General features: G+C 47.2%; 1 protein-coding gene across 2 annotated transcripts; it reads right to left on the bottom strand.

Moving 5' to 3' along the window:
• Window positions 1-312,613: 312,613 nt before the first annotated feature.
• LOC137335696 (GDNF family receptor alpha-2-like) lies at window positions 312,614-572,415 on the bottom strand. 2 transcript variants are annotated; one of them, XM_068000997.1, is made up of 10 exons: window positions 571,429-572,415; window positions 568,650-568,949; window positions 513,296-513,388; window positions 492,904-492,987; window positions 416,778-417,123; window positions 340,023-340,132; window positions 335,875-336,009; window positions 333,601-333,785; window positions 314,353-314,406; window positions 312,614-313,538 (listed from the first exon to the last, which is right to left on the bottom strand). In XM_068000997.1, exons 1-10 carry the CDS (start codon window positions 571,466-571,468, stop codon window positions 313,377-313,379), a joined length of 1,509 nt encoding a protein of 502 aa, XP_067857098.1. In that variant the 5' UTR covers window positions 571,469-572,415; the 3' UTR covers window positions 312,614-313,376. The 2 variants fall into 2 exon arrangements, with proteins under 2 accessions (XP_067857098.1, XP_067857099.1); XM_068000998.1 differs by lacking the exon at window positions 513,296-513,388.
• Between the last annotated feature and the right edge of the window lie 4,301 nt (window positions 572,416-576,716).

Here is a 576,716-nt window from a genome sequence, read left to right as displayed (position 1 = left end):
ACCTCAAACAGACCATCGTTCGCAGCAAATTACCCAGCTTTCAAGAGAACAGCGTCCACGACACCACACAACCCTGCCGCGGTAACCTCTGCAAGACATGCCAGATCATCGACACAGATACCACCATCACACGAGAGGACACCACCCACCAGGTGCATGGTTCATACTCCTGTGACTCGGCCAACGTTGTCTACCTCATACGTTGCAGGAAAGGATGCCCCGGAGCATGGTACATTGGCGAGACCATGCAGACACTGCGACAACGGATGAACGGACACCGCGCAACAATCGCCAAACAGGAGGGTTCCCTCCCAGTCGGGGAACACTTCAGCAGTCAAGGACATTCAGCCACCGACCTTCGGGTAAGCGTACTCCAAGGCGGCCTTCGAGACACACGACAACGCAAAATCGTAGAGCAGAAATTGATAGCCAAGTTCCGCACCCATGAGGACGGCCTCAACCGGGATCTTGGGTTCATGTCACGCTACACGTTACCCCACCAGCGAACAAATGTTATCTGTTTTTAATATAACGGGTCAGTTGCTGTCTTTTCTATGTTTCTACCTCTCTATCTCTGTTTTTTTTTTGTTTGTTGTTTTTTTTGGTGATTTGTATATTCTGAGACCTGGCAGGTAACACCTGTCTGTCTGCACACTGATTGCCTTGGCAACGGGCAGTTGAAAAAACTGTCTGTTATCACCAGCATTGTTCTGTGAATTATAAATGCGACTTCATTTCGAGGACTTCATTTCCACATCGTTCACCTGAGGAAGGAGGTAGCCTCCGAAAGCTTGTGAATTTAAAATAAAATTGCTGGACTATAACTTGGTGTTGTAAAATTGTTTACAATTGTCAACCCCAGTCCATCACCGGCATCTCCACATTATAAAATAGAGGCATAGAGTCCAAAAGCAAGGAAGTCACGATGAACCTTTATAAAACACTGGTTCGACCACAACTGGAGTATTGTGTCCAGTTCTGGACATCGCACTTTAAGAAAGATGTGAAGGCCATAGAGAGGTAATAGAAAACATTTACTAGAATGATTCCAGGGATGATGTGGAGATGCCGGTGATGGACTGGTGTTGACAATTGTAAACAATTTTACAACACCAAGTTATAGTCCAACAATTTTTATTTGAAATCTACAAGCTTTCGGAGGCTTCCTCCTTCATCAGGTAAATGTGATGAAGGAGGAAGCCTCCGAAAGCTTGTAGATTTCAAATAAAGATTCCAGGGATGAGGGACTTTAGTTACGTGGATAGACTGGAGAAGCTGGGGTTGTCTCCTTGGAACAGAGAAGATTGAGAGGAGATTTGATAGAGATATTCAAAATCATGAATAGATAGAAACTGTTCCCATTGGCGGAAGGGTCAAGAACCAGAGGGCGTAGATTTACGGTGATTGGCAAAAGAACCAATGGTGACATGAGGAAAATCTTTTTTGCGCAGCGAGTGGTTATAATCTGGAATGCACTGCCAGGGGTGTGGTGGATTCAATCATGGATTTCAAAAGGGAACTGGATAAGTACTTGAAAGGAAAACATTTGCAGGGCTATGGGGAAAGGACGGTGGAGTGCGACTAGCTGGATTGCCCTTGCATAGAGCCAGCATGGACTTGATGGACCGAATAGCCTCCTTTCAGGATGTAACCTTTCTATGATTCTATGAGCCACATAAGGAGATATTAGGACAGGCAACCAAAAGCTTGGTCAAAGATGTAGATTTTAAGGAGCGCCTTAAAGGAGGAGAGCGAGGCGAAGAGGTTTAGGGAGAGAACTCTAGAGCTTAGGACCTAGGCAGCTGAAGGCAGGGCCGCCAATGGTGGGGCGAAGGAAATCAGGGAAATGCAAGAGGCCAGAATTGAAGGAGCGCAGAGATCTCGGAGGGTTGTGAGTCTGGAGGAGGTTATAGAGATTTGAACACAAGCAAGATTCCACCTCCGATTCCTCTTGTAAGGCCCGAGGCTGGGAGGGAAGCCGAGCGGAAGCATGCCCAGGCCATGCCATAGGCCTGGGACACCAAATATAGGGGGCATGAGATTCAATGCCCTTTGCCTCTTGTGTCCCAGCAAAGGGGGAGTAGAGAGAAAAAATATTGGGACCATTGCATTTTATGTGGTGCAATGTTCCTGTCTTCATATGTTTCATCTGACATGTTGTGAGCAGCAACACAGGAGGTTACCTATTGCTAGTCTTAAAATTAGAGCTAGGTCAGTTAGGAGGGTAGTTTGGAAACATTTTTTCACACAAAGAATAGTGGAAATCTAGAGTTCTCTTCCCCCAGTAGGCTGTGGTTGCTGGGGGTCAGTTGAAATTTTCAAGACTGGGATTGATAATTTTTTGTTAGCTAAGGTAGCTTAGAGAAAGGGCAGGTAAATTTAGTTAAGATACAGATCAGCTATGATCAGAGAATGGCAGAACAGGCTTGAGGGGCTGAATGGCCTACTCCTGTTCCTATGCAAGAAGGAATGTGAAGAAAGTTTAATTTCTGGATGGAAACAAAATCTCTTGTTGCTTGGACTTGAACCTATTGTACCTTTGGGAAGGGCAATACACATGTCATGTGCTTGATGTGGTGTAAACCAGTAGGGAAATTGAATTTGTAGGGAGTCAAAGTGGCAACTCAAGAAAAGGAAGAGGAGGAGGTCTAATATTTCCAGATGATGGTTTCCATTTCCTGCGTGCAACCAGTGCTTGTCGAAATCTGCAGAATACAGTCAATTCAGCTCACTTATGATGGTGAAATCATTTAGTTGATGTGATCAAAATACGGGTCTCTTGAGAGTCATCACATCAAGCAGCTTCTACAGTACAGCGTAAACAAACAGCTACAGTGAATGCAGAATGTGTACAAGGGTATTATTAACCCAGCAGGCATCCCAGGCCTCATTCTGAAATGGCACTAAACTCATCTGAAGTCACTTAACTGTAATCCCTATTCTAGAATACCAGATGCTCATCCTGAAATGATGACCCCCATTTGCAATCGGACTCAAAATAACAACAGTTAAACTATCATTTAACACTTCTAAATGGAACAGTAGTGAAGAGATACATTCTTTAGGTTGAAGAAACAGCCAATGTAAGTAAATTAATGTTTGATCAAACTTTAGATAAGGTCATTAAGGAAAAATTCATTCAACTGGTTGGTGAGTCAATAAGTAGAGGACTTAATTTAAGATCCTCATCATAGATCAAAGATAGAGGTTATGGGAGATTTTTTTTTTAGCAGGGCATGTTGTTAGGACCTAGATTGCCCAACCAGGAACAATGGTGACAGTTTCATAGTTTCTAAAAGGGAAGTGGATAAATATTTGAACAAGAAAAATGTAAACAAGTATGTGGGATGGGCCTAAGAGGTTAGCTCTTTTAGAGAGTTGGCACAGGCACAATGGGCTGAATGGGGAAAGGGCAGGGGAATGGCATTAAAGGGATAGCTCTTTCAGGGAGAGGGCACTGGTGCGATGGGCTGAATGGGGAAAGGGCAGGGAATGGCATGAAAGGGATAGCTCTTTCGGAGAGAGGGCACTGGTGCGATGGGATGAATGGGGAAAGGTCAGGGAATGGCATTAAAGGGATAGCTCTTTCAGGGAGAGGGCACAGATGCAATGGGCTGAATAAGGAAAGGGCAGGGAATGGCATTAAAGGGATAGCTCTTTCGGGGAGAGGGCATTGGTGCGATGGGATGAATGGGGAAAGGGCAGGGAATGGCATTAAAGGGATAGCTCTTTCGGGGAGAGGGCACTGGTGCGATGGGATGAATGGGGAAAGGGCAGGGAATGGCATTAAAGGGATAGCTCTTTCGGGGAGAGGGCACTGGTGCGATGGGATGAATGGGGAAAGGGCAGGGAATGGCATTAAAGGGATAGCTCTTTCGGAGAGAGGGCACAGGTGCAATGGGCTGAATGGGGAAAGGGCAGGGAATGGCATTAAAGGGATAGCTCTTTCGGGGAGAGGACACTGGTGCGATGGGATGAATAGGAAAAGATCAGGGGAATGGCACTAAAGGAATAACTCTTTCAGAGAGAGGGCACAGGTGCGATGGGCTGAAAGGGGAAAGGCTGTTACTGTGAACTATTGGCATGCAGACTGGCACAGACTCTTGGCGGAGCAGGGATCACCACCTGTCTGGCGCACGGTTAGAATGTTAGAGCTTCAAAAATTATCCTTTTTTGCTCGTCAAAAAATTTTTAGTTCTCCGAAAGTTGGAAGTTGAAATGGCGCGAAAGGCATAACTCTTTCAGAGGGCCGGCACAGGGCTGATGAGCTGAATGGCCTCCTTCTGTGCTGTAACACTCGGTGATTCTACAATGAGATAATCTACTACAATTGATTAATATGAAGAGCTGCCCTATTCAAACTGGTGCAATTGACAAAACAGTCTCAAATGCTTTATATTAAATTCCATCAAAGATTCTGACGCAGTGCGCCGCAAGAGATTGGCTCACAAGGTTAGACGGCATGGAATGGGGGAAGAGGGGATGCGGGAGAGCTTCTAAAGTGAATCAGAAATTGGCTGAATCGGAGTAAAGCGCATGTACACGGAGCTGTGTCCTCATGAAAGGAAGTGACTAGTTGAGTCAGTGCTTAGGCTTTCATTTATAATGTAAATTGGAAGTGAAGACCATAACAAAGCTATCTAGTTGGCTGATAATACTAAACTGGAGGGGGTGGAGTTGAAAATAAAATGGAATGTCTAGACCATATATAGATGGATTTGGATAGATTAAGTTGGGCTGAGATGTGGCCAGTGTTGCTTGACGTAGATAAATGCGGAATGATGAGAGCAGGGAAAGGGAATTCGTGTTGGGAATATAAGGTTAATGGTATTAGTTTTCAGGACACAGCACAGGAGAGGGATCTGGAGATTCTCATGGATAGCTTGCTGACACAATCAGTGCAGTGCGGATCAGCGAAGAAAGCAAACAAGATTTCCGGGGTTATAGCCAGAAGGATGGAATCCATGCCCTGGATTGTGATAATTAACTTGTGCAAAGCACCGATCCGGCTTCACCTGGAGTACTGTGTGCATTTCTTGTCATCGTACTACAGTGTGGACATTGTGAGGTTGGAGAGGGTGCAGCAAAGGGCAACTGAAACGATACCTTAGATGAGGAAGCTGGGCTATGCGGAGAAGCTGCAGACACTGGTGAAAAGGTGGCTGAGGTGCTAAAATGGTTAAATTATGAGGAACATAGGAACAGGAGGAGGCCATTCAGCCCCTTGAGGCTGTTCCGCCATTCAATTAGATCGCGGCTGATCTACATCATAACTCCATCTACCCGCTTTGGTTCTGTAACTTTTAATACCCTTGCCTAACGAAAACTATCAATCTCAGTTTTGACATTTTCAATTGACCCTCCAGCCTCAACAATTTTTTGGGGAGAGAGTTCCAGATTTCCACTCCCCTTTGTGTGAAGAAGTGCTTCCTGACATCACCCCTGAACGGCCTGGCTCTAATTTTAAGGTTATGCCCCCTTGTTCTGGACTCCCCTCACCAGAGGCACTATTTTCTCTCTATCGACCCTATCAACTCCTTTAATCATCTTAAACACCTCAATTAGATCATCCCTCAATCTTTTGCATTCAAGGGAATACAATCCTAGTCGATACAACTTGTCCTCATAATTTAACCCTTTTAGCCCCGGTATCATTCTGGTGAATCTGCACTGCACCCCCTCCAAGGCCAATGTATCCTTCTTGAGGTGCGGTGCCCAGAACTGAACGCAGTCTCCAGATGGAGTCTAACCTGAGCTCTGCACAGCTGTAACATAATTTCCACCCCTTTTGTATTCCAGCCCTCTTGAGACAAAAGCCAACGTTCCATTAGCCTTTTAAATTATTTTTGCTGATAATCTTACCGAGTAAACATTTAAAAGTCTTGGGCTCGATATTACCATGGCGGCGGGTTCGCGGCGGGGGGTAGATTGAGCGCGTGGGTAACGCGCCCGGTGAAGTCAGTCTGCTCCGCACGCAACCGCAGGCGAATTGGATCCACTTACCTGTTCTAAGCTGCGCGGCGGGTGGCCTGCGCATTTGCAGTAAGGTCTGTCAGCTGGAGGAGCCCTATTTAAAGGGGCAGTCCTCCACTGACTGATGCTGCAGGAAATAGGAAAAATTACAGCATGGAGCAGCCCAGGGGGAAGGCTGCTCCCAGGTTTAATGATGCCTTACTCCAGCTCTTATTGGATGGGGTGAGGAGGAGAGGGAGGACAGAGATCTTCCCCCCGGCGGGTGGGAGGAAGCGGCCTGCCTCTGCCACAAGAAGGCCTGGCTCGAGGTGGCAGAGGAGGTCACCTGCACCACCAACATATCTCGCACCTGCATACAGTGCAGGAGGCGCTGCAATGACCTAAGTAGGTCAGCCAAAGTGAGTACACTTACTCATTCCCCTACACTCCGTCTGCCACATCACCGCCCCCACCCCACAAATCCTTCTACACAGCCAACACTACTCTGTCACATCACTCCTCACACCCACTCAAAGTTCATCCTCATCTTACCTGCACTTACTCACCTCGCCAGTACTCATCCCGCCACTACCACTCAACCCAATCCTCATACAATCTCATGGCTCTGTCTCATACTCACCCTCTCATGCATCTCTTTCACAGTCAGCCTCACTCAACCTGCCACTACCTGTGCTGCAGCCACAAGGCATGCATCACATATGTGCAGTAGGAAGCGTAAGGCAAATGTGTCGTGAGCATGAAGGGGATGCACGAGGATGTTTGAGGGTTTGTCATGGTTTTTACTTCTATTTAATTTCTGACTAACTCACATTACATATTATATTGGCACCACTACTGCCATGTCTTTGCGAATCTTGTCTGGTTTGTGCAATAATGCCCTTTCCTGAGGATCACAATGAAGACCCACAACTGATGCCACCCATTGTGTCACTGCAGAGTGGGCGTAGGTGTATTTGCAGGGCTCTTTTGTGCAGACGACTGAGAGACATCGGCGATGTCCCCGGTGGCACCCTGGAAGGATGCGGAGGAGAAGTTGTTGAGGGCTGTGGTGACTTTGACAGCGACAGGTAAGAAGATGGTGCTCGGGCCAGCCGGGAGCAGCTCGGCATGAAGGAGGCTGCAGATGTCCACGACTACATGTCGAGTGACTCAGAGCCTCCGTGTGCAGTGCTGCTCAGAGAGGTCCAGGAAGCTGAGCCTCGGTCTGTGGACCCCGTGGCGAGGGTAGTGCCTTCTACGACGCATCTCTCTCTGCGGTTGCCCTCCCTCCTGCTGTGCAGGTGGATGTGTCACAGCACTCTGTTATGGAGCTCCACGTGTCAGAGGTGGACGGCGTGGCCGGTGATGCTGTTCGCCCTCCGAGGAGGTCATGACTGCAGCTACGGCAGCCCCCATCCAGAAGATGTACATCTGAGTGGGTCCGCAAGGTAGGTAAATGTGTCTGGACACCGGGGTAAGTGTGCAAGTCAGTGAATTTTGTTGTTAGGAGCAGGGTGGTGGAGGCCAAACTTTGTCCAAAGTGACAGAGTGGCCTCCTGCAATGAGTGAGGGTCTCCCCCCCACACCTGTCAAATGGACCTTTGCAGCTGCCACAGGCTGATGGCTGCATCACGTCCATTTGGACTGGGAATGTTTCCCCCAGTACAGGAAACAGTCTCAGTCAGTTGCAATATTCGATCCCTGCTAAAATAACAGGTCAATCAGGTCTGTAAACAACCTGAAGTACCTGTTCAAGTACTTTCAGTGGCACCCCGCCGGCTTTAATTGCCTGCGGGAGTCCCACATACGGGGGCCGCGCGCGCATGTCAGCGCGTCAGTGGGGAAACCCAGAAGTGGGCGGGTTGGAGCCGGGCTCCAGACCCGCCCTGGGAATCCCCAATTTTCGCAGCCCCCCCGCCACGAACGCACCCGATTGCGGGTGCGAAAATCGAGCCCCTTATGTCCAGCATGCATCCATCACACTCCAGATGTGACACCTCAACTTGTGACATTTGGTCACAGATGCAAAAGGAAGCCAATCATTTCACACTGGACTCTTCTGACCTGGAGCCAGAAATTTATGTTTAGCTGCTCTTAACTTCTGTTTGACCGTAGGAATTTACAAGCAGATACTAGTATCGTGGTTTACCTCGTTAGACAACTTGTGACTACTTAAGGAACAGACCAAGTTAGCAGCTAAACCTCCTAAACCCTGCTCCAGACCCCAGGATACCCATGAGCAATGACACAGGAGAACTGCAAGAAATGTGGAATAACTGATCACTGACTCCCTGTAGGTACACAAGTGTTATCACAGGGATTTCTTTGAGTTATCCGACTCCTGTTACATGTGTACTGTAACGATAGACTTGAAATCACTGCACACATTTGACAAAAATGCTATGGTGATATTTTGACTGTTTGCCAAGTCAGACTTGTCTGAAACTGACACATGCCATTTTGTTCCTCTTGATCAAAGACTTCAAAAAAATGTCATGCTTGTCAGTGAGACATTAGAGCTGTTAGATCCCTGTCAGTTTCGCAACCAGAAAGTGAACTGAATCATTACAGATTTTACTGAGAAAGGTTAGCTTAATTATAGCTGTCGGTCTTTCTCTTTACTGAGTTAATAATGCTCCCAGCCATATCACTTGACCTGTACAAAGAGCTGAAACCATTCCTTCACCCCTTTGACAACAGCTGAGCTTCAAAGGAAAGGGAGTTCTTTGCATTTGTCACAAGGCTGGGGATACACAATTAGATTTTACAGGCATCAAACTTCTACTGCCAGCAGTGTAGGAACAGAGAAAATATAGTATGCACAGTTCTGGCCTCCGTATTATAAAAAAGGATATAAAGGCACTGGAGAAGGTGCAAAAAAGATTTACAAGGATGAAGCCAGAACTGAGAGGTTATACATATCAGGAAAGATTGAACAGGCTGAGGCTCTTTTCGAAAAGAGAAGGCTGAGGGGAGACCTAGTAGAGGTCTTGAAGATTATGAAAGGGTTTCAGAAGATAGATGTAGAGAAGATATTTCCATTTGTGGGGGGAGACCAAAACGAGGGGCCATAAGATAATCACTAATAAATCCAGCAGGGAATTCAGGAGAAACCTCTTTACCCAGAGCATGGTTAGAATGTGGAACTCGCTACCATAGGGAGTAGTTGAGGAGAATAGCATAGATGCATTTAAGGGGAAGCTAGATAAACACATGAGGGAGAAAGTAATAGAAGGATTATGCTGATCGTGTTAGATGAACAGGGGTAGGAAGACGCTTGCGTGGAACATAAACACCAGCATAGACCTGTTGGGCCGAATGGCCTGCTTTTGTGCTGTTAAATCTCACGGGATCCAAGGTGAGGTAGCCAATTGGATACAAAATTAGCTTGACGACAGAAGACAGAGGGTGGTTGTGGAGGGTTGTTTTTCAGACTGGAGGCCTGTGACCAGCGGTGTGCCTCAGAGATCGGTGCTGGGTCCGCTGTTATTTGTTATTTATATTAATGATTTGGATGAGAATTTAGGAGGAATGGTTAGTAAGTTTGCAGATGACACCAAGATTGGTGGCATTGTGGACAGTGAAGAAGGTTATCTAGGATTGCAACGGGATCTTGATAAATTGGGCCAGTGGGCCGATGAATGGCAGATAGAGTTTAACTTAGATAAATGTGAGGTGATGCATTTTGGTAGATCGAATCGGGCCAGGACCTACTCCGTTAATGGTAGGGCGTTGGGGAGAGTTATAGAACAAAGAGATCTAGGAGTACAGGTTCATAGCTCCTTGAAAGTGGAGTCACAGGTGGATAGGGTGGTGAAGAAGGCATTCGGCATGCTTGGTTTCATTGGTCAGAACATTGAATACAGGAGTTGGGATGTCTTGTTGAAGTTGTACAAGACATTAGTAAGGCCACACTTGGAATACTGTGTACAGTTCTGGTCACCCTATTATAGAAAGGATATTATTAAACTAGAAAGAGTGCAGAAAAGATTTACTAGGATGCTACTGGGACTTGATGGTTTGACTTATAGGGAGAGGTTAGACAGACTGGGACTTTTTTCCCTGGAGAGTAGGAGGTTAAGGGGTGATCTTATAGAAGTCTATAAAATAATGAGGGGCATAGATAAGGTCGATAGTCAAAATCTTTTCCCAAAGGTAGGGGAGTCTATAACGAGGGGGCATAGATTTAAGGTGAGAGGAGAGAGATACAAAAGGGTCCAGAGGGGCAATTTTTTCACTCAAAGGGTGGTGAGTGTCTGGAACGAGCTGCCAGAGGCAGTAGTAGAGGCGGGTACAATTTTGTCTTTTAAAAAGCATTTGGACAGTTACATGGGTAAGATGGGTATAGAGGGATATGGGCCAAGTGCAGGCAATTGGGACTAGCTTAGTGGTATAAACTGGGCGACATGGACATGTTGGGCCGAAGGGCCTGTTTCCATGTTGTAAACTTCTATGATTCTAAATTCTATGTAATGGAATTCTATGTAAATCAGAAATATGTGAGGCAGACAAAAGATGTGGTACACCGATCACTGAACACTGTCTCAACAGGGATTCAGCTGTGTTTGATGCTGGGAACACTTTGACTCAGCAGGCTCAGAGCGCCATGGCTGGATGTGGTGCTGTAATGAGCTTGGAGACTCTGGGGAGAATGACGATTGCCAAAACCTCGTCCTTGGCAGGGGCAAGAATATGTGAGTGGCTGGCAAGGGGACAATTCCTGACACATCCTGTAAGAAATGAAATGCTCAGGTTATTCTGTAAGAAATCACCAATTGGACTCCGTTTTGATAACAAGTCTGCTCTTTGAATAAGAAGGGATGAAGCTGCACCCCTGCTGGGGGAAAACGTCCAGTTTACAGTTCTGTTCACGTGCAGTGATCTTACAGATGACTTCAGCAGCTCGAGCACAGCATTTAGTGTTGATGTCTTCAACTCCGTGAGCCTTATATCAAATGATGAAACGGCCAGGGCTCCTCAGCAGGTACTTCTTTGAGTGGCCATTAATTTATCAGGCGCCATTATTTGTGGCTTCTTATTCCGATTTGGCCAGACACTAAGTGTATCCCTCACCTTTACATGAATAAACAACAGGGTAAATCTACCAATTGTACAGAAGGCGGGCTCGAAGGGAACATGGGTCATAGAATCAGTGCAACGCTGTTGTCACCCTCTCTCCTATCTACCCTCTCCGTTGGGAATTTGGGATCGGTGACTTTACCCCATGCCAGTCTTTAAGATTATGAAAGGGTTTGATAGGGTAGACATAGAGACGATGTTTCCACTTGTGGGGGAGACCAGAACTAGGGGGCCATAAATATAAGATAGTCACTAATAAATCCAATAGGGAATTCAGTGTTCTTGAAGCAGTCCCTCAGTGAAAGAAAGACTTACATTTATATTGCTCTTTTAATGACCTCAGGACGCCCCAAAGCATTTTACCGCCTCTGATGTACTTTATGAGGTGTAGTCACTTTTGTAATGTAGGAAACGCGGCAACCAGTTTGCCCACAGCAGGATCCCACAAACAGCAATGTGATAATGACTAGATAATCTGTTTTCAGTGATGTTGGTTGAGGGACAAATATTGGCCAGGACACCGAGGAGAACTCCCCTGCTCTTTGTTATGATTGGATTGCCTGGTGGTGAAGGATAGAATACTTGAGTCTGTTCTTCAGTTGTTTCCAAGCCTTTATTCACACAGCTCAACATTACACACCCTCCTATAAATGGATACGAGAGAGTCCCCAATTGATACCCACCACCTGAATACAATTAACACTCATTGATATAAATCGCATAGATACAATTAACAGATTCCCTTCTCTCTCATTAAATAAAATGTAAGAAGATTAAACTTTACATACATAATACAAACAAAATTTCAAAAATTTAAAACTTCCATACTCTGTACAACTTCAAAGCATGACATTGTGAGGCAACCCTTCTCCAGGACCCCTAATAATTTCATCGTACATGTATTTCTTTCCGACAGTTGATGGCTTGAATCCACCCGTTTGATTAGAGATTTCCTTTCTCTCCAGCATTTGTTTCAAGCCAGCAAGGTCAATCCGTAATCTTTTCACACTCACATTTTTCATAGAGTGTACATTATCCCACAATGAACGATTGTCCACATAACACTCACTGGGTATACTATCTTCAGTACTCCCATTGTACAGGATGTCACTCAAGATATTTGCCAAATGGAATCCCATATCCACTGCATCGACAAGAGCCGGTGTTTCAGCAGCCAGAGTACTTTTAACAACACTTTGATTTTCTGAGCTTCCCAAGCTAAAGGACAACATTTCTCATTCTCACCCGTAAGAAACACTATGGGGTCGATTTTCGGATGGCCGAGCGGGTTCTTTGGGGGCTGGGGGGCTCCTAAAATGGCGGAATCCCGGAGCGGGTTTGGAGCCCGGCTCCAACGCGCTGACTTCTGGGTTCCTCAATGACGCATTCAGGTGCACGCACAGCTCCCGCATGCGGGACTCCAACCGGCAATTAAACCTCCTTCAGTGGAGATTTTGGCAGGGGTGTAATTTTGAAGGATCCTCAGTGTGTTTCCTGTGCTGTGGGAAACACTCCCTGTTGGAGCAGATGTGTTTCAGCCAGCTGCCAATGGGAGATGCAAAGGATTATTTGACAGTTGGGGAGAATACCTCATTTATTGCAGCAGGGCACTCTGTCACTTCAGACAAAGTTTTGGCTGCAACATCTTTGTCTTTCCACCCAAAAGTCTTAATTTATACCCTAAACTCTGCTGTGCAAACACATTTACCGACTTTGCGGACCCCCTCACACTCACACCGTCAGGATGGGGGGTGGGGGGCGCCATGGCTGCATTCATCACTTCATCCGAGGATGAGCAACATCACCAGCCTCACCAGGCACGCCGTCCACCTCCGCCACGTGGAGCTCCTCAACACAGTGCTGTGCCACAGGCACCTGCACAAAATAGTCGTGCAACTACACATATACCCACTGGAGGGTGACCCAATGGGAGGCATCAAGTGTGGGTGTTCATGGTGAATCTCATGAAAGGGACTTATTACACAAGCCAGTCAAGAATGGCCAAGACGTGGCAGTAGTGGTGACAATAATAATATTTAATGTGCCATTAACAAAAATCAAATATAAATAAAAAACATGACAAACCGTCAAACACCCTTGTGCATCCCCTTTGTGCTCACAAAACCTTTGCCTTACGCTTACGAGTAATCCTACGTGGTGCTTCTCCTGTGGCTGCAGCAGAGGTAGTGGCAGGTTGCTCTTGTTCATGCCCTGACCAATAAGATGCTTTGGGCCTACGCCCTCTGGGTTTCAGTGCCCGTGAGGGCCCTCCAAAGACTGCTCCACCTGCACCTGTGCAGGGGAAGACTCGACCGCCTGGACAGGAGGCAGCATTGCGGATACTGGTTGAGAGGGGGACAACGGGTGAGATGTGGGAGCGCTTTGAGTGCCGTCCCCACTTCCATGTCTCCTTTTGCCATCATCCCTCTCCTAGGCCACGCCCACATCACTCCTACCACCCTGCTGGACGACAGTTTGGAGGACATGTGTGAAGCCTTGTAAGGCCAGTGCCAAAGTATCTGCCTGCCTGTTTAAGGCGGCAGAAAGTTGTTCACCATGAGTCATTGTCAGGGCCTCAATGGACTCATTGGTGAGCCGTGCTTGAAGCTCGATGAAGGCTAGATTTCCCTCCATCGCAGACATTCCCGCACTTACCTGCGACACAATCTCAGAGATGCCCTCACATCCCTGTGACAGTATCTCAAAGATTCCCTCCCATACCTGTGCCACCATTCCACTCATGCAGGAGTTGGACTCCTCCATCCTTTGTGCAATTGTGGAGAGTGCGCGAGGCACCTGTTCCTGCACCTCGCAAATGTGCTGCTGCCCCTCGATCATTCTCCTTTTAAAGGATGGCCCTCAGGGATCAGCACCTGTGTCCAGCTGAGCGTAGCCTGGAGAAGAGTGCTCCCACCGACGGGGATTCTCCACAGCTGTCCCTGCCACCACTGTCTGCTCATGCTCACACGTGTGTGGTGACTCACCATGTGCGATCCCTACTAACAGCAGGTCCTCTGAGGAATCGCCCTCCACTGTCACAGCGGTCGCTGAAGGGCCTGTAAGAGAACGGAAAGCAATATTAAGCATGATGACAGATGTTGAGGTGCTGAAGATGGCAAGGCAAGTTAACATCATTTGCTATTGTGAGTGCTGAATGTTAAAGTTCTGTCACCAGCCATTAGTCGGGTGGCAGTCTCTGCGTCCCCGATGGACAGGCACTCGAGGGTGCGGCTCACTTCAAGAGCCTCCTGCTCCGCGTCCGTGAGGACAACCTGATGTTGCGGCCCCCCCTCTGGTCTTCACCCTCTCCCGTGCATTCTGAGCTCTCTTCTCCTATAAGGGGAGAAAGGAGAGAGGCGTGAGTGAGGGATGGTGACGTGGCCAACCGTTGAATGCATTGGTTTGGGTGAGGCTGACCGTGAAAGTGATGCATCAGACGGTGAGTATGAGACGGCGCCATGACATTGTATGAGGATTGGGTTGAGTGGTAGTGGTGGGATGAGTACTGGGGAGGTGAGTAATTTCACGAAAGTTGAGGATGAGGTTTGAGTGGGTGTGTGGAGTGATGTGATAGAGTAGTGATGGCAGTGCAAAAGGAGTTGTGGGGTGGGGGCGGTGATGTGGAAGATGGAGTGTAGGAGAATGAGTAAGTTTACTCACTTTGGCTGACCTGGTTAGGTCATTGAAGCGCTACTTGCACTGGATCCATGTGCGGGAGACGTTGCTGCTGCTGGTGACCTCCTCTGCCACCTCGAGCCAGGCCTTCTTGGTGGCAGAGACAGGCCACTTCTTCCCGTCCGCTTGGTAGAAAATATCCCTCCTCCTCTTCACCCCATCCAGTAGGACCTGGAGTGAGGCATCGTTAAATCTGGGAACAGCCTTTCGCCTGGTCTGCTCCATGCTGTACTTTTGGTTCTTTGCTGCAGGATCAGCATTGGAGGACAGCCCCTTTAAATAGGGCTCCTCCAACTGACAGCCTGTGATGCGGGCGCGCAGTCCGCCCCCTGCGCAGGTTGACGATGGGAAACCCAGAAGCCACGGTAAGTTACTCGCGATCGGGTGGGAAATGGATGGATTTTACTGGGCGGGTTACTCACGCGCCCAGTTGCCCCCCCCCCCCCCACTCCCACTGCCATCCCGCCTCCCTGGTAATATCGGGGCCTATGAAACCAGCTGCACTAGAATACCCATCAGGAAGATTAGCATGTGATGCATCGCTAAAGATAACTTCATTTTCTTTGGGTCACCTAAGGATGGGAACTTAAGTACACATTTATCTATATTTAATTTTCGTAATGTTTTATTTTCCCTTAAAACATTCTCTACTAGGGGGGGTGTTTCATTGAAGTACTTAACTGAACACATCAAAACTAGCACCTGGTCTAGTCTGAGTGCACAACCAGTTCAACTGACCAATCAAGCTTCGTAATTGCTCTGTCTCTTTAGCTATAACATCACCTTTCTGTGATGACCTGGTACAATTCACCGGGATGGGAGTAACACTCTCTAAATAGGACTGTTGATTTAAAGTTATACCAGAACCACTCTGCTTAATATCTAAACCAATATATTTAAAAGCCCCACAGGCCTGACTCCCAATTTTAAATTCTACTCTAATCTTTTTAATGACGAATTTCTCAAATTCCGCAGTACCACCCAGTGAGAAATCATCAACATGCATCATGAAGGTGCCTGAGAGTTGACCTTTCTGGTACCAATGAAACATTTCAGGATCAGCTTTTAGTTGAACACAACCTATTTTCAGCAAAACAGATCTCACTGAAAAATACCGTACCCTGGAAGCATCATTCAGGCCATAGACGCGTTTGTTTAGTTTCCATAGTTTTCCTTCCACATCTGCTGCCTCTTTAGGTGGTTTCAGAAACACTTCTCTCTGAAAAGTACCGCCCTGCAGAAATGTGGCTTTTATGTCAATTGACCTATGCTCCAGTGAATATGTTGCCATAAGAGCCAAAAAGATTTTTAAGATTGCCTTTCCAGCAGTGGGAGAATCCACTCAAGCATCTGTATCTCCCAGTTTCTCTTCAAAACCCCTAGTTACCAGCCTCGCTTTAGCCTTATAAGTCCATCTGCAAGGACTTTTTCAGTACAAACCCATCTATGTGACAAAGCTGGTTGACCCTTATCTGTTGCCGCAGAATAAACTCCAAATTCTTTCCATCTATCAAACTCCCTTTGTTTTGCCTCTCTTACTCATTTATCCTCAAATTTATTGGCAGCCACCAAACTTCACGATCATGAGGACTTCTGTTTCTAGTTCTGTTAGGTGACTGTTCTGTGGTCTTTGTTTCATTGTCTGACCTGGTCAAGCTACGTCCAAGTCTATGTCTGTAGGGACTACTACTGTGAGATCTCCCTCTCTCCTCCCTCGTTCGCTATTGTTTTCTGACGTGAGAGTCACTTCCGGACTCCCTATCACTACTTGTACTCTGCTTTCGTACTCTCCACTCTTTTACCCCATTCTGCCAGTCCATGGACCTCGCTTCTTGGCCATCATCCTGAACATTCAGCCAATATTTAAACTTAGCAGTAGCTTTGCCTGCACTTCGCAAAATGGTTGCATCCCTCCATTCATTCGTCCCACCTGGAACATATGTCACCTGTCTACCTACTTTGGGTAATTGTTCTGTGGGTGTGATAGCTCTGTCATGTATTTCTTGATCGCTGATATTACCACTGTCCAGCCCTTGATCTACCTCAGTCTGTTCCTCAGGAAACTCATCAAAAAAATCATGAATACCTGAGGCACAAGGTGCCGCGTTTACTTTTATCAACTGCTCAGAGTCCGGGATTTTATAATTAATTCCAATTAATCTTGAGGAATGAACCCTAACAGTTTGATTGCCATGTTGAACAATTACTGTCTTACCATCACCACCTATTAACTTTCCATTCCCTATAATCCTCTCTTTTATCATACACCGAATCTCCTGAATTGCACTCTGTCTCAAATGGTCTGATACGATGCCTTAGTGCTCTACGGATTTTCTCTGATATCTCAGCCTTGATAAAAGCCTGTCTCCCTGCTTGCATAGCATTTAAATGCTCAGATAAAATGGCATGAATACAGCAGGAGGATTATCACAAAGAACAGAAGGTAATTTGGGACTGCACCCACAGACTAGTTGATAAGGGCTATATCCTCCAACCATCTGAAGAGAATTCTTCGCATGAACTGCCCATGTTAGGGCAGTTGACAATTTACACTCTGTTCGATCAGCCAAAATTTTATGCACCATGCTATCAATCACAGCATGATTCCTTTCACAAAGACCATTGCTAAAAGGGCTCTCAGCTGCTGTATTCATGACAATTATATTCATATTCTCACACATATCTCTGAACTCCGCAATAGCAAATTCACCTCCATTATCGGTCAAAAACTTTGCTGGTGTCCCAAGTCCAGTCCCTATCCATTTTTCCATAATTTTATGTAGAATAACCTTCTTCTCCTTACGATATGTTAGTGTAGAAATACTAAATCTCGTAGTCAAGTCAATAAAATGTAAGAAAAAAATCATTTCTGTCTTTGTCCCATACCTTTAGATCAACAGCAACTACCTCGTTAAGGTCATGTGCTAATGAATACTGACAATAGGACGTGGGAGCGTCCGTCTATACTTCATACAGATTTCACAGTTCTCACTAATCTCTTCTATTAGCCTCGTATATTCCTTATCATCTACACCTGCATCTGTTAGCAGGATTTTTAAACATTGACAAGTAGGGTGGACAAATTGTCTATGTAACTTTAAGACAATTTGTTTTATTTCTATCTTATTCTTATTGCCTGATGCCATTAATACTTGTCAAACACGCTGATGCGAAACATCAGGTTTTATTAAGGGGATACAATAATGCCCTGACTGGGTAAACTGCAAATCAACTGATTTGCCAAAAATGATTGCCTCATCGTGATCCATGTTAAGTTTCATTTTTGCCTTTTTCATGGAGGGTTTACCCGAAAGCATAGATATCTCATGAGAGACCACATCCATACTTATAAAATGGCTTACTTCAGCTTTCTTATATGGAATTACCACTCTCTTGAGCGACCTCAAGGTGTTGTCATCTCCAAACCTAAAACATGTAGAACTTTTATATACCTTAACCATGCATCGATCCTCACTATTTAGTGAATCAAGATAACATTTTAACCGATCTACCCCGCATACAGTTGAAATACATGCACTATCTAACACCAGACAATTAAAGGAATCCACGACTAATACATTCATCAGAGGATTAAAACTCCTTGTGACCAGTATAATCTGTTCATGTTCATCATTGTCTTCATCCTCTTCCTCAGAACTACTTTCTTCATGTGTCATTTCAAAGACCCTGTGTCTTTGCTCTGGGCAATTGGCTTCATAATGATACTTAGAGTCACACCTAAAGCATCTCCTGATTTTTCCTTGGGCATTCCTGGGATTCATTCACCCGTTATTACTGTCCCAATTTTGTCTTCTGTTGACATAACTGGATTTGCTGTACCTGTTTTCATCACCAATCTGGCTGTCTTTAATCTTTCCGTCTTATTGATGCCTGTATCCGGTCTCTCGAAAATTTTGAAACCTGGTATGACATTTACTGTGTTTAGTATCTGGAACACTTCGAAACCTGGTAAACACCAAATCTTCTATTCCTTGTGTCACAGCGGAAGGCCTCATTTGTTCCATGACGGCTGAAGGGAATGATTGTTTCCCCAGGAATTTTTTTTAAGGCAGCAGCCATTTGATCCAACAGAGTCTCCTTTTCCAAAAACCGGCCTCCAGTTAGAACAAGTTGCCTGCCCATGTGAGACACCTTAGCACAAACTAGTAATTTAAATGCTCGGACTGATCCAGGGATTTCCAATTGGAACTTTGTCAACTTATTATATAATTTGTTAAAGTCCATGATATACTCTTCCATTGAATGACTGCCCGTTTTCCAAAATCTATCAAATGCTGACCAGGCCTCATAGGCACTTAACAGGTCATCTTTCTTGTAGATTTGATCCATAAATTCTATAAGAAAGGTAAAACCTTCATCATTATCCAAAAGATCTGCATCCATCTCAGAAAATACCTTACTCCTGATTTTACTTCGTTCAGGAAGGGACATCGCCAAGACCATGCCTTGTTTTCTCTCCCGTGGAGTAGTAACCTGTGTCCACATATCAACCTCATTCTTCCACTGGTCGTATGGTTCAAACTCCGAGAACATCGGAAGGAAATCGTATCTCGACGATTTAAACTTGCTTTCTTCCATTTTCCACAATAGCCACTAGGCTTTCAAGTTTTTCTTCTTTATGGTCCAAAAAAAATCGAAGTTTACAACCTCCACCTTTAGACAACCATTCTCTGCTACTGTCTTATAACTGGATAGCCTGGTGGTGAATGATAGAATACTGGCGCCTCGTCTTCAGTTACTTCCAAGCCTTTATTCACACAGCTCAACAATACACACCCTCCCATAAATGGATACAAGAGAGTCCCCAATTGATACCCACCACCTGAATACAATTAACACTAATTGATGTAAAACACATCGATACAGTTAACAGTCTTCTTTGAAATAGTGTCATGGAATCTTTCATGTCAACCAAAGAGGGCAGACGGGACCCCGATTTAACGTCTCATCTGAAAGTTGGCACCTCTGACAGTGTAATACTTCCTCAGTACTGCACTGGGAGTGTCAGCCGGGATTTTGTGCTCAAGTCTCTGGAGTAGAATTAGAACTTACAACATTCTGACTCAGAGGTGAGAGTGCTACTCACTGAGCCATGGTTTAGAGTACTAGATTATGTGCTCAACTGGGACTTGAACACACAGTCTTCTAACTCAAGAGAAAAGAGTGCGATGAACTTAACTATGTATGCTTGGAAAACTACGAAAAGGGATCACCCTTTACTGCTACCTCAGTTTCCACAAGATACTTAATAGGTTTTGGACTTGTGGAATCAGATAATACAGAGGTCGATAGTCTCTTACATGAACGAGAGACAAGAACACAATGCATAACAATCACATGTAATTTGCTAGGGTCCTTTAAATCAATGCAGATCAAAGCTGTTTGTTTCCAGATGAGCAAGTATGTTACAGTTAATCTTACTTGGTAGGTAGTGAGGTTCTGTTATTGCAGGGCTTTGATGAGGCTATGGTGTTACAAGGTCAAAGGAATGAATGCAACTGATGTGAAATTTCCCTTTGCTGTCGAATTCAATACTCCACTTACAGCATCCAACTGTTAACTCAATACGTCATTTACAACATCCAACTGTTAACTCAATACGTCACTTACAACATCCAACTGTTAACTCAATACACCACTTACAACATCCAACTGTTAACTCAATACACCACATACAGCATCCAACTGTTAACTCAATACACCACTTACAAAATCCAACTGTTAACTCAATACGTCACTGACAAAATCCAACTGTTAACTCAATACACCACTTACAAAATCCAACTGTTAACTCAATACGTCACTTACAACATCCAACTGTTAACTCAATACAACACTTACAACATCCAACTCTGAACTCAATACGTCACTTGCAACATCCAACTGTTAACTCAATACACCACTTACAACATCCAACTGTTAAGTCAATACGTCACTTACAACATCCAACTGTTAACTCAACACTCCACGAACAACATCCAACTGTTAACTCAATACGTCACTGACAACATCCAACTGTTAACTCAATACGTCACTTACAACATCCAACTGTTAACTCAATACGTCACTTACAACATCCAACTGTTAACTCAATACACCACTTACAACATCCAACTGTTAACTCAATACACCACTTACAACATCCAACTGTTAACTCAATACACCACATACAGCATCCAACTGTTAACTCAATACTCCACTTACAACATCCAACTGTTAACTCAATACGTCACTTACAAAATCCAACTGCTAACTCAATACTCCACTTACAACATCCAACTGTTAACTCAATACTCCACTTACATCATCCAACTGTCAACTCAATACGTCACTTACAACATCCAACTGTTAACTCAATACACCACTTACAACATCCAACTGTTAACTCAATACGTCACTTACAACATCCAACTGTTAACTCAATACGTCACTTACAACATCCAACTGTTAACTCAATACACCACTTACAACATCCAACTATGAACTCAATACACCACATACAACATCCAACTGTTAACTCAATACACCACTTACAACATCCAACTGTTAACTCAATACGCCACTTACAACATCCAACGGTTAACTCAATACTCCACTTACAACATCCAACTGTTAACTCAATACACCAATTACAACATCCAACTGTTAACTCAATACTCCACTAACAACATCCAACGGTTAACTCAATACTCCACTTACAACATCCAACTGTTAACTCAATACTCCACTCACAACATCCAACTGTTAACTCAATACACCACTTACAACATCCAACTGTTAACTCAATACACCACTTACAGCATCCAACTGTTAACTCAATACACCACTTACAACATCCAACTGTTAACTCAATACGTCACTTACAACATCCAACTGTTAACTCAATACGTCACTTACAACATCCAACTGTTAACTCAATACACCACTTACAACATCCAACTGTTAACTCAATACACCACTTACAACATCCAACTGTGAACTCAATACACCACTTACAACATCCAACTCTTAACACAATACACCACAGACAGCATCCAACTGTTAACTCAATACTCCACTGACAACATCCAACTGTTAACTCAATACACCACTTACAACATCCAACTGTTAACTCAATACTCCACTCACAACATCCAACTGTGAACTCAATACACCAATTACAACATCCAACTGTGAACTCAATACTCCACTTACAACATCCAACGGTTAACTCAATACTCCACTTACAACATCCAACTGTTAACTCAATACACCACATACAGCATCCAACTGTTAACTCAATACGTCACTTACAACATCCAACTGATAACTCAATACGTCACTTACAAAATCCAACTGCTATCTCAATACGTCACTTACAACATCCAACTGATAACTCAATATGTCACTTACAACATCCAACTGATAACTCAATACACCACTTAAAACTTCCAACTGTTAACTCAATACACCACTTACAGCATCCAACTGTTAACTCAATACACCACTTACAACATCCAACTGTTAACTCAATACACCACATACAGCATCCAACTGTTAAATCAATACACCACTTACAACATCCAACTGTTAACCCATTACACCACATACAGCATCCAACTGTTAACTCAATACACCACATACAGCATCCAACTGTTAACTCAATACTCCACTTACAACATCCAACTGTTAACTCAATACACCACTTACAACATCCAACTGTAAACTCAATACTCCACTTACAGCTACCAACTGTTAACTCAATACGTCACTTACAACATCCAACTGTTAACTCAATACACCACTTACAACATCCAACTGTTAACTCAATACGTCACTGACAACATCCAACTGCTAACTCAATACTCCACTTACAACATCCAACTGTTAACTCAATACACCACTTACAACATCCAACTGTTAACTCAATACACCACTTACAACATCCAACTGTTAACTCAATACACCACTTACAACATCCAACTGTTAACTCAATACACCACATACAGTATCCAACTGTTAACTCAATACACCACTTACAACATCCAACTGTTAACTCAATACTCCACTTACAACATCCAACTGTTAACTCAATGCTCCACTTACAACATCCAACTGTTAACTCAATACACCACTTACAACATCCAACTGTTAACTCAATACACCACTTACAGCATCCAACTGTTAACTCAATACACCACATACAGCATCCAACTGTTAACTCAATACGTCACTTACAACATCCAACTGTTAACTCAAAAGGTCACTTACAACATCCAACTGTTAACTCAATACACCACTTACAACATCCAACTGTTAACTCAATACACCACTTACAACATCCAACTGTTAACTCAATACTCCAATTACAACATCCAACTGTTAACTCAATACACCACATACAGCATCCAACTGTTAACTCAATACATCACTTACAACATCCAACTGTTAACTCAAAAGGTCACTTACAACATCCAACTGTTAACTCAATACACCACTTACAACATCCAACTGTTAACTCAATACACCACTTACAACATCCAACTGTTAACTCAATACTCCACTTACAACATCCAACTGTTAACTCAATACTCCACTAACAACATCCAACTGTTAACTCAATACGTCACTTACAACATCCAACTGTTAACTCAATACGTCACTTGCAACATCCAACTGTTAACTCAATACTCCACTTACAACATCCAACTGTTAACTCAATACACCACTTACAACATCCAACTGTTAACTCAATACACCACTTACAGCATCCAACTGTTAACTCAATACACCACTTACAACATCCAACTGTTAACTCAATACACCACATACAGCATCCAACTGTTAACTCAACACACCACTTACAACATCCAACTGTTAACTCAATACACCACTTACAACATCCAACTGTTAACTCAATACACCACTTACAGCATCCAACTGTTAACTCAATACACCACTTACAACATCCAACTGTTAACTCAATACACCACATACAGCATCCAACTGTTAACTCAACACACCACTTACAACATCCAACTGTTAACTCAATACACCACTTACAACATCCAACTGTTAACTCAATACACCACTTACAGCATCCAACTGTTAACTCAATACACCACATACAGCATCCAACTGTTAACTCAATACGTCACTTACAACATCCAACTGATAACTCAATACGTCACTTACAAAATCCAACTGCTAACTCAATACTCCACTTACAACATCCAACTGTTAACTCAATACTCCACTTACAACATCCAACTGTTAACTCAATAATCCACTAACAACATCCAACTGTTAACTCAATTCTCCACTTACAACATCCAACTGTTAACTCAATACACCACATACAGCATCCAACTGTGAACTCAATACACCACTTACAGCATCCAACTGTTAACTCAATAAACCACATACAGCATCCAACTGTTAACTCAATCCACCACTTACAACATCCAACTGTTAACTCAATACACCACTTACAACATCCAACTGTTAACTCATTACACCACATACAGCATCCAACTGTTAACTCAATACACCACATACAGCATCCAACTGTTAACTCAATACTCCACTTACAACATCCAACTGTTAACTCAATACACCACTTACAACATCCAACTGTTATCTCAATACTCCACTTACAGCTACCAACTGTTAACTCAATACGTCACTTACAACATCCAACTGTTAACTCAATACACCACTTACAACATCCAACTGTTAACTCAATACTCCACTTACTGCATCCAACTGTTAACTGAATACGTCACTTACAACATCCAACTGTTAACTCAATACGTCACTTACAACATCCAACTGCTAACTCAATACTCCACTTACAACATCCAACTGTTAACTCAATACACCACTTACAACATCCAACTGTTAACTCAATACACCACTTACAACATCCAACTGTTAACTCAATACACCACTTACAACATCCAACTGTTAACTCAATACACCACATACAGCATCCAACTGTTAACTCAATACACCACTTACAACATCCAACTGTTAACTCAATACTCCACTTACAACATCCAACTGTTAACTCAATACTCCACTTACAACATCCAACTGTTAACTCAATACACCACTTACAACATCCAACTGTTAACTCAATACACCACTTACAGCATCCAACTGTTAACTCAATACACCACATACAGCATCCAACTGTTCACTCAATACGTCACTTACAACATCCAACTGTTAACTCAAAATGTCACTTACAACATCCAACTGTTAACTCAATACACCACTTACAACATCCAACTGTTAACTCAATACTGCACTGACAACATCCAACTGTTAACTCAATACACCACTGACAACATCCAACTGTTAACTCAATACACCACATACAGCATCCAACTGTTAACTCAATACGTCACTTACAACATCCAACTGTTAACTCAAAAGGTCACTTACAACATCCAACTGTTAACTCAATACACCACTTACAACATCCAACTGTTAACTCAATACTCCACGAACAACATCCAACTGTTAACTCAATACACCACTTACTACATCCAACTGTTAACTCAATACACCACATACAGCATCCAACTGTTAACTCAATACACCACTTACAACATCCAACTGTTAACTCAATACACCACATACAGCATCCAACTGTAAACTCAATACACCACTTACAACATCCAACTGTTAACTCAATACACCACTTACAACATCCAACTGTTAACTCAACACACCACTTACAACATCCAACTGTTAACTCAATACATCACTTACAGCATCCAACTGTTAAATCAATACGTCACTTACAACATCCAACTGTTAACTCAATACACCACTTACAACATCCAACTGTTAACTCAATACACCACTTACAACATCCAACTGTTAACTCAATACACCAATTACAGCATCCAACTGTTAACTCAATACGTCACTTACAACATCCAACTGTTAACTCAATACACCACTTACAACATCCAACTGAAAACTCTATATACCACTTACAACATCCAACTGTTAACTCAATACACCACTTACAACATCCAACTGTTAACTCAATACACCACATTCAGCATCCAACTGTTAACTCAATACACCACTTACAACATCCAACTGTTAACTCAATACACCACTGAAAACATCCAACTGTTAACTCAATACACCACTTACAACATCCAACTGTTAACTCAATACACCACTTACAGCATCCAACTGTTAACTCAATACGTCACTTACAACATCCAACTGTTAACTCAATACACCACTTACACATCCAACTGTTAACTCAATACACCACTTACAACATCCAACTGTTAACTCAATACACCACATACAGCATCCAACTGTTAACTCAATACTCCACTTACAACATCCAACTGTTAACTCAATACGTCACTTACAACATCCAACTGTTAACTCAATACACCACTTACAACATCCAACTGTTAACTGAATACTCCACTTACAACATCCAACTGTTAACTCAATACACCACTTGCAACATCCAACTGTTAACTCAATACACCACATACAACATCCAACTGTTAACTCAATACACCACTTACAGCATCCAACTGTTAACTCAATACGTCACTGACAACATCCAACTGTTAACTCAATACACCACATACAGCATCCAACTGTTAACTCAATACACCACATACAACATCCAACTGTTAACTCAATACACCACTTACAACATCCAACTGCTAACTCAATACTCCACTTACAACATCCAACTGTTAACTCAATACTCCACTTACAACATCCAACTGTTAACTCAATAATCCACGAACAACATGCAACTGTTAACTCAATACACCACTTACAACATCCAACTGTTAACTCAATACACCACATACAGCATCCAACTGTTAACTCAATACTCCACTTACAACATCCAACTGTTAACTCAATACGTCACTTACAACATCCAACTGTTAACTCAATACACCACTTACAACATCCAACTGTTAACTCAATACACCACTTACAGCATCCAACTGTTAACTCAATACACCACTTACAACATCCAACTGTTAACTCAATACACCACATACAGCATCCAACTGTTAACTCAACACACCACTTACAACATCCAACTGTTAACTCAATACACCACTTACAACATCCAACTGTTAACTCAATACACCACTTACAGCATCCAACTGTTAACTCAATACACCACATACAGCATCCAACTGTTAACTCAATACGTCACTTACAACATCCAACTGATAACTCAATACGTCACTTACAAAATCCAACTGCTAACTCAATACTCCACTTACAACATCCAACTGTTAACTCAATACTCCACTTACAACATCCAACTGTTAACTCAATAATCCACTAACAACATCCAACTGTTAACTCAATTCTCCACTTACAACATCCAACTGTTAACTCAATACACCACATACAGCATCCAACTGTGAACTCAATACACCACTTACAGCATCCAACTGTTAACTCAATAAACCACATACAGCATCCAACTGTTAACTCAATCCACCACTTACAACATCCAACTGTAAACTCAATACTCCACTTACAACATCCAACTGTTAACTCAATACACCACTTACAACATCCAACTGTTAACTCAATACACCACTTACAACATCCAACCGTTAACTCAATACGTCACTTACAACATCCAACTGATAACTCAATACGTCACTTACAACATCCAACTGTTAACTCAATACGTCACTTCCAACATCCAACTGTTAACTCAATACACCACTTACAACATCCAACTGTTAACTCATTACACCACATACAGCATCCAACTGTTAACTCAATACACCACATACAGCATCCAACTGTTAACTCAATACTCCACTTACAACATCCAACTGTTAACTCAATACACCACTTACAACATCCAACTGTTAACTCAATACACCACATACAGCATCCAACTGTTAACTCAATACACCACTTACAGCATCCAACTGTTAACTCAATACACCACTTACAACATCCAACTGTTAACTCATTACACCACATACAGCATCCAACTGTTAACTCAATACACCACATACAGCATCCAACTGTTAACTCAATACTCCACTTACAACATCCAACTGTTAACTCAATACACCACGTACAACATCCAACTGTTAACTCAATACTCCACTTACAGCTACCAACTGTTAACTCAATACGTCACTTACAACATCCAACTGTTAACTCAATACACCACTTACAACATCCAACTGTTAACTCAATACACCACTTACAACATCCAACTGTTAACTCAATACACCACTTACAACATCCAACTGTTAACTCAATACACCACATACAGCATCCAACTGTTCACTCAATACACCACTTACAACATCCAACTGTTAACTCAATACTCCACTTACAACATCCAACTGTTAACTCAATACTCCACTTACAACATCCAACTGTTAACTCAATACACCACTTACAACATCCAACTGTTAACTCAATACAGCACTTACAGCATCCAACTGTTAACTCAACACACCACTTACAACATCCAACTGTTAACTCAATACACCACTTACAACATCCAACTGTTAACTCAATACACCACTTACAGCATCCAACTGTTAACTCAATACACCACATACAGCATCCAACTGTTAACTCAATACGTCACTTACAATATCCAACTGATAACTCAATACGTCACTTACAACATCTAACTGTTAACTCAATACTACACTTACAACATCCAACTGTTAACTCAATACTCCACTTACAACATCCAACTGTTAACTCAATTCTCCACTAACAACATCCAACTGTTAACTCAATACACCACATACAGCATCCAACTGTTAACTCAATACACCACTTACAGCATCCAACTGTTAACTCAATAAACCACATACAGCATCCAACTGTTAACTCAATCCACCACTTCCAACATCCAACTGTTAACTCAATACACCACTTACAACATCCAACTGTTAACTCATTACACCACATACAGCATCCAACTGTTAACTCAATACACCACTTACAACATCCAACTGTTAACTCAATACACCACTGAAAACATCCAACTGTTAACTCAATACACCACTTACAACATCCAACTGTTCACTCAATACACCACTTACAGCATCCAACTGTTAACTCAATACACCACATTCAGCATCCAACTGTTAACTCAATACACCACTTACAACATCCAACTGTTAACTCAATACACCACTGAAAACATCCAACTGTTAACTCAATACACCACTTACAACATCCAACTGTTAACTCAATACACCACTTACAGCATCCAACTGTTAACTCAATACGTCACTTGCAACATCCAACTGTTAACTCAATACACCACTTACAACATCCAACTGTTAACTCAATACACCACTTACAACATCCAACTGTTAACTCAATACACCACATACAGCATCCAACTGTTAACTCAATACTCCACTTACAACATCCAACTGTTAACTCAATACGTCACTTACAACATCCAACTGTTAACTCAATACACCACTTACAACATCCAACTGTTAACTGAATACTCCACTTACAACATCCAACTGTTAACTCAATACACCACTTGCAACATCCAACTGTTAACTCAATACACCACATACAACATCCAACTGTTAACTCAATACACCACTTACAGCATCCAACTGTTAACTCAATACGTCACTTACAACATCCAACTGTTAACTCAATACACCACATACAGCATCCAACTGTTAACTCAATACACCACATACAACATCCAACTGTTAACTCAATACACCACTTACAACATCCAACTGCTAACTCAATACTCCACTTACAACATCCAACTGTTAACTCAATACTCCACTTACAACATCCAACTGTTAACTCAATAATCCACTAACAACATGCAACTGTTAACTCAATACTCCACTTACAACATCCAACTGTTAACTCAATGCACCACATACAACATCCAACTGTTAACTCAATACACCACTTACAACATCCAACTGTTAACTCAATACACCACTTACAACATCCAACTCTTAACTCAATACACCACATACAGCATCCAACTGTAAACTCAATACTCCACTGACAACATCCAACTGTTAACTCAATACACCACTTACAACATCCAACTGTTAACTCAATACACCACTTACAACATCCAACTGTTAACTCAATACGTCACTTACAACATCCAACTGATAACTCAATACGTCACTTACAACATCCAACTGTTAACTCAATACGTCACTTCCAACATCCAACTGTTAACTCAATACACCACTTACAACATCCAACTGTTAACTCATTACACCACATACAGCATCCAACTGTTAACTCAATACACCACATACAGCATCCAACTGTTAACTCAATACTCCACTTACAACATCCAACTGTTAACTCAATACACCACTTACAACATCCAACTGTTAACTCAATACACCACATACAGCATCCAACTGTTAACTCAATACACCACTTACAGCATCCAACTGTTAACTCAATACACCACTTACAACATCCAACTGTTAACTCAATACACCACATACAGCATCCAACTGTTAACTCAATACACCACTGACAACATCCAACTGTTAACTCATTACACCACATACAGCATCCAACTGTTAACTCAATACACCACATACAGCATCCAACTGTTAACTCAATACTCCACTTACAACATCCAACTGTTAACTCAATACACCACTTACAACATCCAACTGTTAACTCAATACTCCACTTACAGCTACCAACTGTTAACTCAATACGTCACTTACAACATCCAACTGTTAACTCAATACACCACTTACAACATCCAACTGTTAACTCAATACACCACTTACAACATCCAACTGTTAACTCAATACACCACTTACAACATCCAACTGTTAACTCAATACACCACATACAGCATCCAACTGTTCACTCAATACACCACTTACAACATCCAACTGTTAACTCAATACTCCACTTACAACATCCAACTGTTAACTCAATACTCCACTTACAACATCCAACTGTTAACTCAATACACCACTTACAACATCCAACTGTTAACTCAATACAGCACTTACAGCATCCAACTGTTAACTCAATACACCACATACAGCATCCAACTGTTAACTCAATACGTCACTTGCAACATCCAACTGTTAACTCAAAAGGTCACTTACAACATCCAACTGTTAACTCAATACACCACTTACAACATCCAACTGTTAACTCAATACACCACTTACAACATCCAACTGTAAACTCAATACACCACTTACAACATCCAACTGTTAACTCAATACTCCACTTGCAACATCCAACTCTTAACTCAATACACCACTTACAACATCCAACTGTTAACTCAAAAGGTCACTTACAACATTCAACTGTTAACTCAATACACCACTTACAACATCCAACTCTTAACTCAATACACCACTTACAACATCCAACTGTTAACTCAATACGTCACTTACAACATCCAACTTTTAACTCAATACGTCACTTACAACATCCAACTGTTAACTCAATACTCCACTAACAACATCCAACTGTTAACTCAATACACCACTGAAAACATCCAACTGTTAACTCAATACACCACTTACAACATCCAACTGTTAACTCAATACACCACTTACAGCATCCAACTGTTAACTCAATACGTCACTTACAACATCCAACTGTTAACTCAATACACCACTTACAACATCCAACTGTTAACTCAATACACCACTTACAACATCCAACTGTTAACTCAATACACCACATACAGCATCCAACTGTTAACTCAATACTCCACTTACAACATCCAACTGTTAACTCAATACGTCACTTACAACATCCAACTGTTAACTCAATACACCACTTACAACATCCAACTGTTAACTGAATACTCCACTTACAACATCCAACTGTTAACTCAATACACCACTTGCAACATCCAACTGTTAACTCAATACACCACTTACAACATCCAACTGTAAACTCAATACACCACTTACAACATCCAACTGTTAACTCAATACTCCACTTACAACATCCAACTCTTAACTCAATACACCACTTACAACATCCAACTGTTAACTCAAAAGGTCACTTCCAACATTCAACTGTTAACTCAATACACCACTTACAACATCCAACTCTTAACTCAATACACCACTTACAACATCCAACTGTTAACTCAATACGTCACTTACAACATCCAACTTTTAACTCAATACGTCACTTACAACATCCAACTGTTAACTCAATACTCCACTAACAACATCCAACTGTTAACTCAATACACCACTTACAGCATCCAACTGTTAACTCAATCCACCACTTGCAACATCCAACTGTTAACTCAATGCACCACTTACAACATCCAACTGTTAACTCAATACACCACTTGCAACATCCAACTGTTAACTCAATACATCACTTACAACATCCAACTGTAAACTCAATACACCACTTACAACATCCAACTGTAAACTCAATACACCACTTACAACATCCAACTGTTAACTCAATACTCCACTTGCAACATCCAACTCTTAACTCAATACACCACTTACAACATCCAACTGTTAACTCAAAAGGTCACTTACAACATTCAACTGTTAACTCAATACACCACTTACAACATCCAACTCTTAACTCAATACACCACTTACAACATCCAACTGTTAACTCAATACGTCACTTACAACATCCAACTTTTAACTCAATACGTCACTTACAACATCCAACTGTTAACTCAATACTCCACTAACAACATCCAACTGTTAACTCAATACACCACTGAAAACATCCAACTGTTAACTCAATACACCACTTACAACATCCAACTGTTAACTCAATACACCACTTACAGCATCCAACTGTTAACTCAATACGTCACTTACAACATCCAACTGTTAACTCAATACACCACTTACAACATCCAACTGTTAACTCAATACACCACTTACAACATCCAACTGTTAACTCAATACACCACATACAGCATCCAACTGTTAACTCAATACTCCACTTACAACATCCAACTGTTAACTCAATACGTCACTTACAACATCCAACTGTTAACTCAATACACCACTTACAACATCCAACTGTTAACTGAATACTCCACTTACAACATCCAACTGTTAACTCAATACACCACTTGCAACATCCAACTGTTAACTCAATACACCACTTACAACATCCAACTGTAAACTCAATACACCACTTACAACATCCAACTGTTAACTCAATACTCCACTTACAACATCCAACTCTTAACTCAATACACCACTTACAACATCCAACTGTTAACTCAAAAGGTCACTTCCAACATTCAACTGTTAACTCAATACACCACTTACAACATCCAACTCTTAACTCAATACACCACTTACAACATCCAACTGTTAACTCAATACGTCACTTACAACATCCAACTTTTAACTCAATACGTCACTTACAACATCCAACTGTTAACTCAATACTCCACTAACAACATCCAACTGTTAACTCAATACACCACTTACAGCATCCAACTGTTAACTCAATCCACCACTTGCAACATCCAACTGTTAACTCAATGCACCACTTACAACATCCAACTGTTAACTCAATACACCACTTGCAACATCCAACTGTTAACTCAATACACCACTTACAACATCCAACTGTAAACTCAATACACCACTTACAACATCCAACTGTTAACTCAATACTCCACTTACAACATCCAACTCTTAACTCAATACACCACTTACAACATCCAACTGTTAACTCAAAAGGTCACTTCCAACATTCAACTGTTAACTCAATACACCACTTACAACATCCAACTCTTAACTCAATACACCACTTACAACATCCAACTGTTAACTCAATACGTCACTTACAACATCCAACTTTTAACTCAATACGTCACTTACAACATCCAACTGTTAACTCAATACTCCACTAACAACATCCAACTGTTAACTCAATACACCACTTACAGCATCCAACTGTTAACTCAATCCACCACTTGCAACATCCAACTGTTAACTCAATGCACCACTTACAACATCCAACTGTCAACTCAATACACCACTTACAACATGCAACTGTTAACTCAATACACCACTTACAACATCCAACTGTTAACTCAATACACCACATACAGCATCCAACTGTTAACTCAATACTCCACTTACAGCATCCAACTGTTAACTCAATACACCACATACAGCATCCAACTGTTAACTCAATACTCCACTTACAACATCCAACTGTTAACTCAATACTCCACTTACAGCATCCAACTGTTAACTCAATACTCCACTTACAACATCCAACTGTTAACTCAATACGTCACTTAGAACATCCAGCTGTTAACTCAATACACCACTTACAACATCCAACTGTTAACTCAATACACCACTTACAACATCCAACTGTTAACTCAATACACCACATACAGCATCCAACTGTTAACTCAATACACCACTTACAACATCCAACTGTTAACTCAATATGTCACTTACAGCATCCAACTGTTAACTCAATACACCACATTCAGCATCCAACTGTTAACTCAATACGTCACTTACAACATCCAACTGTTAACTCAATACACCACATTCAGCATCCAACTGTTAACTCAATACACCACTTACAACATCCAACTGTTAACTCAATACACCACTGAAAACATCCAACTGTTAACTCAATACACCACTTACAACATCCAACTGTTAACTCAATACACCACTTACAGCATCCAACTGTTAACTCAATACGTCACTTACAACATCCAACTGTTAACTCAATACACCACTTACAACATCCAACTGTTAACTCAATACACCACTTACAACATCCAACTGTTAACTCAATACACCACATACAACATCCAACTGTTGACTCAATACACCACTTACAACATCCAACTGTTAACTCAATACTCCACTTACAACATCCAACTGTTAACTCAATAATCCACTAACAACATGCAACTGTTAACTCAATACTCCACTTACAACATCCAACTGTTAACTCAATGCACCACATACAACATCCAACTGTTAACTCAATACACCACTTACAACATCCAACTGTTAACTCAATACACCACTTACAACATCCAACTCTTAACTCAATACACCACATACAGCATCCAACTGTAAACTCAATACTCCACTTACAACATCCAACTGTTAACTCAATACACCACTTACAACATCCAACTGTTAACTCAATACACCACTTACAACATCCAACTGTTAACTCAATACGTCACTTACAACATCCAACTGATAACTCAATACGTCACTTACAACATCCAACTGTTAACTCAATACGTCACTTCCAACATCCAACTGTTAACTCAATACACCACTTACAACATCCAACTGTTAACTCATTACACCACATACAGCATCCAACTGTTAACTCAATACACCACATACAGCATCCAACTGTTAACTCAATACTCCACTTACAACATCCAACTGTTAACTCAATACACCACTTACAACATCCAACTGTTAACTCAATACACCACATACAGCATCCAACTGTTAACTCAATACACCACTTACAGCATCCAACTGTTAACTCAATACACCACTTACAACATCCAACTGTTAACTCAATACACCACATACAGCATCCAACTGTTAACTCAATACACCACTTACAACATCCAACTGTTAACTCATTACACCACATACAGCATCCAACTGTTAACTCAATACACCACATACAGCATCCAACTGTTAACTCAATACTCCACTTACAACATCCAACTGTTAACTCAATACACCACTTACAACATCCAACTGTTAACTCAATACTCCACTTACAGCTACCAACTGTTAACTCAATACGTCACTTACAACATCCAACTGTTAACTCAATACACCACTTACAACATCCAACTGTTAACTCAATACACCACTTACAACATCCAACTGTTAACTCAATACACCACTTACAACATCCAACTGTTAACTCAATACACCACATACAGCATCCAACTGTTCACTCAATACACCACTTACAACATCCAACTGTTAACTCAATACTCCACTTACAACATCCAACTGTTAACTCAATACTCCACCTACAACATCCAACTGTTAACTCAATACACCACTTACAACATCCAACTGTTAACTCAATACAGCACTTACAGCATCCAACTGTTAACTCAATACACCACATACAGCATCCAACTGTTAACTCAATACGTCACTTGCAACATCCAACTGTTAACTCAAAAGGTCACTTACAACATCCAACTGTTAACTCAATACACCACTTACAACATCCAACTGTTAACTCAATACACCACTTACAACATCCAACTGTAAACTCAATACACCACTTACAACATCCAACTGTTAACTCAATACTCCACTTACAACATCCAACTCTTAACTCAATACACCACTTACAACATCCAACTGTTAACTCAAAAGGTCACTTCCAACATTCAACTGTTAACTCAATACACCACTTACAACATCCAACTCTTAACTCAATACACCACTTACAACATCCAACTGTTAACTCAATACGTCACTTACAACATCCAACTTTTAACTCAATACGTCACTTACAACATCCAACTGTTAACTCAATACTCCACTAACAACATCCAACTGTTAACTCAATACACCACTTACAGCATCCAACTGTTAACTCAATCCACCACTTGCAACATCCAACTGTTAACTCAATGCACCACTTACAACATCCAACTGTCAACTCAATACACCACTTACAACATGCAACTGTTAACTCAATACACCACTTACAACATCCAACTGTTAACTCAATACACCACATACAGCATCCAACTGTTAACTCAATACACCACTTACAACATCCAACTGTTAACTCAATACACCACATACAGCATCCAACTGTTAACTCAATACTCCACTTACAGCATCCAACTGTTAACTCAATACACCACATACAGCATCCAACTGTTAACTCAATACTCCACTTACAACATCCAACTGTTAACTCAATACTCCACTTACAGCATCCAACTGTTAACTCAATACTCCACTTACAACATCCAACTGTTAACTCAATACGTCACTTACAACATCCAGCTGTTAACTCAATACACCACTTACAACATCCAACTGTTAACTCAATACACCACTTACAACATCCAACTGTTAACTCAATACACCACATACAGCATCCAACTGTTAACTCAATACACCACTTACAACATCCAACTGTTAACTCAATACGTCACTTACAACATCCAACTGTTAACTCAATACACCACATTCAGCATCCAACTGTTAACTCAATACGTCACTTTCAACATCCAACTGTTAACTCAATACACCACATTCAGCATCCAACTGTTAACTCAATACTCCACTTACAGCATCCAACTGTTAACTCAATACGTCACTTACAAAATCCAACTGTTAACTCCATACTCCACTTACAACATCCAACTGTTAACTCAATACTCCACTTCCAACATCCAACTGTTAACTCAATACACCACTAACAACATCCAACTGTTAACTCAATACACCACATACAGCATCCAACTGTTAACTCAATTCGTCACTTGCAACATCCAACTGTTAACTCAATACGTCACTTACAACATCCAACCGCTAACTCAATACGTCACTTACAACATCCAACTGTTAACTCAATACACCACATATAGCATCCAACTGTTAACTCAATTCGTCACTTACAACATCCAACCGCTAACTCAATACTCCACTTACAACATCCAACTGTTAACTCAATACGTCACTTACAACATCCAACTGTTAACTCAATACACCACTTACAACATCCAACTGTTAACTCAATACACCACATACAGCATCCAACTGTTAACTCAATACGTCACTTACAACATCCAACTGATAACTCAATACACCACTTACAACATCCAACTGATAACTCAATACTCCACTTACAACATCCAACTGTTAACTCAATACACCACTTACAACATCCAACTGTTAACTCAATACACCACTTACAACATCCAACTGTTAACTCAATACACCACATACAGCATTCAACTGTTAACTCAATACGTCACTTACAACATCCAACTGTTAACTCAATACACCACTTACAACATCCAACCGCTAACTCAATACACCATTTACAACATCCAACTGATAACTCAATACTCCACTCACAACATCCAACTGTTAACTCAATACGTTACTTACAACATCCAACTGCTAACTCAGTACCTCACTTAGAACCACCAAATGCAAACAAGACGCACCCAATACTGCATTTCTGGCAAGCCGGGACAGGGCAGTACATCACTGTTTTCAATTCTTGCTGTCATTCTTACAGCTTTCCTTTTTCTCTTTCCCATGCACATTATTCCCTCTCCTTTTTCATACATGTCTTCCTTTCTCTTTATCGTCCTCTATTCTTTGTTCTTTCCTCCTGATTTTCTATCACCTCAGATTTTTAAAAAATAATTTTGCTTTTCTTCTCTTGTTTCTTGCTTTCTCCCTGGTTACCATACTCCCAATTCTCTCTGGTTATCATTCTCCCCCATTTAAGGCATGGCTCAGTGGTTACACTCTTACTTCTGAGTCAGAAGGCCATGTGTTCAAGTCCCACTCCAGAGACTTGAGCACAAAACCTAGGCTGAGTTCTCCCCGGTGTCCTGGCCAATATTTATTCCACAACCAACATCACTGAAAACAGATTATCTGATCATTATCACATTGCCGTTTGTGGGTCCTTGCTGTGTGCAAATTGGCTGCCGTGTTTCCTACATTGCAACAGTGACTGCACTTCAAAAATATTTCATTGTTTGTGAAGGGCTTTGGCTCTCCCTGAGGTCCTGAAAAGTGCTATATATATGCAAGCTTCCTTTTTCAATGTAAAAGTGCCTGTTCTGCTCAGCCAACAAATTACTCTTGAAGTACATTCACTGTTGTGTACTAAATTGCACCAAGTCCCGTCCATCCAATTTAAAAATTCTCATCCTTGTGTTCAAATCCCTCCATAGCCTTGTCCCTCCCTATCTCTGTAACTTCCTCCAGCCCTGCAACCCTCCGAGATCTCAGCACTCCTCTTCTGGCCTCTTGCACATCCCCGATTTCAAGACGCTTCACGGGGGCGTTATCAGACAAAACTTAACACTGAGACACATAAAGTGAGATTAGGACAGTGACCAAAAGCTTGGTCAAAGAGGTAGGTATAAAGGAGCAACTTAAAGGAGGAGAGAGAGGTAGAGAGGAGGAGAGATTTAGGGAGGGAATTCCAGAGATTGGGGCCTGGGCAGCTGAAGGCATGGCTATCAATGGTGCAGCGATGGAAATCGGGGATGTGCAAGAGGCCAGAAGAAGAGTGCTGAGATCTCAGAGGGTTGTCGGGCTGGAGGAAGTTACAGAGATAGGGATTGACAAGGCTATGGAGGGATTTGAACACAAGGATGAGAATTTTAAAATTGGATGAACAGGACTTTGTACGATTTAGGATGCAACAGTGAATGTACTTCAAGAGTAATTTGTTGGCTGAGCAGAACAGGCACTTTTACATTGAAAGAAAAAGTTTGCATTTATATACCACCTTTCAGGACCTCAGGCAGAGCCAAAGCCCTTCACAATTAAATATTTTTGAAGTGCCGTCACTGTTGTAATGTCTTGGGACGTTTTACTACGTTAAAGGCACTATATAAATGCAAGCTTTGTTGTTGTTTTGTAGGCAGACACAGCAGCCAATTTTCGCACAACAGGGTCCCACAAACAGCAATAGGATAACGACCAGGTCATCTGTTTTTTTTTGTGAAGTTGAGGGATATATATTGACCAGGACACCCGGAGAATTCCCCTGCTCTTCTTCGAATCGTGCCATGAAATTCTTTTGCGTTCCCCCTCAGTTTAAATATCATCCAAAAGACAGGCATCTCTGACTGTGCAGCACTCCCTTGGTACGGCATTGAGGTGTCAGCCCAGATTACGTGTTCAAATCCTGGAGTGAAATGATGACTTGAATTTATGACTTTCTGGATTCAAGGCAAAACTGCTAGCACTGAACCAAGGCCACTTCATCCAGTGTCAAATCCATACCTGCACCAGGGAGTCTCAGAAGGCTTCTCTCGAGAGTCAGGAGAGGATTTCAAATGCAAAGTCAGTGGGGTTAATTTTGACTTTGGGCGATCGTGTAAAACGGGCCGTATCGATTACGCCACCCATTACACATCATTGACTTCAGTGGAAATGAAAATCGGGTGAGGGGTCGAATGCTGACTTGATATTGCTCGTTCTCCATTACCACCCAAAGTCAAAATTACTCCCAGTGTTGCTGTAAAATGGAAGCCAATGTGTGGCAGTGAAAACCCACGCTGAGAGGCAAGATTTGTCCTGTGCAGTTATTTTACAGCCCGCCCACCAACTGCTGCTGGAATGTAACACAGCGATCCAGGATTAACTATTGACCATGGAGCACTTGAAGAGGTCAGAGGCCCATCAGCAGTTGTGATTGCAGATCACGGCTTGAAGATTAACAAACCAAGGTTGTTCGTGGGCCATCGCTCTGCCGGGGAAATGATTCCAACTCTGAAGCACGTCTAAAGCTGAAGTTGAGGCTGAAATTTCTCTTTGCTTGTTGCGGGATCCACTGTACTTCATCACCCGGATGGACTGTCAAAGGAGAAGTCCCTGCAACTGATTCAATCTCAAGAACTGTCCCGTCCGTTTTGCTCTCAGGGCTTGTCACTTGTCCTCCGGCAGTGCTAAAGGAACAGGGCTAAAGAGGGTCACCTACAGAGGGCTCCTGTGTGACAGCAACCAGGAGTGAGAATCCTGTGATGGGCTCTCTGTGGCAAGGACGCTGCAGTCTTTGCAGGGTCAGCCACTGTGCAGCGATAAGGAGAGTTCAGGGTCCTGGGCGCCATCGTATTTAAGGCGACATTGGCAAAGAGAAGAGAAATACTGTGGATTCTGGAAATCTGAAATAAAAACAGAAAATGCTGGGAAAACACTCAGCAGGCCAGGCGGCATCTGTGGAGAGAGAAACAAGGTTAACGTTTCAGGTCGAAACCATTCAACAGGACTGGAAGGTCATCGACATTAATTCCACCGTGTTTTCCCCGCACTACTGTGCTCTCCCGCACCCTTCCCGCCTCCCCGTAAATATCGGGGCCGTTAACTCTGTTTCTCTCTCCACAGATGCTGCCTGACCTGCTGAGTGATTTACCATTAGCAAACGTGTTCATGCATTACAAATCATGACTGAAATCAGTACGGGTGTGGAGCAGAACTGGGCAACGCCGTATTAACCGGAAAGGAGTTTGGTAAAGAGTTTCTGGGGACAAAATTGCTATTTTTTTCTTAATATTTACATGATTTCCAATTTCTGAACAAAGCATTTACTGGGATTTTTCTTCTTCCCAGGTTAGATTAACACAGAAAAATACCTAAATATTTCAAATGTTATCTTGGTGCAAATGGCGCCCTGATACACCTCGTAAATACATAACAGACCAACTTATCTATTTAATTCATCCATTCTTCCCTCTTCTCCACTCTGAACCATTACTTGCTGGATTTTGAGTTTACTTGATGCGGTGTCTGATGTGTGATAGCCACAGCGTGACAGGAAATAAGTGAGGTGCTTATTATAGATAAACAGATGTTAAACGTCTTATAGCGGGCACTTCCTGTAAGTGTCACACTCACTTCCTGTAACATTTCTCCTATCACATTTTTCCGATCTTACTGGTACCATCCCTGGTATCATTTACTAGAATGGTACCGGGGATGAGGGACTTTAGTTATGTCGAGAGACTGGAGAAGCTGGGAAGGTTAAGGGGAGATTTGATAGAGGTGTTCAAAATCATGAACGGTTTTGACAGAGTAAATAAGGGGAAACTGTTTCCAGTGGCAGAAGGGTCGGTAACCAGAGGGCACAGATTTAAGGTGATCAGCAAAAGAGCCAGAGGCGACATGAGGGGACATTTTTTTTACATAGAGAAGTGTTCTGATCTGGAATGCACTGCCTGAAAAGATGGTGGAAGCAGATTCAATAGTAACTTTCAAAAGGGAATTGGATACAGGGCTATGGGGAAAGAGCGGGGGACTGGGACTAATTGGATAGCTCTTGCAAAGAGCCGGCACAAGCACGTGGGGCTGAATGGCCTCCTTCTGTGCTGTAACATACTATGATACTATATTGATAACTTAATTGGCTGTGTAGCGCTTTGGGACAATCTTGCGATCATGAAATGCGGCATTTTAAATGAAGTTCTTTTATTTCTGTAACACCCCTATCGTTATAAAGCAATGTACACCCAGACTCTTCATGTACAACATCACAGGAGACCTGGCAGTATATATGAATGGAAGTCTTACAGCTATCACACCCCTTTCACAATTCAGATGTTACACTCCAGCGTAACATCTCAACTTGCCAGACATATGCAAAATAATCTTTCGAAAGAAGGAAACAAGCCAATCATTTCAGAATGTTTTTTTCTGACGTGGAGCCAAAAATTTACAAGCAGTTACAACTGCTCGCTCGATTCCTCCCAAGAATTTACAAGCACTCACAATTACCTGGATTTGCCTGTTTCGGGAGCACTCGAGCAGGGGCGTTAAAGGGACAGGCCAGGTTAGCAACCAAGCTTCAGATCCCAGACTAATTGTGAGCAATGCCACAGGAAATCAGCTGGTTCTAAACAATTTTTGGAAAACAAGTCTGAGCTTTATTCATTATTCTCTTAATTACTGAGTAACAACTGTAGGGAATTCCTTATTTTGTGTGATTCTTGGACCTTGGACGAATAGTCAAGCAAAGAAAGTCACCCTCACTCATGGTACTTTCGTCAATCAAAAGTAATTATTTAATGATGTTATCATTCATAACGAACATTCATGAAGCAAAATCAAACCATACATATGACTTTCCTCTATAAAATCCCATTATACGCTTAATCATTTGCAATGTTATTACGCAATGACTTAACAAATCATACACACATCAGGCAAATCATGAATACATATACAACCTTTAAACCAAGGATTTTACTCATCGGGCCTGAAGGTTGATCAGCTCTTCAGAACTCGATGTCCTCTTCTTCTTTGTGGTGTTCAACTGTAGTGTGCGTTCCTTGTGACTGCTGGGTGGTGAAGAGAGGAGAAGAGAAGAGCGAGAGAAGAGGAGGGAAGAGGAGAGAGAGTCTTCTCCTCTCAGAGTCTTCTTTTTATATTGTTTTCTACCAATTGGGGAGGGTCATTCTTTTTGTCCAATCTCTCCCTGTTGCTATGCCTCAATCATTAACAATTGTAAACAATTTTACAACACCAAGTTATAGTCCAGCAATTTTATTTTAAATTCACAAGCTTTCGGAGGCTTCCTCCTTCCTCAGGTGAACGTTGTTGGAAATGAAATCCTCGAAATGAAATTGCATTGATAAATCACAGAACAATGCTTGGTGATTACAGACAGTTTTTTCAACTGCCCGTTGCCAAAGCAATCAGTGTGCAGACAGACAGGTGTTACCTGCAAGGTCTCCGAATATACAAATCACCAAAAAAAAACAGAGATAGAGAGGTAGAAACATAGAAAAGACAGCAACTGACCCGTTATATTAAAAACAGATAACATTTGTTCGCTGGTGGGGTAACGTGTAGCGTGACATGAACCCAAGATCCCAGTTGAGGCCGTCCTCATGGGTGCGGAACTTGGCTATCAATTTCTGCTCGACGATTTTGCGTTGTCGTGTGTCTCGAAGGCCGCCTTGGAGTACGCTTACCTGAAGGTCGGTGGCTGAATGTCCTTGACTGCTGAAGTGTTCCCCGACTGGGAGGGAACCCTCCTGTTTGGTGATTGTTGCGTGGTGTCCGTTCATCCGTTGTCGCAGCGTCTGCACGGTCTCGCCAATGTACCATGCTCTGGGGCATCCTTTCCTGCAACGTATGAGGTAGACAACGTTGGCCGAGTCACAGGAGTATGAACCATGCACCTGGTGGGTGGTGTCCTCTCGTGTGATGGTGGTATCTGTGTCGATGATCTGGCATGTCTTGCAGAGGTTACCGTGACAGGGTTGTGTGGTGTCGTGGACGCTGTTCTCTTGAAAGCTAGGTAATTTGCTGCGAACGATGGTCTGTTTGAGGTTGGGTGGCTGTTTAAAGGCGAGTAGTGGAGGTGTGTGGATGGCCATAGCGAGGTGTTCGTCGTCATTGATGACATGTTGAAGGCTGCGGAGAACATGGCGTAGTTTCTCCGCTCCGGGGAAGTACTGGACGACAAAGGTACTCTGTTGGTTGCGTCCCGTGTTAGTCTCCTGAGGAGGTCTATGCGATTTTTCGCTGTGGCCCGTCGGAACTGTCGATCGATGAGTCGAGCGTCATATCCCGTTCTTACTAGGGCGTCTTTCAGCGTCTGTAGGTGACACCATGTGATAAAATTGACCCCATGTGTTCCAACAATGGGTTGTTAAAGGCTCCTTACATTTCTATACCCAGACACTCTTAATGGTCCTAGCGTCTCCAATTTTGATTACTCCAATGGCGTCAAATCCATTCCTTATACCATTTGTAAACAATTTTACAACACCAAGTTATAGTCCAGCAATTTTATTTTAAATTCACAAGCTTTCGGAGGCTTCCCCCTTCGTCAGGTGAACGATGTGAAATGAAATCCTCGAAATGAAATTGCATTTATAATTCACAGAACAATGCTTGGTGAGTACAGACAGTTTTTTCAACTGCCCGTTGCCAAGGCAATCAGTGTGCAGACAGACAGGTGTTACCTGCCAGGTCTCACAGAATATACAAATCACCAAAAAAAAAACAACAAACAAAAAAAAACAGAGATAGAGAGGTAGAAACATAGAAAAGACAGCAACTGACCCGTTATATTAAAAACAGATAACATTTGTTCGCTGGTGGGGTAACGTGTAGCGTGACATGAACCCAAGATCCCGGTTGAGGCCGTCCTCATGGGTGCGGAACTTGGCTATCAATTTCTGCTCGACGATTTTGCGTTGTCGTGTGTCTCGAAGGCCGCCTTGGAGAACGCTTACCCGAAGGTCGGTGGATGAATGTCCATGACTGCTGAAGTGCTCCCCGACTGGGAGGGAACCCTCCTGTTTGGCGATTGTTGCGCGGTGTCCGTTCATCCGTTGTCGCAGCGTCTGCATGGTCTCGCCAATGTACCATGCTCTGGGGCATCCTTTCCTGCAACGTATGAGGTAGACAACGTTGGCCGAGTCACAGGAGTATGAACCATGCACCTGGTGGGTGGTGTCCTCTTGTGTGATGGTGGTATCTGTGTCGATGATCTGGCATGTCTTGCAGAGGTTACCGTGGCAGGGTTGTGTGGTGTCGTGGACGCTGTTCTCTTGAAAGCTGGGTAATTTGCTGCGAACGATGGTCTGTTTGAGGTTGGGTGGCTGTTTAAAGGCGAGTAGTGGAGGTGTGGGGATGGCCATAGCGAGGTGTTTGTCCTCATTGATGACATGTTGAAGGCAGTGGAGAACATGGCGTAGTTTCTCCGCTCCGGGGAAGTACTGGACGACAAAGGGTACTCTGTTGGTTGCGTCCCGTGTTAGTCTCCTGAGGAGGTCTATGCGATTTTTTGCTGTGGCCCGTCGGAACTGTCGATCGATGAGTTGAGCGTCATATCCCGTTCTTACTAGGGCGTCTTTCAGCGTCTGTAGGTGTCCATCGCGTTCCTCCTCGTCTGAGCAGACCCTGTGTATTCGCAGGGCCTGTCCATAGGGGATGGCCTCTTTGACGTGGTTAGGGTGGAAGCTGGAAAAGTGGAGCATCGTGAGGTTGTCCATGGGCTTGCGGTAGAGTGAGGTGCTGAGGTGCCCGTCTTTGATGGAGATTCGTGTGTCCAAGAAAGAAACTGATTCTGAGGAGTAGTCCATGGTGAGCTTGATGGTGGGATGGAACTTGTTGATGTTATCGTGTAGTCTCTTTAGTGATTCCTTGCCGTGGGTCCATAGAAAGAAAATGTCGTCGATGTATCTGGTGTATAGTGTTGGTTGGAGGTCTTGTGCAGTGAAGAAGTCATGCTCGAACTTGTGCATGAAAATGTTGGCGTATTGGGGTGCGAATTTGGTCCCCATGGCTGTTCCGTGTGTTTGGGTAAAGAACTGGTTATCGAAGGTGAAGACATTGTGATCCAGGATGAAACGGATGAGTTGTAGGATGGCGTCTGGAGATTGGCTGTTGTTGGTGTTGAGTATTGATGCTGTCGCAGCGATGCCGTCATCGTGGGGGATACTGGTGTGGAGTGCCGAGACGTCCATCGTGGTGAGAAGTGTTCCTGGTTCAACTGGTCCGTGGGTACTGAGTTTTTGTAGGAAGTCTGTAGTGTCGCGACAGAAGCTGGGGGTTCCCTGTACGATGGGTTTCAGGATGCCCTCGATGTATCCAGAGAGGTTCTCACACAGGGTTCCGTTGCCTGATACGATAGGACGTCCGGGTGTGTTGGCTTTGTGTATCTTTGGGAGGCAGTAGAAGTCTCCCACGCGGGGAGTACGTGGGATGAGAGTGCGTAGGATGTTTTGAAGGTCTGGATCGAAGGTCTTGATCAGTTTGTTGAGCTGGTGGGTGTGTTCGTTGGTCGGGTCTGCGGGTAACCGTCTGTAGTGTTCCTGGTTGTCCAGTTGTCGGTATGCTTCTTTGCAATAGTCCGTTCTGTTCTGTATGACAATGGCTCCTCCTTTGTCCGCTGGTTTGATGACGATGTTGCGGTTGGTCTTGAGAGCGTTGATGGCGTTGCGTTGTGCTCGGGTGACATTCTGGACTGTCTTCTGAGTGCGGCTGATGAATCTGGCATTGACGCATTTCCTGATAGCTTGAGCATACATGTCCAGCTGAGGGCAGTGACCCTCTGGAGGAGTCCAGTTTGACTCTTTCCTCTTCGGTTGCTGTACCGCGGATCCCTCTGTCTGCTGTTCCGGATCGTCGATTGTCTCATTGGGTTCGCTGCTGAAATCTTGGGGTTTGTGGTAGAATTCCCGGAGCCTCATTCTCCTGATGAATTCCTCTGTGTCCGCCGCGAGACTAGTGGGGTCCATTTTGGTAGTGGGGCAGAAATTGAGCCCTCGGCTGAGAACCATTTGACCATATGCTGGGTGCAACACTGTTTGATGTTTTACAAATCCCAGTTCTTTTGAACAGATTACCAGATAGAAATGAAAGGCCCATGCTTGTTTTCACACCTATCATTGCTTTCCTGATCCAAAGCCTTTGATGTATGTTCTTGTTGCCTTTTCTTACATTATCCCCTGCTGTGTTGAAAAGCCTATGCTTCCAAAACTTTGTGTTTTGAAAACCTGACAACGCTTTAAGCTCAATATTATCCATCTAGCTTATTTATTTCATAATCTAGATATCTATCCGCAGTGCAATGTCTTTGATCCCGAAACTCAGACTTCTCCAATGCCATCAGCGTCAGCAAGGGAAAAACAGGATCTGCGAGAACACAGTTCACTGTGTTTACAGGTTTCCAAATGTCTTTGTTTAAAAGGGGTACAGTTAACCCTTTCCTTCAAATGTCTTTTGTTAAAGGGGTTTTGAACCCCACATAGAATCATAGAACGGTTACAGCACGGAAGGAGGCCATTCGGCCCATCAAGTCCGTGCCGGCTCTATGCAAAAGCAATCCAGCTAGTCCCAATCCCCTGCCCTTATCCCCGTAGCCCTGCAAATTTTTTCCTTTCAAGTACTTATCCAGTTTCCTTTTGAAGGCCATGATTGAATCTGCCTCCACCACCCCCTCAGGCAATGCATTCCAGATCCTAACCACACAACACACTATCGAAACAATCGTTCACCTGAGGAAGGAGGTAGCCTCCGAAAGCTTGTGAATTTAAAATAAAATTGCTGGACTATAACTTGGTGTTGTAAAATTGTTTACAATTATCGAAACAAAGGCAGCATAAAATGCTAATAAACAAAACAATTCTCTTGAAGCCACCGACCTTCGGGTAAGCGTACTCCAAGGCGGCCTTCGAGACACACGACAACGCAAAATCGTCGAGCAGAAATTGATAGCCAAGTTCCGCACCCATGAGGATGGCCTCAACCGGGATCTTGGGTTCATGTCACACTACACGTAACCCCACCAGCAGGAAAAAAAGTTATCTGTTTTTAATATAACGGGTCAGTTGCTGTCTTTTCTATGTTTCTACCTCTCTATCTCTGTTTTTTTTTGTTTGTTGTTTTTTTTGGCGATTTGTATATTCTGTGAGACCTGGCAGGTAACACCTGTCTGTCTGCACACTGATTGCCTTGGCAACGGGCAGTTGAAAAAACTGTCTGTTATCACCAAGCATTGTTCTGTGAATTATAAATGCGACTTCATTTCGAGGACTTCATTTCCACATCGTTCACCTGAGGAAGGAGGTAGCCTCCGAAAGCTTGTGAATTTAAAATAAAATTGCTGGACTATAACTTGGTGTTGTAAAATTGTTTACAATTGCCGAGAAGAGGCATTTGCTGTTCATCTGGCAGAAGTTTCTGGAAATTGTAGCGTGCAAGGTTCCGTCTTGGAAACCACGGTGCGCTTTTTGCAATTTCCCGTTTTGCGGCTTTGGTTTTATGTTTCAAAACTCTGATGTGCTTCTTCATTTCTTTTCACCTCATGTGAGGTCCCAAAGCTCATTCAGCAAAAAAAAAATAAGATGCCAAGTGGCAAAGTTCTCGCTGCATGTTTCTTGTCCTGGCAGATGTCAAATGGCGTCACTGTCGCCTGGCACACTCTGGGTGCAATGACAGGCACGTCGAATGGCAGATAAAACATCACAAAGAATTTGTTATGATTTAAAATGTCCCTTGCTTCCATGGTGATGAAGCATGGCCTGTACCCCAAAGCTATGAACCACAGACTGACAGTGGGTTAATGTCAATGATTCACTTGCTATTCATGGCAGCCACGTGTGCCCACATAACAACAGTTTGAAAAGTAACTCATTGGTTGCGGAGGTGCCTTGGGGACATCCTGAGGATATAAATGTAAGTTTTCTCTTTCTTTCTATCGCACGCTAAGTTTGTAATCTCGTGAGGGGGGGGGATGATCAAAAGGCTGGGGTCAGAGGTTATTTTTGGGCTGCAGTCGTGCAGCTCCCATTGGTTGGCTTCCGAGGCACGTGGGGAGAGCCCTGCGAGTAGGTCAGATGCTCAGCTGGGATTGGGGCGTATCGTGGGAACAGGAAGAAGAGTACCGCAGAAAGAGGGCGTGCAATCCTTGATTAAAAAAATGATGGGCCAGAGTTTGCTGTCAAAATAACGGTGAGGCTAATGGCACTCACCGTTATTCATGCGTAAATGGTACTGCAATTTCAGGCGAGGGGCAGATGTGCGGTTAAATGGCAATATCCAAAAGTTGCTGTCCGTGAAGCTTCGTGTAAATGGCATCTCGCTGTCTGCCTCACCATCGAAATGCATGGAACGGCATGAAGTTGCTGTATTTGAGCGGTAGATACGAACTAAACTCGCTGCAGTTATAGTCAGAGATTCTGTAATCGCCAGGCATTGTTCTCTGACTATATATGCGGTACCTTCCATGGAATCCCACACTCACCTGACGAAGGAGAAAGCCTCCGAAAGCTTGTGATTTTCAAATAAAACTGTTGGACTATAATCTGGTGTTGTAAGATTCCTTACATTTAATAATGTTGGTTGAGGGATAAATATTGGCCAGGATACCGGGGAGAACCCCCCTGCATTTTTTCGAATAGTGCCATGGGATCTTTAACGTCCACCTGAGGGGGCAGACGGGGCTTCGGTTTAACATTTCATCCGAAAGACGGCACCTCCGACAGTGCAGCACTCCCTCAGTACTGCACTGGAGTGTCAGCCTGGATTATGTGCTCAAGTCTCTGGAGCGGACCCACCGACATTCTGACCCAGAGCCGAGAGTGCTACCGACTGAGCCATGGCTGACACATGTCAATCTGTTCCAGGAATCTTCTATCTGTCCCAGGGAGAGCTACAGTTACCATGCAGCACATCAGTAATGGTCAGCAGTGGCCTGAAACCTCTTTGCAGGCATGCTGCAATATTGACCTATGGGAATGGTGCTGTGGAGTAGCACAAAGGGTAAGCCTCCTCGCAACTGCCTTATGCTGTGCCACCTTTGCTTCAGCAGCCCTCAAACAGGAGTTTCCTGTGGTAGGGTGCCCTATCACCTTCACCCTGGGTTTCCTTTCTTCCCACTTCTCAGCCTCTTCCCCCTCTCTTCTGCTGCCCGTATCCTAACTCGCACCAAGTCCCGTTCACCCATCACCCCCTGTGCTCGCTGACCTATATTGGCTTCCGGTCTGGCAATGCCTCGAATTTAAAATTCTCATCTTTGTTTTCAAATCCCTCCATGGCCTCACCCCTCCTGATTTCTGTATCCTCCTCCAGCCCTACAACCCTCCGAGATCTCTGCGTTCCTTCAATTCTTGCCTCTTGCGCATTCCCGATTTTCATCGCTCCGGCATTGGCGGCCGTGCCTTCAGCTGCCTTGGCCCTAAGCTCTGGAATTCCCTCCCTAAACCTATCCGCCTCTCTCTCCTCCTTTAAGACCTACCTCTTTGACCAAGCTTTTGGTGACCTGTTTTAATAGCTCCCTCTGTGGCTCGGTGTCAGATTTTGTTTGATAATCGCTCCAGTGAAGCGTCTTGGGACATTTTACAACATTAAAGGCGCTATATAAATGCAAGTCATTGTTGTTGAAGAGATAATGCTGTCCCTTATAGTATTTGTGAGGGCATGTGTCGCCTGAACAAAAGCAATAGCGTCAGTGGGGATAACATCCAAAGGCAGAAGAAAGGACAAGAAGAAAAGAAAAGAGTCTTGTTTCAGATTAACATACATTTGCTTTTTGTGTCACCTTCCCATTCCACAATTTCAGTGCTCGTGTGAACTCGAAACCATTTCGCACTGGCGTTATGCTTGGGCTGTAACTTGGATGTGAAGGCTTGAACCGACTCTAAAGCAAAGCTCCAAGGAATCTCACACCACTGTTCCAAGGGCGAACCCTGACTGCAGTAAACAATTTTACAACACCAAGTTATAGTCCAGCAATTTTATTTTAAATTCACAAGCTTTCGGAGGCTTCCTCCTTCGTCAGGTGAACGATGTGAAAATGAAATCCTCGAGATGAAATCGCATTTATAATTCACAGAACAATGCTTGGTGAGTACAGACAGTTTTTTCAACTGCCCGTTGCCAAGGCAATCAGTGTGCAGACAGCGTGTGTTTACACTCGAACCAGTTCGCACCAACGCTACACTTGTCATGCGAACGCAGCCTAAAAGTCACTTTCAGATTTTTAAGTGATCATTCACTGCAGCAAATTCAGCAGTAATGCCTAGGGAATTAATTAACATCACGCCACAAAAGATTCTTTGAAGAGTGCGGGGAATTCAATTATGAACGCCTTTAGCACAGTGAAAGAGCTCATTTTTATGCAAATTAGGCCTTTTTAGGATTGCTTACTGCATCTTATTTTTGGACTAGGGGATGAAGGAGAGTGAGAAATGCCAATGGAGGGGAATAGAACCAAGTGACATCACCATGAACGCCCATGTTAGGGAGAGCACAGGTTCGACAGATCCCTCCACTGTGCGTCGGTAGTGTGATTTCAGTGGACATTCAATCCCTTCACTGTGTCACAGTGAAATTTCCGTTTCTCTCAGAAACCACTTTGTGGCCTTTCTGATATCGCTAGGAATTGGGTTGACATGACACAAACCCTCAGAGCTATAAAAGGAGATTTTCATACCCATCATAAGATAGATACCAATGAAACAAAAAAGAAAGACTTGCATCTATATAGCGCCTTTTCCAACCTCAGAACGTCCCAAAGTGCTTTACAGCCAATTAAGTACTTTTGAAGTGTAGTCAGAGTTGTAATGTAGGAAACGCGGCAGCCAATTTGCACACAGCGAGATCCCACAAATGTGATAACGACCAGTTCATCTGTTTTTGTTAGTGATGTTGGTTGAGGAATAATATTGGCCAGAACTCCCCTGCTCTTCTTCAATATAATTTCATGGAATCTTTTACGTCCACCTGAGAGGGCAGACGGGTCCTCGATTTAGCGCCTCATTTGAAAGACGGCACCTCCGACAGTGCAGCACTCCCTCAGTGCTGCCGTGGAGTGTCAGCCTGGATCTTGTGCTCGTCTCCCACCTTAGCTCATTCATTCAGAAGGAACCTAGAGTACTCCCCACTCTCTGCAACGTGCTTGTTAAATGATTCCAGGGCTTTTGCCTTAACTGCCTGATCCTATCCACAAGGTCCATTGCATGTGCTGATCACTCCTTCTGCAAAGAACTCCCTGACATCAGCTTTCAATTTGCCTTTTACGAGTTTGAACCTGTGTCCCCTTGCCTTCTTGTCTTGATTTAATTTAAAGTAGAGTTCCAGTCTTGGCCGATACTATTCCCTAATATATCTCTGCGAGCTCGGCTCTGAGAAAGCTGGAAATCCCGAGAGATAGATTTCGAGGCCTCCTGTCTGGCGGAAACGGGACTGTAGCAAAGCTGACATAGTGGGGAATGACATACCACTATGTTCCTGACGCCGCTGTAGCCCCCACATTCTTCTCCGTGGGACTACCACTGGGCGGCCGGCGTGCTCGTCATTTAAAATGGGAATTGGGTCCGTCTGATGTACGCGGGACCCTGATTATCCATTTCAGGCCAGTACTGGGCAGAGCCTGAGCTGCACTCTCTCCGTCCGGTACCAGGAGCCCACAGGTAAGCCTGCGTTTATTTATGTGCAGCCGGGAGGAGCAGAAGTGCTCCGTGGGCTCCACAAACCAGCCTGGGGCAGCTGCTGCTCTGGGTCGTCCCCCATCCTGAGATCAGACCTCCCGCTACTCCACGGATCTTTCCCCTTCTGGCCCGGAGGCCGGCTGGGCCGCCCGACATTGCGGCAGCCCAGAGCTGACGGGCTGCCCTGGGGAGTTCAATTGTCGTCTGTAGCCCACTGGCTGGATGCTACTGGGCCTGGCCCCCAAAATGGATTGGGCCTACCATCAGCAGTATGAGGCAGCCGGCCGATAGTTAAAATCCTCCCTCAGGTTTCTCCAGCTTTGTCTCATAACTCAATCCCTCTGTTGCTGAGTTTCAATCATGTGGCTCTTCTCTGAGCCACCTCCAGGGTTTGAATGTCTTCCTTGTGTCTCAGTGGCCAGAACTGGGCTCTGTACCCAAATAATGGGCTGACCCCAATGCTATACAGCTCGAGCATGATTTCCTTCAGCTTGTACTCGACTATTTTGGCTACTGCATTTGTTTCATTCATTGGTGCTGCACAAAGATTGCATGTGTTGGACATCAGGGTCGACCAAAATGATTGAGGACTTTATCTAGCCGAGGCCTCAGATAAAAGAACACCATTGAGCCCGAATATCAGCTGAGCTCAGTGGTAGCCCTTTCACCCCTGAGTTAGCAGGTCGTGGGTTCAAGTCCCACTCCAGACCTTGAGTACATAATAAGGCTGACACTTAAGTGCGGTGCTGAGGGAGTACTGCACTGTCGGAGGTGCCGTCTTTCAGATGAGACATTAAACTGAAGCTCTGACTGCCTATTCGGACGGATGTGTTATTAAAAGAAGAGCAGGAGAGCTCTCCTGGCCAATATTTATCCCTCTATTAAAATCAGATTATCTGATCACTTGTCTCATTACTCCTTGATGTGTGAAAATAGGCTGTTGCGTTTGCCTACTGGGCAATGATCACACTTCGAAAGTAATTGATTGGCTGTGAAGCATGACCTAAGGATGTGACAGACGCTATATCTATGCAAGTTCTTTCTTCTTTCTAATTCACTTAGTCACCTGATTCCCAGTCTTCATGTTATTGCCGAGTGCTTTATTTATTGCAGTGCGCAGTCTGGTGAACATTTATTCTCCTTGAGTTGAAAGTAATTCCAGCCCCAACCAGAGACCTATTCCCCTCAACTGGTGGCCCGGGCTGCAGAGAGGGTAAATGCAGCCAGAGTTCTCTCTCCTGACTTCTGTCCAGTGTCTCTCTGAAGGAAGTGTACATGCGTGGACGTCAGTTGAGGACATGATTGGGTTTGGCGTTGAGAACCCCCGATGGGGCCGAGGCCGGGCAGAACAGTTGGAAATTTCAGTACGAGGGTGACACGGGAGCTTTGAAACCTTTCTCATTTTTGTTTCCTGCTCATGGAGGAGCACTGGTATTTTGAGGACAGAAGAAACTGCAGCTGCTTAAATTTCATTTTTGAGAGACACAAGAGCACTCTGCAAGTCCATGACCTGTAAGGTATATGTGAACAAGACAAATTACAGTTGGAATATTTTGTGAACAGACCACTGCCTGGAGAACAGCAGTAAGATATAGTAACCACCAAATAAAATCTGGCATTGACTTCTTTGAATTACATAGAATTTACAGAACAGAAACAGGCCCTTCAGCCCAAATGGTCTATGCTGGTGGTTATGCTCCACAGGAGCCTCCTCCAACTTTACTTCATCTCACCCTATCAGCATATCCTTCTATTCCTTTCTCCTTCAGGTACTTATCTAGCTTCCCCTTAAATGCATCTATGCTATTCGCCTCAACTACTCCTTGTGGTAGCGAGTTCCACATTCTAACCACTCTCCGGATAAAGAAGTTTCTCCTGAATTCCTTATTGGATTTATTACTAGATTGACTCCTGGGATGAGAGGGTTGTCCTATGAGGAGAGATTGAGTAGAATGGGCCTATACTCTCTGGAGTTTAGAAGAATGAGAGGTCTCCTCATTAAAACATACAAAATTCTGAGAGGGCTTGACAGGGTAGATGATGAGAGATTGTTTCACCTGGCTGGAGAGTCTAGAACTGGCCTCAGGATAAGGGGTCAGCCATTTAACTCTGAGATGAGGAGGAATTTCTTCACTCAAAGAGTTGTGAATCTTTGGAATTTTCTACCCCAGAGGGCTGTGGATGCTGAGTTCTTGAACATATTCAAGGCTGAGATAGATAGACTTTTGGAGTCTAGGGGAATCAAGGGATATGGGGATCAGGTGGGAAAGTGGAGTTGAGGTTGAAGATCAGCCATGATCTTATTAAATGGCGGAGCAGGCTCGAGGGGCTATATGGCCTACTCCTGCTCCTATTTCTTATGTTTCTTATGTTCTTATATTAGTGACTATCTTCTATTTATGACCCCTAGTTTTGGGCTTTAAATGGATTAGCACCACCACTAAAGTAGTGCTCAGATGAACACCATACGAATGTATTAAGGGATCACCCACTAATGGCTCCAACTAATTTTGAGCCTTTATACTTCTTTAACTATAAAGAGCAGAGACAGTTATGGGGAGATTTAATAGAGGCGTTCAAAATCATGAACGGTTTTGATAGAGTAAATGAGGAGAAGCTGTTTCCAATGGCAGAAGGGTCGGTAACCTGAGGACACAGATTTAAGGTGATTGGCAAAAGAACCGAGGCGGGGAAGATGAGGAGAAATGTTTTTACGCTGCGAGTTGTTTTGATCTGGAATTCGCTGCCTGAAAGGGTGGCGGAAGGAATTTCAAAAAGGGAATTGGATAAATACTTAAAGGGAAGAAAATTGCAGGGCTACGGGGAAAGAATGGGGCAGTGGGATGAATTGAATAGCTCTTTCAAAGAGCCGTCATAGGGACGATGGGCCGAATGGATTCTTTCTGTGCTGTAGGATTCTATGTTCCTATAATCTGTGCCCCACTCCTGGTCGTCTTACCGTAGCGATGTTAAATTGGCTTTGGACCTGATTGAACAAGCCTACGGCAGGTCTCAAAGGGTTAACACTCCACAAGTCAGACAGTTGATGCAGCTCCCTTGTGACAGGAGGCTACCGTGTCTATAAGTGTGCTGAAGGTGTCTGAGGTTTGGCAGCCTGTGATGGCTAGTTAGTTTAAGAACCAGAGTGCCTATCACTGTGTTGATACAGGTTAGAATGCACGACTGCCTCTCGTCGGAATCGGGTCACCTACCACATGACTGAACGTGTCAAACTTAGAGCCCAGAGTTACCTCAGAGTGGAATCAGCATCTCTGTCCCTCTGGTGAAGGTGTCAAGAGGGAATTCAAGGATGCGGATTTTTGACACGAGTTCCTTGTGGAGTCTGGATGCCTGCCACTGTTGTGAAGGTGCTGTGCGGGGATTGAATGCTACATTGGGCCAGATTTCCCACGCTTTCGGAAAAAAAAAACCGGGAGGAACGCTGGTCTCTCATTGACTGCCACAGCCTGCTCGTAAAATCACAGGAACCCAGGGTTTAGAAATGTGCGATTCCCCGAGAATGCAGTTTCACAATGAAGAAGCATTCATGCAGCACCTATCATGCACTCAGGAAGTCCCAGTCAATGAGTTACTGGCCCGGATATTGCTGGAACGGGACATCTCGCAGCATGTCCCATTAGTTAGACTTTCCCCTGCACCCTTCAGCTCAAAATGATCTTGTCCTGTAACTTGCTGGAAGTGCGAGCTGATAGCAGCGAGGCGAGGGCAATGGGGCATCTGGGGGCCTTCGTGAGCGGCAAGACCAACAGTGTATCTCCTTAACTAATGAGATTTAAGGATTGAGAAAGAAACAGAGGTAACGACGCAAAAGGAAATAGGGTGAATTAGAGTCAAATTAGACGCAGAAAGAGAAATAAAGAGAGGGAAAGAAAGATTGGATTAAGAGAGAGAGAGAAAAAAAGAGACAGAAAGGAAAAGTAAGGACAAAATGTAAAAATTTAAAATTTGATGTTTTTTAAGTCTCTAAGAACAGTTTACCACCTGAAGGAATGAGATTGAACAGTTTAAATTGTTCCTTTTTGGGCCGGAGAGGTTGATTGGCATTGCATTAACAATTATCACATTGTTAAAAGGGTACTTACACTTCAATTACCAGACTTAACTTTCTGTGATGAATTTAAGAGGCAATTAATGTGCAAATCCAACAGGTTCTTTAAAATTACGGGGGGGGGGTCGATGGCGAGATGCCATTTGTGCGAAGCAAATGGTGGAGCAGCGTAAATCTACCAGCACATTCTGGAGATTCACAACTCGTTGTAAGTTGGGCTCATTATTAATTACATGTCACCCATGGCTCAGTTGGTATCACTCGCGCCTCTGCGTTAGAAGGTTGTGGGTTCCAGTCCCACTCCAGAAACCCGAGCACATAATCGAGGCCGACACTTCAGTCTCGGGCACTCTCTTGATAGTACTCGCTATTACTGCTACTGACACATCCAAACCATTAGGCGGCTCACCACCACCTTCTCAAGGGCAATTAGGGATGGGCAATAAATGCCGGCCTCGCCAGCGACGCCCACATCCCATGAACGAATAAAAAAAAAACAATGCTGCCTTGATGGTGGAGTGTGACTGTGGACCCACTGCAGTAGATGGCAGAGACCAGAGACAACAGTCACTGCACTTCGGAACATAGGAACAGGAGTAGGCCATTCAGCCCCTCATGCCTGCTCCGCCATTTGATAAGATCATGGCTGATCTGTGATCTAACTCCATATACCTGCCTTTGGCCCATATCCCTTAATACCTTTGGTTGCCAAAAAGCTATCTATCTCAGATTTAAATTTAGCAATTGAGCTAGTATCAATTGCCCTTTTCGGAAGAGAGTTCCAAACTTCTACCACCCTTTGTGTGTAGAAGTGTTTTCTAATCTCGCTCCTGAAAGGTCTGGCTCTAATTTTTAGACTGTGCCCCCTACTCCTAGAATCCCCAACCAGTGGAAATAGTTTCTCTCTATCCACCCTATCCGTTCCCCTTAATATCTTATAAACTTCGATCAGATCACCCTTAATCTTCTAAACTCCAGAGAATACAGCCCCAATTTGTGCAATCTCTCCTCGTAACTTAACCCTTGAAGTCCAGGTAGCATTCTAGTAAACCTACGCTGCACTCCCTCCAAGGCCAGTATGTCCTTCCGAAGGTGTGATGCCCAGAACTGCTCACAGTACTCCAGGTGCGGTCTAACCAGGGTTTTGTATAGCTGCAGCATAACTTCTGCCCCCTTGTACTCCAGTCCTCTAGATATAAAGGCCAGCATTCCATTAGCCTTATTGATTATTTTCTGCACCTGTTCATGACACTTCAATGATTTATATACCTGTACCCCTAGGTCCCTTTGGACATCCACTGTTTTTAACTTTTTACCATTTAGAAAGTACCCTGTTCTATCCTTTTTTGATCCAAAGTGGATGACCTCACATTTGTCTACACTGAATTCCATTTGCCACAGTTTTGCCCATTCACCTAATCTATCAATATCGCTTTGTAATTTTATGTTTTCATCTACACTGCTTATAATGCCACCAATCTTTGTGTCATCGGCAAAATTATATATGAGACTTTCTATGCCTTCATCTAAGTCGCTCAAATGAAAAGAAAGACTTGCACCTTTCACAACTTCAGGACGTCCCAAAGCGCTTTACAGCCAATGAAGTATTTTTGAAATATAGTCACTGTTGTAATGTTGGAAACGCGGCAACCAATTTGTGCACAGCAAGGTCCCACAAACAGCAATGTGATAATGACCAGATAATCTGTTCTCAGTGATGTTGGTTGAGGGATAAATATTGGCCAGGATACCAAGGGGGGGAACTCCCCCTGCTCTTCTTCAAAATAGTACCATGGGATCTCTTGAGTCCACCTGAGAGGGCAGACTGGGCCTCGGTTTAATGTCTTATCCGAAAGACGACACCTCCAACAGTGCAGCGTTCCCTCAGTACTCAGCTCTGGAGCGTCAACCTAGATTTTTATGCGGCATTCCCAGCTCCACATTACAACATAACAACAACAACAAGAAACAAATGAAGAAGTGCTGCCCACACTAGGGGAAAACTCAGGTCCGTCATTACCTTTTAAAGCATTTCCACTCAACAGCGCCTGAATTCCAACAACATTTTAAGTTGTACAAATCCGCGCTTGTGTGTGCGTGTGTGTGTGCGTGTGAATGTGTGCATGTGCGTGTGCGTGTGCGCGTGCGCACCCTTTGAAGTCAACGAGTACTGAATAGAATGCATTTCTTTTTTTCAACTTGTGATGAAGTGGGTGAACATTCATCAATTGGTGTCTGTGCCTTCAGCTGCCGAGACCCTAAGCTCGGGAATTCCCTAAAGGTGGAAAAGGTCAGAGATAGAACAGGAGTTAAAGTTCCTAACTGGGGAAAGGCCAATTTTACTAAGCTGAGAAGTGATTTAGCAAAAGTGGACTGGAAACAGCTACTTGAAGGTAAATCAGTGTCAGAGCAGTGGGAGGCATTCAAGGTGGAGATTCAAGGGTTTCAGGACAAACATGTTCACTCAAAGAAAAAGGGTGGGACTGCCAAATCTAGAGCTCCCTGGAGGACAAGGAGCATACAGGGTAAGATAAGGCAAAAATGGAAAGCTTATGTCAGACACCGAGAGTTCAATTCTGCAGGAAGCCTAGAGGAGTATAGAAAGTGCAGGGGTGAAATTAAAAAGGAAATTAGGAAAGCAAAGAGAGGGCAGGAAAAAATACTGGCAAGTAAAATCAAGGAAAACCCAAAGATGTTTTATAAATACATAAAGAGCAAGAGAATAACTATGGAAAGAGTAGGGCCTATTAGAGACCAAAAAGGTAACCTATGTGTGGAGACGGAAGATGTGGGTATGGTTCTTAATGAATACTTTGCATCTGTCTTCACAAAAGAGGGGGACGATGCAGAGATTATAGTTAAGGAGGAGGAGTGTGAAATATTGGGTGGGATAAACATAGTGAGAGAGGAAGTATTAAAGGGTTCAGCATCTTTGAAAGTAGATAAATCGCCAGGCCCGGATGAAATGTATCCCAGGCTGTTAAGAGAAGCAAGGGAGGAAATAGTGGAGGCTCTGACCATCATTTTCCAATCCTCCCTGGCTACAGGCGTGGTGCTAGAGGATTGGAAGACTGCTAACGTTGTACCGTTGTTTAAAAAGGGAGAAACAGATAGACCAAGTAATTATAGGCCAGTCAGTCTAACCTCGGTGGTGGGCAAATTATTGGAATCAATTCTGAGGGACGGCATAAATCATCATTTAGAAAGGTACGGGTTAATCAAGGACAGTCAGCATGGATTTGTTAAGGGAAGGTCGTGTCCAACTGACTTGATTGAATTTTTTGAGCAGGTAACAAGGAGGGTCGATGAGGGTAACACATTTGATGTAGTGTACATGGATTTTAGCAAGGCTTTTGACAAGGTCCCACATGGCAGACTGGCCAAGAAAGTAAACGCCCATGGGATCCAAGAGAAAGTGGCAAGTTCGATCCAAAATTGGCTCAGTTGCAGGAAGCAAAGGGTAATGGTTGACAGGTGTTTTTGTGACTGGAGGCTGTTTCCAGTGGGATCCCACAAGGCTCAGTACGAGGTCCCTTGCTTTTTGTGTATATATTAATGATTTGGACTTGAATGTGGGGGACTTGATCAAGAAGTTTGCAGATGATACAAAAATTGGCCGTGTGGTTGATAGTGAGGAAGAAACTGCGGGAAGATATCAATGGACTGGGCAGAAAAGTGGCAAATGGAATTCAATCCGGAGAAGTGTGAGATAATGCATTTGGGGAGGTCAAACGAGGCAAGGGAATACACAATAAATGGGAGGATACTGACAGGTGTAGAGGAACAGAGGGACCTTGGAATGCATGTCCACAGATCCCTGAAGGTAGCAGGACAGGGAGATAAGGTGGTGAAGGTGGCATACAGGATACTTTCCTTTATTAGTCGAGGCATAGAATATAAGAGCAGGGAGGTTATGTTAGAACTGTATTAAAAATTGGTTAGGCCACAGCTTAAGTACTGCGTACAGTTCTGGTCACCACATTATAGGAAAGATGTGATTGCACTAGAGAGGGTACAGAGGAGATTTACGAGGATGTTGCCAGGGTTGAAGAATTTTAGCTATGAGGTAAGATTGGATAGGCTGGGGTTGTTTTCTTTGGAACAGAGGAGGCTGAGGGGAGATTTAATTGAGGTATATAAAATTATGAGGAGCCTCGATAGAGTGGATAGGGAGGACCTATTTTCCTTAGCAGAGGGGTCAGTGACCAGAGGGCATAGATTTAAAGTGATTGGTAGAACGGGACCCGAGGAGAATTTTTTTTTACCCGGAGGGTGGTGGTGGTCTGGAACTCACTGCCTGAAAGGGTGGTAGAGGCAGAAACCCTCAACTCATTTGAAAATTACATGGATGTGCACTTGAAGTGCTGTAACCTACAGGGCTATGGACCAAGTGCTGGAAAGTGGGATTAAGGTGGATAGCTCTTTTTGACCGGCAAGGACATGATGGGCCGAATGGCCTCCATTGTGCCGTAACTTACTATGATTCTGTGAAGTGCTCCACCTCTCCGCCTCTCTCTCCTCCTTTAAGTCGCACCTTAAAACCTACCTCTTTGACCAAACTTTTGGTCACCTGTCCTAATGTCTCTTTATGTCTCTCAGTGTCAAATTTTGTCTGATTATGCTCCTGTGAAGCGCCTTGGGACATTTTACTCCGTTAAAGGCGCTATATAAATGCAAGTTGTTGTTGTTGTCCAATGTGAACCTTCAGTAAATGATCCTTTCATTGACTTTTAACTAATGAACTGACATGGCAGTAAATTTTCTTTTGTTTTATTTGCCACCTCTTCATTTGAACACGAATGAGCCCACTTTCTGACATCGTACTGCAAATAGAGAACCTCGGCACCAAATGCGAATATCGGGAAATCACGGCTGGATTTCTCCTCCTGATTCCCAGATATACACAGCTCCCTGCCAATAACACAATCCCAGAGATTCAGCCTTTGAGAGCCAACTGATTGAGAATTCTCCTCAACTGTGAGCTAAAGACACATCCCCTTAGCTTCTGTTCACCTCACACTAATAGCAGCCAGTATTCAATTGTGACTGAAACAACCCGCTCCTTTTCCAGTTATTTTTCCTCTCCTTTCCCACTGTCTCTCCCATTCCCCACATTATCCACAGTCGGAAATGGATCCGACACTATTGAGTCAATTTTAAGGAATCAAGTCCTTCATTGAGGACCATCGCCTGTTAAGAGTGGATGTTGGGAATTCATGACACACTTTCCGTGATTGGTCCTCATTAATCTTAACTGGGAATTGTAGGGAGCACAACAGTGATTTCTGAACATACACGCCCACCCTTTACCATCTGCACTGGAACTGCCAGGCCCTAATACATTCACTTCTTCCATTCATTAATATCGTATTTCTTAGTTATTGCATTCTGCATTTTCCATTATGTCAGCCGTGGCTCAGTTGGTAGCACTCTTGCCTCGGAGTCTGAAGGTTGTAGGTTAAAGTCCCATTCCAGAGGCTTGAGCACAAAGTCTAGGCTGACAGACCCAGTGCAGTACTGAGGGAGAGCTGCACTGTCGGTGGTGCCGTCTTTCAGATAAGACATTAAACTGAGGCCCCATTTTTCCTCTCAGGGTAAAAGATCCCACAGCACTATTTCGAAGAAGAGCAGGGGAGTTTTCCCTGGTGTTCTGACCAATATTTATTCCTCAACCAACATCACTAAAAACATATTATCTGGTCATTATCACATTGCTGTTTGTGGGACCTTGCTGTGCGCAAATTGGCTGCTGTGTTTTCTACATTACAGCAGTGACCACACTTCAAAAGTACTTAATTGACTGTAAAGCACTTTGAGACGTCCTGAGGTCATGATTGGCGCTGTGTAAATACAAGTCTCTCTTGCTAATTTATGTGACACAAATAATACTGATAATGATTCTGCAGATTGTAAATTTGCTTTCCTTTCTGTTTCAGGGAGCTACATCTCTGAACATGAGCTGGCCACAATGGGTGAACAAATGATATATGCAATCAGGTTTGAAGGAAAACTGATTAATATCACTTTATACCAACCCCCAGCTGTTCCTTTAGTTATGAGAAGAGTCTGTCACTCGTCATTAGAACAAAGAAAGTTAAGAGGAGACCTGATAAGGTTTTAAAATCAGGAGGGGTTTCGATATGGCAATTCGGGAAAAAGCTATTTCCCCTGGTCAGTGCGTCAGTAACTAGAGGGCATAAATTCAAGATCATCGTGACCACTAAAAGAGGAAAGGGAGAGATTAGGAGAATTATTTTTTTGTGCAGAGGTTTGTTAAAATGTGGAATTCTCTGCCCGAAACAGTGGTGGAAGCAGATCCAGAATGGGTTTTAGAAGGGAAGTGAATAAATATTTGGAAAAGGAAGATTTAAAAGGATATGGAGAAAGGACAGAGGAGTGGGACTAATTGGCGAGATCTTTCAAACAGCTGGCACAAAAGAAAGAAAGAAAGACTTGCATTTATACAGCACCTTTCACGTCCACAGGACATCCCAAAGTGCTTTACAGTCTAAGAAGTACGTTTGAAGTGTAGTCACTGTTGTAATGTAGGAAATGCGACAGCCAATTTGCACACAGCAAGCGCCCACAAACATCAATGTGATAGTGACCAGATTATCTGTTTTAGTGATGTTAGTTGAGGGATAAATATTGGCCAGGACACCGAGGAGAACTCCCCTGCTCTTCTTCAAAACAATGCCATGGGATCTTTTACATCCGCCTGAGAGGGCAGACGGGGCCTCGGTTTGATGTCTCATCGGAAAAACGGCACCTCCGACAGTGCAGCTCTCCCTCAGTACTGCAACTGAAGTGTCAGCCTGGATTATGGGCTCAAGTCCCCGGAATGGGACTATGAACTCACGACCTTCGTACTCAGGCGAGAGTGCTACCCACTGAGCCACGGCAGAAGTAACCGTCCCCCCCTCCCCAAAAGTAAAATGCAGCTCTTGAAAATGAAATCACAATGAAATGTATGTCAGAGATTGAGAACAATGTAAAATGTCACTTGGGGACATGATAAATTAAAGACATTCTGTACAAATTTCGAAAGCTGAAAGGGCAATTTATTGCTGCAAATTGCTCAGTTCGAAAGAAAAGGAAAGCAAGAGGAGAAAGACAAAGGAGCCCTGGAGTAGCATTGCATGATGGGGAAGCTTTTGACATTTCTTCAAGTAAATACATTACATTCCTCTGTAAACAAATGTATCTTCAAGCTCCCGCAGTCTTAATTGCCTCCCAGGAGATGTATCAAACGGGTTGTGATGCTTTAAATTGAAACCAGTTTGGATGCAAATTATTTCCTGAGAAGCCACAACTGATTTGCAAGCTGTCTGGTTGCAAAGGGTGTCCATGAAGGAGGATGAAGGTCTTTTCAAGGGAGAGGAGAGTAAGTTAAGCCCAGCATCCCATTGTATGACATGAGGTGACTGTGTGGTGGATAATATATGGACTGGCAGCCCAGAGGTCGTGACCTCGAATCCCTCCATGACAAGCTATGAACTGGAATTCAATAAACCTGGTCATTTCTGTGCTGGTACCGAGGTTAAAAACTGCTGGATGGCCACTAAAAACCCAACTGGTAAGGAAGGGACTCTCCTGACCCCACCCCCCCCACCACCTCCCACCTCCCCCAGCCAGATCAGCCGACATGAGACTCTTCTGAAGTGGTCTAGTAAGCCACTCAATTGCAATAAATCACTGCTAGAATGAGGCCCATCGCCATCACCTTAAGGCAACTGGGGACAGGTGATAAATGCATCGCGAGAGGGGAAATAAATGTGACAAAATGAGGTGAGGTACCTCCAGTTTAGGGACCACTGTCCAGAAAGAAAGGGCCTCAACCGGGATCTTGGGGACGGCCTCAACCGGGATCTTGGGTTCATGTCACGCTACACGTTACCCCACCAGCGAACAAATGTTATCTGTTTTTAATATAATGGGTCATTTGCTGGCTCTCTCTGCCTTCCGGATGTTTCTGCCTCTCTCTGTGTTTTTTTTTCTCTGTTTTTTTTCCCTGTTTGTTTTTTTGTTGAATGTGTATTCGGAGGTTCTGCAGGTAACACCTCTCTGTCTGAACACGGTGATTGCCTTGGCAACGGGCAGTTGCAGGGGCAGTCTGTAAACACCATGTATTATTGTTCAATATGTATAAATGCGTAGGCTTCAAGGAGATCTTGAAACATTTGCCTGAGGAAGGAGAAAATCTCCGAAAGCTTGTGAATTTAAAATAAAATTGCTGGACTATAACTTGGTGTTGTAAAATTGTTTACAATTGTCAACCCCAGTCCATCACCGGCATCTCCACATCAGAAAGAAAGGAAGAACATTCATTTATATAGCACCTTTCACGACCTCGGGATTACAATGAGTTACATCGAGTCTACAGCACAGAAACAGGCAATTCGGCCCAACTGGTCTATGCCGGCGTTTATGCTCCACACGAGCCTCCTCCCCCCGCCCCCCTTCATCTAACCCTATCAGCATATCCTTCTATTCCTTTCTCCCTCATGTGTTTATCTAGCTTCCCCTTAAATGCATCTATGCTATTGCTTCAGCTACTCCATGTGGTAGCATGTTCTGCATTCTTAACACTCTTTGCATAAAGAAATTTCTCCTGAATTCTCCACTGGATTTATTAGAGACTATCTTATATTGATGACCTCTAGTTTTGGACATATTTTCTACATCAATCCTCTCAAACCCTTTCATTATCTTAAAGACCTCCATCAGGTCACCCCTCAGGGTAAGACGGTACATGAGCAGTGGTGTTCATTTAGGGAGTTATTTTACAACTTTCAAAATAAATATATTCCACTGAGGAAAAAAGGGTGTAAAAGAAATGACAGCCATCCGTGGCTAAGTAAAGAAATCAAGGATAGTATCCGACTAAAAACAAGGACATATAAGGTAGCCAAACTTAGTGGGAGGATAGAAGATTGGGAATTCTTCAAAAGACAGCAAAAAGTAACTAATGGATTGATTAAGAAAGGGAAGTTAGATTATGAAAAGAAATTAGCAAAAAATATAAAAACAGATAGCAAGAGTTTCTATAGTTATATAAAAAGAAAAAAGGGTGGCTAAGGCAAACATAGGTCCCTTAGAGGATGATACCGGGAAATTAATGGTGGGAAACATGGAGATGGCAAAAATGCTGAACAAATATTTTGTTTCAGTCTTTACAGTAGAGGACACTAAGAATATCCCAACACTGGACAAACAGGGGACTCTCGGGGGGGAGGAGCTAAATACGATTAAAATCACTCAGGAGATGGTACTCAGTAAAATAATGGGACTCAAGGCGGATAAATCCCCTGGACCTGATGGCTTCCATCCTAGGGTCTTGAGGGAAGTGGCAGTAGGGATTGTGGATGCTTTGGTGATAGTTTTCCAAAATTCCCTGGACTCAGGAGAGGTCCCGGCAGATTGGAAAACTGCTAATGTAACACCGTTATTTAAAAAGGGTAGTAGGCAGAAGGCTGGAAATTATAGGCCAGTTAGCTTAACATCTGTGGTGGGTAAAATTTTGGAGTCTATTATTAAGGAGACAGTAACGGAACATTTAGATAAGCATAATTTAATAGGACAAAGTCAGCATGGCTTTATGAAGGGGAAGTCATGTCTGACAAATTTGCTTGAGTTCTTCGAGGATATAACGTATAGGGTGGATAAAGGGGAACCAGTGGACATAGTGTATTTAGACTTCCAGAAGGCATTCGACAAGGTGCCACATAAAAGATTATTACTTAAGATAAAAAATCACGGGATTGGGGGTAATATTCTGGCATGGGTGGAGGATTGGTTATCGAACAGGAAGCAGAGAGTTGGGATAAATGGTTCATTTTCGGACTGGCAACCAGTAACCAGTGGTGTTCCACAGGGGTCGGTGCTGGGTCCCCAACTCTTTACAATCTATATTAACGATTTGGAGGAGGGGACCGAGTGCAACATATCAAAATTTGCAGATGATACAAAGATGGGAGGGAAAGTAGAGAGTGAGGAGGACATAAAAAACCTGCAAGGGGATATAGACAGGCTGGGTGAGTGGGCGGAGATTTGGCAGATGCAATATAATATTGGAAAATGTGAGGTTATGCACTTTGGCAGGAAAAATCAGAGAGCAAGTTATTTTCTTAATGGCGAGAGACTGGAAAGTACTGCAGTACAAAGGGATCTGGGGGTCCTAGTGCAAGAAAATCAAAAAGTTGGTATGCAGGTGCAGCAGGTGATCAAGAAAGCCAACGGAATGTTGGCTTTTATTGCTAGGGGGATAGAATATAAAAACAAGGAGGTATTGCTGCAGTTATATAAGGTATTGGTGAGACCGCACCTGGAATACTGCATACAGTTTTGGTCTCCATACTTAAGAAAAGACATACTTGCTCTCGAGGCAGTACAAAGAAGGTTCACTCGGTTAATCCCGGGGATGAGGGGGCAGACATATGAGGAGAGGTTGAGTAGATTGGGACTCTACTCATTGGAGTTCAGAAGAATGAGAGGCGATCTTATTGAAACATATAAGATTGTGAAGGGTCTTGATCGGGTGGATGCAGTAAGGATGTTCCCAAAGATGGGTGAAACTAGAACTAGGGGGCATAATCTTAGAATAAGGGGCTGCTCTTTCAAAACTGAGATGAGGAGAAACTTCTTCACTCAGAGGGTGGTAGGTCTGTGGAATTTGCTGCCCCAGGAAGCTGTGGAAGCTACATCATTAGATAAATTTAAAACAGAAATAGACAGTTTCCTAGAAGTAAAGGGAATTAGGGGTTATGGGGAGCGGGCAGGAAATTGGACATGAAGCTGAGTTCGGATCGGTCAATGCCCTGTGGGTGGCGGAGAGGGCCCAGGGGCTATGTGGCCGGGTCCTGCTCCGACTTCTTGTGTTCTTTAGATTTGTGGTTGGGATCAGATCAGCCATGATCTTATTGAATGGCGGAGCAGGCTCGAGGGGCCGATTGGCCTACTCCTGCTCCAATTTCTTATGTTCTTATGTTCTCTTTTCTAGAGAAAAGAGTCCCAGCCTGTTCAGTCTTTCCTGATAAGTATATCCTCTCAGTTCTGGTATCATCCTTGTGAATCTTTTTTGCACCTTCTCCAATGTCTCTTTAGGATATCCTAAAGTGCTTTATGGCCAATTAGGTACTTTTTTTTTGAACTGTACTCACTGCTGTAATGTAGGACCCACCATTTTCAGTTTTCACTTGCTGGCAGAGTCATTTTAATGATGCGTGGAGTTGGGGTACCCTGAATTCATTGCGGATTCCTTAACGTGAAGGTTGGTCAGACCTGGACATGTTGGGTACTGAGTTAGGCAAAGGTTTTCCTTGCCAGCATCCAATGAAGCACCAATGTGCATGTTAGTAAATGAAGGTTCTGCAGACCAGCTCCAAGAATCATATCATCAAAACAGCTCATGGTGGGAGTGAGAACCCGGAATGGAGGCTCATCAGCAGTTCTGGTGCATATCTTGTGTTAGTCTGAGGCAGTTTTCACATCACACTGGCACAAGATGAGGTATAATCGTGCTTCAGTTGTTGTCAATTTACCATTTTTCCAATGGTACCTTCAGCCAATGAAAACAGTTCAAGACTTGGTTCCGTTTTCAAAATGGAGGTAAGCAGAAAAGTGAAAGGTAACGGTAAAAAGATAAGATCGGTTGGATTAGAGAAGAAAAAGTCAAATTGGATTGGAAAATAAATATAGGAGATAGGGAAGAATGAATAGAATCATAGAATGATACAGCACAGAAGGAGGCCATTCGTCCCATTGTGCATGTGCTGGCCCTTTGAAAGTGTGAGTCCCAATTCCTCACTCTTTCCCCATAGACCTGCAGATTTTTCCCCTTCAAGTATTTATCCAATTCCCTTCTGGAAGTTATTATCGAATCTGCTTCTACCACCCTTTCAGGCAGTGCATTCCAGACCATAACAACTCACTGCATAAAAAGTTTCTCCTCATCTCGCCTTTTGGTTCTTTTGCCAATTACCTTAAAATAGGGGGTGACAATTGTCAATGTTCCTCTCTCAACCAGTGCCACCAACAAATGGATTCATTGGTCATTGCTCTTTGTGGGATCTTGCTGTGTATAAGATGGTTGTGATGTTTGCCGACACAACAACAGCCGGTGCCCTCCAAAAAATAAGTCACTGTATGTGGAGCACATGGAGCTGTTTCAGAGAGATGAGATAAGGTGCTGTGTAAATGCAAGGTTTTCTTATGCAAGTTTCAAAACCCAGCCTCCACTGATAAAAGGAAAAGGCTCTCATTCACTGTGTCTTTGATCTGCTCATTTGCTCTGCAATTTAGGCCTTTACCAAGCCAGTTAGAGAAACTGCATAAAGTAAACAAAAGATTAACCGTGTTGGAACAGATAGCATCTCTTTAATCAAATGTCCACATAACCGAGGCTGGCTGTTGGCGTATCATTTGCACAGAGGTAGAAGCTGCATCTCTGAGGGCCCCCTGCAATCCTTCGTAAATTTTAAACACACCACTTAAATCTGTCTAATGAGCCTCATGAATAAGCACATCACAGGGTTAGAGCAGGCAGATGGAGGGAAAGAACACAGACAGGCGAGAGTACTGAATTGATTATCTTTTAATTAGTATAATGTTTTTGCACTATATAAACTCTTGAGATTAGAGATAAACCTTTTGTAAATTTGAGATGAAATGCACGGTATACAATCAACAGGGAATGTGGAACCCTGCTAATTACACCTATGGTCATTCTGCGAGGTACAGGAACCACAGAGTCAGTGACATCCCAGAATTAACAGATAATTTACTTTTTGGTAAAATACCACTCGTGAAAGAAAGAAAGAAGGAAAGGTGTAAAGATAGAAAGACTTGCCTTTATATAACGTCTTTCAAGAGCTCAGAACATCTCAAAGTTCTTTACAGCCAATGAATTACTTTTGAAGTGTAGTCACTGTTGAAATGTAGGCAATGTGGCAGCCAATTTGTGCACAGCAAGCTCCCGCAAACAGCAATTTGATAAACGACCAGATAATCTACTTCAGGATAAATATTGTCCAGGGCACCGGGGAGAACTCTACTGCTCCTCTTCGAAATAGTGCAATGGGATCTTTTATGTACACTTGAGAGGGCAGACGGGAACTCGGTTTAACGTCTCGTCCGAAAGATGGCACCTCCAACCATGCAGCACTCCCTCAGTACTGCACTGGGAGTGGTTAATTTATCCAACACATACCAAGGTTATTACATAAGGTAAGGGCTCATGGGGTTGGGGATAATATATTAGCATGGATAGAGGATTGGTTAAAGGACAGAAAGCAGAGAGTAGGGATAAACAGGTCATTTTCAGGTTGGCAGGCTGTAACTAGTGGGGTGCTGCAAGGATCAGTGCTTGGGCCTCAGCTATTTACAATCTATATGAATGACTTAGATGAAGGGACCGAGTGTAATGTATCCAAGTTTGCTGATGATACAAAGCTAGGTAGGAAAGTAAGGGGTGAAGAGGACACAAAGAGTCTGCAATGAGATATAGACAGGTTAAGTGAGTGGGCAAGAAGGTGGCAGATGGAGTATAATGTGGGGAAATGTGAGGTTATTCATTTTAGTAGGAAGAATAGAAAAACAGAATTTTTTTAAATGGTGAGAGACTATTAAATGTTAGTGTTCAGAGAGACTTGGGTGTCCTTAGACAAGAAACATAAAAAGTTGGTATGCAGGTACAGCAAGCAATTAGGAAGGCAAAAGGCATGTTGGCCTTTATTGCAAAGGGGTTGGAGTACAAGAGTAAGGAAGTCTTACTACAGTTGCACAGGGCATTGGTGAGACCTCACCTGGAGTACTGTGTACAGTTTTGGTCTCCTTATCTAAGGAAGGATATATTTGCCTTAGAGGCGGTGCAACGAAGGTTCACTAGATTAATTCCTGGCATTAGAGGGTTGTCCTTTGAATAGATGTTGAGTAGAATGGACCTATACTCTCTGGAGTTTAGAAGAATGAGAGGTGATCTCATTGAAACATATAAGATTCTGAGGGGGCTTGACAGGGTAGATGCTGAGCAATTGTTTCCCCTGGCTGGAGAGTCTAGAACTAGGGAGCATAATCGCAGGATACGGGGTTGGCCATTCAAGACTGAGATGAGGAGGAATTTCTTCACGTTGTGAATCTTTGGAATTCTCTACCCCAGAGGGCTGTGGATGCTGAGACATTGAATATATTCAAGGCTGAGATGGATAGATTTTTGGATGCTAGAGGAATCAAGGGATATGGGGATCAGGCAGGAAAGTGGAGTTGAGGTTGAAGATCAGCCATGATCTGATTGAATGGCGGAGCAGGCTCGAAGGGCCGTATGGCCTACTCCTGCTCCTATTTCTTATGTTCTTATGTTCAAACCAAAATTAAGTTTAGTTTCCTCCTTTCCTGATTATTGACAATAATATCATGTGTGAAGTCTGAATTTGGACCCAGTATAATCCTATTATTGATTAAAATTATATACAGGGGGAATTACCATCCACCATAAAGGCATCGCACTTCAGAGAAGATGTTAAGGCCTTGGAGAGGGTGCAGAGGAGATTTACTAGAATGGTACAAGGGATGAGGGACTTCAGTTATGTGGAGAGACTGGAGAAGCTGGGATTGTTTTCCATAGAGCAGAGAAGTTTAAGGGGAGATTTAATAGAGGTGTTCAAAATCATGATGGGTTTTGAGTGAGTAAATAAGGAGAAACTGTTTGCACTGGCAGAAGGGTCGGTAACCAGAGGATACAGATTTAAGGTAATTGGCAAAAGAGCCAGAGGGAGAGATGAGGAGAAATCTTTTTACACAGTGAGTTGTTATGATCTGGAATGCACTGCCTGAAAGGGTGGTGGAATCAGATTCAGTAGGAACTTCAAAAAGGAATTGGATAAATACTTGATGGGGAGAAAATTGCAGGACTATGGAGAAAGAGCAGGGGAATGGGACTAATTGGACAGCTCTTTCAAAGAGCCGGCACTGGCACAATGGGCCGAATCACCTCCTTCTGTGCTGCAAGATTCTATGATTCTAAATACATATTGGAAGATTGTGAGTGTGCCATCCAATATTCTTCCAATTAATTTAATGGGCAGGAAACTCAGAAAGTTAACCCCATAATCTCAATCGAGTAGGAGCCACTGAGCAATAAAAATCTGGCATCAATCTCTGCTGTTCCCAATCACCTCCCGTCAACTGGTTTAACATACGACTGGCAGAGGCATGACAACAGGTCAACCTCTCAGTCCGGATCAGCACGTGGCACAGGGCTGGCTGAGGGCACTTAAGCCTGGAAACTACAGCAGAGAAGTTTAAGGGGAGATTGCAACTGTTGACAGTGTTAGTGATCGATAGCCGTTTTACCACAGGTGTAACCTACTTATTTAACCCCTCTGCTTAAACAGCGGGCAGAGGAATGTGACATTAACGCGTGAAGCATTGAACCGTGACAGTCATTTCTAGGGTTAAATGCTCTCGATTACCGACAGTCATTTCTAGGGTTAAATGCCCTCGATAAGCGACAGTCATTTCTAGGGTTAAATGCCCTCGATAACCAACAGTCATTTCTAGGGTTAAATGCCCTCGATTACCAACAGTCATTTCGAGGGTTAAATGCCCTCGATTACCGACAGTCATTTCGAGGGTTAAATGCCCTCGATAACCGACAGTCATTTCTAGAGTTAAATGCCCTCGATAACCAACAGTCATTTCGAGGGTTAAATGCCCTCGATAACCGACAGTCATTTCTAGGGTTAAATGCCCTCGAAAACCGACAGTCATTTCAAGGGTTAAATGCCCTCGATAACCGACAGTCATTTCAAGGGTTAAATGCCCTCAAAAAACGACGGTCATTTCAAGGGTTAAATGCCCTCGATAACCGACAGTCATTTCGAGGTTTCAACGAAGCAAATGATAATGAAACAGCCCGTTTCCCAAGGCTGGGTTGTACCTGGCCTTGGGAAGTGCCTCGCGAGATGCTCCTAGAAAGGGTAAGACAGGAGCAGCACAACCATATCAGCACAGGCAAACCTTAGCTTGAGGCATCTACCACAGAAGAGCTTGAGATTATTCAGACAATTTGAGAACAATCTGCTCAACACCTCTACCGTATTAATATTTGGCCAATTAAAATATTTTTCAATTGCTTCTTCTCCAGGCTGCTTAATTATTCATGTAATCAGCATATTGTTCAAATGCAATCCTTTTCCAGCTCCAAGAGATAGTCATTTGAAACAGAGTTGTACGTCAAATATCCAACTCTCAGCCCTGATTGTAACCCTGCTCGCCTGGCGGGAACATTGCGGGCTGAGGTTAAAATGGAGGCCGGGCGCCATCCGCCACGATCGCTCCATCTGCCATTTTAACACCTGGGTTTTTGGCAGGCAAGCGGGGGCATCAGTAATATGGAAATGTTGGGGTCTGAAGATATCATTCGAAGCTTCGTTGAAGCCTTGAAGTGCCTTGCTGTGCGCCAAATAGCACCTGTGTTTGCCTATATAACAACAGGCGATCCTCGACTGGGTATTGTTCAATGAGAAAGGATTAATTAACAATCTTGTTGTGCGGGGTCCCTAAGGGAAAAGCGACCATAACATGATAGAATTCCTCATTACGATGAAGAGTGAAGTAGTCGAATCCGAAACTAGGGTCCTGAATCTAAATAAAGGAAATTACGAAAGTATGAGGTGTGAGTTGGCTAGGATAGATTGGGGAACTTTACTAAAAAGGAGGACGGTGGAAAGGCAATGGCTAATATTTAAAGAACATGTGCAGGAATTACAACAATTATTCATTCCTGTCTGGCGCAAAAATAAAACAGGAAAAGTGGCTCAACTGTGGCTTACAAAAGAAATTAGGGATAGTATTAGATCCAAAGAGGAGACATATAAAATTGCCAGAAAAAGCGGCAAGCCTGAGGATTGGGAACAGTTTAAAATTCAGCAAAGGAGAACAAAGAGATTGATTAAGAGGGGAAAAATAGAATACGAGAGTAAACTAGCAGGGAACATAAAAACTGACTGTAAAAGCTTCTATAAATATGTCAAGAGAAAAAGATAAGTGAAGACAAATGTAGCTCCCTTACAGTCGGAAATGGGGGAAATTATAATGGGAACAAAGAAATGGCCTGATAATCGACATCCCAGAGTACTAAAGGAAGTGGCCCTGGAAATAGTGGATACATTGGTGATCATCTTCCAAAATTCTATCGACTCTGGAACAGTTCCTGCAGATTGGAGGGTGGCAAATGTAACCCCACTATTTAAGAAAGGAAGGAGAGAAAAAACAGGGAATTACAGACCAGTTAGCCTAACATCAGTAATGGGGAAAATGCTAGAGTCTATTATAAAGGATGTGATAACAGAACACTTGGAAGGCATTAACAGGATTGGACAAAGTCAGCATGGGTTTATGAAAGGGAAATCATGCTTAACAAATCCACTGGAGTTTTTTGAGGATGTAACTAGTAGAATAGATAGGAGAGAACCAGTGGATGTGGTGTATTTAGATTTTCAGAAGGCTTTTGATAAGGTCCCACACAAGAGGTTAGTGTGCAAAATTAAAGCACATGGGATTGGGGGGAATATACTGGCATGGATTGAGAATTGGTTGACAGACAGGAGACAGAGAGTAGGAATAAAAGGGTCTTTTTCCGGGTGGCAGGCAGTGACTGGTGGGGTACCGCAGGGATCAGTGCTTGGGCCCCAGCTATTCACAATATATATCAATAATTTGGATGACGGAACGGAATGTAATATTTCCAAGTTTGCAGACGACACAAAGCTGGGGTGGAATGTGAGCTGTGAGGAGGATGCAAAGAGGCTCCAATTTGAATTAGACAAGTTGGGTGAGTGGGCAAGAACATGGCAGATGCAGTATAAAGTGGATAAATGTGAGGTTATCCACTTTGGTTGTAAAAATAGAAAGGCAGATTATTATCTGAATGGTGATAGATTGGGAAAAGGGGAAGTGCAACAAGACCTGGGTGTCCTTGTACACCAGTCGCTGAAAGCCAGCATTCAGGTGCAGCAAGCAGTTAGGGAGGCGAATGGTATGTTGGCGTTCATTGCAAGAGGATTTGAGTACAGGAGCAGGGATGTCTTACTGCAGTTATACAGGGCCTTGGTGAGACCACATCTGGAGTATTATGTGCAGCTTTGGTCTTCTTATCTGAGGAAGGGTGCCCTTGCCATGGAGGGAGTGCAACAAAGGTTTACCAGACTGATTCCTGGGATGGCAGGAATGACGTATGAGGAGAGATTGGGTCGACTAGGCCTATATTCACTAGAGTTTAGAAGAATGAGAGGTGATCTCATCGAAACATATAAAATTCTAACAGGACGAGACAGACTAGATGCAGGGAGGATGTTCCCGATGACTGGGGAGTCCAGAATCAGGGGTCACAGTCTCAGGATATGCCACTCAGAGGGTGGTGAACCTGTGGAATTCTCTACCACAGAAGGCAGTGGAGGCCAAGTCATTGGATGTATTCAAGAAGGAGATAGATATATTTCTAAATGCTAAAGGGATCAAGGGATATGGGGAAAAAGCGGGAACAGGGTACTGAGTTAGACGATCAGCCATAATCATTTTGAATGGCGGAGCAGGCCCGAAGGGCCGAATGGCCTACTGTTGCTCCTATTATCTATGTTTCTAAGTCATTTCACTGTCAGCTGTGGCTTAGTGGATAGGACTCTTGCCCCTGAGTTAGAAAATCGTGGGTTCAAGTCCCACTCTAGGGAACTGGAGCTCAAAATCCAGGCTGACAATTCCATTGCAGTACTGAGGAAGTGCTGCACTGTCGGAGATGCTATCTTTGAGATGAGATATTAAACCAAGGTTCTGTCTGCCCTCCCAGGTGGATGTAAAAGATCCCACAGCATTATTGGATGAAGTGCAGTGGAGTTCTCCCTGGTGTCCTGGCCAATATTTATCTACCTAAAAACAGGTGATCTGGTCATTATCACATTGCTGTCTGTGGGATCTTGCTGTGCGCAAATTGGCTGCTGCGTTTCCTACATTACGAACAGTGACAACACTTCAAAAGTATCTAATTGGCTGTGAAGCACTTTAGAACGTCCTAAGGTCATGAAAGGCAAGTCTCTTCTTTCTTTTTCAAAAGTAATTCCGTGGTTGTGAATTGCTTTGGGACATCCTGAGGATGCGCTATAAAAAATTGCAAGTCCTGCCTTTCTTTTAATTAGACTGAAGCTTAAACAAAGTTTTCTTGTGAAAGAAAAACAAATATAATTAAATGTTTCCAGTTAATATCCCTCTCAGTGCACAGTCTGCCTGCTCTTCAAGCTCTGCGGGCTGTGATCATCCCCGCAGATTATTCCGATGCAAATCCAAGCATTAATTAGTCCTCCAATGCCTCTAATTTGTTGTCCTTCGCAAAAAGGAAAATGGCCTATTAAACACAATTTTATTCCTTTCCTTACATCAACTAATTAGTATAGTGTCTCCCTAATGGGAGAAGCTCACAGCAACGAGCAGCTTTCACCAATAATGGTGAATATGTCTGAGGTGGGTAAAGTAAACCAGGTGTTGCATTAATTCCTCCCGTCTAAACCACTCCAGCTGTTCCCCGCCCCCACCCCTCAGTTTGCTGATGTATACACCACTTCATGCAGTGGCGTTCTTGCGGTTAGTTTACAATCTACAATAAAATTTGTTCTTGTCCTGTTGCCGTTCTTTCTGTACGGCAAAGATATCGGATGGACGGACCACAAAAGTCGGCAAAGGGGAAACTGTAACACCTCCGGATTGGCAGGAAAGGATTGGGCGAACTGGTAAACCATTTGCCACTCCGTTCCCGCTGATCCGCGTTTTCTGAGGCTCCCGCTGGATGCCTGCCGGGTAATGTCGTCAGGATACCACTGAAGTTACGTTTCCTCTGGGCCCCTCAAGGAAAGCCCGGGCCTCTGCGGCCCCTGGTTCCCCCCTCCCCATCCCCAGCCCGCGAGACCCTGGAAACAACCCCCTCCCCTATCCCGGACTTACCAGCCGCCTCTTTTATGGCCGAGCAGCTGACTGGCGGCGTTCAACTCAGCCCCCAGCCGTCAGTTAAATTCTGCCAGGGCTCCGACTCACACTCCCGGGCGTGATTGCCGACCGCTCCCACCGGCTCTCAACCGGAGTTAAAATCGGCCCTCAAGACATTGAAGATCGCAGGGGTCTGTGGGGTGGATTTTAGTGTCTGGTCCCACCCCAGAAATGGGTGCAGATGGAATGAGTCGGGCCGCAAAAGCTGTCACCTTTCTCTGTGGACCACACAATCTAAAGCACACCCAAGAGACATAGGATTCTCCTCTGAGTTACCGCCTGTTTTGGGGCAGATTGGAGGCAGTGAACAGATGAAATTGCAATTTTACAGGCGACCGCCTCAAATCCGCCACAAAAAAAACCCACTGAATTCTCCTCACAAAAAAACGCCAGTTCCCTTTAGGACCGCCCTGCCTCGAACCCAGTAGTGAGAGGAGAATTCAGGCCACGGTGTCTCGGGTTGCTGGGGATGAGGTCCATCCATTCAGGTGGGAGGTCATTTAAAGGGCAAGATTTTGAATGCAAGTACTTTTCAGTTATTTCTGAGCCCTCTTATTGGAAGAGAAAAAGAAAAAGAACTTACATTTATATAGCGCCTTTCACGGCCTCAGGACGTCCCAAAGCGCTTCACAGCCAATGAAGTACTTTTTGAAGTGCAGTCACTGTTGTGACGTAGGAAACGCAGCAGCCAATTTGTGCACAGCAAGCTCCCACAAACAGCAATGAGATAATGACCAGACCATCTGTTTTTAGTGATGTTGATTGAGGCATAAATATCGGCCAGGACGCCGGGGGGATCTCCCCTGCTCTTCTTTGAAACAGTACCATGGGATCTTTTACAACCACCTGCGCGGACAGACGGGGCCTTGGTTTTATGTCTCATCGGAAAGGCGGCATCTCTGACAGTGCAGCACTCCCTCGGTGCTGGTACTGGGAATGTCAGCCTAGATTATGTGCTCAAGTCTCTGGAATGGGACTTAAACCCATGAGCTACTGACACAGAGGCAAGAGGGCTACCATAAAAGACTGCAAAAGGACAAAATGACGACAGTGGAGCTTTTCTGCCTTGCTGACATTGGTGTGAACGTCTGCAGGATGACAGGAAGTAAACAACCAGTGGATGCCTTCAGAATAAGGTGCAGACACACACAAAACAAACAGTAGAGATGGAGAGAAAATCATATGACTGTCGTGGCCTCCCCCCCGGGGGGATTGAGTGCCATGGCTTATTCTTCCATTTGGATGATGGGCTATTGATTTGATTTTGGAAGTTGAATGAACGAGGAGAAACAAATGATGTTCTATCTTTTTCCCTCCTCGCTTGCTGGGGATTTCCTGCCGCCCTGATAAAAACGGTTTCAGCAGTAGATTAATTGACTTAAGGATCTGCGAGGAGCACAGGCTCGTCTCATCAATAACTCCTGTGCATTGAGGGGGCGGGGGGGGGGGGGGGGTGTCGCATTGACATGCAAATGTCCCGACTCGGAGACACGCCCCTCCTACACCATCTGACAATCATCCAAAGAGTGCGGATGAAGAATTCAGTCGCCAATTAGTGCTGAACCTCAGGGTCAGTGTCACGTCTTCTGGGATATGGATCGAGGCTAGCCTTGATTTAATTCATTCCAAACGATTAGCATTTATTGGAGAGGGAGCACATTCATCCCACTTTCTGGGCTGAGGACTGGACCAGTTCCCTGAGTGCGATCTGCCAGCTCACTGCGCCAACTTTGCACAGGCTGAATTTGCTGTTCAAGGTTCGATTTCTGCCAGCTGGATTTTGATGGAATGCTTCCATTGCGAAGAGGTCAAGGTTGTGCTCGAGTGAATTTGTTTTTTGCATACCTCTCCCACCCACCTCCGCACCCGTCTGTACCCTGCTTTTAAAAAGGCTGCAAGATGAACGAGAGCCGGGCACACCTGACATGACCCATCAACCCAGAGTCACTGTTTTTTTAATTCTTTTCTCACAAGAAGTATGCACAGACAGGTCACACCAACAAGCAGGTCTAATTATACTGGGGAATAAGCTCTCCCAGCAGTGCGTCAGTATTTGTGAATGCGTCAGTATCTGCAAGGGGTCCTCGGGAGATAATCAGTAATTGCAGGGGGTCCCCGGGAGTGTGTCGACCTTTGCAGGGGGTCCCCGGGAGCATGTCGACATTTGCAGGGGGTCCCCGGGAGCATGTCGACATTTGCAGGGGGTCCCCGGGAGCGTGTCGACCTTTGCAGGAGGTCCCCGGGAATGAGTCGACATTTGCAGGGGATCCCCGGGAGCATGTTGACATTTGCAGGGGGTCCCCGGGAGCATGTTGACATTTGCAGGGGGTCCCCGGGAGCATGTTGACATTTGCAGGGGGTCCCCGGGAGTGTGTCAACATTTGCAGGGGGTCCCCGGGAGCGTGTCGACCTTTGCAGGGGGTCCCCGGGAGCGTGTTGACATTTGCAGGGGGTCCCTGGGAGCGTGTCGACCTTTGCAGGGGGTCCCCAGGAGCGTGTCGACTTTTGCAGGGGGTCCCCGAGAGTGTGTCGACATTTGCCGGGGCCCCCCGGGAGTGTGTCTATTTATAAAATTGAAACATTTAAGATTAAAAATCAATCAGGGACCCTCTTACACACAACTGTTCTCACTGCAAACTGTGTCATCGGTCAGAACTCTGTATAATAGCATGAGTTCAATGTTCCACAGGTTAAAGTGAAAATCAAACAAACAATCGGAGTTTGTGTTAGCCAGCTCTTATTTATTTCTTCTCGGGATTTGGGCGTCGCTGGCAAGGCTGGCATTTATTGCCCATCCCTAGTTGCCCTTAGAAGGTGGTGGCAGGCCTTCTCTTTGAACCTCTGCAGTCCGTATGATAATGCTCCTCCCACAGGGAGATCAAAGGTATTGACCCTTCTTCACTCAGAGGGTTGTGAATCTTTGGAATTCTCTACCCCAGAGGACTGTGGAGGCTCAGTCACTGAGTACGTTCAAAACAGAGATCGATAGATTTATGTTGGGTAAGGATATTAAGGGATATGGAACAAAGGCGGGTAAATGGAATTGAGGTACAGATTAGTCATGATCTAATTGAATGGCGGAACAGGCTCGAGGGGCTGAATGGGCTACTTCTGTTCCTACATTGTTCCTATGTGATTCCCAAAGTCCCACTAATTAACGCCGTGAAACAGATATCAAGAGTGATCATTTCATTGTCTTGTCCACAGATTTTGCCAGGGTATCATGGGATTCCCTTGTTGCCGGCCATTATTTACTTTGGTGGCTTTCTATAACTCCAGCAGTCACATCTGTGAAACGTGGCCCGGTTATTGACAGCGATCGTTCCCACTCTCAGCCACGTCTCCTATTTGCAATACCTTGTTGTTAGCTGCAAATGATCCCTGTAACGTCCAAACTCAAGGCTGTTGTGACTTTTATTTAATCTAGCACTGCCTTCATAAATACGGGTGAGTGTCTGCGGATGACAGGTGGTGTAAAATATGTACTGAGCCAAACAATTCCAGGTACGCTGCACTGCAACTAGGGACACGTTGCTTTGGATAATCAGCCTTTCTTTCAGCGTGTAATGTTAATGTACCCGGGGAGCTGGGTGGCAGCATCAATCGCAACACTGCATTTTCACCCCTGCCTCCCATAAGGATCCCCAAGTGAAAGGAGATTCGATCGGTTTCTTTATGGGCAGCAGAAAACTGCCTACAATTTGTCACAAATCAGTACTAAATTTGCCCTTTTTTGGTTCGGAAAGAAAGAACAAAAGACTTGCATTTATATAGCACCTTCCACAACCTCAGGGCGTCCCAAAGTGTTGACAGCCAATGAAGTATTTTTGAAGTGTAGTCACTGTTTTAACATAGAGAGCAAGGACAGCAGTGGCTCAGTGGGTAGCTCTCTTGTCTTTGAGTCAAGCCCCATTCCAGAGACTTGAGCACATAATCTAGGCTGACACTCTCGTGCCAGTACTGAGGGAATGCTGCATTGTCTGGAGGCCCCGTCTTTGGGATAAGATGTTAAACCAAGGTCCCGTGTGCCCTCAAGTGGATGTAAAAGATCCCATAGCTCTATTTCGAAGAAGAGCAGGGGAATTCTCCCTGGTGTGCTAGAAAATAGTTATCCCTCAATAAAACAGATCATCCAGTCATTTACCTTATTGCTGGTTGCGGGACCTTGCTGTGTGCAAATTGGCTGCTGCGTTTCCTATAGTACAACAGTGACTACATTTCAAAAGTACTTTATTGGCTATAAAGCACTTTGGGACATCCTGAGGTCATGAAAGGCACTGTATAAATGCAAGTCCTTTCTTCTAAAGTAATTACACATACTTACTGGTTCACAGATTACTATTACTAGCCAACTCACGGGTGATCTGGAGCATAGCGTGATGTTTAACTGTTAACCTGGCCGGTCCCTTTAAATGCTGCACTTGTAGCTATTTGTAAATCGCTGAGGGCAATTAGAGGTTAGTAAGTTGCTTGTATGTTTCGGACTAAAGGCCTGAAGTATCCAGGATGAAATGTCAGGCTTTGTGTCTCGTTTTGTACAATTGTGTTGCATCTGTAATGAAACGTGACAAAGTAGTGTGACAGGTGCATACCAGATGCAAGAATTTATTTTTAAGCCATTTTTTTTTGCAATCAGAAAATAGCATTGTATCAAGCCCATCCTTTTCTTTCATATTTTGCACCAGGTACTGTTAATTTAGGTTTGTGTTCTCACTCCTCACAATGAAACACTCCTGCTGAGGCTGCAGTGTCGTTTGAGAGGTAGCAAACCCTTAGAGACACGGCCCTTTCACAACATTAGCTATTTATAGAGTCTGCAACCTCCCAGGTCAGAGTTGACTGCCGGAATGTAATGAGCTTTTAATTACTTTGCCATCAGATCAGATGGAGAGGAATGGACAAGCAGGCATCCTAAAGCAATTGTATCTCTTGGTATAATTCATATTTTATGAAGATAGAGCATGTTTTTGCCACTAAATACACTCTTTATCCACTCACTGAGAAATTGAATCATTTCAACGTTGTAAGTTGTGCATACTCCGAATTTAGCAGCTACATTCAATATTCAGTGGTTCAAGCATTTATTTTTCATTTCGACCACAAGTATATCTGTATTCGGTTTCAGCTACTGACTGCCTCTTTGACCAAGCTTTTGGTCCGAAATCTAAACAAAGGAAACTATGAAGGTATGAGAAGTGAGTTGGCTATGATAGATTGGGAAGCTTCATTAAAAGGCATGACAGTGGATAGGCAATGGCTAACATTTAAGGAACGAATGCATGAATTGCAACAATTATACGTTCCTTTCTGGAGCAAAAACACAAAAGGAAAAGTGGCCCAACCATGGCTAACAAAAAGAAATTAAGGATAGTATTAGATCTAAAGAGGAGTCATATAAAGTTGCCAGAAAAAGTAGCAAGCCTGAGGATTGGGAGCAGTTTAGAATTCAGCAAAAAAGGACCAGGAGATTGATTAAGAGGGGAAAAATAGAGTATGAGGGTAAACTTGCAAGGAACTAAAAGTGGACTGTAAAAGCTTCTACAAGTATGTAAAAAGAAAAAGATTAGTGAAGACAAATGTAGGTCCCTTACAGTCAGAAACGGGAGAATTTATGATGGGAACAGGGAAATGGCAGAGCAATTAAACAAATACTTTGGTTCTGTCTTCACGGAAGAGGACACAAATAACCTCCCAGAAATGCTAGGGAACCAAGGGACTATTGAGAAGGAGGAATTAAAGAAATTAGTGTTAGTAAAAAAATAGTGCTGGAGAAATTAATGGGACTGAAAGCCGATAAATCCCCAGGGCCTGATAATCTGCATCCCAGAGTACTAAAAGAGGTAGCCATGGAAATAGTGGATGCATTAGTTGTCATCTTCTAAAATTGTATAGATTATGGAACAGTCCCTGCAGATTGGAAGGTGGCAAATGTAACCCCATTATTTAATAAAGGAGGGAGAGAGAAAACAGGGAACTACAGACTGGTTAGCCTAGCATCAGTAGTAGGGAAAATGCTAGAGTCTATTATAAAGGATGTGATAACAGGACATTTAGAAAATATCAACGGGATTTGACAAAGTCAACATGGATTTATGAAAGGGAAATCATGTTTGACAAACCTACTGGAGTTTTTTGAGGATGTAACTGGTAGAATAGATAAGAGAGAACCAGTGGATGTGGTTTATTTGGATTTTCAGAAGGCCTTTGATAAATTCCCACATAAGAGGTTAGTGTGCATAATTAAAACACATGGGATTGGGGGTAATATACTGGCATGGATTGAAAATTGGTTAACAGACAGGAAACAGAGTAGGAATAAATGGGTCTTTTTCGGGGTGGCAGGCAGTGACTAGTGGGGTACTGCAGGGATCAGTGCTTGGGCCCCAGCTATTCACAATATGTATCAATGATTTGGATGAGGGAACCAAATGTAATATTTCCAAGTTTGCTGGTGACTCAACACTAGGTGGGATTGTGAGTTGTGAGGAGGATGCAAAGAGGCTTCAAGGCGATTTAGACAAGTTGAGTGAGTGGGCAAATACATGGCAGATGCAGTATAATGTGGATAAATGTGAAGTTATCCACTTTGGAAGGAAAAGCAGAAAGGCTGAGTATTATTTAAATGGTGATAGATTGGGGAATGTTGATGTACAAAGGGACGTGGGTGTCCTTGTACACTAGTCACTGAAAGCAAATATACAGGTGCAGCAAGCAGTTAGGAAGGCAAATGGTATGTTGGCCTTCATTGCAAGAGGATTTGAGTACAGGAGCAAGGATGTCTTACTGCAGTTATACAGGGCCTTGGTGAGACCACACATGGAGTATTGTGTACAGTTTTGGTCTCCTTACCTAAGAAAGGATATACTTGCCATCGAGGGAGTGCAGCAAAGGTTCACCAGACTGATCCCTGGGATGGCAGGACTGTCGTATGAGGAGGGATTGGGTCGACTCGGCCTGTATTCATTACAGTTTAGAAGAATGAGAGGGGATCTCATTGAAACATATAAAATTCTGACAGGGCTAGACAGACTGGTTGCAGGGAGGATGTTTCCCCTGGCTGGGGGGTCCAGTATGAGGGGTCACAGTCTCAGGATATGGGGTGGGGCTTTTAGGACTGAGATGAGGAGAAATTTCTTCACTCCGAGGGTGGTGAACCTGTGGAATTCTCTACCACAGAAGGCTGTGGAGGCCAAGTCACTGAATATATTTAAGATGGAGCTGGATAGATTTCTGGACACAAAAGGCATCAAGGGGTATGGGGAGAGAGCGGGAATATGGTATTGAGTTAGAGGATCTGCCATGATCATATTGAATGGCGGAGAAGGCTCGAAGTGCCGAATGGCCTACTCCTGCTCCTATTTTCTCTTTCTATGTTTCTATGTTTGGTCATCTACTTTGTCCTAATATCTCCTACTTTGACTCTGTGTCAATTTTTGTCTGATTATGCTTGTGAAGTGCCTTGGGACGTTTTACTACATTAAAGGCGCAACATAACACACGGACTGCAGCGGTTCAAGAAGGCGGCTCATCACCACCTTCTCAAGGGCAATCAGGGATGGGCAATAAATGCTGGCCTCGCCAGCGACGCCCACATCCCATGAACGAATAAAAAAAACCCTGCAAGTTGTTGTTATAATACAAATTTCTGTTTCAAATAAACAAAGACAATCATTTACAATGTGCGACAAACACTCCAGGAACAGAATATACCAAAGCCGCAATATCTGCAGGCTCTTAACTTACCTGGCAAAGCCAGGGTTCTGATCTCTAGCCTGTATAGCTGGTAACTTTTGAATAAACGCGCAATGCTTAATCTGTGAATTAGACTTTGTAGCCTTAAAAGAGCACCAACCTATACTTTAGCAGCAGACTGGTACATTATATTCTAATTATAAAACACCACACATCTTCTGACTTCAGAAGAAAGGACTTGCATTTATTTAGCGTCTTTCATGATCTCAGGATGTCCCAAAGCGCTTCATGGCCAATAAAGTACTTTTGACATGTAGTGCAATGGGCAATTTGATAAAAGTTTTATGTAAATAAATAAAGACTTACATCTAATGCAGTGCCATCACATTTTTCAAATACAGAACAGTCTTACACAAAGAGACAGAGAGCCAGCCATTTTCAATCTGTGGAGAATATCTTCCGACAACAAAAAATGCCTTTTAATCGGTATCAAGAGTCACACTTAAAAATAGAGTAAAAAGCCTGTCTGACCTCTATTTGACCTGAAGGGCAATTAGCCTCTAACTGACCTCAAGACGGCACAGCAATTACACCTTGTGCCCTTAAGGCGGATACACTAAATTACACACAGCTGCATGTCAGCAGGTTGCAGGTTACACCGGATAACACTCCTGCCCGAAAAACAGCATACCTTCCCCGATTATATTAAATTAAATTAAAGGAAAATAATTTCTTCTTGCTTTTTGTTTAAGCTATTACAATGTGGATGGTCGCATTGCACAACCTGAACTTAATCTCACCACAATCCGATCAAGATTAGTCAAAGGGAAAGAAAAAACTGAGGAGAGCTCATGTCCGGCCAAAGTATTTCTCCATTTAATCCAGGCTAACGCCCCAGTGCAGTACTGAGGGAGTGCTGCACTGTCAGCGGTGCCGTCTTTTGGATGAGACATTAAATCGAGGTCCCATCTGCCCTTTCACGTGGCCGCAAAAGATCCCATGGCATTATTTTAAAGAAGAGCAGGGGAGTTCTCCCCGGTGTTCTGGACAATATTTATGGCCTTTACCAACATCAAAAAAAAAATCTGGTCATATAATTCATCGCTGTTTGTGGGACCTTGCTCTGCGCAAGTTGGCGGCCGTGTTTCCTCCATTACAACAGTGACGACACTTCACAAGAAACTTAATTGGCTGTAAAGCACTTTGGGGCATGCTGAGGTCATGAAAGGCACTAAATAGGAACATAGGAACAGAAGTAGGCCATTCAGCCCCTCATGCCTGCTCCGCCATTTGATAAGATCATGGATGATCTGTGATCTAGCTCCATATACCTGCCTTTGGCCCATATCCCTTAATACCTTTGGTTGCCAAAAAAGCTACCTATCTCAGATTTAAATTTAGCAATTGAGCTAGTATCAATTGCCGTTTGTGGAAGAGAGTTCCAAACTTCTACCACCCTTTGTGTGTAGAAATGTTTTCTAATCTCACTCCTGAAAGGTCTGGCTCTAATTTTTAGACTGTGCCCCCTACTCCTAGAATCCCCAACCAGTGGAAATAGTTTCTCTCTATCCACCCTATCTGTTCCCCTTAATATCTTATCAACTTCGATCTGATCACCCCTTAACCTTCTAAACTCCAGAGAATACAACCCCAATTTGTGTAATCTCTCCTCTTAACTTAACCCTTGAAGTCCGGGTATCATTCTAGTAAACCTACGCTGCACTCCCTCCAAGGCCAATATGTCCTTCCGAAGGTGCGGTGCCCAGAACTGCTCACAGTACTCCAGGTGTGGTCTAACCAGGGTTTTGTATAGTTGCAGCATAACTTCTGCCCCCTTCTACTCCAGTCCTCTCGATATAAAGGCCAGCATTCCATTAGCCTTATTGATTATTTCTGCACCTGTTCGTGACACTTCAATGATCTATGTACCTGAACCCCTAAGTCCCTTTGGACATCCACTGTTTTTAACTTTTTACCATTTGGAAAGTACCCTGTTCTATCCTTTTTTGATCCAAAGTGGATGACCTCACATTTGTCTACATTGAATTCCATTTGCCACAGTTTTGCCCATTCACCTAATCTATCAATATCCCTTTGTAATTTTATGTTTTCATCTACACTGCTTACAATGCCACCAATCTTTGTGTCATCGGCAAACTTAGATATGAGACTTTCTATGCCTTCATCTAAGTCGTTAATAAATATTCTGAATAATTGAGGCCCCAAGACAGATCCCTGCGGGACTCCACTAGTCACATCCTGCCAATGTGAGTACTTATCCATTATCCCTACTCTCTGTCGCCTTTCACTCAGCCAATTTCTTAACCAAGTCTGTACTTTTCCCTCGATTCCATGGACTTCTATCTTAGCTAACAGTCTCTTATGTGGGACCTTATCAAATGCCTTCTGGAAGTCCATATAAATAACATCCATTGACATTCCCCTGACCACTACTTTAGTCACCTCTTCAAAAAATTCAATCAGGTTTGTCAGGCACGACTTACCTTTCACAAATTCATGCTGGCTCTCTCTGATTAACTGAAAATTCTCGATGTGTTCAGTCACCCTATCCTTAATTATAGACTCCAGCAATTTCCCCACAACAGATGTTCGGCTAACTGGTCTATAATTCCCCGATTTCCCTCTCTCTCCTTTCTTAAAAAGCGGAGTGACATGCGCAATTTTCCAATCTAGAGGGACAGTTCCTGAATCTAGAGAACTTTGAAAGATTATAGTTTGGGCATCTGCAATGTGCTCACCTACTTCCTTTAAAACCCTGGGATGGAAACCATCTGGTCCTGGGGATTTGTCGCTCTTTAGTGCTGTTATCTTCTTCATTACTGTTGCTTTACTTATGTTAATTTTATCGAGTCCCTGTCCCCGATTCAATATTAGTTTCCTTGGGATTTCCGGCATGCTATCCTCTTTTTCTGCTGTAAATACTGACGCAAAGTAATTGTTCAACATGTCCGCCATTTCCCCATTGTCAATGACAATATCCCCACTTTCAGTTTTTAAGGGGCCAACACTGCTCCTGACCACCCTCTTTTTCCTAATATAACTATGTAGCTATATAAATGCAAGCTCTTTCTTTTATTTGATGGAGAAAAATAACATAGTTACAAAATGAGGGTATTTTAATACCCAAAGATGAAGGCCAAGGTCCAATACTGTAAACATGTACTGAACGAACAACGGGTTATCAATCACAAGCCTCACATTGCAGGAAGGTTGTGTTTTATTATATCTCTGAACATCGCCAGCTGCTTTCTCTGGCATTCATGAAGACTGCAGCCTATAGTTCTGCCTCAGTGGCCAAAGTACTGCACTCCCAATTGTTTACGGGTGAGGTGACTCAATAAAACGAACCCGCTGCTATGAACTCAAAGACAGAGACGATGATAACATTCTGTACTTTTCTCCCCAATTTCCTGCCCTCCTGAAAATGTCGACTCCACGGTGGAAAAGCACAGCATTCCGCCAATCCCCTTTCAGGTTTGGTTTCAAAGGTATCATTTAATCGCACCCTAGCCTCATTTCCTGCTTTGCCGTCCAGCACTACTGCCTTCCTTAAACCTCTGATTTCCTCCTCTGTGCTTTCCACTGAGAACCGATCGAGCAGTACTGAAGACTAAATCTACAGCTTCAGCAGCAACGCAGCTGCTCCCAGCAGTGGTTTATATCTCCAAGGAGCTAGTGCTGGAAATACAATATCAAAACACCGCCACAATTTGCAGAAGTACATTCTCGAAAAAAATAGGAAACTGAAAGAAATTTTTTACAGTCTTATGGCCAGAATTTTATAGTTTCCTGACCAACATTTATCCCTTGACCAACGTCACTGAAACCGATCATCTGGTCATTTGTCTCATTGCTGTTTGTGGGATCTTGCTGTGCACAAATTGGCTGCCACGGTTGCCTACAAAACAGTGACTGCACTTCAGAGCTAATTCATTGGCTGTAAAGCGCATTGGGACGTCCTGAGGTTGTGAAAGACGCTATATAAATGCATTTTTTTTTCTTCTCTCTCACGTGGAGGAGTCTTTCTCTTCAACCGCGACAAAATATCATTAGAATCAACGGAGATAAAAATCTAGCGGGTTCCATAATGGGCGGCCGATGCGCTCTGCCATTTTGGTGCTCAAACAGTGAAGGTGAAGGTGAAAATGGCCCCCTTATAACTGCAGCATGAATACGAAGCAAAGCCATTTCAAAATCCAAACGCTGACTCTTCATTGCTTTGTTTCCGTTGAGGAATGTATATTTTTTCTTACTTTCACAAGCCACTCAAAGGTATCAAAATAACCTGAAAGCTTAAATGGGATGAATGAAACACTGCTGGATGTCTGTCATCACTGAACTGGCATTTATATTCTAAAGGTGAACCCTCCTGTTAGCGCAGTGTCTTAATTGATTCAGTGGATGCTGCCCAGCAAACAGCTTGTCCGGAATTAAGTGGCAATTCACAGCAGTGGACTGAGCATTTTGTGATTGCCACACACCTGCTGGTAATCATTTCAAAAATACGGTTCACTCTCGTGAAATATAGGTTTTATAACAACCTTCACATTTCATCATTTACACAAGTGATTACTTTTGGCTCTCTTCAAACACCAGTCCGCACTGATCAATACACAACCGCTCATAATTAGCTGCCTGTTTGGAGCAGAGAGTAATCACAATGCCTCCTCTGTGCTCGCTGACACTGGGGATTAATGACCGCTTCCTTATCTGTAAGATAGAGAGCCTCGTTCCTTTTGGTAAATAGGAACTAGGCCACTGCGTGCCATTGCATCGATCAATAATTTGATAATGGCTCCATACAATTTTAAAATTGCTTGACCTTTGTGCTGCTTTAAGACTCATCGTGTGTGACACATTTGCATTGCAGTTATTGGCACCCTTACTGTCGGGAACTTTTAATGAAGATCAGCATCACAAACAATCCCACACAAAAAAAAAGATCTTGCCATCCTAAATGCCTTCCTGATTTTCTAAGGAAGGTGTACACTGCGTACCCTGGTCAAACACTTCAAAGCAACCAAGATCGTGAATCCCAGCTAAACAGTGCGCACATGAAATAGAATTGATTTATATTTTAGTTTTAACGGCCACTGCACTTGCGAAAGGTGTTTTAATTAACCACTCCTCCGATTGCTGAGCAATTGTTTTTGGCGAGAATTGTACCGAGCAGAAGGGTCTCAGGTTCAAGTTAATAGCAGGGATGTATGATTGGGTTGTGGGGAAAGGGGGGAGTGTTAGCTGATGAGTGCTATCCAGTGACCTCTGCTGGAATGAGCGATTGAATGACCTGCTGGCACTCACTGAATAGCTGGGAATCCAGGCATGTATCCTGTCATTTCCCACCCAGACGTTATTTCCCGAGATGTGCTCCCTGCAAGTACTGCGTCCCGCTGGGAATGCCGGGTCATGGAATCACTTCGTGTCCCCGAGCTGTTCTCCGACATGTCCTCGTGGCCGAGATCAGAGTAGTGTCGCCCACAACCCTTGGAGCGAGTTACCTGCCTATCCTGTGTGTCGCAGTTGACGCGTGGCCCAGGGTTCATCAAAACTATGCGTTAATACTTACCCTACATTAAATCATTCCAACTGTCAAGCCTCATTTTCATTGCAGCACTGGTACAGGGGCATCAAGATTTGCATTTATGTGGCATCTTTTCACATCTCTCAGAAGCATCCCAAAGTACTTTGTGTACAGTGAATTATTTTGAAGTGCTGTCTCATTATTTAGGTAAAGGTATAACCACTTTTCACACAGCAAGCAATAAGACCAACTACCAATTCATCTGCTATTTGGTGGTGTTAGTTGAGGGACGAACGTTGGCCAGGATGCTGGGAGAACTCCTCTGCTCTTCTTCAGATAGTGCCATGGGATCTTTAACGTCTATCGGAACAGGCAGACAGGACCTCCGTTTAACATCTCATCTAAATCTCAACACCTCCTGACAATGCAGCACTCCATCAGTACGGTACTGAAATGTCACCTTAGATTATATGATCAAATCCTGGAGTGGGGCTTGAACCCACAATCTCCTGATTCAGAGGTGAGGATGTCACCACTGACACCAGTCATCTCATAATTATCATCTTCAAGAATTACAATGACTGGTAAGATTGCTTTAGAAGAGAGTGGTTCACCTGATGATATTGGTTTGTTAGCCTGTTGCAAGCCTCAACTATGATGGCTTATCCTTGCCGTTGTACTTTCAGTTGATTCTTCATCCAGATGAGTCCCTTGTGTGCGTCCATGTTTAATTGAAGATCAAGGAAAGTCTCGGAGGAGTACCCCCTGTTGAAAGTACTCCCCCGCCTCTGTATAAGAACAAATATATACTTATTGAACTGCATCCCATTTCAGAGTGGATGAACGCTGGGCTTTTTCCCTAATACTCGGATTTTCTCATTTGTGTGCAGCGAGACTTGGCCAATCAAAGCTTTATCATGGAAACTTCTGGCTTTGTGGCGGTGCACCATTTCAGGTGCCCTTCCCTCTTATTTCAATGGGTATGAGAGCGCTGTCCGGCCCCAGAAGAAGCTCCGAGCCAGCAGCATGTTATGCAGGAGCACACAGTGTAGCAGAGTAACTGAGGACCCTGAGTAAGAATGTGGCCCTTTTCAGAAACCCACCCTTCAAGAGGAGTGGTATGGCCCTTTTAAGAGACCTCACCTTTAAGAAGTAATTAAGGTTGGAGTGGGTGGAGACCTTCCCCAGTCAGGTGAGAGTTAAAAGGATGAGGCACAGGTAAAACAGGGCTGTTGAGATAAAGCTCCCTGAACATAGTCCAAAGAGGAAGGTGGAAAGCATCTGGGCTCTGGGCTCTGGGCTCTGGGCTCTGGGCTCTGGGCTCTGGGCTCTGGGCTCTGGGCTCTGGGCTCTGGGCTCTGGGCTCTGGGCTCTGGGCTCTGGGCTCTGGGCTCTGGGCTCTGGGCTCTGGGCTCTGGGCTCTGGGCTCTGGGCTCTGGGCTCTGGGCTCTGGGCTCTGGGCTCTGGGACCTGGGACCTGGGACCTGTGAAGAAGCTGATGAGGTGAAAGGCAGTTGTAAGAGCCTGGGACTGGGAAAGCGTACCAGGCATTGCCAAATGTACTGGAATGTGACTTTGTGTGGAGTGAATTAGAAGAAATGAGTTATCAAGTATGAATTGGTCAAGGATTATCATTTGTCATATGAAGAAGGTTATGAGATGGTCGGACTCTGACACCAGCTAGAGAACATTATTTCCAAGGATGGGGTTTCAGGCTGGCCTAACATTTTGATTCCCCATTTAAATGAACAGAACAATGATGCAAACATGGGTATGTATGTCATGTGTGTCCAAACTTTTTGTGTTTATGGGCCACTTAGTGAAAAGATATGCACATATAAAGTTTCAGTCTCGTCTCCCATTAATTCCCAACTTGCTGATGATGTGGAGATGCCGGTGATGGACTGGGGTGTACAAATGTAAGGAATCTTACAACACCAGGTTATAGTCCAACATTTTTATTTGAAAATCACAAGCTTTCGGAGGCTTTCTCCTTCGTCAGGTGAGGAAGGAGAAAGCCTCCGAAAGCTTGTGATTTTCAAATAAAACTGTTGGACTATAACCTGGTGTTGTAAGATTCCTTAAACTTGCTGATGCTAATAGATCCTCAGATTTAGGATTTACCCATCAATAACAATAACTTGCATTTATATAGCGCTTTTTAATGTCGCGAAACATCCCAAAGCGCTTCACAGGAGTGTAATCAGACAAAAGTTGACACCACGCCACATAAGGAGGAATTAGGACAGGTGGCCAAAAGCTTGGTCAAAGAGGTAGGTTTCAAGGAGTGGCTTAAAGGAGGTAGAGAGGCGGAGAGGTTTAGGGAGGGAATTCCAGAGCTTAGGACCTAGGCAGCTGAAGGGATGGCCACCAATGGTGGAGCTACAAAAATCAGGGGTGTGCAAGAGGTTATAGGGCTGGAGAAGGTCACCGACATAGGGAGGGGTGAGGCCATGGAAGGATTTGAGAACAAGGATAAGAATTTTAAAATTGAGGCATTGCCAATGTAGGTCAACGAGCACAGGGGTGATAGGTGAATGGGACTTGGTGCAAGTTTGGATACGGACAGCAGAGTTTTGGATGAGCTCAAGTTTATGGAGGGTGGAAGATGGGAGGCCAGCTAGGAGAGCATTGGACTAATCGAGTCTGGAGATAACAATGGCACGGATGAGGGTTTCAGCAGCAGATGGGGCTGAAGCAGGGGCGAACCAACAGCACCAAGAAGAACTCTTTCCAAGCCTCCCACACCCACACAATTCAAATTGAACAAAGCGGCCAGTAAAAAACTTAAGGGGGCAGTGTTCAACGGACATGTGGGTGATGGGGAACCTCGGCTACCACTGGCACGCATCGGAAATCCGCAGTTTTCTGTTCATTCGGTTCCCCAACAGCACGACTAGCACTGAGTTGCCTCCTTTCCCAGGGTCAGTGGCCCAAGACCTGAAGGCTGTGGACGGCCCCCAGGCTGCAATCTGGACACTGGCTGGTCTAAGTGTTATCGCCAAGTCGGCTGCGAGGGGAAGGAGGTGGGATGTGTCATGGCTCCGAGGGGACCAAAAAAAAACAACGACATTTCATAAGAAATAATAACAGGAGTCGGCCATACAGCCCCTTGAGCCTGCTCCGCCATTCAATAAGATCATGGCTAATCATCAACCTCAACTCCACTTCCCCCCCCCGCCCCCAATCCCCATATCCCTTGATTCCCTTAGTGTCCAAAAATCTATCGATCTCAGTCTTGAATATAATCAACGACTGAACAACCACAGCCCTCTGGGATACAGAATTCCAAAGATTCACAACAATCCAAGTGAAGAAAATAATCAATAAGGCTAATGGAATGCTGGCCATTATATCTAGAGGACTAGAGTACAAGGGGGCAGAAGTTATGCTGCAGCTATACAAAACCCTGGTTAGACCGCACCTGGAGTACTGTGAGCAGTTCTGGGCACCGCACCTTCGGAAGGACATATTGGCCTTGGAGGGAGTGCAGCGTAGGTTTACTAGAATGATACCCGGGCTTCAAGGGTTAAGTTACGAGGAGAGATTACACAAATTGGGGTTGTATTCTCTGGAGTTTAGAAGATTAAGGGTGATCTGATCGAAGTTTATAAGATATTAAGGGGAACAGATAGGGTGGATAGAGAGAAACTATTTCCGCTGGTTGGGGATTCTAGGAGTAGGGGGCACAGTCTAAAAATTAGAGCCAGACCTTTCAGGAGTGAGATTAGAAAACATTTCTACACACAAAGGGTGGCAAAAGTTTGGAACTCTCTTCTGCAAACGGCAATTGATACTAGCTCAATTGCTAAATTTAAATCTGAGATAGATAGCTTTTTTGGCAACCAAAGGAATTAAGGGATATGGGCCAAAGGCGGGTATATGGAGCTAGATCACAGATCAGCCATGATCTTATCAAATGGCGGAGCAGGCACGAGGGGCTGAATGGCCTACTCATGTTCCTATGTTCCTAAGTTCCTAAGAAATTTCTCCTCATCTCAGTCCTAAATGGTCGATCCCTTATCTTGAGACTATGACCCCTCGTTCTACACTCTCCAGCCAGGGGAAACAGCCTCTCAGTATCTACCTTGTCAAGCCCCCTCAGAATCTTATATATTTCGATGAGATCACCTCTCATTCTTCTAAATGCCAGAGAATATCGGCCCATTCTACTCAATCTTGCCTCATAGGACAACCCTCTCATCCCAGGAATCAATCTAGTGAACCTTCGTTGAACCACCTCCAAGGCAAGGATATCCTTCCTTCGGTAAAGAGACCAAAACTGTACACAGTACTCCAGAGCTCTATATAATTGCTGCAAGACCTCCTTACTCTTATACTCCAACTCCCTTGCAATGAAGGCCAACATACCATGTGCCTTTCTAATTGATTGTTGTACCTGCATGTTAACTTTTTGTGATTTGTGTACAAGGACATCCAAATCCCACTGAATACCAACATTTCTTAGTCTCTCATTCTTAAAAAATATTCTGCTTTTCTATTCTTCCTACCAAAGTGAATAACCTCACATTTCACCACATTGTACTCCATCTGCCACCTTCTAGCCCACTCACTTAACCTGTCTATATCCCTTTGCAGACTCTTTGCATCCTCCTTACAGTTTACTTTCCCACCTAGCTTTGTATCATCAGCAAACTTGGATACATTACACTCAGTCCCTTCATCTAAGTCATTAATATAGATTGTAAACAGCTGAGGCCCAAGCACTGATCCTTGCAGCACCCCACTAGTTACAACCTGCCAACCCAAAAATGACCCGTTTATTCCTACTCTGTTTTCTGTCCATTAACTAATCCTCAATCCATGCTAATATATTACCCCCAATCCCATGCACCCTAATCTTGTGTAACAGCCTCTTGTGTGGCATCTTATCAAATGCCTTTTGAAAATCCAAATATGCTACAGCCGCTGGTTCCCCTTTATCTACCCTGCTAGTTACAACCTCCAAAAGCTCTAATAAATTTGCCAAACACGATTTCCCTTTCATAAAATCGTATTGACTCTGCCTAATCATATTATGATTTTCTAAGTGCCCTGTTACTACGTCCTTGGTAATAGATTCCAGCATTTCTCCTACTACCGATGTCAGGCTAACTGGCCTGTAGTTCCCTGTTTTCTCTCCCTTCTTTCTTGAATAGCGGGGTTACATTTGCTATCTTCCAATCCACGGGGACCATTCTATAATCTAGGGAATTTCAATCTAACAACAGAGAGATATGGTTTCTCATTTCTTCAGATATACTTGCAGCCGTACCTTGAATCACAAGCACTCCCCCTGGAGTTACCAGCCCCATTAAGCACCCTAGGCATCTTTTTCTTTTTTTTTGATTGCTTTCCTCTTTATTGAGGGTGTCATTCTTGTCCAATATGAGAAATGGCCACATTACTTTGCCTGCTATGATTAGAATGCATCTCTTGATTTCTTTGGGAGGCTGCCTGCTCTCTTTCTGTTCTTTCTTTCAAATCAATCCCATTCATCACCTCCGCTGACATCTCTTGTCAGGCTGCCTGTGCCCAGAAGCTGAGCACTATGAATTAGACATCGTCGGTGTCGCGCACGTGAGATGGACTGGGAATAAAAGGATACAGTGTAGGAATGGCCAGGATTCACATGAGCTGAGTAGGTTGTTGGCATTTGGATGGGAGTTTCACTATTTGAGGTGAAGAGTCGTCCGAATTCTGTCTTCTGAGTCACACTTGTGTGTCTGATGCTGTTTATATTTGCTGGTCCCAGTTCCTGGATGGTTACTAAGCTGCTGTTGTAGCTGCCGTTTATTCAAACTGAGAAAACTTGGGTGGGGACATGAGTTCTGCACACTAGCTATTTTTTTAGACGAGCTTTTTTACGTGATTTGTTTTTTTGTGCTTGTCACGGTGAGTAGTAACAGCACCGAGAAATTGAAAGAAAGAACTCGCATTTATATTGTGCTTTTCACGTCCTCAAGACACCCCAAACCACTTTACATCCAATTCAGTACTTTTGAAGTGTAGTCACTGTTGTAATGTAGAAAACGCGGCAGTCAATTTGCGCACAGCAAGCTCCCACAAGAAGCAATGTGATAATGACCAGATGTGATGTTGGTTGAGGGATAATATTGGCCAGGACACCGGGAAGAACTCTTGTGCTCATCTTCTAATAGTGCCTTGGGATCTTTCACATCCACCTGAGAGGGCCTCGGTTTAATGGCTCATCCGAAAATGGCATCTCCGACAGTGCAGCACTCCCTCAGTACTGCACTGGGAGAGTCAGCCTAGATTTTTGTGCTCAAGTCTCTGGAGTGGGACTTGAACCCATGCCCTTCTGACTCAGTGGTACCACTGAGTCACAGCTAACACTGTAGAATGCATTTTCACTTTGGGTGCCCACTCTCTGTATTAAGCATTTGCAGATCAGGTGCAGTTGATTTAAGGGATTTATTCTATAACTACAGCAAAACTGTTTCTCACTGACATTACAATTACAATGTAACTGCAACCTAGGTGCCCAACCCTCAGAAGGTCACCCCCTACTACAGAAGTGTATGTTTCTCTTTCCTATTTGTCGGAGACACATAATGAGAGATGGTGCTCATTTTCCCTCATATTTAAAGTTGAACATCACTCACTTAAATTGAAGGTTCTTGAAGATTTGGGAAGGTCGTCAGATGAAGACGAAGATGAAGAAGGATTGCCAAGCAAGAGGGCAATGAAATATGATTTGTGTTTTGTTACATCATCAAAATCTACTGGGCTGCAGTTAATTTGTTATTGCAAGGATGGGGTTGTAGCTCTTGTAATTAACCTGTGCGTTGGGTTAAACCCAGCTAACACTTGACATTGAGAGATTCAGGCTCTTTTTACTGTGACCATTGACATTGAACCTTATAAAATGTACTTAGGCAAAGGGGTTGTACATTGGATTTTGTGTTAGGTCCTTAAAATCGTCCAAATCTGAAAAGACTTAATCGTAAATATTTTCACTAGTGCATTATACTGATGTTAATCACTGGCCAAGACACTTTAAATGAATTGGTTTGAGCCAAACCAACCACGTATGAAACCCTAGGTATTAATGATACAATCACAATCCAATTCTTCCTATGGGAATTTCGATTTAATTCTTCCCATACATTCTTGTAAATTCTGTGAGCGAGACTGACAATTTAAATGCCAATTTGTGGACAGTTTTGTATAACTCCTGGTTGGAATTGCAATCCAAACTCATTTCACAGAGGGTTATTTAAAAAAAAAATTTGAACCTCATCACTGTCTGCAATATGGAGTAAATTCAGTGATCTACTCTAATGAGGGTGAGATAAGGCATGTTATAGTGACCCATTGCCCCCTCGAGTGCAGCTCCCTCCTGGAAGCGTGGGCTGCTAAAATTTTTCTTGCAGCTGCAACAGATTGAGCGGGGATTTAATCAAGATGTTTGACATGATAAAAGGATTCGATAGGGTAGATACAGAGAAGCTATTTTCTCTGGTGGGGGAATCCAGAACAAGGGGGCACAATCTCAAAATTAGAGCTTGGCCATTCAGGAGAGAACTCAGGAAGTATTTTTTCACGCAAAGGGTAGTGGAAATCTGGAACTCTCTCCCCAAAAAGGCTGTGGGTGCTGGGGAACAGTTGAAATTTTCAAAACTGAGATCGATAGATTTTTGTTGGGTAAGGGTATCAAGGGATATGGAGCAAAGGCAGGTAAATGGAATTGAAGTACAGATCAGCCAGGATCTAATAGGATGGCAGAACAGGCCCGAGGGGCTGATTGGCCTGCTCCTGTTCCTAACAGGCTACAAATAGCTAGCTATTATTTTTGCAAATTCACTTGTGATTATCAACAGCCGAATCCTAAATGTGAATGGTTTAAATAATCAAAATGACACAACATTGCGATCATACAACGAAAGCTTGGTTGTTTGTAATTTAAGAATCTAATTAGTGAAATGAAACTCTTGACCCTTCTTCATTACAGGAAAGAACCACGCACAAAAAGGAATAATATTTTATTTGCAAAAGATGCTATTTGTTTTAATGGCCCAAATATGAGGCAAAAAAAATGTATCACTAAATCTAATTAGGAGGGCCAGTAAAACTCTCATAACAATAAATCCTGTTTTAATTGTGACAAGGTATACAGATACATTTACAATGTAGTGCATAATAAGTGAATGCTTCCAAGAAAGGTCTGCGTGAATGATAGTCTCTGAGAGCTTAACCCATTTGTATCTCATTCCTGTATGTTATTTTAAGGGTGGTGTTAAGCCATTGGAATATTGGCCTAGTTCAAACACTCAAGTCCCAGAGCAGGGCTTGAACCCACCACCAACCCGCGACTCAAAGATCAGAGGGTTACTAACTGAGCCAAGCAGCCACTTAACCCCAGCCAATCCCATTGACGATAATAGTCGATGAGGTGTCACATCTTCTGATGCCAGTCCTCAGTCCGCTATTTTAACTGAGGCATCAACCCATCCAAAGTCAACACCTTGGGTCCGCTGATATCACTCCCGATTCGTAGGCTTTGATCATTAATATTTTTATGAAAAATTAGTTTCCCTCCCATGGCATTGCAAATGGGGAGTAAAGACCATCACGTGAAGTGGGCGTAGACAGCAAGGGGTAATACGGGGATATAATCCAGTCCCCATTTTAAAACGATACATTCTGTGCTTAGTTTTATATTTGATTTGATATTATTTATAGTTATAGCAAAACTTAGGGCAGTTTGGGAAGCGGATTGTGAGTTAGTTGGAACGTGGGAGTTTCTCTGCAGGAGAGGCTGAGGAGCTGAACTGAGGAGCTACAGTGCTGCCGCTGGTGGGAAGGTGTAATTACATCGTGACTTGTTGACATAGGTAATTTCCCTGATAAATGTGGTCATTTAAGACCTTCATTAAGGTCTTTACTTCAAGACCTCAGCAACTCTCAAAAGACTGGACTTCAACTGGATAGCTTTTACACCATGACAAGTATCCAGTGCTCTCAATCACATCTGTGCATTCTGAGCATGCAATCTGTACATTCTGAGCATGTAATCTGTGCATCGAGAGGAGTTGAAGGGTCAAAGAGTGTGACCCTCCCCTCATCATTGAGAATCTCTCTGCTCCCCCCCCCCCCCCCCAAAAAAAAAGGCTGGAACAAACTTGAGATAGATAGCTCAAAGATTTATTTCAGGTAGGTCTCATTTAAAATAACATTTCTATTATAAAATGTTGTGTCAGACAAGAGCTGTGATGAACACACCTGTGTGATTAACAGCAGCTGTGCTTTCTTTCCAACTGTCAAAGATTGCTGATCGAGAACGGGTTTCTCTCTCCTCAGTCAAAAAATTGAAAATTCAGTTTAAAAAATGTTCTCAACTGAACCGTTCTGGGAAGTTAAAGGAATTTTTTTTTCTCAAAAACCAGAAACATGCCCAAGCAATGAATATTTGAGTATTTTATGTGGTAAGTTCGTGTTTGTTAATGGAATTCATGTTTATTAAGGACTGTTTAGCGCACCATTAGCGAGTTTGCCTCAATTTGTTTAGGGCAGAATGTCAAGCAGGATATTAGCTTACTACGGGGAATGAGGAATTGATGGTGCAACAGCCAAGTCGGGAGGAGGCTAACAACTGGGTCTATAGTTGGGGAAGGGGGTTGGCACTTGATGGCATGAAAGGGGCCAAGGGTCGTTCAGATCCTGTCCTCCTGCCTCTCCCCATAAAGCAGCTGGATCCTCCCCCCCCCCCCCTCTCCCCCAGCACCAGATCCCAGCAAATCCCAAATTCTGTCGGCATGGGCATGATGGGCCGAATGGCCTCCTTCTGTATTGGACTTTGGCCCCTCAAAGCTACTGCACCCCTTCCCCAGTTCAGCTGGACTTCAGTACCTCCTTTTATGGGATGCCGCTCAGTGATCATAACCCCAGAGACTATGTTCCCAGGACAGCGTCCAACACTCCCATATCTCAAGATCTGTCCCATATGTTTAAGTGTCAACTGTGGCTCAGTGTGTAGCACTCTTCGCCTCTGAGTCAGAAGGCTGTGGGTTCAAGTCCCACTTCAAAGACTTAAGCTCATAATCCAGGCAGTACTGAGGGAATGCTGCGCTGTTGGAGGTGCTGTCTTTTAGATGAGATGTTAAACCGAGGCCATGTCTGCCCCCTCAGGTGAACATAAAAGATCCCATGGTGCTATTTTGAAAAAGAGCAGGGGAGTTCTCCCAGGCATCCTAGCCAATATGTATCCCTCAACCAAAATCACTTTAAAAAAAATTATCTCATTGCTATTTGTGGGAGCTTGCTGTGTGCAAATTGGCTGCTACGTTTCCTATATTACAACAGTGACTACACTTCAAAAGTACTTCATTGGCAGTAAAGCGCTTTGGGACGTCCTGAGGTCGTGAAAGATGCTATATAAATGGAAGTATTTCTTTCTTTCATTCCCAGAATGCCACACTATGGCATTCCCAGAGCCAAAGGAACCCCTGCCCCAATTGCTCCCGGACCCTGAGACTGCCACAGAAATTACTGCTAAAAAACTGATCCCATCCCTTCACTACTAGATCCCAGTGCTGATAAATCAGTATCCCTACTAATATTTGGTATCACCCTTCCTCTGATCAATCCCCTGACTCACCATGAGCTCACCACTGAGATTTACAACAAGAACTTGCATTGATCTAACGCCTTAAACAAAGTAAAAACATCCCAAGGCGCTCCACAGGAGTGTTATCAGACAAAATTTGACACCGAGCTACATAAAGAGATTAGGACAGGTGACCAAGAGCTTGGTCAAAGAGGTAGGTTTTAAGGAGCGTCTTAAAGAAGGTGGAGAGGTTTAGGGAGGGAATTCCAGAGCTTGGGGCCTAGGCAGCTGAAGGCACTCATTATATTGTATACTAATATTTTTAAAAGGTCTTGTTTATAGCTTCTTGCATCACATTCCTGCTTACGCTTTCCTTGTCACAACACTGTTGATATAAAACGTGTCCTCTGACTGTGGATACGTGCTGCCTTTTAAGAAATCACCTCACACCAGGGAGGTGTTTTAGGACAGTAATCAAAAGTTGGGGGTCGAGTGCAATTGACAATTATAAACCCCTCCGGCTTCAGTCTGTGAATCTGGAGATTAGATCTCGGCCATGTAATCACTCCCAACTATCCCTTTTCCCAGTAGATATCATGATGTATGGGTGTAGTTCTCACATTTAAATCAATATGAACTAAATTTATTCATTGGATAATTAAATGAACAGAAAATGGATGCTTTTCCATGTTGAACACTGATAAATTCCCTCTACAGCATAAAACAAACAGTATAGTAACAAAATAAACTTATTGCCATTTACCAAATTTCAAGCAGCTTTGTGCAGTGGTCTTATATTCACAGGGAACAGGGTTGAAGGTGACTGAATTCACATCACTTGTGACCTTTAATTAGGTGCCAAAAATGACCTTCAAGTCATCCATCCATTGCTGGCTATCAGCCAGGTTGTGATTTTAAAAAATATGCAATGCGCAACACATGTACACTCGGTTCCAAACCAGAAGGTCATGACGTTAGGTCCTAGGGCTGTGTGTCACTTCAAATCTGTCCTCTTTGGACACTATAAGGAAGGATGAACGAGGAAAGGTCATTCAGGCCTGTTGTTCAGATCCATGCACATGTCCTGCTCATTTTCTTGGCTAACGTACGAATTACCAGCCCCTAAGCGTAAAGTAACTGGCTTGTTAGCTTTTTAGTCCCAATTTCGTACTTGTAGGTCTCCTGTGGCATTGTTGATGGACAGTCAGCTGGTCATAGAATTATGCAGCACAGAAGGAGGCCATTCGGCCCATCGTGCCTTTTGAAAGACCTACCTAATTAGTCCCATTCTCCCGCTCTTTCCGCAAAAGATGTGCTGTTTATCAGGACGGGGTGTTACACGGTGTCCTGTTGTACAATGTGTTATTCTGCTGCTAAAATTGAGCTGTGCCCCTTTAATGTCACAAAGTCTAATTATTAAGCAAACTGAGGCTGGATCCATAGTCTTGTTTGCTGAGGAAACTGTACAGATTAGAAAATGTTTGTAAGTTTCAGGCTGCAGGTGAGAAGCACACACCATTGAGTGACTGGCTTTCTTTCTCCTTTCTTTAAGCTTATTTTTCATTTATAACAAAATGTGACATCTGGGCCTAGAAATATGTCGATGCCGTGGTCGTTTCACCGGCGTAAAACGGGCGCTTAAGCGTCCAAAATGGCAGGTGGCGTAGACATTCCGCTCCACCCGCCATATTGGTAAAAGCTCCTGTATAGGCGTTAAGGCCCCCTATTTGCACATGCAAAGGGCCTAACGCCTATTTCAGGAACCCCTTCCTGAAATTGGGCTGCCCTGAATGCAGCCAGCTCTGGGTGGGCTGCATTCGGGATAACCAGGTCGACACACGACTGAACCAGTGGTCCTCAAAAGGGACCGCCGGAGGCAGCCACCAGAAAAGGTAAGTCTTTATTAAAAATACATACTCTTGTGTGGCGCCCGGCTCTGCAGAAATCCCAAAGACCAGTCCCCATTGCCACCCTCCCCTCCACTGTCCTCCATCTTTATCGCCCCTCTCTCTCCTCACCATCCCCACCCCCCCCCCACCACTCACAGGACTTGTGAGGGCTGCTGCCGCTGATGGGCATACCCGTTCTGGTTCAGAGATTGTTCCTTGCACCCAGTTTGCGCTCGTAGGCTGCCGTTATCCAATTTCAACCTCCTTGGAGTATGACAGACAAAATGTGCGATATGCACCGTTCGCATATAGGCTTTGGCTGATCTCCTGTGGCATTGCGTGAATCAGAGGAAACTCTGCAGGGCGGCATCTGCAGGAAGTGTGACACTTCCAGGAAGACTTATGTTATTGAGATATCCCATAGTTATTTCTTTTATGGTTCACACAAAGAACTTACCTATGTCCAGCTAAGTTACAGCGGTGGAGCAGGAGCAGCTCCAAGGAAATTTGCAGCTATTATCTGTTTTTAACACCAAAATGTTACTTTTCTCCATCTGGGATGTTGTCTGCACAATCCTCAAGTATACTGTGGATACCAGGAACACAACCCTTCTTCTCCGGACATCCCGTTTCCCCACACAACCTGGAGTCGTTGACAGGTTTAAACACTCCACTTAGTGTTTGCCGAGATCATGAATAAATATGATGAGCTTGGACCCCAGGATTACTCCCCCAGGGATGCCATTGCTCCCAGTGGTCCACTTGAACCCATCAGCATCGATAACCATACTGGGTTTCCTATTTGAGCAGCTGATAATCCAACTGAGGCAGTTAATAACCCAGGCAGCCACATGAAGTGTCAGGTGGAGGAAAGGAACGACAGCTCCTGCCCAACTCATGAATTCAGTGCTAAATTCATAAGATAGACTTGGATCTTCCTCGATGTAGTAAGTACAACGCAGTAAGTAAACACACGGGTGCTGAGATAGCTACAGAAGAATGCGGGGGGAAAAAAGCAGTATGTTAAATCCAAAACATGCGGCTGCTGTAAAATAAATTCTGGAATATGCAGATGTTTCAACAGACCAAGTAGCATTTCCAATATTGCATTTGATAGGGCAAATCTCTTAATATTTGATGGCTTATCATCTCCAACAAGGGGTATTCTGTATAAGTTCAAAGATAAGCACGACTGACGGAGGCCATTCAGCACATCTGATTCATTCTTCCATAGAGACTTACAGCCCCCTATACGAACATAAGAAAATGAGCGACAGGAAAAGAGCAGTTGGTCCCTTGAGTCTGCCCCATGCCATCAGCTGCCTCTGGAACGACCCAAGTTTTTGCCTCCATTAGCCCATCATCTATTTTTTAGCACCAAAATACGTTACTTTTCTCCATCTGGAATGTTGTCTGCACAATCGCCAAGTATACTGTGCATACCCTCCTCCTCCTCCGGACATCCCGCTTTCCCACACAACCTGGAGTCGTTGACAGATTTAAACACTTCACTTAGCATTCGCTCTTTTTATAAAAGAATTGCCTCCTGACATTCACCACCGTAGTCTGTTTTCCCAAGATAAAACAGCTCTAGATGAGCTCCTGGACTAATTCGAAGCCATGACCTCCATTGCTTTTAATGGACCTCCTCCCCTGTGTGATGTTTCTTGTGTGTGCCATCAGAGGCCTAGCACTGAAGCAGAGACCTATCCTGCCAGATTTCTGTTCAGCTAGAAATGGGGGATATTTTTTAAAACATGGGGCAGTTATCCAAACAAAGTACAGGCTTTCCTTCCCCTCTGTTTCCATTTGACTTAATTGATTTACCAAAGGAGGAAACATCCCTGTTAAAGAGATGAGGTCCATGTCAATCAATCATTATTCAATCTCACCGACTTTAGAAGTTTTTGAAACACAACAGTCGTGATGCGAGCGAGCTGCTTTTCTCATTTTTGGATTATCTTGTGATTATCCATTTGATCTGGCCTGCCTCACTCTACAGCTCTTTTTGGCTTCTTTTGCAAGCACTAATGGACACTAAATCTATCTTTGGCACTGGCAATAGAGCCAGTTTATTCTGCAGGAAGCATAAAAGCCCTGAGGCGGGAGCTGTCCAGGGTACTGAATAAACTGAATGATGTTGACTCCCACTAAAACAATTGAAGTGTCACTGTGTCAGGAGTATGATTCATCTAATGTATCAATTAATTGCTGACTAATACCCAGATTGAAGACATAAAGATACATACGTAGGGTTTTTAAGAGACAGTCGGTAATTTATATTATATTAGCTCTTTTGAGTTCGTGATATAGCTGAAGGATTGACACATCCAGTTGAATTGTACTTATTAAAAAAAGGTCACTCATTTTATGTTCACTTTGTCTTTGATTCTTCCCTTGTTTTGCATGTTTCCACCGCCTTCATTCTTCTTTCAAACATACATGACCCTCCCTCTACACCCCCACCAACTATGCTCCAATTTTAGTCACAATTCTCCACTAACTTAAGTCCCAGTGCACCAGGAGAGGCAACAAATGAAGGCTGCAAGCTTTAAAGAGAAAAGTTAAACGGCAAACGGTTTCCATCGGCAATGCTCCTAGCTGCCAGCTCCCGGCTGGAATTGGTGGAGATATGTAACAAAAGGCCTTTGTTATCTTGCCAGTCAGAGGCTGGCACAGAAGGAAGGGAGAAAATTGTTCAAAAGAAAGAAAGACTTGCATTTATACAGCATCTTTCATGACCACAGGACATCCCAAAGTGCTTTGCAGTCAACGAGGTACTTTTTGAAGTGTAGTCACTGGTGTAATGTAGGAAACACGGCAGCCAATTTGCACACAGCAAGGTCCCACAAACAGTAATAAATGACCATAACATCTGTTTTTATCGATGTTGGTTGAGGGATAAATATTGGCCAGGAAACAGGTAGAACTCCCCTGCTTTTTTTGGAATAGTGCCTTGGGATCTTTTACATCCACCCGAGAGCGCAGACGGGGCCTTGGTTTCATGTCACATCCGACAGGCAGCACTTCCGACAGTGCAGCACTCCCTCAGTACTGCTCTGAAGTGTCAGCCTGGATTTTGCACTCTCAAGTCTCAGGAGTGAGGCTTGAACCCACAACTTTCTGCGAGTGTGCTACCCACTGAGCAATGGCTGACAATGTAGAGAAAAACTCAAGCTGGACCCTAGTAAAGCTCTAGGCTACGTTCAATCAGGCAATGATTTCTGTCTGAACAGAAACTTTCTCAGTACACAGAACGGTGGAGTCAGAAGAAAAGATATTTAGTACAATCCCTGTGAATTATAAATGAATTCATATTGAAACAATTAATTATACTCTCACTGTATATTCTATCTAGTAGACATATTTATGATATTAAATGAAATCAAGAATAAAAGTTTGGGGTTGTGGGGGGGGGGGGGGGAACAACAAAGCAAAACCACAAGTAACAATCGACCAGTTAATCAATTTTGATTATGTTGGTTAACGGAGAAATGTTGACCAGGACACCGGGGAGAACTCCCTGCTCTTCTTCCAACAGGACCAGGGGATCTTTCACGTCCACCTGAATATGCAAACGGGGACTCAATTCCATGTCTCATCTGAAGGTCGTGCGTGTGTTTGTGTTGGGTGTAGTCCTTGGAACAAATGGAAAATGCTCTGATTGCCTGATCTGTGTGTGTGTGTGTGCACGTGTAGAGGTGTATGTATAGAAAGACCACGGAACTGAGCTGAGTGATATGGACCAGGAAGTTCAGAGGTGCGATTCCTGTTATGTGCTAAGCTAGCTAGTCTCACCGAGCACTGAGGGAGTTACTGCTCCTGAGCACGATCGAGTGACCCCAGCAAGAAGTGGGTGTGTATGGAACATAGGTGAGGACAGGGCCGAGCTACGATGTCATGTTGGGGGGTCACCTGCTGACGCTCATTGTCCAAGCTCAACGGTGCCAAATGCCGCTTGGGAACGGAATCAAAGGGCTGTTTCCACTTTTGCTACCATGCCGTATCTTCCATCACCATCTTTAGCAGAGAAAAAGATGGAGAAAAGGGGAAAATTCATGGGGGGGAAAATACTTGTGTGAAAATTCAGCTCTCATGCTGCCAGAGAGCCGCATCCAGGGGAGTTTCGTTTGGAGAATCAGGACTATGGTGTTATTTCCTTATCTCTGACCTATGCTCCCTTTGGGTGTGGCTCCCGACTGGGAGCGCTGAATTTACTGAGAGAGAGCGAGATGACGAGGGGAGGATCAGTGATGCAGAAGCAATTACTGCACCATACTTAATAATTACATATTTTATGTGACAGTAGACCCAGCAGCAGAGAATGTTACAGCACAGAAGGAGGCCAGTCAACCTGTCATACCCCTGCCATACCATGGAATCTTCTTTTAGTGCTCCTTACATTTCTGTATATTATTTTTAAGACATCTACCTTCACTCCTTGAGGTAGTCGGTCCTGCCCATTCCTCCTGGCCTCTACTTTTGTTCTCAACCTGCGCTAAATTCCCTACTTTTCAAAATGCTGGCTGTATGGTCCAATTATGCGGAGCTGTTCAAACCCTGAGGTAAGAGTAACGGTCACGAAGGGGCCACTAGGTCCAACTTGGGATCATAGCAAATTTGTAACTTGTGTGCAAACACTGAACTGCATACAACACCTGAGCCTACCCCTGCAATCAAATCCAGCACGCCATTAGTTCATGAGGGAAGTTTTCAATCAAGCTTAATTTTTGCCGTCCCGCCCCCAAGCATACCCCACCCTTCAGACATTTAAGACACTTGAACGTCACGTCAATCGTGATTTCCTGCTAAGTATGGCGTGGCAATTACAGTGTTTTAATATTAGACAAATCAAGGGGAAGCATGCTGCTGAAATTCACAGGAGCCTTGTCAGTTTTATTTTCATGTCCCCTACACTAACAGCCATGTTGCGAATGAAAAGCTAAATAAATCAGCTCTTTCAGGGAGAGAGAGAGGGAGCTGGCGGGAATTTTATGAATCAGGCCATTTTATCACATTCCCAGCTCCAAGCGCAATCTACACAAAAAAAAAATGCACAATAATTATTCAACAATTAACAGTTTTGCATGATTACGCTATTGTGCACTAAGCAGAAAATTGACAGCGCACACATCACAATATTCATTTGAGAGCAAGGGACAGATTGATGAAGTATCTCACTCCTTGTGTGAGGTTCTGAGCTCACCAGCTGTGGCAGCAGTTCTTAACAATAACAGGCGCCCTGTTAATTACCTATGCTTTTCTGCTAAAACAAAATTATACAATTAACAAGGATGTGTATTCATGCTGCGCTGTGTACTGAATAATATGACACTGTTGTTTCCTCAAAAACTAACATCCTTCCACATAGCTGAAAGCTTTATACAGCAACAAGGTTGCCACTGAATTACCAGCTGTTACTTTGTGAGTGAAAGGATTGAGCTCAATGGAGGCTTTTCATAGCTGTAATCAAAATCGGAATTTAACGCTCTGGTGACTCAGCGGCTGAATTCACTCCCTGCGAGCTGTTGCTGACCCGGAGAGGCCAGGAGGGTCTGAGGCATGGTAGGGTGGGGGAGAGATCAACCAGGGTTCCTACTCGCGATCACTACCCAGTGACACCCCAGCTGGAAAATGTGCAAGTCAGGCGCGGCGAGGATGGGTGCTCGGCTGTGATGCCTCCACAGCTAAATAGTCTGCTGACGCACTTGAGAAAATGCCCATTGGGCGAGGTGTCAGAGACTTTGGGATGCCCTGGGGTACCTCCTCCTCCTTTCCCACGAACGTTTGGCAGCCGTGTCTACAGCCACTCTCCCTAATCCTCTCCGCCTCCCTCTCCTCGTTTAAGACCCTCCTTAAAACCCACCTCTTTGGCCAAGCATTTGGTCATCCCTCCTAAAATCTGCTTTGCTCAACATCCATTTTTTTTTCTTATGAAGTACTTTGAGACATTTTTATCACGTTGAAAGGTGCTTACAAATGAAAGTCGCGGTTGCTTTTTTTTTCGACAGATGACACTTTGTGGGTTGGTACATGTTAAAGGACACAAAGAAGATATCTGAGGTTTTATTTTGCAATGCAGAATTTATCCCACCGCTTCGAAGAACCTGAAAGCTGCAAATCGCCTGCCATGTATGATGACGGGGAGTTCGCCCAGTGTCCTGGCCAACATCCTTCCCTCAACCAACACCACCAGGTGCTCGCTTATCTCATTGTGTGTGTGGAAAGCTGCTGTCCGACATGTACTAACTTCACGCCTCAGGACAAATTCAATTCAACTCACCTTATTTCCACTGTACATGTACCAGATATTTGAGACTCTCGATTATGAACCGATTTCCACTATCTGCGCGGGGTGAGGGGGCGAAGCGGTCCATGATAGTGGATAATGAAGGTTCTGTTGATCATTTATTCAATTACAGATTGAACAGGCCACGTATGCTGCACTAAGTAAAGCAAAACCACAACTCCAAGAATCATCAATCCCATTCTTTTGATTCAATTTGACATTTATTTGTTCCCATCATCATTTGTCAGTTCATTGTATTCATTTTGATTCAGTTCAATGGATATTTCATACATGAGTTCAATTATATTAGTACATCAAATCCTCACCACGTACTTACTATTCATATTCAGAGATTGATTCACTGCGGCACAACAGAACGTAGTTCTCGACTGCCTGTCAAAGTGTACAAGGGGCTGCCAAAGTCTGATTGAGGAATAATCAGAGTACTTTGGCTGGAAAAAGTGGATCAGTCAACATATATAAAAGGCAGAGGACCTGGGGCGTTGCATTGACCCGTGGCACCGGCCTCTCAGCTCTCGAACCTGCAACTTGCACTTCCACAGCACCGTTAATGTAATTACCACAAGGCGCCTCAACAGAAATCAGGGGCGGAGGGCACACACAATGGGCAGGAATTAGGCGACAAACGAGGGGCAGCGATTAAAGCCCTGGACAATGAGGAGCCCTTTTATAGGAAAGCGAGTGGGAAGAGGTGAGGAAGCATGATCCCAAACTGAAGGGTCGAGTGAAAGGATTGAGGGCCATGGCAGTGGACCAGAGCTAGAAGAGCATGTCCTTGAGTCATTGGAAGCTTTCCCTCTCTATTTCTCTCCTCTCCTTTCTCTCTCTCTCTCTGTGACGCTTGTTCAGATTTCTATGGGGGAAAAAAATGCAGTTGATGCAAAACGGTCCACACAAAGTTCACATATCAGAAGAGATAAAAATCCATTTTAAAAAATGCTAGTTACTCCCCACCTCAACCCGTAGCATGAAACGTCATTCATTACGATGTATGTAGCAGTCCTGTCTCTTGACTCGGGCATATATTTCTATTAATCAAGCTTTTGTCACAGCAATAGGAAAGTGTAAGCAAAAAGACATTCACTTACAGTGCACATACTTCGATCGCACTTCCCAAACCCTGGAAGCTGTTCCGACTTTTAATGGTTTGACGCAGACCTTGAAAATTGTCAGATTAGAACCAATCTGCTGATGAAGGAGGATCTAAAACGACAATGATCAAAAGGATATATTCTTTTTAATAGGCCCCTTCTTGACCCAGCCATTGAAAATGGTTTCTTGAAAGGAAATTACAGGTTTTTCTTCTTGTTACGTGATTTTATTTTTTTCCCTTCTCAGGGCAACTTGACATCCAAATTGTTTTGTATCGTGATCGCTATGACAACTGATATTATGTGAATCTCTTTCAAATGACAGTTTGTCCATCACCGGGACCTGTTTAATATTTCCACCAATATCGAGTGGCCAGGCTGCATTAATGGCCTCGGTTCCCTCAATTACATGGCACTTTATGCCAAAGAAAAATAATTTGTCACGGAAAAAATGCAGTTGCGGTGATGAGAAAGCCATCTTTAGGATCTTCAATGCAATAGGCATTATACACATTGCGATAACTTTGTTCAGTAGCGTTACATGCAGGGGTCGCAGTGCAGAACTCATGGAAGATTGGTTAACTTGACAACAATCAAGCCCACATACAATATACAAGCCTGCTTGAAGCAAATGAGGAGGCTCGGCAAAAATGAGAACTTTTGGGACATGCTGTGGTGGTTTACCGTGTGTATGGAATAGAAATGCGGCTTGCAATGTACGTGAACTACATTTTTTCACACCTTTCACCACAGTCAGCCGAATGGTCCCCTTTTTCATCAGATTCTCTTCAACAGCCACAGGCTAGAATGGAACAGAATTTCTGATTAGACTTTAGGCCACTAGCCACTTATGACAATGGATTGACTTTACCCGTACAGTCCCTGGATGTTGTTTCTCCTCTTTAGAAGTAAGTACCCACGCTATGAATTAAGAGAAAGTAACGAGTCAACGATGACGCTTTCACAGTATAAACAAAACGCAATTGATAAAATCAGCAGGCAACCAACTATAACCACCCATTTAACATTGCTTGTGGTTTATTTATTGACCTATATCCCCCATGTAACTTGTACTCACTTTTTTAGATGTAGGTAGATAGGTCATTTGACGGAGATAGGACGAGAGGACTGGGGATATGAAAACTTGGAGTTAGGTTAGATGCCAGGAAGCATGTCTTCTTGCAGTGAGCCATCAACATCTAGAATGGGTTGCCAGAATGTGCCATAAGAACATAAGAAATAGGAGCAGGAGTAGGCCAATCGGCCCCTCGAGCCTGCTCCGCCATTCAATAAGATCATGGCTGATCTGATCCTAATCTCAAATCTAAATTCATGTCCAATTTCCTGCCCGCTCCCTGTAACCCCTAATTCCCTTTACTTCTAGGAAACTGTCTATTTCTGTTTTAAATTTATTTAATGATGTAGCTTCCACAGCTTCCTGGGGCAGCAAATTCCACAGACCTACTACCCTCTGAGTGAAGAAGTTTCTCCTCATCTCAGTTTTGAAAGAGCAGCCCCTTATTCTAAGATTATGCCCCCTCGTTCTAGTTTCACCCATCCTTGTGAACATCCTTACCGCATCCACCCGATCAAGCCACTTCACAATATTATATGTTTCAATAAGATCGCCTCTCATTCTTCTGAACTCCAATGAGTAAAGTCCCAATCTACTCAACCTCTCCTCATATGTCCGCCCCCTCATCCCCGGGATTAACCGAGTGAACCTTCTTTGTACTGCCTCGAGAGCAAGTATGTCTTTTCTTAAGTATGGAGACCAAAACTATATGCATTATTCCAGGTGCGGTCTCACCAATACCTTATATAACTGCAGCAATACCTCCCTGTTTTTATATTCTATCCCCCGAGCAATAAAAGCCAACATTCCATTGGCTTTCTTGATCACCTGCTGTACCTGCATACTAACGTTTTGATCTTCTTGCACTAGGACCCCCAGATCCCTTTGTACTGCAGTACTTTCCAGTTTCTCGCCTTTAAGATAATAACTTGCTCTCTGATTTTTCCTGCCAAAGTGCATAACCTCACATTTTCCAATATTGTATTGCATCTGTCAAATCTCCGCCCACTCACCCAGCCTGTCTATATCCCCCTGTAGGTTTTTTATGTCCTCCTCACTCTCCACTTTCCCTCCCATCTTTGTATCATCTGCAAACCTTGATACGTTACACTCGGTCCCCTCCTCCAAATCGTTAATATAGATTGTAAAGAGTTGGGGACCCAGCACCGACCCCTGCGGAACACCACTGGCTACTGGTTGCCAGTCCGAGAATGAACCATTTATCCCAACTCTCTGCTTCCTGTTAGATAACCAATCCTCCACCCATGCCAGAATATTACCCCCAATCCAGTGATTCTTTATCTTGAGCAATAATCTTTTATGTGGCACCTTGTCGAATGCCTTCTGGAAGTCTAAATACACTGCGTCCACTGGTTCCCCTTTATCCACCCTGTACGTTATGTCCTCAAAGAACTCAAGCAAATTTGTCAGACATGACTTCCCCTTCGTAAAACCATGCTGACTTTGTCCTATTAAATTATGTTTATCCAAATGTTCCGCTACTGTCTCCTTAATAATAGATTCCAAAATTTTACCCACCACAGATGTTAGGCTAACTGGTCTATAATTTCCAGCCTTCTGCCTACTACCCTTTTTAAATAAGGGTGTTACATTAGCAGTTTTCCAATCTGCCGGGACCTTTGCCGAGTCCAGAGAATTTTGGAAAATTATTACCAAAGCATCCACAATCCCTACTGCCACTTCCCTCAAGACCCTAGGATGCAAGCCATCAGGTCCAGGGGATTTATCCGCCTTGAGTCCCATTATTTTACTGAGTACCAATTCCTTAGTGATTTTAATCGTATTTAGCTCCTACCCCCCCTAGAGCCCCCTGTTTGTCCAGTGTTGGGATATTCTTAGTGTCCTCTACCGTAAAGACTGAAACAAAATATTTGTTCAGCATTTTTGCCATCTCCATGTTTCCCACCATTAATTTCCCGGTCTCATCCTCTAAGGGACCTACGTTTGCCTTAGCCACCCTTTTTCTTTTTATATAACTACAGAAACTCTTGCTATCTGTTTTTATATTTTTTGCTAATTTATTTTCATAATCTATCTTCCCTTTCTTAATCAATCCTTTCGTTACTTTTTGCTGTCTTTTGAAGACTTTCCAATCTTCTATCCTCCCACTAAGTTTGGCTACCTTATATGTCTTTGTTTTTAGTCGGATACTATCCTTAATTTCTTTACTTAGCCACGGATGGCTGTCATTTCTTTTACACTCTTTTTTCCTCAGTGGAATATATATTTTTTGAAAGTTGTAAAATAACACCTTAAATGAACACCACTGTTCATGTACCGTCTTACCCTTTAATCTATTTTCCCAGTCCACTTTAATCAATTCCGCTCTCATACCATCATAGTCTCCTTTATTCAAGCTCAGTACGCTTGTTTGAGAACCTTCTCACCCTCTAATTGGATATGGAATGTAACCATGTTGTGGTCACTCATTCCAAGGGGATCCTTAACTAGGACATTATTAATTAATCCTGGCTCATTACACAGGACCAGGTCCAAGGTTGCTTGCCCCCTTGTAGGATCAGTTACATACTGCTCAAGAAATCCATCCCTAATACACTCAATAAACTCTTCCTCAAGGCTGCCCTGCCCAATTTGATTTGTCCAGTTAATATGATAGTTAAAATCCCCCATAATTATAGCTGTTCCCTTATTACATGCCCCGACTATTTCCTGATTAATACTTCTTCCAGCAGAGTTGCAACTATTAGGAGGCCTATATACTACGCCAACGAGTGTTTTTTTCCCCTTATTATTCCTTATCTCTACCCAAACTGTTTCATTATCCTGATCCTTTGTCCCAATATCATTTCTCTGCATTACAGTGATTCCTTCGTTTATTAACATAGCCACCCACCTCCCCTTCCTTCCTGCCTGTCCTTCCTGATTGTTAAATACCCTGGCATATTTAATTCCCAGTCGTTGTCACCCTGCAGCCATGTTTCTGTAATGGCCACAAGATCATACCCATACGTAGTTATTTGTGCAGTTAACTCGTCCATTTTGTTACGAATGCTACGTGCATTCAGATAAAGAATTTTCAAATATATTTTGTGACACTTAGTTCCTGCTTTTTCCTTTTTTAACACATTACCTTTTACTCCATACCTTCTGTCCCTTCCTGACACGCTTTCCTCTGTTTCCCTGCTCAGGTTCCCAACCCCCTGCCACAGCTTTGATGCTGGGTTAATCGCCTTACGCCTTCTAGTTTTTATTTTATCTGTCGTGTCTAAAGTACACTTTCTTTCCGCTGCTCTACGCTTTTCCCTCTCACTTGTTCTTGAACAACTGTTTGTACTATTTGTATTGTAGATTTCCCCTGGGTCTTCCCCTCTCTTGCTGCTCTCAATTTTATTCCCTTCTGACTCCCCGCTCAGGTTCCCATCCTCCTGCCACTCTAGTTTAAACCTTCCCAACAGCACTAGCAAACACCCCCGCGAGGACATTGGTCCCGGTCCTGCTCGGGTGTAACCCGTCATGCTTGTACAGGTCCCACCTTCCCCAGAACCGGTCCCAATGTCCCAGGAATCTAAATCCCTCCCTCCTACACCATCCCTGCAGCCACCCATTCATCCTGTCTATTCTCCTGTTCCTATGCTCACTAGCACGTGGCACTGGTAGTAATCCTGAGATCACTACCTTTGAAGTCCTGCTTTTTAATCTATCTCCTAACTCCTTAAATTCGCCTTGCAGGACCTCATCCCTTTTTTTACCTATGTCGTTGGTACCAATATGGACCACGACTACTGGCTGTTCACCCTCCCCCTCCAGAATGCCCTGCAGCCGCTCCATGACATCCTTGACCCTAGCACCAGGGAGGCAACATACCATCCTGGAGTCACATTTGCGGCCGCAGAAACGCCTATCTGTTCCCCTTACAATTGAATCCCCTATCACTATAGCCCTGCCACTCTTCTTCCTCCCCTCCTGTGCAACAGAGCCACCCGTGGTGCCCCGAACCTGGCTCTTGCTGCATTCCCCTGATAAGCCATCTCCCCGAACAGTATCTAAAGCAGAATATCTGTTTGAGAGGGAGATGGCCCCAGGGGACTCCTGCTCTACCTGCCTTCTCCTTTTACTCTGCCTGGCGGTCACCCATTTCCTTTCTGCCTGCGTAATCTTTACCTGCGGCGTGACCACCTCACTGAACGTGCTATCCACGATAGTCTCAGCATCGCGGATGCTCCACAGTGAATCCACCCGCAGCTCCAGCTCCGAAAGACGGTTAGCCAGTAGCTGCAGCTGGACACACTTCCTGCACACATGGTCGCCAGGGACACTGGTAGTGTCCATGATTTCCCACATAGTGCAGGAGGAGCATATACAATAAGTTTGGAAGCGCTACTCCAAAATGGAGCTGGACGAGTTTCTTTGAGTGGAAGATATCTTGAACTATAGAAGTTAGACGAGGGTTAACTGTAGTTAGTAATACCAGTCACCATGGTCCTGGAGTTTGCTTGATTGCCTTTGGAGGTTGGAGAGGAGATTCCCAGAGCTGCTTCTTCTCAAATAATATAAGGGTTTTTTCTGGATTTTTTTGCCTCTGCCAGGCTGTTGTGCGATTTATTTTTTGGGGGTGGGGGTATTGAGAGGGGTTATTGAGTGGGGGGGGGGCTGCACATGGGACAGACTTTATGGACCAGTTGGTGTTTTCTTCATATGTTTGTTTAAAAAAAAATTAATACTGCAGAGAATTGGTCATGTGTCATTATATAAGATCAGGCCCCATTTTACAATCAGTGCACTTACTAGTCTTTCTCTTTATCTCTCTCTCTATATATCCACATATTTCTATATATTTCTATATATAATATATATATCATATAGATTAGATAGATATCGATATATATTGTTTTTTTATATCTGGATATATATCGATATATATTTTATATATATATAAAAGATTGATATGACGGGTGGTGTCGTATCGGCCATCCATTATATTCCCCGCCCGATATTCGGTTCTGTTGAGTCAATACTGACTCAATTCCGCCCATTTTACGCCACTGGCCAAGACTCATTTCTGCCCCCGCCCCTCCCCCCATCTTCCCTGTGTTGCACTCAGTCATTAACATTATATTCAACTTCAGGTTTTTATTATGCTTTAACTTGCAACTTTTAATCATCAGTTAGAAACCCCATTAGTCCTATCTCTTGAATTGAATGCTAAGGTAGGTTCCATAGTTGAGATGGCAGTGCTGTAGAACAGTATTCTGACAGTTTAATGATCTGTTTAATGCCAATTCTGTATGAACTGCCTTAACCCTGCATCACTTTTATTGGTAAATAATGATCTTTAGAACTTTTCTCTCGGGTTTTAATTGTTTTTTTTCACTTTATATGCGTGTACTTGAAGCAATGTTAGAATTAAAGCTCCAACAAACAAAGGAAGAACTTGCATTTATATCGCTCCATATATTATCCTCATGACATCCCAAATTGCTTCACAACCAGTGAATTATTTTTCACGTGTAGCTACTATTGTTATATAGGCAAAAGCCAATTTATGCACAGCAAGTACCCACAAACAGCGAATGAGGTGAATGGCCAGATAATCTATTGGTTGAGGGAGAAATGTTGGCCTAGCCAGCAGAAGAACACCCTTGCTCTTCTTCAAATAATGACATGGGATCATTAATGCCAACATGAGAGGGCAGACGGGGCCTTAGTTTAAAATCTCATCAGAAAGACGACACTTCCAACAGTGCAGCACTCCCTCAGGGAGCAAGGCAGGCAGCAAACTGACCGGACCCTGTCGGCTTGAGGCCCGGGAGATTTAGCTCCCAGGCCTCAAATCGCCCCTTGTGTTTCTGAGGTGCACAAACAAGGAACTTCTCAGGGTCATTCCCCAGTCTCTATGCTGATCTCAGCCAGCGCAATGATGGGGTGGGGGCACTACAATTGGTCAGGTATCGGACACCCGATTGCTATGCAGAGACACTCACTGGAAGTGGTCATCGGGGAGGACAGGATTGGGCTCAGCTGTGATGTATAGCCTGTCTGCAATCAAGGCTCACAGGCATTCTACGTGAACAGTGCTGCTCAGGCCAGGGCTGTCCAAGCTTTTTGTCTTTGTGAGCCATGAAGACTTGGGTGCCACATCCAAGAGCAGACTTCTCTGCAAGTATCAGAAAACTGCGGGCACACTGCTCAGGATTTCCCATCCATTGAAATCACTGAGTGGATTTTGATGGTGGGGAGAGGTTTGGAGAGGAACTTCCAAAGACTAGGGCAGGTATCCTAGGATGAGTCATCTTTCTCAAGATTTATGTGTCTTCTTGGGGGTTTGGGGTTTAAGTATTTGTCTTCTGCTCAGTATCTCACCCGAACGGCACAGCCAAGACTGCTAACATGCAGTGTCAGAATTGGGCCTGTATCCAGTAATTTTGGGTCCAGCTTGGTGGGATACCAACGTAACACAATGCGCCAACTTCAAAGTTGCCTTCAAAGTTCGTTTTGATGTGAAATAGCTACGGGACAGTTAGTTACAACAATATTTATCTTAAGGAACTTGCTTTTGGGTGGGTGAAAGGGGCAGTTTCCTACAATAACCATTAGAAAATACATATATGATCAGTAATAAATATAAAAACTGTGCACTTAATCCCTTCTATTGCACAAATAGATGCATGAGCTATCTTGTGTACTCTTGTCATGGCCTTGTTTTGGAGGGGTGGGGGGAGGAAGGGAGAAGCCAAGAGGAGAGATTTAATGCAGAATGTAAACAAAATAACACACTGCCAATCCTAAAAATTCCATGTCTTTTTCCTGGAACTGACTGATTTGCTTCCTGATGTTTCTTAGATTCTGCAGTGTTACAGCACCGGGCTCCAGTTTTAAAATTGCCCCGAAAAAAATCAGTACTTAAAGGGTTCAACTCTTGTTGAATCCCAGCTGTGGCTGGCCAGCTGTATCAAATATTGAAGTCATGAAGGCAGTCAGCTCAGAAATCCATCGAGCAATGGGCTCTCTTTGTTACCCAACAGTGGGCAAGATAGCCATCCCTTGATTTCTTAGAAAACAAATCAGTGTAAAATAAAACAGAATTTTCAATACCCTGGAGTCAGAATAACATCACGGCGTGCCTTTAGACAGAAGAGCTTCCCCTGCGATTCCCCACTAACTTCCTTGATGTGTTTTCCACTTGTCAATCAAAGATTGCCTTTCAATCACTGTCCCAGCTAACGGATGCAGGTGTACAGCATGTTCGCCTTGTGCTTTCCCAGCTCAAACAGAGCTAAACAATTGCATTGGAAAAACAGCAAATGCCTTAGAACCAGGAGTGCATTGCTGTGCAGGATATCAAAGTTTCCAGTCCTTCCCCCTTCTCACTGAATACATTATAATGAGTTTGCCTGATGAGTCCATCAGGAGACGCGAATGTGCTTTCGAAATGCACGATTAAGAAAATACACCTTGACCTCATGATTGGAACACAAAAGTTACATAGAGAGAGAACAGTCGAATGGATAACTTAGTGAAATATTTTGAATCCTTTGGTTTTGAAACATTTCTCACATCTGAAAAATTAGTTCCTGTAAACTTCTATTGCAGATTGTTATATATGAAATAAATTTAGAGCACTGTACTGAACAGTCAAAGCGTTCCGAACTCACAGGTCTTTCTCTTCCTGTTTGTAGAATCTTGCTGTGTGTGAATTGGCTGTCGTGTTTAGTTACATGACAGTGGTGACTGCACTTAATTCATTGGCTGCGAATCGTCTTGGCACGCCCCGAGGATGTGAAAGGCACTAAATAAAGGCAAGGTCTTTCTTTCTTAATTGCAGGCTGGTTGAATGTCCAGGTTCCATTTATAATTGGTCAAAAGTACCCTTTCCCTTCACAAAGTGAAATGTGTTTATAGCTCTGTTTGACATAAATTGTTCTGTAAATAGAGGTACGGTTTGACATTTTCAGACACTTTCTTCCTTTCTCCGTAATTTAGAAACTTGATTTTTTCCGGATTTTTAAAAAATGCTGTGCTGTGAACCTTCATTGTCTGCACTAGATTTTAACACACGTGGGCAGGGCTGCGGTTTAAAATATCCTAAAACTACATATGTGGAAAATGGGAGGAAGTCTGAAAATGCAGGGGTTCCTTAGGGGAATCCAGAATGAAGTGTCTGTTGACACCACTGTGTCAGCCAATGAGTTGGAGGTAGGGCTGGACTCACCGCAAACTATCTATTTCACAGCAAACAAAGTCTATTTACAGAGGAAGCAGAGTCTATTTAAACAGCGCACTACAGCAAACAGTCTATTTACTCAGCAAACAGAGTAGACATGGACCACTCTAAAGTAAAAATACTCAGTTGGAGGAGGGGCAATTTCAGTCGGATGAGAACAGATCTGGCCCGGGTAAAATGGAATCACAGATTGGCAGGCAAAACTGTAATTGAACAATGGGCGGCCTTTAAGAAGGAGATGGTTTGGGTACAGTCTAGGTACATTCCCTCGAGGGAAAAAGGTAGGGCACCTAAAGCCAGAGCTCCCTGGATGAGAGAAGAAATAAAGAGTAAGATGAAGCAGAAAAAAGGGACATATGACAGATGTCAGGTTGATAACACAAGTGAGAACCGGGCTGAATATAGAAAGTTCAGTGGGGAAGTGAAAAAAGAAATAAGAGGGGCAAAGAGAGAATATGAGAATAGACTGGCGGCCAACATAAAAGGGAATCCAAAAGTCTTCGATAGGCATGTAAACAGTAAACGGGTCGTAAGAGGAGGGGTGGAGCCGATTAGGGACCAAAAGGGAGATCTACTCATGGAGGCAGAGGGCAAGGCCGAGGTACGAAATGAATACTTTGCACCTGTCTTTAGCAAGAAACAAGATGCTGCCAAACTAAAAGAGGAGAGAGTTGAGATACTGAAAGGGCTAAAAATTGATAAAGAAGAGGTACTAGAAAGGCTAGCTGTACTTAAAGTAGATAAGTCACCTGGTCCAGATGGGATGCATTCTAGGTTGCTGAGGGAAGTAAGGGTGGAAATTACAGAGGTACTGGCCATAATCTTCCAAACATCCTTAGATATGGAGGTGGTGCCAGAGGATTGGAGAATTGCAAATGTTATACCTTTGATCAAAAAAGGGTGTAAGGATGAACCTAGCAAATACAGACTAGTCAGTTTAACCTCGATGGTGGGGAAACTTTTAGAAACAATAATCCAGGACAGAATTAGCAGTCACTTGGACAAGTGTGGATTGATTAGGGAAAGCCAGCACGGATTTGTTAAAGGCAAATCGTGTTTGATAGAGTTTTTTGATGAGATAACAGTGTAGTTGATGTGGTGTATATGGACTTCCAAAAGGCGTTTGATAAAGTGCCGCAAAATAGGTTTGTCATCAAGATTGAAGCCCATGGAATAAAAGAGGCAGTAGCAGCATGGTTACAGGATTGGCTAAGTAACAGGAAACAGAGAGTTGTGGTGAATGGTTGTTTTTCGGACTGGAGGGAGGTGTACAGTGGTGTTCCCCAGGGGTCAGTGCTGGGACCACTGCTTTTCTTGATATATATTAATGACTTGGACTTGGGCACAATTTCCAAATTTGCAGATAGCACAAAACTTGGACGTGTAGTGAACAGTGAGGAGGATCGTGATAGACTTCAAGAGGACATAGACAGGTTGGTGGCATGGGCAGACACGTGGCAGATGAAATTTAATGCAGAAAAATGCGAGGTGATACATTTTGGTAGGAAGAATGAGGGGAGGCAATGTAACTAAAGGGCACAATTCTAAAAGGTGTACAGGAGTAGAGAGATCCGGGGTGTATGTACACAAGTCATTGAAGGTGGCAAGGTAGGTTGAGAAAGTGGTTAAAAAAGCATACGGGATCCTGGGCTTTATAAATAGAGGCATAGAGTACAAAAGCAAGGAAGTCATGATGATCCGTTATAAAACACTGGTTCGGCCACAACTGGAGTATTGTGTCCCATTCTGGGCACTGCACTTTAGGAAAGATGTGACGGCCTTAGAGAGAGTGCAGAAGAGATTTACTGGAATGATTCCGGGGATGAGGGACTTGAGTTACTTGGTGTACTGGAGAAGCTGGGGTTGGTCTCCTTGGATCTGAGTAGGTTGCGAGGAGATTTGATCGAGGTATTCAAAATCATGAAGGGTCTAGACAGAGTAGATAGAAACTGATGCCATTGGCGGAGGGGTCAAGAACCAAAGGACATACATTTAAGGTGAGTGGCAAAAGAATCAAAGGCAACATGAGGAATAGCTTTTTTACACAGCGAGTGGTTGGGATCTGGAATGCACTGCTAGAGGGGGTGGTGGAGGCAGATTCAATCATGGCTTTCAAAAGGGAACTGGATAAGTCCTTGAAAGGAAAAAATTTGCAAGGCTACGGGGATAGGGCGGGAGAGTGGGACTAGCTGGATTGCTCTTGCATAGAGCCGGCACGGACTCGATGGGCCGAATGGTATCCTTCCGTGCTGTAACCTTTCTATGATTCTATGATTTTATTTAAAAAGAGTCTCTATGAACTACATCAAACAGAGCTTGTGTCCGAAACTACAGCAACTTCTTCCGATAAAAGCTGGCTGATTTCTCCAACAAAATGCAGTGAGTGGAGGAAAGTTACATAATACAAATTATGCATGTAAATTCAATCCCAAAACACTTACAGTCATGCTATCTCCAGGCATGATTGATGGGGGAATTACCCAATCATCTCCATTCTGGCCGGGAATGGTGGCATCACTATATGCAACCAACAAAGAAATTCTCCTACACAGAAGGAAAGAACTTGCATTTATCAGTAGAAGCAGAAAAGGCACAAAAAATGGAGAAGGGGATTCTGGATTTTATACCTAGGGGCATTGAATATAAGAACTTGGGAAGTGACATTGAGTTTGTACAAGACATTGGTTAGATCACAGTCAGAGTATTGTGTGCAGTGCTGAGCACCCCATTATAGGAAGGATATTAGAGTCATGCTCAGTGAATTGGTGATGACAGAAGCGCGCAGATTGAGGATTATCACCAGAGGAAGAAAAAGGTACATTAGAATGAATGTTTTCACTCAGGACATGAGCGCTTTGCCACAAGGGACTACTGAGGCAAAGATTTAATGTCATTTAAAAGGGAACTGGATAAGTATTTGAAAAGGAAGAACATAAAGCTACATTCTGCCATTCTGCCCTCCCCGATTCTATCCCATGACTCATGCTAGAGTGGAATTAACAGGCAAGAGCAGCAACCCCCATCCCCCGCCCCAGTCCCTTGATCCGGATAATCATTCTTCATGTCTGAGTCCAGGGAGTATCAACCCTGGGAGATGCACCACCCAAGCCTGATTGTGTCATCGTAGAACGTTCACACCATTGCTGCCGAGACCACTGGATTGCAATCAGCACAAGGAACCCTGGATGGTTTGCCTTTACCCTCCATGAGCTAGGGGGATAGATTCGCACAACATTGACTGGGGATCGACCTCTAGAACCTTCCATTCTTGCTGGATCAGTCTCATACCACTGGGGTCCTCATTTATAGTAATTTTATTCTATTTGAGGACTGCCTGTTAAATACTTTGTGAAATTCAATGTGGCATCAGTTCGAGTGCTTTTAACATTCTCTTCACATCACACTCCCGCCTCAGTAGTTATGTGTTACTGATTCAATTTTTCACTTCAGAATGGATGGGTCGTATACAGCGATAGAAAATAACTGAGGTGCTGAAATAGTTTGTGATAGGATCACAACTTCATCCACCTTGCCCATTATTTCATACATCTCAGGGAATTTCTCACGTCAGATTTGCATGTCCAATAAATGGATTTAACTGTTTAACAACAACACATTTTTCCTGACAAAACACTGAATTTGTCTCCTCCCAAAGGTCATTTAATGCTCCTCACAGGCAGTCATGGTTATCTGATAGTCGAGTCGAGATATTTTTCGAGATTGGCAGCTGTTCAGTCCCTTTCCGAGTTACCTCAACAATCTCAGCATTTGAGAAAAGAACAGGAAATGACTGAGTGCCTTTTTCTGTTTGTATACTTTGTAAAGATTGTCCAGTTGTGATTTGCTGGTGTTGTACACCAATGCCTGGTGTGTGATGATCAGAGTGTGATGCCTGGAGCATGGTGGTGAGCTAGCCTCTCCAGCACGGGGTCCCACTACGAGTGGCCATCAGTGGGCACTATGCTAAGGGATCTGTGGTCCTATCAACATCATCTGTACTTTGCACTGTCTGAAAAACATTATTGAATCTCTGTGTTAAGTTGTATTTCTCCCTTTCAACTATCCCCTGATCGATCGGCACTGTTGACCTAACTTTTTAAAAATTCGTTCATGGGAGGTGGGCATCGCTGGCAAGGCCAACATTTATTGCCCGTCCCGAATTGCCCTTGAGAAGGTGGTGGTGAGCCGCCTTCTTGAACCGCTGCAGTCCGTGTGGTGAAGGAATTCCCACAGTGCTGTTAGGAAGGGAGTTCCAGGATTTTGATCCAGCGACGATGAAGGAACGGCGATATATTTCCAAATCGGGATGGTGTGTGACTTGGAGGGGAACGTGCAGGTGGTGTTGTTCCATGTGCCTGCTGGCCTTGTCCTTCTAGGTGGTAGAGGTCATGGGTTTGGGAGGTGCTGCCAAAGAAGCCTTGGCGAGTTGCTGCAGTGCATCCTGTAGATAGTACACACTGCAGCCACAGTGCGCTGGTGGTGAAGGGAGTGAATGTTTAGGGTGGTGGATGGGGTGCCAATCAAGCGGGCTTCTTTGTCCTGGATGAGTGCAGCTCCAACAACACCCAAGAAGCTCGACACCAAGTGGAGAGTATTCCATCACACTCCTGACTTGTGCCTTGTGGATGGTGGAAAGGCTTTGGGGAGTCAGGAGGTGAGTCACTCGCTGCAGAATACCCAGCCTCTGACCTGCTCTTGTAGCCACAGTATTAATATGGCTGGCCCAGTTAAGTTTCTGGTCAATGGTGACCCCCAGGATGTTGATGGTGGGGGATGCGGTGATGGAAATGCTGTTTTTGCAGATGGCCATTGCCTGGCGCGAATGTTACTTGCCGCTTATGAGCCCAAGCCTGGATGTTGTCCAGGTCTTGCTACATGCAGGCACAGACTGCTTCATTATCTGAGGGGTTGCGAATGGAATTGAACACTGTGCAGTCATCAGCGAACATCCCCATTTCTGACTTCATGATGGAGGGAAGGTCATTGATGAAGCAGCTGAAGATGGTTGGGCCGAGGAACTCCTGCAGTAATGTCCTGGGGCTGAGATGATTGGCCCCCAACAACCACTACCATCTTCCTTTGTGCCAGGTATGACTCCAGCCACTGGAGAGTTTTCCCCCTGATTCCCATTGACTTCAGTTTTACTAGGGCTCCTTGGTGCCACACTTGGTCAAATGCTGCCTTGATGTCAAGGACAGTCACTCTCACCTCACCTCTGGAATTCAGCTCTTTCATCCATGTTTGGACCAAGGCTGTAATGAGGTCTGGAGCCGAGTGGTCCTGGCGGAACCCGAACTGAGCATTGGTGAGCAGGTTATTGGTGAGTAAGTGTCGCTTGATAGCACTGTCAATGACACCTTCCATCACTTTGCTGATGATTGAGAGTAGACTGATGGGGCGATAATTGGCCGGATTGGATTTGTCCTGCTTTTTGTGGACAGGTCATACCTGGGCAATTTTCCACATTGTCGGGTAGATGCCAGTGATGTAGCTGCACTGGAACAGCTTGGCTAGAGGTGCAGCTAGTTCTGGAGCACAAGTCTTCAGCACTACAGCCGGGATGTTGTCGGGGCCCATAGCCTTTGCTGTATCCAGTGCACTCAGCCGTTTCTTGATATCGCGTGGAGTGAATCGAATTGGCTGAAGACTGGCTTCTGTGATGATGAGGATATCGGGAGGAGGCCGAGATGGATCATCCACTCGGCACTTCTGGCTCAAGATGGTTGCAAATGCTTCAGCCTTGCCTTTTGCACTCACGTGCTGGACTCTGCCATTGAGGATGGGGATGTTTACAGAGCCTCTTCCTTCTGTTAGTTGTTTAATTGTCCACCACCATTCACGACTGGATGTGGCAGGACTGCAGAGCTTTGATCTACTCCGTTGGTTGTGGAATCGCTTAGCTCTGTCTATAGCATGTTGCTTCCGCTGTTTAGCATGCCTGTGTTGTAGCTTCACCAGGTTGGCACCTCATTTTTAGGTATGCCTGGTGCTGCTCCTGGCATGCTCTTCTACACTCCTCATTGAGCCAGGGTTGATCCCCTGGCTTGTTGGTAATGGTAGAGTGAGGAATATGCCGGGCCATGAGGTTACAGATTGTGCTGGAATACAATTCTGCTGCTGCTGATGGCCCACAGCGTCTCATGGATGCCCAGTTTTGAGCTGCTAGATCTGTTCTGAATCTATCCCACTTTGCACAGCGGTAGTGCCACACAACACATTGGATGGTGTCCTCAGTGTGATGACAGGACTTCGTCTCCACAAGGATTGTGCGGTGGTCACTCCTACCAACACTGTCATGGACAGATGCATCTGCCATGATGCTCACTGAGGCCACCAACCTACCTGCCCTTTCCACCAAAGCTTTATATCGAAATACATAGAATGTAGAGCACAGAAACAGGCCATTCGGCCCAACTTGTCCATGCCACTATTTATGCTGCACACGAGCCTCCTCTCAACCCTCTTCATCTCACCCTTTCAGCATTATCTTCTATTCCTTTCTCCCATATGCTTATTTAGCTTCCCCTTAAATGCATCTATGCGATTCAACTACTCCTTGTTTTAGCGAGTTCCACATTTTAACCACTCTCTGGGTAAAGAAGTTTCTCCTGAATTCCCCATTGGATTTATTCGTGACTATCTTATATTTATAGCCCCTAGTTTTGGTTTCCACATCTTTTCTGTGTCTAATCTATCAAACCCTTTCATAATTTTGAAGACCTCTTTTAGGTCACCCCTCAGCCTTCTCTTTTCTAGAGAAAAAAGCACCAGCATATTAAATCTTTCCTGATCGCTATAACCTTTCAGTTCTGGTCTCATCCTCGTAAATCCTTTTAATACCTTCTCCAGTGCCTCTATATCCTTTTTATAATATGGCGACCAGAATTGTGCACAGTATGCTGTGTGTAGTAGCCTTACATTAGCTGGAACAACAGGTTCACTACTTCAGGCCTTAGAACAAGTTCGGCTGCTCCTGCAAGATTACCAGTTCTATCTGTTGCTCACTTTGGGCGTACACGAATTCAGCTGCCTCCCGCTCTCCAGCAGGTCAGTGGTCTAACTCTCAGTGTAAAAACCCCACATTTCTCTCCTTGTAACCTTGAGTACAATTTTTTTTTCTAATCTACGTTCTTTCTCCCTACACAGACGCACATTTATCTACGTAAATGGGACCATGAGATCAGAGAAATGAGGAGGGCAAGCCCCTTTTACATTTCTTCAGTGTGTGCGTGTTACCTATCCCCTAAACCTTTAAAAAAAACAGATGACATCAGGTCTGCTCCTACCCTGCAAGACTTCTGTGACCCTCCAGCACCAAATTAACAGGTCCATTTGGCTTACTAACTCCGTCTTGCAGACTGAGTGGCATGGAGTTTCCACTTCCCCGATTTCCCGTTGTAATTTTGGTGGAAGATCGGTGGACACCACGGAGAAACGGCGTAAACAGCCGTTTGAACTGATCTTCTGTCGAAGTAATGGCGGAAGATGAGAAGATCCCTCCCGCCACATCGTGTGCCCAGTCTATATCTGACTAGTTGCTTAATTGCATCATTGATACTGCACTAACTGGTGTTGAAACGTCTATGAGCTCTCTTATTCAAACTGATAAATCATTACATTTCCTCTGGTGTGCTCACTGCATGCTGATAGATGTGCCTTTTGCAACTTCTGTGGAAATATAATGAATGCTGTGTCTTTAAAGATACTGCTACTGCAGTGAATTGTACAGGAATGATCCGCGGAGCACACAGGTAATAGCAGCTTCAAGGCTGGCAGTAGAGTTGTTGCAGATGACCTGCACCGATATCCATTCTCGTTTATTTCACAAATAGTAACTCCGCCAGAAAATGGAACTGCTACACCAAGCAAACCAAAGACCTTTGCGTGGACTTTTCAGTATGGTTAACCCTAAATGGATAATAGAGGCTATTTCAGGGGTGGACTAGCGACCATATTTTATTTTTTATTATTCATTCTTGTGAACGTCACTGGCATGGATGGCATTTATTACCCATCCCTACTTGCCCTGAAAAGTTGGTGGTGGGCCTTCTTCTTGAACCACTGTGTGTGGCGGTTTGATACAACTGAGCGATTTTCTAGGATATTTCAGAGGGCAGTTAAGAATCAACCACTTTGGTGTGGGACTGGAGTCACATATAGGGCAGACTGGGTAAGGACGGCAGGTTTCCTTCACTAGAGGACATTAGTGAACCAGTTGGGTTTTCACGACAATCCGACAACTTCATGGTCATGTTTACTGATGCCAGCTTTTTATTTCCAAATATTTTGTTATAAACAGAATTCAAATTCTCAAACTGCCATGTTGGGGATTGAACTCATGTTCTCTGGGTTATTAATCCAGGCCTCTCAATTTCTAGTCTGGTAACATAACCACTACTCTACCGTACCCATCTAATTTGGATACCCTGCAACAGGAAACTGCGGAATTTGGAAAACTCACAATGCAGGACATTGTCGCGGGGGGTTAATGAGACATGGGATGTGAACACCGTTTATTCTTAATGACATTTATCAAAAACCTTCAAACCCTATAAATATTTAGAGATTACAGAACAGCAAAAGTGCATTTTCCCAGCGCTGGGGCTAGAGCAAGAACTGTGGGAAAGCTTTTTTGAGAACACAGAAGAAGAAGAAGTGAGAACTTCTTGGTGATAACATTGTAATAGAAGAAGCCTGTGAAGCAGAAAAAAAGGGGCATATGATAGATGTCAGGTTGATATACAAGTGAGAACCAGGCTGAATATAGAAAGTTCAGAGGGGAAGCAAAAAAGGAAATAAGAGGGGCAAAGAGAGATTATGAGAATAGACTGAGCGGCTACAGGGCATTCTCAAGGGGGAGGGTGAGCAGGCAGAGGTCGTGGTCCACATTGGGACCAACGACATAGGTAGGAAGGGAGATGAGGTCCTGCATCAAGAATTTAGGGAGCTAGGTAGCAGATTAAAGAGCAGGACCTCAAAGGTTGTAATCTCTGGATTACTCCCAGTGCCACGGGCTAGTGAGTATAGAAATAGGAGGATAGAACAGATGAATGCGTGGCTAAAGAGTTGGTGCAGGAGGGAGGGTTTCAGTTTCCTGGATCACTGGGCCTGCTTCTGGGGAAGGTGGGACTTGTACAAGTCGGACGGGTTGCACCTGAACCAGAGCGGGACAAATATCCTTGCGGGGAGGTTTGCTAGCACTGTTGGGGGGGGTTTAAACTAACTTGGCAGGGGGATGGGATACAGAGTGGAGCTACAATAGGGGGTGATGTGCAGCCAAATATAGAGAAAAAAACAAGTCAGCTTGGAAGACAGGGCAAATATGTGAGGGCAAGGCTGGATGGCATCTATTTTAATGCAAGGAGTCTTGCGAATAAGGTGGATGAACTGAAGGTGTTGATAAACACATGGGAGTATGATATTGTTGCTGTCACAGAGACATGGTTGAGGGAGGGGCAAGACTGGCAGCTCAATATTCCCGGGTACAGAATCTTCAGGCGAGACAGAGGGGGAGGTATAAGAGGAGGGGGGGTCGCAATATTAATTAAAGAATCAATTACTGCCATAAGGAGGGATGATATATTAGCAGGTTCCTCTAATGAGGCCATATGGGTGGAGCTTAAAAACAAAAAGGGGGCAAGCACTTTGATGGGAGTGTACTATAGGCCCCCAAACAGTCAGGGGGAGATAGAGGAACAGATATGTAGGCAAATCTCAGAAAATTGTGCAAATAATAGGGTAATAATAGTGGGGGATTTCAACTTCCCCAATATTAACTGGGATACTCAGAGTGTAAAAGGCTTAGAGGGTACAAAATTCTTAACGTGCATCCAGGAGAGCTTTTTGAGCCAGCATGTAGAAAGTCCTACAAGAGAGGGGGCGGTACTGGACCTAATTCTAGGGAATGTGGCCGGCCAAGTGGAAGAAGTGCTAGTAGGTGAGCACTTTGGTGACAGTGACCATAATTCGGTGAGATTTAAGGTGGTCATGGAAAAGGACAGGGAGGGGCCGGAAATAAAGGTTCTAAATTGGGGGAAGGCCGATTTTAATAGGGTAAGGCAGGATCTGGCCAAAATGGACTGGGATCAGCTGCTTGTAGGAAAATCCGCATCGGAGCAATGGGAGTCTTTCAGAAGGGAGATTGAGACCATACAATGGCAACATGTTCCCGTAAAGGTCAAGGGTGGTTCCAAGAACTCCAGGGAACCTTGGATGTCAGGGGATATACGAGAATGGATTAGGAAAAAAAGGAGGGCTTTTGGCAGATACAAAAGGCTAAAGACGGAGGAAGCCCGAGAGGAGTACAAAAAGTGCAGGGGGATACTTAAAAAAGAAATTAGGAGATCAAGGAGGGGCCATGAAATAACACTGGCGAGCAAAATAAAGGAAAATCCTAAGATGTTTTATAAGTATATTAAGGGTAAGAGGATGACTAGGGAAAAAATAGGGCCCATTAGGGACAAAAATGGCAATCTGTGTGTGGAGCCGGCAGATGTAGGAGGGGTTCTAAATGAATTTTTTGCATCTGTTTTCACTATGGAGAAGGACGATGTAGACATAGAAATACGGCAGGGGGACTGTGATATACTCGAACATATTAACATCGAGCGGGAGGAGGTATTGGCGGTTTTAGCAGGCCTAAAAATGGATAAATCCCCAGGCCCGGACGAAATGTATCCCAGGCTACTGTGTGAGGCAAAGGAGGAGATTGCGGGGGCTCTAACACATATATTCAGAACCTCTCTGGCCACAGGGGATGTGCCAGAGGACTGGAGAACCGCTAATGTAATACCATTATTCAAGAAGGGGAGTAGGGAAAAACCCGGGAACTACAGGCCAGTGAGCCTAACATCAGTGGTAGGAAAATTATTGGAAAAAATTCTGAAGGACAAAATTAGTCTCCACTTGGAGAAGCAAGGATTAATCAGGGATAGTCAACATGGCTTTGTCAAGGGAAGATCATGTCTGACTAATTTGATTGAATTTTTTGAGGGGGTGACGAGGCGTGTGGATGAGGGTAACGCAGTGAATGTGGTATACATGGATTTCAGTAAGGCCTTCGATAAAGTCCCCCACAGGAGACTGGTCAAGAAGGTACGAGCCCATGGAGTCCAGGGTGCCTTGGCACTTTGGATACAAAACTGGCTTCGTGGCAGAAGGCAGAGGGTGATGGTCGAAGGTTGTTTTTGTGACTGGAAGCCTGTGGCCAGTGGGGTACCACAGGGATCGGTGCTGGGTCCCTTGCTGTTTGTGGTCTACATTAATGACTTGGATATGAATGTAAAAGGTATGATCAGTAAGTTCGCTGATGATACAAAAATTGGTAGGGTGGTAAATAGCGAGGAGGATAGCCTCAGTCTGCAGGACGATATAGATGGGTTGGTCAGATGGGCGGAACAGTGGCAAATGGAATTTAACCCGGAAAAGTGCGAGGTGATGCACTTTGGAGGGACTAACAAGGCAAGGGAATACACAATGAATGGGAGGACCCTAGGCAAGACAGAGGGTCAGAGGGATCTTGGTGTGCAAGTTCACAGATCCCTGAAGGCGGCGGAACAGGTAGATAAGGTGGTAAAGAAGGCATATGGGATACTTGCCTTTATTAGCCGAGGCATAGAATATAAGAGCAAGGAGGTTATGATGGAGCTGTATAAAACACTGGTTAGGCCACAGCTGGAGTACTGTGTGCAGTTCTGGTCGCCACACTACGGGAAGGATGTGATCGCTTTGGAGAGGGTGCAGAGGAGATTCACCAGGATGTTACCAGGGCTGGAGCGCTTCAGCTATGAAGAGAGACTGGGAAGATTGGGTTTGTTTTCCTTGGAGCAGAGGAGGCTGAGGGGGGGACATGATTGAGGTGTACAAAATTATGAGGGGCACAGATAGGATGGATACTAAGGAGCTTTTTCCCTTCGTTGAGGGTTCTATAACAAGGGGACATAGATTCAAGGTAAAAGGCGGGAGGTTTAGAGGGGATTTGAGAAAGAACTTTTTCACCCAGAGGGTGGTTGGAGTCTGGAACTCACTGCCTGAAAGGGTTGTGGAGGCAGGAACCCTCACAACATTCAAGAAGCATTTGGATGAGCACTTGAAATGCCATAGCATACAAGGCTACGGACCAAATGCTGGAATATGGGATTAGAGTAGACAGGGCTTGATGGCCGGTGCGGACTCGATGGGCCGAAGGGCCTCTATCTGTGCTGTATAAGTCTATGACTCTATGACTGGCAGCTAACATAAAAGGGAATCCAAAAGTCATCTATAGGCATGTAAACAGTGAGCAGGTAGTAAGTGGAGGGGTGGGACTGATTAAGGACCAAAAAGGAGATCTACGCTTGGAGGCACAGGACATGGCTGAGATACTAAATGAGTATTTTGCATCTGTCTTTACCAAGGAAGAAGATGCTGCCGAAGTCACAGTAAAAGAGGAGATAGTTGAGATACTGAATGGGCTAGAAATTGATAAAGAGGAGGTACTGGAAAGGCTATTTGTACTTCAATTAGATAAGACACCCAGTTCAGATAGAATGCATCCTAGGTTGCTGAGGGAAGCAAGGGTGGAAATTGCGGAGATACTGGCCAGAATCTTCCAATCATTCATAGATACTGGGGAGGGGTGGGGGGGTGGTGCCAGAAGACTGGAGAATTGCAAATGTTATACCCTTGTTCAAAAAAGGGTGTAAGGATAAACCCAGCAACTGCAGGCCAGTCAGTTTAACCTTGGTAGTGGGGAAACTTTTGGAACGATAATCCGGGACGGTATTAGCAGTCATTTGGACAAGTGCGGATTGATTCGGGAAAGCCAGCATGAATTTGTTAAAGGCAAATCATGTTTAACCAACTTGATTGAGGTCTTTGATGAGGTAACAGAGAGGGTCGATGAGGGCAATACGGTTGATGTGGTATTTATGAACTTCCAAAAGATGTTTGATAAAGTGCTGCATAATAGGCTTGTCATCAAAGTTGAAGCCCATGGAATAAAGGGGCCAGTGGCAGCATGGATGCAGAATTGGCTAAGTAATAGGAAACAGAATAGTGGTGAATGGTTGTTTTTCAGACTCGAGGGAGGTATACAGTGGTGTTCCCCAGGGGTCAGTATTAAGACCATTGCTTTTTTTGATTTATACTAATGACTTGGACTTGGGTGTACAGGGCACAATTTCAAAACTTGCAGATGACACGAAATTTTGAAGTGTAGTGAACAGTGAGGAGGATAGTGATAGACTTCAAGAGGACATGGACAGGCTGGTGGAATGGGCGGACACATGGCAGATGAAATGCAATGCAGAAAAGTGTGAAGTGATACATTTCGGTAGGAAGAATGAGGAGAGACAATAAAAACTAAAGTGTACAATTCTAAAAGGGGTGCAGGAACAGAGAGATCTGGGGGTATATGTGCACAAATCGTTGAAGGTGGCAGGGTAAGTTGAGAAAGTGGTTAAGAAAGCATATGGGATCCTGGGCTTTATAAATAGAGGCATAGAGTATAAAAGCAAGGAAGTCATGATGAACCTTGATAAAACACTGGTTCAGCCACAACTGGACTATTGTCTCCAGTTCTGGGCACCGCACTTTAGGAAAGATGTGAAGGCCTTAGAGAGGGTGCAGAAGAGATTTACTAGCATGATTCCAGGGATGAAGGACTTCAGTTACCTGCATAGACTGGGGAAGTTGGGGTTGTTCTCATTATAGCAGAGAAGGTTGAGAGGAGATTTGATAGCGGTATTCAAAATCATGAAGGGTCTGGACAGAGTGGATAGAGAGGGACTGTTCCCATTGGCAGAAAGGTCAAGAACCAGAGGACATAGATTTAAGGTGATTGGAAAAAGAACCAAAGGTGACATAAGGAAAAACTTTTTTACGCAGCGAGTGGTTAGGATCTGGAATGCACTGCCCGAGGGGGTGGTGGAGGCAGTTTCAATTGTGGCTTTCAAAAGGGAACTGGATAAGTACTTGAAGAGAAAAAATTTGCAGGGCTATGGGGATAGGGCAGGGGAGTGGGCCTAGCTGGATTGCTCTTGCATAGAGCCGGCACGGACTTGACGGGCTGAATGGCCTCCTTCCGTACTGTAACCATTCTATGACTCTCGGACATGCTATCACCAGCGGCTTGGGAGATCCGCTAAAAGTAGGTCATCCCATGTGTTAGTTTGGCTCAGTTGGGAGCACTCTCATCCCTGAGTCAGATAGTTGTGGGCGTAAACCCTGCTCCAGAGATTTGAGTACATAACCTAGGCTGACACTCCAGTGCAGTACTGAGGGAGTGCTGCACTGCCGGAGGTGCTGTCTTTCAGATGAGATGTTAAACCGAGGCCCAGTCTGCCCTCTCAGGTGGACGTAAAAGATCCCACGGCACTATTTGAAGTCGAATGAAGAGTTGTCCTGGCCAACATTGTTCCCTCAAACAACATCACCAAAAACAGATGAACTGGTCATTCATCTCAGTTTGGGGGATCTTGCTGTGTCCAGATTGGCTACACTGTTAGGCTACCTTTCACTTCAAAAAGTTATCTATTGGTTGTAAAGTGCTTTAGGGAAACCTGAACACATGCTAAATGCAAGTGTATTCTTTCTTAGCTGCCGGCCTTACCAGTTGCACATTCGGCTTGAAGCCAGCTGCATGAAGACCAAGCTTCAACAGCGCAAACACCCCGGTGACATCACGGCCTTGACTCTGTCAACATAAGCCGTGGCCCTGGCTGCAGGGCCCAGAAGTAAGGCAAAATGCTTTCACCAACAGACGTTTCCTTTGAAAGGTCCTTTTTTTAATGAACAAGTTGTTCACTAATTCCACTCACGCTACCTAGATGCTTAAGGAGCATCTTAAAAGGGAGCTAATTAGCATCTCATCAGTAACAATTAGGCACATAGGCAGCATAGAGGGAAATGAATGAGAAGGAACAGTGCAATGCCATGCGAGTAGATAAAACACATTGAATGATTCACACTCCAGGCTGTGCCAGGGTAATTCACCCATTTAAGGCCTAATTCTGTTATACTAAGAAGGCTTTCCTCTTGGGAGTCCCAAAGTGCCTGAGCGCCATCGACTGCACGCAACCAACACTCCATAGTATAAAGCAGCTGAATTCTGGGGACCTAATGGGCATTGGAGACCCCTGAGCTGCTTTAACCGGCAGCAGCACTTAAACAAAATATCCCAGTCACTCTGTGCTTGTCAGCATTTTCTGTTTTAATTTCAGACCCGATCTGCAGGCTTTCTGTGTGTGCAGTTTCTCCCATTTCTTCACCTTTTCCTTAGGTTGTGCCTGTCACTCACTGCCTTACCTTCATTACTCTTTATGACACTGAATGTTACAGCATACAAGGAGGCCATGGGGCCTATCAACCCTGAACAGCTATCCCATTCCTCTGTCCTTTCCCCATATGGCCCATCGTGCCTGTGTCAGCTCTCTGAAAGAGTTATCCCATTACTCTGTCCTTTCCCCATATGGCCCATCATGCCTGTGTCAGCTCTCTGAAAGAGTTATCCCATTCCTCTACCCTTTCCCCATACGGCCCAATTGTGGCAGCTCTCTGAAAAAGCTGTCCAATTAGTCTCATTCCTCTGCCCTTTCCCCATACGGCCCATCATACCTGTGTCAGCTCTCTGAAAGGACTGTCCAATTAGTCTCCTTCCCATGCCCTTTTTAAATTTTTTGTTTTCAAATATTTATCCACTTCCCTTTGGATTCTGCTCCCATCACTATTCCTGGTAGGGCATTCCTAACAAACCACTGCCTGAAACAATTCTCCTAATCTCTCTCTTCATTCTTCTGCCCACTGAGGTTATCTTTTACACCATCCAACTACCAATCTAACAATACTTTCTCTCCCTCTCCCCCTCCCCCTTCTTCCTGTTTCTATTAAAATGCTTTGCTCACTGTTCAGTTTTTGGTTCTGATAAAGGGTATGCTCCCAAAACCTTGACTATCTGTTCTCTCCGGGGTTGACTGACCTGCTGTGTGTGTGCTCTGTTCTTGTGTCAGATTTCCAGCGTTTGCAGATGTTTTTTTTTTGCTTTTAATTTCCAGAACAAGATTTTATTAAGGTTTTGCGGCTGGGAAGGTTTATTAGTTGAAGGTCCTCCCAGCCACCGGCTGTGTGAAACTCGGGCATCACGAGCCCGCTGCTCTATCACAGTATAAAAAGTGGGTATATTTTTTCATGGGTGCTGCAAATTTTTTTAAAAAATTGTTTTATTCATTCATGGGATGTGGGCATCACTGGCGAGGCCGGCATTTATTGCACATCCCTAATTGCCCTTGAGAAGGTGGTGGTGAGCCGCCTTGAACCGCTGCAGTCCATGTGGTGAAGGTTCTCCCACAGTGCTGTTAGAAGGGAGTTCCAGGATTTTGACCCAGCGACTATGAAGGAACGGCGATATATTTCCAAGTCGGGATGGTGTGTGACTTGGAGGGGAACGTTCTGGTGGTGTTGTTCCCATGTGCCTGTTGCCCTTGTCCTTCTAGGTGGTAGAGGTCGCGGATTTGGGAGGTGCTGTCGAAGAAGCCTTGACGAGTTGCTGCAGTGCATCTTGTATATGGTACACACTGCAGCCACGTTGCATGGGTGGTGGAAGGAGTGAATGTTTAAGGTGGTGGATGGGGTGCCAATGAAGCGGACTGCTTTGTCCTGGATGGTGTTGAGCTTCTTGAGTGTTGTTGAAGCTCCACTCATCCAGGCAAGTGGAGAGTATTCCATCACACTCCTGACTTGTGCCTCGTAGATGGTGGAAAGGCTTTGGAGAGTCAGGAGGTGAGTCACTCGCCGCAGAATACCCAGTCTCTGACCTGCTCTTGTGGCCACAGTATTTATGTGGCTGGTCCAGTTAAGTTTCTGGTCAATGATGACCCCCAGGATGTTGATGGTGGGGGATTCGGTGGTGGTAATGCCGTTGAATGTCAAGGGAAGGTGGTCATTGCCTGGCACTTGTCTGGCGCAAATGTTACTTGCCACTTATCAGCCCAAGCCTGGATGTTGTCTAGATCTTGTTGCATGAAGGCACGGACTGCTTCATTATCTGAGGGGCTGTGAATGGAACTGTGCAATCATCAGCGAGCATCCCCATTTCTGACCTGCCACTGTCCTTCCTTCAATGGAAAACCCATGGAGCTCATTCATTGCCTTTTATCATTAGGAATCTCTTGCCTGGGTGAGGGAGGGCGGGGAGATAATGCCTGGCGGGAACAGGGTTGTGCGGGGGAGGGAGAGAGTGGCTGGTGGAAACAGGGTGGGGAGTCAACGGGACCCTGATAGAATTTTTAACTCAGGCCACAAACTTAGGCATTCGCCTGGCCCCCGCCCACCCAAAACTCACTTGGAGTTAAAATCACCCCCTGTGGCTTCCAACATGGTTTTACCAGGGCGGCACTGGGAGGGACGGCGCAGGGCGGCACTGGGAGGGACGGCGCAGGGCGGCACTGGGAGGGACGGCGCAGGGCGGCACTGGGAGGGACGGCGCAGGGCGGCACTGGGAGGGACGGCGCAGGGCGGCACTGGGAGGTTGCAGGTCCACCTCCAAGTTCTGGAGCTCAGGAGATTGCTACTCAGTTGCTTCCGGGCTTGTGAATATCAAAAACTGCCTGTAAAGAACACTCATTCAGAAGGCACCTGTTCTGACAGAAAATGATGGAAATACATTATCAACCTCCAAGAACAGCAAATAGAATTTAACATTTCAGGTGGAGACCCTTCCTCAGAACCCATTTTCATTTTTTCAGAACAATTTCAAGGCCAGCTTTACATTCACTTAAATTCCATCTGCGCTGCTGCTGATTGTGACATTTTCGCTGCCACTTAACGTTTCATTATATTTGCACAGGACTGGTGCCTGTGAATATAAATCCTGATCAAACTCACTGCACAGAGTGTGGAAATTCAGTTAAACCATGCCTTGTACAGTAGGTCTTAGACCCTCTTTGTTCTTCTCAGTGTGCGGTGACCTGCTCACAAATGTACAAGGTGAGAACTGAGCCCGAATGAATCGCTTCTGGTGCCAATTGAGGTGACAAATGCTGTACTGTTATCACTGCTGATTGCTCTTTGCTGAATCAGATGCGTGGAATTTTTTGGTTTTGCTATGCCTCATTGTCGATGACAGTTTACAAGCCCCTTCGGTGTAATTTTCCCAACTTCTCTGCACAAGCCATGAATTTACCCGATCTCTGCGTATGAGTAGTCAATTTACCCACTTTCTTTGTGCAAGTGGTGAATTTGCCTGATCTTTCCCCATCCATTCTGTTCTACCTTAGAGCAGGTCCTAACTCTAGTCTTGAGCCACTAACTAGAGAAGAGTAGCTGAGGTGGTTTCCCGTTGCCTTCCTCATGGTTTTTAATCTTCAGAGTACCTTCTCCTCAGTGAGCTGTAACCAGGACTAAGAGCCCCGCCTACCCTTTACGATGATGGGGGTAGGGATGGGGGGGGGGGCACCCTCATCCATCATATGCAAGTACCCCCCCGTTGGACGTCAACCCAGTATTCAAAGCTGGAATTCCAGTCACCGGGGCTGTCTGGAATATGGCTCAAACACTTTACCTTCTGACTCAGAGGGTGGACATACTGCCCCTGAGCCAGCGGTCACTGCACCGGACACGAGTACCCCGATGGATTTCAGCCAAGTATATTCTAGCCTCCACTGGCCAGGGAGTGGGGTTCAAACCCTTCACTTTCTGACTCCGAGGCGGGAATGCCACCTCTAAGACAAAGGCTCACTCCTTTCACTCCAGTATCTCCCCATACAGGCTGTGAAAATGTTGGATCTCTTCTCATACAAGCTATGAATTTACCCACTCAGCTGCACCTTCTTCTAAATATCGCCCAATTTTTCAGTGGCCTTCCAGCGGCAGAATGGGCCGGGGGGGGTGGGGGGATGTGCTGATCCAGGGGAAGGGTCCCATTACATCATATCTCTGCCCAATCTTACACCCACCTAATTATCCTCCATCATTTGTAGAGCGCTGATCTGCCAACCTGGCTCATTAATAGAGGATGGAGGAGTGGAGGTGTCAGTGGGGACTGGAATTCCTCCCATCCAGCTCCAGATAACCCTATAAGCCGACGCACTGGTGGCTGAGGTGGTCATGGTCGGGCATGCAGCAGGAAGTTTATCGGTGCCCCGATTAGTTTTCACTGGTCGCACTTCAGCAATGCCCCTGCATTGTTGGGGGGAGTCCTTAAGCCTTGTCTCTGTCAACCAGCTTTTCCAAGTGTGGTGAGAGGTAGTAAGCTAGGAGGGTTCAGGGAGGGAGTTCCACCAAGGTGGTCGAAGGCTGTGCTATCTGTGGAACAGAGAGAGGGGTGGATACACTCAGCTGGAGGAGTGGAGGGCACACGATGGCACACGGGCTGGACGAGCTTGCAGAGGAACGGAGGGGCAAGGCCAGGGAGTGATCTGTAATTAAGGACCTGGGTTTTGAATTCAAAACATTAAGCAATGAGGAGCCAATCCAGGGCAGTGAGTTTGAGGGTGTTAGGGGAGGTAACTTCTTAACACTCAAATAACTTGGTAACAATCAATTCTGCTCTGTTCTAAGGCAACCCAAAGGTTGTGAGTTCAGTTCTCACCGTGACAAGTTGTGAAACTGAATTCAATAAAAATCAGGTCATTCGTAGACTGGCAGCAGAAAAATGACCATGAAAACTTCTGGATTGTCCTCGAAACCCAACTGGTTCACTGACGTCCTTCAAGAAAGGGAAGCTACTTCCCTCTACCCGGTCTGACTTACATATGACTCCAATGTCACACTGGTTGACTTAATGCCCTCAGGACTACTAGGAATGAGCAATTAATACTGCCTTCCCAGTGTCGCCCTCATCCCCAAGAAAATTTTTTTTTTAAAAACTACTTGGTCGGGACTAACTGTTGAAAGGATTAATTATCGGTTGTTAAATGTTTATCGTGTTTGTTTATTCAATAATTGCCCCTGAAGATATTGAAAACCTTCTCAGTTGACACGGCTCAGCCTAACTGAATTTTATTTTCCCAGTGTTTGCTGATGTTTTCTGTTCAGTCTGAATTGAGGCTATATTAACTGTGACAGCATTTTATAGCTCCTCCACCGAGGGCTACAATCATTTTCTTTTTGGTTCGGCGATACAGGAACCTATTAGTCACAAGAGGAGTGTGATCTCCTCGCCAATCACCCGGGCAGGGCTCTTGCTGCGAGTCTTGGACAATGACAAAACAAAAAGGTAGCAGGCCGACAATCTTCTCAATACGACCGTTAAAATAAAACTCGCTGAATAATCTCCAGATGATGACACGTGCTGAGAAATTTGACCACCAGTGTCTCAGCAGAAGCTGAGATCAGCCTATCTATTAACGTCAGTACAAGAGAAAGCTCATTCCTCAGCAAATTAATCCCTCTGGGACCTCACCGCCAAAGACTGATTGAAACTGTGTACTCCACACAAAGAACATCATCAAAAAATAATATCCTATATCCCCACTGCTAAACATTGTTTGTTCCCTCGCCTATTGGATTTCTGTGGTTGTACTCGGAGAGTTATGAGCCATACAGGAGACTGTGTTGTGAAGGGAAAGAGGTAATCAATGAGGTTTGTGATAGCTGCAACAGGGGTCTAAGCAATGCCTGCTGATAATGTGTGTTGCAGTAAAGTGTTGAATCAAACAGTACGTGGGGACCTCATCGACTGAGATCAATTCACACACAGTTTATAGAACTGAAATGGTTGCTTTTTTAAAAAAAAAATCAATGAACACTATAAGGAGAACGAGCAAATGCAATTGCATTTTGGCATCTGTGCACTTTATGAAACATTCAATGAACAACTTGACAAGGGGAAGTTATACGAGGAATCGCGCAACACTGGTCCAGTCAGTACATGCGTCAAATATTCCACAACTGATTTCTTCACTGGCTCATCCACTTATTGATGTTCAAACCTGGGTTACCTGGGCCGTAGGGAGGCTGCGAGGAGATATCAGGAGGTCCCAGCACTCATCAGAATTCTGTCTGCTTTTCACCACATTTCAATATTTTTCTCGACCTGTTGACTTCCAAGCACGTTATATTGATACATCCAAGTAAAAGCACATTTTCCATAATGTTTTCCTTTGGGAAGTTGACACTGTCTTTGGAAGTTAGGTTAGGGAGCTCCTGGAGTCTGTCAGTAATCAATATTCACAGAGGGTCCTCAGGAGTGTGATAATATTTACAGAGGGTCCCCAGGGGAGTGTTAATATTCACAGAGGGTCCCCAGGAGAGTGTTAATATTCACAGAGGGTCCCCAGGAGAGTGTTAATATTCACAGAGGGTCCTCAGGAGTGTGTTAATATTCACAGAGGGTCCCCAGGGGAGTGTTAATATTCACAGAGGGGCCCCAGGGGAGTGTTAATATTTACAGAGGGTCCTCAGGAGTGTGTTAATATTTACAGAGGGTCCCCAGGAGAGTGTTAATATTCACAGAGGGTCCCCAGGAGTGTGTTAATATTTACAGAGGGTCCCCAGGAGAGTGTTAATATTCACAGAGGGTCCCCAGGAGTGTGTTAATATTTACAGAGGGTTCCCAGGAGTGTGTTAATATTTACAGAGGGTCCCCAGGAGTGTGTTAATATTTACAGAGGGTCCCCAGGAGAGTGTTAATATTTACAGAGGGTCCCCAGGGGAGTGTTAATATTTACAGAGGGTCCCCAGGAGAGTGTTAATATTTACAGAGGGTCCCCAGGAGTGTGTTAATATTTACAGAGGGTCCCCAGGAGAGTGTTAATATTTACAGAGGGTCCCCAGGAGTGTGTTAATATTTACAGAGGGTCCCCAGGAGAGTGTTAATATTTACAGAGGGTCCCCAGGAGAGTGTTAACATTTACAGAGGGTCCCCAGGAGTGTGTTAATATTTACAGAGGGTCCCCAGGAGTGTGTTAATATTTACAGAGGGTCCCCAGGAGTGTGTTAATATTCACAGAGGGTCCCCAGGAGTGTGGTAATATTTAGAGGGTCCCCAGGAGTGTGGTAATATTTACAGAGGTTCCCCAGGAGTGTGTTAGTATTTACAGAGGGTCCCCTGGAGTATGTTACAACTTGAAGAATGTGTCTTGGAATGTGTCAGTATTTATATAGAGTCCCCAGGGGTATGTCAGTATTTGCAGGGTGTCCCTTGGAGTGTGTCAGTATTTGTTGGGGATCGACAGGGTTGTGTTGTTGTTTGCAGAGGGTCCCAGGGAATGTCTCCCTCTTGCACTCCACAGTCTGCATAAATCTTGATTTGTGTTTATGGCTAAAATTCTAAATGAAATTCCCAGAGTACGTGCTTGTCAAGCCGGAACCACTACACCTGTTACAAAGTGGGCTTGCAGGATTATCTGGAGCCGAGTGGAAGGAATTCCAGCCCCAGTGACAGGTCTACTCCTCCAGATGCCATTAGTAAGCCAAGCTGGCTGGTCAGTCATCAACAGTGCTTAAGAGTACTGCAGACCTATCTGATTCAGGTATCAGATTTTGCATTCTTCCACAGACTCAGGACTAAATTTCCATCAGCGACTGTGTCATCCTGGAGGTACCTAAATCACAAATGGACCGCTTGCTAGATAGACAGCAGGTACTGGGAGCTCCTTATGAGTGGTACGGTGAACAGTATAACCCACCATAAAATGCGCGCAAATACATTGCCACCATCCTGCTGACCTGCTGTTTTGATACGCATCATGCCTGCTTGAACGATGGGTCCACTGGTTGGAGACACAGAGTCTGCGAGCAGTTGCTGGATGGGTGTTTGTCTCACTCACGGTAGGGCACTACCCTAGTTTATTGCTCCACTGAACGCTCCTTTTATATTGGATTCGACGGGGGGGTGGGGGAACGCAAGGGCCTTGGTGAATGTGGCAAGTTGCCGTCAGCTGCACCAGAAGTTGGGAGTTGGCAAGGCCCAGAGCCACTCCCCCTCCCGAAAACCCAATGTAAAAGCAACTAAGAGTCATAGAAAGATTCTGACCAGCACTTAAATTCTTGGTCAGCAACACATGCACACACAAACGTTGAATTGTATACTAGCGTACAATGAAACTCTAATTATCATGCATTTCGATTGTGTTGCACTGTAAAATATTCATTTCCTATCATTTATCCCACGTTGCTACCAGTTTATTTATATATTTGTTTCAGGGTTTGAGCTCCTCGGCTAAATCCATCTTAAATTGCAAGTACGAACCATTCTCCTTATTTTCAGCTCAATCCTAGCACAGCAGTATGAATATGCATGTTTGCTCATATTATTTCTGAGAACAGAACTTTCAAGTATCTTCCTGATTACAGCAATCAAGCCAGTAGATGTAATCATTGACACAACTGCGCTCCAAACCATGTTCACTTGTTTCTTGAGAGTTCTTAATCTCAGAGTTCTTAATCACTTAGCCAACTATTTCCCCCACTTTTCTCTCCTCTCCCAAAGAGGGTGACTCATGCTTGGGCTCATCCCTTGATATCTCACCCAAGTTGGTCAGTTTTTGTGTGTGAGGCTCATGAGAATCAGGAGGCTATCGAAATAAGGGAGTCCCTATCTCCACAAAACAAACCGAAACCAAACCAAGCAGATTGCTCAAATTGTTTTTTCCAAGCATCTTTCATCTACCATTTTTTTTTCTCATTGACTCAAAATCCAAAATAGGGTTTCTAACTTGGTAAAATATTTTTAAAATTCAATTTTTCATAATTTTAGTTAGAAAATTGTCTTTCATGTCTTTGAGTAACTTTGTTAATGTTTATCATTTGGAGGCCTCAGCCTCTCACAAAAGCCTGGCAGCAGACTTGATATTCAGAAGAAAATTATTTCAGAGACAGACATCGGCTCAGAGACAGACAGACAGAAAGTGGAAGAGGAGGGTTGATTGGAGCACCTGTGCAATATTCTGTCGGGAATGGGAATTTGAAAACAATTATTGCTTACATCAAGATTTGTTATTACCATTGCAGTGGCTGAGGGAAACATTTGATTTTTTATTACTGTATTTGATTAAAAAATATTCTCCCCAATGATAGCATATTATAATATTTTTGGCTTAAAGGATGCCACCTTTCGGATGTTGGGACAGGAGCACTCCAGGCTGGTCAGTATGAAAAGGAAGTCCTTGGAAGTGTGTTTATATTTGCAGGGGGTCCCCAGGATTATGTCAGTATTTGCAGGGGTCCCCAGGATGGTGTCAGTATTTGCAGGGGTCCCCAGGATTATTTCAGTATTTGCAGGGGTCCCCAGGATTGTGTCAGTATTTGCAGGGGGTCCCCAGGATTATGTCAGTATTTGCAGGGGTCCCCAGGATTATGTCAGTATTTGCAGGGGTCCCCAGGATTGTGTCAGTATTTGCAGGGGTCCCCAGGATTATGTCAGTATTTGCAGGGGTCCCCAGGATTGTGTCAGTATTTGCAGGGGGTCCCCAGGATTATGTCAGTATTTGCAGGGGTCCCCAGGACTATGTCAGTATTTGCAGGGGTCCCAGGATTGTGTCAGTATTTGCAGGGGGTCCCCAGGATTATGTCAGTATTTGCAGGGGTCCCCAGGACTATGTCAGTATTTGCAGGGGTCCCCAGGATTATGTCAGTATCTGCAGAGGTCCCCAGGATTATGTCAGTATTTGCAGGGGTCCCCAGGATTATGTCAGTATTTGTAGGGGTCCCCAGGATGGTGTCAGTATTTGCAGGGGTCCCCAGGATGGAGTCAGTATTTGCAGGGGTCCCCAGGATGGTGTCAGTATTTGCAGGGGTTCCCCAGGATGGTGTCAGTATTTGCAGGGGGTCCCCAGGATGGTGTCAGTATTTGCAGGGGGTCACCATGATGGTGTCAGTATTTGCAGGGGTCCCCAGGATGGTGTCAGTATTTGTAGGGGTCCCTAGGATGGTGTCAGTATTTACAGGGGTCCCCAGGATGGTGTCAGTATTTGCAGGGGGTCCCCAGGATGGTGTCAGTATTTGCAGGGGTCCCCAGGACTATGTCAGTATTTGCAGGGGTCCCCAGGATTGTGTCAGTATTTGCAGGGGTCCCCAGGATTATGTCAGTATTTGCAGGGGTCCTCAGGATTATGACATTATTTGCAGGGGTCCCCAGGATTGTGTCAGTATTTGCAGGGGTCCCCAGGATTATGTCAGTATTTGCAGGGGTCCCCAGGACTATGTCAGTATTTGCAGGGGGTCCCCAGGATTATGTCAGTATTTGCAGGGGTCCCCAGGATTATGTCAGTATTTGCAGGGGGTCCCCAGGATTATGTCAGTATTTGCAGGGGTCCCCAGGATGGTGTCAGTATTTGCAGGGGTCCCCAGGACTATGTCAGTATTTGCAGGGGTCCCCAGGATTGTGTCAGTATTTGCAGGGGTCCCCAGGATTATGTCAGTATTTGCAGGGGTCCCCAGGATTATGACATTATTTGCAGGGGTCCCCAGGATTGTGTCAGTATTTGCAGGGAGTCCCCAGGATTATGTCAGTATTTGCAGGGGGTCCCCAGGATTATGTCAGTATTTGCAGGGGTCCCCAGGATTATGTCAGTATTTGCAAGGGTGCATAGGACTATGTCAGTATTTGCAGTGGTCCCCAGGATTATGTCAGTATTTGCAGGGGTCCCCAGGATGGTGCCAGTATTTGCAGGGGTTCCACTGGATTATGTCAGTAGTTGCAGGGGTCCCCAGGATGGTGTCAGTATTTGCAAGGGTGCATACGACTATGTCAGTATTTGCAGGGGTCCCCAGGATTATGTCAGTATTTGCAGGGGTCCCAGGACTATGTCAGTATTTGCAGAGGTCCCCAGGATTATGTCAGTATTTGCAGGGGTCCCCAGGATTGTGTCAGTATTTGCATGGGTGCATACGACTATGTCAGTATTTGCAGGGGTCCCCAGGATTATGTCAGTATTTGCAGGGGTCCCCAGGACTATGTCAGTATTTGCAGAGGTCCCCAGGATTATGTCAGTATTTGCAGAGGTCCCCAGGATGGTGTCAGTATTTGCAGGGGTCCCCAGGATTATGTCAGTATTTGCAGAGGTCCGCAGGATGGTGTCAGTATTTGCAGGGGTCCCCAGGATTATGTCAGTATTTGCAGAGGTCCCCAGGATTATGTCAGTATTTGCAGGGGTCCCCAGGATTATGTCAGTATTTGCAGGGGGTCCCCAGGATTATGTCAGTATTTGCAGGGGTCCCCAGGATGGTGTCAGTATTTGCAGGGGGTCCCCAGGATTATGTCAGTATTTGCAGGGGTCCCCAGGATGGTGTCAGTATTTGCAGGGGTCCCCAGGATTGTGTCAGTATTTGCAGGGGGTCCCCAGGACTATGTCAGTATTTTCAGGGGTCCCCAGGATTATGTCAGTATTTGTAGGGGTCCCCAGGACTATGTCAGTATTTGCAGGGGTCCCCAGGATTATGTCAGTATTTGCAGGGGTCCCCAGGACTATGTCAGTATTTGCAGGGGGTCCCCAGGATTATGTCCGTATTTTCAGGGGTCCCCAGGACTATGTCAGTATATGCAGGGGTCCCCAGGATGGTGTCAGTATTTGTAGGGGTCCCTAGGATGGTGTCAGTATTTACAGGGGTCCCCAGCATGGTGTCAGTATTTGCAGGGGGTCCCCAGGATGGTGTCAGTATTTGCAGGGGTCCCCAGGATTGTGTCAGTATTTGCAGGGGTCCCCAGGATTGTGTCAGTATTTGCAGGGGTCCCCAGGATTATGTCAGTATTTGCAGGGGTCCCCAGGACTATGTCAGTATTTGCAGGGGGTCCCCAGGATTATGTCAGTATTTGCAGGGATCCCCAGGATTATGTCAGTATTTGCAGGAGGTCCCCAGTACTATGTCAGTATTTGCAGGGGTCCCCAGGATGGTGTCAGTATTTGCAGGGGTCCCCAGGACTATGTCAGTATTCGCAGCGGTCCCCAGGATTGTGTCAGTATTTGCAGGGGTCCCCAGGATTATGACATTATTTGCAGGGGTCCCCAGGATTGTGTCAGTATTTGCAGGGAGTCCCCAGGATTATGTCAGTATTTGCAGGGGGTCCCCAGGATTATGTCAGTATTTGCAGGGGTCCCCAGGATTATGTCAGTATTTGCAAGGGTGCATAGGACTATGTCAGTATTTGCAGTGGTCCCCAGGATTATGTCAGTATTTGCAGGGGTCCCCAGGATGGTGCCAGTATTTGCAGGGGTTCCACTGGATTATGTCAGTAGTTGCAGGGGTCCCCAGGATGGTGTCAGTATTTGCAAGGGTGAATACGACTATGTCAGTATTTGCAGGGGTCCCCAGGATTATGTCAGTATTTGCAGGGGTCCCCAGGACTATGTCAGTATTTGCAGAGGTCCCCAGGATTATGTCAGTATTTGCAGGGGTCCCCAGGATTGTGTCAGTATTTGCATGGGTGCATACGACTATGTCAGTATTTGCAGGGGTCCCCAGGATTATGTCAGTATTTGCAGGGGTCCCCAGGACTATGTCAGTATTTGCAGAGGTCCCCAGGATTATGTCAGTATTTGCAGAGGTCCCCAGGATTATGTCAGTATTTGCAGAGGTCCGCAGGATGGTGCCAGTATTTGCAGGGGTTCCACTGGATTATGTCAGTAGTTGCAGGGGTCCCCAGGATGGTGTCAGTATTTGCAAGGGTGCATACGACTATGTCAGTATTTGCAGGGGTCCCCAGGATTATGTCAGTATTTGCAGGGGTCCCCAGGACTATGTCAGTATTTGCAGAGGTCCCCAGGATTATGTCAGTATTTGCAGGGGTCCCCAGGATTGTGTCAGTATTTGCATGGGTGCATACGACTATGTCAGTATTTGCAGGGGTCCCCAGGATTATGTCAGTATTTGCAGGGGTCCCCAGGACTATGTCAGTATTTGCAGAGGTCCCCAGGATTATGTCAGTATTTGCAGAGGTCCCCAGGATGGTGTCAGTATTTGCAGGGGTCCCCAGGATTATGTCAGTATTTGCAGAGGTCCGCAGGATGGTGTCAGTATTTGCAGGGGTCCCCAGGATTATGTCAGTATTTGCAGAGGTCCCCAGGATTATGTCAGTATTTGCAGGGGTCCCCAGGATTATGTCAGTATTTGCAGGGGGTCCCCAGGATTATGTCAGTATTTGCAGGGGTCCCCAGGATGGTGTCAGTATTTGCAGGGGTCCCCAGGACTATGTCAGTATTTGCAGGGGTCCCCAGGATTATGTCAGTATTTGCAGGGGGTCCCCAGGATTATGTCAGTATTTGCAGGGGTCCCCAGGATGGTGTCAGTATTTGCAGGGGTCCCCAGGATTGTGTCAGTATTTGCAGGGGGTCCCCAGGACTATGTCAGTATTTTCAGGGGTCCCCAGGACTATGTCAGTATTTGCAGGGGTCCCCAGGATTATGTCAGTATTTGCAGGGGTCCCCAGGACTATGTCAGTATTTGCAGGGGGTCCCCAGGATTATGTCTGTATTTTCAGGGGTCCCCAGGACTATGTCAGTATATGCAGGGGTCCCCAGGATGGTGTCAGTATTTGTAGGGGTCCCTAGGATGGTGTCAGTATTTACAGGGGTCCCCAGGATGGTGTCAGTATTTGCAGGGGGTCCCCAGGATGGTGTCAGTATTTGCAGGGGTCCCCAGGATTGTGTCAGTATTTGCAGGGGTCCCCAGGATTGTGTCAGTATTTGCAGGGGTCCCCAGGATTATGTCAGTATTTGCAGGGGTCCCCAGGACTATGTCAGTATTTGCAGGGGGTCCCCAGGATTATGTCAGTATTTGCAGGGATCCCCAGGATTATGTCAGTATTTGCAGGAGGTCCCCAGTACTCTGTCAGTATTTGCAGGGGTCCCCAGGATGGTGTCAGTATTTGCAGGGGTCCCCAGGACTATGTCAGTATTCGCAGCGGTCCCCAGGATTGTGTCAGTATTTGCAGGGGTCCCCAGGATTATGTCAGTATTTGCAGGGGTCCCCAGGATTATGACATTATTTGCAGGGGTCCCCAGGATTGTGTCAGTATTTGCAGGGAGTCCCCAGGATTATGTCAGTATTTGCAGGGGGTCCCCAGGATTATGTCAGTATTTGCAGGGGTCCCCAGGATTATGTCAGTATTTGCAAGGGTGCATAGGACTATGTCAGTATTTGCAGTGGTCCCCAGGATTATGTCAGTATTTGCAGGGGTCCCCAGGATGGTGCCAGTATTTGCAGGGGTTCCACTGGATTATGTCAGTAGTTGCAGGGGTCCCCAGGATGGTGTCAGTATTTGCAAGGGTGAATACGACTATGTCAGTATTTGCAGGGGTCCCCAGGATTATGTCAGTATTTGCAGGGGTCCCCAGGACTATGTCAGTATTTGCAGAGGTCCCCAGGATTATGTCAGTATTTGCAGGGGTCCCCAGGATTGTGTCAGTATTTGCATGGGTGCATACGACTATGTCAGTATTTGCAGGGGTCCCCAGGATTATGTCAGTATTTGCAGGGGTCCCCAGGACTATGTCAGTATTTGCAGAGGTCCCCAGGATTATGTCAGTATTTGCAGAGGTCCCCAGGATGGTGTCAGTATTTGCAGGGGTCCCCAGGATTATGTCAGTATTTGCAGAGGTCCGCAGGATGGTGTCAGTATTTGCAGGGGTCCCCAGGATTATGTCAGTATTTGCCGAGGTCCCCAGGATGGTGTCAGTATTTGCAGGGGTCCCCAGGATTATGTCAGTATTTGCAGAGGTCCGCAGGATGGTGTCAGTATTTGCAGGGGTCCCCAGGATTATGTCAGTATTTGCAGAGGTCCCCAGGATTATGTCAGTATTTGCAGGGGACCCCAGGATTATGTCAGTATTTGCAGGGGGTCCCCAGGATTATGTCAGTATTTGCAGGGGTCCCCAGGATGGTGTCAGTATTTGCAGGGGTCCCCAGGACTATGTCAGTATTTGCAGGGGTCCCCAGGATTATGTCAGTATTTGCAGGGGGTCCCCAGGACTATGTCAGTATTTTCAGGGGTCCCCAGGATTATGTCAGTATTTGTAGGGGTCCCCAGGACTATGTCAGTATTTGCAGGGGTCCCCAGGATTATGTCAGTATTTGCAGGGGTCCCCAGGACTATGTCAGTATTTGCAGGGGGTCCCCAGGATTATGTCCGTATTTTCAGGGGTCCCCAGGACTATGTCAGTATATGCAGGGGTCCCCAGGATGGTGTCAGTATTTGTAGGGGTCCCTAGGATGGTGTCAGTATTTACAGGGGTCCCCAGCATGGTGTCAGTATTTGCAGGGGGTCCCCAGGATGGTGTCAGTATTTGCAGGGGTCCCCAGGATTGTGTCAGTATTTGCAGGGGTCCCCAGGATTGTGTCAGTATTTGCAGGGGTCCCCAGGATTATGTCAGTATTTGCAGGGGTCCCCAGGACTATGTCAGTATTTGCAGGGGGTCCCCAGGATTATGTCAGTATTTGCAGGGATCCCCAGGATTATGTCAGTATTTGCAGGAGGTCCCCAGTACTATGTCAGTATTTGCAGGGGTCCCCAGGATGGTGTCAGTATTTGCAGGGGTCCCCAGGACTATGTCAGTATTCGCAGCGGTCCCCAGGATTGTGTCAGTATTTGCAGGGGTCCCCAGGATTATGACATTATTTGCAGGGGTCCCCAGGATTGTGTCAGTATTTGCAGGGAGTCCCCAGGATTATGTCAGTATTTGCAGGGGGTCCCCAGGATTATGTCAGTATTTGCAGGGGTCCCCAGGATTATGTCAGTATTTGCAAGGGTGCATAGGACTATGTCAGTATTTGCAGTGGTCCCCAGGATTATGTCAGTATTTGCAGGGGTCCCCAGGATGGTGCCAGTATTTGCAGGGGTTCCACTGGATTATGTCAGTAGTTGCAGGGGTCCCCAGGATGGTGTCAGTATTTGCAAGGGTGAATACGACTATGTCAGTATTTGCAGGGGTCCCCAGGATTATGTCAGTATTTGCAGGGGTCCCCAGGACTATGTCAGTATTTGCAGAGGTCCCCAGGATTATGTCAGTATTTGCAGGGGTCCCCAGGATTGTGTCAGTATTTGCATGGGTGCATACGACTATGTCAGTATTTGCAGGGGTCCCCAGGATTATGTCAGTATTTGCAGGGGTCCCCAGGACTATGTCAGTATTTGCAGAGGTCCCCAGGATTATGTCAGTATTTGCAGAGGTCCCCAGGATTATGTCAGTATTTGCAGAGGTCCGCAGGATGGTGCCAGTATTTGCAGGGGTTCCACTGGATTATGTCAGTAGTTGCAGGGGTCCCCAGGATGGTGTCAGTATTTGCAAGGGTGCATACGACTATGTCAGTATTTGCAGGGGTCCCCAGGATTCTGTCAGTATTTGCAGGGGTCCCCAGGACTATGTCAGTATTTGCAGAGGTCCCCAGGATTATGTCAGTATTTGCAGGGGTCCCCAGGATTGTGTCAGTATTTGCATGGGTGCATACGACTATGTCAGTATTTGCAGGGGTCCCCAGGATTATGTCAGTATTTGCAGGGGTCCCCAGGACTATGTCAGTATTTGCAGAGGTCCCCAGGATTATGTCAGTATTTGCAGAGGTCCCCAGGATGGTGTCAGTATTTGCAGGGGTCCCCAGGATTATGTCAGTATTTGCAGAGGTCCGCAGGATGGTGTCAGTATTTGCAGGGGTCCCCAGGATTATGTCAGTATTTGCAGAGGTCCCCAGGATTATGTCAGTATTTGCAGGGGTCCCCAGGATTATGTCAGTATTTGCAGGGGGTCCCCAGGATTATGTCAGTATTTGCAGGGGTCCCCAGGATGGTGTCAGTATTTGCAGGGGTCCCCAGGACTATGTCAGTATTTGCAGGGGTCCCCAGGATTATGTCAGTATTTGCAGGGGGTCCCCAGGATTATGTCAGTATTTGCAGGGGTCCCCAGGATGGTGTCAGTATTTGCAGGGGTCCCCAGGATTGTGTCAGTATTTGCAGGGGGTCCCCAGGACTATGTCAGTATTTTCAGGGGTCCCCAGGACTATGTCAGTATTTGCAGGGGTCCCCAGGATTATGTCAGTATTTGCAGGGGTCCCCAGGACTATGTCAGTATTTGCAGGGGGTCCCCAGGATTATGTCCGTATTTTCAGGGGTCCCCAGGACTATGTCAGTATATGCAGGGGTCCCCAGGATGGTGTCAGTATTTGTAGGGGTCCCTAGGATGGTGTCAGTATTTACAGGGGTCCCCAGGATGGTGTCAGTATTTGCAGGGGGTCCCCAGGATGGTGTCAGTATTTGCAGGGGTCCCCAGGATTGTGTCAGTATTTGCAGGGGTCCCCAGGATTGTGTCAGTATTTGCAGGGGTCCCCAGGATTATGTCAGTATTTGCAGGGGTCCCCAGGACTATGTCAGTATTTGCAGGGGGTCCCCAGGATTATGTCAGTATTTGCAGGGATCCCCAGGATTATGTCAGTATTTGCAGGAGGTCCCCAGTACTCTGTCAGTATTTGCAGGGGTCCCCAGGATGGTGTCAGTATTTGCAGGGGTCCCCAGGACTATGTCAGTATTCGCAGCGGTCCCCAGGATTGTGTCAGTATTTGCAGGGGTCCCCAGGATTATGTCAGTATTTGCAGGGGTCCCCAGGATTATGACATTATTTGCAGGGGTCCCCAGGATTGTGTCAGTATTTGCAGGGAGTCCCCAGGATTATGTCAGTATTTGCAGGGGGTCCCCAGGATTATGTCAGTATTTGCAGGGGTCCCCAGGATTATGTCAGTATTTGCAAGGGTGCATAGGACTATGTCAGTATTTGCAGTGGTCCCCAGGATTATGTCAGTATTTGCAGGGGTCCCCAGGATGGTGCCAGTATTTGCAGGGGTTCCACTGGATTATGTCAGTAGTTGCAGGGGTCCCCAGGATGGTGTCAGTATTTGCAAGGGTGAATACGACTATGTCAGTATTTGCAGGGGTCCCCAGGATTATGTCAGTATTTGCAGGGGTCCCCAGGACTATGTCAGTATTTGCAGAGGTCCCCAGGATTATGTCAGTATTTGCAGGGGTCCCCAGGATTGTGTCAGTATTTGCATGGGTGCATACGACTATGTCAGTATTTGCAGGGGTCCCCAGGATTATGTCAGTATTTGCAGGGGTCCCCAGGACTATGTCAGTATTTGCAGAGGTCCCCAGGATTATGTCAGTATTTGCAGAGGTCCCCAGGATGGTGTCAGTATTTGCAGGGGTCCCCAGGATTATGTCAGTATTTGCAGAGGTCCGCAGGATGGTGTCAGTATTTGCAGGGGTCCCCAGGATTATGTCAGTATTTGCCGAGGTCCCCAGGATGGTGTCAGTATTTGCAGGGGTCCCCAGGATTATGTCAGTATTTGCAGAGGTCCGCAGGATGGTGTCAGTATTTGCAGGGGTCCCCAGGATTATGTCAGTATTTGCAGAGGTCCCCAGGATTATGTCAGTATTTGCAGGGGACCCCAGGATTATGTCAGTATTTGCAGGGGGTCCCCAGGATTATGTCAGTATTTGCAGGGGTCCCCAGGATGGTGTCAGTATTTGCAGGGGTCCCCAGGACTATGTCAGTATTTGCAGGGGTCCCCAGGATTATGTCAGTATTTGCAGGGGGTCCCCAGGATTATGTCAGTATTTGCAGGGGTCCCCAGGATGGTGTCAGTATTTGCAGGGGTCCCCAGGATTATGTCAGTATTTGCAGAGGTCCGCAGGATGGTGCCAGTATTTGCAGGGGTTCCACTGGATTATGTCAGTAGTTGCAGGGGTCCCCAGGATGGTGTCAGTATTTGCAAGGGTGCATACGACTATGTCAGTATTTGCAGGGGTCCCCAGGATTATGTCAGTATTTGCAGAGGTCCCCAGGATTATGTCAGTATTTGCAGGGGTCCCCAGGATTGTGTCAGTATTTGCATGGGTGCATACGACTATGTCAGTATTTGCAGGGGTCCCCAGGATTATGTCAGTATTTGCAGGGGTCCCCAGGACTATGTCAGTATTTGCAGAGGTCCCCAGGATTATGTCAGTATTTGCAGAGGTCCCCAGGATGGTGTCAGTATTTGCAGGGGTCCCCAGGATTATGTCAGTATTTGCAGAGGTCCGCAGGATGGTGTCAGTATTTGCAGGGGTCCCCAGGATTATGTCAGTATTTGCAGAGGTCCCCAGGATTATGTCAGTATTTGCAGGGGTCCCCAGGATTATGTCAGTATTTGCAGGGGGTCCCCAGGATTATGTCAGTATTTGCAGGGGTCCCCAGGATGGTGTCAGTATTTGCAGGGGTCCCCAGGACTATGTCAGTATTTGCAGGGGTCCCCAGGATTATGTCAGTATTTGCAGGGGGTCCCCAGGATTATGTCAGTATTTGCAGGGGTCCCCAGGATGGTGTCAGTATTTGCAGGGGTCCCCAGGATTGTGTCAGTATTTGCAGGGGGTCCCCAGGACTATGTCAGTATTTTCAGGGGTCCCCAGGACTATGTCAGTATTTGTAGGGGTCCCCAGGACTATGTCAGTATTTGCAGGGGTCCCCAGGATTATGTCAGTATTTGCAGGGGTCCCCAGGACTATGTCAGTATTTGCAGGGGGTCCCCAGGATTATGTCCGTATTTTCAGGGGTCCCCAGGACTATGTCAGTATATGCAGGGGTCCCCAGGATGGTGTCAGTATTTGCAGGGGGTCCCCAGGATGGTGTCAGTATTTGCAGGGGTCCCCAGGATTGTGTCAGTATTTGCAGGGGTCCCCAGGATTGTGTCAGTATTTGCAGGGGTCCCCAGGATTATGTCAGTATTTGCAGGGGTCCCCAGGACTATGTCAGTATTTGCAGGGGGTCCCCAGGATTATGTCAGTATTTGCAGGGATCCCCAGGATTATGTCAGTATTTGCAGGAGGTCCCCAGTACTCTGTCAGTATTTGCAGGGGTCCCCAGGATGGTGTCAGTATTTGCAGGGGTCCCCAGGACTATGTCAGTATTCGCAGCGGTCCCCAGGATTGTGTCAGTATTTGCAGGGGTCCCCAGGATTATGTCAGTATTTGCAGGGGTCCCCAGGATTATGACATTATTTGCAGGGGTCCCCAGGATTGTGTCAGTATTTGCAGGGAGTCCCCAGGATTATGTCAGTATTTGCAGGGGGTCCCCAGGATTATGTCAGTATTTGCAGGGGTCCCCAGGATTATGTCAGTATTTGCAAGGGTGCATAGGACTATGTCAGTATTTGCAGTGGTCCCCAGGATTATGTCAGTATTTGCAGGGGTCCCCAGGATGGTGCCAGTATTTGCAGGGGTTCCACTGGATTATGTCAGTAGTTGCAGGGGTCCCCAGGATGGTGTCAGTATTTGCAAGGGTGAATACGACTATGTCAGTATTTGCAGGGGTCCCCAGGATTATGTCAGTATTTGCAGGGGTCCCCAGGACTATGTCAGTATTTGCAGAGGTCCCCAGGATTATGTCAGTATTTGCAGGGGTCCCCAGGATTGTGTCAGTATTTGCATGGGTGCATACGACTATGTCAGTATTTGCAGGGGTCCCCAGGATTATGTCAGTATTTGCAGGGGTCCCCAGGACTATGTCAGTATTTGCAGAGGTCCCCAGGATTATGTCAGTATTTGCAGAGGTCCCCAGGATGGTGTCAGTATTTGCAGGGGTCCCCAGGATTATGTCAGTATTTGCAGAGGTCCGCAGGATGGTGTCAGTATTTGCAGGGGTCCCCAGGATTATGTCAGTATTTGCCGAGGTCCCCAGGATGGTGTCAGTATTTGCAGGGGTCCCCAGGATTATGTCAGTATTTGCAGAGGTCCGCAGGATGGTGTCAGTATTTGCAGGGGTCCCCAGGATTATGTCAGTATTTGCAGAGGTCCCCAGGATTATGTCAGTATTTGCAGGGGACCCCAGGATTATGTCAGTATTTGCAGGGGGTCCCCAGGATTATGTCAGTATTTGCAGGGGTCCCCAGGATGGTGTCAGTATTTGCAGGGGTCCCCAGGACTATGTCAGTATTTGCAGGGGTCCCCAGGATTATGTCAGTATTTGCAGGGGGTCCCCAGGATTATGTCAGTATTTGCAGGGGTCCCCAGGATGGTGTCAGTATTTGCAGGGGTCCCCAGGATTATGTCAGTATTTGCAGAGGTCCGCAGGATGGTGCCAGTATTTGCAGGGGTTCCACTGGATTATGTCAGTAGTTGCAGGGGTCCCCAGGATGGTGTCAGTATTTGCAAGGGTGCATACGACTATGTCAGTATTTGCAGGGGTCCCCAGGATTATGTCAGTATTTGCAGAGGTCCCCAGGATTATGTCAGTATTTGCAGGGGTCCCCAGGATTGTGTCAGTATTTGCATGGGTGCATACGACTATGTCAGTATTTGCAGGGGTCCCCAGGATTATGTCAGTATTTGCAGGGGTCCCCAGGACTATGTCAGTATTTGCAGAGGTCCCCAGGATTATGTCAGTATTTGCAGAGGTCCCCAGGATGGTGTCAGTATTTGCAGGGGTCCCCAGGATTATGTCAGTATTTGCAGAGGTCCGCAGGATGGTGTCAGTATTTGCAGGGGTCCCCAGGATTATGTCAGTATTTGCAGAGGTCCCCAGGATTATGTCAGTATTTGCAGGGGTCCCCAGGATTATGTCAGTATTTGCAGGGGGTCCCCAGGATTATGTCAGTATTTGCAGGGGTCCCCAGGATGGTGTCAGTATTTGCAGGGGTCCCCAGGACTATGTCAGTATTTGCAGGGGTCCCCAGGATTATGTCAGTATTTGCAGGGGGTCCCCAGGATTATGTCAGTATTTGCAGGGGTCCCCAGGATGGTGTCAGTATTTGCAGGGGTCCCCAGGATTGTGTCAGTATTTGCAGGGGGTCCCCAGGACTATGTCAGTATTTTCAGGGGTCCCCAGGACTATGTCAGTATTTGTAGGGGTCCCCAGGACTATGTCAGTATTTGCAGGGGTCCCCAGGATTATGTCAGTATTTGCAGGGGTCCCCAGGACTATGTCAGTATTTGCAGGGGGTCCCCAGGATTATGTCCGTATTTTCAGGGGTCCCCAGGACTATGTCAGTATATGCAGGGGTCCCCAGGATGGTGTCAGTATTTGCAGGGGGTCCCCAGGATGGTGTCAGTATTTGCAGGGGTCCCCAGGATTGTGTCAGTATTTGCAGGGGTCCCCAGGATTGTGTCAGTATTTGCAGGGGTCCCCAGGATTATGTCAGTATTTGCAGGGGTCCCCAGGACTATGTCAGTATTTGCAGGGGGTCCCCAGGATTATGTCAGTATTTGCAGGGATCCCCAGGATTATGTCAGTATTTGCAGGAGGTCCCCAGTACTATGTCAGTATTTGCAGGGGTCCCCAGGATGGTGTCAGTATTTGCAGGGGTCCCCAGGACTATGTCAGTATTCGCAGCGGTCCCCAGGATTGTGTCAGTATTTGCAGGGGTCCCCAGGATTATGTCAGTATTTGCAGGGGTCCCCAGGATTATGACATTATTTGCAGGGGTCCCCAGGATTGTGTCAGTATTTGCAGGGAGTCCCCAGGATTATGTCAGTATTTGCAGGGGGTCCCCAGGATTATGTCAGTATTTGCAGGGGTCCCCAGGATTATGTCAGTATTTGCAAGGGTGCATAGGACTATGTCAGTATTTGCAGTGGTCCCCAGGATTATGTCAGTATTTGCAGGGGTCCCCAGGATGGTGCCAGTATTTGCAGGGGTTCCAGTGGATTATGTCAGTAGTTGCAGGGGTCCCCAGGATGGTGTCAGTATTTGCAAGGGTGAATACGACTATGTCAGTATTTGCAGGGGTCCCCAGGATTATGTCAGTATTTGCAGGGGTCCCCAGGACTATGTCAGTATTTGCAGAGGTCCCCAGGATTATGTCAGTATTTGCAGGGGTCCCCAGGATTGTGTCAGTATTTGCATGGGTGCATACGACTATGTCAGTATTTGCAGGGGTCCCCAGGATTATGTCAGTATTTGCAGGGGTCCCCAGGACTATGTCAGTATTTGCAGAGGTCCCCAGGATTATGTCAGTATTTGCAGAGGTCCCCAGGATGGTGTCAGTATTTGCAGGGGTCCCCAGGATTATGTCAGTATTTGCAGAGGTCCGCAGGATGGTGTCAGTATTTGCAGGGGTCCCCAGGATTATGTCAGTATTTGCTGAGGTCCCCAGGATGGTGTCAGTATTTGCAGGGGTCCCCAGGATTATGTCAGTATTTGCAGAGGTCCGCAGGATGGTGTCAGTATTTGCAGGGGTCCCCAGGATTATGTCAGTATTTGCAGAGGTCCCCAGGATTATGTCAGTATTTGCAGGGGACCCCAGGATTATGTCAGTATTTGCAGGGGGTCCCCAGGATTATGTCAGTATTTGCAGGGGTCCCCAGGATGGTGTCAGTATTTGCAGGGGTCCCCAGGACTATGTCAGTATTTGCAGGGGTCCCCAGGATTATGTCAGTATTTGCAGGGGGTCCCCAGGATTATGTCAGTATTTGCAGGGGTCCCCAGGATGGTGTCAGTATTTGCAGGGGTCCCCAGGATTGTGTCAGTATTTGCAGGGGGTCCCCAGGACTATGTCAGTATTTTCAGGGGTCCCCAGGACTATGTCAGTATTTGTAGGGGTCCCCAGGACTATGTCAGTATTTGCAGGGGTCCCCAGTATTATGTCAGTATTTGCAGGGGTCCCTAGGATGGTGTCAGTATTTACAGGGGTCCCCAGGATGGTGTCAGTATTTGCAGGGGGTCCCCAGGATGGTGTCAGTATTTGCAGGGGTCCCCAGGACTATGTCAGTATTTGCAGGGGTCCCCAGGATTGTGTCAGTATTTGCAGGGGTCCCCAGGATTATGTCAGTATTTGCAGGGGTCCCCAGGACTATGTCAGTATTTGCAGGGGGTCCCCAGGATTATGTCAGTATTTGCAGGGGGTCCCCAGGACTATGTCAGTATTTGCAGGGGTCCCCAGGACTATGTCAGTATTTGCAGGGGTCCCAGGATTGTGTCAGTATTTGCAGGGGGTCCCCAGGATTATGTCAGTATTTGCAGGGGTCCCCAGGACTATGTCAGTATTTGCAGGGGTCCCCAGGATTATGTCAGTATCTGCAGAGGTCCCCAGGATTATGTCAGTATTTGCAGGGGTCCCCAGGATGGTGTCAGTATTTGTAGGGGTCCCTAGAATGGTGTCAGTATTTACAGGGGTCCCCAGGATGGTGTCAGTATTTGCAGGGGGACCCCAGGATGGTGTCAGTATTTGCAGGGGTCCCCAGGACTATGTCAGTATTTGCAGGGGTCCCCAGGATTGTGTCAGTATTTGCAGGGGTCCCCAGGATTATGTCAGTATTTGCAGGGGTCCCCAGGATTATGACATTATTTGCAGGGGTCCCCAGGATTATGTCAGTATTTGCAGGGGTCCCCAGGATTATGTCAGTATTTGCAGGGGGTCCCCAGGATTATGTCAGTATTTGCAGGGGTCCCCAGGATTATGTCAGTATTTGCAGGGGGTCCCCAGGATTATGTCAGTATTTGCAGGGGTCCCCAGGATGGTGTCAGTATTTGCAGAGGTCCCCAGGATTATGTCAGTATTTGCAGGGGTCCCCAGGACTATGTCAGTATTCGCAGGGGTCCCCAGGATTATGTCAGTATTTGCAGGGGTCCCCAGGATTATGTCAGTATTTGCAGGGGTCCCCAGGATTATGACATGATTTGCAGGGGTCCCCAGGATTGTGTCAGTATTTGCAGGGAGTCCCCAGGATTATGTCAGTATTTGCAGGGGGTCCCCAGGATTATGTCAGTATTTGCAGGGGTCCCCAGGATTATGTCAGTATTTGCAAGGGTGCATAGGACTATGTCAGTATTTGCAGTGGTCCCCAGGATTATGTCAGTATTTGCAGGGGTCCCCAGGATGGTGCCAGTATTTGCAGGGGTTCCACTGGATTATGTCAGTAGTTGCAGGGGTCCCCAGGATGGTGTCAGTATTTGCAATGGTGCATACGACTATGTCAGTATTTGCAGGGGTCCCCAGGATTATGTCAGTATTTGCAGGGGTCCCCAGGACTATGTCAGTATTTGCAGAGGTCCCCTGGATTATGTCAGTATTTGCAGGGGTCCCCAGGATTGTGTCAGTATTTGCATGGGTGCATACGACTATGTCAGTATTTGCAGGGGTCCCCAGGATTATGTCAGTATTTGCAGGGGTCCCCAGGACTATGTCAGTATTTGCAGAGGTCCCCAGGATTATGTCAGTATTTGCACAGGTCCCCAGGATGGTGTCAGTATTTGCAGGGGTCCCCAGGATTATGTCAGTATTTGCAGTGGTCCGCAGGATGGTGTCAGTATTTGCAGGGGTCCCCAGGATTATGTCAGTATTTGCAGAGGTCCCCAGGATTATGTCAGTATTTGCAGGAGTCCCCAGGATTATTTCAGTATTTGCAGGGGGTCCCCAGGATTATGTCAGTATTTGCAGGGGTCCCCAGGATGGTGTCAGTATTTGCAGGGGTCCCCAGGACTATGTCAGTATTTGCAGGGGTCCCCAGTATTATGTCAGTATTTGCAGGGGGTCCCCAGGATTATGTCAGTATTTGCAGGGGTCCCCAGGATGGTGTCAGTATTTGCAGGGGTCCCCAGGATTGTGTCAGTATTTGCAGGGGGTCCCCAGGACTATGTCAGTATTTTCAGGGGTCCCCAGGACTATGTCAGTATTTGTAGGGGTCCCCAGGACTATGTCAGTATTTGCAGGGGTCCCCAGGATTATGTCAGTATTTGCAGGGGTCCCCAGGACTATGTCAGTATTTGCAGGGGGTCCCCAGAATTATGTCCGTATTTTCAGGGGTCCCCAGGACTATGTCAGTATATGCAGGGGTCCCCAGGATGGTGTCAGTATTTGTAGGGGTCCCTAGGATGGTGTCAGTATTTACAGGGGTCCCCAGGATGGTGTCAGTATTTGCCGGGGGTCCCCAGGATGGTGTCAGTATTTGCAGAGGTCCCCAGGACTATGTCAGTATTTGCAGGGGTCCCCAGGATTGTGTCAGTATTTGCAGGGGTCCCCAGGATTATGTCAGTATTTGCAGGGGTCCCCAGGACTATGTCAGTATTTGCAGGGGGTCCCCAGGATTATGTCAGTATTTGCAGGGGTCCCCAGGATTATGTCAGTATTTGCAGGGGGTCCCCAGGACTATGTCAGTATTTGCAGGGGTCCCCAGGATGGTGTCAGTATTTGCAGGGGTCCCCAGGACTCTGTCAGTATTCGCAGCGGTCCCCAGGATTGTGTCAGTATTTGCAGGGGTCCCCAGGATTATGTCAGTATTTGCAGGGGTCCCCAGGATTATGACATTATTTGCAGGGGTCCCCAGGATTGTGTCAGTATTTGCAGGGAGTCCCCAGGATTATCTCAGTATTTGCAGGGGGTCCCCAGGATTATGTCAGTATTTGCAGGGGTCCCCAGGATTATGTCAGTATTTGCAAGGGTGCATAGGACTATGTCAGTATTTGCAGTGGTCCCCAGGATTATGTCAGTATTTGCAGGGGTCCCCAGGATGGTGTCAGTATTTGCAAGGGTGCATACGACTATGTCAGTATTTGCAGGGGTCCCCAGGATTATGTCAGTATTTGCAGGGGTCCCCAGGACTATGTCAGTATTTGCAGAGGTCCCCAGGATTATTTCAGTATTTGCAGGGGTCCCCAGGATTATGTCAGTATTTGCAGAGGTCCGCAGGATGGTGTCAGTATTTGCAGGGGTCCCCAGGATTATGTCAGTATTTGCAGAGGTCCCCAGGATTATGTCAGTATTTGCAGGGGTCCCCAGGATTATGTCAGTATTTGCAGGGGGTGCCCAGGATTATGTCAGTATTTGCAGGGGTCCCCAGGATGGTGTCAGTATTTGCAGGGGTCCCCAGGACTATGTCAGTATTTGCAGGGGTCCCCAGGATGGTGTCAGTATTTGCAGGGGTCCCCAGGATTGTGTCAGTATTTGCAGGGGGTCCCCAGGACTATGTCAGTATTTTCAGGGGTCCCCAGGACTATGTCAGTATTTGTAGGGGTCCCCAGGACTATGTCAGTATTTGCAGGGGTCCCCAGGATTATGTCTGTATTTGCAGGGGTCCCCAGGACTATGTCAGTATTTGCAGGGGGTCCCCAGGATTATGTCCGTATTTTCAGGGGTCCCCAGGACTATGTCAGTATATGCAGGGGTCCCCAGGATGGTGTCAGTATTTGCAGGGGTCCCTAGGATGGTGTCAGTATTTACAGGGGTCCCCAGGATGGTGTCAGTATTTGCAGGGGGTCCCCAGGATGGTGTCAGTATTTGCAGGGGTCCCCAGGACTATGTCAGTATTTGCAGGGGTCCCCAGGATTGTGTCAGTATTTGCGGGGGTCCCCAGGATTATGTCAGTATTTGCAGGGGTCCCCAGGACTATGTCAGTATTTGCAGGGGGTCCCCAGGATTATGTCAGTATTTGCAGGGGTCCCCAGGATTATGTCAGTATTTGCAGGGGGTCCCCAGGACTATGTCAGTATTTGCAGGGGTCCCCAGGATGGTGTCAGTATTTGCAGGGGTCCCCAGGACTGTCAGTATTCGCAGCGGTCCCCAGGATTGTGTCAGTATTTGCAGGGGTCCCCAGGATTATGTCAGTATTTGCAGGGGTCCCCAGGATTATGACATTATTTGCAGGGGTCCCCAGGATTGTGTCAGTATTTGCAGGGAGTCCCCAGGATTATGTCAGTATTTGCAGGGGGTCCCCAGGATTATGTCAGTATTTGCAGGGGTCCCCAGGATTATGTCAGTATTTGCAAGGGTGCATAGGACTATGTTAGTATTTGCAGTGGTCCCCAGGATTATGTCAGTATTTGCAGGGGTCCCCAGGATGGTGCCAGTATTTGCAGGGGTTCCACTGGATTATGTCAGTAGTTGCAGGGGTCCCCAGGATGGTGTCAGTATTTGCAAGGGTGCATACGACTATGTCAGTATTTGCAGGGGTCCCCAGGATTATGTCAGTATTTGCAGGGGTCCCCAGGACTATGTCAGTATTTGCAGAGGTCCCCAGGATTATGTCAGTATTTGCAGGGGTCCCCAGGATTGTGTCAGTATTTGCATGGGTGCATACGACTATGTCAGTATTTGCAGGGGTCCTCAGGATTATGTCAGTATTTGCAGGGGTCCCCAGGACTATGTCAGTATTTGCAGAGGTCCCCAGGATTATGTCAGTATTTGCAGAGGTCCCCAGGATGGTGTCAGTATTTGCAGGGGGTCCCCAGGATTATGTCAGTATTTGCAGAGGTCCCCAGGATGGTGTCAGTATTTGCAGGGGGTCCCCAGGATTATGTCAGTATTTGCAGAGGTCCGCAGGATGGTGTCAGTATTTGCAGGGGTCCCCAGGATTATGTCAGTATTTGCAGAGGTCCCCAGGATTATGTCAGTATTTGCAGGGGGTCCCCAGGATTATGTCCGTATTTTCAGGGGTCCCCAGGACTATGTCAGTATATGCAGGGGTCCCCAGGATGGTGTCAGTATTTGCAGGGGTCCCTAGGATGGTGTCAGTATTTGCAGGGGGTCCCCAGGATGGTGTCAGTATTTACAGGGGTCCCCAGGATGGTGTCAGTATTTGCAGGGGGTCCCCAGGATTATGTCAGTATTTGCAGAGGTCCGCAGGATGGTGTCAGTATTTGCAGGGGTCCCCAGGATTATGTCAGTATTTGCAGAGGTCCCCAGGATTATGTCAGTATTTGCAGGGGTCCCCAGGATTATGTCAGTATTTGCAGGGCGTCCCCAGGATTATGTCAGTATTTGCAGGGGTCCCCAGGATGGTGTCAGTATTTGCAGGGGTCCCCAGGACTATGTCAATATTTGCAGGGGTCCCCAGGATTATGTCAGTTTTTGCCGGGGGTCCCCAGGATTATGTTAGTATTTGCAGGGGACCCCAGGATGGTGTCAGTATTTGCAGGGGTCCCCAGGATTGTGTCAGTATTTGCAGGGGGTCCCCAGGACTATGTCAGTATTTGTAGGGGTCCCCAGGACTATGTCAGTATTTGCAGGGGTCCCCAGGATTATGTCAGTATTTGCAGGGGTCCCCAGGACTATGTCAGTATTTGCAGGGGGTCCCCAGGATTATGTCTGTATTTGCAGGGGGTCCCCAGGATTATGTCAGTATTTGCAGGGGTCCCCAGGATGGTGTCAGTATTTGCAGGGGTCCCCAGGATGGTGTCAGTATTTGCAGGGGTCCCCAGGATTATGTCAGTATTTGCAGAGGTCCCCAGGATTGTTTCAGTATTTGCAGGGGTCCCCAGGATGTTGTCAGTATTTGCAGGGGTCCCCAGGACTATGTCAGTATTTTCAGGGGTCCCCAGGACTATGTCAGTATTTGTAGGGGTCCCCAGGACTATGTCAGTATTTGCAGGGGTCCCCAGGATTATGTCAGTATTTGCAGGGGTCCCCAGGACTATGTCAGTATTTGCAGGGGGTCCCCAGGATTATGTCCGTATTTGCAGGGGGTCCCCAGGATTATGTCAGTATTTGCAGGGGTCCCCAGGATGGTGTCAGTATTTGCAGGGGTCCCCAGGATGGTGTCAGTATTTGCAGGGGTCCCCAGGATTATGTCAGTATTTGCAGAGGTCCCCAGGATTGTGTCAGTATTTGCAGGGGTCCCCAGGATGGTGTCAGTATTTGCAGAGGTCCCCAGGATTGTGTCAGTATTTGCAGGGGTCCCCAGGATGGTGTCAGTATTTGCAGGGGGTCCCCAGGATTTTGTCAGTATTTGCAGGGGTCCCCAGGATTATGTCAGTATTTGCAGGGGGTCCCCAGGATTTTGTCAGTATTTGCAGGGGTCCCCAGGATTGTGTCAGTATTTGCAGGGGTTCCCAGGATTGTGTCAGTATTTGCAGGTGGTCCCCAGGATTATGTCAGTATTTGCAGGGGTCCCCAGAACTATGTCAGTATTTGCAGGGGTCCCAGGATTGTGTCAGTATTTGCAGGGGGTCCCCAGGATTATGTCAGTATTTGCAGGGGTCCCCAGGACTATGTCAGTATTTGCAGGGGTCCCCAGGATTATGTCAGTATTTGCAGAGGTCCCCAGGATTCTGTCAGTATTTGCAGGGGTCCCCAGGATTATGTCAGTATTTGCAGGTGTCCCCAGGATGGTGTCAGTATTTGCAGGGGTCCCCAGGATGGGGTCAGTATTTGCAGGGGTCCCCAGGATGGTGTCAGTATTTGCAGGGGTCCCCAGGATGGTGTCAGTATTTGCAGGGGTCCCCAGGATGGTGTCAGTATTTGTAGGGGTCCCTAGGATGGTGTCAGTATTTGCAGGGGTCCCCAGGACAGTGTCAGTATTTGCAGGGGTCCCCAGGATTATGACATTATTTGCAGGGGTCCCCAGGATTGTGTCAGTGTTTGCAGGGGTCCCCAGGATTATGTCAGTATTTGCAGGGGTCCCCAGGATTATGACATTATTTGCAGGGGTCCCCAGGATTGTGTCAGTGTTTGCAGGGGTCCCCAGGATTATGTCAGTATTTGCAGGGGTCCCCAGGACTATGTCAGTATTTGCAGGGGGTCCCCAGGATTATGTCAGTATTTGCAGAAGTCCCCAGGATTATGTCAGTGTTTGCAGGGGGTCCCCAGGATTATGTCAGTATTTGCAGGGGTCTCCAAGATGGTGTCAGTATTTGCAGGGGTCCCCAGGACTATGTCAGTATTCGCAGGGGTCCCCAGGATTGTGTCAGTATTTGCAGGGGTCCCCAGGTTTATGTCAGTATTTGCAGGGGTCCCCAGGATTATGACATTATTTGCAGGGGTCCCCAGGATTGTGTCAGTATTTGCAGGGAGTCCCCAGGATTATGTCAGTATTTGCAGGGGGTCCCCAGGATTATGTCAGTATTTGCAGGGTTCCCCAGGACTATGTCAGTATTTGTAGGGGTCCCCAGGACTATGTCAGTATTTGCAGGGGTCCCCAGGAGTATGTCAGTATTTGCAGGGGTCCCCATGACTATGTCAGTATTTGCAGGGGGTCCCCAGGATTATGTCTGTATTTGCAGGGGGTCCCCAGGATTATGTCAGTATTTGCAGGGGTCCCCAGGATGGTGTCAGTATTTGCAGGGGTCCCCAGGATGGTGTCAGTATTTGCAGGGGTCCCCAGGATTATGTCAGTATTTGCAGAGGTCCCCAGGGTTGTGTCAGTATTTGCAGGGGTCCCCAGGATGGTGTCAGTATTTGCAGGGGTCCCCAGGACTATGTCAGTATTTTCAGGGGTCCCCAGGACTATGTCAGTATTTGTAGGGGTCCCCAGGACTATGTCAGTATTTGCAGGGGTCCCCAGGATTATGTCAGTATTTGCAGGGGTCCCCAGGACTATGTCAGTATTTGCAGGGGGTCCCCAGGATTATGTCCGTATTTGCAGGGGGTCCCCAGGATTATGTCAGTATTTGCAGGGGTCCCCAGGATGGTGTCAGTATTTGCAGGGGTCCCCAGGATGGTGTCAGTATTTGCAGGGGTCCCCAGGATTATGTCAGTATTTGCAGAGGTCCCCAGGATTGTGTCAGTATTTGCAGGGGTCCCCAGGATGGTGTCAGTATTTGCAGAGGTCCCCAGGATTGTGTCAGTATTTGCAGGGGTCCCCAGGATGGTGTCAGTATTTGCAGGGGGTCCCCAGGATTTTGTCAGTATTTGCAGGGGTTCCCAGGATTATGTCAGTATTTGCAGGGGTCCCCAGGATTGTGTCAGTATTTGCAGGTGGTCCCCAGGATTATGTCAGTATTTGCAGGGGTCCCCAGGACTATGTCAGTATTTGCAGGGGTCCCAGGATTGTGTCAATATTTGCAGGGGGTCCCCAGGATTATGTCAGTATTTTCAGGGGTCCCCAGGACTATGTCAGTATTTGCAGGGGTCCCCAGGATTATGTCAGTATTTGCAGAGGTCCCCAGGATTATGTCAGTATTTTCAGGGGTCCCCAGGATTATGTCAGTATTTGCAGGGGTCCCCAGGATGGTGTCAGTATTTGCAGGGGTCCCCAGGATGGGGTCAGTATTTGCAGGGGTCCCCAGGATGGTGTCAGTATTTGCAGGGGTCCCCAGGATGGTGTCAGTATTTGCAGGGGTCCCCAGGATTATGTCAGTATTTGCAGAGGTCCCCAGGATTGTGTCAGTATTTGCAGGGGTCCCCAGGATGGTGTCAGTGTTTGTAGGGGTCCCTAGGATGGTGTCAGTATTTGCAGGGGTCCCCAGGACTATGTCAGCATTTGCAGGGGTCCCCAGGACTATGTCAGTATTTGCAGGGGTCCCCAGGATTATGTCAGTATTTGCAGGGGTCCCCAGGATTATGACATTATTTGCAGGGGTCCCCAGGATTGTGTCAGTGTTTGCAGGGGTCCCCAGGATTATGTCAGTATTTGCAGGGGTCCCCAGGATTATGACATTATTTGCAGGGGTCCCCAGGATTGTGTCAGTATTTGCAGGGAGTCCCCAGGATTATGTCAGTATTTGCAGGGGGTCCCCAGGATTATGTCAGTATTTGCAGGGGTCCCCAGGATTATGTCAGTATTTGCAGGGGGTCCCCAGGATGATGTCAGTATTTGCAAGGGTGCATAGGACTATGTCAGTATTTGCAGTGGTCCCCAGGATTATGTCAGTATTTGCAGGGGTCCCCAGGATGGTGCCAGTATTTGCAGGGGTCCCCAGGATTATGTCAGTATTTGCAGGGGGTCCCCAGGATGATGTCAGTATTTGCAAGGGTGCATAGGACTATGTCAGTATTTGCAGTGGTCCCCAGGATTATGTCAGTATTTGCAGGGGTCCCCAGGATGGTGCCAGTATTTGCAGGGGTTCCACTGGATTATGTCAGTAGTTGCAGGGGTCCCCAGGATGGTGTCAGTATTTGCAAGGGTGCATACGACTATGTCAGTATTTGCAGGGGTCCCCAGGATTATGTCAGTATTTGCAGGGGTCCCCAGGACTATGTCAGTATTTGCAGAGGTCCCCAGGATTATGTCAGTATTTGCAGGGGTCCCCAGGATTGTGTCAGTATTTGCAAGGGTGCATACGACTATGTCAGTATTTGCAGGGGTCCCCAGGACTATGTCAGTATTTGCAGGGGTCCCCAGGACTATGTCAGTATTTGCAGAGGTCCCCAGGATTATGTCAGTATTTGCAGAGGTCCCCAGGATGGTGTCAGTATTTGCAGGGGTCCCCAGGATTATGTCAGTATTTGCAGAGGTCCGCAGGATGGTGTCAGTATTTGCAGGGGTCCCCAGGATTATGTCAGTATTTGCAGAGGTCCCCAGGATTATGTCAGTATTTGCAGGGGTCCCCAGGATTATGTCAGTATTTGCAGGGGGTCCCCAGGATTATGTCAGTATTTGCAGGGGTCCCCAGGACTATGTCAGTATTTGCAGAGGTCCCCAGGATTATGTCAGTATTTGCAGGGGTCCCCAGGATGGTGTCAGTATTTGCAGGGGTCCCCAGGACTATGTCAGTATTTGCAGGGGTCCCCAGGATTATGTCAGTATTTGCAGGGGGTCCCCAGGATTATGTCAGTATTTGCAGGGGTCCCCAGGATGGTGTCAGTATTTGCAGGGGTCCCCAGGATTGTGTCAGTATTTGCAGGGGGTCCCCAGGACTATATCAGTATTTTCATGGGTCCCCAGGACTATGTCAGTATTTGCAGGAGTCCCCAGGACTATGTCAGTATTTGCAGGGGTCCCCAGGATTATGTCAGTATTTGCAGGGGTCCCCAGGACTATGTCAGTATTTGCAGGGGGTCCCCAGGATTATGTCCGTATTTGCAGGGGGTCCCCAGGATTATGTCAGTATTTGCAGGGGTCCCCAGGATGGTGTCAGTATTTGCAGGGGTCCCCAGGATGGTGTCAGTATTTGCAGGGGTCCCCAGGATTATGTCAGTATTTGCAGAGGTCCCCAGGATTGTGTCAGTATTTGCAGGGGTCCCCAGGATTGTGTCAGTATTTGCAGGGGTCCCCAGGATGGTGTCAGTATTTGCAGAGGTCCCCAGGATTGTGTCAGTATTTGCAGGGGTCCCCAGGATGGTGTCAGTATTTGCAGGGGGTCCCCAGGATTTTGTCAGTATTTGCAGGGGTCCCCAGGATTATGTCAGTGTTTGCAGGGGGTCTCCAGGATTTTGTCAGTATTTGCAGGGGTCCCCAGGATTATGTCAGTATTTGCAGGGGGTCCCCAGGATTATGTCAGTATTTGCAGGGGTCCCCAGGATGGTGTCAGTATTTGGAGGGGTCCCCAGGATTATGTCAGTATTTGCAGGGGGTCCCCAGGATGGTGTCAGTATTTGCAGGGGTCCCCAGGACTATGTCAGTATTTGCAGGGGGTCCCCAGGATGGTGTCAGTATTTGCAGGGGTTCCCAGGATGGTGTCAGTATTTGCAGGGGTCCCCAGGATTATGTCAGTATTTGCAGGGGTCCCCAGGATGGTGTCAGTATTTGCAGGGGGTCCACTGGATTATGTCAGTATTTGCAGGGGTCCCCAGGACTATGTCAGTATTTGCAGGGGTCCCCAGGATTATGACATTATTTGCAGGGGTCCCCAGGATTATATCATTATTTGCAGGGGTCCCCAGGATTATGACATTATTTGCAGGGGTCCCTAGGATTATATCAGTATTTGCAGGGGTCCCCAGGACTATGTCAGTATTTGCAGGGGTCCCCAGGACTATGTCAGTATTTGCAGGGGGTCCCCAGGATGGTTTCAGTATTTGTAGGGGTCCCCAGGATTATGTCAGTATTTGCAGGGGTCCCCAGGATTATGACATTATTTGCAGGGGTCCCCAGGATTATATCAGTATTTGCAGGGGTCCCCAGGACTATGTCAGTATTTGCAGGGGTCCCCAGGACTATGTCAGTATTTGCAGGGGTCCCCAGGACTATGTCAGTATTTGCAGGGTGTCCCCAGGATGGTGTCAGTATTTGCAGGGGTCCCCAGGACTATGTCAGTATTTGCAGGGGTCCCCAGGATTGTGTCAGTATTTGCAGGGGTCCCCAGGATTATGTCAGTATTTGCAGGGGTCCCCAGGATGGTGTCAGTATTTGCAGGGGGTCCCCAGGATGGTGTCCGTATTTGCAGGGGTCCCCAGGATTATGTCAGTATTTGTAGGGGTCCCCAGGATGGTGTCAGTATTTGCAGGGGTCCCCAGGATTATGTCAGTATTTGCAGGGGTCCCCAGGATTATGTCAGTATTTGCAGGGGTCCCCAGGACTATGTCAGTATTTGCAGGGGTCCCCAGGATTATGTCAGTATTTGCAGGGGTCCCAAGGATTATGTCAGTATTTGCAGGGGGTCCCCAGGATGGTGTCAGTATTTGCAGGGGTCCCCAGGATTATGTCAGTATTTGCAGGGGTCCCCAGGATTATGTCAGTATTTGTAGGGGTCCCCAGGATGGTGTCAGTATTTGCAGGGGTTCCCAGGATTATGTCAGTATTTGCAGGGGGTCCCCAGGATTGTGTCAGTATTTGCAGGGGTCCCCAGGATTATGTCAGTATTTGCAGGGGGTCCCCAGGATTGTGTCAGTATTTGCAGGGGTCCCCAGGATTATGTCAGTATTTGCAGGGGGTCCCCAGGATTGTGTCAGTATTTGCAGGGGTCCCCAGGATTATGTCAGTATTTGTAGGGGTCCCCAGGATGGTGTCAGTATTTGCAGGGGTCCCCAGGATTATGTCAGTATTTGTAGGGGTCCCCAGGATGGTGTCAGTATTTGCAGGGGTCCCCAGGATTATGTCAGTATTTGCAGGGGTCCCCAGGATTATGTCAGTATTTGCCGGGGTCCCCAGGACTATGTCAGTATTTGCAGGGGTCCCCAGGATTATGTCAGTATTTGCAGGGGTCCCCAGGATTATGTCAGTATTTGCAGGGGTCCCCAGGATTATGTCAGTATTTGCAGGGGTCCCCAGGACTATGTCAGTATTTGCAGAGGTCCCCAGGATTATGTCAGTATTTGCAGGGGTCCCCAGGATTGTGTCAGTATTTGCAAGGGTGCATACGACTATGTCAGTATTTGCAGGGGTCCCCAGGACTATGTCAGTATTTGCAGGGGTCCCCAGGACGATGTCAGTATTTGCAGAGGTCCCCAGGATTATGTCAGTATTTGCAGAGGTCCCCAGGATGGTGTCAGTATTTGCAGGGGTCCCCAGGATTATGTCAGTATTTGCAGAGGTCCGCAGGATGGTGTCAGTATTTGCAGGGGTCCCCAGGATTATGTCAGTATTTGCAGAGGTCCCCAGGATTATGTCAGTATTTGCAGGGGTCCCCAGGATTATGTCAGTATTTGCAGGGGGTCCCCAGGATTATGTCAGTATTTGCAGGGGTCCCCAGGACTATGTCAGTATTTGCAGAGGTCCCCAGGATTATGTCAGTATTTGCAGAGGTCCCCAGGATGGTGTCAGTATTTGCAGGGGTCCCCAGGATTATGTCAGTATTTGCAGAGGTCCGCAGGATGGTGTCAGTATTTGCAGGGGTCCCCAGAATTATGTCAGTATTTGCAGAGGTCCCCAGGATTATGTCAGTATTTGCAGGGGTCCCCAGGATTATGTCAGTATTTGCAGGGGGTCCCCAGGATTATGTCAGTATTTGCAGGGGTCCCCAGGATGGTGTCAGTATTTGCAGGGGTCCCCAGGACTATGTCAGTATTTGCAGGGGTCCCCAGGATTATGTCAGTATTTGCAGGGGGTCCCCAGGATTATGTCAGTATTTGCAGGGGTCCCCAGGATGGTGTCAGTATTTGCAGGGGTCCCCAGGATTGTGTCAGTATTTGCAGGGGGTCCCCAGGACTATATCAGTATTTTCATGGGTCCCCAGGACTATGTCAGTATTTGTAGGAGTCCCCAGGACTATGTCAGTATTTGCAGGGGTCCCCAGGATTATGTCAGTATTTGCAGGGGTCCCCAGGACTATGTCAGTATTTGCAGGGGGTCCCCAGGATTATGTCCGTATTTGCAGGGGGTCCCCAGGATTATGTCAGTATTTGCAGGGGTCCCCAGGATGGTGTCAGTATTTGCAGGGGTCCCCAGGATGGTGTCAGTATTTGCAGGGGTCCGCAGGATTATGTCAGTATTTGCAGAGCTCCCCAGGATTGTGTCAGTATTTGCAGGGGTCCCCAGGATGGTGTCAGTATTTGCAGGGGTCCCCAGGATGGTGTCAGTATTTGCAGAGGTCCCCAGGATTGTGTCAGTATTTGCAGGGGTCCCCAGGATGGTGTCAGTATTTGCAGGGGGTCCCCAGGATTTTGTCAGTATTTGCAGGGGTCCCCAGGATTATGTCAGTATTTGCAGGGGGTCCCCAGGATTATGTCAGTATTTGCAGGGGTCCCCAGGATGGTGTCAGTATTTGCAGGGGTCCCCAGGATTATGTCAGTATTTGCAGGGGGTCCCCAGGATGGTGTCAGTATTTGCAGGGGTCCCCAGGACTATGTCAGTATTTGCAGGGGGTCCCCAGGATGGTGTCAGTATTTGCAGGGGTTCCCAGGATGGTGTCAGTATTTGCAGGGGTCCCCAGGACTATGTCAGTATTTGCAGGGGTCCCCAGGATTATGTCAGTATTTGCAGGGGTCCCCAGGATGGTGTCAGTATTTGCAGGGGGTCCACTGGATTATGTCAGTATTTGCAGGGGTCCCCAGGATGGTGTCAGTATTTGCAGGGGGTCCACTGGATTATGTCAGTATTTGCAGCGGTCCCCAGGACTATGTCAGTATTTGCAGGGGTCCCCAGGATTATGACATTATTTGCAGGGGTCCCCAGGATTATATCAGTATTTGCAGGGGTCCCCAGGATTATGACATTATTTGCAGGGGTCCCCAGGATTATATCAGTATTTGCAGGGGTCCCCAGGACTATGTCAGTATTTGCAGGGGTCCCCAGGACTATGTCAGTATTTGCAGGGGGTCCCCAGGATGGTTTCAGTATTTGTAGGGGTCCCCAGGATTATGTCAGTATTTGCAGGGGTCCCCAGGATTATGACATTATTTGCAGGGGTCCCCAGGATTATATCAGTATTTGCAGGGGTCCCCAGGACTATGTCAGTATTTGCAGGGGTCCCCAGGACTATGTCAGTATTTGCAGGGGTCCCCAGGACTATGTCAGTATTTGCAGGGTGTCCCCAGGATGGTGTCAGTATTTGCAGGGGTCCCCAGGACTATGTCAGTATTTGCAGGGGTCCCCAGGATTGTGTCAGTATTTGCAGGGGTCCCCAGGATTATGTCAGTATTTGCAGGGGTCCCCAGGATGGTGTCAGTATTTGCAGGGGGTCCCCAGGATGGTGTCAGTATTTGCAGGGGTCCCCAGGATTATGTCAGTATTTGTAGGGGTCCCCAGGATGGTGTCAGTATTTGCAGGGGTCCCCAGGATTATGTCAGTATTTGCAGGGGTCCCCAGGATTATGTCAGTATTTGCAGGGGTCCCCAGGACTATGTCAGTATTTGCAGGGGTCCCCAGGATTATGTCAGTATTTGCAGGGGTCCCAAGGATTATGTCAGTATTTGCAGGGGGTCCCCAGGATGGTGTCAGTATTTGCAGGGGTCCCCAGGATTATGTCAGTATTTGCAGGGGTCCCCAGGATTATGTCAGTATTTGTAGGGGTCCCCAGGATGGTGTCAGTATTTGCAGGGTTCCCCAGGATTATGTCAGTATTTGCAGGGGGTCCCCAGGATTGTGTCAGTATTTGCAGGGGTCCCCAGGATTATGTCAGTATTTGCAGGGGGTCCCCAGGATTGTGTCAGTATTTGCAGGGGTCCCCAGGATTATGTCAGTATTTGCAGGGGGTCCCCAGGATTGTGTCAGTATTTGCAGGGGTCCCCAGGATTATGTCAGTATTTGTAGGGGTCCCCAGGATGGTGTCAGTATTTGCAGAGGTCCCCAGGATTGTGTCAGTATTTGCAGGGGTCCCCAGGATGGTGTCAGTATTTGCAGGGGGTCCCCAGGATTTTGTCAGTATTTGCAGGGGTCCCCAGGATTATGTCAGTGTTTGCAGGGGGTCTCCAGGATTTTGTCAGTATTTGCAGGGGTCCCCAGGATTATGTCAGTATTTGCAGGGGGTCCCCAGGATTATGTCAGTATTTGCAGGGGTCCCAAGGATGGTGTCAGTATTTGCAGGGGTCCCCAGGATTATGTCAGTATTTGCAGGGGGTCCCCAGGATGGTGTCAGTATTTGCAGGGGTCCCCAGGACTATGTCAGTATTTGCAGGGGGTCCCCAGGATGGTGTCAGTATTTGCAGGGGTTCCCAGGATGGTGTCAGTATTTGCAGGGGTCCCCAGGACTATGTCAGTATTTGCAGGGGTCCCCAGGATTATGTCAGTATTTGCAGGGGTCCCCAGGATGGTGTCAGTATTTGCAGGGGGTCCACTGGATTATGTCAGTATTTGCAGGGGTCCCCAGGACTATGTCAGTATTTGCAGGGGTCCCCAGGATTATGACATTATTTGCAGGGGTCCCCAGGATTATATCAGTATTTGCAGGGGTCCCCAGGATTATGACATTATTTGCAGGGGTCCCCAGGATTATATCAGTATTTGCAGGGGTCCCCAGGACTATGTCAGTATTTGCAGGGGTCCCCAGGACTATGTCAGTATTTGCAGGGGGTCCCCAGGATGGTTTCAGTATTTGTAGGGGTCCCCAGGATTATGTCAGTATTTGCAGGGGTCCCCAGGATTATGACATTATTTGCAGGGGTCCCCAGGATTATATCAGTATTTGCAGGGGTCCCCAGGACTATGTCAGTATTTGCAGGGGTCCCCAGGACTATGTCAGTATTTGCAGGGGTCCCCAGGACTATGTCAGTATTTGCAGGGTGTCCCCAGGATGGTGTCAGTATTTGCAGGGGTCCCCAGGACTATGTCAGTATTTGCAGGGGTCCCCAGGATTGTGTCAGTATTTGCAGGGGTCCCCAGGATTATGTCAGTATTTGCAGGGGTCCCCAGGATGGTGTCAGTATTTGCAGGGGGTCCCCAGGATTGTGTCAGTATTTGCAGGGGTCCCCAGGATTATGTCAGTATTTGCAGGGGGTCCCCAGGATTGTGTCAGTATTTGCAGGGGTCCCCAGGATTATGTCAGTATTTGCAGGGGGTCCCCAGGATTGTGTCAGTATTTGCAGGGGTCCCCAGGATTATGTCAGTATTTGTAGGGGTCCCCAGGATGGTGTCAGTATTTGCAGGGGTCCCCAGGATTATGTCAGTATTTGTAGGGGTCCCCAGGATGGTGTCAGTATTTGCAGGGGTCCCCAGGATTATGTCAGTATTTGCAGGGGTCCCCAGGATTATGTCAGTATTTGCCGGGGTCCCCAGGACTATGTCAGTATTTGCAGGGGTCCCCAGGATGGTGTCAGTATTTGCAGGGGTCCCCAGGATTATGTCAGTATTTGCAGGGGTCCCCAGGATTATGTCAGTATTTGCAGGGGTCCCCAGGATTATGTCAGTATTTGAAGGGGTCCCCAGGATTGTGTCAGTATTTGCAGGGGTCCCCAGGATGGTGTCAGTATTTGCAGGGGTCCCCAGGATTATGTCAGTATTTGCAGGGGTCCCCAGGATTATGTCAGTATTTTCAGGGGTCCCCAGGACTATGTCAGTATATGCAGGGGTCCCCAGGATTATGTCAGTATTTTCAGCTGTCCCCAGGACTATGTCAGTATTTGCAGGGGTCCCCAGGATTGTGTCAGTATTTTCAGGGGTCCCCAGGATTATGTCAGTATTTGCAGGGGTCCCCAGGACTATGTCAGTATTTGCAGAGGGTCCCCAGGATGGTGTCAGTATTTGCAGGGGTCCCCAGGATGGTGTCAGTATTTGCAGGGGTCCCCAGGATGGTGTCAGTATTTGCAGAGGGTCCCCAGGATGGTGTCAGTATTTGCAGAGGGTCCCCAGGATGGTGTCAGTATTTGCAGGGGTCCCCAGGATGGTGTCAGTATTTGCAGGGGTCCCCAGGATGGTGTCAGTATTTGCAGGGGTCCCCAGGATGGTGTCAGTATTTGCAGGGGTCCCCAGGATGGTGTCAGTATTTGCAGGGGTCCCCAGGATGGTGTCAGTATTTGCAGAGGGTCCCCAGGATGGTGTCAGTATTTGCAGGGGTCCCCAGGATGGTGTCAGTATTTGCAGAGGGTCGATAGGACTATGTCAGTATTTTCAGGGGTCCATCGGATGGTGTCAGTATTTGCAGGGGTCCCCAGGATTATGTCAGTATTTTCAGGGGTCCCCAGGACTATGTCAGTATATGCAGGGGTCCCCAGGATTATGTCAGTATTTTCAGCTGTCCCCAGGACTATGTCAGTATTTGCAGGGGTCCCCAGGATTGTGTCAGTATTTTCAGGGGTCCCCAGGATTATGTCAGTATTTGCAGGGGTCCCCAGGACTATGTCAGTATTTGCAGAGGGTCCCCAGGATGGTGTCAGTATTTGCAGGGGTCCCCAGGATAGTGTCAGTATTTGCAGGGGCCCCCAGGATGGTGTCAGTATTTGCAGAGGGTCCCCAGGATGGTGTCAGTATTTGCAGAGGGTCCCGAGGATGGTGTCAGTATTTGCAGGGGTCCCCAGGATGGTGTCAGTATTTGCAGGGGTCCCCAGGATGGTGTCAGTATTTGCAGGGGTCCCCAGGATGGTGTCAGTATTTGCAGGGGTCCCCAGGATGGTGTCAGTATTTGCAGAGGGTCCCCAGGATGGTGTCAGTATTTGCAGGGGTCCCCAGGATGGTGTCAGTATTTGCAGAGGGTCGATAGGACTATGTCAGTATTTTCAGGGGTCCATCGGATGGTGTCAGTATTTGCAGGGGCCCCAGGACTATGTCAGTATTTGCAGAGGTCCCCAGGATTATGTCAGTATTTGCAGAGGTCCCCAGGATGGTGTCAGTATTTGCAGGGGTCCCCAGGATTATGTCAGTATTTGCAGAGGTCTGCAGGATGGTGTCAGTATTTGCAGGGGTCCCCAGAATTATGTCAGTATTTGCAGAGGTCCCCAGGATTATGTCAGTATTTGCAGGGGTCCCCAGGATTATGTCAGTATTTGCAGGGGGTCCCCAGGATTATGTCAGTATTTGCAGGGGTCCCCAGGATGGTGTCAGTATTTGCAGGGGTCCCCAGGACTATGTCAGTATTTGCAGGGGTCCCCAGGATTATGTCAGTATTTGCAGGGGGTCCCCAGGATTATGTCAGTATTTGCAGGGGTCCCCAGGATGGTGTCAGTATTTGCAGGGGTCCCCAGGATTGTGTCAGTATTTGCAGGGGTCCCCAGGACTATGTCAGTATTTGCAGGGGGTCCCCAGGATTATGTCAGTATTTGCAGGGGTCCCCAGGATGGTGTCAGTATTTGCAGGGGGTCCCCAGGACTATATCAGTATTTTCATGGGTCCCCAGGACTATGTCAGTATTTGTAGGAGTCCCCAGGACTATGTCAGTATTTGCAGGGGTCCCCAGGATTATGTCAGTATTTGCAGGGGTCCCCAGGACTATGTCAGTATTTGCAGGGGGTCCCCAGGATTATGTCCGTATTTGCAGGGGGTCCCCAGGATTATGTCAGTATTTGCAGGGGTCCCCAGGATGGTGTCAGTATTTGCAGGGGTCCCCAGGATGGTGTCAGTATTTGCAGGGGTCCCCAGGATTATGTCAGTATTTGCAGAGCTCCCCAGGATTGTGTCAGTATTTGCAGGGGTCCCCAGGATGGTGTCAGTATTTGCAGGGGTCCCCAGGATGGTGTCAGTATTTGCAGAGGTCCCCAGGATTGTGTCAGTATTTGCAGGGGTCCCCAGGATGGTGTCAGTATTTGCAGGGGGTCCCCAGGATTTTGTCAGTACTTGCAGGGGTCCCCAGAATTATGTCAATATTTGCAGAGGTCCCCAGGATTATGTCAGTATTTGCAGGGGTCCCCAGGATTATGTCAGTATTTGCAGGGGGTCCCCAGGATTATGTCAGTATTTGCAGGGGTCCCCAGGATGGTGTCAGTATTTGCAGGGGTCCCCAGGACTATGTCAGTATTTGCAGGGGTCCCCAGGATTATGTCAGTATTTGCAGGGGGTCCCCAGGATTATGTCAGTATTTGCAGGGGTCCCCAGGATGGTGTCAGTATTTGCAGGGGTCCCCAGGATTGTGTCAGTATTTGCAGGGGGTCCCCAGGACTATATCAGTATTTTCATGGGTCCCCAGGACTATGTCAGTATTTGTAGGAGTCCCCAGGACTATGTCAGTATTTGCAGGGGTCCCCAGGATTATGTCAGTATTTGCAGGGGTCCCCAGGACTATGTCAGTATTTGCAGGGGGTCCCCCGGATTATGTCCGTATTTGCAGGGGGTCCCCAGGATTATGTCAGTATTTGCAGGGGTCCCCAGGATGGTGTCAGTATTTGCAGGGGTCCCCAGGATGGTGTCAGTATTTGCAGGGGTCCCCAGGATTATGTCAGTATTTGCAGAGCTCCCCAGGATTGTGTCAGTATTTGCAGGGGTCCCCAGGATGGTGTCAGTATTTGCAGGGGTCCCCAGGATGGTGTCAGTATTTGCAGGGGTCCCCAGGATGGTGTCAGTATTTGCAGGGGTCCCCAGGATGGTGTCAGTATTTGCAGGGGTCCCCAGGATGGTGTCAGTATTTGCAGGGGTCCCCAGGATGGTGTCAGTATTTGCAGGGGTCCCCAGGATGGTGTCAGTATTTGCAGAGGGTCCCCAGGATGGTGTCAGTATTTGCAGGGGTCCCCAGGATGGTGTCAGTATTTGCAGAGGGTCGATAGGACTATGTCAGTATTTTCAGGGGTCCATCGGATGGTGTCAGTATTTGCAGGGGTCCCCAGGATTATGTCAGTATTTTCAGGGGTCCCCAGGACTATGTCAGTATATGCAGGGGTCCCCAGGATTATGTCAGTATTTTCAGCTGTCCCCAGGACTATGTCAGTATTTGCAGGGGTCCCCAGGATTGTGTCAGTATTTTCAGGGGTCCCCAGGATTATGTCAGTATTTGCAGGGGTCCCCAGGACTATGTCAGTATTTGCAGAGGGTCCCCAGGATGGTGTCAGTATTTGCAGGGGTCCCCAGGATGGTGTCAGTATTTGCAGGGGCCCCCAGGATGGTGTCAGTATTTGCAGAGGGTCCCCAGGATGGTGTCAGTATTTGCAGAGGGTCCCGAGGATGGTGTCAGTATTTGCAGGGGTCCCCAGGATGGTGTCAGTATTTGCAGGGGTCCCCAGGATGGTGTCAGTATTTGCAGGGGTCCCCAGGATGGTGTCAGTATTTGCAGGGGTCCCCAGGATGGTGTCAGTATTTGCAGAGGGTCCCCAGGATGGTGTCAGTATTTGCAGGGGTCCCCAGGATGGTGTCAGTATTTGCAGAGGGTCGATAGGACTATGTCAGTATTTTCAGGGGTCCATCGGATGGTGTCAGTATTTGCAGGGGCCCCAGGACTATGTCAGTATTTGCAGAGGTCCCCAGGATTATGTCAGTATTTGCAGAGGTCCCCAGGATGGTGTCAGTATTTGCAGGGGTCCCCAGGATTATGTCAGTATTTGCAGAGGTCCGCAGGATGGTGTCAGTATTTGCAGGGGTCCCCAGGATTATGTCAGTATTTGCAGGGGGTCCCCAGGATTATGTCAGTATTTGCAGGGGTCCCCAGGATGGTGTCAGTATTTGCAGGGGTCCCCAGGACTATGTCAGTATTTGCAGGGGTCCCCAGGATTATGTCAGTATTTGCAGGGGGTCCCCAGGATTATGTCAGTATTTGCAGGGGTCCCCAGGATGGTGTCAGTATTTGCAGGGGTCCCCAGGATTGTGTCAGTATTTGCAGGGGTCCCCAGGACTATGTCAGTATTTGCAGGGGTCCCCAGGATTATGTCAGTATTTGCAGGGGGTCCCCAGGATTATGTCAGTATTTGCAGGGGTCCCCAGGATGGTGTCAGTATTTGCAGGGGGTCCCCAGGACTATATCAGTATTTTCATGGGTCCCCAGGACTATGTCAGTATTTGTAGGAGTCCCCAGGACTATGTCAGTATTTGCAGGGGTCCCCAGGATTATGTCAGTATTTGCAGGGGTCCCCAGGACTATGTCAGTATTTGCAGGGGGTCCCCAGGATTATGTCCGTATTTGCAGGGGGTCCCCAGGATTATGTCAGTATTTGCAGGGGTCCCCAGGATGGTGTCAGTATTTGCAGGGGTCCCCAGGATGGTGTCAGTATTTGCAGGGGTCCCCAGGATTATGTCAGTATTTGCAGAGCTCCCCAGGATTGTGTCAGTATTTGCAGGGGTCCCCAGGATGGTGTCAGTATTTGCAGGGGTCCCCAGGATGGTGTCAGTATTTGCAGAGGTCCCCAGGATTGTGTCAGTATTTGCAGGGGTCCCCAGGATGGTGTCAGTATTTGCAGGGGGTCCCCAGGATTTTGTCAGTACTTGCAGGGGTCCCCAGAATTATGTCAGTATTTGCAGAGGTCCCCAGGATTATGTCAGCATTTGCAGGGGTCCCCAGGATTATGTCAGTATTTGCAGGGGGTCCCCAGGATTATGTCAGTATTTGCAGGGGTCCCCAGGATGGTGTCAGTATTTGCAGGGGTCCCCAGGACTATGTCAGTATTTGCAGGGGTCCCCAGGTTTATGTCAGTATTTGCAGGGGGTCCCCAGGATTATGTCAGTATTTGCAGGGGTCCCCAGGATGGTGTCAGTATTTGCAGGGGTCCCCAGGATTGTGTCAGTATTTGCAGGGGGTCCCCAGGACTATATCAGTATTTTCATGGGTCCCCAGGACTATGTCAGTATTTGTAGGAGTCCCCAGGACTATGTCAGTATTTGCAGGGGTCCCCAGGATTATGTCAGTATTTGCAGGGGTCCCCAGGACTATGTCAGTATTTGCAGGGGGTCCCCCGGATTATGTCCGTATTTGCAGGGGGTCCCCAGGATTATGTCAGTATTTGCAGGGGTCCCCAGGATGGTGTCAGTATTTGCAGGGGTCCCCAGGATGGTGTCAGTATTTGCAGGGGTCCCCAGGATTATGTCAGTATTTGCAGAGCTCCCCAGGATTGTGTCAGTATTTGCAGGGGTCCCCAGGATGGTGTCAGTATTTGCAGGGGTCCCCAGGATGGTGTCAGTATTTGCAGAGGTCCCCAGGATTGTGTCAGTATTTGCAGGGGTCCCCAGGATGGTGTCAGTATTTGCAGGGGGTCCCCAGGATTTTGTCAGTATTTGCAGGGGTCCCCAGGATTATGTCAGTGTTTGCAGGGGGTCTCCAGGATTTTGTCAGTATTTGCAGGGGTCCCCAGGATTATGTCCGTATTTGCAGGGGTCCCCAGGATGGTGTCAGTATTTGCAGGGGTCCCCAGGATGGTGTCAGTATTTGCAGGGGTCCCCAGGATGGTGTCAGTATTTGCAGTGGTCCCCAGGATGGTGTCAGTATTTGCAGAGGGTCCCCAGGATGGTGTCAGTATTTGCAGGGGTCCCCAGGATGGTGTCAGTATTTGCAGAGGGTCGATAGGACTATGTCAGTATTTTCAGGGGTCCATCGGATGGTGTCAGTATTTGCAGGGGCCCCAGGACTATGTCAGTATTTGCAGAGGTCCCCAGGATTATGTCAGTATTTGCAGAGGTCCCCAGGATGGTGTCAGTATTTGCAGGGGTCCCCAGGATTATGTCAGTATTTGCAGAGGTCCGCAGGATGGTGTCAGTATTTGCAGGGGTCCCCAGAATTATGTCAGTATTTGCAGAGGTCCCCAGGATTATGTCAGTATTTGCAGGGGTCCCCAGGATTATGTCAGTATTTGCAGGGGGTCCCCAGGATTATGTCAGTATTTGCAGGGGTCCCCAGGATGGTGTCAGTATTTGCAGGGGTCCCCAGGACTATGTCAGTATTTGCAGGGGTCCCCAGGATTATGTCAGTATTTGCAGGGGGTCCCCAGGATTATGTCAGTATTTGCAGGGGTCCCCAGGATGGTGTCAGTATTTGCAGGGGTCCCCAGGATTGTGTCAGTATTTGCAGGGGGTCCCCAGGACTATATCAGTATTTTCATGGGTCCCCAGGACTATGTCAGTATTTGTAGGAGTCTCCAGGACTATGTCAGTATTTGCAGGGGTCCCCAGGATTATGTCAGTATTTGCAGGGGTCCCCAGGACTATGTCAGTATTTGCAGGGGGTCCCCAGGATTATGTCCGTATTTGCAGGGGGTCCCCAGGATTATGTCAGTATTTGCAGGGGTCCCCAGGATGGTGTCAGTATTTGCAGGGGTCCCCAGGATGGTGTCAGTATTTGCAGGGGTCCCCAGGATTATGTCAGTATTTGCAGAGCTCCCCAGGATTGTGTCAGTATTTGCAGGGGTCCCCAGGATGGTGTCAGTATTTGCAGGGGTCCCCAGGATGGTGTCAGTATTTGCAGAGGTCCCCAGGATTGTGTCAGTATTTGCAGGGGTCCCCAGGATGGTGTCAGTATTTGCAGGGGGTCCCCAGGATTTTGTCAGTATTTGCAGGGGTCCCCAGGATTATGTCAGTGTTTGCAGGGGGTCTCCAGGATGGTGTCAGTATTTGCAGGGGTCCCCAGGATTATGTCAGTATTTGCAGGGGTCCCCAGGATGGTGTCAGTATTTGCAGGGGTCCCCAGGATTATGTCAGTATTTGCAGGGGGTCCCCAGGATGGTGTCAGTATTTGCAGGGGTCCCCGGGACTATGTCAGTATTTGCAGGGGGTCCCCAGGATGGTGTCAGTATTTGCAGGGGTTCCCAGGATGGTGTCAGTATTTGCAGGGGTCCCCAGGACTATGTCAGTATTTGCAGGGGTCCCCAGGATTATGTCAGTATTTGCAGGGGTCCCCAGGATGGTGTCAGTATTTGCAGGGGGTCCACTGGATTATGTCAGTATTTGCAGGGGTCCCCAGGACTATGTCAGTATTTGCAGGGGTCCCCAGGATTATGACATTATTTGCAGGGGTCCCCAGGATTATATCAGTATTTGCAGGGGTCCCCAGGATTATGACATTATTTGCAGGGGTCCCCAGGATTATATCAGTATTTGCAGGGGTCCCCAGGACTATGTCAGTATTTGCAGGGGTCCCCAGGACTATGTCAGTATTTGCAGGGGGTCCCCAGGATGGTTTCAGTATTTGTAGGGGTCCCCAGGATTATGTCAGTATTTGCAGGGGTCCCCAGGATTATGACATTATTTGCAGGGGTCCCCAGGATTATATCAGTATTTGCAGGGGTCCCCAGGACTATGTCAGTATTTGCAGGGGTCCCCAGGACTATGTCAGTATTTGCAGGGGTCCCCAGGACTATGTCAGTATTTGCAGGGTGTCCCCAGGATGGTGTCAGTATTTGCAGGGGTCCCCAGGACTATGTCAGTATTTGCAGGGGTCCCCAGGATTGTGTCAGTATTTGCAGGGGTCCCCAGGATTATGTCAGTATTTGCAGGGGTCCCCAGGATGGTGTCAGTATTTGCAGGGGGTCCCCAGGATGGTGTCAGTATTTGCAGGGGTCCCCAGGATTATGTCAGTATTTGTAGGGGTCCCCAGGATGGTGTCAGTATTTGCAGGGGTCCCCAGGATTATGTCAGTATTTGCAGGGGTCCCCAGGATTATGTCAGTATTTGCAGGGGTCCCCAGGACTATGTCAGTATTTGCAGGGGTCCCCAGGATTATGTCAGTATTTGCAGGGGTCCCAAGGATTATGTCAGTATTTGCAGGGGGTCCCCAGGATGGTGTCAGTATTTGCAGGGGTCCCCAGGATTATGTCAGTATTTGCAGGGGTCCCCAGGATTATGTCAGTATTTGTAGGGGTCCCCAGGATGGTGTCAGTATTTGCAGGGGTCCCCAGGATTATGTCAGTATTTGCAGGGGGTCCCCAGGATTGTGTCAGTATTTGCAGGGGTCCCCAGGATTATGTCAGTATTTGCAGGGGGTCCCCAGGATTGTGTCAGTATTTGCAGGGGTCCCCAGGATTATGTCAGTATTTGCAGGGGGTCCCCAGGATTGTGTCAGTATTTGCAGGGGTCCCCAGGATTATGTCAGTATTTGTAGGGGTCCCCAGGATGGTGTCAGTATTTGCAGGGGTCCCCAGGATTATGTCAGTATTTGTAGGGGTCCCCAGGATGGTGTCAGTATTTGCAGGGGTCCCCAGGATTATGTCAGTATTTGCAGGGGTCCCCAGGATTATGTCAGTATTTGCCGGGGTCCCCAGGACTATGTCAGTATTTGCAGGGGTCCCCAGGATTATGTCAGTATTTGCAGGGGTCCCCAGGATTATGTCAGTATTTGCAGGGGTCCCCAGGATTATGTCAGTATTTGCAGGGGTCCCCAGGATTATGTCAGTATTTGAAGGGGTCCCCAGGATTGTGTCAGTATTTGCAGGGGTCCCCAGGATGGTGTCAGTATTTGCAGGGGTCCCCAGGATTATGTCAGTATTTGCAGGGGTCCCCAGGATTATGTCAGTATTTTCAGGGGTCCCCAGGACTATGTCAGTATATGCAGGGGTCCCCAGGATTATGTCAGTATTTTCAGCTGTCCCCAGGACTATGTCAGTATTTGCAGGGGTCCCCAGGATTGTGTCAGTATTTTCAGGGGTCCCCAGGATTATGTCAGTATTTGCAGGGGTCCCCAGGACTATGTCAGTATTTGCAGAGGGTCCCCAGGATGGTGTCAGTATTTGCAGGGGTCCCCAGGATGGTGTCAGTATTTGCAGGGGTCCCCAGGATGGTGTCAGTATTTGCAGAGGGTCCCCAGGATGGTGTCAGTATTTGCAGAGGGTCCCCAGGATGGTGTCAGTATTTGCAGGGGTCCCCTGGATGGTGTCAGTATTTGCAGGGGTCCCCAGGATGGTGTCAGTATTTGCAGGGGTCCCCAGGATGGTTTCAGTATTTGCAGGGGTCCCCAGGATGGTGTCAGTATTTGCAGGGGTCCCCAGGATGGTGTCAGTATTTGCAGAGGGTCCCCAGGATGGTGTCAGTATTTGCAGGGGTCCCCAGGATGGTGTCAGTATTTGCAGAGGGTCGATAGGACTATGTCAGTATTTTCAGGGGTCCATCGGATGGTGTCAGTATTTGCAGGGGTTCCCAGGATTATGTCAGTATTTTCAGGGGTCCCCAGGACTATGTCAGTATATGCAGGGGTCCCCAGGATTATGTCAGTATTTTCAGCTGTCCCCAGGACTATGTCAGTATTTGCAGGGGTCCCCAGGATTGTGTCAGTATTTTCAGGGGTCCCCAGGATTATGTCAGTATTTGCAGGGGGTCCCCAGGATTATGTCAGTATTTGCAGGGGTCCCCAGGATGGTGTCAGTATTTGCAGGGGTCCCCAGGACTATGTCAGTATTTGCAGGGGTCCCCAGGATTATGTCAGTATTTGCAGGGGGTCCCCAGGATTATGTCAGTATTTGCAGGGGTCCCCAGGATGGTGTCAGTATTTGCAGGGGTCCCCAGGATTGTGTCAGTATTTGCAGGGGGTCCCCAGGACTATATCAGTATTTTCATGGGTCCCCAGGACTATGTCAGTATTTGTAGGAGTCCCCAGGACTATGTCAGTATTTGCAGGGGTCCCCAGGATTATGTCAGTATTTGCAGGGGTCCCCAGGACTATGTCAGTATTTGCAGGGGGTCCCCAGGATTATGTCCGTATTTGCAGGGGGTCCCCAGGATTATGTCAGTATTTGCAGGGGTCCCCAGGATGGTGTCAGTATTTGCAGGGGTCCCCAGGATGGTGTCAGTATTTGCAGGGGTCCCCAGGATTATGTCAGTATTTGCAGAGCTCCCCAGGATTGTGTCAGTATTTGCAGGGGTCCCCAGGATGGTGTCAGTATTTGCAGGGGTCCCCAGGATGGTGTCAGTATTTGCAGAGGTCCCCAGGATTGTGTCAGTATTTGCAGGGGTCCCCAGGATGGTGTCAGTATTTGCAGGGGGTCCCCAGGATTTTGTCAGTATTTGCAGGGGTCCCCAGGATTATGTCAGTGTTTGCAGGAGGTCTCCAGGATGGTGTCAGTATTTGCAGGGGTCCCCAGGATTATGTCAGTATTGGCAGGGGTCCCCAGGATTATGTCAGTATTTGCAGGGGTCCCCAGGATGGTGTCAGTATTTGCAGGGGTCCCCAGGATTATGTCAGTATTTGCAGGGGGTCCCCAGGATGGTGTCAGTATTTGCAGGGGTCCCCAGGACTATGTCAGTATTTGCAGGGGGTCCCCAGGATGGTGTCAGTATTTGCAGGGGTTCCCAGGATGGTGTCAGTATTTGCAGGGGTCCCCAGGACTATGTCAGTATTTGCAGGGGTCCCCAGGATTATGTCAGTATTTGCAGGGGTCCCCAGGATGGTGTCAGTATTTGCAGGGGGTCCACTGGATTATGTCAGTATTTGCAGGGGTCCCCAGGACTATGTCAGTATTTGCAGGGGTCCCCAGGATTATGACATTATTTGCAGGGGTCCCCAGGATTATATCAGTATTTGCAGGGGTCCCCAGGATTATGACATTATTTGCAGGGGTCCCCAGGACTATGTCAGTATTTGCAGGGGTCCCCAGGACTATGTCAGTATTTGCAGGGGGTCCCCAGGATGGTTTCAGTATTTGTAGGGGTCCCCAGGATTATGTCAGTATTTGCAGGGGTCCCCAGGATTATGACATTATTTGCAGGGGTCCCCAGGATTATATCAGTATTTGCAGGGGTCCCCAGGACTATGTCAGTATTTGCAGGGGTCCCCAGGACTATGTCAGTATTTGCAGGGGTCCCCAGGACTATGTCAGTATTTGCAGGGTGTCCCCAGGATGGTGTCAGTATTTGCAGGGGTCCCCAGGACTATGTCAGTATTTGCAGGGGTCCCCAGGATTGTGTCAGTATTTGCAGGGGTCCCCAGGATTATGTCAGTATTTGCAGGGGTCCCCAGGATGGTGTCAGTATTTGCAGGGGGTCCCCAGGATGGTGTCAGTATTTGCAGGGGTCCCCAGGATTATGTCAGTATTTGTAGGGGTCCCCAGGATGGTGTCAGTATTTGCAGGGGTCCCCAGGATTATGTCAGTATTTGCAGGGGTCCCCAGGATTATGTCAGTATTTGCAGGGGTCCCCAGGACTATGTCAGTATTTGCAGGGGTCCCCAGGATTATGTCAGTATTTGCAGGGGTCCCAAGGATTATGTCAGTATTTGCAGGGGGTCCCCAGGATGGTGTCAGTATTTGCAGGGGTCCCCAGGATTATGTCAGTATTTGCAGGGGTCCCCAGGATTATGTCAGTATTTGTAGGGGTCCCCAGGATGGTGTCAGTATTTGCAGGGGTCCCCACGATTATGTCAGTATTTGCAGGGGGTCCCCAGGATTGTGTCAGTATTTGCAGGGGTCCCCAGGATTATGTCAGTATTTGCAGGGGGTCCCCAGGATTGTGTCAGTATTTGCAGGGGTCCCCAGGATTATGTCAGTATTTGCAGGGGGTCCCCAGGATTGTGTCAGTATTTGCAGGGGTCCCCAGGATTATGTCAGTATTTGTAGGGGTCCCCAGGATGGTGTCAGTATTTGCAGGGGTCCCCAGGATTATGTCAGTATTTGTAGGGGTCCCCAGGATGGTGTCAGTATTTGCAGGGGTCCCCAGGATTATGTCAGTATTTGCAGGGGTCCCCAGGATTAAGTCAGTATTTGCCGGGGTCCCCAGGACTATGTCAGTATTTGCAGGGGTCCCCAGGATTATGTCAGTATTTGCAGGGGTCCCCAGGATTATGTCAGTATTTGCAGGGGTCCCCAGGATTATGTCAGTATTTGCAGGGGTCCCCAGGATTATGTCAGTATTTGAAGGGGTCCCCAGGATTGTGTCAGTATTTGCAGGGGTCCCCAGGATGGTGTCAGTATTTGCAGGGGTCCCCAGGATTATGTCAGTATTTGCAGGGGTCCCCAGGATTATGTCAGTATTTTCAGGGGTCCCCAGGACTATGTCAGTATATGCAGGGGTCCCCAGGATTATGTCAGTATTTTCAGCTGTCCCCAGGACTATGTCAGTATTTGCAGGGGTCCCCAGGATTGTGTCAGTATTTTCAGGGGTCCCCAGGATTATGTCAGTATTTGCAGGGGTCCCCAGGACTATGTCAGTATTTGCAGAGGGTCCCCAGGATGGTGTCAGTATTTGCAGGGGTCCCCAGGATGGTGTCAGTATTTGCAGGGGTCCCCAGGATGGTGTCAGTATTTGCAGAGGGTCCCCAGGATGGTGTCAGTATTTGCAGAGGGTCCCCAGGATGGTGTCAGTATTTGCAGGGGTCCCCAGGATGGTGTCAGTATTTGCAGGGGTCCCCAGGATGGTGTCAGTATTTGCAGGGGTCCCCAGGATGGTTTCAGTATTTGCAGGGGTCCCCAGGATGGTGTCAGTATTTGCAGGGGTCCCCAGGATGGTGTCAGTATTTGCAGAGGGTCCCCAGGATGGTGTCAGTATTTGCAGGGGTCCCCAGGATGGTGTCAGTATTTGCAGAGGGTCGATAGGACTATGTCAGTATTTTCAGGGGTCCATCGGATGGTGTCAGTATTTGCAGGGGTTCCCAGGATTATGTCAGTATTTTCAGGGGTCCCCAGGACTATGTCAGTATATGCAGGGGTCCCCAGGATTATGTCAGTATTTTCAGCTGTCCCCAGGACTATGTCAGTATTTGCAGGGGTCCCCAGGATTGTGTCAGTATTTTCAGGGGTCCCCAGGATTATGTCAGTATTTGCAGGGGTCCCCAGGACTATGTCAGTATTTGCAGAGGGTCCCCAGGATGGTGTCAGTATTTGCAGAGGGTCCCCAGGATGGTGTCAGTATTTGCAGAGGGTCCCCAGGATGGTGTCAGTATTTGCAGGGGTCCCCAGGATGGTGTCAGTATTTGCAGGGGTCCCCAGGATGGTGTCAGTATTTGCAGAGGGTCCCCAGGATGGTGTCAGTATTTGCAGCGGTCCCCAGGATGGTGTCAGTATTTGCAGAGGGTCGATAGGACTATGTCAGTATTTTCAGGGGTCCATCGGATGATGTCAGTATTTGCAGGGGTCCCCAGGACTGTGTCAATATTTGCAGGGGTCCCCAGGAATGTGTTACCATTTGCAGCAACAAACCCCCCCCCCCCCCCGCCCTTCACAGCACACCCCGTCCCACACAGAGAAAAGTTTGACAGCAACTAGCAGTCACATACTTGATTTGCACGCTGAGAGCAAATGCTGACCTATAACTGGTGCCTCTCGAATTCTGCAGCCCCTCAAGACCAATTCCTGCAGCATGCCTAACCAAGTGCAGAATGCAGAAGTCTGTCCAGATTATAGGGATATAGCAATACAATAATATTTTTTAAATCCTTCATAAAACAGGGTCAGACTGGTGGCTTTTATTTGGAAAAGTTGCTTATTTTAATAAAAAGAAAAGCAGCTTCCTATTCCTGGCCTCTTGAGTTCCCAGTAACAGCTGTATTTGTTTAATATTCATTCTCGGGATGTGGATGTCGCTGGCAAGGCCGGCATTTATTGCCCATCCTGAGTTGCTTTGTACAACTGAGTCACTCGCAGGGCCACTTCAGAGGGCAGTTAAGAGTCAACCATGTTGGTCCAAGACTGGAGTCACATTTGGCCAGACCGTGGCCCTAAAGGACAGTAGTTAATCAGTTGGGTTTTTGCGACAATCCAATACCGTTTTTTTATTTCCAGATTTTTTTTTAAACTGAATTCAAATTTTCAAACTACCATGGTGGGATTTGATCTTGCATCTTCTGTGATTATTAGTCCAGGCCTCTGGATTACTAGTCCAGTAACATAACCACTACATTACCATACCCATACAGTCATGTGTTGCTTGACTTTGCACCTAGCTCGGTGTTAAATGGCAGCTCAACTGGTGGGTTACTAGTACCTGTTGTTCTGAATTGGTAAGTCTTCAGTTGATGCCAATCGTCTAATTCCCATTGATATGCAAGCTGTTATGCCCATGAGTGCACATTTACCTGCTAAACTGGACTCGTCCAAAGGAGTTCGATAAGGAATTCAGATCAAGGGGGTGACATCATCCCTATGCATTTCAGCCCTTGCACACTTCAGCTGCAGCTGAATTGAACAAGGTGAGGAATGCACTGGGATTAATGGGAAACAAAAGCAACTCAAGAGGACTCATAAATAGCCCCCACCCTGGTATTGTTATACCAGGGATCATTACTAATACAGCAGCAATGAGGAAAATTATTTAGGGAAGGGAAAAAAACTTTGGAAAGGGTGAAATTTGCAAATACAGAGCAGGGGATGGGGGGGCCTGTCTATAACAATACTCCATAAATAAGCATATAATTGTACTGTGACAGGTCAAACTTCCTGGGGCATTATCTATTGCCTGCCCCTCCTCCACCCAATCCAGAGGGCCGGAACAAGATAATGACTTGTGTATTACCCTGTTGCAGACCCCAGAGAAAAGTCTGCCAATTGTGAACTCAATGCCCATGTTTTATCCAGCTCCAAACATATATTTAATTGGGTTTTGAAAGTCAGAAGGGTGCAATCATTCCAGCTGTACATCCCCCCTGTGGAAGAGAGGAGGAGGAGTTGGCGGTACAGCAAAGGACTTCTGCCTTTATCTCTGTCACAGAACCGTCAGGAAGACAGATGAGGGGCAGGGAGGATTATCAGGTCACAGTCCCTGGTGGCCTTACCAATAAAATTCTCTAAATTGGCTTGAATACATTGATAGAATTGGGCTGCTTTTAGTAGATAACACATATGACGGGAAAAAAAGCAACAGAAAGACACACACATGCAATGTAGTTTATCCCCGTTAAGTTAAAAAAAAACTATCAGGTTGATACCATCTTCTGTGAAATCAAGCCCACATTTCTCTGATGCTCCACAGACAAAGCGTGTTTGTGAGAATTCAACAGGATTAGTCAAGCAGCTTGTGTTATAAAGGCTGCGGTGCAGTCAGCATGCGAGGAAACAAAGGGCTTGTATCGACATCGCGCCTTTCACGCATCTTGCACACAACCAGCTAATCACCCGGGAATTTCCTGGAAGGTCCTCCAGATCGGCTGCCGTAATTTTGCCGCTGGATGGCGGAAACCCCGAGGAGATCTGTTTTTTTTTGTTGGTGGTAGTGGTGTTGGTTGAGGGAGGAATGTTGGCCCCGGGACATCGGAGGAACTGCCTGCTCTTCAGCTCGTTCCATTGGATCTGGCTGGCACTGGTCTCCCAGAATCCCAAAGCAACCAGGGCGTGATTCGAATTGCACACTAACACACAGTTTAAATGTCCAGTGATTAAGGCAACGCGCACACTCTTGGAGGGATGTAAGCAAGCCAAATTAAGTCAGGCTCTAGTAATTCGCAGCCACCTCAATACAGCTTGTACTTTCTCCGAGCGTGTTCCCTTCCTGTGAGCTTGGTAATCTACCTTTGGGCTGACATTTTCCCGAATAACTGCAGTTAATCACTCCTCCACAATCCCCGCCTATCCCTTCATTGTTCAACTACTCAGTACCTTGTTACAGCTCCCTGCTGGGAAAGAGCACACACAAGCATCAGGGGGTAGCAGTCACTTCGATTTCAACAAATATCTTTTAAATGGAATGGACTTAGAAGGGCAATGGAAGGCTGAATATCACTCTTTTTTTTGTCATTAGTGAATGTTGGCCTGCAAGACTTGTATCTGATTGATCGTTATTGAATTTCTTCTTCTGCTCTTATAATAAGCTGAGTAAATGAAGAATGTGCACATAGGTTAGGACACAGTTAGCGTATTGTGCGTAGCTCTGGGCACCCCATTATAGAAAGGGCAATAATGGCGTAGGACACGCACAGCATGGGTTCACAAGGGATGGGAAACTATAATTATGACGAGAGACTTGAGATATTAATATTATTTCCACTGGAGCAGAGAAGGCTAACAATAAATTCAATGGAGGTTTTTGAAATTATGAAAGGTTTTGATTGTGAATAAGGGAAGACCATTTCCTCCAGCTTGGGTGTCAGTGATGAGGGGTCACCCATTTAAAATTGTCGCCAAGGCAGGAGGAGAAAGGTTAAAAGAAATTTCTTTCTACAGACAGTTGTTGGAGCACGGAATGCTTTGCCACAGGGAATGTTTGAGGCAGAGACCATTGCATCTTTTAACAGAAAGTTTGACAGATATTTGAAGCGGAGGAGGGTACAGGGCTATGAGTAGGGATTGGTTTTGGATTCCTCCAGCAAAGCGCCAACACAAAGATGATGGGCTGAATAGTCCCCTCCTATCATTCTAAGGTTTCGGTTTGCAGCTTGTGACCATTTCCTATTTCATGTTCTGTACATGGCATGACATAGGAGGCAAAATTACAGCATAATTTGAAAACAACTTGGTTGACTCTTAATGCCCTAGGGCAACTAGGGATGGGCAGTAAACGAGGACTTGCCAGCGTTGCCACAACCTGAAAACAAATTTATTTTAAAAACTAGCTGGAAAATACAATTTAAAAGTTTATTTTTAAGTAATGCTGAATTTTTATTTCAGCAATAGAGCATGGCTCAGAGACAGCCAGTGAGAGGGAGAATGGGACGATTGCACTACTTGTGGTTACTATTTGTTTATATTCAAATTTTGGAAGCTATCATTGTGTACAGAAAATTAATTTACTTTTATCAGTGCAAAACTCAACATACCCTTTTGCACAACCTATTATAGTCTTTCAGTGATTTGAAAACAAGCCTTAGCTAAGGAGGAACATTTGCGTCCCAAGGTCAGAGTCGAGACAAGTGTGTAACATGATGTGATATCTTGGACTGGTTTTGATCATCTGAGGAGGGGGGGGTCAGAGAGGAATTTTTTCCCCTTATTGGCCCTGGGATTTTTCTGTTTTTTTGCCTCTCCCTGGAGATTACATGGCAGGGGCTTGGAAGGGGATGAGGGAGGTGGGGTGGCGGGGTGGCGGGGAAGTGTCCAGTCGTGATGCTCCGGCCATCATGATGTGGGGCAGGCTTGATGGACCAACTGGTCTTTTCCTGCCCCGTCAATTTTGTACGTTCGTTACAAATGTTCGTCTGCATCTAGCATACACATTGCTTTGGGGCCAAGATGATATTCCAAATTAAGGCGTGCACTCACAATCAGAGAATCATAGAATGATACAGCCAAGGAGGCCGTTCAGCCCATCGTGCCTGTGCCGGCTCTTTGAAAGAGCTATCCAATTAGTCTCGCTCGCATGCCCTTTCCCCGTAGCCCTTTACATTTTTCCCCCTTCAAGTATTTATCCAATTCCCTTTTGAAAGTTTTTATTGAATCTGCTTCCACCGCCCTTTCAGGCAGTGCATTCCAGATCATAACAAGTCTGTGCGTAAAAACAATTTCTCCTCATCTTGCCTCGGGTTCTTTTAACAATTACCTTAAATCTGTGTCCTCTGGTTACCGACCCTCCTGCCAGTGAAAACAGTTTCTCCTTATTTAATCCATCCTTCCTGATTTTGAACAAGTCTATTAAATCTCCCCTTACCCTTCTCTGCCCTGAGGAGAACAATCCCAGCTTCTCCAGTCTCTCCACGTAACTGAAGATTGGCTCCACTTCACAAACTGGTTTTTGTTGATGTCATTATTACACTGGAAACCATGCTGTGGGCAGACTGACCCCACAGACCTTCAGTGGACTGCCAATGGGTATGGGTCTGCTTGCCGGAAGAAGTACTGACTATGTTGGAGTTTTGCCCTGATGTTAATGATTAACCGTTGATATTTTAGAGTAGAACTGAGAACACAAGCAGCGTTGCCGGGTGAGGATGCTGTTATGTTATTTCGCATTCTGGCTTCCTAAATCTGAAAATTGGTCTCAAAAATACCCCCAAAGGAAACTGCATCATTCGCAGGATGCAGTTTAAATGGGGCATTAGGGACTGAAAGACTCTTGAATTACCATTTAATTCTAGTTGAAAAAAAATAAACGACTCAACAGATGTGTGCTGGAGTATTGCACAAATCCTCGTTATCCCAATAAATTCAAACACTCCCTTTAATATTCACCCTGTGCCGCTTATAAATTAAGATTTTTTTCATTTGTTTTCTTTACACTGGATTCTCTGCTCAGTGAAATGAATCACTGTTTGTGCCACAGGATTTGAATACAGTCGAACTTTAAAGATTAAATCAGCTGTGGCTCAGTGGGTAGCGCTCTCACCTCTGAGTCAGAATGTCTGGGTTCAAGAGATTTGAGCACATAATCCAGGCTGACACTCCCAGAGTAGTACTGAGGGAGTGCCACATTGTTGGAGGTGCAGTCTTTCGGCTGAGAGGTTAAACCGAGGCCTGGACATAAAAGATCCCATGGTACTATTCGAAGGAGAGCAGGGGAGTTCTCCAGGTGTCCTGGCCAATATTTATCCCTCAACCAAAACCGAAAACAGATCATCCAGCCATTATCACGTTGCTGTTTGTGGGAGCTTGCTGTGCGCAAATTGCTTGCTGTGTTTTTTTTTTATTCGTTCACGGGATGTGGGCGTCGCTGGCGAGGCCAGCATTTATTGCCCATCCCTAATTGCCCTTGAGAAGGTGGTGGTGAGCCGCCTACTTGAACCGCTGCAGTCCGTGTGGTGACGGTTCTCCCACAGTTTCCTACATTACAGTTTGCAGATGACACCAAGATTGGTGGCATTGTGGACAGTGAAGAAGGTTATCTAGGATTGCAACGGGATCTTGATAAATTGGGCCAGTGGGCCGATGAATGGCAGATGGAGTTTAATTTAGATATATGTGAGGTGATGCATTTTGGTAGATCGAATCGGGCCAGGACCTACTCCATTAATGGTAGGGCGTTGGGGAGAGTTATAGAACAAAGAGACCTAGGAGTACAGGTTCAGAGCTCCTTGAAAGTGGAGTCACAGGTGGATAGGGTGGTGAAGAAGGCATTCGGCATGCTTGGTTTCGTTGGTCAGAACATTGAATACAGGAGTTGGGATGTCTTGTTGAAGTTGTACAAGACATTAGTAAGGCCACACTTGGAATACTGTGTACAGTTCTGGTCACCCTATTATAGAAAGGATATTATTAAACTAGAAAGAGTGCAGAAAAGATTTACTAGGATGCTACCGGGACTTGATGGTTTGACTTATAGGGAGAGGTTAGATAGACTGGGACTTTTTTCCCTGGAGAGTAGGAGGTTAAGGGGTGATCTTATAGAAGTCTATAAAATAATGTGGGGCATAGATAAGGTAGATAGTCAAAATCTTTTCCCAAAGGTAGAGGAGTATATAACGAGGGGACATAGATTTAGGGTGAGAGGGGAGAGATACAAAAGGGTCCAGAGGGGCAATTTTTTCACTCAAAGGGTGGTGAGTGTCTGGAACGAGCTGCCAGAGGCAGTAGTAGAGGCGGGTACAATTTTGTCTTTTAAAAAGCATTTGGACAGTTACATGGGTAAGATGGGTATAGAGGGATATGGGCCAAGTGCAGGCAATTGGGACTAGCTTAGTGGTATAAACTGGGCGACATGGACATGTTGGGCCGAAGGGCCTGTTTCCATGTTGTAAACTTCTATGATTCTATGATTCTACGATTCTACAATAGTGAATACGCTTCAAAAAGTACTTAATTGGTTGCAAAGCGCTTTGGGACGTCCTGAAGTTGTGAAAGGCACTATATAAATGCAAATCTTTCTTTTTTTTATTTTCTTTTAAATAACTTCAGTAATGTAAAGAGCAATTCTTCAGGTGGGTTCAGACGTTTGAGCTAAAGTGGAATTGTCAGCCTGAACACTATGTAGCTTGAAAATAACTATTGCCGATATAAGAAACTAATGCTTAGCATGTTCTTACGGTATTCTTTGGTCCACTATTTATCCGAGGCCTTGACTTGTTCATTGAAAATGGACTCACACTGGTGTTGCAATATTTGCCAAAGGTACACTTAATGTCACCAACAATGATTTCTTGGCTCTTTATTTCTCTTAAGTACTTGGGAATCTTTTAAACAGTTGAGCAGCAGAATGTGCATTCACTAATCATTCAGCTGGAAACACTGAAAATTCCAAAAACGCAGCATGCTCAGTATACTAACATGCAGGACGTGCACTATACCAAAACACAGCACATTCAATATACTAACATGTAGCACACACAATATATACCAAAACGCAACACATCCAGTATACTAACATGTTCCACATGCAATATATTCCAAAACGCAGCACATCCAGTATACTGACATGTAGCGCACGCAATATATACCAAAACGCAGCACATCCAGTATACTAAGTTGTAGCACACACAATATATACCAAAATGCAACGCATTCAGCATGCTAACATGTAGTACACGCACTATCCCAAAACATGGCATGCTCAGTATACCACACGGAGGATGGAATTTCAGACAATGGGCTGGGTGTTCACACATGGCGTAATTTCAGAGCCAGAGTTTCTCATCGAAGGTCACGCAGTATCAAGTGTCAAAGAAAAAAAATCTATTCCGGAAATTTTTCTTTTTTTTTTAGAAAGGTGTTTCGGTACACTGAAGCTGTCAGGAATGTCTGTCTGATTGTTATCGAGGGACCTGTCTTGTTAAGTCGACATTTATCTAAATCTTAATTAAATGCTTAATATACCTATGCAACCTTTTTGAGCACTCACTTGTTTAATTACCGTACTGTCTGATTCTCTGTCTTCAGACACCGTGGAGCTCTCCTGCGTTTGATAATTGATAATAAATTGGCACCAGATTCAGGACAACTGAACTGATACAGTAATAAGTAATAAGAATCTCAATTAGCATGTTAAGAAGACCTGTCACAATTCATCTGGAGAGATAATCGCATTGTTGAGCAGACCTCAGAGAATTTGATAATAAAGGATAAAAATTAATGCAATAAGGAGGATGGAAAGGCTGACTCTATTAAGAAAAGCAGTTAGGCTAGAGCAGGACAGTAGATGAGATAGGATGTGCTGAGAGGATGGGACTGACCAGAATCAGCTTGAATTTATATAGTACCCTTCCAGGAACTGTCCCTCTCGATTGGAAAATTGCACATGTCACTCTGCTTTTTAAGAAAGGAGAGAGAGGGAAACCGGGGAATTATAGACCAGTTAGCCTAACATCTGTTGTGGGGAAATTGCTGGAGTCTATAATTAAGGATAGGGTGACTGAACACCTCTAGAATTTTCAGTTAATCAGGGAGAGTCAGCAGGGATTTGTGAAAGGTAGGTCGTGCCTGACAAACCTGATTGAATTTTTTGAAGAGGTGACTAAAGTAGTGGACAGGGGAATGTCAATGGATGTTATTTATATGGACTTCCAGAAGGCATTTGATAAGGTCCCACATAAGAGACTGTTAGCTAAGTTAGAAGCCCATGGAATCGAGGGAAAAGTACGGACTTGGTTAGGAAATTGGCTGAGCGAAAGGCGACAGAGTAGGGATAATGGGTAGGTACTCACTCACATTGGCAGGATGTGACTAGTGGAGTCCCGCAGGGATCTGTCTTGGGGCCTCAATTATTCAGAATATTTATTAACGACTTAGATGAAGGCATAGAAAGTCTCATATCTAAGTTTGCCGATGACACAAAGATTGGTGGCATTGTAAGCAGTGTAGATGAAAACATAAAATTACAAAGGGATATTGATAGATTAGGTGAATGGGCAAAACTGTGGCAAATGGAATTCAATGTAGACAAATGTGAGGTCATCCACTTTGGATCAAAAAAGGATAGAACAGGGTACTTTCTAAATGGTAAAAAGTTAAAAACAGTGGATGTCCAAAGGGTTCAGGTACATAGATCATTGAAGGGTCATGAACAGGTGAAGAAAATAATCAATAAGGCTCATGGAATGCTGGCCTTTATATCTAGAGGACTGGAGTACAAGGGGGCAGAATTTATGCTGCAGCTATACAAAACCCTGGTTAGACCGCACCTGGAGTACTGTGAGCAGTTCTGGGCACCGCACCTTCGGAAGGACATATTGGCCTTGGAGGGAGTGCAGCGTAGGTTTACTAGAATGATGCCCGGACTTCAAGGGTTAAGTTACGAGGAGAGATTACACAAATTGGGGTTGTATTCTCTAGAGTTTAGAAGGTTAAGGGGTGATCAGATCGAAGTTTATAAGATATTAAGGGGAACGGATAGGGTGGATGGAGAGAAACTATTTCCGCTGGTTGGGGATTCTAGGAGTAGGGGACACAGTCTAAAAATTAGAGCCAGACCTTTCAGGAGTGAGATGAGAAAACATTTCTACACACAAGGGGTGGTAGGAGTTTGGAACTCTCTTCCGCAAACGGCAATTGATACTAGCTCAATTGCTAAATTTAAATGTGAGATCGATAGCTTTTTGGCAACCAAAGGTATTAAGGGATATGGGCCAAAGGCAGGTAGATGGAGCTAGATCACAGATCAGCCATGATCTTATCAAATGGCGGAGCAGGCACGAGGGGCTGAATGGCCTACTCCTGTTCCTATGCTCCTATGTTAACATAAAGAATGTTTCACAGATAGGGTACTTCACAGATAGGCATAAGGAATACAGATACCAAGCCAATGAAGGAGAGGCTCGGAGGGGTATCTGAAGGCTTTGTCGAATTGTGGGTCTTGAGGTGGTTTTTAAGGAGGAGCGAAAGGTGGTGAGGTTTAGGAAGGGAATTCCAGAGAGTAGGATCCAAGTGGCTGAAGGCTCGACGGCCAATGGTGGGAATGGCCGGGAGGAGGAGGGGGCAGGGGGGATTGCACAAATGGCCAGAGTTGGAGGAACAGAGTGTTGAGAGGGAGAGATACAGGGCTGGAGGAGACTGCAGAATAGGGTGGGACGAGGCCATGGTTTAAAGATGAGGAAAAGGATTTTAAATTGAATGCGCTGTGGGATGGAGAGCTCGTGTTAACGAAGAGGACAGGTGTAATGGGTGAGCAGGAGTTTTGCACAAAACTCTACAATGAGCCACCCAATGAACAGAACAAGAGCAAAATGAAGCAGGAGGCCGGGAGCACTCCCTTTCACCTCATTATAACACCAATGTTGGCCGTGCGTCTACTCCAGACCCAGGAGTTTATGGATGGTAAAAGGAGGCATGTCGATCACAGAGGGAGTTCAAGTTGTCAAATCTGGAAGTGATGAAGAATGTATAAGAGCAGCAACCTGAAGGCCTCGAGTGCATCAACGCATCCTGGGACCGGGCCTTGCTTGTGTTATCTTTAGTCTGCCACTGGGATCCTCCAGTTTGCAAGGCTCCAGAGCAGGCCCTTGCACCAGGTATCTTCAGGCGCCTCTACACTGAGCCGCCCAATGAACAGGACAAGAGCAAAATGAAGCGGGAGGCTGGGAGCACTCTCTCCCACCTCATTATAACACCAATGTGTTGGCTCTGTTTCTGCTCCAGTCCCAGGCTTAAGCCTAATACAACTACTGGTGAAAAGGCCAAGAAAATCCCAGGGGCAGTGCAATGGGGGTATAGACCAGACGTCCCTTTCTTCCTCTTCGCTTGCACCCCGGGAAACGCTGACTCCTCTCGTCTCTCAATCGCTGCTCTGGTAGACTGTCGGGAGTTAGAATAATTATTTCTGACAGCTCGAGTGAACTGAGCTGTATTAAAAAGTGGAGTCAGCGCCTTGGACAGGGCAGCTGCAGGGTTATGAAAATATTCTAGTTGCAGACTCCATTAAACACTTCCAGATTTTAATGCAATTCATCGTGCCTAATAAAAAGTGCTAAATGGTTGAGTGGTTCACGCTGATGGAGAGGTTAAGGACCAATCATAACACCAGGTAAATGCTTTGATCAGCTTGAGGTTCTTTATTCCTCCATAAAATTGCCCTCAAATCATCAGGTCAGTTGGTTTAGGAATCCATGCTTTTAACTTGCATTAATGCCTGCTCCATCAACCAACCAGATTATTCACTTTTCTTTAACATACTAATGTGCATTCTCCGCTGTTCAAGACCTTTTGAGCCCATTAGTTGCTCAGCCCAGCATCTGTGACTGGTCCTCACTGACGTTAAACTGGCTCTGAAGACTTGGGCGTTGTTTCTTAAACCTCCGGAGTGGGAGTTGGGGGGGGGTGTGGGGGGGGAAGAAAATCCACTGTAACGTAGAGGCATTCCTTTGGAAAAAAAAAATCATCTTTTGACGGGTGTTCAAGCTGGCTTTTGAAAAGATGTTTTAGATAATGGCCGGAGAACAGCCATTAATGGATGAGGAGTGAGTGTGCTTCGAGTTTCTCTGACAGGTTTGTTGGCTCTGATTCCCTCCTCCAGAATTTGATGCTTAATGAAGAAAGAGCTTGCATTTATATCGCACCTTGTCATGTTCGTTGTGCTTCAAAACCAATGCATTAGTTGTAATGCAGGCAAACACCTCAGCACATTTACACCCAGCAAGGTCTCACAAACAGCAATGAGATAAATTACCAGTTAATCTGCTTTTGATGGTGTTGGTTGAGATAACCCAGGAGAACGCCCTATTTTTTTTGTTGAAAAAGTCCCTTGAGATCTTTTATGGCCAGCTGAGCAGATAGTTGGGCCCTCAGCATAACGTCAAATCCAAAATAGCTTGTTTACATGTCTTAGCTGTAGTTGTCCTAACTTGCACCAAGTCCTGTTCACTCATCACCGCCGTGCTCATGGACCTACATTGGCTCCCGGTTCCGCAAAGCCTCGATTTTAAAACTCTCATCCATGTTTTCAAATCCTTCCATGGCCTTGCCTCTCCCTTTTTCTCTGTAACCTCCTCCAGCCCTACATCCCTCTGAGATCTCTGCGCTCCTCCAATTCTGGCCTCTTGCGTATCCCCGATTTTCATCACTCCACCATTGGCGGCCGTGCCTTCAGCTGCCTAGGTCCTAAGCTCTGGAATTCCCTCCCTAAAACTCTCTGCTTCTCTAGTCCTCCCTCCTCCTTTAAGATGCTCCTTAAAACCTACCTCTTTGACCAAGCTTTTGGTTACCTGTCCTAATATCTCCTTATTTGGCTCGGTATCACATATAGTTTGATAATGCTCCTGTGAAGCATTTTACTATGTTAAAGGCGCTATAAAAATGCAAGTTATTGTTGCTGTAATTCTATAGCCCAGGAGCGAGCTCTATATATGTGCGCTGACAGGCAGTTCAAATTGAAATGTTCAGGGAGTGTGCTCATGAGACTCCACAATTAGCAAATCAGATCAAAAGTGAGTTTGAAAAGTGCTCAGGAGGGTCCAAGTCTTTAAGCCAGGATTGACTGCACACTGGAGTGATACTCCACCCAATGCTGAACTCCGGGGGTGTGAGCCTACTGCTGGGCTCTTGAGCTAGGTCAGACCTACTCCAGAATGACACTGCAATTCCAACGCTGTCAATGAATTGGAAACCATTTTTGCAGTGAAGGAAAAGTATGAAAGTGCCCTGAGACATCCTTACTTTGTAACTCGGCTGGATTGGCAGAATAAAGAGTTGTACTTGTCCCTCACCTCCCTGTCACAAAAACTACAAATGGCTGAGTTCTAGACATTAGCGCTAGTTAATTCATCGGCAAGATGGGCAAAGGGACACCGCAAATGGCAAGCCTCAGCTAAACAGGCCTCAAGGTTCAACAAAGTGCCACAGCAATGGGTTTCAGATTTTATAAATAGTTTTGGTAGAATAGGTGCTTTTTGCAGATTAATGACTTGGAAGGGATAAAGTATGAACTGTGCTTTAATTGAGTCATATGGGTGCTTCTTTTCTACTGCTCTACATTTGTTGACCTAAATATTATGAACCTTCTTACATTCTTTGCCGATTTGTCAAACACTGGCATTTTATCCACACTCGTATACCCGTACATTTATTCTTGTAACAAGGTACTTCATTCATCTGGGCTGTCACTACACGAAGCTGCTGAGAACTGTCAGGGGGTTGTGCAGAACCAAAATTGACTCTTGAATTGCACAATTCATTTTGAAAGCTTGAACATTAAAAATGGAAAGAAAAATGTCAGGAAGAACGTTAGGATATTGACGTTTCCCCTCGAAGAGCCGTGCTCCCAATACAGCCATGATTGGTCAGACATATGAACATAAGAAATAGGAGCAGGAGTAGGCCATACGGCCCCTCGAGCCTGCTCTGCCTTTCATTCAGATCATGGCTGATCTTCGACCTCAACTCCACTTTCCCGCCTGATCCCCACATCCCTTGATTCCCTTAATGTCCAAAAATCTATCGATCTCAGTCTTGAATATATTCAACGACTGAGCATCCACAGCCCTCTGGGGTAGAGAATTCCAAATGTTCACAACCCTCTGAGTGAAGAAATTCCTCCTCATCTCAGTCTTAAATGTCCTACCCCTTATCCTGAGACTACGTCCCCTAGTTCTATATAGAAGCCTTCTTTCTCTGCCAGTACAGTAGCTCGGGCAACCAATCCAGGTCCTGTTGAAAGAATAAAACTGTCCATAATTTAGCGCAAACTGACTGTCACTGAGGAGCGATGGCTGTTATGTCACAAGATAATGATTTTTAAAAAAATGTAGTGTCCATCACAAAGACTTCCACCTCCATAACATTGCCCATCTCTGATCCTGCCTCAGCTCATCTACTGCTGAAACCCTCATCCATGCCTTTGTTATCACCAGACTCGACTATTCCAATGCTTTCCTGGCCGGCCTTCCATTCCCCACCCTCCATAAAATTAAGCTCATCGAAAACTTTTCTGCTCATATCCTAATCTGCACCAAGTCCTGCTTATCCATCAACCCTGTGCTTGCTGACTTACATTGGCTCCCGGTCCACCAACACTTCAAATTTAAAATTCTCATCTTCTTGTTCAAATCCATTCATGGCCTCGCGCCTCTTCTATCTCTGTAACCTCCTCCAGTCCTAAGAACCCTGCGTTACTCCAACTCTGGCCTCCTACACATCCCCCACTCCCTTTACCCTGCCCTGCCTCAGCTATTTACAACAATAACCTGCATTTATATAGTGCCTTTGACGTAGTAAAACGTCCCAAGGCGCTTCACAGGAGCGATTATCAAACAAAATTTGATGCCAAGTCACAAAGAGATATTAGGACAGGTAACCAAAAGCTTGGTCAAAGAGGTAGGTTTTAAGGAACGTCTTAAATGAGGAAAAAGAGATTTAGGGAGGCGATTCCAGAGCTAAGGGCCTAGGCAGCTGAAGGCATGGCTTCCAATCTTGGGTAAGCTCTGGAATTTCCTCCCTAAATAGCTCCACCTTTCCATCTCTCTTTGACCAGCTTTTGGTCATCACGCCTTCTTTGGCTCGGTGTCAATTTTTGTCTGATTACGCTCCCAACGAAGCCCCTTGGGACGTTTCTCTACATTAAAGCCGCTACATAAATGCAAGTCGTCATTGTTGCTCTTGTTAAGAGATTAGAAAACAAATGTTTTCCTGCAGGATAGTGGACACGCAGATCAGACTCCTAGAGAAGGGAATAAATTTGGGGTCAGCTGCAGCTTTAAAAAGGGAGCTGGATGGATATGCTGTTGAGAAGGGGGATTGGGGGCGAGAGAGAGATTAACAGCACTGCTTCATTATTTTCAAAAATGGGAAGGGAAGGAATCTAATGCTTCTTAAAGTAGAGCATCAACTTAAAAATCCTGTCATGCAACGAAGAGAATCATGCTGATGTATCCTAGGAAACCTGCATACTGCACATTCCCAGGTAAACGCGGCAGCCGATTAGCGCACAGCAAGGATCTGCTGTCAGCAAATGAGACAAATCGCCAGTTACTCTGTTTTTGGTGGCACTGGTCGAGGGAAGAGTGTTGGCCAAGACACCAGGAGTATTTTTTTCGAACAATGTCATGGGGGAGTGCATTGACGCCACAGCTGAGGTTGTCACAGCATGTGAGAGGTGATTTATAGTATGAATGCGGCCTGAATCAAGTCAGGACTGCATCTGGAGGAGAAAGTCTCACTCCACTGCGCTTTGGAGTCAGCTTTAGTCTTCGCATTCACCTTACACTCGACAATTAGCATTGGTAAGAAATTAGTATGATAGAATCGACAGCAGAGAAACAGCCCATTCGGCCCAATTGGTCTATGCCAGCTCCAACTACAACCCCGCATGAGCCCCCTCCCACCCCTTTTCATTTAACCCTATCAGCGTATCCTTTTAAATTGTTTTGGCTCTGCACTGACGCTGATATCTCAGCCCACCCACAGCGTGAAAGCATGGTAACCCATGCTGGCTTCTGTTGCCAGTAGCTATTTCCATTTGTCGATGGTAACATTCTAGAGGCAACTTTCCACGGCCATTTCCTGCGCTCCTCTCTTCCCCCACCCCCCGCCCACCCTCCCCACTACTGCCCCTCCCCCCGGGCATGTTCACCCTTTTGTTCATACTTCAAAAATGTCACTCACATAAGAAATTTAATATCAATTCGCAGTCAATCTAGGCCTCAGATCTGTTTCTGCGTAGCTGGAATTGTTAATTGCTCGGTTCGAAGAATAAGACTGTCCGATGAAGAGGCTTTCGTATCACTTGTGGAGCTCTCTTCCAAACCATATCTGATCCTTTCCTGAAAAAACATCAAACACAGAATAACCATCCTGTGTTGAACCATGCTTGCTGCAGTGTGCATTCGTCTGTGGGAATGCTTTGGATTTGCCTCCTCCTCCAGGCACTGGTCTGCCGTACTTTTAAAAAATTCTTTCATGGGATGTGGGCGTCGCTGGCCGGCATTTATTGCCCATCCCTAATTGCCCTTGAGAAGGTGGTGGTGAGCCGCCTTCTTGAACCGCTGCAGTCCGTGTGGTGAAGGTTCTCCCACAGTGCTGTTAGGAAGGGAGTTCCAGGATTTTGACCCAGCGACGATGAAGGAACGGCGATATATTTCCAAGTTGGGATTGTATGTGACTTGGAGGGGAACGTGCAGATGGTGTTGTTCCCATGTACCTGCTGCCCTTGTCCTTCTCGGTGGTCGAGGTCGCGGGTTTGGGAGGCGCTGTCAAAGAAGCCTTGGCGAGTTGCTGCAGTGCATCCTGTGGATGGTACACACTGCAGCCACTGTGCGCCGGTGGTGAAGGGAGTGAATGTTTAGGGTGGTGGATGGGGTGCCAATCAAGCGGGCTGCTTTGTCCTGGATGGTGTCGAGCTTCTTGAGTGTTGTTGGAGGTGCACTCATCCAGGCAAGTGGAGAGCATTCCATCACACTCCTGACTTGTGCCTTGTAGATGGTGGAAAGGCTTTGGGGAGTCAGGAGGTGAGTCACTTGCCGCAGAATACCCGGCCTCATTGTTGTCATCTGTTCTGCAATCCATGCTCTCCTTATAGATGCTTCCAGCTTCACTCGGTGATTGTATTGGCTGATAGCCAAAGGGAAAAGCCAATACTTTACAGAGCATCAACCCAATGAAATGTCAAAGTCGGTGTAACTGTCAAAAATACTGCACAGCACTCAAAGACGCAACAAGAAATATCTATCCAATATAGGCTAAAGGAGACGGCAACCGAGACTCAAAACCTGCATGCAGCTGAAATGGTCGCAAGCAAATCATTTTCCAATCCTAATTGATTCCTGACCGGTTCATTAACAGTGAAGCCATTATAGCTCTGATATAATGGTCTGAACAGCCACATCATCCTAAATGTTACAGAGAGGCATTTACTTATTTCTCAGCGGTCTTCCCTGCTACGCTTGTACGCTTCTAAAATCGCTGGTCCCATGAGCCGTGGGATCAGACATGTTGTGTAAGATTTCCCCTACAGTGCCATCGGGTGTGAGGACTGCGGCCCATTGCCCACCATCTCCTGAGTGAATTCCATTCCCCCTTTGGCGATATTAGAGGGGCAAAGCTTATTTTAGGACTGCACAATTCTTCCCGACAGTGAGCAGTCATGGAAGGAGAACAAAGAAAGAGAAAGAACTTGCATTTATATAGCGCCTTTCACAGCCTCAGAACATCCCAAAGCGCTTTACAGCCAATGAAGTACTTTTGAAGTGTAGTCATTGTTGTAATGTAGAGAAATGTGCAAGATCCCACAAACAGTACTGTGATAACGACTAGATATTCTGTTTTTAGGTGTTGGTTGAGGGATAAATGTTGGCCAGGGTGGAACTCCCCATCTCTTCTTAGAATAGTGCCGTGGAATCTTTTATGTCCACCTGAGAGGGCAGATGGCGCGATGGTTTGATGTCATTGGATGATGTGCCAAGCTAGACAGACCGTTTGCCTTCAATACATCAAAGTGTACTTCCCGCTTGTTGTAAAGTAAGTAAAGCAGAGAAGATTTCCAAGCAACCTCTACAGCCTGAGCTCTTCAAAGGTTGCTTGGGTCATCTATATGATACGTTTGTCACTTAATTGCTGACCAGGGTTCATACAGCTGAAATGGTGACAGACAAATTCCTCAAAGAAATACTTGGCTTCAAATACAGAGTACTTCAAGCAGTGCCCAAAAGATGATTGTGGATTCTGTCGGTAATGCTGCATCATTGGCCTTGGGGAAAACTGAAGAAGTTGATAGCTAACAAATACCTGGCTCAGAACGTAAATCACCAGCACTTTATTCTATCCTGCAAGAGTCTTAATGCAGGCGTCTTAGCTTAAACACATGTTACCATAGCTTAGCTATGACATGCAGTCGTATTACAATCCAAGCAAAGTTATAAACTTTTTGAAATGTTGACTAATAATGGACACCTTGTTACAACTGAAATGTTTCCAGCAGCACTTCAGTTTTTCCTCCCCTTGTTCTCTCAGTTGATGGTCGCCTCAGTAATGGACACCCCGGCGTCAGAAGGATAGAAAAGCAATGGAAATGGTGCAGTGTAGATTCACTCGGACGTTACCAGGGATGGGGGGTTATCGTTACAAAGAGAGACTTGTTAAGTTATGGCTGTTCCCTGGACCCGAGAAGGATAATGACTGACTCCTTCTGTGCTGTAAACTTAGATTGTTCTTCTGTGACTTGTTAAAAGGTCTTTAAGATTACAGTGTGAGGATATGAGAGTGTTGGTTGGCAAATTTAAGGTCATCAACAAAACTAAAGGGGAAGTTGAAAAACTTATTTTTGCACAGAGGGTGGTTAGAATGTGATTCCTTACCACAAACTATTTTTGAAGGAGAGCGCTCAATATTTTTGGAACGGAATTAGTTGTTGCTTGAAAAAGAGAAATATTCAAGGGTATGGAAAGTGAGCAGGAGAGTGGGATTAGATTTGGTGGGATATTAAAGAGAATGGGGAATGAGCAGGAGAGTGGGATTAGATGAGGTGGGATATTAAAGAGTATGAGGAGTGAGCAGGAGAGTGGGATTAGATTTGGTGGGATATTAAAGAGTATGAGGAGTGAGCAGGAGAGTGGGATTAGATTTGGTGAGATAATAAAGGGTATGGGGACATAAGAACATCAGAAATAGGAAGAGGAGTAGGCCATACAGCCCCTCGAGCCTGCTCTGCCATTCAGTAAGATTATGGCTGATCTTCGACCTCAACTCCACTTTCCTGTCCGAGCCCCATATCCCTTGATTCCCCTAGAGTCCAAAAATCTATTGAGCTCAGCCTTGAATACACTCAATGACTGAGCATCCACAGTCCTTTGGGGTAGAGAATTCCAAAGATTCACAACCCTCTGAGTGAAAACATTTTTCCTTATCTCAGTCCTAAATGGCCGACCCCTTATCCTGAGACTATGGCCCCTGAGCCGAAGTTCCTCGAGTAGCAGACACTTAATACAGATGTGGTTGCCTGGGATCATGCTGCTCTCCACAAACGCCCACATGCTGCAGTTACAGCAGACCACCTGCTCTGCCATCTCTGTCTAACTTTATTTTATTTACTTACTTGAAGTTTTAATGTAATTAGTTCACTTGGTTTATTTTTAGTTATTTTTAAAATTAATTTATCCAGTTTAAGTTATTAATTTAATAAAGTATTAGCAAGTTATAGGTTCCTAGTTTAAACCACTCCCCTAGCTTAGAGAGCAAAAAAATGTATTATTCACCAACCAGTTGTTGTAAACTGGATAGCCTGGTGCCTGGTCTTCAGTTGCTTCCAAGCCTTTATTCACAGAGATCCACATTGCACACCCCACACCCCACACTCTCATATAAATGGATACAAGAGATTCCCCAATTGATTTGCACCACCTGAATACAATTAATACTAATTGATATAATTAACACCAGTCACCAACCTGCTGTCACTCTTTCAAACATCTATGTGTGTTTGAGTTGGCCTCAGCTTTATGTGCACTGCTTTCGGCCACTGGTCCCGCTCCTTCTGCCCTTCGGCCTCTGCTCCCGCTCCTTTCATCCCAAATAACCACGAAAAACACTAACCAATGAACTAAATAATTACTGACTTACCCTTGGCACTCCTCCTTCCCTTGTTTTGATTCCTAGTGCAGCTCCCTTTACGCTCTGTCTAGTCTGTAGTTCTTTAGTTTAAATCATTTAGCACCTCCTTCCTCCTCTGCACCTAATTCCCACAATCACCAAATTCCCAGTTGAATGTCCTCACTCTGTTAGCGCCTCACTCCGTTAAAGGTTCACTCTCTGTCTTTCCCATCCCCTGTGCTCAAGCTTTGTGTCTCTGATAATAAAGGGTATGGGGAATGAGCAGGAGAGTGGGATTAGACTAGGTGGGATATTAAAGGGTATGGGGAATGAGCAGGAGAGTGGGATTCGACTAGGCGGGATATTAAAGGGTATAGGGAATGAGCAGGAGAATGGGTTTAGACGAGGTGGGATATTAAAGGGTATGGGGAGTGAGCAGGAGAGTGGGATTAGACTAGGTGGGATATTAAAGGGTATGGGGAATGAGCAGGAGAGTGGGATTAGACTAGGTGGGATATTAAAGGGTATGGGGAATGAGCAGGAGAGTGGGATTAGACTAGGTGGGATATTAAAGGGTATGGGGAATGAGCAGGAGAGTGGGATTAAACTGGGTGGGATATTAAAGGGTATGGGGAGTGAGCAGGAGAGTGGGATTAGACGAAGTGGGCTATTAAAGGGTATGGGGAATGAGCAGGAGAGTGGGATTAGACTAGGTGGGATATTAAAGGGTATGGGGAATGAGCAGGAGAGTGGGATTAGACTAGGTGGGCTATTAAAGGGTATGGGGAATGAGCAGGAGAGTGGGATTAGACTAGGTGGGATATTAAAGGGTATGGGGAATGAGCAGGAGAGTGGGATTAGACTAGGTGGGATATTAAAGGGTATGGGGAATGAGCAGGAGAGTGGGATTAAACTGGGTGGGATATTAAAGGGTATGGGGAGTGAGCAGGAGAGTGGGATTAGACGAAGTGGGCTATTAAAGGGTATGGGGAATGAGCAGGAGAGTGGGATTAGACTAGGTGGGATATTAAAGGGTATGGGGAATGAGCAGGAGAGTGGGATTAGACTAGGTGGGCTATTAAAGGGTATGGGGAATGAGCAGGAGAGTGGGATTAGACTAGGTGGGCTATTAAAGGGTATGGGGAATGAGCAGGAGAGTGGGATTAGACTAGGTGGGATATTAAAGGGTATGGGGAGTGAGCAGGAGAGTGGGATTAGACTAGGTGGGCTATTAAAGGGTATGGGGAATGAGCAGGAGAGTGGGATTAGACTAGGTGGTATATTAAAGGGTATGGGAAGTGAGGGGGAGAGTGGGATTAGACTAGGTGGGATATTAAAGGGTATGGGGAGTGAGGAGAGTGGGATTAGACTAGGTGGTATATTAAAGGGTATGGGAAGTGAGGGGGAGAGTGGGATTAGACTAGGTGGGATATTAAAGGGTATGGGGAATGAGCAGGAGAGTGGGATTAGACTAGGTGCGATATTAAAGGGTATGGGGAATGAGCAGGAGAGTGGGATGAGACGAGGTGGGATATTAAAGGGTATGGGGAATGAGCAGGAGAGTGGGATTAGACTAGGTGGGATATTAAAGGGGATGGGGAGTGAGCAGGAGAGTGGGATTAGACTAGGTGGGATATTAAAGGGTATGGGAAGTGAGGGGGAGAGTGGGATTAGACTAGGTGGGATATTAAAGGGTATGGGAAGTGAGGGGGAGAGTGGGATTAGACTAGGTGGGATATTAAAGGGTATGGGGAGAGAGCAGGAGAGTGGGATTAGACTAGGTGGGATATTAAAGGGTATGGGGAGTGAGCAGGAGTGTGGGATTAGACTGGGTAGCTCATGTGGAGAAAAACACCAGCAAAACCTGATGCCCCAAATGGCCTGTTCCTGTGGAAGAACACTTTATGATTTAATGGCCTGTTCCTGTGGAAGAACACTTTATGATTTAATGGCCTGTTCCTGTGGAAGAACACTTTATGATTTAATGAATTGTCTCAGTGCACCCCTCCGTATTATTTGCAAATGTCTACATGTAATTTACTGAAGTGACAAGAGATGGGAATAACAGAATTTTGAATGATTGATTGCTGGGATTTAGTAAAGAATGATAGAACCCATTGATTGTGGCATTTATAAAAGGCTGTTTAGTCAGAGATTTTCTTCAAGTGCTTAATGGCAAAGTGCCAGTGACCATTATTAAAACTTTACACTCATTTCTGTGTTTAATCTGTAGTTTAACCTGAGAGTGTGAGAGATAGCTGGGGAGTTGGTGTTGGAAATGAGAGCCAGATTGGAATCTTGAGACCTCAAAAGAACTAAGAAGAGTTGGTGGCAGGAAAGCAAAGGACAACAGAAAGGGAAGCAGTCCAAGCAGGAGCAATCACAGCTAAGAGCCAAGATAGGGACCTCACGATCTCCACCTTACAAGGCACGAGTGAGGGGAGGAAGAAACAGAAAGGCCAGAACAATCGGAGGCAGTTGGAAGAAAACAAGAAGGAAAGAAAGACACTGACCCAAAGAACTTTACAGTTAATGAAGTACTTTTGAAGTGTAGTCACTGTTGTAATGTAGGAATCGCGGCAGCCATTTTGCGCACAGCAAGCTCCCACAAACAGCAATGGGATAATGACCAGAGAAGCAAATTGAGACTGTCAAGGGGAGTCTGGGGCAACTGAACAAACTTGTGTGTGAGTGGGGTGGGGTTGTGGGGGGAGGAATGAAGTGGCAGAGAGCGGGAGAGAGCTGAGACACATACCATCTCCATACTGAAATGCACAGCAGCTTGAAAGATACTTGAACGAGAAAAGATGGGTTAATGTGACGGGTGAAAGCTCTTTATCTTTCACGTTGCAACAGCCGCTCCCGCTCCGTGCATTCCCAGCGGTCTCCATTCAGAACACCAGCCCCCGGGTTCGTAGCTCTGGGGATGTCCAGACCGCAGGTCACGGACGGACGCATCGTGGTCGCACCCGTCGTGTCGCTCTGCGAAACCCGGCTCCATTGCGACGCGGGGCTGCAGTCGATCGCCAGTTTTCACTGCTTGCATGGGAAGGATGGAGTGGTTTATTTCACAAGCCTGCAGTTGTGCTCAGTGCATTCATACTCACTGAGGGACCAGACTGCAGGCACCACCAGCTCATTTAATTTGAGGACCTTGTTATTCTGCTGTAGGCTGTGTTACTGCTGCCGTACTGATAAACTCACCAGATACTTAATGTATTATTCATAGGAAGAGAAGTGCCTACGTTTTCAGCATGTAGAAGCTAAGGACGGTCCAGCGAGAAGGAGAATGCAGCTGCTGGCCGGGAGAGCCAACAATTTCACTGAAAGCTCTGCTTCCCGGGAAAACTGTCGCTCGGACTTTCGCAGGGAACTGTTTCGTTCAATTTATATTCTTCGCATGCTCTTTTTATTTCAGTTTTCTGAATGCACCCATAAATCTTTTCAGAACTACAAAAGCCCTTTTCCATTGTGTTTCAAAATGCAATCAATTCCTTTTGAAAAAAAAAAGTTCTATTCTTTCACCAAAAGTATTGCTCTGAACTGAACCGGGAATTGGCCTTCGCTAATTGAGCTCAAACTTGGTATAGGGCCATAAATTGTACCTCCTTCCCGAGCTTGTGTGTTATTTTTATGGTGCATTGTTGCAGTTTCTCAATAACCCAGCACTGCATGATGAAGAAAATAAAAGACAGAGGGGCAGATTTAGGTGTTGGTCATGGCTCAGTTGGTAGCACTCTCGCTTCTGAGTCATGAAGGTTGTTGGTTTAAGCCCCACTCCAGAGACTTGAGCACAAAATCTCGGCTGACACTCTCAAGGAGTGCTGAGACAGATGAGATGTTAAAGCGAGGCCCTGTCTGCCCTCTCAGGTGGGTGTAAAAGGTCCCTTGGTGCTATTTTGAAGAAGTGCAGGGGAGTTCTCCTCGGTGTCCTGGTCCAATATTTATCCCTCATGCAACATCACTAAAAAAACAGATTATCTGGTCATTACCAACCATTACCATTACCAACAAGCCAGGGGATCAACCCTGGTTCAATGAGGAGTGCAGAAGAGCATGCCAGGAGCAGCACCAGGCGTACCTAAAAATGAGGTGCCAACCTGGTGAAGCTACAACTCAGGACTACATGCATGCTAAACAGCAGAAGCAACATGCTTTCAACAGAGCTAAGCGATTCCACAACCAACAGATCAGATCAAAGCTCTGCAGTCCTGCTACATCCAGTCGTGAATGGTGGTGGACAATTAAACAACTAACAGGAGGAGGAGGCTCTGTAAACATCCCCATCCTCAATGATGGCGGAGTCCAGCACGTGAGTGCAAAAGACAAGGCTGAAGCATTTGAACCATCTTGAGCCAGAAGTGCCGAGTGGATGATCCATCTCAGCCTCCTCCCGATATCCCCACCATCACAGAAGCCAGTCTTCAGCCAATTCGATTCACTCCACGTGAGATCAAGAAACGGCTGAGTGCACTGGATACAGCAAAGGCGATGGGCCCCGACAACATCCCAGCTGTAGTGCTGAAGACTTGTGCTCCAGAACTAGCTGCGCCTCTAGCCAAACTGTTCCAGTACAGCTGCAACACTGGCATCTACCCGACAATGTGGAAAATTGCCCAGGTATGTCCTGTCCACAAAAAGCAGGACAAATCCAATCCGGCCAATTACCGCCCCATCAGTCTACTCTCGATCATCAGCAAAGTAATGGAAGGTGTCATCGACAGTGCTGTCAAGCGACACTTACTCACCAATAACCTGCTCACCGATGCTCAGTTTGGGTTCCGCCAGGACCACTCGGCTCCAGACCTCATTACAGTCTTGGTCCAAACATGGACAAAAGAGCTGAATTCCAGAGGTGAGGTGAGACTGACTGCCCTTGACTTCAAGGCAGCATTTGACTGAGTGTGGCACCAAGGAGCCCCAGTAAAATTGAAGTCAATGGGAATCAGGGGAAAAACTCTCCAGTGGCTGGAGTCATACCTAGCACAAAGGAAGATGGTAGTGGTTATTGGAGGCCAATCATCTCAGCCCCAGGACATTGCTGCAGGAGTTCCTCAGGGCAGTGTCCGAGTCCCAACCATCTTCAGCTGCTTCATCAATGACCTTCCCTCCATCATAAGGTCAGAAATGGGGATGTTTGCTGATGATTGCACAGTATTCAGTTCCACTCGCAACCCCTCAAATAATGAAGCAGTCCAAGCCCGCATGCAGCAAGACCTGGACAACATCCAGGCTTGGGCTGATAAGTGGCAAGTAACATTCGCGCCAGACAAGTGCCAGGCAATGACCATCTTCAACAAGAGAGTGTCTAGCCACCTCCCCTTGACATTCAACAGCATTACCATCGTCAAATCCCCCACCATCAACATCCTGGGGGTCACCATTGACCAGAAACTTAACTGGACCAGCCATATAAATACTGTGGCCACAAGAGCAGGTCAGAGGCTGGGTATTCTGTGGCGAATGACTCACCTCCTGACTCCCCAAAGCCTTTCCACCATCTACAAGGCACAAGTCAGGAGTGTGATGGAATACTCTCCACTTGCCTGGATGAGTGCAGCTCCAACAACACTCAAGAAGCTCGACACAATCCAGGACACCCCATCCACCACCCTAAACATTCACTCCCTTCACCACCAGCGCACTGTGGCTGCAGTGTGTACCATCCATTGGATGCACTGCAGCAACTCACCAAGGCTTCTTCGACAGCACCTCCCAAACCCGCAACCTCTACCACCTAGAAGGACAAAGGCAGCAGGCACATGGGAACACCACGACCTGCACGTTCCCCTCCAAGTCACACACCATCCCGACTTGGAAATATATCGCCGTTCCTTCATCGTCGCTGGGTCAAAATCCTGGAACTCCCTTCCTAACAGCACTGTGGGAGAACCGTCACCACACGAACTGCAACGGTTCAAGAAGGCAGCTCACCACCACCTTCTCGAGGGCAATTAGGGATGGGCAATAAATGCCGGCCTCGCCAGCGACGCCCACATCCCATGAACGAATAAAAAAAAAATCCCTTTGCTGTTTGTGGGAGCTTCCTGTGCGCAAATTGGCTGCTGTGTTTCCTACATTACAACAGTAACTACACTTCAAAAGTACTTCATTGGCTGTAAAGCTCTTTGGGACGTCCTGAGCTCATGAAAGGCACTATATAAATGCAAGTTCGTTCTTGTTTTATTGTTGCCCTCTGGTGCGGACTTCGGGTGACCAACCAGTGGAACGATAGTCCTGCTCCATGTTGTTGAGGGCTGTGGGCGGATGACGAGCGCTCCGGGGCAGTCCACCGGTTCCGGGCTGCCCCGATTTCAGGCGGCTGAGCCGGAAGAAGGTTGGTCCGTTGGAGGAGGGAGTCGGGGGTGGGAGTCTGATATTGGGAGGTGGGAGGACCCAGAGCTGCAGCTGCCCAGGCTGATTTGTGGAGCCCCCAAAGAGCATTCCTGCTCCTCCCGGCCCCACAAAAATAAACACAGACTTACTTACCCGTGGGTTCCCTTTGGCTGGACCGCCCGCTGATACCGATACTGATGGCGAAAGCGTGACCCAGGCTCCGCCCAGTACTGGCCTGAAATGGCAGGCGGGGACCCAAGTACGCCAGACGGCCCTGATCCCCATTTTAAATGGAGCCTACTGCCTGACGCAGTTGGCACTCCGGCCGCCCAGCGGTGGACAGGAGAAGACTGCAGGGACCGCGGCAACGGGGCAGTAAGTCATTGCCCACCATTTTCGGGTGAGGAGACCTCAGTATTTCCCCCAGAGTGGTTAATTCTCTCCGTGGTCTACCTTCAGCGCACCCATTAATGCGCTCATGTAAGTTGCTGTCTGTGGTATTTTAAAGCAGCCGTTTGTTTTTAATGGGCTGTCCGCATCAGGATAGCGCAATCGGGAAACGCACTAAAACTCACGATAAAAATAGAGCAGAGAGGGAATTAAATCAATTTATATTGGTTGAGAACAGCTTTACGTACAAGACATTCAGCAGCTCACGGCCCGCTTACAAGCTCCACTTTGCCGACTGACTGGGGGATGGTAATGCGGCCCACAGCTGGGCTTACCACGTTGGATAAGATGCATCCTTTTCTGGTGGTTCTGGGCATGCCAGGGAAGGACTCAAAGCACTTTCCCAGTGAGGGGGAGGGGGACAGGCATCGGGAAAAGGATTGAGAGGCAAGGGGCAAGGGCACACCAGGCGAGGTGGGGGTGCCAAAGGGCAAAAGTGACCAAATTTAAAAAAGAAACAAAATGGCTGACTCCCCATCAGTGCACATTCCAAACAGGACTGTCTTCGACTGGACATTGTTTGGGTAGGTTCACACATTGGGGCTCTGCTATCTCTCTGTTCTCTGGAATCCCTCCCCTACTCTCTCTCTCTCTCTCTCTCTTTCTCTCACTCTCTCTTTGACCAAGTTTCACTCACCTCTCTATTCCTGGCTCAGCGCTCATTTGCTTACACCTATTTCTGCACTGCATTGGGACACTTCTTTATGCTAAATACAAGTTGTTGTTAAGAATAGAGAATAGTTGATGCAGTAACGGAAATCATTGAATGCATTTTCAAGTTCGCTACCTAGTTGGAGAGATTTTAACCCCCTCCCCCGGCCCACAATTTCAGGCCTGCAACATTGGAGAAAGCCACTCACCCATGGATACTGTCAGCAGCAATCAACATTGTTGGCCCTCAGTGTCAATTGGAAAGCATCAGCAATTCCAATAATGACTAAAGACTTAATTTTCATTCATTGAACTCAGATAAGAATGGTGGATGTGTCAACACTATGACTTTCCTGCCTCTTGAGGAGATTCGAGCATTACCTCTGGAATCCCCCAAAAATCTGTCCTTGGCTCCCTCCTCTTCTTCTTCTATGTGCTGCCAGTTGGCAACATCATCCAAATACATGGGGTCAGCTTCCAAATACACGGGGTCAGCTTCCATATACATGGGGTCAGCTTCCACATATATGCTGACTACTTTCAGCTCCAGCTCTACACCACCTCTCCAGTCACATCCCAAACTTAAGGGTGCTGGGGACATTTGTAATACCTCTACTGCCCTCGCTGGAATTAGTGAACTGAGTGTGACAAAACTTTGTACTTGAAGTTTTGTGCTTGTTTATTCTGGATTTTAAAATTCTCATCCTTGTTTTCAAATCCCTCCGTGGACTCGCCCCTCCCTATCTCTGTGACCTCCTCCAGCCCTACAACCCTCCGAGATAGAATCATAGAATCATAGAAGTTTACAACATGGAAACAGGCCCTTCGGCCCAACATGTCCATGTCGCCCAGTTTATACCACTAAGCTAGTCCCAATTGCCTGCACTTGGCCCATATCCCTCTATACCCCTCTTACCCATGTAACTGTCCAAATGCTTTTTAAAAGACAAAATTGTACCCGCCTCTACTACTGCCTCTGGCAGCTCGTTCCAGACACTCACCACCCTTTGAGTGAAAAAATTGCCCCTCTGGACCCTTTTGTATCTCTCCCCTCTCACCTTAAATCTATGCCCCCTCGTTATAGACTCCCCTACCTTTGGGAAAAGATTTTGACTATCTACCTTATCTATGCCCCTCATTATTTTATAGACTTCTATAAGATCACCCCTGAACCTCCTACTCTCCAGGGAAAAAAGTCTCAGTCTATCCAACCTCTCCCTCCATTATTTGAGTAAAGAGGGGCGTTCTGGATTAAAATTTACAAGTTCAGACAAAGTATATAAGCAGGAGCTCTTTGGTAACAATAAATGCCATTGCAGAGATGTTTGGTGAAGAAGGAAATGAGCAAGTTAGTTTATTTTATTTTAAGATTTGGGCTTTTGGTCCCCACTTTTAAAATCACCCCCTTCTCAATGGAACAATCTGCTTATTTGATATCAGTAGGTAAGTTCGCTCTGTTCAATTTCCCTTTTAAGCTTTTAGAAGTATTATCAATTGAATTAAGTTTGCTCGGAGCGATCTATTTTGTGCCTCTGGCCATGCAGGAAGCATAGAAGGGATTGTAAGACGGCGTATCATTGAATATCAGGGATTTTTATTTTGCTGAGCTAATTGGGATATTTTTAACCCACCCCACCGGGCGAGGAACGAGTGGGTTCGGGTCAGCCGCCCGTTATACACCCTGCCTAATTTTACTGTCCATTGAAGGCAAAGGAGTGACATTTCTGTGTCCTAAAAAAGAAAAGTGATAAGAACATAAGAACATAAGATATTAAGGGGAATAGATAGGGTGGATAGAGAGAAACTTTTTCCGCTGGTTGGGGATTCTAGGAGTAGGGGGCACAATCTAAAAATTAGAGCCAGACCTTTCAGGAGCGAGATTAAAAAACATTTCTACACACAAAGGGTGGTAGAAGTTTGGAACTCTATTCCGCAAACGGCAATTGATACTAGCTCAATTGCTAAATTTAAATGTGAGATAGATAGCTTTTTGGCAACCAGAGGTATTAAGGGATATGGGCCAAAGGCAGGTATATGGAGTTAGATCACAGATCAGCCATGATCTTACCAAATGGCGGAGCAGGCATGAGGGGCTGAATGGCCTACTCCTGTTCCTATGTTCCTATAAGAAATAGGAGCAGGAGTAGGCCATACGGCCCCTCGAGCCTGCTCCGCCATTCAATCAGATCATGGCTGATCTTCAACCTCAACTCCACTTTCCTGCCCTATCCCCATATCCCTTGAATCCCTTAGTGTCCAAAAATCTAACGATCTCAGTCTGGAATATATTCAACAACTGAGCATCCACAGCCCTCTGGGATAGAGAATTCCAAAGATTCATAGCCCTCTGAGTGAAGAAATTTCTCCTCATCTCAGACCTAAATGTCCGACCCCTTATCTTGAGACTATGACCCCTAGTTCTAGACTCTCCAGCCAGGGGAAACAGTCTCTCAGCATCTACCCTGTCAAGCCCTCTCAGAATCTTATATGTTTCAATGAGATCACCTCTCATCCTTCTAAACTCCAGAGAGTATAGGCCCATTCTATTCAATCTCTCCTCAGAGGACAACCCTCTCATCCCAGGAATCAATCTAGTGAACCTTCGTTGCATCCCCTCTAAGGCAAGTCTATCCTTCTTTAGGTAAGGTGACCAAAACTGTACATAGTTGATGCACCAGCTGCAAAAAAATCCACTAGAATGGGTGGTTTTGTGATGGAAAATAGAAGTGCTTGTTCACCCCCAATGAGATCCGCGCAGCCTGAGAATTGAACCTGTGAAGAACGAGGGGCCATCGATACCAGATCAAATGTAAAAGATTTAGAACAGCGGGCAGGAGAAACTCCTCCACACAGAGAGTTGTGCAGCTGTGGAAATTCACTTCCAGGGTTAGTAGTTGAGGCAAAACTATGGCAACGTTCAAGATTAGATTAAATAGGTAGATGATGGAATATGGAAACAGGGTGGGTAAATGTGATTAGGACTGTTATGTGGAGGGTAAATGCTGGGGCATGGACTGGTTGGACCGAATGGCCTGTTTCGATGTTGTAACTTCTATGTATTTCTTTGTATTTCCTGGTTTGTGTAACTTAGCCACTCACTGGATAAATGTATTGAGGTACTTGCCTCTTTTTAATTTTAACAAGCCTCACCTTCTCCCTCTTCTCGGTTCTCCGATTGCATGCTTACCCTTCCTTCTGGATCTCAGCACACATATTGACGTGGCAGGCACAGGTTTGAGGGTTTTGGGATGGCGAGCGTTAGCCAAAAAAAAAAGCCCAAATAGTCACACAGGAAGGAAATCAAAGTCCTGATGGCTAAAATATGCTTTCTTCAGCTGTTTTCTTTTTCTGCGTCACGCTCGGTAAGCCCCATTTTCAAGGCAGTCTACTTATAGCTTCACGTGGCTAATTTTAACAGATAATGTCACCTGCATACAAATGGCAAACGCAAAATTACCTGAACACAAAGTGTGCTAACCATAGTGAACAGAATCTTAAAAATACATCATGATGCATTTGCAAAATGCATTAGATATTTTGATATTTCACATGCATCGATGAACAAGGTTTAATAGGACCTCGCCCTGGGGATTTCTAGCAGGCTGTGCACAGGCTACGATATTCCTTTTTTAAAAATTGGTGCACAGCTTTCTAGTCCCTGAGGGTGGGTCATATTCTCGCAATGGATGACTTGAGAGCTTCTTACGGTCTGGCAAGGCCCCCCCCCCCCCCCCCCGGGCATCATGCTTGGATTGTTCGACATGACGAGAGCTGAGAAGCAGAAGCAGATCTAAACTAGCCTTCCTTTTGTGATTCGCCGTGGGTTTTCCTTTAGTTTCACTGTTCAAGTGCTCGCTGTCCTAATTACAACTTTCTGCACTAACCATGTGGCATTCATATCCATTGGGCATGCAGATTAATAACAAGAAGTTCATTTTCTCATAGGCAATTTTCAAAAAGGGCCCAAAAAGAAATGGGGAGAGAAGATAGAAATTATACTGCCGCAAAATCATTTATTTAATGATTACCTGTCCTATGAAAGACATAACAGCAACTTGCATTTATATATTGTCTTTAATACACCAAACATCTGAAGGCACTTTTCAAAGTGGTACTACAGTTGGTTAGTATTGGACATTGACCCAGATATGTGGGGTTAAATAACTCTCATGTTATATTTAGCACTATCCAGTGTTTAACTAATTGAAAAGGAGATGGAAGCAAAGGCCTCAGATCCCCTGTCCCTTTCCCACCGGTGCCACCCTCTGGATCTCGCTCCCTCAACCTCTTTGCCTTGTCATTTCCCTCTTTGTCGTTACCAGCCCCAAGCCTCCCAAAAGCTGGGCTTCCTCAAAACTCTCTTGACTCTCCCTCCACTGCTTGGGGACTGTCCTCCCAGATGTGAAGCACCTTGGGACATTTTGGGACAGATTTCCCTCTTTAGTGCTTGGACATGAACCACTGAGGGACACAATGCACACAGGAAAGTCGGACGTTGGGGGCATCGGTGTGGTGGGGGGGTTTACATGCCTCTAACACAGCCCCTCCGATTTTCCACTCATTCATTTAATGGGATTGGAAAATTGGGCATGCTGCCCTACCTGCAACAAAGTGTCATCTGCAAAAAAAGGAACCTTATAATTCTTTCAGAAAAGCCCAGACCCTGATAACCTGGGATACAGTATATGAGTAATTTGAGATACGATGGACTCAATTTTAAAATCAAATTGCGGGTGCGTTGGGAGTTGGGGGGGGGGCTGTGAAAATGGCGAAAATCCCGGGCGGGTTCAGAAGCCGGCACCAACCCGCCGAAACTTCCGGGATCCCCAAAGACGCGTTTGTGTGCGCACACGCTTCACGAACCCAGAAATCCCGCTGGCTTTAATTGATGATAGTTAAAGAACCAAATGTTCCTTATTGAGGTACTTAAATACTTTATTTCTGATGTAGTAAATAGTTGAAACGATTTTAAACTCACCTGGGCGGCTTTCCCATGGCTTCCGATTCACGCCTGGTGAAACCGGATCAAGCAAAAATAAACAAAATAAATTAAATAAAAAACCATTGCACCCTGCTCCGATGTGTGATGTCCCCCTCTCCGATGTCCTTCTCAGCCCTCGTGTTTCCCTCTCCGGTGTCCCTTTCCCCCCGCCCCCCATGTCCCTCTCCGATCGACCCCTCTCCCCCCCGATCTTCCCCTCTCCGCCCCCGATCTTCCCCTCTCCCCTCTGATCTTCCTCTCTCCCCTCTGATCTTCCCCTCTCCCTCCCGATCTTCCCCTCTCCGCCCCCGATCTTCCCCTCTCCCCCCCGATCTTCCACTATCTTAACGCCCCCGATCTTCCACTCTTCCCCTCTCCCCCCCCCGATCTTCCAACTCTATACCCTGATCTTCTCCTCTCCACCACCCACCACCCCCCGATCTTCAGCGCCCACCACTCTCTGTTCTAGTGCTGGATGATGTCCCGCTCTCTCTCCTTCTCTCTCCCCCACCTCGGCGTTGCAGCTCCTCTCGACTGCCAGCTTGTCAATCAGGCTGGTGCCGGACACGAAACCCGGAAACATCATCAATTACATCGCGATCACGTCGGAAAAGGTAAGTTTTTTTTATTCGGGTTTGCCACCACCTTCACCCCCGCTGCCAACCTACCACCATTTCTAAACTGAGTCCGATATGTGCTAAGTGTAGCATGCTCAAGAGGAACAGGTGAGTTTGGATCTGTGGTTCCCAAAGCTCTCCACCACCGGGATTGTCCTCACCCTGTGGTCTGGGTCTGTTGTGGAGTAATTGGTAGTAATTGATTGCTATGATTAGTCAGCAATTCCATTATTCTTGTATCACGCGACTACCAGAATGGTAACAGAAGGCGAACTAGATGGACCTAGCAATTCCTATGTTCTTATTTTCTGATACTAGCCCATAAATTACCAGATTTATTGAATTCAACTTACTCTGATGGGATTTGAACTTGCAGCCTGTAGGTTTCTAGTCCACTACCAGAACCACCAAGCTAACATATTCAAAGTGCATTACTAAAAGCTGCCCCCATACACTGGGACTAGTCAAATGGACGGCTGTCGTCTTTTCGGGTCCTGTACTCGGCTCCTCGGGTAGGGAGCCTGCACGGCTGGTGCCAACCAGAAGCGAGCTAGCCATCGCTGTGGTCAGTGACAGGAATAATATATTTGTTTTAAAAACCGCTTGTACTAGCACGGGCCCTGTGCAATATAAAAGCAGCTTATTGATGACTACTCTGTATGAATGAAAAAGACTTGGGAGGAGAAACTGCAATCTTCCTCAGGGCTAACAGGAGAGATTAGGAGTGAAAGCATTGACATTTTAAATAGCGCAAATTGGAACAGTTAGGCAGGCATCAGTGTTTAATTTTAAACTAATCCCTCTGATCTCTCTCACTAAACAAGCCTTCAAGGCATGGTGGGCATCAGCATTATATTGACACAAGCCGCACTTATGAGCTTTAGTGCGAACGTTTGCCTGGGGACAGTGTTGACAGACCACAAGTGTTGAGTGGTGTTTCAGTGATCAGCTCCCAGGAAGCTCCCGCTGAGGGCAACACAAGCAAGCAAACCAAAGCCTCGCTCACTACAAGGAGCAGCTTTGGGTCTCGGTACCTGTGGGAGAGTGAAAACACAGCCCACCTGAAACTAGCAGAGCTGAGGTAAATAAGATGTAGGCTAACTCACTTTTCACAAAATAGATGTGAGCCGTTTGGCCCATCTTAGCTCACCAGGAAGACTTAGTGTCCCACCCCCCCCCCTCCCTCCTCCCACCCCTCCCCCCCCCTCCCCCCCACTCTAATCACAACATCAATTGTTTCTTAAATATTTCGAAGGGTTTTTGCCTCCGCTACTCTGCCAGATAACTGACTGCACAAGTGTTAGCAGAAGAAGCCCAGGGATGAGGGTTGTCTACTGGTGTCCAACAGTGAACTGTCCATCTTTGCGTTGCTATTTCTGATACATTTTTGAAATATCAGCTGCTTTTTTGTTCTGATTTGTTGCATGTTTAATGTGTTTATTGTGTTATAAATGTTAGTTTTCGAGGTCCGTAGCGAGGTGGGTGAACAAGTGGGTCGAGAATGTTTTTGCTGGAAGGTGATTGGAGAGGATTGTGGTTTGATGGAGTGTGATGGATAGAAAATTGAAATTGACAACAACTTACAATCATAAAGTTGGAAAGATGTCTCTCACGGATGTACGGAATGGGAGGAGAGGATCACATAGGCACATTCCAATCTGCAAAGTTCCCTAATCTAACAACACTTCGACTTTAAGTGACCTCAGACCACGTTCAATCATGGGAATTGGAATTTCAGACCTTATTGGGACAGGCTAACTTAAACACAGCTCCACTTGGGCAGCAGAATACTACACCGTGCGTTACATGTTGTAATTCTTCCACCATTATAAAGAAGCACATCATCCAACTCACTGTGATCATTGCCACTGGCGCTCTACTTTAATTTTCTCTAATACGCTGTAAAATATATAATTTCCAATGGAGAAACAGACTTACTTGTGAACATATAAAGCGTCATGCAGAAAGTTCTTGTTGCATTCTACCTTTTATTATATTTTATAGGAACATAGAAAGGCAGGAACATAGAGGAGCAGAAAAGATTATCTTGGTCCATCTTAGCAGCCCCACATTTCAAACAGATTGCACCATTCACATCCAATATCCCTCGATTCGTTTTCTCACCAAATGCCTGTCCAATTCTCTCTTGAAATTACTGACGCTATCAGCCTCACTCACCTCCCTGGCAGTCGAGTCCAAATATTGCCTTCAGCTGCCTTGGAATTCTGCCCCCAAGCCCCTCCACCTCCTCCCCCTCATTTGATCCTCATTAAAACCACTTTGACCAAGCTTTTGGTCACCCATTCTACTATCTCCTCCTTTGGTTCAGCATCCACTTTTTAGTTTATGTCACTGTGAAGCACCTTGGGACATTTTTCTACATTAAAGGTGCTATGTAAAAGGAAGTTGTACTCCTGTCTGATCTGCTCATTCCCCTCCCCTCCGAGTGGAGTAGTTCTGTCTGATGTGTCCATTCCCCTCCCCTCCGAGTGGAGTAGTTCTGTCTGATGTGTCCATTCCCCTCCCCTCTGTGTGGAGTAGTTCTGTCTGATGTGTCCATTCCCCTCCCCTCCTAGTGGAGTAGTTCTGTCTGATCTGTCCATTCCCCTCCCCTCCGAGTGGAGTAGTCCTGTCTGATGTGTCCATTCCCCTCCCCTCCGAGTGGAGTAGTTCTGTCTGATGTGTCCATTCCCCTCCCCTCTGTGTGGAGTAGTTCTGTCTGATGTGTCCATTCCCCTCCCCTCCGAGTGGAGTAGTCCTGTCTGATCTGTCCATTCCCCTCCCCTCCGAGTGGAGTAGTTCTGTCTGATCTGTCCATTCCCCTCCCCTCCGAGTGGAGTAGTTCTGTCTGATCTGTCCATTCCCCTCCTCTCTGTGTGGAGTAGTTCGGTCTGATGTGTCCATTCCCCTCCCCTCCTAGTGGAGTAGTTCTGTCTGATCTGTCCATTCCCCTCCCCTCTGTGTGGAGTAGTCCTGTCTGATGTGTCCATTCCCCTCCCCTCCGAGTGGAGTAGTTCTGTCTGATCTGTCCATTCCCCTCCCCTCCGAGTGGAGTAGTTCTGTCTGATCTGTCCATTCCCCTCCCCTCTGTGTGGAGTAGTCCTGTCTGATGTGTCCATTCCCCTCCCCTCCGAGTGGAGTAGTCCTGTCTGATGTGTCCATTCCCCTCCCCTCCGAATGGAGTAGTCCTGTCTGATGTGTCCATTCCCCTCCCCTCCGAGTGGAGTAGTCCTGTCTGATGTGTCCATTCCCCTCCCCTCCGAGTGGAGTAGTCCTGTCTGATGTGTCCATTCCCCTCCCCTCCGAGTGGAGTAGTCCTGTCTGATGTGTCCATTCCCCTCCCCTCCGAGTGGAGTAGTTCTGTCTGATGTGTCCATTCCCCTCCCCTCCGAGTGGAGTAGTTCTGTCTGATGTGTCCATTCCCCTCCCCTCCGAGTGGAGTAGTTCTGTCTGATGTGTCCATTCCCCTCCCCTCTGTGTGGAGTAGTTCTGTCTGATGTGTCCATTCCCCTCCCCTCTGTGTGGAGTAGTTCTGTCTGATGTGTCCATTCCCCTCCCCTCTGTGTGGAGTAGTTCTGTCTGATCTGTCCATTCCCCTCCCCTCCGAGTGGAGTAGTCCTGTCTGATGTGTCCATTCCCCTCCCCTCTGTGTGGAGTAGTTCTGTCTGATGTGTCCATTCCCCTCCCCTCTGTGTGGAGTAGTTCTGTCTGATGTGTCCATTCCCCTCCCCTCTGTGTGGAGTAGTTCTGTCTGATGTGTCCATTCCCCTCCCCTCTGTGTGGAGTAGTTCTGTCTGATCTGTCCATTCCCCTCCCCTCCGAGTGGAGTAGTCCTGTCTGATGTGTCCATTCCCCTCCCCTCCGAGTGGAGTAGTCCTGTCTGATGTGTCCATTCCCCTCCCCTCCGAGTGGAGTAGTTCTGTCTGATGTGTCCATTCCCCTCCCCTCTGTGTGGAGTAGTCCTGTCTGATGTGTCCATTCCCCTCCCCTCCGAGTGGAGTAGTCCTGTCTGATGTGTCCATTCCCCTCCCCTCTGTGTGGAGTAGTTCTGTCTGATGTGTCCATTCCCCTCCCCTCTGTGTGGAGTAGTTCTGTCTGATCTGTCCATTCCCCTCCCCTCCGAGTGGAGTAGTTCTGTCTGATCTGTCCATTCCCCTCCCCTCCGAGTGGAGTAGTCCTGTCTGATGTGTCCATTCCCCTCCCCTCTGTGTGGAGTAGTTCTGTCTGATCTGTCCATTCCCCTCCCCTCCGAGTGGAGTAGTTCTGTCTGATCTGTCCATTCCCCTCCCCTCCGAGTGGAGTAGTTCTGTCTGATGTGTCCATTCCCCTCCCCTCCGAGTGGAGTAGTCCTGTCTGATGTGTCCATTCCCCTCCCCTCCGAGTGGAGTAGTTCTGTCTGATGTGTCCATTCCCCTCCCCTCCGAGTGGAGTAGTTCTGTCTGATCTGTCCATTCCCCTCCCCTCCGAGTGGAGTAGTTCTGTCTGATCTGTCCATTCCCCTCCCCTCCGAGTGGAGTAGTTCTGTCTGATGTGTCCATTCCCCTCCCCTCCGAGTGGAGTAGTCCTGTCTGATGTGTCCATTCCCCTCCCCTCCGAGTGGAGTAGTTCTGTCTGATGTGTCCATTCCCCTCCCCTCTGTGTGGAGTAGTTCTGTCTGATGTGTCCATTCCCCTCCCCTCTGTGTGGAGTAGTTCTGTCTGATGTGTCCATTCCCCTCCCCTCTGTGTGGAGTAGTTCTGTCTGATCTCTCCATTCCCCTCCCCTCCGAGTGGAGTAGTTCTGTCTGATGTGTCCATTCCCCTCCCCTCCTAGTGGAGTAGTTCTGTCTGATCTGTCCATTCCCCTCCCCTCCGAGTGGAGTAGTTCTGTCTGATGTGTCCATTCCCCTCCCCTCCGAGTGGAGTAGTTCTGTCTGATGTGTCCATTCCCCTCCCCTCTGTGTGGAGTAGTTCTGTCTGATGTGTCCATTCCCCTCCCCTCTGTGTGGAGTAGTTCTGTCTGATGTGTCCATTCCCCTCCCCTCCGAGTGGAGTAGTTCTGTCTGATGTGTCCATTCCCCTCCCCTCCGAGTGGAGTAGTTCTGTCTGATGTGTCCATTCCCCTCCCCTCCGAGTGGAGTAGTTCTGTCTGATGTGTCCATTCCCCTCCCCTCTGTGTGGAGTAGTTCTGTCTGATGTGTCCATTCCCCTCCCCTCCGAGTGGAGTAGTCCTGTCTGATTTGTCCATTCCCCTCCCCTCCGAGTGGAGTAGTTCTGTCTGATGTCTCCATTCCCCTCCCCTCTGTGTGGAGTAGTTCTGTCTGATGTGTCCATTCCCCTCCCCTCTGTGTGGAGTAGTTCTGTCTGATGTGTCCATTCCCCTCCCCTCTGTGTGGAGTAGTCCTGTCTGATGTGTCCATTCCCCTCCCCTCTGTGTGGAGTAGTTCGGTCTGATGTGTCCATTCCCCTCCCCTCCGAGTGGAGTAGTTCTGTCTGATCTGTCCATTCCCCTCCCCTCCTAGTGGAGTAGTCCTGTCTGATGTGTCCATTCCCCTCCCCTCCGAGTGGAGTAGTCCTGTCTGATGTGTCCATTCCCCTCCCCTCCGAGTGGAGTAGTTCGGTCTGATCTCTCCATTCCCCTCCCCTCCGAGTGGAGTAGTTCTGTCTGATGTGTCCATTCCCCTCCCCTCTGTGTGGAGTAGTCCTGTCTGATCTCTCCATTCCCCTCCCCTCCGAGTGGAGTAGTCCTGTCTGATCTCTCCATTCCCCTCCCCTCCGAGTGGAGTAGTTCTGTCTGATGTGTCCATTCCCCTCCCCTCCTAGTGGAGTAGTCCTGTCTGATGTGTCCATTCCCCTCCCCTCTGTGTGGAGTAGTCCTGTCTGATGTGTCCATTCCCCTCCCCTCCGAGTGGAGTAGTCCTGTCTGATCTCTCCATTCCCCTCCCCTCCGAGTGGAGTAGTTCTGTCTGATGTGTCCATTCCCCTCCCCTCTGTGTGGAGTAGTTCTGTCTGATGTGTCCATTCCCCTCCCCTCTGTGTGGAGTAGTTCTGTCTGATCTGTCCATTCCCCTCCCCTCCGAGTGGAGTAGTTCGGTCTGATCTGTCCATTCCCCTCCCCTCCGAGTGGAGTAGTCCTGTCTGATCTGTCCATTCCCCTCCCCTCCGAGTGGAGTAGTTCGGTCTGATCTCTCCATTCCCCTCCCCTCCTAGTGGAGTAGTTCTGTCTGATCTGTCCATTCCCCTCCCCTCCGAGTGGAGTAGTCCTGTCTGATGTGTCCATTCCCCTCCCCTCTGTGTGGAGTAGTTCTGTCTGATGTGTCCATTCCCCTCCCCTCTGTGTGGAGTAGTTCTGTCTGATGTGTCCATTCCCCTCCCCTCTGTGTGGAGTAGTTCTGTCTGATCTGTCCATTCCCCTCCCCTCTGTGTGGAGTAGTTCTGTCTGATGTGTCCATTCCCCTCCCCTCTGTGTGGAGTAGTTCTGTCTGATGTGTCCATTCCCCTCCCCTCCGAGTGGAGTAGTTCTGTCTGATGTGTCCATTCCCCTCCCCTCCGAGTGGAGTAGTTCTGTCTGATCTGTCCATTCCCCTCCCCTCTGTGTGGAGTAGTTCTGTCTGATCTGTCCATTCCCCTCCCCTCCGAGTGGAGTAGTTCTGTCTGATGTGTCCATTCCCCTCCCCTCCGAGTGGAGTAGTTCTGTCTGATGTGTCCATTCCCCTCCCCTCCGAGTGGAGTAGTTCTGTCTGATGTGTCCATTCCCCTCCCCTCCGAGTGGAGTAGTTCTGTCTGATCTGTCCATTCCCCTCCCCTCCGAGTGGAGTAGTTCTGTCTGATCTGTCCATTCCCCTCCCCTCCTAGTGGAGTAGTCCTGTCTGATGTGTCCATTCCCCTCCCCTCTGTGTGGAGTAGTTCTGTCTGATGTGTCCATTCCCCTCCCCTCCTAGTGGAGTAGTTCTGTCTGATGTGTCCATTCCCCTCCCCTCCGAGTGGAGTAGTTCTGTCTGATCTGTCCATTCCCCTCCCCTCTGTGTGGAGTAGTTCTGTCTGATCTCTCCATTCCCCTCCCCTCCGAGTGGAGTAGTTCTGTCTGATGTGTCCATTCCCCTCCCCTCCGAGTGGAGTAGTTCGGTCTGATCTGTCCATTCCCCTCCCCTCCGAGTGGAGTAGTCCTGTCTGATCTGTCCATTCCCCTCCCCTCCGAGTGGAGTAGTTCGGTCTGATGTGTCCATTCCCCTCCCCTCTGTGTGGAGTAGTTCTGTCTGATCTCTCCATTCCCCTCCCCTCCGAGTGGAGTAGTTCTGTCTGATGTGTCCATTCCCCTCCCCTCCTAGTGGAGTAGTCCTGTCTGATGTGTCCATTCCCCTCCCCTCCGAGTGGAGTAGTTCGGTCTGATCTGTCCATTCCCCTCCCCTCCGAGTGGAGTAGTCCTGTCTGATCTGTCCATTCCCCTCCCCTCCGAGTGGAGTAGTTCGGTCTGATGTGTCCATTCCCCTCCCCTCTGTGTGGAGTAGTTCTGTCTGATCTCTCCATTCCCCTCCCCTCCGAGTGGAGTAGTTCTGTCTGATGTGTCCATTCCCCTCCCCTCCGAGTGGAGTAGTCCTGTCTGATGTGTCCATTCCCCTCCCCTCCGAGTGGAGTAGTTCTGTCTGATGTGTCCATTCCCCTCCCCTCTGTGTGGAGTAGTTCTGTCTGATCTGTCCATTCCCCTCCCCTCCTAGTGGAGTAGTTCTGTCTGATGTGTCCATTCCCCTCCCCTCCGAGTGGAGTAGTTCTGTCTGATGTGTCCATTCCCCTCCCCTCTGTGTGGAGTAGTTCTGTCTGATCTGTCCATTCCCCTCCCCTCCTAGTGGAGTAGTTCTGTCTGATGTGTCCATTCCCCTCCCCTCCGAGTGGAGTAGTTCTGTCTGATGTGTCCATTCCCCTCCCCTCTGTGTGGAGTAGTTCTGTCTGATCTGTCCATTCCCCTCCCCTCCGAGTGGAGTAGTTCTGTCTGATGTGTCCATTCCCCTCCCCTCCGAGTGGAGTAGTTCTGTCTGATGTGTCCATTCCCCTCCCCTCCGAGTGGAGTAGTTCTGTCTGATCTGTCCATTCCCCTCCCCTCTGTGTGGAGTAGTTCTGTCTGATGTGTCCATTCCCCTCCCCTCTGTGTGGAGTAGTCCTGTCTGATGTGTCCATTCCCCTCCCCTCCGAGTGGAGTAGTTCTGTCTGATGTGTCCATTCCCCTCCCCTCCGAGTGGAGTAGTTCTGTCTGATGTGTCCATTCCCCTCCCCTCTGTGTGGAGTAGTTCTGTCTGATGTGTCCATTCCCCTCCCCTCTGTGTGGAGTAGTTCTGTCTGATGTGTCCATTCCCCTCCCCTCTGTGTGGAGTAGTTCTGTCTGATGTGTCCATTCCCCTCCCCTCTGTGTGGAGTAGTCCTGTCTGATCTGTCCATTCCCCTCCCCTCTGTGTGGAGTAGTTCTGTCTGATGTGTCCATTCCCCTCCCCTCCGAGTGGAGTAGTTCTGTCTGATGTGTCCATTCCCCTCCCCTCTGAGTGGAGTAGTTCTGTCTGATGTGTCCATTCCCCTCCCCTCTGTGTGGAGTAGTCCTGTCTGATGTGTCCATTCCCCTCCCCTCCGAGTGGAGTAGTTCTGTCTGATGTGTCCATTCCCCTCCCCTCCGAGTGGAGTAGTTCTGTCTGATGTGTCCATTCCCCTCCCCTCTGTGTGGAGTAGTTCTGTCTGATGTGTCCATTCCCCTCCCCTCCGAGTGGAGTAGTCCTGTCTGATGTGTCCATTCCCCTCCCCTCCGAGTGGAGTAGTTCTGTCTGATGTGTCCATTCCCCTCCCCTCTGTGTGGAGTAGTTCTGTCTGATGTGTCCATTCCCCTCCCCTCTGTGTGGAGTAGTTCTGTCTGATCTGTCCATTCCCCTCCCCTCTGTGTGGAGTAGTTCTGTCTGATCTGTCCATTCCCCTCCCCTCTGTGTGGAGTAGTCCTGTCTGATGTGTCCATTCCCCTCCCCTCCGAGTGGAGTAGTTCTGTCTGATGTGTCCATTCCCCTCCCCTCCGAGTGGAGTAGTCCTGTCTGATGTGTCCATTCCCCTCCCCTCCGAGTGGAGTAGTTCTGTCTGATCTCTCCATTCCCCTCCCCTCCTAGTGGAGTAGTCCTGTCTGATCTGTCCATTCCCCTCCCCTCCGAGTGGAGTAGTCCTGTCTGATGTGTCCATTCCCCTCCCCTCCGAGTGGAGTAGTTCTGTCTGATCTCTCCATTCCCCTCCCCTCCTAGTGGAGTAGTCCTGTCTGATCTGTCCATTCCCCTCCCCTCCGAGTGGAGTAGTTCTGTCTGATGTGTCCATTCCCCTCCCCTCCGAGTGGAGTAGTTCTGTCTGATGTGTCCATTCCCCTCCCCTCCGAGTGGAGTAGTTCTGTCTGATCTGTCCATTCCCCTCCCCTCCGAGTGGAGTAGTTCTGTCTGATCTGTCCATTCCCCTCCCCTCCGAGTGGAGTAGTCCTGTCTGATGTGTCCATTCCCCTCCCCTCCGAGTGGAGTAGTCCTGTCTGATGTGTCCATTCCCCTCCCCTCCGAGTGGAGTAGTTCTGTCTGATGTGTCCATTCCCCTCCCCTCTGTGTGGAGTAGTTCTGTCTGATGTGTCCATTCCCCTCCCCTCTGTGTGGAGTAGTTCTGTCTGATGTGTCCATTCCCCTCCCCTCCGAGTGGAGTAGTCCTGTCTGATCTGTCCATTCCCCTCCCCTCTGTGTGGAGTAGTTCTGTCTGATGTGTCCATTCCCCTCCCCTCCGAGTGGAGTAGTCCTGTCTGATCTGTCCATTCCCCTCCCCTCCTAGTGGAGTAGTCCTGTCTGATGTGTCCATTCCCCTCCCCTCCTAGTGGAGTAGTTCTGTCTGATGTGTCCATTCCCCTCCCCTCCGAGTGGAGTAGTCCTGTCTGATGTGTCCATTCCCCTCCCCTCCGAGTGGAGTAGTTCTGTCTGATCTGTCCATTCCCCTCCCCTCTGTGTGGAGTAGTTCTGTCTGATGTGTCCATTCCCCTCCCCTCCTAGTGGAGTAGTCCTGTCTGATGTGTCCATTCCCCTCCCCTCCTAGTGGAGTAGTTCTGTCTGATGTGTCCATTCCCCTCCCCTCCGAGTGGAGTAGTCCTGTCTGATGTGTCCATTCCCCTCCCCTCCGAGTGGAGTAGTTCTGTCTGATCTGTCCATTCCCCTCCCCTCTGTGTGGAGTAGTTCTGTCTGATGTGTCCATTCCCCTCCCCTCTGTGTGGAGTAGTTCTGTCTGATGTGTCCATTCCCCTCCCCTCCTAGTGGAGTAGTCCTGTCTGATCTGTCCATTCCCCTCCCCTCCTAGTGGAGTAGTCCTGTCTGATCTGTCCATTCCCCCCCCCTCCGAGTGGAGTAGTTCTGTCTGATGTGTCCATTCCCCTCCCCTCCGAGTGGAGTAGTTCTGTCTGATGTGTCCATTCCCCTCCCCTCCGAGTGGAGTAGTTCTGTCTGATCTGTCCATTCCCCTCCCCTCCGAGTGGAGTAGTCCTGTCTGATGTGTCCATTCCCCTCCCCTCCGAGTGGAGTAGTTCTGTCTGATGTGTCCATTCCCCTCCCCTCCGAGTGGAGTAGTTCTGTCTGATGTGTCCATTCCCCTCCCCTCCGAGTGGAGTAGTTCTGTCTGATGTGTCCATTCCCCTCCCCTCTGTGTGGAGTAGTCCTGTCTGATGTGTCCATTCCCCTCCCCTCCGAGTGGAGTAGTTCTGTCTGATGTGTCCATTCCCCTCCCCTCCTAGTGGAGTAGTCCTGTCTGATGTGTCCATTCCCCTCCCCTCCTAGTGGAGTAGTTCTGTCTGATGTGTCCATTCCCCTCCCCTCCGAGTGGAGTAGTCCTGTCTGATGTGTCCATTCCCCTCCCCTCCTAGTGGAGTAGTTCTGTCTGATGTGTCCATTCCCCTCCCCTCCGAGTGGAGTAGTCCTGTCTGATGTGTCCATTCCCCTCCCCTCTGTGTGGAGTAGTTCTGTCTGATGTGTCCATTCCCCTCCCCTCCTAGTGGAGTAGTTCTGTCTGATGTGTCCATTCCCCTCCCCTCTGTGTGGAGTAGTTCTGTCTGATGTGTCCATTCCCCTCCCCTCCGAGTGGAGTAGTCCTGTCTGATGTGTCCATTCCCCTCCCCTCCTAGTGGAGTAGTCCTGTCTGATGTGTCCATTCCCCTCCCCTCCTAGTGGAGTAGTCCTGTCTGATGTGTCCATTCCCCTCCCCTCTGTGTGGAGTAGTCCTGTCTGATGTGTCCATTCCCCTCCCCTCCTAGTGGAGTAGTCCTGTCTGATGTGTCCATTCCCCTCCCCTCCTAGTGGAGTAGTCCTGTCTGATGTGTCCATTCCCCTCCCCTCCTAGTGGAGTAGTCCTGTCTGATCTGTCCATTCCCCTCCCCTCTGTGTGGAGTAGTTCTGTCTGATCTGTCCATTCCCCTCCCCTCTGTGTGGAGTAGTTCTGTCTGATCTGTCCATTCCCCTCCCCTCCGAGTGGAGTAGTTCTGTCTGATGTGTCCATTCCCCTCCCCTCTGTGTGGAGTAGTTCTGTCTGATCTGTCCATTCCCCTCCCCTCTGTGTGGAGTAGTTCTGTCTGATCTGTCCATTCCCCTCCCCTCTGTGTGGAGTAGTTCTGTCTGATGTGTCCATTCCCCTCCCCTCCGAGTGGAGTAGTCCTGTCTGATGTGTCCATTCCCCTCCCCTCCGAGTGGAGTAGTTCTGTCTGATGTGTCCATTCCCCTCCCCTCCTAGTGGAGTAGTTCTGTCTGATGTGTCCATTCCCCTCCCCTCCGAGTGGAGTAGTTCTGTCTGATGTGTCCATTCCCCTCCCCTCTGTGTGGAGTAGTTCGGTCTGATGTGTCCATTCCCCTCCCCTCTGTGTGGAGTAGTTCTGTCTGATGTGTCCATTCCCCTCCCCTCCTAGTGGAGTAGTTCTGTCTGATGTGTCCATTCCCCTCCCCTCTGTGTGGAGTAGTCCTGTCTGATCTGTCCATTCCCCTCCCCTCTGTGTGGAGTAGTTCTGTCTGATGTGTCCATTCCCCTCCCCTCCGAGTGGAGTAGTTCGGTCTGATGTGCCCATTCCCCTCCCCTCTGTGTGGAGTAGTCCTGTCTGATCTGTCCATTCCCCTCCCCTCTGTGTGGAGTAGTCCTGTCTGATCTGTCCATTCCCCTCCCCTCCGAGTGGAGTAGTTCTGTCTGATCTGTCCATTCCCCTCCCCTCTGTGTGGAGTAGTTCTGTCTGATCTGTCCATTCCCCTCCCCTCCTAGTGGAGTAGTCCTGTCTGATGTGTCCATTCCCCTCCCCTCTGTGTGGAGTAGTTCTGTCTGATGTGTCCATTCCCCTCCCCTCCGAGTGGAGTAGTTCTGTCTGATCTGTCCATTCCCCTCCCCTCCTAGTGGAGTAGTTCTGTCTGATGTGTCCATTCCCCTCCCCTCCTAGTGGAGTAGTTCTGTCTGATGTGTCCATTCCCCTCCCCTCCTAGTGGAGTAGTTCTGTCTGATGTGTCCATTCCCCTCCCCTCTGTGTGGAGTAGTCCTGTCTGATCTGTCCATTCCCCTCCCCTCTGTGTGGAGTAGTCCTGTCTGATGTGTCCATTCCCCTCCCCTCTGTGTGGAGTAGTCCTGTCTGATCTGTCCATTCCCCTCCCCTCTGTGTGGAGTAGTTCTGTCTGATGTGTCCATTCCCCTCCCCTCTGTGTGGAGTAGTTCTGTCTGATGTGTCCATTCCCCTCCCCTCCGAGTGGAGTAGTTCTGTCTGATGTGTCCATTCCCCTCCCCTCCTAGTGGAGTAGTCCTGTCTGATGTGTCCATTCCCCTCCCCTCTGTGTGGAGTAGTTCTGTCTGATGTGTCCATTCCCCTCCCCTCCGAGTGGAGTAGTTCTGTCTGATGTGTCCATTCCCCTCCCCTCCGAGTGGAGTAGTTCTGTCTGATCTGTCCATTCCCCTCCCCTCCGAGTGGAGTAGTTCTGTCTGATCTGTCCATTCCCCTCCCCTCCGAGTGGAGTAGTTCTGTCTGATCTGTCCATTCCCCTCCCCTCTGTGTGGAGTAGTTCTGTCTGATGTGTCCATTCCCCTCCCCTCCGAGTGGAGTAGTTCGGTCTGATCTGTCCATTCCCCTCCCCTCTGTGTGGAGTAGTTCTGTCTGATGTGTCCATTCCCCTCCCCTCCGAGTGGAGTAGTCCTGTCTGATGTGTCCATTCCCCTCCCCTCCTAGTGGAGTAGTTCTGTCTGATGTGTCCATTCCCCTCCCCTCCGAGTGGAGTAGTTCGGTCTGATGTGTCCATTCCCCTCCCCTCCGAGTGGAGTAGTTCTGTCTGATGTGTCCATTCCCCTCCCCTCCTAGTGGAGTAGTTCTGTCTGATCTGTCCATTCCCCTCCCCTCTGTGTGGAGTAGTCCTGTCTGATGTGTCCATTCCCCTCCCCTCCGAGTGGAGTAGTCCTGTCTGATGTGTCCATTCCCCTCCCCTCCTAGTGGAGTAGTTCTGTCTGATGTGTCCATTCCCCTCCCCTCCGAGTGGAGTAGTTCGGTCTGATGTGTCCATTCCCCTCCCCTCCGAGTGGAGTAGTTCTGTCTGATCTGTCCATTCCCCTCCCCTCCGAGTGGAGTAGTTCTGTCTGATCTGTCCATTCCCCTCCCCTCCGAGTGGAGTAGTTCTGTCTGATCTGTCCATTCCCCTCCCCTCTGTGTGGAGTAGTTCTGTCTGATGTGTCCATTCCCCTCCCCTCCGAGTGGAGTAGTTCGGTCTGATCTGTCCATTCCCCTCCCCTCTGTGTGGAGTAGTTCTGTCTGATGTGTCCATTCCCCTCCCCTCCGAGTGGAGTAGTCCTGTCTGATGTGTCCATTCCCCTCCCCTCCTAGTGGAGTAGTTCTGTCTGATGTGTCCATTCCCCTCCCCTCCGAGTGGAGTAGTTCGGTCTGATCTGTCCATTCCCCTCCCCTCTGTGTGGAGTAGTTCTGTCTGATGTGTCCATTCCCCTCCCCTCCGAGTGGAGTAGTCCTGTCTGATGTGTCCATTCCCCTCCCCTCCTAGTGGAGTAGTTCTGTCTGATGTGTCCATTCCCCTCCCCTCCGAGTGGAGTAGTCCTGTCTGATGTGTCCATTCCCCTCCCCTCCTAGTGGAGTAGTCCTGTCTGATGTGTCCATTCCCCTCCCCTCCGAGTGGAGTAGTTCTGTCTGATCTGTCCATTCCCCTCCCCTCCGAGTGGAGTAGTCCTGTCTGATCTGTCCATTCCCCTCCCCTCCGAGTGGAGTAGTTCTGTCTGATCTGTCCATTCCCCTCCCCTCCGAGTGGAGTAGTTCTGTCTGATGTGTCCATTCCCCTCCCCTCCGAGTGGAGTAGTTCTGTCTGATGTGTCCATTCCCCTCCCCTCTGTGTGGAGTAGTTCTGTCTGATGTGTCCATTCCCCTCCCCTCTGTGTGGAGTAGTTCTGTCTGATGTGTCCATTCCCCTCCCCTCCGAGTGGAGTAGTTCTGTCTGATGTGTCCATTCCCCTCCCCTCTGTGTGGAGTAGTTCTGTCTGATGTGTCCATTCCCCTCCCCTCCGAGTGGAGTAGTTCTGTCTGATGTGTCCATTCCCCTCCCCTCTGTGTGGAGTAGTTCTGTCTGATCTGTCCATTCCCCTCCCCTCTGTGTGGAGTAGTCCTGTCTGATGTGTCCATTCCCCTCCCCTCTGTGTGGAGTAGTTCTGTCTGATGTGTCCATTCCCCTCCCCTCCTAGTGGAGTAGTTCTGTCTGATGTGTCCATTCCCCTCCCCTCTGTGTGGAGTAGTTCTGTCTGATGTGTCCATTCCCCTCCCCTCCTAGTGGAGTAGTTCTGTCTGATGTGTCCATTCCCCTCCCCTCTGTGTGGAGTAGTTCTGTCTGATCTGTCCATTCCCCTCTCTGTGTGGAGTAGTCCTGTCTGATGTGTCCATTCCCCTCCCCTCTGTGTGGAGTAGTTCTGTCTGATGTGTCCATTCCCCTCCCCTCCGAGTGGAGTAGTTCTGTCTGATGTGTCCATTCCCCTCCCCTCCGAGTGGAGTAGTCCTGTCTGATGTGTCCATTCCCCTCCCCTCTGTGTGGAGTAGTTCTGTCTGATGTGTCCATTCCCCTCCCCTCCGAGTGGAGTAGTTCTGTCTGATGTGTCCATTCCCCTCCCCTCTGTGTGGAGTAGTTCTGTCTGATCTGTCCATTCCCCTCCCCTCTGTGTGGAGTAGTTCTGTCTGATCTGTCCATTCCCCTCCCCTCTGTGTGGAGTAGTTCTGTCTGATGTGTCCATTCCCCTCCCCTCTGTGTGGAGTAGTTCTGTCTGATGTGTCCATTCCCCTCCCCTCTGTGTGGAGTAGTTCTGTCTGATGTGTCCATTCCCCTCCCCTCCGAGTGGAGTAGTCCTGTCTGATGTGTCCATTCCCCTCCCCTCTGAGTGGAGTAGTCCTGTCTGATGTGTCCATTCCCCTCCCCTCCGAGTGGAGTAGTTCTGTCTGATGTGTCCATTCCCCTCCCCTCCGAGTGGAGTAGTTCTGTCTGATGTGTCCATTCCCCTCCCCTCCGAGTGGAGTAGTTCTGTCTGATGTGTCCATTCCCCTCCCCTCTGTGTGGAGTAGTTCTGTCTGATGTGTCCATTCCCCTCCCCTCCGAGTGGAGTAGTTCTGTCTGATGTGTCCATTCCCCTCCCCTCCGAGTGGTGTAGTTCTGTCTGATGTGTCCATTCCCCTCCCCTCCGAGTGGAGTAGTTCTGTCTGATGTGTCCATTCCCCTCCCCTCCGAGTGGAGTAGTCCTGTCTGATGTGTCCATTCCCCTCCCCTCTGTGTGGAGTAGTTCTGTCTGATGTGTCCATTCCCCTCCCCTCCGAGTGGAGTAGTTCTGTCTGATGTGTCCATTCCCCTCCCCTCCGAGTGGAGTAGTTCTGTCTGATGTGTCCATTCCCCTCCCCTCCTAGTGGAGTAGTTCTGTCTGATGTGTCCATTCCCCTCCCCTCCGAATGGAGTAGTTCTGTCTGATCTGTCCATTCCCCTCCCCTCCGAGTGGAGTAGTTCTGTCTGATGTGTCCATTCCCCTCCCCTCTGTGTGGAGTAGTCCTGTCTGATGTGTCCATTCCCCTCCCCTCCGAGTGGAGTAGTTCTGTCTGATGTGTCCATTCCCCTCCCCACCGAGTGGAGTAGTCCTGTCTGATGTGTCCATTCCCCTCCCCTCCTAGTGGAGTAGTCCTGTCTGATGTGTCCATTCCCCTCCCCTCCTAGTGGAGTAGTCCTGTCTGATGTGTCCATTCCCCTCCCCTCCGAGTGGAGTAGTCCTGTCTGATGTGTCCATTCCCCTCCCCTCTGTGTGGAGTAGTCCTGTCTGATGTGTCCATTCCCCTCCCCACCGAGTGGAGTAGTCCTGTCTGATGTGTCCATTCCCCTCCCCTCCTAGTGGAGTAGTCCTGTCTGATGTGTCCATTCCCCTCCCCTCTGTGTGGAGTAGTTCTGTCTGATGTGTCCATTCCCCTCCCCTCCTAGTGGAGTAGTTCTGTCTGATGTGTCCATTCCCCTCCCCTCCGAATGGAGTAGTTCTGTCTGATGTGTCCATTCCCCTCCCCTCCGAGTGGAGTAGTTCTGTCTGATGTGTCCATTCCCCTCCCCTCCGAATGGAGTAGTTCTGTCTGATGTGTCCATTCCCCTCCCCTCTGTGTGGAGTAGTTCTGTCTGATGTGTCCATTCCCCTCCCCTCCTAGTGGAGTAGTTTGGTCTGATCTGTCCATTCCCCTCCCCTCCGAGTGGAGTAGTCCTGTCTGATGTGTCCATTCCCCTCCCCTCCGAGTGGAGTAGTTCTGTCTGATGTGTCCATTCCCCTCCCCACCGAGTGGAGTAGTCCTGTCTGATGTGTCCATTCCCCTCCCCTCCGAGTGGAGTAGTTCTGTCTGATGTGTCCATTCCCCTCCCCTCCTAGTGGAGTAGTTTGGTCTGATCTGTCCATTCCCCTCCCCTCCGAATGGAGTAGTTCTGTCTGATGTGTCCATTCCCCTCTCTGTGTGGAGTAGTCCTGTCTGATGTGTCCATTCCCCTCCCCTCTGTGTGGACTAGCTGTACGTGATCTGCCCATTCACCTTCTCTCCCCTGAGCTCATCCCATAATATATGTGGAAAAAATTGTAAACACAGTAATAAGTAAACATACAGTACGCATCATACAAAACCAACACAATGTTAAATAGTACATCGCACTATACCATAACATGTAGCTTCATTCTTCAAGCACTTTTTCTTTTGCATTTAAACACTGGGTTCTAAAGTTCCTGCTTCAGGAGAGCAAGCACCACTTTGCATTCTCCTGCACTTGCATTCAACGCGAAGGTCTGGCCTCCTTCGATTAACTGGGCTCTGCTGTTAACAAGGAGGCCCAGAGAGCCAACAAGTGAGGCCAGCTCTGACAGGTCATCTTAAACCATGGGCAGGATTTCTGTGGGTTAGAAATGCCGTCAGTTCCCTCAACTAGGGGTCATTTTATCAATGGAGCATAGCTGACTCAGAGATCTGTGGTCGGCTGCACTCCTGTTAATTGAGGCCCTCCTTAAAAGTCAACCTGACCTGAGCGTTTTACTGAAAAGGAGACTGGAGGCAATGATTTGCATTTGCACTTGGCATCGAGAGCTAATACTTTCTATAATATATATAAATGTACATTACATAGAAGAGAAACGGATTACGAGTCCACACCTCCAGCTGTTTAATGGTTTGTCACTGTGGGCCATAACGCTTGGTCATTTCCTACACTGTACACAACTGAATTGAATGACGGAGTTTGAAGGACATTTGCTAAAAAGACATAAACTTACTTGTGGAGTTTACAAATTAAATCTGAGTGAACATGATGGAAAACTGTTGACTGCAGGGTACTGCATGCATATGTCGCGTATTCGTGGATCCTTTTTGTTTCAAATGTCAAACCTCAATCACCCCTAATGATTTTTATGAACGTTCAGTGAGCAATCCATTTTCATCTAAGTTTATGGTTTTTGCAGCGCCCGATACGAAAACACCCACTTAAGCAGAAACCTAACGATCCCCGTCTTGTCCTCACAGTGCTTATCCTTTAAATCGAAACAGCTCAGTTTAACGCCTCATTATTCACTCAGGAGTTCACCAGTGTCGGCGTGAGAATTCAAACTCATACCTCTCCACCTTTTTCCCCTGTGGGCTGTGCGTGAAGGCCCCATGAAGTTTGTCGATGGATTTTTGCTGCACTTTACATTCATCATCAGAGTCACTGATGTTTGTGCCCCCCGGGGAATCCCTGACTTTGTGAAATGTCACGGAAGCCATGCATAAACGCATTCTTCTACTGTGAGCTAACCTGTTGGCGTTAGCTAAAAAAAATGGAGCGTCAACTTGGCTCACTCTCACCTCAAAGTCAGAGTGGTTGAAGCTCCACTCTACAGACTTGAGTATACAATCTAGGCTAACATCCCCAATGCCAGTACCATGGGGGTGCTGCACTGTCGAAGGTGCCGCCTTTCGGATGAGACTTTAAACTGAGGCTCTGTCTGTCCGTTTAGGTGGATCCAAAGGCATTATTCGAAGAGGAACATGGGAGGTGTTTTTGCCAACATTTGTCCCTCGGCCAACTCCACTGAAAGTCGATTATCTGGAAATTCATCACATTTGCTGTCTGTGGGACCTTGCTGTGCATAAACTGGCTGCGGCATTTGCCTACTCTACAGCAGTGAATGATACATCAAAGTAAAGTGCTCTGAGACGCCCCGATGACATGAAAGGTGCTAAATAAATGCAAGTTCTTTCTTTCTTCAACATAGGGGAGATTTTCTGTTTTGGCACTCCCAGCCCATGCCAGGAACAGATAATGGGAAATTGTACATCCCCGACCCATGATTTTCCATCCAGGCAAGGGCTGGAAAACATGCAACAAGACAAGAATGGCTCACCAGCTATTGGCCCATAGCCTTGTTCTCCACAAATCCTTTTGCTGTGGTCCATGTCCCCTCTCTCTACAGTGTGCTCCAAATCCCAGAATTTCCTCCTCCCATCTCTTTATATGTGATAGTGCCTTTATATTGAACTGTATGTGTTTTATGTGTGCATCCTTAATAGAATCAATGCCACAAGACACTGTTCACACAGCGCCTTATCGTGCCTCTCAGTATCATCCTGACATATTTCATGCACAATGAAGTACTTCAAAGCGCAGCCATTTTGCGCACAACAAAACTCCACAAACCACAATGAGAGGAATGAGCAGTACAGGATGTATTGACCAAACCAACAAATGTGGAACTAATGTTTAGAATCAACATTAATACTATGTTGAGTTTTCAAATAGGTTTCCTGCCCAATTTCCTAATCTCTCTCTTCCTGTCTCGGTGTTTATTCCCACATGTCACCTGTGAGACGTTTTTCCATGATAAAGGCACTGTATAAATATAAATTGTCATTGGTCCCACACCCGAGACGTCTCGGTGTTGGCTGGAAGGGTCAGTCAGACTTTTCCAATGGGCCCTGCAATGTTCTCACTTTTGCCTTAAATACTACAACCGTGTCAGTGTAGAGACAAACAAGAAGGGGTAGAAATGTGTCTTAGGCGCTCTCGCATTGACTGCCCGTTATACGCCCTGCCCACCCGATATTCGGTAACGTTGACTTCGGTAGCATTGAATGTCGGGCAGTCGATGCGACAACCTCCATTTAGCATTATCGCCTCAGACAGATTTCTCCCACCAAGGGTATCAATGCTCTTTGATGTATTTTCCCCTTTCAATACGACAACCTGATCTCAAGCAGTGAGGGCAGGGATGCAGTGTACCAATGATGTTCTTGAGCCAACCGCGAGGTGCTGCAGGAGAGCTTTAAGACGACCATTCTCTGATTTCCACTCCCTGCCTTTCAGGATGACCCTGGCCTCTATCAGTACTTTCATTAATGGCACAACTGAGATCAAGAGCTCCGCATAAAGCTCTCCCCAATGACTCAGTGAGTTTATCCAGGTATTAGCTGCACCATGCATAAGAACATAAGAATATAAGAAATAGGAGCAGGAGTAGGCTATGCGATCCCTCGAGCCTGCTCTGCCATTCAATAAGATCATGGCTGATCTTCTACCCCAACTCTACTTTCCCGCCTTAGCCCCATATCTCTTGATTCCCTTAGTGGGATTAGACTAGATGGGACATAAAAGGGTATGGGGAGTGAGCAGGAGAGTGGGATTAGGCAAGGTAGGATATTAAAGGGTATGGGGAGTCAGCAGGAGAATGGGATTAAACTAGGTAGGATAATAAAGAGTTTGGGGACATAAGAACAAGAATTAGGAGCAGGAGTGGGCCATATGGCCCCTCAAGCCTGCTCCGCCATTCAATAAGATCATGGCTGAACTTCAACCTCAACTCCACTTTCCCGCCCGATCCCCATATCCCTTGATTCCCTTCGTGTCCAAAAATCTATCGATCTCAGTCTTGAATATACTCAATGACTCAGCATCCACAGCCCCCTGGGGTAGAGAATTCTAAAGATTCACAACCCTCTGAGTGAAGAAATTTTTCCTCATCTCAGTCCTAAATGGCCGACACCTTATCCTGCGACTATGCCTTCTAGTTCTAGACTCTCCAGCCAAGGGAAACAGCCTCTCAGCATCTACCCTGTCAAGCCCTCTTTGAATCTTATATGTTTCAATGAGATCACCTCTCATTCTTTTAAACTCCAGAGAGCATAGGCCCATTCGATTCAATCTTTCCTCATAGGACAACCCTCTCATCCCAGGAATCAAACTAATGAACCTTCATTGCACCCCCTGTAAGGCAACTATATCCTTCCTTAGGTAAGGAGACCAAAACTGTACACAGTACTCCAGGTGTGGTCTCACCAAAGCCCTATATAATTGCAGCAAGACCTCCTTACTCTTATACTCCAACCCCATTGCAATAAAGGCTAACACGCCATTTACCTCCCGAATTGCTTGTTGTACCTGCATGTTAACTTTCTGCGATTAGTGTACAAGGACACCCAAATCCTTCCAATGACCAATATTTTTTAGTCTCTCACCTTTTAATAAAATATTCTGCTTTTCTGTTCTTCCTACCAAAGTGAAAAACCTCACATTTCCCCACACTATATTCTATCTGCCACCTTCTAGCCCACTCACTTAACCTGTCTATATCCCTTTGCAGACTCTTTGTGTTCTCCTCACAGCTTACTTTTCCATCTAGCTTTGTATCATCAGCAAACTTGGATACACTACACTTGGTCCCTTCATCTAAGTCATCGATATATATTGTAAACAGCTGAGGACCAAGCACTGATCCTTGCAACACCTCATTAGTTCCAACCTGCCAACCCGAAAATGACCCATTTATTCCGACTCACTGTTTTCTGTCCGTTAGCCAATCCACAATCCATGCTGATATATTACTCTCAATCCCATGAGCCCTAATCTTGTGTAACAGCCTCCTGTGTTTCACCTTATCGAATGCCTTTTGAAAATCCAAATATACTACATCCACTAGTTCCCCCTTATCTACCCTGCTAGTTACACTCTCAACAAACCCTAATGGATTTGTCAAACACAATTTCCCTTTCATAAAACCGTGTTGACTCTGCCTAATCATATTATGATTTTCTAAGTGCCCTGTTACTACGTTCTTAATAATACATTCTAGCATTTTCCCTACTACTGATGTCAGGCTAACTGGCCTATCGTTCCCTGTTTTCTCTCTCCCTCCTTTCTTGAATAGCAGGGTTACATTTGCTACCTTCCAATCCACAGTGACCGTTCTAGATCTAGGGAATTCTGGAAGATCAAAACCAATGCATCCACTACCTCTGCAGTCACCTCTTTTAAAACCCTAGGATGTTGGCTTTTAGTCCTATTAATTTCTCCAGTACTTTTTCTTTACTAATCTTAATTACTTTAAGTTCCTCCCTCTCATTAGACCCTTAGTTCTCCACTATTTCCGGTATATTTTTGTGTCTTCTACTGTGAAGACAGATACAAAATATTTGTTTAACATCTCTGCCAATTCCTTATTCCCCATTATAATTTCTCCTGCTTCTGCCTCTGTGGGTCCCATGTTTACTTTCACTGATCTCTTCCTTTTTACATACTCGTAGAAGCTCTTACAATCTGTTTTTATATTTCTTGCTAGTTTAATCTCATATTCAATTTTCTCCCTCTTTATCAATTTCTTGATCATCCTTTACTGTCTTCTAAAACCCTCCCAATCCTCCGGCTTACTCTTTTTGGCAACATTGTAAGCCTCGTCTTTTAACCTAATACTATCCTTAACTTCTCCAGTTAGCCACGGTTGGATCACTTTTCCCGTGGAGTTTTTATTCCTCACGGGAATGTAAATTATTTGAGAATTATGAATTATTTCTTTAAATGTTCACCATTGCTTATCTACCATTATATCATTTAATCTAATTTCCCAATCTACCTTAGCCAACTCGCCCTTCCTACCTACGTAATTGGCTTTGTTTAAATTTAAGGCCCTAGTTTCGGATTTAAATGCATCACTCTCAAAATCAACATGAAATTCCATCATAATATGATCACTCTGGCCCAGAGGATCCTTTACTGTAGGATTACTAATTAACCCTGTCTCATTTTTTTTATTATGTGTTCATGGGATGTGGGCGTCGCTGGCAAGGCCAGCATTCATTGCCCATCCCTAATTGCCCCTTGAGAAGTTGGTGGTGTGTCGCCTTCTTGAACTGCTGCAGTCCGTGTGGTGAAGGTTCTCCCACAGTGCTGTGAGGAAGGGAGTTCCAGGATTTTGACCCAGCGACGATGAAGGAACGGCGATATATTTCCAAGTCGGGATGGTGTGTGACTTGGAGGGGAACGTGCAGGTGGTGGTGTTCCCATGTGCCTGCTGCCCTTGTCCTTCTAGGTGGTAGAGGTCGCGGGTTTGGGAGGTGCTGTCGAAGAAGCCTTGGCGAGTTGCTGCAGTGCATCCTGTAGATAGTACATACTGTAGCCACGGTGCGCCAGTGGTGAAGAGAGTGAATACTAGATCTAAAGTTCCCTAGTTGTTTTCTCCACATATTATTCTAGAAAACTGTCTCAAAGACATTCCATGAACTCGTCCTCCAAACTACTTTTGTCAATTTCCTTTGCCCAGTCCATATGAAGATTGAAGTCCCCCACGATTATTGCATTACCCTTGTTACACGCTCCTCTAATTTCCTGATTTATACACTGTCCAACACTGTAACTACAGTTAGGGGACCTATAAACTACTCCCACCAGTGTTTTCTGCCCCTTGTTATTTCTTAGCTCCACTCATACTGATTCTACATCCTGATTTTCTGAACTAAGATCCTTTCTCATTACTGCCTTTATCTCATCCTTTATTATCAGGTCTACCTCCCCTCCTTTTCTATTTTGTCTATCTTTTCTAAAAGTCAAGTACCCTGGAATATTTAGTTCCCAACCTTGGTCACCCTGAAACCACGTCTCAGTAATGGCTACTGGATCAAACCCATTTATCTCTATTGGTGCCATTAATTCATCAATCTTGTTACGAATGCTTCTTGCATTCAGATACAGCACCTTTAATTTTAACTTTTTACTATTTTTCCCTGATGTGACCTTAGTCACTAATGCCTTTGTTAAACTCTCTGTCCCTTCCTGACACACTCTGCTTGTTTTTACCCAAATCACCTTGAATTTTCTCTTTAGACTTATAAATTTACCTACCTGAACCCTCCCCCACTCTTATTAGTTTAATGCCCTATCTACCCTCCTAGTTATTTGATTCGTCAGGACACTGGTCCCAGCCCGGTTTAAGTGGAGCCCATCCCAATGGAATAGCTCCCTCTTTCCCCAGTACTGGTGCCATGCCTCATGAATCGAAACCCCTGCTTCCCACATCACTCCCTCCCTAAACCTCTCCACCTCTCTCTCCTCCTTTAAGACGCTTCTTAAAACCTATCTCTTTGACCAAGCGTTTGAGCACCTGTCCTAATATCTCCTTAAGTGACTCGATGTCAATTTTTGTTTCATTATGCTCCTGTGAAGTGCCTTGGGACATTTTACTATGTTACAGATGCTATATAAATGCAAAGTGTTGTAGTTGTAAATGCGCCCTTAGGAAGAAACTACACTGTGTGTCACAAGTTGCCCCGGTTGCCGACCAGCTCCTCAAGTGGCAGATTATTGCTGCGTTCAATTTTTGGGATCAATTTGTAGTAAAATGAAATCCTCAGAACGCAATTTCAAACGAAAAATTATAAAAGTGCAACTCATTCACAAAAAAAAATTGCAGAATGATCTGTGCTATTAGCTTCCTGGCTCAGTAACAATTCAGTGCTTTCTAGGATCTGCCAGAACAAGAGAAAGGCAGCTAGAGGAGAAATATTGCACTGGGTGCTACTGGTTATATCACATTTGCCAGAACTGGCTGGCTAAATCGTTGTGAATAATGCAATAACTTTAAAACTAACTGTTTGTTCACAGCTGCCACAGAACATAATGTAGAATTATCCCACATCCGTCAGGCTAAATTAGCTTCTCGACTTCTCTTCAACTTCAGACTTCCCAGCGCTGATTTTCACTTACAGAGAGCAAATAGACCTCAGCTCGGCTCAAACTGGTTAAAGACAGAAAAGGTGAAGCAACAACTGTGCCTCAATATCATCTGAGAGGTTTCCAGCACCTCCATGGCCAAGGTTTCATCTCTGTGGGTCACATATGTCTGTACCATGGAGCCTTGGGACCACATCTAAAGTTTCAATCCCTACTCCCTTTAATTCCCCTATATCTCCGGTTGCTGCTACCATCAGATCTTGGGTGTCGTGATGTAGGATTTGTCCGCCAATGAGGCAACTGTGCCTTTTCCGAACCTCCAAGCCCGCTAAATTCAAACAGCACAAGCCGGTGAGTTAGACGTGTGAGCTCAAAGAGGTCCGAGTTTCCTGGGCTCTAGGCTGCTCCGTGGGCTGTGATTTAGTTACCCTTGGCTGAGTGGGTAAGATGCCACCCAGTACCGCACGACCCCATCTACAACTGAATACAACCAGGTCTTTGTTAAGAAGAACCGACCTGGTTACACCAAGCATCGAGCGTTATTTGATGCTGTCAGCCATGGCTCAGTGGGTAGCACTCTCGCCTCTGAGTTAGGAGGTTGTGGGTTTAAGTCCCACTCCAGAGACTTAAGCTGAAAATCCAGGCTGATTCTCCAGTGCAGCACTGAGGGAGTGCTGCATTGTCAGAGGCGCTGACTTTCAGATGAGACATTAAACCGAGACCCTGTCTGACTTCTCGGGTGGATGTAAAAGATCCTGTGGCACTATTTCGAAGAAGAGCAGGGGAGTTCTCCCTGGTGTACTGGCCAATATTTATCCCTCAACCAACATCACTAAAACAGATGATACCTGTCAGTCACGCCATCTAACTGCCTCTTGAACAATTCGAGAGTTTTGGCCTCCTGTACCCAGCCTGAAGGATCATCCCATCTATTTTTCTTCATGTGGAAGCGTTACAGTTAGATGCCACTTTTGTAATTACTTTGCTACAAATTACAGAGTCGGTCGGCGGGCTATGAGTCTGAGTTGGGACATTCCATGGGATTTGGAGTTCATTGATTTAACCCTTCCTTCATCACAGCCACAGGTCTGGCCATTATCTCTTCTTCCAAGAGAAAGCATAATCTCACCAATCCATTTTTGGAGAACAACAACTCGGTCCGTTCTTAAAATGTTTCCCCTGGCTACTTCCGGCCGGCCAATTTTTTATCAAGCATTTTACCTTCTCCAAGTGCAATGTTTTGAAGACCGAATGTTTTTGCTCAGGTAGATGGTGGATTTCAAAAAAATTAATTCTCAGGATGTGGGCGTCGCTGGCAAGGCTGGCATTTATTACCCTCCCTCGTTGCCCCTTGACAAGTTGGTGGTGGTGAGCTGCCTTCTTGAACCGCTGCAGTCGGTGGGGTGAAGGTGCTCCCACAGTGCTGTTAGGAAGGAAATGCCAGGAATTTGACCCAGTGACGGTGAAGGAACGACGATATAGGTCCAAGTTGTGGTTGTGTGTGAGTTGGAGGGGAACTGGGAGGTGATGGTGTCCCCATGCACCTGCTGCTTCTACGTGGTGGAGGTCACGGGTTTGGAAGGTGTTGTCGAAGAGTTGCTGCAGTGCGTGCAGTTAGTGCACACCGCATTGTTCATTATAATACGGCTGTTGTATGTTCTAGTATTCCATTGACCTTTTTAGTATCGCCTTCAATTCGGGCACCCATTTTAATTCAGCCGTTTGTGTTTCTGACAAATGGCCTTCGGCCTTGTGAAACTAAGTCAGACGTGTGCTCACGGTCCAGCTGTGTCTGGTTTTGCTAACTGCTCACTCATGCACGGCACATCTTTTAGTTGCCCTACTCTGGGATCAATGATTGCTATCCTATCCCCCAGAGATAGCACAAATGAGGTAAGCAGAAGACAAGGACATAATTGCACTATTGAAGCTTTATCGTGCCGAGCACAAAAAACCTGCAAGACCAAAGGAACCCAATTTTTTGTGATGATGCTAATGATGTTTGGTGTATTTAGTATTTGTGCTTTTTAATGCACTCACTTTGAGTTTTTAGATATCCGTTGTTTGCTAAATGCATTTTGATTTTTTTTGGTAATTTAATTTGAGCTGCTCATGCTATCCTCAGTATTAATGAGGCACAGGTTGTTCATTTAGGGTCGGCATTTTACGCCTGGTTGAATTTCATGCTAATCGGATACTACAGAGATGGATGAAATTTGCAATTAAATGGTTTTATGATAAATTTATGCTGCACCCTGATTACACTGCTTGGCTCCTGCCTGGAAATTAAGCATCTGGTTGGATGTATTCCTGGAGGTTTCATCACATGAACCCCCCCCCCCCCCCCCGCCTCCAACCGCCCCTCCCAGTCAAACAGCCTTTTCTCCCCATCTCCAATGTTTTTATATCCAATAAATAAAAGTGCTCAATGAAAATGAGAAACACATTTTTTTCTAAAGCCTCGATGACGTTTCTCCCGGATTGTTCGTAGCAGTATCCAGGAGATTAATCTTCAGTTCCTAGAGGGTTGGCAATTCAAGAGGGAGTGAGACAGAAAGCAGGTAACCATAGACCGGTTAGCCTAACACCTGAAAATGCTGGAATCCATTATTGAGGAAGTAATAGCAGGACATTTGGAGACTCATAATACAATCAAGGAGAGTCAACATGGTTTTATGAAGGGGAAATCACGTCTGACAAATTTATTAGAGTTCTTTGAGGAAGTAACGGGCAGGGTGGATAAAGGGGAACCAATGGATGCAGTATATTTGGATTTCCAAAAGGCATTCAATAAGGTGCCACATAAAAGATTACTGCACAGGATAAAAGCTCATGGTGTTGGGGGTAATATACTGGCATGGATAGAGGATTGGCTAACTAACAGAAAACAAAGAGTCAGGATAAAAAGATCATTTTCAAAATGGCAATCTGTAACTAGTGGGGTGCCGCAGGGATCAGTGCTGGAGCCTCAACTATTTACAATATATATCAGTGACTTGGATGAAGAAACAAAGTGTCTTGTGGCCAAATCTGCTGATGATACAAAGATAGGTGGAAAAGCAAGTTGCGATGAGGACACAAAGTGTCTGCAAAGGGATATTGACAGGTTAAGTGAATGGGCAAAAATTTGGCAGATGGAATATCATGTGGGAAAATGTGAAGTTATTCACTTTGGGGGGAAAAATAAAAAAGCAAAATATTATTTGAATGGAGAAATACTACAAAATGCTGCGGTACAGAGGGATCTGGGTGTCCTCGTACATGAAATACAAAAAGTCAACATACAGGTGCAGCAGGTAATCCGGAAGGCAAACGGAATATTGGCCTTTATTTCTAGGGGGATGCAGTATAAAAGCAGGCAAGTCATGCTACAACTGTACAGGGTGCTGGTGAGACCACACCTGGAGTACTGCGTACAGTTCTGGTGCCCTTATTTAAGGAAGGACATACTTGCATTGGAGGCAGTTCAGAGAAGGTTCACTCAGTTGATTCCGGGTATGGAAGGGTTGTCTTATGAGGAAAGATTGAACAGTTTGGGTCTATACTCATTGGAGTTTAGAAGAATGAGTGGAGATCTTATTGAAACAAACAAGATTCTGAGGGGACTTGATAGGGTCGATGCTGAGAGGATGTTACCCCCTCATGGGGGAATCTGAAATTAGGGGGGATAGTCTCAGACTAAGGGGTCGCCTGTTTAAGACGGAAATGAGGAGGAATTTCTTCTCCCAGAGGGTCGTGAATCTTTGGAATTCTTTACCCCAAAAAGCTGTGGAGGCTGAGTCATTGAATACATTCAAGGCTGAGTTGGACAAATTTTTGATCAGCAAGGGAGTCAAAGGATATGGGGAAAGGGCAGGAAAGTGGAGTTGAGGTAAAAATCAGATCAGCCATGATCTCATTGAATGGTAGAGCAAGCTCGAGGGGCCGAATGGCCTACTCCTGCTCCTATCTCTTATGGTCTTATGGTCTGCACAGTGAAGCTGAAATCACTTCCAGCGATGCTAAACTTGCACCCTGAGACTGAGGACTGGGGTGTACAGTGGAGAAAACCACACTGAAGTAGCCTTTTTAGTAATTGGAACAGAAATTGCCATGTCCATCCATTTCCTTCTTTGACTCCAGCTACTTCACATGGATGCCACCGCCTCCCCCCCATTTAGTTTGCCTCTCCACTCTCTCTCCCTCTCTCCCCCTCCCCCTCTTTATCTCTTACTATCTTTCTCTATCTCTCTCTCCTCCTCCGTCTCCCTCTTCTCTCTCTCTCTCTCTCTCCCCTCTCTCTTGCCCCTTTCTCACTCTTCCCCTTCCCCCTCTTTATCTCTTGCTATCTCTCTCTATCTCTCTCCTCCTCCCCCTCTCTCTCCCCCTCTCTCTCCCTCTCCCCCTCTCTCAGCTTTTTGCTGGGGTAGACTTGCCAAGGGAACTGGCGGACCAGCCGAAGTGACCATCAGGTATAAGCCTGGACATTGAGTGATGGTAGGCTATTCCACCAAGGAGGGCATTTCCCACAGAGGTGCACATTCCCTCAAGAGTCACTGGAAAGGAACCCTGACTGCTTTGCCCTTCCCTAACTCGGGGATATTGAGGCTAATTGTAGCACCCCCAGCACTGCCCTGGCTCAAATCAGCTAACGCACTACCTGTGCCTTTAAAACACAAACATATAAACGATTGTTCCTGCCACCTCGTATGTGCTTAAAACAGGGACCAAAACAGCACATGGAAAGGAAGCCCTGACTTACTGCAATGTTCCTGCTCGTTCTGATTTTCAGGCGGACCTCGATCTAGGCGGGAACTTCATTAATTTATGGTAACCGGGGTCACAAGATGTAGTTACCATCGTCCGACACCATTGTGGTCTCTGCCTGCATTGCTACCACTAATTTCTGCTCCCATCCTCAAACCAAGGGTGGTACAGCGGTTATGTTACGGGATCCGTATGTTACAGTAGTGTAGTGGCTATGTTACTGGATCAGTAATCCATAGGCCCGAACTAATAAAACAGAGTTCAAATCCCACCACAGCAGTTTGAGAATTTGATTTCATTTTAAATAAATCTGGAAATAAAAAGCTAGCAGTGGAAAAAGTGACCATGAAGGTGACGGATTGTCGTAAAAACCCAACTGGTTCACTAATAGGGGAGGGAACCAGCCTTCCTTACAGTGAGTCCAGTCCCACACCAATGTGTGGCTGACTCTTAGCAAGTCACTCAGGGAAAGTAGGGATGGGCAATAAATGCCAGCCTTGCCAGCGGCATCCACATTCTGAGAATAAATTTCTAAACATTGTTCAAGAGGCAGCCATTTTCAGTGATATTTAAAGGGATCCTGCAGTTGCCCATAGAACTCCATGAACGGAGGCACAAAGCAAAGGCTTCACGAGACGGAGTCAGTGCGGGGCAGTCAACATACACCTCACTGCTGCCTAGTCAGGAAGCCTGAAAAAGTAATCTGCCCGCTACCCCTCCCAGTGTGTGTGTGTGGTGTGTCAGATCTAGGAGGAGGGGAGAAGAATCAAAATTAAAATGGGAGGGAGGAGGGTTATTCCCGTCATGACCAGCGTTGGCCCGAAGGTTTAAGGCTACTGAATGAAAACAGCAGGACATCAGGTCTAGCATTTTCACAGGAAAGTGGAATCATAATCATGGATTGCCATAGCTAATTGTGTGCGACAGGGCCAACCATCAGATTAGCATTTATACATTGTTGAAAAACACAATATTTAGTTTCCTTCTTTATTACTGAAATAGTTTACATGCATTATTCACTTGAGAGAAAGAGTGTGAAGGTCCCATAGGCAGAAAATTACTTTGCAGTCGACCACAATTGTCCTTCTGTGAGCAACGATATTCCAATATGTCACTATTGCTTCAAGAAACAACTAATCTGTTTTGCTCTTACTGATTTTTTTTCCTCTGCACAGTAAAAGTTGATATTTGACGCCTACATTGCAAACAGATACCAGAACTGAGAGGTTATAACTATCAGGAAAGACTGAACAGGCTGAGGCTCTTTTCTCTTTGGCCCAAAGAGAGGGCTGAGGCCTTTAAAATTATGAAGGACGTCGACGGGTAGACGTAGAGAAAATGTTTCCACTTGCGGGGGAGACAAAAACTAGGAGCCATAAATATAAGATAGTCACTAATAAATCCAATAAGGAATTCAGGAGAAACTTCTTTTCCCAGAGAGTAATTGGAATGTGGAATTTGCTACCACGTGGAGTGGTTGAGGCAGATAGCATAGATGTATTTAAGGGGAAGCTAGATAAGTACATGAGGGAGAAAGGAGTAGACGATTGTGTTGATAGGGTTAGAAGAAGTAGGGACGATTGTGTTGTTAGAAGAAGTAGGATGGGAGGAGGCTCGTGTGGAGCATAAACACCGGCATAGACCAGTCGGGCCAAATGGCCTGTTTCTGTGCTGTAAATTCAATGTAATGTCATGTTTCTTTACAAGATTTGAATGCACCTGAGTCTGTCACCTGACCTTGATCCCTTTATTGTTGTTGGTGTGGTTGTGAAGTCCCTCTACGAAAATGCAATGTGCTAGTGCCTCAAGGATCCATTCTTTAAGTATCCGATCTATCAATAGGTTTAATTAACAGTCATCCAGCAGGGTCCCCAGCGTAGCAGAACTGAGCAAGCATTCCCCCAGCTTTAAATGCAGCGCCTTGCACTTCCTCACTGCCAAGTAACCGATTAGCCCGTTCACTAATTGATGGAGTGTTTCTGGTTCTTCCAGTGCTGCAATATCTGCTCCCTTACCCAGCAATAAAGCCAAAGTTAGTAATCAATAACACTCCAGTCTGCACTATGAGAAGAAAGCTCGATTGTGAGGTGCTGAGCCAGGAATCAAACATAGCGACTGAATCCATTCCAAAGACTCAAACTATTGAACTCATCTTCAGCGCATAATGTAGGCTGACATTCCTGTGCAGTACTGAACACGTGCCGCACTGTCAGAGGCGCCGTCTTTTGGGTGAGACATTAAACCAAGGCCACGTCTGCCCTCTCAGGTGCACGTAAATTAGTAAGAAATCACAATTTATTTTCCAGGAACCAATTAAAGCACTTTACTGCAATGTCTTCGAACAGATCTCATACAAATTTCTTTTCAAATTCTTTCAATGGAGATTTGCACACCTTTCCAATACCCCAATACTACCCTTGCAACAGTATAAACTCTGACTCACTGCAAGAGAGCTACTAGTAGGTCTTGTAACTGTAACTGTTCTCACACATCCATTATTCACCACAGGGGGAATTATTTAACTCAGCATGGACTGGGGATTGGACCTGGGATCTTCTTGCTTTGTATGGCTCAGCTACTCACTGAATAAACTTGCCAAGGCATCTGAGGTTGTCCCCACCTGTCTGTGCTCACGTATTATTGTAGGTGGGGCGATGCCATTTACAGATCAAACACACAAAGAGAAAGACTGCTTGCATGTACAGGGCCACACGAAGACCATGACAGGAAACATAATTGGAAACGATCAGCTCCATCTATGGCAAATTGGATTAAGAAGAAGAACCATACCAGAGCATAAATTGCTGCAAGAAATCTAATTATCATGTTGTACACTGATAGTCGGGGCCTGGACACACATCCCTGTTATCAGTGCTTTGCAATTAACAAAATTCCATTCCATTAATCTCTGCCCTCAGCAGAACGAAACGGGCTTTGTTACTCAGTCAAATTTTTATTTAGTTTTACCTTGTAAATGTTTCTTCCACCCACTATCTGAGGTTACATCGGGTACATGACTACTTGACCCAGGCATGAATATCAAGTCAACAAAGCAGTTCAAACTGTATCATCGTGTAGTTTAGCGTCTCCTGCTCTGCAGTTTTACTTTTGGATTTAAAGCCCAAGGGGGATATTTCACCATTACAAAGAGGCACAGTTGAATTATCGATTATTGACATGCATCTATTGCAATTGTGGCTATGGGCATGAGGTGCCCAATTCTCTCTCTATTTTACACACACACACACACACACACATGCACTCATTCACTCACACATACACACACACACACCCACACCCACACACCCGCACACACCCCCCCACCCACCTTCATATTATTGATGCGCAGAAGCATTTACAATGTCAGAAAAGGACTGCATCTGTCCCTTTCTCTGCAGGGGAGCCCTTGAAGGTGATGGTGTTTGCACAATGATAGCTGCTCTTGTCCTTCCTGGTTGGGGATGTTCAGGACTGACTTCTTCAGGCAAAGAATGACCAGTTCCTTGAATAATCATCCGGGTGGGGTACTGGAGGAAAACTCCTGAATCACTTGGGAGGCAGTCAGATGCAGTGACGGGCAAAGTGTAAGTTTCTATGGAATAAGAGCCAGGTGGGCTGAGTGGCTTTGCTGATCTGCACTTACCTTTGCAACCTATGAAACAAGAGGGGTAAAGCCTTGCTGAGGAAGTGTTCTTCCATAGTATCCATTCATCTGTGTCACCAAAACTAGGTACAAAGTCTTCTTCAATACACAGGCATTTACCCACTATCTAGATTTAATATTAAAATGTCACGTTTCTCTGTCACAGCAAGTGGCTCACACAATAATTGCTATTTTGTGGTGCAAATATGGCACCCTATAACTAGATCATCTGCACACAAATCACTCAAAGTGCTTTCTGAAATGATTTTCATTCGACATTTTTTTCTTTCGATGAGGGAAGTTTTTAATGTCGAAGATAAGGGTTTAAACAAAATAAGGAATTCAAAAAAATGTGTTTATTTCTCAATAACTATGATTAAGTTTATCTACTGAATTGTCGTTGGTGTCTTTTAGTGCCTTTAATAAAGATTTTACTCGAAGGTCCCGGCCTTTCTCAAAAGTCTTATTATTTTTGCCCAGAGCTGTGAGACTCTGTGAACTGAATCTGGATAGTGCAGTCTACCCATTTTCCCAGAATGCTTCAGTACCTTTTAGTCAGCCCATAATGATGGAATATTTCTCCAGCTTCTGGTACTTTCTATTACGTATCTTTTCTTCTAATAATTTTGAAAAAAAGAGGACAAATTTTAAAAGCTTTATTGAGGTAAGTTTATACTGAGTTTTTTTTTCAAAAAAACAGGCTGCGTGTGAGAGAAAAAAAGGGAAACAAATGACTATTCTGATTACACATCTGTGGTAACTATTGTTTTATGTTCTGTAAATTTCAAAAGTACATTAAAATGAGAGAGAGAAAGAGGGACTTCATGTTACTGTAATTAGTTCAGTTTTCAAAATAAAAGGTTGAATTCTGAAGCCAACTAAGGATTTCGACATGTCGTTTGTTGACATTTGGAAAGGTTAATGTTAACTGTGAGATGGGGAGAGAGGGGAGAGAAGAGGGACAGAGAGGGGAGAGAAGAGGGACAAAGAGGGGAGAGAAGAGGGACAAAGAGGGGAGAGAAGAGGGACAAAGAGGGGAGAGAAGAGAGACAGAGAGGGGAGAGAAGAGAGACAGAGAGGAGAGAAGAGAGACAAAGAGGGGAAAAGAAGAGAAACAGAGAGGGGAGAGAAGAGAGACAGAGAGGAGAGAGAAGAGAGACAGAGAGCAGAGAGAAGAGAGACAGAGAGGGGAGAGAAGAGAGAAAGAGAGGAGAGAAGAGAGACAGAGAGGGGAGAGAAGAGAGACAGAGAGGAGAGAAGAGAGACGGAGAGAAGAGAGACAGAGAGGGGAGAGAAGAGAGACAGAGAGGAGAGAAGAGAGACAGAGAGGGGAGAGAAGAGAGACAGAGAGGAGAGAAGAGAGACAGAGAGGAGAGAAGAGGGACAGAGAGGGGAGAGAAGAGAGACAGAGAGGGGAGAGAAGAGAGTCAGTGAGGGGAGAGAAGAGGGACAAAGAGGGGAGAGAAGAGAGACAGAGAGGGAAGAGAAGAGAGACAGAGAGGGGAGAGAAGAGAGACAAAGGGGGGAGAGAAGAGAGACAAAGAGGGGAAAAGAAGAGAAACAGAGAGGGGAGAGAAGAGAGACAGAGAGGGGAGAGAAGAGAGACAGAGAGGGGAGAGGAGAGACAGAGAGGGGAGAGAAGAGAGTCAGTGAGGGGAGAGAAGAGGGACAAAGAGGGGAGAGAAGAGGGACAAAGAGGGGAGAGAAGAGAGACAGAGAGGGGAGAGAAGAGAGACAGAGAGGGGAGAGAAGAGAGACAAAGGGGGGAGAGAAGAGGGACAAAGAGGGGAGAGAAGAGGGACAAAGAGGGGAGAGAAGAGAGACAGAGAGGGGAGAGGAGAGACAGAGAGGGGAGAGAAGAGAGACAGAGAGGAGAGAAGAGAGACAGAGAGCGGAGAGAAGAGAGACAGAGAGGAGAGAAGAGAGACAGAGAGGGGAGAAGAGAGACAGAGAGGAGAGAAGAGAGACAGAGAGGGGAGGGGAGAGAAGAGAGACAAAGGGGGGAGAGAAGAGAGACAAAGAGGGGAAGAGAAGAGAAACAGAGAGGGGAGAGAAGAGAGACAGAGAGGGGAGAGAAGAGAGACAGAGAGGGGAGAGGAGAGAAGAGAGGCAGAGAGGGGAGAGAAGAGAGACAGAGAGGGGAGAGAAGAGAGACAGAGAGGAGAGAAGAGAGACAGAGAGGGGAGAGGAGAGACAGAGAGGAGAGAAGAGAGACAAAGAGGCGAAAAGAAGAGAGACAGAGAGGGGAGAGAAGAGAGACAGAGAGGAGAGAAGAAAGACAGGGAGGAGAGAAGAGAGACAGAGAGGGGAGAAGAGAGACAAAGAAACAGCAACATGAAAACATCGAAGACAAATAATAGTGTCCATATTCTCTGACTTACTGTGTGCAACACCATGAGAGATTGGCCAGTAATATATTCGAAGTCTGGCATTTGTACGTACTTTATGTACTTGACAGACTTACTTCCTTTAACACTTCATTCCATCATATAATTTCCATCATGCTTTTCTGTCACATGTTCCTGATGTTTTCTGTTGATTTTACTGATTGAGCCCTTGACGTTGGGTCTCCCGAGATAAGTGGCAGTGTTGCCTACTTATCTTTGCGACCTCCTACAATCATCTCCAGCCTAGGTGGAGAAAAGCTTAAGGCTTTTGGAGCCGACAAATAGGTTTATTTAAGGCTCGATTTCTTTTAAATAATTAATTTTGTCATTTTATATTTTAGCGAAGAAGGGGATGGGGAGGAAATTGGGCAAAAAGCTGGGAGAAGAGGGGATAAGGCAAAGGGATGGGGGGTATGGGAAAAATAAAGGCTGATAGCCAGCATTAACCTCCACTCTGAGCACCAGAAGGCCGCCTCCCTCCCTGATCTTATTTCCCACAACCTCGCCCCATCTCCACTCTGACTTTATGCTCCCACCTCACTCCAACAGACTATCCCTCTCGCTGCGAGATCCTGGGAACCACTCCTTATGCTGTAACATTTTGGGATCCTCCCCCTCCCACCCTACCTCCCTTTTGAAAGCAGGGAGGGAAGCAGCAAAGCACAGGGGGCTGGGTAGAGCATTCCAGAGGGCAGGAGCGCAGTGGTTGAACGAGAAGTCACCGGTGGTAGAATGGAAGGAGGGAGGGGTGAGGGAATATCCAGTGTTACAGGAAAGAAGTGTGCTTGCCGGGGCATAAGGCAGGTAGAGATCACGAAGGTAGGGTGGGCGAGGCCAGAGAGATTCAAAACATATTTTGACATTAATGTGACTTGAGGCTAAAGTGGGACACATGAAATCTCTCCAAGAAAACAGAGTGTCTTGTGCGGCAACCAGATGCTCTCAATTAGTCAGGAGTGACTTAATGAATTATATTAAATTAGGGTATAATGGATGGCAGGAGTACAGTGAGTTCTAATTGTGAACAGAAGCTAAACTGTTGGGCTCAGTACAGCATTTTGTATGATCATCAATATCTTTTTTGGTTTGAAAATATCTATATAAAGTCTTGCTTATAGTGTAGGTCATCACTTTTGTGTAACACTTCTGCATCACTCATAATTAGAACCAAATTAATTCTAACCGGGGAAAATTTCCGAGGCAAATTTATTCCACCACACCACATTGGGTCATTCTTCCCACATGATCGGCTCCCAGCTCGGACTTCTAGTTTCTCAAGAGTGGTGACAGACTGTGGAGAAGTGAGTTAGCATAACCTAGAAACAAATCTTAAATTTCCCTAATATTTCATCTCACGCATTCCAAGAACATACTGGTTTCACAGTGCCTCTAACCTGTTCACTGCCTTGGCAATCAAACAAACCCTGGGTTCTCATTCTCAAACTGGCTGTAAGGGACCCGACCATTCATTTCAAGAATGTGTAACAATTATATCTTCTAACCACAGTGAAAACATATCAACCTTCTATTTTACATGGTTTATCGTCCCTTTCCTCATAAAACAGACATTCCCTGACTTACTGTGAAATTTTGTAGCATTGTTCAAAAAGTCTTGCATCTAATGTATGTCCATCTTACTTCACATGTCACACTTGAAAGTGTAAATGAGAAGAGAAAGATAGTTGTATCATTTTGCTTTTTTCTGATCTGGAGCTGGGAATTTACAAGCACTTGCCAATCTCAAAACTTCCCTCGCCAACCGCAGTGTGCTCAGGATGTGCCTGTGGACCACAATCGGACTTTGTAGCCTTAAAGGGACAGTCCAGTTAAGTACAGCTACTTCTTAATAGCAGAATAATACATAGTGTGTTAAATGGCACACCACTCCTGTTATTATAGAACAGCAGATCTGGTGGGCAATCGAAAGACAAGATATTATCTACAGGCAATAATTTTTTTTATATCTAGATTGACCAAGGAGCTTGAGGGGGGGAATCTCAGAGCTGCTTGTTATTTGAACTCAATTGCCCTACATGGGTTTCTTCACTATGGGCTCGATTTTGGCGTCGGGTTTCCGTCGGGTTTCCAGCGGGGGGGCCCCGAAAATCCCGATATCCGGTCACGTGACCGGATCGCGACAAAATCCCGGCCACTTCCGGGTACCGCGCTGACGTGCGGGGCTGCGCGCGCAAGCCCCGCTGGTGGGAATCCCGCAGGCAATTAAAGCCAGCGGGGTTCCACTTGAGTGTACTTACCTTGCTTGTTGAGGTCAGTTAATGAGCTGAATCAGCTGTCAAAAGAGGAAGTGTGGGATTTTAGGTTCAAGGCAGTGAGTTTCACACACTGGGGGAAACAGTCTCTCTCCAACCAGGCGTGTTGCAGCCAGCAGCCTGTGGCAGGTGCCAAGGTGCACTCCACGGGGGAGAGCTCTCACCCACGCAGGAGGCCACCGCGTCACATAGGGCAACCCCTGCCCCCCACCACCCCCCGCCAAGCCAGAGGACAGACCGTCACGAAACCGCAGCCCCAGTCCGAGGCACCATCCACCTACCCTGCACAACCCCTCAGACCAACACCTGCCAGATGGGTGGTGTGTGGACACCCTCGGAGGACGAACAGCATGACCAGCCCCAGCAGCCTCGCAGTCCACGCCGTCCGCCGCAGAGACGTGGAGCCCCCCAACACGGTGTTGTTGCACGCCCACCTGCACAGCAGGAGGGAGGGCTACCGCAGAGAGAGACGCATCGCAGAGGGCACTACCCTCGCCACAGGGTCCACAGACCGAGGCGCAGCTCCCCGGACCTCTCCGAGTAGCAGTGCACAGGGAGGCGCAGATTCGCTCGACATGTAGTCGTGGAGATCTGCAGCCTCTTTCATGCCGAGCTGCTCCTGGCTGGCCCCAGCAACAACTGCTTACCTGTCGCTGTCAAAGTCACCACTCCCCTCCACACCTTCTCCTCCGCATCCTTCCAGGGTGCAGCCGGCTACACCGCCGATGTCTCTCAGTCGTCTGTGCGGACGAGCCCTGCAAATACACCTGCACCTACTCTGCAGTAACACGATGGGTGGCATCAGTGGTGGGTCCTCATAGTGATACCCAGGAGCGGGCATTATTGGACACAGCGGACAGGATTCGCGGAGACGTGGCAGTGGTGGTGTCAATATAATGTGTGCTGTTTGTTGCTCTGAAATTCAATATAGGTAACACCCATGACAAACCCTCAGACACCCTTGTGCACCCCCTTCATGCTCACGACACGTTTGCCTTACGCTGCCTACTGCACATATGTGATGCATGCCCTGTGGCTGCAGCACAGGTGGTGGCAGGTTGAGTGAGGCTGGCCGTGAGGGAGATGCACGAGAGGGTGAGTATGGGATGGAGCAATGAGATTGTATGAGGATTGGGTTGCGTGTTAGTGGCAGGATGAGTACTGGCGAGGTGAGTAGGTGGAGGTAAGATGAGGATGGGGTTTGAGTGGGTATGAAGGGTGATGTGACAGAGTAGTGTTGGCGGTGCCGAAGGAGATGTGGGGTGGGGGCAGTGTTGTGGCAGACGGAGTGTAGGGGAAAGACTTCGTGTTCTCACTGTGGCTGACCTACTGCGGTCATTGCAGCGCCTCCTGCACTGTATGCAGGTGGGCCATATGTTGGTGGCGCAGGTGACCCCCTCTGCCACCTCGAGCCAGGCCTTCTTGGTGGCAGAGGCAGGCCGCTTCCTCCCGACCGCCGGGTGGAAGATCTGTGTCCTCCCCCTCCTCCTCACCCCATCTGATGATACCTGGGGTGAGGCATCATTAAACTGGGAGCAGCCTTCCCCCTGGGCTGCTCCATGCTGCAATTTGTTCCATTGGTTGCAGCATCTGTCAGTGGAGGACTGCCCCTTTAACTAGAGAGCCTCCAGCTGACAGATCGTACTGCGCATGCGCAGCCCGCCCGACGCGCAGGCCAGCGCCGTGGACCCCGGAGGAGCAGGTAATTGATTCCTATTAGTGTGTTGCCTGCTACGATCGCGCGGGCAACCCACTAATTTCTCCGAACGTGTTGACCACGCTCCCGAAACCCAACCCGCCGGAAACCCGCAGGCCTGCTAAAATCAGGCCCTATATGTCTGTGCATGTGATTAAACCTAAAGCAAAGCAGTACAGCTAAACTCCTTAATGATGCCCCTCCAACATGCCTTACATTCTTACATGCACCCTCTGCTTCCTTAGCACCAGACATCTCCTCATTCTTCACTCCACCAACTCCCATCGTTGGCTTGTTATTCTCCCGTCTCCTAGAAATCTCCAACCAGCTCTCTTCATGTAGCCACTTCCCTTCCTGCTTTAAAAATCCTCCTCAGAAGCCTTCTCGACAACAGTGCCTTCAGTTCTCTATCCTCGCCTTTCCATTCCCTTCCTGTTGGTGTCCACTTCTCCCTTTCCTCTTTAATGTAAAGTGCCCCTGATACATCTTCCTCCACGTGAGGGCCGCAGTATAAATGCAGGATGTTGCTGAAGATATAAGGAGCAGCAGTGTAGGTGACGCTAAGAGAACAAACATTTTGTTAAAGTCCGTGTAGGAAAAGGAGCGATAGAATAACATACAGCACAGAAGGAGGCCATTTGGTCCATTATGCCTGTGCCGGCTCTTTGAAAGAGCTATCCAATTCGTCCCACTCCCCCTGCTCTTTCCCCATAGTCCAGCAAAATTTTCCTTTTCACATATTTATCCAGTTCCCTTTTGAAAGTTACTATTGATTCTGCTTCCACCGCCCTTTCAGGCAGTGCATTCCAGATCATAACTCGCTGCGTAAAAAAAATTCTCCTCATCTCCTCCCCTGGTTCTTTTGCGATTATATTAAATCCGCGCCCTGTGGTTCCCGACCCCTCTTGTCGGTGAAAACAGTTTCTCCTTATTTACTCTCATCAAAACCCCTCATAATTTTGAGCACCTCTATTAAATCTCCCCTTAACCTTCTCTGCTCTAAGGAGAACAATCCCAGCTTCTCTAGTCTCTCCACACAACCGAAGTCTCTGAATTCCTGGTATCATTTTGGTAAATCTCCTCTGTACCCTCTCCAAGGCCTTGACATCCTTCTTGAAGTATGGCACCCAGAATTGAGCACAATACTCTAGCTGAGGCCTAACCAATGATTTATAAAAGTTTAGCATAACTCCCTGGCTTCTGTACTCTATGCCTCTATTTATAAAGCCAAGGATGCTTTTCGTAACAGCTTTACCAACTTGTCTTGACACCTTCAAGATACAGGTGCTGATTAACCCTACTGCCAATGTCAAATAGTTAAGATAATTGAGAGTGGGCAACACAAATCTGAAACAACAGAATCAGCTGAAGGTGAATGATCTGTGGGATGGTACATGGTAGAAGCCACTCATGACGACAGAAAAGCACACATGGTGCGTGTGACGATCAATAGGAAACCTGCTGTCATGGAGACTGATATTAGTGCTGCCAACTCCGCAGTTTCGGAGAGGCTGGACAAAGATTATTTGCAGAGTTGAAGTTACATTCTGTTAATTTGGCACTGCAAACGTGTGCTTGTAAGATGTTTGATCTGTGAGTGCTGAATGGCACATGAAGGTCAGATCTTAGATCCAGAATTGCTAACAGCAACGAGTGATGGAGCTTTTCTACTTGGATTTAAAAAGAAAGTAATGGAAAAAAATTCAGAATGAAAATATAGTACAGAGCCCTTAAGACCTCAGTACATCATAAGTGCCTTTGAAGCTTTGTTTCGTAGGCAAACATGGCAGCCAATTTGTACACAGCACAACCACACTAACAGCAATAAGATGAATGACCAGTTAATCTGTTCTTGGTGGTGTTGGTTAAGGAACAGTTGTTCGCCAGGATACTGGGAGAATTCGCTGCTCTTCTTCAAATAGTGGCATGGTTTATTTTATTTCCACCTTAGCAGACAGACAGAACCTCGGCCTCATCCAAATAACGATACCTCTGACAACACAGCACTCCCCCAGTAACCTAGATTACGTGCTCCAAGTCCTGAAGTGGGGCTTGAACCCACAACCTTCTGACTCGCAAGCAAGGGGGCTACCAATGAGCCAAGCTAAAGCAATAAGTTCGGTTGAGTTGAGGTGTAAAAGTTAATTTGAAGATCGCTATATAAGAATAGCTACAGAAACTGGAATTACATTCACAATGGAATTGGGCCTTTCTATAGTATATGTGCCTAAGTTGAATGGTTCTGGGAGGATTCGCAGTGATTATAAGGCGACTATTTATTCTCATTTTTAGATGGACCAGTACCCAACTCCAACAGCATTTGCATTCTCACTGTTGAAGTGGGAATGTGGAAGAAACATACACCTGAGGTTATGGGAGCTTCATGATTACAGCAGGAGTAATGGCTGCACAAGAAGGCTTTGCTTCAATCTATCTAAAGGTAAATCATTGGACCACTATTGACTGAAATGTACTGTCTGGAGCTGCGTGCACTGAAATTAAGATGGTTTTAATTGCATTTCCTGAAGGTTGCTTCTCACGATGAGCAAACAAAGCAGACTTCAAGTGGTCCCGTAGCCAAATTCCAATCTCATTCTATAATGTCACCTGGAGGCACCAGCTGTTGTTTTGAGAGTCTTTTACAAGACTTCCTTGCACTTCTTGTGAAGACTTAAGCAAGCAGGCCTGACATCAAGGAGCAATTCTGAAGAGAGAGAAAACACTCAGCACAGCCTTAATTGCTTCCAATTGCGACTACACCATCATTATAAATTACCTAAAATTGTTCATGTAAAATTATTAGGAACGGCCATGTTTACCTGCTGTTAAAACTAAATAGGAAATCGCACTTCAGTGCAGTCTGTGAGGGAATGCTGCATTGTTGGAGGTGAAGATGTTAAATAAACCCTGTATTGGAACACACTCCGTTTGAGGGAATGCACTTTCATCAAAAGTGTTTTTTGAATTAAGGAAAAGCAAAAGCTTTTCCCTAAATTACCACGGTGACTAAGCCTCAAAAGTAATTTACATAGAATTTACGGCACAGAAACAGGCTATTCAGCCCAACTAGCCCATGTCAGTGTTTATGCTCCACACGAGCCTCCTCCCATCCCTCTTCGTCTCACTCCTGTCAACATAACCTTCTATTCCTTACTCCCTCATGTGTTTATCTCGCTTCCCCTTAAATGCATCTATGCTATTCGCCTCAACCACTCCATGTGGTAGTGAGTTCCACATTCTCACCACACTCTCTGGGTGAAGAGGTTTCTCCTGAATTACTTATTGGATTTAATAGTGACTATCTTATATTCATGGTCCCTCATTTTGGTCTCCCCCACAAGTGGAAACATTTTCTTTACATCGACCCTTTCAAACCCTTTCATTATCTTAAAGACCTCGATGTGGTCTTTATCTATCTATCTATCTATCTATCTATATATATAATAAATATATTATTTATAATAGAAATATATATTCGATAGATATATATAGTAGAAATGATAAATTTATTCTATATATCTATAGATATATTATATTTATTATACATATCTATAGATATATATCTATCTATATAGATAGATATATATCTATATATAATAAATATCGCTATCGGGCTGTGAAGCACTTTGGGACATCCTGAAGACGTGAGAGGCGCTATACAAATACAAGTTCTTTCTTTCCTTATTGATCCTATAATATGAGTTATGGGTTTCAAACATTTCTACATCACGCCCTCAGGATGTCTCAAAACAATGAATTACTTTTGAAGTCCAGTCACTGTTGCTATACAGGCAAACTCAGCACCCAATTTACATAAATAAAGTCTCACAGATTGCAACTGAGGTGAAAGACCAGTTAATCCGTTTGTGGTGGTATTGGCTGAGGGACGAATATTGCCCAGGACATTGGGAGAAATCCCTGTTGTAGAATCATACAGCACAGAAGGAGGCCATTCGACCCGTCGTGCCTGTGCTGACTCTTCGAAAGAGCTATCCAATTAGTCCCACTCCCCTGGTTTTTTTTCCCATGGCCCTGAAAATTTTTTCTTTTCATGTATATATCCAATTCTTTTTCCAAAGTTATTATCGAATCTCCTTCCACCACCCTTTCAGGCAGTGCATTCCAGATCACAACAATTCACTGCCTAAAATTTTTTTCTCCTCATCTATCCCCGGTTCCTTTGCCAATTATCTTAAATCTATGTCCTCTGGTTACCGACCCTCCTGCCAGTGGAAACAGTTACTCCCTATCTACTTTTATCAAAACCCCTCATAGTTTTGAGCACCTCGATTAAATCTCCCCTTAACCTTTTTTACCTTGTTCTTCTTCAGTAGTGCCACGGGAACCTTTGAACACGTAGACACGGTACAGTGCCTCCTCTGAAAGACATCACCTTGACAATGGTCATCAATTTACCATTGTACCTCTTCAAAATATTATCAAGTATACAAAGTGTCTTCTGTTGGCCATGTGTCCTTCATGGTCAATCCATTTGGAGGACAAGGACATGTCTTGCCTATGATTTACACCCAGCTGCTCTGAATGAGTGTATGACTAAAGGAGGCTCAATGTGAATGGGGACATAAAGCCAATGGGGGGGGGCCATTGCTAGAACACTAGCCAGGCAAATACTAATCAATCCCATCCTTCTGCAGAAAAGTGGGATTGCGATATGCGGGAGCATGGAATGGAGTACAATCTGAAGTCCATTAAAAGGCAGTTGGAAAGCTTTGGCTCTGGGCCCCAAAGAGTTAATATTATGCAGACAAAAGGGAAAGCAGCTCACCAGATCAAAAGCACGAGCTTTTGCCATTTGCTTGTGATTAGTCTATTAATTGCATAGCTGTCTCTCTCTGGTCTGTGTAATTTAGAGTAATGATATCCTTACCTTGCCAGTATACTGTAAGCTGTGTGACATTCTGAAAATAACATCATTGAAATCTCTATTAGCAGTAAAAGGTGAACCATTAACATTTTCTGTGCAGTGAAATATTCAAAAGATGGCCCCTACCGATAGTGATTGTGCTGCTGGAACCTGTAGGCTGAGATAGAGAGGAATTCATTTTCTTCTAGCGAATGCCAATATGGCCTTTCTCAAATGGCACCTGAGCCTACATTTTAACTCTGGGTAAGTGGAAGGTCATGGACCATTACAAGTCAGTGTTTCCATTTATCGCCATGAGCCAGCCAGCTATCAGCACAACCTACATGCATTACATGGCATTACTTGGAACATACTCCAAATAGCTACTGCAGCTATTGCAATGTAAAATCCATGACATGTTTCTGTAAAACAAACAGCACCCAACTGTACCGTTAGAAATCTGCACATAGCTCCTTGAAAGTGGAGTCACAGGTGGATAGGGTGGTGAAGAAGGCATTCGGCATGCTTGGTTTCATTGGTCAGAACATTGAATGCAGGAGTTGGGATGTCTTGTTGAAGTTGTACAGGGCATTGGTGAGGCCACACTTGGAGTACTGTGTACAGTTCTGGTCACCCTATTATAGAAAGGATATTATTAAACTAGAAAGAGTGCAGAAAAGATTTACTAGGATGCTACCGGGACTTGATGGTTTGACTTACAGGGAGAGGATAGACAGACTGGGACTTTTTTCCCTGGAGAGTAGGAGGTTAAGGGGTGATCTTATAGAAGTCTATAAAATAATGAGGGGCATTAGATAAGGTCGATAGTCAAAATCTTTTCCCAAAGGTAGGGGAGTCTATAACGAGGGGGCATAGATTTAAGGTGAGAGGGGAGAGATACAAAAGGGTCCAGAGGGGCAATTTTTTCACTCAAAGGGTGGTGAGTGTCTGGAACGAGCTGCCAGAGGCAGTAGTAGAGGCGGGTACAATTTTGTCTTTTAAAAAGCATTTGGACAGTTACATGGGTAAGATGGGTATAGAGGGATATGGGCCAAGTGCAGGCAATTGGGACTAGCTTAGTGGTATAAACTGGGCGACATGGACATGTTGGGCCGAAGGGCCTGTTTCCATGTTGTAACTTCTATGATTCTATGATTCTATGATTTCTATAAACCAAGCAGGACCTACCTGTAACATTGTAAAGTAACTGATGAAATATGCCCAGTTGTGTAGGTCTTTTTATTGTGTCACACTTTCAGATTCACTCCCCGACCCTACCCTACCCTACCTCTCCCACCGAAATCTAAGCTTTACCCAACTATCTATTCACAGAAACACTTTGACAGCAGTCGTCGCACTCAGGCCGTCACACCCCGGCCGTCACACTCCAGCCATTAATTTAAAATTAATGGACAGAAAATTGTGGGGCGGCACATATGTAATTTCCAGATGTGCGCTCCCAGGGGTGTACGCTTGTAAATTTTACCAGGTATTCTGAGATTTGTACTGGTGGCTTGGTGATCACGTTCCATAATTCTGTTTGTTTACAATTGGACTGACTGCTTTATGGTGGCTGATTTTCATTGCTTTGCACTTTCAATTCTGTCCATTTTTTTCTTTGAGACTGCAAATCAGTGGCCTTTGCTATTGTCCTTGTGAAGCAACTCAGCTCAGCTGGTCAATAGACAGCGTCACAAATGCCGAAATGAGCTCTGCCTGAACAATGCAGGAAAGGGCTTACCTGACCCCACTGATTCCCTTTCTCTCTCTTGGATAACCCAGTCCCAAGGTGGAAGTTCTGCCCCTGATCAATCTTTTGTTTCTTAACCCGTCCCATTACCACCCTCCTTGCCTCGCACCATCATCCTCTTTTTTCATTTAAACACTCCTGCCCTCCACCCTATCACAGACCTTCCCTTTTGTTCTATCCTCCCCTCACCTCCCTCTCCTCCCTCCAACACCACCCCCCCACCTTTCCCTGGCTCTGTACTTGCTCAAAAACTTGAACTCTTTTAACATCTTCCATTTCTGACGGAAGGTCTTCGATCTGGAACGTTAACTCTGTTTCTTTCTCCGCAGATGCTGCCTGACCTGCTGAGCTTCTGTTTTTTATCTCAGGTTTCCAGCAACTGCAGTGCTTTGCTTTTCAAACTTGGGTCTCTTTGATCCAGCATTATAAACCCAACTTACAAAGCACACAAAAACGGCCTTCCCGTCTCCTGTTTATAAAGAACATTGCATCACTGAATGAAGGTCTTATTAAGAGAGCAAACCCGCCTATTTCTCAATGGTGTGATATTGTCCTGCGCTATAAATTGTCACGATTGTTTAGTCAGGGATGATGTAGTACTTCAGGATTATTCTTAGTCTTGCTCGCTTCCATTTGCTTTGGGTCTTTTTTGCCTTTCGTACTCTAGATATTCTGGCTTCCGTATTTTAGATCACGCCAATAATTGAGCTTTAGCTCCCTGTGGCTAAAGAGTATCTTCGCTGGTTCAGATATTAGGTACGCTTTTGATAGGGTGTCCACGACAACAAACATAAAACCTTTCGCTAGCCGTAGAATCTATCCTTGCCCCCACAGGATTTTGTATTTGAAAACAAACGAGCTAGGCTGTGACTACCAAATGAATTTATTGAACATGCAAATAAAACCAGTCATACTTTATACGTACAATACATGTTAGGCTATATGGGGGAAAAATTGGATAAGGGTCCGTTCTGGGCAATGGGAGCGCGATGCGCTAACACCCCGCGCCCGACGGACCCTGGGCAGGCAAGATGCAAGTTTGGACCCAAGGGAGCACTTGCCTGCAATCGGCGTTCCTTTCCGGGCCTTGCACATGGAATGAATGCAATTCGTACTTTCCACCACCAGAGGCAGCTCAATCTCTTAAAGGGAGGATGTTTCTGAGAAATCTCTTAAAGGTAGCTGGTACCTTTTATTTGCTGAAAATAATACTCTACTGTCTGCATGGAGTCTGAACGGAGATCAGACATTGCACATGTAAAACACAGATGCAGATCCCATCCCTATGTTTACAAACTGATGAGTTATGTTAAAACATTGAATAAAGGTTGCGCACTACTAAATCCCACATCCCCCAATCTGCACGCCAGACCTCACCAATCTGCTGATCTGAGTTGGTACCAGGCCTGCGAGAGTGCGTGCATCAAGGTTCTCTGCTGATGCACCAGGAGCCTTGGTGCAAGAGGTGGACATAAGGAGGGACATCCTATATCCGCAGGTGGGGGGGCAAGAGGCCCTCCAGGCATATACCCAAAAGGCAGTGGGAGGCAGTACGGGATGAAGTCAATGCCAGGCGCACAGCATCATGAACATGGATGCAGTGCAGGAAGAAGCTCAATGCTTTGACATGAGTGGTCAAGGTGAGTGAGGTCAACTGTCAAGTGGCGTCTCCTACCAACTGCACCACGGACCACACCTCCCATCCGCCACATACCAACAAACTCTTTCCATCAGTTCTCAACTCTTAAAATCAGATGCTTCCTCTCACCCTTACGCATTAGCACCATTTCAAGCTGCCCACCCACAGCTCACAGGCCACACACACTGGCAGCTCTTCAACCATGACAGGCATATGACCCAGGCACTCGTCTCGCTTTCTTGCAGGAGAAGGTGACGCATATCAAGAGGCAGCGGCATTGGCATTGGCATTTAGCCCCTCGAGCCTGTTCCACCATTCAATGAGATCATGGTGGACCTGTGACCTAACTCCAGATACCCGTCTCAGCCCCATATCCCTTAATACCCTTGGTTCACAGAAATCTATCAATCTCAGATTTAACTTTCACAAGTGAGCTAGCATCAACTACCGTCTGCAGAATAGCGTTCCAAATGTCTCCCACCCTTTGCGTGTAGAAGCATTTCCGAACTTCACTCCTGCACGTTCTGGCTCTAAATGTTAGGCTATGTCCCTGTATCCTAGTATTGAAGTCTAGAAGACCTCCCAAAACAGTTACAAATGTGTCGGCAGCCAGAAGCAATAATCCAGCCACTAACCTGTAAATCCTGCATGGTCACTTTAAATAGCGCCGGTGGGGGGGTCCTCCAGGCACTCTAAGACACGTTCAGATGGTCGGGGTTAAGACTGTGCGTTGAGTTGAGCGTTAAGTCCCAAAATGATGTCTATCACTTTAAATCAGCGTTGCGCACTGATTGAAGCCATTTTCTCCCTACTTTACACGATTCCAGTGTTCGTTATCTGCGCCTGCGCTAACTCCTATACCAAGATGGCGTCTGGCGCACGTCACGCAGGAAACGTGTGTGCGCATCCAAGATGCCATATTAGATGTCGGAGAGGCCGTGTAGCGCCGAAACAACGGGCGCCACACGGCCCAATTTAGCGCCCTATGTCTTTGAAATAAAGGATAGAATAAAATGGTTTGGAGGCTCATTAAGGATTCTAGATAACAACAGCAACTTGGATTTATATAGCGCCTTTAACATAACGTCCCAAGGTGCTTCACAGTTGCTAGGGCTTCTTGGATTTGAATAACTATTGGCTTAAGTCAAAAGGAACTTTCAGTCACAGAACCATAGAACCATAGAAAAGATACAGCACAGAAGGGGGCCATTCGGCCCATTGTGTCCGCGCCGGCTCGAAGAACAACCAGGTGCCCATTCTAATCCCACCTTCCAGCACCCAGTCCGTAGCCCTGCAGCTTACAGCACTTTAGGTGCAGGTCCAGGTACTTTTTAAAAGAGTTGAGGGTCCTTGCCTCTACCCCCAATTTGAGCAGCGAATTCCACACACCGACTACCCTCTGGGTAAAAAAGTTTTTCCTCATGTCCCCTCAAATCCTTCCACCAATCAGCTGAAATCTATGTCCTCTAGTTCTTGAACTCTCCGCTAGGGGAAACAGGTACCCCCTATCTACTCTATCTGGGCCCCTCATAATTTTGTACACCTCAATCAAGTCTCCCCTCAGCCTCCTCTGCTCCAAGGAAAACAACCCCAGCCTATCCAATCTCTCCTCGTAACTGTACTTTTCAAGCTCAGGCAACATTCTTGTAAATCTTCTCTGCACTCTCTCCAGAGCAATTACGTCCTTCCTGTAATGTGGTGACCAGAACTGCGCACAATACTCCAGCTGTGGCCTTACCAGCGTTTTATACAGTTCCATCATTATATCCCTGCTTTTGTATTCTATACCTCAGCTAATAATGGAGAGCATTCCGTATGCCTTCTTCACAACCTTATCTACCTGTACTGCCACCTTCAGGGACCTGTGCACATGCACTCCAAGGTCTCTCACTTCCTCTACCCCTCTCAATATATTCCCATTTATTGCGTATTCCCTTTTACTGTTTGCCCTCCCAAAGTGCATTACCTCACACTTCTCCGGGTTGAACTCCATTTGCCACTTTTCCGCCCACTCCACCAACCCATTGTTATCTTCTTGGAGTCTCCAGCTATCCTCTTCACTATCAACTACACGGCCAATGTTTGTGTCGTCTGCAAATTTGCCAATCATGCCCCCTACATTCAAGTCCAAATCATTAATATATACCACAAACAGCAAGGGACCCAACACTGAGCCCTGTGGCACACCACTGGAAACGGATTTCCATTTGCAAAGACATCCATCGACTTTTACCCTTTGTTTCCTGTTACTGAGTCAATTTTGGATCCAATTCGCCACATTTCCCTGGATCCCATGGGCTTTTACCTTTCTGACCAGTCTGCCATGTGGAACCTTGTCAAATGCCTTACTAAAATCCATGTAGACAACATCCACTGCATGACCCTCATCAATCCTCCTTGTCACTTCCTCAAAGAATTCAATCAGATTTGTAAGGCATGACCTTCCCTGAACAAATTCATGCTGACTATCCCTGATTAAACCATGCCTTTCCAAGTGACAGTTTATCCTATCTCTCAGTATTGATTCTAATAGTTTGCCCACCACCGAGGTAAGACTGACCGGCCTATAGTTGTTCGGCCTTTCCCTTGTACCCTTTTTAAACAATGGTACTACGTTTGCAGTCTTCCAGTCCTCTGGTACCTCCCCTGTATCTCGTGAGGATTGGAAAATGATCCTCAGAGCATCCACTATTTCCTCCCTGGCTTCCTTCAATAGCCTAAGAAACAATCCATCCGGCCCTGGTGACTTATCAATTTTCAAGGATTCCAGTCCCTCTAGTACTTCCTCTCTTGTTATGTTTACCTTATCCAATATTTCACACCTCTCCTCTTTAACTACTACGTCCGGATCATCCCTTTTATTTGTGAATACGGAGACAAAATATTCATTTAAAACCCTACCCACATCCTCTGCTTCTACACACAAGTTAACCTTATCATCACCTTTTCCTTGGCTATCCTCTTGTTCTTAATGTACTGATAAAACATCTTTGGGTTTTCTTTAATCTTACTAGCTAATATTTTTTCATGCCCTCTCTTTGCTTTCCTTATTTCCTTTTTTACGTCATCCCTGTACTTTCCATACTCCTCTAGGCTTTCTGCATTATTTAGTTTTCTGTAACAGTCATAAGCTTTCTTTTTCTGCTTTATCTTGCCCCGTGTACTTCTGGACAACCAGGGGGCTCTAAATTTGGCAGTGCCACCCTTTTTCTTTGAGGGGACGTGCCTGCATTGTACCCGTAGAATTTCCCTTTTTAGTGCCTCCCTCTGGCTTGCCGCTGATTTCTCCTCAAGTCGTTGTGTCCAGTCCACTTCTGCCAAAGCAGCTCTTAGTTCTGTAAAATTTGCCTTCCCCCAATTTAAAACATTTAGTCCTGATTTAACTCTGTCCTTTTCCATAATAATGCTCAAACTAACTGAATTGTGGTCACTATCCCACATATGGAATAAATCATGCAGTTCTTTGTGTTTGAATTGTATGCCTTGGCTCCTTTCCTCAAGTCAATAGTCGAGGAGACAACCAAATGATCTTTACAACATTTGTATTGATTCAGGGTAATATGTGATTCCAAATGGAGCTAGTTTTTAAACTCCTTATGTACTATGATTGAATTAAAGGAACCAGTAGCAAGCAAAAGCTAGACAAAAATGCTTCATTTTTCCCACTTGTGAGAAGGTAACTAAGTTATTTTAGAGCATGTTTTCCATTGTTCTGTACTAGTTTGTTAAACACTTCTTATGGGTGAAAGTACCAAGAATTACCAGCGTTGCTTTCACCTGTGACAATTCTTGTGCGAAATCTGGAAGTAGAGGCTATGAAGATTGGTAAGTTAGCAATTATTGCTGCGTTGGTGCCTCCACAATGACCCTGTCACAGCTGAGAAGTAAATCAATGTAAGCACTGATTTGGCTCTGCTGCAGAAATCTGTAGGGTGAGATCGTTTGTGCAGTATTAGCATACGAAGCGATTGTCTCAAATTCCTTTCATTTATTCTAATTGAGGCATTGACCCATTCATCTTAATTAAAATGTCAAGACAGAAAAGTTTCATATAAATGTAGTGTGCATCTGTATGCTAATATTGCCCATTTTTTCCTTTCCTCCCTTTGACATCAGCAATGACCTTTACCAGTCCCCATTCTCCAGCTGGGCTCAAGGATGACTTAGCAGGACTCACACCCCGATTTCCCCTCTCTCTTCCCAGTGGGGAGTGACATGACCAAGACCAGGGACAGGCAGTGCAAGGAATTGCAGGCCCAAACCCACGCTTTATGAGTTATCAGTGACACAATGGCGAAGTACATACAGATAGAGTAATAAGAAACAGCAAATGCTGGAAACAATCAGCAGGTCAGGCAGCATATGTGGAGAGAGAAACTGAGATAACGATTCAAGTCGATGCCCTTGTATCAGAACGGAAAGATGTTCGAGATAAACAGCTTTTAAGCCAGGGCAAAGGGGGGGCAGGGAAAGAACAAAAAGGAGAGGTCTGTGATCAGGTGGAGGACAGGAGTAATTAAATGTTGATGGTGTCAGGCAAAAAGAGGTGAAAGTGAGACAAGTAAAGAAACAAAAGATGGGTCCAGAGGAGGTGTGAATGGAGGTGCAAAAAGGTGTAAAAGGCAGAATAGCAGAGGAGGGGGGAAGCATGGAATATCTGGCAAAGAGGAGGATGCTCCCGTGGCCCGGGAATGTGGCGGAAGAAAGGGAGGTAGACCCCAAGGGGTGCAGCTGTGTACCAACTGGGGATCCCCACCCGAAATACCAGCCCACAGAGAAAGTAGTCTAGATTATAGAGTACTGGGCTCGCAGTCCGCTGGTCAAGTGCTCAAGTCTCATCTGCGACCTTGAGAGTATCTTCATTCAAATGGAATTCAATGTATCTGGTAATCTGTGGGCCAATGCCAGAAATAAATGACCATGAAAACTGCCAAAATATTGTTAAAACCCAAATGGTTCACTGATGTCCTTAAGGGAAGGGAAGCTGCTGCCCCTACCTGCATGTGATTCAATTCCCACACCATGCCATTGAATCTAAATTCACTCAGTTGTACAAAGTTAAGTATGGGCAATAAATATCACCCACATGATGTCAACATATATATCTGTATAAAAAATAACCACAGTGCCGCAGTTTGTGTTGTTTATATTCTTGGGATCAAGCATGCAACTAACTATTAGACGGCACAATTCTAAAAGGGGTACAGGAACAGAGAGACTCGGGGTATACGTGCACAAATCGTTGAAGGTGGCAGGGCAGATTGAGAAAGCGGTTAAGAAAGCATACGGGATCCTGGGCTTTATAAATAGAGGCATGGAGTGCAAAAGCAAGGAAGTCATGATGAATTATTATAAAACGCTGGTTCGACCACAACTGGAGTATTGTGTCCAGTTCTGGGCATTGCACTTTGGGAAAGATGTGAAGGCCTTAGAGAGGGTGCAGAAAAGATTTACTAGAATGATTTCAGGGATGAGGGACTTCAGTTACGTGGATAGACTGAAGAAGCTGGGGTTGTTCTCCTTGGAACAGAGAAGGTTGCGAGGAGATTTGATCGAGGTATTTAAAATCATGAAGAGTCTAGACAGAGTAGATAGAGAGAAACTGTTCCCATTGACGGAAGGGTCAAGAACCAGAGGACACAGATTTAAGGTTATTGGCAAAAGAACCAAAGGTGACATGAGGAAAAACTTTTTTACACAGCAAAGCAACCCGCTTGATTGGCACCCCATCCACCACCCTAAACATTCACTCCTTTCACGATCAGCGCACAGTGGCTGCAGTGTGTACCATCCACAGGATGCACTGCAGCAACTCGCCAAGGCTTCTTCGACAGCACCTCCCAAACCCGCGACCTCTACCACCTAGAAGGACAAGAGCAGCAGGCACATGGGAACAACACCACCTGCACGTTCCCCTCCAAGTCACACACCATCCCGACTTGGAAATATATCGCCGTTCCTTCATCGTCGCTGGGTCAAAATCCTGGAACTCCCTTCCTAACAGCACTGTGGGAGAACCTTCACCACACGGACTGCAGCGGTTCAAGAAGGCGGCTCACCACCACCTTCTTAAGGGCAATTAGGGATGGGCAATAAATGCTGGCCTCGCCAGCGACGCCCACATCCCATGAACGAATATAAAAAAAAATACGATCGTGTTTCATTGACATACATAATAACTCCTGGAACTGGTCAGTGAGCTGACATTAATTAGCCCCACCCCTAAAGAGCTGCACTGCATGCTGGGGGCAGATTTTGCTGAATTCATTTGCTTGTGTTTTTGAGAACCATTTTGAATTCACCTTTATCATAAGATTAAGGATATTAAAGAAAACCCAGATGGTTAGTGATTTATAGAGCGGATGGACAGCTGTGGAGCTTCAGACTAAATTAATCATTGCTACGGTAACTGAATAAATTGAATGCAAAAGTATGCACCAACTGTCAGTTCTGCATTATAGGATCATGTCTTCCCTTTGTTTTTTGTTAAAGCTTATTTGTGAAACCATGCTGATATATTCCAGTGGGCTCCATGGTACAAGAGTTAAGGGAAGAACATTCATTACATTCAGCTGTGTACACGGAAGGGGGCTTATTAAGAAATTGATTATTCTGTTCGAAATTGTGACCGAGTCTCTCCCTGTCCAATATTCCATTGTCATATAATTTGTTTCTGCTCTACATGGTGAATTTTCTTGTACAAATGCACGCAGTGCGGTGACTAACCCTGTATGACCATAGGAAGTGGCTTTATTACTTTTTTTCACTCATTAAAATAAGGGTAACGGAACACTTTTCGGTGTCAGTATCCAGCACTCCCAGTTCTGGTAGAACGCAGCCAGGTGCAGAGTAAAGCTCCGTCTACTCTGCCCCAACCTCAGTGGAGCCCCCTTCTGCACCCCCCTCCCCCACTGCACCAGTGTGACCTTTCAGGAGTGAGATTAGAAAACATTTCTACACACAAAGGTTGGTTGAAGTTTGGAACTCTCTTCCGCAAACGGCAATTGATACGAGCTCAATTGCTAAATTTAAATCTGAGATCGATAGCTTTTTGGCAACCAAAAGTATTAAGGGATATGGGCCAAAGGCAGGTATATGGAGTGAGATCACAGATTAGCCATGATCTTATCAAATGACGGAGCAGGCACGAGGAGCTGAATGGCCTTCTCCTGTTCCTATGTTCCGATGTTCCTATTCCTTCCATTTCCCATACCAGGCATCCTGTCGCCCCTCTGAGTGAGATTGTCAATTGGTGCCAAATTAGGAACAGTTTAATGCTGTATGTCCAGGCCACAAGGAGCTGGATCAAGACTGTCCAAACTCACTTCACATAGAACAGGAAATGACCTTATTATTGTATTTGAAACAGTCTTCCATCTCTGTTCCTATAATTTATGATGTCATCGCAACCATTCAGGTGCCCACCACACCCCTAGTTGCGGTTTATCTTTAGATGATTTTGAGTTAAAGCTTTTGCAGTCTTGGCCACTATTGAATATAAATAACCTGACGTCTGGAGAGCCACAATTTTTTTTTTATTATTCTTCATGGGACGTGGGCGTCGCTGGCAAGGCCGCATTTATGTCCCATCCCTAGTTGCCCTTGAGAAGGTGGTGATGGGCCTTCTGTTTGAACCACTGCCGTCCTTGTGGTGATGGTGCTCCCACAGTGCTGTTGGGTATGGAACTCCAGGACATTGACCCAGTGACGACGAAGGAACAGCGATATACGCCCAAGTAGAGATGGCGTGTGACTTGGAGAGTGATGGACTTTTCGTGATAACTTCTGCTCTTGTCCTTCTCAGTGGCAGAGGTCATAGGGCTGGCAGCTGTTGTTAAAGTCAGCTCGGGTCTTATGAATTGCCATTGGGTCTCCAGTTAAATCTAAAAGCACAGAAATGCTCACAGAGATCAAAGGATTCGGCCTGAGTGGCGTCTCCCCATTTTATGACGTAAAAGTGACACCCCTAAACAGTGACTGATAACATGCACCAGCTTACGTCAGGAATTCCACAACTTTTTCAAAAAGGTTACCAGGAGAAACGTGATCTGAAAAGTAATTTCCATGCTTCATAGTGTGATGTCCCAGTATGTTGGAACAAGCAACCATAATCTTGTACTTATAAATAGCACCTTTTGTAGAGAGTATGTCTGTCGACATTTTATACAGGAGCAAGAATAAATGGGGGGAGAGTGAGAAGAGGTGACCAGTCAAAAAGATGGGTTTTGAAAAGGATTTGAATGGTTAATAGAGAGGTGGAGAGAGAGAGTGATTTAGGGATGGAATTGTTGAGAATTGGGTCAACTTGGAACCTTCTATGTATCCCTCTTTCATCCCACCAGAACCAATGGTGGGGTGAAAGAGGGCAGGAGGGACGCATAGAGAGTCCAAGTTGGAGGACCAGAGGGCATGGGAAAGGGTACAAGATTGGAGCAGGTTGCAAGCGCATCACAGTGTGTTAGCTCCCCAGTCACAGCTTTGTTATGGGGGGGGGGGGTGGGGGGGTGGGGGGGTGGGGGGGCGGACAGTTCATGAGCTCTCACCTCCTAACTCTCCGTCCCGTAGCATTGAGATGCTCTAGTACACAGTATCAAAACACTACCCTGTGTTTCTGCAATAAAAACTTTAAGGCGTAAAAAAAAATCTTAAACCATCAGCCTCAGAAAGATCTGGAACTAGAATGTTAATCTGTTGCAGCAGGAGTGTGCAGAAATTAGAGAAAAATATATGATCCTGTGCAGAGAAATTGGGCAAAAAGCAAATCAATGAGTTGAGCACTGAGAGGGTTAATTAGCAGACGATGATTGGTCTCTAATGAAGTCAAGCAAATAGCATTAGAAAACAGCCAAGATATGTTTGAATTGAAAACAAGCACACAAGTGGGACTAAGAAGAGTTTTATGGTTTGACAATACGTGAGCAGTGCATGGGAACTTAGGAAGAGGAGGAGGCCATTCAGCCGCTGAGCCTGTTCCGCCATTCAGTGAGATCACGGCTGATCTGCACCTTAACTCCATCCTCCCACCTTGGTTCCGTAACCCTTAATACCCCTGCCTAACAAAAAATCGATCAATCTCCATTTTTGAAATTTTCAATGGACCTAGCTTCAACTGCTTTTTGGGGGAGAGAGTTTCCCAGATTTCCAACCATACTTTGTGTGAAGAAGTGCTTCCTGATTTCACCCCTGAATGGTCTCGCTCTAATTTGTTCTAGACTCCACCACCAGAGGAAATAGTTTATCTATTCTATCAAATCCTTCAATCACCTCAATTAGATCAGTCCTTAATCTTCAATACTCAAGGAATACGAGCCTAGCCTATGCAACCTGTCCTCATAATTTAGGGGGAAAACTCTCCAGTGGCTGGAGTCATACCTAGCACAAAGGAAGATGGTAGCGGTTCTTGGAGGCCAATCATCTCAGCCCCAGGGCATTGCTGCAGGAGTTCCTCAGGGCAGTGTCCTAGGCCCAAACATCTTCAGCTGCTTCATCAATGACCTTCCCTCCATCATAAGGTCAGAAATGGGGATGTTCGCTGATGATTGCACAGTGTTCAGTTCCATTCGCAACCCCACAAATAATGAAGCAGTCCGAGTCCGCATGCAGCAAGACCTGGACAACATCCAGCTTGGGCTGATAAGTGGCAAGTAACATTCGTGCCAGACAAGTGCCAGGCAATGACCATCTCCAACAAGAGAGAGTCTAACCACCTCCCCTTGACATTCAACGGCATTACCATTGCCGAATCCCCCACCATCAACATCCTGGGGGTCACCATTGACCAGAAACTTAACTGGACCAGCCACATAAATACTGTGGCTACAAGAGCAGGTCAGAGGCTGGGTATTCTGCGGCAAGTGACTCACCTCCTGACTCCCCAAAGCCTTTCCACCATCTACAAGGCACAAGTCAGGAGTGTGATGGAATACTCTCCACTTGCTTGGATGAGTGCAGCTCCAACAACACTCAAGAACCTCGACACCATCCAGGACAAAGCAGCCCGCTTGATTGGCACCCCATCCACCACCCTAAACATTCACTTCCTTCACCACCGGCGCACAGTAGCTGCAGTGTGTACCATCCACAGGATGCACTGCAGCAACTCGCCAAGGCTTCTTCGACAGCACCTCCCAAACCCTCGACCTCTACCACCTAGAAGGACAAGAGCAGCAGGTACATGGGAACAAGACCACCTGCACGTTCCCCTCCAAGTCACACACCATCCCGACTTGGAAATATATCACCGTTCCTTCATCGTCGCTGGGTCAAAATCCTGGAACTCCCTTCCTAACAGCACTGTGGGAGAACCTTCACCACACGGACTGCAGCGGTTCAAGAAGGCGGCTCACCACCACCTTCTCAAGGGCAATTAGGGGTGGGCAATAAATGCCGGCCTCGCTAGTGATGCCCACATCCCATGAATGAATTTAAAAAAAACCTTTTGCCCCAGTATCATTCTGAAAAATTGAGGTGTCCATTCACCTCCTCTCTGTGTGCAATAGTTTTATCTGATCTGTCCATTTCCCTCCCTTCTATATGTAGTAGTTCTACCTGGTCTGTCCATTTCCTTCCCCACTGTCTGCACCAGTTCTATCTGATCTGTCCATTTCCCTCCCTCCTGTCTGCAGTAGTTCTATCTGATCTGTCCATTCCCTTCCCACCTGTCTGCAGTAGTTCTATCTGATCTGTCTATCACCCTCCTCTATTTTGAGCTCCATCCAATCCCTCTTTGTTGGCATGTCAAATAATTTCTCCTCGATTCAACCTGGATCCTAAAAAGCTCAATATAATCACCTCATAGTCTCCTCTTTTCTATAGTGCAAACATCTGTCGGCTCTCCTTGCAGCTGAGGTGACTGAAGTCAGGTATCAGACAGGCACACCTTTCCCAGTGCCCTGATGATGAGAGGGTTCAATTGGAATAGGACAGTGTTGGTCTGTTTTTTAAAATAAACACAATTAAACTTGTATATATTAAATTAGCCACAAAAATCCTAGTTCTACACGGTGCCAAGTTCTTACATGGAAGCACACTTCTCACAAATTGTTGTATTAGTTGCCAGAACTGAAAGGATTAGACTAGCGTTCACGTATCGCATCTCTGAAATGTCTAAAAGTGCCTCACAAACATTGAATGACTTTGAAGTGCAGTGGCTGCTTTATATGGGCAAACATGGCAGCAACTCCGCTCAATAACCCACACACATCAAGCGAGATTTAACTGCTTCACACAAGAGGCTGGCGATCTTGTGGAACAGACTGTTCGGGGAGAGGGTGGAGGAAGAAACCTGTTTCACATCGACTCTAAAGTTACTCTTCTTTGAATAGTGCCATGGGATTCTCACGTGAGGATAAACAGAACCTCACCTGAAAGAAAATGCAGCACTCGCTCAGTATTGCACTGAAGGGCCAGCCTAGGTAATGTGCTGAAGTCCTGGAATGGAGCTTGAACCATGGCCTGTGACACAGAAGTTATCAACTGAGCCAAACAGTTGGTTGAATAAGTAGAGATGGGTGCATGTGCTGAGGCACTTGTGCACAGGACTCTCCTGCTGAGGTTTGGAACAGAAAAAGGATTTGCCAACTGGTCATTGCATCCAGCCGAGACCCATTTTATTCCAATAACTGCAGCCCTAGTGGCCTGAGCTGTATTCATTTACATATCATTCTTATCTCTCAGCATCTCAAGAGATTTCCATCATGCTCCTTTTCACTCGTTATTTTCTCCAATTAAAATGAGTTGACAGTTGAATCTTTCCTTGTAACTTGGGCTCCATTCAAACTACAACTGAAGCTGTTTAGCTTCGCACCAACACTGCAGTTACAGTCTAATTGCAGCATGAGTCCAGATTCAGGGCCCAATCTGACATGGGGTGAAGAGGAATGAGACTACCTGGAGCAGGAAGTTTCGCTCCACTTTGCTTCGGAGTCAGTTTGGGCCTTCAGGCCCCATTTGCAGTCCGAGCGTCAGTGCGAATGTTACACTTGTGTGTGAATTCACCCAAAGAATTTGAAGCCCTGGGTTCACACTTGCTCCAAATCTTCTCCAATACATTAAATTGGTTTTGGAAATCAGGTGCCATCATTTCGACTTTGATATCTGAATGTAACCTTCCCAGTGGCTCACAGTCAAAGTTGTGAGAAGAGCCTCGCATTGATGGGATACATCCAGTGAATGGTGGACAGTCTCAGCTAAGTCCTGTTCCACCTTTGCTAACGGGCATCCGTTCCTTGCGTGCCCATGTTTGGAGCCACTGGGTTAATGGTGCCCGAGTGTGGGTGAAATTGGACATGGACGCAAAAGTGGCAGAATCGCATCGGTTGCCCGTTACACGCTCCGCGGCCGCCCGTTACACGCTCCGTGGCCGCCCGTTACACGCTCCGCCTGATATTCAGTCCCGTTGACTTTAATAGAGCTGAATATCGAATGAGTCCTATTAACAGGCGGCCAACATGATTCCGCCTGGTTTTGTGTCCCCGTCCATGCCCAGTTGCACCCCCAATAAGTCAAACTGTTTTTTAATTACCTGGGATTTTTACTGGGATTTTTTTTTACAGGTATTTCAAGGATCATATTCCGTAATTTTGCCCATTTTTCCCCCAAGAGAAACTCCAGACCAGTTGCCTTACGCGTTACCCGCCAGTTCTTAGCCCATTCGCGTCATTTGCCCTGGCTCTTTTTATTACCATGAAACCCTTTAAATGTCTCGGTGTTGTTAGCAAACTTGGCATTACAAGAGGTAGCATTCCTGAAAAGAGTGGATAATGGAGAGAAGAAACGGTGGAATAAAATCAGCCATTCCCTCTCACCCACCCCAACGAGCCTTTTTTATGTCTGCCATTAGATTCTGATTTCTATTGCAGTGACATCATCAGTCCAGCAAGCTAATGTTCCATAAGCTTCATGTGCTTTTATCTTCTTCAAAAGCTTCACTTGCACAAAGGGTTTTTTTTTGCAAATTTTTATCCATTTTTACAAATGAGCTCCTTCGGGGATTTGTTGCTCTCCAAATTTTTTGTTTTTTTTTTAAGCCGGTTGAGTTGACTAGAAACCAAGGCAGCAGGCCACGCCACTGTGAATTATGAGAGGAGCAAGATAAAAGGCAAAACATCTCCGCAGAGCTTGCGCCCATCTGCAGCAATCTGTGCACCGCGCCGTCCTGGGAGAGTGCACTTCTTGCAGTTCAAAAGCCGTGTCAGCTCTGGAATCTGCAGGAGAATGACTCACAGTCACCGAGGGTGTGTTGCTATTTATTCACATGTTTAACCTAATTGCATTTATTTTTTTAACCTCAATACTTCCCCACTCTGAAGCTCAGAAGCAGCCATATGACCATTCCACAAACCAGCCAACTTGCGTAGAAATTAATTTTCAATAATGCAATGACACCAGGGCTAAAAGGGTTAAATCATGAGGACAGGTTGCATAGACTCGGCTTGTATTCCCTCCAGTATAGAAGATTAAGGGGTGATCTAATTGGGATGTTTAAAATGATTAAAGGATTTGATAGGGTAGATAGAGAGAGACTATTTCTTCTGGTGGGGGAAGTCCAGAACAAGGGGGCATAACCTTAAAATTAGAGCTAGGCTGTTCAGGGGTGATGTCAGGAAGCACTTCTTCACACAAAGGGGAGTGGAAATCTGGAAAACTCTTCCTCCAAAAAGCTGCTGAGGCTGGGGTCAATGGAAAACTTCAAAACTGAGATGGAGAGATTTATGTTCGGTAATGTAGGAAACTTGCCTACTTTTTCATCGGTTATTAAACCTGGACAAATAGTCAGACAAAGAAAAGTGATCATTTAATGATATAATTCACGCAAGCATGAAGCAAAATCAAGCAATGCATGCAACCACACTCTACGCTTAAACAAACAGCAAGCAAACCAAGGATTTCTGCTTCAAGGCCTGTTAAGACTGATCAAGTCTTTCAGAGCTTTTGAAGCCTTGTTGCCAGACGTCCCTCCTGTAGGTCAGCACGTTAGGCTCCCACCCTGATCTCTTTTCATATTGTTTTTGCCTTTTGGGGCATCAATGAATTCGGGAGAATGTCATTTTGGTCAATCGTCCGCTGTTGCCAGGCTTCAACCGTGACTTGGCCGAAATGATTGACTGTTATCTCGCCTAAGACTCGGTGCAATGGCCATATATATTCCAGACACCACGGAATGTGGCAGGCCCCCCGTTACCATGATAACCTTTCTCAGGGGTTTGCGTGGCTTTACAATGGCTGCTTCAGCAGCTACTTTATCTGAATTCAGATCTGCAGACTGTGGCGCCCTAGTTTCCCTTCCTTTCTCATCAATCGTGTCTTGCAAACCGAAAAAACCTCCATGTTGTTTTAAATTGGTTCTGTTCGAATATTCCAAAGGGGCAATGTTAACCCTTTCCTTAATCCAGGTATATTATTCAAAGGCCCAGTAGGTTTTAAATTCACAATGCTCAAGGGGTTTTAACTCCTTGCCTTACAGTAAGGATATTAAAGGTTATGGAACCAAAGCGGGTAGATCGAGTTAAGGTACAGATCAGCCATGATCTAATTGAATGGCAGAACAGGCTCAAGGGGCTGAATGGCCTACTTCTTCTTAAATATTTACTAATTTACATATTTAAGTGCCATTTTGGGAGTGTTTTCTCATGCTTAATAATACATAACGTGGCTACATTGATCTCCGTGTAGTTTAATGAGATGCAGATGAGATTAAAAAGGCTTCTTGCATTCACGCGCCCCTTTCTTTCTGGTCAGTCGGGTGTCCGCCTCCGTCACTATATTTAAGAGTCTCCAAGTTAAGCTACTGAGAAATACACTCAGTTAGGAGCTTCTATTTGCCCGATTTGCAGTGCACACTCTCTCCCCATGAGGACACCGCCTAAGTCCAGAGACTTGGATTGGCAAGAGCCATGGGTGACTGACCCCAAATATTTGCAGCTTAACCAACTAAAGCCACACCAGGACTGGTATCCCTCCTGTACCGCTCCTGTACCCTTCCTGTACTCCTTTCTGTAATCCTTCTATAATTCTTCTGTACCCCTCCTGTACCCCTCTTGTAACCCTTCAGTACCCCTCCTGTCTGATGTAAACCAACCCAACACCCCAGCAAAGCTTAAATTCAGTTTATGATACTTCTATCATATGGAGGTGGAATGCAGTTCTCAAAGTACGAGCTGGCAACAAGGAACCTCCCCCACCAGCAACGCATGCCGGAAAATCGTGGGTGCTACTGTAACCACGGTGTTGTTCGACCACATGTCTAAGAGTCTTAGACTATTCCAATGCTCTCCTGGCCGGCTTCCCACCCTCCGCCCTCTGTAAACATGAGCTCATCCAAAACTCTGCTGCCGGTTCCTAACTTGCATCAAGTCCCGATCACCTGTCACCCCCGTGCTCACTGACCCTGATTGGCTCCCGGTCTGGCAACGCCTCGATTTTAAAATTCTCCTCCTTGTGTTCAAACCCCCGAAAGGCCTGGCCCCTCCCTATCTCTGTGACCTCCTCCACCCCAACAACCCTCCGAGATCTCTGCACTCCCCCAATTCTGGCCTCTTGCACATCCCCAATTTTCATCGCTCCACCATTGGCGGCCGTGCCTTCAGCTGCCGAGGCCCTAAGCTCTGGAATTCCCTCCCTAAACCTCTCCGCCTCTCTCTCCTCCTTTAAGTTGCTCCTGAAAACCTACCTCTTTAAACAAGCTTTTGGTCACCTGTCCTAATATCTCTTCATGTGGTTCGGTGTCAAATTTTGTTTGATAACGTTCCTCTGAAGCGCCTTGGGACGTTTTTACTATGTTAAAGGCGCTGTGTAAATGCAAGTTATTGTTGTTATTTAAGGGCTCTTCATTACCCACCAATTTCCATCACAAACCAGCATAGAGGGGACTTCCATTAAGGTGGATAATGAAGGTTGCATTCTGTCCTTGTTGCACTTTGTATTAATTTTCAATAACTCCTCTCTGATAAAGGCAGTTGGCGCTGTTCCTGCACCAGTTCCAGGTCTCTGCTCATTCCAGATGGCATCATTACTGGAGCAGTGCAGAGTCAGTGGGAGATGTGCCAGCAGAGTGGCACCAACTACAGACGGACAAGTGTTTGGATTTTCTTGACATCGATTGCAATGCAAAACCATTCTCACTTTCAACCCAAGATTGCCAATGAGTTCCGGTTTGTTGGGTTTTATTTTCCTGTGTACTGGAAAGCACTGATGAGGAGAATCAAAGGCAGCAAGTGAGCTGATCACCAGGGCTCTCCTGAGGTTTTACTGAATGGTTTCAAAAACCAATTTGTTTTAAATTTGCACTTCGTAAAATCTGTTTGAAATATAATGTTGTTCAGGTATTTCAGAAAGAACAAAACTACAGGTTTTTCTTAATTTTTTCCACAGAATGTTCACTTGCATCTTTTTCTGATTTGTTTCTCTCTTTTAAGAGGGTCTTTTATCTTTCGATTCCCCAATCTGAACACCACCTGTTTTGTAGCCAAGAAAATAGGCAAACAGCCTTCTTCCAGGCCTGGCTAATAATCCTCTGAACCAACTGATACACACTACTGGTGTGAGTGATCCTCGGTGTCCCATATTCCGATATACACACACGGTGTGAGTGATCCTCGGTGTCCCATATTCCGATATACACACCCGGTGTGAGTGATCCTCGGTGTCCCATATTCCGATATACACACCCGGTGTGAGTGATCCTCGGTGTCCCATATTCCGATATACACACCCGGTGTGAGTGATCCTCGGTGTCCCATATTCCGATATACACTCCCGTTGTGAGTGATCCTCGGTGTCCCATATTCCGATATACACTCCCGGTGTGAGTGATCCTCACTGTCCAATATTCCGATATACACTCCCATTGTGAGCGATCCTCGGTGTCCCATATTCCGATACACACTCCTAGTTTGAGTGATCCTCATAATCCCATATTCCGATATACAATCCCGGTGTGAGTGATCCTCGGTGTCCCATATTCCGATATACACTCCCGGTGTGAGTGATCCTCGGTGTCCCATATTCCGACATACACTCCCGTTGTGAGTGATCCTCACTGTCCCATATTCCGATATACACTCCTAGTTTGAGTGATCCTCACAATCCCAGATTCCGATATGCACTCCCGGTGTGAGTGATCCTCGGTGTCCCATATTCCGATATACACTCCCGTTGTGAGCGATCCTCACTGTCCCATATTCCGATATACACTCCTGGTGTGAGTGATCCTCACTATCCGATATTCCGATATACACTCCCGGTGTGAGTGATCCTCGGTGTCCCATATTCCGATATACACTCCCATTGTGAGCGATCCTCACTGTCCCATATCCCGATATACACTCCTGGTGTGAGTGATCCTCGGTGTTCCATATTCCGATATACACTCCTGCTGTGAGTGATCCTCACTGTCCCATATTCCAATATACACTCCTGCTGTGAGTGATCCTCACTGTCCCATATTCCGATATACGCTCCCGGTGTGAGTGATCCTCGGTGTCCCATATTCCGATATACACTCAGGTTGTGAGTGATCCTCACTGTCCCATATTCCGATATACACTCCCGGTGTGAGTGATCCTCACTGTCCCATATTCCGATATACACTCCCGGTGTGAGTGATCCTCACTGTCCCATATTCCGATATACACTCCCGGTGTGAGTGATCCTCGGTGTCCCATATTCCGATATACATTCCCGGTGTGAGTGATCCTCACTGTCCCATATTCCGATATACACTCCCGGTGTGAGTGATCCTCGGTGTCCCATATTCCGATATACACTCCTGGTGTGAGTGATCCTTGGTGTCCCATAATCCGATATACACTCCCGGTGTGAGTGATCCTCAGTGACCCATATTCCGATATACACTCCCGGTATGAGTGATCCTCAGTGACCCATATTCCGATATACACTCCCGGTATGAGTGATCCTCAGTGACCCATATTCCGATATACGCTCCCGGTATGAGTGATCCTCGGTGTCCCATATTCCGATATACACTCCCAGTGTGAGTGATCCTCGGTGTCCCATATTCCGATATACACTCCCGGTGTGAGTGATCCTCACTGTCCCATATTCCGATATACACTCCCGGTGTGAGTGATCCTCGGTGTCCCATTTTCCGATATACACTCCCGGTGTGAGTGATCCTCGGAGTCCCATATTCCGATATACGCTCCTGGTGTGAGTGATCCTCGGTGTCCCATATTCCCATATACACTCCTGGTGTGAGTGATCCTGACTGTCCCATATTCCGATATACACTCCCGGTGTGAGTGATCCTCGGTGTCCCATATTCCGATATACACTCCTGGTGTGAGTGATCCTCGGTGTTCCATATTCCGTTATACACTCCTGCTGTGAGTGATCCTCACTGTCCTATATTCCGATATACACTCCTGCTGTGAGTGATCCTCACTATCCCATATTCCGATATACGCTCCCGGTGTGAGTGATCCTCGGTGTCCCATATTCCGATATACACTCAGGTTGTGAGTGATCCTCACTGTCCCATATTCCGATATACACTCCCGGTGTGAGTGATCCTCACTGTCCCATATTCCGATATACACTCCCGGTATGAGTGAACCTCACTGTCCCATATTCCGATATACACTCCCGGTGTGAGTGATCCTCGGTGTCCCATATTCCAATATACACTCCCGGTGTGAGTGATCCTCACTGTCCCATATTCCGATATACACTCCTGGTGTGAGTGATCCTTGGTGTCCCATAATCCGATATACACTCCCGGTGTGAGTGATCCTCAGTGACCCATATTCCGATATACACTCCCGGTATGAGTGATCCTCAGTGACCCATATTCCGATATACACTCCCGGTGTGAGTGATCCTCGGTGTCCCATATTCCGGTACACGCTCCCGGTATGAGTGATCCTCGGTGTCCCATATTCCGATATACACTCCCAGTGTGAGTGATCCTCGGTGTCCCATATTCCGATATACACTCCCGGTGTGAGTGATCCTCACTGTCCCATATTCCGATATACACTCCCGGTGTCAGTGATCCTCGGTGTCCCATATTCCGATATACGCTCCTTGTGTGAGTGATCCTCGGTGTCCCATATTCCGATATACACTCCTGGTGTGAGTGATCCTTGGTGTCCCATATTCTGATATACACTCCCGGTGTGAGTGATCCTCGGTGTCCCACATTCCGATATACATTCCTGGTGTGAGTGATCCTCACTGTCCCATATTCCGATATACACTCCTGCTGTGAGTGATCCTCACTGTCCCATATTCCGATATACACTCCTGGTGTGAGTGATCCTCACTGTCCCATATTCCGATATACGCTCCCGGTGTGAGTCATCCTCGGTGTCCCATATTCCGATATACGCTCCCGGTGTGAGTGATCCTCACTGCCCCATATTCCGATATACACTCCCGGTGTGAGTGATCCTCACTCTCCCATATTCCGATATACACTCCCGGTGTGAGTGATCCTCGGTGTCCCATATTCCGATATACACTCCCGGTGTGAGTGATCCTCACTGTCCCATAATCCGATATACACTCCCGGTGTGAGTGATCCTCACTGTCCCATAATCCGATATAGACTCCCGGTGTGAGTGATCCTCGGTGTCCCATATTCCGATATACACTCCTGGTGTGAGTGATCCTTGGTGTCCCATAATGCGATAAACACTCCCAGTATGAGTGATCCTCACTGTCCCATAATCCGATATACACTCCCGGTGTGAGTGATCCTCGGTGTCCCATATTCCGATATACACTCCCGGTGTGAGTGATCCTCGGTGTCCCATATTCCGATATACACTCCCGGTGTGAGTGATCCTCGGTGTCCCATATTCCGATATACACTCCCGCTGTCAGTGATCCTCGGTGTCCCATATTCCGATATACGCTCCCGGTGTGAGTGATCCTCGGTGTCCCATATTCCGATCTACACTCCTGGTGTGAGTGATCCTCGGTGTCCCATATTCTGATATACACTCCCGGTGTGAGTGATCCTCGGTGTCCCATATTCTGATATACACTCCCGGTGTGAGTGGTCCTCACTGTCCCATATTCCGATATACACTCCCGCTGTCAGTGATCCTCGGTGTCCCATATTCCGATATACGCTCCCGGTGTGAGTGATCCTCGGTGTCCCATATTCCGATATACGCTCCCGGTGTGAGTGGTCCTCACTGTCCCATATTCCGATATACACTCCCGCTGTCAGTGATCCTCGGTGTCCCATATTCCGATATAGGCTCCCGCTGTCAGTGATCCTCGGTGTCCCATATTCCGATATACGCTCCTGGTGTGAGTGATCCTCGGTGTCCCATATTCCGATATACACTCCTGGTGTGAGTGATCCTCACTGTCCCATATTCCGATATACACTCCCGTTGTGAGTGATCCTCGGTGTCCCATATTCCGATATACACTCCTGGTGTGAGTGATCCTCGGTGTCCCATATTCCGATATACACTCCTGGTGTGAGTGATCCTTGGTGTCCCATATTCCAATATACACTCCCGGTGTGAGTGATTCTCGGTGTCCCATATACCAATATACATTCCCGATGTGAGTGATCCTCGGTGTCCCATATTCCGATATACACTCCCGGTGTGAGTGATTCTCGGTGTCCCATATACCAATATACATTCCCGATGTGAGTGATCCTCGGTGTCCCATATTCCGATATACACTCCCGATGTGAGTGATCCTCGGTGTCCCATATTCCGATATACACTCCCGGTGTGAGTGATCCTCACTGTCCCATATTCTGATATACACTCCCAGTATGAGTGATCCTCGGTGTACCATATTCCGATATACACTCACGGTGTGAGTGATCCTCACTGTCCCATATTCCGATATACACTCCCGGTGTGAGTGATCCTCGGTGTCCCATATTCCGATATACACTCCCGGTGTGAGTGATCCTCGGTGTCCCATATTCCGATATACACTCCCCGTGTGAGTGATCCTTGGTGTCCCATGCTCCGATATACACTCCCCGTGTGAGTGATCCTTGGTGTCCCATATTCCGATATACACTCACGGTGTGAGTGATCCTCGGTGTCCCATTTTCCGATATACACTCCCTCTGTGAGTGATCCTTGGTGTCCCATATTCCGATATACACTCCCGGTGTGAGTGATCCTCGGTGTCCCATATTCTGATATACACACCCGGTGTGAGTGATCCTCGGTGTCCCATATTCCGATATACACTCCTGGTGTGAGTGATCCTCGGTGTCCCATATTCCGATATACACTCACGGTGTGAGTGATCCTCACTGTCCCATATTCTGATATACACTCCCGGTGTGAGTGATCCTCGGTGTCCCATATTCCGATATACACTCCCCGTGTGAGTGATCCTTGGTGTCCCATGCTCCGATATACACTCCCCGTGTGAGTGATCCTTGGTGTCCCATATTCCGATATACACTCACGGTGTGAGTGATCCTCGGTGTCCCATTTTCCGATATACACTCCCTCTGTGAGTGATCCTTGGTGTCCCATATTCCGATATACACTCCCGGTGTGAGTGATCCTCGGTGTCCCATATTCTGATATACACACCCGGTGTGAGTGATCCTCGGTGTCCCATATTCCGATATACACTCCTGGTGTGAGTGATCCTCGGTGTCCCATATTCCGATATACACTCACGGTGTGAGTGATCCTCACTGTCCCATATTCTGATATACACTCCCGGTGTGAGTGATCCTCGGTGTCCCATATTCCGATATACACTCCCCGTGTGAGTGATCCTTGGTGTCCCATGCTCCGATATACACTCCCGGTGTGAGTGATCCTCGGTGTCCCATATTCCGATATACGCTCCCGGTGTGAGTGTTCCTCGGTGTCCCATATTCCGATATACACTCCCGTTGTGAGTGATCCTCACTGTCCCATATTCCGATATACACTCCGTGTGTGAGTGATCCTCACTGTCCCATATTCCGATATGCACTCCCGGTGTGAGTGATTCTCGGTGTCCCATATTCAAATATACACTCACAGTGTGAGTGATCCTCACTGTCCCATATTCCGATATACACTCCCGGTATGAGTGATCCTCGGTGTCCCATATTCCGAAATACACTCCCGGTATGAGTGATCCTCGGTGTCCCATATTCCGAAATACACTCCCGGTGTGAGTGATCCTCGGTGTCCCATATTCCGAAATACACTCCCGGTGTGAGTGTTCCTCGGTGTCCCATATTCCGAAATACACTCCCGTTGTGAGTGATCCTCACTGTCCCATATTCCGATATACACTCCCGGTGTGAGTGATCCTCGGTGTCCCATATTCCGAAATACACTCCCGGTGTGAGTGATCCTCGGTGTCCCATATTCCGAAATACACTCCCGTTGTGAGTGATCCTCACTGTCCCATATTCCGATATACACTCCTGGTGTGAGTGATCCTCGGTGTCCCATATTCCGAAATACACTCCCGTTGTGAGTGATCCTCACTGTCCCATATTCCGATATACACTCCTGGTGTGAGTGATCCTCGGTGTCCCATATTCCGATATACACTCCCGTTGTGAGTGATCCTCGGTGTCCCATATTCCGATATACACTCCCGTTGTGAGTGATCCTCACTGTCCCATATTCCGATATACACTCCCGGTATGAGTGATCCTCGGTGTCCCATATTCCGATATACACTCCCGGTGTCAGTGATCCTCACTGTCCCATATTCCGATATACACTCCCAGTGTGATTGATCCTCACTGTCCCATATTCCGATATACACTCCCAGTGTGATTGATCCTCGGTGTCCCATATTCCGATATACACTCCTGGTGTGAGTGATCCTCGGTATCCCATATTCCGATATACACTCCTGGTGTGAGTGATCCTCGGTGTCCCATATTCCGATATACACTCCCGGTGTGAGTGATCCTCGGTGTCCCATATTCCGATATACACTCCTGGTGTGAGTGATCCTCACTGTCCCATATTCCGATATACACTCCGTGTGTGAGTGATCCTCACTGTCCCATATTCCGATATGCACTCCCGGTGTGAGTGATCCTCGGTGTCCCATATTCCGATATACACTCCCGGTGTCAGTGATTCTCGGTGTCCCATATTCAAATATACACTCACGGTGTGAGTGATCCTCACTGTCCCATATTCCGATATACACTCCCGGTATGAGTGATCCTCGGTGTCCCATATTCCGATATACACTCCCGTTGTGAGTGATCCTCACTGTCCCATATTCCGATATACACTCCCGGTATGAGTGATCCTCGGTGTCCCATATTCCGAAATACACTCCCGGTGTGAGTGATCCTCGGTGTCCCATATTCCGATATACACTCCTGGTGTGAGTGATCCTCGGTGTCCCATATTCCGAAATACACTCCCGTTGTGAGTGATCCTCACTGTCCCATATTCCGATATACACTCCTGGTGTGAGTGATCCTCGGTGTCCCATATTCCGAAATACACTCCCGGTGTGAGTGATCCTCGGTGTCCCATATTCGGAAATACACTCCCGTTGTGAGTGATCCTCACTGTCCCATATTCCGATATACACTCCTGGTGTGAGTGATCCTCGGTGTCCCATATTCCGAAATACACTCCCGTTGTGAGTGATCCTCACTGTCCCATATTCCGATATACACTCCTGGTGTGAGTGATCCTCGGTGTCCCATATTCCGATATACACTCCCGGTATGAGTGATCCTCGGTGTCCCATATTCCGATATACACTCCCGGTGTCAGTGATCCTCACTGTCCCATATTCCGATATACACTCCCAGTGTGATTTATCCTCGGTGTCCCATATTCCGATATACACTCCCAGTGTGAGTGATCCTCGGTGTCCCATATTCCGATATACACTCCCGGTGTGAATGATCCTCGGTGTCCCATTTTCCGATATACACTCCCGGTGTGAGTGCTCCTCGGTGTCCCATATTCCGATATACACTCCCGTTGTGAGTGATCCTCACTGTCCCATATTCTGATATACACTCCCGGTGTCAGTGATCCTCGGTGTCCCATATTCCGATATACACTCCCGGTGTGAGTGGTCCTCAATGTCCCATATTCCGATATACACTCCTGGTGTGAGTGATCCTCGGTGTCCCATATTCCGATATACACTCCTGCTGTGAGTGATCCTCACTGTCCCATATTCCGATATACACTCCCGGTGCGAGTGATCCTCGGTGTCCCATTTTCCGATATACACTCCCGGTGTGAGTGATCCTCGGTGTCCCATATTCCGATATACACTCCTGGTGTGAGTGATCCTCGGTGTCCCATATTCCGATCTACACTCCCAGTGTGAGTGATCCTCGGTGTCCCATATTCCGATATACACTCCTGGTGTGAGTGATCCTCACTGTCCCATATTCCGATATACGCTCCCGGTGTGAGTGATCCTCGGTGTCCCATATTCCGATATACACTCCTGGTGTGAGTGATCCTCGGTGTCCCATATTCCGATATACTCTCCCGGTGTGAGTGATCCTCACTGTCCCATATTCCGATATACGCTCCCGGTGTGAGTGATCCTCACTGTCCCATATTCCGATGTACACTCCCGGTGTGAGTGATCCTCACTGTCCCATATTCCGATATACGCTCCCGGTGTGAGTGATCCTCGGTGTCCCATATTCCGATATACACTCCCGGTGTGAGTGATCCTCACTGTCCCATATTCCGATATGCACTCCCGGTGTGAGTGTTCCTCGGTGTCCCATATTCCGATATACACTCCCGGTGTGAGTGATCCTCACTGTCCCATATTCCGATATGCACTCCCGGTGTGAGTGATCCTCGGTGTCCCATATTGCGATATACACTCCCGCTGTGAGTGATCCTCGGTGTCCCATATTCCGATATACACTCGCTGTGTGAGTGATCCTCGGTGTCCCTTTTCCGATATGCACTCCTGGTGTGAGTGATCCTCGGTGTCCCATATTCCGATATACACTCCCGTTGTGAGTGATCCTCGTTGTCCCATATTCCGATATACACTCCTGTTGTGAGTGATCCTCGTTATCCCATATTCCGATACACACTCCTGGTGTGAGTGATCCTTGGTGTCCCATGTTCCGATATACACTCCTGGTGTGAGTGATCCTCGGTGTACCATATTCCGATATACACTCCTGGTGTGAGTGATCCTCACCGTCCCATATTCCGATATACACTCCCGTTGTGAGTTATCCTCACTGTCCCATATTCCGATATACACTCCTGGTGTGAGTGATCCTCGGTGTCCCATATTCCGATATACACTCCTGGTGTGAGTGATCCTTGGTGTCCCATATTCCGATATACACTCCCGGTGTGAGTGATCTTCAGTGTCCCATATTCCGATATACACTCCTGGTGTGAGTGATCCTCGGTATCCCATATTCCGATATACACTCCTGGTGTGAGTGATCCTCGGTGTCCCATATTCCGATTTACACTCCCGGTGTGAGTGATCCTCACTGTCCCATATTCCGATATACACTCCTGGTGTGAGTGATCCTCACTGTCCCATATTCCGATATACACTCCTGGTGTGAGTGATCCTCACTGTCCCATATTCCGATATACACTCCTGGTGTGAGTGATCCTCGGTATCCCATATTCCGATATACACTCCTGGTGTGAGTGATCCTCGGTGTCCCATATTCCGATATCCACTCCTGGTGTGAGTGATCCTCACTGTCCCATATTCCGATATACACTCCTGGTGTGAGTGATCCTCGGTATCCCATATTCCGATATACACTCCTGGTGTGAATGATCCTCACTGTCCCATATTCCGATATACACTTCCGGTATGAGTGATCCTCGGTGTCCCATATTCCGATATACACTCCCTGTGTGATTGATCCTCGGTGTCCCATATTCCGATATACACTCCTGGTGTGAGTGATCCTCGGTATCCTATATTCCGATATACACTCCTGGTGTGAGTGATCCTCACTGTCCCATATTCCAATATACACTCCTGGTGTGAGTGATCCTCGGTATCCCATATTCCGATATACACTCCTGGTGTGAATGATCCTCACTGTCCCATATTCCGATATACACTCCCGGTGTGAGTGATCCTCGCTGTCCCATATTCCGATATACACTCCCGGTGTGAGTGATCCTCGGTGTCCCATATTCCGATATACACTCCCGGTGTGAGTGATCCTCGGTGTCCCATATTCCGATATACTCTCGAGGTGTGAGTGATCCTTGGTGTCCCATATTCCGATATACACTCCCGGTGTGGGTGATCCTCGGTGTCCCATATTCCGATATACACTCCCGGTGTGCGTGATCCTCGGTGTCCCATATTCCGATATGCACTCCCGGTGTGAGTGATCCTCGGTGTCCCATATTCCGATATACACTCCCGGTGTGCGTGATCCTCGGTGTCCCATATTCCGATATACACTCCCGGTGTGAGTGATCCTCGGTGTCCCATATTCCGATATACACTCCCGGTGTGAGTGATCCTCGGTGTCCCATATTCCGATATACTCTCGAGGTGTGAGTGATCCTTGGTGTCCCATATTCCGATATACACTCCCGGTGTGAGTGATCCTCGGTGTCCCATATTCCGATATACACTCCCGGTGTGCGTGATCCTCGGTGTCCCATATTCCGATATGCACTCCCTGTGTGAGTGATCCTCGGTGTCCCATATTCCAATATACACTCCCTGTGTGAGTGATCCTCGGTGTCCCATATTCCAATATACACTCCCAGTGTGAGTGATCCTCGGTGTTCCATATTCCGATATACACTCCCGGTGTGAGTGATCCTCGGTGTCCCATTTTCCGATATACACTCCCGGTGTGAGTGATCCTCACTGTTCCATATTCCGATATACATTCCCGGTGTGAGTGATCCTCGGTGTCCCATTTTCCGATATACACTCCCGGTGTGAGTGATCCTCGGTGTCCCATATTCCGATATACACTCCCGGTGTGAGTGATCCTCGGTGTCCCATTTTCCGATATACACTCCCGGTGTGAGTGATCCTCGGTGTCCCATTTTCCGATATACACTCCCGGTGTGAGTGATCCTCACTGTCCCGTATTCCGGTCTACACTCCTGGTGTCAGTGATACTCAGTGTCCCATATTCTGATATACACTCCTGTTGTAAAGCTGGGAGTCAATTGTAAATTTCAAGACTGAGATTTTTGTTGGGCAAGGGTATTAAGAGTTACAGAACCAAGGTGCATGGATAGAGTTAAGGTGCAGATCAGCCATGATCTAATTGAATAGCAGAACAGGCTCGAGGGGCTGAATGGCCTACTCCTGTTCCTATGTTGCTCGGACTGAACCCCACAGTGGAGACAAGAGCCCGCTTACAATATTTTACTTGTGGCTTTTGTGTTCTTTTATGCAAACACATTCTCTCTCAGTTTCTTTTTTTTTTAGAGATGGATAATTGTGAAAATTCTTCCTTTGATTGTGAACCGTTTATTATTAACAATTTATTAGCTTTCCAAAGAGGTAAAACTGACACTGTGTCATCCCTGCCATCTCTAGCTGTGTCTGCACCTGTATCAGGGGCCCATCCCAGTATCAATCTTCAATCTGCAGATACCCAAGAGAACAATAAAGGGAAATACTCTCACACTTAACCCCTTCATCACCTGATTGCAGCTCTGCATTAAATGTGCGTGTGACCATAAATTACTCCGTTCTTTGATCTGTTTCAAACTTTCCTAATCTGCAGGACTGCACGCCCTTAAAACTTTGATTAAAATAGTGCAGAGTGTAATCCGTGTGCACAGCAGGCAGTGCGATTGCTTTATTTCCCAATAGGTTTGGTGGTGAAGGAGTTAAAAATCACCCAGTTCCGATATTATCGGGTGCATATCCTTGAAGTCATTACTTGTGGGAGGTTGTTGCGAGGTTAATTTTTGTAGTGAATTCCTTGGTCAAGCACTGTCTTACCTGTATGTGGGAGCAAAGCCATCACGGTGAGCTGGCTGCGTAACTAACAGTGACTGTTTATCAACTTGTTGGCAATGCCATGCTGGCGATCTTACTGTATTTGTCCCACCCCATGCCAACCCCATCTCAAGAGACGATGGGCGAAAGATATTCGTGCCACTCAATCTTTATACATTTTCATTCTTCGGTCCCACAATTCAAGTCAAGGAAGAAATGGTCCGTTAAGCGTGCAATGTCACAAGCTCCTGCTCCTTTGCTGTGTTCCGTTGTGATTTTGACAGCTCTGGCATGAAATTGTGCCAGAAATATATTTAAATGAGGCCGTAAATATTAATAAAATTGGAGTTTTTGTCTCACTGCTGAAACCGCCCCTTAGCATTTCTAAAAATAACATTTAGCCTGTTTATTACACCGAAGCTTTGCAACTGAAGGAATCAAATCAGTGGTGCACAGTTGAAGATTTTACACAGTGGAAGGTTCTGTTGGGCTGAGTATTCGCCACACGTTGAGCGTCCAAAGGCAGGGAATTTTCTGGGAGCTGTTCCAGCTCCGCTGCCGTATCTTGGCCGGAAGTGCGGCGGGGATCCGGTTGTGCATCACCATGGGATTTCCTGGGGCTTCCCAAAGTGGGGTCATGCCAGTGCATGGGGGTGCTCCGGAGACCACCCATCTCACTTTCTCCCTCGGCTGATCATTAAGCACCCTGCGGGAGAGGCTCCTTTAGAAACCTGGCAGTATGGCATGCATCGGGACTATCGAGGACCGGAGCATCTTCCAGAGTCCCAAGAAAAAGACATCGTAGAAATTTAGAGGGTACTTTCTTACCCCTGACAGACAATCTCCTGGCCTTGGGACCCTCTCGCTGTTGTTCCTGAGTCAGACAGCCATCCAAAATTGCCCTGCGTTCCAGCACTGGGCACAGCCCAGGGGGGGTGGGGGTAGGGGAGGTGGGGGGGTTGAACCCTGCCTTGCAGGAAGTCGGAGCATCTCCCTCCACTGATACGCCCAACCCACCTCAGATTCACCCGCCACAAGAAAATTTACCTTCTGAGGAGATATTAGCGAATGAACACACGTGTGTGAATCATTTGAAACATAACATGTGGGAAAGTGTTGCACGCTTGGGAGGACCAGGTGACTTTGGACCTACGGTTCCCAAAGCTCTCCACCACTGGTGGCTTTCTCAAGTTTGGATGTGTTGCAGACTAATTGATAAGAGATTAATTGCCATGATTAGTCAACAACTCCATTATCGTTGTATCATGCGGCTACCAGGGTGGTGGGAAGCCAACTAGAATGACCTGGGTCTTTTGTCGTCTAGCTAATTCCTACACTCCTATTTATTGCATCCCTCTATTTACCAGGACTGTTGTTCTCGCCGACCCTCACATGCCTCCTCACAGCTGGCATGGAGCAGCCATCGGCAGAGGTGAGGTTTGGCATCGCTGGTTCCTTGCCTGGTCCATTTGTGGCACCAGTGCTGCTTGACCCAGGAGAAAACAGAGGGATTTAGCACTCTCACAAATAATGACAGGAGAAAAAGCGATGAGTCACCTGTTATTGTAGAGCATCGAAAGAGCAAACCGTCTCCGATTCATTGTTGTGAGACTGCTTTCTGAAATGTTTATGCTGGTTTATTTATCTCGACAGCAACAATTAATCTGAATTTAACAGGGGTTACATTTGTGTTGGTGCGATGTGCTTTTTGCTTCACAGCAACGCTGCAGTCATGCAAAGGAAGGGCTTGCATTTATATAGCGCCTTTCACGACCTCAGGATGTCCCAAAGCACTTTACAGCCAGTGAAGTACTTTTGCAGTGCAGTCACTGTTGTAATGTAGGGAAAGTGACAGCCAATTAGCATACATCAAGCTCCCATAGACAGCAATTAAATAATGACCAGATAATCTGTTTTTAGGTGTTGGTTAAAGGATAAATTTTGGCCAGGACACCAGGGAGATCTACCCTGCTCTTCGAATAGTGTCACGGGATCTTTTACATCCACTTGAGAGGGCAGACAAGGCCTCGGTTTAACATCTCATTTGAAAGACGGCACCTCCGACAGTGCAGCACTCCCTCAGTCCTGCACTGGGAGTGTCGGCCCAGATTTTGTGCTCAAGTCTCTGGAATGGAACTTAACCCCACGACCTTCTGACTCTGAGGCGAATGTGCCACCACTGAGCCACAGCTGACACCTGATCATAGTGTAAATGAGCCAGGGCCTGAAGTGAGGAGGCTGCAGGATGGTCAGGATTGAGAACTAAATATACCGGGTTATAAGGTCCACAGGAGAGATAGGGGAAATGGAAGGGAGGAGGAGTAGCCTTAGAGATTAGAGATGAAATCACTTCAATGATAAAGGAGGATATAACGAGAGGTAAGCAGCCAACAGAGTTTGAAATGAGAAATAGGAAAGGATCTAAGACTATAGTGGGAGTTGTGTATAGGACCCCTGGCAGCAGCTCTGAAGTGCCAGATTGTATAAATGCAGAGATTAGACAAGCGTGTAACAAAGGCATCGTGGCCTTGATGGGGGACTTTAACCTTCACATAGATTGGGAAAAGCAGACTAGCAACTGTCAGAAAGGTAGTGAATTTCTTGAGTGTGTCCGGGATAGTTTTCTACAGCAGTATGTCCTAGAGGCAACAAGGGGGCGAGCCATACTAGATTTAGTAATGAGTAATGAACCAGATTTAGTTAACGGCTTAACTGTGCGTGAACATCTATCCAATAGCGAACATAACATGATCGATTCAAGGTAGTGTTTGAAAGGGAAAAAAGTGAATCAGCTGCTAAGATTCTAGACTTGGGTAAGGCCGACTTCAATGGGATGAGACAGAGACTGTCCACAGTAAACTGGGCAAATCTGTTAATGGGTAAAACGACTGATGGTCAGTGGGAAATGTTTAAAGAAACATTTCACGAGATACAGAACTGGTTTATACCCCTGAGGGGCAAGAACTCTACTTCCCAAAAAACAGCCATGGACAACTAAAGAGGTAAGGGACAGTATAAGATATACAAAAAGGCAAAAAATGGCACAGATCCTGGTGAATGGGAAAGATACAAAAATCAACAAAGGGTCACAAAATAGGTAGTAAGAGCTACAAAAAGAGAGTATGAAAAGAAACTTGCAAGGGATATCAAAACCAATACGAAGAACTTTTATAGTTATATTAGGAAAAAGAGGGTGGTCAGGAGCAGCGTTGGCCCCTTAAAAACTGAAAGTGGGGATATTGTCTTTGACAATGGGGAAATGGCGGACATGTTGAATAATTACTTTGCGTCAGTATTTACAGTAGAAAAAGAGGATAGCATGCCGGAAATCCCAAGAAAACTAACATTGAATCGGGGACAGGGACTCAATAAAATTAACATAAGTAAAACAACAGTAATGAAGAAAATAATAGCACCAAAGAGTGACAAATCCCCAGGATCAGATGGTTTCCAACCATCTAAGTTTGCCGATGACACAAAGATTGGTGGCATTGTAAGCAGTGTAGATGAAAACATAAAATTACAAAGCGATATTGATAGATTGGGTGAATGGGCAAAACTGTGGCAAATGGAATTCAATGTAGACAAATGTGAGGTCATCCACTTTGGACCAAAAAAGGATAGAACAGTGTACTTTCTAAATGGTAAAAAGTTAAAAACAGTGGACTTAGGGGTTCAGGTACACAGATCATTGAAGTGTTATGAACAGGTGCAGAAAATAATCAATAAGGCTAATGGAATGCTGGCCTTTATATCTCGAGGACTCGAGTACAAGGGAGCAGAAGCTATGCTGCAGCTTTACAAAACCCTGGTTAGACTGCACCTGGAGTACTGTGAGCAGTTCTGGGCACCGCTCCTTTGGAAGGAAATATTGGCCTTGGAGGGAGTGCAGCGTAGGTTTACTAGAATGGAGATTACACAAATTGGGGTTGTATTCTCTAGAGTTTCGAAGGCTAAGGGGTGATCTGATCGAAGTTTATAAGATATTAAGGGGAACAGATAGGGTGGATAGAGAGAAACTATTTCTGCTGGTTGGGGATTCTAGTAGGGGGTACAGTCTAAAAATTAGAGCCAGACCTTTCAGGAGTGAGATTAGAAAACATTTCTACACACAAAGGGTGGTAGAAGTTTGGAACTCTCTTCCGCAAACGGCAATTGATACTAGCTCAATTGCTAATTTTAAATCTGAGATAGATGGCTTTTTGGCAACCAAAGGTATTAAGGGATATGGGCCAAAGGCAGGTATATGGAGTTAGATCACAGATCAGCCATATCTTATCAAATGGCGGAACGGGCTCGAGGGACTGAATGGCCTGCTCCTGTTCCTATGCTCCTATGTTCCTCTGAATCTCACCCCACTTCACTTCAGAGTCATCTCAAGCCTTCACACTTGATTTACATTGCACAAGTTTAGTGTTTGTATGAATCCAAAACCACTTTGCACTGATGCTAAACTTGTCGTGTGAAGCCACTCCTGGAAACACACCTGAACATGTTCCCAAGTATCTAACCTGGACCTGAGTGTTTGTGTCATAAACACTCCATTGTCCTTTGTTCAATGCCAATTTTCTCAATGTTTCAGTTACTGCACCAAATCTCCATTGACCCTGAGGGTTTGATGTCAAAGGGATGTAAGCAGACATTTAGGACTCAAATTTAAACTTAAATCGCGGGTGCGTTGGGGGCGGGGGTGGGGGGGGGGGGGGGCCGCGAAAATTGCAAAAATGCCGAGCAGGGTCAGAAGCCGGCTCCAACCCGCCGACTTCCGAGTTTCCCACAGACGCACCTGTGTGTGCGCCCACTTCACGAATCCGGAAGTCCCTCCGGCAATTAAAGCCAGTGGGATGATAGTTAAAGAACCAAATGTACCTTGGGTACCTAAGGCACTTTACTTGTGACATTTTAGGTAGTTAGAACGATTTTTAACTTATCTGGGCGGCTTTCCCCACGACTTCTGTTTCAACCAGGCGTGAAGGGCCGGATGAAGCAAAAGTAAAGGAAATAAATTAAATGAAAAACCATTGCACAAAGTTAAAACACAAAATCAACCTACCTTTCCACCCTGCTCCGATGTCTGATGTCTCCCTCTCCGATGTCCCTCTCAGCCCCGGATGTCTCCCTCTCCGATCTCCCCCTCTTCCCCCCCACCCCCGATCCCCCTCGATCTCCCCCTCTCCCCCCCCCCCCACCCCCCTCGATCTTCCATTCCAGCACTGGATGACATCTCGCTCTCTCTCTTTCTCTCCCCCCCACCTCGGCGTTGCAGTTCCTGTCGGCAGCCAGCCTGTCAATCAGGCTGGCCGCCGGGCACGAAACCCGGAAACAACTTTAATCACCATCAATTATGTTGCGATCGCGTCGGAAACGGTAAGTTTTGTTTATTAGGGTTTGCCAAGTGCACCTTCACCCTTCCCCCCCCGCCCCCCCCCCCCCCGCTGCCATCCCACCACCATTTCAAAATTGAGCCCCTTGTATCATGGTATTATAGTAGGTGCAGCAAAGGAGAAGGCCTTTCGGCCCATCGTGCCTCTGCCGCTCTTTGAAAGAGCTATCCAATTAGTCCCATTCCCGTGCTCTTTCCCCATAGCCCTGTAATTTTTTTCCCTTCAAGTATTTATCCAATTCCCTTTTGAAAGTTACTGCTTCCACCTCCCTTTCAGGCAGCGCATTCCAGACCATTACAACTCGCTGCGTTAAAAAAATGATTCCTCATGTCGCCTCTGGCTCTTTTGCCGATCACCTCAATGATATAGTCACCTCAATGATGGAGTCACAAGGTAATAAATTATATGGTACTGTGTTTTAATGCAAGCAACATCTGCAACAGACTCAGTTAACAAACCAAATAACACTGTCTACAGTCACAGAATGTTGTGTGACACAACTTCTTATGTCAAGATGTTTGTCGTACTCAATCATCGACAAGAAAACACACACACACAGGAGAATGACAGTCACAGAGCTCCAAGATCATTTCGTAAACTGCTACATTTTATAAACTTCAATAATAAACAAGGAGCAATTTTATTGATTATAGGCGACAAGTGTCTTTTGCGATCAACATGTAGCGTGATCCGACGACATTCCGTTGCCTCCCGTTTGTAAAACGAATGAGTTAATGCTTCTGTTAAAATGGCATTCAGAGGATGTCATCCGAATGTGTTAAATGTTTGACTGCGAAGGTCGCGGACAGATGTTTCGGAACAGACACAGGAGTGAAGGCTCAGTCAGTGACTAAATGGTGGTGCTCAGGGACCTATGCTTGTACCGCCTGGGTGTTAAACATCGCCTGGGCGGAGAGCAGGGAAACCTGGTGGGCGGATGGTCAGTAACACAACCCATCTGATTTTCCTCAATTTAAACGAGGGAGAGGAAAGTCCAGCAGGTTCTGTAAGTGCCGTGTGTTTCTCCCCGCCAGATGTTCCTCTCTGCGTTCTGGCCAGGTGATGCTTAACGTTCAGGCGGTACAAACGTAAATCTACCCCGTACAGCCTGTGTCCTGTGATTGACTGCCTTGAGACACCTACTAACCCGACGTATTAGCCAACATGTCACTTGGACTGGCATTTCAATAAAGGGGTGTTTTTATTTGTGTGCTAATGTTTTGACAGTCGTAGCTTATGTACTTTTACTTTGCTGTCACAGTTTGGATTAAAAATAACAATTGGTCCATGTGATCTCCTGGACTGCTTTCAATCGCCTGTGTCGGGGCGGGGGGGGGGGGGGGGGGTGGTCGGAGAGGAATTTCCCGGAGTATTTTTTCCCTTATTGGCCCTGGGTTTTTCTGCGGTCTTTTGCCTCTCTCAGGAGATTACGTGGCTGCGAGGGCGAGGTACGAAGTCGAGTCACGATGCTCCAGCCATCATGAGTGTGGATTAGCTGGTGTTTTCCTGCAAGTCACTTTCGTATGTTTGGATGTTTTGTGTGACCTGAACAATATAGACTGCGTTACAGGATAGAAGCCCACTGTTATTGGCGGGTTCGAAGAACAGCCGTATTAAATGTAACTGCGTACCAGACGTGCCCGCTCTCTTTTCCTCTCGAAATTGGGCTAACGTTGGGCCACAAATCGCTCCCGAAATAACGGAGGAGCTCGGCAGCGCTCTCCGTTGTCAGTGGCGAATTGAAGGAGCAAGTTCGCACACGCGCAGTGAAACGCGGAAATCGTGAACTTGCTCCGAATGGATCGCCGGCGATATCCAGCTTTGAATTAAAGGGCCATCACACGCTGCAATCAGGGAAATCATTGAAAAAGCGCCATCTGGAAAGTAACTAATTACACCACCAAACAGGTACGCTTAAAAATACAGGTCTAAACTAAGTTTTAACAGCACGTTAAGTCTTAATGACTGCCAAACAACTAAAAATTAAATTTTAAAAATGTGGACTCTCATATTACTCCTTATTTTAATAGTTTTTGGTCATAAAAAAATGATATATTTCTTTAACTTTTCCTTTCTGTGTCTTTAATTTAATTCAATTATTTCTTTGGCTTTTTATAAAAAAAGTTTTGAAATTTTTATGTACAATTACATCCAGAAGACTAATTTTAAATGAATGAAGTCTGCTTGCCTGTTTGAGCAATGCAGCCTGAAGCTGTGGGCGGGACTTGTCTGCCTGACAGATTTTGCGGGCGTGTCTTCTCCACACGGTGAGTCTCCAGCGGTGGCAACTCACCCTGCTCAGAGGCTGGGTTGACAGCGCACAATTTTTTTTTAGAGTTCACATTCAAGCAATTCAACGCCACAGAGCCCGCAGTGAGTAATTTTGTCAATTTAATTCGCAGGTGCGGCGGTGAACGTTGCCTCGTTGCTCGGAGCGATTTCTGGCCCATTGTCTTCTGTTCCTACCATTGCTGGGGTCTGCCCCGTGTCACCTTGTGCAGCTTGCAGGGAGGGACAGCCTGGTGGGTAGACTTCATTGTCACCGCTCTTAGCTTACTCTGTGATCACAGAGAGACCTCTTACAGACGATGTCCGATGTGGCTGCTGTTCCTCCCTCTGGGATAGAGTGCCAGCTCTCTGTAGCAGCTGGAACAAGAAGTGCTGTCACTTTTCGAAAGACGCTTGGCAAGAGTGAATGCTGGTCAAGTGTGAGATCCAGATCAGAGACCAGTCTGCCAGGACTCCAGCTCTCAACCTCTTCTGCCAATGAGCATCCAGTTTATAATGAACTCATCATATAACAATGACTAATCCTAGCCAACAACAGAGGTAATTTACAATTGTTCATTGATGGGTGTAAATTATCACTGATTCTTGTGCATCGCATCAATCCTTTTTTGGACCGATTTCAAAGCTGACTCGAACCACAGCTGTGGAGCGTCACACCGGGTGATAGCATACAGGGCAGAACATTTCCTTTAGGTTTTGACTGAAAGTCAAGTACTTGCAAAGCCAATGCAGAGTAGCTCAGGCCAGCGTGCAGATCTTGCTAGGATGCTAGAGAACCCAGAAGTATTCCTACATTTAACTGGCAGGGATTGGATGCCAATAGCCAGAGAATGGGGAACTGCTGTTCTGCCAGCAATTCAATGGATGTTCCTCATCCTCTTCATCTGACTGCCGAGGAGAGAGCCTAGACTTGGCTCGGCTTATTGTTCACATACCCGAGTGGGAAGGAAGAAATGACAGTGAATGTGTGTTCCAAATGAGCCTTCCAATCTAATCCCACTCTCCTGCTCACTCCCCATATCCATTAATATCCCACCTCGTCTAATCCCACTCTCCTGCTCACTCCCCATATCCATTAATATCCCACCTAGTCTAATCCCACTCTCCTGCTCACTCCCCATACCCTTTAATATCCCACCTAGTCTAATCCCACTCTCCTGCTCACTCCCCATACCCTTTAATATCCCACCTAGTCTAATCCCACTCTCCTGCTCATTCCCCATACCCTTTAATATCCCACCTAGTCTAATACCACTCTCCTGCTCACTCCCCATACCCTTTAATATCCCACCTAGTCTAATCCCACTCTCCTGCTCACTCCCCATACCCTTTAATATCCCACCTAGTCTAATCCCACTCTCCTGCTCAATCTCTGTACACTTTAATATCCCACCTAGTCTAATCCCACTCTCCTGCCCGCTCTCCCTGTTCACTGCCCATACTCTTTAACACCTGAGAATTCCCATATTTCAACAGAATCCATGTTGTTTACTGCCAGGTAATCATTAAACAAGGTTTTGAGCTGCCTATTTTTAATGCCCGTGTTGTAAAATAGCCACTGAGTGAAGCGACATGCCAGCCGGGCTGGAACCCAATAAAATGGCTGCAGAGTTTCTCTCATGCTCAGCGGAGATTTCAGCAGTTTCCGACCCAAGCCTGTGCACAGTCAGACTGTGGAAAAGGCAGGCACTGATACAGGAAGAAATGGAACAGAGTATGGAGAGCAACAAAAAGAAAGCACTAAAGAGAACAGAGAATGCACGGAGGCACTATACTAGAAGAACAGAGAACAAAGAAGGAAAGTGAGATACAAAGTTAGAAATTGCAACTTTAACAGACAGACAATTAACGTGTTGCTTGAAATTCCTCTGCCCGCTCTTTCAATGCAGCTGGTAACCCATACATTGGTAATTAGATGCTGTTTGACCGAATGACGCATTCATCCGCTACTATCACCAACAGTGATGTCAAATATACAGAGAGGCAAACATATTAAATATAAGTTATCCAGAGTGATATTTAATAAGTTTATTTTTTCCATGTAGTGTGCCTTTATTTCTCAATAATTGGTGGTTTTGCTACTTGAGTACATCCTGAATTATGTGGCTCAGTGGGTAGCATTCTCGCCTCTGAGTTCGAAGGTTGTGGGTTCAAGTCCCACTTCCAGAGACTTCAGCACATGATCGAGGTTGACACTCTCGTGCAGTACTGAGGAAGTGCTGCCCTGTTGGAGGTGCTGTTTTCTGATGAGAGGTTAAGCCGAGGCCCCTGTCTAAAAAAATCCCATGGCACTATTTGAAGAAGAGCAGGGGAGTTCTCCAAATGTCCTGGCCAATATTTATCCCTCAACCAGCATCACTAAAAACAGATTATGTGGTCATTATCTCATTGTTGGTTGTGGGACCTTGCTATGCACTAATTGGCTGGCATGTTCTCTACATTACAACACTGACTACACTTCAAAAGTACTTAATTGGCTGTGAAGCACTTTGGGATGTTGTGAAAGGCGCGATATAAATGCGAGTTCTTTCATTCGGTACTATAAATGGTTCCACACCACTACAGGATGGAAGAAACCAAACGACAGGATTATCCAGCCGCTGCACGAGGTATGAAATTGTACAGCCGCATTTGAATGCGAGTTAAGAGTGTGAAACTCTGAGTTGTGGTTGCTGGGGAACACACGTTAGGGGCTGGAACAGGATCTCAGGGTTTGGCATTAGCATTCAAACACACTCCCACTCAGTTCAGAGAGGTGGGCTAAACTTTACCCTTTCGCGCTCCCCGCACAGTGCTCCATTTGGGTCGCAAATCAGGCATACTGCCCTCCTCATCCGAATTCCCGAGGTTGTAAAACTGAGACCGTGGTGTTGCCAAACATGAACCGGAAAGTCTGTAATAGCCTCGAGATAGTCACGTGATGTGGGATCATACATTTGTTTCCATCATGGATCCGTATAATAACACACTAAACGGCATCACCGAGCTGCGGTCCAGAAGAAGGTAGTGATGAAGTTTAGAAACTGATAACTTGCCAGAAAAGTACAAATTGTACAAATAAATATTAAATTTGTATCTCCAATATATTAAAAGTCTTGTGTATAGCGCGCACTTCCTGTGAATGTCACACTTACTTCCTGTCATGCTTCAGACGTCACACTTTAGCTGATCCTCTGATTCACAGCGAACAACACCACAGGATATATCGATATATTTATTGAGCCCGTACAATACAGGACTCCCAAGCTGAGGTGCTAACTGCAAAGTTTCAGTCTCAACTGGCATTAGACCCAGCAGCCCCACACTAAAGTGTATTGTTGAGCCTCACTGAAGTTGTTGGATGGAGAGTTTCACAATGGCAGACTTACAACTGGCTGGCAGTGGTTGTGCAGAATCAACAGGAGAACTCAAGCCATCCCGCAGAGACTCATCTCCTTCAAACAGGGAGTATCTTTGACCAGGTCTGAACAATTGTGTGGTGCTAGCTGAAGGAGGCAGTATGGGTAAAAGACCCACACGAACAGAACAAAATCGAAATAGGGAGCCAAGGTAGTGACGGAGCAGGCTCGAGGGGCTGAATGGCCTACTCCTGTTCCTGTGTTCCTAGCGATACACTCACAATTGAGACGATTGCACTGAATGTCACTGTTTTTCAGTGCATCATATATAAAAAAATGTTGCCTCAGTGTATGGTTAAATGTTTATTTTAATGTTAAATATTTGTGCACACCCATCTCATTCCCCATATAAAATTAAAGCTCGGCTATTCAGGAGCGAAATCAGGAAGCAATTTTTCACACAAAGGGTAGTAAAATCTTCACCCGAATTGCAGAAACTCATGGGAATCAGACACAAGCTGCATATATCTCACCACCCCCAGTCATCAGGAATCGTAGAAAGGGGAAATCGGACTTTAAAAACCATGCGTAAAAAGTTCTGTGCAGATCATCCTGCCCAATGGGCAAGCATGCTACCTATGTGCTTGATGGCTATTAGATCAACTCCCAATGGCACGACAGGCATATCACCATATCAGGCTGTGACAGGGAGGGGCTAATCTGAATCCCTGGGCACCTACTGTGGCCCATGGCAACACCAATGCAGATGGGAGCAGCGGGATACCAATGGCTAGAGAAAATGGTAGATCATGTCAATAAAACCAATGAGTTTGTGGCGACAAGAATGGGAAAGAGCAGGAGCCAGAGGAAACGCTACTTTGATAAAGAAAGGTTAGACCATTTGAACATCAAGTCGGAGATGTGGTAATGGTCCTGAATTATGGGAAAAAAGAGAACACCTTTGAAGCTAAGTGGAAAGGGCCATTCCCGATTGTGGACCGCATCAGCTCAGCGGTATACTTGGTGCAGCTTCCGGAAAAGGGAGGGAAAAAGAGCACTAAATGGTACCAGGTCAATCAAGGTGTAGTGGTCGTTCGGAAAGGATCAGGAGTATAATGGAAGGTAAAGTGAGGGTGCAACAGTCTTATGGCCCCTGACCAGGAGAAAGACAAATCAATAATGGGGAGGGGTTAAAGAGGTGTGTTGACCCTGGTTTTGGAAGTATAATGAGGGATATTTTTGTGCATCTGGATAACAGGGATACATGGAACACCCAATGCCGCTTGTCACGCGGGGAGAAACGGGGGCCCCTGAGAATTGTTTGAACCCAACCCCTTACTCGGCCTACAGCACTCACTCAGCAAATGAATATCGGCCCTGAACTGCACACAGCCCTCGGGGCGTTGTGTGCACTGGACATTCCCCCTGTACTGCCACCCCGAAGGGGGAGCGCACGTAGTAAGACTGACAACAAGGCCTTACCCCTCATGGCCCAGGCCCGGTCAGGACCAACTGACAAGGATAGGGTGCTTTGAATTACAGCCGGGGCCTGCTAATCGACTCGTTGTCATCCCCACGGATACAGTACTTTACAACAATGTACACGATGAAACAGTTCCCGTCCTCCTAAATCTGACTAACATCGGGCTGCGCGACTGGTGCAGGCCTGAGCACCGGTAATTAGAATCATAGAAGTTTACAACATGGAAACAGGCCCTTCGGCCCAACATGTCCATGTCGCCCAGTTTATACCACTAAGCGAGTCCCAATTGCCTGCACTTGGCCCATATCCCTCTATACCCATCTTACCCATGTAACTGTCCAAATGCTTTTTAAAAGACAAAATTGTACCCGCCTCTACTACTGCCTCTGGCAGCTCGTTCCAGACACTCACCACCCTTTGAGTGAAAAAATTGCCCCTCTGGACCCTTTTGTATCTCTCCCCTCTCACCTTAAATCTATGCCCCCTCGTTATAGACTCCCCTACCTTTGGGAAAAGATTTTGACTATCTACCTTATCTATGCCCCTCATTATTTTATAGACTTCTATAAGATCACCCCTAAACCTCCTACTCTCCAGGGAAAAAAGTCTCAGTCTATCCAACCTCTCCCTATAAGTCAAACCATCAAGTCCCGGTAGCATCCTAGTAAATCTTTTCTGCACTCTTTCTAGTTTAATAATATCCTTTCTATAATAGAGTGACCAGAACTGTACACAGTATTCCAAATGTGGTCTTACTGATGTCTTGTACAACTTCAACAAGACATCCCAACTCCTGTATTCAATGTTCTGACCAATGAAACCAAGCATGCTGAATGCCTTCTTCACCACCCTATCCACCTGTGACTCCACTTTCAAGGAGCTCTGAACCTGTACTCCTAGATCTCTTTGTTCTATAACTCTCCCCAACGCCCAACCATTAACGGAGTAGGTCCTGGCCCGATTCGATCTACCAAAATGCATCACCTCACATTTATCTAAATTAAACTCCATCTGCCATTCATCGGCCCACTGGCCCAATTTATCAAGATCCCGTTGCAATCCTAGATAACCTTCTTCACTGTCCACAATGCCACCAATCTTGGTGTCATCTGCAAACTTACTAACCATGCCTCCTAAATTCTCATCCAAATCATTAATATAAATAACAAATAACAGCGGACCCAGCACCGATCCCTGAGGCACACCGCTGGTCACAGGCCTCCAGTTTGAAAAACAACCCTCTACAACCACCCTCTGTCTTCTGTCGTCAATCCAATTTTGTATCCAATTGGCTACCTCACCTTGGATCCCGTGAGATTTAACCTTATGTAACAACCTACCATGCGGTACCTTGTCAAAGGTTTTGCTAAAGTCCATGTAGACCACGTCTACTGCACAGCCCTCATCTATCTTCTTGGTTACCCCTTCAAAAAACTCAATCAAATTCGTGAGACATGATTTTCCTCTCACAAAACCATGCTGACTGTTCCTAATCAGTCCCTGCCTCTCCAAATGCCTGTAGATCCTGTCTCTCAGAATACCCTCTAACAACTTACCCACTACAGATGTCAGGCTCACCGGTCTGTAGTTCCCAGGCTTTTCCCTGCCGCCCTTCTTAAACAAAGGCACAACATTTGCTACCCTCCAATCATCAGGCACCTCACCTGTAGCTGTCGATGATTTAAATATCTCTGCTAGGGGACCCGCAATTTCCTCCCTAACTTCCCATAACGTCCTGGGATACATTTCATCAGGTCCCGGAGATTTATCTACCTTGATGCGCGTTAAGACTTCCAGCACCTCCCTCTCTGTAATATGTACACTCCTCAAGACATCACTATTTATTTCCCCAAGTTCCCTAACATCCATGCCTTTCTCAACCGTAAATACCGATGTGAAATATTCATTCAGGATCTCACCCATCTCTTGTGGTTCCGCACATAGATGACCTTGTTGATCCTTAAGAGGCCCTACTCTCTCCCTAGTTACTCTTTTGCCCTTTATGTATTTGTAGAAGCTCTTTGGATTCTCCTTTGCCTTATCTGCCAAAGCAATCTCATGTCCCCTTTTTGCCCTCCTGATTTCTCTCTTAACTCTACTCCGGCAATCTCTATACTCTTCAAGGGATCCACTTGATCCCAGCTGTCTATGCATGTCATGTGCCTCCTGTATTGTATAAGGACATGTTACACCAGCTCCTAGGGACATTCTGGGAAACTAATAGTAGAACTGTGGGAAATGAGGATCCCGAGACCTCACACCATGTCAGGTAATATATCCCCATGGTATCCCCATGTCACCGAAACACTAAGTCAGGCCGCACTTTTAGTGAGGAAATAGGACACCAAAGAAGAAGACAGGATACTGGCAGGAGTAGGAGGCCTAGCAGGGATCAACACACTAGACATAGCAAACACAGCAGACAGCATGCAGACCCTGAGGTACAAACTGCAGGAGATTATGAGAAGGGAGGGTGATGTCCGGGGAGGTACCCTCTATGAGGGAACCGACACCCAGGTTAATATACTAGACCTGATGGAGCACTCAAGGCAGGCCGCCCACACCATTAATGCCCTTATAAAGGAAGCCCAGAACGCCTCAGCTGAGGCATCTATGAGGATCACCTGCACCGCGTACAGAGCATGGATAATCGAACAGGCCAGGGAAAAGCTCCGCTTGATCGGACTTGGACTCCTACCCCTTTGGCTAACCAATAAAGACTTCAAAAAATGGAACATAAGGCACGATGCCCCAATTCCCCAAATGTGCCAGGTGAGAAGACTCACTAAGGTGCACCTGGGACCCTGCGTGTGTGACACCCAATCCGAATATGCACCTGGGAGATAGTCCTACATGGGACTTGTTCTTCGGGTCCCCCTCATTAGGCAAGCAAAGCCTGCCAGCTACCGGTGTTCAGGGTAGAGAAAATAGGGGGTAATGCAGTGACAAGTGCTAATAAAACATGAACATCCACCCTCTTTCATAACGGTTATCGACAACTACACCTGGATAGCCCCTGACCTATCAGGATGTACCCAAGCGCAGGACGCCTGATTGTGTCCATATAACGTCACTACACACTACGTACCACCGTGCGGGTTCAGATGAGACCCAGATAGCACCAACTGCTTCCATGTCTGCCCAGGCAAGGTGGCAGTACCCCTTGCGTTACAGTCACCAGGATAAGGGCAGGTATTGTGTAACCACCGCAGCCAGTAGTATGCTTTATGGGGGCAATTTAATTTGCCCCATCACTAGCTCCAGCTTCTGTTTCAAACCCCACTTGCCCTCCAAGATCGGACAACAGGTGCTGCTGAACATTGAAGACCACACACAAATCAAAGTAACTGTAAATGACTCCCTTTGAACCCAGGTACACATCTACGTAGCCCGTTTCGTATCGGACATTCTCCCAATAACGGAGGACTTCAAAGACTTAGTGACAGGACTGAATACCTCCCTAAAACACTTTTACCTACTCCAACAGGACAATGCACTGAAATCCAAGGACATTGAGGACCTTGAAGAGGAATCACATTGGTGGGAAATATGGTCAGATATATCAGTGCACTCATGGGTGCGTATTGCCTCTCACCTCCTTGTATTGTTGCAGTTTCTAATAATTATCTATCTGATATATGTTACTCATCTTGTTAAATAAATAATTGACAAATTAAGGTGTTGTACTGAGCATTTGGAAACAACTCGGTTTATGAAGGACCTGAAGTGAGAGGTCGGAGAGGACCCCTCCCCCTCAAGGTGGGGAACGTAAGATTATACCGTCACCTGTGAAATCTGTATCAAACATGCAGTTCAGGCAATTCAGCTTTTGTATTAATCAAACAAAAATCTGATGATTGTTAACCAATGTATTGCTGTAATCACACATGTACCATGACTCCTTGTACCACATGTATTTGGGATGTGTTCTTATATGAACACATTTCTCTCTTTAATATTAAATAAACAAGTATACAGTAATTAACCACACAACTTAGAATCCATCAAGCTTTGCAAAAACCCTTCAAGATCCTTTATTAAAACTCTCCTGTTCCTATGTTCCTAGCGATACACTCACAATTGAGACCATTGAGCTGGTTCCCATAAGCCACATCGCTCTTGCACTGAATGTCACTGTTTTTCAGTGCATCATAAAAAGAACTGTTGTCTCAGTGTATGTTTAAATGTTATTTTAATGTTAAATATTTGTGTACATCCATCTCATTCCCTCTCTAAAGTTGAAGCTCGGCTATTCAGGAGCGAAATCAGGAAGCAATTTTTCACACAAAGGGTAGTAGAAATCCTTTAAAAGGCTGTGGATGCTGGGGGACAATTGGTGCTTTCAAGACTGAGATAGATAGATCTTTGTTAGGTAAGGGTATCTAGGAACATGGAGCAAAGATGGGTAAATGGAGTTAAGGTGCACATTAGCCATGATCTGTTTGAATGGCGGAGCAGGCTCGAGGGGCTGAATGGCCTACTCCAGTTCCTATTACAGATGATTGTTTGATTCTACCTATGGTTTTAGAAGATGTTAGGCAGCCTCATTCGAGAAGCAATGTAGAATGGACCTAGGTTGTAGAAAATGTCATCAGCAGTAAATGATGACTGTCCCCAGCCGGAGCTAAAAACAGGGCTTAGTCTTTTACTCAAAGAGAAGGTGCTGAGATTTTCCCCCTCTGTTTCGGTTCGCATGTACAGAGTTCAGCTTAAGCAGAACACGCTCGCTTCGGTCACCCTGCCCTAATAGTGCACGGTACCCAATGTGAAATAGTTTCTCAAAAGCAGCCTGAAGATGGCGTTATTTATTCAACAGACCACTTTCTCTTTTAAACGTCCCACCAAAACATCGTCTTTTCTTTAAATTCCACTTTAACGAACAATTAAACATTAAAAATAACTTTTTTGTTGTTTAAAAAAAAAACAACAGATGATGTCCAAGTAGTTTCCTTAGTATAGATATATTCCTGTTTATGTTATTGAAATAATACACTATACAATGACGGTATAATTCAACGGGCAGCTCGCAAAAGCAATGCAAGCTGGGAGTTACATCTATTACTGCATGAAACACACTTCTAGAAAGTTCGAAAACAAAGAAAGAAACATTTTTCACACGTAAACAGAACTCATACGTTCCTTTGGGTATAAATGATATTGAGCGTAGAAAACAGTGGGAGTTTTAACACACCAGTATCTCTCCTCAACTGCAAGAATAGGGGGAAAACGTACACACAATAAAACGGAATAGTGGTTTTACACAACCATTAATCACTGCAGCTGTGGCACCGAATTAGAATCCTGTCCTTCAGCCTTGACCATTGGTGAGGAATGAATGCTGATCCAAATCGGAAGGCCTTGCTGAAGCCAACCTGTTACAGCTAATGACCCAAGTCCAATAAGTAGCCCAGTACTGAGGCTCCAGCATACAGCTAGGCTTGAAGAGGCAGTAGTGCTTTTTTTTCAATTAAGCAAGGTCCCAGCCTGTTCACAGCATCATGTCCATGAAAAGCCTACGCTTTGGGAACCAACACTTTGTTAACACATTTCTACCAATGCAATCACAACTTTCCCTCTCCCTCCCTTCCTTAAAATTCAATGAATTTATCTGCATTATCTCCACAGGGGTATCATTTTTTCAATTAAGTAGGATGGATGTGAAAACCTGAATTCTTCTAGGGCTCCTTGAGGCTCCTATGATGTCAGGATTGTTACGATCATGTATAAGGAAATGGCTACCCATGCCACATTGGCACAGACACATGCACTGGATGAGTTCCCATTGCTTGGATTTGTGTAGCTTGTTACTTTATCCATGTCTTTCATCTTGTCCTTGTTCAGTGCCGGAACTTGCGTCTGTAAGAGGAAAAAGTGTAACTTTTCATTTTACTTTATAAAATGTTGTACATTTAAAAACATTTATTTTTCCCCTCCATTTTATCACACCCCGTCGGCAGCCTTGTGTTCAAATCCCTCCATGGTCTCGACCCTCCCTGTCTCTGCAACCTCCTCCAGCCCAACATACCCTCCGAGATCTCTGCGCTCCTCCAATTCTGGCTCTTGTGCAGCCCTGATTTCCATCGCCCCACCATTGGTGGCCATGCCTTCAGCTGTCTGGGCCCTAAGGTCTGGAACTCCCCCCCAAAGCCTCTCCGCCTCTCTACCTCGCTCTCTTCCTTTCACATGCTTCTTAAAACCTACCCCTTTGACCAAGCTTTTGGTCACCTGTCGTAATATCTCCTGCTTTAGCTCGGTGTCAGATTTTTGTCTGATTATGCTCCTGTGAAGCGCCTTGGGATGTTTCACTACATTAAAGGTGCTGTATAAATGCAAGTTGTTTTCTTCTTCCAGCTGCAGCTGCTGAACTATCTGGGCCACGGCCTTCTCTGCAGCCGTTGTCGATGGCACACTGTGGCCCGCCATCAGGCGTGGCAATTGAAACGAGCTCAATCCATTGGTCAAATCAAAGTCAGCTTTCTTTCCACCTGAAATGCGCGTGTCGCTTTTGTTTAATGCTTAAAACGGCTCCTCAGCTGAAGGTCACTCACCTGAGGCAGAACCCAAGTGCTTTGCCAATCAAAGACTTCCCCTGCTCCAAACAATTTCATTGCACCTTACTGCTCAAAGAAAAAAGCATCTCGTAAAAAGCACACGTCAAAATGAAATGTACCTCAGGGAGGCAGAGACTCTGGTCTTTGGATGTGTTGAACTTTGGTCCATTGTCCTGTAACAAGAAGACAAGGTAATCGTCTATTTATCTGTATGTATAAAACTCCTTGAGACTTCCTGTTTATCATGTCACTTCCTCTTGTCATGACGTAGTAACGTTTTGTGACATTGGTAATGCCTACAGTGCAATGGTAACATTTCTATTCCCCTTTAATAGATGTGATGTGGAGATGCCGGTGATGGACTGGGGTTGACAACTGTAAACAATTGTCAACCTTTAATGGATGACACTGTAAAGCCTGCTATTCAGGCCTTCCCACCACTGGTGGTGCTGTGACACAAGTTGCCCAGGTCTGCCCACCATTTTGTGCTGTTGGAACAAAGCTCATCGATATACCATTTCCTCCCACCAGCTGTGAACAAGACCACCAATCTATCTATACATGCACAATACATGTATATAACATATTAATATATTAAAATTGTATGTCTTGTGCGAGTAGGTATCACACTTACAGATACAAATGCTTCTGGCCAGCGGAAGAATTTTCCAATCTGCAAAGTTCCCTTACCAAACAACAAATGAACTCTGAATAACCTGAGCTAGTGTTTACTTAACAACAATGCGACTTTGCGGCATTAAAGGGACATAGGTAAACCGAAGCATTTGAATAACACATGGTGCATTAAATTGTTGCATACTCCTGTCCTTCTAAAATACTTAACACGAACAACACGATGAGTGATCCACTGGTGATTGTAAATTAAAATTTTATCCACTTGGCACGCATTTAATGACACCTTCTGTGGCATACTTTAGTGCTACACTTGCTTATATGTAAATGTATTATATGTAAATTTCTTGCAGCTTATTGACTTAAATTTTGTACTCATAAAAGAACAATAACAGGAGATAGAGAACATACAAAAGTAAAGCAAAAAATAGCATTGAGGAACTACTGGGGACATTTCAAAAGCAACAAATCAATTAACGGGCAAATTGTATCCACGAGAGAAAGTGCAATCAAATTGCTCTGAAATTTGTTTTGAAAACCCTTTCATCCGCCATCTTTTTTTTCTCAGTAGCTGAAACATATAAAGTTGAAATTAAGGGGGTAGGTTTTCAACTTATACCCGGGTGTACAATTAGAGTTGTGTTACAGAAACCACCCGATTTTCATTCCCATTGATTTCACTGACATAGAGCTCTTCATGACGTATGAAAGACTCCTATATAGAGCAAAACTATTTCATTATAAAATTCACCCTGTGTGAAGCTGCACTATCTCCCTTGTGATCGTTCCAAATTTCAAGCATGCGGGTGAAATATAGTGTCAGTTACTTGCTCAATTACACACAAACACATATGTGGCCCATTGCAATCAAGAGTACTCTCAGGCTTCAATGAAAAGAAATGAATATTTGTCTTGCTATATAAAAGCACAGCCCTTAAATATTAACCAGCCATTGTACACATGACAACTTTATTTAATGGAACAATTTTGGAATAACCGTACCTACAGCAGATAAGCATTAAAGTAACTCAGTGTTTCTTCCAGTCACATTATTCTTGGTGACATTTCTGCTTTTCGTTTTATATCCCTTTGTGCCAAGTGGTCACATTAAAGGAAAGATGTGATGGCTACATTTTAGATTTAATCGGTCCATTTGTTGCTAATTAGGTGAGAGGGAACTGGGTGTTTCAGTAGGTTGAACACTGCCCTTGTAGCTCTATAGGAATTTAAAGCCATTAGGCTTTTAACATCTTAATTGCTCGGACAGAAGCCATCGGGGAGTGTGTTTTCACACACACACACACACACACACCTCTCCTGGGTAAGAGATCCAGGCCCAGCAAACGCCCAGGATGGAAGCCATACTGCAGCTGTCAGCCTCAGCCTTCAACAGCACCTCCCAAACCTGCGACCCTCACCACCTAGAAGGACAAGGGCAGCGGGCGCATGGGAACACCATCACCTCTAAGTTTCCCTCCAAGTCACAGACACCATCCCGACTTGGACACGTATCGGCTGTTCCTTCATCGTTGCCAGGTCAAACTCCTGGAACTCTCTACCTAACAGCACTGTGGGAGCGCCTTTACCACACGGACTGCAGAGGTTCAAGAAGAAGGCCCACCACCACCTTCTCAAGAGCAATTAGGGATGGGCAATAAATGCTGGCGTTGCTAGCTATGCCCATATCCCAAGAATGAATAAACCTGACTGATAGGTTGCATTTCGTACCGCACCTAAGAGATTGATGAATGCACACTGGTGATGCATTTCAGGTGCATCCAGCAGCCTTATGCTGGTGGAAGTACACATCTGGCTCATACATCGCCCATCAGTCAATGTATGTCCTCTCAGGTCATAAGAGAATGGCACTCAAGCCAAAAAACATAATATTCTCATTATAGTCAAGGTTAATCGAACTAAAGAGGGATATATATGAAGGCAAGATTGAGAAATTAATTTGTAGACTTTAATGCCGCAGAGTTTCACTTAATTGATCGGCAGCCCCCTGAGTTAGATCGCAACTACTGCTGATGGTCAGGTTTGCTTGTCCTTCAGGCTGACCTTCACCTGTTCTCTGACAGGCACTGGATCAGTCTTGCCCCCCAGAAAGTGCTGTTGGCTCATTATGATCCATCATTGATAACTGTGGGGCATACAGCAGCACAGCTGCAGGGTGGAAGAGACCATCTGACAGCAGCAGCTAGAACTGGGGAATAAGCAAGAGGGAAAACCGATCAGAAAAGAGGTGTCTTTAATTGTTGGGAGCAATGTCCTATCTCTACTGTTACAGTCACTGCTAGCGAGGCTCCGCGATGGAAGTGGAGCCTTGCAAAATTCCCTCTTTGGTTAATCTTATCTGAGTTCACCTCACACCCTCGTTTACATTACAGAACCAACTTGGGTGGGAGTGAGTTTGCAGTGTGAACAGCTTCCCAGTTTGGCCCCATTTACACAGGGGAGTTGATTCGGTGACCCCAGGACAACTGGTGCATGTGCACTTGCTTCAAACCCCGAGAAATATCTGAATACTTCTGTATGGTGCGTGCTCCTTCCTTTACCCTGTAAGTTGCCTTCTTTTCAAGTTCCTGGCACCAGGTGCAATCCTACGAGGTAAGTGATTTCTCTGCAATGCGTAGAATCAAGCATATAATTTAATTCTCCCTTCCCCATCCAATCATCAGTTCTCCATCAAAAGCTAAAAAAAAGTCTCAAATTACTGTCAGGCACAACTTAGGTTTGTTCAACTCGTTTCCTTTGTGAATCTTTGGCCTCACATTTACATGTGAAGAATTGTTCAAATCCCTCAAGAAATGACTGACCTTGAACACAGGCAGGGAAAGACTTTAAAAACTAGCGATAAGGTCACACGACTCGCTTTTGATATGGAAATGAAGTGAGTTTCTCAAGTAGGTCACCATGTTCGTTAAGCCTTTTCTTTCTTTTCGTGTTACCACTGTGGTCAGAAAAGTCCCCATCAATCTCTGTCTGACTACTAATAATCTCCGGGGGAGATTAATGAATTCAGACACCACTTCTTTTTGTTTCCACAGGCATGTATTTTCATAATGGTGATTTGATAATGTGCCCGTTATATGTTGATGGTCACAATGTTCAAACTAGAACATCAGATCAACACCGTTAGGATGGGGAAAGTATGCCAATGAGATTTGATTTGTCCCCTTGTTACTTCTGACTCCCCTTTTTAAGGTTATTCCATTCCATTTACTGTCGCGTCTCAATCCCTGAAATGGCTCAAAGTCCATCTTTAGTGGTGCTCCATACTCCATAATCAGCTGAAGGGATGCAACCTGTGTCTTGAAATACACTCGATCTGATTCAACCAGTCTCCACAGTTGCAGGGGGCGGAAAGTCGGGGGGGGGGGGGGGGCGGGAAGCAATTTGCTATCTAACGCAGAAATATTATCCATTGAAATGTTAAGCCTTTGTATATTTGGGAACCTTGTGGTAAGCTTTATTCTGACAATGTAAGCAGAACAGTATTTAAGGTACAGTGTCAAAGAGGTGATGTGGAGATGCCGGTGATGGACTGGGGTTGACAATTGTAAACAATTTTACAACACCATCAACTGAGCAACTGAGCAAAGCCAACATTTGAATACTTAAAGAATGAACATTTTTCTTGTTATAGTAGATGTTGGCACCCTTGGCAGACATGAATTTAGCCAATGGAACTTGAAACACACAAGGAACCAGCAATGGCAGATCCTGTCTGGTTGGTTCTCTGTTGCTGTTGTGGAGGTATTAGGTAGCTCACAAAGCTTGTGAATTTAAAATAAAATTGCTGGACTATAACTTGGTGTTGTAAAATTGTTTACAATTGTCAAAGAGGTGAAATTGCAGGTGCCTGTATTTAACTTATTACAATCTTGTAATGAAGCTCCCACTTCTTATTGTCAGAAACTTCCTATCCCTCCAGATCCCACCTAACCAGAGCTGTGAACCCCTCGGATGTGTGCAATCCTTGTGGTAGTGTGAGCTTCATAATTACAACTCTAGTGAATTGTTGCATGAGTATCAACTTAGATTATGCACTGAAAGCTTAGAGTGGGGCTTGAACCCATAATCTTCTGACTCAAAACAACAACAAAATAACAACTTGCATTTATATAGTGTCTTTAATGTAGTAAAACAGCTCAAGGGGCTTCACAGGGGGCGTTATCAGGCAAAATTTGACACCGAGATATTAGGACAGGTGACCAAAAGCTTGGTCAAAGAGGTAGCTTTTAAGGAGCGTCTTAAAGGAGGAGAGAGAGGCGGAGAGGTTTAGGGAGGGAATTCCAGAGCTTGGGGCCTAGCTAGCTAATGGCATGGCCGCCAATGGTGGAGAAAATTGGAAATGCCAAAGAAGCCAGAATTGGAGGAGCGCAGAGATCTTGGAGGATTGTAGGGCTGAAGGAAGTAACAGAGATAGGGAGGGGCGAGGCCATGGAGGGATTTGAACACAAGGATGAGAAATTTAAAATTGAGGCATTGTCGGACCGGGAGCCAATGAAGGTCAGCACACATAGGGATGATGGATGAGCAATAGTACTATCAACTGAGCAAAGCCAACATTTGAATACTTAAAGAATGAACATTTTTCTTGTTATAGTAGATGTTGGCACCCTTGGCAGACATGAATTTAGCCAATGGAACTTGAAACACACAAGGAACCAGCAATGGCAGATCCTGTCTGGTTGGTTCTCTGTTGCTGTTGTGGAGGTATTAGGTAGCTCACATAGCGAGTTGCCCTGATGAATGCAAACTGACTTGAGAAATTACTTTGAGCTTCTGACTTATATTATCTCCATCACAAACATCGCCTACCTCCACCTCCGTAACATCGCCTGCTTCCACTCCAACTCAGCCTATCAGCCGCTGAAACCCTCGTCCATGGCTTTGACATCTCCAAATTCAACTATTCCAATGCTCTCCTGGCCGGCCTCCCATCTTCCACCCTGTGTAAACTTCAGCTCATCCAAAACACTGCTGCCCATATCCTACCCTGCATCAAGTCTCGCTCAGTCATCACCCCTGTGCTCCTGACCCACATTGGTTCTCGGTATTCCAATGTTTCAAATTTTTACATTAAAGGCACTATATATATGCAAGTTGTCATTGTTATTGTTGTTGAACTCTCTGTTCCTTTGACTCTGGCTTCTTGTGCATCCTGCCCTCACTTTGCCACACAATTGGTGGCCGTGCCTTCAGCAGTTTAGGCCCCATGCTCTGGAATTCCCTCCCTGAACACCTCCACCTCCCTCTCCTCCTTTAAGAGCCTCCTTAAAACCCACCTCTTTGACCAAACTTTTGACCACCCCTCCTAATGTCTTCTTCTTTGGCTCTGCATCCATTTTTTGATTGCACCCCTTTGGGATGTTTTTCTACACTAAAAGGCACGATAGAAAACCAAGTTCTTGCTGTTGCACAATGGTAATGAACTGACCAGTCTCTGGTGAGGTCTGAAAGGTAGCGGCAGTGTATAGTCACTAACGGCACCCAGGATAGAGCAGGTAAGACTTCTTACCCTCTTCTAAAACAATTACTTCTTCAATTGTTACTTTAACGAGTTAGCTCAGTCCCAAACAGAATAAACGTGTCATCTGTAAACACTGAAGGCTTTATCACAGTGCCAAATCCTTGTAACTGCTATTTTGAAATGGGTAAAATAAGAGGCAGCTAATTTATGCTCCACCTTGAGCTTCACTCCATTTCAGGGCATAATTAATGCCCAAAAATGTAAATCAGACTTGAAGCACAGTTGTGAACTGGATCATGATCTGAAACCAATGCAAAGTATATCAACATGCAAAAATATATTGCAATGCTGTGCAACCCAGAATGACTCTTACAATATGGAACAAAACCCAGAATGTGTAGAGGGGGACTGGTGTGCCGTTTAGCCATTTGTATAGCTGTAAGAAGTGACTGCATTTCAGCAAACACATTAATTGTGATCACTGTTGGTTGCAAAATTGGGCAAATAAAAATTTGCTTGGTACATGCCTCCTTCACTGCGACCATCGTTCCTCAGTCTCCAGGCCCCAGTAACTCACTCCCGGTCCTACCTAGATTCCATTTGTCTGCAGCCAGGCTCTCTTGTGCTGGGCTGTCACTCTGATTGCCAAGCTCTCCTCTAGAGGTTTGCATGGTGTGCTTTCTGTCTGCTGGTTTGTCTGCTTAGAGATATCATTAAATCATTTTCTATTATGTTCCCAATCCCTCTTGACTAGCGAGGTCTGGTTGACCTTCTTTCTGATCTACCCGTGGGGATGCAAATGTGATATTTTGTCCCGGGACATTGCTTCTTTGTTTGATGACGTCTCCAATGAGCAGTTCTGACCCTCAATGCTGTAATTGCAGCCTTTTGGTCTGAGGGTTTTCTCTCCATTATCTTCTGTATTTCTCTTCAAGCACAGGCTCACTTTTAATTATCATCATCAACACCATTTGCTTCTTATTCAAGTCAGGAGTGACTTTTAATCCATGAGACAGCGTTATCAAAAGACACCATCTCACTTTGAACCTACAGTCTGACAGAAAGGGATTCAGAAAAAGCAAACCATCACCCATAGGAAACATAGGAACAGAGGTCAATCAGCCCCTCGAGCCTGCTCCGCCATTCAGTGATCTGTAACTCCACTCAATCTACCCGCCCTGGTTCAGTAACCCTTAATACCCTTGCCTAACAAAAATCTATCAATCTCAGTTTTTAAATTTACAATTGACCCCCAACCTCAACAGCTTTTTGGGGGAGAGAGTTCCAGATTTCCACTCTCCTTTGTGTGAAGAAGTGCTTCCTGACATCACCCCTGAACAGCCTAGCTCTAATTTTAAGGTTATGCCCCCCTTGTTCTGGACTCCCCCACCAGAGGAAACGGTTTCTCTCTATCAATTCTATGAAATTCTTTATTCATTTTAAACTCCTCAATTAGATCACCCCTTAATCTTCTAAACTCAAGGGAACACAAGCCGAGTCTGTGCAACCTGTCCTTTAAGCATCAGAAGCTACCAGATACTTCAAGTGAAGTACGCAGTGTGTTGGGAGTTGGCATACACCGTATTGGCAGATCGTTAGCACAAAGGTCTGAGGCCACGATTCCCCACATCATTCGTTCACGCTCGCTGCCATGACACTGGAAATGCCAAGTGGGGGGCCAAAGCCGAGATTTTCTGATCAGCTGAATATGGGTACGGTAGCGTAGTGGTTATGTTACTGGGCTAGTAATCCTAGAGGCCTGGACTAAAATCCAGAGTCACGAGTTCAAATCCCGCCACGGTGGCTGGCGAATTTAAATTCAATTAATTAAATAAAAATCTGGAATTAAAATACTAGTATCAGTAATGATAGCCATGAAACTACTGGATTGTCGTAAAAACCCATCTGGTTCACTAATGTCCTTTAGGGAAGGAAACCTGCCGTCCTTACCCGGTCTGGCCTATATGTGACTCCAGACCCACAGCAATGTGGTTGATTCTTAATTGCCCTCTTAGGGATGGGCAATAAATGCCGGCCTTGCCAGCGACGCCCACATTCCGTGAACGAATTAAAAAAAAAGATAAAGACGATCGGTGAATCAAGGCTCAATCGCTTTCCAAAAAGGGAGAGAAAGAAATACGAGAGGAAGTCAACCTCGCTCACTCCTCTACACCATTGAGCAGTATTGGCAGAGGGCTGGCAGCAGCTTGCCCACCCACCCTCTCAGCCATTTACTTAAGAGGTCTATCTTTTCCTCACGGCCACGCCCTTGTTGGAGACAACAGGGTCGGTGGGGGGGGGAACTTTAACCCTCCGCTGGGCGGGAATAAATTAGTTAAAATCGAGCGGCTGCATTTCCTTTCCCGCCTGTTTCCGAATTTAACGGCGTTGGCTTTGGCAGCGGATGTGGCACCTGCTGGGCTCAGGCGGGAGCCTCGTGCGTAAATGCTAATCGGGGTCCCATGACGTCAATAGGGTATTTCAGCGGGGCCTGAGCGGGGAAGTCGCCGCAGCTTTCTCGCCAGGCTGAAGCAGGTGGGAAGGATGAAGAGGCACCTCCAGGCCCCATAAGGAAAGTTGCGGCCTTCCCTGCCACAGACTCTAGCCCCCCCCATCTCCTCCCCTCCTGTAAGACCCTCCCAACAACCCCATTTCCTTGGAAGTTGGCGGGCGGCCAAGGTTTGCTGGATGTTTACCTGCTGGCAGCTACTCTGCACCTTCTTAATGCCCATTATGGGTGGGAAGTGCACCAGAGACATTGAAATGTTGCCCGGGAATTAAATACCTCAGGCCTGAACTTAGGCCAGTGAGTGCGTTTCGCACTTGACCTCAGCCCTTTCATATGACATTGTCTTACGTTTTTCAATCTGGCCCAGTTGGTTGTGAAAAATGTCTTCTCTTACTTTTAGGATGGAAGGGTCCTTTGTAAAATAAGTTTGTGCTCGCTCAGCCCAGTTCCAAGTGAACGTGCGCCCCAGGCATGAAGCTGATTTTTAATCAGAGCTCACTAAGAGATGCCAGACTGCCAATCTGGTGGGGGGGCGCGGGGGGGGGGGGGAGGGGGAGTGGTCGAGAAGGCGGCAACTTTCCTTATGGGGCCAGGAAGGTCCCACAATCAGCAATCTGATAATTACTGGATTATCTGCTTTTCAGTGTTGGTTGAAGGATAAATATTGGCCAGGACACCAGGGAGAAATCCCTCTGTTTTTCTTCGAAATGGTGCCATGGGATCTCTTACATCCTCCTGAAAGCAGTCGGGGCCTTGGTTTAACGTGTCATCTGAATACGGCACCTCTGACAGTGCAGCAGTTTCTCAGTGCTGCACTGCAGTATCAGCTTAGATTATGTACTCAAGTCTCTGGAGTCGGGACTTGAGCCCACAACCTTCTTACCCAGAGGTGCGAGTGCTACCCACTGCACCACAGCTGACGCCTATAATATTTAAAAAGAGGGGCTGGGGCTGACATTCTTTAAGATGCAGACATGTTTGAAAGAAACCCGCGCTCAGTGTTTAATAGAAAGATATCTGCACCTCTTTGTAACAAATATACTCTCCACACAAAGAGATTGTTTTGCACTGAAGGACCTGCCCGACTGTTCCATACATGCACCCTCCCCAGTGTGCCTGAAATATCAAAGTAGACTGCCATTGCTCCTCTTGTGCACTCCAGTAGCTGTAATCCGAATTTTATTCCCAATTATAAGAGGCATTTTGTGCAGTCAAACTCATAAAACATTTGTTGTTCCAGGGCAAGTTATGGGATGCATAATTCCACTCCCAATGTTATTAATAGTCTCTCCTCACATGACACGATGCTCTGACAGCCTGGTCAAGTGTACCAGCACCGCGCATTAAAAACATTACACTGTTGATTTCTTCTTGCAAATGAATTACGTGTTGCGTGAAAAATATCCTTGTCAGGATTTCATTGCCTCACTCCACCGCCTCTGTTCATCCACTGTCTCTCAGCTTCACTCTTAGCTAAAACCAGCTGTCGGCGACGTTAACGTGCAAACTCATGACATTTTGGCACGACACTCCTCCATCTGCTATTTTAACGGAGGTGCGACCAGTTTTTAAAATGTTCGACACTTCTATTCTCTCTGGAGTTTAGAAGGATGAGAGGTGATCTCATTGAGACATATCAGATTCTGAGAGGGCTTGACAGGGTAGATGCTGAGAGGCTGTTTCCCCTTGGCTGGAGAGTCTAGAACTAGGGGGCATAGTCGCAGGATAAGGGGTCAGCCATATAAGACTGAGATGAGGAGGAATTTCTTCACTCAGAGGGCTGTGAATCTTTGGAATTCTTTACCCCAGAGGGCTGTGGATGCTGAGTCGTTGAGTATATTCAAGGCTGAGATAGATAGATTTTTGGACTGTCGGGGAATCAAGGGGATCGGGCAGGAAAGTGGAATTGAGGTTGAAGATCAGCCATGGATCTTATTGAATGGCAGAGCAGGCTACTCCTTATGGCCTACTCCTGCTCCTATTTCTTATGTTGTTATGTTCTTCTGTTCTAATTCACCTCTTCCTTTGCTGCTTGGCTCCCGGTCCGGCAAGGCCTCAGTTTTAAAATCACCCTGTGTTCAAATCCCTCCATGGCCTCATTCCTCCCTATCTCTGCAACCTCCTCTGCGCTCCTCCAATTCTGGCCTCTTGTGCATCCCTGATTTCCATCGCTCCACCATTGGTGGCCGTGCTTTCAGTTGCCTAGGCCCTAAGCTCTGGAATTCCCTCCCTAAACCTCTCTGCCTCTCTCAACCTCCTTTAAAACGCTCCTTAAAACCCACCACTTTGACCAAGCTTTTGATTACCTGTCTTAATATGTGGCTCGGTGTCAAATTTTGTTTGTTAATTCTCCAGTGAAGCGCCTTGGGATGTTTTATTATATTAAAGGCGCTACATAAATGCAAGTTGTTGTTGTTGCTTGTTTCTGTAATTTGTCATAATTAAATGCACATAAGTATGTAAACAATATATTTTAAGAATAAATAACCTGCTGCGCGATTGGATCTGCGATTAATGACGTGCAGATTTGCTAAATGTTTAGAATCATAGAATCATAGAAACATAGAAAATAGGAGCAAGAGTAGGCCATTCGGCCCTTCGGGCCTGCTCCGCCATTCAAAATGATCATGGCTGATTGTCTAACTCAGTACCCTGTTCCCGCTTTTCCCCCATATCCCTTGATCCCTTTAGCATTAAGAAATATATCTATCTCCTTCTTGAATACATTTAATGACTTGGCCTCCACTGCCTTCTGTGGTAGAGAATTCCACAGATTCACCACCCTCTGAGTGAAGAAATTTCTCCTCATCTCGGTTCTAAATGGCACACCCCGTATCCTGAGACTGTGACCCCTGGTTCTGGACTCCCCAGCCATCGGGAACATCCTCCCTGCATCTAGTCTGTCCAGTCCTGTTAGAATTTTATGTGTTTCGATGAGATCACCTCTCATTCTTCTAAACTCTAGTGAATATAGGCCTAGTCGACCCAATCTCTCCTCATACGTCAGTCCTGCCATCCCAGGAATCAGTGGTAAACCTTCATTGCACTCCCTCCATGGCAAGGAAATCCTTCCTCAGATAAGGAGACCAAAACTGCACACAATACTCCAGATGTGGTCTCACCAAGGCCCTGTACAACTGCAGTAAGACATCCCTGTTCCTGTACTCAAATCCTCTTGCAATGAAGGCCAACATACCATTCGCCTTCCTAACTGCTTGCTGCACCTGAATGCTCGCTTTCAGCGACTGGTGTACAAGGGCACCCAGGTCTCGTTGCACCTCCCCTTTTCCCAATCTATCACATTCAGATAATAATCTGTCTTTCTGTTTTTACAACCAAGGTGGATAACCTCACATTTATCCACGTTATACTGCATCTGCCATGTTCTTGCCCACTCACCCAGCTTGTCTAAATCACATTGGAGCCTCTTTGCACCCTCCTCACAGCTCACATTCCACCCCAGCTTTGTGTCGTCTGCAAGCTTGGAAATGTTACATTCAGTTCCCTACATTCAGGATCGAACTATTGTTGAAAATTATTTTTGTTCCATGCCCCTCTTTCCTTAGGGCTGTATGAATCAGAAATTGTTCTTTGACTTCAATCTGTAAAAGCCAATGTCACTATTTCAGTGCCAACACTGCTGCAGCTGAAAGATCTCCTATTTATAGATCCTACTCATTGATGAATTACACCACAGTACTCGGCGTATATGAGAGCACCACTGTTTACGGATATGGGAGCGTCGCAGTTATGGTCCTTGACCAGCAGTTGTGAGTTCAAATCCCAGCATGGCAAGTTTTGACATTGAATTCGATAAATATGGTAATGTGGGCTGGCACAAGAGAAAAAATAATCACAAAAGCTGCCAAATTGTTGTAAAAACCCAACCTGCTCACTACCGTGTCAGTTATGGCTCAGTGAGTAGCACTCTTCGCTTCTGAGTCAGAAGGCGATGTGTTCAACTCCCACTCCAAGGACTTACGCACAAAAATCTGGGCTGACACTCCCAGTGCAGTACTGAGGGAATACTGACTGCTGGAGATGCGGTCTTTCAGATGAGACGTTAAACTGAGGTCCTGTCTGGCCTCTCAAGTGGACGTAAAAGATCCCACGGCGACTATTCCAAAGAAGAGCAGGGGAGTTCTTCCCGGGGTCCTGGCCAATGTTTATCCCCCAATCCCTCCCCACAACCAACAACACTTCAAAAAAAAACAAATAATCTGGTCATTTATCACATTGCTGTTTGTGGGACCTTCCTGTGTGCAAATTGGCTGCCGCGTTTCCCACTTTACAACAGTGCCTACACTTCAAAAAAAGAAGTAAAGTGCTTTGGGACGTCATGAGGTCGTGAAAGACGCTATGTAAATGCAAGTTCTTTCTTTAATATCCTCAGGGAATGGTCTGTACCACCAGTTGGGCCTACGTGTGACACCAGTCCATACCACATGGTTCATCTTCATGCCCTCTGAAGTGGCCAGCCAGAAATATAATCACAACTGCTACCCAAGAAGAAGGTCCACCCCTATTTCAGGGCAACCAGGGATAGGCCATAAAGGCGAGCCTGCCAGTCCGATTCCCGAGAACAAATAAAAAAAATAGATGCGCACGAGCAGAGTGTCGTTTGTACCGGAGATGTGCAGCTGCGCCTAGCGCATGTCCTTTGGGTGTCACGAATCTTCCTTCACAAGTTCTTATGCACAATTAACTTACATTTTCTAATCAAACAATTCATAAATCGGGTAGGGGAACGAGTCTCCCACTGGAAACACTAGTTTCTACTTTTTAATAGTTGACCTCACGTGTCGTTGCTTGCGGGTGGTTTGGAGAAGGGCCGTGACCTTTCGCCGAGGACCACGCCTGTCACTTTAAGGCTGCTGCTCAAGTACTCCCTGTGGAGAAGCGGTGCGTGGGTCCTGAGGTGAATTAGAGGCTAGCTCTTGATGTTGGAAGTTTCTCCTGCTAGGCAGCAGTTTGGCTTCTCCCCCACTGTTATCTCGACAACATCAGCACGTTATTTCAAGGTTGGGGAAAACCCCCCCAGGAAAGGACTGTTTCTCATTCCCTTTTGTAAAGTTTGTTTTTTTAAGATCGCTGTATTGTGATTTGTTGGCGCTCTCTAAAAATTGTGGCGTCTGAAATGCAATGGCTGCTCTCAGAACTTTAAAAAGAAACGAGCATGTTTTGCCCACTGGTAGCCTGAGGCGTGGTTGAGATGTTTTTGCTGCTAACCAGGCCTGTCTCTTTAAGGGCACTGATTCACATAAGCAAATCCAAGTAATGGTACACAGCTGAGATCACTAACTGACTGTAAATTTCAGGCTGCAGCTCAATGATTGGCTTTCCTTCTTATTTTTTTTAAGATTGCTTTGCATCTATAACGAAGTGCAAAACATCCGGGCCTGGAGGTTCCACCGTGGACGCAATCCGGAACTTAGACCTGAAAATACGGCCGATGTCACACGCCCATTGTGCCGATGTCAAGGTACGACCCAATATCCTCCCAATCTCATTAGAATTTGCCCAAACTTAAGATGGACACAAGTCAGCATAAACAATTGGGGCGCAGGAAAAGCTCCGAACCCACACTCGTGTGTTTCTTCTTTGAGTCTTATGATTTAAGTTTCAACTCATTTAACCATCCTTTGTGCACATCAGGGCGCAGTGCGTTTAAGAAACTGCAATCGGGGAAGCGTTTCAATTTTTAATGAGACTTATGCTTATGCCAGAAGAAGGCATTAAAAGAAACAGAAATTACAAGGGCAGGTCTCGTAGAATCGTTGAAATTTGTGGCACAGAAGGAGGCCATTCGGCCCATCGTGTCTGTGGCGGCCGTAAAAGAGCTATCCAGTTTAATCCCACTATCTAGCTCTTGGTCCGTAGCCCTGTAGGTTACGGCACCTCAAGTGCACATCCAAGTACCCTTTAAATGCGGTGAGGGTTTCTGCCTCTACCACCCTTTCAGGCAGTGAGTTCCAGACCCCCACCACCCTCTGGGTGAAATATCTCCTCAACTCCCCTCTAATCCTTCTACCAATTACTTTAAATCTATGCCCCCTCATTAGTTACCTCTCTGTTAAGGGAAATAGGTCCTTCCTATCCACTCTATCTAAGCCCTTCATAATTTTATATACCTCAATTAACTCTCCTCTCAGCCTTCTCTGTTCCAAAGAAAACAACCCCAGCCCATCCAATCTTTCCTCATAGCTAAAATTCTCCAGCCCTGGCAACATCCATGTAAATCTCCTCTGTACCCTCTCTAGTGCAATCTTTCCTATAATGTGGTGACCAGAACTGTACGCAGTACTCTAGCTGTGGCCTAACTAGTGTTTTATACAGTTCTAGCATAACCTCCCTGCTCTTATATTCTGTGCCTTGGCTAATAAAGGAAAGTATCCCGTATGCCTTCTGAACCACCTTATCTACCTGTCCTGCTACCTTCTGGGATCTGTGGACATGCACTCCAAGGTTCCTCTGATCCTCTACACCTCTCAGTATCCTATCTTTTATTGTATATTCCCTTGCCTTGTTTGCCCTCCCCAAATGCATTATCTCACACTTCTCTGGATTAAATTCTATTTGCCACTTTTCCACCCACCTGACCAGCCCATTGATATCTTCCTGCAGTCTACAGCTTTCCTCTTCACTATCAACCACACGGCCAATTTTTGTATCATCTGCAAACTTCTTAATCATGCCCCCAACATTTAAGTCTGAATCATTGATATATACCACAAAAAGAAAGGGACCTGGTACTGAGCCCTGCGGAACCCCACTGGAAACAGCCTTCTGGTCACAAAAACACCCGTCGACCATTACCCTTTGCTTCCTGCCGCCGAGCCAATTTTGGATCCAACTTGCCACTTTCCCTTGGATCCCATGGGCTTTTACTTTTCTGACCAGTCTGCCATGTGGGACCTCGTCAAAAGCCTTGCTAAAATCCATGTACACTACATCAAACGCACTACCCTCATTGACTCTCCTTGTTACCCACTCAAAAAATTCAATCAAGTTATTCATCACGACCTTCCCTTAACAAATCCATGCTGACTGTCCATGATTAATCCGTGCCTTTCTAAATGGCGATTAATACCGTCCCTCAGAATTTTTTCCAATAATTTGCCCACCACCGAGGTTAGGCGGATGGGCCTAGAATTACTCGATCTATCTCTTTCTCCCTTCTTGAACAATGGTACAACGTTAGCAGTCCTCCAGTCCTCCGGCACCACGCCTGTAGCCAGGGAGGCTTAGAAAATGATGGTCAGAGCCTCAGCTCAGAAGCCTTGCTTCTCTTAACAGCCTGGGATACAATTCATTCGAGAGTGGTGTTTTATCCACTTTCAAAGATGCTAAACCCCTTAATACTTCCTCTCTCACGATGTTTATCTCATCCAATATTTCACATTCTTCCTCCTTAACTACAATGTCTGCATCGTCTCCCTCTTTCGTGAAGATGTGATGTGGAGATGCCGGTGATGGACTGGGGTGGACAAATGTAAGGAGTCGTACAGCACCAGGTTATAGTCCAACAGCTTTATTTGAAATCACAAGCTTTCGGAGCTTTGCCCCTTCGTCAGGTGAGGAAAGAGCAAAGCTCCGAAAGCTTGTGATCTCAAATAAAGCTGTTGGCCTATAACCTGGTGTTGTACGACTCCTTACACTCTTTTGTGAAGACAGACGCAAAGTATTCATTAAGAACCATACCCACATCTTCCCCCTCCACACACAGGCTACCTTTCTGGTCTCTAACAGGCCCTAATCTTTCCTTAGTTATCCTCTTGCTCTTTATGTATCTATAAAACATCTTTGGGTTTTCCTTGATTTTACTTGCCAGTACTTTTCCATGCCGCCTCTTTGCTTTCCTAATTTCCTCTTCAATTCCACCTCTGTACTTACTATATTCCTCGAGGCTTTCTGCAGTATTGAGCTCTCTGTATTTGACATAAGCTTCCCTTTTTTGCCTTGTCCTACCCTGTATGCTTCTTGACATCCAGGGGACTCTTGATTTGGAAGTCCCACCCTTTATCTTTGTGGGAACATATTTGCTCTGAACCCTCACTCTCTCCTCCTTGAATGCCTCCCGCTGCTCTGACACTGATTTACCTTCAAGGAGCTGTTTCCAGTCCACTTTGGCCAAATTGTATCTCAGCTTTGTAAAATTGGCCTTTCCCCAATTGAGGACTTTTACTCCTGTTCTACCTTTGTCCTTTTCCATAACTACGCTAAATCTAACTGAATTATGATCCCTACCACAAAAAGTCTCAGTGAGGATAATTTTTAAAAAGAAACGTTCAAAAAATTGCAATTGGAAGACCAGAAGAGCGACTGAAAATCTGGTTGCAATGTTGAGAGACCCTCGAGAGAGCGCAATTGAAGGATAATCACGTTTGAGAGTCGGGGCCTGGCCAGTTTGGTGGGCGGAAATTCGTTTGGTTCATCAAACGGACGTAAAAGGTCGAGGAGACTTGGGCGTATTGTAGTTACGCGGGTAACTCACATACGCCCAAAATTCCGCGATCTTTTAAACCACGAGATTGGTTTGCGTCCAGGTTGCGCATATCATTGGACGCAAATGTGGAGGCAACTCCAGGCTCTGGTGTGTGATGCCTGGAGTGTGACGGCCACACACTCTTCACAAGCATTTTTCAAAAAATCTAGTGAGATATCATGTATCGCAATTGTAATTATCGATAAATTAACTGATGGAACATGATATCTGTTGTTTAGCAAAACCGCAGCACAGGTTGCAGTGTTTCCAAACACTTTAGAGCCGTGTTTGGCCTTTGACTCGGATGTAGGAGAGGTACACAAGAAAGTGTTTAAACCTGCACGGAAATATTGCAGTCAAAACCGGGAACTCTGTGATTTAAGGATGGCCATGCCTGCAGCGACTAAAAGAACAAATCCATGATTTATATGCAGGTTATGTAAAAGCTCATATCTAAGTTTGCCGATGACACAAAGATTGGTGGCATTGTAAGCAGTGTAGATGAAAACATAAAATTACAAAACGATATTGATAGATTAGGTGAATGGGCAAAACTGTGGCAAATGGAATTCAATGTAGACAAATGTGAGGTCATCCACTTTGGATCAAAAAAGGATAGAACAGGGTACTTTCTAAATGGTAAAAAGTTAAAAACAGTGGATGTCCAAAGGGACTTAGAGGTTCAGGTACATAAGTGTCATGAACAGGTACAGAAAATAATCAATAAGGCTAATGGAATGTTGGCCTTTATATCGAGAGGACTGGAGTACAAGGGGGCAGAAGTTATGCTGCAGCTATACAAAACCCTGGTTAGACCGCACCTGGAGTACTGTGAGCAGTTCTGGGCATCACACCTTCGGAAGGACATATTGACCTTGGAGGGAGTGCAGCGTAGGTTTACTAGAATGATACCTGGACTTCAAGGGTTAAGTTACGAGCAGAGATTACTCAAATTGGGGTTGTATTCTCTAGAGTTTCGAAGGTTAAGGGGTGATCTGATCAAAGTTTATAAGATATTAAGGGGAACGGATAGGGTGGATAGAGAGAAACTATTTCCACTGGTTGGGGATTCTAGGAGTAGGGGGCACAGTCTAAAAATTAGAGCCAGACCTTTCAGGAGTGAGATTAGAAAACATTTCTACACACAAAGGGTAGTAGAAGTTTGGAACTCTCTTCCGCAAACGGCAATTGATACTAGCTCAATTGCTAAATTTAAATCTGAGATAGATAGCTTTTTGGCAACCAAAGGAATTAAGGTATATAGGCCAAAGGCAGGTATATGGAGTTGGATCACAGATCAGCCATGATCTTATCAAATGGCGGAGCAGGCACGAGGGGCTGAATGGCCTACTCCTGTTCCTATGTTCCTATTAACTGGGTTTCGTGAAGTCGGTGGCGGTTGCAGGTGTACAGCACCTGACCTGCACACAGCCAACAGCACCTGCAGACCCACCTTTGCCCCTCCAGATTACTCCTCTTCCCCATCCTCAAAGCACAGACCCCTGCTGGGATAGAGATTAACAGCCATTGGCTGTCCTTTAGTGCCTCGACCAAAAGCCCATTCTTAAGTGCGATGTTGCACGGTGGATGTAGGCAGGCATTCGACCATGAAAGGCACACCAGCTGAATCCAGTCTAATTCCACCAAGGTGGAAGCAGATCCAATAATAACTTTCAAAAGGGGAAATTGGATAAATACTTGAAGGGGAAAAATTTGCAGGGGTATGGGGTAAGGGCAGGGTATTGGTTGGGACTAATTGGATAGCTCTTTCAAAGAGCCAGCACAATGGGCCGAGTGGCCTCCTTCTGCACTGTATCATTCTATGATTCTATGAATCCTGTTCTCACATAGCTGGGTCAAAATCCTGGAACTCCCTACCTAACAGCACTGTGGAAGCACCATCACCAGACGGACTGCAGCGGTCCAAGAAGAAGGCCCACCACCACCTTCTCAAGGGGCAACTAGGGATGGGCAATAAATGCCAGTCTTGTCAGTGACGCCCGCATCCCGAGAATGAATAAAACAAAACATAACGTCCACCAGCGTGCACTTTCAACACAGGATAGTTTAGGAGCCGAAACGCTGGATGATTTTATCCTTCGCAGTCCAGGGTATTTTGGAGCAACTACAACTAATGCCTTCCTGCTCGGATCAACACAGACCTGGCCTGTGTGGCACACTTACTGCCCTGCCTTTACTACCTGGGCCATCAGAGGACGCTACGACATGTTGGTTCCATATTTGGGCAGAAGGGTTTGTACCTGCAGGTCAGAACAGACAGAGAGAATGTTAGCGTCGTCTGCAGTGGTGATCTCCTTAATGTGGTCGGAAGGCTGGGCACTCTCAACTGTCTTCTCTGTCTTCAGCAGTGAGGTGGCCAGAGTGGGCAGGCTTGTCTTCCACATGTTCACATCGGTCCCGTTCCCGAAAGCTTGCATTGCATTTCCTTCAAAAAAACACATTTAAGAACAACTGTCATGAAAGAGGTCACCACGTTCTTTTTGTGAATTCAGCTCATAAACATAAATGTGAAAGAAGTGTACTGAATTACACCTGCTGCATGTTATCTGATGAAAGAACTTTTTTTTCGCATCTGCAACAACAGCTTGCATTTACACAGCGCCTTTAATGGAGTAAAATGTCCCAAGGCGCTTCACAGGAACATTATCAGATGAAATTTGACACCAAACCACATAAGGAGATGTTAGCACAGGTGACCAAAAGCTTGGACAAAGAGGTAGGTTTTAAGGAGCGAATTAAAGGAGGAGAGAGAGGCTGAAAGGTTTAGGGAGGGAATTCCAGAGCTTCGGGCCCCGGCAGCTGAAGACATGGCCGCCAATGGCGGAGCGATTAAAATCGGGGGATGCGCAAGAGGCAAGAATTGGAGGAGCGCAGAGATCTCGGAGGGTTGTAAGGCTGGAGGAGGTTACAGAGATAGGAAGGGGCGAGGCCACGGAGGGATTTGTACACAAGGTTGAGAATTTTAAATTCGAGGCGTTGCTGGACTGGGAGCCAATGTTGGTCTGTGAACACAGCGGGTGATGGGTGAACGGGACTTGGTGCGAGTTAGGGTATGAGCAGCAGAGTTTTGGATGAGCTCAGGTTTACGGAGGGTGCAAGATGCAAATGCTTTGATTGTTTTTGGACTTCTTTTCAAACTTCTTAGTCTTGTCTCCTCTGTTGGGTTTTATATATAGGAGCATAGAGTACAAGAGTAAAGAAGCAGTGATAGATTTCTACAACACAATGGTTGGGACACAGTTGGTGTGCTTTGTGTGGTCTTGGATGGCCAATTATAGAAAGGACATTAAGGCCATAGAAATGCTCCTTATTGACGAGGACACTGGGCAGAATATTCCACAGTTTTCAAATTTAAAAGATCCCCTGGAGGTTAAGCAATGTGCTGTGCAGATCTCCCCCCAGGCCTGCTCACCAGTACTCGTGTCTCCATAGCAACAGACAGACACCTGTCCACAGTCCTTTTCCTCTGCTTCGCAACAGAAATGTGTTCACTGAGTTGGAATTGTTGGAACTCGGCTTGAGCGACAGAGTTAACTCACTGGATAGACTTCCCAGTGGAACGATTAACTGTGCTCCTAATAAGGCTGCATTCCCCTGAGCCTGTATTATTGTACATTTATAAAGGTTAGTCTGGTTTTACATATACCGATACACAACGTTCCTCATTTAAAGATGTTTGTCTATCTAAAGTATTTACTGAGCTGGGAAAAAAATACTATTCATATTGGAGGGGGACTTTTTACGATATAGTGGTTGGAATGTGGAACTCGTTACCGTTTGGAATGGTTGAGGCGAATAGCATAGATGCATTTAGGGGAAGCCAGATAAACACATGAGGGAGAAAGGAATAGAAGGATATGGTGATAGTGTCGGATGAAGAGGGGTGGGAGGAGGCTCGTGTGGAGCATAAACACTGGCATAGACCAGTTGGGCCAAATGGCCTGTTTCTGTTTCTATGTAACTTTTCCAGTCAGGGGCAGCTATAGGGGAATTGGGGTTCAGTGGAAACTTAGACAGTTGAAGCTTGGCTGCAGCCCTCCATTAAGAGTCCTCCGCAAGCGAGAGGGCACGGGCACAATTAATGTTCTGAAACTGGGCGCCAAATCGTGACCTCCCTGCCCAGTTCCCGATATGTGTTTCCAGCAAGCCACACGTGCAAACTGGTACAGCGTACAGTTAGATACAGTACCAACCTCTTCATAGGCTGCTCACAGGACACCATCGGAGACTTGGAACTGCGTTGTGCAAATCACTAAGCATTTGAACAATTATCAAAGATTGCTCTGACACTGCCCCCATCCACTGAGGTAAAATTGTGCTTACGTTTTTTCCTTGCTATTTATGAGTTGCCATGGGAAGAAGACATGAATGCCTAAGGCGCTGCCACTGGCAGCTTTTCATATATTAAGTAAACCTGAGCCTCAGGGACTTGTGGGGATTGGAGCTGAAAATACTCCTTTCAGAGAGCTTGACAAGCAAAGCACAATACGGGAGCCCCACGCCCAACTGCTTACTGAGGCAGATGTTCTCTTTGAAATAGTTCAGAAACTTGTCGCATTCTTCCTTCTGGTTCCCACTGCCACTACACGTGCACCACGGTGCTACCACAATATCGGTCGTGTCAATGTAGTTTGGGGTCATGTCAGTTCCTGCGGGGGGGGAAGGAAAGAGGCAGAATGAAAACAAACCGAACTGATTTATCTGGAGGACTTGCATTTATATCGCGTCTTTCACACCCTCAGGACGTCACAAGCCCTTCACAGCCAACTAATTATGTTTGAAGTGTCGTCACTGTTGTAAGGTAGGGAAATGCAGCAGCCAATTGACGCACAGCAAGATCCCACAAAGGGCAATGAGATAAATGACCAGATAATCCGTTTTTTCAGGTGTTGGTTGAGGCCACCGATGGGGTGGGGGGATGGGGTGGTGGGGGGGTGGAGATGAACGGGAGGCCGGTGTGCAGGCTGGCAACAGCCCTCAGGTAGGTCCTGGGATGGGGGGAGGAGGTGAACGGGAGGGCAGTGAGTGTAGGCCGGCAGCAGGTAGGTCCTGGGATGGGGGGAGGAGATGAACGGGAGGGCAGTGAGTGTAGGCCGGCAGCAGGTAGGTCCTGGGATGGGGGGAGGAGATGAACGGGAGGGCAGTGAGTGTAGGCCGGCAGCAGGTAGGTCCTGGGATGGGGGGGCGTGGTGAACGGGAGGGCAGTGAGTGTATGTCGGCAGCTGAAGGGTCCTGGGATGGCGGGGGGGAGGGTGGTGAATGGGAGGGAGGTGCGTGGGCCAACTGCAGGCAGGTCCTGGGATGGGGAGGGGTGGCGGCGAACGAGAGAGCAGCCAGCATAGGCCGGCAACTGGTTAGGCCGCTGGAAACCCGGAAAAACTAGTCAGTTTGCACTAGTTTTTCACCAATTTTGGATGTAATGCAGGGAAATGCAGCAGCCAATTAACGCACAGCAAGATCCCACAAAGGGCAATGAGATAAATGACCAGATAATCCGTTTTTTCAGGTGTTGGTTGAGGCCACTGATGGGGTGGGGGGATGGGGTGGTGGGGGGGTGGAGATGAACGGGATGGGGGGGGAAGGAGTGGAGGCCGGCAGCAGGTTTTATAGCCCTGATTAGCATACGCAAGAGGCCTAACGCCTGTGTCAGTCGGCCGCCTGGGACGCCTAAACACTGCTCGTTCCAATTCTGTGTTGGGCACACTTCCGGGGTGAATCCGGCATGGGACACGGCACCCCGAAATTGATCGTTTTTTTGCGGCCGTTTTATGCCCGAGAATCGGACGCAGAGCGTTCTGCCCCCCCCCAGGGACTTTTATATATACACAGGGAATACCTCAGCACTGACAGGCCAGGACTGGCATCTAAACATCACGACTGTGCCTCAGCCCGTGGATTCGATCAGCCCGTGACAGAAATGAAAATCAAGCCGCCTTAAGATTTTTATATTTTTTTCGACGAAATATCTCAACGGGAAACGTACGGCCGGCAGAATTTGAGAAAGATCAGCACGAACCCGAGGGGGCTGAGTCGAAGAATAACTTGCTTTTTAGAAGAGGAATTTAATTCCGCGGGCGTATTCCTGGATTAAACGGAAGGCTGCCACCTTCAAAGGAGCAATTTCTCGCTCAAGCAATTTGCTTGAGAACTCCTTCCCGCGGATGAAATCGAAGCTTTCATCCACGTTGCTGGAATGCACTCAGTGCACCTCTCGCCCGGCAGAAGTAGAGACGCCTTTGAAGTTTTCTGCTCAGCTTATTATTTGCCTGAATTTGTAAAATAATTCCGTTTAAAGCCCTTTTGGTGAACCGGGCTCTTCAAGTGTTCTTTATTCACAGAGCGTCACACAAGATGCTGAGCTTTATTGATTGCTAATAAAAAGACAAATGGCAGTGCAGCCCTAAACTGGAGAAATAGACCACATCCTGCAGGCAGCAAGTCCAAGCCGATATATATATATATACAGTAGACTTTCTAAGTTAGGAACGTCAATTTTAAAAATTTTATAAAGGTTGCAATTTTCAGTTTATTTTGCCTTTCAGAATCAATCCGACAGGGAGAGTTATTTTTAAAAGCCTTATACAACCGGCTCCCCCATGGATTAGTTGTCAAAGACGAGACAGGAGGAAATGGAGATCCTGGTCTCTGTCTCGCCTCAGTCGGGACGGCCGTGAGCCTGCTCACAAATGGCCTCAGAGCCCCTGAGGCGGAGTCGGAGAGGGGGGTGGGGGGGAGGGAAAAAAGAAATCAACCGGGGTTCCCGCTCCTGATCGCTATCTTATCAGCCCCACAGCCGGAAACTTCACATCAGCACAGGATCAGACCCACCACCACCCGCCCCCCCCTCCTCGTGGTCAAATAACTGACGTGAAGAACAGCACTGGGGCGAGGCACTGGTGGGCCGCTCACGCCCGTGGAACTGCATGCCGTCAGAGACAAGAGGAGAGGATCAGCAACACGCAGAAAAAAAAACTGACTGAATGCATTTTTATTCTCGGGTGGCATCTTCTATTTAAGTTGTTTCACTTTCTCGCCCCTTCTGTTTTTTTTTCCTGTCTCTAATGTCAGGCATTAACCACGGTCTCAGACCAGGCTTCCCTGAACACTGCTCTGAAACTGGCTGCTGGGAGGGGACTGGTCGAAAAGAAAGAACTTGCATTTATGTGGCACCTTTCACGACCTCAGGATGTCTCAAAGCCAATGAAGTACTTCTGAAGTGCAGTCACTGTTGTTTTGCAGGAAACGTGGCAGCCAATTTGTGCACATCAAGCTCCCACACAAACAGCAATTAAATGATGACCAGATAATCTGGTTTTAGCAATGTTAATTGAGAGATAATTATTGGCCAGGACACAGGGGAGAATTCCTCCCACTCTTCTTCGAAATAGTGCCAGGGGATCTTTCACATCCACCTGAGAGGGCAGACGGGGTCTTGGTTTAACATCACATCTGAAAGACTGCACCTCTGACAGTGCAGCGCTCCCTCAGTACCGTACTGGGAGTGTCAGGCTGCAGTTACGTGCTCCTAGTCTCTGGAGTGAGACTTAAACTCACAACCTTCATGACTCAAAGGGCAAGAGTGCTACCCACTGACCCACAGCTGACACCAATAATTCTCTTTCCTTCAGTGTGGGGAGCACCAGGCCTCCAATTGGCGTCTCTGCATAGCTGGGTCCATCTTATATCTTGCACTGTGAACCAAATATACACTCTTCTAATTTTCAGTCACGAGAGGGGAAAAGTCATGTGTTACCACTGCGACTTAACTGCCCGACTGGTTTACACGAGTGAAAATTAACTAGAAAGCACTCTGTGTTATGAGCAGATGACTCATGCAGGAGCTCAGAATACATTACCCTACTTTAAATGGGTTAACCCACCCCCACTATAAAAGCAGGCGGAAAAATGGCAGCAGCGAATGTAATCATGAGATTTTTCAATAACAATTTTCGTTTAAAAGTGGAAAATTACAAGATCGAAAGAGAAGAAAGAACTTGTATTTCTATAGCACCTTATTAGGGTTTCAGGAAGTCCCAAAGTGCTTTACAGCCAATGAGTTACTTTTGACGTGCAGTCGCGATTATTATGCATGCAAATTTGGCAGCCATTTTGTCCAAAGTAAGATCCCATAATTGGCAAATGAGATGAATGTCCAGTTAATTGGTGGTGGTGGGTGAGGGATGGATTTTGACCAGGACACCAGGGCCTGCTCTTCTTCAGATGGTGCCACGGAATCTTTTATATCCACCTAAGCAGGCAGACAGGGCCTCGGGTTAACATCTCATTTGAAAGCCGGCTCCTCCCACAGTGCGGCACTCCCACAGTGCTGCACTGGAAGTGTCAGCCTAGATATTGTGCTCAATTCTCTGTAGGGTTGCCAGCCCTCCAAGATTGCCCTGGAGTCTCCAGGAATTAAAGATTAATCTCCAGGTCACTGCTGCGAGCAAAACCCAGGAGAAAAATCACAGGGGCAGTTGAAAAAAAAACTGTGTTTTTATTTTTCGTTTGCTTTGAACACTTTCACTTATTAGTTATAAAAATATTGGAGATGGGGGGGAAAGGCCATTTGACTGAGAGTCAAGAATCATCCAGTCGGGTAACAAAGAGTCTGTTCATTTCCCACTGCCACTGGGGCTCTCCGAATCTCAGAGTCATTACTCACCGATGAGCCCCGAGAAGGACAGCAAGCAAGCCGCATAGTTCTCTCGGAAACAGCCACTCACTGATTGCGTGGAGGGTTGGCAGTTTGACAGGAAGTCTGCCAGTCTCGACCTGCAGAATGAAACAAACAACCTGTCAGTTAGTTTCCTGATCGGGGTTTGGATATCCCGGCCCCGCTACTTCCATCACTGAAGAAGCTGAAAGGGCACCGGAAGGTTCGCGGAGGACATCGGAAATGTTTACCGTGCAGCTTTACGTGGGATTGGCAGTCCGCAAAGATGCGACTTGGATCGAACGGAAAACAGAAGGGAAGATGGAGGGAGAATCTGCGGGAGGGCAGTGAGAATCTGCGGGAGGGCAGTGAGAATCTGCGGGAGGGCAGTGAGAATCTGCGGGAGGGCAGTGAGAATCTGCGGGTGGGCAGTGAGAATCTGCGGGAGGGCAGTGAGAATCTGCGGGAGGGCAGTGAGAATCTGCGGGTGGGCAGTGAGAATCTGCGGGAGGGCAGTGAGAATCTGCGGGAGGGCAGTGAGAATCTGCGGGAGGGCAGTGAGAATCTGCGGGAGGGCAGTGAGAATCTGCGGGTGGGCAGTGAGAATCTGCGGGAGGGCAGTGAGAATCTGCGGGAGGGCTGTGAGAATCTGCGAGAGGGCAGTGAGAATCTGCAGGGGAGGCAGTGAGAATCTGCGGGCGGGCAGTGAGAATCTGTCGGAGGGCAGTGAGAATCTGTAGGACGACAGTGAGAATCTGCAGGAGTGGCAGTGAGAATCTGCAAGAGGGCAGTGAGAATCTGTAGAGGGCAGTGAGAATCTGTAGAGGGCAGTGAGAATCTGTCGGAGGACAGTGAGAATCTGCGGGAGGGCAGTGAGAATCTGCGGGAGGGCAGTGAGAATCTGCGGGAGGGCAGTGAGAATCTGTCGGCGGGCAGTGAGAATCTGCGGGAGGGCAGTGAGAATCTGCGGGTGGGCAGTGAGAACCTGTAGGAGGGCAGTGAGAATCTGTCGGTGGGCAGTGAGAATCTGTGGGTGGGCAGTGAGAATCTGCGGGAGGGCTGTGAGAATCTGCGAGAGGGCAGTGAGAATCTGCAGGGGAGGCAGTGAGAATCTGCGGGGGGGCAGTGAGAATCTGTCGGAGGGCAGTGAGAATCTGTAGGACGACAGTGAGAATCTGCAGGAGTGGCAGTGAGAATCTGTAGAGGGCAGTGAGAATCTGTAGAGGGCAGTGAGAATCTGTAGAGGGCAGTGAGAATCTGCGGGAGGGCAGTGAGAATCTGTCGGAGGACAGTGAGTATCTGGAGAAGAGCAGTGAGAATCTGCAGGAGGGCAGTGAGAATCTGCGGGAGGGCAGTGAGAATCTGCGGGAGGGCAGTGAGAATCTGGAGCAGAGCAGTGAGAATCTGTCGGAGGACAGTGAGTATCTGGAGCAGAGCAGTGAGAATCTGCAGGAGGGCAGTGAGAATCTGCGAGAGGGCAGTGAGAATCTGCAGGGGAGGCAGTGAGAATCTGCAGGGGGGCAGTGAGAATCTGCGAGAGGGCAGTGAGAATCTGCAGGGGAGGCAGTGAGAATCTGCAGGAGGGCAGTGAGAATCTGCGGGAGGGCAGTGAGAATCTGCGGGAGGGCTGTGAGAATCTGCGAGAGGGCAGTGAGAATCTGCAGGGGAGGCAGTGAGAATCTGCGGGGGGGCAGTGAGAATCTGTCGGAGGGCAGTGAGAATCTGTAGGACGACAGTGAGAATCTGCAGGAGTGGCAGTGAGAATCTGTAGAGGGCAGTGAGAATCTGTAGAGGGCAGTGAGAATCTGTAGAGGGCAGTGAGAATCTGCGGGAGGGCAGTGAGAATCTGTCGGAGGACAGTGAGTATCTGGAGAAGAGCAGTGAGAATCTGCAGGAGGGCAGTGAGAATCTGCGGGAGGGCAGTGAGAATCTGCGGGAGGGCAGTGAGAATCTGGAGCAGAGCAGTGAGAATCTGTCGGAGGACAGTGAGTATCTGGAGCAGAGCAGTGAGAATCTGCAGGAGGGCAGTGAGAATCTGCGAGAGGGCAGTGAGAATCTGCAGGGGAGGCAGTGAGAATCTGCAGGGGGGCAGTGAGAATCTGCGAGAGGGCAGTGAGAATCTGCAGGGGAGGCAGTGAGAATCTGCAGGAGGGCAGTGAGAATCTGCGGGAGGGCAGTGAGAATCTGCGGGAGGGCTGTGAGAATCTGCGAGAGGGCAGTGAGAATCTGCAGGGGAGGCAGTGAGAATCTGCGGGGGGGCAGTGAGAATCTGTCGGAGGGCAGTGAGAATCTGTAGGACGACAGTGAGAATCTGCAGGAGTGGCAGTGAGAATCTGTAGAGGGCAGTGAGAATCTGTAGAGGGCAGTGAGAATCTGTAGAGGGCAGTGAGAATCTGTAGAGGGCAGTGAGAATCTGTAGAGGGCAGTGAGAATCTGCGGGAGGGCAGTGAGAATCTGTCGGAGGGCTGTGAGAATCTGCGAGAGGGCAGTGAGAATCTGCAGGGGAGGCAGTGAGAATCTGCGGGGGGGCAGTGAGAATCTGTCGGAGGGCAGTGAGAATCTGTAGGACGACAGTGAGAATCTGCAGGAGTGGCAGTGAGAATCTGTAGAGGGCAGTGAGAATCTGTAGAGGGCAGTGAGAATCTGTAGAGGGCAGTGAGAATCTGCGGGAGGGCAGTGAGAATCTGTCGGAGGACAGTGAGTATCTGGAGAAGAGCAGTGAGAATCTGCAGGAGGGCAGTGAGAATCTGCGGGAGGGCAGTGAGAATCTGTCGGAGGACAGTGAGTATCTGGAGCAGAGCAGTGAGAATCTGTCGGAGGACAGTGAGTATCTGGAGCAGAGCAGTGAGAATCTGCAGGAGGGCAGTGAGAATCTGCGGGAGGGCAGTGAGAATCTGTCGGAGGGCATTGAGAATCTGTCGGAGGGCATTGAGAATCTGCGGGAGGGCAGTGAGAATCTGCGGGAGGGCTGTGAGAATCTGCGAGAGGGCAGTGAGAATCTGCGAGAGGGCAGTGAGAATCTGCAGGGGAGGCAGTGAGAATCTGCGTGTGGGCAGTGAGAATCTGTCGGAGGGCAGTGAGAATCTGCGGGAGGGCAGTGAGAATCTGCGAGAGGGCAGTGAGAATCTGCAGGGGAGGCAGTGAGAATCTGCAGGAGGGCAGTGAGAATCTGCGAGAGGGCAGTGAGAATCTGCAGGGGAGGCAGTGAGAATCTGCAGGAGGGCAGTGAGAATCTGCGGGAGGGCAGTGAGAATCTGCGGGAGGGCAGTGAGAATCTGCGAGAGGGCAGTGAGAATCTGCAGGGGAGGCAGTGAGAATCTGCGTGTGGGCAGTGAGAATCTGTCGGAGGGCAGTGAGAATCTGCGGGAGGGCTGTGAGAATCTGCGAGAGGGCAGTGAGAATCTGCAGGGGAGGCAGTGAGAATCTGCGTGTGGGCAGTGAGAATCTGTCGGAGGGCAGTGAGAATCTGCGGGAGGGCAGTGAGAATCTGCGAGAGGGCAGTGAGAATCTGCAGGGGAGGCAGTGAGAATCTGCAGGAGGGCAGTGAGAATCTGCGGGAGGGCAGTGAGAATCTGCGGGAGGGCAGTGAGAATCTGCAGGGGAGGCAGTGAGAATCTGCGTGTGGGCAGTGAGAATCTGTCGGAGGGCATTAAGACTCTGTGAAACGGCAGTGATATTCTATAGGATGGCAGTGAGAATCTGCGGGAGGGCAGAGAGAATCTGTAGGAGCGCAGTGAGAATCTGTAGGAGCGCAGTGAGAATCTGTAGGAGGACAGTGAGAATCTGTAGAGGGCAGTGAGAATCTGTAGAGGGCAGTGAGAATCTGTAGAGGGCAGTGAGAATCTGCGGGAGGGCAGTGAGAATCTGCGTGTGGGCAGTGAGAATCTGTCGGAGGACAGTGAGTATCTGGAGACGAGCAGTGAGAATCTGTCGGAGGACAGTGAGTATCTGGAGCAGAGCAGTGAGAATCTGTCGGAGGACAGTGAGTATCTGGAGCAGAGCAGTGAGAATCTGTCGGAGGACAGTGAGTATCTGGAGCAGAGCAGTGAGAATCTGCAGGAGGGCAGTGAGAATCTGCGGGAGGGCAGTGAGAATCTGTCGGAGGACAGTGAGTATCTGGAGCAGAGCAGTGAGAATCTGCAGGAGGGCAGTGAGAATCTGCGGGAGGGCAGTGAGAATCTGTCGGAGGGCATTGAGAATCTGTCGGAGGGCATTGAGAATCTGTCGGAGGGCATTGAGAATCTGTGGGGGAGGCAGTGAGAATCTGCGTGTGGGCAGTGAGAATCTGTCGGAGGGCATTAAGACTCTGTGAAACGGCAGTGATATTCTATAGGATGGCAGTGAGAATCTGCGGGAGGGCAGAGAGAATCTGTAGGAGCGCAGTGAGAATCTGTAGGAGCGCAGTGAGAATCTGCGGGAGGGCAGTGAGAATCTGCGGGAGGGCTGTGAGAATCTGCGAGAGGGCAGTGAGAATCTGCAGGGGAGGCAGTGAGAATCTGCGTGTGGGCAGTGAGAATCTGTCGGAGGGCAGTGAGAATCTGCGGGAGGGCTGTGAGAATCTGCGAGAGGGCAGTGAGAATCTGCAGGGGAGGCAGTGAGAATCTGCGTGTGGGCAGTGAGAATCTGTCGGAGGGCATTAAGACTCTGTGAAACGGCAGTGATATTCTATAGGATGGCAGTGAGAATCTGCAGGAGGGCAGAGAGAATCTGTAGGAGCGCAGTGAGAATCTGTAGGAGGACAGTGAGAATCTGGAGCAGAGCAGTGAGAATCTGCAGGAGGGCAGTGAGACTCTGCGGGAGGGCAGTGAGAATCTGTCGGAGGGCATTGAGAATCTGCGGGTGGGCAGTGAGAATCTGCGGGTGGGCAGTGAGAATCTGCGGGAGGGCAGTGAGAATCTGTAGGAGGACAGTGAGTATCTGGAGCAGAGCAGTGAGAATCTGCAGGAGGGCAGTGAGACTCTGCGGGAGGGCAGTGAGAATCTGTCGGAGGGCATTGAGAATCTGCGGGTGGGCAGTGAGAATCTGCGGGTGGGCAGTGAGAATCTGTCGGAGGGCAGTGAGAATCTGCGGGTGGGCAGTGAGAATCTGCGGGTGGGCAGTGAGAATCTGTCGGAGGGCAGTGAGAATCTGCGGGGAGCAGTGAGAATCTTTTCGGAGGGCAGTGAGAATCTGCGGGGGGGCAGTGAGAATCTGTGGGGAGCAGTGAGAATCTGCGGGGAGCAGTGAGAATCTGTAGGAGGGCAGTGAGAATCTGCGGGGGGCAGTGAGAATCTGTAGGAAGCTGTCTCATCGTTGCAGTGAGAATGATACCATGGAGAGATAATTCCCTAAAAAACATTAATCTATCTAGAAGTGGCAATTTCATTCCTTAATTAACGCTAGGATGTAATGGATTTTGTTCCCAGAACTAATTTTCAGGTGGTTAAAGGGTGATTTGATTGAGGTGTTTAAAATTATTTACAGTAATGATAAAGTCGATGGGGACCGAATCTCTCCTTCTACAGCTGCCTTTTCTCGTTGTCTAATATTCTCTTTTTTTGTTTTCCTCATGTCTTCCCCTCTTTATTTCCTTTCTCTCTCATTCCTTCTCTCATGATGACTGTGGCATTTTCTCTTGTTACATAGAATTTACAGCACAGAAACAGGCCATTCGGCCCAACTGGTCTATGCCAGTGTTTATGCTCCACACGAGCCTCCTCCCACCCCTCTTCATCTCACCCTATCAGCATATCCTTCTATTCCTTTCTCCCTCATGTGTTTATTTAGCTTCCCCTTAAATGCATCTCTGCTATTTACCTCAACTACTCCTTGTGGTAGTGAGTTCCACATTCTCACCACTCTCTGGCTAAAGACGTTTATCTTGAATTTGTTATTGGATTTATTCGTGCCGATCATATATTTGTGTCCCCCACAATTGGCAATGTCTTCTCTACGTCTACGCTATCGAACCCCTTCATAATTTTAAAGACCACTATTCGGTTACCCCTCAGCCTTCTCTTTTCCCAATAGTTATAACCTCTCAGTTCTGGTGTCATCTCTCTCGCTACCTGAGTCTTTCTCATTGTTTGTGTAAGTCTGTCCTTTCCTCTGTCTCCTCACTCTTCTGTCAGTCTCCCACTCTCGCTGAGCCTGTTCTCCCCTGGGTCTCCTCTGTCTGTCCCTCTCTGTAAGTCTGGCCTTCCCTCCGTGTCGTCTCTCTTCTATTTGTCTCTCAGTCTTTATGTTCAGCACCAATCTGCATGTCTCAAAAGTCAGAAGATTGTGGGTTCAAATCCCACTCCGGAATCTTGAGCATAAGATCCAGGCTGACACTCCAGGGCAATACTGAGGGAGCACTGCACTGTCGGAGGTGCTGTCTTTTGGATGAGGCGTTAAACCGAAGGCCTGTTTGCCCTGTCGGGTGGACGTAAAAGATCCCATGGCACTTTTGGAAGAGAACAGGGGAGTTCTCCCCAGTGTCCTGGCCAATATTTGTCCCTCAGCCAACATCACTAAACAGATTATCTGGTCATTATCTCACTGCAATTTCTAGGACCTTGCTGTGTGTAAACTGGCTGCTATATTTCCTACACTATAACAGTGACTACACTTCAAAAGTACCTAATGGGATGTAAAGCACTTTGGGACATCCTGAGGTCATGAAAGGCGCTGTATAAATGCAAGTCCTTTCTTCTAATGACCAGATAATCTCTTTTTTTAAGTGATGTTGGATGAGGGATAGATATTGGCCAGGACACGGGGGAGAACTCCCCCTGCTCTTCTTCGAAACAATACAATGGGATCTTTGTCCACCTGAGAGGGCAGATGGGGCTTCTGTTTAACATGTCATCCGAAAGACTAGCAGACATTCAGAAAGAGAGAGACTCAAAGAGAGAGACACATACGTAATACTCTCTTGTGACCTGAACTAGATATTTGTGTCTTCCGTACATGCAATGCTTCAATCTGTCCTAAGGCAGACAGGCCAAACATTCGGTGAGACGAAGCCTGATATTTATCGATAAGCTGCTTTATTTCGCAGTAAAGCAAACGTACAGAACACCGGTTGGAAGCGGACTCAATTGATTCAAACATTACAACGTATCTTCGCATAATGTTGCAAACTCTTTTAAAAATTCAGCAGGTCAGTAAAGAGCAAAGATATTTCAGGATTCTGGGCCAGAACTGGATTTAAGATGCCTTCTTTTAAATGATCCATAAGGATGATACTGGGTTGCCCCAGTGTCATCTACAAAAGGAAATTACTCATCCTCACCCCTTTTTCAAAAAAAAGACCACAACCATTAAAGGAACTTAAGCATAAAGTGTACTTTTCAACAAAACAAAAGAAAACTTATAAAATGAAATCATAATTGTCTCTCATGTCTACAGCACATTCTATTCCTTGCTGTGCCCAATCGTCGTGGAAAAACTGGATTCAGATGGAATATTTCTCTCACTTTCTGTCATTATGATAAGATTGAAGATGGAGCTTGTGGGCAGATTAAAAATGTGAGGAGAAAGCAGATACATTAAATGGAAAATGTGCAAGAACAAACTGTCGGGAGAGTCAAAGTGAAACAAAAGTTAAAGAGATGAAACAATTCAAAGCCATTTTTAGAAAAAAACTGCTTTCTTGCTCAGATCCTCTTGGGAACACATTTGTGATGGTCTTGCTTTGTCTCCTTTTTATCTCCTGTGTATTTGAATCTTACAGGCTAACCCAGCTGTGTCAGCGCAGGAGGCCTTACTCACATCTGCGCTCAGACACACAATGTCCTGAAATCATGTCAAGAACACTTTGCTTCTATAGTCCTCTCCCGCCGTGAAGCCCGACAAAGAGACCATTGTTAACAAGCTCCAAAGCCCATTTGGGTTGTTCTCAGAATATGAGCAATGCAATCTAGGTTGCATTTTTGCCTGGGCGATTGGCAGGCCACTTCAGAGGGCAGCAAGAGTCAACCACATAGTGCAGGATTGGAGTCACGTGTCGGCCAGAGTGCTGCACTGTCGGAGGTGTCGTCGTTCGGATGAGACGTTAAACCGAGGCCCCGTCTGCCCTCTCAGGTGGGCGTTAAAGATCCCGCGGCCACTATTGGAAGTAGAACAGGGGAGTTCTCCCCGAGGTCCTGACCAATATTCATCCCTCAATTAACACTACCAAAACAGTTTATCTGCTCATTATCACACTGCTGTTTGTGGGATCTTGCTGTGCACAAATCGGCTGCCACATTTCCTACATTACAACAGTGACGACACTTCAAAGTTACTTCATTGGCTGTGAAGCGCTGTGGGACGTCCTGCGGTTGTGAAAGGCGCTATATAAATGCAAGTTCTTACTTGTTATCTTCTATGCCCGAGTCAGTACTGGTACTTGTATTCTTATACACAAGGTTGGTTCTGAAACACCTCTCTTCGCCGATCTGAACATTATACTGGCCAGGTCGTATTGCGGTTATGGGACTGGACTGACAGATCCAGACGTTGTTAGTTCACATCCCACCACGGCAAATTGCAAAGTCGAATTCAATAAATCTGGCGATCCTGAAAGCTGTTGTAAAAACCCAACTGGCTCACTAATGTTCTCAAGGGAAGGGAAGCTGCCATCCCTACCCAGTCTGACCTACACATGATTCCACTCCTACGTTATGTCGCTGACTCTTGATACCCTCTGAAGTAGCCTTCCACCCAGATCCTCGAAATCCATCCAGAAAGGGTTTTACTGTAGTTTTAATGGGCACGATTTTAATAAGGTGGCGGGATGGCTGCGGGGCGGGGGGGGGGTGGAGGTCAAAGGGCACGCGGCAAACCTGATGCAAACTTACCGTTCCCCACGCGATCGCGACTTCATCGGTGGCCGTTAATCTCGTTTCCGGCTTTGCCGTCCGAAAGCTGCGCAGCGGGCGGACTGCGCACCCGCGTGACAGGCTGTCGGCTGGAGCGTCTGGATTTAAAGGGCCATCGCTCCAATGGATTTTGCTGGAGCGAAGAGCAAGAAGGCCCAATGGAGCAGCACAGGGGCACGGCTGCTCCAAGATTCAGCGATGCCTCACTTGAGGTGATGCTGGCCGGGGTGCGGAGGAGGAGGGAACTATTTCACCCGGTCGACAGGAGGGAGTGCCCTGCCTCTGCCACCAAGAAGGCCTGGCTCGAGGTGGCAGAGGAGGTCACCAGCAGGAGCAACATATCCCGCACTTGGGTCCAGTGCAAGACCGAACTACTGATTCTCCTGCATTCCGTGGTGCACATCACCCCCCCCCTCCCCGACCCCCCCCCACCACCCCTCACATCATTCTGCACAGCCGATACTACTCCATCACATCACTCCTCACACCCGCTTAACGCTCATCCTCAACTCACCTTCACTTCCTGAGCACTTCCGCACCTCCCCATTTGTGAACCCACCACTATCACTCACCCCAATCCTGATCCAGTGTGATGTCTCTGTCTGACAGTCACCCTTTCACAGTCAGCCTCACCCAAAGCAGTACATTCATCGGCTGACCACTTCACCCTCACTCACTCACACGTCTGTACTTTCTCCCCTTCCAGGAGAAGAGCGCGCAAATTGCACGCGAGAGGGCGAGGACTGGAGGGGGGGGCCACAACAAATAGTGGTCCTCACAGAGACGGAAGAGGAGGTCCTGGAGATCAGCCGCAGCCTCGAGTGCCTGTCCGTCGGGGACACAGAGACCGGCACCCCAAAAACGTCTGGTGACACAACTTTAACATTCATTTCACACAACATGAATTGATGTTAACAATGATTGGCATGTTGAACACCTCAGTATGCTCATCGCAACATGACATATCTGTGATGATGCTTAATATTGCCTTCTGTTCTCTTACAGGCCCTTCAACGATGGCAGTGACGGGAGAGGGCGATTCCTCAGAGGAGCTGCCAGCCTCTGAGGGCGCGTCGTCACATCTGAGCGAGCCATCCGCCAGCGCAGATACTCACACCTCGCTGGGTACTAGCACTCAGTTAGTTGGGTTGGCACCTGGTGAGTCACCACACACAACTGAGCACGAGCAGATACTGGTGGCAGGGGCAGCTCCAGGCTCTGCTCAGCTGGACGCAGATGATGAACCCGGGGGGTCATCCTTTGGAAGGTGAATGATCGAGGGACAGCAGCACATGTGCGAGGTACTGGAACAGGTGCCGCGCACACTCTCCACAATAGCGCGGAGGATGGAGGAGTCCAACTCCTGCATGAGTGGAATGGTGGCACAGGAACGGGAGGGAATCTCTGAAATACTGTCACAGGGACATGAGGAACTGTCTGAGATATTGTTGCACTGCTGAAATGTCTGAGATAGTGTCACAGGTAACTGCAGAAATGTCTGAGATAGTGTCGCAGATAACTGTGGGAATGTCTGAGATATTGTCGCAGATAACTGTGGGAATGTCTGAGATAGTGTCGCAGATAACTGTGGGAATGTCTGAGATAGTGTCGCAGGGAACTGCGGAAATGTCTGAGATAGTGTCTCAGGTACCTGGGTACGGCAGCATAGTGGTCATGTTACTGAACGAGTAATCCCGAGACTAATAATTTGGAATCATGAATTCAAATCCCGCCACGGCAGCTGGGCAATTTAAATTCAATTAATTAAATAAAATCAGGAATTAAAATACTAGTGTCAGTAATGGCGGCCATGAAACTACCGGATTGTCGTAAAAACCCATCTGATTCACTAATGTCCTTCAGAGAAGGAAACCTGCCGTCCTTACCCGGTCTGGCCAATCTGTGACTCCAGACCCACAGCAATGTGGTTGATTCTTAATTGCCCTCTGAAATGGCCCAGCAAGCCACTCGGTTGTACAATCTCGCTTAAAAAAAAGTCATAATAAGAATAAAAACGGACGGACCACTGGACACCAGACACAACAACTGCAAACCAAGCCCAGTCGACCCTGCAAAGTCCTCCTCACTAACATCTTGTGCCAAAATTGGGAGAGCTGTCCCACAGACTAGTCAAGCAACAGCCTGACATAGCCATACTCACAGAATCATACCTTTCAGCCAACGTCCCAGACTCTTCCATCACCATCCCTGGGTATGTCCTGTCCCACCGGCAGGTGGCGGTACAGTGATATACAGTCAGGAGGGAGTGGCCCTGGGAGTCCTCAACATTGACTCTGGACCCCGTGAAATCTCATGGCATCAGGTCAAATATGGGCAAGGAAACCTCCTGCTGATTACCACCTACCGTCCTCCCTCAGCTGATGAATCAGTCCTCCTCCATGTTGAACACCACTTGGAGGAAGCACTGAAGGTAGCAACGGCACAGAATGTACTCTGGGTGGGGGACTTCAATGTCCATCACCAAGAGTGGCTCGGTAGCACCACTAACTGACCGAGCTGGCCGAGACCTGAAGGACACAGCTGCGAGACTGGGCCTGCGGCAGGTGGTGAGAGAACCAACACAAGGAAAAAACTTACTTGACCTCGTCCTCACCAATCTACCTGTCGCAAATGCATCTGTCCACGACAGTACTGGTAGGAGTGACCACCGCACAGTCCTTGTGGAGACAAAGTCCCATCTTTGCACAAGGATACCATCCAACGTGTTGTGTGGCACTACCACCGTGCTAAATGGGATAGATTCAGACCAGATCTAGCAGCTCAAAACTGGGCATCCATGAGGTGCTGTGGGCCATCAGCAGCAGCAGAATTGTATTCCAGCACAATCTGTAACCTCATGGCACTCTACCATTACCAATCAAGCCAGGGGATCAACCCTGGCTCATTGAGGAGTGTGGAAGAGCATGCCAGGAGCAGCACCAGGTGTACCTAAAAATGAGGTGCCAACCTGGTGAAGCTACAACTCAGGACTACATGCATGCTAAACAGCAGAAGCAACATGCTACACAGCTAAGCGATTCCACAACCAACGGATCAAATCAAAGCTCTGCAGTCCTGCCACATCCAGTCGTGAATGGTGGTGGACAATGAAACAACTAACAGGAGGAGGAGGCTCTGTAAACATCCCCATCCTCAATGATGGCGGAGTCCAACACGTGAGTGCAAAAGACAAGGCTGAAGCGTTTGCAACCATCTTCAGCCAGAAGTGCCGAGTAGATGATCCATCTTGGCCTCCTCCCGATATTCCCATCATCACAGAAGCCAGTCTTCAGCCAATTCGATTCACTCCACGTGATATCAAGAAACGGCTGAGTGCACTGGATACAGCAAAGGCTATGGGCCCTAACAACATCCCGGCTGTAGTGCTGAAGACTTGTGCTCCAGAACCAGCTGCGCCTCTAGCCAAGCTGTTCCAGTACAGCTACAACACTGGCATCTACCCGACAATGTGGAAAATTGCCCAGGTATGTCCTGTCCACAAAAAGCAGGACAAATCCAATCCAGCCAATTACCGCCCCATCAGTCTACTCTCAATCATCAGCAAAGTGATGGAAGGTGTCGTCGACAGTGCTATCAAGCGGCACTTACTCACCAATAACCTGCTCACCGATGCTCAGTTTGGGTTCCACCAGGACCACTCGGCTCCAGACCTCATTACAGCCTTGGTCCAAACATGGACAAAAGAGCTGAATTCCAGAGGTGAGGTGAGAGTGACTGCCCTTGACATCAAGGCAGCATTTGACCGAGTGTGGCACCAAGGATCCTGAGTAAAATTGAAGTCAATGGGAATCAGGAGGAAAACTCTCCAGTGGCTGGAGTCATACCTAGCACAAAGGAAGATGGCAGTGGTTGTTGGAGGCCAATCATCTCAGCCCGAGGACATTAATGCAGGAGTTCCTCAGGGCAGTGTCCTAGGCCCAACCATCTTCAGCTGCTTCATCAGTGACCTACCCTCCATCATAAGATCAGAAATGGGGATGTTCGGTGATGATTGCACAGTGTTCAGTTCCATTCGCAACCCCTCAAATAATGAAGCAGTCCGAGCCCGCATGCAGCAAGACCTGGACAACATCCAGGCTCGGGCTGATAAGTGGCAAGTAACATTCGCGCCAGACAAGTGCCAGGCAATGACCATCTCCAATGAGAGTCTAACCACCTCCCCTTGTCATTCAACGGCATTACCATCGCCGAATCCCCCACCATCAACATCCTGGGGGTCACCATTGACCAGAAACTTAACTGGACCAGCCATATAAATACTGTGGCAACAAGAGCAGGTCAGAGGCTGGGTATTCTGCGGCAAGTGACTCACCTCCTGACTCCCCAAAGCCTTTCCACCATCTACAAGGCACAAGTCAGGAGTGTGATGGAATACTCTCCACTTGCCTGGATGAGTGCAGTTCCAACAACACTTAAGAAGCTCGATACCATCCAGGACAAAGCAGCCCGCTTGACTGGCCCCCCCCTCCACCACCCTAAACATTCACTCCCTTCACCACCGGCGCACTGTGGCTGCAGTGTGTACCATCCACAGGATGCACTGCAGCAACTTGCCAAGGCTTCTTTGACAGCACCTCCCAAACCTGTGACCTCTACCACCTAGAGCAGCAGGTACATGGGAACAACACCACCTGCACGTTCCCCTCCAAGTCACACACCATCCCGACTTGGAAATATATCGCCGTTCCTTCATCGTCGCTGGGTCAAAATCCTGGCACTCCCAAGAGCATTGCGGGCGAACCTTCACCACACAGACCTCAGCGGTTCAAGAAGGCGGCTCACCACCACCTTTTCAAGGGCAATTAGGGATGGGCAATAAATGCTGGCCTCGCCAGCGACGCCCACATCCCACGAACGAATAAAAAAAAAACTGCGGAAATGTCTGAGATAGTGTCGCAGGTAGCTTCTGAAATAGGAACAAAGGAACAGGAGTAGGCCATTCAGCCCCTCGTGCCTGCTCCGCCATTTGATAAGATCATGGCTGATGATAATGTTGCAGTTAACTGCGGGAATGTGTGAAGTAGTTTTGCAGGTAACCGCGGAACTGTCTGAGACAGTGTCGCACGTAACAGCGGGAATGTCTGAGATAGTGTCGCAGGCAACTGGGGGAATGTCTGAGATAGTGTCGCACGTAACAGCGGGAATGTCTGAGATAGTGTCGCAGGTAACTGGGGGAATGTCTGAGATAGTGTCGCACGTAACAGCGGGAATGTCTGAGATAGTGTCGCAGGCAACTGGGGGAATGTCTGAGATAGTGTCACACATAAATGCGGGAATGTCTGCGATAGTGTCGCAGGTAACTGCGGAAATGCCTGAGATCGTATTGCATGTAACTGCGGGAATGTCTGAGATAGTGTCGCAGGTAAATGCTGAACTGTCTCCGATAGTGTCGCAGGTAACTGGGGATATGTCTGAGATAGTGTCGCAGGTAAGTGCGGGAATGTCCGAGATAGTGTCGCAGGTAACTGGGGGAATGTCTGAGTTAGTGTCACACATTAATGCGGGAATGTCTGAGATAGTGTAACAGGTAACTGGGGGAATGTCTGAGTTAGCGTCACAGGTAACTGCTGGAATGTCTGTGATAGTGTTGCAGGTAAATGCTGAAATGTCTGAGATAGTGTCGCAGGTAACTGCGGGAATGACTGCGATGGAGAGAAGTCTAACCTCCATTGAGCTTCAAGCACGGCTCACAAATGAGTCCATTCAGGCCCTGACAACAGCCGTTTGGATTCACGGCGTGTTATATTCTGCCTCCTTGAACAGGGACAGAAACTTTACAACTGGGCTTCCAAGGCATCATGCATGCCCTCCAAACTGTTCTCCAGCAGAGTGGTAGGAGTGATGTGGGCCTGGCCCAGGAGAGGGGTGATGGCGAAAGGGGACATGGAAGTGGGGACGCCACTCAAAGCACTCCCATGTCTCACCCGTTGCCCCCCTCTCAACCAGTGCCTGCAATGCAGTCTCCTCTCCAGGTAACTGGTCTACCCCTGCACAGATGCTGGTGGAGCACTCTTTGGGGGGCCTTCATGGGCTCCAAAACCCAGAGGGCATAGGCTGAAAGCATCTAAGCCGTCCGGGCATGGACATGAGCAACCTGCCACTACCTCTGCTGCAGCCACAGGGGATGCACCACGTAGAAGTAGTAGGAAGAGAAAGGCTAAGGATTTGTAATCATGCAGGGTTTGCACAAAGGTGTCTAATAGACTCATGTTTTTCATTTAAATTTGTTTTTTTGTTGAGGTCACATTAAATGTTATCATTCTCACCATGACTGCCATGTCTTGCCCATTCTTGACTGTCTTTTGTGATCACGCCCTTTCATGTGCTTCATCATGAAAGGCAACACTTGATTCCATCCAGTGGGTCACTTTACAGTGTAGTTGCAGGACTATTTTGTGCAGGGTTGGGTGTTGCTGATCTTGGCGCTGCTCTTTCCAGGTGGTGTGAGGACTGGACTATTCTCATTTTGTGATCTTATGAGAACCGTTCACATATGAGTGACTCCCTGGCCTCACGAGCAGCCAGGCGAGCTGCTGCTCTGCCCATGGGTTCGTCCTCCTTGTCCTGCTGCTCCTCCTCAATGTTCATTGCAGATGTGGATGCTGGATGAGGGCAGGTGGCCTCATCAACCAGTACCCCTCTCTGTTGCACCATGTCGTGCAGGACACAACACACTACTATAATGCGACCCACTCCGTTTGGTGCGTATTGAAGCGCTCTCCCAGAATGATCGAGGCACCGAAATTGCATCTTCAGCAGTCCTATCACATGTTCAATTGCTGCAGGAGTTCCTCAGGGCAGTGTCCGAGGCCCAACCATCTTCAGCTGCTTCATCAATGACCTTCCCTCCATCATAAGGTCAGAAATGGGGATGGTCGCTGATGACTGCACAGTGTTCAGTTCCATTCGCAACCCCTCAGATAATGAAGCAGTCCGAGCCTGCATGCAGCAAGACCTGGACAACACCCAGGCTTGGGCTAATAAGTGGCAAGTAACATTCGCGCCAGATAAGTGCCAGGCAATGACCATCTCCAACAAGAGAGAGTCTAACCACCTCCCCTTGACATTCAACGGCATTACCATCGCCGAATCCCCCACCATCAACATCCTTGGGGTCACCATTGACCAGAAACTTAACTGGACCAGCCATATAAATACTGTGGCTACGAGAGCAGGTCAGAGGCTGGGTATTCTGCGGCGAGTGACTCACCTCCTGACTCCCCAAAGCCTTTCCACCATCTACAAGGCACAAGTCAGGAGTGTGATGGAATACTCTCCACTTACCTGGATGAGTGCAGCTCCAACAACACTCAAGAAGCTCGACACCATCCAGGACAAAGCATCCTGCATGATTGGCACCCCATCCACCACTCTAAACATTCACTCCCTTCACCACCGGCGCACAGTGGCTGCAGTGTGTACCATCCACAGGATGCACTGCAGCAACTCCCCAAGGCTTCTTCGACAGCACCTCCCAAACCCGCGACCTCTACCACCTAGAAGGACAAGGGCAGCAGGCGCATGGGAACAACACCACCTGCACGTTCCCCTCCAAGTCACACACCATCCCGACTTGGAAATATATCGCCGTTCCTTCATTGTCGCTGGGTCAAAATCCTGGAACTCCCTTCCTAACAGCACTGTGGGAGAACCGTCACCACACGGACTGCAGCGGTTCAAGAAGGCGGCTCACCACCACCTTCTCGAGGGCAATTAGGGATGGGCAATAAATGCCGGCCTTGCCAGCGACGCCCACATCCCATGAACGAATAAAAAAAAAAAAAAAAATTACAGACCTGGTGGCGATGTGGCTGTCGTTGTATCGATGCTGTTGCTCGGTGATGGGGTTCCTCAGAGGTGTCATCAGCCACTTGTGCTGAGGGTATCCCTTGTCGCCGAGGAGCCAGCCCCTGCGTGGAAGAGGGGTGGGATGTTGGATTCCCTCAGGATGAAGGAATCGTGGCAGCTGCCAGGGAATCTGGCACACACGTGAAGGAATCTCTTGCGGTGGTCACACACGAGCTGAGCGTTGATGGAGTGATATCCCATTCTGTTGATGAACAGTCCTGGCTCGTGTGGAGGTTCTCGGATTGCTATATGGGTGCAATCGATTGTCCCCTGTACACATGGGAAGCCAGCCACAGAGTGGAATCCTACTGCTCTCTCCGTCTGGCCGAGGTCATCCATGGGGAAGTTGACGTAATGGGACGACGCCCTGCGAAACAAACCATCGGCGACCTGTCTTATGCACTTGTGGACAGAGGACTGAGAGACCCCGGAGATGTCACCGGTGGCACCCTGGAATGATCCGGAGGCGAAGAAGTTGAGGGCAGTGGTCACTTTAACTGTGACAGGTAATGAGATGCCGCCAGGTCCAGCCGGGATCAGCTCGGCATGAAGGAGGCTGCAGATGTCTGCGACCACCTGGCGACCCACTCTCAGCCTCCGTAGGCACTGCTCCTCAGTGAGGTCCAGGAAGCTGAGCCTCGGTCTGTAGACCCTGTGGCGAGGGTAGTGTCTCCTGCGACGTCGCTCTCTCTGTTGTTGCCCTCCGTGCTCTTGTGCAGGTGCCTGTGGCGCAGCACTGTGTTGTGGAGCTCCACGTGGCGGAAGTGCACGCTGTGCCTGGCGAGGTTGGTGATGTTCCTCGTCCTCGGATGTCACGGTGAATGCAGCCATCGCCCCCCCCCCCCCGTCCTGATGGAGTCAGTTTGAGGGGGTCCGAAAAGTTGGTTGATATGTGCAAACAGAACAATTCTGAGTGGAAAGTAAGAATTTTCAGTCTAAACACAAAGATCTCCCAGCCAAAAGTTTGTCTGAGAGAACTAAGTGCACTCCTGCGATAACTCACCTTTTATCCCCATTTGTCAAACAGGGATTTAAATGTCCAAATGGTTGCCGGCTGCAACCCGACGACTTTCCAATGCCGTGTTTCACACAGCAAGGGAAACACGTTGAGGCAGCATTAAAATCTCTTGCCTTCGTTGTTAATTGGATTGATGGACATTTCGAGTACTTGATTTAGTGGTTTAAATATCGACTCACCGGCTTTAATTGCCGGCGGGACTTCCGGGTTCAGGAACTGCGCACGCACCCAGATGACTCTGGGTCGTTCACGTTCTTCGGCGGGTTGGAGCCGGGATTCTTGCCTGCTCCAAAAAAAAATATTTTCTTTCCCCCCCCAGCCACCCCACTCCCCCAACGCACCCGCAGATTTCTTGTAAAATCGTGCCCAGTATATCTGGTGGATATCCCAGGTGCAGCTCATGGCAAATCAGCTCCTTTGCTCACAGTACGAACTTACTACTTATCGCACTGTGTATTTTATATGCGTTAGCAAAATCGCTTTTAACATAAACACTGGAGTTCAAAAGCAAGATTATTTTTAGCTCAGCAACAAGCTCGCATGAGTAATATTGGAACAGTAACTCTGACCAAGATAAACGGGTTATCTGTAAGAGCAACAAGCAGATGTTTGCACTGGAGGAAAGGTACTGAATTGGCCTTTGAGCAAAAAAAAAATAAGTCGCCCATCAAAACAAACTTTACCTTGATGTCGCGTTGCATTTTGTTTTTGATTTTTCTGCTGCATATTAGTTTGGGTTTATTTGTCTAATACCAGGTATGCAAGAAACAATTATCGCTCGGATATCAAAGTACAGAGAGTTTGATAAAAACATCCTTGCTCTGTCTAATGGGCAGGTGCTGAAATACTTTTTTTTAAAGAGTCAGCATCAATTGCCTTCCCTTCTTTCATTTTTCATTGATAACTTCAAACAACCCACTGCCAATGTAGCCTTTTGGTGCCATATGTCAGTCTAAACCGATGTCATTATCACTGCAGGATGGGGGGAAAAAAAATCACTCTCTGGTGGGTGAAGGTGGTGCCATGCTTTTCTTATATTCGCCAGTTTCATATAGATTGGATATCATAGAATCATACTGCAAAGGAGGCCATTTGGCCCATCATGCCTATGCCGGCTCTTTGAAAGAGTTATCCAATTAGTCCCACTCCCCAGCTCTTTCCCCATCCCTCTGCAAATTTTTCCTTTTCAGGTATATATCCAATTCCCTTTTGAAAGTTACTATTGAATCTGCTTCCACTGCCTTTTCAGGCAATAAATTCCAGATCATTACAATTCGCTGAGTAAAAAAATTCTCCTCATCACCCCTCTGGTTCTTTTGCCAATTATCTTAAATCTGTGTCCTTTGGTTACTGACCCTTCTGCCAGTGGAAACAGTTTCTCCCCATCTACTCTATCAAAACCCCTCATAATTTTGAACACTCCTATCAAATCTCCCCTTGACCTTCTCTGCTATAATGAGACCAATCCCAGCTTCTCCAGTCTCTCCACATGACTGAAGTCCCTCATGCCTGGCTATATTGCCACCTTGGCCACTCACAGCCATACTTTATTTCATTGTTTTGGACACCAAGGTGAGGATGTTAGGGCTCGGGAATGGATCTCTCTCCATTCAGATACCCAGCGCCATGGTCAGGGAGGTGAGGAATGAGGAATGGAATTCTTCCCAATTTGGCACCCAGTGTCAGCATCAAGGTCAGGGAGTTTAGAAGTGGAACTCTTTAGATTCAGGCACCCAGTGTTGGCATCAAACACTCTCAAGTCAGATACAGCACAGCCACATGCAGAGCAACATTTCCACCCCTCTGCCACAACGACACAGCCGAGCCCCAACCCCTAAAAGAGACCAGTGTGACTTTCTTCACGTTCTTCTTTCCCTTCCCCTTGATCAGCTGCCATCTACTCTCCCTGGAAAGCTCTCCGTGTGACTCCCAATAACGTGCCCACGGCCTGTCATTTATCGCCACATGATCGGCTTCACTGGCTCTCTCGCTTTTTCTGCTCGTTCGAGACGCTCTCATTAGTTATGCTTCTCGTCTGACTAATTGTCAGATCTTTCAGATAAACATGACTGAATGAAGCAACATTGTAAAGTAAATCGACAATGGATGAGAAGTATCAGTAAATAACAACAAATAGTCTCAACTAGGCAACTTGCGATTTATCACAAATCAACAGAAATGAGACACCAGAGGAGAGGACAAATAGCTGTACAAATTGAATATGAATGTGCAGATAGGATTAGGGGAACAATGATCTGCTTCCTTTAATGACTTTTCATTTTATTGCCATTGAAAGTAATTTTCCCAATTATATTCTGATATTGCATTAGTCTTAAAGCTATTCTAATTTGGAGAATATCACTGACTAAAGATGAGAGAACAGTACGGAACAGAAGTCATAAATTCTTTGATGCTAGCACTTTCATCATTGTATCCAAATTGATTTTACACAAGAAGATGAACTCACAGTGAAATGGAACAGCAGGATTTCATGGGATTTCATTTTCATTAAGATAATCTTCATCAGAAGATCATTTCATGAAGATAAAATCATGTATATGAATGCCATGTAAATGAAAACCGCATGTAATGGTGTTTTCGTAACATTTCAATTTTAAAGCCCAAGTTTAGCATAGTCACTGCCTGCCAATTTACCTTGTCTTCTCTCCTACTCCTTTTAACCTTGGCAGTGCCCCCGACGGTGGCCTTTTACCCACACTTAACAACAAAAGGTCACAGGTTTATGACTGGTGCTTCTGAAATCCACTGAATTGGAACGCGCTCAGTGATATTTCCGCGTCATTATGGTAATTGATTGACTCATGAATTATTTGTGCCATTTAATTCAAATCTTCACTGTTCGGTTTTTCAGGCATTTGGTAACAAAAGTACCTTATGTGGTTCATCAACAGTAATTGCAACATGGGCCCCATAAAAAATATCAGGGTAGATTTTCAACTTGCCGCCCAGCGTAAAACTGGCCTTGCAGATTGGCCAACCTTTCAAGAAACCGCCCGACTTTCATTTCCAAAATTGTAAAAGTCAAGTCGTGGTAACAAATTAACTTGAATATTTTCGTTCTGCCAATTTCTATTCATTGTGTTTAAATGGGGGGGTGGGGTGGGGTGGGGGCGTTGAAATTTGCTGTGAGATATTCGTAACTAGCCTGCTCCCACATCTTCTATTATAATGGAGGCCCGATCGTGTTTATTTTAGTGCACTGGTCAGGTTGCACCTTGAGTGCAGAGTTCTGGTCAGCAAGACTTAAGGGAATCACCCAAGCTCGTGAAGCGGTGCAGGGAAGGAACAACAGGCTGATCCTTACTGTCGGAGGTTTGAGTTATGAGGAAAACTCAAGACTCCTCAGCCGTGAAAGGTTGGCAAATAAAAGGGGACCTTACAGAGGGATATAAATTGGGAAATAGAATAGGAGAGGTTAATCCAGGGTATTATTTGAGGGTAATTAACAACTGTAGGGCTACGTACCTCAGTGCAAAGTGATGTGGGCAAGTACTTCATAAAGAGTGAGAAATTTTACCTGAGGCAGTGAAGGCAAAAACTTCTTTCTCCTTAAGCACTGCAGTCGATGTGGTGGTGGGAGTACCTTCATCACAAGGACTTTTTTTTTTATTCGTTCATGGGATGTGGGCGTCACTGGCGAGGCCGGCATTTATTGCCCATCCCTAATTGCCCTCAAGAAGGTGGTGGTGAGCCGCCTTCTTGAACCGCTGCAGTCCGTGTGGTGACGGTTCTCCCACAGTGCTGTTAGGAAGGGAGTTCCAGGATTTTGACCCAGCGACGATGAAGGAACGGCGATATATTTCCAAGTCGGGATGGTGTGTGACTTGGAGGGGAACGTGCAGGTGGTGTTGTTCCCATGTGCGTGCTGCTCTTGTCCTTCTAGGTGGTAGAGGACGCGGGTTTGGGAGGTGCTGTCGAAGAAGCCTTGGTTGCTGCAGTGCATCCTGTGGATGGTACACACTGCAGCCAATGTGCGCGGGTGGTGAAGGGAGTGAAAGTTTAGGGTGGTGGATGGGGTGCCAATCAAGCGGGCTGCTTTATCTTGGAGGGTGTCGAGCTTCTTGAGTGTTGTTGAAGCTGCACTCATCCAAGCTAGTGGAGAGTATTCCATCACACTCCTGACTTGTGCCTTGTAGATGGTGGAAAGGCTTTGGGGAGTCAGGAGGTGAGTCACTCGCCGCAGAATACCAAGCCTCTGACCTGCTCTCATAGCCACAGTATTTATATGGCTGGTCCAGTTAAGTTTCTGGTCAATGGTGACCCCCAGGATGTTGATGGTGGGGGATTCGGCGATGGTAATGCCGTTGAATGTCAAGGGGAGGTGGTCAGACTCTCTCTTGTTGGAGATGGTCATTGCCTGGCACTTTTCCGGCGCGAATGTTACTTGCCACTTATGAGCCCAAGCCTGGATATTGTCCAGGTCTTGCTGCATGCGGGCTCGGACTGCTTCATTATTTGAAGGGTTGCGAACGGAACTGAACATTGTGCAATCATCAGCGAGCATCCCCATTTCTGACCTTATGATGGAGGGAAGGTCATTGATGAATCAGCTGAAGATGGTTGGGCCTAGGACACTGCCCTGAGGAACTCCTGCAGTAATGTCCTGGGGCTGAGATGATTGGCCTCCAACAACCACTACCATCTTCCTTTGTGCTAGGTATGACTCCAGCCACTGGAGAGTTTCCCCCTGATTCCCATTGACTTCAATTTTATGAGGGCTCCTTGGTGCCACACTCGGTCAAATGCTGCCTTGATGTCAAGGGCAGTCAGTCTCACCTCACCTCTGGAATTCAGCTCTTTTGTCCATGTTTGGACCAAGGCTGTAAAGAGGTCTGGAGCCGAGTGGTCCTGGTGGAACCCAAACTGAGCATCGGTGAGCAGGTTATTGGTGAGTAAGTGCCGCTTGATAGCACTGTCGACGACACCTTCCATCACTTTGCTGATGATTGAGAGTAGACTGATGGGGCGGTAATTGGCTGGATTGGATTTGTCCTGCTTTTTGCGGACAGGTCGTACCTGGGATAATTTTCCACATTGTCGGGTCGATGCCAGTGTTGTAGCTGTACTGGAACAGCTTGGCTGGAGGCGCAGCTAGTTCTGGAGCACAAGTCTTCAGCACTTCAGCTGGGATGTTGTCGGGGCCCATAGCCTTTGCTGTATCCAGTGCACTCAACCATTTCTTGATATCATGTGGAGTGAATCGAATTGGCTGTAGACAGGCTTCTGTGATGGTGGGAATATCGGGAGGAGGCCGAGATGGATCATCCACTCGGCACTTCTGGCTGAAGATGGTTGCAAACGCTTCAGCCTTGTCTTTTGCACTCACGTGCTGGGCTCCACCGTCATTGAGGATGGGGATGTTTGCAGAGCCCCCTCCTCCCGTTAGTTGTTTAATTGTCCATCACCATTCACGACTGGATGTGGCAGGACTGCAGAGCTTTGATCTGATCCGTTGGTTGTGGAATCGCTTAGCTCTGTCTATAGCATGTTGCTTCCGCTGTTTAGCATGCATGTAGTCCTGAGTTGCAGCTTCACCAGGTTGGCACCTCATTTTTAGGTAGGCCTGGTGCTGCTCCTGGCATGCTCTTCTACACTGCTCATTGAGCCAGGGTTGATCCCCTGGCTTGTTGGTAATGGTAGAGTGAGGAATTTGCCGGGCCATGAGGTTACAGATTGTGCTGGAATACAATTCTGCTGCTGCTGATGGCCCACAGCGCCTCATGGATGCCCAGTTTTGAGCTGCTAGATCCGTTCTGAATCTATCCCATTTAGCATGATGGTCGTGCCACACAACACGTTGGATGGTGTCCTCAGTGCGAAGACGGGACTTCGTCTCCACGAGGACTGTGCGATGGTCACTCCTACCAATACTGTCATGGACAGATGCATCTGCAACAGGTAGATTGGTGAGGACGAGGTCAAGTAAGTTTTTCCCTCGTGTTGGTTCGCTCAGCCAGCTCGGTCAGTAGTGGTGCTGCCGAGCCACTCTTGGTGATGGACATTGAAGTCCCCCACCCAGAGTACATTTTGCGCCCTTGCTCCCCTCTCAGTGCTTCCTCCAAGTGGTGCTCAACATGGAGGAGGACTGATTCATCAGCTGAGGGAGGACGGTAGGTGGTAATCAGCAGGAGGTTTCCTTGCCCATGTTTGACCTGATGCCATGAGATTTCATGGAGTCGAGAGTCAATGTTGAGGACTCCCAGGGCCACTCCCTCCTGACTGTATATCACTGTACCGCCACCTCTGGTCGGTCTGTCTTGCCGGTGGGACAGGACAGGCCCAGGGATGGTGATGGAAGAGTCTGGGACGTTGGCTGAAAGGTATGATTCTGTAAGTATGGCTCTGTCAGGCTGTTGCTTGACTAGTCTGTGGAACAGCTCTCCCAATTTTGGCACAAGTCCCCAGATGTTCGTGAGGACTTTGCAGGGTCGACTGGGCTTGGTTCGCCTTTGTCGTGTCCGGTGCCTAGTGGTCCGTTCGGTTTTATTCTTATGACTTTTCGTAGCGAGATTTTACAACTGAATGGCTTGCTAGGCCATTTCAGAGGGCAATTAAGAATCAACCACGTTGCTGTGGGCCTGGAGTCACATATAGGCCAGACCGGGTAAGGACGGCAGGTTTCCTTCCCTAAAGGACATTAGTGAACCAGATGGGTTTTTACGACAATCCAGTAGTTTCATGGTCACCATTACTAATACGAGTATTTTGATTCCAGATTTTTATTTAATTAATTGAATTTAAATTCGCCAGCTGCCGTGGCGGGATTTGAACTCACAACTCTGGATAACCACTAACATAACCACTATGCTACCGTACCACTATGACACCTGCAGCGGTTCAAGAAGGTGGCCAACTACCACCTTCTCAAGGGCAACTAGGGATGGGCAATAAATGCCGGCTTTGCCAGCGACGCCCACATCCTGAGAATGAATCGAAAAAAAAACTCTGGAGCCATTCAAGAAATAGTTAGACACTGCAATGCGGCGGGGGAGGTGGGGGGATGAGTGGCGGGGGGGAGGGGGGAAACCACAGGTTTCTAGGGAAGGATGACCTCCCTCATCTGTATTAATCTCTGTTGGTCTAAATTGTCGCACAGCACGATTTGAACCCGAGTTGGTGCTGATGACGTTGTCAGGGTGACTGGTTGGAAAGATCTGACAAGTGTCAGGAGTTGCATTAGCATCTATGTTTATGTTCTTAGGTTAACAAGTGTATTCTTAACTGGTATTAATCAGGTCCCCGCACTGTCGGGCTCAGTGACTCATTTTTATTCACGTACAAGTTCATGTAGCAACGAGGGCAACTGGAGACAATAACAGATGGTTCAGTTTGACCCTGTTGGTTGCTGGAAGCACAGAATGGCTTGAAGAACTCAGAGGGAAGTCACGTGTTCCCCATAGCTCCAAGAACCCAGGTTATGCATTTCAAATTGTACATATTTATATGTATACACATACACAAGGATCTTAGCCCCAGCTTAACACAGTCTGGGAGATAGTTCCATAGAAGCATTGTGTGAAGCTGTGCCACTGATATTCCTTACTAACTTTCTTTTGTACTCATCAAGGGGAGGGATATTAGTGCTGTGGAATGGATTTCCGTTCAGGCACCCGGTGTTGGCATTGAGCACTCCCAGTCCAGGTACAGTGCAACACAATGCACAGCAAAGCACCCTCTGCTCAACCCCAACAAGAATGTGCCTCAGCTCCAACCCCAGAAAATGCATCAGTGTGGCACTTTTTTCCCATTTCCCACACCTGCCACCCTTACACCTCGTCCTCACCAATCTACCTGTCGCAGATGTGTCTTTCCATGACAGTGTTGGTAGGAGTGACCACCGTATAGTCCTTGTGGAGACGAAGTCCCACCTTCACACTGAAGACACCGTCCATCGTGTTGTGTGGCACTACCACCGTGCTAATTGGGACAGATTCTGAACAGATCTAGCAGCTCAAAACTGGGCATCCATGAGGTGCTGTGGGCCATCAGCAGCAGCAGAATTGTATTCCAGCACAATCTGTAACCTCATGGCCCGGCATATTCCTCACTCTACCATTACCAACAAGCCAGGGGATCAACCCTGGTTCAATGAGGAGTGTAGAAGAGCATGCCAGGAGCAGCACCAGGCGTACCTAAAAATGAGGTGCAAACCTGGTGAAGCTACAACAGGACTACATGCATGCTAAACAGCGGAAGCAGTGGAACCAAGCGATCCCACAACCAATGGATCAGATCAAAGCTCTGCAGACCTGCCACATCCAGTCATGAATGGTGGTGGACAATTAAACAACTAACGGGAGGAGGAGGCTCTGTAAACATCCCCATCCTCAATGATGGCAGAGTCCAGCATGTGAGTGCAAAAGACAAGATTGAAGCGTTTGCAACCATCTCGCCAGAAGTGCCGAGTAGATGATCCATCTCGGCCTCCTCCCGATATCCCCACCATCACAGAAGCCAGTCTTCAGCCAATTCGATTCACTCCACGTGATATGAAGAAACGGCTGAGTGCACTGGATACACTAGCCGTGCCTTTGGCCAGTGCAGAAGACAAGTGCTCCAGAACTAGCTGCGCCTCTAGCCAAACTGTTCCAGTACAGCTACAACACTGGCATCTACCCGACAATGTGGAAAATTGCCCAGGTATGTCCTGTCCACAAAATGCAGGACAGATCCAATCCAGCCAATTACCGCCCCATCAGTCTACTCTCAATCATCAGCAAAGTGATGGATGGTGTCGTCGATAGTGCTATCAAGCGGCACTTACTCAACAATAAAATGCTCACCGATGCTCAGTTTGGGTTCTGCCAGGACCACTCGGCTCCAGACCTCATTACAGCCTTGGTCCAAACATGGACAAAAGAGCTGAATTCCAGAGGTGAGGCAAGAGTGACTGTCCTTGACATCAAGGCAGCATTTGACCAAGTGGCATCAAGGAGCCCTAGTACAATTGAGGTCAATGGAAATCAGGGGGAAAACTCACCAGAGGCTGGAGTCATACCTGGCACAAAGGAAGATGGTAGTGGTTGTTGGAGGCCAATCATCCCAGCCCCAGGATATTGCTGCAGGAGTTCCTCAGGGCAGTGTCCGAGGCCCAACCATCTTCAGCTGCTTCCCTCCATCATAAGGTCAGAAATGGGGATGTTCGCTGATGATTGCACAGTGTTCAGTTCCATTCGCAACACCTCAAATAATGAAGCAGTCCGTGCCCACATGCAGCAAGACCTGGACAACATCCAGGCTTGGGCTGAGAAGTGGCAAGTAACATTCGCGCCAGATAAGTGCCAGGCAATGACCATCTCCAACAAGAGAGAGTCTAACCACCTTCCCTTGACATTCAACGGCATTACCATCGCCGAATCCCCCACCATCAACATCCTGGGGGTCACCATTGACCAGAAACTTAACTGGACCAGCCATATAAATACTGTGGCTACAAGAGCCGGTCAGAGGCTGGGTATTCTGCGGTAAGTGACTCACCTCCTGACTCCCCAAAGCCTTTCCACCATCTACAAGGCACAAGTCAGGAGTGTGATGAAATACTCTCCACTTGCCTGGATGAGTGCAGCTCCAACAACACTCAAGAAGCTCGACACTATCCAGGATAAAGCAGCCCGCTTGATTGGCACCCCATCCACCACCCTAAACATTCACTCCCTTCACCACCGGCGCACTGTGGCTGCAATGTGTACCATCTACAAGATGCACTGCAGCAACTCACCAAGGCTTCTTCGACAGCACCTCCCAAATCTGCAACCTCTACCACCTAGAAGGACAAGGGCAGCAGGCACATGGGAACAACACCACCTGCACGTTCCTCTTCAAGTCACACACCATCCCGACTTGGAAATATATCGCCGTTCCTTCATCGTCGCTAGGTCAAAATCCTGGAACTTCATACCTAACAGCACTGTTTGGACACCACACTGACTACAGCGGTTCAAGGCGGCAGCTCACCACCACCTTCTCAAGGGCAATTATGGATGGGTAATAAATGCTGACCTTGCCAATGACACCCACATTCCATGAATGAATAAAAATAACACCTGTCTGAGTGAGATTGGCTATTGGTGCCAATTACATGCTGCAGCTACATGTCCACAAGGAACTAGATTGAGAATGTCCAAACTCATTGGACCTTTACTGATAGTAAAGAGAGAAGCCTTTCATCCCATCAATCTGAGCTGCATTTGATCCCAGGAATGAAGGACCAAATTCTCAGACCCCTGCTGAGCTCTTGTGTTCTAAGGTTTAGCAACCGTATATGGGATCAGGCATATCTTTGCAATGTCGTAGAGAGTGGTCTCGTCCCTAGAAGAAGCCCTCCTGAGCTGTGCATACTTTGGACTGTCTGAAGGCCAAGACCTGAGGTCTTTTCTCTGCAGTCTTTCTGCCACTGAGGTCATCAGTGCTCTTAGTTTCAACGGGAAAGAAATAAATTCAGTACAAAAGGATGTTGGTCGCGGCTTTTTTTGTTACTACGGGGGGTAAAAGTCAGCTTCGGTAGGGGCGCAAAACAAGTGGTAGTGGGTTGGTGGCCCTTTACGTACCCGCCCTAAGGGAGAATCGGGTGGGCCGATCCGTTCCTGCCCGTTTTGCTCCCCCATCAAAATTAAATTTCATTCCCTTTGTATTTTTAAACCTCTTCTGGTGCTCTCCAACCAACCTTCAGGGCATCCTCAACATCTGGAGAGACCACTATACCGCACTGTCATCTGCACCCAACAGGCTGTGCTAAGCAGCCTTCCTAACTCACACCAAGTCCCGTTCACCCATCACCCCCTGTGCTCGTTGACCTACATTGGCTCCCAGTTCGGCAACGCCTCGATTTTACAATTCTCATACCTTGTTTTCAAATCACTCCGTGGCCTCGCCCCCTCCCTATCTCTGTGAACCTCCTCCAGCCCGACAACCCTCCGAGATCTCTGCGCTTCTCCAACTCTGGCCTCTTGCACATCCCCGATTTTCATCGCTCCACCACTGGCGGCTGTGCCTTCAGCTGCGTAGGCCCTTAGCTCTCGAATTCCTTCCCTAAACCTGTCCGTCTTTCTACCTCTCTCTCCTCCTTTAAGATGCTCCTTGAAACCTCCCTCTTTGACCAAGCTTTTGGTCACCTGATCTCATATCTCCTTATGCGGCTCGGTGTCAAATTTTGTTTGATTGCGCTCCTGTGAAGCATCCAGTGACGTTTTATTACATTAAAGGCGCTATATAAATGCAAGTTGATGTTGTTCTTGATCTGAATGGTGACTGGAAAAGCTGGTGGAGTGTGCTGAGTGGATAGAATGTCTTAATTGTCCAGTTGACTGGGAGGAAGTATATTTACACATTTGATCGTCTAGCTCATGGTACAGCAGCAGGTATTGGGGGAGTGGAGAGTGGGTAGAACAGCCATGATCTTTTCGAACAGAGCTGTGAAGCTGTCGACTTGCTTCCAAGCTGTCCTTCTGAGGCTGGTGAAATCAAATTTTTAAAAAATGTATGGAATCATTCGTGCCTGTTATAAAACAAGAGGGCATTTTAAATGCTTAAAAGGGACATCACTGGAGAGTTTTCAGTTTTTGCGAAGCCCACTCTTGAGTAAATCTCTAACGACAGTGCCATACTGCCTGTCAGGAAAGTGTGCACTGTAGCTTGTGTGCTGCCTTCTGCAGCATGAAGTACTGCAATGCAGGTTTTACAGACAGGGCTGTTTTCGATCGTCACAAACCTGATTGGTGATAAGGCATCATGTAATCACTGGATTATTTCCCAATCCCTGCTACAATGGTGCCTGAGCCATGTTTCCCAGATAGTGAGACTGCTGGGTTTTTTCTCTCTCCAATTTTCTTCTCCGACATTACGACAGCGATCACACGTCAGAAGTACTTCATTGGCTGTTTGGAATGTCCTGAGGTTGTGGAATGCGCTAAGTAAATACAAGTTCTTTCTTGTTTCTTCTTTCCTCTCCGAATGATAAGGACCCCTTGTTAGGGTATGGTTCCATGGCACCTGGCGTCCTCCAGCACCTCACACAAGTGGCTATCATTCACTTGTGAGCTTGGTCAACAGGCTATCCAACAGCCAAACCTTATCCACAAATCTGCACTTCCAGCAGGGGTCGCTGGATAAGGGTTAGGAGCAGATATTTTGGCCAGGTCACTATCCAGGGACCTCTCGAGGATCTGTTATCTCCCCCCAGCTGAATTCAGCGGAGTCAATTCACAACAAGATATATGGGATAATCACTGAATGATGTATGGGATACCCACAAACTCTCCTGATCACTCCAATTGGCAGAAAAATAGCATAGTGGTACATATATTTCAGGCTAAATTACAACTTGTATTCACTGTAAGGTGTAAATTTGCACAGAAGCAAAAAATCAGCACACAACTTTTAGTGATAACCATTTCCTGAAAGTAAGATAAGCAAGATTTCTTTACGTCTGTTAACTGGATCTTTGTTTAATGCAAGGGTGGGAGATACTGACATTTCATACTTGTTACGTGATGCATTTACATGTTGCATGATGCCTGGTGCCTGCTGCATTACCCAGGAGTTGCAAATCTTGACATAATGTGCACCTAGCCGGCTTCTTAATAAAACAAATAGATCAATCATTCTTCTTCAAAGTTTCTCGAATCTGATCAAAGGCTACTGGGGCATTCACAATTTCACAGCCAGGAGAGAATTTTTGTCGTAATTTAACATATCGTAACTCAAGACAGTACCATGTATTTGCTCAATCGACCTCTGCCCCCTACAAAACCACACCGGAAAGCAGTTGACAGAAACCAGTTTAAATCTGCCAAACTTGACCTCAGAAAGATCCCCAGCCTGTGTCAAATTTAAAGTAATTGGTAGAAGGATTAGAGGGGAGCTGAGGATATTTTTTTCACCCAGGGGGTGGTGGGAGTCTGGAACTCACTGCCTGAAAGGGTGAGAGAGGCAGAAACCCTCAACTCATTTAAAAAGTACTTGGATGTGCACTTGAAGTGCCGAAACCTACAGGGCTACGGACCAAGTGCTTGGAAAGTGGGATTAGGCTGGATAGCTCTTTTTCGACTGGCACACACACGATGGGCCGAATGGCCTCCTTCTGTGCCGTAAGTGTTACTATGTTTCTCTGTTTCCATATGAAAAAATGTAACGTAAAAATATCTTACAACGCGACTCAGGATGGAGCCCAAGTCCATCAGGCAGGGATCAAACCTTCCTTCATCAGACTCAGAGCGTCACTGTCTCTAAGGAATCAGGGCAGCCGATGATGTCTGTTTAAATTGTATTCCAAAGAATTAGAGGGGATAATGAAACTAAAGAATTGGTTGATCAATAGTGCTGACAGTTAGTGATTGACTCCACAGTGCATAGAGCCTACACTAATTAGCAAAGACCAGGAGCTAATTCTGTCACAATTATCCACTAACAACTGCAGACTGCACTCACTGACAAGTATGATTAACGGCCATGAATTTCCTCAGAGCCGATCCCGCTCCACCGCTGTAGCTTTGCCGGGAGTGCGGTCAAAATCCCGCTTTTGCTTGTGAACGGGTTTCCACCGCAGTTCCGAGGGAAGTTACAGCTGCAGAGTAGGATCAGCTCAGCTCGGAGGAAATCCCCGGCCTGTGTCAAAATGGGGCCGTGAAGGGAAATTCATCCAAAACGTCGAAGTGACTAGTTTGACTTTGTTGGCAATGTCTAACGTACTTTAAACGGTTAGCGCTGGTTAGTCACAGAAATAACACCCTGCTATCCAAATGCTGTTTTATATATCAGGTTTTTACTATAAAACCAGAAAATGCAGAAAATATAGAGTAGGTCTGTCAGTATCGGCAAAGAGGGAAGACAGGTTAATATTTTGTGGACCCTAATTTCTCGCATTTGCATAGAAACATAGAAAATAGGAGCGAGAGTAGGCCATTCGGCCCTTCGGGCCTGCTCTGCCATTCAAAATGATCATGGCTGATCGTCTAACTCAGTACCCTGTTCCTGCTTTTTCCCCATATCCCTTGATCGCTTTAGCATTAAGAAATATATCTATCTCCTTCTTGAATACATCTAATGACTTGGCCTCCACTGCCTTCTGTGGTAGAGAATTCCACAGGTTCACCACCCTCTGAGTGAAGAAACTTCTCCTTATCTCGGTTCTAAATGGTATACCCCGTATCCTGAGACTGTGACCCCTAGTTCTGGACTCCCCAGCCATCGGGAACATCTTCCCTGTATCTAGTCTATCTAGTCCTGTTAGAATTTTATATATTTCGATGAGATCACCTCTCATTCTTCTAAACTCTAGTGAATAGAAGCCTAGTCGACCCAATCTCTCCTCATACGTCAGTCCTGCCATCCCAAGAATCAGTCTGGTAAACCTTTGTTGCATTCCCTCCGTGGCAAGGAAGTCCTTCCTCAGATAAGGAGACCAAAACTGCACACAATACTCCAGATGTGGTCTCACCAAGGCCCTGTATAACTGCAGTAAGACATCCCTGCTCCTGTACTCAAATCCTCTTGCAATGAAGGCCAACATACCATTCGCCTTCCTAACTGCTTGCTGCACCTGAATGCTCGCTTTCAGCGACTGGTGTACAAGGACACCCAGGTCTCGTTTTGCAGTTTTCACTTTGGAGAAACATCAAAATTTACTGGTTGGACCGAACGGCCTGTTTCCGTGTTGTAATTCCTATGTAATTCTGTGCGAGTGAATCTGGTTCATTAACCGACGGAGAAGGTTTAACAGCGACGATATGACACTAACCACGTGGACTTTCTAAAGTCACAAGTGCCAGGTCACCGAGCTTCAATTCAACCTTTTGCATCGCAAAGTTCCTGCTTCTCCTCAGCCCAGGACTCACCTGAACACCGAGGCATTTTTAATTGAGGCATATGGGACCTGACCCCCATCCACTTGAGCTGGAAGGAGTCATTTTTCATGCAGCATGTCTGGCCTCTTAGCCGATCAATAATATTAATTAAAATTCACTTCTCCTGTAAACAATCTCTGTCTAGATCATAGAGCCCCCAATGTTCTACCACATCAGATTGCCCATTGATGTTTGAGCTATAATTTGTACACGTACCATGTTTTAAAGAGCGAAGGACACCAACTAACCTCTTGTCATGATTGCTCTATGTCACTGACTCAAAGAGATGATCTGATTCCTCATCCTGAAATCCAATTTTCTTTTTGTAGAATCATTGAACCATAGATGTTTCAGGACACAAGGAGGCCATTCAGCCCATTGAACTTGTGCTGGTGCGAGCCCTTCAACGAGAGCTACCTCTCTTAATCCCATTTCTCTGTTCGTTCCCTATAATCCTTTAGTACTTTTCTTCTTGACGTCTTTAGCCCCAGTTTTCACTCTGGGCAGGTTTTTGGGCTGGTGAATCGCGATGTGAGTTAGAAACCCACCTGCTACTCCAGAAATTAGGCCTGGGCTATTTTAGCTCCTCGGTCTAATTTAAATCCAGCTGGCCGACTTCCCAAGCGGAATGGGCGGGAAGTTGGCAGGAAGCGTCGGAAAGTTGCGCGGCCAGGAGGCCACCCGCCAAGACCAGGTCGGTGGCAGGATCACCTGACAGGGCCATCTCACGAAGGTCGGACGTTCGTGAATGAAGGGGCGAGACCTAAGATTTCTTTGCGGGGCAGGGGCTCCTCCTGGCCTCTCAAGGAAAGTAAAAACAACTTGCCTGCTTGGGCCTCTTCTGGCCCTGATCCTTTTAAAAAGGAAAGACTTGCATTTATATAGCGCCTTTCATGACCACAGGACGCCCCAAAGCGCTTCACAGCCAATGAGGTACTTTCAAAGTGTAGTCATTCTTGTAATGTAGGAAACGCGGCAGCCAATTTGCACACAGCAAGATCCTACAAATGGGATCTTTTACGTCCACCTCAGGGCAGACGAGGCTTTGATTTAACGTCTCATTTGGTTAAAATATGTGGAATTTCTTTGGTACTGTTGCACCATCTTAAGTTATTTATACTGTCAGATTCCCCATGGCAATGTTCACATTAAGTCGGTGGACACGCTGTTTTATCATGACAGGAGCGCTGTACCAAGGAACACACAATGGATTATTCTGCTGCCAAGGCCTTTCCCTTCAAGGTGACAAAGAATAATTGGTGTAAATCCTGAGGTCAATTAGAGTTTAATCATTGTTATAAGTCTGTAGATTGGGCGGTGCTTACATCTTTGCAACTCCGGGTCAGTAGACACTGGCTTGAAATAAATGTCCTTTTTACATACTTCTGACAGTTTGAAATGCGACAGATTCACACTAGACAGACAGTCAGAATCACAAGATAATCTGTTCCATATCAGTGTTGACCAACAGAAATCACTCACTAGCCACAGGTGTGGCTACGGCGACACCATTTTAGCCACATGCACTGATTTTAGTCCAAGACGACTTGCATACACTCACACAATACAGGTAGATGTACTTCACAGGTGTACATTTACTGGACAAACATCTACCAGCATCCACTAATCAAGTAGGTAAAGCACTCACAACGATCAAAAAACACTGCTTTTGGTCTTATCATTTTACGCACAGAGGTTAAAGCACACATGCATAAATAGTGCTATCCAAGGAATCAAGATGGCCGCCAATAATGATTGAGTAACAATCCCTCTGGGCACCAGAGCCCTTAAGTTGCAAGAGTCTGGCTGTTGATTTTAGCGTTGTGAATCGGGCACGCTGACCTCCGCACCTAATTCTCCGATCTGCGCTCCTGTTGATTGAAGCTCCTCTGGAGTGAGGAGCAAATCGTTGCAGATGTGACGGTGAAGACATCCTCTGCACGCTATCGCCAGACGCATCCACAACGTCGTTACGCACAGCGACCAAAACAATTCCTATTTCCCATCCCCTCCCCTCCCCTCCCCCCACCCCCCACCTCATATTTCCCGGTCCATAAGGCCCAGAGAACAGAAAACGAATGAGTATTTCAGGCCATTCCTAGATGTCCCCTGTATTAAGTGTTTTCTTCCCCCAAGATATCTGCGAAAATCAAAAATGCATGGCCTCGGCAGGGAGAGAGCATCTGCGAGAGGCACACAGAATGAATTACACTGACAGTTGACACATTCTGACACCATTTTAATACCATTAGCTGCGAATAGCAAATCTTTTACACCTCCATATTTCTGCAAGCTGTAATTCATTGCTCCAGCTGAGATGAATGAAAAAAAACATAACGCCAGTGCAGAAAAAACATTTTTCATCTTTACCTCAGGTTCATTCGTTCCCACTCCATCACAGGCACGAGGACACGCGTTGCTGTTTGTGAGGTGGAGAACGGAGGGTGAATTCTTTCCACACGGGGGCACATAGGGGAGATATTTAAGTTGGAAAAGGGGGAGAAAGAATCAAGAGGAAATTTCCTTGCGACTGCCCCCTGCCCAGTCAGTGTTACGGGACTTTCTCCCCCCCGACCGCCGCCACCGCACTTCCGGAGAAGTAACGCCGTCCGAGCGGGAGCAGTCCCGAGGAATTTCCCGACCGATGTAAGTCAGGGCATGAACAGCAATTTCAGCCTACACTTGCTGCACTGTATTCTCTGAATTTGCAAACTGGTTTGATGGGCCAGTTTCATACTGAGCTGCCCAAGAACAGTGCAAAGTTAACTGCTCCTGACATGCTGTGAAATTGTCATTACATCCCATGCTGAATCGCAGTTATGGCAGAGTCCATCAATTCTGTTAAAAGGCAATTAGCTGCTTGAAAAAGAGGAATATTAAAGGGTACGGGAATGAGCAGGAGAGTGGAATTAGACCAGGTGGGATATTAAAGGGTATGGGGAGTGAGCAGCAGAGTGGGATTAGACTAGGTGGGATATTAAAGGGGATGGGGATTGAGCAGGAGAGTGGGATTAGACTAGGTGAGATATTAAAGGGTATGGGGAATAAGCAGGAGAGTGGGATTAGACTAGGTGGGATTTTAAAGGGGATGTGAATTGATCAAGAGAGTGGGATTAGACTAGGTGGGATATTAAAGGGGGTGTGGATTGATCAAGAGAGTGGGATTAGACTAGGTGGGATATTAAAGGGGATGGGGATTGAGCAGGAAAGTGGGATTAGACTAGGTGAGATATTAAAGGGTATTGGGAATGAGTAGGAGAGTGGGATTAGACTAGGTGGGATTTTAAAGGTTATGGGGAGTGAGCAGGAGAGTGGGATTAGACTAGGTGGGATATTAAAGGGTATTGGAAATGAGCAGGAGAGTGGGATTAGACTAGGTGGGATTTTAAAGGGTATGGGGAGTGAGCTGGAGAGTGGGATTAGACTAGGTGGGATATCAAAGGGTATTGGGAATGAGCAAGAGAGTGGGATTAGACTCGGTGAGATATTAAAGGGTATTGGGAATGAGCAGGAGAGTGGGATTAGACTCGGTGAGATATTAAAGGGTATGGGGAGTGAGCAGGAGAGTGGGATTAGACTAGATGGGATATTAAAGGGTATGGGGATTGAGCAGGAGAGTGGGTTTAGACTAGGTGGGATATTAAAGGGTATGGGGAGTGAGCAGGAGAGTGGGATTAGACTAGGTGGGATATTAAAGGGGATGGGGAGTGAGCAGGAGAGTGGGATTAGACTAGGTGGGATATTAAAGGGTATGGGGATTGAGCAGGAGAGTGGGTTTAGACTAGGTGGGATATTAAAGGGTATGGGGAGTGAGCAGGAGAGTGGGATTAGACTGGGTGGGATATTAAAGGGTATGGGGAGTGAGTAGGAGAGTGGGTTTAGACTAGGTGGGATATTAAAGGGTATGGGGAGTGAGGAGTTTGCAGCCCGATAGCAGGGGCAACGGGAAGGGAAATATTGCCCTCCGTCAGAAAGACAGCATGTCTGCATCCATCAGGTCCCCTCAACCAATGCCCCCACTTCTGTCAGATAGCCAGACGGTCCTGGCAGCCCCCGAGTTGCTGTAGTCTGGAGCCGGGCCTTCTCAGGCCCGAGCTCCTAGCAGTCACAGACCACAAGAAGCATCTTAGGATCATTTGACTATCCACAACAGCTTCCCACCTCCCATGTTGCAACTCTTCATAGGAGCACTAGTGTAGATGAGAGAGCATTTAAAGACAGGCAGTAGGCGCAATCTCGGAGATGATATTCCTTTTTGAAATCTTTGTGTGCAGAGAGTTTTCCTGTAGTAGCTGGTGACCTTGCAATGTTCATTGACCTGAATATCAGTGTTCGTCTTTGGACAGTTGTAGTTTATTTGAGGGTGGAAGGACTTGGACTTGGGAGGAGGAGGCTCTGTAAACATCCCCATCCTCAATGATGGCGGAGTCCAGCACGTGAGTGCAAAAGACAAGGCTGAAACGTTTGCAGCCATCTTCAGCCAGAAGTGCCGAGTGGATGATCCATCTCGGCCTCCTCCCGATATCCCCACCATCACAGAAGCCAGTCTTCATCCAATTCGATTCACTCCACGTGATATCAAGAAACGGCTGAGTGCACTGGATACAGCAACAGCTACGGGCCCCAACAACATCCCGACTGTAGTGCTGAAGACTTGTGCTCCAGAGACAGCTGCACCTCTAGCCAAGCTGTTCCAGTACAGCTACAACACTGGCATCTACCCGACAATGTAGAAAATTGCCCAAGTATATCCTGTCCACAAAAACCAGGACAAATCCAATCCGGCCAATTACCGCCCCATCAGTCTACGCTCAATCATCAGCAAAGTGATGGAAGGTGTCGTCGACAGTGCTATCAAGCGGCACTTACTCACCAATAACCTGCTCACCGATGCTCAGTTTGGGTTCCGCCAGGACCACTCGGCTCCAGACCTCATTACAGCCTTGGTCCAAACATGGACAAAAGAGCTAAATTCCAGAGGTGAGGTGAGAGTGACTGCCCTTGACATCAAGGCAGCATTTGACCGAGTGTGGCACCAAGGAGCCCCAGTAAAATTGAAGTCAATGGGAATCAGAGGGAAAACTCTCCAGTGGCTGGAGTCATACCTAGCACAAAGGAAGATGGCAGTGGTTGTTGGAAGCCAATCATCTCAGCCCCAGGACATTGCTGCAGGAATTCCTCAGGGCAGTGTCCTTGGCCCAACCATCTTCAGCTGCTTCATGAATGACCTTCCCTCCATCATAAGGTCAGAAATGGGGATGTTCGCTGATGATTGCACAGTGTTCAGTTCCATTCGCAACACCTCAAATAATGAAGCAGTCCGTGCCCGCATGCAGCAAGACCTGGACAACATCCAGGCTTGGGCTCATAAGTGGCAAGTAACATTTCCGCCAGATCAAGTGCCAGACAATGACCATCTCCAACAAGAGAGAGTCTAACCACTTCCCCTTGATATTCAACGGCATTACCATCGCCGAATTCCCCACCATCAACATCATGGGGGTTACCATTGACCAGAAACTTAACTGGACCAGCCATATAAATACAGTGGCTGCAAGAGCAGATCAGAGGCTGGGTATTCTGCGGCGTGTGACTCACCTCCTGACTCCCCAAAGCCTTTCCACCATCTACAAGGCACAAGTCAGGAGTGTGATGGAATACTCTCCACTTGCCTGGATGAGTGCAGCTCCAACAACACTCAAGAAGCTCGACACCATCCAAGATAAAGCAGCCCGCTTGATTGGCACCCCATCCACCACCCTAAACATTCACTCCCTTCACCACCGGCGCACAGTGGCTGCAGTGTGTACCATCCACAGGATGCACTGCAGCAACTTGCCAAGGCTTCTTCGACAGCACCTCCCAAACCCACGACTTCTACCACCTAGAAGGACAAGAGCAGCAGGTACATGGGAACAACACCACCTGCACGTTCCCCTCCAAGTCACACACCATGCCGACTTGGAAATATATCGCCGTTCCTTCATCGTCGCTGGGTCAAAATCCTGGAACTCTCTTCCTAACAGCACTGTGGGAGAACCTTCACCACACGGACTGCAGCGGTTCAAGAAGGCGGCTCACCACCACCTTCTCAAGGGCAATTAGGGATGGGCAATAAACGCCGGCCTCGCCAGTGACGCCCACATCCCGTGAATGAATAAAAAAAATGTTGGGCACGATTGTCAATGCAGGGGAGCAGGAAATGGTCAGCTGAAGCTCTCTTCAAAAGGCTGACAATGCTTAAGAGCTCAGGGTGAAGGTAACTTTTGGAGCTGTCCCACTTCTTCACCATCTTCCGTGTCATCAGTGTCCGCTCTTTGTTCATTCTGAAGGTCCTCGTCCCATGGTGACTCCATGTGTTGTCCCCGTTCCAGAGGAAAGTTATGTGTCCTACAGCAAACCACTAACATACGGGTCACTCCTTGTGTGCTGTATTGGAGGAAACCAGCAGAACCTCTCGCCAGCAGAATTGTTGCTTGAGAACTCCAATGATCTGATTGATGAGGACACCAGTCAGTCCATGGCTCTGACTGTAGGGCAGTTCGACCGCCAGACATGGGTCCGAGAGGAGTCAAAAGCCAATTGTGCAGGTGATAGCCCATGTCCCCAAACAACCAGCCTCTCACTTGCTGTGCAGGGGCACAAAAGTGGGGGCGTGGGGATTGCCGCAATATAAAAGCAGCATGGCAGCTGCCAGCAACGCAGGCACAAACCTGCATGATACAATGCTGGTGATCGCACACCAGTTGCACATCAATGGAGTGGAAGCTCTTGCAACTCGTGAAGATAGTGGGGTCATCTTAAAGAGCCCGCAGCGAGACATGGGTTCAGTCAATGAGACAAAAATCAGCCTCTATCGATCTTGCTAAATTGGGAGAAAGTCCCTTTAAAAGAATAGAATTTTCAAGAGTTTACACTCACTTGTATATTTTATGAAGCTGTTGTATGATTGTGCTTGTGGAAGCAGTACACTGATGTACGATGTCTTGGTGTGTGTGAGACCCAAAGTCTGTTGCCGACAGATTGATGTATGGAAAGGTAGAGTAGTCAGTTCCAGTTGAAGAGCTAGCACCAGCACAGGCACAATGGGCTGAATGGCCTCCTCTTGTGCTGTCGATGCCATGAAAGGCTCGGGTAGTGAGCCAGGGCCCGATGACAGTCGGGTGGAAAAGTCAACACCCGTTGAAGGTATGATAGTGAGAGTTCAGAGAATCGTTGAACCACACATTCCAGATTCAAATAGAAACCTGCGTCGGGTGAACTGGCCTTTTACAGAGAGCAGCTTTTCAATTAATGCTTCCTTTTCAACTGGTGAAAGCTTCTTTCAGTAATCTGTAAGCAGCGTGTAAATGTTTCTTTCACCTGCATTGCAGGCCCTTTTGAATTTGAATTACCACTGGTTCAGCACACAGCAGAGGAGATTCGATGAGCCCACCAGAGCAAACAGAATACTCTTTGAATAAGTGATGATGTGGAGATGCCGGTGATGGACTGGGGTGGACAAATGTAAGGAGTCTTACAACACCAGGTTATAGTCCAACAGTCTTTGAATAAGGTGACAGAAGCCAACATGCCTGTGCAACGTGCAGGAAACACTGTGTGGGCAGCGGTCTGAACCCAAGTAAGACGTTAGCAGTGATACTCTGAAACCTAGAGATTACTGTTGGGACTATTAGTGTTTGGGTGAAGCTACTCCGTCTGCTATTTTAACGCAGGCGTTAACCCACACTGAAATACGTAAAGCCACAGGGCTAAGAGGCAGGGAATAAAAACAAACAAACACTTCAAACTGCAGCTGTGGCACTGCCAGCCCCCTGTCAGCCAACAGGAAAAGCCCACAGCAGTTAGGAGTGGTGAAAATCCCTAAAACAGGAGATAAAAAGAAAGAATTTCCATCTATACAGTTCTTTTCACCACCTCAGGATGTCCCAAAGCGCTTTACAGCCAATGAAGTAATGTCGGAAACGCAGCAGCCAATTTGCGCACAGCAAGTTCTCACAAACAGCAATGTGATAATTATCAGATCATCTTTTTTTTAATGATGTTATGGTTGTGGGTTAAGTATTGGCCAGGACAGTGCGGCAGAGCTTTCTGATGGCAGTGATTGGGATGTGCAGCAATTCAAGCATACAATGCTCACTTGGGTGGGTTCTAAAAGGGGGGGATCACCTGCAACGCCAGATTACCGCCCAGGCGGTGAAAGTGAAAATTACCCCCGTTGAGTGCTGCTTTCAGTTCTGGTTACAAGAGGACATCCAAGACCTGGAAGCAGTATGGAGAAGGGACATGAGTAATGAGGTAAAGCAGTGAGAAACTTGGACTGTTCAGCCTTGAAAGGAGGTGAATGAGAAGGGATGTTATAAAGGCCTATAACGAACAAGATTAATCCAGAGTACTATTTCACTGCAAATCACAACTGTAGGAACAGGAGGAGGCCATTCATCCCCTTGAGCCTGCTCCGCCATTCAATTAGCTCACGGCTGATCTGTACCTCAACTCCATTTACCCTCGTTAGCTCCATATCCCTTGATACCCTTACCTAACAAAAATCTGTCAATCTCAGATCTTCGGACGTGGTACAAACTGGGAAACGCAAGTGCAGGTCCGATGTCAGGAGGCACATCTTCACATAAACAGCGATCAACACCTGGAATGGGCTCTGGGTAGGGGAATGAAAGCAAAAACTCCGGAGAGAGGCAGATATTGTGGAGGGAGTTCATATTTTTCTATGGTTGGATAAGCTAGTTGGGCTGAATGGCTCCCTCATCTGTAACAGATCAGTACAAGTGATCCTTGCAAAATGAAAACATTGCTGGAGAGGAGGATAGATGTTGACAAGGGTGTTCAGTTTGGCTTGCAGTGCTTACCTCTTGCACTATGTATGGCTGAGGCTCTGCATTTCCTATACACCCACAGCTAAACATTCTCCATTTATATTCCTGAGAAGAGTTGGTATGCAGGTTATTGTGTTATGTGGAATAATGATTAAACATGGAAGCGGGAACCTCTTCCCCATTAGCTCAGTGAGTAAATGCACCTCGTGGTGCGGTATTGAGGCATATGGTCTGAATGGTAATGGACGTTCTGATACTTTTTTGAAGGACTGATACATCTGATACATTTTGAAGAAATGAATGAAGGACAGGGGCAATTGCCAACTCCTGATCACTATCCAGTGACCCCCTGTGGGAAGTCCGCTGGGTGAAGAAAAAACGAAAGACTTACACTTAGCAATCCTCTCAGATGTGTCAAACGACTTCACATCTATTGAGTACAGCAACAGTTGCTATGTAGACACAGGCTGTACCATTTTGCACACAGCAAGATCCCACAAACAGCAATGACATGCATGGCCAATTAATCTATTTTTCCCAGTTTTGATAGAGAAATGAATGTTGACATAGCGACTGGGAGAACTCCCTGCTCTTCTTCAAATCGCACCATGGAGTCTTTAACCGGGCTCACTGGAACAGATCGATGGGGCCTGGGTTTAATATCCCATTCATTGGCTGAGGAATACATTGGCCAGGATACTGGGGAGAACTCCATGCTCTTCTTGAAAATAGTGCCATGGGATCTTTTAACTCTGCTTGAGAGGGCAGACGAGGCCTCGGTTTAATGCCTCATCCGAAACATGGCACCTCTGACAGTGCAGCACTCTCACAATACTGCACAGGAGCGTCAGCCTGGATTATACGTGCAAGTTATGGATCATGAGCTAGCACAGGCACGATGGGCCAAATGGCCTCTTTCTATGTTGGTTGATTCTATGATTGATTCAGTGAGTCTCAGGAGTGGGACTTAAATCCATGACCTTCTGACTCAGAGGCGAGAGTGTCATCACTAGGCCATGGCTGACACTGTGGTGCTATCATATGACTGCCATAACCACGGGACGAACATATCACTACCTTAGGTTTAAGGGTGTGAAGATAAAAATTGGGGTTGGGGAGGGGGTGCGGGGATTGTCGTTGGGCCCACCGCTTGTAAAAGAAATGCAGTAAATAATTCAGATCACATTTACTATTTGACACTAATTTAATAGACGGCTTCCAGAGGAAGATCAAAGCTAGCTGCCGAGATCAGACTGAATAAGTGCTACAACTGCAGTAAGCATCTGCAACTCGAGGAAATTCGGCTCAGAGTTGTTGAGCTGTAGTCCGAGCTGCAGACATTGCGATGCATAAGGGAGGGAGAGAGTCACCTGGACACTTTGAGCCAGGAGGCAGTCACACCACATAGGTAGTGGTTTAGATTTGGTTAGGTAAGGGGACCCCAGGTGTAATGGTGGAGGAGCCTCAGCCTTTGTCCTTGTCAAACAGGTACGAGGTACTCACTACCTGTGTGGATGAGAACAAAGACTGCAGGGAGGATGGACAAATTGACCATGGCACCGTGGTACAGGAGGCCAATAAAGTGGGGGGAGCAAAAAGGAATGTGGTGGGGGGCAGTATAGTCAGGGGGATGGACACTGTCCTCTGCAGCCACGACCGGGAGTCCCGAAGGCTGTGTTGTCTGCCCGGTGCCAGGATTAAGGACACCTCCTCGCGGCTGGAAAAGAACTTGGAGGAGGAGGGGGTCCACGTGGGAACCAGCGACATTGGTAGAACTAGGAATGAGGTTCTGCTGAGGGAGTCTGAGGAGCTAGGGTCCAAATTAAAAACTCATTCGTACCTCAAAGGTAGTAATCTCTGGATTACTACCTGAGCCATGCGCAAATTGCCATAGGGACAAACAGATTAGATGGTGAAATGCGTGGCTGAAAGAGTGGTGTGGGAAGCAGGGGTTCCAATTCATGGGGCACTGGCACCAGTACTGGGGAAAGAGGGAGCTGTTCCGTTGGGACAGGCTCCATTTAAACTGGGCTGGGACCAGCATCCTGGTGAATTAAGTAACTAGGGCAGTAGATAGGGCTTTAAACTAATAAGGGCGGGGAGGGAGGGGAGGGTTCAGGTAAGGGTAAATTTATAAGTCTAATGAGAAAAGTCAAGGCTGTAGACCAGAGTAACGATTTGGGTATAAACAAGCAGAGTGTGTCAGGAAGGGACAGAGAGTGTAACAAAGATAATAGGGTTTCAGTGACTAAGGTCAGATCAGGGAAAAATAGTAAAAAGTTATCCTTGATAATAAAGGATTAGGTAAAGGCAGTAGTGAGAAAGGATCTTAGTTCAGAAAATCAGAAGGTAGAATCAGTATGAGTGGAGCTAAGAAATAACAAGGGGCAGAAAACACTGGTGGGAGTAGTTTATAGGCTCCCTAACAGTAGTTATAGTGTTGGACAGAGAATAAATCAGGAAATTAGAGCATGTAACAAGGGTAATGCAATAATGTTGCAGAAGTTTGGAGGACGAGTTCACGGAATGCATTCGAGACAGTTTTCTAGAATAATATGTCGAGGAAACAACTAGGGAACAGGCTATTTTCGATCTAGTGTTGTGTAATGAGACGGGATTAATTAGTAATCTTACAGTAAAGGATCCTCTGGGGCAGAGTGATCATATTATGATAGAATTTCATGTTGATTTTGAGAGTGATGTAGTTAAGACCAAAACTAGGGTCTTAAATTTAAACAAAGCCAATTACGTTGGTTGGAGGGGCGAGTTGGCTAAGGTAGATTGGGAAATTAGATTAAATGATATAATGGTAGACAAGCAATGGTGAACATTTAAAGAAATAATTCATAATTCTCAACTAATTTACATTCCCGTGAGGAATAAAAACTCCACGGGAAAAGTGATCCAATCGTGGCTAACTAGAGAAGTTAAGGATAGCATTAGATTAAAACAAGAGACTTACAATGTTGCCAAAAAGAGTAGTAAGCCTGAGAATTGGGAGGATTTTAAAAATCAGCAAAGGATGACCAAGAAATTGATAAAGAGAGAGAAAATTGAATATGAGGGTAAACTAGCAAGAAATATAAAATCAGATTGTAAGAGCTTCTACAAGTATGTTAGAAGGAAGAGATTAGCAAAAGTAAACGTAGGTTTCTTCGAGGCAGAGACGGGAGAAAATATAATGGGTGATAAGGAAATGGCACAGGCATTAAACAAATATTTTATATCTGTCTTCACAATATAAGACACAAAAATATATTGGAAATAGTGGGGAGTCAAGGGTCTAATGAGAGTAGGGAACTTAAAGTAATTAATATCAGTAAAGAAAAAGTACTGGAGAAATTAATGGAACTAAAAGCCAACAAATCCCCTGGACCTGATGGCCTACATCCTAGAGTTTTAAAAGAGGTGGCTGCAGAGATAGTGGATGCATTGGTTTTGATCTTCCAGAATTCCCTAGATTCTAGAACGGTCCCTGTGGATTGGAAGGTAGCAAATGTAACTCCGCTATTCAAGAAAGGAGGGAGAGAGAAAACAGGGAACTATAGGCCAGTTAATTTTACGTCAGTAGTCGGGAAAATGCTAGAATCTATTATTAAGGATACAGTAACAGGGCACTTAGAAAATCATAATATGATTAGACACAGTGAACATGGTTTTATGAAAGGGAAATCGTGCTTGACAAATCTATTAGAGTATTTTGAGGGTGCAACTATCAGGGTAGATAAGGGGGAACCAGTGGATGTAGTATATTTGGATTCTCAAAAGGCATTCAATAAGGTGCCACACAAGAGGTTATTCCATAAGATTAGGGCTCATAAGATTATAGTAGTATATTAGCATGGATTAAGGATTGGTTAACGGACAGAAAACAGAGAGTAGGAATAAATGGATCATTTTCGGGTGGCAGGTTGTAACTAATGGGGTGCCGCAAGGATCAGCTATTTACAATATATATCAATGACTTAGATGAGGGTTAGGGTGTAATGTATCCAAGTTTGCTGATGAAACAAAGCTAGGTGGGAAAGTAAGCTGTGAGGAGGATGCATAGAGGCTGCAAAGGGATATAGACAGGTTAAGTGAGTGGTTGAGAAGGTGGCAGATGGAGTATAATGTGGGGAAATGTGAAATTATCCATTGTGGTAGGAAGAATAGAAAAGCAAAATATTTTTTAAAAAGTGAGAGACTAAGGAATGTTGGTATTCAGTGGGATTTGGATGTCCTTGTACATGAATCACAGAAAGTTAACATGTAGGTCCAGCAAACAATTAGGGAGGCAAATGATATGTTAGCCTTTATTGCAAGGGAGTTGGAGTATAAGAGTAAGGAGGTCTTGCTGCAATTATTTAGGGTGAGACCACACCTGGAGTATTGTGTACAGTTTTGGTCTCCTTACCTAAGGAAGGATATACTTGCCTTAGAGTGGGTGCAACGAAGGTTCACTAGATTGATTCCTGGGATGAAAGGGTTGTCCTATGAGGAGAGATTGAGTAGAATGGGCCCATATTCTCTGGAGTTTATAAGAATAAGAGGTGATCACATTAAAATTCTTAGAGGGCTTGACAAGATAGATGTTGAGAGGCTTTTTCCCTAGCTGGAGAGTCTAGAACTAGAGGTCATAGTCTCAAGATAAAGGGTTGGCCATTTAGGACCGAGATGAGGAGACATTTCTTCACTCAGAGAGTTGTGAATCTTCGGAATTCTCTACCCCAGAGGGCTGTGGATGCTCAGTCATTGAGTATACTCAAGACTGAGATCAGTGGATTTTTGGACACTAAGGGAATCAAGCGCTATGGGGACAGGGCAGGAAAGTGTAGTTGAAGTAGAACTTGGAGTCAGCGCCCAGTTGGCATCCTTCTGTGATGCAAAGTATAGACGCTCCCTATTTAAATGTGTTCACTGTTTCGGTCTATGTAAACATGTCCACTGTTGTGCTCTATGTAAACGTGTCCACTGTCACATTCCATGTAAACGTGTCCACTGTCATGCTCTATGTAAACGTACCCACTGTCACGCTCTATGTAAACATGTCCACTATCACGCTCTTTGTAAACGTGCCCACTGTCATGCTCTATGTAAACGTAGCCACTGTCACGCTCTATGTAAACATGTCCACTATCACGCTCTTTGTAAACGTGCCCACTGTCAGGCTCTATGTAAACATACCCACTGTCAGGCTCTATGTAAACATGCCCACTGTCAGGCTCTATGTAAACGTACCCACTGTCACGCTCTATGTAAATGTGCCCACTGTTGCGCTCTATGTAAACGTGTCCACTATCACGCTCTTTGTAAACGTGTTCACTATCACGCTCTTTGTAAACGTGTCCACTGTCATGCTCTTTGTAAACGTGTCCATTGTCACGCTCTTTGTAAACGTGTCCACTGTCACGCTCTTTGTAAACATGTCCACTGTCACGCTCTTTGTAAACGTGTCCACTGTCACGCTCTTTGTAAACGTGTCCACTGTCATGCTCTTTGTAAACGTGCCCACTGTTGCGCTCTATGTAAACGTGTCCACTATCACGCTCTTTGTAAACGTGCCCACTGTCAGGCTCTATGTAAACGTGCCCACTGTCATGCTCTATGTAAACGTACCCACTGTCACGCTCTATGTAAATGTGCCCACTGTCACGCTCTTTGTAAACGTGTCCACTGATGCTCTATGTAACATGCCCACTGTCACGTTCTATGTAAACGTGCCCACTGCCATGCTCTATGTAAACGTGTCCACTGTTACGCTCTTTGTAAAAGGGGCCACTGATGCTCAATGCAACGTGCCCACTGATGCTCTATGTAAACGTGTCCACTGTCACGTTCAATGTAAACGTGTCCACTGCCATGCTCTCAGCTGTAAATAAGCCTCTGTTACCAAGCTGTCAATTCTACAATCCACCACATGTTAATGTTACATTCTGTGCTGTGTTGTGAGACAAACATTCTGTTCTTGCTGTAATATGCAAAATGCATAGCTCCCAAGAGCACTGTTCTAATGAGAGTGAAGTCCACAGGTAACAAATGACCCAGTTGCACCAAAGAAAATGATCTTGTAATATTCAGCGACCTGTTATGTAATCTCTTATCTTGTTAGCTGCTTACTTGTATTGTTTGTACCATGTGATTTACTCATGACACATCATCACTAGTACACAATTTTACAAATTAAACTGATTGATGCTATGCACACAATGTCAAATAACTGATAACAATGAGGGAGTTAGATCAATGTTAGGCCTCACATCATGTTCATAAATCATACCAATAATTGCTTTTGTGATTTATGATATTATCTGAACCACTTAACTGTCACTGCCTTCTCGCTCTGTCCCAATTCTTACAATCTAAAGCATATACCTGATCGAGGTCTTTAAAATTATGAAGGGGTTCGATAGGGTAGACGTGGAGAAGATGTTTCTACTTGTGGGGGAGACCAGAACTAAGGGCCATAAATATAAGGTAATCACTCATAAATCCAATAGGGAATTCAGGAGAAACTTCTTTACTGAGTGAGTGGTGAGAATGTGGAACTCGCTAACAGATGGAGTAGTTGAGGCGAATAGCATAGATGCATTTAAGGGGAAGCTAGATAAGTACATGAGGGAGAAAGGAATGGAAGGATCTGCTGATAGGGTTAAATGAGGAGGGGTGGGAGGAGGCTTGTGTGGAGCATCAACACCGGCAAGGACCAGTTGTGCCGAATGGCCTGTTTCATCGCTGTAAAATTCTCTGTAATTCTACGTTTACGAAATCAACATCATAACGTGCTTCGTACTGAACTGAAGTGTGGGGCTGATCTTAACACTATCCGCCCGGCGGAGACCGGGGGGGGGGGGGGGGGGTGGAGGTTGGGCGGCTAAAAGCGAGCAGGTTACTTACCAGCTCGGAACTCGACCCTATCCCGCCGTCTCCCATTTTAACCTGCAGGCGGATGAGGCGCCCACCTAAATCTGGCCGGGCGGGGCCTCGCGACTTTATGGAAATTAAGGTCCTACTTCCTGCCAGGCAGAAGCAGGTCGGCAGCTGGTGGGAAGGAGGAAGAGGCCCTCCAGGTGAGTCCTTTGTGGGGCCGGGAGGAGCAGGAGGGAATCTCCAGGCCCCACAAGGAATGTCCTGGAACCTGCCCCGGACTTCACCCCCTGCCCATCCCACCTCAATCTCTCCCGCAAGACCCTCCTGAAACTCCACTCCCTGCCACTTACCTGGCAGCTGGTGGGCGACCGTTGTTTGCTCAATCGTCCCCTACCAGCAGCCGCTCTGCTCCCTCTTCCCGCCCGTTCCCAGTGGGGGGTGAACCCGGCAGCGTTTAAATGAGGCGCTATGGTTAAAATCGCCATGGAACTCCTGCTGCCTCCGGTGGTGGTCTATTAACCGGTGGGAGCGGGATCCTGCTCCAAGTTAAAAATCCACCCCTGTACGGGCAGGCTATTTGAACTCAATAGGTTAGGGAAAAAACAAGGAGTCATTCATGTAAGCTCGGTAATCATAGAACTGGATTTGATATCAGCAGTTTTCTCGTTACGCAGAGCGTTATCAACACTTGGGAAGAAGTTACCGTCTCGTGACACGGCAGTTCAAAGCGTAACTGAACAAGTTCCTTACTGTGGCTGATATCACTCCGTGCAAAAGGTAGGTGGGATGTCGGGTATGTACCTCATGGATCTCGTTTTGATCACCATCGAGGATCAGGGAGGAATTTCACGGATTTTCTTTCCCCTGAATTGGCCTAGGTTTGGCCTTTTTCCCCCGAATTGGCCCAGTCAATCAGTCTGACCTCGGTAGTGGGCAAATTATTGGAATCAATTCTGAGGGACAGCATAAATCGTCATTTAGAAAGGCACGGGTTAATCAAGGACAGTCAGCATGGATTTGTTAAGGGAAGGTCGTGTCTGACTAATTTGATTGCATTTTTTGAGGAGGTAACAAGGAGGGTTGATGATGGTAGTGCGTTTGATGTACGAGGTCCCTTGCTTTTTGTGGTATATATTGATGATTTGGATTTGAATGTGGGGGGCTTGATCAAGAAGTTTGCAGATGATACAAAAATTGGCCGTGTGGTTGATAGTGAGGAGGAAAGCTGTAGACTGCAGGAAGATACCAATGGACTGGTCAGGTGGGCAGAAAAGTGGCAAATGGAATTCAACCCAGAGAAGTGTGAGGTAATGCATTTGGGGAGGGCAAACAAGGCAAGGGAATACACAATAAATGGAAGGATATTGAGATGTGTAGAGGAACAAAGGGACCTTGGAGTGCATGTTCACAGCTCCCTGAAGGTAGCAGGACAGGTAGATAAGGTGATTAAAAAGGCAAAAGGGATACTTTCCTTTATTAACCGAGGCATAGAATATAAGAGCATGGAGGTTACGCTAGAACTGTATAAAACATTGGTTAGGCCACAGCTCGAGTACTGTGTACAGTTCTGGTCGCCACATTACAAGAAAGATGTGATTGCACTAGAGAGGGTACAGAGGAGATTTACGAGGATGTTGCCAGGACTGGAGAATTTTAGCTTTGAGAAAATATTGAATAGGCTGGGGTTGTTTTCTTTGGAACAAAGGAGGCTGAGGAGAGATTTAATTGAGGTATATAAAATTATGACAGGACTAGATAGAGTGGATAGGGAGGACCTATTTCCCTTAGCAGAGGGGTCAGTGACCAGGGGGCATAGATTTAAAGTAATTGGTAGAAGGATTGGAGGGGAACTGAGGAGAAATCTTTTCACCCAGAGGTAGGTGGGGGTCTGGAACTCACTGCCTGAAAGGGTGGTAGAGGCCGAAACCCTCAACTCATTTAAAAAGTACTGGAATGTGCACTTGAAGTGTCGGAACCTACAGGGCTATGGACCAAGTGCTGGAAAGTGGGATTAAGCTGGATAGCTCTTTTTTGGCCAGCATGGACACGATGGGCCAAATGGCCTCCTTCTGTGCCATAACTTTCAATGATTCTATGATTCTAGGGTTTTTAATTTGGTTTTTGCCTCTCCCAGGAGAGTACATGACTGTTGGATGGGAGGGAACACTGGGGGTCGTGATGCTTAGTTGCGTCACGACAGTTTGGGACAGGCTCGATGGACCATTCGGTCTTTTCCTGTCTGTCTTTTCATTTGTTCGTATACATAAGACAGTAGTGTGCATAATTTCCTGTCCATCACGCTTCTCTGTCACACTTCGAGTGTCACACATCATAGTATACAAACCAAAGGGATTATCAATCTCCAAGATATTCTGCAATCTCTTAGTTGACATCTGTTTGAACTCACCCATTGTTTACTTAACAGCAGTGAGACTTGGTGGCCCTAAAGAGACATAGCTTCACCTTAGCAGCAGACTAATACATCGTGCATTACATGGTCCAATTAGCAATGCCACGGGGAATTTGCTGGTCTTGTCTAAACATCTTGCATCTAGTGTGTTTTCTCCATCTCATTTCTTGTGTCACACTTCAGCCCCATTATGCATAACTTGTGCAAATTTCTGTGTCATACCTGGCCAAAATTCTGCATTCATCAACTTGACCGAAGCTACCAATCAAAATGCAGCAAGCCTGAATGAAAACCAACAATATTTTTTTTTAAACTTCCAATCAAAAATCAGCTGCTAGCAAATAGCTACCAACAGCAAGAAGCAAAGATAAACCAATGAAATTACTCCAAATCATTTTTTTTCATGTAAATCCCTTTGGTCGCCATTTTGGTTTCTACATTAACTGAACCGAAAATCATTTTTGTAACATAAAGTCATAAAACCTTACACAATCTACAATTAAACTTACCTACGTAATACTTTTGTTGTGTGCCCACCTTCCACCCTCCGTAAATTTGAGCTCATCCAAAACTCTGCTGCCCGTATCCTAACTCGCACTGAGTCCTGTTCAACCATCACCCCCTGTGCTCGCTGACCTACATTGGCTCCCGGTCCGGCAACGCCTCAATTTTAAAATTTTCATCCTTGTTTTCAAATCCCTCCATGACCTCGCCCCTCCCTATCTCTGTAACCTCCTCCCTCCCTACAACCCTCCAAGATCTCTGCGCTCCTCCAATTCTGGCCTCTTGCGCATCCCTGATTTTAATCGCTCCACCATTGGCGGCCGTGCCTTCAGCTGCCTCGGGCCTAAGCTCTGGAATTCCCTCCCTAAACCTCTCCGTCTCTCTACGTCACTCTCCTTTTAAGATGCTCCTTAAAACCTACCTCTTTAAACATACTTTTGGTCACCTATCCTAATACCGTCTCAGGTGGCTAGGCATTTCAAATTTTGTATAATAATTGCTCCTGTGAAGCACCTTAGGATGTTTTATTACATTAAAGGCACTATGGAAATGCAAGTTGTTGTTGTGTTTGAAATGCCTGTAACAATGATTTCTGTTGGACACCTGTGGCTTTTCTCAGAAGCCAAAGCCTTGAGTTCCTGAGGCTTCCCAAACCCACCCGTGTCAATGGAAGAGATTTGACCAGGTAGCGGGCATGATCTCCGGATTGCTACGGCAAATCTGCATGTTGGATATTAAATATGCTGAGCTTCTTACTTGTCCCTCTGCCCCAATCTAACCTGACTTCCCCTGTGAGGAACTGCCCCCTTGCATCAACACCACCTGAACCGCCAAAATAGCCTGATGGGAGCGCCAACTCTGGTATTCCTGGAGGTTTCATCATATGACCTGCCGCCTCCCATCACCCCGCCCCACCCCCACACCCCCACCATTGGTCGCCAAATACATCCATCCTTGCAGTGCACCCCCTTCCTACGCTAAATGGAAAGCACACTGGCTGTCAATTTCCCGATTCAATGATGTTCAGTCAAACAGCCTCTTTGTCCTGCCTTCAATATTTTTATAACGAATAAATGCTCAAAGAAAATGAAAAATAAATTACACAAAATTTTTTTTTTGACGTCCCTGTGATTTTTCTCCTGTTGCTCGTAGCAGTGTCCTGGAGATTAATCTTTAATTACTGGAGACTCCAGGACAATCCTGGAGGGTTGGCAACCTTATGGGACCACGGTTTAACATGTCATCCAAAGGATGGCACCACTGGCAATGCATCTCTCCCTGAATACCGCAAGGAAGTGCTATCCTGGATTATGTCCTCAAGTCCTGGGGTTCTGCTCACTAACTTGTAGATAGCAAAGTGAGGAAGAGCTGCTAAATTGGACAGAGATTGCACCTGGCCACTGCAAGATGTCAGCTCAGCTTCGTGGGAGCGCTGTTGCCTTAGATGTCAGAAGGTTGTGGGTTCAAACCCCACTCAAGGATTTAATTGTGTGGTTGACACTATAGTGCATTACTGACGGAGTGCGGTGTGGTCTCTTTTGGATCAGACGTTAAGCCAAGTCTCTATCTGCCTGTGATGGTGGGTGTCCAAGATCCTGGGCCCTTTTGAAGGTGTGTCCTGGCCAGGAGTAATTGAAGCAAAAATCATGGATGCATTTTAGGGGAAGCTAGATAAACACATGAGGGAGAAAGGAATAGAAGGATAGGGTTAGATGAAGAGGGGTGGGAGGAGGCTCGTGTGGAGCATAGACAAGATGGGTGGAATGGCCTGTTTCTGTGCTCAACATTCTATGTAAATCTAAACCAACATCACAAAAAACAGGTTAACTATTGTTGCTTGCAGGATCTTGCTAAGCACAAAATGGCTGCCATGTGTAACTTCAGAACAACGGTGACTACACTTCAAATTAATTCACAGTCTGTGAAGTGCTTCAGGACATTTCTGAAAATGTGTTAAGCAGCAATATCAATGCTAGTTGCTCTTTCATATGTATCAAGACACAAATATACCAATTAGGATCTTGTCACACTCCAGAACAGACGAATCTTTCCCTCAACTGAACTGCCCTTTTGCGGCAACCGTGCAAACAGGTCAGGACGTCCCAGATTATCACCCCAACAATACTGGAACTGCTGGCGGGGCCCGATGGGAACAGAGCTGGGCTGAGGGAAACGGTTAACACTGAGATTTCAATGTTGCACGACTAGCCTAAGGGAAATCTCACAAGCCTTATTGGTATTCTATCGGAAACAAAAACTGCATTAATACGCCCGAGAAAAAACAATGCATCTCATTACCTATATTCACACAATTCCCAGAAGCGACCTGAAGGGGATTTAGTCCTAACCATGCACTGCAATTATAATTCACAGGTCTATTCCTACTCACTAATTTATCTCTACCCTGTGGGAAAAAGCAAACTTTTTTTTTTGCTAACAGGTTAGACTGGTTCAAATCCTAACTTGGCAAGTTATGAAACTCAATTCAGTAAATTATAGTCATTTGAAAGCTAATGAATTGTTGTAAAAATCCAGCTGGGTTGACTCATGCCCTCCAGGGAAGGGAACCTTGTGCCTACTTCTACCAGTCCCACACTTTGTGGTTGGCTCTTAGCAAGCTACTTGATTGTCAGGTTAACTCGGTATGGGCATTAAATGTGACCCAGCCAACACTGCCCACAGCCCCAAAAACAAGTAATTAATATCAAGGTTGACCTCTGATCTTCGTTCCCATATATCGAGGCCTGTCTCTGACCTGCGTTCCCATCTATCAAGGCCTGTCTCTGACCTGCGTTCCCATCTATCGAGGCCTGTCTCTGACCTGCGTTCCCATCTATCAAGGCCTGTCTCTGACCTGCGTTCCCATCTATCGAGGCCTGTCTCTGACCTGCGTTCCCATCTATCGAGGCCTATCTCTGACCTGCGTTCCCATCTATCGAGGCCTGTCTCTGACCTGCGTTCCCATCTATCGAGGCCTGTCTCTGACCTGCGTTCCCATCTATCGAGGCCTGTCTCTGACCTGCGTTCCCATCTATCGAGGCCTGTCTCTGACCTGCGTTCCCATCTATCGAGGCCTGTCTCTGACCTGCGTTCCCATCGATCGAGGCCTGTCCCTGACCTGCGTTCCCATCTATCGAGGCCTGTCTCTGACCTGCGTTCCCATCTATCCGGGTCTATCTCTGACCTGCATTCCCATCTACTGAGGCCTGTCTCTAACCTGATTTCCCATCTATCCACACCTATCTTTGACCTGCGTTCCCATCTATTGAGGCCTATCTCTGACCTGCGTTCCCATCTATCCAGGCCTATCTCTGACCTGCACTCCCATCTATCCAGGCCTATCTCTGACCTACACTCCCATCTATCCAGGCCTATCTCTGACCTACACTCCCATCTATCCAGGCCTATCTCTGACCTACACTCCCATCTATCCAGGCCTATCTCTGACCTGCACTCCCATCCCCTGAAGCCTATCACTCACCTGCGTTCCCATCTATTGTGGCTCTGTGCTGGGAATGGAGCCTTGCCTTCTATTCTCTGCCCATGGACACAATACTGACTCACTCTTCAGGCCACAATTAGAAAAGATTTGGTGATTGACAGGGACTGCGTTAGATCCATACAATCGGAGCAATTGCACGGGATCCTGAGCCAGTCAGGGGCCATGAGAGGATCCAGTGAAAGGACAACCTGGCAATGGCAATAGTTGCTCCCTGCGCATTTTGTCAACTATTTTTATATTTCCTATCGCAAACATGCCATGACACGATCGGACGTGCGCGGATTTGACAGTAGATTAAGTGGTTAGTGCTTGGTATCGTTGTCTAGTAAAATGTCGGGGTGCCAAATCCCAACCTTTTGCACGGGGTGCCAGAAGCCAAACGGTGCCCCTGGATAGAATTGACCTCGAGCGCAGCAATCAAAAACCTTCAGCTTCACCTGAAATTCCTGGGATAATAAAGTTATCGTCGCCGCATTTAAGTGCAGTCAGTATTTGCACACTGGATCTTAACAATGCTCAGAGAAAACCGTCTGGTTCATATGTAGCCAAAGAGCCTGGATTCCCCATAACTTGTGAATTGACAGCAAAAGCTGCCACAACTGGGATGTGTTAGTTGGTTTCTTGGATGTCACTCAGCAGATTTTGTAATGGAAGAGTGTTTTCCCATTGAAGCCCACCAAACTCCATGTGCCCCTTCATTAGCCAGATGGATGGCAACGATCCAAACCTTGGAACATCTCCTCAGTGACAGCCTAATGCCACTTAATAATCAGCCAACAGGAGACATCCTTCAAGTGAACAATCTCAATTTATCTCATCAGTCTGCTGCTGAAAGGTGCTTCAGCTTGCAGTCCAGCAAAGTAAGAAAAACTATGGCAGGCTTTTTTTCTTGGAGCGCTCGACGACTCTGAGACTTGAACCACTCAGCTGTGGACAAGAAAAGGGAACGTTTAATTGACGTGTCAGCTTGGCTCATTTGGTCGCAGTCTTGCCGCAAAAGCCGGAAGGGGGTGGGTTCAAGCTCCAGTCCGGCACTCGAGGGCATAAAGGGCAGCTCGTCGGGTGAGGCAAGTGAGGCACTGACTGATCTAGACTTCAGGTGCGGAAGTTGCATTTGTGTCTGGGACTGGGAGCAGCTGATTGTTCCCCTTGTGTCTGGGACTGGGAGCGACTGACGGTTCCCCTCATGTCTGGGACTCGGAGTGACTGACGGTTCCCCTCGTGTCTGGGACTGGGAGCGGCTGACGGTTCCCCTTGTGTCTGGGACTCGGAGCGACTGACGGTTCCCCTCGTGTCTGGGACTGGGAGCGGCTGACGGTTCCCCTTGTGTCTGGGACTGGGAGCGACTGACGGTTCCCATCGTGTCTGGGACTCGGAGCGACTGACGGTTCCCCTCGTGTCTGGGACTCGGAGCGACTGACGGTTCCCCTCGTGTCTGGGACTGGGAGCGGCTGACGGTTCCCCTCGTGTCTGGGACTGGGAGCGGCTGATTGTTCCCCTTGTGTCTGGGACTGGGAGCAACTGACGGTTCCCCTCGTGTCTGGGACTGGGAGCAGCTGATTGTTCCCCTTGTGTCTGGGACTCGGAGCGACTGACGGTTCCCCTCGTGTCTGGGACTGGGAGCGGCTGACGGTTCCCCTCGTGTCTGGGACTGGGAGCAGCTGGCGGTTCCCCTCGTGTCTGGGACTCGGAGCGACTGACGGTTCCCCTCGTGTCTGGGACTGGGAGCAGCTGATTGTTCCCCTTGTGTCTGGAACTGGGAGCGACTGACGGTTCCCCTCGTGTCTGGGACTGGGAGCGGCTGACGGTTCCCCTCGTGTCTGGGACTGGGAGCAGCTGACAGTTCCTCTCATGTCTGGGACTGGGAGCAGCTGATGGCTCCTCGTGTCTGGGACCAGGAGAGGCTGATGGTTCCCCTTGTGTCTGGGACTGGGAGCGACTGACGGTTCCCCTCGTGTCTGGGACCAGGAGAGGCTGACGGTTCCCCTTGTGTCTGGGACTCGGAGCGGCTGATGTTTCCTTGTGTCTGTGACTGTGAACGGTTAACGGTTCCACATGTGTCTGGGACTCAGAGCGGCTGACGGATCCTTGTGTCTGGAACTGGGAGCGGCTGACGGTTCCCCTCGTGTCTGGGACTGGGAGCGGCTGGCTGTTCCCCTCGTGTCTGGGACTGGGAGCAGTTAACGGTTCCCCTCGTGTCTGGGACATGGAGCGGCTGACGGTTCCCCTCATGTCTGGGACTGGGAGCGGCTGGCTGTTCCCCTCGTGTCTGGGACTGGGAGCGGTTAACGGTTCCCCTCGTGTCTGGGACATGGAGCGGCTGACGGTTCCCCTCATGTCTGGGACTGGGAGCGGCTGGCTGTTCCCCTCGTGTCTGGGACTGGGAGCAGTTAACGGTTCCCCTCGTGTCTGGGACATGGAGCGGCTGACGGTTCCCCCTTGTTGGGGACCTTTCCTCTTTTTGATGGTTAGGTAGTTCCCGGTGCAGTCAGTTCTTTTTCTTTTGCTGTTTCATCACAAATGCTACCCGAAAATGGCAGGCAGATTACCGACTTGTGTCCTGGACTATTGCATAGGATATAGGCACATGCGTAAAAGCCCATTGCTATGGCAATGAGTTGAATTGGTTAGGCAAGCATAACTTAAGCCTCACCTTTCAAAAAGGTCACGAGCCACCAATGGTGCGTAACCTAGGCTACAATTCAGTGCAGTACTGAGGGAGTGCTGCATTGTCAGATGAGATGTCAAACTGAGGCCCTGTCTAACTGTTCCGGTGGATGTAATAAAATCTGCGACACTATTTGCAGAAGAGTGGGGAATTCTCCCCATACATCCAGGCCAACATTCCTTCCTGAACCAACACCATCATCCGTAAGCTGATGTGGGACCTTTCTATAGGTGAATTGGCTCTTGCTTTTCTGACATAACAATAGTGACTTGCACTTCTAAAGTAAATAATTGGGCTGTTAAGTGCTTCGAGATGTCTTGATCTACATACTTTCAAGTTTTGATCCTACAAATTTCACTATAATATGTAATCAGACACTAATCTTGTATTTTTAAAATGAGATGTGATAGACTGAATTATTGCATTAAAACAATAATTAAGGAAGATACAATCCATAAATTTTGCATGCAATTAAATTTTGCGGTATTTGTAGTCAGGTGTGCTTTTTGAATCCAGATTAATCAGTTGCCATTGAACAGATTATCATATTTGCATAAAAATGTTTCGAAGTTTAGCACAAGCTATACCGCTGAGCACAAACAAGATCTAATTATTCTCAGTAATTATCTCAATAATACAAAAACAGGGGTCTGAGTTATGAGGAAAGACTGGAGAGATTGGGCTTTTCAGCCTGGAAAGGAGGATAGAGAGAGCTATAACATAGTTGAAAGGAATAGAAAAGGTAAATCTGCAATATTACTTTAAATTAAATTGTGAGAGGAGGACAAGGGGACACAGGTTCAAACCAGTCAAAGGCAAACTTAAGACTGATATCAGGAAGTTCATTTTCACACACACAGTGGCCAACATACGCAATGGACTCTCAGATAGAGTAATGGAGGCAGGATCCCTGGAACCTTTACAGAAATAATTGGATGCTGCAATGGGAGAACTGTAGGGTAAATTAAGATGGGCCGAATGGCTTGCCCCATGTAATCATCATGACCAATAATGAATTTGCATCCATGACAAGCTCCTCCTGCTGAATATAACTCTAATTACATAATACAGTAACTGCAGTCATAGGAACATTCGGAACAGGAGGAGGCCATTCAGCCCCTCGAGCCTGCTCCGCCATTCAATTAGATTGCGGCTGATCTGCAGCTCAACTCCATTTAACCGCCTTTGCTCCATCGTCCCCTGATATCCTTACCTAACGGAAATCTATCTCAGTCTTGAAAGCTCGAATTGTCCCCACATCCACAGTCTTTTGGGGGAGTGAGTTCTAGATTTCTACTGCTCCTTCAGTGAAAAAGTGCTTCTTAATTTTGTTCCTGCACGGCCCGGCTCTTATTTTAAGATGATGTCCCCTTGTTCTTGATTCCCCCCACCAGAGGAAATAGTCACAGTGCTTTGGAGCGCCATCCGAAGAAAACAATATTTTCAACCTCAGCATCAGGGGAAAGAAATATTCTTTGACAACACAGCTTCAGTTTATTTGATCTCTGAAACAAGTTCCTCTGCTTAGTTAAACAAATCATCCAAAAGTCGCAAGTACATTTATTTTGGCATTCCCAGTTGAGCAGAATACCCTAGAAAGATTTTTTAGCGGAAGCAACAAAAGGGCACAAAGGAAAAATAGTGACAGATTGAACCTTCCTAACTAAATGCCACAAGGATTGTATTTACAGTTTTAATTTCATTAGCAGGCTTACAAAGCTGCATTGTGTGATTATTTAAATGAGCACACATTCGATTTTTTTTTCCCACTGATGACTGTTCAATTAATTAGTCTAAAATTGACTACTGTGTTGAATCTACCTGTAACAGTAATAACATTTTCCCCCGTATAGCTTGTACACCTTGTAAATGTTGCGGTAACTCAGTTCTAAGATAAATTGCAAATGCGTTGCTGAAATATACATTTTCAATATACATATAAAAAGACGTCTTGTTTCCAGCGTGCAGCTGTTACACTCTAGGCATCACTCTCCAAATGTCACACTCCAGATGTCACACTTCTGAAGTCACACACCAGATAGTAGGTATGACTCCAGTGGCTGCAGTCATGCCTAGCACAAAGGAAGATGGTCGTGGTTGTTGGAGGCCAATCATCTCAGCCCCAGGAGGCTGCTGCAGGAGTTCCTCAGGGCAGTGTCCTTGGCCCAACCATCTTCAGCTGCTTTATCAATGACCTTCCCTTCATCATATGGTCAGAAATGGGGATGTTCCGTTATGATTGCATAGTGCTCAGTTCCATTCGCAACCCCTCAGTTAATGAAGCAGTCCGTGCCCACATGCAGCAAGATCTGGACAACATACAGGCTTGGGCTGATAAGTGGCAAGTAACAATCGCGCCAGACAAATGCCAGGCAATGACCATCTCCAACAAGAGAGGCTAGCCAACTACCCATGACATTTAATGGCATTACCATCGCCAAATAACCCATTCTCAACATCTTGGGGGTCACCATTGAACAGCAACTTAACTAGACCAGCCACATAAATACAGTGGCTACAAGAGCAGGTCAGAGGCTGGGTATTCTGCAGCAAGTGACTCACCTCCTGACTCCCCAAAACCTTTCCACCATCTACAAGGCACAAGTCAGGAGTGTGATGGAATACTCTCCACTTGCCTGGATGAGTGCAGCTCCAACAACACTCAAGAAGCTCGACACCATCCAGGACAAAGCAGCCCACTTGATTGGCACCCCATCCACCACATTAAATATTCGCTCCCTTCACCACTGGCGTACCGTGGCTGCAGTGTGTACCATCTACAGGATGCACTGCAGCAACTCGCCAAGGCTTCTTCGACAGCACCTCCAAACCCGCGACCTGTACCACCTAGAAGGACAAGAGCAGCAGGTACATGGGAACAACACCACCTCCACGTTCTCCTCCAAGTCACACACCATCCCGACTTGGAAATATATCGCCGTTCCTTCATCGTCGCTGGGTCAAAATCCTGGAACTCCCTTCCTAACAGCACTGTGGGAGAACCGTCACCACACGGACTGCAGCGGTTCAAGAAGGCGGCTCACCACCACCTTCTCAAGGGCAATTAGGGATGGGCAATAAATGCCGGCCTCGCCAGCGACGCCCACATCCCATGAATGAATTTTTTTAAATGTCAGCATGTCATACCTTAGGTGCAAATGCAAAACAATCGTTACAAAAGGGGAAAGAAAACCAGGCATTTTGTGCTGGTTCCTTCTAACCTGGATCCTTAAGTTTTACAAGCGATATACTGACCTCAAGAATTTACTATTCCCCCCATTTAGCTGGATTTTGAAAGGGAATATTTGTGCAGTGGCCTTAAAGGGACAGTCCAGCTTAGCAACTAAACATCACAACCATGCTCCAGGGCCCAGATCAGAAAGCATCACCACAGGAGATCTGCTGGTAAGCTTTTTTTAAAAAAAAATGACCTCATTTTGGGTAGAGATATGCTGGAAATCTGAAATATTGAAAGAAATTGCTGGAAGTGCACAGCAGGGTCTGTCAGCGTCTGAAAAGGTAAAAGATAGGTGGACATTCGTCGTCAGAAGTGCAAGGGGTTGCAAAGAATATGCCCCACCTGGAAACGTGAACCCGTCTGTTCTGTTTTCGGATGCTGACAGGTCTGCTTCGATTTTCTAGCATTTTCCATCATCATTCATGGCAGAGAAAGACGGTTTATTGTATTGGGTGTCGCCCTTCATCAAAACCCCTCGTGAAATCTTTATTGAGGATGGCACCTGATGTGTTAACCTGTCGTTCTTTTTATCGATTGGCCCACTCTCCATTTCCTTTTAACCTGCATATTTCACTTGCATTTTTCCCCGTGATGCCAGTATTAAGTGCTGTGATATACACTCGAGAGGCTACCTTCTCATTCCGATTTCTTTCTGTCTTCTGCCCTTTATTTGCTATTTGGATCCCAACCACCCGTGCGTGTTCCTGACAATATGGTAAAATGCACACAAATTACCTAAATAAAACTATGTAAATGGAATCCCTGGTCATAATACAACCTGTCACTGTCTCTTAATGAGGGATTACTGTCGTGCCTTTTGGACTTTTATTTTCAGCAGTGTAGGTGTCTGAGCGTTAAAATGCATTTAAGTCATTATATCTTGAAAATAGCTATCTATGGCTTTCAGCTGTGATGAGAAACTGATGGCTTTTATCGTAGAAACTTTATGACTATTGATGGGGTGCAGCATGATGTTTGATGGCCATCTAATAACTATCTCTCAGCGATAAACGAAAGAGCAGACATGCATCAAAATGATAGCACCATTGGCGACACCGTAATAACATCCAATGCACACAGCCAGAGCTGGGGAAAGGGGCCATCATTGGCATTTCTGATTAACCCCTTCGTCGGCTTGTGTTTAAAGTCGCAGTTAATTCCACTTGTTGCAATGGGCCAAATAGGAACAGAGGACGTAGAATGGTAAATGGAGGCTCGGTTTGTTCCAGTGAAGAGGGAACCACCACCCCCCAGCAAAAAGACAAAAGCCTAGAAATGGCCATTGGCGACACTAGTTGACAGACACATAATACATTCGTGTGACCTTCCTTTGTGGAGACGTTGACCCATTTAACCAGGTTATTGCCAGTGTTAAAATAGTGGACAGACTACACGAGTAGGTCAAGCACTTGATTGCTATAATCACCAACCATAATTTCTAGCCTGATGTGATATGAAAGACTCTAGTAAGTGTTATTATCTATCTATCATTTCTTACAAGTTTTGTGTGTAGTATGCACTTCCAGTCACACTTTCCCCATCACACTCTGTCGATAACACCCCTATTGTCATAAAACAGCACATCCTCTGATTCACCGAGAGCAGCACCGTGGCTGATCTTACAGCAATTGATTAAAACGTTTGCGTAGAGTATGTGCTTCTTACAAGCATCGCACTTACTTCTTGTCACACTTCAGCGTATCTTCTGATTCACTATGAGCAACGCCACGGGAAATCTGGTGGCACCTTTCAGTTTTGCATCTAACGTGTCAATCACATCTCAGAAGTGTCACATTTGAAAGTGTCACGCATGCAAAGTGTATGCCTCAGTTACACCTGATTGGCTCGAATATCATTGATAAAGAAAAAGAACTTGCATTTATATAGCGCCTTTCATGACCCCAGGACGTCCCAAAGCGCTTTACAACCAATGAATTACTTTTTGAAGTGTAGTCACTGTTCTAATGTCGGAAACGCAGCAGCCAATTTGCGTACAGCAAGGTCCCACAAACAGTAACATGATAATGACTAGATAATTTTTTTTAGTGGTGTTGGTTGTGAGATAAATATTGGCCAGCACACCGGGGAGAATTCCCCTGCTCTTCGGAATAGTGCCATGGGATCTTTTAGGTCCACCTGAGAGGGCAGACAGGGCCTCGGTTTAACGTCCTATCTGAAAGACGGCACCTCCGACAGCACAGCACTCCCTCGGTACTGCACTGGGAGCGTCAGCCTGGATCTTGTGCTCAAGTCTCTGGGTGGGAATTGGACCCACGACCTTCTGACTCAGAGGCAAGCAGCCACAAATTACAACTGAATGGGTAGAGAACCTATAAAAGAGCAAGTAGCTCTTAAAAAAGAAGTGTTTCTTTTCACTGACAAACTTCTCTGAGTAAGCAATTAGCCTCTAACCGACTCTAGAATGTGCCTATTTATAGCAGTTCCTCACAGGGAGTAGTTGAGCAGGTATGAAATCAGATTTAGGTTGGTGGTCTTAAAGAGATAGGTAAGCTTCAACACAACTGCACGTAGCAGCAGGCAGCTTTTCTCACCACAGTCCCTCTTCACCGAGTGACCAAGTGTAATGTATCCAGGTTTGCTGATATAGACAGGTTAAGTGAAAGGGCCAGAAGGTGGCAGATGGAGTATAATGTGGGGAAATGTGAGGTTATTCACTTTGGTCGGAAAAATAGAAAAACAGAATATTTTTTAAATGGTGAGAAACTATTAAATGTTGGTGTCCAGAGAGACTTGCGTGTCCTGGTACGTGAAACGCAAAAAGTTAGCATGCAGGTACAGCAAGCAATTAGGAAAGCACATGACAATTTGGCCTTTATTGCAAGGGGGTTGGAGTAAGGAAGTCTTACTACAAATGCATAGGACTTTGGTGATACCTCACCTGGAGCACTGCATATAGTTTTGGTCTCCTTATCTAAGGAAGGATATACTTGCCTTAGAGGCGGTGCAACGAAGGTTCACTAGATTAATTCCTGGGATGAGAGGTTTGTCCTATGAGGAGAGGTTGAGTAGAATGGGCCTATACTCTCTGGAGTTTAGAAGAATGAGAGGTGATCTCATTGAAACATATAAGATTCCGAGAGGGCTTGACAGGGTAGATGCTGAGAGGTTGTTTCCCCGGCCGGAGAGTTTAGAACTAGAGGGCTTAGTCGCAGGAAAAGGGGTCGGCCATTTAAGACTGAGATGAGGAAGAATTTCTTCACTCAGAGGTTGTGAATCTTTGGAATTCTCCAACCCAGAGGGCTGTGGATGCTCAGTCGTTGAGTATATTCAAGGCTGAGATAGATCAATTTTTGGACTGTAGGGGAATCAAGGGATATGGGGATCGGGCAGGAAAGTGGAATTGAGGTTGAAGATCAACCATGATCTTATTGAATGGCGGAGCAGGCTCGAGGGGCTGTATGGCCTATTCCTGCTCCTATTTCTTACGTTCTTATGTTCACCCGTTGGGAAAGGGCTATTGAGACATAAGGGGGGGGTTCATTTTAAACCCCGGGTGGGAGGTTAAAATAATAGCTTTTTGGAGGAGGACTGCATCCCAGCTCCAACGCACCCACTTCTGGGTTTGATCCAGGCGAGTTTGGATGCACACGCTCGACAGACAGGAGGAAGTCCCGCTTCCACCTAAAGCCGACAGACTGATACTTAAAGGGGCAATGTACCTCATTGAAATAGTTGAGGAAGTTAATATTTTGTGTATTGCAAAGGTAAAATTAACCTTACCTGTTCGGGTTTCCCATCGCTTCCGATTCACATCAGGTGAATGCAGGCGGGAAGGGCCGGATCCATGAGGTGAGTGTCTTTATGGCACTGCTTGTGGGCCCAGTGGAGCAGGAGTGCTTCATCCAGGCCCAACAACCTCACCTGGCGCGACATGACCCCAGCCTGCCAACTGGTTGCCTGGCACGTGGGAAACCCGGAAGCACAACTACCCACCTTCAGTTGAGTTGCGATCGCAGATTGCTACAGACGCACCAATTTGGCTCCTGGGTTCCCCGCTCGAATATCTAGGGACGGGCTGGGCTCCGGCTCCAAGTTAAAATCATGCCCAACGTATTGGAAGGTACATACCAAAACTACTTACTCATGGTTTTCACAGAAAAATGGATGGATTTGCACAATACGATCTCCAAAACACTAGTTTAAAAATCCCATGTAATAAAACGGTCATCGTTAACTCCGGTTTTTATGGTCCTGTTATTATAAAATAGTGTATCCCCTGACTCAGTGTGAGCAATATCACGGTAATCTGCTTGTATGATTGCAATACAATGCAAGCCTCTGTCCCTCTAAATCCTAATTACAGGGTGAACAACTTCCTTTGTTTGTGTGAGGGTCCTTACAGCAGCATAAGATGATTGTCTTGGACGCTCAGACTTCCTAGGTCCCGACTAGGAGCCCGGTTCCTTCGACACCTAAAAATGGAAATTGGATAATGCAGGTGTGGACAAAAATTGCAGTTTGAAATGAGCCTACTCGTTAACCCTGAATTTCTGCTGGGTTCTCCAAATCCCCTACGGAACTTTGCAAGGAGATAAACGGGAGCCCCCCCACACCACCACCACCACTATGGAACGGCGTAAGTGGCCGATCTGTAGCCATTTGCGTCATTTCTCCGGGGGTCCGCTAATCTCCCAAAGGAGAATCGCCCTCCCCACTATGGAAATTTCCGCTGCAGGTCCCAATTCTTATTGCCAATGTGGAGTTATACATGTGAGGAACAGCCATAAACCAGCCAAATGTTCCATGTGCACAACTGGTGTTAAAGAGGATGAGCCATCTAGATGGGCCGAAGTTTAAGCATTTCTTAAATTGTTAACTTTATTAAGTTTTTAAACTTGTTTCTGAGCACCTCCTTGCTACATTCTCCAGTCTCAAACTATGAAACCGCTTTCATGTAAATAATCAAAGGCATTTTTACATGAATCGACCCCACATTAGGGTACGATAGCCTAGTGGTTATGGTACCAGACCCAGAGATTGTGAGTTCAAATCCCACCATAACAAGTTGTGAAACTTAATTCAAAGAATATGATAATTTGATTGAAAAATGACCATTAAAGCTTCCAGATTGTCATAAAAACCCATAAAAACCGGTTCACTAATATCCTTCAGGGATCAGTGTGGCTTACACGTGACACCAGTCCTACAGTATGTGATGGACTCTTAACACCCTTTGAAGTAACCCACTTGTAATTAATTGCTCCAATAGGACTGCTGCAGTTCATGGACAGTACCCACCACCACTTTCTCAGGGCAGCTAGAAACCGCATTCTCAGAACGAATTTAAAAAAAAATACAATGAGACAGATTTATTTTGATGAAACGTGCAGGGAAATACATACTTAAAAGGTCATTGGTGACCTGGTTGGGCCACTTGTCCACTTGGCTTTAGTCCCTCTTCAGATTCCCCATGTATTTCTTGGGAAGAAATTCCTCCTCATCTCAGTCTTAAATGGCCGACCCCTTATCCTGAGACTATGACCCCTCGTTCTCGAATCCCCAGCCAGAGGAAACAACCTCTCAGCATCTACCCTGTCAAGCCCCCTCAGAATCTTCTATGTTTCAATGAGATCACCTCTCATTCTTCTAAATTCCAGAGAGCTTTGAGGCTATTCCCTGACATCAAGAGATATACTGGAGAAACCAAGGCTCTGTTGACTTGAAAGAAGATGGCTAAGAGGAAACCTTACAGAAGTACATAACAATAACAATTTGCATTTATATAGCGCATTTAACCTAGTAAAACATCCCAAGGTGCTTCACAGGAGCATAATCAGACAACAGAAAACTGACAACGAGCCAAAGAGACATTAGGACAGGTGACTAAAAGTTTGGTCCAAGAGGTAGGATTTAAGCAGCATCTTCAAGGAGGAGAGAGAAGTAGAGAGATTAGGGAGGGAATTCCAGAGCTTAGGACCTAGGCAGCTGAAGGCAGGGCCGCCAGAATTGGAGGAACGCAGAGTTCTCGGAGGGTTGTAGGGCTGAAGGAGGTTACAGAGATAGGAACGGGCGAGGCCATGAAGGGATTTGAACACAAGGGTAGGAATTTTAAAATCGAGGCATTCGGGGATCGGGAGCCAATGTATGTCAGCGAGCACAGGGGTGATGGGTGAACGGGACTTAACGCGAGTTAGGATACAGGCAGCAGCGTTTTGGGTGAGCTCAAGTTTCTGGAGGGCGAAAGATGGGAGGCCGGCCAGGAGAGCATTGGTGTAGTCAAGTCTGATAATGATACACAAGATATTAATGGGTTATGGATAAGGAATTTCTTTAAACGTGAAGCTCCTTGGGATTTGATGAGGAATGATATAAACGCACATTTTTTCTTCCTTTCCTGGCAATTTCACAACCAGTGCAGGGCATTGACATGACTGGGAATGAAACGAGTGATTTCCTTGTATCGTTCAAAAATAAAATGAGGACGGGCTGGTATGTGCAGTCTTGCGGGAAGTCTGGCTTCAGATCACAGCTTCAACTAACTTCTAAACTGGCCTATCCCCTCTGGATGACCTTCAGTGGATTTCAACTGGGCTGCTTAATGAACCCTCCGCAGCAGGCGAGTACTCCCATCTGTGTGAGGGGGCGTGGGGCGGCTGGGAGGGGAGGGGAGGGGAGGGGGAAATCAGAATCAGCAGGGAGGGATATTTGTGTCTATCTCCTCTTAAGTAGGTCACCATCTGTCAGCTGAAACACAGCCCAGCCTTGTAGGCACCACTAGAGACTGGCGAGCTCTGTGGCATGATACTAGAACTGGATTTCAATCCTTCTGTGTGTCGCATCAAGCACTTTCGCTCCTGAGGATTTGGTGCGTTTGTTTGATCTGGTTTGGCTGATAAACCTTCAAATTATCTGGACAGCTTCCTTTCTCCCTCTTACCTCCCCCCCCCACCATACACACAAATAACTGCCCAAATCCACGCAACTGTCAGTCAGAAAGGTGGACAGCGCGCCGACACCATCATTGTGACTGTTCAGTAGACTCACCATTAAGTCCGGTGCACAGATGCCAACTGTTTTGAGGCGAATCGCAATGAATAGTGGGGAGATTTCCCCAAATCGGCTGTCTTCCAGCCTCCAACGCCAACTGTGCAAACTGGGGAGAGCGGGGTGAAAAAAAGCCAACTGCCTGTCTGAAAAGCAGACCCGTATGCTGATGACAGGCGGTACTTCCAATGCAATCACGTGTGGGAAAGGAACATTAGGGTTAATTCCGTGGTGCTGAGCTCCCAGCGGTAAAGTCCACGCTTGAAGGGAATGTGGGTTGGAGACAGACCCATCGCCGACCCGGACTCCCTGCTTCGATAATGGGATTCCGGAGAATTATCCTCATACGCTCGCTCAACCCAGCAGGTTTTCTAGCCCGGAATTCTGCAAGACATTTGAAGGCGGGACTGCCCGGAATGGGTAAATGAGGGAAGTTCAGACAACAGAGAACATGCCATCCTTCATGCTCCCCTACTCTCTGCAAACTCAATGATGTTGTGAAGTTATGGTAACTGGAGACTGGAGTTAGGGAACTGAATGCATTCAGATCAGAATTCAGCAAACATCAGAGACAGGCAAACTGACAGCACTCAGAACATTCTATTACTCCCTGTAAAATCATAAAACCCGAACCGATGTTCTTTTTTTTTCAGTGTTTATTTACCAAGCAAAAGACACCAAATCATCAATTACTTCAGTTGCAAAACCAATTACTTCTAATTTGATAAGCATGGGTAACCAAGACCATTCCACTAAACCACTCATCATATATCACTCGCACGCTCTTAAGCAGTTGCAATGTGCAATTAAAGTAAGAAAAAAATCTGTGCCAATGCTGAGCTCTACTTAATGTGCTGGGTGGTAGACTCCAAAGCTCAAGTGCGGATAATGTGTTTGCCATGGACTGAATTTTCCCGGTTCCAAGTTCACAATGTAAAATTCATTTCTGACACTTGCCTTGAAGTGGTTGAACCTCAGGAGCAAGTTGTTGCTCTACCAAACAGCTGGCAAACAAAGCCCCCTCCACACCCCCCTGCCAACTTGGGCTGATTGCAAAAGATGAAAAATGCAGTGAAGTGAGCAAAGATTCCCTGCAATCTTTTGATGGGGAATCAGGAAAGTTCCTGAGAGAGGAGGACATTTCCCAGTTTTAGAGGGTACGTTGTGGGTTAGAAGGATTCATGGCAGTCTCCTCGAGCTTTGCTTGGTTGCCTTAGGGAGTCGGAGCGGAATTTCTCAGAGGAGTTCTCGACTGGCCTCACGTTTTACTCTCTTTCTCTTGCCTCTCCCAGGAGATTTCACGATTGGGAATGTGTCAATAGTGTAGGTGGCACCACCATATCTTCTGGATAAGTCTGATGGTCACCTCTCCCCAGTAGGTGTCTACCTTGGTTCAGTGGGTGGCACTCTTGCCTCTGAGTCAGAAGGTCGTAGGTTCAAGTCCCACTCCAGAGACTTGAGCACAAAATCTAGGTTGACACTCCCAGTAAGAGAGTGCTGCACTGTCAGTGGTGCTGTCTTTCGGATGAGATGTTAATCCAAGGCCCTGTTTGCCCTCTTGGATGGAGATAAAAGATCCCATGGTAATATTTGAATATGAGCAGTGGAGATGTCCTGGCCAACATTTATCCCCCAACCAACATCACTAAAGCAGTTTAATTGGTCATTTATCTCATTGTTGTTTTTGGGACCTTGCTCTGCACAAATTGGCTGCTGTATTTTCCTATGTTACAACAGTGACTGCACTTCAAAAGTACTAAAGCACTTTGGGATGTCCTGAAGTTGTGAAAGGCGCTATGTAAATGCACAACCTTCTTCCTTTTCATACGTCCGTATCTTCATTGGGAAACTCACGTCCGTGCTAACCTGTGTCTGATTAAAAGTCTCGAGCATGGGCACACTTCCTGTCTGCATGCATCGCTTCTCGTCAACATTTAACATTGAAATTCCCGATGTGAACCTTTATAACTGAATTTTCCGATTATAAACAGCTGCGCTAACTCTTTGTAAAAATGACAGAAAATGCAACCTGCCACTTTTTTTCCTCACTAACTGAAATGAATAATATCCAAAGTAAGGTGTTTGCCAAAATTTTAAAAATTCAATCAATTACATATTTCACCACAACATGACTAAATGTACCCATTCGAATTCAAGGCCCCTCTCAAAAGCCTGAGCTTCAACTGAATACTTTTACCTCGCAACAGCTGCTCAGAGTCTTTCAATCACACCCGTGCAGTCTGAGCACGTGCAGATTGCGGAATTTCCCAGCATGCGATCTGTGCGTCGAGAGGCGTGGGAGGGCGTGTCCCTTCATCCCGTGAGGATTTGACAGTCTCCTCGCTTTCAATCCAAAAGACTTTGAAACAAACTGGCGACTGAATTCTCCAAGATGTATTTCAGGTAGGTCTCGTTTAAAATATTAATTCAGTCGGGCGAGAGCTGTGATGAGCACACCTGTGTGATTAGCAGCAGCTGTGCTTTCTTTCCTGACTGTCAGAGATTGTTTATGAAGAATGGGTTTCTTTTTCTTCAATCAAATGGTTGGCGACTGGGTTCAAAAAGTCTTTCTCAACTGGACCACTTATTGGATTTAAAGTTTTTTTTTTAATTAAAAACTGGGAAATTGCATAAGCAATGAGCATTTGAGCCTTTTATGAAGTGCTTTTTGTTGTTTATGGAAATTTATGTTCATCAAAAGACTGCAAAAGGCAAACTCACCAACAGGGCACAAATTGCTTTAAGGCAGACCATAAAGACAAGAACCAGCTGACAAAGGGGAAAACCGTGAGGGGAGGGGGGCTTGCCTGTGCCTGATGGTGCTGGACGGGCTACAGGTGTGTTGAGGGAGGGGGGGTGCTGAAGGCAGATAGGCCCTCTGCCAAAGAGCAACTGGAGGGCTGCGCTTCCCATAATGCTGCACTAAAGTGGCAGCCGACATTGCATGCTCGATATGTGACCCTTGAACCCACAGCCTTCTGACTTGGACCAGCTGAGCTAAGTAGATTTCATTTCTATTTGCTTCGCTCATACAGTAAGCACTAACTGGAGTTATCCAAGGCACTGCTCCCCTGAAGGCTGGAGCTCAAACCAACATACACAGCCAGAATGGTGAAAATCACTGAAACATTCCCAGTTAACATCGCTATCAACTGATGACAGTTCAACGCGAGCTTAATAAGTCCCTCCAGGCATCCGCCTGCCAGTGGTACTGTGAACACTCGGTACTCAAACAAAATTATTCCAGCAACGAGAATCAATAGAAGGATTTCCAAGTTAATACATCTTTACAATAGTTTGATGTTTAAAAGAGGGGCTTCTGGTGATAGCACATCTTTATTGAGAAATCTATTATTTTATGTCTATCTCTTCACGGGATCTGCACAATAACATGCATTTGGCTCACAACCCTACTTTTATGGCACTTTGGGACCTTTTACTACGTTAAAGGCGCTATATAAATGCATGTCTAACCTACAGTTGCTTCTCAATTCTCACTCTTTTTTTAAAAAAAGAGAAAAATCAGTGTCAAGATGATGGCAAATTGTTGAAATGGTTTTAGATCGTTCAAATCATTATACACAGAACCCCCAGCCGTCATATTCTAGACAGTAGATTTCATAAACTTGATATTGCAAGAATGGCCAAAATGAGATTGAGCTACCCAGTGGTGCAGGTTTACCTGTGTCGGCAGCTCAAGAAAAGGGAAGGGTCATGCCAAATGTTGCGGTGGGGGCGTCCCTCCTCCTAATTTGAATAGGCTGTTGGCACATGAGATGCTTGCCCAGAAAGCTTGGCTCCTGCAGCACATTTGACTGGGGTGTGTCAAAATCTCAAGAGGCAGGAGGCGCTAAATTGGACCGTGTAGCGTCTGTTGTTTCGGCGCTGCACGGCCTCTCTGACATCCAAGATGGGGTCTTGGATGCGCACGCACGTTTCCTACGTGACGTACGCCAGACGCCCTTTTGGTATAGGAGTTAGCGCAGGCGCAGATAACGACCAGTGAGATCATGAAAAGCAGGGAGAAAATGGCTTCAATCAGTGTGCAATGCTGATTTAAAGTAATAGACCCCATTTTGGGACTTAACGCTCAACTCAATGCACAGTCTTAACCCCGACCCTCTGAACGTGTCTTAGAGTGCCTGGAGGACCCCCCACCAGCGCTATTTAAAGGGACCATGCAGGATTTACAGGTTAGTGGCTGGATTATTGCTTCTTGCTGCCGAGACACTTGTAACTGTTTTTGGAGGCCTCCTGGACTTGAATACTTGGACGTGGGGACATAGCCGAACATTTAGAGCCAGGACGTGCAGGAGTGAAGTTAGAAAATGCTTCTACACGCAAAGGGTGAGAGACATTTGGATTGCTCTTCTGCCGATGGCAGTTGATGCTAGCTCACTTGTGAAAGTTAAATCTGATAGATTTCTGTGAACCAAGGGTATTAAGGGATATGGGGCTAAAATGGGTATACGGAGTTAGGTCACAGGTCCACCATGATCTCACTGAATAATGGAACAAGCTCAAGGGGCTAAATGCCACCGCCACTTGCTGCCTCTTGATATGCGCCACTTTCTCCTGCAAGAGAGCAAGACATGTGTCTGGGTGATGTGCCTGTCATGGTTGAATAGCTGCCAGTGTGTGTTTCCTGTGAGTTGTGGGTGGGCGGCTTGAAATAGTGGTAATGTGTAAGGGTGAGAGGAAGCATCTGGTTGGAAGAGTTGAGTACTGATGGAAAGAGTTTGTGGTTTGTGGGGGATGGTGGGGTGTAGTGCATGGTGCAGTTGGTAGGAGACGCCACTTGACAGTTGACCTCACTCACCTTCACCTGTCATGTCAAAGCATTGAACTTCTTCCTGCACTGCATCCATGTTCATGATGCTGTGTGCCTGGCATTGACTTCATCCCCTATTGCCTCCCACTGCCTTTTCGGTATATGTCTGGAGGGCCTTCTGCCCCCCCTCTTCCTGCACCCCCCCCCACCGCCCAACGGATATATGATGTCCCTCTTTCTGTCCAGCTCTTGCACCAAGGCCCCTTGTGCATCAGCAGAGAACCTTGGTGCACGCTCTCTCACAGGCCTGGTACAAACTCAGATCGGCAGATTGGTGAGGTCTGGCATGCAGATTGGAGGATGTGGGATTTAGTGGTGCGCAACGTTTATTCAATGTTTTAACATAACTCATCAGTGTGTAAACATAGGGACGGGACCTGCATCTGTGCTTTACGTGTGCGATGTCTGATCTCCGTTCAGACTCCGTGCAGTCAGCAGACTGTTATTTTCAGCAAATAACAGGTACCAGCTACCTTTAAGAGATTTCTAACAGACAGCCTGCCTTTAAGAGACTGGTAGAAATTGCGAATTGCATTGAATCCTCGTTCAACGCTGATTTCCAACACAGATTGCAGGTAAGTCCTCAGGTTTGACGAAAGTCTCGTCCTGCCTGTGCAGGGGCCATTGGGTGTGGGGTAATCGCAGATCGTGCTACCCCCGCCCAAAAGCTGGCCCTATCCAATTTTCCCCCCAGCAGCTCTCACGGGACTGCAGATTGCCATCCAAGGGCAAGTTTTGGTGTTGGTAAAGAAGTGAGCTATTGTTTCTCAATGGAAGGAGAGACATGGGCAACACTGCTCCCTTTGATGCTAAAAGAGTCGGAAGAAAAGAGAGAGAATGGGAACAACAGAAAAGAGGAGAGAGAAATGAGTTGGGGGGGGGAAGAGAACAAATATGACACAGGGCAAGAATTAAATAGGTAAGGAAATGACAGAAAGTAGGTCCAAGAGAAATGGGGGAAGGGAGAATGAGAGGGGGCAAAGGAGTGGGAAGACTCAGAGAGAGGGATGGAATGAGAAAAAGGAGAGGTACATGAGGAAGAGGGAATGGGAGAGCAAGATAAATAGGGAACGAGAAGAGGGCATGTGAGAAATTAGGGAATAAATTAATTATAGAATGAGAAACAGATCTAAGATAATTGGCAAAAGAACTGGAGGGGAGTTGAGGAGAATTTTTTTTATGCAGTCAGTTGTTGCGATCTGGAATGCACTGCCTAAAAGGGCGGTGGAAGCAGATTCAATAGTAACTTTCAGAAGACAATTGGATAAATACTTGAAAAGGAAAAATTTGCAGGGTTATGGGCAAAGAACCAAATGGAGAGCTCTTTCAATGATGGGCAGAATGGCAAGATGGGCCGAATGGCTTCCTTCTATGCTGTACGATTTTATGAGATGGAAGGAGGGAATGAGAGGGGAGGAGATGGAGAGATGAAAAGGGAAAGAACAAATGTGAGAGAATGAGAAAAAGAGAAAGGCAATGAGAGAAGGTATGGGAAAGAATCAGATGGGTTGGGAATGAGAAAGAAAAAAAAGATGACAACAGAGAATAAAAACGAATGAGGCAAATTAAGGGAATGACACACAATCAGACAGCCTTATAGATCAATGACAGTCTGGAATATGACGATGTTAGGGGCCCTAGGATCTAGGGACCCGTTAGGAAACTTGTAATCAGTAACGATGCAAACCACTCTATATCGACACGTGTAAGGACTGCTCCTCCATTTCTCATTCAGGTATCAGGTTTAGTTGAATTATCTGAACTGGGTCAATTCTGCTCAAAATGTGTCTTTTTTTTTAGTTCACTCACCTCTGTCTCTCTAACCTTGGGAGTGAGAGAGTTTCCAAAGGAAATATAGATTTTGATGGATTTAGTTTTTGCCTTAGTAGGCCATGGGTCTGGGCAGAAGTTTGTAGCTGGGTAGAAAATGCTTCAGGCCTGAGAACCAGTAGCTTCACCTCTGAATCTGTGAGCAACAGTCAAGTTGGAGACCGAGGGATACAAAAGGACAAGGATACAAAATATGAGAGAGGGGCAGAAAAACAGTGAGAAGGAAAGAGATGTAGAGAGGAAGACCAAAAAAAAACACACACAGTGACAGAATGAGTGGGAGAGCGACAGGAAGAGAGAAAGAGGAAGTTGTTCAAACACTGTTGTGAAGGAGGGGAAATAATGAGGAAGGTGAGAGGGATTCTTTGGAGTGAAGGAAAGAGAGAGTGAGAGGGATGCCTTTGAGGAGGAGGGAACAGAGAGCGAGAGAGAGAGAGAGAGAAAGCAAGAAGGGTTCTTTGGGGTGTAGAGTACAAGAGTAGCGCTGACAGATCACGTTCTCCACTTGGACACACCTCTCCGACCGTGAAAAGGATGATATAAAAACCGCTATCAGTGGCGCCACATAATTATCTAAAATACCTTGAGTATTATTCCTTTCTATCTAATCCGACTGATAGTATTGCTCTGACCCAACAGATCACTAAGATTACAGATAGGTTAGCACGGGTGACACTCTTAAAATTATCTCAATGTCCCTCCAGGCCCCTTGACAAGAGAGGATGACAGACATTTCAGATGTGGGGTGATCTTGAAATTCTTAATTCAGTAGATAAGAAGTGTTAGGCAACACCCCTCTATTATTGAGCAGGTCAATTTATCAACGTTTGGTATTGAACTTTGATAACCAAATGATTTTTTTTTTAAAAAAAGCACACTGCTGAATTCAATTTTTGAGTTATCTCGTTCTCTTTCTTTCGAAAATGTAACTAAATTATCATGCCAGAATGGTAATTTAGATCATCTAATTGCTGTCACAGCTCCGGAGGGAGTGTAGGAGGTTATAAAAAGACCAGTCAGCCTCAATTTTTTTTTGAGATACTGTTACATTTGCATCTCATTTATATGAAAGCGTCTCTCCATCATCCTATCAGGAGTTCACAAGTAGCAAAGATCAAATATTTTCTGTATTCTTGCAGGCCTGCTTTCAGCGATTGTAAACCTTATTGCCAATTTCAACAAGGTTACCGACTTAGCTCACGCGCACAGGGATATATGAGCATTTGAGTGCACAAAAAACCCCCCACAATTACAAGATACTGTTTATACTGACTTTCGTTTATATCACACTCCCCAAATGTAGGAATACTCTTGGGCCTGACCAAGGTGGCAGTTTACAGCTCCAGGATGGGCATGGCCCACAGGGGTCGCTCTGGCTGACTGCCTCTCTTCCGCAATACTGTTCTGCGCCTGGGAGGCATTGGAGAGGGAGTGTGCGGTGTCCATGCTCGAGGCCTTTCGCGACCGGTAGGCACGGCAGGGCATATGGAATATCTGATACACTGTTAACAACATTATAATTTGGAGAGTAAGGTTCTTTGGTTTAGTTGCTTTACTTTTTGAGCATTTTTAGTTTAATCGGATGGCCTGTTTGTTTATTATTACGGGTGCCCTTAAAGGGGCACTTGTAGTGCTGACTCCTGTCGGGTGAGTCAGGGGCAACTCAGTGTCACCCCTTTTGGTCCATTAAAATAGGCTCAAACACAAGGAGGTCTCACAGCGCTGTACAATGAGGAAGGAAAGGATAGGATAGACACCGAGCATGGGGGAAGGAGAGAGGTATGGGTTAAAACCTTTATTGGCTACCTCATTTAATAGAAGGGGTTAACGTCTCTGTTAAATGGTGGGCAGAGGGGTGGCATATGAATGCTTGTCTACTAAAATCCCCATCAGCAACGTCTCGGCTCTAATTGCTGACACAATGCTGACACATTTACTGGAATGATTCCAGGGATGAGGGACTTTAGTTACGTGGATAGACTGGAGAAGCTGGGGTTGTTCTTCATGGAACAGAGACGGTTGAGAAGAGATTTGATAGAGGTATTCAAAATCATGAGGGGTCTAGACAGAGTAGATAGAGAGAAACTGTTCCCATTTGAGGAAGGGTCAAGAACCAGAGGACACAGATTTAAGGTGATTGGCAAAAGAACCAAAGGTGACATGAGGATAAACTCTTTTACACAGCGAGTGGTTAGGATCTGGAATGCACTGCCCGAGGGGGTGGTGGAGGCAGATTCAATCATGACTTTCAAAAGAGAACTGGATAAGTACTTGAAAGGAAAAAATTTGCAGGGCAACCGGGATAGGGCGGGCGAGTGGGACCAGCTGGATTGCTCTTGCATAGAGCCGGCACGGACTCGATGGGCCAAATGGCCTCCTTCTGTGCTGAAACCTTTCTGTGACTCTACATAATGCGATATTTCTTTCACATAACCAATGCAAAAAAAGGTGAGGCTGCGTAATGTTCTCGTGATGGGTGCTGGACAACGGCACAGAGTGTTTCTTAAGCCATTCCCTTACCTGCACACCAAGTCAGTCTTGCAGGTCTGATGCAGAGCCAGGCAGTTTAGCTTCTCCTTGTCCTCGTACGAGCACACGGGCACGATGGTCTGGCGGCGCCTCTCGGCGCAGGCCGGGTCGTTGCAGGAGCAGAAAAGCAGCCGGTAGCTGTACTCCGCCGGCACCCGGTCGAAGAACTGCCTCAAGGACTTGTGGCACTTGCGGCGGCTGCAGCCGTCCATGGGAGAGGTGCGTTTGATGCACGTGGAGATGTAAATCGACCGGTACCTCTTGCAGGTGTCGTTCAGGTTACAGGCCTTGGCTGCGTCCAAACACTGGTTCCCTCGAGCACCAGTGGGCTCCATTCCTGCAACAGGAAGATAAGAGGGAGGGAAAAGAATTGAGCTGCAGACAAGGGTTTGAGCAGAAAGTAAAAAGAGACCCCTGGGAGCAGGTGATGCATGTACAATCTTAAATAAAACCAGCACTGCAAACAAGTATAAACACTGTCTCGCATTCCCTGTCGTTCCCAGGGTGCCTCAAAAGTTTAGAAAATCTAGATTTGGTTGTCATCCAGTCTGCTGCTAAATGTTTTGAATATAATAAAATTCCCAGTAGGCCAGGGATGTCCAAACTTCAGCCGGGGGCCACATGCAGCCTCTACTCCCTCCCTGGCTCTCAAAGCCCAAGCAACTTGGTACTCTTAACCCTTATATAGTTTGTCTTAAGAACATAAGCACATAAGAAATAGGAGCAGGAGTAGGCCATGTGTCTCCTCGAGCCTGTTCCGCCATTCAGTGAGATCATGGCTGATCTTCAACCTCAACTCCATTTTCCCGCCCGATCCCCAAGTCCCTTGGTTCCCCTGGAGTCCAAAGATTTATCGATCTCAGCCTTGAACATATTCAACAACTGAGCATCCACTGCCCTCTGGGGTAGAGAATTCCAAAGATTCACAACCCTCTGAGTGAAGAAATTCCTCCTCATCTCAGTCTTAAATGGCTGACCCCTTATCCTGAGACTATGTCCCCTAGCTCTAGACTCTCCAGCCAGGGGAAACAGCCTCTCAGCATCTACCCTGTCAAGTCCTCTTAGAATCTTATATGTTTCAATGAGATCACCTCTCATTCTTCTAAACTCCAGAGAGTATAGGCCCACTCTACTCAACCTCTCCTCATAGGACAACCCTCCCATCCCAGGAATCAATTTAGTCTTGTTTGAATCTTGTGGGCTTGAAGCTTTGGAAAAGGCTCTTAGTGCTGTTGCCCCATTGGTGGATAGCACCTAGATCAGAACAACTTGAGGTATCTAGGAATTAACAGAAGCGGGGATTGAAACTTGATAGTACTCCTGAGGCTGCATAGTTCACGAAGGCAAAAGCTCATACTCCCTGCAGTAAGCCATCAAACTGTGTGACAACAATTCCTGTGTAGCAACAGGAGTAGACCATTCAACCCCTCCAGCCTGTTCTACCATTCAATCAGCTCATGGCTGATCTGTACCTCAACTCCATTTACCCACCTTGGTTTCATAATCCCTCAATATCCTTACCTAACAAAAATCTATCGATCTCAGTCCTGAAAGCTCCAAGTGTCCCCCAGTGTCCACAGCCTTTGGAGAGAGTCCAGATTTCCACTACCCTTTGTGTGAAAAAATGCTTCCTGATTTCACTCCTAAATGGCCTAGTTGGAATTTTAAGTTTATATCCCCTTGTTCTGGATTCCCCCATCAGAGGAAATAGTTTTACTGTGTCTACCCTATCAAGGCCTTTTATTATTTTGAACACCTCGATTAGATCACCCCTCAATCTTCTAATCTCGAGGGAATACAAGCCAAGTTTATGCAACCTTTTAAGCCCTGGTATAATTCTGGTGAATCTGCAATGTACCCCCTCCAAGACCAATAATCCTTCCTGAGGTGTGGTGCCCAAAACTCAATGCAGTACTCCAGATAGGGTCTGACCAGGGCTCTGTACAACTGAAAGGAATCTTACAACACCAGGTTATAGTCCAACTGTTTTATTTGAAAATCACAAGCTTTCAGAGGCTTTCTCCTTCGTCAGCTGTACAACTGAAGCATTGGTGTTTCATATTGAGAACGATACATAGAGATGTCATTGTGATTGTTCTTTTATTACAACACATCATATACATTACATTGGCTCCTGGTCCACCAATGCCTCGATTTTAAAATTCTCATCCTTGTGTTCAAATCTCTCCATGACCTCGCCCCTCCCTATCTCTGTGACCCTCCTCCAGTCCTACAACTCTTCGAGATCTCTGCGTTCTCCCAACCTTGGCCTCTTGTGCATCGCCCACTTCCTTCGCCCCACCATTGGCGGCCGTGCCTTCAGCCGTGTCTAGGCCCTAAACTCTGGAATTCCCTCCCCAAACCTTTTCTGGCCTCTCTCTCCTCCTTTCAGACTCAGTTTAAAACCCAACTCTTCTGACCAAGCTTTCGGTCACCTGTCCTAATGTCGTCGTCTTCTTTTGTCCGGTGTCTAATTTTGTCTGATTACGCTTCTGTGAAGCTCCTTGGGAACGTTTTACTACGTTAAAGGTGCTATATAGATGTTGTCACACTCAGAGTATGCAGTGCAGATGATAGTACACTGAGGTAGTGAGTTGGTTTTACTGTATAGCCGGATAACGGATGATCCTAGGCACTGACTCCAGATCATGGCGTTGGTGTTGCTGCTTGATCAATTGGCCCAATGGGTCTTAGTTGTGGCACGAGGGCGCTGGCAGTTAACCTATCCAAACGAGGTGCGACACTTGCCAGACGCTTGGTGTGCAACGTGTGTGGAAGCTGCTTTTGGCCTGCCAACCAGCCGCTGACAGCGAGCCAGCAACGGTCGGGGGGTGGGGGGGGGGGGGCAAATTCAAAAGAATTTCTCCTGGTTCAGCTACAGGGACACGTCACTTTCTTGGACTGGGCGACCATCTATAGCAGGGGTAGGAGAGAGGCAACATTTATTCAAGTTGTAAAATGTTTCTCGCACTGACAGGTCCGATCAAATTTCTCCTCATCTAAACAATTCCTTTCACTGCAGTGTTACCATTGGTGGCTACAACGGCAATGAAATCCGATCCCAATTAAGATCAAATCTACAGAGACCATTGTGAGGGAGTTGAATTAACAGTGACAGGCCCTGGGCCTCTTCAGCAAGCTTAGATAGTGCAGAAAAAAATGTAAATGCTGGGAATTTGAAGAAAAAACAGAAAATTCTGGGAATGCACAGCATCTGAAAGATGGGTTCATATTTCGGGTAGTCACTCTCTCAGTGGCTCTGCATTTACTCGATGAATACCTGAGCCATTTGGAGCAGAAAGATTGATTCCAAGATGAGCTGATCTCAGCCAGGGCAAAGGTAGGGGTGTTACAATTGGCCTCAGTACCCCTGAGGTAGGGAAGGGGGTAAAAAGCCAGGGTTGCCCCTCCCGATTGATACGCGGTAACTCCTGTTGGAGGTCTGTGTGTGGTCGTTGAATTCGGCAATGGTGCCAATCCACAGTCGGAATTCTATTAATGAGGCTCACCATAAATAATTGTCGTTTTAGGTGAGGTATGAGAGAGGGGGATGAGGAAAGAACAAAGTGCTTCACAGCCAGTGAATTACTTTTGAAGTGCAGTAACTATTGTTACATAGGCAAACGTGGCAGCCAGTTCGTGCACAGCAAGTGAGATCAATGACCAGTTAATCTGGTTGTTGTGTTGTTGGTTGAGGGGCTGAATGTTGTCCAGGACACTGGGAAGAGTCCCTCAGTACTGCATTGCCAGCCTAGATTGAATGCTCAAGTCTCTGGACTTGACGCCACAATCTTCTAACTCAGAGACAATGAGCGTTACCAACTGAGCCAAACTGGCATTTAGAGTGAATTGATAAGGAAAAAAAGACATTTTCAATAGGAGACTAAATCAGAGCTTGTTTCTTGTCATGTCAACTTCATATGTTAATATAGCTCCTCACACTGTTGCATTCGGTAACTCCTCTGCATCAGTTTCCCCGTGTTACTCAATTGCAAAAAAGCTATCTCGTAATTAATGTAGTTCTTGTTACCTGTTTAGTTTTAAAATGAGACTTGCTGAGGAGACTCCCACTGTACAATTCAAGCATTCCCCACACTCCTCCCTGTAGGAATAATTGGTCAGGATTCAGGCTTGTGTCCAGCGTTTATAATACGTGATGCTTAATTTGGCTCTGAGTCCAACATATCACTCCACGTGATATCAAGAAACGGCTGAGTGCACTGGATACAGCAAAGGCTATGGGCCCCGAAAACATCCCAGCTGTAGTGCTGAAGCCTTGTGCTCCAGAACTAGCTGCGCCTCTAGCCAAGCTGTTCCAGTACAGCTACAACACTGGCATCCACCCGACAATGTGGAAAATTGCCCAGGTATGTCCTGTCCACAAAAAGCAGGACAAATCCAATCCGGCCAATTACCGCCCCATCAGTCTGCTCTCAATCATCAGCAAAGTGATGGAAGTTGTCGTCGACAGTGCTATCAAGCGGCACTTACTCACCAGTAACCTGCTCACCGATGCTCAGTTTTGGTTCCGCCAGGACCACTCGGCTCCAGACCCCATTACAGCCTTGGTCCAAACATGGACAAAAGAGCTGAATTCCAGAGGTGAGGTGAGAGTGACTGCCCTTGACATCAAGGCAGCATTTGACCGAGTGTGGCACCAAGGAGCCCTAGTAAAATTCAAGTCAATGGGAATCAGGGGGAAAGCTCTCCATTGGCTGGAGTCATACCTAGCACAAAAGAAGATGGTAGTGGTTGTTGGAGGCCAATCATCTCAGCCCCAGGGCATTGCTGCAGGAGTTCCTCAGGGCAGTGTCCTAGGCCCAACCATCTTCAGCTGCTTCATCAATGACCTTCCCTCCATTGTAAGGTCAGAAATGGGGATGTTCGCTGATGATTGCACAGTGTTCAGTTCCATTCGCAACCCCTCAAATAATGAAGCAGTCCGAGCCCGCATGCAGCAAGACCTGGACAACATCCAGGATTGGGTTCATAAGTGGCAAGTAACATTCGCGCCAGACAAATGCCAGGCAATGACCATCTCCAACAAGAGAGAGTCTAACCACCTCCCCTTGACATTCAACGGCATTACCATCGCCGAATCCCCCACCATCAACATTCTGGGGGTCACCATTGACCAGAAACTTAACTGGACCAGCCATATAAATACTGTGGCTACAAGAGCAGGTCAGAGGCTGGGTATTCTGCGACGAGTGACTCACCTCCTGACTCCCCAAAGCCTTTCCACCATCTACAAGGCACAAGTCAGGAGTGTGATGGAATACTCTCCACTTGCCTGGATGAGTGCAGCTCCAACAACACTCAAGAAGGTCGACATCATCCAGGACAAAGCAGCCCGCTTGATTGGCACCCCATCCACCACCCTAAACATTCAATCTCTTCACCATCGGAGCACAGTGGCTGCAGTGTGTACCATCCACAGGATGCACTGCAGCAACTCGTCAAGGCTTCTTCGACAGCACCTCCCAAACCCGCGACCTCTACCACCGAGAAGAACAAGAGCAGCAGGTACATGGGAACAACACCACCTGCACGTTCCCCTCCAAGTCACACACCATCCCGACTTGGAAATATATCGCCGTTCCTTCATCGTCGCTGGGTCAAAATCCTGGAACTCCCTTCCTAACAGCACTGTGGGAGAACGTTCACCACACGGACTGCAGCGGTTCAAGAAGGCGGCTCACCACCACCTTCTCAAGGGCAATTCGGGATGGGCAATGAATGCCGGCCTCGCCAGCGACGCCCACATCCCATGAACGAATAAAAAATATATAAAACCAACTCAATTAAAAAGACCCAGATACAATTCAGCCTCTAGCACTAACTGAACACTGTTCAACTCTCACCTCATCCCAAAGATTCTGAGAACTATATGATCTGACATATTGCTAACTACTTTGCTTCATTACAACTATTCAGTCAAGGATAACTGGGGGTGATCTCAAATAGAACTCCTTTATCCAGAGAGTGGTGAGAATGTGGAATTTGTTACTACAAGGGGTATTTGAGGTGAATAGCATAGATGGATTTAAGGGGAAGCTAGATAAACACACGAAGGAGAAAGGATAGAAGGATATGCAGATAGGGTGAGATGCAGAGGGGTGTGAGGAGACTCGTGTGGAGCATAAATACCAGCACGGACCAGTTGGGCAGATTGGCCTGTTTCTGTGCTGTACGTTCTATGTAACAATAAGTTGCTTTCAGAGTTACAATAATGCAGCAATACCTCGGTTCAAATTAACAAAGCACAATAGCAACATTCAGTTTGCAGGGTTACTGGATATAGTAAGTAAAACCGACCCGTTCTCAGTTTCTGTAGCAACCTGACATATAACAATCAGACACTTTCAAATCTGCAGCTTGATCGATGTTAATATAAAGACAAATGACCTTTATGATCAAGTAGCAGTTTGACTGATGCTTAGAAACAGGGCATCTTCCTTCACTATTTTACTAGCCCTGGCCTCTCAGTCCCATCTTCAGTGAGTCTTTATTCTTTTGCTCCCTCATCAGTTCTATATTATTGAGTTACCTGTTGTATTGCACCATTCTATTTTGGTACTATTGGCCATTACAGCTACTTGGCAAAATATTCGAAAACATACTACTTCTGTCTACAGACTTCCACTTCTATATCAATAATAAATGTCCATTGATTTGGAAATGAAAATTGGGCAGTTTCTATAACGGGTGGGTGATCTTCAAGGCCAGTTTTATGCCCAGGCAGTAAGTTGAAAGTGTACCCCTACCTGCTCAAGTAATTATCCTGATATACACATTGAATTGAAGTTTGGTACTTTGCATGTTATTGTCGATAAAACAGTCTCCCAAGACTTCATCGAGGAGAATTTCTGATTGAAATTCATGCATGAACACTCCACACGCTCATACTACATTCCCTTCGAAGAAGAGCAGGAGAGTTTTCCCTGGTGTCCTGGCCAATATTTATCCCTCAACCAATATCACTAAAAACAGATTATCTGGTCATCATCACATTGCTGTTTGTGGGACCTTGCTGTGCGCAAATTAGTTGCTGCGTTTCCTACAGTACAATCGTGACTACATTTCAAAAAGTAATTCATTGTCTGTAAATCGCTTTGGGACGACCTGAGGTCGTGAAAGGCACTATAGAAATACAACTTTCTTTCTTTCCTGTGTGTACTATTTTTGGACAGGTGTTCACCAGTTTATATTAAATTCGCTCCGGCTTGCGTACATCTAGCACACACAAGAATGCAGAACAAGTCCACTATGTGAACTTCAATCAGAATTTCTATCCTTACATTATCCAGACTTGTCCTAACACAAAATGGTGCCAAACGTCTGATTGAGTCTCTTTCCCTTTATTGTCTCAAGTGAATCTGTTAGTGGTCGCCTTATTGTCTCCATACCGACAGCCTTATAATGTCGGGTTTACTACAGCTTTTGCTACATCCTGCACCACATTTGTCAGGCTGCAGAGTAAATCCTAGTCACGTTCTTCATCTAAAGATTACAAAAACAGAACATGTTGGTTATTGCTTTGCATCATTAGCTGTGAGAAAACATTGCAAAGATCAATTTTTCAAAATGTTATTAACACAGGTGACAATATGCTCTCAGTGAATCAACAGATGGATTGCAAACTAAGCTGTGTTCACTGCAGCACTGGAGATAGGGGGAAGAGAAGAATGAACAACTAGTGCCATTTGTTGCCTGTTGAGTTCTTTAGTTTATGGGCTCGCCAATGGCAGACAGTAGTCCCTCTTACTGGATTAGGGTAGTAGCTATGGTACTGCATTATTAACCCAGCGGTTAAGAGTTCAAATCCCATGTTGGTAAGTTGTGACAGTGAATCCAATACATCTGATAATTTTAAGGCTGGCACCAGAAAGAAAATGACCATAAAAGCTACCAGATTGTCATAACAATCCAACCTGCCCTCCCCTCCCCACCCCACCTGTTCTCACCTAGGCGTGACTCCAGTCCCATATTACATGGTTGACTCTTAATGGCCTATAAATGGCCTAGCAGGCTTTCAGTTGTTTGAACAATTTCAAACTAGGGATGGGCAATAAATGCTTCATTGCCACCGTCGCCCACATCTCACAAACAATGGGTGTAATATCCCTGTCTGCCGTCAATGGTACTCAGACGAAGATACAATGAAATGTATTGGGTGGGAGCACATTGCTGTCAGTGGCACCATGTTAAGTGTTCAACTTAGTTGCTTCGATCCAAAACTCTGCAGTTCCCTCCCTCTGCCTCAGTGTCCATTTCCCCCACGCCTCTGTGACGTACCCGTGGGATATTTTTCTACATTAAAGGCACTTTATAAAGGCTGCATGTGGTGACACTACAAGTCTCGGCCATAAAGGAGATGATTGGGTAATTCCCCCGTCAATCACGCCTGGAGACCGCACTGCTGTAAGTGACTGGGATTGATTTTAAGCACATAATTTGCTTTACGTAACTATCCTCCAGTCACTGCATTTTGCTGGAAAAATAATCCTGCTTTGATCGGGAGACTTTGCTGTGGTTTTGGTCACAAGTCCTGTTTGCTGTATTTCAAAGAGACTCTGTTTAAATAGACTCTGTTGGCAGAGTAAATAGACCGTTTGCTGTCGTGCACTGTTTAAATAGACTCTGTTTGCTGTAAGTCCTGCCAGAAGTCCGGCCCTGCCTACAACTCATTGGCTGACACAGTGGTGTCAATGCTCACTTTGCTGTATGAATGCAAGTTTTTGTTTTTTTTTGTAGTCAGACAATTAGAGTACTGCTCTTCCTCCAGATTCACAGGAGGCTTTGCTCAATTCTCAACCTTATGCTTCATATATTTTTTCACATGCTATTTTTCTAGGTACAAATAACAAATGTTGGGTCATTTGATATTTGTGGAATCAAGTTTCGAAGAGCTGATGTCTTTTATAACTTGTTTAATTCAAAGCACCTGTTTATTCTGGAACAGCGAAACTCTGAGAGCTTCCCCACCTCCAGACTCTCCTCTGAGGGTGAACATTCCAACTGATTCTTGGTCAGATTATTTGTTAAATAGCTTTTGGCAGGAAGGATAGAATGCAAAAACATGGTGCAAATTATGTATCGCTCCACCTGAGTCACTCCAGAGAGCAGTAAAGTAGAAATTTTGTTTTAATGAACAGTTTCTCGGAGTGTGTTATTCCCTGCGAGACGTTAAACCGAGGCCCCGTCTGCCCCTTCAGGTGGACCGTAAAAGATCCCATGGCACTACTGGAAGAAAAGCAGGGGAGTTCTCCCCGGTGTCCTGGGCAATATTTATCTCTCAGCCATCATCTAAAATCAGATGCTCTGGTCATTTCATCTTATTGCTGTTTGTGGGACCTTGCTGTGCGCCAATTGGCTGCCGCGTTTCCTACATTACAACAGTGACTACACTCTTTTTTTTAAAAAGTACTTCATTTGCTGTAAAGTGCTTTAGGACGTTCTGTGGTTTTGAAAGGCACTGTATAAATGCAAGTCTTTTTCTACCTTTCTATCTTTCTTTTCTTTCTTTCATGTTATAACATTTAAGAAAGGCCGACTGAAACTTCTTCAAAGGACGGATTGATTATCGACCTGGCTCAATTTCAAAGAATGTCAGGGTAACGTCTTGAGCCAATTGCCTTCAAAGGCTGCCGATCTTGGGAAAAATATGTTTGACAAATAATGTATCAGGAGATAGAAAACTAGCAAATTTCCCTTAGCATTGCTTGAGCCTAGTCTGGGGTCTAAAGTGAGCAGCCTGCGATCCGAAGGAGCAAGTTAGCCTGTGCATTTAAGACCACTGCTCAAGTACAGAAAGTACCTGACTACTTCAATTAAATATTACCAATTTGGACCACTTCCCCACAAGATGTACTAAAGTGCTTCTTGGTAGAGAATTAGTCTAAATGGGCACATCCGAGTAATTACACCTTTTTTGTAAGTTTCTGGCTCCAGATCAGAAAAACCCAGCATTAAATAGCTTTATTTCTCTTTTTTTAGAAAAATGTTATTTTGAATCCAGATCGAGTAGATAGGGAGAAACTGTTTCCACTGGCAGGGTGGTCGATAACCAAAGGACACCGATTTAAGATAATGGGCAAAAGAAACGGGGGTAGTTAAGAATTGTTTTACGCAGCGAGTTGTTATGATCTGGAATGCACTGCCTGAAAGGGTGGTGGAAGCAGATTCAGCAGTAACTTTCAAAAGGGAATTGGATAGATACTTGAAGGGGAAAAAATTGCAGGGCCATGGGGAAAGATTGGGAAAGGATTGGGACTAATTGGATAGCTCTTTTCAAAGACCTGGCACAGGCACGACGGGCTGAATGGCCTCCTTCTGTGCTGTATGATTGTATGATTCTATGATTTATAACAAAGTGTGACACTTTGAAGTGTAACATGTAGAGTGAGACACAAATATGCTACACACCAGATGTGTGTGCTTGTATATCTTATATATAAAAAATAACGGGGATTAAACCAAAATTTGGTGCTCTAAGGTTTTTTTTGAAGGTCTATCCTCTTCATACACAACCACTGACAAGTGATTTTTAAAAAGTTGACGTCATTGATTTTACAAATTTACCATGAATCGTAGTTAGAAGGCATGATAGTGACACCTAGTGACAGAGAAAGCAATGCAGCAAACCGTTGTGCTTTTGTTCTGCATATTGCTGCATATTGTGGGTAGTGACTGGAATGGTGTTACGATGGGTGGTTTCTTGGTTTTCAACCTGGTGGTGATAGTGCATGTACGGCTAACACTAGTCAGGGCTTAACCCACCCATCAGGAAAAGGACCAATAAGTAGAACAAGTCCATGGTCTTTGTCTCTGCTCAAGGTACAGGTGAGGGAGGCCATTCAACCCATCTAGCTCATCCTTGCAAAAATCCTCCCATCATAGCATCCAATGACTCCTGAGTTTTTGCCTCCACTTCCCTACCCAGAGCACATTCCAGGCACTGAACACTCTTGTGTGCAAAGAGGTGTCTCCTGACATCAGTCCTGAACCTGACTTTTTCCCAGTCTGCACCTTTTTAACCCCTTGTCCTGGAGTTGAGCTTTAGCTTGAAATCGTGCCCAGAATCAACCTTTCCTGTTTTTGGCTATGTTATCTCTACTTCCTGTCTGCCTTTCCTGGCTGGGATTCCAGCCTCAGTGAGGAGAATGGACCATTTAAGGCACTCACAAATACAAAAAGAAATCTTCAACTGACAGGCCAACATCCACCTGTATGATGCGTCTACACAACTGGTAACACTGATAAAATATTTATAGGTATATCGTTCAACATTATAGCATGAAGGAATGATAAATTGTACCAAAGGGATTATGACAAGTGATACATCACTATTGAAAGCCATTTCATTCAGGTAACTGGGCCAGTTTTCTCCACCATTATTTTGAGAGAACGACTGGTGACAGCAGTTTCTAAGGATGATGTGCCACAAAACGTGTTACATTTTGGATGTTAGACTAGATCTGAAAGTCAGTCGAAAGCTGATCTCCAAAACCAAATTTCACCAGTTTTTCCATGGCAAACCAGCATTAATATAATTTTCTCTGTGCTGGCTGATGCAAGACTTGTAGCTCCAAGTCTTGTAGCTTCATTGCCAAGTCCCCTGTACTCCTCTCCACTCCCCAACATATACCACTCCCACATCAGCCAGTGATTTGATTTTTGACCGGAGTTATATTTTAAGAGAGCAGTTTGCCTGCCTAGATGTAAGCTTTAAAAAAAGATTCAGCTTACAATCGCAGAGCTGCCCTGTCCAGAGCAAGTCATGCAACCAAGGCAACATCTAACCAACCCATCCACACAGACTTCAATAACAGGCATGGATTACGAGGTTGGGTCTCAGTATAACTGGGGGACGTGTCATTGGTGTATTTATACAAGGCCATCCCAAAGTGCTTCACAGCCAATGATTTACTTCTGAAGTGTAGTCACTGCTGTTTTGCAGGCAAATACAGCAGCCAATTTGTGCACCAACGGCAATGACCAGATAATTTGTTTTTAGTGATGATGGCTGAGAGATGAATGTTGGCCAGGACACCGGGAGAACGCCCCTGCTCTTCTCTTACAAAAGCTGCAGTGGGATCTTTTTCCACTAAAGAGGCAGACAGGGCCTCAGTTTAGCATTTCATCCAAAAGATAGCACCTCTGACAATGCAGCACTCCACTGATACAGACGATGGCGGTGAATTTCCATTGGGCTTCTCACCATTTTTCCAGGGCTTCCACCAAAGGTATGGCACACAATCAGGACAACCCCCCCCCGCCGATATGCTGAAGTCATGAAGGGGGGCTTGAACCTACAACCTTCATAACTCTGAGGCAAGGCTGTTACCTTTTTAAGCTAAACTGACACTGAGTAAATAGGCACCCTAAATGACGACCCTGTTTACTGTACAGCACCTGGTAGTTTTGTATGGGCAGAATTCAAGATTGTGGCCTTTTTATTGCTAAAACCTTTACCCTATTGTACGGCATGTTTACCATGCTAAAATATATTTTCATTCATTGACAATCAAAGTGGAAAGTGTTCCATTCACCTCTGTGGCCACTCCTCAACTTAGGATTGCCAACTCTGGTTGGACAGATTCCTGGAGGTTTCAGCACATGACCTCTCGCCTCCAACCGCCCCGCCCCCACATTCCTACCATTGGTCGCCCGACATGTCCATCTTCACGGTGCACCGCCTTCCCACGCCAGTTGGAAAGTGAACAGACTCTTCATTACCCGATTGGATGATTCTTGACTGTCAGTCAAACATCTTTCCCCCCCCCCACCGTGTCCAATATTTTTAGAACTAGTAAACAAAGGTGTTCAAATAATTTTTTTTTAAATCACAATTTTTTTTAATGCCCCTATATAACGTTTCTCCTGGGTTGCTCACTGCAGTGTCCTGAAGATTAACCTTTAATTCCTGGAGATGCCAGGGCAATCCTGGAGGTTTGGCAACCGTACCTCAACTTGATGAGCATAAAAAAATTCCACACATTAAATCTAAAATTGGTGGACAGAAAATCATGGTGATCGCATGCCTGAATTCCAGATATGAGCTCCCAGATGGAGAGACTCCATGCCCGGATTTCATAAAATTAATGCTTTCATTTCAGTGCACAGAATAACCAAGGTTTATTTGCTAAGTTTAATTCTACATCTGAGTTGTGTTTATTGATAGCCAAAGGACTCTAGAGGGGACGATAAATGCTTCCTGCTCTTCTCCTTTATCTTCTTTTCCTTGGCAGTTTCCACACATCTTCCATTTCCACAAGGTGACTGCCAACTGGAAGAAGTATATAAAATGTATTTACCTTGATATATTCAGCTCTGGCATAATTACAGCCAGTTAGAGGTTGATTTAATTAAGGGCAGGTCTTTGCTCTGAATTCTTGAGGGAAAGGAACAAACTTCTGGAAAACTATCACACACAGCAGCACAGCTCCTAACTGAAATACTCACTGTGTTAAAGAACAACAGAGACGCACTTACTGTGAATCCAAGGAGTGAGAGTGAATTTTGGATGTAGGACAACCATAAGGCAAACATTATCCTTTCCAAGAAACAAGTGCTGAGAGCGCTGTGTCAGGGAGATACACTTGTTGCACAATCGTGACCAATGGACGAAGAAAGGAATGGTATGCACTGTTTGATTTCTGCATATAAAAATCATCCAGCTGTGCACACACACCCATCAGCAACATGGACCAAGTGTGTCTGACAAGAGCACGTTATCTAGGCTGACACTTCAGTGCAGTACTGAGGGAGTGCTGCACTGTCAGAGGTGCCGTCTTTCGGATGAAGCGTTAAACCGAAGCCTTATCCGCCCGCTTAGGTGGATGTAAAAGGACCCGTGGTACTTTTCAAAGAATAGAGAGAGTACTCCCAGTGTCCTGGCCAAGATTCTGCCCTCAATCAAACGTTAAAAGCAGGTCATAACGGCAGCAGCTGTTATAAACTGGAGGTGAAGGAATAGAACACGAGAGCCTGGTCTTCAGTTGCTTCCAAGCCTTTAGTCACAGAGATCCACATTATCCCCACCACACCCAAGGTAACCTCTCATATAAATAGATACAAGAGCATCCCCAATTGGTATGCACCACCTGAATACAATTAACACTAATTGATCTAAATCATATGGATACAATTAACAGCAGCTGCACTTCAAAAAGTAGTCAATTGGCTGTAAAACACCTTAATCTCTCTTGAGGACATAAGGTACGATATAAATACAATACTAGGCTTTTTCCTTAAAATACTCCAAAATTATTATTGTAATGACTGTGCACTTATAAACTTATTACAATTGTGTCTTATATTTTTTCACCCTCTTGTCTACCAAATTGCCTACAAGGCCGTTAAGTCTAATTGAAATGTGCACCATTGCACAGGGAAGGAGATGGGAATCGGCCCACAGTGATCGACAAATGAATGAGGCTCTCGAATCCCACGCATGCATTGACCCACTGCCAGTACACCTGTCAATTCACTCAACCTCATTAACCGGGCTGGCCCAGCGGTGAAATCACACCACTGACACAATACACTGTATGAAAGTAGTGTGTCCTTAGTCCTAATTAGAGTAAGAAGACACTTTGGGCAAAAATCAAAAAAAAACTTGCACATCAAAAAAGAACCTTTCTGATAATCCATTTTACATTTTTCATTGTGTCCTTCTTGTTTTCTCCTTTACCTCCCTCCGTCTCCCAGCTCTATCTCTGGCGAAGAGCTCAACAACTGTTTCTTAACCCACCTTTGCTGACTCACCAGCTGAGAGGGAAATGTGCAGGAGCGTCTTCGAGTGCCTCAGTGCACACTTTTCCCTCTTTTCAGCTGGTGAAGCACTCCTCGTATCGGCTCCAGTCCTTCTGTGAGAGAATTCCAGGTGTGAATGCACACTTACCTCTCTGCAGCATGAGTGTAATTTGCACACCAAAGCTATCCTGATACCTGTCCAACCAAAAAGATTAGATAGCTTGTTTTTGAAACAAGAAGAAACCAGATTTGCTCTGCGTCTCACCCACGCACTAGCTGCCCTGGGAGTGTTTGATGGGACAGTGTAGAGGGAGCTTTACTCTGTATCTAACCCGTGCTGTACCTGCCCTGGGAGTGTTTGATGGGACAGTGTAGAGGGAGCTTTACTCTGTATCTAACCCGTGCTGTGCCTGCCCTGGGAGTGTTTGACGGAACAGTGTAGAGGGAGCTTTACTCTGTATCTAACCCGTGCTGTACCTGCCCTGGGAGTGTTTGATGGGGCAGTGCAGAGGGAGCTTTACTCTGCATCTAACCCATGCTGTACCTGTCCTGGGAGTGTTTGATGGGACAGTGTAGAGGGAGCTTTACTCTGTATCTAACCCGTGCTGTACCTGCCCCGGGAGTGTTTGATGGGACAGTGTAGAGGGAACTTTACTCTGTATCTAACCCGTGCTGTACCTGCCCTGGGAGTGTTTGACGGGACAATGTAGAGGGAGCTTTACTCTGTATCTAACCCGTGCTGTATCTGCCCTGGGAGTGTTTGATGGGACAGTGTAGAGGGAGCTTTACTCTGTATCTAACCCGTGCTGTACCTGTCCTGGGAGTGTTTGACGGGACAGTGTAGAGGGAGCTTTACTCTGTATCTAACCCGTGCTGTATCTGCCCTGGGAGTGTTTGATGGGACAGTGTAGAGGGAGCTTTACTCTGTATCTAACCCCCTGTACCTGTCCTGGGAGTGTTTGATGGGACAGTGTAGAGGGAGCTTTACTCTGTATCTAACCCATGCTGTACCTGCCCTGGGAGTGTTTGATGGGACAGTGTAGAGGAAGCTTTACTCTGTATCTAACACATGCTGTACCAGTCCTGGGAGTGTTTGATGGGACAGTGTAGAGGGAGCTTTACTCTGTATCTAACCCGTGCTGTACCTGCCCTGGGATTGTTTGATGGGACAGTGTAGAGGGAGCTTTACTCTGTATCTAACCCGTGCTGTATCTGCCCTAGGAGTGTTTGATGGGACAGTGTAGAGGGAGCTTTACTCTGTATCTAACCCCCTGTACCTGTCCTGGGAGTGTTTGATGGGACAGTGTAGAGGGAGCTTTACTCTGTATCTAACCCGTGCTGTACCTGCCCTGGGAGTGTTTGACGGGACAGTGTAGAGGGAGCTTTACTCTGTATCTAACCCGTGCTGTACCTGCCCTAGGAGTGTTTGATGGGACAGTGTAGAGGGAGCTTTACTCTGTATCTAACCCGTGCTGTACCTGCCCTGGGAGTGTTTGACGGGACAGTGTGGAGGGAGCTTTACTCTGTATCTAACCCGTGCTGTAACTGCCCTGGGAGTGTTTGATGGGACAGTGTAGAGGGAGCTTTACTCTGTATCTAACCCGTGCTGTACCTGCACTGGGAGCGTTTGATGGGATAGTGTAGAGGGAGCTTTCCTCTGTATCTAACCCGTGCTGTACCTGCCCTGGGTGCGTTTGATGGGACAGTGTCGAGGGAGCTTTACTCTGTATCTAACCTGTGCTGTACCTGTCCTGGGAGTGTTTGATGGGACAGTGTAGAGGGAGCTTTACTCTGTATCTAAGCCGTGCTGTACCTGTCCTGGGAGTGTTTGATGGGACAGTGTAGAGGAAGCTTTACTCTGTATCTAACCCGTGCTGTACCTGTCCTGGGAGTGTTTGATGGGACAGTGCAGAGGGAGCTTTACTCTTTATCTAACCCGTGCTGTACCTGTCCTGGGAGCGTTTGATGGGACAGTGCAGATGGAGCTTTCCTCTGTATCTAACCCGTGCTGTACCTGCCCTGGGAGCGTTTGATGGGACAGTGTCGAGGGAGCTTTACTCTGTATCTAACCCGTGCTGAACCTGTCCTGGGAGTGTTTGATGGGACAGTGCAGAGGGAGTTTTACTCTGTATCTAACCCATGCTGTACCTGCCTGGCGAGTGTTTGATGGGACAGTGTAGAGGGAGCTTTACTCTGTATCTAACCTGTGCTGTACCTGTCCTGGAAGTGTTTGATGGGACAGTGTAGAGGGAGCTTTACTCTGTATCTAACCCATGCTGTACCTGTCCTGGGAGTGTTTGATGGGACAGTGTAGAGGGAGCTTTACTCTGTATCTAACCCGTGCTGTACCTGCCCTGGGAGTGTTTGATGGGACAGTGTAGAGGGAGCTTTACTCTGTATCTAACCCGTGCTGTACCTGCCCTAGGAGTGTTTGATGGGACAGTGTAGAGGGAGCTTTACTCTGTATCTAACCCCCTGTACCTGTCCTGGGAGTGTTTGATGGGACAGTGTAGAGGGAGCTTTACTCTGTATCTAACCCGTGCTGTACCTGCGATGGGAGCGTTTGATGGGACAGTGTAGAGGAAGCTTTACTCTGTATCTAACCCGTGCTGTACCTGTCCTGGGAGTGTTTGATGGGACAGTGTAGAGGGAGCTTTACTCTGTATCTAACCCGTACTGTACCTGTCCTGGAAGTGTTTGATGGGACAGTGTAGAGGGAGCTTTACTCTGTATCTAACCCATGCTGTACCTGTCCTGGGAGTGTTTGATGGGACAGTGTAGGGGGAGCTTTACTCTGTATCTAACCCGTGCTGTACCTGCCCTGGGAGTGTTTGATGGGACAGTGTAGAGGGAGATTTACTCTGTATCTAACCCATGCTGTACCTGTCCTGGGAATGTTTGATGGGACAGTGTAGAGGGAGCTTTACTCTGTATCTAACCCGTGCTGTACCTGCCCTGGGAGTGTTTGATGGGACAGTGTAGAGGGAGCTTTACTCTGTATCTAACCCGTACTGTACCTGCCCTGGGAGTGTTTGATGGGACAGTGTCGAGGGAGCTTTACTCTTTATCTCACCCGTGCTGTACCTGCCCTGGGAGCGTTTGATGGGACAGTGTAGAGGGAGCTTTACTCTGTATCTAACCCGTGCTGTACCTGCCCTGGGAGTGTTTGATGGGACAGTGTAGAGGGAGCTTTACTCTGTATCTAACCCGTGCTGTACCTGCCCTGGGAGTGTTTGATGGGACAGTGTAGAGGGAGCTTTACTCTTTATCTAACCCGTGCTGTACCTGCCCTGGGAGCGTTTGATGGGACAGTGTAGAGGGAGCTTTACTCTTTATCTAACCCGTGCTGTACCTGCCCTGGGAGTGTTTGATGGGACAGTGTAGAGGGAGCTTTACTCTTTATCTAACCCGTGCTGTACCTGCCCTGGGAGCGTTTGATGGGACAGTGTAGAGGGAGCTTTACTCTGTATCTAACCCGTGCTGTACCTGCCCTGGGAGTGTTTGATGGGACAGTGTAGAGGGAGCTTTACTCTTTATCTAACCCGTGCTGTACCTGCCCTGGGAGTGTTTGATGGGACAGTGTAGAGGGAGCTTTACTCTTTATCTAACCCGTGCTGTACCTGCCCTGGGAGTGTTTGATGGGACAGTGTAGAGGGAGCTTTACTCTGTATCTAACCCGTGCTGTACCTGTCCTGGGAGTGTTTGATGGGACAGTGTAGGGGGAGCTTTACTCTGTATCTAACCCGTGCTGTACCTGCCCTGGGAGCGTTTGATGGGTGCCTGAAGTGAAAACTGATCCACTCCCAGCACCAACATCAGTTAGTTTGTTTTTCAAACTTTTGAACACAAAATTCAGAGCAACTTCTGAATGTCTTGTACAGGAGCAACTGGCCAACTGGCCTACCCTTCACAGAAACAAGTCGTAAAAATAGCAACATGTAATTCGGGGCTGCCAATTGTTTTTTTAAATCTCACATCGCCAATAGTTTCTTGAATGTAAAATTTGGCAACATCACCCCATCACTATCGTCACTGCAACTGATACAGGAGCATTGTTGGCCCTCAATCACTTAATGCGCTCGTACTACGTTCCAGCGTGCACTATTTTTATACAAGCATTCCCCCCTTTCATGTCAATGGCCTCTATTAAAATAGCACACACAGGAATGTAGTCGGGGTGCATTAAGCGTTAGAATGGATGTTCTATCCAGGAGCCATTGACTTCAATTGTGAAGATAAGCAGGCTGCCGGTTCACTATAAGCCCGTTTTGTGCTACTGGCGTGGACCAATTTTACCCCCCCAATCTTACAGAAATGCAGTGTCATGGGTTCACGGACCTCTTTGTCACTAAGATTGAGGCCATTCGTTCAGCTACCTCTTCTGCTTCCCCCTTTTCTCCTTGCCCACCTTTATGGCCTCGCCCTTGCCTATCTACTCTAGCCATGCATCCCCTCCACCACCCCCCCCCCCCCAAACTCTCCATTCCTCTGACTCTCACCTTTTGTGCATACCCCTCTCCCTTCACCCCACTGTTGGTTTTCAGTCTACACTGGAATTTCCTCCCTAAACCGCTGCCCTTCTCCAGCTCTCTCCTCCTTTCAGACCCTCCTTGTAACACACCTCTTTGACCCAGCTTTTGCTCACCCTTCCTAATATCTCCTCCTTTGATTCGGCATCTGTTTTTTTGATTACATCTCGGTAATGCGCTTTGGGACATTTTTCTGCATTGGCGGCACTATATAGATGCAAGTTGTTGTTGTTGTGGGATCCTGTGCAGACATTGGCTGCATTTTCCTACATACAACAACAGTGACTGCACTTCAAAAGTAATCCATTGAGTAGCACTTTGGAGATGTCCTGAGAACATCATAAAGATGCTGCATAAATACTTGCCAGAAGTTCCATAAAGAATTCCGTGCAATAGGGATTCAATGCTGGGAACTGAAATCAAAATGGAAAACACTTGTCCTGAGGTTGTGAAAGGCGCTATATAAATTCAAGTTCGTTAGTTCGTTCTTTCTTTCTTTCTTTGCAGTGCAAGTCCATCGGTATCAAAGAGCGAAAAGACGGGTTAATGTTTCAGATGAAGGGGGCCGTACCTAAAATGTCAACCTGCCTTTTCTCTTTGCAGATGCTGTCAGATCTGCTATGTAATTCCAGCATTTTTTGGTCTTCTCTCAATATCCAGTTTAATTGACTTTCAGTTAATTGTTTTCCCCACCAAGGCCTGCAATAGCAATTCTTCATCACTGCAACTTAATCGGGGAATAAATCATGAAATAAACCTGTGCCAACTGTTCACCTCGTTATCATAGAAAACTGGCACAACCTTTGAAAATTCACAAAGGACCTTCGGAACACAAAGGATCAGCTCCTTGTGAAGTCCAGAATGGTTCAGTCAATAATTCTCAGTAGCACACTGTGTTCTGGCCAGACGTTTGCCTGGGCTCCAGAATCCAGGCAGTATTCAGCTGCAGTATCACATTTCTGCCTGAATCCTGCACTTTGTAGGTAATTGAGAATAGATACCCTGTAAATAGAGATCAAGTTGTAAAAGAACCTTGCAGCACATGGTCTTTAATATGAAGTTTGCCATGTTGAATTACTGCAGGTTGTAACTGATTTCAGATACTAAAGATTATTCAGCTACTCACTGTGGTTCATCTTTGAAGGCTGCTGGATTGAACTTTCACCTTTCTGTCCATCTGACTGATTTTAAAACTTTTGTCCCATGAGCTGTGCTATTGAATATAAACGTACTCGCATGCATTTGTGTGAGTGCGAGTGTACATCGAAGGGAATGGAAGTGTTCATCGAAGGGACTCGGAGAGTGTGAGAGGGAGCGCACATCGAAGGGAATGGGAGAGTGCGAGAGAGAGTGTACATCGAAGGGAATGGGAGTGCAAGAGGGAGTGTTCATCGAAGGGAATGGGAGAGTGCGAGAGGCAGTGTACATTGAAGGGAATGGGAGAGTGCGAGAGGGAGTGTACTTCGAAGGGAATGGGAGAGTGCGAAAGGGAGTGTACATCAAAGGAAATGGGAGAGTCAGAGGAGACATCCTCTGGCATTGCTCACGGTGTGCAGAGGTTACAGTGGAGTTACAACGCCATCTAGTAGTCACCAATTGCAACAACAATGTCACGGGCACCTGTTTACATAGGGAATTGCAATTATAACTGATTATATTGGAATTTTCAATATTAAATGTTGACATAAAAAGCATGATCAAAAACTTTACAACAGAAAGTGAAGTTTGTGGATGAAAAATGTGCGCATACACAAGATTTTTAATATAAAATTAAAAGAAATAGGAGCAGGAGTAGGCCATAGGGTCCCTCGAGCCTGCTCCACCATTCAATAAGATCATGGCTGATCTTCAACCTCACCTCCACTTTCCTGCCCGATCCCCATATCTCTTGGTTCACCATCTGTCCAAAAATCTATCCTTCTCAGCCTTGAATATATTCAACGACTCAGCATCCACAGCCCTCTGGGGGAGAGAATTCCAAAGATTCACAACCCTCTGAGTGAAGAAATTCTTCCTCATCTCAGTCTTAAATGGCTGACCCCTTATCCTGCGATTATGCCCTCCAGTTCTAAACACGCCAGCCAGGGGAAACAACCTCTCAGCATCTACCCTGTCAAACCCCCTCAGAATCGAATATGTTTCAATGAGATCACCTCTCATTCTTCTAAACTCCAGAGAGTATAGGCCTATCTACTTAATCTCTCCTCATAGGACAACCCTCTCATCCCAGAAATTAATCTAGTGAACCTTCGTTGCACTGCCTCTCAGGCAAGTATATCCTGCCTTAGATAAGGAGACCAAAACTGTACACAGTACTCCAGGTGAGGTCTCACTAAAGCCCTGTACAATTGCTGAAAGACTTCTTTACTCTTGCACTCCAAACCCCTTGCTATAAAGGCCAACATGCCATTTGCTTTCCAAAATGCATGCTGTACCTGCATGCTAACTTTTTGTGTTTGTACCAGGACACCCAAGTCTCTCTGGACACCAACATTTAATAATTTCTCACCATTTAAAAAATATTCTGTTTTTATATTCTTCCCATCAAAGTGAATAACTCCACATTTCCCCACATTATATTCTATCTGCCACCTTCTTGCCCACACACTTTTTAAAAATTCGTTCATGGGATGTGGCGAGGCCGGCATTTATTGCCCATCCCTAATTGCCCTTGAGAAGGTGGTGGTGAGCCGCCTTCTTGAACCGTTGCAGTCCATCTGGTGAAGGTTCTCCCACAGTGCTGTTAGGAAGGGAGTTCCAGGATTTTGACCCAGCGACGATGAAGGAACGGCGATATATTTCCAAGTCGGGATTGTGTGTGACTTGGAGGGGAACGTGCAGGTGGTGTTGTTCCCATGTGCCTGCTGCTCTTGTCCTTCTAGGTGGTCGAGGTCGCGGGTTTGGGAGGCGCTGTCAAAGAAGCCTTGGCGAGTTGCTGCAGTGCATCCTGTGGATGGTACACACTGCAGCCACTGTGCGCCGGTGGTGAAGGGAGTGAATGTTTAGGGTGGTGGATGTGGTGCCAATCAAGCGGGCTGTTTTGTCCTGGATGGTGTCGAGCTTCTTGAGTGTTGTTGGAGCTGCACTCATCCAGGCAAGTGGAGAGTATTCCATCACACTCCTGACTTGTGCCTTGTAGATGGTGGAAAGGCTTTGGGGAGTCAGGAGGTGAGTCACTCGCCGCAGAACACCCAGCCTCTGACCTGCTCTTGTAGCCACAGTATTTATATGGCTGGTCCAGTTAAGTTTCTGGTCAATGGTGACCCCCAGGATGTTGATGGTGGGGGATTCGGCGATGGTAATGCCGTTGAATGTGAAGGGGAGGTGGTTGGACTCTCCCTTGTTGGAGATGGTCTCATTGCCTGGCACTTGTCTGGCATGAATGTTACTTGCCACTTATGAGCCCAAGCCTGGATGTTGTCCAGGTCTTGCTGCATGCGGGCTCGGACTGCTTCATTATTTGAGGGGTTGCGAATGGAACTGAACACCGTGCAATCATCAGCAAACATCCCCATTTCTGACCTTATGATGGAGGGAAGGTCATTGATGAAGCAGCTGAAGATGGTTGGGCCTAGGACACTGCCCTGAGGAACTCCTGCAACAATGCCCTGGGGCTGAGATGATTGGCCTCCAACAACCACTACCATCTTTCTTTGTGCTAGGTATGACTCCAGCCACTGGAGAGTTTTCCCCCTGATTCCCATTGACTTCAATTTTACTAGGGCTCCTTGGTGCCACACTCGGTCAAATGCTGCCTTGATGTCAAGGGCAGTCACTCTCACCTCACCTCTGGAATTCAGCTCTTTTGTCCATGTTTGGACCAAGACTGTAATGAGGTCTGGAGCCGAGTGGTCCTGGCAGAACCCAAACTGAGCATCGGTGAGCAGGTTATTGGTGAGTAAGTGCCGCTTGATAGCACTGTCGACGACACCTTCCATCACTTTGCTGATGATCGAGAGTAGACTGTTGGGGTGGTAATTGGCCGGATTGGATTTATCCTGTTTTTTGTGGCCAGGGCATACCTGGGCAATTTTCCACATTGCTGGGTAGATGCCAGTGTTGTAGCTGTACTGGAACAGCTTGGCTGGAGGCGCAGCTAATTCTGGAGCACAAGACCTCTGCAATACAGCCGGGATGTTGTTGGGGTCCATAGCCTTTGCTGTATCCAGTGCACTCAGCCGTTTCTTGATATCACGTGGAGTGAATCGAATTGGCTGAAGACTGGCTTCTGTGATGATGGGAATATCGGGAGGAGGCCGAGATGGATCATCCACTCGGCACTTCTGGCTAAAGATGGTTGCAAACGCTTCAGCCTTGTCTTTTGCACTCACGTGCTGGACTCCGCCATCATTGAGGATGGGGATGTTTACAGAGCCTCCTCCTCCCGTTAGTTGTTTAATTGTCCACCACCATTCACTTAACTTGTCTATATCCCTTTGCAGACTCTTTGTGTCCTCCTCACAGCTTACTTTCCCACCTAGCTTTGTATCGTCAGCAAACTTGGCTATGTTACACTCGGTCCCTTCATCCAAGTCATTGATATAGATTGGAAATAGCTGAGGCCCAAGCACCGATCCTTGCGGTACCCCTCTAGTTACAGCCTGCCAACCTGAAAATAACCCATTTGTCTCTACTCTCTTTTCTGTCCGTTAACCAATCCTCTATCCATGATAGTATGTTACCCCCAACCCCATGAGCCGTTATGTTGCATAACAACCTTTTATGTGGCACCTTATCAAATTGTATATATCCATAGACACATGATTCCTTCAAAGGGCATGTACTCCCACATACATCAGCGAAACGAATACCATGTATGGCTGGCATACATTGCTAAGGACATAAATGGACATTTGAAGATCAGGGATGGCTGCCCTGTGGCTCCTGAGTCCTGGCAATCCAGATCTTGACCTCAGTACTTCAATTCTAGTACATTTCTTATTTGCTGATTTGTCGTGTTTGAATTTTCTGGGCCTGGAGGGTTTGGGAGAGACTGTTCTTTTCACTGTTGCCCCATTGATGGATGTTAGTATTAGCAACTTGAGATATCTACCAATCATGGACAGTTTTAAGCATTTGTCGACTGCTATCATCAACAATCATTTCTGAGCGATGGTGCTGAACAACTGCACTCATGTGTTATCTTCCCTTGCACTCATCCAAACAAAAGTCACTTAAGGAATGGGAATCAAATCAGAACACATACAATGCCATTCAGTGCTACTGCAGGACCAGTAATCTCTACCATATAGTTCTTTGCTTTAGGTGTCAGCCGTGCTGAGTGGGTAGCACTCTCGCCTCTGAGTCAGAAGGTTGTGGTTTCAAGTCCCACTCCAGAGACTTGAGCACATAATCTCGGATGACACTCCCAGTGCCAGCACTGAGGGAGTGCTGCACTGTTAGAGATTTCAGATGACTCTCAGGTGAACGTAAAAGATCCCATGGCACTATTTCGAACAAGAGCAGGGGAGTTCTCCCCAGAGTCCTGGCCAATATTTATCCCTCAATCAACATCATTAAAACAGATTATCTGGTCATTATCACATTACTGTTTGTGGGATCTTGCTGTGCACAGATTGGCTGCCACGTTTCCTACATTACAACAGTGACTACACTTCAAAAGTACGTCATTGGCTGTAAAGTGCTTTGGGACATGCCGAGGTAACGAAAGGCGCTCTCTTTCTCTCTCTCTCTCTAAGAGTTATATATATATATAACTCTTTCTTTCAATCACTTCCGAAAGTGCCTCCTTCATGAACAAGGAGGGCGATTCAGATTCTGGATTGCCACTCGTAGAGAATCTTGCAGCACAGAAGGAGGCCATTCGGCCTATCGTTCCTATGCTGGCTCTTTGAAAGAGGTGTCCAATTAGACGCACTTCCCTGCTCTTTGACCGTAGCCCTACAATTTTTCTCCCCTTCAAGTATTTATCCCGTGCCATTTTCATTCCACTCAATCGTTTAATCTTTCAGGCATGTTCCTTGCATTTCTGTAAGAGAAGATTTTTCCAGGGCCAAAATATCATCAACCCACACAGCCAAACACTCTGAGCTTCAATCTAAACATATTATCTGCCTTGAGACATGTTTGTACAAATCATCCTCTTGGTGCACCAAACACTAATATTAAGGCGACTCTTCTACACTCGCAAAGCAATGTTCAAAGGGTTTTCCCCCACCACCACACCCTTTCTTCTGAATAGCAAATCAAAAATGAAAAAGTCAATAAAATTCACAGGTCATCAATACTCTTGCGAATTAAACACCACATACACTGGCAACACATTATTGATCTCAGTTATCATTTTAAAGGCATCTTGGTAACCGCTAAGGAGTGTAGGTGTTTAAAACACATGTAGGATCAGACTGTTTCATTAAATTAGTTTGTGGGTATGAAAGAGAGAATGAAATTAGCGACAGCTTATGTATGAGACCTGTGGCATCAGCCTATGAAAATTCACCAGTGAACCTGGTGCATGGGATACTATCTTCCCCAAGAGGAAGAGAGGGAACATTGCGGAGAGGGTCGCTCCCTCACCACTCCTCCTTCCCAGCTGCCAGTTCAAAATCGCCAGAAATGTTCCCGCTTTTTGCTCTTTCCCATTCTCCTTTACCTGCATACTTTGGATTCTGTGTTTCAGATTACTCTCACAAGCTTCCCGTAAGCCTTAAAAAGCATCTTCATTTTGGCCCAGGTAAGTTTTGGTCATGTGCCCAATGTAACGAGCAGTAAACCTTTCTTTAAAATTTCCATTGGCTACTGGGGTCCCAGGGGGTCTTCCTCGCATCTTTGAAAAGCAGTGTAAACCACTGACCTAGTTCCAAACTTATCAAGAGATTTCACTGAACAACAGATGAACAATCAGATAAATAATAGTCAAATACACATGCAGTGGAAATTATCCTGATCTCGCTCATCAAAAGAAAAACAAATGTTAGCAATCGCTAAATTATTTTATCGTTACCCTTTACATATGGAGCTATTCTTTTTATTCTTGTAATCTTCTCAACTGCAGGAGATAAATGGCTTGACCTATCTCGTTGAAGGTTCTAAACTGACTCAATAATTTGAACAGGACCATTCTTAAAGTATTAACTCACAGTTATGGATTTGAATAACTGTCAACTAAACTGCGAGTCAAGCACAGTTTAACCAAGCAAATCTCACAGCAAGCTTTTGTCTGAATGTGGCTTGACAACTCCCCTCAAGCTCTCTGTTCAGAGACCTTAGCCAAACTAATTTTCACAACAGTTTGTATTGGGTTGGGTTGGTGACATGGTTTTGAATACTGCTGCTTTTTTTTAAAAACTCCTTATGTGTTGATATTGAATTAAAAGGGACTGCCACCAAGCTACAACCAGACAAAAGTACTGGCGCTTCTGTCATACTGGTCATTTGCCCAGCCTTTCTGTTGAATGGGTGGGGGTGGTGGAGGGGGGGGGGGAAGAGTAGGGAGGGGATTATACTCCATAAGGGTAGGGAGCACTAGGTCGGAGAGTTCCTTTTCTGCCTGGGCAAATTCGCACTTCCAGTAATTTTCTCATATCTAGTAAATGGATGGTTACGAACTCATGCAAGGAAAGAAATGGACTCGGTAATAATTTGTAGTCTGAGGAAGAATCAAGTAATTATAAATTCAACTTTAGCACAATCTAGTCATTTTTCCAAAGTACCTAATTAACTTCACCATTATTATAATCTACTCGTCATAGCAGGAGGCCTGTAAAGTAGGTTGCAGCACTGCATTGTGAACTTCGAGCAGGATCAATCACTGCAGCTATAAACTGAAAGTGTCCTTTTTTTGTGCCTCTGCGGCCATGGCAACAGATTCGGCTTTTAATTTTTTTCTTCTCTATAACGATTGGAAAATTTAAAACTCTTTTAAGGCCATGAGTGTAGATCCTTAATGTGCCAGCTGAAATTTCTCTCCGTGCTCAATAATGATTTATTTGCACAGAGATGATTTTAGTGGCGCCCGTTTAAAATAAGTCGGGTTAATCGCTGTGCTAATGACTGGAGTTTTGGAAGAATGAGTCAGGTATTTAGACAATAACGTCCCACATGTTATAACTGGGTGGCCATGTGTGAAAGATAGAATACCAGAGCCTGGTCTTCAATTGTTTCCAAGCCTTCATTCATAGAGATTCCCGTTACACACACACCACACCCTAGATAAGCTCTCTGATAAAAAGGATACCATAGTCCCCAGTTGATGCCCACCACCTGAATTCAATTAACACTGATTGATATAAATCATACAATTAACACCACACCGTAATTTCAAAGCTTTTGGATATTACCTTAGCTCGGTGATGGAGTGTGCTGGTCCATTGCCTTGGAGTAGGCATGTGGGCTTTGTGCCACCATCTGGGAGACAGTTGAGCGCAAGAGGCAGTGCAGAGAAGAGCCTCGAGGCCAATCCCTGGTGTCAAACATCCGTGGCATGAGGAAAGACTGGAGACATTTGGGTCTGAATATCGGGTGGGGCGTATAACAGGTGGCAGATACGATACCACCCGTTTTGCTCTACCGTCCGAGACTAATTTCTATCCCTCTGGTTTTTCAGCCTCGAAAGGAGATACCTGAGAGGTGATCTTACAGAGGTTTATAAGAAAGTGAACGGTATGGAAACAATAAATCTGGAAAATTATTTTAAATTGCGAGAGTGGGACAAGGGGACACAGGTTCAAACTGGTAAAAGGTAAATTTAGTACTGATATCATGAAGTTCTTCTTCGCACAGAGAGATTAATACATGGAACGAACATCCAGATAGAGTATTGGAGGTGAAAACCCTGGGTTCATTTAGGAAACAATTGAATTTTGTAATAGGGAGGGACCGTGGAGTATTTCTGGATGATGAACTAATGCCAAATGGCCTTCTTCATCCGTAATGATCTTGTTTTCAAATCCCTCCATGGTCTCGCCTCTCCCTATCTCTATAACCTCCTACAACCCTCTGACATCTCTGCGCTCCTCCAATTCTGGCCTCTTGCGCATCCCCAATTTTCGTTGCTCCACCATTGGCAGCAGTGTCTTCAGCTGCCTAGGCCCTAAGCTCTGGCATTCCCTCCCTAAACCACTCCACCTCTCTACCTCTCCCTCCTCCTTCAAGACCAGCATTCGATAAGGTGCCACATAAAAGGTTACTGCACAAGATAAGAGCTCATGGTGTTGGAGGTAATATACTGGCACTGATAGAGGATTGGCTAACTAACAGAAAACAAAGAGTCAGGATAAAAGGGTCATTATCAAAATGGCAATCTGTAACTAGTGGGGTGCCGCAGGGATCAGTGCTGGGGCCTCAACTATTTACAATATATATCAATGACTTGGATGAAGGAACAGAGTGTCTTGTGGCCAAATTTGCTGATGTTACAAAGATAGGTGGAAAAGCAAGTTGCGATGAGGACACAGGTTAAGTGAATGGGAAAATTTTTGGCAGATGGAACACAATGTGAGAAAATGTGAAGTCATCCACTTTGGGAGGAAAAATAAAAAAGCAAAATATTATTTGAATGGAGAAATACTACAAAATGCTGCGGTACAGAGGGATCTGGGTGCCCTCGTACATGAAACACAAAATGTCAACATACAGGTGCAGCAGGTAATCTGGAAGGCAAATGGAATATTGGTCTTTATTTATTTCTAGGGGGATGGAGTATAAAAGCAGGGAAGTCATGCTACAATTGTACAGGGTTCTGGTGAGACCACACCTCGAGTACTGCGTACAGTTCTGGTGCCCTTATTTAAGGAAGGACATACTTGCATCAGAGAAGGTTCACTAGGTTGATTCTGGGTACAGAAGGGTTGTCTTATGAGGAAAGATTGAACAGGTTGGGTCTATACTCATTGGAATTTAGAACATAGGAATATAGGAACAGGAGTAGGCCATTCAGCCCCTCGTGCCTGCTCCGCCATTTGATAAGATCACGGCTGATCTGTGATCTAACTCCATATACCTGCCTTTGGCCGATATCCCTTAATACCTTTGGTTGCCAAAAAGCTATCTATCTCACATTTAAATTTAGCTAGCATCAATTGCCGTTTGCGGAAGAATGAGAGGAGATCTTATTGAAACATACAAGATTCTGAGGGGACTCAATAGGGTAGATGCTGAGAGGATGTTACCCCTCATGGGGGAATCTAAAACTAGGGGGCATAGTCTCAGAATAAGGGGTCGCCCGTTTAAGACGGAAATGAGGAGGAATTTCTTCTCCCAGAGGGTTGTGAATCTTTGGAATTCTTTACCCCAAAAAGCTGTGGAGGCTGAGTCATTGAATACATTCAAGGCTGAGTTAGACAAATTTTTGATCAGCAAGGGAGTCAAAGGATATGGGGACAAGGCGGGAAAGTGGAGTTGAGGTAAAAATCAGATCAGCCATGATCTCATTAAATGGCGGAGCAGGCTTGAAGGACCAAATGGCCGACTCCTGCTCCTATCTCTTACAGTCTTATTAAGACGCTCCTTAAAACCTAACTTTTTGACCAAGCTTTTGGTCACCTGTCCTTACGTGGTTCGGTGTCACATTTTGTTTGATAATGATCCTGTGAAGCGTCTTGGAATGTTTTACTACGCTAAAGGAGCTGTATAAATGCAAGTTGTTATGACTTCTCACACCAGTGGACTGCTGTTCTCAGCTGCATCACTCTGGAAAAGCACTGAGCAAAGTGTAGGCAAATCCCACAAGGAAGAGAGGGGACATTGTGGATAGTGTTATTCCCCATGTCACTCCTACCTGTCAGCTCTCTGTTCAGACAGCCATAGCCAGAAATCTAGCGCCGGTCACTTGCCCACTCTATCGACTCCAGATGTTGCAAAATACGGGGAGAAAAATAAATTCTGGGATGGGGGTAGGGGAAGGGACTGATACCATTCCAAATAATGCTGTGAATCTGTGTCCAAAAAGTAAAGACAATCCTGTGTTGCCAAAAGTGTAACTGAAATGTGCAGCTAATAATCAAATCCATCCTTCAGTCTCAAGACCTCCTCAAAATATTTCTTACTCCTGCAATGAAACTGCTACCAGACCGGGATATACATGCAAACTATTTAAGTCTGGCAGAGAGCCTTCATTCAGCCACATCTTGTGGATACAGTCATGCTCTGGAAGCTGTGTGCTTTACACCTCGATTTTCCAAAGTTGGAATAATAATTAACAAGAAGATTCTGTAACTGAAAGTACAATTTCAAAATTTAAGGGCAACACCAAAGTGGGGGGTGTAGTTAATACAAAGGAAGAATGTGTCAAAATGCAAGAGGGCATCAATAAACTTGCATTAATGGGCCTGTAATTGGCAAATGAATTTCAATATAGATAAGTGTGTGGTGGTACATTTTGGTAGAAAGAATAAGGAGGCCACATATTGCTTGGATAATAAGAGTCTAAATGGGGTAGGGGAGCAAAGAGATCTCGGGGTACAGATACACAAATCACTAAAAGTAGCGATGCAGGTTAATAAGGCCATAAAAAGGCAAACCAAGCATTGGGATTCATTTCTAGAGGGATAGAATTGAAAAGCAGAGAAATTATGTTAAACTTGTGTAGAACTTTGGTTCGACCACACTTTGAGTCCTGTGCTCATTGCTGGTCTCCATGTTATAAAAGAGGTAAAGAGGCATTGGAGAAGGTGGAAGAAATATTCACATGCATGATACTAGAACCGAGAGGATATACATATCAGGAAAGACAAGCTGGGACTCTTTTCTCTTTTTTAAAAAAAAGAGAAGGCTGAGGGGTGACCTGATAGGGATCTTTAAGATAACAAAAAGGTTTGATCGGGTAGACGTGGAGAACATGTTTCCCCTTGTGGGGGAGTCCATAACTAGAGGTCATCAATCTAAGATAGTCACTAATAAATCCAACAGGGAATTCAGGAGGAACTTCTTTATCCAGAGTGGTAAGAATGTGGAATGCACTGCCACAAGGAGTAGTTGAGGCAAATAGCATAGATTAATTTAAGGGGAGACTAAGTAAGCACATGAGGGAGAAAGGAATAGAAGGTTATGCTGATGGGGTGAGATGAAGTATGGAGGGAAGAGGCTCGTGTGGAACATAAATGCCAGCGTAGACCAGTTGGGCAGAATGGCTTATTTCTGTGCTATAGACTCAATATAAGCAATTTTTAACCAGACAGAGATTAATGTATCTCAAAAGAATCCTAACCCTTTGTAACCTTTAATTTGTCACATATAACGAGGATTTCAGTCCTGGCCAGTATTCATCCCTCAATCAACACCACTAGCAGATTATCTGGTCATTTATCATATTGCTGTTTGTGGGACCTTGCTGTGCGCAAATTGGCTGCCGTGATTCCTACATTACAACAGTGACTGCGGTTCAAAAATACTTCATTGACAGTAAAACATTTTGGGATGTCCTGAGGTCATGAAAGACGCCATATAAATGCAAGTCTTTTTTCTTTTTCAACATTGGAATCTTGTTAAAAGAGAATGGCCCATACCATTTAAATATTAATTTCTGTTCCAGCTTAAAAACTCATGACTTTAGTAACAGAATGCTTTTGTTAATTATTATTTTGTGTTTGGATAAATGAAAATGCAGGGCTTCCTGAGCATAATCAGGGCACACAAGGAACAGTCTCGGGGAGCTGGCTTGTAAAGCTGGTATTGGTATCAGAACTGCTGCATTGAAACAAATACACCAACACATACCCACACTTTATACTGAAAATGAGGCTAAACTAGAAATTTAAGACAACAAAAAAAATCTGAACAGTATGGGGGAGACTCTAACCTTATCCATCCAGTCAATACCATACACATTGTTAACTGTATCGATGTGATTTATATCAATTGGTGTTAATTGTATTCAGGTGGTGGGTATCAATTGGGGACTCTCGTATCCATTTATAGGAGGGTGCGTAATGTTAAACTGTGTGAATAAAGGCTTGGAAGCATCTGAAGACCAGGCTCTAGTATTCTATCATTCACCACCTGGCTGTCTAATTTGTAACATACGTAGACAGTTAAAATCACCCAGGTTACTTACCCGCTGGAAAGCTGCCAAGAACTCACCGTTCCGAATTTTAACCTTCTCCATTGAGCAGGCAGCAAGGGCCCCCGCCCAAAGACAGCGGGGGTCCTTCTTCACAAATGCACGTCGGGTCCCGATGACATCATTGGGACCTGACTGCAATTTTAACTGGATGGTCTGAGAGGGGAAACCACTGTGACTTTCCTGCCAGGTGAAGACAGCAGGGAAGAGAATCCAGGGCCACAAGAGGCCCAAACTAGTACATTTTTTTGTTTACTTTCCTTGCGGGGTCAGGCGGAGCAGGAGTGCTCCTTCAGGCCTCCCCTGCTGCGGACTTGCTAGGAGGTGTGAAAAAACATTTAGAGCAACATGATTTCCCATTCCATCCGCCCTGTGGGGAAAATAGGCCAAATTTCCAATGGTAACTTCTGCCTGATGGGTTGCCTAAGATAGAGGTGGCTGGAAGATCTGTGCTTCTAACTAATTCATTGTATGTGCAGCCCCTTGGGATGACTTTGGATGTGATAAGGTGCTATTTAAAATTTCTCTCTGTCTGTCTGTCTCTCCGTCTGTTTCTCTGTCGGTCTTTCATGAATTCCACTATGTTACGGTTATCATTACTCGCTATACATCAAATGCCAGTAACGCTTTTCATTTATCTCATATTTGATGTTGGTGGAGTCTGCTTTTATACTGTAGCACTAAAAGACATGAACAGATTGTTTTCTGTCGGTAATGTTCCAAATCCAGCTTCTTCCCAGCACTGGCACAGATCCAGTCTCAACCAAAACTTGTGGCCTTACAAATGCCATGTACAAGTTAGTGTGCCCAATTAATCAGTATTCGCTGTATGTTGCTCACTGAAGAATATGTAGGATGGTCACTACTCTCTGGAGTGAAAAATAACTCTTTGCCAGACCAATGCATTCAGGTTTAACTGTTTGGTTTACTGTTTAAAGATTGCATTGAACTCCCAAGACACTATAGGGAGAGGTTGGATAGACTGAGACTTTTTTCCCTGGAGTGTAGGAGGTTTAGGGGTGATCTTATAGAAGTCTATAAAATAATGAGGGGCATAGATAAGGTAGATAGTCAAAATCTTTTCCCAAAGGTAGGGGAGTCTATAACGAGGGGGCATAGATTTAAGGTGAGAGGGGAGAGATACAAAAGGGTCCAGAGGGGCAATTTTTTCACTCAAAGGGTGGTGAGTGTCTGGAACGAGCTGCCAGAGGCAGTAGTAGAGGCGGGTACAATTTTGTCTTTTAAAAAGCATTTGGACAGTTACATGGGTAAGATGGGTATAGAGGGATATGGGCCAAGTGCAGGCAATTGGGACTAGCTTAGTGGTATAAACTGGGCGACATGGACATGTTGGGCCGAAGGGCCTGTTTCCATGTTGTAAACGTCTATGATTCTATGATTCTATAACAGCACAGTACTTAAAAGCACTAAAATTAGGAATGACCGACAAGGCATTGATGTCCCCTTTTCAGAAGGGATTTCCTTACAGGCTGTAACAAGCAATAGGAGTTTTGGTTAAAAACGGTCAGATCTGACCCTCAGACGGCCTTCATGGCAAGATGCTGCATGTGGATAATAATGGATACAGTTTGCCCACGTAGTTTAGGGTGCTTTTGCCAGAACCAAATACTAGTAGCCCAAGCTGCGATTTATGCCTTGGAACTTCTTTCACGTTATATGTACGTATGTCAGTGGTACCAGTCTTGACTATGAGTTAGAATGTTGTGAGTTCAAACCCCAGTTCTGAACTTGAGCACATAATCCAGACTGGCACCTCATGCAGTACTGAGGGAGTGCACTCCCAGAGGTACCATCTTTCTGATGTGATGTTAAACTGAGGCACCTTCTGCTCGTTCAGGTGGATGTAAAAGAGCATTGAGTTCCCCCAATGTCCTGGCCAACATTTCTCACCAAAACACATTAATTGGTCATTTATCTCATTGCTATTTGTGGAACCTTGCTGTGCACAAATTGGTTGCTGCGTTTGACCACAAAAGCATCAGCGACTACACTTCGACTAATTCAGTGGTTGTGAAGTGTACTGGGATATCCTGAGGATGATGTATTTTTGCAAGTCTTTCTTTTTCTTTCCTACTGCCGTTCCTTTAATGCCTAGAAATTGCCATTCCCTTCATACCTTTCCCCTAAGCAGGGTTTGACCCTATAATGGATTCCCCAAATGGCTCAGTATTCAGAGAGAATCTGCAGGATTGTCTGTCAATCTGCATCTATTAACATTTTAAATAAGGTAAAATATCTATAAAAGCAACCATGAGTCAATTACTTTCAGAACACAGGCATTTGCTACATCCCTCTAGACATACCTCCTACGATCCTTCACTTTGAACCTTAGCGGAGGAAGGATAGCTTCTATTTTAACACTTAGCTGTTATTTTTTGAAGTATATTACATGTTCTCATACACTGCAACTGACAAAACAACATGCAAGGCTTATGAACAGGGCCACTAAGTTAAAATCCACTTTAATTACATGGGATTCCGGGCACTTTACTGGTTTCTGGGGATCACATTTCACGATTCCAGCTGCTTTTCTGTGAAAATCAAGAACGAGTGGCCTTGCCGATGAGACAGTCTACTCTTATTTCAAATTATCTGATAATTCAGTTTTTTTTTTAGGCACTAGATTCCTGCTTTGCTTTGTTATTTAAATTGCTTAATTCAAATTATTGGATAATTATGATTTTTTTTGTGCCAAAAATTACTTTAAATTGTCAGGAGTGGGTTGGATACAAAGGGGCTCGGTATTCAGAGACAATGGAGCATCTGTAACCAAGGCCACTGATAACAGGCACTGAGCGAAATTCCATTTTTATTAGATGGGATTGCGTGATTTTTTTTAGCTTGCATTTTGCGGGGGGATCGCATTTTGCAATTTAGACCGTCTTCCCATGAAAGCCGAATGCCAGTGGCCTTGCCTAATTGCTCTGCTAATTTCTGATTTGATTAATTTCTGCTTGGACCCCAATTTGCCTGCTAACTGCAGATATCTCTGACTCAACAGGCAAACGGTGTTTTGTACTGGAGAGAAAAAGAAACACAATAGGAACAGGAGTAGGCCATTCAGCCCCTCGCGCCTGTTCTGCCGATCAATCATACCATGGCTGATCTGTATCTTAATTCCATTGACCCACCTTGACTCCATCTCTCTTAAAACCCTTACCCAACAAAAATCTATCAATCTCAGTTTTGACATTTTCAATTGACCCCCAGCCTCAACAACTTTCTGGGGGAGGGAGTTCCAGATTTCCACTCCCCTTTGTGTGAAGAAGTGCTTCCTGACATCACCCCTGAACGGCCTAGCTCTAATTTTAAGGTTATGCCTCCTTGTTTTAGAGGAAATAGTTTCTCTCTATCTACCCTATCAACCCCTTTAATCATCTTAAACACCTCAATTGGATCACCCCTTAATCTTCTATACTCCAGGGAACACACGTTTAGTCAATGCATCAATAATATTAACTCCATTAAAGTGAATATTCAAAAAAAGAATTTGGGTAAGCCTGTTTTGGTCTTAAAGGATGTATTGCTACAAAGTGATGAAGACTGATTGGTGAATATTTAAAATGCAATTCATTTATTTAAGTGATGTGTCAGCAGTCCAGTGTTCGACACAGGAGGCTGATTGTATCTCCCCGGGCCGATTATTGATTCTTTTATCATGCAATCGATCCAGTGCATGTATGTTCTATTAACATTGTCAACTCACAATGACAGTTCAGAATTACATTCCTTGGCCACTATTATAACCTGCATGTAAAGGAGTGACTATTTCACAATGAAAGCACTTAATCTGGCGTTACATTCTCCTTTCAACACGCAGTGTGTCGAAGAATAGCAAATCTAAAACATTAGCCAGAGAATATGCTTGTTAAAAACCGTTCAATCAGACGGGTCTGCTCGTGGATAATAAGAGGGAAGTCATAGAGTCATACAGCACAGGCGACCATTCAGCCCATCGTGCCTGTGCTAGCTCTTTGAGCTATCCACTTAGTCCCACTCCCCCGCCCTTTCCCCATAGCCCTGCAAATTTTTCCTTTTCAAATATTTATCCGACTCAATTTTGAACGTAACTACTGAATCTGCTTCCACCGCCCTTTCAGGCAGCGCAGTCCAGATCATAACAACTCGCTGCGTTAAAAAAAAATTCTCATCTCCCGTCTGGTTCTTTTGCCAATTACCTTAAATCTGTGTCCTCTGGTTACCAACCCATTCATCAGTGGAAACAGTTTCTCCCCATCTACTCTGTCAAAACCTCTCATAATTTTGACCACCTCTATTAAATCTCCCCTTAACCTTCTCTGCTCTGAGGAGAACAATCCCAGCTTCTCCATTCTCCCCACATAACTCTCCTCATCCTCTGGTATCTTTCCGATATAAATTGGTACAATTTTGTGTGACCTTTGGGTGAAATCCAGATGAGATCTGACTTGTGACAATGTTGAGCGACAAACACTTTCCCCCCCACCCTTTTTGTAGCTTGTGGTCCCTTTCTCGTGGCTTCAGAACGAAGGTTTGCGGAAGAAGGCCCAAAGAATGGGAACAATGCGGCTTTAAAGTGAGGCAGAAAACCCTCCGAGGGTCCAGTATGTAAAGGCACTGCTCAACGTGGCACTGAACCTCACAGAGTAGGGGATCCCCAGATAGCTGACCTCAGCCACGGCAGTAATCAAGGTTTTGCAGTTGATCTCTGCGCCCGTCTTTACACCCCGTGACGGTACAAAGCATTCCCAGGTCAGATATAACACCATTTAAATTCAAAGCCAGTAAGAAACGCGTCTCAAACAAACCAGATCACTTGGACTCTGGAAGCCGGGAGGCACAGATCAGAAATCACTCGCTAAGGGGTTGTATAAATAAGCGAAGTGACTGCCAGTTACAATTTATTATCCATTACGAATTATTTTTATAGCGATTTGAGATTTATTATTTTTTAATCTCAGAACTTTAGAAAGTTTGCCTCAAAGTGTCAGGTGATTATTTATGGAAATTCTCCTCATCCTCGTACTTCATGCCTTCAGTTAAATGCAATGCAGACCTCCACACACTGTCTCAACACGTCTTGAAGGCTCAACGTTATCAGATTGTGTTTTTACTTCAACTTTCCCCGAACCTCGTTCTTTTTCTTCCCCTCAGTTTTTCCGCTCCCCTCTTGGTCCAGTGGGTGGACTCAGCACACTGAACGGAGAGGGCAATGTTGTGAGCCACTGCTTCACTCTGTGCCCAATATGCAAACAAACGGTGCAAACGGGAAAAGGAAGTGCAAAGGGGATAGCAGAAAAGGAGGAAAAGAAATTTAAGTGTAAGCACATCACTATTATGTGCCCCACAGAATACTTAAACCCAAAGCATTCATAACACAACAACAACAACAACAACAACAACAAAGCGCCATTTAATATCCAAAACTAGCACTTCATCGTCAGGGTCCAAACCCTAGGTCCTGTGCTCTGAAGTTCTCTCCACCTCTCTCTTCTCCTGCTTAAAATCTACTGGGATTGTTCTCCTCCTTAGGGCAGAGAGGGTTAGGAGGAGATTTGATAGAAGTGTTCAAAATCATGGGTTTAGATAAAGTAAGTAAGGAGAAACTGTTCCCATTGGCGGAAGGGTCGAGAACCAGAGGACACAGGTTTAAGGTGATCGGCAAAAGAACCAAAGGCGACACGAGGAAAAACTTTTTTATACACAGCGAGTAGTTATGATCCGGAATGCGCTGTCTGAAAGGGCGGTGGAGGCAGATTCAACCACAGCTTTCAAAAAGGAATTGGATAAATACTTGAAGGGAAACAATTTGCAGGGCTACGGGGAAAGAGTGGGGGAATGGGACTAACTGGATTGCTCTTACAATGAGCTGGCGCAGGCTCGATGGGATGAATGGCCTCCTTCTGTGCTGTAACCATTCTATGATTCTAAGCAGGAGATGGAGCACAGTCAAAAACGTTGGTTGTAAGGAGATGGGGGGAGATGCAATGAAGTAGAGGGCATTTAGGGAGAGAGTGTTCCAGGGTGTGAAGGCAAGGCAGATGAAGGGTCTGCCACTGATGGTGCAGAGCAGGGAAACGTATCACAGACCATCGACAGCACCTCCCAAACCCACGACCTCTACCACCAAGAAGGACAAGGGCAGCAGGCACATGGGAACAACACCACCTGCACGTTCCCCTCCAAGTCACACACCATCCCGACTTGGAAATATATCGCCGTTCCTTCATCGTCGCTGGGTCAAAATCCTGGAACTCCCTTCCTAACAGCACTGTGGGAGAACCTTCACCACGCGGACTGCAGCGGTTCAAGAAGGCGGCTCGCCACCACCTTCTCTAGGACAATTAGGGATGGGCAATAAATGCTGGCCTCGCCAGCGATGCCCACATCCCATGAAAGAATAAAAAAAAGAGCAGATCGGAAGAGCAGATTGTACGAGCTGGGACGTAGGACTGGAAGTAGTTTGCAGTGGTCGAGGGGAAATTGAGGCTCCGGAGGGCTTTGTAGAAAAGCATGTGGATTTTGAAATGGATTCACTGACTGATGGGGAGCTGTGGGAGGACGGAGGGAGAGCTGTTGGTAGGGGGAAGTAGTGGGGGGGTGACTTTGTGTGGGTTAGAATGCAGGCAGCAGAATTTGGGATGAGCCATAGTTTATGTAGGGTGGGGCTCAGGAGACAAGCTAATAAACTATGCGAGAATGGTACAAAGGTGTAGAGTGATATTTATCCAGAAGGTTTAAATTTTAGAGGTAATCAAACACACAAACCGTCTGAAGTGGGAATGGATAACCAAACATTAGAAGCACCAACCTGTGATGGTAATTAGTACAAACAATGTGCAACTGGGGCCTGCTCTTCAAAACTGCATCACTACATCCAAGATCAAAGGGAGGCTTATTCTTAGTGACATTAACACCTGCCATACTATGGTTGAAGCTTGAGCAAAGTTTTTAGCAGAATATCTGTATGTCATCTTCATACGTAAATGCCGCCAACAACTGAGAGCTTTTGAGGGTTTTTTCACATCAAAGTTTCTTCAAATAATTTATTATAATGTATATTACAATTATGTATATCTAGAATTTTTTTAAAAATACATAATTTACCATAACATTATTGAATTTATCTGCTGAATTATCTTTTGTGTTTTATAATGTGTTCATTAAAATCAATGGGATAAAAACCAGGCGGGTTCTACAAGGGAGGGCGGTCTGCTCCGTTAGATTAACGCCAGGCAGATTAAGTAAAAATTATGCCCATTGTCTTTCCTCATCATAATTTCAGTCCATTTTCTAAAATAAAGTTGAATTTTGAAGCAAACTGCCCATAATTATCCCTGTTATCGCATGTCTTGTGTTGCCGGTTAATAAATCAAACATTCTACTTTCTAACAGCTGTCATATAAAGAAAAAAAAGAGATGAATACAGTGTCTTAGTTCATCTTAATTTGTTATTTTTTAAATTAAAAACTCAAATGAGTTGAATTTTGAATGCTCCAATTATCACCTGTGTTTTGTTGATAGCTACTAATTAGAATATTGGCATTTTCTTACAGCTGTGAGACAAAGAGAAACACACACACACACACACACACACACACACGCACGCACATACAAAACAGCAAATTCAATGTTTACAGAGGTCCCCTTAGAAAAGCACAAACCAGTGCTGCCAGCTGTGAATATCCACACCCACTGCTGTCAGGCCCATGCCTTGCCCCTTCCCTTACTGTTGACAGACAGCAAGAGTCTACCAGTAAGCCAAACCCTACATTCTAGGGTTTGCCAAACCCCAGGGACCATCTCCACAGTGATGCCAGTTCAAAGGGCCGCTGTATGCTGTCAGACTCCAGCAACCCCATTGCATTGCTGTCAGTCTCTGGGACCCCCATCCCAGTGCTGCCAAAGCCCAGAATGGCCCCTGGTATAGCTAAACCCAATTTCCCCTTCCCAGTATTGCCAAAAGCCAGATATCGACCTTCAATAGGTGCACCTTGCATGCCGTCTTGCACAGTATTCTCAGTTTGAAAAATGATAAGGCATAAAAAAATAAGTCCGTCAGTATAGGAATATATATGAAATTTAAAGGCCACTCCAAGGGGTCAATTTTCGGATGGCCGAGCGGGTGCGTTCATGGCGAGGAGGTTCCTAAAATTGGGGAATCCCGGAGCGGGTCCGGAGCCCGGCTCCAACCCGCCCACTTCCAGGTTCCCCAATGACACGAATCGGTGCGCACGCAGCCCCCGCATACGGGACTCCCACCGGCAATCAAAGCCGGCCGGATGACAGTTTAGATAGTTAGGGAGGCACTTGAGGTCGTTGACAGACCTCATTGGGAAGAGATTTTGGCAGGGATTTGATTTTGGACTCTCCTCAGCGTGGGAAACACTCCCTGTTGTTGCAGACATGTTTCAATCAGCAGCCATTAGGAGATGCAGAGGATTCCTTGACAGTTGGGGGGAGTACCTCATTCATTGCAGCAGGGCACTCTGTCACCTCAGATAAAGTTTTGCCTGCCACACCATTGTCTCCACACTCCAAATTATTACATCATACTCTAAACTCTGCTGTCCCAACACATTTACCTACTTTGCGGACCCCCTCACACTCACACCATCAGGATGGGGAGGCGGGGGTGGGGGTTCCATAGCTGCATTCATCATTCCAATGGAGGACGAGCAACATCACCAACCTCGCCAGGCATGCCGTCCACCTCCGCCACGTGGAACTACACAACACAGTGCTGCGCAACAGGCACCTGCACAAAGTAGTTGTGCAACTACACATACACCCACTGTAGGGTGACCCAATGGGTGGCATCAAGGGTGTTCATGGAGAACCTCATGAAAGAGCCTTATTGCACAAGCCAGTCAAGAATGGCCAAGACGTGGCAGTAGTGGTGACAATATAATATGTAATGTGAGTTGATCAGAAATCAAATATAAGTAAAAACCATGACGAACCCTCAAACACCCTTGTGCATCCCCTTCATGCTCATGACACGTTTGCCTTACGCTTCCTACTACACATACGTGATGCATGCCCTGTGGCTGCAGCACAGGTAGTAGCAGGTGGAGTGAGGCTGACCGTGAAAGAGATGCATCAGAGGGTGAGTATGAGACAGAGCCATGAGATTGTATGAGGATTGGGTTGAGTGGTAGTGGTGGGAGTGAGTACTGGGGAGGTGAGGAAGTGCAGGTAAGATGAGGATGAGGGTTCAGTGGGTGTGAGGAGTGATGTGATAGAGTATTGTTGGCAGTGCAGAAGGAGATGTGGGGTGGGGGTGGTGATGTGGCAGATGGAGTGTAGGGGAATGAGTAAGAGTACTCACTTCGGCTGACCTGGTGAGGCCATTGAACCGCCTCCTGCACTGTATGCAGGTGCGTGATATGTTGGTGGTGCTGGTGACCTCCTCTGCCACCTCGAGCCAGGCCTTCGTGGTGGAAAAGGCAGGCCAATTCCTCCTGTCCGCCAGGTGGAAGATCTTCCTCCTCCTCCTCCTCCTCCTCCTCCTCACCCCATCCAGTAAGACCTGGAGTGAGGCATCATTAAACCTGGGAGCAGCCTTCCCCCTGGGCTGCTCCATGCTGTAATTTTGGCTCCTTTCTGCAGCATCAGTCAGTGGAGGACTGCCCCTTTAAATAGGGCTCCTCCAGCTGACAGCCTATGATGCGGGTGCGCAGTCCGCCCGCTGCGCAGCTTTCCAGCCCGAAACCCGGAAGCAAAGGTAAGTGGCTTCAATTTACTTACGATCACGTGGGGAACCCACCGATTTCACTGGGCGGATTACCCACGCGCCCAGTCGACCCCCTGCTGCCAACCTGCCTCCCTCCTAATATCGGGCCCCAAGTGTCAGCCTTGGCTCAGTGGGTAGCACTCTCACCTCTGTCAGAAATTTGTGGGTTCAAGCCCCATTCCAGACACAAACACGTAATCCAGGCCGACACTCGCAGTGCAGTACTGAGGGAGTGCTGCACTGTCGGAGGTGGCGTCATTCAGAAAGGGACATTTAATCGAGGCTCTCCCTGCCCTCTCAGGTGGTCATAAAAGATCCCATGGCACTATTCGAAGCAGCGCAGGGAAGTTCTCTCGGTGTCCTGGTCGGCATTTATCCCTCAACCAACATCACTGAAACAGACGATCTGGTCATTTATCTCATTGCTGTTTGCGGGACCTTACTGTGCACAATCTGACTGCTGCATTTTCCTACATTACAACAGTGACTATACTTCAGAAGAACTCATTTGGCCGTGAAGCACTTTGGGACGTCCTGAGGACATGAAAGGCGCTGTATAAATGTAAGTCGTTCTTCTATTTCCAGTTTACGTATAATAATGGACAGATTGTAGAATTCAATCCCCAAAGCACCAGGCAAAATCCCAGTATACATTTTAATTAAAATGGAATTTGACTTATTCAGCCATTGTAAATCAGTGGCTCTGATGTTATCTCCTACAAAGCACAAAATCACCCATTGTTAGAAAAGAGCAACTCCTCTGATTCTCTTTGAGCAATGACCATGGGAGATCCACTAGCCGAAATAACAGAACCAGTTACTGGGAATCTCCTCAGCAGAAAATCAGCAGAAACAGGTTTCTGTCGAAGTTACGGTGGCCGATCATGAGAGCCACTGAGGAATTCCTGGCGAGTGCGTCTAGTTTGTCACAATTCAGCGTCTGTCTTGCAGCCCACATGGAAATATCTGTGTTACCCTTAAGCCAGCTTAATATCATGCTCCTGAAAAAGCAACAAATCAGTCCTCTAAAATATGAGCAAAATATACCTGTAAAGAAGTAGAAACTGAAACCATCAACAAAAAAAAATTAAAATTCCTTTTGGCTGACGTTTTATATCTCATTAACCGAAACATCAATTTTGAAAATAAGGTTTGTACCATATTAAAGGCATATAAATACATATTTTGCAATTAAATGGTTAAACTTGTAACTCAGAGATTTCAACCTCTTAAGTGAACCCCAGGATTTGAACTGATAGTGGGGGCGAAATAGGACCGGGGTTGGGGGTGGGGGCATAAAGCAGGTGGACTCGCATTTGCCGACCGTGATAGAACCGTAGAAAAGATACAGCACAGAAGGGGGCCATTCGGCCCATCGTGTCTGCGCCAGCTCAAAGAACAACCAGGTGCCCATTCTGATCCCACCTTCCAGCACCCGGTCCGTAGCCCTGCAGCTTACAGCACTTTAGGTGCAGGTCCAGGTACTTTTTAGAAGAGTTGAGGGTCCCTGCCTCAACTACCAATTCGGGCAGCGAATTCCATACACCCACCACCCTCTGGGTAAAAAAGTTTTTCCTCATGTCCCCTCTAATCCTTCCGCCGATCAGCTTAAATCTATGTCCTCTAGTTCTTGAACTCTCCGCTAGGGGAAACAGGTACTTCCTGTCTACTCTATCTGGGCCCATCATAATTTTGTACACGTCAATCAAGTCACCCCTCAGCCTCCTCTGCTCCAAGGAAAACAACCCCAGCCTATCCAATCTCTCCTCATAGTTGCAATTTTCAAGCCCTGGCAACATTCTTGTAAATCTTCTCTGCACTCTCTCCAAAGCAATTACGTCCTTCCTGTAATGTGGTGACCAGAACTGCGCACAATACTCCAGCTGTGGCCTTACCAGCGTTTTATACAGTTCCATCATTAGATCCCTGCTTTTGTATTCTATACCTCGGCTAATAACGGAGAGCATTCCGTATGCTTTCTTCACAACCTTATCTACCTGTACTGCCACCTTCGGGGACCTGTGCACATGCACTCCAAGGTCTCTCACTTCCTCTACCCCTCTTAATATATTCCCGTTTACTGCATATTCCCTTTTACTGTTTGCCCTTCCTAAGTGCATTACCTCACACTTCTCCGGGTTGAACTCCATTTACCACTTTTCCATCCACTCCACCAACTCATTGTTATCTTCTTGGAGTCTACAGCTATCCTCTTCACTATCAACTACATGGCCAATTTTTGTGTCGTCTGCAAATTTGCCAATCATGCCCCCTACATTCAAGTCCAAATCATTAATATATATCACAAACAGCAAGGGACCCAACACTGAACCCTGTGGCACACCACTGGAAACGGATTGCCATTCGCAAAGACATCCATCGACTTTTACCCTTTGTTTCCTGTTACTGAGCCAATTTTGGATCCAATTCGCCACATTTCCCTGGATCCCATGGGCTTTTACCTTTCTGACCAGTCTGCCATGTGGGACCTTGTCAAATGCCTTACTAAAATCCATGTGGACAACATCCACTGCACTACCCTCATCAATCTTCCTTGTCACTTCCTCAAAAAATTTAATCAGATTTGTAAGGCATGACCTTCCCTGAACAAATCCATGCTGACTATCCCTGATTAAACCATGCCTTTCCAAGTGACAGTTTATCCTATCTCTCAGTATTGATTCTAATAGTTTGCCCACCACCGAGGTAAGACTGACCAGCCTATAATTGTTCGGCCTTTCCCTTGTACCCTTTTTAAACAATGGTACTACGTTTGCAGCCTTCCAGTCCTCCGGTACCTCCCCTGTATCTAGCGAGGATTGGAAAATGATCCTCAGAGCATCCACTATTTCCTCCCTGGCTTCCTTCAATAGCCTAGGAAGCAATCCATCCGGCCCTGGTGACTTATCAACTTTCAAGGATTCCAGTCCCTCAAGTACTTCCTCTCTCGTTATGTTTACCTTATTCAATATTTCACACCTCTCCTCTTTAACTACTACATCCAGATCATCCCTTTCCTTTGTGAATACGGAGACAAAATATTCATTTGAAACCCTACCCACATCCTCTGCTCCTACACACAAGTTACCCTTATCATCCCTGATAGGTCCCATCTTTTCCTTAGCTATCCTCTTGTTCTTAATGTACTGATAAAACATCTTTGGGTTTTCTTTAATCTGACTAGCTAATATTTTTTCATGCCCTCTCTTTGCTTTCCTTATTTCCTTTTTTACATCATCCCTGTACTTTCTATACTCCCCCAGGCTTTCTGCAGTATTTAGTTTTCTGTGACAGTCATAAGCTTTCTTTTTCTGCTTTATCTTGCCCCGTATACTTCTAGACAACCAGGGGACTCTAAATTTAGCAGTGCCACCCTTTTTCTTTGAGGGGACGTGTCTGCATTGTACCCGTAGAATTTCACTTTTTAGTGCCTCCCTCTGGCTTGCCACTGATTTCTCCTCAAGTAGTTGTGTCCAGTCCACTTCTGCCAAATCACCTCTTAGTTCTGTAAAATTTGCCTTCCCCCAATTTAGAATGTTTACTCCTGATTTAACTCTGTCCTTTTCCATAATAATGCTAAAACTAACTGAATTGTGGTCACTATCCCCAATATGGTCACCCACTGTCACTTCACCCACTTGCCCATCTTCATTTCCCAGGACTAAATCTAGAATTGCATCCTCTCTTGTTGGGCTTGTCACGTACTGGCTAAAAAAGTTCTCCTGGACACCGATCAAGAATTTTGCGCCCTCTGTGCCCCTCACACTGTTTGAATCCCAGTTGATGTTAGGGTAGTTGAAGTCCCCTGTTATTATTGCCCTCTTATTTTTGCACTCAGAAATTTGCCTACGTATTTGTTCTTCTATCTCCCTTTTGCTATTCGGGGTCTATAGTACACGCCAAGTAGTGTGACTGCCCCTTTTTTATTTCTTAGCTCAACCCATATGGCCTCGATTGATGATCCATTTGGCATATCATCCCGTCTCACAATTGTAATTGATTCTTTTACCAATAATGCTACCCCCCTCCTTTTTTATCACCCACTGTATCCTGCCTGGAAACTCTATATCCAGGGATATTGAGCTGCCAATTATCCCCCTCTTTAAGCCAGGTTTCCGTTATAGCAATGATATGCTGTCATGTGTCTATCTGTGCCCTTAGCTCATCTGCTTTGTTTGTAATACTGCCTGCATTGAAATACATACCCTTTAACCCCGTCAAATTCCTGTGCTGAACATTATTTAACCTTTGCTTCTTTTGCCTTTCTGAGTCGCTAACTATGTCACTAACTGCTTTTCTACTTCCCATTTCCTGGTCTGAATTTTTCCTATCTGTACCTGCCCTTTGGTTCCCATCCTCCTGCCATACTAGTTTAAACCCTCCTCAACAGAACTAGCAAATGCCCCCGCAAGGATATTGGTCCCGGTTCTGCATGGGTGCAACCCGTCCAGCTTGTACAGGTCTAGCCTTTCCCAGAATTGGTCCCAATGCCTCAGGAATTTAAACCCCTCTCTCCTACACCATCTCTCAAGCCACACATTCATCTGGTCTATTCTCCTATTTCTGCTCTCGCTAGCACATGGCACTGGGAGTAATCCTCATCCCTTTTTTTTACCGATGTCATTGGTACCAATATGGACCACGACCTCTGGCTGTTCACCCTCCCCCTTCAGAATGTCCCGCAGCCCCTCTGTGACATCCTGGACCCTAGCACCAGGGAGGCAACATACCATCCTGGAGTCATGTTTGCGGCCACAGAAACGCCTATCTGTTCCCCTTAAGATGGAATCCCCTATCACTATTGCTCTCCCATTCTTTTTCCTCCCCTCCTGTGCAGCTGAGTCACTCGTGGTGCCACGGTCTTGGCTCTTGCTGCATTCCCCTGATAAGCCATCTCCCCCAACAATATCCAAAGCGGAATATCTGTTTGAGAGGGAGATGGCCCCAGGGGACTCCTGCTCTACCTGCCTACTCCTTTTACTCTGCCTGGCGGTCACCCATTTCCTTTCTGCCTGCGTAATCTTTACCTGCGGCGTGACCACCTCACTGAACGTGCTATCCACGATAATCTCAGCATATATGACACGCCCAGCGTTCAGATCTGTTGATTTTTATTGAACTGAATACCGGGCGGAGCGTGTAACGGGCGACCGATGCGATGCCGCCTGTTTTGCGTCCCTGCCCGTGTCCAATTTCACCCCCCAGTGTTCCCAGATTCATTGCTCGGTCCCCGTGTCTACAATTCCCAGGATGCCTTGAGCGTGTGCGTTGTGGGGGAAATCCCACCAAGCATCAAATCATTCTGTCAGTGCAAACCCTCAAAGTACGCCTTTCCTCGGACGATAAAAGACGGACAGAAAAATGGCTGGACAAACAGGCAGTTCCCCTTTAAGTTGCAGAGAAGACAACAACAGCTTGCATTTACATGGTGCCTTTTAATATGGTGAAACGTCCCAAGGCGCATAATCAGGCGTACGTGGACACCGGGCCAAAGGAGCTGTTAGGACAGGTGACCAAAAGCTTGGTCAAAGAGGTAGGTTTTAAGAAGGGTCTTAAAGGAGGAGAGAGAGGTGGGAGAGGTTTAGGGAGGGAATTCCAGTGCTTAGGGTCCAGAGGGTAGAAGGCACGGCTGTCAATTGTGGAGTGAAGTAAGTGGGGGATAGACAAGAGGCCAGAATTGGAGGAGCGCAGAGATCAGGTTCTCGGGCTGGAGGAGGTTACAGAGATAGGGAGAGGCGAGGCCATGGAGGGATTTCAATACAAGGATGAGAATTTTAAATTGGAAGCGTTCAGGGACCGGGAGCCAATATAGGTCAGCAAGCACAGTGATAATGGGTGAGCGGGACTTGGTGCGAGTTAGGATACGGGTCGCAGTTTTGGATGAGCTTAAGTTTATGGGGGGTGGAAGATGGGAATCCGGGCAGGAGAGCATTGGAATAGTCTGATAAAGCTAATAATAGTGGTATGTGACCTTTCAACTCATTCGTGGTTACATTTCAAATCCAATTATCGTTTTTAAAAAAAATGGTTATTGCATTAATAGTAAGTAGTTTGACAATGACTTAAATGAAAGACACGCTGTCTTTGTTTCACTCCTATTGCTCAGTTCAACAAAGGGCCTCAGAGATATAATTATGTTGTCCAACAGCAAGGTGCAATTAATAGGACTGAGCTAAAACCAAAGCTGGTAACCTTGCCCCACGCTGTAGCGGAAGATGTAGGTTAGCATTTGTTGAATCATTCTAATTTGATTATGCTGAATGGCAGTCTTTCAGTTCATTAAACATGAACGATCTTTATACACGGCTGGTCAGGAAATTAAGTCTGTCATCCCAATGCACTGAACTGGCAAAAGCAAAACAAACAGTTTACATTCTTTAAAAATTAATCACTGTACTCGTAGGAGCATGGAGCGAGCAGCCTGGTCGCTCAACGTTTGACTCCCAAACAGGAGTTTGCAAGCCTGAGTTGTACAGCTTCACTGCCTTATGTGAGTGACTTCAACCAGTTCCCCGTCCCACAGTCAAACAGTTCAGCTCCCGCAATACATATGGGTAGCCTGCATGGGAGTGAAAGCGGGAGAGAAACAGGTGAGAGTCGAAATAAATATTAAATACATAATCATTTCATATTTAATGGGATGGAGTGTGTGTGTGTATATATGTATATATATATATATGTTTTCATTTTACACACACATACTTCTAGTATTTAAAGCAATAAGTTCCCTTATAAACTGAAGGGACAAACCCCTTCAACTACTCCTTAGGATGCTCTATGTTTGGGGAGATGGAGGCTTTATAAATAAACTTAAAGGAGAAATACATTCAACATTAAAATAAAAGCACTCGCCAGAAAGAGTGAGAGGCTGAAGAAAAGAGCAGATTGGGTCAAGGGACCAGAGACAGCAGAGAGTAAGGAAGCTATTCGCACTGCACTGTTTGGTTTGCCTGTCGTTACAACGAAAAGCACTCTTGTAAATATCAAAACCGCGATCGGTGTTGACAAATTGGAAGAGAGCACCGAAACATTTAGTATCCATGGATCGTCTCTCTCAAAAAAAGAGGATGAGAAGATGACGAAGAAGTTTGGAATTGTGACCAGTTGAGCAGGAGCTGGATATGGTGTTGGACCAAAGAAGAGGAACAGAGCTGAATGTTTTTAGGGATTCAGAAATAAACTGAAGGGAGAGATGCCATGAATAGAGCAGACTGCTCCTCCGAGTGCTCTATCTTGAGTGGGATGGAGAAATAAACTATCTGAAGAACTGGGAAATTTTTTTAAACACATTACACTGTGGGCTGGTGGAACCCAGGCACACAATACCACACTCGAGGGGTTCCTTATCCTGATTTTACTGTCACGAGGAGATGTTTGCAGAGGCCAAATATCGCAACACGGGGAGAGGAGGCGATATCGATAGGCCAGTGATCTCCAGGATGTACTAAGGCAGCAGTATTAGCAAAGGCTCAGGGGAAAATCTCCAATCCTCGTTCTTGGCAGTTGAAAGTGCGTGATATGAGAAACCTTCAAAAACGGAAGATGGAGAGAAAAACAACCAGGAGAAACTTGGCAAATCTTCTAAAATAAGGGCAGGCAAAATATTAAGGCCAGTCCAAGTTGGGAATAGAGGCACAGCAGTGTGGTTGAATACTTTCTGAAAGTGCTAACAGCCTCGATAATGAATCATTTTTGACTTGTGTGCCTGTGCAGAAAGATGTGTATCCCTGAACATGTCCCCAGCATACCCACTTTCAGGAGCATCCAATCTCTGGCAGAAGGGATCCTCTAATTAAAAATACAGGATTTGTATTTATTAAACACTTAATCGTATTGTTCAGCTGTCCCAAAGTCCTTCAAATGGAACAAATTACTTTTCAAATGTAGTCACTTTTGTTATGTAGGGAAACGTGATAGCCAGTGTGTGCACAGCAAATGAGATGGATGACCAGTTAATCTGACAGAAGAACCAGGGGGGGAGATGACGAGATTTTTTCATTGACGCAGCAAGTTGTTGCGATCTGGAATGCGCTGCCTGAAAGGGCGATGGAAGCAGATTCAATAGTAACTTTCAGAAGGGAATTGGTTAAATACTTGAAAAGGAAAAATTTTGTAGGGCAATGGGGAAAGAACAGTCCTTTGTTTTCTGTTCAGATTACAATGGGGGGTTAAGCAATGCAGTGGGGTCAAACACTGGCCTTTATACCTCTGGGAACCTGGGTTTGATCCAGTCCAGACTGATGGGATGAATGCCTCCCCACCCTGCTGGCTGCAAAGGCCAAGTAGAATATGCTTAAGGTCGTCTCACACCAGTTCCTTGTGGAAACGGGCCCACAGACCTCACACTTATTGAAATATCACTCAGAGGCCATGTGAATGGGAATGGAAAAATTCACACGGGAGCAGCAAGGAGTTCTGTTGTGAGGTTGGGCTGGAGACGTGTACAAACCAGTTTGGAAAACAAGCAAAAGCTGACCTGTCAAGAACGACCCAATGTGTGATTTTATTTTTGCACTAAAAATTATGGTTTCTGCTTAATTTCCAGGACTTTTATGCTTCATAAGACTTTCAATCTTAAGAAAAGTGACATTTGGATTTTCAACAGACCATCACATCCCCAAAAGTTAACTCAATAGTCACAATCCTACATCCATTCCTTTTCCATTCAAAGACATTGTCCCCAACCTGTCCAACTCCCCATCCTTTCATGGACAATCCCCCCACCCGTCCAACTCCCCGCCCTTTTACATACACACTGCTCCCCCCCCCAATCCAACTCCCCATCCTTTCATAGACAATCCCCCCACCCGTCCAACTCCCTGCCCTTTTACACACACACTGCTCCCCCCACAATCCAACTCCCCATCCTTTCATAGACAATCCCCCCACCCGTCCAACTCCCCGCCCTTTTACACACACACTGCTCCCCCCGCCCCCAATCCAACTCCCCATCCTTTCATAGACAATCCCCCCACCCGTCCAACTCCCCGCCCTTTTACACACACACTGCTCCCCCCACAATCCAACTCCCCATCCTTTCAGAGACAATCCCCCCACCCGTCCAACTCCCCGCCCTTTTACACACACACTGCTCCCCCCACAATCCAACTCCCCATCCTTTCAGAGACAATCCCCCCACCCGTCCAACTCCCCGCCCTTTTACACACACACTGCTCCCCCCACAATCCAACTCCCCATCCTTTCAGAGACAATCCCCCCACCCGTCCAACTCCCCGCCCTTTTACACACACACTGCTCCCCCCACCCAATCCAACTCCCCATCCTTTCATACACACACTGCACCCCCCACAATCCAACTCCCCATCCTTTCATAGACAATCCCCCCACCCGTCCAACTCCCCGCCCTTTTACACACACACTGCCCCCCCACAATCCAACTCCCCATCCTTTCATAGACAATCCCCCCACCCGTCCAACTCCCCGCCCTTTTACACACACACTGACCCCCCCCAATCCAACTCCCCATCCTTTCATAGACAATCCCCCCACCCGTCCAACTCCCCGCCCTTTTACACACACACTGCTCCCCCCCCAATCCAACTCCCCATCCTATCATAGACAATCCCCCCACCCGTCCAACTCCCCACCCTTTTACACACACACTGCTCCCCCCACCCACGCATCCAACTCCCCATCCTTTCATAGACAATCCCCCCACCCGTCCAACTCCCCGCCCTTTTACACACACACTGCTCCCCCCACCCACGCATCCAACTCCCCATCCTTTCATAGACAATCCCCCCACCCGTCCAACTTCCTGCCCTTTTACACACACACTGCCCCCCCCCCAATCCAACTCCCCATCCTTTCATAGACAATCCCCCTACCCATCCAACTCCCCACCCTTTTACACACACACTGTCCCCCCCCACAATCCAACTCCCCATCCTTTCATAGACAATCCCCCCACCCGTCCAACTCCCCGCCCTTTTACACACACACTGCTCCCCCCACCCAATCCAACTCCCCATCCTTTCATAGACAATCCCCCCACCCGTCCAACTCCCCGCCCTTTTACACACACACTGTCCCCCCCCACAATCCAACTCCCCATCCTTTCATAGACAATCCCCCCACCCGTCCAACTCCCCGCCCTTTTACACACACACTGCTCCCCCCCCAATCCAACTCCCCATCCTTTCATAGACAATCCCCCCACCCGTCCAACTCCCCGCCCTTTTACACACACACTGCTCCCCCCGCCCCCCCAATCCAACTCCCCATCCTTTCAGAGACAATCCCCCCACCCGTCCAACTCCCCGCCCTTTTACACACACACTGCTCCCCCCACCCACGCATCCAACTCCCCATCCTTTCATAGACAATCCCCCCACCCGTCCAACTTCCTGCCCTTTTACACACACACTGCCCCCCCCCCAATCCAACTCCCCATCCTTTCATAGACAATCCCCCCACCCGTCCAACTCCCCGCCCTTTTACACACACACTGCTCCCCCCACCCAATCCAACTCCCCATCCTTTCATAGACAATCCCCCCACCCGTCCAACTCCCCGCCCTTTTACACACACACTGTCCCCCCCCCCAATCCAACTCCCCATCCTTTCATAGACAATCCCCCCACCCGTCCAACTCCCAGGCCTTTTACACACACACTGTCCCCCCCCCACAATCCAACTCCCCATCCTTTCAGAGACAATCCCCCCACCCGTCCAACTCCCCGCCCTTTTACACACACACTGCTCCCCCCACAATCCAACTCCCCATCCTTTCAGAGACAATCCCCCCACCCGTCCAACTCCCCGCCCTTTTACACACACACTGCTCCCCCCACAATCCAACTCCCCATCCTTTCATAGACAATCCCCCCACCCGTCCAACTCCCCGCCCTTTTACACATACACTGCTCCCCCCACCCACGCATCCAACTCCCCATCCTTTCATAGACAATCCCCCCACCCGTCCAACTCCCCGCCCTTTTGCACACACACTGCTCCCCCCACCCCCCCAATCCAACTCCCCATCCTTTAATAGACAATCCCCCCACCCGTCCAATTCCCCGCCCTTTTACACACACACTGCTCCCCCCCCAATCCAACTCCCCATCCTTTCATAGACAATCCCCCCACCCATCCACCTCTCCACCCTTTTACACACACACTGCACCCCACCCATCCACCTCCCCACCCTTTTATACACACACACTGCACCCCACCTATCTAACTCCCCATCCTTTTATACACACACACAGCACCCCACCCATCCACCTCCCCACCCTTTTATACACACACACTGCACCCCACCTATCTAACTCCCCATCCTTTTATACACACACTGCACCCCACCTATCTAACTCCCCACCCTTTTATACACACACACTGCACCCCACCTATCTAACTCCCCACCCTTTTATACACACACACTGCACCCCACCTATCTAACTCCCCACCCTTTTATACACACACACTGCACCCCACCTATCTAACTCCCCATCCTTTTATACACACACACTGCACCCCACCTATCTAACTCCCCATCCTTTTATACACACACACTGCACCCCACCTATCTAACTCCCCATCCTTTTATACACACACACTGCACCCCACCTATCTAACTCCCCATCCTTTTATACACACACACTGCACCCCACCTATCCACCTCCCCACCCTTTTATACACACACACTGCACCCCACCTATCTAACTCCCCACCCTTTTATACACACACACTGCACCCCACCTATCTAACTCCCCACCCTTTTATACACACACACTGCACCCCACCTATCTAACTCCCCATCCTTTTATACACACACACTGCACCCCACCTATCTAACTACCCATCCTTTTATACACACACACTGCACCCCACCTATCTAACTACCCATCCTTTTATACACACACACTGCACCCCACCTATCTAACTCCCCATCCTTTTATACACACACACTGCACCCCACCTATCTAACTCCCCATCCTTTTATACACACACACTGCACCCCACCTATCTAACTCCCCATCCTTTTATACACACACACTGCACCCCACCCATCCACCTCCCCATCCTTTTATACACACACACTGCACCCCACCTATCTAACTCCCCATCCTTTTATACACACACACAGCACCCCACCCATCCACCTCCCCACCCTTTTATACACACACACTGCACCCCACCTATCTAACTCCCCATCCTTTTATACACACACACTGCACCCCACCTATCTAACTCCCCATCCTTTTATACACACACACTGCACCCCACCTATCTAACTACCCATCCTTTTATACACACACACTGCACCCCACCTATCTAACTCCCCATCCTTTTATACACACACACTGCACCCCACCTATCTAACTCCCCATCCTTTTATACACACACACTGCACCCCACCTATCTAACTACCCATCCTTTTATACACACACACTGCACCCCACCTATCTAACTACCCATCCTTTTATACACACACTGCACCCCACCCATCCACCTCCCCACCCTTTTATACACACACACTGCACCCCACCTATCTAACTCCCCATCCTTTTATACACACACACTGCACCCCACCAATCCACCTCCCCACCCTTTTATACACACACACTGCACCCCACCTATCTAACTCCCCATCCTTTTATACACACACACTGCACCCCACCCATCCACCTCCCCACCCTTTTATACACACACACTGCACCCCACCTATCTAACTCCCCATCCTTTTATACACACACACTGCACCCCACCTATCTAACTACCCATCCTTTCCTCCTCTCATTTCATAATAGCACATATCTTCTTCTTCTCTCTCAGTTCAGCCAGGAACCTTCTCCCCTCCAACCCAGTTAAACTGATACGACTTTTGCACTCTCCAATTTCAAGTTGGCACCCGTTGCTCCTCCACACCCCCATCCCAGATTAATGCTAGCATTCTCCTTCCTCTCCCATTTTAAATCACTCCTCTCAGAATCTCCGCGCTTCCCCGCAGACCATCACTCCCAGCTTTTTCCCCCTTTTCCACACCCTTTGTTAGCAATTCTTTCCCCCTTTCCTTCATTTCTCCTTCCCTCTCCACTTGAATTACCATCCATGTCTCCCTTTCATTGCCTTCCATTCCCTGCCACCAACTCAGTCCTTCTACTCTGTCCAGATACCAATGTACCAGACTGAGCCCCGCTCTCCCCTCCGCACCACTTCCAGCCCTAGCAGCATTAGTGAGAACTCCTGTTGTCACAAGCTGTCTCCCAGAGTATACAGAGGCTACAATCCCTGCCGTTAGCACTGGAAGAGTGGAGAGAGGGGCCTGCAATGGTAGCGGGACTCGTAACGGGAATGGAGGGAGGGCAAAGGGACCCAGTCAGTGTCGATTTTTGTAAGGAAACAGTGGCCAGGCTTCCAAAACACTGACTGTTGACATGGAACGCTGATCGTTGGCACAAATGGAAACACACTGTTGAAATAGAGTTGAGAGAGCTTTACTCTGCATCTCGTTGTATCGCAGCAGCCAATGGGTGCCTGAAAATGTTAGAGCTAACATCCCTTGCTTTAATCAGTACAAACTTGGAAAGAAAATAACGTGTCACAACCAAGTAGGAAGTAGTATCTCCTACTCTACATCGACAATTTCTACCTGTACATGCCAGCTCTCTGTGTTTTCTGTCAATAATCAGTGCAGACAAGGCCCCAATCCAGCTCCTAATAGAGTCTAGCTGACACTGCCGTAGACTAGGGCCTCCTCTCCCATTTAACAAAGCTGTGTTTCATCCTCATTGTTAAAATTTAAGAGAATGAGTGGGATGTTTCCCCCCTTCGAGAATAGACAGACCGAAAAGATCACCAAAGAAAGAAAAAAAAAGTTGAAATGTTATCAAGAATCTGACATCCATAGAAGGGGCCCACGGGGGAGCTCTGTTTCTTTTAAGCTTAATGCCAAGTTTTAAGTATCAAGCGCAATGCTGAAGGACTTGAGGTTTTAAACAATCTCTCATTCATGGGAAGGGCCCACCGAGAGCTATTGTTTCCTGTTAATTGTATCAATCCCATGGTGATAGTCAGTCCTTCACGGACATAGTTAGCAGCTGAAATAATTGCAAAGACAAAGAAAGGATTAACATGAAACCCTGTTCAGAGATACATGTCAGTTTGGCTTGGTTGGCAACACTTCTGATTCTGAGTCAGAAGGTTGTAAATTCAAGCCTTGAGCATGTAATCTAGGCTGAGGTTGCAGTGGAGTGTTCAGTTGTCAGCCGTAGCTCAGTGGTAGCACTCCCACCTCTTGAGTCAGTAGGTTGTGGGTTCAAGTCCCACTCCAGAGATTTGAGGACATAATCTAGGCCGACACCGCCCAGTGCAGTACTGAGGGAGTGCTGCACTGTCGGAGGTGCTGTCTTTCAGATGAGTCGTTAAACTGAGGCACCGTATGCCCTCTCAGGTGAACGTAAAAGACCCCATGGCACTATTTCGAAGAAGAGCAGGGGAGCTCTCCCAGTGTCCTGGCCAATATTTATCCCTCAACTGACATCTAATACAGATGTAGTTATTGCTGTTTGTGAGACCTTGCTGTGCACAAATTGGCTGCTGCATTTTCTACATTACAACAGTGACTACACTTCAAAAGTGCTTCATTGGTTGTAAAGTGGTTTGAGATGTCCTAAGGTCGTGAAAGATGCAAACAGAAATGCAAATTCTTTCTTTAGTATTGGGAGAGTGCTGCATTGTCAGCGGTGTTTCTCTTCTGATAAGATACTAAACAAAGGCCACATTTACCTGTTTAGAAGAAGATGTAAAAGATCCCATGGTACTATGTGAAGAAGAGCAGATGGTTCTCTTGGTGTCCTGCCTAAAACCAGCTCCACCAAAACTAGATTAAATGGTCAATTATTTGGTTTTACTGTTTGCGGGACCTTCCTGTGCATAAATTGGCTGCCATTCAGCCTCCATAACAACACAGACTACGCTTTCAAAGTTAATTTAATCAAATGTGAAGTGTGTTTTGCGACATCTTGTAGGTGTGATGAGATGCTGTATAAATGCAAGGTTGTTTTTTCCATCCTTAAAACTTAACAGTATGAGTCAACAGCTGAGGCAGAATCCATGCAGTGGATCAAAAAAACAATGGGGTAGAAATCCATATTGGATGGTATCGGGAGGACGCCCGTCATACCCCCCGCCTGCAGTGGAACTGAATATTGGGTGGCGGATGCGATGCCGCCCAAGGTGAATTTCTACCCCACAAGGTTCAATCTTAACCTAACCCATCCAGCAGGAATGGGCGGGATTTGGTTGACAGCCTGTTTTACACCCGCCTGATATCCTCTCTTGACTTCAGTGCAGCGTAAAATCGGGCAGGGTAGAAAATGGGCGTCCTACCCAAACCCGCCTCATTCCCGCTGGATGGGTTAGGTTAAAATCGGGGCTTATAGGTCTATTGGCAGATGTTGGGCGCAGGAATGAAGAGACAGTTCACCGGTGCTTCGTGTGGACCATGCAGCAAGCAACCATTGGTTTGGACCATGAGGCTAATGCAATTTGCTGTTCTTAAATGAATAACTCCTTGTCTACATTACAACAGAGACCAGATTTCAAAAAGTACTTCATTGGCTGTAAAGCGCTTTGGGGCGTCCTGAGGCCGTGAAAAGCAGCATATAAATGCAAGCCTTTCTTTCTATCTTTCTTACAAAGTACACAGCACAAGTTCGTTCATCAGTGGAAACTGTAACAGTCGAACATTGCACAGTGTGCAAAGTGAACTTCAGCTCTAGCACACGCTAATTCCTACTGACGACCTTCACGAAATACACCAGATAGTCTACCCATTCACACAGGTGATACACCGAGAGTGGATATTAAAAACAACCATTTAAAGTACCCTCAGACAGCGCTGGTGGGTAACAACCGGCTTGAGCCAACAATCGCCTGGTTACAAGAAAAATCAAGGAAAAATAAGAAATAAATTAGCTTATTTAAAAAGATCCAAAGAACCGAAGCAACATGGCAGCTCCCCTGATGAGCTTCCCTTGCTCCCTGTTCAAAACTTCCACTATCACAACCTGAGTTCAGTGAGTCAGCTCAATTGGAATAACCTGAAGCTGGATTAAAATCCACCTTTGGATTATGTGAACTGCACAGATGCTGAGCTTTGGGCATTCATTCCCTGAACAATTATATTGATTGAATGTTTACTGCATTAGTGTTACGATATGAGTGTTTGAAAATAGATTTGTGCCAGTAAATCTAGGGAAGTCCAGAACAAGGGGGCATAACCTTAAAATTGGACCTAGGCCGTTCAGGGGTGATGTCAGGAACATAGGAATATAGGAACAGGAGTAGGCCATTCAGCCCCTCATGCCTGCTCCGCCATTTGATAAGATCATGGCTGATCTGTGATCTAACTCCATATACCTGCCTTTGGCCCATATCCCTTAATACCTTTGGTTGCCAAAAAGCTATCTATCTCAGATTTAAATTTAGCTAGCATCAATTGCCGTTTGCGGAAGAGAGTTCCAAACTTCTACCACCCTTTGTGTGTAGAAATGTTTTCTAACCTCGCTCCTGAAAGGTCTGGCTAATTTTTAGACAGTGCCTCCTACTCCTAGAATCCCCAACCAGCAGAAATGGTTTCTCTCTATCCACCCTATCTGTTCCCCTTAATATCTTATAAACTTCGATCAGATCACCCCTTAACCTTCGAAACTCAAGAGAATACAACCCCAATTTGTGTAATCTCTCCTCGTAACAACCCTTGAAGTCCGGGTATCATTCTAGTAAACCTACGCTACACTCCCTCCAAGGCCAATAAGTCCTTCCGAAGGTGCGGTGCCCAGAACTGCTCACAGTACTCCAGGTGCGGTCTAACCAGGGTTTTGTATAGCTGCAGCATAACTTCTGCCCCCTTGTACTCCATTCCTCCAGATATAAAGGCCAGCATTCCATTAGCCTTATTGATTATTAAGGAAGCACTTCTTCATACAAAGGGTGGTGGAAATCTGGAAAACTCTCTCCCGAAAATTGTTGAGGCTGGGGGTCAATCGAAAATTTAAAAACTGAGGTTATAGATTTTTGTTGGGTAAGGGAACTAAGAGATATGGAGCAACGGCGGGTAAGTGGATTTGAGATACAGATCAGCCATAATCTAATTGAATGGCGGAGCAGGCTCAAGGATCCTACTCCTGTTCCCATGATCACACACTGTTGGGGAAGATGTCACTTCACAGACTGGGGAAGGGGGAAGAATCACTTTGGTGGTTGTGTATTACAGTATTGTAAGTATGTGTATGAAGACTTTCTCCATCAGATTTTCCAGCTGCCACAGGCACAATGCTGACCCGAACTGAAACTCAAAGACTACATTGCTTCAACTCCTAAACCCACATTAATCCCAGTGCTGGCAAAGCCAAGCCAAGATACTTCAATACATCAATGTACTCCTACTCGAAATCCATGTAATCAGAATGTACAATGGGATCATAAAATATGCATGTGAATGTAAACTCTTCAAAATTCAATAGGAAAAAGAAATGAGTACATTAATAATTTAGATACAGAGTAAAGCTGCCTCTACACTGTCCCATCAAACACTCCCAGGGCAGGTACAGCACGGGTCAGATACAGAGTAAAGCTCCCTCTACACTGTCCCATCAAACACTCCCAGGGCAGGTACAGCACGGGTTAGATACAGAGTAAAGCTGCCTCTACACTGTCCCGTCAAACACTCCCAGGACAGGTACAGCGTGGGTTAAATACAACAACTTGCATTTATATAGTGCATTTAATAAGGGGTGTCTCCTGGTGCTTCACGAAGGCGTAATCTGACAAAAACGGACACGAGCCAAATAAGGAGATATAAGGGATAGCCAAAAGCTTGGACGAAGAGATTAGTTTTAAGGAGGATCCTAAAGAAGGAGAGGAAGGTGGAGAGAAGGAGAGGAATTCTCAAATGCCTCGATGGCTGAAGGCACGGCCCCAATGGTAGGATGAGGTGGGGGGGAGGGTTTGCACAAGAGGCTAGAGTTGGAGGAATGCAGAGTTCTGGTGGGGGAGGCGGGGGTTGTAGGGCTTGAGGAGGTTATAGAGATAAGAAGGGGTGAGATCCTGAAGGATTTAAACACGAGGAGGAGAATTTTAAACACTCTGTCCCAACAAACACTTAATAATTTTACTGAAAACCTCAAAGTGCGTAAAGAATGTTAAATTCTGTTTTGTACTCGTGCAGCTTTGTTAAAATTGAATCAACTGGAAGAATTTAATTTCCTCGTGGCTGCAACTTGATATAAAGACATGCTGTTTAAATAAAACTTGTGTTCAAACTTTAGCTAAAGTCGAGGTGTGCCCAACCTGTTCACATCCCCTGTGGCCCAGTGTGTTTGAATATAGTCAGTCCATTTTAAATCTGAAATTCTCTCCCCCCAAAAAGCTGTGGCTGCTGGAACAATTGGAGCTTTCAAGACTGAGATCAGTAGATTTTTGTTGGGTAAGGGCAGGGATTTGAACTAAGGCGAGTTATTGGACTTGAGGTACATAATCTAATTGAATGGCTGAGCAGGCTCGACGGGCTGAATGGCCTACTCCTGATCTTATAAGACCACACAAATATTGGTTAGAAGTGTAAAATCAAACCAGAGATTGTTAGGAATACACGGCAGGTCTGGCAGGAGAAACAACAGTTTAGCATTACCTTAAACGTATAAGTGCCTGCCTTGGCTCAGACTTGGTAGCACACTTTCCTCTGAGTCAGACAGCTGTGGATTCAAATCCCATCCTAGGACTTGAGCACATAACCTAGGCTGGCCCTTGGGTGGAGTGATGAGGGAGCCCTGCGCTGTCAGAGGTGCCGTCTTTTTTGGAAGAGATATCAAACTGAGGACCTGTCTGCCCTCTCAGGTGAAGAAGAAGAGCAGGGGAGTTCTCCTAGTATCCTAGCCAACATTTATCCCACAACCAATATAATTAAAAAACATTTATCACCAATGCTGTTTGTTGGATCTTACTGTGCGCAATTTGGCTGCTGCATTTCCCTACATTACAACACTGATTACACTTTCAAAGGAACTTTATTGGCTGTGAAGCCTTTCATCTTTTATTTCCAGAATTTGCAGTGTTTTTTAAATCTGTAATGTAGTCTCTGAAGTGTAGTCATCTTTTTTGGTGTGCGTGTTTTAATTTAAATTCAATTGGTGACTGAATGATGAAATGGGCTGAGGTGAGATTCCTGCTGATCGTTTGTTTGAATGGAGCCAGCAGAAAGCTGATCTGAGTATAATCCTCATCCAGACATATGATTCCTGGCAAACGAGGTACATTTGTGCCAGCACTCTCTATTACTCAGTGTGTAATATCCACAAGTTTTACCGACCAGACACCCAGACGATATGCTGTAGCTTTGTTTGACTAAATTATTTTATCAATATGAACCAGAGTGACAATGTAAGTATATTTCTTTTGAAAAGTTGCCTGGCCAGTCATAAAATGTAACTATTGTGTAAATGACCCTCCAGAGTGCACTCGAGAGTCGGGGAGAGAGATTGGGGAACAGGAGGGTCGGGGGAAAGAGGGAAATGGGAATGGGGAAAGAGAGGGGGAATGAGGAGTTTGGGGAGAGGGGGAGACTGGAGAATGGGAGGGGGTCTGGGGCGAGAGGGAGTCTGGAGAACAGGGCGTCAGGGAGAAAGTGGGATTGGTTGGGGGGGGTGGTCTGGGCGACAGAGAGACAGTAATGGGAGGTGGGGATGGGGGCTGTGACGGAGAAGAGAGGGAGAATTGGAAACTGATTTTGTGGGGGATTGGAACTCAAGCGGGGGTGGGGGGGAGGGAAGCTGGGTAATGAGGTGGGCATGGGGACCAGCATTTTCTGAAGAGCTGAGAGCAGTCACGTGGTGAGTGGGAGAAGTGACGAGAGAGCAGCCGCCAGTAAAGGGGAGAGTGCAACCTGGAGACTTAACTGTGGCGTTTGGAGAGGCAGAGACTGATTAGGAACAGTCAGCATGGTTTTGTGAGAGGAAAATCATGTCTCGCGAATTTGATTGAGTTTTTTGAAGGGGTAACCAAGAAGACAGATGAGGGCTGTGCAGTAGACGTGGTCTACATGGACTTCAGCAAAGCCTTTGACAAGGTACCGCATGGTAGGTTGTTACATAAGGTTAAATCTCACGGGATCCAAGGTGAGGTAGCCAATTGGATACAAAATTGGATTGACGACAGAAGACAGAGGGTGGTTGTAGAGGGTTGTGTTTCAAACTGGAGGCCTGTGACCAGCGGTGTGCCTCAGGGATCGGTGCTGGGTCCGCTGTTATTTGTTATTTATATTAATGATTTGGATGAGAATTTAGGAGGCATGGTTAGTAAGTTTGCAGATGACACCAAGATTGGTGGCATTGTGGACAGTGAAGAAGGTTATCTAGGATTGCAACGGGATCTTGATAAATTGGGCCAGTGGGCCGATGAAGTTTAATTTAGATAAATGTGAGGTGATGCATTTTGGTAGATCGAATCGGGCCAGGACCTACTCCGTTAATGGTAGGGCGTTGGGGAGAGTTATAGAACAAAGAGATCTAGGAGTACAGGTTCATAGCTCCTTGAAAGTGGAGTCACAGGTGGATAGGGTAGTGAAGAAGGCATTCAGCATGCTTGGTTTCATTGGTCAGAACATTGAATACAGGAGTTGGGATGTCTTAATGAAGTTGTACAAGACATTAGTAAGGCCACACTTGGAATACTGTGTACAGTTCTGGTCACCCTATTATAGAAAGGATATTATTAAACTAGAAAGAGTACAGAAAGGGTTTACTAGGATGCTACCAGGACTTGATGGTTTGACTTATAGGGAGAGGTTGAATAGACTGAGACTTTTTTCCCTGGAGAGTAGGAGGTTAAGGGGTGATCTTATAGAAGTCTATAAAATAATGAGGGGCATAGATAAGGTAGATAGTCAAAATCTTTTCCCAAAGGTCGGGGCGTCTATAACGAGGGGGCATAGATTTAAGGTGAGAGGGGAGAGATACAAAAGGGTCCAGAGGGGCAATTTTTTCACTCAAAGGGTGGTGAGTGTCTGGAACGAGCTGCCAGAGGCAGTAGTGGAGGCGGGTACAATTTTGTCTTTTAAAAAGCATTTGGACAGTTACATGGGTAAGATGGGTATAGAGGGATATGGGCCAAGTGCAGGCAATTGGGACTAGCTTAGTGGTATAAACTGGGCGACATGGACATGTTGGGCCGAAGGGCCTGTTTCCATGTTGTAAACTTCTATGATTCTATGATTCTAACAGTGAAAGATTGTTTCCACTGGTGGGCGAATGGGGAACAAGAGGATAGAGACCAAGGGTTCTCACTGGAAGAACGAAAGGGGGAAGAGAGAAGGAAGGCTCTTGAACTGAAGGCTATTAGACCATGGGATGCTTCATCACAAGTGGCTATTGAGGGAGAACAATATTTAAAAGGGAATGGGATAAATATTTGAAAAGGAGGAATATAAAAGATTCTGAAGGAAATGGGGTTGCAAGGGAGAGCACCAGCAGGGCCGAATGGCCTCCTCCTGTGGTGTAGTTTCTACCACTCAATGAAAGTTCTCCTATACTGAGCCCAAAGGAATGGTTTAGAAATGTTGGTGCTGAGCTGGGTTTAGGACGATGTGCCCTGTGAGAAGTGATGCAAATACCGCCCTTTGTGTGATCTCTCGGTTTGGTTCAGGTCGGTCTGTGCCGGCCGGTTTTTGACATGTGAAGTTCAAGTACAGATCGGCTCTGACTGAGGCTCCCAGTTCAGAACTGTCACCTTCACTCAGAACCTGAGTCCAAGGAGATAGGGAGAGGGATGGGGCCTGTTAAAAGTGGCATTGACTGGGGAGCCTGACCGCACTTTGCGGAGTGCAGGGGGATTCTGGCTGTAGTTTCAGGGTCAATATCAGCGGGTTATAGGATTACTACTAGTTACAGGTAGGATATTGGGGTGTCACATCTATTACTACCAGTTACATATAGACCATCAGTGAGTTATTGTATTACTGTTGGTTTTGAGGGGAATCTGAGTGTTACCGGTATTACTATTAGTTATCGGTGTAATTTCAGTGAGTTACTATGAGTTACTGGTGGAACCAAAGTTCCTCGCACCTCTGGTTTCCCCCCCACCCCCGCCCTCATTTTCCCTTCTTCGCCTGCTCATGGGAGGCTCCCTTGTTCTCGGAACTTCTCACATAACAGCTGCTGACGCGAAACCACAAGAAAAGATACTCAATTACAGAGGACCCAAGCTTTCTAAGGTAAATACAATAAGGTGTTCGGGCGTCTCGAGGTCCGACGTCACATGATCAAACCTCCAGCAATGCCTCCCACCAGAGTTGGCAACCCCAGAACCCCTCCCCCCACCCTGCACTTTATTTCATGACCTTGGGTTTTTCACTAAACTACAACAGAAAGTTCTTCCATTATAATTCTATCAATGGTAACATATATGTCACCTGTGGATTTCACTACTTTACAGAGCTGTTCTCATGACCCTTTTGTCCTTCTCATTTCTTTTTTTACTGCTAGACTGAAATCTTTGGATATCGCCTACCCAGATTTTCACCTCCTTCCAGCTTTCCATATAATCTATTGACAGGCCTTCAAACCCATGCGACTGGCTCCCTTTTAATTCTTCTCTATTCTGCACGAGGTGGTATCAATATGTGCACTATCACTCTCAGTTGCCTTTGCCTCTGATGCGATAACAAATTAGCTGTATAATCCACTCTACCTAATGCTGAATAGGCTACTTCAGAAGGAAAAATGATGGGAAAGCAAGATTTAAAACGACAATGCTTTTGCCCACTTTACTTATCTTGCAAGTCAATGATGCGTTCTTACACATGCGGACTGCAAATGGGGGAGCAGGAAAAATTCAACAAATTAAGGCAAATGCCCATTAAATCAGACATTAAATCAAATGACTTTGGTCCTGAATAATTTATTTGCGGTCACAAATTAAACGTTGACATGAACGTCAAATGGGAATGCTGATGATAAGGAAATTCACCATGTGGATGCCTCGAGGGGAGGCTCTGAGTTCAGCAGGAGTACCTTGCACGTCTCGCTGATGGTAGTTTCAGCAATGACACTTGAATCCATGAACCGAGGAGCCGGGACTGTACAATTGAAAGCGTTGAGGCTTGGGCATACATGACCTCGGCAGTATGGGTATCCAACCGATGGGAACTGTGGGCAACTGTCCTCTTTCTTGTCTCCTGGTGTGTGTCCATCATTCCAGTTGCACAGGAACGAGGAGGAGTTTGAGAAGGGGAACACTGTGTACCACAACCTGATCTGCTGAGATCCATTCTGAGGTCAGAGCCTCACTAGATGCAAGTGCAGGTTGCAGTGTCTGCGCCCTGAGTACCACAAGTCGAATACCAACCCAGGCTCGCATATGATGGGTCTCCACTCCAAGCGCTACATCCTCAGCTGTCAGTTTTCATGGCCGTGAGAGGACCACGAATGCTAAATTTAAATCTGAGATAGATGGCTTTTTGGCAATCAAAGGTATTAAGGGATATGGGCCAAAGGCAGGTATATGGAGTTAGATCACAGATCAGCCATGATCTTATCAAATGGTGGAGCAGGCACGAGGGGCCGAATGGCCTACTCCTGTTCCTATGTTCCTAGTTGTGTGGATTAGGCAATCCCCCATTTGTAAGTAGCATATGTATATATAAAAAGCCTTGCATTGCAGGAATGCTATGGTGGGTTTGGAGAGGTATATTTTCCTGCCCTACTTATAGCTGGCTGATGCCAATCACAAAATATTAATTTGCAGTGCAGGTGGCTTATAGATTTTCCCCAAGTCCTTGGTGCACTGTCAGTTGCTAACTAATGCTCAAGGCGATCAATGCATCAAATACATTTAAGAGTTAGATATGCTTAACGAAAGCTAAAATGACAATAATGTCAATGCAGCATGTGTATTCTTAAGAGACTCATATATAAATAAGTACTGCGCTCGCACTGGAACCAGTCGAACATTGTATAAACTCGTACGCAATCAAAACCTCCGTGTGCCGAGCAGAACAGTTTCTTGGGCTTTGATTGAGTTGCCCGTGGCCTCCCCTCCTCTCTCACAAGTAAAAATGATAACCTACAGCTTCTTCAGTCTGCTCTCCACACGACCACTTTCAACTGGCAGGGTGAGGTGTCAAATGTGATGAAGACGACTTCGAAGGCAGAAAGCTTGGATCGTGGTCGCCAGGGCCACTGCTAACCAAGCCCGTTGGTCTGAGATGGGCAACTTTTATTAACTGCTGCGTGGTCTCATTGAAGAAACACCGCGAGGAATCAGGAATAAATCTCGAGATGGAGGGGAGATGGGAGAGAAAAATTGACATAAATGAAACTTAGCACATAGTAATGATGGAGAAGTGCAGGACGAGGACAGTCTCACCTCCTCCTAAGTAGAAGAAGAAGTACCATGCCGGGAATTACTGGGCGTGATATTTGTGGACAAACCCTTAGCAAGTTCAGATGACATTCTACTCAGATAAGCTGGCCCCAGTTATCTCACGCAGTATCCAGCCACTGAACCCCAATTATACCACAATACCCATCCAATGATCATCAGTTATATCACACAGTATCCAGCCACTGAACCCCAATTATACCACAGTACCCATCCAATGATCATCAGTTATATCACACAGTATCCAGCCACTGAACCCCAATTATACCACAATACCCATCCAATGATCATCAGTTATAACACACAGTATCCAGCCACTGAACCCCAATTGTACCACAATACCCATCCAATGATCATCAGTTATAACACACAGTATCCAGCCACTGAACCCCAATTGTACCACAGTACCCATCCAATGATCATCAGTTATAACACACAGTATCCAGCCACTGAACCCCAATTGTACCACAGTACCCATCCAATGATCATCAGTTATAACACACAGTATCCAGCCACTGAACCCCAATTATACCACAGTACCCATCCAATGATCATCAGTTATAACACACAGTATCCAGCCACTGAACCCCAATTATACCACAGTACCCATCCAATGATCATCAGTTATAACACACAGTATCCAGCCACTGAACCCCAATTATACCACAATACCCATCCAATGATCATCAGTTATATCACACAGTATCCAGCCACTGAACCCCAATTATACCACAGTACCCATCCAATGATCATCAGTTATATCACACAGTATCCAGCCACTGAACCCCAATTATACCACAGTACCCATCCAATGATCATCAGTTATATCACACAGTATCCAGCCACTGAACCCCAATTGTACCACAGTGCCCATCCAATGATTGTCAATGATATCAGACAGTATCCAGCCACTGAACCCCAATTATACGACACAGTATTGTAACAGATTCGGACGTGACATCAATTGGTAATCAATGTCTCATTTATTAATAGTTAAGTCAAACATATAAAGGTATCAAATATTTAGACAACAAAGATCAAATCAGTATTACCCGCTTGATCTCTGGGCAGAATTGGCGACGAGATTGTTTCATGTTTTCCGACAGTGAGGTAGACTTCTGATAGTCAGGTGTTCTTCTGACAGCGATGTGTACTTCCGACAGCTGGGTGGTCTTCGCTGATTCATCTGCCCTGAGCTCAAAAGATGTTGGGTTTTTATGTCCCCCCTGGCAGGAAACTCACTCCATATACGGAACAACACTCATAAGACCCTTATAGATTGAAAAGGTTGTTTTTCAAAGAATTCAAGGTGATCAGCTTGTTTTAACATTATTAATTTAACCACAAGACCCTTTTCAAGGTAGTTTTCCAAGGTGGCCAGTTTGTTTTGACCGCATTGTCTCATGATCCTGGTGTTATTGCTATCTTTGGATTATTGCTCCACTTTTAGGGTCTTTGTTCCTCTTTTATCATGCAGCTGCCTTGTCTCACAGTGAGGCTGACACTGGTCAGTCACTAGGCAAAGATTAACAGTTTACAATTCAGCAAAATAAGCCACGCACTCAGCACAGCCTGCAGAGTATGATGGTTAGTAGTATTAAGAAAAAGATGTCAATTTTTCCCTATTTCCAATATTCTGACAGATTCCAGGTATACCACACAGTACCCATCCAACGAACCCCAATTATATCACGGTATCCAGCCACTGAACCCCAATTATACCACATAGTACCCATCCAACGAACCCCAATTATATCACGGTATCCAGCCACTGAACCCCAATTATACCACATAGTACCCATCCAACGAACCCCAATTATATCACGGTATCCAGCCACTGAACCCCAATTATACCACACAGTACCCATCCAACGAACCCCAATTATATCACGGTATCCAGCCACTGAACCCCAATTATACCACACAGTACCCATCCAACGAACCCCAATTATATCACAGTATCCAGCCACTGAACCCCAATTATACCACACAGTACCCATCCAACGAACCCCAATTATATCACGGTATCCAGCCACTGAACCCCAATTATTCCACACAGTACCCATCCAACGAACCCCAATTATATCACAGTATCCAGCCACTGAACCCCAATTATACCACACAGTACCCATCCAACGAACCACAATTATATCATGGTATCCAGCCACTGAACCCCAATTATACCACACAGTACCCATCCAACGAACCCCAATTATATCACGGTATCCAGCCACTGAACCCCAATTATACCACACAGTACCCATCCAACGAATCCCAATTATATCACGGTATCCAACCACTGAACCCCAATTATACCACAGTACACAGCCACTGAACCCCAATTATACCACACAGTACCTCAATTATATCACGGTATCCAGCCACTGAACCCCAATTATACCACACAGTACCTCAATTATATCACGGTATCCAGCCACTGAACACCAATTATACCACACAGTACCCATCCAACGAACCCCAATTATATCACGGTATCCAACTGGCCCAATTTATCAAGATCCCGTTGCAATCCTAGATAACCTTCTTCACTGTCCACAATGCCACCAATCTTGGTGTCATCTGCAAACTTACTAACCATGCCTCCTAAATTCTCATCCAAATCATTAATATAAATAACAAATAACAGCGGACCCAGCATCGATCCCTGAGGCACACCGCTGGACACAGGCCTCCAGTTTGAAAAACAACCCTCTACAACCACCCTCTGTCTTCTGTCGTCAATCTAATTTTGTATCCAATTGGCTACCTCACCTTGGATCCCGTGAGATTTAACCTTATGTAACAACCTACCATGCGGTACCTTGTCAAAGGCTTTGCTGAAGTCCATGTAGACCACGTCTACTGCACAGCCCTCATCTATCTTCTTGGTTACCCCTTCAAAAAACTCAATCAAATTCGTGAGACATGATTTTCCTCTCACAAAACCATGCTGACTGTTCCTAATCAGTCCCTGCCTCTCCAAATGCCTGTAGATCCTGTCTCTCAGAATACCCTCTAACAACTTACCCACTACAGATGTCAGGCTCACCGGTCTGTAGTTCCCAGGCTTTTCCCTGCCGCCCTTCTTAAACAAAGGCACAACATTTGCTACCCTCCAATCTTCAGGCACCTCACCTGTAGCTGTCGATGATTCAAATATCTCTGCTAGGGGACCCGCAATTTCCTCCCTGACCTCCCATAACGTCCTGGGATACATTTCATCAGGTCCCGGAGATTTATCTACCTTGATGCACGTTAAGACTTCCAGCACCTCCCTCTCTGTAATATGTACACTCCTCAAGACATCACTATTTATTTCCCCAAGTTCCCTAACATCCATGCCTTTCTCAACCGTAAATACCGATGTGAAATATTCATTCAGGATCTCACCCATCTCTTGTGGTTCCGCACATAGATGACCTTGTTGATCCTTAAGTGGCCCTACTCTCTCCCTAGTTACTCTTTTGCCCTTTATGTATTTGTAGAAGCTCTTTGGATTCTCCTTTGCCTTATCTGCCAAAGCAATCTCATGTCCCCTTTTTGCCCTCCTGATTTCTCTCTTAACTCTACTCCGGCAATCTCTATACTCTTCAAGGGATCCACTTGATCCCAGCTGCCTATGCATGTCATATGCCTCCTTCTTCTTTTTGACTAGGGCCTCAATCTCCCGAGTCATCCAAGGTTCCCTACTTCTACCAGCCTTGCCCTTCACTTTATAAGGAATGTGCTTACCCTGAACCCTGGTTAACTCACTTTTGAAAGCCTCCCACTTACCAGACGTCCCTTTGCCTGCCAACAGACTCTCCCAATCAACTTCTGAAAGTTCCTGTCTAATACCATCAAAATTGGCCTTTCCCCAATTTAGAATTTTAACTTTTGGGCCAGACCTATCATTCTCCATAGCTATCTTAAAACTAATGGAATTATGATCACTGGTCCCAAAGTGATCCCTCACTAACACTTCTGTCACCTGCCCTTCCTTATTTCCCAAGAGGAGGTCAAGTTTTGCCCCCTCTCTAGTCGGGCCATCCACATACTGAATGAGAAATTCCTCCTGAATACACTCAACAAATTTCTCTCCATCCAAGCCCCTAATGCTATGGCTGTCCCAGTCAATGTTGGGAAAGTTAAAGTCCCCTACTATTACCACCCTATTTTTCTTGCAGCTGTCTGTAATCTCCTTACATATTTGCTCCTCAATTTCCCGTTGACTATTTGGGGGTCTGTAGTACAATCCTATCAAAGTGATCTCTCCCTTCTTATTTTTCAGTTCTACCCATATAGACTCAGTGGGCGAACCCTTGGATATATCCCCTCTCACTACTGCCGTGATGTTCTCCCTAATCAAGAACGCAACTCCTCCTCCTCTCTTACCTCCTGCTCTATCTTTCCTATAGCATCTGTACCCTGGAACATTGAGCTGCCAGTCCTGCCCCTCCCTTAGCCATGTTTCAGTAATAGGTATAACATCCCAGTCCCATGTACCCATCCATGCCCTGAGTTCATCTGCCTTGCCCATCAGACTTCTTGCATTGAAATAAATGCAGTTTAATCTAGACTTCCCTTGGTCTTTGCCCTGCTTTCTCAGACCATCTGTCCGGTCATGTTCTGTACACTCTCCCTTACTGCCTTTTGTTTCTGTCACCACTTTACTTCCCACTGACTTCCTGCATCGGTTCCCATCCCCCTGCCACATTAGTTTAAACCCTCCCCAACAGCACTGGCAAACACTCCCCATAGGACATTGGTTCCAGTCCTGCCCAGATGCAGACCGTCCAATTTGTACTGGTCCCACCTCCCCCAGAACCGGTTCCAATGGCCCAGGAATTTGAATCCCTCCCTCTTGCACCATCTCTCAAGCCACGTATTCATCCTAGCTATCCTGTCATTCCTACTCTGACTAGCCCGTGGCACTGGTAGCAATCCTGAGATCACTACCTTTGAGGTCCTACTCTTTAGTTTAACTCCTAACTCCCTAAATTCAGCTTGTAGGACCTCATCCTGTTTTTTACCTATATCGTTGGTACCTATATGCACCACGACAACTGGCTGTTCACCCTCCCCCTCCAGAATGTCCTGCAGCCGCTCCGAGACATCCCTGACCCTTGCACCAGGGAGGCAACATAACATCCTGGAGTCTCGGTTGCGTCCGCAGAACCGCCTGTCTATTCCCCTTACAATTGAGTCCCCTATCACTATAGCTCTGCCACTCTTTTTCCTGCCCTCCTCTGCAGCAGAGCCAGCCACGGTACCATGAACCTGGCCACTGCCACCTTCCCCTGGTGAGCCATCTCCCCCAACAGTATCCAAAACGGTATACCTGTTTTGGAGGGAGTTGACCGCAGGGGACCCCTGCACTGCCTTCCTACTCTTCCTCTGTCTGTTGGTCACCCATTCACTATTTCCCGCAGTAATTTTTATCTGTGGTGTGACCAACTCACTGAACGTGCTATCCACGACTTTCTCAGCATCGCGGATGCTCCAAAGTGAGTCCATCCGCAGCTCCAGAGCCGTCAAGCGGTCAAACAGTAGCTGCAGCTGGACACACTTCCCGCAGGTGAAGGAATCAGGGACACAGGAAGGATCCCTGAATTCCCACATCCCACAAGAGGAACATGACACGGCTCTGGGATCTCCTGCCATGACTTAACCCTTAAGTTAGCTTAACAACAACTACAATGTCAAGAGAAAAAAAAAAGGAAAGAAAAACTGCTTACCACTCCCTTTAAGGAGTTTACTCCTTTAAATTATTCTTAATTTAGAGAATGTTAACTATACTAGGGACCTTGATTCACTAAAAAAAACGTTACTTGCTATAAGACCTGCAGACCTGACCTTTCTTTTTACTTTAGTTACTGTAGATAAGTAGAAATACTCACCTGAACCTACTCACCAATCAGGTGCCTCCCCTGTTTCGCGTCCCTTTCTGATTCCTGACGTCACTTCGAACTCCGTTGCAGCTCCCTCTGAAATCCCGCCTTTTATCGGACGCTCCCTCTGCTCCGCTCGGCTCCTCTCAGCTGTTCTCAGCGCTCTGAAATCCCGCCTTTTTATGGGATGCTCCCTCTGCTCCGATCCTCTCAGCTGTTCTCAGCGTTCTGAAATCCCGCCTTTTTATGGGATGCTCCCTCTGCTCCGATCCTCTCAGCTGTTCTCAGCGCTCTGAAATCCCGCCTTTTTATGGGATGCTCCCTCTGCTCCGATCCTCTCAGCTGTTCTCAGCGCTCTGAAATCCCGCCTTTTATCGGACGCTCCCTCTGCTCCGCTCGGCTCCTCTCAGCTGTTCTCAGCGCTCTGAAATCCCGCCTTTTTATGGGACGTTCCCTCCGCTCCGATCCGCTCCTCTCAGCTGTTCTCAGCGCTCTGAAATCCCGCCTTTTTATGCGAAGCTCCCTCTGCTCCGATCCGCTCCTCTCAGCTGTTCTCAGCGTTCTGAAATCCCGCCTTTTTATGGGATGCTCCCTCTGCTCCGATCCTCTCAGCTGTTCTCAGCGCTCTGAAATCCCGCCTTTTTATGGGATGCTCCCTCTGCTCCAATCCTCTCAGCTGTTCTCAGCGCTCTGAAATCCCGCCTTTTATCGGTCGCTCCCTCTGCTCCGATCCTCTCAGCTGTTCTCAGCGCTCTGAAATCCCGCCTTTTTATGGGATGCTCCCTCTGCTCCGATCCGCTCCTCTCAGCTGTTCTCAGCGCTCTGAAATCCCGCCTTTTTATAGGACGTTCCCTCTGCTCCGCTCGGCTCCTCTCAGCTGTTCTCAGCGCTCTGAAATCCCGCCTTTTTATGGGACGTTCCCTCCGCTCCGATCCGCTCCTCTCAGCTGTTCTCAGCGCTCTGAAATCCCGCCTTTTTATGCGAAGCTCCCTCTGCTCCGATCCGCTCCTCTCAGCTGTTCTCAGCGCTCTGAAATCCTGCCTTTTTATGCGATGCTCCCTCTGCTCCGATCCGCTCCTCTCAGCTGTTCTCAGCGCTCTGAAATCCCGCCTTTTTATGGGACGCTCCCTCTGCTCCGATCCGCTCCTCTCAGCTGTTCTCAGCGCTCTGAAATCCCGCCTTTTTATGGGACGCTCCCTCTGCTCCGATCTTCTCAGCTGTTCTCAGCGCTCTGAAATCCCGCCTTTTTATGGGATGCTCCCTCTGCTCCGATCCGATCCTCTCAGCTGTTCTCAGCGCTCTGAAATCCCGCCTTTTTATGGGACGCTCCCTCTGCTCCGATCCGATCTTCTCAGCTGTTCTCAGCGCTCTGAAATCCTGCCTTTTTATGGGACGTTCCCTCCGCTCCGATCCGCTCCTCTCAGCTGTTCTCAGCGCTCTGAAATCCCACCTTTTATCGGACGCTCCCTCTGCTCCGATCTTCTCAGCTGTTCTCAGCGCTCTGAAATCCTGCCTTTTTATGGGACGTTCCCTCCGCTCCGATCCGCTCCTCTCAGCTGTTCTCAGCGCTCTGAAATCCCGCCTTTTATCGGCCGCTCCCTCTGCTCCGATCCGATCTTCTCAGCTGTTCTCAGCGCTCTGAAATCCCGCCTTTTTATGGGACGCTCCCTCTGCTCCGATCCGCTGCTCTCAGCTGTTCCACTGAACCCCAATTATACCACACAGTACCCATCCAACGAACCCCAATTATATCACGGTATCCAACCACTGAACCCCAATTTTAAAACTGATCAATGCCTGTTAAAATCCGTACAGAGCAATGTTAGAAGAAGGTACTAAATGTTTACTCTCCTCATATTACCTGCAGTAATTTTTAGCTTCTTTTCTATAGTTCTCTTTACGTGCCCAAATTAACAGGATGTCATCTTTCTGTAAATGTATCCAAATAATTATATATTAATAAAAGGAATCTTTCCAGTTACAATCCTTTCAAACAGGTGAGCGAATTTGTAATTGGGTTTTTCATTACATTGTGTGGTAATTTAATTCTGTCTGTCATGAAGTGTTCCTTTAATGTAGATTTCTAATAAATGAAGGAAAAACTCCTTTGATTAAAATCTACCCTGTATCTAGGGACAAGATAATCATAAAGATATAATTATCTGGAATAATTTCTCTTCTTAATTACCAGTGTTGGCCGTTTCATCGTTTAAGTTCGCCTTAATTCTGCTTTCGATGCAGTTTTCTTTGATTTGAATGGAGCTGTTATAATTCCTCAACTGGATTTGCGGAAAAATTGGCAGCTCAAGTGGAGAGGGCACATGGTTGTTGGGAAGAGGTAGGGTGGGAATATGGAAACCAGTTAGCAAGTGACCCAACTATTCAACCCATTCCTGGCAGAATGAGAAACTCACATTCCTTTAAGTGTAAAACATCAGTGTTTGTGCAAACGGTAAATCCTGCTGGGTCTGTCGGAAGAATAATTCGATTGCACTTGACCACTAGGCTTGATCCGAGATCTCTGCGCTCCTCCAATTCCGGCCTCTTGCGCATCCCCGATTTCCTTCGCCCCTCCGTTGGCGGCCGTGCCTTCAGCCGTCTGGGCCCTAAACTCTAGAATTCCCTCCCTAAACCCCTCTACCTCTCTCTCCTCCTCTTAAGACGCTTCTTAAAACCTACCTCTTTGACCAAACTTTTGGTCGCCTACCCTAATATCTCCTTATATGGCTCGGTGTCAAATTTTGTCTGATAACGCTCCTGTGAAGCGCCTTAGGATGTTTTGCTACATTAAAGGCGCTATATAAACGCAAGTTGTTGTTGATGGACCAAATGGGGCTTTTCACGTGTGTCTATAACTTTCAGATGAGGACTAAGTCTTAGATATGAGGATGAGGAAGCATCATTGTCCAAAAAGAAAAGCTTCAATTACCTGAAGGGCCCGTGGTCAAGTTTAAGCAATCCTAACGCACCCAGATTGCTCTCATTCCAACTCAGAAACAACTTAAGAAGTCTCCCACATTTCCACTTATTTTCGACCAAACAGTTAACTTGTATATTGAATATAAAACGTTAAGGTATCTGAGTTTGGGATTGCTTACTCTGGAGGAGAGAAAACTCAGGGGAGAGATTATTCGAATATTCAAGATTCCTGAGGTAATCGATAAATTGAATCTCAGTAGCATGATTGAGATTGGCAGAAACCAGGGATCAGGGGCTCGAGCTTCGAAGCGGCGGACAGTTTAAGATGTGACGATCTGACCAGGAGGGGTGAAATGGACTGCCCAAGGGAAGGAGAAGGGGGCAGATAGTATGGGGAAATTTAAGGGAGAATTGGAGAGATATTTGAGGGAGTGGGTGATTGATTGAGAGACATTAATATTTGGGATCAGACAGAATGGACTGCATCTGGCCTTGTGTTTGTAATACCCTATATATTTTCTTATTTAAATACTTTAGACCTGTGCTTGATTAAATATTGAACAAAGGAAGTGACTGGAAAATAATTTCACCCAAAGCCCCTCATAGAGTTGAAACACTGCAGTCCCCTGTAGTTTGTGCTGGAGAAACTATGAGCAGAGCCACTGATTATGGCATCAGAAGAGATCTATTTCTATTACATGGGACTACAAGATGTTCACTGGCGTTTGGGGGATTTTGTAGTGCAATTTGGTCCATTTAGACCGCAGATCTAATGGCTTTGAATGCAGCTGGGTGTTTATCCTCAGAAAAATCCCACACTCATTTCCCTTCTTAAAAGAGAAAACATTTTAGGAGACGATCAAAGTAACCTAATTTTCTTTACCTGAGCTGATAGCAGCAAGTCGAAATATGTCGGAGAGTCGTGAGTTAACCGGCTCATAGGGGGAGCTTTCATACAGGTCATCACCTAGAAACAATGGGGAATGACACGGAGATTAGAAGCATCATCAAACAAAAGAGCTTCATTTCTGCATTTCAGTTCTTCAGCTGTATTATGACTCTTCTGAAAGATAAGCACTTTGAGACTATTTACTGATGATGATAAGGCCCAATGTAAACACAAGAGCTGCTTCGTGCATGTCTGCAGCACACTTATAGCAACTGCAGTGGGGAAAACATTCTGTTTTTATTCTTCATCATAACCACATGCTGCCAAGCAGTCCTTTCTCACTGTCCTTAAACCAGGGGCCCATGGATCACATTTAGCCCCCCCAAGCTCTGCCAATACCAACCCCCCTTGAAGCCCAGGCAACTCAGTTCTACTTGCCCTTATTGTTCTGACTCGCTGGCTTGTCCTGTTTGAATTTTGTGGGCCTGGAGGTTTGGAAAGGACTGTTCTTACCACAGGCTGTGGCCTCATTGGTGGATCAATCCTGAATCAGCAACTTGAGCTATCTCCTGATTTATGGGAATGTGGATTGAAACTTAGGGGGTGATTTTAAACCCCAAGAACGGGTGGGTTGGGGGCGGGTGGGAGTTGAAAATAGTTGTTTTTTTGGATCACAACCGCAAAATTTTCGGACTTTGCATTCCCAATGGGAAGCCTGTACTTTTCCGCTCCGACGTTAAACCTGGAAATAAAGTCGGGTTGCAGTCGCGACCCAAAAAGCGACTCTTTCCAACTCCCACCCACCCGTTCTTGGGGTTTAAAATCACCCCTTTTATCTGTGTCCACTGAGGCTTGAATCCACAATCTTCTGTCTTGGAAAGGCAAGTGTTTCCAACTGAGCCAAGGCAGACACTTAATCTGTTGAAGAGCTTGTTTCCTGTTTCCTTGTGCACATTTAGCATGTGCCTTTAAATAAAATTGGATTACATGATTTACCAAAACCGGTCCATCAATTAAAAATTGGTTGTGAAATGTTAATATTTGAACAGAATTGCCATTCTTGGTGGTGTTGGGAACCCTTTTCCTGCCATGCCCAAGAAGGTTAATGCTTAGATAGTTATTGATGTGAGAAACGAAATGGCAGTTGTATCAGATGGGGATCTTGTTCAATGAACAGATCACCCATGACTACGACAATCAGATACCTGGAAATGGCAAAACATTTTTAATTAGTGCAACCCGTTTATGTTTACATTCAGTGCCTTTAAGGACAAATGCATCCAAGGGCGAGCAAATGACCCCAACTGATCCTGATTAACTCTTTCAATGGATGCGTTAAACCATTGCCTGCTGATGACGATGTGACAAATCCAACATGTGTTAACTAGGGGCTTTTATGAGGACAGACTCCGCTGACTAGATTTATTCAAATCGACAGCAATTATTGTTCTGGCTGGTTGACATGTAGCCGATGTGTCAATGACTCGATTCCCTCATCGCAATATCTGACCATACCTGCTGATAAATGTCACGGTATCGATCTATCTCTGGAATTTACTGACACAAACCCAGAAAGTTTACTGGTGTGCATCTGCCATGAGCAAACTTACTTGGTTACTTTAGTGACCGGCTTCCACAGAGTTTGCCAACACTGTGTAAAGGACTGCAGTCACTCAATGCATTCTCTCATCTTACCCACTAGGTAATGTGACAAAAAGTATTACGTTGGTGATAAACAAGACAGAGGGTACGGTAGCCTAGTGGTTATGTTACCGGACTAGTAATCCAGAGATCATGAATTTACATCTCACTGTGGCTAGTTGAGAATTTGAATTCAGTTATTAAAAATATGGAAATAAAAAGCCGGTATCAGTAAAAGTGACCATGAAGCTGTCGATTGTCATAAAAGCTGAACTGGTTCACTCATCCCCTTTTAGGGAAGGAAACTTGCTGATCTTACCCGCTCGGGCCTACATGTGACTCCAGTCCCACGCCAACGTGGTTGACTCTTAACTGCCCTCTGAAGTGGCTTAGCAAGCCACCACTTTCTTGGGGCGACTAGGGATGGGCAATAAATGCTGGCCGTGCTAGCTCACATCCCAAGAATGAATTTTTTAAAAAAGATCTCTGATGTATATCTTCATATAAAAACAGGACCAAAGCCCCTGATTTTTATGTAAAACATGATCTGATCGACCTAAGAGAGAACTTAGAGCACTTTATCACGTCCCAAAGCTCTTCACAGCCAATAAATTAAAGTTTTACTGATGGAGCATTACATTTTTGGTTGATATCACTGGAATTAAACAAATCAATGATGAACGACTTCATTACCACGTCCCCTGATGGCATCACACATTTTAAATCTTAATGTTCTACCGTTTAAAATACAATATTTCAGTTTTAAACAGAAATATTTTCTATTGGGGAAAGAGCAGGGGAGTGGGACTAATTGGATAGCTCCACCAAAGAGCCGGCACAGGCATGATGGGCCGAATGGCCGCCTCCTGTGCTGTATGATTCAATGATTGCAAAACTAGTCCCAGAATCTCTGGAGTTCAAATAATCCGATGCTGTCAATAAGGGAAACCTTGTCATTCGAAATGAAATCCAGTATGTAACGACAGGAGGGAATAATTATCTGATTGCACACGTCCTGGCAGGGAGCCTCGCCCACCAAGAGGACATTCTGGTGCACGCTCCTGGTGATTTCCTGACCGCTGGGCAGTGCCACTGGAATTTCCAATATCCAATCTGGGTGAACAAGGCTCCTGGTCGGTAGCATCACGTTGGAAAACGATCCCTTAGATCCCCACCCTGACTGATTCTGACTATCTCGAGAAGCCGAGGACGTGCTAATGAGTGAACGTTTAATCTTTCTGCTTGAAGTGCCGGAGGTCAAGCTCATTGACCTTACCTGAGAGAGCAAGTGTAATTATGTCACTGACTGCTTGCAGCCCCTTGCGCGCTACGTTTTTTAATTCAAGTTCTTGGTGTACACCTTTTAACCCTACAACCATAGAGATTTCTGTTTATAGTCTAGAAATATCTGTTGGTGAATTGCTGATAGGACAATCCTCATGTTTCTCTTTATCTACTTTATCTAAACCCTTCACAATTTTGAACACCTCTATCAAATCTCCTCTCAACGATCCTTGCTCCAAGGAGAACAACTCCAGCTTCTCCAGTCTATCCACGTAACTCAAGTCCCTCATCCCTGGAACCATTCTCGTAAATCTTTTCTGCACCCTCTCTAAGGCCTTCACATCCTTCCTAAAGTGCGGTGCCCAGAATTGGACACAATACTCCAGTTGTGGCTGCAAGGCATTCTGGAGGGGGAGGGTGAACAGCCAGTAATCGTGGTCCATATCAATACCAATGACATAGGTTAAAAAAAGGGATGAGGTCCTGCAAGGTGAATTTAAGGAGTTAGGAGATAAATTAAAAAGCAGGACCTCAAAGGTAATGATCTCAGGATTACTACCAGTGCCACATGCAAGTGAGTATAGGAACAGGAGAATAGACCAGATGAATGCGTGGCTGCAGGGATGGTGTAGGAGGGAGGGATTTAGATTCCTGGGACATTGGGATCGGTTCTGCGGAAGGTGGGACCTGTACAAGCGGGACGGGTTACACCCGAGCAGGACCGGGACCAATGTCCTCGCTGGGGTGTTTGCTAGTGCTATTGGGGAAGGTTTAAACTTGAATGGCAGGGGGATGGGAACCTGAGCAGGGGACAGAGTAGGGGAAACAAGGATAGAAACAAAAGACAGAAAGGGAAGAAGCAATAGTGGAAGGCAGAGAAAACAAGGGCGAAAAACAAATTGGGCCATAGTGCAAAATAAAACCAAGATGACTAGCAATCTTAAAAAGACAAGTCTAAAGGCATTGTGTCTTAATGCGCGGAGCATTCGCAATAAGGTAGATAAATTAACAGCGCAGATAGATATTAATGGTTATAATATAGTTGCGATTACGGAGACATGGCTGCAGGGTGAACAAGGATGGGAACTGAACATCCAGGGGTATTCAATATTTAGGAAGGACAGGCAAAAAGGGAAAGGAGGTGGGGTAGCATTGTTAGTAAAGGAGGAAATCAATGCAATAGTGAGGAAGGATATTGGCTCGGAAAATCATGATGTGGAATCTGTATGGGTGGAGCTAAGAAACATCAAGGGGCAGAAAACATTGGTGGGGGTTGTCTATAGGCCCCCAAACTGTAGTGGAGATGTAGGGAAGGGCATTAAACAGGAAATTAGAGATGCATACAAGAAGGGTACAACTATAATCGTGGGGACTTTAATTTACATATAGATTGGTCAACCAAATTAGCAATAATACTGTGGGGGAGGAATTCCTGGAGTGTGTACGTGATGGATTTCTAGATCAATATGTTGAGGAACCAACTAGAGAACAGGGGATCCTAGACTGGGTATTGTGCAATGAGAAAGGATTAATTAACAATCTTGTTGTGCAGGGTCCCTGAGGGAAGAGCGACCATAACATGATAGAATTCCTCATTAAGATGGAGAGCGAAGTAGTTGAATCCGAAACTAGGGTCCTGAATCTAAATAAAGGAAATTACAAAAGTATGAGGTGCGAGTTGGCTATGATAGATTGGGGAACTTTACTAAAAGGGATGACGGTGGATAGGCAATGGCTAATATTTAAAGAACGTGTGCAGGAATTACAACAATTATTCATTCCCTGTCTGGCCCAAAAATAAAACAGGAAAGGTGGCTCAACCGTGGCTTACAAAAGAAATTAGGGATAGTATTAGATCCAAAGAGGAGACATATAAAATTGCCAGAAAAAGCGGCAAGCCTGAGGATTGGGAGCAGGTTAGAATTCAGCAAAGGAGAACAAAGAGATTGATTAAGAAGGGAAAAATAGAGTATGAGAGTAAACTAGCAGGGAACATAAAAACTGACTGTAAAAGCTTCTATAAATATGTCAAGAGAAAAAGATTAGTGAAGACAAATGTAGGTCCCTTCCAGTCAGAAATGGGGGAAATTATAATGGGGAACAATGAAATGGCAGAACAATTAAACACATACTTTGGTTCTGTCTTCACAAAGGAGGACACAAATAACCTCCCGGAAATGTTGGGGAACCAAGGGTCTAGTGAAAGGGAGGAACTGAAGGAAACCAGTATTAGTAAAAAAAACAGTGCTAGGGAAATTAATGGGGCTAAAGGCTGACAAATCTCCAGGGCCTGATAATCTACATCCCAGAGTACTAAAGGAAGTGGCCCTGGAAATAGTGGATGCATTGGTGATCATCTTCCAAAATTCTACAGACTCTGGAACAGTTCCTACAGATTGGAGGGTGGCAAATGTAACCCCACTATTTAAAAAAGGAGGGAGAGAAAAAACAGGGAATTACAGACCAGTTAGCCTAACATCAGTAGTGGGGAAAATGCTAGAATCTATTATAAAAGATGTGATAACAGAACACTTGGAAGGCATTAACGGGATTAGACAAAGTCAGCATGGGTTTATGAAAGGGAAATCATGCTTAACAAATCTACTGGAATTTTTTGAGGAGGTAACTAGTAGAATAGATAGGGGAGAACCAGTGGATGTGGTGTACTTGGATTTTCAGAAGGCTTTTGATAAGGTCCCACACAAGAGGTTAGTGTGCAAAATTAAAGCAAATGGGATTGGGGGGAATATACTGGCATGGATTGAGAATTGGTTGACAGACAGGAAACAGAGAGTAGGAATAAACAGGTGGCAGGCAGTGACTGGTGGGTACTACAAGGATCAGTGCTTGGGCCCCAGCTATTTACAATATATATCGATGATTTGGATGAGGGAACTGAATGTAACATTTCCAAGTTCCAAGTTTTCAGACGACACAAAGCTGGGGTGGAATGTGAGTTGTGAGGAGGATGCAAAGAGGCTCCAATGTGATTTAGACAAGTTGGGTGAGTGGGCAAGAACATGGAAGATGCTGTATAACGTGGATAAATGTGAGGTTATCCACTTTGGTTGTAAAAACAGAAAGACAGATTATTATCTGAATGGTGATAGATTGGGAAAAGGGGAGGTGCAATGAGACCTGGGTGTCCTTGTACACCAGTCGCTGAAAGCCAGCATTCAGGTGCAGCAAGCAGTTAGGAAGGCGAATGGTATGTTGGCATTCATTGCAAGAGGATTTGAGTAGAGGAGCAGGGATGTCTTACTGCAGTTGTATAGGGCCTTGGTGAGACCATATCTGGAGTATTGTGTGCAGTTTTGGTCTCCTTATCTGAGGAAGGATGTCCTTGCCATGGAGGGAGTGCAACGAAGGTTTACCAGACTGATTCCTGGGATGGCAGGACTGACGTATGGGGAGAGATTCGGTCGACTAGGCCTATATTCACTAGAATTTCGAAGAATGAGAGGTGATCTCATCGAAACATATAAAATTCGAACAGGACTAGACAGACTAAATGCAGGGAAGATGTTCCCGATGGCTGGGGACTCCATAACCAGGGGTCACAGTCTCAGGATACGGGGTATGCCATTTAGAACCGAGATGAGGAGAAATTTCTTCACTCAGAGGGTGGTGAACCTGTGGAATTCTCTACCACAGAAGGCAGTGGAGGCCAAGTCATTAGATGTATTCAAGAAGGAGATGGATATATTTCTTAATGCTAAAGCGATCAAGGGATATGGGGAAAAAGCGGGAACAGGGTACTGAGTTAGACGATCAGCCATCATCATTTTGAATGGCGGAACAGGCCCGAAGGACTGAATGGCCTACTCTTGCTCCTATTTTCTATGATTCTATGATTCTATGAACCAGTGTTTTCTAAAGGTTCAACATAACTTAATTGCTTTTGTAATCTATGTCTCTATGTATAAAGCCCAGGATCCCATATGCTTTTTTGAACCACTTTCTCAACCTGTCCTGCCACTTCAAAGAGTTGTGCACATATTCCCCCAGGTCCCTCTGTTCCTGCACCCCTTTTAGAATTGTACCATTTACTTTTTATTGTCTCTCCTCATTCTTCCTGCCAAAATGTATCACTTCGCACTTCTCTGCATTAAATTTCATCTGCCATGTGTCCGCCCATTCCACCAGTCTGTCTATGTCCTCTTGAAGTCTATCACTATCTTCCTCACTGTTTACTACACTTCCAAGTTTTTGTGTCATCTGCAAATTTTGAAATTGTGACCTGTACACCCAAGTCCAAGTCATTAATATATATCAAAAAAAGCAGTAGTCCTTGTACCGACCCCTGGGGAACACCACTGTCTATCTTCCTCTCGTCTGAAAAACAACCGTTCACCACTACTCTCTGTTTCCTGTCACTTAGCCAATTTCGTATCCATGCTGCCACTGCCCCTTTTATTCCATGGGCTTCAATTTTGCTGACAAGCCTTTTATGTGGCACTTTATCAAACGCCTTTTGGAAAGTCCATATACACCACATCAACCGCATTGCCCTCATCAACCCTCTCTGTTACCTCATCAAAAAACGCAATCAAGTTAGTTAAACACGATTTACCTTTAAAAAATCAGTGCTGGCTTTCCCTAATCAATCCACACTCGTCCAAATTAATTTTGTCCCGGATTATCGTTTCTAAAAGCTTCCCCACCACCGAGGTTAAACTGAGTTGTGGGAATGCAGATTTCTCAGGGCTGGAGGATGTTACAGAGATAGGAAGGAGCGAGATCATGGAGGGATTTGAATATGAGGGTGAGAATTTTAAAACCGAGGCATTGCCGGACCGGGAGCCATTGTAGGTCAGCGAGCAAAGGGGTGATAGGTGAGCGAGTTAGGATACGGGCAGCAGAGTTTTGGATGAGCTGAAGTTTACGGAGGGTGGAGGATGGGTGCCCGGCTGGGAGAGCATTGGAATTGTCGAGTCTGGAGGTGGCATGCAGCAGACGGGCTGAAGCAGGGACCGAGACGGGCGATGTTACGGAAGTGGAAGTCGGTGGGTCTTCGTAATGGAGAGGATATGGGGGTCAGAAATCTCCCTGCCAATGAAGTCACAGCACTACTGTCTTACTATAGGGAAGCATACCCTCTATTGTAAGTGTGTCCAAACTACCATCCCTGCAAAGCCTGGTCCAGAAGCCCAGACAATTTAATCTTTCTTGTGCTTATATTTTCATTTATGGTTGTCCTGTTTGAATTTTGTGAGCCTGGAGGTTTGAAAAGGGTTGTTCTTGGTGCTGTTACCAAATCGGTGAATAAATCCTGAATCAGAACACCGAGATCCATCAGTATCGGCAACTGGAGATACGTGGGCATTAACAGAAACAGGGATTGAAACTTTATAGTGGCCTCTGAAGACCAAATGCTTGGACACTCTTATTGCAATGCCACCAGAGGCTACAGTTTTCAAGTGTTGGCTTGGCTTAGTTGGTATAGTTTGAGCATATAATCAAGGCTGACAGTCCAGTGCAGTACCGAGGGAATGCTGCACTGTCAGGGGTGCCATCCTTCAGATGAGACATTAAACTGACATCCTGTCTGCCTGTTGTGTAGTAGGATTGGTATTCTGGAAGGAGGAGATGTAACAGGCCAAAGGCCTCCTTCACCTGAACCCAGCTAATTCTAATTCAGAAGACAGCTGCCGTCCGAAAATTGGAAAGTTAATAACCTAAGTTGGTAATTGAAGAGTTTCCCAGTGGATTAGTGAGAATGCTGTCTGAGCAGTGGGGGAAATCAAAATAGAGAAAATGTTTAAAATTTAATTTTACATATCTTTCTGCAAATTAAAGCCAACAATCCTCACTGATATTAATTTAAATTAGGAAGGATGAAGGCATTAAATGCTCTTTTTTTCAATTTATTTTGTCCCTGGCATACCCAGCTCCATGACCTTTCGCATTGCAATTCTGCATAATTGCATAGGGGGATGGATGTGAATAACCTGGTGTGTTCATTCTTTCTCATTCTCATTCTTACTAGTTCTGTCTAATGAAGCTCCTGATTTTTGCTTGGTGCCTCTTTTTGTGTCTGCTTTGCTCAGTGATCGCACTTGAGTCAGAAGATTGTGGGTTTAAGCCTCACTCTGGGATCTGAGCGCATAACTGACACCTCAGTACAGTACGGAGGGAGTGCTGCATTGTTAGAGGTGCCGTCATTCGAATGAGATATTAAGCCGAGGTCCCGTCTGTTCAGGTTGATGTGAAAGATTCCCCGGCACTATTGGAAGAGGATGAAGAGAGTAAGTGTCTTGGCCAACATTCTCCCCTCAACCAACATCCCCAGAAAAACGGTTTACTCTTTGTGGGCTCTTGCTGTGCACAAATTGGCTGCTGCCTACAGTACAGTGATTACCCCAAAATCATTGTCTGTGAAGCACTTTGGGACGTTGTGAGGCTGGAACAAGGTGCGATTCCGAAAAAAAAAAATACAAATCCTTGCTCCTCTTATTTTCTTCGTGCTATTGTCTCTGGAGACAGTCGCCCAGTCCTTCCTGTAATGGTGAGATCAGCAATATACAGTGTAAATTTCCCCATCTAGCTGGGTGCCGATATCACCGTTGATTCCTTACTCCCCATTTTCCTGCCTTTCTAATTGGAACAGGTGGTGAATGGCAAGCGCCGCGGCCAACGTCTATCGGCTTTTAGCAACCTGAGGCACTCGTCAATTCCCACCTGAGCTCCTTCTCCGACGGTGACGACTGCATCAACTGCAGATATTTTCACTGCAGTTAGAGGATGGCCAGGCTCCTCGCACTAACCCGTGGAGTCTGCCTTAACATTGTCAGTTTGGAATGTCACGGGCTTTTTTTTTATTGTTGCAATTTTTGATGGAACATTTAAGGGGGATAATGGAATTCCTGTCCATTTTGCACCGCTGATTGCTTTGGCTGAAAACTAAATACTTGTGTGAAGCATCAAATGGCGTTGTAGTTGTAAAACATTCCATTGCTCGATGAACTGCATTGACTGGTTGTTTAAATCTTACATTGATAAGGGTTTTATTACAGCACTGTATAATGCCTGTGTTGAACGGGCTCTTTGAGATAAATTAGACCCATTGTAAGTTAACGGGAGCTAAGTAAATGAGCTCAGGCCACCTGGAAAACGTGTTTAAAGGCCTAAACATGGCCATCAGCGCCATTATTTTCAAATCTTATGTGTCAACAGCATGAAAACTGGCTTGAATGTAGGAAAATCGCTATCGCCATTGATTATAATAGGGGCGGAGCTATGATAATTAGCTTCTAACTGTGTCCTGTAAGGGTAATGGCACAAAATTCCATGAAAATATGGAGAGGCATCATTAATGGCATAAGTCACTTACTCCATAATTTCCTCTTTCTTTTGCACCGTTCAAGGGCCCCTGCAATGTCCTTTTGGAGAAGCGTGCCCGCGCACAAACACACAAAACCCGTCCCCATCAATTATCCATAGTTGGAATAACTTTATACATCAAAATATGTCCTCTTAAGATGAGCCAAGTGAAGACCACACCAACTCAGCTATAGTTCCTGGATTCCTGTTTTAACTTCCCCAACCACCACCTCCCCTCCCAATCTTCAAGAGCAGCACTGTATCGATGTAGCTCCAACAAAAACTATCTAGACAATGGCCCATTTTCTCTCTCATTTCCCTGAAGATTCCAGAGTGTATGAGTGTAACCGATTTGGTCCAGGTGCCTTATAGAAATTCACATCCTTGAGTTAATTGCTTTACTGGCTGTTGCATATGTCATCGGTTAAACCTGAGCCAAAATGACGGGATCTTCAACTTGTTCATAATCTTCATCTATGAAGATCACTATGATACATTGAACACATGTCCTATTTCTCAACTCTTCCTAATATTTCCACCCTTTATGTCCTTTAAAGGTCCTTAACACGCCACCTACTAGATATCCAGCCAAATAATTTCTTCAAATCTTCTAACTGTTACTTTCAATCTGTTTTTCAGTTGTCCTTTTCCCTTTTCTAACACTCAGTAGAAATTACAGCACAGAAGGGGACCATTTGGCTAACCACACCTGTGCCAGTCAATAACCTTGTTTTCTATGACTTGTTCTTGGAATGTGAGCAACACTGGTATTTATCGCCCATCCCTAGTTGCCCTAATAAGGTGGTGTTGGGCCTTCTGTAGCAAAGCCACTTCAGAGGGCATTAAGAGTCAACCACTTGTGTGGGACAGGTAGGAGCATCAGCTATCCATCCCTGAAAGACATTAGTGAACCAGTTGGATTCTCATGGTCATTTGTTCTGGTACCAGCCACATATTACAAAATTTACTGAATTCAATTTTGCAGCCTGCCATGGTGAGATTTGAACTTATAATCAGTACATGCTAGTCCAGTACAATAACCATTACACTGTTGGACCTCGCGACTGCATCATCTTGAGGGTCAGCCGACAACAGTGCAGTATTCCCTCTGTACGGTGCTCGAGTGTTAACTACAACAGTGCAGCATTCCCTCAGTACTGTACTCCAGTATTAACCTACAACAGTGCAGCACTCCCTCAGTATTGTGCTCGAGTGCTAACCTACAACAGTGCAGCACTCCCTCAGTATTGTGCTCGAGTGTTAACCTACATCAGTGCAGCATTCCCTCAGTACTGTACTCCAGTATTAACCTACAACACTGCAGCACTCCCTCAGTACTGTGCTCGAGTGTTCACTACAACAGTGCAGCATTCCCTCAGTACTGTGCTCGAGTATTAACCTACAACAGTGCAGCACTCCCTCAATACTGTGTTCAGGTGTTAACTACAACAGTGCAGCACTCCCTCAGTACTGTGCTGGAGTATTAACCTACAACAGTGCAGCACTCCCTCAGTACTGTACTCGAGTATTAACCTACATCAGTGCGGCACTCCCTCAGAACTGTACTCGAGTATTAACCTACAACAGTGCAGCACTCCCTCAGTACTGTGCTCGAGTATTAACCTACAACAGTGCAGCACTCCCTCAATACTGTGTTCAGGTGTTAACTACAACAGTGCAGCACTCCCTCAGTACTGTGCTGGAGTATTAACCTACAACAGTGCAGCACTCCCTCAGTACTGTACTCGAGTATTAACCTACATCAGTGCGGCACTCCCTCAGAACTGTACTCGAGTATTAACCTACAACAGTGCAGCACTCCCTCAGTACTGTGCTCGAGTATTAACCTACAACAGTGCAGCACTCCCTCAGTACTGTGCTCGAGTGTTAACCTACATCAGTGCAGCACTCCCTCAGAACTGTACTCCAGTATTAACCTACAACAGTGCAGCACTCCCTCAGTACTGTGCTCGAGTGTTAACCTACATCAGTGCAGCACTCCCTCAGTACTGTATTCCAGTATTAACCTACAACAGTGCAGCATTCCCTCAGTACTGTGCTCGAGTGTTAACTACAACAGTACAGCATTCCCTCAGTACTGTACTCCAGTATTAACCTACAACAGTGCAGCACTCCCTCAGTATTGTGCTCGAGTGTTAACCTACAACCGTGCAGCACTCCCTCAGTACTGTACTCGAGTATTAACCTACATCAGTGCAGCACTCCCTCAGAACTGTACTCGAGTATTAACCTACAACAGTGCAGCACTCCCTCAGTACTGTGCTCGAGTATTAACCTACAACAGTGCAGCACTCCCTCAGTACTGTGCTCGAGTATTAACCTACAACCGTGCAGCACTCCCTCAGTACTGTGCTTGAGTATTAACCTACAACAATGCAGCACTCCCTCAGTACTGTGCTCGAGTATTAACCTACATCAGTGCAGCACTCCCTCAGAACTGTACTCGAGTATTAACCTACAACACTGCAGCACTCCCTCAGTACTGTGCTCGAGTGTTCACTACAACAGTGCAGCATTCCCTCAGTACTGTACTCCAGTATTAACCTACAACACTGCAGCACTCCCTCAGTACTGTGCTCGAGTGTTCACTACAACAGTGCAGCATTCCCTCAGTACTGTGCTCGAGTATTAACCTACATCAGTGCAGCATTCCCTCAGTACTGTACTCCAGTATTAACCTACAACACTGCAGCACTCCCTCAGTACTGTGCTCGAGTGTTCACTACAACAGTGCAGCATTCCCTCAGTACTGTGCTCGAGTATTAACCTACAACAGTGCAGCACTCCCTCAATACTGTGTTCAGGTGTTAACTACAACAGTGCAGCACTCCCTCAGTACTGTGCTGGAGTATTAACCTACAACAGTGCAGCACTCCCTCAGTACTGTACTCGAGTATTAACCTACAACAGTGCAGCACTCCCTCAATACTGTGTTCAGGTGTTAACTACAACAGTGCAGCACTCCCTCAGTACTGTGCTGGAGTATTAACCTACAACAGTGCAGCACTCCCTCAGTACTGTACTCGAGTATTAACCTACATCAGTGCGGCACTCCCTCAGAACTGTACTCGAGTATTAACCTACAACAGTGCAGCACTCCCTCAGTACTGTGCTCGAGTATTAACCTACAACAGTGCAGCACTCCCTCAGTACTGTGCTCGAGTGTTAACCTACATCAGTGCAGCACTCCCTCAGAACTGTACTCCAGTATTAACCTACAACAGTGCAGCACTCCCTCAGTACTGTGCTCGAGTGTTAACCTACATCAGTGCAGCACTCCCTCAGTACTGTATTCCAGTATTAACCTACAACAGTGCAGCATTCCCTCAGTACTGTGCTCGAGTGTTAACTACAACAGTACAGCATTCCCTCAGTACTGTACTCCAGTATTAACCTACAACAGTGCAGCACTCCCTCAGTATTGTGCTCGAGTGTTAACCTACAACCGTGCAGCACTCCCTCAGTACTGTACTCGAGTATTAACCTACATCAGTGCAGCACTCCCTCAGAACTGTACTCGAGTATTAACCTACAACAGTGCAGCACTCCCTCAGTACTGTGCTCGAGTATTAACCTACAACAGTGCAGCACTCCCTCAGTACTGTGCTCGAGTATTAACCTACAACCGTGCAGCACTCCCTCAGTACTGTGCTTGAGTATTAACCTACAACAATGCAGCACTCCCTCAGTACTGTGCTCGAGTATTAACATACATCAGTGCAGCACTCCCTCAGAACTGTACTCGAGTATTAACCTACAACACTGCAGCACTCCCTCAGTACTGTGCTCGAGTGTTCACTACAACAGTGCAGCATTCCCTCAGTACTGTACTCCAGTATTAACCTACAACACTGCAGCACTCCCTCAGTACTGTGCTCGAGTGTTCACTACAACAGTGCAGCATTCCCTCAGTACTGTGCTCGAGTATTAACCTACATCAGTGCAGCATTCCCTCAGTACTGTACTCCAGTATTAACCTACAACACTGCAGCACTCCCTCAGTACTGTGCTCGAGTGTTCACTACAACAGTGCAGCATTCCCTCAGTACTGTGCTCGAGTATTAACCTACAACAGTGCAGCACTCCCTCAATACTGTGTTCAGGTGTTAACTACAACAGTGCAGCACTCCCTCAGTACTGTGCTGGAGTATTAACCTACAACAGTGCAGCACTCCCTCAGTACTGTACTCGAGTATTAACCTACAACAGTGCAGCACTCCCTCAGTACTGTACTCCAGTATTAACCTACAACACTGCAGCACTCCCTCAGTACTGTGCTCGAGTGTTCACTACAACAGTGCAGCATTCCCTCAGTACTGTGCTCGAGTATTAACCTACATCAGTGCAGCATTCCCTCAGTACTGTACTCCAGTATTAACCTACAACACTGCAGCACTCCCTCAGTACTGTGCTCGAGTGTTCACTACAACAGTGCAGCATTCCCTCAGTACTGTGCTCGAGTATTAACCTACAACAGTGCAGCACTCCCTCAATACTGTGTTCAGGTGTTAACTACAACAGTGCAGCACTCCCTCAGTACTGTGCTGGAGTATTAACCTACAACAGTGCAGCACTCCCTCAGTACTGTACTCGAGTATTAACCTACATCAGTGCGGCACTCCCTCAGAACTGTACTCGAGTATTAACCTACAACAGTGCAGCACTCCCTCAGTACTGTGCTCGAGTATTAACCTACAACAGTGCAGCACTCCCTCAATACTGTGTTCAGGTGTTAACTACAACAGTGCAGCACTCCCTCAGTACTGTGCTGGAGTATTAACCTACAACAGTGCAGCACTCCCTCAGTACTGTACTCGAGTATTAACCTACATCAGTGCGGCACTCCCTCAGAACTGTACTCGAGTATTAACCTACAACAGTGCAGCACTCCCTCAGTACTGTGCTCGAGTATTAACCTACAACAGTGCAGCACTCCCTCAGTACTGTGCTCGAGTGTTAACCTACATCAGTGCAGCACTCCCTCAGAACTGTACTCCAGTATTAACCTACAACAGTGCAGCACTCCCTCAGTACTGTGCTCGAGTGTTAACCTACATCAGTGCAGCACTCCCTCAGTACTGTATTCCAGTATTAACCTACAACAGTGCAGCATTCCCTCAGTACTGTGCTCGAGTGTTAACTACAACAGTACAGCATTCCCTCAGTACTGTACTCCAGTATTAACCTACAACAGTGCAGCACTCCCTCAGTATTGTGCTCGAGTGTTAACCTACAACCGTGCAGCACTCCCTCAGCACTGTACTCGAGTATTAACCTACATCAGTGCAGCACTCCCTCAGAACTGTACTCGAGTATTAACCTACAACAGTGCAGCACTCCCTCAGTACTGTGCTCGAGTATTAACCTACAACAGTGCAGCACTCCCTCAGTACTGTGCTCGAGTATTAACCTACAACCGTGCAGCACTCCCTCAGTACTGTGCTTGAGTATTAACCTACAACAATGCAGCACTCCCTCAGTACTGTGCTCGAGTATTAACCGACATCAGTGCAGCACTCCCTCAGAACTGTACTCGAGTATTAACCTACAACACTGCAGCACTCCCTCAGTACTGTGCTCGAGTGTTCACTACAACAGTGCAGCATTCCCTCAGTACTGTGCTCGAGTATTAACCTACAACAGTGCAGCACTCCCTCAATACTGTGTTCAGGTGTTAACTACAACAGTGCAGCACTCCCTCAGTACTGTGCTGGAGTATTAACCTACAACAGTGCAGCACTACCTCAGTACTGTGCTTGAGTATTAACCTACAACAGTGCAGCACTCCCTCAGAACTGTACTCGAGTATTAACCTACATCAGTGCAGCACTCCCTCAGAACTGTACTCGAGTATTAACCTACAACAGTGCAGCACTCCCTCAGTACTGTACTCCAGTATTAACCTACAACACTGCAGCACTCCCTCAGTACTGTGCTCGAGTGTTCACTACAACAGTGCAGCATTCCCTCAGTACTGTGCTCGAGTATTAACCTACATCAGTGCAGCATTCCCTCAGTACTGTACTCCAGTATTAACCTACAACACTGCAGCACTCCCTCAGTACTGTGCTCGAGTGTTCACTACAACAGTGCAGCATTCCCTCAGTACTGTGCTCGAGTATTAACCTACAACAGTGCAGCACTCCCTCAATACTGTGTTCAGGTGTTAACTACAACAGTGCAGCACTCCCTCAGTACTGTGCTGGAGTATTAACCTACAACAGTGCAGCACTCCCTCAGTACTGTACTCGAGTATTAACCTACATCAGTGCGGCACTCCCTCAGAACTGTACTCGAGTATTAACCTACAACAGTGCAGCACTCCCTCAGTACTGTGCTCGAGTATTAACCTACAACAGTGCAGCACTCCCTCAATACTGTGTTCAGGTGTTAACTACAACAGTGCAGCACTCCCTCAGTACTGTGCTGGAGTATTAACCTACAACAGTGCAGCACTCCCTCAGTACTGTACTCGAGTATTAACCTACATCAGTGCGGCACTCCCTCAGAACTGTACTCGAGTATTAACCTACAACAGTGCAGCACTCCCTCAGTACTGTGCTCGAGTATTAACCTACAACAGTGCAGCACTCCCTCAGCACTGTACTCGAGTATTAACCTACATCAGTGCAGCACTCCCTCAGAACTGTACTCGAGTATTAACCTACAACAGTGCAGCACTCCCTCAGTACTGTGCTCGAGTATTAACCTACAACAGTGCAGCACTCCCTCAGTACTGTGCTCGAGTATTAACCTACAACCGTGCAGCACTCCCTCAGTACTGTGCTTGAGTATTAACCTACAACAATGCAGCACTCCCTCAGTACTGTGCTCGAGTATTAACCTACATCAGTGCAGCACTCCCTCAGAACTGTACTCGAGTATTAACCTACAACACTGCAGCACTCCCTCAGTACTGTGCTCGAGTGTTCACTACAACAGTGCAGCATTCCCTCAGTACTGTGCTCGAGTATTAACCTACAACAGTGCAGCACTCCCTCAATACTGTGTTCAGGTGTTAACTACAACAGTGCAGCACTCCCTCAGTACTGTGCTGGAGTATTAACCTACAACAGTGCAGCACTACCTCAGTACTGTGCTTGAGTATTAACCTACAACAGTGCAGCACTCCCTCAGAACTGTACTCGAGTATTAACCTACATCAGTGCAGCACTCCCTCAGAACTGTACTCGAGTATTAACCTACAACAGTGCAGCACTCCCTCAGTACTGTACTCCAGTATTAACCTACAACACTGCAGCACTCCCTCAGTACTGTGCTCGAGTGTTCACTACAACAGTGCAGCATTCCCTCAGTACTGTGCTCGAGTATTAACCTACATCAGTGCAGCATTCCCTCAGTACTGTACTCCAGTATTAACCTACAACACTGCAGCACTCCCTCAGTACTGTGCTCGAGTGTTCACTACAACAGTGCAGCATTCCCTCAGTACTGTGCTCGAGTATTAACCTACAACAGTGCAGCACTCCCTCAATACTGTGTTCAGGTGTTAACTACAACAGTGCAGCACTCCCTCAGTACTGTGCTGGAGTATTAACCTACAACAGTGCAGCACTCCCTCAGTACTGTACTCGAGTATTAACCTACATCAGTGCGGCACTCCCTCAGAACTGTACTCGAGTATTAACCTACAACAGTGCAGCACTCCCTCAGTACTGTGCTCGAGTATTAACCTACAACAGTGCAGCACTCCCTCAATACTGTGTTCAGGTGTTAACTACAACAGTGCAGCACTCCCTCAGTACTGTGCTGGAGTATTAACCTACAACAGTGCAGCACTCCCTCAGTACTGTACTCGAGTATTAACCTACATCAGTGCGGCACTCCCTCAGAACTGTACTCGAGTATTAACCTACAACAGTGCAGCACTCCCTCAGTACTGTGCTCGAGTATTAACCTACAACAGTGCAGCACTCCCTCAGTACTGTGCTCGAGTGTTAACCTACATCAGTGCAGCACTCCCTCAGAACTGTACTCCAGTATTAACCTACAACAGTGCAGCACTCCCTCAGTACTGTGCTCGAGTGTTAACCTACATCAGTGCAGCACTCCCTCAGTACTGTATTCCAGTATTAACCTACAACAGTGCAGCATTCCCTCAGTACTGTGCTCGAGTGTTAACTACAACAGTACAGCATTCCCTCAGTACTGTACTCCAGTATTAACCTACAACAGTGCAGCACTCCCTCAGTATTGTGCTCGAGTGTTAACCTACAACCGTGCAGCACTCCCTCAGTACTGTACTCGAGTATTAACCTACATCAGTGCAGCACTCCCTCAGAACTGTACTCGAGTATTAACCTACAACAGTGCAGCACTCCCTCAGTACTGTGCTCGAGTATTAACCTACAACAGTGCAGCACTCCCTCAGTACTGTGCTCGAGTATTAACCTACAACCGTGCAGCACTCCCTCAGTACTGTGCTTGAGTATTAACCTACAACAATGCAGCACTCCCTCAGTACTGTGCTCGAGTATTAACCTACATCAGTGCAGCACTCCCTCAGAACTGTACTCGAGTATTAACCTACAACACTGCAGCACTCCCTCAGTACTGTGCTCGAGTGTTCACTACAACAGTGCAGCATTCCCTCAGTACTGTGCTCGAGTATTAACCTACAACAGTGCAGCACTCCCTCAATACTGTGTTCAGGTGTTAACTACAACAGTGCAGCACTCCCTCAGTACTGTGCTGGAGTATTAACCTACAACAGTGCAGCACTACCTCAGTACTGTGCTTGAGTATTAACCTACAACAGTGCAGCACTCCCTCAGAACTGTACTCGAGTATTAACCTACATCAGTGCAGCACTCCCTCAGAACTGTACTCGAGTATTAACCTACAACAGTGCAGCACTCCCTCAGTACTGTGCTCGAGTATTAACCTACAACAGTGCAGCACTACCTCAGTACTCTGCTTGAGTATTAACCTACAACAGTGCAGCACTCCCTCAGAACTGTACTCGAGTATTAACCTATAATAGTGCAGCATTCCCTCCATACTGTGCTCGAGTATTAACCTTCAACAGTGCAGCATTCACTCAGTACTGTGCTCGAGTATTAACCTACAACAGTGCAGCATTCCCCCAGCACTGTACTCCAGTATTAAGCTACAAGAGTGTCGCATTCCCTCAGTACTGTACTCCAGTATTAACCTACAACAGTGCAGCATTCCCTCAGTACTGTGCTCGAGTATAAATCTACATGATGTGCCTCAGTCTAGTGTGTCAAAATCCACAACCTTCTGACTCGGAGGTGAGTTTGCTACCAACTGAGCCAAACTGACATGCCTGTTGATCATTCCCCACTAATCATTATCAGACGAAATCTAGTAGATTATTGGACTAATAATATGCAATGATTTGTATTATTATTCAATAAAACTCTCCGACACCAGAATAAACAGTCCTCATATGCATAATTTGATTATAATTAAAGCTGAAGTGGTATTACGCTCACCGCCACCTACTTTTTCCATTCCTACCTAATTAGAACTCCCCTCAGCAATTAAAATCAACTTAATGGAACTCTCTCAATAAGCCAGTGAACTGTACATCACCTGCAACATGTCCCCTTAACTGAATACAAATACTTCTTAAATGGGCTAGTGCATCACAGGCTTGGTTTATGAGGGTTTTCTATCTGCCTGAGTGTGTCAGGGAAGTGAATGTTTGGACCAGTGTTTTAAAAAGGGCAACATTTTTCACTGAGCTCCCTCCTGCAAAAAATTCAGTCCCATACAAACTTTTTAGTTCACAAATACGGTGCCCAAATTAAAATGTAATGTGCTCGTTATCGTCACAGCATCAGCAGGCCCAGGGGTGATCTTAATGAAGTATTTAAAGGGTGGAGATGAGATAAACGTCAATATGTGGAGAGTGGAATCTGACGGATAATTGTGAGTCTGCAAATGTTGTTCTTCGGCACATGGTGCAACAATATCCCCAGCACGCACACAGCATTTTTGCATCTGGCATCCATTTCCTGCTTGTCACACTTACTTCCTGTTTGTGGTGACACCTTATTAGTCACACCTGGGTGACTAACATCCAGAATTGCTTTTAATCTGCAAGGTTTGTATAGGTTGCTTTACTTACCTTTCAGGCCTCCCAACACTAGGTGGCGTTGCATTTCCTCTAAGCTGCGTCTCCCAGCTCCGTTTCTGTAGGTTAGATTTTGGGCACGTTTTCCTGATGAGAAGAAGGAGCTCGTCAGGGAATTGGGGTGGGAGAGGAGAGAAGTGGAGCTTTTGCTTCAGGGGGAGGGGATAGTGGAGCGGGATTTGGGATGAGGTGGGTGAGGGTGAGATGGTGGGTGAGGGAATGGGGATGGATCAGGTAATGGAATGGGTGCCCATGTGGATGATGGAATCTGGGGGAGCAAATGGGGGAAGGTTGAGGGGGGGGAGCAGATGGGAGAAGGATAACGATGAGGAGATGGAGGGATGAATGGCAGGGGCTGCGAGGGGTTATGGAGGATACAGGACATGATAAGAGAGCGAGGGAGAAAGTTGACAGGGTGTGGGAAGGGGATGCGATAGGTGAGGCAATGGGAATGACAGGGTGGAGGAGAAGCAACAGGTGATGGGGTGAAGCAGTAGGGGAAAGGAACCACATTTTCCCTACTTCCACTACTGGTAAATGTGACCCTCAACTCTCGGCAACTCCCTTCCCTGCTATCTCCCACCCAAAACAAAAAAAAAGAGAAAGAAACAGAAGTGCACAGAGGGAAAAATGAGAAAGAGAAAGAGACACTGAAGTAGAAGAGAGATGGAGAAATAAACACCATGAACATGACCGAGGCAGATAAGAGAGACACCAAATTCTCTGATTTACCACGAGCTATGCCACAGGTGATGCTCTAACTTGCACACACCTGTATAAAAGTAGTCCTGTATCTGGCACTTGTCCGTCACACACCAGCAATGTCATACTTTGCTACAAACGCAAAACAATCTTGTTAAAAAAAGATACTGGGTTCTTCTGACCTGGAGCTTGAAGTTTACAACCAATTTCTGACCCCTAACCCACCTCGGCAATTTGAAAGTAGCCACGGGTACTTGCAGTGGCCTTAAAGGGACAGGCCGGGTTTAGCAGCTCCATATCACAAGCATGCACCAGACCATCCGTGAGCAACGTCACGTGAGATCCATTTGTACAAATAACGAAGGGAAAGATCCCTAATATTATTGGTTAAGAAAAGGGTTTTATCAAAAGGTGGGAGATCAGAGTGTGGATGATTGAGGCCATGATTTGCTTCACTGGTACGAAGGAATATAAGAACGTACAGGTCCCAGAAAGAGCAGTGGGGTCCCTCTGGCTGGTCCCAGTCTCTAGGAAATATCATACCCAACCCCATACCTCATACCCCCGATCAAATGTTTCTCAGGGACTTACACACCTGTCCCTTGAATGGCATAAAATACTAGAGTCTTGCAGCACAGAAGGAGGCCATTTGGCCCATCGCGTCTGAGTGGAGCAATCCAATTAGTCCCACTCCCCCTTGTTCTTTCCCCAGAGCCCAGCAATTTTTTTCCTTTTCAAGTAAAGATCCAATTCCCTTTTGAAAGTCACTATTGAATCCGCTTCATCCACTCTTTCAGGTAGTGCTTTCAGATCAAAACGACTCGCTGCTTTAAAAAAAAGGTTCTGCTTGCTCCCCACACACCCCCCCCCACCCCCACCCCCCCGGTTCTTTTGCCAATTATCTTAAATTGGTGTCCTCTGGTTACTGACGCTCCTGTCATTGGAAACAGTTTCTCCCTATTTACTCTTATCAAAACCCCTTCTCAAAACCTTCTCACACGAGTTCTACGACTGGGGTAAACGCCGTGTGCGAGATCTGCGCTGGCTTCCTGGCGGCAACTAAACATCAAAAGAGAGCACGGGACCCGAACACTTGGGGATTTCTTTCCAACAGCTTTGTGCTTGTGTTTTTCTCTCTTTCATAGCTGAGGCCATATTCCTGGACATCACCGATCACGAGTGCAATCGAGTGTGTGCTGTACTTATTTCAGGCAGCCATCATTTCAAGCATGGCCTGGGCCACAGGGTTTCAAGCTGGGGATTACGGGCCACAGGAATCGATGAGGAACCTAAAGGGCCTCGAGATCGTCAGAATTCCGTCCTGCAGGGTTTTCTTGAGAATTCCACATTTTTCTGGGTTCTGTGATGATGGTTAACTTTAGTAAGTAAAGACAAGGGGCCCGTAGAAACATATCAATGCTTACAGGAGTCCGCAGCAGTGTAGTAATCTTTGCAAGGGGTCCCAGAAGGTGTCGTAACATTGGTTGGGGGGGAGGGTCCCCAGTGAGTGTGGTAATATTCATTGGGGGGGAGGGGTGGCTCCCAGGAGGGATGAGTTCCAGCGAGGGTGGTGATATTCCAAGAGGGTCTGAGAGAGTGTGGTAATATTTAGTCTGCACCCCATGCAGAGAAGTTTGAAAGCCATTGCATAGGTCTGAAATCCATGGTGATGGATACAGTGAGTAACTTCCTGAGAACCTATCTTAAGAACCAGGCTCAGGTAAGTCTCTGCAGCACACACTGCAGTCCCAGGGTAAATGGTATTTCTCAAAACACCTGCCCTGTTAGTCTCACTGAACGAGTTGCTCAGGTACTGCTCAGTTTGAACAGGGCCAGTCTTTGTGCTATGAACCTAGGTCTTCTGGGAACTGGATATATTCTGTCCAAATTGAAAAGAGCAAAAAATAAAGGAAGGTTAGAATCTACGTTTGTTGACATTAGCAGATGCTCACTTAACGCATTCATGTGACATTCCTCTGGCCACAATTTTAACACTGCCATTGACATGGGGTCGCACCTGAATTGGAATGTCATGTCAGCATGTTAAGCAGTTGTCCACTGATATTTCCAATGTGTTTGTAAACATTCCTCTCATAGAATCTTACAGCAAAGTTACTATTGAATCTGCTTCCACCGCCCATTCAGGCAGTGCATTCCAGATCATAACAACTCGCTGTGTAAAAAAAAATTCTTCTCGTCTTCCCTCTCTCCGTTATTAACAACTTGTGTTTATATAGCGCCTTTAATGTAAAAAAAAGTCCCAAGATGTTTCACAGAGGCCCAATCAAAAAAATTAATCCTACATTTTACGCAGGTTAATCCTTTCATCCTCATTTTCTCTGTATTCTTGCTTGTCAATTTTTCCCTTGTCCTGTTTTATTTTTACATTCTACATTTTCTGAGTTTAATTTTTCCGACACACATTGCATCTTTCCCAATCTTATTTCCCCTAAAAAGTTGACTTTTTAAACTTTTACTCGCCTTGTTTCTTCTTCTTCCTGGACCTCATTTTGAATTTAGGGAACCCGAATAATTATCATTGGGTGAAAACTGACTTTATTAGGTTTCTCAGCAAATCGAATGCCAGACGTCAGAGATTGACGGGGGCGTGTTATAGCCGTAACCAGCTCAACTCTTAATGTGTTTTCATTGGTCAACACAGAAAAGACTGAACTGACGAGTTCTCTTGCTGGCCTCTCTCAGACCCTGACAACACACAGATGTATAGACCCATGACTCAAAGGGTCAACAGGCACTATAGCTGGTGAAGAACAACCAATGGGGCACATCTCCCTTTTTTTGTCGTCTTGATGTGACCTGCTCTGAGTGTTTGGCCCTTTCAAAATGCAAACCAGAGTGTAATTTGGTTACGGCGACAACCAGCATTTAAAGAGCACTGCCACCGCAGCACTCTGCTGACAGGTTTGATGGGGTAACATTGAGATATTGCAAGGACAGAAGCTGACACTGTGACAACTTCAGTTTAAAGTTACCTCTTTCTTACATTACTTTAGCAACACGCTACCAGACACTTCATGACACTGCAACTGGCCAATTATCACTTGGAGAAGCTTCCAAAAATCCTTTCTCCCTGTCAGCTGATGCTCCATTATCAACGCTCCTATGATTACCGCCTGTCCGATGGCCCACTTAAATGTTCACGGGACAAAGCCTTGCGCAAGGCATTGCTGTCCAATCTCTTCCTGTCTGACGCAAACCAATCTCACAGGACAAGGAAGATTAAATTACATTTCTATTACTTGAATCTGATCATCTAGCAGAATAATAGTTTTAAAGTAGCTTTTTCCGATCACTGTTTATGTGGGTCTCATCTTCCTTCCATACCTAGGGTATTGATGTCCCATAGATTCCAGACCATAATTTGGGGTCATGATTCTCTATCAACTTCCATTATCCACATGATTGTGGGGGTGAATGGTGTAGCTTTCCCTGTTTTAATATCAAGTCTAGAATTGTGATCTATCTACCTATCTATAATATTATAGAAACTTTGTGTTTGTGCAAACTTCCTGTCTGTCACTTTTCAAAAAATCACACATCTTGCAAATTTCTGTGTCAAATTTGGAAAAGTAAAAGCAGAAAGAAACAAAAGCAGTTCTTTAGAATGTACAGAGAAACTCTCCAGAAACAGAAAACGCCTGAGCCACAATGTCTGCAGCTTCTTAATTGAACTTTACATCAATTAAACACATGCTTCTACGTTAGCAGCAGAATAATACATCGTGAGTTACGTGATGTAATGCTCCTGTCCTTATAAAATGGCACAAAATTCTTGCCTACCATGAGCATGGCGATTCACTAGTTTATAAGTAAAAGTCTTATGTCCGGCATGCACCCATTCTTCTGGCCTGGAGCCTGAAATTTATAAGTATTTTCTAATCTGCAAAGTTCCCCCACCAAACAACAATTAAACTCTGACTGACCGGAGGCTATGTTTACTTAACAATCAGAGTTTATGGGCTTTAAAGGGACACAGTTCCACCTTAGCAAGAGAATAGTGTATTGTGTGTTGCCTGGTGTAACACTTTTCTCCTTACAACACAGCTCCTACTTATAATGCTATGGGAGATCTGTTAGTCTGACTGCGTTTGAAGGAGAAGTGTTTGAGGCTGAAACACATTTTCAGAGTTCAGGTGGTATTCGGGAACCGCCAAGCATAGCCACTGTGGTTACAGCTTCTACTTGTTATTCTATGTAACATGCAAATACAGTATTTTGACGTCAATGGAAAATAAAATTGGGCAGGGTGTGGAATAAGCTGCCGATTCACCATCGCCCATTTTGCACTACCGCCGAAATTGGATTTCATCCCTTAAAACTCTTGATTCGTAAAAGTGATTACAGTAGTATCTGGCATTTTGTTATTGTATTTCATTAACTTTCATGGGCAGTACTTATACCACAACAGTACCTGCTTGGAGAGCTGCAGAACTGATGGATCAGTTAGACTCAAAGAGCTGGCACTCTACTCTTTAGAGACGCTAACGGGTGATTTGATCAAGGTTTATAATTTGTGTGGATAGTTTGTTTCAACTAAATAGGTTGGGGAGGACCAGAGGGGGTCACAATCTCAAGCTACGTAAGGCTAGAAGTAGGTTAGAGGTTCGCAGGTGGTTCTTTCTTAAGAGGGTAGTGGACCCGTAGCTTGTGTGGCGAACGCTGATTCGCTAAATTCCTTCAAGTAAGAGCTGGACCTGCTTCTGGCTGGGGCAGAGATCACCTCTTCCAAAGGGTAGGTACTTTCTAGCATTAATCAGGGTCAGAGTGGCCTCCTTGGACTAATTTCGATTGCCTGAGGGGATTGGAGAGGAATTTTCCAGATTTTTTTTCCCCCCTTAATTAGCCTGGGTTTTTAATCTGGTTTTTCGCCTATCCCAGGAGATCACATGGCTTTCGGGTGGGATGGGGAGTGTCTGTATATTGTGATGGACAGGGCATCGCAATTGTGTGGAACAGGCTGGATGGACCTGATGGTCTTTCCCTGTCCGTCATTGTCATATGTTTCTTTGCTGATGGACTCACACCACTCTCTAGTCAGTGACAGCGGCATCGTCTAAACCAGTGAACGTGGTGAAACTTTAAGCTTTTAAAGAACCAGTGCGCCAATTCACATTTTAAAAGTTCCCGAGAGATCCAACAAACCTTTCTGTATCAATTTGCTGTTTTATAACTCATTATATGCTGAGGCCAATGCAAAGCGATGCAAGCGCACCTCCCCAGGGGGTCCGAGACCACCTGCTAAAATGCAAAGCACCATCATTTTGCCGGTTTCTGGCATGTGTTATATAAAAAGATTTTTCAGCGATGCAGACCGAAACCAAAGTGCTTTTTACTCCAGCATTACTAAACCATGAGTGCAGGACACAAGGCGTCACAGCCAAGCAACCTCTTTAGCAGAGAGAGAGAAACATAATTAGGGGGCAGATCAATCAGCTCAAACCTTTTCAACTGAGGGGCCACAAATCTTAATGTTAAGTCCTCTTAAAATAGTGCATGATTCATTGTCACATGCTCGTAAAGTACCAACAACCAATTTGAAAGCTCGTCGTTTCAATAAAAGAAAACCTCCATTTTTCTCCCTTGCCTCATCCCCTGAAGTGCTGACGTATACTGGCTGTGCTGCCACGCATGCTGCCATCTTCAGGACCTCGCCTAAGTGGCCATTCTTCATGCAACAGTTAGTGTCAGAAGGCTATTCCTCCATGGGGGCATTACAGCTGAGCCCAAACCCTACTCAAATGTGGACACTTTTTCCACCAGGGAGTCACTGGATAGCAGTCAAGAATGTGGATTCTGTCAAATCTTTTCCTTTCCAGAACCTAGGAGTCCAGGGGCCAATTGTTTAGCTGACTGAACATAGATCAGAGAATGAATCTGGCACCTCACGGTTCAGTTGTACACTTCTTTTGCCAACTGAAGCATGAGGGGGAGCTAGCAAAGGGAATCCTGTGTGATGTGCTTTTCTGAGGATGAGATTGCGCAGTGGCGTACAGAGGTTGCACAGACAACTGAGGAGATATGAGGTGCTTCCCACAAGGAGGATACAATTCAAGATGGCAACCCAAGTTGTCTACCAAAAGTAGCCCCACTAAAGATCTAGCAACAAGCTGCGAACTCAGCAAGAGAACAGACTCGCATGGATGGATAGGGCAGAAATAATTCAGTAACAGTCTTTTATAATGTTGACACCCTCTATTCCTTCTTTAGCTCGAGTCTCAATTTCTCTAATGCGCTCCCCAGTTCCAACTCATCCAGAGGTCCACAGCCTGAACCCTACAACAACAACAACTTGCATTTAAACAGCGCCTTCAAGATTGTAAAACATCCCAAGGCACTTCACAAGAGCGTGCTGAGACAAAATACAAAGTCCCACGCAGCCATTACCCTTGGTTTTATGGGAAGAGAAGGGGCGAGAGAGAGAGCAATAAAGGGACACCGAAAGAAAGAGAGAGGAAGAGATATAGAAAGAAAGAAATTCCCTCTCCTTTCTATTCCTGTGAATCATGCAAATTAAAATTGTAGTGTAAAACGGATATCTCATTAATGGAATCAGAAGTGTTAGAAACACTGCATTGGGTGTCTTGTAAAGTAGCAAGACATTCAGTCATTGAGAAAAAGGCAAACCTTGTTTACTCAAGTGTAATTTTAACCTAACACCGCCCGGTGTAAAACTGATGGGATGGGATTGGGTTGCCCGTTTCCACTGACTTCGACAGAAAGTGAAATCAAGGCGGGGTGTAAAACTGGTCGTTAATCCGACCCTGTCGATTTCCCTCCAGATGGGTGAGATCAAAATTATCCCCTTTGGTCCTCCACTAACATTCCACTGGCCAGAGAGAAGCCACTGGCGTTGGCCATCTGACCCTCCCCAACTGAGTGTGAACAGACAGCACCCCAGGGGGAGAACATTACAGCTACTGCAAAAATAAAAATGTCCAAATGCACTTTGCTTGCCTATTATAAACAGGGCTTTACCCTTGAGTGTGAAGATATAGATTTTCATATACAAGACTGAGTGTGATTAACAGTCAGGTCCTAGTGATTTTCCATCAGATACTGCAGTGTCATTACAAGAGTAAAATTCTTATCTTGCATTATGCATTGCTAAATATTTCAGTACACAGTTTTATGTTTCAGTGTGCCTAATTGCAATGCATTAATATATAATAGAACTCTCCATTATTCTTGACTACAATAAATCCAAAGCCTTCAGACAATATACAATCTACAGGTTAGTTCACTTAAAAGCAACTCGCTATGGTGCCTTTTTTTTTTAATCATGATGTTTCAGCAGTCCCTGGATCAAAAAAGACTCAAATCTCTCAAAACAAATCAGATGATTGTTTTGATGGTTGTTTTCAAAGGGAGTGGGAGTGGGAGGTGGGGGGGGGGTAAAGAGCCCCAGGAGACTTATGGGTTTGACATTCACACTCGGGGAGCTCCGAGGAGAGGCTGGCCAATCTCAGCCAGGTTGCTTAGTGAAAGGACAACTCCCGAGGGAGGAATCCCTTTCTGCGGTGCTCGAAAGAGCTTTCCGGAACGAAGAACAGCACTGGTGGGACTTATGGAGATGTTTGGGGCTGGACTACGCAGGCTGGAGAAGATAATGTGACTGAAAAGCAGAAAACAACGCCATTTTTCAGAAATGGAAAACTTCCTCGCTTCCTGGAAGGATATATAACACTGGAGTAACAATCTGACATCTGATTTTAATGGTATTTGTTCACCCATGTTAATTTACGTGAAGCCGAGGCAAAAATTATTACTTTACCCTGATCCAAGTTCATGCCTTTATCATCTCCAGTGCTCTGCTTACTGGCCTCTCTGCCTTCATCCTCCAAGAATATCACTGCCTGCATCCTCCCCTGAACTCCCGTCCTCCTCCCCTGAATTCCCATCCTCCCCTGAACTCCCGTCCTCCTCCCCTGAATTCCCATCCTCCCCTGAACTCCCGTCCTCCTCCCCTGAACTCCCGTCCTCCTCCCCTGAACTCCCCTCCTCCTCCCCTGAACTCCCGTCCTCCTCCCCTGAACTCCCGTCCTCCTCCCCTGAATTCCCATCCTCCCCTGAACTCCCGTCGTCCTCCCCTGAACTGCCGTCCTCCTCCCCTGAACTCCCGTCCTCCTCCCCTGAACTCCCCTCCTCCTCCCCTGAACTCCCGTCCTCCTCCCCTGAACTCCCGTCCTCCTCCCCTGAACTGCCGTCCTCCTCCCCTGAACTCCCGTCCTCCTCCCCTGAACTCCCCTCCTCCTCCCCTGAACTCCCGTCCTCCTCCCCTGAACTCCCCTCCTCCCCTGAACTCCCCTCCTCCTCCCCTGAACTCCCGTCCTCCTCCCCTGAACTCCCGTCCTCCTCCCCTGAACTCCCCTCCTCCTCCCCTGAACTCCCCTCCTCCTCCCCTGAACTCCAGTCCTCCTCCCCTGAACTCCCCTCCTCCCCTGAACTCCCGTCCTCCCCTGAACTCCCGTCCTCCTCCCCTGAACTCCCGTCCTCCTCCCCTGAACTCCCCTCCTCCCCTGAACTCCCGTCCTCCTCCCCTGAATTCCCATCCTCCCCTGAACTCCCGTCCTCCTCCCCTGAACTCCCGTCCTCCTCCCCTGAACGCCCCTCCTCCCCTGAACTCCCGTCCTCCTCCCCTGAACTCCCCTCCTCCCCTGAACTCCCGTCCTCCTCCCCTGAACTCCCGTCCTCCCCTGAACTCCCGTCCTCCCCTGAACTCCCGTCCTCCTCCCCTGAACTCCCGTCCTCCTCCCCTGAACACCCGTCCTCCTCCCCTGAACTCCCGTCCTCCTCCCCTGAACTCCCGTCCTCCTCCCCTGAACTCCCGTCCTCCTCCCCTGAACTCCCGTCCTCCCCTGAACTCCCGTCCTCCTCCCCTGAACTCCCGTCCTCTCCTGAACTCCCGTCCTCCTCCCCTGAACTCCCGTCCTCCCCTGAACTCCCATCCTCCTCCCCTGAACTCCCGTCCTCCTCCCCTGAACTCCCCTCCTCCTCCCCTGAACTCCCGTCCTCCTCCCCTGAACTCCCCTCCTCCCCTGAACTCCCGTCCTCCTCCCCTGAACTCCCGTCCTCCTCCCCTGAATTCCCATCCTCCCCTGAACTCCCGTCCTCCTCCCCTGAACTCCCGTCCTCCTCCCCTGAACTCCCCTCCTCCCCTGAACTCCCGTCCTCCTCCCCTGAACTCCCGTCCTCCCCTGAACTCCCGTCCTCCTCCCCTGAACTCCCCTCCTCCCCTGAACTCCCCTCCTCCTCCCCTGAACTCCCGTCCTCCCCTGAACTCCCGTCCTCCTCCCCTGAACTCCCCTCCTCCCCTGAACTCCCCTCCTCCTCCCCTGAACTCCCGTCCTCCTCCCCTGAACTCCCGTCCTCCTCCCCTGAACACCCGTCCTCCTCCCCTGAACTCCCCTCCTCCTCCCCTGAACTCCCGTCCTCCCCTGAACTCCCGTCCTCCTCCCCTGAACTCCCGTCCTCTCCTGAACTCCCGTCCTCCTCCCCTGAACTCCCGTCCTCCTCCCCTGAACTCCCGTCCTCCTCCCCTGAACTCCCGTCCTCCTCCCCTGAACTCCCGTCCTCCTCCCCTGAACTCCCCTCCTCCTCCCCTGAAATCCCGTCCTCCCCTGAACTCCCGTCCTCCTCTCCTGAACTCCCCTCCTCCTCCCCTGAACTCCAGTCCTCCTCTCCTGAACTCCCCTCCTCCTCCCCTGAACTCCCCTCCTCCTCCCCTGAACTCCCCTCCTCCTCCCCTGAAATCCCGTCCTCCTCCCCTGAACACCCGTCCTCCTCCCCTGAATTCCCATCCTCCCCTGAACTCCCGTCCTCCTCCCCTGAACTCCCCTCCTCCCCTGAACTCCCCTCCTCCTCCCCTGAACTCCCGTCCTCCTCCCCTGAACTCCCGTCCTCCTCCCCTGAACTCCCCTCCTCCTCCCCTGAACTCCCCTCCTCCTCCCCTGAACTCCCCTCCTCCCCTGAACTCCCCTCCTCCCCTGAACTCCCCTCCTCCCCTGAACTCCCCTCCTCCTCCCCTGAACTCCCGTCCTCCCCTGAACTCCCGTCCTCCTCCCCTGAACTCCCCTCCTCCCCTGAACTCCCCTCCTCCTCCCCTGAACTCCCGTCCTCCTCCGCTGAACTCCCGTCCTCCTCCCCTGAACTCCCCTCCTCCACCCCTGAACTCCCGTCCTCCTCCCCTGAACTCCCCTCCTCCCCTGAACTCCCCTCCTCCCCTGAACTCCCCTCCTCCTCCCCTGAACTCCCCTCCTCCCCTGAACTCCCGTCCTCCTCCCCTGAACTCCCCTCCTCCCCTGTACTCCCCTCCTCCTCCCCTGAACTCCCGTCCTCCTCCCCTGAACTCCCGTCCTCCTCCCCTGAACTCCCGTCCTCCTCCCCTGAACTCCCGTCCTCCCCTGAACTCCCGTCCTCCCCTGAACTCCCGTCCTCCTCCCCTGAACTCCCGTCCTCCTCCCCTGAACTCCCGTCCTCTCCTGAACTCCCGTCCTCCTCCCCTGAACTCCCGTCCTCCCCTGAACTCCCGTCCTCCTCCCCTGAACTCCCCTCCTCCTCCCCTGAACTCCCGTCCTCCTCCCCTGAACTCCCGTCCTCCTCCCCTGAACTCCCCTCCTCCTCCCCTGAACTCCCGTCCTCCTCCCCTGAACTCCCCTCCTCCCCTGAACTCCCGTCCTCCTCCCCTGAACTCCCGTCCTCCTCCCCTGAATTCCCATCCTCCCCTGAACTCCCGTCCTCCTCCCCTGAACTCCCGTCCTCCTCCCCTGAACTCCCCTCCTCCCCTGAACTCCCGTCCTCCTCCCCTGAACTCCCGTCCTCCCCTGAACTCCCGTCCTCCTCCCCTGAACTCCCCTCCTCCCCTGAACTCCCCTCCTCCTCCCCTGAACTCCCGTCCTCCTCCCCTGAACTCCCGTCCTCCTCCCCTGAACACCTGTCCTCCTCCCCTGAACTCCCGTCCTCCTCCCCTGAACTCCCGTCCTCCTCCCCTGAACTCCCGTCCTCCTCCCCTGAACTCCCCTCCTCCTCCCCTGAAATCCCGTCCTCCCCTGAACTCCCGTCCTCCTCTCCTGAACTCCCCTCCTCCTCCCCTGAACTCCAGTCCTCCTCTCCTGAACTCCCCTCCTCCTCCCCTGAACTCCCCTCCTCCTCCCCTGAACTCCCCTCCTCCTCCCCTGAAATCCCGTCCTCCTCCCCTGAACACCCGTCCTCCTCCCCTGAATTCCCATCCTCCCCTGAACTCCCGTCCTCCTCCCCTGAACTCCCCTCCTCCCCTGAACTCCCCTCCTCCTCCCCTGAACTCCCGTCCTCCTCCCCTGAACTCCCGTCCTCCTCCCCTGAACTCCCCTCCTCCTCCCCTGAACTCCCCTCCTCCTCCCCTGAACTCCCCTCCTCCCCTGAACTCCCCTCCTCCCCTGAACTCCCCTCCTCCCCTGAACTCCCCTCCTCCTCCCCTGAACTCCCGTCCTCCCCTGAACTCCCGTCCTCCTCCCCTGAACTCCCCTCCTCCCCTGAACTCCCCTCCTCCTCCCCTGAACTCCCGTCCTCCTCCGCTGAACTCCCGTCCTCCTCCCCTGAACTCCCCTCCTCCACCCCTGAACTCCCGTCCTCCTCCCCTGAACTCCCCTCCTCCCCTGAACTCCCCTCCTCCCCTGAACTCCCCTCCTCCTCCCCTGAACTCCCCTCCTCCCCTGAACTCCCGTCCTCCTCCCCTGAACTCCCCTCCTCCCCTGAACTCCCCTCCTCCTCCCCTGAACTCCCGTCCTCCTCCTCTGAACTCCCGTCCTCCTCCCCTGAACTCCCGTCCTCCTCCGCTGAACTCCCGTCCTCCTCCCCTGAACTCCCCTCCTCCACCCCTGAACTCCCGTCCTCCTCCCCTGAACTCCCGTCCTCCTCCCCTGAACTCCCCTCCTCCCCTGAACTCCCGTCCTCCTCCCCTGAACTCCCGTCCTCCTCCCCTGAACTCCCGTCCTCCTCCCCTGAACTCCCGTCCTCCTCCCCTGAACTCCCGTCCTCCTCCCCTGAACTCCCGTCCTCCTCCCCTGAACTCCCGTCCTCCTCCCCTGAACTCCCGTCCTCCTCCCCTGAACTCCCGTCCTCCTCCCCTGAACTCCCGTCCTCCTCCCCTGAACTCCCGTCCTCCTCCCCTGAACACCCGTCCTCCTCCCCTGAATTCCCATCCTCCCCTGAACTCCCGTCCTCCTCCCCTGAACTCCCGTCCTCCTCCCCTGAACTCCCGTCCTCCCCTGAACTCCCGTCCTCCTCCCCTGAACTCCCGTCCTCCTCCCCTGAACTCCCATCCTCCTCCCCTGAACTCCCGTCCTCCTCCCCTGAACTCCCCTCCTCCTCCCCTGAACTCCCGTCCTCCTCCCCTGAACTCCCCTCCTCCCCTGAACTCCCGTCCTCCTCCCCTGAACTCCCGTCCTCCTCCCCTGAACTCCCGTCCTCCTCCCCTGAACTCCAGTCCTCCTCCCCTGAACTCCCGTCCTCCTCATAGAATCATAGAAATTTACGGCACAGAAGGAGGTCATTCAGCCCATCGTGTCTGTGCCAGCCAAAAAAGAGCGATCCAGCCTAATCCCACTTTCCAGCTCTTGTAGCTTACGGCACCTCAAGTGCATATCCAAGTACGTTTTAAATGCGATGAGGGTTTCTGCCTCCCCTGAACTCCCACCCTCCTCCTCTAGTCTGATCTCCACTGACTTCCCACACCCCAGCGGGCTGATTGCAAGATCCTTGCAGTATTGTTGAAATACCTCATCAGATTCAGCTCTGTCCTCCCTCTGCGATCTCCGTCCCTCATGCACACTTTCCACTCCTACAACAACCGATTATCCATCGTTGACCCACTCCGCCAACACGGCCATTCATTCAGAAGCTCCGTCCAGCATTCTGAAACTCCCTCCCTAAAACCCGCTGCTTCACCACTTCCCTCCCCACCTTCAAGAGCTCTCTTGATACCCTTCTCTTCAACTGTGTGTTCACCCACCCCCAAACTTCCATTTTCCCTTTGATCTCCCCCTATGATGATCAACATGGAAGTGTTGAGTTCTGATTAAACAGCACAAGTTGTCTTTCTGATGAGAGGCAGTTTCCTGTCACGCAACCAGCACCGAGTTTTAGGACTTGGATAGTAAAGTAATCCTCGATAATGTTCTCAAATCGATCTTTGCTAACCATGGTACAGGGCCAGTTTAGATAAAGCACCTTGTACAGGGCACCGTACATTAGAACAAATAAAAAGGAAAAATCTCGAAGTCTGAAACAAGAACAGAAATTGATGGAAGCAGACAACAGGTCAGACATTATATGCAGAGAGAAAGGACGGCTTAATATTTTGGATGTAGGCCATTCTTTTGAACCCTAAAAAGGATTCTGCCCAAACCACGAAGTTGCTCTGTCTCCCTGACAGACTAGCAGTGTACTTCCAGCATTTCCGTAATAGTTATTGAATGCGCTAATGAATTAATTAAACACTCTGAAATAATCAGTGATTTCCCATTCAATATTAATATATGAAAGCCTGCACTGATGTTTCGTACATTAATGCCGCATTGTATTGGATGGAACACCTAACAAGCATATTTAATAAGCTATCGGGGTGACCTATTTCAATGAATATGTGGAGCACAAAGTTTCATTCACATTCTTTGATGCTAAATTTACAATGTCGCCCAGACTAAGCAATGCTGCATTGAGGTTTCCCATTGAGTGAAAAATGTCACACATTTATTCATTTTTAGGAACAGCAAAAGACCACAAGGCCCAACAAGAATGTCCCTAATTTAGATATCAGTGCTACGCATGTACCTTCTCCCCGTACCCCTCACCCCCACCTATTCACCTTCTCCCCATATCTCTCACCCCCACCTATCCACCTTCTCCCCATATCTCTCACCCCCACCTATCCACCTTCTCCCCATATCTCTCACCCCCACCTATCCACCTTCTCCCCATATCTCTCACCCCCACCTATTCACCTTCTCCCCATATCTCTCACCCCCACCTATTAACCTTCTCCCCATATCTCTCACCCCCACCTATCCACCTTCTCCCCATATCTCTCACCCCCACCTATCCACATTCTCCCCATATCCCTCACTCTCACCTATCCACCTTCTCCCCATATCTCTCACCCCCACCTATCCACCTTCTCCCCATATCCCTCACTCTCACCTATCCACCTTCTCCCCATATCTCTCACCCCCACCTATTCACCTTCTCCCCATATCTCTCACCCCCACCTATCCACCTTCTCCCCATATCTCTCACCCCCACCTATCCACATTCTCCCCATATCCCTCACTCTCACCTATCCACCTTCTCCCCATATCTCTCACCCCCACCTATCCACCTTCTCCCCATATCCCTCACTCTCACCTATCCACCTTCTCCCCATATCTCTCACCCCCACCTATCCACATTCTCCCCATATCCCTCACTCTCACCTATCCACCTTCTCCCCATATCTCTCACCCCCACCTATCCACCTTCTCCCCATATCCCTCGCCCCACCTATCCACATTCTCCCCATATCCCTCGCCCCACCTATCTACCTTCTCCCCATATCTCTCACTCTCATCTATCCACCTCCTCCCCATATCTTTCACCCTCACCTGTCCACCTTCTCCCCATATCTCTCACCCCCACCTATCCACCTTCTCCCCTCACCCCTCACCCCCACCTATTAACCTTCTCCCCATATCTCTCACCCCCACCTATCCAGCTTCTCCCCTTACCCTTCACCCCCACCTATCCACCTTCTCCCCTATTCCTCACCTATCCACCTTCTCCCCATATCTCTCACCCCCACCTATCCACCTTCTCCCCCTTACCTCTCACCCCCACCTATCCACCTTCTCCCCATATCCCTCACCCTCACCTATCTACCTCCTCCCCATATCTCTCACCCCCACCTATCCACCTTCTCCCCCTATCCCTCACCCCCACCTATCCACCTTCTCCCCCTACCCCTCACCCCCACCTACCCACCTTATCCCCTTATCCCTCAACCCCACCTTCTTCCCTTACCCTTCAACCGCACCTTCTCCCCATACCCCTCAACCCCACCTATTCACCTTCTCCCCATACCCATCAACCCCACCTATCCACCTTCTCACCATATCACTCAATTCCACCGACCCATCTTCTCACCATTTCCCTCAATCCCACCTACCCACCTTCTCACCGTTTCCCTCAATCCCACCTACCCACCTTTGCACAGTATCTCTCAAACCCACCTACTGACCACCTCAACATATCCCTCAACCCAACTACCTTCCTTCTCCTCTTTCCTGGAACACAGCCAATCATCTCCTGAATCCAACTATACTGTCCACCTCAATGACCTTCCCTGATAACTTATTCCACAACTTTTTAGTGTGAAAATGCTCCACACACTTTCCTCCTTTCTCCTAACTTACTCATTTTTCACTCCTGCCTCTCGCATCCGAACACTTCACCACAGCAAACAATCTGTGTGGATCACTTCCCCTCATCATCTTCAATCGGATCACCCTGCAGTCGCCCCTTTTGTAAGGAAAACGAGCCAGATTGTTCGCTGTGGTGAAGTGTTCGGATGCGAGAGGCAGGAGTGAAAAATGAGTAAGTTAGGAGAAAGGAGGAAAGTGTGTGGAGCATTTTCACTCTAAAAAGTTGTGGAATAAGTTATCAGTTACCTTCGCTCTTCACTTAAACTTCTGATGCCCAGAATCATCATCTCCACTCGTCTCTGTATCCTCCCGAGGGCCGTATTCGGGCAGATTTTATTCGTATTACCCTGGGGCGCTCTGGATCTGCCGGACGCTGCAGCAAGAGGGAAGTCGGGCAGGAAGAACCCCAAGTCTGCAAAGGGAGACTGCCGATTTCCCATCGATACTCTCGGCCAGAATAGCAGGAAACTCAACCACTTTATGCTGTCTTCACCGTTACAAAAATTGGTGAGCTAGGCAGCGGAACTGTTAAAAGTCACTGATTAGTCCAAAGCTCCTCAGTTTGGTGTTGCAACAGGTGGAAATAAATTGGAATGGGGACTAAAAAAAAATCAATTTGCTTTCTCAAACACCATCTAATAATCAACTAAATACAAAGCAAATATCCTTAAGTGTTAACTCACCCTGAAAGCCTGTGAATAAATGTCTGATCTAATATTTACATTTAATACAGCCAAAGCTTTGTAAACTACTTTGCAAGAGCTATTGGTTTAATTATTTACTTGGATTTGCAGGCAAAGCCAGAAGTTGCTAATTCCTTTGCATTAGTTAATGGGCTGCACGTTAACACAAACATTGATATAGAGAGATTTGCTGGTACAGCGTTTGATGAATGGGGACAGCTGGACGAAGGGAACTTTGAGCCAGCTTTAGAAATACTGGAACAGGAGTAGCCCATTCAGCCCCTCGAGCCTGTTCCGCCATTCAATCTGATCTGTATCTTAACTCTATTTACCCACCTTGATTCGATAACCCTTAATACCCTTACCCAATAAAAATCGATCAATCTCAGTTTTGAAATTTTCAATTGACCCCCAGCCTCAACAGCTTTTTTGGGGGGAAAGAGAGTTCCAGATTTCCACTCCCCTTTGTGTGAAGAAGTGTTTCCTGACATCACCCCTGAACGGCCTGGCTCTAATTTTAAGGTTATGCCCCCTTGTTCTGGACTCCCCCCACCAGAGGAAATAGTTTCTCTCTATCGACCCCATCAACTCCTTTCATCATCCTAAACACCTCGATTAGATCACCCCTTAATCTTCTATACTCGAGGGAATACAAGTCTAGTCTACGCAACTTTTCATAACCGGTTTTCCCGGTTAGAGCTTTCCAAGTGCGGCAGACCTTCGACTTATTGAGTGAAGACGTGTCATATTTCAGGTATTCCGAAGGGAAAACAATCTAAAAAGGTAGCAGGATTCTCCTCTTTAACCCACCTGAATCTGGCTGTTAAAATTCTACGTCAAATATGCTGCCCTGAACTCTGTGACGCAGCTTGGGGCTTCTCATCAACAATGAGGGAGTAAGATTCAACAATGTAAAATGGGCGGAAAACAGGCGAAAAAGTAACTTCTAAAAAAAAATACACGCCCTCTTCATCACACACAGACCCCCCCGATTCCATATCACCTTAAAGAAGGCTAGCTGATATCCCACGGCCTTGCTGACAAGTAGCCTGGGATCTGGAATATGGTTGTGATGTTTAGCTGCTAACGTGGCCTACGTTGTTCGTGTACTCCGTGCAGGTTGGCAAAGCCAGGTGATTGTACCTCCTGAGATCAAGGGTGCAACAATTGTGACTGCTTGTAAGTTTTAGCTTCCTGGCTAGAAGAACCCAGCTTCAAAAGCTAGCTTTCTTTCTCTTTTTTTTAAAAAAAAGAAAACTGGTTGGTGGATCTCCAATGGCATTGCTCAAATAGTATGGGATCTGCAGCATGGTTGTGACGTTTCGCTGCTAAGCTGGCCTGTTCCTTTAAGGCCACTGCTCAATTATTCCCTGCGGCAATCCAGGTAATTGTAGCAACTTGTCAATTACAGGTCAGGTAATTGCTTGTAGATTTCAGGCTCCAGGTCAAAAGAACCCAGAATGAAATGACTGGTGTTCTTTCTCTTTTTTTTTGAATAAAGAAAAAGCGATTGCTTTGCATCTGTAATGATGAGTGGCAACTGGATTATTGTGCTCGAATAACGCTGGGTTTGAGCATATACAAAGAAATACTTGTATTTATATTGTGCCTTTCACGACCTCAGGATGTCCCAAAACACTTTGCAGCCAATGAAGTACTTTTGAAGTGTAGTCACTGTTGCTGTGTCGGAAATGCGGCAGCCATGATTCCACAAACAGCAATGTGATAATGACCAGATAATCTGTTTTAGTGATGTTGGTTGAAGGATAAATATTGGCCAGGACACAGGGAAGAATTCCCCTGCTCTTCTTTGATTATAATGCCGTGGGATCTTTTACGTCCACCTGAGAGGACAGACTGGGCCTCGGTTTAACGTCTCATCTGAAAGACGGCACCTCCAGCAGTGCAGCACTCCCTCAGTACTACATTGAAATGTCAGCCTAGATTATGTGGTCAAGTCTCTGGAGTGGGACTTGGACTCACGGTCTAAGGCAGAGAGGATCACACGCCTGTAATGAAGGCCACCCAATTTTCCATCCGATAATTTAAAATCTGCTCCATGTAGTGTGACAGACGTACACTCGGCACAAGACTTTACTTAATAAACTGTCGCGATCTTAAAATCTACTTTCCTTTTTATTATTAATTTTTAAAAAACATATCTTCAAATTGAAGAGAAATGTCTTATTTATGATCCCAGGAAGTAATATGTCTCCTAGATACTATCTGTGCACCAGTCTAGAACTGATTGGATTCAATCTCTTTTTGTAGTACATTTCATGTATATGGGGCAGTGTTCCAATCTTACAACCAGATGATCATAAGCATTGGTCTCGAGGCCTACTTGCCAAAGTCGGTGTCATCTGAATGGCCAAAAATTATTTTTAATGATAAACCAAGTTGAAGTGTTGAAGAGTTGAAAAGAGTAATAGGAAAAACAAGGTAAATCAGAAAGTATTGATTAGCTGACGCCAAGTTTGAGATTAAAAGCCTGAAGATTGTAGAAAGGAGGGAAGTCTGACGGAGGTGAGGAATCCCAGAGTTCTGAGATCCTGGTAAGGAATGAGTTGGAGTAGAAGAAGATCCAAGGAGTTTTGATTTCAACACAGTGGGGATTAGGCAGCAGATAATACATGAAACACGATACATTTGGGGCTAAAAGGAGTAAGAGAGACCACTGACCACATTGTATTAGATAAAATAGAAAAAGACATGAAAAATTATGAGAGCGAGAGGAACATACAGAGACTGGAGGCTGGAGGTGAGGGAGAGAGATCACCTATCAGACTATAAATGTGTGAAGGATTTTAGAAGAGCCTGTCCAGATGTGGAAGCCATATTTAAGATCTGATCTGACAGGTTTATAGAGAATTGCGAGATAATTGGAACACGAGGATACCGAGCTGGCTGGAGGCAGCTTCAGTCGCGGAGGAGGGGGATGTGGGAGGAACCACTTAGAGGAAGGCCAAGAAGGAGCCATCGTAGGTAAGATACCGCGTGTTGGTTAGACTTGCAAGAGATATAAAGCAGCTGTATCTTCAAAGAGCAGAAAGAAAGAAGATTATCACTCCTCCATTGAAGGGTGTGGAGGAAATGAAGATGGAATGATTCAGTCATTGCACTGTGAGACCACTGGAGGTACTGAGTATGGAGGGTGTGCAATCGGAAGTAGGGTGGAATCAGCAGTAAAAGAGTAGGTAGATTGGGAAGGTAAATGGAGGTCATTAGTATGAGGAACTGGGAGAGAGGAACCTGGGAGCCGTTTGATGGTAACTTGTTTAGAAGTGCACAGTGGAAGACCCTGTCAAATCTTTGAAGATGCCCCAGGCGATGACAGATAAACGTCCAACTTCCAAAGCATTTCTTGCTGTCCAATCACAGAGCAGCATGTGCTTGCTGTGGAGAATCATGGAGCTTGATTGGCATGTTCTCAAAACTAAAGAACACACAACGGAAATAAAGGATTTGTCGGGGTGATGGGGGTGGGGGAATGCCTGGGAGGACAAGGAGAAGAAAAAGGTTTGGAGAAATATCTCATTAGAAAAACTGAAAAGTGTTCTGAATTCCCTGAGATACTGAGTGTATTATGGGCAACAAATGCCAGCCTTGCCAGCGACGCCCGCATCCCATGAATGAATAAAAAAAAAACTAATTTTCACTTTCAATTTGGCAGATGAAAAGTGACAAAGAGCAGACTGCTACGACAACTGATGTCACATCAGTATGACATGGATTTCCTTGTGACCCCTTTGCAATCAAATGATAAATTCAGGTCAGTCACTTCTTCATTTGCGGACTGGGGGGAGGGGGAGGGGGAGGGGGAGGGGGGTGGGGAGAGGGGAAGTTTTGTTGACATACCGATAGGGATCTGCTGGTCTGCTAAAAGCAACAAGGTACCCAAAATTATTGTACAAAATTAAGTTAAATGGGCAGGAGCTGACACTTTAAACAGTGACACTAGACTCTACAAATGGCTATTGGCGCTATTTGGAGACCAACACTTATGACCTGTGACATTCCTCTGACCGCCATTTTAGCAGAGTTCTTACCCACTTCGAGGAAACGGTTAATGGCTGCGTTAAGATGTCAGACAGAGGAGTGTTGGCCTGCAAATATCGCCAACGGGCGATCCTAGGCTCATTAAACTCAACCAAACCGGCGGGGGAGGGCAGCTGCACACAGAAAGATCGAGAAGTTTTCGGAGTAAATGTGACAAGGAGGTGAGAAATTAAATCAGAAGCGTTAATAAGCCAGTACGCTAAAATGCCTATTAATTTAATGTTGCTCCTTTATTACAATGTGCACTATTTAATATTTTAGTATTTAATTAGTACATGTTGTGTTTGAAAACTGCCGAACTGACAGCTTGTGTTTCTGGGCTTGATTTGTGCAAGATTTAAAACAACTGGTTGATAGAATGACTCACTGTTCAATGATCGCGGCAATCTGTTCAAATCCTGAATATTCCAGTTGGTTTACAGCTTCTGAATTCAGTGAGACAAGTGGCCATACATAATAAAGGGTAGCTGGGAGCTAGTGGAAGGAAATAATCATAAGGGGTTCAAATGCATTTCTAAATCATGTCGCTGATATTCAGGCAGGTAATAAGTTCCATCTGAAGTTTGGAACCTTTTTTTTCGTGTTGTTTGTTCTACATTATACCAATCATCAACAGGTGGCTCCTCCAGCAGTCATTTGTACCAACTAAAAGAAGGGGAAACCAGTACATGTATCTCACGTCCTTTCTTATTGTACGCAAAGTTAACAGAGGAAGGAGGGGAAGGTTAGAGTGCGCGCAGGGGAAGGTTAGAGTGCGCGCAGGGGAAGGTTAGAGTGCGCGCAGGGGAAGGTTAGAGTGCGCGCAGGGGAAGGTTAGAGTGAGCGCAGGGGAAGGTTAGAGTGCGCGCAGGGGAAGGTTAGAGTGCGCGCAGGGGAAGGTTAGAGTGAGCGCAGGGGAAGGTTAGAGTGCGCGCAGGGGAAGGTTAGAGTGAGCGCAGGGCACAGGGGAAGGTTAGAGTGAGCGCAGGGGAAGGTTAGAGTGAGCGCAGGGCACAGGGGAAGGTTAGAGTGCGCACAGGGGAAGGTTAGAGTGCGCGCAGGGGAAGGTTAGAGTGCGCGCAGGGGAAGGTTAGAGTGCGCGCAGGGCACAGGGGAAGGTTAGAGTGAGCGCAGGGGAAGGTTAGAGTGAGCGCAGGGCACAGGGGAAGGTTAGAGTGCGCACAGGGGAAGGTTAGAGTGAGCGCAGGGCACAGGGGAAGGTTAGAGTGCGCACAGGGGAAGGTTAGAGCGGGCGCGGGGGGGAGGTTAGAGCGGGCGCGAGGGGGGAGGTTAGAGCGGGCGCGGGGGGGAGGTTAGAGCGGGCGCGGGGGGGAGGTTAGAGCGGGCGCGGGGGGGAGGTTAGAGCGGGCGCGAGGGGGGAGGTTAGAGCGGGCGCGGGGGGGAGGTTAGAGCGGGCGCGAGGGGGGAGGTTAGAGCGGGCGCGGGGGGAGGTTAGAGCGGGCGCGGGGGGGAGGTTAGAGCGGGCGCGGGGGGGAGGTTAGAGCGGGCGCGGGGGGGAGGTTAGAGCGGGCGCGGGGGGGAGGTTAGAGCGGGCGCGGGGGGGAGGTTAGAGCGGGCGTGGGGGGGAGGTTAGAGCGGGCGCGGGGCAGGAGGTTAGAGCGGGCGCGGGGCAGGAGGTTAGAGCGGGCGCGGGGGGAGGTTAGAGCGGGCGCGGGGGGGAGGTTAGAGCGGGCGCGGGGGAGGAGGTTAGAGCGGGCGCGGGGGAGGAGGTTAGAGCGGGCGCGGGGCAGGAGGTTAGAGCGGGCGCGGGGGAGGAGGTTAGAGCGGGCGCGGGGGGAGGTTAGAGCGGGCACGAGGGGGAGGTTAGAGCGGGCGCGAGGGGGAGGTTAGAGCGGGCGCGAGGGGGAGGTTAGAGCGGGCGCGAGGGGGAGGTTAGAGCGGGCGCGAGGGGGGAGGTTAGAGCGGGCGTGGAGGGAGGTTAGAGCGGGCACGGGGGAGGAGGTTAGAGCGGGCGCGGGGGAGGAAGTTAGAGCGGGCGCAGAGGGGAGGTTAGAGCGGGTGGGGGGGAGGTTAGATCAGGCGCAGGGGAGGAGGTTAGAGCGGGCGTGGGGGGGAGGTTAGAGCGGGCACGGGGGAGGAGGTTAGAGCGGGCGCGAGGGAGGAGGTTAGAGCGGGCGCGAGGGAGGTTAGAGCGGGCGCAGGGGAGGAGGTTAGAGCGGGCGCGAGGGAGGAGGTTAGAGCGGGCGTGGAGGGGGGTTAGAGCGGGCGTGGAGGGGGGTTAGAGCGGGCGCGGGGGAGAAGTTAGAGCGGGCGCGGGGGGGGAGGTTAGAGCGGGCGTGGGGGAGGTTAGAGCGGGCGCGAGGGGGAGGTTAGAGCGGGCGCGAGGGGGAGGTTAGAGCGGGCGCGGGTGGGAGGTTAGAGCGGGCGCGGGGGGGAGGTTAGAGCGGGCGCGAGGGGGAGGTTAGAGCGGGCACGAGGGGGAGGTTAGAGCGGGCGCGAGGGGGAGGTTAGAGCGGGCGCGAGGGGGAGGTTAGAGCGGGCGCGAGGGGGAGGTTAGAGCGGGCGCGAGGGGGGAGGTTAGAGCGGGCGTGGAGGGAGGTTAGAGCGGGCACGGGGGAGGAGGTTAGAGCGGGCGCGGGGGAGGAAGTTAGAGCGGGCGCAGAGGGGAGGTTAGAGCGGGTGGGGGGGAGGTTAGATCAGGCGCAGGGGAGGAGGTTAGAGCGGGCGTGGAGGGAGGTTAGAGCGGGCACGGGGGAGGAGGTTAGAGCGGGCGCGAGGGAGGTTAGAGCGGGCACGGGGGAGGAGGTTAGAGCGGGCGCGAGGGAGGAGGTTAGAGCGGGCGTGGAGGGAGGTTAGAGCGGGCGCAGGGGAGGAGGCTAGAGCGGGCGCAGGGGAGGAGGTTAGAGCGGGCGCAGGGGGGAGGTTAGAGCGGGCGTGTGGGGAGGTTGGAGCAGGCGCAGGGGAGGAGGTTAGAGCGGGCGCAGGGGGGAGGTTAGAGCGGGCGCGGGGGGGACGTTAGAGCGGGCGCGGGGGGGAGGTTAGAGCGGGCGCAGGGGAGGAGGTTAGAGCGGGCGCAGGGGGGAGGTTAGAGCGGGCGCAGGGGAGGAGGTTAGAGCGGGCGCGGGGGAGGAGGTTAGAGCGGGCGTGTAGGGAGGTTGGAGCAGGCGCAGGGGAGGAGGTTAGAGCGGGCGCAGGGGGGAGGTTAGAGCGGGCGCAGGGGAGGAGGTTAGAGTGGGCGCAGGGGAGGAGGTTAGAGCGGGCGCGGGGGAGGAGGTTAGAGCGGGCGCAGGGGGGAGGTTAGAGCGGGCACAGGGGAGGAGGTTAGAGCGGGCGCGGGGGGGAGGAGGTTAGAGCGGGCGCGAGGGGGGACGTTAGAGCAGGCGCGGGGGGGAGGTTAGAGCAGGCGTGGAGGGAGGTTAGAGCGGGCGCAGGGGAGGAGGTTAGAGCGGGCGCAGGGGGGAGGTTAGAGCGGGCGCAGGGGAGGAGGTTAGAGTGGGCGCAGGGGAGGAGGTTAGAGCGGGCGCGGGGGAGGAGGTTAGAGCGGGCGCAGGGGGGAGGTTAGAGCGGGCACAGGGGAGGAGGTTAGAGCGGGCGCGGGGGGGAGGTTAGAGCGGGCGCGGGGGGGACGTTAGAGCGGGCGAAGGGGAGGAGGTTAGAGCGGGCGTGGAGGGAGGTTAGAGCGGGCGCAGGGGAGGAGGCTAGAGCGGGCGCGGGGGGGACGTTAGAGCGGGCGCGGGGGGAGGTTAGAGCGGGCGCAGGGGGGAGGTTAGAGCGGGCGTGGAGGGAGGTTAGAGCGGGCGCAGGGGAGGAGGCTAGAGCGGGCGCGGGGGGGAGGTTAGAGCGGGTGCGGGGGAGGTTAGAGCGGGTGCGGAGGGGGGAGGTTAGAGGGGGTGCGGAGGGGGGAGGTTAGAGCGGGCGCGGAGGGGGGAGGTTAGAGCAGGCGTGGGGGAGGTTAGAGTGGGCGCGGGGGGAGGTTAGAGTGGGCGCGGGGGGAGGTTAGAGCGGGCGCGGGGGGGAGGTTAGAGTGGGCGGGGGGGGAGGTTAGAGCGGGCGCGGGGGGGAGGTTAGAGTGGGCGGAGGGAGGTTAGAGCGGGCGCGGGGGGGAGGTTAGAGCGGGTGCGGGGGGGAGGTTAGAGCGGGCGCGGGGGGAGGTTAGAGCGGGCGCGGGGGGGAGGTTAGAGTGGGCGGGGGGAGGTTAGAGCGGGCGCGGGGGGGAGGTTAGAGTGGGCGGGGGGAGGTTAGAGCGGGCGCGGGGGGAGGTTAGAGCGGGCGCGGGGGGGAGGTTAGAGCGGGTGCGGGGGGGAGGTTAGAGCGGGCGCGGGGGGGAGGTTAGAGTGGGCGGGGGGAGGTTAGAGCGGGCGCGGGGGGGAGGTTAGAGTGGGCGGGGGGAGGTTAGAGCGGGCGCGGGGGGGAGGTTAGAGCGGGCGCGGGGGGGAGGTTAGAGCGGGTGCGGGGGGGAGGTTAGAGCGGGCGCGGGGGGAGGTTAGAGCGGGCGCGGGGGGGAGGTTAGAGTGGGCGGGGGGAGGTTAGAGCGGGCGCGGGGGGGAGGTTAGAGCGGGCGCGGGGGGAGGTTAGAGCGGGCGCGGGGGGAGGTTAGAGCGGGCTCAAGGGGAGGAGGGTGGAGCAGGGGGAGTGTAGAGCGAGCGCAGGACGTAGGGGAAGGTTGGAGTGAGCACAGGGCACAGGGGAAGGTTGGAGTGAGCACAGGGCACAGAGGAAGGTTGGAGTGAGCTCGGGGCACAGGGGAAGGTTGGAGTGAGCTCGGGGCACAGGGGAAGGTTGGAGTGAGCACAGGGCACAGGGGAAGGTTGGAGTGAGCGCAGGGCACAGGGGAAGGTTGGAGTGAGCTCGGGGCACAGGGGAAGGTTGGAGTGAGCACAGGGCACAGAGGAAGGTTGGAGTGAGCTCGGGGGGGGCACAGGGGAAGGTTGGAGTGAGCGCAGGGCACAGGGGAAGGTTGGAGTGAGCTCGGGGCACAGGGGAAGGTTGGAGTGAGCTCGGGGCACAGGGGAAGGTTGGAGTGAGCACAGGGCACAGGGGAAGGTTGGAGTGAGCTCGGGGGGGCACAGGGGAAGGTTGGAGTGAGCACAGGGCACAGAGGAAGGTTGGAGTGAGCTCGGGGGGGGCACAGGGGAAGGTTGGAGTGAACACAGGGCACAGGGGAAGGTTGGAGTGAGCACAGGGCACAGGGGAAGGTTGGAGTGAGCACAGGGCACAGGGGAAGGTTGGAGTGAGCACAGGGCACAGAGGAAGGTTGGAGTGAGCACAGGGCACAGGGGAAGGTTGGAGTGAGCACAGGGCACAGGGGAAGGTTGGAGTGAGCACAGGGCACAGAGGAAGGTTGGAGTGAGCACAGGGCACAGGGGAAGGTTGGAGTGAGCGCAGGGCACAGGGGAAGGTTGGAGTGAGCACAGGGCACAGGGGAAGGTTGGAGTGAACGCAGGGGAAGGTTAGAGTGAGCGCGGGGGGGCACAGGAGAAGGTTGGAGTGAGCTCGGGGCACAGGGGAAGGTTGGAGTGAACGCAGGGCACAGGGGAAGGTTAGAGTGAGCGCAGGGCACAGGGGAAGGTTGGAGTGAGCACAGGGCACAGGGGAAGGTTGGAGTGAGCACAGGGCACAGGGGAAGGTTGGAGTGAGCACAGGGCACAGGGGAAGGTTGGAGTGAGCACAGGGCACAGGCGAAGGTTGGAGTGAACGCAGGGCACAGGGGAAGGTTGGAGTGAGCACAGGGCACAGGGGAAGGTTGGAGTGAGCACAGGGCACAGGGGAAGGTTGGAGTGAACGCAGGGGAAGGTTAGAGTGAGCGCAGGGCACAGGGGAAGGTTAGAGTGCGCACAGGGGAAGGTTAGAGTGCGCACAGGGGAAGGTTAGAGTGCGCGCAGGGGAAGGTTAGAGTGCGCACAGGGGAAGGTTAGAGTGCGCGCAGGGGAAGGTTAGAGTGCGCGCAGGGGAAGGTTAGAGTGCGCGCAGGGCACAGGGGAAGGTTAGAGTGAGCGCAGGGGAAGGTTAGAGTGAGCGCAGGGCACAGGGGAAGGTTAGAGTGCGCACAGGGGAAGGTTAGAGTGAGCGCAGGGCACAGGGGAAGGTTAGAGTGCGCACAGGGGAAGGTTAGAGCGGGCGCGGGGTGGAGGTTAGAGCGGGCGCGAGGGGGGAGGTTAGAGCGGGCGCGGGGGGGAGGTTAGAGCGGGCGCGGGGGGGAGGTTAGAGCGGGCGCGAGGGGGGAGGTTAGAGCGGGCGCGGGGGGGAGGTTAGAGCGGGCGCTGGGGGGAGTTTAGAGCGGGCGCAGGGGGGAGGTTAGAGCGGGCGTGGAGGGAGGAGGTTAGAGCGGGCGTGGAGGGAGGAGGTTAGAGCGGTCGCGGGGGGGGAGGTTAGAGCGGGCGCAGGAGAGGAGGTTAGAGCGGGGGGAGGTTAGAGCGGGCGCGGGGGGGAGGTTAGAGCGGGCGCAGGGGAGGAGGTTAGAGCGGGCGCGAGGGGGAGGTTAGAGCGGGCGTGGGGGGGAGGTTAGAGCGGGCGTGGGGGGGAGGTTAGAGCGGGCGCGGGGGGGAGGTTAGAGCGGGCGCGGGGGGGAGGTTAGAGCGGGCGCAGGGGAGGAGGTTAGAGCGGGCGCGGGGGGGAGGTTAGAGCGGGTGGGGGGGAGGTTAGAGCGGGCGTGGGGGGGAGGTTAGAGCGGGTGGGGGGGAGGTTAGAGCGGGCGCGCGGGGGAGGTTAGAGCGGGCGGGGGGGAGGTTAGAGCGGGCGCGCGGGGGAGGTTAGAGCGGGCGGGGGGGAGGTTAGAGCGGGCGCGGGGGAGGTTAGAGCGGGCGCGGGGGGGAGGTTAGAGCGGGTGGGGGGGAGGTTAGAGCGGGCGCGGGGGAGGTTAGAGCGGGCGCGCGGGGGAGGTTAGAGCGGGCGCGGGGGGGAGGTTAGAGCGGGTGGGGGGGAGGAGGTTAGAGCGGGCGCGGGGGAGGTTAGAGCGGGCGCGGGGGGGAGGTTAGAGCGGGCGGGGGGGAGGTTAGAGCGGGCGCGGGGGGGAGGTTAGAGCGGGCGGGGGGGAGGTTAGAGCGGGCGCGGGGGAGGTTAGAGCGGGCGCGCGGGGGAGGTTAGAGCGGGCGCGGGGGGGAGGTTAGAGCGGGTGGGGGGGAGGTTAGAGCGGGCGCGGGGGAGGTTAGAGCGGGCGCGGGGGGGAGGTTAGAGCGGGCGGGGGGGAGGTTAGAGCGGGCGCGGGGGGGAGGTTAGAGCGGGCGGGGGGGAGGTTAGAGCGGGCGCGGGGGGGAGGTTAGAGCGGGCGCGGGGGAGGTTAGAGCGGGCGCGGGGGGGAGGTTAGAGCGGGCGGGGGGGAGGTTAGAGCGGGCGCGGGGGAGGTTAGAGCGGGCGCGGGGGGGAGGTTAGAGCGGGTGGGGGGGAGGTTAGAGCGGGCGTGGGGGGGAGGTTAGAGCGGGTGGGGGGGAGGTTAGAGCGGGTGGGGGGGAGGTTAGAGCGGGCGCGCGGGGGAGGTTAGAGCGGGCGGGGGGGAGGTTAGAGCGGGCGCGGGGGAGGTTAGAGCGGGCGCGCGGGGGAGGAGGTTAGAGCGGGCGGGGGGGAGGTTAGAGCGGGCGCGGGGGAGGTTAGAGCGGGGCGCGCGGGGGAGGTTAGAGCGGGCGCGCGGGGGGAGGTTAGAGCGGGCGCAGGGGAGGAGGTTAGAGCGGGCGCGGGGGAGGAGGTTAGAGCGGGCGCGAGGGAGGAGGTTAGAGCAGGCGCAGGGGAGGTTAGAGCGGTGCGCGCGGGGGAGGTTAGAGCGGGCGCGCGGGGGAGGTTAGAGCGGGCGCAGGGGAGGAGGTTAGAGCGGGCGCGGGGGAGGAGGTTAGAGCGGGCGCGAGGGAGGAGGTTAGAGCAGGCGCAGGGGAGGAGGTTAGAGCGGGCGCGCGAGGGAGGTTAGAGCGGGGCGCGGGGGAGGAGGTTAGAGCGGGCGCGCGAGGGAGGTTAGAGCGGGCACGGGGGGGAGGTTAGAGCGGGCGCGCGAGGGAGGTTAGAGCGGGCGCGGGGGAGGAGGTTAGAGCGGGCACGGGGGAGGAGGTTAGAGCGGGCGCGAGGGAGGAGGTTAGAGCAGGCGCAGGGGAGGTTAGAGCGGGGCGCGCGAGGGAGGTTAGAGCGGGCGCGGGGGAGGAGGTTAGAGCGGGCGCGGGGGGGAGGTTAGAGCGGGCGCAGGGGAGGAGGTTAGAGCGGGGCGCAGGGGAGGAGGTTAGAGCGGGTGCGGGGGGGAGGTTAGAGCGGGCGCGGGGGGGAGGTTAGAGCGGGTGCGGGGAGGAGGTTAGAGCGGGCGCGGGGGGGAGGTTAGAGCGGGTGCGGGGAGGAGGTTAGAGCGGGCGCGGGGGGGAGGTTAGAGCGGGTGCGGGGAGGAGGTTAGAGCGGGTGCGGGGGGGAGGTTAGAGCGGGCGCGGGGGGGAGGTTAGAGCGGGTGCGGGGGGGAGGTTAGAGCGGGCGTGGAGGGAGGTTAGAGCGGGTGCGGGGGGGAGGTTAGAGCGGGCGCGGGGGGGAGGTTAGAGCGGGTGCGGGGAGGAGGTTAGAGCGGGTGCGGGGGGGAGGTTAGAGCGGGCACGGGGGAGGAGGTTAGAGCGGGCGCAGGGGAGGTTAGAGCGGGCGCAGGGGAGGAGGTTAGAGCGGGCGCAGGGGAGGAGGTTAGAGCGGGCGCAGGGGAGGAGGCTAGAGCGGGCGCGGGTGGGAGGTTAGAGCGGGCGCGGGTGGGAGGTTAGAGCGGGCGCGGGTGGGAGGTTAGAGCGGGCGCGGGTGGGAGGTTAGAGCGGGCGCGGGGGGGAGGTTAGAGCGGGCGCGGGGGGGAGGTTAGAGCGGGCGCGGGGGGAGGTTAGAGCGGGCGTGGAGGGAGGTTAGAGCGGGCGGGGGGGAGGAGGTTAGAGCGGGCGCGGGGGGGAGGTTAGAGCGGGCGTGGAGGGAGGTTAGAGCGGGCGCGGGGCAGGAGGTTAGAGCGGGCGCGAGGGGGGACGTTAGAGCGGGCGTGGGGGAGGAGGTTAGAGCGGGCGTGGAGGGAGGTTAGAGCGGGCGCGGGTGGGAGGTTAGAGCGGGCGCGGGTGGGAGGTTAGAGCGGGCGCGGGGGGGAGGTTAGAGCGGGCGCGGGGGGGAGGTTAGAGCGGGCGTGGAGGGAGGAGGTTAGAGCGGGCGCGGGGGAGGAGGTTAGAGCGGGCGCGGGGCAGGAGGTTAGAGCGGGCGCGAGGGGGGACGTTAGAGCGGGCGTGGGGGAGGAGGTTAGAGCGGGCGTGGAGGGAGGTTAGAGCGGGCGTGGAGGGAGGTTAGAGCGGGCGCGGGTGGGAGGTTAGAGCGGGCGCGGGTGGGAGGTTAGAGCGGGCGCGGGGGGGAGGTTAGAGCGGGCGCGGGGGGAGGTTAGAGCGGGCGTGGAGGGGAGGTTAGAGTGGGCGGGGGGAGGTTAGAGCGGGCGCGGGGGAGGAGGTTAGAGCGGGCGCGGGGGAGGAGGTTAGAGCGGGCGTGGGGGGGAGGTTAGAGCGGGCGGGGGGGAGGTTAGAGCGGGCGTGGAGGGAGGAGGTTAGAGCGGGCGTGGGGGGAGGTTAGAGCGGGCGCGGGGCAGGAGGTTAGAGCGGGCGCGAGGGGGGACGTTAGAGCGGGCGTGGGGGAGGAGGTTAGAGCGGGCGCGGGGGGAGGTTAGAGCGGGCGTGGGGGAGGTTAGAGCGGGCGCAGAGGGGAGGTTAGAGCGGGCGCGGGGGGGAGGTTAGAGCGGGTGGGGAGGAGGTTAGAGCGGGCGCGCGGGGGAGGTTAGAGCGGGCGCAGAGGGGAGGTTAGAGCAGGCGCGGGGGGGAGGTTAGAGCGGGCGCGGGGGGGAGGTTAGAGCGGGCGCAGAGGGAGGTTAGAGCAGGCGCGGGGGGAGGTTAGAGCGGGCGCGGGGGGAGGTTAGAGCAGGCGCGGGGGGGAGGTTAGAGCGGGCGTGGGGGGGAGGTTAGAGCAGGCGCGGGGGGGAGGTTAGAGCGGGCGCGGGTGGGAGGTTAGAGCAGGCGCGGGGGGGAGGTTAGAGCGGGCGTGGAGGGAGGAGGTTAGAGCGGGCGCGGGGGGGAGGTTAGAGCGGGCGCAGGGGGTAGGTTAGAGCGGGCGCAGGGGAGGAGGTTAGAGCGGGCGCAGGGGAGGAGGTTAGAGCGGGGCGCGAGGGAGGAGGTTAGAGCGGGCGCGGGGGGGAGGTTAGAGCGGGCGCGGGGGAGGAGGTTAGAGCGGGCGCAAGGGGGAGGTTAGAGCGGGCGCAAGGGGGAGGTTAGAGCGGGCGCGAGGGAGGAGGTTAGAGCGGGCGCAAGGGGGAGGTTAGAGCGGGCGCAAGGGGGAGGTTAGAGCGGGCGCAAGGGGGAGGTTAGAGCGGGCGCGAGGGAGGAGGTTAGAGCGGGCGCGGGGGGGGAGGTTAGAGCGGGCGCGAGGGAGGAGGTTAGAGCGGGCGCAGGGGAGGAGGTTAGAGCGGGCGCGAGGGAGGAGGTTAGAGCGGGCGCGAGGGAGGAGGTTAGAGCGGGCGTGGAGGGAGGTTAGAGCGGGCGCAGGGGAGGAGGTTAGAGCGGGCGCGAGGGAGGAGGTTAGAGCGGGCGTGGAGGGAGGTTAGAGCGGGCGCAGGGGAGGAGGTTAGAGCGGGCGCAGGGGGGAGGTTAGAGCGGGCGCAGGGGAGGAGGTTAGAGCGGGCGCGGGGGGGAGGTTAGAGCGGGCGCGGGGGGGACGTTAGAGCGGGCGTGGAGGGAGGTTAGAGCGGGCGCAGGGGAGGAGGCTAGAGCGGGCGCGGGGGGGACGTTAGAGCGGGCGCAGGGGGGAGGTTAGTGCGGGCGTGGAGGGAGGTTAGAGCGGGCGCAGGGGGGAGGTTAGAGCGGGCGCAGGGGAGGAAGTTAGAGCGGGCGTGGAGGGAGGTTAGAGCGGGCGCGGAGGGAGGTTAGAGCGGGCGTGGGGGGGAGGTTAGAGCGGGCGCGGAGGGAGGTTAGAGCAGGCGCAGGGGAGGAGGTTAGAGCGGGCGGGGGGCAGGAGGTTAGAGCGGGTGCGGGGGAGGTTAGAGCGGGCGGGGGGCAGGAGGTTAGAGCAGGCGCGGGGCAGGAGGTTAGAGCGGGCGCGGGGGGGAGGTTAGAGCGGGCGCGGGGGGGAGGTTAGAGCGGGCGCAGGGGAGGTTAGAGCGGGCGCGAGGGGGGACGTTAGAGCGGGCGTGGGGGAGGAGGTTAGAGCGGGCGCGGGGGGGAGGTTAGAGCGGGCGCAGGGGAGGTTAGAGCGGGCGCGGAGGGAGGAGGTTAGAGCGGGCGCAGGGGAGGGAGGTTAGAGCGGGCGCAGGGGAGGAGGTTAGAGCGGGCGCAGGGGGGAGGTTAGAGCGGGCGCAGGGGAGGAGGTTAGAGCGGGCGCAGGGGGGGAGGTTAGAGCGGGCGCAGGGGGGAGGTTAGAGCGGGCGCAGGGGGGAGGTTAGAGCGGGCGCAGGGGAGGAGGTTAGAGCGGGCGCAGGGGAGGAGGTTAGAGCGGGCGCAGGGGGGAGGTTAGAGCGGGCGCGGGGGGGGAGGTTAGAGCGGGCGCAGGGGGGAGATTAGAGCGGGCACGGGGGAGGAGGTTAGAGCGGGCGCGAGGGAGGAGGTTAGAGCAGGCGCAGGGGAGGTTAGAGCGGGCGCGGGGGGGAGGTTAGAGCGGGCGCAGGGGAGGAGGTTAGAGCGGGCGCAGGGGAGGAGGTTAGAGCGGGCGTGGGGGGGAGGTTAGAGCGGGCGCGGGGGGAGGTTAGAGCGGGCGCGGGGGGGAGGTTAGAGCGGGCGCAGGGGAGGAGGTTAGAGCGGGCGTGGGGGGGAGGTTAGAGCGGGCGCAGGGGAGGAGGTTAGAGCGGGCGCGGGTGGGAGATTAGAGCGGGCGTGGGGGGGAGGTTAGAGCGGGCGCGGGGGGGAGGTTAGAGCGGGCGTGGAGGGAGGAGGTTAGAGCGGGCGTGGAGGGAGGTTAGAGCGGGCGTGGAGGGAGGAGGTTAGAGCGGGCGCGGGTGGGAGGTTAGAGCGGGTGCGGGGAGGAGGTTAGAGCGGGCGCGGGGGGGGAGGTTAGAGCGGGCGCGGGGGGGAGGTTAGAGCGGGCGTGGAGGGAGGAGGTTAGAGCGGGCGCGGGGGAGGAGGTTAGAGCGGGCGCGGGGGAGGAGGTTAGAGCGGGCGCGGGGGAGGAGGTTAGAGCGGGCGTGGGGGGGAGGTTAGAGCGGGTGCGGGGGAGGAGGTTAGAGCGGGCGTGGAGGGAGGTTAGAGCGGGCGTGGAGGGAGGAGGTTAGAGCGGGCGCGGGGGAGGAGGTTAGAGCGGGCGCGGGGGAGGAGGTTAGAGCGGGCGTGGGGGGGAGGTTAGAGCGGGTGCGGGTGGGAGGTTAGAGCGGGCGCGGGGGAGGAGGTTAGAGCGGGCGCGGGGGAGGAGGTTAGAGCGGGCGCGGGGGAGGAGGTTAGAGCGGGCGCGGGGGAGGAGGTTAGAGCGGGCGTGGGGGGGAGGTTAGAGCGGGCGCGGGGGGGAGGTTAGAGCGGGCGTGGGGGGGAGGTTAGAGCGGGCGCAGGGGAGGAGGTTAGAGCGGGCGCGGGGGGGAGGTTAGAGCGGGCGTGGGGGGGAGGTTAGAGCGGGCGTGGGGGGGAGGTTAGAGCGGGCGTGGGGGGGAGGTTAGAGCGGGTGCGGGTGGGAGGTTAGAGCGGGCGCGGGGGAGGAGGTTAGAGCGGGCGCGGGGGGGAGGTTAGAGCGGGCACGGGGGAGGAGGTTAGAGCGGGGGTGGGGGGGAGGTTAGAGCGGGCGCGGGGGAGGAGGTTAGAGCGGGCGCGGGGGGGAGGTTAGAGCGGGCACGGGGGAGGAGGTTAGAGCGGGCGTGGAGGGAGGTTAGAGCGGGTGCGGGTGGGAGGTTAGAGCGGGCGCGGGGGAGGAGGTTAGAGCGGGCGCGGGGGGGAGGTTAGAGCGGGCACGGGGGAGGAGGTTAGAGCGGGGGTGGGGGGGAGGTTAGAGCGGGCGCGGGGCAGGAGGTTAGAGCGGGCGCGAGGGGGGACGTTAGAGCGGGCGTGGGGGAGGAGGTTAGAGCGGGCGTGGAGGGAGGTTAGAGCGGGCGCGGGGGGGAGGTTAGAGCGGGCGCAGAGGGGAGGTTAGAGCGGGTGGGGAGGAGGTTAGAGCGGGCGCAGAGGGGAGGTTAGAGCAGGCGCGGGGGGGAGGTTAGAGCGGGCGCGGGGGGGAGGTTAGAGCGGGCGCAGAGGGGAGGTTAGAGCAGGCGCGGGGGGGAGGTTAGAGCGGGCGCGGGGGGAGGTTAGAGCAGGCGCGGGGGGGAGGTTAGAGCGGGCGCAGAGGGGAGGTTAGAGCAGGCGCGGGGGGGAGGTTAGAGCAGGCGCGGGGGGGAGGTTAGAGCGGGCGGGGGGGAGGTTAGAGCGGGTGGGGGGGAGGTTAGAGCGGGTGGGGGGGAGGTTAGAGCGGGCGCGGGGGAGGAGGTTAGAGCGGGCGCGGGTGGGAGGTTAGAGCAGGCGCGGGGGGGAGGTTAGAGCGGGCGCGCGGGGGAGGTTAGAGCGGGCGCGGGGGGAGGAGGTTAGAGCGGGCGCGGGTGGGAGGTTAGAGCAGGCGCGGGGGGGAGGTTAGAGCGGGCGTGGAGGGAGGAGGTTAGAGCGGGCGCGGGGGGGAGGTTAGAGCGGGCGCAGGGGGCAGGTTAGAGCGGGCGCAGGGGAGGAGGTTAGAGCGGGCGCAGGGGAGGAGGTTAGAGCGGGCGCGAGGGAGGAGGTTAGAGCGGGCGCGGGGGGGAGGTTAGAGCGGGCGCGGGGGAGGAGGTTAGAGCGGGCGCAAGGGGGAGGTTAGAGCGGGCGCAAGGGGGAGGTTAGAGCGGGCGCGAGGGAGGAGGTTAGAGCGGGCGCAAGGGGGAGGTTAGAGCGGGCGCAAGGGGGAGGTTAGAGCGGGCGCAAGGGGGAGGTTAGAGCGGGCGCGAGGGAGGAGGTTAGAGCGGGCGCAGGGGAGGAGGTTAGAGCGGGCGCAGGGGGGAGGTTAGAGCGGGCGCAGGGGAGGAGGTTAGAGCGGGCGCGAGGGAGGAGGTTAGAGCGGGCGTGGAGGGAGGTTAGAGCGGGCGCAGGGGAGGAGGTTAGAGCGGGCGCGAGGGAGGAGGTTAGAGCGGGCGTGGAGGGAGGTTAGAGCGGGCGCAGGGGAGGAGGTTAGAGCGGGCGCAGGGGGGAGGTTAGAGCGGGCGCAGGGGAGGAGGTTAGAGCGGGCGCGGGGGGGAGGTTAGAGCGGGCGCGGGGGGGACGTTAGAGCGGGCGTGGAGGGAGGTTAGAGCGGGCGCAGGGGAGGAGGCTAGAGCGGGCGCGGGGGGGACGTTAGAGCGGGCGCAGGGGGGAGGTTAGTGCGGGCGTGGAGGGAGGTTAGAGCGGGCGCAGGGGAGGAGGTTAGAGCGGGCGCAGGGGGGAGGTTAGAGCGGGCGCAGGGGAGGAAGTTAGAGCGGGCGTGGAGGGAGGTTAGAGCGGGCGGGGGGGGGAGGTTAGAGCGGGCGGGGGGCAGGAGGTTAGAGCGGGCGCGGAGGGAGGTTAGAGCGGGCGTGGGGGGGAGGTTAGAGCGGGCGCGGAGGGAGGTTAGAGCAGGCGCAGGGGAGGAGGTTAGAGCGGGCGGGGGGCAGGAGGTTAGAGCGGGTGCGGGGGAGGTTAGAGCGGGCGCGGGGGGAGGTTAGAGCGGGCGCGGGGGGGAGGTTAGAGCGGGCGGGGGGGGGAGGTTAGAGCGGGCGCGGAGGGAGGTTAGAGCAGGCGCAGGGGAGGAGGTTAGAGCGGGCGGGGGGCAGGAGGTTAGAGCGGGTGCGGGGGAGGTTAGAGCGGGCGCGGGGGGAGGTTAGAGCGGGCGCGGGGGGGAGGTTAGAGCGGGCGGGGGGGAGGTTAGAGCGGGCGCGGGGGGGAGGTTAGAGCGGGCGGGGGGGAGGTTAGAGCGGGCGCGGGGGGGAGGTTAGAGCGGGTGCGGGGGAGGTTAGAGCGGGCGCGGGGGGAGGTTAGAGCGGGCGGGGGGCAGGAGGTTAGAGCAGGCGCGGGGCAGGAGGTTAGAGCGGGCGCGGGGGGGAGGTTAGAGCGGGCGCGGGGGGGAGGTTAGAGCGGGCGCAGGGGAGGTTAGAGCGGGCGCGGAGGGGGGAGGTTAGAGGGGGTGCGGAGGGGGGAGGTTAGAGCGGGCGCAGGGGAGGGAGGTTAGAGCGGGCGGGGGGAGGTTAGAGGGGGTGCGGAGGGGGGAGGTTAGAGCGGGCGGGGGGAGGTTAGAGCAGGCGCGGGGCAGGAGGTTAGAGCGGGCGCGGGGGGGAGGTTAGAGCGGGCGCAGGGGAGGAGGTTAGAGAGGTCGCGGGGCAGGAGGTTAGAGCGGGCGCGGGGCAGGAGGTTAGAGCGGGCGCGGGGCAGGAGGTTAGAGCTGTCGCGGGGGGGAGGTTAGAGCGGGCGCAGGGGAGGAGGTTAGAGCGGGCGCGGGGGGGAGGTTAGAGCTGTCGCGGGGGGGAGGTTAGAGCGGGCGCGGGGGGGAGGTTAGAGCAGGCGCGGGGCAGGAGGTTAGAGCGGGCGCGGGGCAGGAGGTTAGAGCGGTCGCGGGGGGAGGTTAGAGCGGGCGCGGGGCAGGAGGTTAGAGCGGTCGCGGGGGGAGGTTAGAGCGGGCGGGGGGAGGTTAGTGCTGTCGCGGGGGGGTGGTTAGAGCGGGCGGGGGGAGGTTAGTGCTGTCGCGGGGGGGTGGTTAGAGCGGGCGCGGGGCAGGAGGTTAGAGCGGGCGCGGGGCAGGAGGTTAGAGCGGGCGCGAGGGGAGGAGGTTAGAGCGGGCGCGGGGGGGAGGTTAGAGCGGGTGCGGGGGGGAGGTTAGAGCGGGCGCGGGGGGGAGGTTAGAGCGGGTGCGGGGGGGAGGTTAGAGCGGGCGCGGGGCAGGAGGTTAGAGCGGGCGCGGGGCAGGAGGTTAGAGCGGGCGCGGGGGGGAGGTTAGAGCGGGCGCGGGGGGGATGTTAGAGCGGGCGCGGGGGGGAGGTTAGAGCAGGCGCGGGGGGGAGGTTAGAGCGGGCGCGGGGGGAGGTTAGAGCGGGCGCGGGGGGGAGGGTAGAGCGGGCGCGGGGGGGAGGTTAGAGCGGGTGCGGGGGGGAGGTTAGAGCGGGCGCGGGGGGGAGGTTAGAGCGGGTGCGGGGGGGAGGTTAGAGCGGGCGCGGGGGGGATGTTAGAGCGGGCGCGGGGGGGAGGTTAGAGCGGGTGCGGGGGGGAGGTTAGAGCGGGCGCGGGGGGGATGTTAGAGCGGGCGCGGGGGGGAGGTTAGAGCGGGCGGGGGGGGGAGGTTAGAGCGGGCGCGGGGGGAGGTTAGAGCGGGCGCGGGGGGAGGTTAGAGCGGGCGCGGGGGGGAGGTTAGAGCGGGCGCGGGGGGGAGGTTAGAGCGGGCGCGGGGGGGAGGTTAGAGCGGGCGCGGGGGGAGGTTAGAGCGGGCGCGGGGGGGAGGTTAGAGCGGGCGCGGGGGGAGATTAGAGCGGGCGCGGGGGGGAGGTTAGAGTGGGCGGGGGGAGGTTAGAGCGGGCGCGGGGGGGAGTTTAGAGTGGGCGGGGGGAGGTTAGAGCGGGCGCGGGGGGGAGTTTAGAGTGGGCGCGGGGGGGAGGTTAGAGTGGGCGGGGGGGGGGAGGTTAGAGCGGGCGCGGGGGGGAGGTTAGAGCGGGCGCGGGGGGAGGTTAGAGCGGGCGCGGGGGGAGGTTAGAGTGGGCGCGGGGGGAGGTTAGAGCGGGCTCAAGGGGAGGAGGGTGGAGCAGGGGGAGTGTAGAGCGAGCGCAGGACGTAGGGGAATGTTGGAGTGATCGCAGGGCACAGGGGAAGGTTGGAGTGAGCTCGGGGGGGGCACAGGGGAAGGTTGGAGTGAGCACAGGGCACAGGGGAAGGTTGGAGTGAGCTCGGGGGGGGCACAGGGGAAGGTTGGAGTGAGCACAGGGCACAGGGGAAGGTTGGAGTGAGCACAGGGCACAGGGGAAGGTTGGAGTGAGCACAGGGCACAGGGGAAGGTTGGAGTGAGCACAGGGCACAGGGGAAGGTTGGAGTGAGCACAGGGCACAGGGGAAGGTTGGAGTGAGCACAGGGCACAGGCGAAGGTTGGAGTGAGCTCGGGGCACAGGGGAAGGTTGGAGTGAGCACAGGGCACAGGGCAAGGTTGGAGTGAGCTCGGGGGGGGCACAGGGGAAGGTTGGAGTGAGCGCAGGGCACAGGGGAAGGTTGGAGTGAGCTCGGGGGGGCACAGGGGAGGGTTGGAGTGAGCACAGGGCACAGGGGAAGGTTGGAGTGAGCACAGGGCACAGGGGAAGGTTGGAGTGAGCGCAGGGCACAGGGGAAGGTTGGAGTGAGCGCGGGGGGGCACAGGGGAAGGTTGGAGTGAGCTCGGGGCACAGGGGAAGGTTGGAGTGAGCGCAGGGCACAGGGGAAGGTTGGAGTGAGCTCGGGGCACAGGGGAAGGTTGGAGTGAGCTCGGGGCACAGGGGAAGGTTGGAGTGAGCGCAGGGCACAGGGGAAGGTTGGAGTGAGCGCAGGGCACAGGGGAAGGTTGGAGTGAGCTCGGGGCACAGGGGAAGGTTAGAGAGAGCACAGGGCACAGGGGAAGGTTGGAGTGAGCACAGGGCACAGGGGAAGGTTGGAGTGAGCTCGGGGCACAGGGGAAGGTTAGAGAGAGCACAGGGCACAGGGGAAGGTTGGAGTGAACGCAGGGCACAGGGGAAGGTTGGAGTGAGCACAGGGCACAGGGGAAGGTTGGAGTGAGCACAGGGCACAGGGGAAGGTTGGAGTGAGCACAGGGCACAGGGGAAGGTTGGCGTGAGCTCGGGGGGGCACAGGGGAAGGTTGGAGTGAGCACAGGGCACAGGGGAAGGTTGGCGTGAGCTCGGGGCACAGGGGAAGGTTAGAGAGAGCACAGGGCACAGGGGAAGGTTGGAGTGAACGCAGGGCACAGGGGAAGGTTGGAGTGAGCTCGGGGGGGGCACAGGGGAAGGTTGGAGTGAGCACAGGGCACAGGGGAAGGTTGGAGTGAGCACAGGGCACAGGGGAAGGTTGGAGTGAGCACAGGGCACAGGGGAAGGTTGGAGTGAGCACAGGGCACAGGGGAAGGTTGGAGTGAGCACAGGGCACAGGGGAAGGTTGGCGTGAGCTCGGGGCACAGGGGAAGGTTAGAGAGAGCACAGGGCACAGGGGAAGGTTGGAGTGAGCGCAGGGCACAGGGGAAGGTTAGAGTGAGCACAGGGCACAGGGGAAGGTTGGAGTGAGCGCAGGGCACAGGGGAAGGTTGGAGTGAGCACAGGGCACAGGGGAAGGTTGGCGTGAGCACAGGGCACAGGGGAAGGTTGGAGTGAACGCAGGGCACAGGGGAAGGTTGGAGTGACCTCGGGGGGGCACAGGGGAAGGTTGGAGTGAGCTCGGGGGGGCACAGGGGAAGGTTGGAGTGAGCTCGGGGGGGCACAGGGGAAGGTTGGAGTGAGCTCGGGGGGGCACAGGGGAAGGTTAGAGAGAGCACAGGGCACAGGGGAAGGTTGGAGTGAGCGCAGGGCACAGGGGAAGGTTGGCGTGAGCACAGGGCACAGGGGAAGGTTGGAGTGAACGCAGGGCACAGGGGAAGGTTGGAGTGACCTCGGGGGGGCACAGGGGAAGGTTGGAGTGAGCTCGGGGGGGCACAGGGGAAGGTTGGAGTGAGCTCGGGGGGGCACAGGGGAAGGTTGGAGCGAGCGCAGGGCACAGGGGAAGGTTGGAGTGAGCGCAGGGCACAGGGGAAGGTTGGAGTGAGCACAGGGCACAGGGGAAGGTTGGAGTGAGCACAGGGCACAGGGGAAGGTTGGAGTGAGCTCGGGGCACAGGGGAAGGTTGGAGTGAGCTCGGGGGGGCACAGGGGAAGGTTGGAGTGAGCTCGGGGGGGCACAGGGGAAGGTTGGAGTGAGCACAGGGCACAGGGGAAGGTTGGAGTGAGCTCGGGGGGGCACAGGGGAAGGTTGGAGTGAGCTCGGGGGGGCACAGGGGAAGGTTGGAGTGAGCTCGGGGGGGCACAGGGGAAGGTTGGAGTGAGCTCGGGGGGGCACAGGGGAAGGTTGGAGTGAGCTCGGGGGGGCACAGGGGAAGATTGGAGTGAGCTCGGGGGGGGCACAGGGGAAGGTTGGAGTGAGCTCGGGGGGGCACAGGGGAAGGTTGGAGTGAGCTCGGGGGGGCACAGGGGAAGGTTGGAGTGAGCACAGGGCACAGGGGAAGGTTGGAGTGAGCACAGGGCACAGGGGAAGGTTGGAGTGAGCTCGGGGGGGCACAGGGGAAGGTTGGAGTGAGCTCGGGGGGGCACAGGGGAAGGTTGGAGTGAGCTCGGGGGGGCACAGGGGAAGGTTGGAGTGAGCTCGGGGGGGCACAGGGGAAGGTTGGAGTGATCTCGGGGGGGCACAGGGGAAGGTTGGAGTGAGCTCGGGGGGGCACAGGGGAAGGTTAGAGCGGGCGCGAGAGGAGGCACAGGGGAAGGTTAGAGTGAGCACAGGGCACAGGGGAAGGTTGGAGTGAGCACAGGGCACAGGGGAAGGTTGGAGTGAGCACAGGGCACAGGGGAAGGTTGGAGTGAGCACAGGGCACAGGGGAAGGTTGGAGTGAGCACAGGGCACAGGGGAAGGTTGGAGTGAGCACAGGGCACAGGGGAAGGTTGGAGTGAGCTCGGGGCACAGGGGAAGGTTGGAGTGAGCTCGGGGGGGGCACAGGGGAAGGTTGGAGTGAGCTCGGGGGGGCACAGGGGAAGGTTGGAGTGAGCTCGGGGGGGCACAGGGGAAGGTTGGAGTGAGCTCGGGGGGGCACAGGGGAAGGTTGGAGTGAGCTCGGGGGGGCACAGGGGAAGGTTGGAGTGAGCTCGGGGGGGGCACAGGGGAAGGTTAGAGCGGGCGCGAGGGGAGGCACAGGGGAAGGTTAGAGAGAGCACAGGGCACAGTGGAAGGTTGGAGTGAACGCAGGGCACAGTGGAAGGTTGGAGTGAACGCAGGGCACAGGGGAAGGTTGGAGTGAGCACAGGGCACAGGGGAAGGTTGGAGTGAGCACAGGGCACAGGGGAAGGTTGGAGTGAGCACAGGGCACAGGGGAAGGTTGGAGTGAGCACAGGGCACAGGGGAAGGTTGGAGTGAGCACAGGGCACAGGGGAAGGTTGGAGTGAGCACAGGGCACAGGGGAAGGTTGGAGTGAGCACAGGGCACAGGGGAAGGTTGGAGTGAGCACAGGGCACAGGGGAAGGTTGGAGTGAGCGCAGGGCACAGGGGAAGGTTGGAGTGAGCTCGGGGGGGCACAGGGGAAGGTTGGAGTGAGCTCGGGGGGGCACAGGGGAAGGTTGGAGTGAGCTCGGGGGGGCACAGGGGAAGGTTGGAGTGAGCTCGGGGGGGCACAGGGGAAGGTTGGAGTGAGCACAGGGCACAGAGGAAGGTTGGAGTGAGCACAGGGCACAGGGGAAGGTTGGAGTGAGCTCGGGGGGGCACAGGGGAAGGTTGGAGTGAGCTCGGGGGGGCACAGGGGAAGGTTGGAGTGAGCTCGGGGGGGCACAGGGGAAGGTTAGAGCGGGCGCGAGGGGAGGCACAGGAGAAGGTTGGAGTGAGCTCGGGGGGGCACAGGGGAAGGTTGGAGTGAGCTCGGGGGGGGCACAGGGGAAGGTTGGAGTGAGCACAGGGCACAGGGGAAGGTTGGAGTGAGCACAGGGCACAGGGGAAGGTTGGAGTGAGCTCGGGGGGGGCACAGGGGAAGGTTGGAGTGAGCTCGGGGGGGGCACAGGGGAAGGTTGGAGTGAGCGCAGGGCACAGGGGAAGGTTGGAGTGAGCGCAGGGCACAGGGGAAGGTTGGAGTGAACGCAGGGGAAGGTTAGAGTGAGCGCGGGGGGGCACAGGGGAAGGTTGGAGTGAGCTCGGGGCACAGGGGAAGGTTGGAGTGAGCACAGGGCACAGGGGAAGGTTGGAGTGAGCTCGGGGGGGCACAGGGGAAGGTTGGAGTGAGCTCGGGGGGGCACAGGGGAAGGTTGGAGTGAGCTCGGGGGGGGCACAGGGGAAGGTTGGAGTGAGCACAGGGCACAGGGGAAGGTTGGAGTGAGCACAGGGCACAGGGGAAGGTTGGAGTGAGCTCGGGGGGGGCACAGGGGAAGGTTGGAGTGAGCTCGGGGGGGCACAGGGGAAGGTTGGAGTGAGCACAGGGCACAGGGGAAGGTTGGAGTGAGCTCGGGGGGGGCACAGGGGAAGGTTGGAGTGAGCTCGGGGGGGGCACAGGGGAAGGTTGGAGTGAGCTCGGGGGGGCACAGGGGAAGGTTGGAGTGAGCTCGGGGTGGGGCACAGGGGAAGGTTGGAGTGAGCACAGGGCACAGGGGAAGGTTGGAGTGAGCTCGGGGCACAGGGGAAGGTTGGAGTGAGCACAGGGCACAGGGGAAGGTTGGAGTGAGCACAGGGCACAGGGGAAGGTTGGAGTGAGCACAGGGCACAGGGGAAGGTTGGAGTGAGCTCGGGGGGGGCACAGGGGAAGGTTGGAGTGAGCTCGGGGCACAGGGGAAGGTTGGAGTGAGCTCGGGGCACAGGGGAAGGTTGGAGTGAGCACAGGGCACAGGGGAAGGTTGGAGTGATCGCAGGGCACAGGGGAAGGTTGGAGTGAGCTCGGGGCACAGGGGAAGGTTGGAGTGAGCTCGGGGCACAGGGGAAGGTTGGAGTGAGCTCGGGGGGGCACAGGGGAAGGTTGGAGTGAGCACAGGGCACAGGGGAAGGTTGGAGTGAGCTCGGGGGGGCACAGGGGAAGGTTGGAGTGAGCTCGGGGGGGCACAGGGGAAGGTTGGAGTGAGCTCGGGGGGGCACAGGGGAAGGTTGGAGTGAGCTCGGGGGGGCACAGGGGAAGGTTGGAGTGAGCTCGGGGTGGGGCACAGGGGAAGGTTGGAGTGAGCTCGGGGGGGCACAGGGGAAGGTTGGAGTGAGCTCGGGGGGGCACAGGGGAAGGTTGGAGTGAGCTCGGGGGGGCACAGGGGAAGGTTGGAGTGAGCGCAGGGCACAGGGGAAGGTTGGAGTGAGCTCGGGGCACAGGGGAAGGTTGGAGTGAGCGCAGGGCACAGGGGAAGGTTGGAGTGAGCTCGGGGGGGCACAGGGGAAGGTTGGAGTGAGCACAGGGCACAGGGGAAGGTTGGAGTGAGCGCAGGGCACAGGGGAAGGTTGGAGTGAGCTCGGGGGGGCACAGGGGAAGGTTGGAGTGAGCACAGGGCACAGGGGAAGGTTGGAGTGAGCACAGGGCACAGGGGAAGGTTGGAGTGAGCTCGGGGGGGCACAGGGGAAGGTTGGAGTGAGCTCGGGGGGGGCACAGGGGAAGGTTGGAGTGAGCTCGGGTGGGGCACAGGGGAAGGTTGGAGTGAGCTCGGGGGGGGCACAGGGGAAGGTTGGAGTGAGCTCGGGGGGGCACAGGGGAAGGTTGGAGTGAGCTCGGGTGGGGCACAGGGGAAGGTTGGAGTGAGCTCGGGGGGGGCACAGGGGAAGGTTGGAGTGAGCACAGGGCACAGGGGAAGGTTGGAGTGAGCTCGGGGGGGGCACAGGGGAAGGTTGGAGTGAGCTCGGGTGGGGCACAGGGGAAGGTTGGAGTGAGCTCGGGTGGGGCACAGGGGAAGGTTGGAGTGAGCTCGGGTGGGGCACAGGGGAAGGTTGGAGTGAGCTCGGGGGGGCACAGGGGAAGGTTGGAGTGAGCTCGGGGGGGGCACAGGGGAAGGTTGGAGTGAGCTCGGGGGGGGCACAGGGGAAGGTTGGAGTGAGCTCGGGGGGGGCACAGGGGAAGGTTGGAGTGAGCTCGGGGGGGGCACAGGGGACGGTTAGCGCGGGCGCGAGGGGAGGCGGGTGGAGCGGGGGGAGGGTAGAGTGGGCGGGGCGTAGGGGAACCATAATTTCATAGAATCACAGAAATGATACCACAGGAGAAGGTGAATCGGCCCATTGGACCTGTGCCAGTGCTAGCTCTTCATCTACTCCAATCCCTATTTCCCTGCCCTTTCCCTGTATCCTTTTACATTCTTCTTTTTCAAATACTGATTTATTCCCCTTTTTAAATGATAAATTTCTGCCTCAATAGCCCCTCATGGTGAAACATTTCCCGTTCCAATAAGCCTCATTGTGAAACCATTTATTCTAACTTCCCCCTTTGTGCTCCGAGTGATGATCCTCAGTCTGTGCCAATAAGTTTGGCAGTAGCTCTCTATGATTTCATTCAGATACTATAAATTCGAAATGTTCTGCTGTTGAGGATTGAGCATTGCAATTTTTCCATATTCTGTAGTTTAAATTTACACTTTTTGCTGGAGTGGTTGTTTTCTCAAGAAGACGTCTCCATGAGGTGAAGCCAGCGGACGCTTCTTGGAGACATTCCCTGCTTTCCCAAGCCACTGGAAGAGCAGCACGCTGGCACAGTGCAGTTCTCTCCCACACAAGGCATGGATCGCAAGAGAGGAGGGAGTGCGTGCTGACCCCCCACCCCCCCCCACGATTACACCAAGTCCTGTATCGCGGTGACAGAATCATCGGATCCACCAAAAACCGGGTCTAGAACAACGCGCTGGTTTCAGTGGCGTAAACGTGGAGAGCCAGAACGCAGACATCGTTCTCCCTCGAGCGCCTTTTGTCAGTCTTGTTAAAGGGCCCTCCTGCCTCCCTGTTGCAGTTCCGCTGAATCTTCACCCACCCTAAAGGTTGGCCTGTCTCCTTTCTCTCTGTCGTTAACGGACTTCCCGTGCATTTGCAACTCTGTCTGGCTTTTAATTTACAATTTTGCATGTTGTTTTGTCGAGGCAGAAACTCCCGACTAAGATCTGAGATTCCATTATCAGCTGAGGGAATTGGAGTCATTTGACAAGTGGCAAGCTTCAAGCGGTGTCTAATCATCATGTTCTTTACATTCTGAGGTCTGGCACTTTTTTTCAGAATGGAAGGGATATTGTCAGTGCAATTGGCAAGGATAAATCTCTTTTGGCAGAAGTCATTTGATGGTTTCAAAACACCAAAGAATATATTTCTAAACATACTGTGGAATAGACATTAGGTTTAGAAACTTTAAACAGAAACTGCTTCCTCTAGATTTTTCCTTTGAAACAGAGGATGGTGAATATATGGAACTATATCGGCCGTTCCTTCATCGTCGCTGGGTCAAAATCCTGGAACTCCCTTCCTAACAGCACTGTGGGAGAACCTTCACCACACGGACTGCAGCGGCTCAAGAAGGCGGCTCACCACCACCTTCTCAAGGGATGGGCAATAAATGCTGGCCTTGCCAGCGACGCCCACATCCCATGAACGAATTAAAGAAAAAACATAGGAACAGGGGTAGGAATCATCTCCCCAGGGAGACTTGGAAAATTTGAGGGAGAATTGGAAAGATATTTGAGGGAGTGGGTGATTGAGAGGGATTGGATTACGGTACCAGCCAGAGGAACGTCAAACTCTTGTCTGGTCCAGTACTTTCCAATGATGAAAGTCTTCAGCACAGGATGTTTGAGTTGGTTTGGTGTTGGAACTCTCAGCAATGGATTTGTCTCGCTATTCTTAAAGCAGAGCTGATTACAGACTGATTTGATAGAGGTGTTTAAAACTATGAAAGGATGGGATGGGAAATGTGGAAACAGATTGTTTTCAGTGATTGATGGGTTTAGGTCAACAGGACATAGATATAAGATTAAATGTTTGTTAGGACAGAGCGGGAGAAACTATTTTCCACGTGGGTTGTGAGGCTGTGGGATGCACTTAGGAGAGAGTGATTGAAGCAGAGACCATGTCAACATTTAAGAACAGGTTAGATAGGAAGGAAAGGGAGGGATAAAGGGTTATGGGAACAGGGCAGGCACATGGGATTAGGATACTGCTCGTGTGGGGGATAAACCCCAACACGGACTGGCTGGGTCTCGCTGGTTGAGTCAGTGTTGTAATTCTTTGGATAAGAATAATAAAGCATTTATAAAGAGGACAGCCTTCTCTTTAGAAGCGGTACAGGATGATTGAAAGGATATTTATAAAAACTTGAGGACCTATTAAGGAAAACTGTACTTTGGGAATGCTCCATCACTCTCTGATGGGATGTTCCAAAATCTATGGATGAAAGACACTCTCTACTTCGACCACCTCAATGAAACTCAAGCTCAGTCATCTAGAATTTGCCCTTGTAGATGTTTAATTTAGTGCCTCAATATTGGTTTGCAACCTTCTCCTTCTCAAAGCTCTTTGACATTTGAAAACATTTTACAGCTGCTGACAGTAATAAGCCTCTTTGACAACATTGCTCCGTGACACAATAACACGTTTAGCAACCTTCAATACTGGAAATTTTGTTGAGTGGAAAAACAGACCACCTAAATAGTTTCTAGAATCTAAAGATCTGAGGTCCCACTGTCTATGCTCTGGTAAACTACGACGATTGTCCTTCTATTCTATACTGTCCTTCTGGAATTCAATTCAGAGAAGTGTGAGGTAATGCATTTGGGGAGGGCAAATAAGGCAAGGAAATACACAATAAATGGGAGGATACTGAGAGGTGTAGAGAAACAAAGGGACCTTGGAGTGCATGTTCACAGATCCCTGAAGGTAGCAGGACAGGTAGATAAGGTGGTTAAAAAGGCATCCGGGATACTTTCCTTTATTAGCCGAAGCATTGAATATAAGAGCAGGGAGGTTATGCTAGAACTGTATGAAACACTAGTTAGGCCATAGCTTGAGTATTGCGTACAGTTCTGGTCACCACATTACAGGAAAGATGTGATTGCACTAGAGAGGGTACAGAGATTTACGAGGATGTTGTCAGGACTGGAGAATTTTAGCTATGAGAAAAGATTGGATAAGCTGGGGTTGTTTTCTTTAGAACAAAGGAGGCTGAGGGGAGATTTAATTGAGGTATATAAAATTATGACGGGACCAGATAGAGTGGATAGGGAGGACCTATTTCCCTTAGTAGAGGGGTCAGTGACCAGGGGGCATAGATTTAAAGTAATTGGTAGAAGGATTAGAGGGGAACTGAGGAGAATTAGGAGTGGTGGGGGTCTGGAACTCACTGCCTGAAAGGGTGGTAGAGGCAGAAACCCTCAACTCATTTAAAAAATACCTGGATGTGCACTTGAAGTGCCGTAACCTACAGGGCTACGGACCAAGTGCTAGAAAGTGGGATTAAGCAGGATAACTCTTTTTCTGCCGACACAGACACGATGAGCTGAATGGCCTCCCTCTGTGCTGTAACTTTCTATGATTCTTCTATGATAATGCCCACACTGATCATTGGAACTAGAGGAGAATTTCAAACTCCTGTTAGTAACTCCATCAAAGGCTCTTAACCCTGTGTGAGACAAAACCAAAGTCATAATGAGGGAGGGAACAGAAACCTGAGGGAATAAGGAGTCCAACCCTTAGAGTTAAATCAGCTCCATTTTGAATGAAGATCATGGCTGTTGGGTGTTGGCAAATTGGGTTGTAAAATCATGACTGGAAACGCGTGAAGACTGAATGATAAGGAGAAGCTTTGAGGGCTCTGTTGGAGCCGGGCAAGTTTCTGTATCACTCCCTTCAACAAGGTTGGAAAAGAGGCATTCATGCCAGAAGGGTAATGGGTGTTTTACCTCCAAATCTTGACATCAAGGCAGCATTTGACTGAGTGTGGCACCAAGGAGCCCTCGTAAAATTGAAGTCAATGGGAATCAGGGGGAAAACTCTCCAGTGGCTGGAGTCATACCGAGCACAAAGGAAGATGGTAGTGGTTGTTGGAGGCCAATCATCTCAGCCCCTGGGCATTGCTGCAGGAGTTCCTCAGGGCAGTGTCCTAGGCCCAACCATCTTCAGCTGCTTCATCAATGACCTTCCCTCCATCATAAGGTCAGAAATGGGGATGTTCGCTGATGATTGCACAGTGTTCAGTTCCATTCACAACCCCTCAAATAATGAAGCAGTCCGAGCCCGCATGCAGCAAGACCTGGACAACATCAAGGCTTGGGCTCATAAGTGGCAAGTAACATTCGCGCCAGATAAGTGCCAGGCAATGACCATCTCCAACAAGAGAGAGTATAACCACCTCCCCTTGACATTCAACGGCATTAGCATCGCCGAATCCCCCACCATCAACATCCTGGGGGGTCACCATTGACCAGAAACTTAACTGGACCAGCCATATAAATACTGTGGCTACAAGAGCAGGTCAGAGGCTGGGTATTCAGCGGCGAGTGACTCACCTCCTGACTCCCCAAAGCCTTTCCACCATCTACAAGGCACAAGTCAGGAGTGTGATGGAATACTCTCCACTTGCCTGGATGAGTGCAGCTCCAACAACACTCAAGAAGCTCGACACCATCCAAGATAAAGCAGCCCGCTTGATTGGCATCCCATCCACCACCCTAAACATTCACTCCCTTCACCACCGGCGCACAGTGGCTGCAGTGTGTACCATCCACAGGATGCACTGCAGCAACTCGCCAAGGCTTCTTCGACAGCACCTCCCAAACCCGCGACCTCTACCACCTAGAAGGACAAGAGCAGCAGGTACATGGGAACAACACCACCTGCACGTTCCCCTCCAAGTCACACACCATCCCGACTTGGAAATATATCGCCGCTGGGTCAAAATCCTGGAACTCCCTTCCTAACAGCACTGTGGGAGAACCTTCACCACACGGACTGCAGCGGTTCAAGAAGGCGGCTCACCACCACCTTCTCGAGGGCAATTAAGGATGGGCAATAAATGCCGGCCTCGCCAGCGATGCCCACATCCCATGAACGAATAAATAAAAACAAAAACATGCTCAATACTAGGGCCAACTTCCTGGCTATTTTGACTTGAGTCCAACTGTATGTAAAGAGGACAGCATCCACAGTTCAAGATTTACCTTATTTGTACTGCCTGACTCCAAATGCAATTCTCTTTCCTAGTGCTCTGTACAAGAGCTCTGGGTATGAGTGCTTACATACATGCTCAGAGCTCCTCCCTGGTTGTGATGTTTTTACCGCTAAGCTGGCCTGTCCCTTTAAGGCCACTGCTCAAGTACTCCCTGTGAGAATCCAAGTAATTTAAGCTGCTCATAATTGGAGGAGACCAGATGAGGTCAATTAGAGGGCATTGAACTTTTAAGGGAAAAAAAAACTCAGTTAAATCTCCTCTTTGCCTGCTGTGCTCCAGTAGAAATACTCCCAGTATCTCAAGTCATCATCCAGTGAATCTACCAAATCACGCAATTGGGGGAAGAAAGGCTTAATCGATATTAAGAATTGAAGCAGGTTGTAGCAAGACTCTACCCTTGGCCTATAACCCAGTCTTCGTCCCATAACTCTACCATATAACATGCTGCAACAATGTCAAGAGCATTAATTCTTCTGAGAGATTTTTGGGACCATATTTGCATACCTCAAAGGATGTGATGTACACATTGATCATTAACTATTAATGATTAATTTAAATCACTACATCATTTTACAATATTAATTAAAATAAAGAATTCCTGCAAAACTTACTTCTGTTAGATGTCACTACTTCAATTATTAAAATACTGCAGAGTATTTTGCATTGAACATATCCAGGGGGCACATGAAAGGCATTTAGCCAATGTCTATTTTTAACTGCATCACTGCGTGAGTATGGGCATGATAGTTATGTTCACTGCTGGCCAGTACAAAGGCGATGTTTAACTATGCCCTACCAGGTTATTTCCAGAGTGCTACCAATGCAATTGGAAAAAGAGAAAGAGGTGGAAAAGAATGAAGTATCTTGTCACATTTCTCCAACGTATCCTAAATGGGATTTTCAAGCACAGTTCCTATTGGTATGTGAGTAAACGTGGCAGCCATTTTGTGCACCACGAAATCCCACAAACAGCAATGAGATGGATAACCAGTTCGGAACATAGGAACAGGAGTAGGCCATTCAGCCCCTCGTGCCTGCTCCGCCATTTGATAAGATCATGGCTGATCTGTGATCTAACTTCGTATTCCTGCCTTTGGCCCATATCCCTTAATAATTGCCAAAAAGCTATCTATCGCAGATTTAAATTTAGCAATTGAGCGAGTATCAATTGCCGTTTGCGGAAGAGAGTTCCAAACTTCTACCACCCTTTGTGTGTAGAAATGTTTTCTAATCTCGCTCCTGAAAGGTCTGGCTCTAATTTTTAGACTGTGCCCCCGACTCCTAGAATCCCCAACCAGCGGAAATAGTTTCTCTCTATCCACCCTATCCGTTCCCCTTAATATCTAATAAACTTCGATCAGATCACCCCTTAACCTTCGAAACTCCAGCGATTACACCCCCAATTTGTGTGATCGCTCCTCGTAACTTAACCCTTAAAGTCCCAGTTCATCTGTTTCTGTTCATGCTGGTGAGGGAGGGACACTGACCATGAGAACTCCCTACTCTTCTTTGAACAATGTCATGGGATCATTAATGTCCCTCTAAACTACCAGAATAGGGCAGATGGGTCCTCGCTAATGGAATTTAACTTAGATGGCAACAAATGTCAAAATCACAACGAAAGGACAAATACTATTTGTTTAGGATAGGGGTTAATCAAACATTTTAGGGGAAAAATTCAATTGGGCCTATTATTGGGCGTAGGTAGCGTGATCCGCTATTAACCCATTGCCCAATGGCCCCTGCGCAAGCAAGATGAGAACATCGTCCTGCCTCAGTACTCACCGTCAATCTGCATCGAAATCCAGGCCTTGCACGTCAAGTCAATGCAATTTGCACTTCCCAACAGCAGGGGGAGCCCCAATCTCTTAAAGGGAGGATGTCTCTTCAAATCTCTTAAAGGTAGCCGGTACATGTTATTTGCTAAAAATAACAGTCTGCTGTCTGCACGGAGTCTGAACGGAGATCAGACATCGCACATGTAAAATGCAAATGCAGGTCCCATTCCCATGTTTACACACTGATGAGTTATGTTAAAACACTGAATAAAGGTTGCGCACTACTATATCCCACATCCTCCAATCTGCATGCCAGAACTCACCAATCTGCCGATCTGAGTTGGTACCAGGCCTGCAAGCGTTCATGCACCAAGGTTCTCTGATGATGCACTAGAGGCCTTGGTGCAAGAGGTGGACAGAAGGAGGGACATCCTATATCCGCAGGGGTGGGGGCGGGGGGGGGCAAGAGGCCCTCCAGACATATGGCCAAGAGGCAGTGGTAGGCAAAGGGAGACCAAGTCAATTCCAGGCACACAGCACCACGAACATGGATGCAATGCAGGAAGAAGTTCAATGCTTTGACACGAACGGTCAAGGTGAGTGAGGTCAACTGTCAAGTGGCGCCTCCCACCAACTGCACCACTGGCCGCATCCACTGTTCCACGCACTGCACCCCCATCATCCACATACCAACAAACTCTTTCCATCAGTACTCAATTCTTCCAATCAGATGCTATCAATCTCAGATTTAGAATTCACAATTGAGCTCGCATCTACGGCTGTTTGCAGAAGATTGTTCCAAACTTCTCCCACCCTTTGCGTGTAGAAGCATTTCCTAGTTTCACTCCTGCACGTCCTGGCTCTAAATGTTAGGCTATTTCCCCGTGTCCTAGTATTCAAGTATAGGAGACCTTCAAAAACAGTTATAAATGTATCGGCAGCCAGAAACAATAATCCAGCCACTAACCTGTAAATCCTGCATGGTCCCTTTAAATAGCGCTGGTGGGGGTCCTCCAGGCACTCTAAGACACGTTCAGATGGTCGGGGTTAAGACTATGCGTTGAGTTGAGCGTTAAGTCCCAAAATGATATCTATCACTTCAAATCAGCGTTGCACACTGATTGCATCCATTTTCTCCCTACTTTACATGATTCCAGCGTTCGGTATTTGTGCATGTGCCAACTCCTATACCAAGATGGCGTCCGGCACATGCGTATGCAGCCAAGACGCCATCTTGGATGTTCGAGGGACCGCGTAGCGCCGTTACAATGGGCGCTACATGGCCCAATTTAGCGCCATATATATTTATATAAATAATAATTTATTCCTTTAATATGATAAATAACATTTGGACAGTTACATGGGTAAGATGGGTATAAAGGGATACGGGCCAAGTGCAGGCAACTGGGACTAGCTTAGTGGTATAAACTGGGCGACATGGACATGTTGGGCCGAAGGGCCTGTTTCCATGTTGTAACTTCTATGATTCTATGATTCTATCTGACAATGGCTGAAGTTTGATCTATTGGATCTATCTTGGCCAGAGTATATTAAACTTGTACTGAATAAAAATAGGCTTGTGCACAGGACTCTACGTTAAATCGGATAGAATCAAAGCAAACTGACTGATAGCTCCTTTGATATCAACAATATTTTAGAAACTTTACCTCTGTAGATACTTCCTGTCTACAAAACCTTCCCTACTGTTGTCACACTTGTGTGTCAACTTTTTCCCATTATGAATTCCTATATGCACATTTATAATGGAAATTGCCTATGTAAACTTGTCATGCCGTAATTACACCTTCCTGCCAGTGGTGGCACTGTAGCAGCTCAGTTTTGTGCCTTCCAGCTCCTCACTCCATACTGCAGAGAAAATCCTATGCTGCAGCCAACTTCTGGTTCCCAAACTGTCCTAAGCTTTTGCTTTTTGATTTGATATTGTTGTAGTTAAAGTATTATATAAAAATAAGGACAGACTACCTGATGTTAAAATGAGGACTGAATTACATGCACTGGACCTGGTCCAATTATTCCCGCCCTCTAACTCCGTTTCATCTGAAGACTACACTCGGTCTGAACTTTCTGTGTGTAACGTCAGGAGAGATCGACTCGTGAAATCCAGAATTTTTGATTTTACTTTGAATGAACAGGAATGTCACAAGACTTGATGTAGGGGAATATTAGAAGTGGAGCTGTGATTATTCAAAGTGTTTAACTGAATCTGCTTCTTCATCTAATGAGCATTCAGTGCCTTACGATTGCAGACTGAGCGCCTTCTCGACGTCTGCCAGCTCATTTAGATTGTGGTTTTAAGCTAACACAGACAACATATTAGTTGCACGCCTCATGGCTGCAAGGATGCCAGCAAATTAAAAGGGCTTCAATGCTCAGATCGTCTGTTATTTAACGGAGTCCCTAGTAGCTGCTAGCTTGGTGACAGGAAGATTAATTGATTCATCATTCATTAACAGATCAAAAATGTAATCAATGATACTTCATTAATCTGCACTGCTATGTGGGAACATGAACCTCCCAATAGTTGCACTGTTGGAGCTCTCACCCATCCAAAGATGCACAAAGATTGGAATAGCTTACATAGAATTTACAGCACAGAAACAGGCCATTTGGTCCGTGCCGGTGTTTATGCTCCACACGAGCCTCCTCCCACCTCCCTCTTCATCTAACTCTTTCAGCATATCATTCTCGTCCTTTCCTCCCTTGTGTGTTTATCCAGCTTCCCCTTAAATGCATCTATGCTATTTGCCTCAACTACTCCATGTGGTCGCAAGTTCCACATTCTCACCACACTTTGGGTAAAGAAGTTTCTCCTGAATTCCCTACTGCCTTGGCAGAGATAACCCCAAAGCACGGTATCGAAATCCCGTCCTCAAGACATGGAGCATTAAATCTCAAAGGAAAAGCTGTTTTCCAACATGATTGTTGATGCATCACTACAATTTTTAATATTCATCCCATCAGAAGAGCTAAGGAGATATCACCAGCAACAAACAGACCCATCCCACACGGTGTCTTTTTTGTTCTTTTGGGTTCAGCGACTTTCAGTATTAGATTACTATCGGGGTCGCGACCTTACGGTGACTGAACGGCCTAACCTTCCCGTGTGGATCTGGACTGGCAGGGGTGGCATTAGGACCATGCAGCCCATGCAATTGCACGGGGCCCCCTGCGGACACAGTGATCAATCTGTCTAGGGATATTTGGGGACCCCAAGCCGAAGCTTCACATGGGGACCCCGCAAGGCAAATGCCGCCCCTGGGCGGAAAGGTGCTCGGGGGATGCGCTCTGCCACATCCTCATTGCTGAGCGCCTCATTCTCCACCACCGCCCCCTCCCCACCACCGTCTTCACCCCATTTTCCCATTGGGAGGCGTATGCGCATGATGCAACATGGCCTCCGCACTGTTTTAACGCTGGACGCAAAGGCAGGACCTTTGGCTTAAGCATCCAAAGTTTAACGGAGGAGCAATCTTCTCGGCAGTCAGTGAGCGCTGCCCTGCACGGTGGGCCCGAGACGGGGAATGAGTTTTTTTTTTTGAAAAACAGGCACCACGTGGCTGCCCATGTCCTGATGCGCAGCAAGCCACCCCTTCCCCCTCGCGCTCCCCCTTCCCCCATCTCCCCCATCCCCCTCACAGCCCCCCCCCCCCCCAACCCCCCATGAGATCTGCAGCATCATAACTCCCCCCTTTTTCAGGCAGAGGTCTTGGGAGCCAGCCTCAGCCTGTGGCTGACCCAAAGCCAGCCAAGGTGAGTGGCCATCTCCATGGCGCGTGGAATAAAATAATGCCCTCCCGGAGGTGCCCCCTAATCAACGGGGAGGGCAGAAAACCTCAGCCAATTCCGTTACCATTAGGTGGGATCCTGGGATTTTGCTAGTGTTTTGGAGATCAAACTCCACCAATTATTCCATGAAATCTGTAATTCAGTGGCCCCGATTCCTAGAAATAGCTTGTTGGGAGGGCATTAGGATAAATGCCGAGAAACTTATTTTACCACATCCTTCACAATATTATTTTCCAATCAATGCAACACTGTAGTTTAATATTGTGATGCATTAAACACTGCAGCTACTGCACTGCACCCCTCTAATGCAACAGCTAGGCGTATAGCATCTCTGGATTGGTATTTATCAGGTGGTAAAACTTTTAAAAGCTTCAGTGCACCAGGTATTGTGCAATTGCTTTCCAACAGGTTAATGAAATGCAGCATTAAGCTTCTTGATGGTCACTATGATGGGATTTATTGCCCATCCTTAGCTGCTCTGAGAAGTTGGTTGTGGGCCTTCTTGAACCACTGCAGTCAGTGTGTTGAAGGTGCTCCCATAGTGCTGTTGGAGAGGGCATTCTGTGTAGTGGTGTGATACAACTGAATGGCTTGGTTAGGCCACTACAGAGGGCAGTTAAGAATCAACCACATTAGGGTGGGACTGGAGTCATATGTAGGCCTAGACTGGGTAAGGACGGCAGGTTTCCTTCCCTAGAGGACATTAGTGAACCAGTTAAGTCTTTACAACAATCCGACAGCTCCATGTAGGGTCGCCAATCCTCCAGGGCTGTCCTGGTGACCCCAGGAATTGAAGATTAATCTCCTGGGCACCGCTGTGAGCAAATCCCGGGAGAAAAATCATTTTTTTAAAATGGTGTGTTTTTTTTCATGTTCTGTGAACACTTTTGTTTATTAGTTATAAAAATACTGCAGATGGGGATAAAAAGGCAGTTTGACAGGGTGGGGCGGTTGGAGGCAGGAGATCATGCTATGAAACCTTTGCGAATACGTCCGGCCAAGGATGGCAACTCTAGCTTCATGGTCACTGATAACCAGCTTTTTATTTGCAGATCTTTTTTTTATGCAATTAAAATTCTCCAGTGGCCGTGGAGGGATTCGAACCCACTTTCTCTGGACGATTAATCCAGGCCCCAGTGATATAACTGGAATGTATTTTGAGCCAGTGGATGTCTTACCCTGCAGTAAGCTCTGGTGGATGCTCCAGTAGATGGCCAGGCACTGTTTCTCTTTCTTCATCGCCCGTTTGCAGCGGCAGTCGAACAGCGGGCTCTGCTGCAGGGACACCACGGCGGCGATGCACTCGTTCTTGACCTCAGGACCGAACAGCATGGAGGCCTTGCCGGCCAGGCACTGGCGCAGGGTCCGGTAGCGGCTGCTGCAGCCCGGCTCGGCCGCGCACAGCTCATTGCCCCGCACGCAGTCCACCCTCCAGCCGCCCGGCAGGACGGGATGCCCGGCGGAACGCAGCACCTCGTCTGGACGCAGAGGAGGAGAAAGGTTTTTTTAAAAAAAACAAAGCAAAGACACAAAAGAAAAGTGTTAAAGAACGAAAATAGCACCTGCAATACCACCCTAACTATAAATCTAACCAGGTAATGTGCCATTAATCCATTGATGGGCACCTTTAATACAACCCTAACTATAAATCTAACCAGGTAATATGGCATTAATCCATTGATAGCCGCCTTTAGTACAACCCTAACCATAAATCTAACCAGGTAACATGCCATTAATCCATTGATGGGCATCTTTAATACAACCCTAACTATAAATCTAACCAGATAATGTGGCATTAATCCATTCATAGCCACCTTTAGTACAACCCTAACCATAAATCTAACCAGGTAACGTGCCATTAATCCATTGAAACGTACATATAATGCAACCCTAACTATAAATCTAACTAGGTAATGTGCCATTAACCCATTGATAGGCCAACATTATATATAAATGTTTAAAGATATATATTCCAAAAGATTCAGATACATTTTCTTCGCATAAACTAATATAAACAAATCTGCAATTTAAAGATGCCTTAATGCCGCAAATATTTCTGCTTATCTATAATTCAAGATTTATTACCAGGGCTCTGGAATCCAGTTGTCTCAATACCATTCTACCTTTTATTACACTGACTTTTACCAGTGTTTTGGGGGGGACTAAATTTGGCTCCTTTCCAATTAAGGTTCACCAGGGTGACTGAGTCAGTCAAATTCTGTTTTCAATATGTGGGATTAGTGGATTTTCACCAGTGTTTTCGAGGGACTAAATCTCACGATTGTGTCCATTTTTCCACACAAGCTGTAAATCAGTGGCCTGTCTACTCCTCTTCATTCAAAGTCGCTTAATTCCAATAACCTGATCATTCTTTTCAGCACTAAATTCCCACTTTGCTGTGTTATTAATTCAAAATTATTTTAGTGCAAAAGGAAATATGTTGAATCTTCAGGAGTGACCTTTAAATGTGGTCTTTGTGTTTTATGTTTTGTCATTTGCAAAAATACATTAAATCGCAGTTGTACTCCCATGGTGAATGTCATATATATATATACACACACATTTATTTATATATTAATATATACACACACATACACATACATATATTCCTAAACCATGCGACGGGGAAAAATTTAGACGTGGGATAGCAACTAAACAGAGGACATGTAGAATATAATGCAGTTTATGCACACACGGTACTCTCTATCTGTACACCCATTAGTAGCTTGCTTTCATATTCTCCCCATGTTTTATTAGGTTAGCAATTGCTTTCACTAATTCTCATCTCTGTGGACACTTTTCCTTTCCTAAACTTCAGTTGTAACAGATATTCCATTGAGCTCTCAGTGATTGTATAGGGATAACTGTTGCGTTCTTTATGCATTTTGTGTTAATATTTTGTTCATTAATTCCAGCTCCTACCATTTTTTTTTCCTCCAACCGTGTTTATGTTAATATTTTAATGCTCACATAACATTCAAACCCATCACAGTGCTCTCTCTCTCTCTCTCTCTGCATCTCCCTATTTCTGTCTCAGTGTCTCCCTCCTCTGTTTCCCCCCCATAGTCTCTGCATGCTTGCGATCAGCACCTCTCCCACTTCAGACTGGAACTTACATAGAATTACATAGAATTTACAGAATTTACAGAAACGGGCCATTCGACCCAGCAGGTCTATGCCGGTGTTTATGCTCCACATGAGCCTCCTCCCGCCCCTCTTCATCTCACCCTATCAGCACAACCTTTTATTCCTTTCTCCCTCATGTGTTCATCCAGCTTCCCTCTTAATGCATGGTGAAACTTAGTCTAAAGGACCATGTAGTCGTTCTGCAATTGTATTTTATGTCTGAATAACCATATGTGGTTATTCATTTATCACACTTTAATTGTTCAGAATTTGTAATACCTAACATTTCTGTTCTAACACTCAAACTCAACTAATAACACACTGGCTAATTAAATTCCTGCACATCTCACACACGCAAACACTCTTTAAAAAATCAGATCATTTGGCAATACCATCTAGTCGGTGTATAAAATGCATATCCCCCTGCATTAAACCCAGCTATTGGATCTCATTAAACTTTTTAGCCCTGTATAGTTCTATTAAGTGCTTGCAAGCCAGAGGGGGAAAGAACAGAATGGAGATCGATAATTTTACATTCAATTTTCTCCTTGAATGCTGTTCTGCTCCTGACCTCTCCCTCTTTCTCTCCCCTCTCTCTTTTCACATTCATTAAAAGTATTAACGATTTAACTTAAGCATCCCATTGGATCCCTCCTCCTTTCACTGTACTTAAACTAAATCTGATGAAACTACTTAGCTTGTGGTCAATAGCAAGTTGACTTCCTGACAAGGAGCTGACACTTTATCTCCGCACATAACAATAATATCCCGACCAACCCACCTCCCAAATTCTCCCACCAAACAGCGGATGATCAAAATCCCCCTACTCACCTATGAAAATCAGAATGAAGAACAGGTTTGCACAGATCATGGTAAATTCTCAACAGATTTGTTTTTTTTTTGTGGGGGGGGGGGGGGTGAGGGGGGGGGCGGTGGTGGTGGTGGGCAGGTGAAACTGACTGGGACAACCTCTGGAGTGAGGCGGGTTTCAAACGGGGGTTTCAGATGGAAACAGACAGCAGCCTATCAGTCCAGTGATGGTCCTTGCATTCCACATTGAACGGAGTCTCCAGCCATCTCCCTTTCGCAGTCCCCATGCAGCATGGATATAATACACAGCAAAAAAAAAAAGAAATCTCCAATCCACTGTTTAATGCACCAAAAAAAAAAATCAGCCTCAGAAAAGATTGGTCCAGTTTCTAGCGCCGGCCAAATCCACCAGCTTCTCACTTCCAACAGTTCTCCTCAAACAGTGTGTCCTGCTCTTAAAGCGGACACTTTCTCCATTCAAATCCTGGGGGTTTTTTTTTGCTCGGATCCTTTTCTTCCAAGCCCGGATCTAAATAAAATTAAAATGCCTTCATTGCCAACTTTGGTCTCTTTTTTTTTTCTTAATTTTATTTATTTATTTCTCCCCTCTCTCTCTCTCTCTTGATGGAGAGACCCGCCCCCTTTAAGAGGGCTCTGGTGATCACAAGGATTGGAAATGATAACTTGGCTTATAGATCTTTCCTGTGAATTAGACCATCGATTCTCTTCCCAAAGGCGCTGGGGTCCCATTTAAAGCGCAGCTGCAATTAAGTTAATGAAATCGTTAAAAAAAAAAGCTCGCATATCTTCTTTCGTCTCCTTTACAGCGAGGTCTGGAGCAAACATTTGGCTCATTTGGACCGAAGACCCTGTGCGAAAAGGAAAATTCAGTCTGCAACGGATCGCATCCCTTCGCTGCTTCGCCTCTGCTCCCCTCTGCCTCGGCAAATCACTGCAGTTTGCAAATGAGAGCTGATGTACTTTCCCCCCACCCCCCCTGTAGTTTTCTTTCACAAGACCCCTTGGCGATTCAGCAGCCCATTCAGAAGTAGTAACAGTTTCCTCCTGAGGGTTGTTGGGTTTTTTTTTAAAGGTGGGGGGTAGAGGGGGGGGGGGGGGGAGGAGGAGGAGGAGGGGAAGGGAGCTGAACTCTTGGGGAATCTGGAGATCTTTGGGGAAGGAGGGGAGAAGGGGGGTGGGGGGAGGAGGAGGGAAGAGATTGGCGTCAGAATTAACGCAAGAGGCTCGGAGCGAACGTGTTTGAGGAACAAGGCAAGCTGTGTGTGTGTGTGTGTGTGAGAGAGAGAGGAGAGAGCGCTTGGCTCTGCCCCTAGATACAAACTGGAGCGTCATTCTATGACAGGACTGTAATGCCCCGGGTTACAGGAGAATGCAAAATATCTGTCCCTTTTCTCCTTCTCTCTGCATTTATTTGTCTTTTGTTTCATTTTTTTTGCTTCTAATTTTGGGTGTGTTCCTATCATTTCTCATCATCGGTAACTTCGTTTATCTTCAATTTTATTTCCCTTTACTCATTTTTTTCCCCCTAAATATAAATTATATCTATCTACCTATCCATACTCATCTTCCTATCTACCCTACCTATCCATGCGCATTCTTCGATCTACAAGTATATACCTGCCTGTGCTACAGAGTGATGAGAATTAGTGAAAGCAGATGCTCATTGTCCACAGTGGCCCGGTGGTAGCACTCTGGCCTCTCGGTCAGAAGGTTGCGGGCTCAAACCCTGAGACTTGAGCACATATTCTAGGCTGAAACTCCAGTGCCAGTACTGAGGGAGCACTGCACTGTCGGATGAGACGTTAAACTGAGGCCCCGTCTGCCCTCTCAGGTGGACGTAAAAGATCCCTTGGCACTATTTTGAAGAGGAGCAGGGGAGTTCACCCCAATGTCCTGGCCAATATTTATCCCTCAACCAACATCATTAAAAACATTTTATCTGGTCATTATCACATTGGCTGCCACGTTTCCCACATTACAACAGTGACTACACTTCAAAAGTACATCATTTGCTGTAAAGTACTTTGGGATGTGCTGAGGTCATGAAAGCCACCATATAAATGCAATCTATCTATCTGTATCTATATCTATCTATCTATATCTATCTATCCATCTATCATTGAGGCTGTACTATTTAAGATGATTTGCAGGTTACTTCAGTGTAAAGGTCCCTTTCACACTTTTAAGTACCCCCTTTCCCTCCATCCAGCAGATGTCTTGGAGTTCACATTCTAACTGCAGTAGAAAGCTTATCTGAATAAATTAACCAGATAATTTTCAGGGAAGGAATCAAGTATCCATGGTACTTATTTAGCAATAGTACTGAACACTAGCCCAAGAGTGACCTCTAGTGTACAATTACGTACACTATCAGTCCAGGGCTGCCAACGTCATGAAGTAATCACAGGTACAAAAGAAGTAATTTTCCCTTACCCAGGATACTAAGAAACATCACTGTAATTTAAAGCTTGGATTTGATTCAACACTTACTAGTAGTACAATGACACATGTTTTTATAAATATACTGCAATGCAAAGCACACTTGAATTTCTTGACTTTTAGGAGAGAGATCACACAGCAACGTTCACATTAATTAATGGGTAAAAATCTATCTAAATATATTTGGTTGTTACATGTTGGGGCACAGACACTGTGTAGCTACATGATGCAGATCCAATCCTTGTACGCATTTCTCATTGCATTGTGATAGAGAGGTGTGCCTGATGAATATTGCTGAGAGAGAGAAAGAGAAGGAACCTCTTCACAGCTGTCTGACGGGGAAAGTGACAAGAGAGCTGGGATTAGGCCTCCTGTCCACACCTGGCACATAGCCTTGAGACACCAGGAGATAACTTGGTCTTTACCCTCAATGTCTGAAATCTTGCTTTTAAATTGCCATGACAATCTGATTTAAAAACTTCATTTATTTATTACTAATTTAACTCATCGCCATCAGAAGTGATTATTGATTGAGAAATCACTGAGGTTGCTGTGAGAAGAATAACAAACACTGATTCATCATTTTGGCCCCCATATTTTTCCTTAATTTTTAAAATATGTATTGTGTGTATCATAAGGCAGTATGACAGCAACACATAAATTAATATAATTTTTCCTTTTTTAAAAAAAAAATCCATTATTCATAGAATGAGCTTTAAATTGTTTTCTCCCCTTTCCTTAAGGCATTGTGAAAGCGCTGACTCATGCTGGGATACACATCCATGCCCAGCATCAGCTCTCTGGCATCTTTCCAAACAGTGTGTATGCACGCGCGTTGGTGTTGGATGAGGGCAGGTTAAGGCTGTACTTAGGTCAAATAATCTGCTGCAATTCATGGTGTGAATCTAGACAGTGATGCCATCGAATGTTTTGACCATGTATCTGCTGTCACTCAACATTACTGCGCACGCACGCACGCACACACACACACACACTCACTTGCATACATGCACATGCAAATACACACGTTCCAACATGGATAGCAAGCAGAACTGGGAACTCTTTGGCATTTTTTTTAACCGTCCCAGCCGCCAGGGCACTGATCATTTGTGGTTACTGCTTCCCTTCCCTGACTGAAATCATTAACTTCGCACCATACTGTGGTTTGAACCTGCGTCCTTGCTGGTTGGCACGGGTCAGTCACACACCAAACCGACTGAGCCACCGGGACACAAGTAATTTGTAACCTTACTGGAATTTAAAACTGCTGTCGGCTGTCGAAGACCGACTGCATGAAAAGACATCCATGATGAACAAACTATTAGCTGTGAACCAAAACAAGCATAAATTGCAGAATGGGTGTTTACCAAGGACAAGAGCTTCAATTGTGAGAAATCACGCAGCAAACAGAGGTGGGAGATTAAATCCCTTTATCAATGGAAGATGTGACAGGTCTGCATGGAACAATAGATTACCCACTTGATGTAAATGGAGCAATTATGAGACAGTGCATATTAGTGCCCTGCAGTCTCTTTCACTATATATTTCATATTAGATTCGTGCCAGTTACTTCATCACACAAAAGCCATCATTGCAGCAACAGTATGGTCCTAAAATTATTTACATAACCGTAGCATAAACACAAAAGGAAGAGGTGAAATATATCACACAGGACTTTTAGAATGAGAAAATATTGTTCATTTATCTCAGTAATATCCTCATATTAATTTATTTCACGCATATTTTATGAAAGTTCACACATGAACTACAGACACAACCTAATCCGTCCTGCCTTTGGGAGCAATTCCTTTGTAAAGTATAATATTCCTGTCATGTAATTAATATTTAAAGCCAATGGATCTTGATCACTAAGAGTGGAACAATTACAAAGAATTACATAGAACGTACAGCACAGAAACAGGCCATTTGGCCCAACTGGTCTATGCCGATGCTCCTCGTGAGCCACCTCCCACCCCTCTTTATCGAACCCTATCATCATATCCTTCTGCTCCTTTCACTCTCTTGTGTTTATCTAGCCTCCCCTTAAATGTATCTATGCTATTCGCCTCCACTATTCCTCGTGGTAATGAGCTCCACATTCTCACCACTCTCTGGGTAAAGAGGTTATTCAGCGCTTAAGAGACCAGAAGCTGGATTAAATATTCCCAAAGTTGGCGTGACTTGAATAAGATGGAATCCAATGTTTCTGTACATTAATCAGATTCTGTACCCCTGGCTCAACCTCGTAGCGCTCTTGTTTCCTCACATCAGTGTGATATTTTCATTCCACACCGTTCGCTGTCTTTTATTGTCTGTTTTTAAAAAAATAGTTAGATGCGCCTAATCAGTGCTAAGTGTCGGGTCCGTTGTGTGGTGCAAATTCATATTGTGAGGGGGGGGGAAAGAGGGTGGAATGAATAGCCCCGGCAGTCAAGTGGTCCCAGGCTGACAAGATATTGTTTAGGTTATCCACCCCACCGCTTCCAAATGGCATGCAATTCCACAGGCACCAGCACACCTCTGCTATCTCTCCACGTGACTATTCAACTGCAGGAGGTTTCACAGCCAGCTCCAGTCCTGTCCTCACTGAAGGTCTTTGTGTGTGTGTGTGTCCTCACCAAAGATCGTGTGTGGGGGTGTGTGTCCTCACCAAAGATCGTGTGTGGGGGTGTGTGTCCTCACCAAAGATCATGTGTGTGAGTGTCCTCACCAAAGATCGTGTGTGTGAGTGTCCTCACCAAAGATCGTGTGTGTGAGTGTCCTCACCAAAGATCGTGTGTGTGAGTGTCCTCACCAAAGATCGTGTGTGTGAGTGTCCTCACCAAAGATCGTGTGTGTGAGTGTCCTCA

The sequence above is a fragment of the Heptranchias perlo genome, chromosome 20 (assembly GCF_035084215.1).
Source record: "Heptranchias perlo isolate sHepPer1 chromosome 20, sHepPer1.hap1, whole genome shotgun sequence".
NCBI classification, from domain to species: domain Eukaryota; kingdom Metazoa; phylum Chordata; class Chondrichthyes; order Hexanchiformes; family Hexanchidae; genus Heptranchias; species Heptranchias perlo.
This window is presented reverse-complemented; position numbering and strand designations above follow the sequence as displayed.

Coding starts and splice junctions, on each gene's coding strand:
- LOC137335696 (XM_068000997.1), bottom strand. CDS start 571,468: ATGATCTGTGCAAACCTGTTCTTCATTCTGATTTTCATAG. Junction 417,124..492,903: donor ACTTGCTGCTATCAGCTCAG/GTAAAGAAAATT, acceptor TTCCTGTTGCAG/GAATGGAGCCCACTGGTGCT. Junction 314,407..333,600: donor CTGTCTGTTCTGACCTGCAG/GTACAAACCCTT, acceptor TTCTTGTTACAG/GACAATGGACCAAAGTTCAA.